Source organism: Diadema setosum, chromosome 1 (genome assembly GCF_964275005.1).
Source record: "Diadema setosum chromosome 1, eeDiaSeto1, whole genome shotgun sequence".
NCBI classification, from domain to species: Eukaryota; Metazoa; Echinodermata; class Echinoidea; order Diadematoida; family Diadematidae; genus Diadema; species Diadema setosum.
Genome location: NC_092685.1, coordinates 7827769 through 8382974, shown reverse-complemented (window position 1 = coordinate 8382974; position 555206 = coordinate 7827769). Strand labels below are relative to the sequence as shown.

At 38.1% G+C, this 555206-nt stretch overlaps 16 protein-coding genes, 1 long non-coding RNA gene and 1 pseudogene across 19 annotated transcripts; 10 read left to right on the top strand and 8 right to left on the bottom strand.

Annotated features, from left to right (window-relative positions):
* The first annotated feature begins 11945 nt into the window (after nt 1–11945).
* LOC140233888 (uncharacterized) lies at nt 11946–30843 on the top strand. Its single transcript, XM_072313978.1, has 6 exons — nt 11946–12067; nt 19929–19958; nt 23172–23267; nt 23993–24022; nt 25208–25428; nt 27416–30843. The coding sequence occupies exons 2-6, from the start codon at nt 19956–19958 to the stop codon at nt 27570–27572; spliced, it is 507 nt and encodes a 168-aa protein (XP_072170079.1). The 5' UTR covers nt 11946–12067; nt 19929–19955; the 3' UTR covers nt 27573–30843.
* Nucleotides 30844–33230: 2387 nt separating this feature from the next.
* On the bottom strand, nt 33231–68904 carry LOC140233879 (WD repeat-containing protein 81-like). Its single transcript, XM_072313969.1, has 25 exons — nt 68809–68904; nt 68102–68274; nt 67376–67535; nt 64984–66174; nt 64140–64475; nt 63131–63300; nt 61876–62038; nt 61053–61231; nt 59175–60592; nt 58474–58616; nt 57810–57929; nt 56936–57185; nt 56119–56319; nt 54997–55111; nt 53989–54128; nt 53255–53308; nt 51722–51905; nt 50679–50746; nt 49845–49904; nt 47927–48150; nt 46800–46989; nt 40402–40541; nt 39352–39448; nt 38128–38228; nt 33231–37308 (listed from the first exon to the last, which is right to left on the bottom strand). The coding sequence occupies exons 1-25, from the start codon at nt 68902–68904 to the stop codon at nt 37180–37182; spliced, it is 6102 nt and encodes a 2033-aa protein (XP_072170070.1). The 3' UTR covers nt 33231–37179.
* Nucleotides 68905–81482: 12578 nt separating this feature from the next.
* On the top strand, nt 81483–85949 carry LOC140226569 (uncharacterized). 2 transcript variants are annotated; one of them, XR_011900984.1, is made up of 4 exons: nt 81483–81579; nt 83592–83746; nt 84046–84177; nt 85013–85949. It is a non-coding gene; the product is annotated as an uncharacterized lncRNA (long non-coding RNA). The 2 variants fall into 2 exon arrangements; XR_011900982.1 differs by lacking the exon at nt 81483–81579 and having other exon boundaries at nt 83476–83746.
* Nucleotides 85950–96571: 10622 nt separating this feature from the next.
* Nucleotides 96572–106228, bottom strand: LOC140226561 (breast cancer metastasis-suppressor 1-like protein). Its single transcript, XM_072307017.1, has 9 exons — nt 105997–106228; nt 103794–103884; nt 103109–103316; nt 102188–102284; nt 101655–101747; nt 99664–99728; nt 99082–99109; nt 98242–98368; nt 96572–97477 (listed from the first exon to the last, which is right to left on the bottom strand). Exons 1-9 carry the CDS (start codon nt 106130–106132, stop codon nt 97357–97359), a joined length of 966 nt encoding a protein of 321 aa, XP_072163118.1. The 5' UTR covers nt 106133–106228; the 3' UTR covers nt 96572–97356.
* A 9894-nt stretch (nt 106229–116122) lies between these two features.
* Nucleotides 116123–128781, bottom strand: LOC140235232 (uncharacterized). The gene is made up of 5 exons (XM_072315267.1): nt 128736–128781; nt 120110–120245; nt 118394–118492; nt 117004–117151; nt 116123–116680 (listed from the first exon to the last, which is right to left on the bottom strand). The coding sequence occupies exons 1-5, from the start codon at nt 128779–128781 to the stop codon at nt 116123–116125; spliced, it is 987 nt and encodes a 328-aa protein (XP_072171368.1).
* Nucleotides 128782–133376: 4595 nt separating this feature from the next.
* Nucleotides 133377–134993, top strand: LOC140226551 (transmembrane protein 229B-like). Its single transcript, XM_072307006.1, has 2 exons — nt 133377–133479; nt 134397–134993. Exon 2 carries the CDS (start codon nt 134423–134425, stop codon nt 134918–134920), a length of 498 nt encoding a protein of 165 aa, XP_072163107.1. The 5' UTR covers nt 133377–133479; nt 134397–134422; the 3' UTR covers nt 134921–134993.
* A 13640-nt stretch (nt 134994–148633) lies between these two features.
* LOC140235181 (uncharacterized) lies at nt 148634–252693 on the bottom strand. Its single transcript, XM_072315220.1, has 30 exons — nt 252647–252693; nt 251169–251241; nt 249261–249374; nt 225924–226040; nt 221741–221832; nt 221284–221393; nt 217867–218009; nt 214716–214783; nt 213857–213954; nt 202060–202236; nt 199800–199897; nt 196972–197049; nt 195640–195768; nt 193779–193898; nt 193162–193213; nt 192512–192649; nt 192247–192329; nt 189589–189618; nt 186856–186900; nt 182197–182348; nt 181866–181919; nt 179377–179597; nt 162811–178631; nt 161753–162383; nt 158178–158239; nt 154023–154087; nt 153331–153496; nt 152287–152409; nt 151355–151432; nt 148634–149451 (listed from the first exon to the last, which is right to left on the bottom strand). Exons 1-30 carry the CDS (start codon nt 252691–252693, stop codon nt 149275–149277), a joined length of 19362 nt encoding a protein of 6453 aa, XP_072171321.1. The 3' UTR covers nt 148634–149274.
* Nucleotides 252694–266045: 13352 nt separating this feature from the next.
* LOC140233873 (ergosterol biosynthetic protein 28 homolog) lies at nt 266046–331641 on the top strand. The gene is made up of 5 exons (XM_072313964.1): nt 266046–266157; nt 268316–268460; nt 330039–330129; nt 330678–330796; nt 331324–331641. The coding sequence occupies exons 2-5, from the start codon at nt 268325–268327 to the stop codon at nt 331416–331418; spliced, it is 441 nt and encodes a 146-aa protein (XP_072170065.1). The 5' UTR covers nt 266046–266157; nt 268316–268324; the 3' UTR covers nt 331419–331641.
* LOC140232333 (uncharacterized) lies at nt 285924–327276 on the bottom strand. Its single transcript, XM_072312468.1, has 17 exons — nt 327128–327276; nt 322926–322993; nt 322334–322482; nt 320366–320459; nt 319503–319706; nt 318123–318287; nt 317395–317548; nt 316169–316257; nt 314871–315059; nt 297883–298065; nt 297310–297449; nt 296091–296175; nt 294725–294884; nt 293882–294066; nt 292554–292629; nt 290968–291098; nt 285924–286250 (listed from the first exon to the last, which is right to left on the bottom strand). Exons 1-17 carry the CDS (start codon nt 327264–327266, stop codon nt 285933–285935), a joined length of 2529 nt encoding a protein of 842 aa, XP_072168569.1. The 5' UTR covers nt 327267–327276; the 3' UTR covers nt 285924–285932.
* Nucleotides 331642–340235: 8594 nt separating the features above from the next.
* LOC140235153 (uridine diphosphate glucose pyrophosphatase NUDT14-like) lies at nt 340236–350834 on the top strand. The gene is made up of 5 exons (XM_072315192.1): nt 340236–340319; nt 345289–345332; nt 345931–345995; nt 346870–347077; nt 349230–350834. Exons 1-5 carry the CDS (start codon nt 340236–340238, stop codon nt 349462–349464), a joined length of 636 nt encoding a protein of 211 aa, XP_072171293.1. The 3' UTR covers nt 349465–350834.
* Nucleotides 350835–373333: 22499 nt separating this feature from the next.
* On the top strand, nt 373334–385107 carry LOC140226541 (uncharacterized). The gene is made up of 4 exons (XM_072306994.1): nt 373334–373390; nt 377882–378419; nt 380717–380881; nt 383181–385107. The coding sequence occupies exons 1-4, from the start codon at nt 373384–373386 to the stop codon at nt 383293–383295; spliced, it is 825 nt and encodes a 274-aa protein (XP_072163095.1). The 5' UTR covers nt 373334–373383; the 3' UTR covers nt 383296–385107.
* A 3462-nt stretch (nt 385108–388569) lies between these two features.
* LOC140226531 (actin maturation protease-like) lies at nt 388570–395042 on the top strand. Its single transcript, XM_072306983.1, has 7 exons — nt 388570–388665; nt 389251–389441; nt 390642–390725; nt 392205–392326; nt 392887–393013; nt 393512–393582; nt 394492–395042. The coding sequence occupies exons 2-7, from the start codon at nt 389290–389292 to the stop codon at nt 394851–394853; spliced, it is 918 nt and encodes a 305-aa protein (XP_072163084.1). The 5' UTR covers nt 388570–388665; nt 389251–389289; the 3' UTR covers nt 394854–395042.
* A 27642-nt stretch (nt 395043–422684) lies between these two features.
* Nucleotides 422685–433942, bottom strand: LOC140226519 (uncharacterized; annotated as a pseudogene).
* Nucleotides 433943–434392: 450 nt separating this feature from the next.
* On the top strand, nt 434393–443585 carry LOC140226506 (uncharacterized). Its single transcript, XM_072306968.1, has 7 exons — nt 434393–434444; nt 437918–438159; nt 438946–439101; nt 439798–440043; nt 440800–440971; nt 441976–442619; nt 443005–443585. Exons 2-7 carry the CDS (start codon nt 437952–437954, stop codon nt 443139–443141), a joined length of 1563 nt encoding a protein of 520 aa, XP_072163069.1. The 5' UTR covers nt 434393–434444; nt 437918–437951; the 3' UTR covers nt 443142–443585.
* A 26672-nt stretch (nt 443586–470257) lies between these two features.
* LOC140226494 (N-acetylgalactosaminyltransferase 7-like) lies at nt 470258–491472 on the top strand. The gene is made up of 10 exons (XM_072306960.1): nt 470258–470569; nt 477520–477836; nt 479581–479747; nt 480704–480917; nt 481441–481614; nt 482396–482513; nt 483360–483482; nt 489260–489478; nt 490088–490339; nt 490564–491472. The coding sequence occupies exons 1-10, from the start codon at nt 470258–470260 to the stop codon at nt 490699–490701; spliced, it is 2034 nt and encodes a 677-aa protein (XP_072163061.1). The 3' UTR covers nt 490702–491472.
* An 11464-nt stretch (nt 491473–502936) lies between these two features.
* Nucleotides 502937–519865, bottom strand: LOC140226477 (uncharacterized). 2 transcript variants are annotated; one of them, XM_072306946.1, is made up of 5 exons: nt 519727–519865; nt 512842–513666; nt 506099–506222; nt 505322–505377; nt 502937–504799 (listed from the first exon to the last, which is right to left on the bottom strand). In XM_072306946.1, the coding sequence occupies exons 2-5, from the start codon at nt 513634–513636 to the stop codon at nt 504662–504664; spliced, it is 1113 nt and encodes a 370-aa protein (XP_072163047.1). In that variant the 5' UTR covers nt 513637–513666; nt 519727–519865; the 3' UTR covers nt 502937–504661. The 2 variants fall into 2 exon arrangements, with proteins under 2 accessions (XP_072163047.1, XP_072163056.1); XM_072306955.1 differs by having other exon boundaries at nt 519743–519765.
* Nucleotides 519866–520203: 338 nt separating this feature from the next.
* Nucleotides 520204–522467, top strand: LOC140226467 (cytochrome c oxidase assembly factor 6 homolog). Its single transcript, XM_072306935.1, has 3 exons — nt 520204–520304; nt 520868–521067; nt 522337–522467. Exons 2-3 carry the CDS (start codon nt 520915–520917, stop codon nt 522427–522429), a joined length of 246 nt encoding a protein of 81 aa, XP_072163036.1. The 5' UTR covers nt 520204–520304; nt 520868–520914; the 3' UTR covers nt 522430–522467.
* A 23141-nt stretch (nt 522468–545608) lies between these two features.
* Nucleotides 545609–548642, bottom strand: LOC140226456 (very long chain fatty acid elongase 5-like). Its single transcript, XM_072306924.1, has 3 exons — nt 548452–548642; nt 547253–547377; nt 545609–546605 (listed from the first exon to the last, which is right to left on the bottom strand). The coding sequence occupies exons 1-3, from the start codon at nt 548587–548589 to the stop codon at nt 546173–546175; spliced, it is 696 nt and encodes a 231-aa protein (XP_072163025.1). The 5' UTR covers nt 548590–548642; the 3' UTR covers nt 545609–546172.
* Between the last annotated feature and the right edge of the window lie 6564 nt (nt 548643–555206).

Genomic DNA, 555206 nt, shown 5'->3' with positions numbered 1-555206 from the left:
CACTTGCATGCTCCTGGAACTGCATATTAACGTGTGAACACAATGGACAGAAATTGGAGGGAAGGGATTCCTGACATGCTCTGCAAAAATCCTCATTTCTCTTTGACCACTGAAGCAAATCGGATGGGGTTTTGTGTAAGACATGGGTGATAAGTTATAGTTTCAAACCCTGGAATTGTATTTGGATGGATTTACTATTTTTAAAGTTGTCATTGCGGCAGTTCCAGTGGCATTTCTTTTTTTTTTAATTAAGGTATTGTGCATCTTAGCATGGTAAGTCCTCTTTCTTTCAACCTCTGTATCATGGGCGTAAATCCCGGGGAGACAGGGAGATGGAGGATGCATCCCCCCCCCCCCCCCCACCCTTGGAGGAGGGTTATGGCCTGTACAATCACCCCCCCCCCCAAAAAAAAAAAAAAAAAAAAAAAAAATTGAAGAAAAAAAAATGGAAGAAGAACAAATGAGATTGTAATAATTTCGGCATAGGTTACTGCATGATGTTTGACCGCAAGACTGCCTAGTTATGAGAGCCAGACAGAGCTTAACGGTATCTTATCGTTTAGAATTTATATGCATAATTTTCTCGAGCGCTCACTCGCTTCACTCGCTTGCAAAATATTGACTTAAAGAATGGCTCAGATGTTAAAAAATGGGGAATACCATGTCAGTATAGTTACCTGCTATGAGGCGCACCACTTGTGACCATCTACAAATTACCTATGAATAACAAAACAAAACAAAACAAAACTGCAAGAATCATACCCCTCTCCTCCCTCTCCCCTGTTTTCTGAATTATTGAGCAAACGATGATGACTCTGTCAGGAATATCTATGGGCACCCAGGGATGATCAGGGGCGTCGATCCTATACTGGGACAAAAGGGCAGTTGCCCCGTTCCCTATGAAAATATTGAGGGCAAACATATAATTTTGCCCCACCCCCCCCACCCCCATAATTCCCGAGATGTGGAAAAACTTGAACTTTTCTTAATGGAAAATTTTCCCCCTCTCATTGATGCCCTCTCCCACACCCTCCCCTGCCCATTTCCCTGAATACTACTTTATATTTTTCTTACTCTTTTGATAGAAACAATTGAATATCTTATCAAAAGTGTGCACTATATCTCTGAATTTCAGGTCTGAATAAGCAAAGTCTCTCCTGTGTACGAGGGGGCCTATCCCCCCCCCCCACACCCTCCCCCTTTACACTTCTTTGAATATGCCTTTTTGTTACTGTTTAGATAGAAATACCAAAATCGAATATATCTTCACCAATAGGGTGCATCGTTCTCTGAATTTCAAGTCTGAAAATGCCAAAAATCTCCCTCTTGTGGGAGGGGGCATTCCTCCTTCTGGCACACTACCATATGAATGTGTATCTTTTTGTAACTTTTTTGATGGAAACATGCAAAAACCAAATATTTCGCCAACAGGGTGCATCAGATCTTCAAATTTCAAGCCTGAAAATGCAAACTTCTCACACACGTGGGAGAGGGTATCCTCTATCCCATGCTCTGCCCCTGCCGTTTCTCTGAATACCAGTGTATATTTTTCTTTCTTTTTTTTTTCATTGAAAAAAACAATTGAATATCTTACAAAAAGTGTGCACTATATCTCTGAATCTCCCACACCTTCCCCCAGCACACTTCCCTGAATATACATTTGTCTTCCTTCTTTGATAGAAAAAAAAATATTTGAACAATAGGATGCATCAATTATGTCTGAATTTCAAGTCTGAAAATGCAAAATTCTCTCTCGTGTCGGGGGAAGGGGGGGGGGGGGGGTTTCCCTCCTCTCCCACACCCTCCAGGTCTGAATAAGCAAAGTCTCTCCCGTGTACGAGGAGGCCTATCCCCCCCCCCCACACCCTCCCCCTCTACACTTCTTTGAATATGCCTTTTTGTTACTGTTTAGATAGAAATACAAAAATTGAATGTATTTTTTTACCAATAGGGTGCATCAGTTCTCTGAATTTCATGTCTGAAAATGCCAAGAATTCTCATGTGTGGAAGCCCGTTTCCTGCCCATTTCCCTGAATACTCATACTTTTTATTTTCTTATACTCTTTTGATACAAACGATTTGAATATTTTACCAAAATTGTGCACTATATTTCTGAATTTCAGGTCTAAATGAGCAAAATCTCTCGTGTATGGGAGTGGGTATCGTGCCTCCCACACCCTTCACCGGCACACTTCCCTGAATTTGTACAAATCGAATATATAAATCGAATATTTTACCAATAGGGTGCATCAGATCTCTTAATTTCAAGTCTGAACACTCAAAAATCTCCCTCGTATGGGATGGGGTTATCCCCCTCCCACAACCTCCCCCTACCCATTTTCCTGAATACTACTTTATATTTGTCTTATTTATACTCTTTAGATAGAAAAAAAAACAACAATTGAATATCTTACCAAAAGTGGAGTGTGCACTACATCTCTGAATTTCAGGTCGGAATAAGCAAAATCTTTCTCGTGTAGGAGGGGAACTGCCCACCCCTCCCACATGGGATGGGGTTATCCCTCTCCCACAACCTCCCCCTGCCTGTTTTCCTGAATTTTGTATACTTTATATTTGTCTTACTCTTTAGGAAAAAAACAACAACAACAATTGAATATCTTACCAAAAGTGTGCACTACATCTCTGAATTTCAAGCCGGAAAAAGCAAAATCTCTCTCATGTAGGAGGGGGATACCCACCCCTCCCACAACAAAAATGGAAACAAAAATGGGATATTTCACCAATAGGGTGCATCAGATTTCTGGATTTCAAGCCTGAAAATGCAAAATACTCCCTCGTGAAGAGGAGGTATCCCCCTCCCCCTGCCCCTTTCCCTGAATACTACTTTATATTTTTCGTACTCTTTTGATAGAAACAACAACTAGATATCTTACCAAAAGTGTGCAGTGTATCTCTGAATTTCAAGCCCGAAAATGCAAAAAATCTCTCGCGTTTTTTGAGGAGGATATCCCTCCCTCGCTCGTCGCTCCGGTCCCTCGCACATTATCATCTTCCAAGTTTTACCCCCCCCCCCCCCCCCTCCCCCTCCATATTGAAAATGGTTCGATGCCCCTGGGGATGATTGCTTCGTTGACTTAATTCAAGGAAATTATTACATCCCATAGAAATAAGAAACTATCTACTACATAATTCTATGCAGAAATATATATCCATATTACCATTTTATTATTTCATTTCATTCCATTTTTGTACGTATACATGGTACACATCGCGCACGTGTCCGTACCGTGGTTTTGTACTCGTGATAGTGTTTACATGTAAATGTAAATGACGAAACTGATCTCTATCCCCCAAACACAATAAACACACACACACACACACACACACACACACACACACACACACAATAAAAAAAGGGTCTGTACTCGGCCCGTTACTGTTTCCATTACACAAAATTGATCTCGATAATGTAGTAAAAAACTTATTATTTTACGCTATAGGCTGCTGATACTTGCATATATTACAGATCATGCTACTGAAATTAAGTCAGCCCTTGAAAATGACTTACAAGCTATATCGAAATGGCTTGCTCGTAACAAACTTAAGTTGAATCTAGCTAAAATTGAAATTTTGTTAGTTGGCACACGAAATCGGCTTAAGAAGGTAAATAAAAAAAAAATTACGATATCATTAAATACATGTAGTAATGTGATTAAGAGAGTACAAAGCACAAAATATCTCGGTATTGTTATCGATGAATATCTGGAATGGGGAGCGCATGCCAGACACAAGTCATGATTAGTTATTTCAACTGGGCTATTTGAGACCCAAGTTTTTACTGGGGGGGGGGGGGGGGGGGGGCGGTCAATATTGACTCCCCCCCCCCCCCCCCCCTTCAGATCTCGGCCGCCGATCGCGCGATCGCCGCAAATTTTTGCCTGAAGATAGAGCCGGATGTCAACTACAAGATTACATGGTCATACAATAGAAAAATATTGGCTTTCTATCTTTAATAGATTAATTATGCAAATTTATGCATGAAATCATATTTTCACCTATAATAACTCCATTAAAAAGACTGAAGGATTGCTAAATTTTTGTGTCACAGTTCCTCACGATACATCGAACAACTTTGTTGCAAAAAAGAAAAACAAAAACAGCACAATCAAAATCAATTTCTTTTGTTTTTTTATTTATTATGTATTTCATTGTTTTTTCGATCTTTTGTTTTCTATTGTTTTTTTTTTTTTTACCAAAATTTATTGCAGGCACTTTTCAAGCTTATCTACATTAGAATTGATTAATTTCTGTGGTTACAAGTTGAAATAATCTAATTATACCCCCGCCACACATAGTGTGAAGGGGGTTAGGAATCACCGCGATGTTGGTCGGTCGGGCGGGCGGGTCGGTCGGGCGGGCCGCGGTCGGTCGGTCTGTTGCAAAATCTTGCGTCGCGAACTCCTCCTACAGTTTTGAAGCCATTAAAATGAAACTTTTAAATTATGATATTGAGGTATAGATGTGCAAGACGTGTTTTTTTTTTTTTGTGGTTGGACAATGCGTTGCCATGGTAACCATAATTTTACCAAAACCTTGTGGATTGAATAACTTCCATAGTATTTAAGCAATCAATTTCAAAATTGGTATCTATGATGATCTATAGGTGTAGCTATGCAAGACACTCTTTGTGTTTGTACTTAATTGACAAAGCGTTGCCATGGTAACCGCATGTTTTCTTTGAAATCTTGTGGAGTTGAACAACTTCCACAGTTTTGAAGCCATTGAAATCAAATTTGGTAGGCATTATGGCCTTGAGGCATAGATGTGGAACACATAATTTTTGTGTTTGTTGGACAAAGCGTTGCCATGGTAACCATAATTTTACCAAAACCTTGTGGATTGAATAACTTTCACATCATTCAAGCAATCAAGGTCAAATTTAGTATGTATGATGATCGGGAGGTGTAGTTTATGCAAGACACCAATGTGTTAATATGAGAAAAATGTTTTGCCATGGTAACCACTCATTTTTATATCAAATTGAACCATTTAATCTATGAAGGTGAAATTTGGTGTGTATGATGCTCTTTAAGTGTAGTTTTGCAAAATGTCCTTTGTATTTGTATCGGACAATGCGTTGCCATGGTAACCGCATGTTTTTTTTTTTGTTTTTTTTTTTAATCCTGTGGAGTGAACTTCTTCCACAGATTTCAAGCAATTGAAACCAAATTTGGTAGGCATTATGGCCCTGAGGTATAGATGTGGAACACATAATTTTTGTGTTTGTCACACAAACCGTTGCCATGGTAACCACAATTTCACCAAAACCTTGCAGATCGAATAACTTTTCCAGCATTCAAGCAATTAAAGTCAAATTTAGTATGTATCATGATCTAGAAGTGCAGTTTTGCAAGACACCAATGTGTTAGTTTAAGGAAAATGTGTTGCCATGGTAACCACTCATTTTTGTATCAAAATAAACCATTCAAGCTATGAAGGTCAAATTTGGGGTGTCAGCCATGATGGTCTTTAAGTGTAGTGATGCTGGGGGAAAGCATGTTTCCATTTAATTGCTGTAAGTTTTATACTCAGTGTCAACTCTGTAATATTGTACAGTAAACTAAAATTATTCTGTTTCCAATTCGACAAATGCACAAACTTGATATTAACGTCGTTGCCCTCATGACATCACATACTATAGGCCTAAAGCAACACTAGGGGCGGGGGTATTAATCACCTACAGTGATAATTCTAGCTTATATCAATTTAACCAAAAATCACAATTTGCATTGGATTTGCACACGATATCATGAATTTGAGCTGTTTTCGGGTTGACATGCATACACTGTAAAAACATCGGTGTTAGATTTAACACCACGGGTGTTAAATCTAACACCGATCAAACTTCAATAAAGGACCACACCCACAGGTGTTAAAAATGCACTGTGATGGTGTTGAAAAGTGTTCACCTGACACTTCGTGGTGTTAATTTGACACTGTACCTGGTGTTATTTTGACACTGTACTGGTGTTAATTAAAAAAATGACACCACATGGTGTTGATTTGATATTTGCTGGAGTTAATATCAATGGTTTAACACCCGTCCAGCTTCAATAAGGGACCACACCAGCTGGTGTTACTTTGGTGTAAATTTATTTTCACATTTTTTCAAAAATCTAGTATTTTAATGTAAAATTCTTGATCGTCTTGTTTAAATTAAAAATCAACAAGAAGTGCAGTTACTAAGAAACTCTTCAAAAAACAGTTTAAAATTTGGAAATGACACCCGTTGGTGTTAATCTAACACCATAAATGAGCACCGAAAATTTAACACCAGCTCGGTGTTCACTATTTAACACCGGACTTTTTGCAGTGTATGCAAAACATTGCGTAACTTCATGCACGGTGTACCCGGACGTCGCAAATTTGGTCTCAGAATGACAATGACAATGACAATGACAATGACAATGAATTTTATTCTTGAACGGCCCCGCCAGGGGGCATGGAAGAATAACAAACAAGTAAATGTTTTATGGCTAAACAAAGCCATAAATAAAGATGTAATACAGAAAGCATATACATGAACTTCAAAAAGCAAACAACGACGGTTAACAAAAAAAAAAAACGATCGAATAAGTAAGACAATCGGTACTTAATGGCAAACAGTGGCAGTAGTATCTTACAATATATACATGTACAATGTAAAAGAAAAGTACATGTAATGACGAGACATCAAAATCTGGCCATTATGATCTGACAGAAACGTGACAATTTCTTTAAAACTCTTACGTTCTTAGAATTAAAAAGCTGCTTCATTTTCAAGACATTCGGTCGGCGAGCATAATAGGTCTTAATTAAAGCTTTGCGATCCGTTTCAAAGAATGGACATTTAAACAAAAAATGAAACTCGTCACCTGGATCATTCATTTTACACAGGGTGCAGGATTTAACTTGTTGATTAGGGAGATAACGTCCTTCACTAACAGGTAATCTGTGATTTCCACATCTAAATCTACATAATGCTAACCGTTCCAAATAATCAAGTTTAATCAAATATTTCTCAAAAATGTAGCTTTCTTTAAAAATCCTATAGTTAGTGCAAAGGCGGTTTCTATTAACTTCCGCACACCAGTTCTGCTGACCAATATCATTTAAACGAAGACTGACGGCTGATTCAACCCATTTTAAATTGAGGATAATGGCTCGATCAGACCAAATATTAGACATACCGCATTTGTCGAGAATATCTTTCACCTTTACTATCCACTTAGACCTAAAAATTTCTTTATCATGCAATTGACGTAAAAGGTTATAATAAGGTTATAATACAAGACAGTTTTGATCTCCCATTTACATTTCCATTTAATCTACGCCAAAAGTTCACCATGCGCTTCTCAATGTTGTAAGTCAGGCTTACCCTCCCGAGCTCACCAAACGCCATACAGTTAGCTGTTCCACGCTTCAAACCTAAAAGACTCTTAAGAAATTTCTTATAAAACATTTCAATACATTCTAAATTTTCATGACCCCAAACCTCACTTCCATACAGTAAAATTGGAGCAACAAGGACATCAAACAGCTCACATTGCACATCGACTGGCAAAGATAGTTTCCTGGCTTTGCTTTTCAAATGCATGGAACATAGCTCTACGTGCTTGATTAATCTGTTTTTTCATTGCTTTATTGAAAGAGCCATTATAATCAAAGATAACCCCAAGGTAAGTGTAATCATATACAACGTCAAGAGAACTTTCCCCAAACATAAACTGAGGAAACTTACGAACACGACCTCTGGAAAAAATAACCACTTTGGTTTTACTTGTGTTTACAGTGAGTTTCCATAAATCACAATATTGGTGAACAGCTGATAAAGCACACTGGAGCTCTTCAGCAGACTCAGCAAATATTACAGTGTCATCAGCGTATAATAATACATACAGACGCAAAAAGACCTCAACATCCTCATCACTTAAATGTTCCCTTATTGCAGAGGAGCACATATCTAGCCCTTTATAATGTCTACTAACAAAATATTCAAAATCATTAAGATAAAGTGCAAACAAAGGGGGTGATAAATTTTCTCCTTGGCGTACACCGATGTTACAAACAAAAAATTCAGACAAGTTATTACCGAGTTTTACACAGGATTTTGCATTCTTATACATATTATAAACAACATTAATGATTTTCCCATTGATCCCTGATGATATCAATTTTGACCATAAACTAGACCTATCTACAAGGTCAAAGGCCTTCTTATAGTCAACAAAAGCACAGTAAATTCTTTTTCTACGGTTTAAATACAACTCAATTAGACCATGCAAAGTAAAGATATGATCAAGTGTACTATGTCCTTCTCTAAAACCAGCCTGTTCGCTTCCTAAAATACCTGCACACTCTAGGTAAAGTGAAAGCCGAGCATTAATGCATGCTGTAAACAATTTACCAACACAGCTCAAAAGGGTGATTCCTCTATAATTGTCCGGATCATCAGCAGAACCTTTCTTTTTACATAGGGGCTTAATCATACCTAGACACCAAACAGAGGGTACAACTCCTGAATAAAGCACAATATTAAAAACTCTAACCAACAAATTCACGAAAGAACCAGGACAATTTTTCAGTTGTTCATTAATAACATTATCAATCCCACTAGCCTTATTATTCCTTAATTTTCTAATAACAAGAATGACCTCTTCATAAGTAAAGTCTTTATTGATAGCCTCATTTATGGAATGATCTACAACAGAAGGATCAAAATCAATTTCATCTGAATTCAAGTCTTCTAGTTTCGTACTCAAATTCTTAAAATGCGTCATAAATGCATTTAAAGGAATGTTACTACCTTTCTCTGGCGATTTACAAGCATCATCTAACAGTTTCCAATATTTCTTGGGATTGGAATTTTTCAAATTTCGCAGTGATTTATGAAACTCTTTATTATACGCCCTTGATTTTGCCCTAATAAAACGTTTGTAAGTTTTTGCTAACTTCCTAAGTTCTAACTTTGCATCCACAGAGTTCAACTTCTGCAGCCTGTGCTTTTCTTTAAAATATTCCTTTCTACGAGTTTCACAAGCTTTATCAAACCAAGGCTTATCAGTTTTACTTAAATGAGTATTGCGTCTACAAACATTAATAACCGAACGTGCTTTCTTACAAATCCCAATTGACTTAGCAGGATCAATTAACAGTCTATTCAAATCATTAACCATATCATCCATATCACACTGAGAAATTGCTTCAGCATCCAAAGAAGCAATCTTATTATTCACATCATTAATTGCATCAGTATCGAAAGCATTAAGATAAGCAGTTTCAACTTCTTTTTTCCATGACATTTTCAAGGGTTCATATATACCATCATCATCAATAGAACAAACATTTTCCATAGGAGGAAGCCTGTCATGGCGTGCATCACTTGGATGAACAGCATCAAAAGTGAGTTGAACAGAGATAGCTCCATGAGCATCAGACAAGCATTTATCTAAGGGGTATACATGGAAATCAGTAATCGTCGGCATTAATACGGAAGAAACAAGTACATAATCAACCACACTAGAGCCTTTCGCATTTCGGCATGTAAATTCTCCTATCCCCAAGTCACTACCAAACCTACCATTAACTATTTTAATGTCAAAGTTCTTACACAACTCAATTAGATTAAGACCATTATCATTAACACTACGAGACTTCAATGAAAAACGTCACGAAACGACGCGGCAAAATCTTTGCGCGTTGCGGAATCGTGGCGCGAAATATCGAGGGAGGGGGGTCAATTTGACCCCTCCCCCTGTTAAAATAGGGTTAACCCTAAAAGGGCCAGGTTTGGGGGGGGGGGGGGTGAATCAACCTCCCGACATTTTCCGCGACCATTCTGCCGCGCGAATTTTTTTTTACCGCGCCGCTCGCTGACCTTTTACTTTCAAGTCTCGCACATCTTATGACACCATTTTCGCAAAAATCGGACATAACGTTACATCGCTGCACGACCTTTTATACATACTTGTCAGACTGAAAAAATAGAGCTAAGCTGTTATATTTTAGACCCTTAAGTAGCATTTAGACAGTTTAAAGGGATGGTACAGTATTGGTGGAGATGAGAATTGGGCTTTTAACTTTTTGCGAGATACCAAGAAAACACTTATGAAATAGTACAGAGCATACCATTTTAAGAGGAATTCAAAGTTGATTTGATGAAAATCGGATTTGGAATGACTGAAACATCCAAAAACAAAGTAAAACAAAGCGATCGTAATAAAAGGTGGGTCCCACACTTTATTAGAATCGCCCTGTTTTGGATATCTCAGCCATTTCAAAACCAATTTTCATCAATTAAATGTTGAATTCCTCGTTGAATTACATGCATGCTCTTTCAAATTTCACAAGAGGTTTCTCATTATCTCACCAAAATGTTAAAAACCTGAAAGTAGGTTTCAACCAAAACTATAGGATCCCTTTAATCACATTGGATGTTATCAATGCGAAAATCTGATTGCATTTTTTTTTTTTTTTTGGACATACTGTACAGCCTAAAGATTCCTACTTAGGCCTACAGTTATGACTCTATCTCACTTTCCACTTGTACATTTTGTTTTGCATGTGCCGCCACATTTGTAAAATCAGCCTTTTATATGTTGTTGTTGATGGTGGTGATGATGATGATGATGATTATGGTGATGTTATCGATGAAAAGCTCAGACAATGCTTATCCTATAGCATTGTTTAAACCTTTGATTTTAGAACTCAGAGGGCAGGCTTGAAGGACTGTTGGGATTAGGGTTAGGGTTTGTGTTTGTGAGTATAATTTATGTTTACTGCAGCATGTAGATATTTCATGGGAGCAATTATCGCGTAAGCAAACTTGAATGTCTTGGAACCACTTAAATCATATTGAACAAATCGTGTTTCATTAAATTATGGGATGGTGGGCGCCCGAGTGTCATCCTTCGGGTTTAGATACCTACAATTTATCATCTGCGCTTGCAAATAGATAATGTCGATCTTCAGTTTTGTATTTTAGCACGGAATGAGGAAAAAAAACCCAAACAAACCGAACATTGTGGGTTTTTTTTTTCTTATTCAGTTGAATCAAGAATAACGTTAAACATGTATTCAAAGTGCAATACCACATCATGTGAAAGTTGTCTGGGTGATAGATAAAATAATTATGTCAAGCACACAAAAAGGCTGTCCAAAATGAAGCAGTGTCAATAGAAGTACGGACCCGAAAAAAAGAAAGAAAAAGAAATTGGCGAAGTTTCAAGCGTTAATACAAAACAGTGATATCAGCAACCAAAACTAGATGAGCAGATGATGATATGCCCTCACAAATTGGTCATAAACGTACACAGATATCTTCCGCAAATCCTCTTACACCGACTGTAGATCAAAACAAACAAACAAACAAACAAACAAACAAACAAACAGTTAACCCATAATATCCGTTTGCCAAATATGGTTTGATGTACTGCAACATCCTACCAATGTCCACAACATTATGTATAAATTTATAAATTGTCATATCATACTTTGATTGTTCGTTAGTAGTTGTTGTTATTGACTAGGCCTATTTTGGCATTTACAGACCAGTAGGGGAGTAGCGAGTTGATGACATCATAAATTCAGCTAATTTCCGGATGTGGCTGTTACCAATATCAGTCTTCGTGGTGAAAAAAGAATGGAACTTTAGAAACTTTAGAAAAAGGTAGAATTGTATTCCATTGACGAAGTACTAGTATGATCATTTATGGCAATAAGGTTGATAATAATGTACAATTGGTTTTGTCAACCAGCTGACGAGAGTTGCGAGTTCTGAGTACACTCTGTAATGCTGATTATATATGCAATGTGGGCGTGTTTATTCGTCCTTATTTGGAAAGCCTTCCCCCTTACTATGACCCTAATGCCATATACGGATACCGCGGCCTAATTGGGCGTTTCCAGATCATGTGACTAGTGCAGTGGGACATTCCGCCTACACTGAGAGCGCACGCTCACCGCGCACGTTAAATACTTGCCCTCTCAGCGGTGGAGATCTGTAAGTGTCAGCGACGCCCTATCGGAGAGTTAGAATTTCTGGATTTTATTTGACTGTGAATCGAAGGTAAGATTGTACCATAGTATCAGCTCTGTCAGTTAAACTTGATTCCTTCGATTGAAGACTGAATGAAACTTAGCCGATGTCGGAAACTCATGATAATTATATTGAATATACTTGTCTTCCTGGTTGGGAGTAAGCTAGAGTAGAGCTGACATGTAAAACGGATTTATGTAGCTAAATCGCGGGCGCTGCCATACCCGTCGTCTCGTGTGCAAGGCCTGTGCGCGAGATAACCCCTATTGCGTTGTAAATCTATCGTTCGTACGAAGTGGTGTGATGGAAGAACCGAGTCTGAGAAATAGGCACATTATGGTTATTGAGTAAATTTTTTGGAGCTTGAACATGGATGGTTAGCCGTCCCCTAGCCCGACCAGACGCAGTGCGGACCACTTGTGTACAGCGACAGGGCTGTTTACACGTAGTTTAATAGCCGTCTCCGTAATTTTTGTGCTACGGTCGAGGTCCGACGTGTAAGCCTTATTGCCCCCGTTTGAATATTTGGAACAACTGCAGAACAGTACTCGGTACTCCATACACATGATACACCGCGCACCGGCCCCGCGCGGAAGCGTACCGGTATGCAATAGGACCTAACTCAACTGTTACTATAAGTCCAAAGATACTTGGGTGACCCGCACCTCGTCATAGTTAATGTTTGCGCATATTTGAGTCACATTTCGCCACTGAAATTCTTTGAAATCCAACTCACATGCAGGAAAAATGCTGAAAATTCCAATGCCATGGAATCACAAGTTCACTATTGATATCGAAAATTTGCAGCTATTGTCGTCAAACGCGAACGATGCATAAAAGTTGCGCGCTAAGGAAGGGGCCCGCAACTCGTCACCTGCGCTCCCATAGACAAAGCACGTAAAAGACGTGTGCGGGTGACCGTGATGCTCCCATGGACCCCATCCATGCATAGACATTCACGTAAAAGATGCATGCGGGGACAGTGGTGATAGTACACGTATTCCGATGAAAATTTCAGATTTTCTCGAAAAACTGTTTGGTTTTCACCACAATTTCCTTGGTTGTGGTAGCCCTGCCAAGTTTCAAGCGTACTGAACACAGTCCCGGGCATAAATTTTTGTTTAGTGCACCTAAAACAATTTTAAGTGGGGTGACGGTATTCGGGCCCCTGACGAGCGCAAGGTGCGGGCACCTCACTAAGACGAAGAGTAGAGGAAGATAGGAAGGCGTGTGATAATAATGGAAACAAAACAAAATGGCTACCCTCCATGATGATACAAAAGAGAGCTAAGTACAAACTTGGGGCAATTGTGCACTTTACGGCCCTATACTATCAGTGCCTGTGTGACGGCGCGGCATGATCGACAAACAGGGTGCTGTGCATTGGCACACAACGGAACGCAACGAGTGGTAAACTTCTGTGCTTCAGTCATGATTTTAAATGAATGAATTCTGCTTATATCTGTAGCAGGGGATCACTAATTAACCTATTGCAGAGGAAATATGTCGACTCACGGCGTTGGCAAAATTATTGTGAAATAATGATTAAAAAACCAAAATCTTATCCCGATTCGTCAGTCTGTTAGTGTTTATTTCGTCTACACATTTACCATTTAACGAGCCCCACCAGACGCCGTGCGAAAGTGTGAATAGCTACCGATTTACGGGCAGCCACCACATGGACACACACACACACACACAAACCTCACCCACGTGGTTCTAAGTTCATGGTTGGTTTGTGCGATTTGCGATGGGGTCGGATCGGGATGGATGAAGGAGGCATAAGTTTTACAGTAAACTATTATTCACGTAACTGTTGTGGCGAGCTGGCGCAAGTTAGAGGATGTTCAAAAATGGAATCTATTGTATCACAGAGCAGACTACTGCCAACTTTCTCACACTTAGCCCCATGATCATGGCAATTTTCTGCGATGAAACATTGTATATATGTAAAGCTCGATAATCCTGCCCCGGAGAGCAAAGGCACGCGAAATCGCGATCGCACAGTTCGATGTGATGAGCTCTGCAGCAGAAGCGCAGTGAGTGAGGCGGGCTTTTAGTGACCTTATCACTTGTCAAATGGCGTTCCATACAGCAAGAGAAGCGCACCAGCTGCTCAGTGCGTGGTGGTTCATGGGATATCACCTTTGCATACGGCGAATGAGGTACCGATAATTGAGTTCACAAGTCATCTTTGACCTAGGTCTCTGTGCATCTAGATCCCTACAGAGCATAAAATTACTTTAAAACATTTGTTTACAATAAGAGAAATATATCATATTGTTTTCGATACATATGCATGATATGATATCACGGCAGTCACATTTTGGTTGCAAAAGCGCTAGCATTTTCAAATAAACTTACGACCATCAGATGCGTTCAGTGCGTGTTGAGCAATGGGCAAACGTAGGGCACACGTTTGGCCGATAAGTGGACCCACAATCTTGGCTTAAAATCACCTTTCAGGCATTTTCGCGGGTTCAGTGGAGGAAGAAATAGGGTCTACCCATAAATTTGGTATATGAAAGCTTGTGGTGGTCTCATTCTTCTCATCCTATTTTGAGTTCAGATATGAAGACGTAGTCACGTATTGCTGTCTAAATTCAGAGTTAAGCCTATGGCTATAACTCGGTTGTTCCGTCGACTGTGTAACTCGCCAGGCTGTTGTAGAAGGATTCAATGGTGCTGAATCCCAAAATAGCATTGGTTTTTCGCTTGTTCAACACGATCAACCCGCAAAATGGCGATTAAGATACCCTGTCAGCATAGTAACAGCATCAGCAAACTAAGCGAGGCGGGGCCTACAACTTATGGTACAAGTCTTAGACACTTGGTTACATGCCATGCAGGGTTCGAAATTAGCGATGGTCTGCTGGCCATTGGCCACCTGAAATCACGTCGGACTAGCTAAAAATCATAAAATTCTGAAGTTACTAGTCCGTCTGGCTAGCCAAAATATTGCTTCAGTGTCAAAATTAATTCTAAGTAGTCCGCCTGGCTAGTTAAAAAAAAAGTTAAGTGCGACCTCTGCCATGACTCATGGTTAATATGGCGCGAACTTACACGAAGCTCCAGACAGTCGAGTCGGTTTTGCATGCATTAGGTACAGTGTTCAGCCCCCTCCTGTTTTCTGTTTTTTTCCTCCACTTCTTTGCAGCGCTCCCCAATTCATCGCCGCCTTCGTTTGAAAAATGACCGCACGAATGTCTACGGCAAGCCAAATGCTCCATACAGTCACTATATCGGTACACTTACGTTTATTGACTAAAGTACTAGTAAGTTGTTCGAGCGCTAAATTTAACTTCGTGATATTGTGAATGAGCAAATATTCATTCACAACAATAAAAACAGTTGAAGAGGTGAGTCAAAATGTTGACTGATTAGTCCTGTATATATTTTTTTACAGATTGGTTTGAAAACCAAGCTGGAAAAAATAATAATAACCATTTTTATGCGGGGGGAACTGGGTCGAAGTTGCGTTCAACCAGAACGGTTGAAACTGCTGCAATAGCTTATGTATCAATGGTGTCTGTCTAAAGAAGCGAAAAACCGACCCAGCAAATGTCATTATCGTAAATGAGAAGTTTTTTGCGGAATCGAACATACTTGTCAGTCAAGCGATGCACATGCACCACTGTTGCGTGCGCTTTTACTCCGCTGTAGACCGACGTCTAATGTTACTACTATATATACTGTACAAAGCTCACTGAGTCATCGATCTTGTGTAATAGTGACCGTAAAACGGTCTGCCGCCAGGAATATGTTCCGCGGAGACTACGCACTGTACGTCTAGCTTCATGGAATCCCCTCTTAGGCCAAAAAAAAAAAATTGTTGCATTGGCGTAACATGAGATTTTCAAATAGGGTCGGTCGGGCGGATTTTTTTTTTTTTTTTTATTTATTTATTTTTTTTTTGCTACCTGCATTTTACGTGTAAAACTCGTGCTCAGCTCAGTAAACAGTTACAACTGCTGCACCGAATGTGCTGTGTTCATCTATTCTACAAATCATTTATGAGGCCGATATTACTGGAATTATACCCCTTCACAGAATTTAAAGATGTTGAAATCCCTATCCTGAATGTTTTCACTTCATATTTTACTGTTTTGACTTAGATTAAAGATAGATGCAAATTGACCCATATGTACGATCTTTTCATTGCACACGGCGATCTCTATTACAGTCCCACATATACAGATTCGTGTAAGTTCTCCACACAAGAAACCTATGGCAAAACTGTGCACAATACATCGCAGTCTGAATGCTACGTATACACTGAATAAATCTTGTTAGAGTACGTGTCCGTGTTGGAAACAGATGACGTACTGATCAAGGAAGGCTTATGCGAGGTGCTAGATCTCTTCCTCGATCGTACATCCGATATCCCCAGAGCCGTTTCCACTTCCGGGTTTGTACGATCGCGATCGCAATCAACAAGATATTTGATATCGATAGCAAAAAAAAAAATAATAAAAAAACATGGGGTCGGTGGAATTTTTAGGGTCGGGCGGGTTACGCCAATGCAACAATTTTTTTTTTTTGGCCTTACGGAAGAGAACCGTGAATGTCAAAAATGATTAAAAATTCCTCCAGACTAACAAATTTTTCTGTCTGCGACCTATTGCGTGCTGACAGTGATTCTTATGGGCTTTTTGTAAGCTCGTGGGGTCATGGGTCAAAGGTCAGGCTAAAATACTGCAATAATTCTAGTAGGCTACAGGAAGAGTAGGCATAATGAAAGGGTCATAGACTGATTGCTATTTGATGAAGAAATTTAACTTTTTAGAATTCATACCTTGGAAATTAATCAATGCATGTAATAGTATAATACATGCATTATTATACAAATGATGCACAGGATAGAGTGCGTTAGTGGAGATGTAGCGCACTCGAAGGTATTTACAATTGTGAAACATGCACGAGGCTAAGCCGAGTGCATGTTGCACTACATTGTAAATACCCAAGAGTGAGCTGCATCTCCACTAACGCCACGAAATAATCCTTTGCATCATTTGTTTTATAAAATGGGTCGAAAACTAACAGCATTTTTCACGTACCTTTGTGGATCAAGATGTCCGAAGATGTTCGTCCCAAACATTTACGCACGTCGCACTCGGAAATCCCGCACACATATAAGTACTGTACGTATAAGAGTATACGTACGCCCAAGGAGGTTTAAGAGATGGAGTTCCAACTGGCTGTAATTATTCAAACAGTACAAGTCACTTTTCTATTGATGTACAAAAGAATTCCACAGGTGCATCTGTGCCTTTGGTGGCGGGGTTTGATGCCGCCGTCTTGCTGAGCAATCTGAAGATTCATTTTGAACGTGAACTTAATGTTGGCTATATTTTGCTTGTTTATCTATTAAATGAAACGAAATCTCACTTAATGATAAAGCTCATTAAACAAAGGTCAATCCCTTCAATAAATATGTGCAAGAGTGTAAATCAGAGCTATATCATGTGAAAGTGTTTAAAACTGTACCCTCCCGGAAAGCCGGTTTTATCACTTTTCCACTTAATTCCTCCAAATAAAACTGATATGGAATAATCTTCGAGTATAATTCTATATTAATAGATATATCAGATTAGTGGCCGGGCACGGCCAGTCGAGTAATTTTCATTTTCATTTCATCATTTTTTGCGCAATTTCTATTTGCGCATCCCTGTGTCTTTACCATTATATACCACCTATCTTTTATAAGTAGGGATGGCGAAAAGTAATTACCATCACAAAGACATATTTTCGTTAGAAAGTGGCTGATGATTATGCAATGAGACATGAGTCAATTGTCTTCCTATCTGCGCGGCAGATCCAGTTTGCCACATGCTTCATATACTTTCAAGTGGCGGCATCAAACGTGACTTCAAAGGAAATACGACAGTTGTGACTCCATTCTCTTGAACCTCCTTGGTACGCCACACATGACTATATGCACACAAGAAAGGCCGGCCGGCAGCCCGAACTAGAAGTTGTTTACAGGATTGACAGCGCGTATAGTAGCGCGCGACGCACTTGTAACAACTGATTGAGTGCGCAGTGCTAGTGCAAACGTGACGTCGGCCGTGCATGTTAGTGAGAAATTAATACAAGCACATGTGACTCATTTCAGCGCTTCCAATTGGCTACATTCTTGAACCCATTTTATAAAGCACAATGATTGTGTAGGGAGAGATTTTGGCTGTGGGTCAAGGGAAAATGTTCATTGATGTCATGGGTATTTTAAAACAATCATTGACACTTGCTGATGTACGGTATGTTGCAATCTGATCACAGACAACAACTGTACATTATATGTTGAACGGTGTGTCATCAATGCCAAATAAACACTCCCTAAGTTTGTGGGGTAGTTACGGAATCTTGCATTGCCATACAGATGTCAAGTTGAATTTGTAGGGGCAAGTGTTCTGCGTCAATTTGAAAATGTGCTTGCCGGACCAGACAAATGGTGAAAAAAAAAAGTTATGTAGCACCATGCTGTTTGTAGTGGGCCATGTGACCAACACGAATATTGGAAAGTTTTGTAAGAGGTTCATTTGTACCCTTGGGAGGGGAAATTACCATTTAGAAGCATTGAAAACTAGAGAAGCACTGTGAGAGCGCAAACCTACAGTGTATGCCAAGCAGCTCATTTCCACCACTGATCTTATTTGAGAACTCCAAATGAGAATAGTAATTTCCACCCATTGTATGCATGCTGAAAATCGCCTGATTTCCCAATACAGAAGCCTTTTGATTCGTTATCAATTTCCAGCTGCGCGGCGCCTTACTGCGCCAACCTAGCAGATCCTAGAACACGCACTTCAGTGCGTGTAGGCAAACCTCAAGTACGCGCAACTTGAACTCCGAAGTTCATTGACCCTACCTACGAAAATAGCAAAAACCCTTCATAAAATCCATGACAATTTGTGGATCACTACCCAAATTTAGTCATCTGTTCCTTGTGTCATTCTCAGCCTTTCCTGTAAGTTTCATCCAAATCCGTTCACAACTTTTTTGAGTTATTGTGCACACAGACAAATGCCGATTAAAACATTTGACTCCCTCCCTTGTCGGAGGTAATAAGCAATTTGAATACAGAAATTCTGAGTCTCTGTGATTGACTAGAATATTTTTACAGGTCTTTCGGGAATCTTGAGGCCACTGGACATCCTAGTTTGGGCAAAAAAAAAAAAAAATGCATCCCACAAAACCAATTTATTAAAGGGAAGGTAAACCCAAAGAGCAATGTGGATTGAGTGAAAGCAGCAACATTAGTAGAACACATCAGTGAAAGTTTGAGAAAAATCGGACAATCGATGCAAAAGTTATGAATTTTTAAAGTTTTGGTGTTGGAACCGCTGGATGAGGAGACTACTAGAGGATATGACGTATGAGTGGACAACAATACAAAGAAAATATAAAGGATATTCAACAAAAATTCACTTTTCTAGAATTATGAAAGAGCAGTGGACCAACCGCTTTCAGAAAGCAGGGGGAATAATTGCTACCCTTAACATTATGTCAATATCAAGTTGATGGAATTTGTAATTTTCATGAAAAATGGATTTTTGTAGTATTTTCTTTATATTTTCTTGATATTGTAGTCCACTCATACGTCATAACCTCTAGTAGTCTCCTCATCCAGCGGTTCCAACACCAAAACTTTAAAAATTCATAACTTTTGCATCGATTGTCCGATTTTCTTCAAACTTTCACTGATGTGTTCTACTAATGTTGCTGCTTTCACTCAATCCACATTGTTCTTGGGGTTTATCTTCCCTTTAATGTGCAATGTTGATTTTTTTTTTTTAATGCAAAGTTGTCACAATATTGTGTGTGGTATTATTTCATCTTTGGTATTTGTAAATCTCATGAAGTACGTATATCTTGTCTGTTTTTTCTGCAGGAGAGTGCAATCCATCTGTAGTCCAACATGGTGAGTGTGTTTTTGTGGGTTTACTGTAGTTTCGACAAACTACAATGTATAAATTAAAACTACAAATGAATAATTTCTACATAATGGCTCTGCTTACAATGTATGATATCCAAAAGCTCTTCTCGTCAAAGTAGATCAGAAACATGCCCGAAAAAGCGATTGGGGGGGGGGGGGCCACATTGTGCCCCTTATGTATCTTACATTTGATGTATTACTGTCATATTTGGCATATTGGTAGAGCAACTCATGCTCTACAAGGTCACTCATTTAGGGGACTATTCACCAAAACATAACGAAATACATAGGAAGTATGGTAAAATCATGTTTTTTCTTGATAATTTATTTACCACCACTATATAGGCCTTTATTTTAGACTGTTCAATCATTTTCACACATTGTATTTGCCACAAAGGAATAAGCAAGTCAAACTGCACAATTTATGGTAGAAATTTCCCGAGGTCAACACATGGGGATGCTTTTCATTACAGAATATACAAGTAGGGGCCTATAGAAATATGAGACCAGTGAATTGTTTGGGATAGGTCAATACAATGTAAGTGTCATATTCCATATTTCTATAATGTTTATTGGAATTTGAGTTTGCAGATTTGTAATAATGATAAACAAATGATACTACAGGCAAAAACTTCATATTTTGGTCCTTCAGCAAATTACGGCCAAGAAAACCACATTTCATCCACTGTTATATTATCAACTGAAATTGGAAAAATGAGCAAAATCTGACAGACATGGTTGTCAGTATATGGTTGCCATGGCAACTAGCAATATCAGACATGCTAAGCTTTATATATCAAAATGATCGCGGTAAAATGTTCAGGAAAATCATTTTTTTTTCTTTTGTAATTGGGTTAATAAGGTCTTAGGAGTGGCATATGAAAATATGGTAGGGGACACAACGTGCCCTCCCCCCCCCCCCCCCCCCCCTTGGGCTTAATGGAGTCAAGAGATGGAGTTCCAGCTGATTGTAACACTACACTCCAGTTCTCCATGTTTTATCGATGTACAAAAGAATACCACAGGTGCATTTGTGCCTGTGATGTGGGCTTTGATGCTGCCATCTTGCTAGGCAATCTGAAGATTTATTTGAACGTCCATGTAATGTTGACTATATTTTCTTGTTTATTTATTAGATGAAATAAAATATCATTTGATTTTAATGAGGGAGAAACCAAAAGTAGCACAAATGCTGGTCGAAAAATGATTAACCTTTGAGAACAAAGTCACTCCCTTCGAGAAATCAGAGCTGTATCATTTGAGAATGTTTCAAACTGTACCCACCTTTTCCACTTAATCCTGACAAATAGAACTGATATGGACTGATCTTCAAGTATAATCTGTATTTAGAATTGATAATATCAGATTAGCCCCTGGGCATGCCCAGTTGAGTAATTTTCATTTTTATTTCATTTTTTTGCGAAATTTCTATTTGCACATTCACATGTCTTAACCATTATCACCTATCCTGTATGAGTAGGGATGGCGAAAAGTAATAATTACAGTGCACTCCTGTTACAACGAACACGGTTATAATGAAATTTCGTAACAACGAAGTAAAACTTCTGGTCCCAAAATTATCACCATTAAAGTCTATGGTACAAAATTCGCTTATAACAGACTCGGTTATAGCGAAATTTTTGTTATAACGAAGTCTTTTCCGAGCTCCACTGACAAAGAAAAACAAAAGAAATGTGCTCCGTTATAATGAAATGCGGATCGCTTCCGAAAATTATACGTAGCAGAACAAGCATTTATAGCGTCTTTGCATGGGCGGACGCTTCACATCACTGTGTTTTCGCTCGTTGTGTCATGCACTTTCCGAGGGGAACTTGAGTTAGTGTAATACAATAATCTGAAATTAAATAAGGTTTGTTTTATTGTTCCAAAAGTTTTTATATAACAAAACATACAGATTCTGATACACCTAAATGTCTGTTAGTTCGGAAATGAAATAGGGTTTGTTATTACGAAAATTTTGGCGTTATTCCAAAGGTTCGTTATTAATAAGGTTTGTTAATCCAAGAAAGAAATATGGTTCTTATTACGACGGTTCGTTAGTCCAAAAATGATAGGGATTCCAAACATTTATTAATACTGACATTAAAAAAAAAAAAAGTTTCATTAATCCAAAAGTGAAAAAGGTGAGTTCACGAACAAAACTTAGGAATTGCAAACCTTATAATCATAAGATAACTGAACCTTCGAAATAACTAACCTTTCTCATTTTTTTTTATTAACACACCTTCTTCGGAATAACGAACCTTATTTAAATTTTCGGAACAACAAATAGTGATTCTCATTTCTTGATTTACAAACCTTCGGAAATTTTGGCAAAGAATATTTTGAAAACATCGTCTTTGATGTAAAAGTTGCATCACCAGATTTGATTCAGCCCACTCAAGATATGATGAAATGCTATTTCTGTGTTCGATATTTTTCACCATTTATCAATATCGGGATACAATGTACATAAAGGAATTTCAGATTTAGGTGGCCGTTTTGAACATCTCAAAACCCTAAAGGATGCAAGAGTTGCATCATCAAGATTTGGATTCAGCACCCCTGGAATAGGGTAAAACTATCAAAACACTTAATAGGGTGGACTGTAGAACAAAGTTAGTTTGTAGGCCCCAAATCTGACTTTGGCACCCAGACCAATGTGCCTGAAACTTTTGGACCCAACTGTACATGTAGCTGTATGTGTATGGATTCATACGAAGAGCCTGTGTTTTGCGATGCCCCTTCATTTGCATTTTGATGAAGCTCATTAATTTTGAGCACTGTCAATGTCGATGAACTATTTATGATAGGATGAAGTGACTTGGTTGGACTGTACAAATCTGCAAGTATGCACAATTGACTGCACTGATGTCAACTTGCTCCATGTGATAATTTTCAGGGTGCATGTAGTCACCAATAAGATCTGTTTTTTATGACGATAAATTATTGATTGGTATACACTATTATTGATCAAAAAAAAAATCACACTGTCCAAGTTGAACAATGTAGAAAAGTATTTGAACACAATCCCTCCATGTGAACTCCTGTTCAATGAGGTCAGTGACAACAGAATAAGCTATGGTTTCTGTATTCACAAACTTGCACACATTTCTTTGCACACTAAAATGCAGTACAATTTGTTTTGATTTTGGTTTACTTATTCTGAAGATCATGACATTTTGTCTTTCTCTGTAGTCTTTGTCCGGTGTCCAAGTTCCCAAGGAAATCAAAGATCTCGCAGATCAACAGAAGCAAAAAAAGACTCATCAGTATTTGGTATTTGAACTTAAGGTATGTATATGCACATTCAACTGTTACAGGGGAATATTGATTCAGTTACAATGTATGTAAAAACATGGTTGTGCACATACACAGTTGTAAGTAAGTGAAGTTTGAGGAAAATCATACAGTCCTTTCAAAAATGTATGAGTTTGGGATATATCTATTTGCCTTCTTCACTGAATAAGAAGATCATTTGGTACAACGATTAGTGTTGAGTTCTCCTTTTTATTCAAATTCCAAACAGACTACCGGTAGCCAAAACTGCAACTGCAAGTTGTTATAGTTCCTGAGGTTGTTGGAAACTTTGTTCGAAGAACTTTTTGAGTTGGAAGATTTTGTTATACACATATTGGATATTTGTTTCATATCAGACAGGAATTTCAAAAATAAAGGAATATGAACTGAACAATTTCAAAATTTCCTATTATTTTTCTGCCTGATATTGAATGGTCAAGACAAACCGTGTAACAGTAAGATATTGATTTATTTTAAAGTGTCCTGAGTGGGTAAAAAAAAAAAATAACACTGTTTAAGAACAGTTATTTACATGCTTTCATTCTGCAGTGCATGTTATGTTATTTACAATGTCAATTTCTCTGAGCTGGAAGGATTTCATGGCCTCCAGTAATTAAACAGCTCTCCATACTTCCAGGGGGGAAAGGGGAAAATGCTTTGAATTGTTGAAAACAATCTGTAAGTTAATAATTTTATGGTGTTGTCATTATTTCTTTCAGGCATTGAAAGTTGATGGCAAAGAGAAAAATGTAAGTATATGGCTTTATCTCAGCAAGATGTTTACATACCCATTCAGTATTTCTAAGTGATGGCCATATAGGTTTTAATGGCTGTAATGGGCTACTGATGTTTATGTTTACCCCCAACTAGGCCGGGAGGCTGCGAGCTCCAAGATGACATTTTTCTTTCGAGTCTCCTGCATCTTTTGACACCAAATTTGTGATGTTCAAACGCACAGTTCCAAAGTTACACATAAATTTATACATGCATGTTGGACCAAAGATTGCTAAAAAAATGTACATTCATGTACAATTTGCATGCAAATTGTGCTTTCAATCAATTCCATAAAAGCATGATTTAAATCAAATTTAATTGAAAAAAGCAAACACAAAAAGTAAAAAAACAGAGAAATATAGACTTTGTAAAAACAATGAAGTAAGGTACTTAAGAATTTTTTCTTGACACAATTTTTTTTCACTTATATTTGCTAAGGATACTAGAAAGTATTCATACCAAAAATAGGCCTTTATGGAGCTTTTCAGTGATTTACAGCAATTAGTCTCATTTCACACATACATCATGCATAAATTAGCATAAAATTTTTCTTGAAAAATCAACTTAATGGTTTTGTAGATAACGTTGCAGGCAATGTGTGTGCCGATTTTCGTAGCGATCTGTTCTTTCCTTTTATGTATGAAATCAAAAGCATTTTTAACTCACCTGAGCCAAAGACTCTAGCTTGGCAGGTAGCATCCCTATTGGGATAGTATCTTGATTAGCTCAAATGAGCACCACCCTCCCCCATGGGTCACCAGGCCCCCCCCCCCCCCCCAATAAGGGAATCTTTGCAAATCTCCTTCTCTAGAACCAGAAGTGATAGAGCCAAGTTATAACTGCGAGTTAGTACATTGATGACTTATTCTGTTTCAAGTCTTGAAAATAAATTGCCATAAAAAAAACACACATTTTTTTTTTTTCCAGTGATGTTCTGGCTTTCAACCCTGAAAAGCTGTTGTTAATGTGTTGGGTAATATGGGAAATTCAATTAAAAATCTACCTTGTGGTAAGACAGTTCTCAAATATCATATGGCATGAACAGCAACCAAAATCCAGGGAAGGATTGTTGTGAAAAACAGTTTGGTACTGCTTGCAGTGCAGGCAGCCAAATGATTCTCACGGCTGTTGCTCTAAATATAGCATATTAATAATTTCAGACCTGGACCCTAAAGAGCTCTTGTGATCGGATTCCATTACCGGAACCAAAGGAGGGACAAGAAAGAGCAAGATATGTCGACCGTGATGTGTTCAAACGCCACTATGCAGACTTTGTGGAAACTGAGCTGAAAGATGACACAATTGTCTTCGCAATGTTTGACTTTGAAAATCTTCAGCCGGAGGAAGGGAAATCTGCTCTCAATCGTATCGCATTTCAGTGGTGAGTAGATCTAAAATAAATGTGAATTTGACTTGTCACAGGAAATATAGCCTCAGAAACGTTGATGAATAGAGACTACATAACATTTCAAAGCTTTTTATGCCTCCGCCCGAAGGGTGGCGGAGACATTGTTTTTGGGTTGTCTGTACGTCAGTCCCAATTTGTTTACGCAATAACTTTAGTAATATTGAGTTTGATTTTACCAAACTTGGTCCAAGTATAAAGTATGATGGGGCAATTACTTTATGAGATTTTGGGTGAAATGGGCCAGAGGTCAAAGGTCAAGGTCAAATCGTGAAATTGTATCCGTTTATGCGATAACTCAAGACTGGATTAAGCAAATTTCACCAAACTTTGTCCAAGGATGACGTATGATGGGGCAAATACATGATTTAGTTTTTGAGTTAAATTGGCCAGAGGTTAAGGTCAAATCCTAAAATTTATCTGTTTACATGATAACTAGAGACTGGATGAAGCAAATTTCACCAAACTTGGTCCAAAGATGAGGTATGATGGGGCAATTAATTAAGTTGTTTTTGAGTGAATTCGGCAAGAGTTTAAAGATCCAAGAGGTCAAGATCAAATGCTCAAAATTTCACCATTTCCCCCATATCTATGCAATGCCTGAAGGAATTTCTTGAAACTTAGTGTGTACATTTACTACCAAATGAAAGTTCTCCAGCTGGTCATGAGGTGAAAATGTTAAAATTTCACTTTTTTCTCTGTATCTCGCTAATGGTTTGAGGTATCTTCATGGAACTTCGTACATATGTATGTACTGACTGGCAGGGATTATCTAGGTAATTTAGGGGTCAAAGGTCAAGGCCAACTCAAAATTTCATTATTTCCCTCATTTATGCAATGCTTGTAGGATTTTGAAATTCTTTAAACTTAAAGGCACATGGTCCTGGTGGTTTAGTCAAATGCGTACGCGGGTGCACGGCACAAGTTTCCTACAGAGACCTACGCTATCGACTCCTCTTTAGCGCTTACGCTGTGACCCATTTCCCCGAATCCGAAGAAGTCCGATCCACATAGTCAGTGGTCCGATCACAGTTCGGCTCATGATTCAGCTGAGGGGGATGACAGCTTTAGCAAATTTCTTTTGTGATGTCATAATAACAAGCACAGTGTATGCACCCTGGCATTACTACAGACTGCGTGATGCAGAGAGAAGAGCAAAGGCAATGTTACTTAGCAACACCTACGCGCTTTACTCTTGATGACAGCTCAACTTCGGCTATCTTCATATAAGTGCTAACAGCGATCGGCAGTATCATCAACAGCGTCCTCTACACTACTGGGACTATGCGCCTTTAATATATACATGTATTACCTAATGGAGATTCTCCAGAAAATTTCCTACCGAAAGGTCAAAGCTCAAGTGAAAGTGCTGTATTTCACTTTTTCCTCCATATCTTGAAAGTGACTGGAGGTATCATGAAACCTAGTACATAATTATGCATGCTCTACCTGACAGTGATTCTCTTTGGAATTTTAGGGTCAAGGGTCAAAGGCCAGACTAAAATGCAAAAATTGTCTATAAAATACTGAAATTACTCTTTCTCTTCATACCTTGAAAATTACTCATTGTATAAACTTAAAAAAGGGTCAAAAGTCAAGTAAAAATCCCCAAATCCCCACTACATGTAGGGACTGCACTCATAGACAAATGGCAAACATAGTTCAAGGAGAGAGAACATATAATATAAGAGAATATAATGCATATGGTTCGTAACAGTAAGTATTTGCAGATAATTTGGGGTCAAAAATTAAATTGAATACATCAACCCTACTAGGCTTTGTGTTACAGCCTGTATTTTTAGATTGCAAATACATTTATTATCCTTCCAAGAAAAACACTCTCTTGCCTGTAATAAGGCTTCACACATATTGACTCGCTGTAATTTTGCACATTCTTCTATTTTTTTTCAGCTTACAGGCATCACTTAAAAGAATATTCTTTTTTATGCTTCATTATTTGCAGGTGCCCAGATAACTTGCAGGCAAAGAAAAAGATGTGCTTTGCGTCCAGCGTGGAAGACCTGAAGAAAGAAGTGGCAGAAAATACGCCTGTGATATGTGCAAATGAAAAGGAAGAAGTTGCTTTTGACAGTGTGATGAAACAAGTATGCAAGAAGTAATTTCATCAGGTGGCAAACATGGGGATGTATTTTGTGTTGCATTGAAAGAACACAGAAATACAATCTCAAAGAGAAATATCTGCAATCGTGCTGTCCTGCTAGTTGTAGTTTTTCGACCCAAATCTGGTTTCTGGTTTCAAGCCTCACAAATGTGAGCTGTTTACTCTACTGAGTGCAGATGACTGTTTTCAACATATCGCTCTGCTTTACAACATTTATGTTCCACCCGCATAAAATCAAGAAAAATAAGTAACGAAGCGCCAAACATAATTGTTAATCAGAAAGTGTAAGAAAAGATGACATTTTTCTCCTCAAATTTGGATTGATGGAGCAAGGAAGTAAAAACTGCATGTCCTACATTGGATGAAGTACATAATTATTATGACAATATCATCTATCACAACAATACCAAAAAAGAAAAAAAAAAAAGGGATAGAAAGAGTCTGTGATCTTCTTACAGACTGCTCCCATTCAAAATTATCCAGGAGTGTGAAATTGGTACATTTATGCATTGTGACAATATGTCTCTAAATCTGAAGGAAATATAGATATATTGGAAGCGAACTGGAAAATAAGAAAATGAAACTAAAATGTAGGACATACAAGGGAAATTTGTTGAAAGCCAAGACATAGCAGATTCCCATTGTTGTACCTGGATATCCTTTAACATTTCACATGATGTATTGTACATAAATATGTACATGTGGTATTACATCTGTTATTGTGAAAGTAACATCGTATTTGTTGCTCACCACTGAGGTCATAAAGAATCAATAATCACTAGATAAAACTGGAGTCTACCATTCATGTTCATTCCCCATGTCAAGACTCCCTGCTTCAAGCAAGTGGGCTGACTTAAGTCCAACTTGCCTACTGCTGATGCATTTACTGGCAAACTTGCACAATCAGAGAAAACCTTGTAAATGTGTGGTGTCTTGTTACAACCAAGCTTGTCACACCGAGTTTACCCCTGTATCAACATTATCTTGACTTAACGACTTTGGTATTGATTGAATATGGGTTATCAGTTGCACGTGAAAATTATTGATATCATTTTGTGTAAGGAAAAGGGAACTGTCTTCTAGTAGGCCAGGGGAGAATATGGATCTAGCAGTACTTCTAATCTTTGTGAATCTCAAAATATTTTGTTGTAATAGGAGATACTCCCTGTGTGTAGAGGCAAATTCCAAGAAGCGTTACTCATGACATCTCTCATTTTTTCATACGTTTGGCAATTAAACAACCCATTATTTAACCAAAGATGTCAAGATTACTTTCTTCCAAAGCTGCTGTTACCAATGTGGATCTTGTCAAGGATGTATTTGTAAATGGCGCATTGAGAAGGATGAATTTGTAAATGCCACATTGAGATTAATATTTTCAGAACCCATTTCTGTAAGTTATATACATATGTATTTTTTAAAGATCCTTTTTAGATTCATCAAACAATAATTATAAGGTGTATTCTTATTTGCAGCACGATTTATGTAACTGTTTTCTTGAGTATTATTAAACAAGATTGGCAAATTCACTTGACGAAGTCAAAAGTTAACTCATAACATCCAATGGTGTGTGATCTGGTGGGGGGGGGGGGGGCAACAAATACCTGTAGTATATGTCATTCTCTTTATACCAAATATGTTCAGAAAAAGGGGCTACAATGTGTACATGTATACTGTGAACTGATTTTGTTGTCCCAGCAGATTGGGCAAACGTGGTAAATATTGTTATCTGTTGACATGTGAAGGGAGAAAAAAAAAAACCACAACATAATCAGTATGTAATAGCTTGGAAATTCCATCATGACATGTAAGGAAAGCTGTTCTAAATACAAATTTATTGGTAAACATGCATTTTTTAGTTGACCATGTTGTAAAAAAGAACATAGTAATAATATTGGAATTGTTGCTCCCCTATGTTTGGTGGAGAAGTGAGTGATGCATGCATGTTGGATTGTGTGAATAAACCATCTTATGACCAGTCGTGTCATACAGTTTCCTTCAACTGAAAATTACAAATGTTCCTTTGCATAGCATCAAAAGAAAGCTGCAGATATTAAGGCTGCATGTTTGTAGTTAGATTTTAGGCCTCATGAAGCATTTACATTTCAGATGGTGACCAACTCAATGGTGTTTGGTCTCCTTGGTATGATGCTGGTGGTGTGGAATCCCCCCACCAATCTGCACAGTCATGTTGATTAACGGAGATGTAAAATTCTTATTCATGAGATGACTGTTTTTTCAAGATGTTCGGATGGGGGTGAAGAAAATACTTCCTTTTATATGACGGCTCTGCTTTTGTGATTGCAAAAGAGGATTTGCATATTTGGTTGCAGCATAAGAATAGCTTTCTCTATGATCTGTTAATCCATTCATGCATGAGAAACTTTATGGTGTCATGGCTGACTGAGTTTTAACAAAAACATTAGTCCAGTCAGATTTTCCTTTTTCCCCTCCACTGAAAGCTGTTGATGGGGGATTTTTGTATATTTGATTTTTTTTTTTTTTTTTGAAAACTGATATGTGCTCAATCACATTTTACCATAAAGATTTGGTAGAGATACGTGTATATATTTTCATTGGCATCCAATTTCATGGGTAAGGCTTCAGAATTTACACGCAAAACCTAAGTTAGTTTTTTGTCTTTATGTTATGTACACTGTTTTGAGCATGGCTTTTGTGATTTTGTAGCTTCTATAACTGAGATAAAAAGTTATTTTGATTATAAAGAATAGTTATTGTGTCAAAGATCTGTAGCTTCAATCAAACACTGCAATTTCAAATGTTTTTGGCCTGGTATCAACTTGTTGAAAAATAAAAACTCAAGCAAAAGAGCTTTTCCTGGATATATTAATTTTGTTCCATGGAGGGGAATATGTTTCATGCTCTGCTTAAGGATTGGACATAATTAATTTATCAGTTAGTGCTTTGATTAGCATTGGTTTCTATTTGCAGCATTTTTGAAGTTTTGCAGATGGTTTGTTCTCATACTAATGAAAAATCAACATTGGTTATTTCCATGTGATATATATATGCATTAACAGGAATTTCTCTAAAAAGACAGCATAAAAGATTACATATGTAACTCCATTCCATCTAGCCGTGTTTGCTCTGTGTTGCTTTGTACTGGTGGTTTTCTGCTTTCTTTCTTCTTTTTTTTTTTGTGCTTATTTTTTACTTTGACTCCAGGATCCATGTTTTGGGAAAATGGAATGGGAGGTGGGGGTTGATAAGCGCTTCCTGGTATAAAGAAAATGTCAAGACTGTATAAATTTGTTGTGTAAAATGTTTTTTACTTGCATACTGAGTGAATGTGTGTAAAAGTGAGGCATGAAGTTTTGTGTCCTGATCTGTGGGATTGCTTGAAGAGTTTTACGATACTGGTAACGCAAACATTTTTGTACTACATTAATTTTCATGTATTTCGAGCTAACTCCTGGCTAGTGTGACTTCCAAGAAACTGTGAAAATATCTTCACAGTTGAATGGGTTGACAATTGGGGCAATTGGGAACATTAATCACACAAAAATATCAACCTTTACAGTACCAGACATTTCATTTCTTGTCTCGCATCATGCCAGGGCAAACGAACTCGAGTGACATTAATCCATGCCAAATGTAAAGTTTTGACAAACGTGCTTGAGGAGTCTACTTTGTACATGTAGTGCTGTCCAAGTTCATATAATTATGTCGAGGTCAAAAGGTTTTGAGTATCATGTTCTCGCTTACATGCAAGACTTGCCTATTTTTCTCCCTTTTTTTTTTTTCAACTTTTCAGTGCAGTGACCAGTTACAACTTGGATGATGGGTGTGTTGTGAGAACCTAATTGTGGTGCTTGTGGTGGTTTCCTTGGAGTGTGTACATCCTCTTGTCCATCCCTGTCTATGTCCAGGAGTCTGTCAACTTTCGGCATTTACATGTACTCATGTTTCAGCTTGCATCTCTTTTAGTGCAGTTGCTAACTAGAAAAGCACGCAAGAGAGCACTGACAGCCACCAACCAGCTCATTTCCATCCATGCAGGCATGCTGAAAAACCCATTTTCCCAAAGTTCCTGTGTGTGGTGCCTAAAGCAGCAGAGCATGCATAATCCCCTGGTAATACAATGTATCCAAAAGATGTTTGATGAGCAGACGAATGATCCTTGATGCAGAAATGAATGTTCCTCGATACACAGATGATACTCTCGGACATAAATCAATGGGCACAGGTTAATGTAATCTATAGTATAAATCCACAGCAATAGGTGGTGAATCCAGTAGACTGCGTCCAGTCAATGTGCGAGTGATAATCCAGCAAGAAGTATCCAGCAAATTACCAAGTCGCTGCTTTGATGTGCATTAGCAATGTCCACATGTACATAAAAAATGGAGTCGGCCACCAACATGGGGAAAAGCATCTCTCCACAGGCAATATGTCTCCCAGGCCTTTTCTCCACAAACGGGTCAGGAGGTAACACAGGACTGACAAACGAGTTGCCTGAGAGTCGGTAAATTCTCAGACCAAAGGTGTTGGGTACTCCGCCTACTTCATATAATTTCTGTGGCTTGTATAAGTCCCTTCAACCTTTCTTGACTGTTCTGTAATTTTTACCTTCAACCTAGGGCTGCATACCCATGAGTTTCAGCTACTTTCACACACCCCAATGCACTTTCTATTTATTTGCAGGACATAATTCTTACATTACAAACAGACCACCTGTGTATCGTACAGGCACACACATACTAGTAATACATAAAGGGATGACTGTAAACACGACTACATGTAGACATTTGGTTAAAGGGAATTGTGCTTGAACATTAAGCGTGTTCTACTGCATTTCATCAGTAGCCAAACATATTATATATGCACTTCTAGAACATTCTGGATCTGGTGACCTCTTTGTTTTCACATGCATGGACTTTACATGTAGCTACCATGTATACCAATTTAAAACTCCACTAATCTCCACTATATAAACGTATACGTGTACATGTGTGTACATTCATGACAATGATATGCAAACCTCAAATTTGTGCATCTTGAATCCTCAAAGCTTGCTTTAGGAGGTCAGTCATTTTCCCCTAATCCTTGTAACTTGTGAACGAGGAAGGATGATTGGCGTAATGACTGTTTTACCTGGAAACCCTTATACCGGTACTGCACGTACCGTACCGGTAACAAATCTCAACGTGTTGCTATGATGTTTGCTGCACTAAGAGACGTAAGAGTCAATGAACATGAGGTTATATTTCATCCTTGGCCTTGTGTGTATGTTGATCATCATGCCTGTGACCCATCACTGTTGTGGTATAAGCATTGCAAGTATCCACCTGTTTTATGTGTGTGTGTGTGTGTGTGTTTGTGTGTAAAAGTTGTGGAGAATATTTGTATGCCATGATTCTGGATCAAGATAGATGTATACATTAACGAAATCAAAATACAGTTATATACATGTATCGGCAAATATGGAACTGCACTAAGTAAACACACACACAAACACACACACACATGTACATGCAATGTACTGTACTCCCGAAGCCCTTGCCTTCACCTAATGCATTCTCACTGACAGAAAAGAAAGAATAGTGGTCTTCGCGAAATAGACCAGTTTGTAATTCTACTTTGCACATGAGCAGAAAAAAGGTCATTTGTACCAACAGACATTTTGGTTTGTAAATTCACTGAGATAAGCATCTGTGATGCGATGTTTATTCATGTGATCCTTATGTAAATGGTGCTTGCCAGCACATCCACCTGACAGCAAGAATGATATTTTGCAATATAAAAGGAAATAGGCTGTTATTGCGTTCAACACAAAACAATGAGTATTCTGATCACCTGATCTAAACGCAAGTTCATTGTTTGAACATGAATTCATAAATTGTTACGTCGAACAAGCTTATATGGACGGCCAAAAGGGCCAAAATTAACATTACATCAAACGGAAAAAGGACAATGAATAAAAAGGACGAAAAACGTAAGAATTAATGTTACATCAAAAGGACAAAGGACGATGAGTTAAAAGGACAAAAGACGTTAATGTTAATTTTGGCCCTTTTGGCTGCCCATAAGCTTATGCACTATGCCACTTTGAAAACGAGTAAAGTGCCTAACCAACTGAGAAAAAAGAAAGGTCATTTGCACCAATGTGTACATGAGCTAATTATGAACTAGCTTATTGGGTACCGCATAGTTGTCCTCTGCTTAACCCTAACCAGGCCAGGCTTTTTGGCCTGTTCTGTGGCCGAGGGAGGGTTGATTCAACCCCTCCGACGAGATCTCGGCCGTCGATCGAGCAATCGCCCTGAAAATTGGCACATACATTACTTGTCACATAATCTACCAAACTATAAAAGAAAAAATTGAATTTTTCATTTTTTATATTTCATATTGATTAATACACGTGTATGCGTGAAATCATAAATTTTGCTCTAATTCAGAAAATAAAGCTAATGGCATCCCAATTTTTGTGACATTGTTCCATGTAGCATTCCTAACAATGTACTTGAAAAAAAAATCTGGTATCAAAGTTAATTTATATGTAATCTATTTTATGAATTTCTTGTGTATTTCTTTGTTTTTCGACCCTTTTCTTCATTTTTTCCCCACAAAATTTATTACAGAACCTATTTTAAGCATAATTATGCTAAAATTAATTGATTTCAGCCATTTAATTTTTATTTTTGAATAAGGTGAGAAAACTATTTGCATAGACTTTGTACACAAAATCACATTTTTGAGCCATTTTCGGTCTGACAAGCATATATAAAAGGTTGTACAGCATCATAACGATATGTCCGATTTTCACGAAAATGGTGTCAGCGAGGGGCGCGGTCGAAAAATGTTGCGTGGCAGAATGGTCGCAAAAAATGTTGAGGGGGGTTGATGAAACCCCGGCAACCCCACAAAAGTAGTGCCTAGGCATGAATTACTGATTACAGTACACTTCCGTTATAATGAGCACGGTTATAACGAGTTTCCAGTTACAACGAAATAAAAATTTAAGCCGCAACATTATCCTGTCTTTGTTTTTATTGTTTATTTGTTCGGTTATAACGAAATTTCGATATAACGAAAGAAAGTTGCCAGTCTCAAGGACTTTGTTATAACAGGAGTCCATTGTATCGGTATCCTTAAGCAGTTGGTCATCAAGAAGGTACAGTAAAACATTATAATTCCTTAAAGTTTTTATGCCATTTTCCTTGAAACCATTACAAGAGAAATTGGGGTTTCTGTAAAGGCTATTATGACACTGAATGAGCTGTAGCTGTAGAGACATACTGCGGCATGCTGTCATGTGGTGCAGATAGGTGCACAATTATTACATGTAGTAGTGTGTGGTATAGCTGTGACAAGAATGGAAAATGCTCTTCAGCTAATCGGGTACTCCGCTTAATCAGGTACGAAATGCTCTGCCAGACATTGCCTGATTAAGCAGGGAGTACTGTACCAGATCTTACCTAGCATTGAAATGGAAATTGACAGGGAGAGACACTAAGAAAATTGAAAGGCAGAAGAACATGCTTTTTTTTAAAACAATTTAATAACTTCCTTTAAATTAAATCTTAATGTGAAGCTTTATCACAGAATATACAGCACAGGATAAAATAACACTGGAAAGAAATAAAATGAAATCCTTGAAAAAATTACGATAATATATTGTATAAGCCATAATTTAGCGAGTCTAAATTTTTCGCGAATCAGGACTTTGTGATGATTTCCCGAGTGGTTAAATTCGCGATCGTGGAGTACATCGCTGAATGAAGAAATGTATGAATGCATGTCACATTCATGCTGGGATCAGAGTCAATATTTTTGTGTGTCTGTTAATGTGCGAATAGCACCTGACTCGCAAAATTTGCGATAATAAAAACCTTGTGAAATATTTGGCGTATACAGTACCGGTAATCACTGACCACAACAGATCATCTTTGAGCTGTAGGTGCATGCATAGACATGAAGCTGTGCTTCCCCAAAGTTAAAGGAGACCACATGATTTTCAGACTTGCATTTGAATAAGTTCTATAAACTGGTTATACTGGGCACAGATTGGGCAGAGGAATAAGAATGTTTTAAAAGTAATGAGCAAATCACAATGAACAAGAATGATGACATAGTAGCCTCACCATAGGTATACATAAGTGGGGGCTCAAGGAAGCAGAACAAAAGAAAAAAGCACGCAGGAAATATTCTACACAAGTGGACTCATTAAGCAAGCTGTGTTGTAATGGAATTACTTCGCTACATTGTGTGAGCCTCCTATGTCATCATCCTTGTTCAGTGTAATTTGCTGATGGTTTTTCAGAGTATTGATTGGTATCTCTGATCAAGGACCACAATAAATTCCACAAACCTATACATGGAGCTGTCAATTTATGTACAACATGATGTGAAATTATGAAAACTGTCTGGAATTCCCCTTGAAATCCTTGCTAGCTCATACCAGCAAAGAAAAGGATATTTACCCTTTGCTGTTTTTCTTCCTCTTTTGTCAAGAGCAAATCGTGGGTCATATAAGAACAGATAAAACCTGAAAGAGCCTATATCATGAGCACATTTATGAGAACTAACTGACTTTTTCTGAACAACACACATGTGGAGTTCTCTACAAGTTGTTCCACAAGTTTACTTACAAAGGAGGTTGTTCTCTTTTGTCCGCATAACATGGCACATTACACAACATTTGTGATAAGAGGGCTTTGAAATTAACACTGATTCTTTGGACTATTCAATGATGGGTTGCTTTCCACTTTTGGTTCACCAACATAAATTCCTACACATGAAATATATTATTCTCAAATAATCATACAAATTCATACAAAGTTATTGTTTCCTTTGTGCGACACAATGCTTGCTCTGAGTGAAATATAGAAAAAGCTACTCCATCTTTAGCACACTGTTTATAATAAAATATTCTGCATAGCTAGCCTACAATTCCGACAGCTGCAAAATCTTGAGTAGACAACACTGGACTCCCAGTAAAGGTTTTATTTTCCAATGTGCAGAAGACAAATGTAAATTCACTCAACAAAAGAACACAGATCTCATTTTTTATTTAACATCTATGTAGCATTCAAATTCAGAATAAGACATATTAAAAGTAGAAATATACTTGTGCTCATTGTGAAATTATAGGATTAGTTTATTTTGTAGATAATTCAAAGTTCGTAAATTACAAAGCCAGGTACAGATGTCAATAGACTAATCATCACCCAATATGGCTATTCGTGCATAATGTACAAGTCATAGGGTAATCAGTACAGCCTCATGTGCGATCAGAAAAACCCCAAGAATGATGTCATGATGACAGTTTGAAGCAAGTGCAGAAGGCTTCTGCAGAAGGCTCCTTAAAGACTTTCACTATTCTTCCGTGTCATGGCAAGAGAATATTTAAGCCTACCTGATTTTGGAATTATCTTTGCGTATCAATATTGCATTGTTGACTGTGAGAAGATGGTAAAGTGGCCCAGAACCATTATAAAAGACTGGACAATGACAGATTGACTGGGAACAGCTGTCTTGCAAATGTGCAGAACTTTTTTTTTTTGGTTGCTTAATAGGTGCATTGTAGGATTACTGTTGCAGACCTAAAGCTGCCTATTGATGACATCTCAGGAGAGAAACCTTCATGCCAGCAGGAAGACACTCCCATTATCTGAAGCCACCAGGAGAAGCTTGCTCACTGGCAGAACAGAGAGGGCACTAATCGCTCCCCTGAATGTGTCTGGGCGGAGCTTGCTGCTGGAATAACTAGCCTGCATTGGAAACAGGGAAACACAAAAGTCGTAGCAGATAACACATCAAATATAATGATATGTTTCAACATATTCATGAAATTGTACTTGAATCTCTTCAACAGCTGCAGACATTGATAATTCAACAAGAAACAAAAAAAACAACAAAAACTACATCATCCAAAAGGGATACAATGTATGTAACTGAGGTAAGTTGTATTACAGGACAACTTTGAAATCATAACTTGGGTTGCCATACTACTCAACTACACAAGTTCACATAAAAAAAACAGATATTTACACTGTATTACCTCCGCCATGGAAGGAGGTTAAGTGATCATCAGCGTTCGTTTGTCAGTTTGCAAAATAACTCAAAAAGTTGTAAACGGATTTGACTGAAACTTGCAATAAAAGTTAATAATGACACAATGAACAGATGATTCAATTTTGGTAGTGATCCGGGAATTTCTATGGATTTTTAAGGGCTTTTTAAAAATCTTTTGGCAGATAAGGTCAATGAACTTGGGAGTTCAAGCTGCACGTATTTCAGGTTTGCATACCGCAGTAAAGCACGTGCTCTGCTCGGGTGAGAGCTTGAAGGCTTCTCTACTGGGAAATTAGGCGATTTTCAGCATCCGTGTCTGAGCTGCTTGGCGGAGGTATGCACTCTACAAGTACTTTTCTAGTTCCGTATGCTTTTCTTGTGAATGCTGAATTGAATTCATACACGATTTATAAAATAAAGGACAAAGAATTAAAAATATACAAAGACCCCCTACACACAAACCTTTCCATACATGATGTACATGCACTTATAATACTTGTGGTGAGATGACTTACTTGAGCATTGATGGATGTATGGATACCGATGCGATTCCCTACAGTAGCTGACAGCACCTGCTCATCGGCAAGATAAATGCAATGCACTGGTTCAGCAGGTCCTGTGGTGCAATGGAAAAGTGGCTCATCAGCATTTTTCTCACATTATTTGAATATCTTTTTTTCTCTGCCCCAGAGGATGTTTCCATTTTAGTTTGACAATAATCAAATGTGGTATCAAAATCGTAGAATAAAAGATTTAAATGTCAACTTCAACTACTGGGCCCCACTCAGAATTGTTATCATCTCAGTTGCCAAACTAGGCCACCTTCACCATTGTAATGAGTAATTATAATTCCTATGAGTGTATGGATGCATGTAACTAGGCCATAGTAGTCCCGGATCTGCACAAGAGGTTTTTGAAATCCACACATTTTTGGGCCTTGTGGACCCTATCCTTCGGTCCCATGCCCAATTTTAACAGCTTTGCTTCACCTATCCCTGAAGACTGATTCCTGACAAGTTTGATAAAAACTGATACTGTAAAAGGAGGAATGTTCGTGTGCATTTTAATTTCGTGAATTTCGCGAGTGCCAATATTCGCAAAATTAAAATGCATGCGAAATTTCTTGGCTACAAAATATGCATTGGATGCCAGTGGCATTTCGTGAAAATTTCATGCTGCGAGACAGGCCGTCGGCTCCACATCGCGAAATTTTCATGCCTCGAATACATCATGTTTTACAGTGGTCAATGGATGGCAAAACAAAAACAAAAACAAAAACAGACATAATGCAATCACTCTGAGTGATTTCAAGTTTGCTACTGATGTTGGTTTTATCTCCCAAACCAGTGTTAATCATACTGACCCCTAACACCATCTTCAAGTCTGTGTGAACAAAAACATCAAACTTGTAATGACACATTTGTTAATCCTGAGGGGCTGATGTTAGCCAAGAGGAAAGTGCATATCAATCACCAACATGAATACTGGAGCACATTTCAGCAGACAGCATTTACCATTGGGCCCAACACAAGTAATCGGAACTGCATCATAATTCTGAGGTCAATCTGTTAACGAACATTGATTTCAAGTTAAGGATAATCGTTAGTGCTTGTGTTGAGCACCAATATGTACCAGCACCAGCACTGAACTTGAAATGACCCGATGGCTCACCTGAACCACTGCACTAACTTTCATTTTTGTGATCACTGTTAAGAAGGAAGCAGTTAAAGAGTTCATACCTCTAAAGTTGCAGATCTTGGTACTGTCTTCTCGCCATAGAATCATGCTGTGGTCCACAGATGTTGTCAGGAATGTGTGATTTGCATGGGCTTTGATCTGCCAGAAAAAAAAAAATGAACCACAAATTCTGAAATATGGCTGATGAGATGCAATGGACACACACACACACACACACACAGAATCATAAAAAGTGTCCGGAGCCAGGCCAAGGTTTCACACGCCTCCTTGGTCAGAGTGAGCTATCATACAGACAAGAACACATGACATTTGTTATCGCATCGCTATTTTTGTAATGCCAGTAGATGCAATAAATTGACAATAAAACATGTCCACTACTCAACTGCTACTCCTACATACATGTACTAATATACTACTGATGATGATGATGATTATAATAATAATGATAACAATGGCAACAACAATAATAATAAAAAAGTCACAGTTACTACAAAAACAACATCATTACAAACTGCTGTATCTTATGAATACATGTATTGACATGAATGACTCCTGAATCTTCAGTGCACTCACTCCATACCCTGGGGGAAGTGTTGCAATCCAGCTGCCCACTCTATGGTACACATTATGCTACATTCAACCACATTTTCAGGTGGGCACCTATGGCAAGGTACCAATCCATATAGCATTGTTAAGAAAGTGTCAAGCACAAGGACATACAGGTGCCACATCCCAGTTTAAAAAAAACCAAAAAAAAACAAAACAAAACAAACAATGCACCATCCTGACCCCCATTGAGGACGGGCTGATATTGCTACAACACACATTTCCCATAGACAATCAGGGGCGGATCCAGGAATTCTGTAAAGGGGAGGCGCCTTTGCAAAATTAAAGGAGGGGGCACATGCATCCTCTATAATTTTTTTATCTATTTTGTTTAAACCAAAAATAAAGAGGGGGCGCACGCCTGGTGCGCCCCCCTCTGGATCTGCCACTGGACACTTGCACGAGTATACTTGGGACTCGTCCTTAACTAGTTAATACCACAGTAGCAACACAACCTTACAGATGAGCTTCACACTGTGCCTCACCTGGTAGATCTCACCCATGTGAGCTTGCCATCCTCCCAGTAAAAGTCCAGTCCTTAGGTCCACCATAGAGAGCACTCCCGAGGAGAGCCCCACCCCCAGTGTGTACCCATCTGGACTAATGGCCATGCAGCGGATCAAACCTAGAAAATGTATATATAATCGTTCATATCAGGAAGGAACTGCAGATGGAAGATGACAGAACGGTAAATGCAAAAGCACAGGTGAACGCACGCAAAACACACACACGCACACACAAAGACATGTAGCGCCAGGGATTGTTGTTAGACAGTTTGTTCATATTACTTGTTAACGCCCTCTATTGACGGCACCACCCGAGTGTCTCGGGCCTGGTTCAATAAATCCTTTCACACCCTACTCGAGGTCGTCTGGAGTTTCGTTATTCGACTGGCGTGGTGGCAGCGTCGGGATCAACGCAACGACCCATTTTAGAACGCGTAACTAACCAGGAATCAACGGAACCTCGCTCAAGCCTTGAGGTCAGACGTTCAGCATGTCATTTGTTGTGATAACGTCGGGTAGGTGTCCCAACCTTGTGACTGGATAGTCCCACGTATAATACACGTGCGCACATGTGCCGACACACAGGCGCAGCCCCTCCACCGTGATGGTGGTGGACCAGGCCCGGGTCCACCGGCGCACCGGCGCACCGAGCTTCGCGTACCGACGAAGTGGCACGCAAGCGTCGCACACCAACCTTGTGTTTTATGTGACCTTTATGTGAACTGTGTGAGTGACGTCCCTACCCGTTCCCGTGTTTGTTGGTCGGCAGCCAGATGCACAACCTCCACCAGCCTCCAGTTGTAGCTTGCCTGCAGTCCAAGCATTCTTGGCGAGATGTGTACTTTGATGCTGTGGCCGTGTGCATCACATGCACGCGGACATGTATGCGAGCAGCTCCCCGACTCCGGCATCGCAGCACTGTTCTGGCTCGTTGCGGTTGCTGTCCCCTCACCGTTCCTGTACCGTCTCCACCTACATCGTTGTATTCTGTCCTGTCTTCATATCCCTCTGTGCACGTTCATCACCTGAGTGTCCTTCATCTTACTCGTGAGCTGAGATTTTGTTCGTCATCCGGTTGAGCAGTCCTGGGATGTTCATCTTCTCCAGCCTCGGATATGTCAGCCATCAGTATGTTCTGCAGTTTCCCCGCTCCACCACACAAAGCGATGTGTGGATTGCCACGGATCTCGCTGTCATCTGTACCTGACGTCTTGTCTACATCCTCATCGTGTTCTTGTCGCGTTCTTCTCGTTTCTATGTCTTCATCAGTCGCTGTGGCTTCGCTTGTCTTAATAATTCATTCGTGATGAGCATTTGGAAATCAAGCTCCAGACTATGATGGAATCACCAAGGAGCCGCTGTAATTTCTCCAATCTGTGATACACACATTTTTTTTTTCCGGAAATCAGATGGACATTATGTTGATGTTAATTCTTTGTGAACTATTGATTTAATGTGTATCTTGAGCTCTGCCACAGTATGTCCTTCACATATTCCTTGCTTGTCGTTGTCTTGTCTTCTTGTTGTCTTTGTTATTTGTTGTGACAGGGGAAGAGGAAGAATGAAATGTGATGATTAATGGTTATATGAATGATTGTGTTTTTTAATTATAATCTAATGTTAGGTTTTTAAGTATGAAGTTAGATATTGTTAGTTGAGTAATATTGTTTGTTTGTAATTTGGGAACTAGCTGGTAAAAAGGTGAAGAGAAGTGTGATAATTGAGATGTGTTACAGTTTGTACCATTGTACATGTATAATGGTATGTTATATGCACACACTGAAGTATTAATGATGTAAGAAGGTGCTGAATGGAACTGAATTAAAAATGAAGTTTAAATGATTTTATTAATGATGTAAGTAAGTATTAAATTGTTGTAGGAAAATGAGGTTAGTTTTGATGGTGATTTTAATAGTCATGATTGTATGTAGAAGGAAATACGGGAATGAGAAGTAAAGAGAAGTTGTGTTATGATTGTATTTGATAGTACATGTACGTTTGTATTTGTATTGTAATGATTGTAACATTAATGAATGTGTAAGGAAAGAAGTAGGAAAGGAGAAGTGAAAGGAAGTTAAAATGATTGTAATGATGATAATAGTATATGGAAAGAATTGGGGAAGGAGATGTGAAAGGTTGTGTAATGATTGAAATTAATATATATATAATGATAGTATAAGGAAAGGAGTAGGGAAGGAGAAATATAAGAGGTTGTGATTTTAATGTTAGTTTTGATTTTAAAGTTAGTAATGAAAGAAGTAGGAAAGGAGAAGTGAAAGAAAGTTATAATGATTGTAATAGTAATAATGGTATACGGAGAGAATTGGGGAAGGAGAAGTGAAAGGTTGTGTAATGATTGATTATAAATTTTTAGTATGATGTAATGATAGTATAAAGAAAGAAGTAGGGAAGGAGAAATATAAGAGGTTGTGATTGTAATGTTAATCTTGATTGTTGTGATAGAGTATTTGAATGATAAATGGTGTTTAGTTATTTATGTTGATATGTTGATGATTGTATGCCTTTCACAATGTATACTAAGGGTAGCATTATGTGCAAGGTAATAGTACACATGTACGAGTTACACTGTTCGAGTGAAGTGTAATTATTTGTTTTTGTTCCCATTTCCACTCTTTATTCAGGATCGAAGATTTTTTTATGGATAATGATAACTTTATCTTAAGAACAAGATGTTGTTTTAGTATGAATAGTTGAATACACTATTCAGCTTTCAGCTTTGTGTACTAAGACAAGTGTAATATTTTGTGGAATGTGTTTATTTATCTTATGGCTAAGTACTGCTTGTATTAGAAGTTGCAGGTACATGTGTTTGGTATACCCATCTGAGCCACCGGCATGAGGTTGCCTGTTTTCCTGAGGAATATTTTGGGGTCAATAATTTTTGTTGGTGCTATTATGCCAAATTATTCTCTCACTTGCCATATATTTTGGTGTTGTTTTATATGGTGGTTTAGTGATATCTGTTATCGAAATTACAGAAGATTGTGCCAATTCGGTCATTATAAAACAAATGATTTCATGATCAGGTTTTGCAGCTAACCTGACACTTCATTTATAGTTTCAGTTGTTTTTTTATGGTGATACCCACCCTCGCACTGAACGTGGCTCTGAGCTGTTCTGATGGACCCCCTTGTGGTTATGAGAACTTCTCGTTGACCAGTTTATTTTGTGATACTGTTTATTGATAGTCAAATTCATAGGTAACTTGTCAGTACTTATGTTATTGGACTACATGTAGTCCCCAGAGTCATAGTCATTTAATGATTATGTTTAAGTAGCAATGAGTTTGAAGCCTGTGTTTTATTGTATAGATGGTCACGTGAGTACTACATGAATAACCTGGCCATATGGATATATACGGATCATGTTTATTTTGGCCCGTGTATGTGATCAAGTCTATATTATTTTGGATAGTGATTTCTTGAAATTTAGATGGTTCTGTTCAGGTCCATTGATCTACCACTGTTTTTGTTAGATGGTTGTGATACAGTGTAGTTGTACGCTGTTGTTCCATTGGTTACCAGTATATTTGATCCCCATGCAAGTTCCTGCCTATTTTGTAGGCATGTTCATATTTTTTCAGGGTACTGTGAAAATAACAAATCTTTCATTGTTTACGTGGTACTCTCTCCTAGAGCGTTAGTTTGATTACCTTTTCATTATGTGACTGCAGTTTTTATATTAGATTAGTTTGCCTTGTTAGGACGTGCCGCATACGCGGGCCCTGTTATTTAGGATAGTAGAGTACACGTTGTAGTTATCCCTATTCAGTTTTTAATTTGGCGAGGAAGGGGATATAGAAGATGTGATCAGGATGATTTGAGTGTATGATTATATAAATATTATACATGGTGTGAAGTCTACACATTGTGTTGGTTAACCATCACATATGGTAATGATTTTAATGGTCAGAATGATTGTAAAGACAATGCTGGTTTTATTTTTGTGATACAATGTATATGTTTTAATCTATATACCCTTATTATATCTTGATCTTAATAAGAAATCGATGAGTGTATATTGATATAATTGTCTGCAGGAACAATGTTATGTTGAAGAGTTTTCTTTTGTTGAGTGCAATTTTAGACCCATGCACTGCCTTTTGTATAATGAAGGTAATCAGTGTTGCGGTTTCACGATCAGCAGGATATGAATGTATCCAATTTAGGCATGGTAAGTTAAATGGTTATAGTCCACTCCTTATGGGTAGTTTATAAGCCCAATGGTGTGTGTTCGTTTGTGTTATCAGTATTTCTTGTTTTATATTGATCGATTTAACAAGAAGGAAAGAAAGAAGAAGAAAGAAAGAAGAAAAAAGGCAGTCACGCCAGGGATTGTTGTTAGACAGTTTGTTCATATTACTTGTTAACGCCCTCTATTGATGGCACCACCCGAGTGTCTCGGGCCTGGTTCAATAAATCCTTTCACACCCTACTCGAGGTCGTCTGGAGTTTCGTTATTCGACTGGCGTAGATGCAAAAAAGGTGATGCTATACAACATGACTAACATTAGTAGGATAAAGCAACATTTTATAGAACAATGGAAACTTCTATCAAAATCAGCTAAAACCACCATAATACTCGCATTTTCACATAATTTCATGAACCAGTGACATCACTAACAATCACATACACTTGCATTTCCTTTTTGAGATTAAATCTTATAAAGACAAATCTTTCACATTAAACTTGACTTGTAATGCAATCAAAATACTGTAAAAGTGGACATTTTCGTGCAAGTAATTTTTCCCACTGGATGGGGTAAGATGAATTTTGCATGTTTTTAATTCCACAGAATCCACACATTTGGTAGGGGTACAAATCAATAAGCAAAAATATTTGCATGCTTTAATTTTTGCGCTAGCTTTTCGTTGTGTGAAATACACCAAAATTTCAACACCGTGAAAATTTTCATTTTTACAGTGATGATCTGCCCGAAAGGGAAGCCATAATCACCAAGTAATTAATCCCTTTAAAAAAAAATCACGAATTCATAACTTGGTGATTATGATTTGCCCAAAAGGGAAGCCACAATCATAAAGTTATTAATCCCTGATCTTTTTTATACGTTTCATATACAATCCTGTGGACTTTAAACATATAAACTCTTTTGTGAAAATATGTGGTGACCCTTTTCATAGCATTTATCAAATGAATGAATCTTCTCTTTATTTCATTTAACACCTGCACTTGGCTTGAATTGGCATAAACATCCAGGAAATTAATAAAATTGTGGCTTGATCATGGCAATCACCTCTTGCTTCAGCTTTTGTTATTACATTGTGGGTTCTAACAAGATTTTGATACATGCGTCAGTGTTTTTCAATCATGTGACTGAGTTTAGCCAATCCATAGCCTTTTGGCAAGGCCTTGTGGCTGTAAAAGAGACTGACTGCGAGAGAATGGGTAAATGCGAGACTGAGCGGCGCAGCCGCGAGGCCTTTTGAAACCTGACATGAATTTCTTATCTTGAGCCTTGTTTCTCGCCGATTCTCCTACCAAAAAGGGTAGCGGCCAATCAGGGACCGCATTGCTCACCACGCCATCACATCTAATGAATACGCAAAAGTATGCATGTCGGCGGCTCGCTCATCCGTATCCAGCCTGCGTTGGCTGCCGCCTGGCATGCCTACAGTACATTGCCAGCGTTGACACGTCCTTATTAGCATATCAACTGTGATCTGACTCATGAATATAATGAATAATTCATATTTGCCTTCGTCGGGAGGTGGTAGGGGAAAAAACCCAGGTTTCAAAAGGCCTCGTGGCTGCGCCACTCGGTCTCGCATTCACCAGTTTCTCGCAGTGCTCGGTGTGGTGAGTTAGTCTCAATCTTCAGCCACGAGGCCTTGTCAAAAGGCTAGCCGATCCATGGCTTCCATCAGACTAAGGATGTACACGAGAGACTTTGACACCTTTTAGAGGGATGGTAAAGTTTTGGATGGGATGGAACTACAGGTTTCTAACATTTTTTGATGATCATTTTTTGAGACTATGAGGAACCTCTTATGAAATACATGAGACCATATAATTGTAAAAGGAATTCAAAGTTTATTTGATGAAATTTGGTTTTGAAATGGCTGAGATATCCAAAACAAAGTAATCCTAACTAAAGGTGGGACCCACTTTTTATTAGGATCATTTTGTTTTACTTTGTTTTTTTTAATATCCCAGTCATTTCAAAATCAATTTTCATCATATGAAATTTGAATTCCTCATAGAATTGTCTGCTCTTCAACATTTCATAAAGTGGTTTCTATGTATCTTGCAAAAAAATTAAAAGCTGAATCCTCATCTCAACCAATAATATACCATCCCTTTAAGCTGGAGACCCTGTCTATGGATTGCCATCTTACCCAAAGACCCAGAGGCCACACGTATCTCATGCTGCACCCCTCCGTGTCTGGTGTCAATGAGGCAGACTCCAGCATCACTTGAGGAGACCATCAAACAGGGGCTGGGGGCAGGCATTACCTCCATGCAGCTAGGCGCATTGCGGCTTAGGTCATAGCCTCGCACTGCTGCCCCATTCATCGGGTCCCACACCTATTTGGAAAGAGACAGGGAAGATTAAAACCTTTCTCATGGTAGGTCGAAAATTAAAAGCATGGTCTTGAAAAGGGAAAAACAAGAGTCCAAAGGCATCTGCTATTACCTCACATCTTATCTACTATTGTTCACTGCATACAGTGTATATCCTGACTGCGCTATCTCAAGCCAAATTTTCAAACATGCTTTCTTTACACATCCGTCACCACATGTCATCCTTGTTGGGGATGATTAAAACAGAAAACTGAGAAAAAAATCACAGCAATATATGACAGAGACATTGCAAACAAGGATAGCTAACATAAAGAAAGACAGAATGCCACAGCTCATTGATGGTAAATTTGTAACAAGAGAAAGGATTCCTTGAAGCATGCTGCACCACTGAAACAAGTGCAGATGGGTAAGATCATCATTACATAAAATGCAGCATAGAAAACAACAACAAAGAAACAAACAATCTAAAGAAATGTAGGTCTATCTCACTGGGTGTCATATTTTGGTAAGGTGATCCATAAGCCTGCTATCACAGCTTCATTTTGTATACAGCAACTGTATGTAAAAAATGCAAATAGGAAGACGCCAAAATGGGTGAAAAACATTTATACACAATATAGACTTGGCCATACAACATTAAAATGTGGGATATGGGTAGGTACATATTGACATGTTACCCTGTCTCTCTCTCTATTTATCTATCTATCTATCTATCTATCTATCTATCTATCTATCTATCTATCTATCTATCACATTATCTATTTCATCTTTTGTGGCAAACATTTCGTGTTAAAGAACAGTTGCCAAACTTAAAAGCATGATGCCTCTGGTACCACTGATGACATATGCACAGACTAAAATCTTAGGATATCGGAAGAAAAAAAAAAAAAAATTGGGATCCATAGTCTACCAGCTGACATGGGAGCAAAAGCTTTCTTACATGAACATTGCCATCGCATGACGCCACCAGGCGTTGCGATTCCAGGTAGTCCACGGCAAACACCGTCTTGCGGTGATGGTGGTACGTCAGTGAGCTGCTCGACTTGGCGGTTCCATCTCCGAAGTTCCGCAGGGACCAGATCTTCACCTTCTTGTCTTTGCTGGCACTCAGGAAGGAGTTTTCATTGGGCATCATACACAGCGCCTTCACTCCATTGGTGTGCCCTACGGTGGAAGGGGATTTCAAGTCGCAGGACACAGATGAGGTGGAAAGTGAAATTTAGCATTTTGGATTTTGGGAGGCAGCACATTTTGATCTGCAACTACAAGCTAAAAAAGGAGGACTGCTGATGAAATCAGCACCTGACTTCATTTGTGCTGGACCATAGCTTGCCTGTGTAAAGCTGGGTGTACCTGTACATTGCACCCGTCTACTAATCAGTTATAATCTTGCAATGGGGGCTACAATTCCAGAGATAACTTCGACTTTACCAATGAAACGCCATGACAAACAGTTTCCTACCACGTATGTTCAACCACAGAATTCAACAGGGGTAACCGTGTCTTGGCCAAGGAAAATATACCAGCTGATGGCATACATATGATTTCCACTCCACTGCAACATCATCATCACACACGTACAGAGAAACAAGTACACGAAATATCATGTATTTATATTTGACACATTCAACTTCCGGAAAACTTAATGATAGGATTCCGTATGTTTGCAATGTGCAAATACAAATACATGTTAACAATATATACCCAGTACTACAAGCCATAATTTTCAGTGTTTCCCCCCATCTCCATCCTCCAATTAATTTATCACTTAAAAGCCTACTTCTGCAATCCTCATCAAAAGTATCACATACACCCTTTCTTATTGATTACTTAATATGTTGATATTTCCTTACTTTCGTGTATATTATGCGCATATGTTATTGATTGAGATGACAAAAACTAAAAATAAACTTGAAACCTACTGGAGCTATCATAAATGACACTTGCCAAGCCTTTTTTTTTTCCTTGTTTTTTCCTGCATTGAAGGAGCATCTCTTTCCAAATCAAGTTTTAGAAATCAGGGATGGGGCCAAATCCTGCTCCAAAATTACTTGACAAAGCAATTAAACTAGTTGTATATGCACATGCTCTTGCACAGAAGCACCAAAAAATAAAAAAATAAAAAAATACTGGCACTGGTCACGTTAGAGCAGCCAAGCATTGCTTATGAAAAAGATAAGGACATATCCCATGATGTAACCTAAATGTATATCCATACATCCATGTCCATTGATAACTCAAACTGCTAAGATAAAAAGTGATGGACATATATCCAACAATATATCCAAAGTTATATCCATATATCCATTATATCCATTGATATCTCAAATTGCTTGGATAAAAAGCAGAGGACATACATTGTATCTAACAATATTTCCAAAGTTAGATCCATTTATTGACATCCGATGATATCTCAAAAGAATGGGCCCCTGTGTCAGCCAATCAAATGTGAGGATGTCACCAACTTTCTTGCTTTGGCACAAACAATCGCAGAACTTTATGAAGAAGACTACTGTAAGTAAGGTATATCTTTTGTGATGCTTTATTTTGCAACTTTGGTAAGTCAGCTGATATTTGTAATATAAACAGCTCACAAAACTACTGTGTCCAATAAAACAAATCAATGCAATGTATATTGTCTTCATGGTGAGAAATCATAAAGTAACATTTCTCCTTGTTTCTCTTTACTTTGCTGTGGTTCTTGAACGTGAAATAAATCACTGGCAAATTCAATCACTCACAAAGTGACAATTCGTGAAATATTATAGTTGTGAAATATATGGCACAAAGTGTATCTCATAATAGTCATTCATCTGAGAGAAAAAACAAAAACAAAAACAAACTTTGTCGCTCCTTACCTGAAAATGTTTGCAGCTTGATTTGACAGAAGTGCAGTGAGTTATCATGCTCCTTCCGAGCTGTAAGGATGCAAAAGACTATAGAATAAATCTCACATGAAAGAAATCCTTAATCTACAAACATCTACATAAATAAATCTCACATTTAGATATGTACAAGGAAAATGTGCTTTATGATATCATTATTAATATGACCAAATATATAGGGGTGTGTGACCCATCAACACAATACCCTAGTATAGTCACTGATATTGCATGTGAGGAAATCTGCCAAAATTTAAAAATATGAACTTTGATATCTATTCAAAGTAAAAAATTAAATTGACCTTGTGTGTTCTAATGCCCTATATACCACACACTTGAATGTGTCTAAACTCACAAGTCAATTCTCCTATTTGAATGTTTGTGTGCCAGCTAGTATTCTTACAGCTTCTCATGGGAGGTTTCTGATGATAGGACAGGACAATTAACATACTACTACAAATTCTATGACAATCATAGCATAAAACTTACTAGCAGTAATAATCTGACTTTTTTTTTCAGTGCTGATAAAAGACAAATTCTTTTTTTCATAATAAGCCTTGAGGATATTGCAACATAAGATAATGTATACTGTCTGTTGATACAAAATTTCATTTCTGATGTCATCTCATGTCTCAAATAATAATGCCATAACAGCTTCAGCAGATAAAGTACATACAAACTCAGCATAATTAGCTATGCAGCAGTTGGAACAGCCAGGCATATATTGGGAGAGATAAAGCATTACAATTATCTCAGTCACTGCACCTATAAAAAACAAACAAACAAGTGATTAATTCATGAAAGACTGACCTAGGTACTGCTCCCAGTAGCTGAGCCATGCTCCTCGCAGAGTTCGTTTGCTCTTATTCATCTCTGCTCTGTATGATGATATCCAAACAAAGAACACACAACATTTTTATTTACATCGAAGCGCAATTCCACATCATGTTGCAGTTGAATTCAATACAAAGAGTAGAGAACAGAATCAGTGGAACAGAATGGTAGGTGTGTCATCAAAGTCAGGCCCAGAATGAGAAACTGATGGTATAATAAGTTTCATATACTTTCATCAAACAGTGATATTGCGTCAAAAACACACACCAGAGTTAAAGGGGCTTGATGTCTTCACCTCACAACTTAAATTTTCATATAGTTATGTTTTTGGTCAATAATTTACATCCAGCTGTAACTCTCTTTCTCTGACCAAATCATTGTTGCTTGGTTATCATAAGGCTAAAATAATGTAATGTGAAGGATAAAACCTTGATCTGATTTGATTTGATTTGATTTGATTGGGTGTCAAAGGATATTTAGGGGAGATGTAAAACATAATTTCCCCCACAATGTGAATTTTGTGGAGGTTGGAAATCAATGTTTTAATTTTGTTTTACTTTGTTTGTTTTTTGTTTTGTTTTGTTTTGTTTTGTTTTGTGTTTTTTTGTTTTGTTTTTGGGGGTATTGTTTATTTGTTTTTGTGAGGTGTGAGAAAAAGCTAGTCAGACATATGAACATGTGAAAGACCCCTTAGTGAGTCTCATGCGTAATGCGTTAGACTTGGTGAGTCTGGTGAATTGATGACATCTGAAGGTAATCAACCACCATTCAGTTAGCCTGATAAGGTAAACTTGAACATGGCGTGGAATGGCACTCTCAAGCAAACTGTGGATAGTCTAAATCAAGCATACTTTCAAAATCAAAACAAATAATGAATTGTTTCAATTGCATATTAAGTCTTTGACAGATGGTATTGAAACAGGAATGCCATCAAAGCCAGATGTATCGATATATCCCTGAATCAAATCTGTAGGAGCTACTTCAGAAGGAATAAGTAGAGAGATGTAACATCCTCTAACCTTGGGCTGACTGGGAGTTGGGCGGTCTCTATTCCTGCATCTTCAGATGGTGTCCTATCTTCCCCTTCTGGCAGAGTGCTGCTGGGCGCAGCTGGCGGCTCGTCTTCACAGAAGGCAGGCTCAATGCGATTACCAACAACCATCATATGGCCACCAAATGTACCCCTTCCAGAGCTCCCAGCACCTAGGATAATGTACAAATAATGCACAGTGGAGATGCAGCACACTATTATAAGGGTATTTACAATGATGTAACATGCAATGAGGCACAGTGGAGTGCATGTTGCACAACATTGTGAATACCCGAGTGCACTGCATCTCCACTAGCGTCCTGAACTTAAACCTTTGCGCTGTTTGCTTTATAAAATGGTTCTATGAACTATTTTCCATTAACCTTATTTTATGGGTAAATACCAATCAGCTTCATATGGCACTTGCTTTTGAAAAAGCCAAGACGTCTGAAGGAAAGCCCCAAACACACTGGTACTGAACTTGTTTACAGTAAGTAGGTGATGGAGCATGAAACTGACTGAATATGCATTGCTACATTATGCAATTCTGATATCATTGAAATTATTACGGCAAGCCACAGTCATTCATCTCTGAGCGGTTGTTAGCACCAGTCATAAGTACACGGTCGATGGTAAAAATTAAAGACTGGTCATGTGATTGCTCTCAGCCAATCATTTGACTAGGATCCATATAACCAATTTATAACATTCAACGAATCATAGTCATTTGAATTGGTGTTACATATCAAACATGAAAAGCTGAAATAGAGAGAGAGAGCCAAATCATAAGCAAGTTATTCACTGACTTGTAACACTTATGAAGATGTGTCGTTGAAGACTGAAGGAAAAACAAATCAAGTGACAAATGGAAAGTAATGAAAAAACACCCAATACGCAGACACAAAAAGAATACAGAACATGCAGTGATGGCAACAATATCAAAGTATCAAGGGCAAAAGTAGTCGGCCATTACTTAGAGCAGCAGAAGGAGGGAGACAAAGAGATTGTGATAAAAAGAAAATGAGACAAAATGTCAAGTGACTACATTCAGAGGCGCATATCATTCTCAAAGTCAATAGACGCAACATAAAAAGAAATGGAAAACTCAAAGGTATTGGAGAAAATAGCAGAGAGCAACAACACATGGCGACACGACATTTGCTCCTGCAACAGTTGCTCTGGTCTTATTTTTTCCAGGCTTGGGATTAGGGTTAGGGTTGTGATAGGGTTTTAGGTTTAGATGTGAGTATTACGATTAGTGTTAGGGTTACGTCTGTCGATAGGTTTTATGTTTGGCTTAGTGTGCAGACACTTCATGGGAGCAATTGTCAAAGGAGCAAATGTCATGGAACCATATCACATACACACAAGTAACAGCATCAGTCCTGCATATAACTATATAAGCACGGATATACATATGAATTTATACAAAGATAGATATGCTGAAAGAAAGAAAGCAATAGAGGGAGGGACAGTCAGAGACAGAGAAACAGACAGACAGACAGACAGACAGAAATATTACCAGATACCCCAGGAGAAGACCATGAGATATTGCCATCAATGCCTGGGTAAGAAACTGAGAAAAATGAAGCAGTTAAAATGATTACCTGAAAATACAAGTTTCTGAACCCACATGAAGACCTACAGATAAAGCTAAATCATCACCCCCCCCCCCCCACCAAAAAAAAAAAAAAGTATTTTCATTCCCCAATGCATCACAAGATCAACACATTTTGTCCTCACCAAATTCCCTGCATTCACCAGAAGTGTATCAGGACAATTACTCCCAAAGGACAATACCCCACCCCCTCCTGACTATACCTGTGAGTGATAGGATCAGGTATCAGGTTCACGATTATGATTAGAGTTAGAGGGTTAGAGTCAGGATTTGGTTAGATTAGGATTAGGATTTAAGGACAGGAGAAGGGGTAATTGTCCAGAAGGTAATTGTCCAAGAACCATCAGAAGTGTACAATAATTTGTTGGTCAGAAGATAGGTGAAGGCCTCATCTTTTGACTCGAGGAGATTGCATCGGTGGTGACAGCTAGGTTGATATTGCTCTCTCATGGGGTTAGGGTCAGGAATTGGTTTTAGATTAGGATTAGGGTCAGGGGAGGGGTATATTGTCCACAAGGTAACTGACATAAAACCATCAGAAGTGTATGAAAATTTCTTGGTCACATGATGGGTGAAGGTCTCATCTTTTGACTTGTACAGTGTCTTGGAACACAGACAAGATGGAATCTAGTTCTTACTTGGACTGTTGGCAAGACTACCATCATCGGACAGAGGAGACTGCATCGGTGGCGACAGTTGAGTTGACATGGCCTTCTCATGCTTGCTGGAGAGGGCCCAGATCTGTTCATGGTTGACTAGACTCCGCTCCATGTATATGCTGAAAGAAAACCATATGCATACACACAACACACAAACACACACAAAGGAATGCAATGAATTTTTCCAATAAGAGTCAACTTTGTCAAATTTACCCTCTTATTAATCACAATCACCAAAGGAACAAAAAAAAAAAAAAAAAAAAAAATCCTGCAGTGGCACTCTTACTCACAATTTTCCATGGATTTGTGATATCCTACTGCTATAATGTGATCATTAGAAGGAACAACAAAAAACATGCTAAAAGAACAGAAAAAACAGTTAAATCGGTGATCAGAAAATTGCTTCAAATATTTGTGACAATAGAAAGGAAAAGCAATTGCCAATATACAATGTAATGCTGGTCTTCAGCACTGAACTTTAATTCAAAATTGCACTTAAAAGCTACTCAAAAAGATTCCATGACATTTGCTCCTACGACAATTGTTCCCATGAAATATCTGCATGCTAAGCCAAATACAAATTCTACCCAAAAACATATCCCTAACCTTAATTCTAATCCTTATATCAAACTAAACCTAAAACCCTAGTACAACCATAACCCTCAGTCCTTGGAGAAAATACAACTTGAGCACTTGTCATAGGAGCAAATGTGTCACCATTCCAGAGTTGACATTTTAAGGGAACAAGAGTCAGGCAGTGTTGGGGAGGGCAAGAACCTGCCCTCTTTTTTTTTTTTTTTTCAATAGAAACATGAAAGCATGAAGCAAAACATTCATAACTTTATTGACAAAAAAAGAAGGTATTCTGCCTAGGAGACAGCTGTGAATGATATCATGCATATGTATGCACCAGTTACAATTTCTTCGTAGAGCTATCTTTCAGATTGTGATGGTCTACAAAGTATGTGTCCAGTTGTACACCCTCACCTTCCTGTGAGCCTACAGAGCGGTATGTAGGCGGCGTGGGCCAACTCTGGGGTGAAGACGTCTTGCAGGGTGGACTTCATGTCCTCCAGAGAGGTATTTTCATCATTCTGGCTTCCTGGATGTCATACAAAAATTTGCATCAATTGGAAAGAGAAACTCTGTGATTTGTTCAAATTGACTCCCACAAAGAGATTAAAGTACTACAAACAGAAAAGTAAAATTCTCATCAAAATTATACCCTCCAGGAGAAGAAGAGTAATTTTAAAGTTTTGAATTACTGTACAAGTGGATATTTTTGCGCGACCAATTTTTCGCACTCAGCCAGGTAAGAAGAGTTTCGCGTGTTTTTAATTCTGCGGAATCAAGATATCAACTACTGGAATACATGGCAAGCAAAAATATTCACATGCTTTTATTTTCACACTAGTTTGTGGTTGAGCGAAATGCACATAAATTTCAACAACGCAAACATTTTCACTTTTACAGTACTTCATAAAACAGTGATACCAGTCACAATCACCTATGCAATATGGTACAATGACTTTATAAAATCTGTCAATTACTCAGGAACTACAGTCCCTTCTTGTTGAATTAGTTGAACTGAATATATTGACAAAGTCATCATAAATAAATTGCTAAGAACAATCTGATATGGACACTATTATTTGTTCAAGTGCAGAAAAGAAAGGTACAAATTTGTATGAAGGTTATTGGGAGGCTGGTCAGGCAGGATGTTGCAAATATTTTACTGTAAACTGTTTCACTGGTAACGGATAAACTTTACTTTACTTGCACTTCTGTTTTTTCAATGGTACTTGCTCTTGAGGGAATTTCCCTCTTCCAAAGAACAATCAGAGTGATGACTGCAGATATAATATCTTAATGACTTGACCATATCTACTGTTTGTTAGAAACAAGTGGTATACCACTTGTCATCAAGGTATCAGTAATAGTAAATATTCCAATGAGACTGACCCCCTGGTACCCATTTCCACATCTGAGCAGAGAGGAGCTCCATGGATAAAGATTATTATCAAAACACATATGAGATGCAATGTGCTAGGATTTCTTTTTTCCAAGTTGTTTTTTGGTCAATCTTTCTGGCGGCAAGAGGAAACTCACCGAAACTGCTTGGTCTTGGCACTGAACCCAAGCCCTGGAAGGTGGGGCTCAACTCTGGACCTGAGTCTTGTGAATGTCCTCTAGCTGTCGGGCCGTATGGTGATCCGATGGTCATCTGATTGGTTTCATTGTCCACTTCAATAACCAGGTACTTGTCCTCACTGTCTGTACTGTTGGCCAGGCTCTGCTGACGGCTGCAATCTGACCATCACACAAGACAAATAACCCTTCTTGACCACTTGTTGCCCAGCATTATTCTCTATATTGAGTTGATCAGCACATCATATAAAATATTGCCATTCCCTTCAAGATTCCCAGCCTTCATATCCCAAATGGTGATTTCAGGAGATATACCCGTACTCAGTATGTCTGAAGTCACTTTTAAGTCCGTAAGTAGAGAAATGTACACGCATTCATTCTGCACTGCTTGACATGCACACCCCAATACATCTTGAGAGATTACTAAAAACATGCACATGTAATCACATATATCAGACAACATTGAAACTGGTTCCATCAAGGGCATTACTACCTGTTCATTTCTCCACTGGAAAATATTACAAATAGTCCAGAGCTGGTGTGATGCCAACATGGCATCAAATAGAGATACAACCATAAAAATTCTGTTGGGCTACAAACCTTCAATCCAGAAAAAAAAAAATATTCAAAAAATGGGTAAGAATCTAAAAATGCTTTAAAATAAACAAACAAAAAACTTTTGCTTCCTCTTTAAATTTTTGTTTGCCAGCATTTGCATGCAATTAGGAAAGCAACATTATCAATTTCAACTCGAGGGAGAACACAGCAAGACACGAACCAGGAGGAGTGCCGCTAACGGGGCTGGAGAGACTGGAGGCCGAGGCTAGCTTGAAGCAGAGGAAGAAGCGCTTCAGGATATCTGTCATGTGATCCCTCGTCATCTCACGGCCGATGCGCAGGGCGATGGCGTTTAGGATGTCGACCAGCTTGAAGCAGACGACGGAGCGGACCTGGCTGCCGCTGGGAAAGTTGATCCCAGTGCACGACATGATGTCCAGGAGAGGATGTACAAACTTGCCAAAGAGGTACTGACAAATTCCAGTATGGCGTAGGAGAGGGGAGGATTATGCAACAGACTGTTGTGACTAGTTTACCAAAAAATTGTCTCATCAAATCAAAACAAAAGAAAAATATGTGAGATACTTCAAATTCATTGCTACATGGCTTCGTGTCATGGCTCGAAAATCATTTTAATAATTTTCTCTTGGTCCAAGTGCACATGCATGCCTTTATGAGTCAAAAGTTTGCAATTCATACCATAATCATGCATATTAATGAAGCAGGAAAAGCAGTTGAAGGCAAATACCACCAGGCATATAATCATATTTCTTATCTTTAAAATTTCACATTATCCCCTCAGTTACTTGACATATTCTGTCTCATCTGTGTCCCCTTCTCTTTATGCCTTTTATATAGAACTTGCACTTCATTTCACACAAACCCAAAGTAAGATACTACACAAACAGGAACAAACACACACACAAAAAAAAAAAAAAACAACTAAAGCAAAGTCACTGTTTTTAAGCAAAGTTTATGATAATCCCTTTAGAAAGTGGAGATCTATAAGGTTAGAAATAGAAAAAACTAAATACATGCACAGCAAAAGTTTTGTGGCATTTAGAGTTCATGTTTTATGGGCATACATCACTCACCTGAAGCTTTTCCATTAGAACAGAGTCTGTCAGGAAGGGGAGAATGTGTCTCAGTAGGACAACAGAAGCAACCAGACGACCTTCCAGCTTGACACTAACTTTTCTCTGGACTTTACGCACCTGTCAATCAGAAGGTTAAGATGATTATAGAACTTATCCAACAGTATTGATGATAACATCCAAGCTCTCATCACAGTTATGGTTTTCAAAACATAAATGTATTTCCAATGCAACAACCCTCAATTATGTTCACAACAGTTAAGCAAACACGCAGCATAGACTGTGAATCACAGGCTGCAAATAAAACAAGAACAAAGAATATGGAATGGGTATGTACGACAAACTGAAGAACATTACAAAAAAGATTACGAAAGTTCTAAGATTGTATTACGTTGATTATTGTCCTCACTTCCAGTCTAAATCTACTTTTCATTGATGTTCAAATGACTTACCTCATAAAACACTTGCACAGTGAAAGCAAGGCTTTACGAATACAGTAAAGAGAGAAAATATTCAAATGTAGATGGTCCGGCCCTCTGTCGCTAGTAACAAATTTAATACCTAAAAGTATTTGAGAAGACCCAAATGAAAGCATGGTCGAGGAACAACATGCAGAACATACTGCTGACAGAATTCAAACATGAGAAGAATGCAGCTGATTTACCGTCTCTTTAATAAATGGCAAATACTGCTGAAATATGAACTGGTCTCCAAAGAGTAGTGCTACATCTGTCAGACACTTCAGAACGGACCGAGCATTGATGTCTCCTACCACAGCCTTCTTTCCATTACAGACACTGGATGTATCTGCCAAGTGAAGGGAAACAATCACAACAACAAAGTATGGTCATTTTCTTTTAGTTGTTTGTTATTCATTTTTTTCAAAAACACATACAGCTGCTATGTAGATACATTTTCAAAAAGTAATCATGACAATTCTTCTATGCAAATTGCTTCTAGGAATTCCAGTGCTCTCCATGACAACTGAGAATGGCTATTTACCTTTGGAGTAATGCAGGTAGAGCTTTTAGTTTGATATATTTGATAAATCTGGTAAACTGAAATCACTCAAAGGCAACCCCACTCTGTTTGGGGTAGTAGCACTATTCCGTATGCTCTCCAGATCTGTAATATCCCCCTTTATATTCCCAGATTGAATTTTGGTATTGGAATTTGGATGTTTAAGCTTGTGTAGTGTATTAATATGTGTATGACAAATAACCTGTTGCCTATTACAAGAAATCTGGTGGATCAAAAGATATGTCAATTCAAGATAAAGACCTAACAAGATGCGCCCCACACCTGATGTATCAGTATAACATGTGCAAGATGTCTTTTGTCTTCTGCCATGACAATAAGACCTACCCATCTCATCTACATCTCCGTCACTGTTGGCAGAGCTGTGCAGGAGCTGCTGGGGTTCCATATAGCAAGCTGAGAGAGCTACCAGTAGTTTTGGAGTGATGTAGCGCACCGTCAGAGCTGGTCCAATCCGGTGGACCAACCATGTGATGCTCTCACTGGCTACTTCACTAAGACTCTTGCCAATGAGGGTGTTGATCTGGTAGAGTTTGGATGACAGCTGTTGCTTGTACACTCTGAAATGATCGGTTGATTTCTGGCTTCCAAAAATTTGGTCTTCCTCTTCTCTGGGTCTGTCAGACTTATCTTTGAGTAAGAGCTGTTGAGAGACATTGTCTTCATCTCCTTGGTCAGATAAGGAGGTCATATTTCCAGAGTTAATTGACAGAGTGTCTGCTTCCCTGTCAGAGGATATTGTGTCACTTGGTTTATCTTCTAAAGATGAGACCTGCTCATCCAATGGACTCTCGCTCCCTTTTTTGACTTGCGAGTCTGATGGTTCATTATCGCCACAATCATAATTTTCATCCTCTTCATCACATTGAACTTCAGAGCTCCCAGAGGCGGGGGTTTCTCTCGCACCATTGCTGTCTTCCTCTATATTTTCTTCATCGTTGGCATCCTCTTCATCACCCTCATCACCATCAACATTTCCAAAGAGCTCCTCCTCCACCGCTATGCCATCTGTTGTCAGGAAACTCTCTCTCTCATTCAGGGTGGTACTCATGGATGGTCCAATGACAGTGAGGCCACAGGTTTGCTCACCGGCAACATCAGTAAACATGGGGCACTGTTTCATGCCATTAGTTGCCTCAGTCAAAAATTCAGCAAGCTCCGCTAGGAAGGGCTTCAGGCCAAGGCACATGATGACCTGAGACAGGAAGGAATGCTGGAACAGGAGCAGATAGTCTGGAGAGGTGAACTCTGAGTCAAACAGGTGAGACAGTGGTGCGAGCAGCCTATCGGTGGCCAATTTTGGTCCCAAATGGCCTGCATACCTGCTGAAGAGCGACAGAGCAGCATAAACTGCTGTACTGCTGTCTTCAAAGAGACCCAGGATGTATGGCAGGAGCAGGTCCTTGCCTTCATCACTGATGTCATGGGTGACCCGTGACAGCCAGTGCCGGGCCAGCTGGACCATGTTCATGGCCTGGCTGTCGGTCAGGTCCACAGGATGTTGTTCCTCAGCACCAGCCTGGCACCGCTGGCGGTGCAGTTCGCTGAGAAACTGGTACAACGGGGTGAAATACTGGGGGAAAGCCACCAGTCGGGAGTGAGGTTGGAGTAGAAGACTAGGTGAAAACCATGGAAGGCCTTTCTGACCACTCTGGTAGAGCAGGGACAAGTCCCATGGACATATATAATCTTCATCCTCTCCTTTTGTAATTTTCAGCAATCCCTGTATCAGCTCCCTAATATGCCTGTATAAAGAAAATGACAGTTCCAATTGTTTCTGCAAAGCTTCATTTTGTACATAAATCAGACAAAAGCTAACATTTTGGCATTTGTGAAAAGCAATGACAATAAACTTTCTGATGCTTACTAACTTTTGCTACAATTTGGGTAATCACACTGGGGTTTTAAAAGCATTTAATTGTGATTTAGTAATTCAGGATTTAATAGCAATACTGTATTTACATCATCTGGGAATCAACTTTCTGATGCTTACTAACTTTTGCTACAATTTGGGTAATCATACTGGGGTTTAAAAGCATTTGTGATTTAGTAATTCAGAATTTAATAGCACTATTTACATCATTCACTGTCATTAAATAGCATACAAAGTCCATCAGATGGCTTGAAGTCTGCAAGAAGGGTGACTGGTGTTTGTTTTGACCTTAAAATCCTGCCTTGTTACCTCTCAAGGAACAATTCACTAACCCTGGAAGGTCCTGTGATTCTGTTCTCACAACCCTCTGCAAATGCCGACACCTGCACTCTAGGCTGGCGTCCACCTGTCGCAGTCTCAACTTTGGCGCGAGGAAGAGCTCTGCGATGGTGCAGGCAAGAGCTACAGTATCCCTAGCAACAAGCTGCTGCCACTGCACCCGGTTGTCTGCCTGTAAAGCACAAAGGATGTCAGCGTTATTCACTTGATAAATATACAAAACTCACCGCATAAATCAGACAGATTTCCACAGCGTGACAAAAACCATTACTATGATTACCTTTTCATGTACAGACGTTCAGCATTGAGTATCTCTTCATAAATCAAAAATGTACTGCTGAACACAAGACTTGTATCCATCCTCTGTATGCAATTATTTTTTTTATTACCACAATTCAAAGTGGCTTAAAGTATTACCAGGTAGTCTGGTGTTTGTTTGTTTTTTAAATTCACTTCTTCCTTCTAATGGTCATATAAAATGAATTTAAAAACAACTAAATCAACCAAAAGATATGGGACACATCACTTTCAAAGGATTCAGGTCAAGGGTCAAAGGTTGATATTTTGTATTCTCATTAATAAGAAAAAGCTTTCAATTTAAAGTCAATCAAATATGGAACAAGTTTAAATTCTGAAATTGCACATACCAGTAACATTGATTGGAAATCTGACTGGATCTCAAGAAGGTGCACAGTTAGTGTCAGTTTTAACATCTTGCAAGGTGTTTACTTTTGTGAATTTCACGCCTCTTGCACTTTTCACGGAGGAGACGTAAAAAAGATAATTTTCCTAGGATGCTACCACTGAAAAACTCACCACCTTGTGCTGTTCAGGCAAACTGTGCCCCGCCCTGGTGGTAAAAGAGTAGAGTGATTCCAGCTGATTGAGAGCTGAAAGGGGCTCATAGCCGTCAGGTAGGGTGATTGTGGCTAGCTCTGGTCTGACTTGCCTAGAGTCCATGGGTTGATCTGACTTGGCCCTGGACAGGACAATTTAGACACAAAATGAACTGACAGATTAATCTGTATGTGTCTGGGTCATGAAGGTGGCTCTTAGCTGCAACCAGATTCCCCTCCCCCACCCCCCATAGAAAAAAAAAATAAAAACTTTGTTTGGCTGTTTATTTATTTTCCATTTCACATTGAAAAAAAGATACACAGAAAACTTAAAGGGGCTGTACAGTACTTGTTAAGGTGGGGATTCATGTTTTGAACAGTCCTAAGTGAGATAATGAGAAACCTCTTATGAAATATGAAAGAGCATGTAATTTTAAGAAGGATTCAATGTTTATTTGATGAAAATTGGTTTTGAAATGGCTGAGATATCAAAAAAAAGTGATAATAATAAAAGGCGACAGGCCACAACTTTATTAGGATCTCTTTGTTTCACCTTGTTTTTTGATATCTCAGCCATTTCAAAACCGATTTTCATCAAATAAACTTTTGATACCCTTTAGAATTGCATGCTCTTTGACATCACATAGAGTGATTTCTGAATATCTCGCAAAACGTTAAAAGCTAAATCCTCACCTCGACCAGAACTGTACACACCCTTTAAATCATACATGAATAATCAAAGACTGGATGGATTGCCCATATCAGATTCATTGTGAGAATGATTCTGTTCTTCCATGAGGTCTGATGCCTGTTAGGTATGTTAACACTGTTCCTATTATTTTATGAAGTTCATTACACATTTCTACACTTTCAAATCTGATGTGAATTACTTCATTATTTGCAGCACATCAGGAGTTGTGCTTTGGGGAATACACAAACACGCAGGTTTGCTTGCAAAAAAAAAAGAAGAAAATCAACAGAAAACAAGTTCAAGCCAAACAACATCTCACGTACACATCAACATTTGTATGGTATTTTTCAGTATAAGTTCATTGACCTTTGAACTTTTGACCTTGTTGTACTTCACCAATATTTAAATGATTACTATGATTACAGCTCTTATCAGATAAAGTACATTGGCCTTTTGACCTTTGACCCTGACTGTTTCAATTTGAAGTATTCTACTTTATGAAATGTGCTCCTCGACATATGAACATCTCAAAAAGTCAGGATACCTGAAAAATGGTAGCTTCCTGATTGGGTTCTTGCTCAGCTGACTCTCATCCACCATTGAGCTAGATATGTTCTGGCCCTCATTGTTGAAGGACTGGGATCGGTTGCGAGCCAAGCTTATCTCCATGGCAACCTCAGTTGCTTCAACTGCCCTGTCAGTTTCGGCAGAATTCTTTTTAGAAGAAAAAAAATATAAATCAGAAGTCATTGTTTTTTAACTGAACAAGACTTGTCACACACTTTTATGTAGAAGTACATTTACTTTTGTGAAATTATTTATGAAAGTTTTATTCTGAATAATACACCAGTAGAAATGTAGTTATAATCATCCACCACACCATGCATGACTTAATACTGGATGAGTCCTTTCCAAAGCACTTTGTCACGGCATCCATAATGATGCACATCCTTTCTTTGAGCCATTATCAATAATTATTAATAGCAAATATATTACAGTATTGTGGCCATCAATAAAATAAGTTACCGAACTGGGACCTGTTGCATTAAACTTTTTACCTGAAAAAAAAACAAAAACAAAACAAAACAAAACAAAACAAAACAAAACAAAAAAACTTCCGGTAGACTTTTAAAACAATTTTCCTGTGTGAAAACATTTGCAGAATCATGGTAACCCCAGTTTTCAGTTCTTACCAGAGTTTTTTTCTCAGGTTCAATGTTTTATGCAACAGGCCTCTGGTAACGTGGGGAGAAATGGGTGGCCCGATTGAATCCATCCTCATTTGCTGCCCAATGGGCTACATTTGAAAACCACAAACTGTGCTTGTCAGCAAATATGTGCATCGATACATACGCTCATCAGTGACAGTCGACTCTAGTTGTGATTTTTCAGTTGTGTGTGTACTCACATAAAGACCAGTGAGTAAGCTGTACACAATTTGTTTTTGGGATTCTCGATGTTCCAATCCAGGCCAACTTACAATGTACCCACTCTAATGTATCCCTATTCTACCAGGTTTTAAGGGTACTTTCCTGCAAATCCAATACACTCACCAGAACATTGTCCTTGACATTAAGGGTATGTCTATTTGCTGCCCTCTCTTGTTCACTAGTGCCATCAGGTCCTTCAGAGCCTGGTAACCCTTCCTGTTCTGAAAGCTTGGCTGCTTCGTCATCTTGGGTCATCACGACAACCGAGGGTCCAACATCCAATTTGGTGCGGGGCCGCTCTATGGTCGGGGCAGCCAGGGTCATGTAGGGGGATGGGGAGAAGCGCTTAGGGTGCGGGACGTTGAAAAGCTGCACCACACCATTACTAGCCGGCTGAGTGTGTTGGTCGACCACACAGAGGACAACATTCTTGGCCCTTACTGCTGCCGGGCCAGACAACTTTGAAAGAACAGAAGAAAAGTTGAACAGATGTCACAAAAAATTTGGTTTGAACATAATGTTTTTCTTTCCTTCAACTTTCAGAAAATTTACAATGAAAAAAAAAGTCCAGAGATGCACAGATAAAAATTATAAAGAAACTAGATAAATCTATAACAAATGAGATAAGTGATGTCATTTTCCTCATAAGTCTCTCATCAAATCACATAGAAATCTGAATTACATTTTGTTTGTTGAGCGAATGAAAAAAATGATGATTTATATCCTGTGCACCAACATACTGTAAAGTTGTAACAACCTAGCAATGACAACTTACATTGTAAAGGGGGAGAAATAACATTTGTATATATTGTTGTCCATAATGGCATCATTAACTGTAGAAGTCTCCTAGCGATGACAGCACTTCTGTGTTCTACTAATATTGCTTTCTGTTACTCATTTATATTTAGGAATGGATTAATTTAATACTAGCCCTACTGATATCAGATCGATCAAAATATACAAATACCTTGTGGCCAAAGGTCAAGTCAATCCAGCGGTGCAGTCTCTCTGACACATAAGGGCTCTCCAGGACAGCCCGATGCTTTTCAACAAAATCTTCAGGTCCACTACACCAGCTGGGCACCTCCAGGTCAGACAGGTCGTCATGGATGGACCTGAAAATGTCCGCATCAGAGAAGAACTCTGGGATGCACTCATCAGGGGTCCAACTCTGCAGCCGCTGCATGCTGGCTGGGTACTCATTAGGCACCCATACTGACCGGACGTGGCTGCAAAGTAGGGACTTGGCTGTACGGCGTGCCTTGTAAATGTAGTAAGTGATCTCCGAGAGAACATCTGAGATGTGATATGGAACCTGGGCTGCAAGACCAGTCTCTTCTTCAGTGAGGGCTTGCATCTGAAGGGCAGAGTCGTATGTGAAGTCTAGCTGGTCGTCACCTTTATTAAGCCTGAACTTGGACTTGGAGAAGTCTCGGTAGCCACCGTCGGGTCGCGTGAAGTCCATGACCCACGGCATGACAGGGTGGTGGTTGGGGTTTCCCATCTGGCGATTGGCCAGGCGGTTGAGAATCATCAGGTAATCATAGTTACTGACCTGGCCCATGGCCCACTTCTGGACAATCTCTGGCAGAGACTCCATAGTGGGTCTCTTTTCCTTGTGCCCTGTCTCATCCTGGATTGCCAACTGGGTTTCATCTTCTGCTGGCAGTCTACCACCACCTGTATCACTCTGATCCTTGAAGGGGACTTGACTTGGTTCCTCAGCTTGACAAAATGAGATCACATCATTCAACTTGGGACCACAAAACTGCACCCAAAGTTTGTCATTGATGGCAAAGTCTGAGAGCGATATGTTGCCACACGACATTCCAAGACGGTGACAGTGGGTCACCACCTGCAGCATTTGGTAGATGACAAAGAGTGGCTTGGCACTGGAGTTGCCAAGCATGGCTGGGCTGAACATTGTGACATCATGGACAGTGTATTGGTGGTGTGGTTGCAGCAGGAAGAATGCTTCCTGTGTCCTGACGGCACAGTAGACAGGGACCAGGTTAGAATGATGACCATTTGGTGGGAGCTGAGAGCAGCTTAGAGTCCTCCCTGCCACAGACTCTCCTCCCACAGGCTCTCCTCCAGCACTGATGATGGGACAGCTGTACAAGTCACTCACTAAGCCAGAGATGCTTTTCCACTGCACCTGAATGAAAGAAGGCATCGCAAGCATAAAGCAAGACAAATAGGGTAGAGAACAGACAACTCTTATGATAGTATTTCCATTAAACTTGTCTGTACATGCTATATATCATTAGTATTTACAGGCCTGCACTTCACCATGAAAAATATGAATCACCATACAGTAGGTTATTCTTTTAACAACTGTGCCAAAAAAATAAAAAGAAGAAGTCTAATTCAGTGAAATGGACAGGAATAGCAGGTAAAACAAGATACTATTACCTTATAACATATCCTTTAGGATACTGCAAAGTAGCTGCATCACATGTCTATATTGCTAACAGAGGAGCACCCCTACAGCCATTTTTCTCTGGAGGAAAAGTGCAAAAGGCTTTCTATCGTACAGGATGTGTGGAAATTTTATTTCACTGAGTTCTAATTATATCTTTGTATATTACATGACAGACATTGCTTTTTGGACCCTTAAAGGTAGGGAATCCCATTTGCATGCCTTAAATGAAGAGTTGTATAAATACAGTGGTATGTTGAAGAGAGTATCATTTTAGAAACTCCCATAAAGTATTGAAAGTGGAAGGTAACATTTAGTACATTTTTATTGACCGTTAGATTTTGAATTGAATTTTTTTTTTTCGGGGCTCACCGTAAATTCCAGTACATTACTAGGCTACCTTTGCAGACCCATGCACTGCATGTGTGTCCATCATGTATATTTTGTGAAGAAAGTTCATCAAAACTTACAAACATTTCTATATACATTCTTGCAACACACTCTATATGTTATTACATCAGCTCTTATACTTTTAGATTTGTGTTTATAGATAAAAAAATACAGAAGACTGCAACAAAAGTGTGGCTGACACACAGAACTACTGAGTAGTTGAGTTTTGTGCATTATTCAAATTGTATATAACTGTTGACTTCCAAATTTCTCAGCAGTGGCCTAAACAAGTCCCCTGAGGTTCATATTTAATGTTTTGCTGCATTTTGGGAGGTCTGTAAAAGGTATCCCCTACCTTTAAGTCAGAGGCAAGACTGATAATCAAACCTCTTATGGTATGCTAATTTTTGAATAATTTTCCCATCTTACAGTGAGTGTCATGTTTCCTATTTTCTAAATACACTCTCTTGACCTTCCCCAAAAAGATGTCACTTCTGATTTAGAATGCAGCAAGACTGAAATGGAAATGCAAGGATTCATAGTATACCGCTTCAGAGAGTGAATTGTGAAACCGGTTGAGAGTGCATGGGTGCCCTCGATAAGCCCCCTCCCATCCAGACTGGTAGATTTCCATGGCAACAGCATCCATGTACTCCATGAAATCTACATCAGACTTCATTACACGCTCCCCTGGGATCTGAGGTAAGCTGAAGAGAGAAATTGAATACCTTGATTCATTATGATGTGACGCACAGGGGAAATTCTGCAGTAATGAGTGCCTGACATACATGTATCACTGGCTGAGACCACATGGGTCTGCAATTTTATGAAGTCTCTGACATTTGTGCAAGTTGCTTCTCCACAAATTTGAATGTACACCATCCATTATATTAATTTTCATAATCAACTCAGAAGCAACTAATATATCCAAATTTGAAGTAAAACTAAATGATCCCTAATAAAAGGTGGAACCCACCTTTTACTAGGGATCACTTTGCTTTATTTGGATATTTCAGCCATTTCAAATCAAATTTTCATCAAATAAACATTTAAATCCTCTTTGAATTGTATGTTCTTTAATATTTCAGTGGTTTCATATTATCTCATAAAAAGTTAAAATCTGAATCCCTATCTCAACCAAAACTATACCATCCATTTAAATGAGACAAAAACAGGAAAGAACCTGAGTTTAAAGGGAAGCCAGACAGGGAGAGATAGAGAGCAAGAGTGAAAGAGGGAGTAGGATATGCATTGACTTAAATGCAAATCTCACTTAGATATTCCATGAGCTGGCAGGTCGACTCTGGTGACTTTGAGTTTGAGCCATGGTCTTGCTACTCTGGCAAAGAGAGCGCTCCTGCACGATTGCGTCCATTTAGGAATTCCAGACTCGGCCGATGGTAGAGTGCCTTTACTCTGAACATGGCTGAGCCATTTCTCATGAACCTGTGAACATCGAGACTTTCAGCCATTTATTTCTTTACACTATATTATGTGACAATAACTTTCCTTTTGGAAAATCATAATATCTTAGATATGTTTCTAGAACACAAATCAGACATGTCAAAATATGAAATACAAAAATTAGAATTCAGGTACACATGTATTTCCAGACATGTGCGAAGATGACATTTAACATGGATAATAACACCCTACAAATTAATCCTGTAAAAATTAGTCTGGGAATATTTTGATCAACATTAAAAACATTCACTTGGGAGGATAAATGTTAGAAAGTGGCCTGTAAACACCTCTTATGTGGAACAGGTGTCAGAGGGTTAGAATCACTATTGATCTTTCTTGTAATTAAAAGCTTTCACTCATCATAGAACAATATATCTGTGTGACAAATTGCAAGGAAAGACTTGTTATTTCCACAGTGAGTTGCATTTATGAAAGAATCAGATATTGGGGCAGATTTAGTATATAACTGCAGGTACACTGCACTAATGAGTGAGAGTAGGATTAACCGATCTTTACCACAACTGTGAAACTCTCTCTGTCAAGATTCTGCTGAATCTGAAATGGATCTATGTTGAGTTGACATGCCACTTTAATAACATCTTCATCATCCATTTTTCAGCAGTCCACATCACTCCACCTGCAACAGAGTGAAAAAAAAAATATTATGAATAATCCGAATGTGTGTTGTTGTTTTTTCACCAGCAGTCAAAAGTATCACTCTAAGCAACAATAATTGACTGCTTGCATATTCCAAGCAATTGATGGTGATGGTGGAGCCAGTGCTAATTAGGCATGATTACTCTCATCTGTTACATTTACAAGGAAAAACACCACATTTTTAAAACAAATTATTAGAATGTTTGCATACAACATCATCCTCATTTATTAGTTCAAAAGATATAGTAGTGGCGATATTTTTCATTCTGTTTCTTCAGCAGGTCAGAGGAAAGCCTGCCTAGTAAATGAATGTATGTCTTTATTTTTAATCATTTCATTGTAGAAATTTCTATACAAATTTGTTCTAAGGGTCCTGCAAATGAAGTTGTATTAAAGGACACTGTTTCACATAAATTGCATACTACATACAAAGACAAAGTTAACTAATTTTAGACTAGACCCTATCAGTTATAAATTCACCTTTACACTATTTCCATGTTATAATTGATCTTTCTAGGTCAATAAGAAAAGGCACAGTTTACAGAAACACACCTCATGTAAATTGTTTATCATACTTTTTGCAGAAAACAAAGGCAGACCACGATTGGCTAATTAATTTCATTTAATTCACTTAATTATGATACTAAGTTTACTTTAGATGAGTAATACAACTGCAACTAAAAGGTCAGAGAGATTTCCAGTGAGAGAAGCAGGATTAGATTTATCTCTCGTCCCCGTGTCAAGTTTAATATTTAGGTGAGGATTTTTTTCCCCCCCCCCCCAGCCAGCACTAAATGAACTGTCTCAAAAGAAAAAAAAACATGAATTAATAAATGGACATATTACTGACATAAGCAGAATACTTTAACAACTATCAAAGCATTATTAAAATATAGATTCAAAACGTTAAATCTACCTAAATTTGATAGCTATATTTGATAGCTATGCTGGTTCAACGTTACTTGGGGTCATTAAGAAAATCTGAACACTTTATACGGCAGGGCCAGGCAGTGGGAGGTGCAAGAATCCACATCCTTGGATGTATGGTCTATGGATCTACACTAATAGTCAAAAGACTAATTTTTTAATTCAAATTTACAGACAGTTTCAGTGTTTGTTTTCACACAACACACTCAGACTCAGTCTCTCAGAGTCACGCTAGGCATTCATAATGAGCAATGCCAACAACTGAGCTGAGAGAACAAAGTAACTAACCGTTACAGTGCGGCACTCATTAATCGAGAAGCAGAAACGGCAAGACTAATTATATATCTCGAGACGTAAATTAAATTTACTGTCCTACGAAGAGTCGAATCTGCCTGCCATCGCATCGCATTGCATCGCGATTCACGTGACGATTCTACCGCACAAATTCTATTGCGTGGGACTGACGCGCAGCCGCAGGATGGAGCGAGATGAGAGCAGCTTTGATTCAAAAACAAGGGTAAAAAGCTGTTAAGAGGGATGATCTTGTCTGAAATAAATAAAGAAAGTGTGCCTTTCAAATTAATCTTAGCTTCGTCAACATTGTAGCATCATTTACCTTTAATTCTCCTGAATTTGTGTCGTTCAGTATCGCTGCAGCTGAAAGGGGGCTGTGCCGTTGTTGTTCCTGCTTGTTATTGTGCTGCAGTATGTAAATTGGAGCTATTTGCATAGAAAAATTTACTGAATACATCACCGGCACAGATCGATGAGATCCTGAGAAGAAAGTAATTTAATTCTAGATTCTAGATAATAAACAAGTGGCATTTTCAGGAGCAGTAAAGTTTTAAGTTTTCATTTTTACAGAAATAATTTACAGCAAAACTGGGCAAATTTGTCATTTTCATAGTTGAATACTCGTACAGCTCGCAGTTGAAAAAAGGACGCAATAACCACGACTAGAATATTTTGCTTTTATCTGCGGTATATAAAGTATTCCGTGGCACACACATTCGGTCGCGCGGGGTGTCTCAGTCGCCACTGTCCCTGTGATTGACCGCTAGACAGTCAGACCGCAACGTCCTGAAAAACCTTCGCATTTATCGTACGCGTATGCATGGACCTCGCGGACATGAATACGTAATGAGCTGGGAGACCACATTTTTAGAGTGTCTGTAAATCTAAACGACATTATCAATCTTCATGATTTATATATCGATAAAAAGCTGAAGAGTTGTACTTTGATGGAATTCGACCACTTGAAAGGTTATGACATATAAAATATACTGAACAAGGAAATTATAAAACACAAAATTTGCATATTTTCCATTCTTCTTAAGGGGTACACTAGACCGACGAAATCAAGGTGGACCAAAATGGAAGAGGTATAAAATGAAAGAGGAAATATCATTCTATGAAAACATAATGACTTTATGTGGACTGATCCTATGAACGGGTCAGGTTGGCGAATAAATCATTGCGTTGTACAGTTAATTTTTGACGAGATTTCAGTTTGCCGCGAATACGCGTTTCTGATTGGTTAATTCCCTCTGAGTGGAGAGTTGAACGCACCTCGCGGAATGACAGTACATTTGTATTAACGTGTACTCTACATAACAGTAATACACTGTGTGTAGATGACAGTGTAGGACCCTATATGGTGTGTGTGTGTGCGCGCGCACAATGTGTGTATACGCGCTCAGGTTCAGGCAACTGCAGCTGGTGTAAGATCTCCACGTAAACAACAAGAACAACACTCCACTCTGATCGACAGCTCAACTATGGCTTGAACTTCTTTTTGCCGGTACAACTAGATAAAAGTAGGGTGCATTAATAAGTAGCATACAAATCAATAATACAAGATCTAGCACTGTGTTTGCACACATGAGTTCTTTGGGGCTCTCTTTTTGGTATTAGAATAATTATTCCTTATTAATCCACTGTATACATCGCTGAGTAATTTATCTAATGATACCCTGGGAGCGAATGTATCTCAAATTGCCACACTATGATTTTTACTCGACGAGACTTTCAATCTTTATTGTTTTCTAAGCGAGGGACCAATTCAGTTCTTAGTGTGCTGTTATAACAGGTATATCTAAAACGTTGACTATCATTCATGTGGTGATTCAACCTATGAACGGGTCGGGTTGGCAATAAATAGAAAGCCTTGTTCTAATTTGTCTCAGGGTCGTTTGGAAAATATCGATATAATGCGGAGATATGAATAATGATATCATAAGCTCATTCTGTATAATGTAAGCATTAAAAGGTGTGATTTATTTCAAATATTCACAAACCATGTCAATTGGTCACGGATAGTAGATCTTCATGTCGCCAATAAGTGAATCTCGTAGACCATGCACTTTGTCTCTGAATTATCTCGCAAAATCTCGGGTGCTGAGAAGGACATGCGCAAAAACCTGCGCGTACGATAAATTTTTGATTTGAGCTCATTAACAGCAGCGTTGCGGTCTGACTGTAGAGTGTAGGCAAAACGGTGCTCCTCGTGGTCTCGGTCCTGTGGCCCCTACTGTAGGTGTTACCAAACCTGTCTCTGCCCATCATCCTGAGAGGCTTCTCCCGACGCCCAGCGCTCGGTCGCAGAGCCGGTGTCCCCAGCTTAGAAGGGTTCCAAATCGGGTGTATTACGTGGATAGGCGTCCTCATCTCTCTGTAGTACCAGGTCATCCTGATTCTGGGGGGAGGTCTGTCTTTCGTGTCTTCACATCGTTATGGCGCGACCACAAATAGAGCTCCACATGTGGTGGATTGCTCATCTTTTTTTTTTTCTTTTTCCAGTTTGTTTTACTTCTGTAAGTTGATCTGTTCAGTATACATAGTTTTTGAGTACTGAACAGATCAACAGTCTAGTGTTTGTAAGTAGTATATTGTTCATACAAAATGCAAAGTTTAGATAACATTTACTAGTACGTGTATAATCAGACAAGATCTACCGACACTGGGACAGGAGCACATCCCATAAGTTATATTATCGCAGAAGGCTGTAAAATGTGTTTCGGCAAAATATGGTGAGTTATAATTATTAAACACCAAAGTGGGCTCCAGTTGAAGGTTGAGACTAGTAAATGATACATGTACTGATTGATTAATTGCTTTGAATTTATTAATTTCCACTTTGTGTTCACAAAAGTATGAAACAAACATAACTAAATTACAATGACTGAATCACCATGAATTACAATTATCATTATACAACAACGTATTTTGTGTTCACATAAAGTATGAAATAAACATAACTGAGTTACAATGATTATTACAATTATTAATATACAGTAATATTTTGTCCATTTTTATGTAAAAAAATAATCGAAACAATGATGCATGTACTAATAACATCACTTGCAACACTTTGAGTCATAAGAATCAAAGTGAGGGAGACTACATCAAAAGAATAGGCCCCGAAAAAAAAAAAATCAAATACCATTATGAGACATAATATGTAACAATGAACAGAATATATACCGAATGGCATAAAGAACCACAATAACTAAACCTGATGCTCCGCATTAAGAGAGAACTAGGAGAGAGAGAGAGGTAGCGATAAGCTAGGAGAGGATATGAAATAGAGGGAATAGATTAGATAAGTAGAGATGAGAGGGGAAGAAGAGATGGATAGAGGAGAGGATTAGCAGGAGGACTGATTATTTTAAAGAGAATATCTTTGCAGTTAGAGTTAATTCCTAAATTGCTTCTTGAAATTACTCATCGTATAATAGATATTTCAACTTGTGCCCAATGAATTCCAGAGTTTACGTCCTGCAGAGTAAATGTAAAAATTTGTCTTCAGAGTTGGTTGGGGGGGGGGGGGGGGGGCTAGTGTCGGGTAGGCGAAATTTGAACAGTGAACAGCTATGTGATGCTCGTATCAGCTTGCCTTAACCGAAAGATCGGTCTGTGTCTGGTCGTCGGGGCTATGTTCCGCGAAGACTGCGTCTGGCTTTACGGATCCCCTCCTACGGAGGAGAGTGATATTAACGTAAATAAAAATAAAAGACTCCTCCGGACAGTAGACGGATCTTTCTGTCTACAACTTGTCAAGCAATTCATGTCTCGTCCCATTTGATGATAATGACATAAGAGATGTGAAATTGTTTCATTTACACACTCTGTCAACATTGTTTGGATGAAGAGAGAGAAGTTGACGGAAGAGGATGGAGCTAGACAATAAAGATTGAAAAGGAAAGGAAGTAGAGGAAGAGGATAGCCTACCGTTCGAGGAGAACAAGAAAACGAACACCAGGGAACTGTAGTGCTCCTCCGCCGGACATGTAGCTACATCATAAAAATAGGGCTATGAACACCCATTCAGTCGATTAACTACCACCATACGCTTCCGCCCTTACCTTTATACTTGCAGTCCAGTTCAGTGATTTGTCATGACATTAGCTGTTGTAGATGATGATGATGAAACGTTCATACAAAGGCAAGAAACGTTGCACTCACGCTCAATTTCGCCAGAGAGGTGGGAAGACACCACCTCCCTGGTTTCGCTGAATAGCGTGATGTTTGGCGCAAGCAGAATGTTATTGGGGCAGGCATGGGGTCCATGGTGCAAGCACAGTGTGGGGGTACTACGATATTTACATAGGCCTATACCTCCTTGGTGCAGGGTTTTGATGGGCGCATAAGAATTACGAAATCGGGGGGGGGGGGTGGTCATTCATTCGTTACGTCATATAAATTTGGGTGATCGGATGGAGGAGGGAGGTGGAAAAAGTCAGACCAGGAATCGAGGTAAGACAAAACACCTTCCTGGTCACGCCCACCTTATCTCTCCGATCTTGAAGAAGGAAACGACTCATCTACAAGCGCCTTCAGGGTCCTGCAGTTGCATATAAAAGTAACCAGGGTGATTTTGCCTTTTTGTTTGCTAAAGGGGGGGGGGGGGTGACCCAGTGACAATTCATTTTGCTCGCCAAATTGGCTGATAAGCAAATCTGAGTAAATGAATAAATAAATAAAATAACAAACAATAAACAAACTTGTTAATTGTTTTGTTTTGTTTTATGGGGGTGTTCTTTTTTTTTTCGCCTTTGTCGAGTATACTGAATGCTTGTTGAAAGGGCGCATCTGGGTTTCTCGATAGCCGCTTCAGTATTTACTATGAAAATAACGACTTTTGATCTGCTTGATACGCGCATATTGATTGATTCACTTTCCAGTGAAATTAAATTCAATTAAATTTGTGTAAAACACATGTACAATAATGTTCCGTGCATTTTCATGATGTAAAATCCATGTAAAACTGCAGGACCCTTTTGGAAAGTAGTTTTGTACAACTGCATATAGGTCTATTCTGCAGGATAAAGTAAAAGAAAAAAAAAAGAGATAGATAAAATCAGGACGCATGTATACCACGTTTCGCAAGCGAGTGAATCTCGATGTTTTCAACACACGTGGTTATTTGTAGCTGAATTTAGACGATGCAGATTTTTTTTTTTTTTAAATCCCATCCTTAATGAAGAATACACGGAATCCCGCCTTGGCTTTGAGGTCATTATGTCGAAACTTATGAAATTATATATGAACAAACACAATGAAATTAGCTAGGCCTAAAATATATATGTATATGAAAAAAGAAGAACAAAAACGGGCCATGTGATGCTAAATTTTCCACCTAGTAAAATTAGGTTAAACATAATACCCTGCATATTAATAGATTTCGCCGATTATTTTCCTTTGTATCTTTATTCAGTTTTCATGGACGAAGCGTCGCTCGAAGAATTTACTGCTGATATTGTATAGCGCTAAAGAATTAAAAGTAGTGTTCGTGATTGACTTTACAAAAAAAAATGATAGTGGTAATCGATCCTCTACACTTTTCACTAGTAATGGTACACCACAGTCATTATGTTGAATCATCCCAGTCAACAGTTACCTATTCTCAACCTTTTTTTTATATACACTATACTCTGTTGAGCCCTGCAAGAACTTTACTAACCTCTTCAAACGAGTATTATAGTTTCATTCTTATTATATCGATACAATGTAGGCCTAAAACCCTAATGTCATACACAGGCCCTACATGCATGACTATTATACAGCCGAATTCATAGAAGTCCTCGGGACAGGAAATTTTCTTTCGTTTTTGTCTCAATTGCGTAGCACGAGAGAGACAGAGGCGTTACTTTTCCGTCGTCGTCGTCAGCGTCGGCCACGATGTCAGCGGTGGCCCGTCAACATTTGTTTTTTCTCTCTCAATAACTTTCTACAGCTTTGCAAACTATGACCACCAAACTCACGCCACATTAGGTGCAGCATATCCTGAAGATATTGATCAAGTTCGAATACGGGTAAAGTACAACAAGACCAAAATTCAAAAGGTAAATGAACTTTCCCTTTCCCTGATACTCACTGGACTCGCAATATTGTGATGTAGGCCTTACTCTCAATAACTTTCCACAACTGTGAGTTATGACCACGAAACTCACACCATCTTATCAGGCATACATCATCTAAAGATTCAGGTCAAGTTCGAATTTTGGTGAAGTCTGTTAAGGTCAAAGGTCAAAAAGTCAATGAACTTTTCTTGATAACTAGGCCTTCACTGTACTTATTGTGTGTACTCTCAGTAACTTTCTACAACTTTGAGCTATGACCGTGAAACATAATTATACGTAAACCATATGGGTACATTACCTAATGATGATGGTCAAATTTGAATGTGTCAGTTCTGACGATACGTCAAAGGTCAAAAGGTCATTATAGTCTGGGTGCCAGAGGGTGAACCTTGTTTTACCGTCCACCCAATGTTTTTTGATGGTTTTACCCTATTTCGGGGGTGCTGAATCCGAATCTGGATGATGCAACTCTTGCATCCTTGAGGGTTTTGAGATATTCAAGATGGCCGCCAAAATGGCCGCCGAAACCGAAAATTCCCACGTACATATATTTCCTTCTAAATGGTGTGAAATTGAAAATAATTGATGATTCTGTCCTATTTGGAAGGTGCTGAATCCGAATTTGGATGATGCAACTCTTGCATCCATGAGGTTTTTATAGATATTCAAGATGGCCGCCAAAATGGCCGCCAATTAAAACCGGAAATTGCCACGTATTCCCTTTTAAATGGTGAGATATGGAAAACAATTGAAGGTTTTACCCTATTTCGAGGGTGCTGAATCCGAAACTGGATGATGCAACTCTTGCATCCATGAAGTTTTTGAGATATTCAAGATGGCCGCCAAAATGGCCACCAATCAAAATCGAAATTTCCCACGTATTTCCTTCTAAATGCTGAGATATGGAAAACATTGATGGTTTTACCCTATTTCGAGGGTGCTGAATCCGATCCTGAATGATGCAACTCTTGCATCCATTACGTTTTTGAGATATTCAAGATGGCCGCCAAAATGGCTGCCAATTAAAACCGGAAATTCCCACGTATTTCCTTCTAAATGGTGAGATATGGAAAACAATTGATTGTTTTACCCTATTTCGAAGGTGCTGAATCTGAATCTGGATGATGCAACTCTTGCATCTTTGAAGTTTTTGAGATATTCAAGATGGCCGCCAAAATGGCCGCCAATTAAAACCTGAAATTCCCACGTATTTCCTTCTTAATGGTGAGATATGGAAAACAATTGATGGTTTTACCCTATTTCGAGGATGCTAAATGCGAATCTGGATGATGCAACTCTTGCTTCCTTGAGGATTTTGAGATATACAAGATGGCCGCCAAAATGGCCGCCAAAACCGAAAATTCCCTCGTATTTCCTTCTAAATGGTGAGAAATTGAAAACAATTGATTGTTTTACCCTATTTCGAAGGTGCTGAATCCGAATCTGGATGATGCAACTCTTGCATCTATGAAGTTTTTGAGATATTCAAGATGGCCGCCAAAATGGCCGCCAATTAAAACCTGAAATTCCCATGTATTTCCTTCTTAATGGTGAGATATGGAAAACAATTGATGGTTTTACCCTATTTCGAGGATGCTAAATGCGAATCTGGATGATGCAACTCTTGCTTCCTTGAGGATTTTGAGATATTCAAGATGGCCGCCAAAATGGCCGCCAAAACCGAAAATTCCCTCGTATTTCCTTCTAAATGGTGAGAAATTGAAAACAATTGATGGTTTTGCCCTATTTCGAGGGTGCTGAATCGGAATCTGGATGATGCAACTCCTGCATTGTTGAAGATTTTGAGATATTCGATATGGCCGCCAGAATGGCCACCCAAAACGGAAGTTCCCATGTATTTCCTTCTAAATGATGACAATTTGAAAGCAATTGATGTTTTTATCAAAGACGCTTAACTACAGTAATAAGACACGAAAGTGCGCGCTAATCCTGTACAAAACAAATGGACAGCGCGCGGTCCTCAAGCGTATTACGCACATCACCTGAGACGCGCTGCCTTGACGCTTGATAAACAGCAGCAGCGGCTTCAGGGACAGCGCGTCTCAGGTGATGTGTGTCTTTGCCTGAGACGCGCTGTCTTTGAAGATGTTGTTGTTGTTTATCGAGCGTTTTGATTGCGAGATCATGTTGTTGCCAAATTTTTACCTCCACGAAATAATCCTTATTACTCTAAAATCTTGTTCTTCAAAATAATCCCCTTAATCGAAAAAAGCTACGACTATAATTTTTAAATCTTTTTAAGATAATAAAAACACCATTACCTTTGGAAATGAGTGATGTTCCTAGGTGTACTGAGTTTGTACTTAGCTCTCTTTTGTATCGTCATGTAGGGTAGCCATTTTGTGTCCATCTTTATCGCGCGCCTTCGTATCTTATTATCTCTACTATCTTTGGTTTTTATCTTATTTTGAGTGTGCTGAATCCGAAGCTCAGGATATAACTCTTGCATCCTTAATCTTGCAATTATTCAATCGCATTTGTAGTCTTGAAGGGTTCATTGCTGGCACATTTGTATCGTAGGAACTCAAAGATATCCGGTAGTAGTCCAAGAGCATTAGGTAAAAAAAGGCCTAAACCTGGACATTTTTGGTAACAAGCTGGTTTTTTCAGGATAGGTCCAGAAAAATGTCTAGAATAACATACTAAAAGTCCTCATAAATCCTCTTTGAGCGTTTTCCGCAATCCAAGATGGCGTCCAAAATGGCCGCCATTTCCAGAAATTCTTATAACTTTTCAACCAGAGAACCCAAATACAAAATTTAAATGTCTAAATATATGTTTTTAAGCATGAAGAACTCAATAAAATACATATCAAGAGATGTTGATGCACGCAAGTACCAAAATCCAAGATGGCGTCCAAAATGGCCGCCATCTTCAGAAATTCTTATAGCTTTTCAGCCAGATAACCCAAATACAAAATCTAAGTGTCTAGATGTATGTTTTGAAGGACGAAGAACTCAATAAAACACATAGTAAGAGATGTTGACACACACAAGTACAGTTATCCAATATGGCATCCAAAATGACCGCCATTTCCTGAAACTTTTGTAACCTTTCAACTAGGGAACCCAACACACAATTTAATCGTCTTTACAAGTTTCGAAACATGAAAAACTCAATAAAATACATATTAAGAGATTTTGACGCATGCATGTACTGATTTAACCGCTCGAGCTCTTCCTAATTATGGAAAATGGGATGCAAAATGGCCGGCAGTCACAATTTTATCTCACAATTATGTAAATAAATGTCAGTATAGTTTATAAGAAACTTTTTATTCAAAATAAAGTTCTTATGTGTAAAGTATACAAATAAAAGCATTTGGATGTTAAACTCAAGGAGTGTGTCCTTGTTACGAGAGAAATATTTCACCAACAGATTTGTTGCTACACAGAGAGCCTATTAGAACGCAATATCTTTTTACCACATGGTTTATTTTCGTCACCTCAAGCGCATGAGATGAAGATTTAGTGCTAGCCCCTTTTTATTACCAACGCATTAGATGTCTACCATGAGGTGAGTTCCAGTTGAAACTGTCAGTTATCACTTGAGAAGTAAAAACAATTCTTTGAGAAGTAAAACATATCATATCTGTGCTACATAAATGTAGACACTAATATTAAATTAGTGTCTACATGTGCTACAAAATAATGTGTGTTTCATCACATGACAGTGAATTTCTTTGGTGCAGTATATTGCTTACTTAAACATATAGTGTCTAAATTATCTTATCCATTTCGTGTAGATTAAGTAAAATTATATAATGAATAGAAATCAGAGAATATGGCACTCACAGATATTGGTACTTGGAGGAGGGACACTCCTCTACCACACGAGGAACCTTTTTTCTTTCTTTTTTTTTTTACTCGAAAGTGAAACATATAGTGCAAACGTTTAGTAAGATATTGAATTATTTCCATCAAAGAGTAGGAAATTGGATATAAAGTAGTATTCAGGGAAATGGGCAATATATGGAAGGGTGTGGAAGGGGGATCCCCTCCCCCTCCCCCAACATGAGGGAGATTTTGCATTTCCAGACATAATATTCAGACATCTGATGCACTCTATTGGTGAAATATTAGATTTTTATTTTTTAATATGTGATATGTAATCATGGAAGTGCGCGGTTATAGGGTTGCCTGCTCCCACACGAGGGAAAATTTTGTATTTTCGGACTTAAAATTCACAGAGCTGTAACACGTTTGCATCCATTTGGTGAAATATCCGATATTTGTTTTCTACTTGAAAACGTTAGAAAAATTATATATTCAGGAAAGTGTCGGGGAGGGAGAAGTGTGAGAGGAGAATACTCCTTCCAATACGATGGAAATTTTGGGATTTTCCAATTTGAAATTCAGAGATTTAGCGCACTCTTTTGGTGAAATACCTGAGATTTGTTTTTGTCCTAAAAGTAAAATATATATTTATGGATATATGCGGGGGAGGTATGAGGTGATGCACCCTCCCACAAAATGGAGATTTTTTTCAGGTTACGGGTTTAATGGTGCGCTCTGTTGATGAAATACTAAATACTAAAAAAAATACTAAAAAGTGTAAGTAGAATAAAGACTAGTATATTCCAGGCAATGAGCTAGTAGAGGATGGGGGGATCACTCTCGACTGGAGGAAGTTTTGCATTTCGATGATCATCATTAAACGGCCTAATGCACCCTTGGTGTTATATTGAGAAAATTGTCCATCCTCAAAGAGTCTCAATATCCCCATTCCACACCAACACGAGGGAGTTTTTACAATTGAATAGAAATGAAAATAATTGTACCATTTACACACATTTGATGGAATATTTGGGAATTGTTAATCAAAGGGGTATTTAATTTAAATTGGGGGAAGTGAGCAGTTGAAGAGTTAGGGCAAATTACCTTCCAATATGACGGAACTACTCTCTTAATTTCTAGGACTTAAATTTTAAATCTTTCTTACGACTTAAAATATTTTAAGTCTTTAAGACTTATTTTAGGTGGCTTCGATTAAAAGTTGAGTGTCGAAGCTGTTCCCAATCTAAATCTAACAAGGACTTAAACTTTCAGCCAATCAGATGACTTGTAAATGACGTCATGCGCTATCTTGAACCGCCTAAAACCGGAATTGGCGCTGGCCGTCACTTTGCTTCATGCGATGCTAGATAGCGTACTCATACACACACATTCAGTGTACATGTACTATAGTACTTGTACCTACCATCGACCATTTGCAAACGCTATTGACTCGAACAGTTGAGTTGGTCTTGAAGGCAGAAGTCATGCAGGCCGGAGTTTTTTGAGGGCATGATCTGACGGAAGCTTGCCCAAGTTGCTTAAAGGTGAGCATATTACTGTATGAATGCTCAAGAATGTGTTTGATAACTCTGGGACTCAGTAACCAAAGATAAAAGATGTTAAGATGTGCACTAACCGCCCTACATTTTTGGCGAGTTTGAGCCTTGCCGCTGTATACAGCGCTGTCCATCCCTGAAGCGCCAGTGCTATTCACGTTAGCTGTTCATGGCTAATGTGTCTATATCCAAACATTGTAACAAGTTACATGTAGGCTAACGTTATACTAGTATTGTGGGGGCTCTATCTCGGTAAAACTGCAAGTACAAGTGTAATAATACAGGGACTCTTATAAAGCGCCCATTCTACCTAATGATTTACGATGTTGGTGTCTTGACTGAAAGGTAAAGCTATGGGCATAACACTCTGTAGCGTAGGCCTAACTGTCGTCTAACACTGAGTAACAGTAACAAGTTAGTGTCAGTTCACCCCTTCCTACACTCTTGTAAGGTTTAATTTATCAATTTCTACGTAGAAAGGCACAGTTCTAGGCCTTATCATGCCCTATGCTGTGATAAAATGTAGGGCATATGCTGTTAGATGGGTTTTATTTTTAACGTTGTGTTGATAGGCCACCAATAGTACGTAGACCCTATGGGCGCTAAAATAGAACTGCGACCAGCCCAAACACGAAGCCCCCTGTGTGATGAGCGCCCCAGGGTTTAGGGCGCCAATGTTGCAATGCCAGTGCAGTGGCGTCAAGCTCTGAACTGTAAAAACTTCTATCGCATGGGCCATATTGGCTGACATCACCAATTTCCATTGACTCCCATATTAAAATAGGGGGTCTACAATTAATAAACAGTTTCTGTTCCATTGCATGACTAGGTCTACTGAGTCTGATGTCACAATAAACAATTACCTTTGGCGTGTGCACTCAACACTCTTACTATCAAGCGTGCATCATGTCACTCATTTTACTGGAATAATCAACTTCAATGCTACTTGCACTCGGCTGCGTACATGTGTATGTATTTCTATGTGAATGTGCTACTGATTTGCATTCCATGAAAATACTTCTACTATTATTACTACCACTCAGTAGTAGGCCTGGACACCTGTCCTAGGCCTTATGGTTGCCATTTCTGCACTGAATTCAAGACTCTTTCTTGAACTAGTACAACCTGTACGTCTGTTAGTGTTATTGTTGAAGGCGTTGTATGAAACAAATAATGTATGGGATTAACTCGTGCAATGGAACAAGATTTCGCACCTGGATAAAGATATTCTACTCCAGTCTTTTTCTTTGTAGCATAATCAATGTGGTGATCTGTGTTTGAGTAGAAGGATCTAGACTTAAAAATTCTACAGATCTACACTTCTGGCTGAGATGTATGATGATGATGATGATGAAGTCTTGTATAGCGCCGGTATCCGCCAAGTCAGGCGCTCATGGCGCTTGCTCCAAAATAAATACATAATTCAGCTTAAATTTCATGGGTGCACCGCTTGTGATATGACAGTTAAAATAAAAAGAAATAGTTCCAGGAAGTAATATTGTCTCCAAATGTGTAAACATACATTCTTACACATTGGCATTAAGCATCACATACACCAGTGAGAGAATGTAGTGAAGTTTTACAATATATGAGGCCTTTTTTTAATTTTTTACTTTTAATATTTTTTAAAGATGAAGGGAATGCAAATTACCTGTTATTTGTATAATTTGTACTCCAAGGAGTACTCTGTCAGGACTATCCCTTCTTGGTGTTTAGATATGCAAGACATCCCTGGTATTTCTAAAAATTGATTTTAACGATAACATCTGAAACAAAAATCAGAGATATCGGTCTCATTTTTTCCTCCAGCATGAAATACAACCCTCGAGACCAATAAGAAATAATTAATTACATAAAAATCTAGAAATGTGGCTATGGCGACCGTTTATACCCCCGAAGCATATTTGTTTTCTTCCTTTTTTTTTTTTGTAAAGCGTTTCTGTTTTTCATTTTCCACTTCCTTATCACTGATATTTCACAGTTTTTGTGTTTATTTTCAGATCAATGCGGACTTTGCCCAGTTGTACCGAGAAAAGTGCAGGAGATGGTGAACAGATGGGGGCCATTTTACGTCAATAGAATCTTGCACTTGCCAAGCGAAACTACCCTTAGTTGCAAGACATCGTAAGAAGATGTGAAGACATTGATGGAGACAGTAAGTCCTTCCGCCAATCCTCATAGATCTTGTGGCATTGATTATAATTACTGGAACAATTTCTGTCCAAAGTGTAAGAGTAAAACTTACTCATTTGTTTATGCTTCATTGCTATTACACCTTTCAGGAAAGTGAATGCGTACGAGTTTGCTCTTCATAGACTGATATTGATAATAAGTCGAAAACTGAATGTTAGGGATTGTCAGAGCTGATACAATACGTCATATCTAATATGTTAAAGAGAATGTGTGAAATACTTAAAGTTGAAAAAAAAAATTGTATTGTGTTCCATTCTATAGGAATTTTGTGGAATGTCACTACTTGCAGCGATGCTTCACAGACCCAACATCCCCATGTAGAAGAAAGGGAGAGGACCTCTCATGCTCCCGAGGGATGCCCAGCAGTACCTGGTGCAGAATGACTATGTGCCTGTAAGTACAGTATATGCTTAATGTTTATAGACTTGAAATCAGTTTATGATCAAATCATTGAGCTTCCAATTTTGAGAATTATCAATATGCATGTTTCATTGGGCTTTTAAGTACCAGCTCATGTTTAGAGAAGAATATTTGAGCTTCGTATCTTACAAAGCAAGGCTCGTGTAGAATCTGCATGTACTCAGTAACAGGTGGAATTTAAAAATCTGAATTTCTCATGCTGTCGTGAGAAATGCAAAGTTTTATTCTCTGATATATCAGTGTTTTTGAAGCGATTCTTCTCAAACAAACTTTAGAACATTCAGCAATGAGTATTGTGTAGGGGTATCTACCATGTTTTGACAGTTTTCTTTTAAATTCATTAAATTACGGATTAAAAATGCATGCTGACTTCTATTGATTTGATTATGTACATCAAATATCTTATGAGTCTGGAACATGTAAATATCAAGTAGGCCCCACCCCGATGATGGCAAAAAGTAATCTGATTTCTGGGAATTTTTTCAAGGCTTTGAGGTTTACCAGATGAGACATAATGTTTTAAAATAATATGTTCCGAAATATATCAGAAATATTTACTTGTACATCACAAACTAAAAGTTCTGTGATGAATATGTTATTAGTACATTGTATTTAAGATCAATATGTAAAATTATATTCTAATATTTTTTTTCCCTCCAGAGTGCCCTCTCACTGAGAACTTAACTTCCCTCTGTGTGATGCAAAGTTTATTTGATAATAATTGTAGCCTTTGTCATTTGCTCAAACGATTCAAGTGAAATTTAGTTCGAAATATCAGTAGTGCTATACATGTTTAATCTCTTTTCAGGTAGGAACCAATGTTCATGGCATTGCTGATGCAGAGACTCCAACCCCAGCCCCAAGCATCTTCTGATCTGGAGATTCTCCCACCTGAAAGCCTTAGCAAACGGGAAACGCCAAGTTGATCCACGCGAAACGTATACATCACGAGCGAGAAGCGCGAAGTTCAGTGATGCTAAAGATGCCACCTTCAGCCAGCCCTGCTTAGTCAGATAAGGGAGTGACTAGACGTACATCCAGTATTTTCTCATCCTGGACAAGACCATACTAAGTCCAGGCTGGAGATGACCGGAAGCAAGAATTTGACAGACTCTTTAAAGCCCACTGTGTCTTCATCGTCAAATATGCTTGGGTGCTTGAAGCATTCTTTGATTTTGTGGCGGCATATTCATGTACTGCTACAATCCCAAGTGAGGGCTTCGTTCTGGGCATTATAGCCACGAACTTCAAGAACACGTCAGTGTATGATGCTAGTAAGATTTTCCGACATTGTGCCACAAACCCATGCACACAAGAAGCATATCTGACTTGCCCTGATGTGCAGCAAAGTTTTCTTAATTTTCGGTGAATTCTTAAATCAAAGTAACACAGGTAAAATGCTGCAATGTTTCCTTTGAAGATACTATCATGCGTAATGTTTGACTCATGGATATTGAGTTATGTTATGTGTGCCTCACTTTTCCATTTATATTGAGCTACAAATCCATGCACACAAGAAGCATATCTGTCATGCCCTGGTTGTAGTAAAGTTTCCTTGTAATTTTTTTTGTGTGCATTTTTAAATGAAAATAACACAATAAGGAAAGTTAATGCCGCAATGTTTCCTTTAGAGGTACTATCATGTATGTGTGTGCCTCACTTTTGCATTTGCATTGCTACGTGAACATTTAAACAATATTTCAAGTTTTTATACATGTCCAGTTTCAATTTATTTATTGTTCATCTTTGGCTTGTTTTCTGTATATTATGTCTGGTTGATGATGAAAAAAAAAAAGTAATGCCAGATCCGCATTGATTTAAATTGAAAGAAGAAAGTTTAAGTTCCCCTGAACACTTTTGTAATTATTCAACGATTACCTAATTTTCATCACTCCCACAGTGTTGTTGAGCCATTGTCCATCACATTTATTGAGCGCTGATTTGTTGCTATTTTCATTATGACGTTGTGGCTAAACACTTTAATATGAAACTCTCTATATAAAGAAATAAACTTTGGTTTTCCAGCCAAAGTATGTGCTTGAACCCATGAGGAAGGATAGATTCAGCGCAGATGGGCACCTTAAACAAATTTAAAGCATTTGACTTGAAATTTGGCACACATGACCACTATGGTATATAGATATGGAACCAATGTGGTGAGCAATGCATTGCCATGGTAACAGCTTTTTTTAAACCAAAAAACATACAAAAATATTGTGGATTCAGCTAACTTCCTTTAGTCTTCGAGCATTTAGCTAGAAATTTGGCACAAAAGACCACTGTGGTATGTAGATGTGTAAACGTATTCTTTGGTAAGTGTCGATCAATGTGTTGCCATGGTAACGGCATATTTTGAATGAAAATCATACAAAAATATTGTGGATTCAGTTAACTCCCTCACTCTTTGAGTAATTGGCTTGACATTTGGCACATGCAACAACTTTAGCATATAGATGTGCAAACTTAATCTTTCATCAATGGTGAACAATGCGTTGCCATGGTAACAGCATCTTTTCACTAAAATGCATACAAAGATATTGTGGATTCATGTAACAACCTCAGTCTTTGAGCATTTAGCTTGAAATTTGGCACACCTGACCACTATGGTACGTAGATGTGCAAACTTAACCTTTCGTCATTGTTGATCATTGTGTTGCCATGGTAACAACATAGTTTGAATGAAAATCATACAAAAATATTTTGGATTCAGGTAACTCCCTCAGTCTTTGAGCATTTGGCTTGAAATTTGGCACATGCAACCATTGTAGTTCAGAAATATGCAAACTTCATATTTCATCATTGTTAAACGATGTGTTGCCATGGTAACAGTGCATTTTCAATGAAAATCATACAAACATTTCGATTCTCCTGTCTCTGTTTAGAGCATTTTTGCTTCAAATTTGGCACATGTTACCTCTACATTACCTAGATGTGCAAAAAATCTTTTGTCAGTGTGGAAAATGTGTTGCCATGGTAACAGTATATTTTGCATGAAAATGATACACTAATGTGAATTCAACTAAACCCCTCACCCTTTTAGCATTTAGCTTGAAATTTGGCACATATGACGGCTATGATATAGGGCCTATAGTTGTGCAAACTTCATTTTTTTTTCTTAATGTCCAACATTGTGTTGCCATGGTTACACAATTTTTAGTAAAAACCATAGAAATCGTCAGTTTATTTATCTTGCTCACTCAGTTTTTGAGCACTTGATTTGAGAGGTGGAACAGTGCATTGCCATTGTAATTTTTTTCTTTATAAAAAAGTAAGAAAAAATAATTCTGGTTGAGCTAATTCCCTCAGTTGTGGGTGGGGGTATATTAATCACAATGAGTGATAATTCTAGTTAAAAATTCAGATTGCATCACTTCAACATAGTGCTTTGTTACGAGATATGACATCAAAGTAATTAAGAAACTAGTGGTCCATCTCACTTGAACAGTCTCTTGAGATGGTTCCCTGTCATCAGTTGAGATGGATTCTTAAATATCAATAGATTAAGCAGGAATTTGTATATTCTTTTGTCAAACATTTTGTCTACCAAAATGCAGTATGGAAATGTACTTATGTAAATCCATTTCAGACAATCGATATTCAAGGAATTTTAGAAGTAAGTTTAGAATGTTAATTGTTATTTGAACTTCTTAAGGTTTTAAGGTGAATTTACTTCAGAGTTTACATAGATCTTGCTCCCTACTGTTGTATGTAATACAGTTTGGATTCAATTGTAAATTTTCCTTAAGGAATAGTGGAAAAATTAGGAAAGTCTGGTAAGAAATAAGGAAATGTAACACATTTTCAGAAAACATTTCTTGACTAGTCCGTATGAATATGCAAATACATGCAGGTGAAAAGTGTAAAAATATTTTGAAGGAATGACATCAATTCCCTCATTTGGATGTTCATAAAGACTGGACAAGATCTGTTTTCTGGAAATGTGTGAAATTGAAAAGAGGCATATCTTCCTTATTTCGTAGCTGATTTTCATAGTCTTTACACCATTCTGTGTAGGGAAATTTCTTCTCTTTTCTAATTTGATTACACTAATTTTGGCCTTTACTTCCCTCTTGATTAAATCTATACTATGCATCATTCCAAAAAAAAAAACCAAATAATTCCTTAAATTGCGTGCATGGGACGTACAAAGCGTGTAAATCTAAACGTCAACTTAATGGAGGCTGTATTGTTTATTACACAGCATCATTTCTAAAATTTAAGTTATTAGAATTCATATATAATCTTATATTTGTTCATAGTTTCCATCTTACGACTTAACAATGCTCACCAGTAAAAGAAATACATAAAATGAAAGTGAATCGAGTCGTATGGAGTCATTTTGCAAGATTAAAAAAAAAGTGAAAAAAGTAATCTATTTGGCAATGAAGGTTCCAGTCGTCTAGTAACTTGTTTACAGAACACAGTGAAAGAAGCATCAGTAACATGAATGTGAAGATGTGACCATCTGAGACTATTGCAAAATATGCTCTGTTTTCATCATGTCGTACATGTATTTCATTTTTTCTGGAGCCTACATGTGTATGACAATCATCTCTATATTTTGTAACTTATCGATGTTTGTGAAAAATGCATCAGTTTGATTTTGTTAAAATAAATAGACCTTTACATGTGAAGAAAGTGCATCAATTGGCTGTCATTTTCAGTAGTCCTAGTTTAAATCCATGATGGATTTATTTGAAATAAATCCAAGGAAGGATAAAAATGAGTCTTTCGTTGTTTAAATCCAAGCTGGATTTATTCTAAAAACAAGTCTAAGAAAGATTTAAATGTAATCTAATAAGACTTAAAAAATAAATCCTATAGACTTGAAATTTAAGTCGAACATAGACTTAAATTTTTAAATCCTAGCTAAGACTTACTTTTAAGTCCTAAGGTTCTGTCCGTATCTACAGTCCGCTAGGACTTAAAGAAATAAATCCTTAGGACTTCAAAATAAATCCTAGAAATTAAGAGAGTAGCTTTTGCATTTTGTAAGTGAAAGATCTACACACTTTTTGACGACAGATTCGGAAATTTGTTAATCTCAAAAGTGTACAAAGTCTATGGAACGGGGCCGAACGAGGGACGTTTAGCATTTTATGATTGCAATTTAATGACAAAGTGCAAATACTTCAAGTTGAATATCTGGAAAATAATAATAATTGTACAGGCCACCACCTTCCCCAAGGGGGGGGGGGGGGTGCATCCAACCAAACTTATACCCCTTTTGCGCACATTTAAGGGAAAGATTCCACTGGACCTTCTGAGTTAAATGTTGAATCTCGAACATTATGCTGAATTTCTTTGTCTCTTGAAACAGGCTAAAAACAGCAATTTTTGATTAACAAACGGCGGCCATTTTGGGCAACATTTGGTTTTCGCGAAGAACTCACGTGATTTTATTTGTACTTACGTGCTTCATGATCTCTGAATAAGTATTTCGTGGGTTCCTTATGTCTCAAAATATATATTTATACATTTAAGTGCGTATCGCGGTTACCTAGTTGCAGGGTTGTGAGAAATACAGGAAATGGCAGCCATTTTGGACACCATTTTGGATTTCTGAAAGTGCTTAAGTGTTTTATTTGTGTTTCAAAATCTCTGAATAAGTGTTATATGTGGTTCCTTGTGACTCAAAACGTATATTGCGACATTCCAAGAGTGTACAGTTGAAATCTACTTGCAAAATTATGAAAAAAAAAAAGAAATGGCGGCCATTTTGGACGCCATCTTGGATTAGGTACTTGTGTGCTTCAACAACTCTTAATATGTATTTTATTGAGTTCTTCATCCTTCAAAACATATAAGTAGACATTTAAATTCTGTATTTAGGCTACCTGGCTGAAAAGTTATAAGAATTTTAGAAAATGGCGGCCATTTTGGATGCCATCTTGGATTTTGGTACTTGCGTGCATCAACATCTCTTAATATGTATTTTATTGAGTTCTTCATGCTTCAAAACATATATTTAGACATTTAAATTTTGTATTTGGGTTCTCTGGTTGAAAAGTTATAAGAATTTCTGGAAATGGCGGCCATTTTGGACGCCATCTTGGATTGCGGAAAACGCTCAAGGAGGATTTATGAGGACTTTTAGTATGTTATTCTAGACATTTTTCTGGACCTATCCTGAAAAAATCAGCTTGTTACCAAAAATGTCCAGGTTAAAACTAATACTCTTGGACTATAGAGCTGGTTTCACTGTATATACAGCAACATCAAACTGTGCCATTGACAAAAACCTGAAATCTTTCAGTCAAAAAAATAGGTAAAAACCATCAATTGTTAGCAATTTTTCACCATTCATAAGAAGGAAATACATAAGAGTTTCGGTTTTGGCGGCCATTTTGGCGACCATCTTGACTATCTCGAGGTGCATCATCCAGATTCGGATTCAGCACCCTCGAAATAGGAGAAACCATCAATTGTTTTCTATTTCTCATCATTTAAAAGCTAATGCATAGAAATTTCCGGTTTTCATTGGCGGCCACTTTGGCGGCCATTTTGGCTGCCATTTTGGCGGCCATCTTGAATATCTCAATACCCTAAAGGATACAAGGTTTGCATCATCCAGACTCGGATTCAACACCCTAGAAATAGGGTAAAACCATCAATTGTTTTCTATTTCTCACCATTTAAAAGTTGATACATAGAACTTTTCTGGTTTTAATTGGCGGCCATTTTGGCAGCCATCTTGAATATCTCAATACCTTCAAGGATGCAAGGTTTGCATCATCCAGATTCGGATTCAGCACCTTCCAAATAGGGTAGGATCCTCAATTATTTTCAATTTCACACCATTTAGAAGGAAATACGTGGGAATTTTCGGTTTCGGCGGCCATTTTGGCGGCCATCTTGAATATCTCAAAATCCTCAAGGATGCAAGACTTGCATCATCCAGATTCGGATTCAGCACCTTCCAAATAGGGTAGGATCCTCAATTATTTTCAATTTCACACCATTTAGAAGGAAATACGTGGGCATTTCCAGTTCGGGCGGCCATTTTGGCGGCCATCTTGAATATCTCAAAACCCTCAAGGATGCAAGAGTTGCATCATCCAGATTCGGATTCAGCACCCCCGAAATAGGGTAAAACCATCAAAAAACATTGGGTGGACGGTAAAACAAGGTTAGGCCGAAAAAGTGGCTTTGGCACCCAGACTATTATCTCCTTCTTCAGCTTCAGATCTTTATGACATTCCCCTGCTTGGAAGCTATATCAAGTTACCAAATTCTATACAAATTGCGATATATAGGCGAGGCAGGTGAGACATCGCTTGGCGTTTGACTCGAGTCGAACTGTCGTTATGACCGATGGAAAATTTTGCACCATAGACTTTAATGATCATAATTTTGGGATCCGTATTTTATCTCCATTGTATTGAAATTTCGTTATAACTGTGTTCTTTGTAAGGAGACAGCCATGCCCTTTACTCATCACCGGGAATGGGAGGGGAGAGGGTTTCAATACCCCCCCCCCCCCTCCCGTCTCCTGAATAGAAAGGAATGTAATGTATGTAATAAAATTGTGACTTCAATCTAGTGGTCTTGCAGCAGAAGTAGCAGCTGTATCACTGTACAAGACTTGTGGTTTTATCTCATTAATTCATTAGACTATGTACATGTACACATGAAGATTAGGCTAAACAGTCTGTTCAAGAAACGGCATGTTAAGGTTTATATTTTAGTTTGCATTACTCTTTGATTTACAGTCATTGGTATGAATTTGATAATAAAACTGGTGATATACAATTTAGATCTCAAGTACCATTATGTTCCATTCTGATCATCATTCCTTTTTTATTTTATTTTTTTTTATTTTTTTTTTTAGTGTGTGCAAAGATGGTTGAATGTTGGAATTAAAGTAAAATTAAACGTGCTGAACATTATAATATCTGCTTCAGCATGATCACACACAACACAATCACACATCAAATTAGATTTTACACCTCATTTATGAAATGAACATCTTCAGTTTATTTGTAAAAGACAAGTTTCGTCATCTTGTCATGTTCTTCTTTAATTTCCATTTTTTCTTAAATCATGACAGTCATCCAAATTTACTTATAAAATCATTACTGCTGTTCATTTCATCAGCACAGGCAATGTCAAAAACTGAGAACATGGAGTTCAGTTGACAGCAAAATATGTCAGATGAGAATAAATAAAAATTGAACTGCCATCTTTCAGGAACACAAAAGAAGAGACGACATGGGTATTGTGCATTTCAAAAGCAGGAAACATCTACAGTCAAATTAGTGTGCAGTGTCCATGAAATGGACACCTTACTGCTGGTGGGACTAGAAATACATCTGTAGATCAATTTCAATCTGGGAGAAGCAAGTCTGAGTCTGTCTATATCTCATCAATGCAAAGCCTGTGAAGTAAGAATGTTTACTTCCTAAAAGAAAAGAATGATGTTCCTCCAGCACAGGTCTCTACTTCAGAATCTGGCTGAATTTCCATAATTCTTGATCGTGCTGATGCACCAAAAAAAAAAAAAAAAAAAAAAAAAGAGAAAAAAGAAAGACAAAAATGCAACAACCTTAGCTACAAAATCATATCGGGGACCATGTGTGCCAATCAAACAATGACATGGATACATATAGGTAAGAACTTTGTAACAACTTTTCTTTAGTTTGACCGACAGTGTGAGTTTACATTAATTCTGGCAAGCAGAAGTTTGCCTGCTGTCAAGGCCCATCCTGCAGTTTTTGCAGTGTTTGATTGTATTCCTGAAATTTGATTTTCAAAACATTTTTTTTTTTTGCAAAGTGACTTAACATGAATCACAATTCCAAATATGTCGAATTCTCTCATAGAAATTGTTTCATCATATCTTGTGTGTATTTGCGTATATGTGTGTGTGTGTGTGTGTGTGTATGTGTGTGTAAGTAGTACCCCCTCAACTAATATGTTCTTCATGGCAACAACTTTCCCAAACTTGTGATTTAACTGTGTGCAAAATGAGTTTCCCTTCAAGCATCAGAACAACTTTGAATAAATCGAAGTTAAATGACAGCTTTAAAGGTAGGAATCCCATTTGCATGCCTTAATTGAAGAGTTGTATAAATACAGTGGTATGTAGAAGAGAGTATCATTTTAGAAACTCTCATAAAGTATTGAAAGTGGAAGGTAACATTTAGTACATTTTTATTGACTGTTAGATTTTGAATTGAATTTTGGTCTGGCTCACTGTAAATTCCAGTACATTACTAGGCTACCTTTGCAGACCCATGCACTGCATGTGTGTCCATCATATTTTGTGAAGAAAGTTAATCAAAACTTACAAACATTTCTGTATACATTCTTGCCACACAAAATGTTATTACATCAGCTCTTATACTTTTAGATTTGTGTTTATAGATAAAAAATACAGAAGACTGCAACAAAAAGGCTTAAGTGTGGCTGACACACAGAACTACTGAGTCGTTAAGAGTTTTGTGCATTCAAATTGTAGATAACTGTTGACTTCCAAATTTCTAAGCAGTGGCCTGAACAAGTCCCTTAAGGTTCACATTGAATGTTTTGCTGCATTTTGGGAGGTCTGTAAAAGGTATCCCCTACCTTTAATGCTGGGCATCTTAGAGAGAGAAAAAGAAACAAAGATATCTGTTGCAAATTTCAATGGACACATGTACTCCAATATGCTTGGCTTAGACAGGGTTTAATAATGGTCACAAAACTCAAATTGCAGCTTTAGCAACTCCTTCTCATAAACTTTGGAAATTTATTCATATTCTTCCAAAATGAAAGGCATACATCTGCTGCCTTTGTAATCTAAAATATCACAGATGATAGTCTTATGTCCTAGTGTTTGTCAAGTTGAACATAAAAATGGATTTATCATGCGCAACCTGCAACATAACCAGGGACCACTGAATTTAATAACCAGTTCTCTGTTTGACCAAATCTATTTGAAATATTTGCATCAGAAAATACTACATTCCCAGCATATTTGCTTTTTATCAATCAAAAAAATAATGAAAGGGTAAGAAATAAGATGTAACAGACAAGGATTTGAACACACTGATATTTACATTCAAACTAGTGAAGTGTGAACCAATATAATAAATTATTTACACTAAAAATGGGCAACAGCCATCATAATCTGTATCAAAGTTGCTTTATACCCAGATACATGTAACAGCATTCAATTCATCATGTACAGTGAACTGACACATAAATACATCTATACAAACACACAATATTTTGGCCATCATTTATACTACACACAGGTTATGGAGTGACGTTCTCAAATACTATTGCTGTATTCACAATAAGAAAAACAAAATACATGTACTGCATTCCAGTGGAAAACAGAAAATCCTCCTATTCTTTGTGGCTAATGGAAAGTGACTTTAATTCTTGTAACAAATCACACCACTGGACATCTCCTTTCCCCTAGAACTACTGACTGATGTGGACATCAAAATATCAGTTGGGGAATATGATCTACATAACAACTCCCTCAAAAAAGAGTTATTTACCTAGTAAGCCCCCCCCCAAAAAAAAAAAATAAATAAATAAATACAAATAAATAAATAAAATAAAAAGGCTAAATATAAAGAGTGGAAATGTTTTAGCAAATCAAACTGGTAGAATACGTGCCGACAGTTTCAGCGTCTGTGCCATTAAACAGTGTCCAATTGTGAACAAAAATCCTCCTTTGTATACTCTAAATGTGATTATTGGCTAAATTTGTGTGACCTTGCCTTATTGTGATTCTTTGTTGACATTGTGGGACTTTACTTCTTCTTCTTCTCCTTCTTCTTTTTTTTTTTTTAACTCTGAGGACATGTAATGTAGGGACATTATAGCTATGATATAACTTTCAACTGAATTATATTAAAGGAACATTTCTGTCAAGAAAGGAGAAATTTATGACAAAGCATACATAAAATGATTCAGAATCATGCATGCAACATTAACAGTAAAGGCCACAGAAAATCTTTGTGCTATGTCTCAGAGAAGCCAGCTGGCACTGAGCTAAAATCTCTGTCTGCACATATGACCCATTTCACTCAAAGTCGCATCTGTAGCAATGCAACATTCTTCTCTGGTTACTTTCACCAATAATTAAAAAGGAACCACTACTAACATTTGTTCATAATCTCCATTACCAGTGCATTACTTTTCACTGCAGTGAGTGAGGACCTTGGAAACATGACAAGTTTGTCTTGAATTTTGGAAGCGAAATTACAAATTTCATATTAATATCTTCACAATAACATAAATACAGGTGTAATATATTGATGTTGAACAAGTGAAGGGACAAGAAGTTTGCATGCATAAATATTCACAAAATATTACACGCATGGAAATACAGGATGATTGAGTTTAGGAGTCATAGGCCTATTCATAGAATTTCAGACACAGCACAATAGACTGATAGCAAAGCGACATTCTCTGACATGTACCAGCATTGTGAGCATATAGAAACATGCTAAGCTAGTGGGAATTTGACAAACTTGTGTCAGTGATCTCTGTAACATGAATGAGACACTGCATAGTGTACTGTGACTACAGCATTTGATTCTGATCATCTATCATTGGTCATCCGTGCCACATAAACACAGAATAGAACAAGGCATCCATATCTGACTGGGGTACACATTATTCTTGTATCTGAACATTGCAAACGTGTATGCAGGGGCATAATAATGCCACAATCAAATCATAGAACATATTGCCATATCTACCCTTGATAGACACACTGCATTTATGTTGCATGTGCCATACATGTACATTGCATGTTTCACAAACTCTTTGTTGATAGCTGTGAAACTGGCATCCAAAAATACTGCATTGCAACCTGTAATGAAAATGCAATGCATATCACCAAAGTCGGAAGTCACCTACGTAATTTGCTTCTTTAGTGGTGAGAGTACTTATTTCTCATTTAAGCACGATGGTTCTCTGCATCATATTCGACTTGCGTAATTGCCTTACAAATACAGTATCGAGAAATACATGTACATAGCATGTACATTATTTGATTTTTTTTTTTTTTTTTCATTCTGAAAATTTCTGAAAACGTGTGGATGTGTACACCACACATAGGTATTGTGGGGTTAGGAAGACACTTGAACAGGTCATACATCACTAGATAATCGAGACATACAGTGTACAAATTTGTAATATATAAATGAGATTAGACATAACTTCATTCCTCATACATCTCTGTTTAGGACTGGTTTAAGAAAATGTCAAAGTGATGCAGTCACAAATTTTGTAAACATAGAGTAGACATTTGAGGCTCTCGTGAGAGGAATTGATAAGCTTACAAGTGTCAGCCCTTTTACTAAAAAAACAAAAAACAAAAAGGAAAAAACAAAACAAACACAGACTACACATTTGTGGGGTGGTGAGTGATGGTGTGGTAGCTTAAGACAGATATGAGCTCTCTGTAGCTCATAACAGCATCACATAAACATGATACAAATACATCAAGCAGTCAAAAATAGGAATTTTAGCCAATACATGACATACTGGTATTCATTTGAGGAAAAGCAAGATGAGGTGCAATAGACAGCACCTACATTGCAGCTTAAACAGCATGATAATGTCACAGATCCCTCATGAGAAACTGGACAAAACAAGGAATATCTCTTGTCAAGACAACCATTCTGTAATTGCTCAGTAATTTGTGCCTGTTTCCTTTTCACATTAAAGCACTTGGAAAGTTATCTAATCCTTATTATGAGTAGACCTCCAAGAAGGCCTATCTACATGATTATTGATGCAAACACCCACAAATAAACATCTACATTCAGACTTACACTCAGACACACAAACATGGTGGACACAGTCCTGAGGGCTTGAGGCAGTTCAGATTTGTTCCCAGGTACCATAACTTCGCAAACAAAATTCCAGGCGCACCACTACCAATCAGCCGAAGAGGTGCTCATTTGCAAGACATTGCACCTTCCAGGTACAGGAATAAACACACACCTGCTGCCAATGTGAATGCAGAAACATTCCTACGTCATCTGCTTGCATTTGCTCCACTGGTATGACAGGTATGAATGATCTTCTGCCTCTTGTGTTTTCTCCATCTTCTACTACGACACTGTCGCCCTTTGCTCCATCAAGAAAGAGGAAGGCAAGTCTATGGAATTGTGAAAGCCACTACATGTGGCACTGTAGTGACTACCGTCCATGGTGGATGGTACACTTTCCCTTCTCCAGATTATGAAGGAGGAGTCTGGATTTCGTTCCGTCGCTTCTCCTGAACCATACTTCCCGCGAATCAATGGTAGTAATTCTTGCCCTGGGTGAAAGAAGTAATGATTGATATGAACAGATCGCACATATCCAAGGTGGACACTGTTTATTACACTAGGTACACCAGGGCCCCACTTCATAAAAAGTAGATATTATAGCAACTCTTGCTGGAATGGCGATTGTCATGGCAATGAACAGAATCCAGCTTCCTGATTGGCTGTTGCTATGGGAAGTTGCCATTCCAGCAAGAGTTGCTATCCTAATATCTATTATGAAATGGGGCCTTGGTCACTCGATTTTGGGCACGGAGTGAATCAATTTAAGGGTCTGAATCTTAATAATACATACAACATTACTTTAGTAATCTATATGAAGGACAAACTTACAAACTTAGCTTGAAGCAGTTCTGAGGATAGGTTAATTGCAGATATAATGACCAACTGGAGACAGTGGACACAAGGATGTGTATGAAAAGATCAACCAATGCATGTTGCTCTTCTATTTCATTCTATTTTTTTTTTTTTTTGACTTGTCAGATTAGTCTAAAATCCATCTCCTTCACTGAGCCAGTGCATATCATAAATAATGTCACTGAGCTGAAAATACAGTAAATCTGTGCATTGTAAGACCTGGATGTTCCATGTATAATTCACTTTCTGCACTTGGCCAGTGTATTTCATGTGTAATCATGTTATTTTCACAAGAATACATTCAACTCTGTCATTTTGACCTGTCCATGATCTACTCTCTCAACTTGTTCAGTATGAATGAATTAGTTAATCTTCTGAGATTTGTAGAATGAATACTTACGACACGGGTGAGTCATCCCGATTCTCAATGATTATCTGGTCTTTGCGGTGGAAGATTCTACCATCATAGCACAGCTTGCCATCTTCATACTTTGCTCTGTGCAGAGGCTTTTCAGGCTTGAATAAATCTGTCAACCCAATCACATGCCACAAAGTTACTTTGTATTTTGTCAAAATTTCCTTCACAGTACACGTATCATATCATGACTAAGTATGAAAAATGAAAACAATCCATTAACTCTCTTTTAAAATCCCATCTTTGAATAACTTTCTAAAAATTCATAACACTCTCTGTCACACTACAGTGAATAAACCTCTATGTGAGTCAGGATCTGGATCTGGATTTCTCTATTGTTGGTAAGCTTGTTTTTACATAGGAAAAACAAAAACACTTGAACACTTTGATATAAGTTGTTTGTCTTTTTCATGGTAGCATTTTTGGTGATTGGTATTATTATTTTTTCTTTTTTTTTGGTGGGGGGGGGGGGGTGTTACTTCACACATTTTAGTTTCTCTTTTACCTACACAGTTTTAAATGTACAGGAATATGTCATGTGGAAACAACTCAAGCTACAAATCACAGAAATTTTTGTACAATCAAATTATGTACAAGTATACCTAGACTTTAATCTCATTTGGGAAGGTCTTTCTATAAAAGCTATACCAAAATTTCACCTAAGATACCTGAAACATACTTCAAGACACTCATGGGGAATATAGAATACTCCTGTGCTAACTCTCCCTATTCTCCAATCTTCTTGCCAGAAAATCATTCACACTGTGAGCTTGTCACTACTGAAGCTGACATGTCAGATTTCAAAGAATGACAAATTAAACTCACTCTCAGGTTTCCTTCTTGCTCCTCTAGCCTGAAAGAAAAGAAGAAGAAGAAGAAAAATATATTGTTAATGTATACAAACAATAGTATCAATTATACTACTAATCAAGGTATCAATATGGATTTGAGACTGATTGGCATCTTTCCCACAAATATCAATCAGAGTAATAACAGTAAGGTGTAAAACAGAGCCCAAATTCTCAGTTACTTTTGATATACATGAAAACGTTGCGCATCAACTTTTAGAAAAACATGCATTACCATCAAGAGAATGAATAGAAGTCAGCATGTGTGTCTTAGTTAACTGGAAATACTGCATATCAGCAGTGGCCAGGCTTTCTCTATGTTGTTGTCATTGGTGGTTTTTTTTTTCGTAATGTTAACTGTTAACCCATATAATGCACCATATTTCCATCCCTAATCATCCTTTCATTAAAATCTGCTGCTCTAAAACCCAAGGTAGCCATTCAGTAGTTTTAATCTTCATAATAAATATTGGATGGCAGCACTATATCTATTCAAACAGTCTGTGGGTTCAAGCGATAAAAAAAGAAAATTGGGAAACTAGGACAAAAACAGACATACCTTCATTATCGCTGTCCAGTCATCCAAGATATCTTCTTCTCTCAACATGTAAATGATATATGGACGTGAACATGCATTAAGGAAGATCAAGAAAGCATAGCCACATTCTTTTGTCATTACTTCCTTATCATCAGCAGACTATTCAGATAAAATGACACCTCATGGATAGATTTACCATCATAATGTTAAGAAGAATAGAACAATTAAATTCATTCTGACCATATAGCTCATGTCACATAAATATACATAACACAGGGAAACCCCATCATAATGAGCTTGTTTATGAAGAACCGCTTTTAACTACCCATGGTAGGTGAATTTAGTGGTCCCCATTTTCCATTGCTGTATTTAGCTAGTCCCTTTATAAGTTCGTGTTAGAGGTTAAAGGACAAGTTCACCTTCATTAACATAAGGATTAAGAGAATGCAGCAATATTAGTAGAACACATCAGTGAAAGTTTGAGGAAAATTGGACAATCGATGCAAAAGTCATGAATTTTCAAAATTTTTGTGTTGGAACTGCTGGATGAGGAGACTACTGAGGGTCTTGATGTCATATGAGTACAACAGTATAAAGAAAATGTAAAGAAAATTCAACATATTTTCACTTTTCGCATAATAAAAGAGCACTTGACTTGCCTTTTTCTAAAGGCAATGGGAATAATATTACCCATAACATATGTCAGTAACAAGTCAAGGGAATGTGTACTTTTTTCAAAAGATGACATTTTGTGAAATTCTCTCTATATTTTCCTTATAAGTTATATTGTTGTATGCATGTGACATCATACACTGCAGTAGTCTTCTCATCCAGCGGTGACTGCACAAAAACGTCAAAAATTCATAACTTTTGAACGGATTGTCCGATTTTCCTCAAACTTTCAATGATGTGTTCTACTAATATTGCTACATTCTCTCAATCCTTATGTTAATGAAGGTGAACTTGTCCTTTAAGGTTTCCCTGGACACAAATGACAAAAACAGCCTCACCAATGTCACAGTAATACCGTATGCCACTATTCAATTTCTGCTCAAATGCATGAATACACATCCAAGTGCCATTAGTGACACAGTGCTCAACAAGTGAAAGCATTTTTTTTTTTTTTTTTTTTTTTTGCTAGGATCTTGTACTTGGACATTTAGGCCCGAATTCACGAAGGTGGTACAAATGAAACCATGGTTTAAACCATGGACAAAAACCGTGGAGCGCCAAGTGTCGCATGGAATATTTCATTACGAAATTGGTCATTTCGTTGACAACATGACCGTTTCGTTAACGAAATTATCATTTCGTGGACGAAATGTTAATTTAGTTACAAAATGTTGTCATTTCGTTACAAAATAATCATTTCATTGACGAAATGACCGATTTTTTTAACGAAATATTCCATGCGACACTTGGCGCTCCATGGTTTTTGTCCATGGTTTAAACCATGGTTTCATTTGTACCACCTTCGTGAATTCGGGCCTTATAGTTTAAAAATTGAGTAAATTGGCTACAACTGAAGCAAGACCACAAAAAAGTGAGATTGCTTTTATCAATGACAGAAATCATACAGATGTGTTGATGATCAAACATGCATGTCTTCATGTTTGCAAAGATGTAATAGCTTACATTACTCAATATCATACTATTGTGAGGTATATTATGATTAGCTTAGCTGCCAAAACATATTTCCTTGTGTCTGAATTGTTTTGACCTGAATGCTGTTTAGTATTGAAAGGTACTTCAAAACGGAATGTACATTTTGTCTGAAACAGGTGTGGGACAACATTTTGCTACCAATTTTAAGGGGAAAGTGATTAACCATGTGATTGTCATAAACAGATGCTTATCTTGTTTGTTTGTTTTGTAGACAAAGAATTAAAAGCATAAACTAATAAAACAAGGGAGTGTAGGGATCAAAATTACAATATCTTCAGAAGTTAGCAGGAATTTACAACTGTATAGTATTTGCAAGTGCCTGGCAATGTTACACTGATAAAGGATATCTGAGACAGCTATTGGCTTCTTCTTCCTGTCCGAGTGAGAGGAATCTGGCTTCTTTCCCTTCTGCTTCATGATACGCGACTCATTCCAAAGTTCTGGTAAGAAAACCAATGGCAAGTGACAAATAAAAAGATAGCATTACTCTCAAAGTTGTCTTTCACAATCTCTCAGTCATACTATTTGAATTTCATAATAAATAAAAAAAAAATCTTGTTAGCAAAGGTCCTACCTAAATGAGCAACAACTTTGTTTGGATGATAAATACATGTAAGTCATACAAAATGTATCATCATGTGTCACAGTTATAGCTCAATTGAAGCAAAATTGTACAGATCCAATCAATTGTGTCTTCTCAATTATTGTTCTCATTACAATTGACAGACCATTTCCTCCAATGATACATGTTTTGAAATATACCCTCTGATCAAAAGAGCACATAGAAAACAAATACTGTGCCTGTTATCAGATCAATGTTGTATCAAGGAGAACTCTTGGTCCAGTTAACAAATGAGAAAATGAGACATGAATAATGTACCTGTTGTGAGATCTATATTGTGTCTGTCTTCTTCCAGCCTTCTTATCTTTTCTTCTAGATCAGCCTTCATTGCATCTCGAAGCAGCATCTTTTCACTCTGCAGAAATAAGAGCAAACAGTTTAAACTTACCACTTATTAATGACGCGAAACCAGTGACACTCTCAGTGGTATTAAAAAACAAACAAACAAACAAATGATAAAAACAATAATAATATGAATTACAATAAAATCAGAAAGCCCATCATAAGTCATCAAACACGTCTTCCAGCGGAGACACTGATATTGCCATTTAGGCCATGTGACTAAGACCTCCCTTGAGTATCCCCAACTGTCTTTAATTCTTTCCTTTTGGTGAGATTGAACACCATGATGCCAAAGTGCCAATTACCAACAATCACAGTGCTAAAACTTCCACAATATTTGCCCAATTTCTCTCAAGCACTCTACTTGTTAGTAGGTTCTTGTTCACTGTGTTCCTGCACATGCACACAGACACACATATGTACATTCATACATAAATACATACACACACACACACACACACACACACACACACACACACACACACAAGTATACACAAAAACAGATTTCACTTTCAATGGGATTTATCTCTGTTTTTCAGATGACATTTTCCAGATGATGCATTTGGCTTCCATCTCTACAAAAGATGAGATGTAACCAGAAGACATAAAAAATACATAAAAACAGGGAATAAAAAAAGGATTACTATTACTAGATATTATGGTTTTACTTGAAATACTGAAAAGTTCAAATACCTTTGCACCAATCACAAGCAGAATATTGCACTTTCACTCAATGTGAAGGCAACAGAATTGTTAACTCAACATGTGAAGGAAAACAAATTAATTAATGCAAAGATAGATCATGAACTGACGTTCATGATGAACTGCTACACTCACATCATGATTTTCTCGTGCAGCTTTCTCCTCACTCTGCAACTTGTTCCTGATGTTTTCCATCCTCAGCTCTCGGAGCACACTGGCAATGCTCAACTTCCTCTTTTTCATCTGGTCCAATTCACGCAGGGGGTTTAAATACTCCACAGCTGACCCAAGCTTGACTTCTGTCATCTTGTACTCTGCCTGGTCAATACGTTCCAGATACAGCCTATGCAGGGCAAGGAGAAAGGAGAGGTACCACAATGCTCTCTGTATAATAGGTGTTTTAAAAGTCTTATTTCTTGAGGTAGTGTCATGGAATCATAACAAAATCTTCCAAAATTTATCTCTTTTCATAAGCGCCTGATGTGGCATTCTGCTACTTATCTCAATTATGTAAAAGGCAGTAAATAACATTTCTCAGGGAGGTAATGTGAAATATTTTTTTTGGGGGGGGGGGGGGTGAGAAGGTGATTACAGATGGAAACTGTCTCACTATTTCAGCAATTTTGTCTTCCTTGGACTACTGTGAAGGATATTGCTATGATGCATGCCATTTTAATTTTCATGATGCTAACATTAAGTTCACCATCACTCTAGATGAAAAATACTATATGATCACCTTAACCCCAAAATTGCACATGTTGTGATATATCATGGGCACATAGTGAGAAAATTGGGAATACAGAGCTCTGCAATTACTCACTGGTCTCGCAGACTGGTGAACTGACTCTCCAGATCATTCATATCTTCCATGCACTCCGTCCGCCTCCTGTCACAATCAGCCTCATCAAATTCTGTAACAAATGAATTCAAACCTTTAGGAGCACACAACCTTAATTCTAATGAATGTTGTTCATAGAGGTGAAAATGCATACTCACTATTAACAATTGAATTCAATTGCCATCAAGTGCTTTCTGATTAAAGATTAGCTAGCCATACCAGTCATAATACCATCCATCTACTTAACTCTTTATGTGCCACGTTCGCACCTCCGACTCAGTCGACGGCGTGCCAACTTCGCATATTCTGCTCAACAAACAAAGCCGCCAAGACCGATCGATAAACCGCTAATTACTGCTAATCCCGCGGCACAATGAAAGCGTTTCTCGTGCTTTTGTTCCTCTCATATACGGCTTGCATTCTTTATGGTGATTGACTATCAAGCGATGTTCCCAAATAGATTTGCTCCTACATTCTAAGTTTCTGTCACGGTTTAGTGTGCAAAAGTCATGCCTTTACAGTTATGTAGCAACTGGTCATTCAAAAGAACAAAATGAAAATAGAGTCGTCATACAATTTATATCGAAACAAAGCTTTGCATTCCTCTTTAGCTTTGCCTACTATTATGCCCATCTTAACAGAAATTTGTAGAAGTTATACAAATTGGAAAAACAGAATTCTTTCTCAAAGCATGACTACCTTTGTGTCTCAGAATAACGTGGCACACAGGGGGTTTCCACCATGGCACATAAAGAGTTAAATGCACAATTCCTGCAATTTTCCACATCATTTATACATGTTTATTTCAAATGATAACTTCAATTGTACATAATGCTGTTCTAGTACATCTGAAAATAAAAAATCTAATATATTGACAGTTTGCACACTGAAATTCTCTCTCTCTTTTTTTACCCACGTTATCATCATCATCATAATTTAACACTGATTTTTTTTTCTTGTAAAAAGCTGGTAACTGGATGCGGCCAGGTATATAATATAGAGTTGGGTCTCGACTATTCAGCGGTTTGGTTTCATATATTACTAATATATTACATGGTAATTCACTCACCACTATATGTAACAATTTATTTTATATGCGTATCAGGAAAATTTGGAATAAATTAAAAAAAAAAAAATATCTGGACAATCTTGGAAGTATGAGCCCATAAAGATAAATTAGTTAGGCACCTTTTCACCTAGTGGCAATGATCCAGCCAACATAAAATGTCAACAGATAAAGGTATCCATGGATAGGTTTATCACACACACAAAAAAAAGGTTGGGCACCGATGGAAGTGGATGGACCTCTTGGGTCTCTAGAGTCCTAGACTAGAGAATCTACGAGTATGACTATGCTAAGGCTACAAAATATTAAAGGGCTTTTTAAAAACAAATGCAAAGTACTCAGGACAGTAGGGTCTACATCTATTTTGTTTGTGTGTATATTTCTCAGTCGTCTTGCTTATCTTGGGCATAACAACAGGACCATTAAACAATTCATCCTGGTTCACAGCATGGTAGGGTACCTTTATTGGCAGTGCAGACAGTGCATGCGCTACGATGCCATAGCACGATATGTTCACCTTGCTGGAACTGAAATCCATCAGACGATGAAAATCTCTCCTTTTGGAGATTTATCGATGGAATGTAGCTATCCACACTAGAAAACTTCACGAGAATGTATGTTATACACCCTCCGAAGAATAAACTGAAGCAGAAATTCCAAATGAAGGCTCGAGGTTTTGCGGGACTACTCGCCATGATTTTCTTCACTGTGTATCCATGTCTGATCTATACCATTTTTCTTCGTGCATAGCTATCATAACACATTTCGTAGTCCTGCCATGTAGGTCCATGTCCCCTACTTTTAATGTACGCGCGTATTTTACGTTGTTGTTGAAAAAGAAATCATAATATAAATTGCAAGACAAATTCGAAATTGAAATCTACAAAAACAAATGAAAGTTATCGCAAACACCTACAAAGCCAACATCCCTTTATAGAACAGTTTCAATCTAGGTGAAGACAGCGTAGGTCTCAGAGTCAAAAATGCAGAAATTATGATTATTGTTGCCGTAAGATGGTGAAACCGTGCCTCGCTCTATCAACGTTTTACATAGACATGTATCAACATACATACAGACAATAGGGTGGGACTGCACTTGCTCAACATTACCGGACTTACCAGACGAATCATCGTCGCTTCCCGATGTTCCCGTTTCTGAGTCATCTTCTTCACTTTTATCAGTGTCCAATGTACTCGTTTCTTCCTCCATGTCCTCTGGTTCACTATCCCCTGCTGTCTCGTCAATAGCAGGCATTTTCACCAAAAGATGTATTCAAATACAGCACGTCAGGGGTTTGCTTCACGCCGGATAGCTAGCAGAAGTGCGGGGAAACAACGAATGGAGGGTGCAGGTGCATACACCACACACACAGTACATAAACATGCCGTGTGTTTGAATACACGTACATGTACATGAACTGTATTCTTCTGTATGGATATGAGCGTGCTGTAGCTAGCTGTGTGGAGATTCTGACATGCGCACACTATGAATCTCCTTGCTGGCCAGGCGCTGTCACAGGTAGCTCGCAGTCTATCGAAGAACGGTAACTTGTTTTGGCTGATCGCATTTTCGAATTCTCTCAAGCAGAATTGGAACTGCCTCCGAGCACTGTGTGTATACCGTTTCCCCAGTTCTTTTCCTTTTCTTTTTAGTGAAGAAAGGAATTGATTGGATGCTTACAAAATCATACTTGATCAAAAGCAGGATTCTTTTATACTTTTGTGTACAAACGAATAGAAGAGTTTGTGAAATGATATCTACTATTATTATTATAACATTAAAAAAAAAAATGTTAGAGCACATAGGGCCTAACTGAAGTTTAAGGAAAAATTGACAATCCGTTCAAAAGTTATGAATATAAAGAGAATTCAATACAGTTTCATTTTTAGCTTAAAGAAAGAACAATTGACTTAGCTCTACAGACAAAGGGAACCGACTTAAGTTGAGGGGACTGTGTACCAGTTTGAATTTATGATTAATTAGGTACAATTTAAAGAAATTCTCCTTAGTACTTTCTTATATCGTTGTCCTGCAGTGACGTCCGAACTGTTAATTGTCATGTGGCGGCACCGAAACTCTAAAAGCTGATAACTTTTGACGGGCAAGTTGTGATTTTCCTCATTTCACTGATCAATGAGATGTGTTCTACTTGATCTCACTCATGGACACCTATAGGAATGATTCCCCTGCTTTGTGGCCTCTAGGAGTCCTTTTGCGTGTGTGGTTGTAACCCGCTTTATAGGCCTATAAATATTCGGTGAAAACATATGAAACGTTGAGATTTAGTAAAATGTCCTAATTCCTTCTTATTTAAAAAAAAAAAAATCTATAGATCATTCTATTCGCCTTATTGATAAGTCAACTGAAGTGGAATATGCAATGAGACTTACTGCAAAATCCATGGCTCTGGCCGAAATACCAATGAGTGATAGATTGACATTTCCAAGCCCTTTGAGTTCGGGGTGTATTTTGAATTGTGCTTTTGCTATATTGCCCATTATTGAACTTTTTTTTAAATCATGCTTCTGTCTGACATATTAGATATCATAGACATATATAAGGCAAAGGAGTCCAAATAATTCCTCAGGTAAATCGTCTGCTTCTTAATTAGTTAAAGTCTGTTCTGACAATGTAGTGGTACCTAAGGTTTATTTGCTATATATCTAAAATTTGTTCAATTCAATTCAATTCAATTGAGAGGTCAGTTCCCGGACAGCAGCAAATACTGAAAGATTGTGTGTACCACTCAAGGGAAACTAGAAGAAAAGACAACTCTTCACAATTTTCACTATTAAACTTTGAATTTCGTTAGTTCTGTGCTTCCCTTTCTCGGGAGCTATCCACTATGACAACAACAACAACAACAACAAAAGAAAATTATACGGGTAATAGTACTCCCCTTGTGTTAGAACAAAAAGAGGACAATCAAGTGCGCTTTTATTCCCGGAGGCTTTTATCATACAAATAATGACTGCTATGAGGGGCACAGTTAAAATTATGGGCCCAAGGTGATGTGAAAACCATGACTATGCCCGAAGCGAAGCTGAGGGCATAGTTATGGTTTTCACATTACCGAGGGCCTATTATACATAATTTTAACTGTGCCCCGAATATCAAGCTGTCATTATTTGGTTTATATACCGAAAATATAGATTCCGAAATATAGATACCGAAAATACAGATTCTAGTCTCTTCTATACCAATACAGCACTCTTAATCAATTAAAACGCTGATCGACAGCGCGGCGGTCGTATCATTGGTGCGTACACCAAGTGATCTATGTGTACGGGGTTGCGACTGTCTCCAAACCTATTTACAGGGTACAGTTGATTATGCCCCGGGCACAGTAAATCATGACGTCATTTTGATAAAATATGGGGCACAGCTATTTTCATGACTCCACTTTTAACCAATCAGATGAGAGGAATCCATATATGAGGTATATATGCAATAAAGTGAAAATAATTATGTTGAATAATATTCTTTAATGTGTCAATGTACACATGTGACGTCACAAGCTGTAATATCCTTCTGATCCAGCGATGGCAGCGCCGAAACTTCAAAAACTTCCATTGTTATAAAGTAGAAGCTCATCTGTATTGGATATTCAACTTAAATCGTGTAAACTTACTTCCACTGTTGCAATGTTTCCGTCTAGAGGGTGGCACATGGACGTATAACCGTTTTACGGATTCCCCAAATTCGTAACATTTAAACGGGTTGTCCTAATTTCCTCAAAGTTTCACTATAGGGCCTAAATGTTTAACAGCTCTTTCTGCATTCATTGTTGAGGGAAACTTCCTCTGTAGCGACATCATCAGTAAAGGTGTGTGTGTGTGTGTGTGGATTACAGTTCGTTATTCCGAAGGTTCTTTAGTCCGAAGGTTCGTTATTCCGAAGATTCGTTATTTCGAAGGTTCGTCAATCTGAAAATGTGATAAGGTTTGTTATTCCAAAGGTTCGTTAATCCGAAAATGAAATAGGGTTCGTTATTCCGAAGGTTCGTTACGGACCCTATACACGGATCAACGAACCCTTTTTCATTTTCGGATTAACGAACCTCTATAGGTATAGGGAATTTGTGTGTTTCGGATTAACGAACCTTCGGAATAACAAACCTTCGGAATAACGAACCTTTGGAATAACGAACAGCACCCGTGTGTGTGTGTGGGGAGGGGTGGGGTTGTGGGGATGGGTGGGTGCGAGGGAAACCTTCCTTCCCAGTATGATAAAGAGACTTGCCAAAATAATGAAGGCGGAGATCCCGGAGAGTTGAGCCACTTTTTACATAATGAACCATATTTCCTAAAATATACATCATTGATTGGATAACTTCTTGTCATTCGAAGCTTAAATTCTCTGCTATAGAATGATATACATGTTATGATATCCATGGTTATTGCATTTTCAAGTACTCAGTAGTACTCAGTCTAATAAAAAAAATGTTAAACGGCGGCACAAGTCTCCCGTATATACGTATTTACAAGAGAGTTGAGCCACCCTATACACCTTATATTATGGGAGTAGGGAAAGACATTTTTTACTTTCCAGTTTCCTGCATCGGCTTTCATATAAAGCCCAGGTACAATGATAACTGTCGCCATAATCATGCATGACGTTGTGCATTGAAATACAATGGCATTAGATTTTGCTTCCGGTTATACAACATCGAATTATTTCAGACAGCAAGTGCATCCGTTTTCTGAATATATTTGATAATCTGTAGGTTTACTTTTTTCTTTTTCATTTTCCTTGCACACGGACACGTCTACTTTGGAATTCTGTCACCTACCCGTTCCTCTATCCTCTTTTCTTTCTCCATAACATTCAGCACTGCCTTCATATATCACTTTCACACTTTAGTTTCATCTACCTCCACTCAATCATCTATGGTCTCTTACCATTTTTTTTTTCGCTGTGTGTTTCTTGTTATGATGCTTTATGGTATTAAGATTATGTACTGACCAATCTATGTGTTTCTCAAGCAGACTTGATGATTTGAAATGGGAGGTCAAGCATGGACTGCTGACGCGCTATGTAATGTCCTGCGATGCCAGGTTTAAAAGTGCAGATTTTGGACATCCTTCCCCCGCTTGGTCACTTCGACGCCCCATCACTGGTCATACCTCCCCCAATCATGAACATGAACCGACACCCCCCCCCCCCTCCCTTAATTTCCAACGGCAGTTTTGGGACTGTAAAATTTCAACATTTTCAAGCTCGCTCGCATTTAATCGTTATGCAATTCTCCTGATGTTGCTGCCAGTAATTACCAGCAGTTGCGCCCGGTGCGCCCCCTTAATTTCCAAAGCGAAAAATATAGCTACAAATGGCAGTTTGGGGACTGTAAAAAATGTCAAAATTTTCAAGCTCGCTCGCTCCGCTCTCTCGCATTTAATTGTTATGCTATTCTCTTGATGTTACTGCCAGTAATTTGTCGTTTCACACCGTCATTCCATAATAATCCATATAAGGAAAACTGTTAACAATGTAACAAACTTTGCGCCGACAAGAAAGGAGTTTTTGCAACTGGAACTTATATTTTTCGGGAAGATATTCATTGAGTTAAAATAATTACATATGCATTCAAGACACATGAAAAGAGCATGTTCCTTCAGGCGCTGGTTCGCTTTCGCTCGCTCGCACACACAAATAAGTGAAGTAAACGATGATTCTGGATATAATGGAATGACTTTAGAGAGTATTGTTATAAGGTATTCGCTATAAATCATCAGCAATGCCAGCAGTTATAGCCTGCAATAAGAGATTGGAGCTACACGTCCACTTATCAGAAAGATAACTTTCTCTGACATTATAACTACATAATGTATGAGTATGTAGAGCGCTCGCTACGCTTGCTCGCGCATTTTTTATAATCTAATTTCGTAAGTGAAGAACATGATCATAATCAATAATTTATAATTAATGCAATATTGGGATTATGTAGGCACATTTTAATAACAATAATCACCATCATCAATCAATAAATCAATCAGTCATTTATTTAATGAGCACAGAAACTATAATTTATTATGTTTATATAATTCTTTACTGTATTCATATTTCACATTCCTCGAGTAAAACAATATTTCCAGTCCATTTCCCACAATCATTCAGAGTTACAAAATCATTAAAAAATCTACCCCAAGTATGCATGAAATCGCACAATGACCAACATAAATATAAAAAATGTCCCTACCGTGGGACGGGGAACACCCCCTCCCACATCCCTCCCCCCCCCCCCCCTTCGCTCGCTCCGCTCGCTTTGTACCCCCTTTACGGAATTCCTGGATCCGCCCCTGACTACACGTACAGTAAAAGGAAGAGTCCTATTCGTATGTATTTTAGTTCCCATTAAGTTTGCAGACTGACAGCGCATGCACACACACACGCACACACACATACACACGTACGCACGCACAAGCATACACACCCTCAAAATTACTTTTCCACGAGGTGCCCCCCCCCCCATGTCTTGACCCACGGTACGCCACTGATCATGAGATTTTCATTTTTTAGCGTATGACAAAAGGGGTGTGTGGATTCTGAAGTTGCTAAAATTCAGATTTTGTTATCCATCATTAATCTTGGACAATGATATTAAATACGTATAGCTTTCTTTTTTCAAAGTAATACAAATAGGATAGAAGAACAGTAACTCAACTGGATCATCTAGCAATAGAGTCAGGTCCATTATAGGCAATAAGAATGGTTACCATATTTGGCTAGAATATCTCGATGTGAACAAAGTAAATTATATCAAAGAAAATCGGATTGAACCATCCTTTTGACCCCCCCCCCCCCCTGTTCTTTATCGTACTGAGTCATTCAGTCGTGGTTGAAAGAAAGAAAGAAAATAATTTATTCATATAGAAATGCGAACAAAGACTGTCAAATATGAAATAAAACGCAGGGAAAGGAAAGTTTCTACACTTCTTGTTGAAATAATTATCCTATTCTTTGACAGTTCTTATATCTTCTCTTATCTGAGGATAAATTTTCTTTCTATGCATGAAAATGGTTGAGTGTCATTTCGTCCATATCATAATGCTCAAAAACTATTTCCCTTTTGGACTGCATGCTTGCTTCTTTATTTAGCAATGCGACAAGACTCCCGCAGTACGATTTCTTGTAGATTTGTGGCATTGCCTGAAAAGAAATGTGTATGATGTTTTGATTTTACAAAAAGGTGAGTTTAGCCATGGATCAAGTCTCCTTATATGGCTCATCTCTACCCATGTCAACCATTTTGACATGTGCTCAGACTCACCTCAAAGCAGCTGTACAAAATTTATTCAAAACCTAATAGGCTACATGTTGCTTACAATTAAAAAAAAAATATCTGCTTCTGTAGTAAATGACAGAAAAGGTCTTAGCTCCAACTCTGGAATCAACTTTCAGTTCTTCCCTCATCCCATGCATGTTTGTTTGTTTGATAGATACTTTTTTTTCTGTAAATCAACATACATAAGTTACATAATCATGAACATGTAGGAAATATACAAAGTAAATTCAACACAGAGTCGTTTGACTTGCATAAACAACGATATGAAAGAAAATTAATGATATAATATACAGTATGCATGTCTATGCAGCAGTAATTACAATAACAAATGTAGTTAAGAAACGATTATGCAGAAGGCCGCCATTATAAGCATTGCTTGAAAAGATGGCCGGCCCGAGTATCACATGTTCATAAAGCTGTTATGCAACTCTTTGCCATGACCAATAATAATATGTGATACTCTGCCAACAGATGGCATTTGAACTTCCTTTCTGGAGTATGGTAGTTCTGGGTGGTGGATCAACTCTTCTTGTGGCTCAACTCACCTGGATCTCCCCCATCATATTTCCTTTGTATATTGTGTGTTGTGTGTCTGTGTGTCTGTCTGTCTGTTTGCCTGTCTGTCTGTGTATGCAAAGAATGTAATCTGACTATAGTACAATATAACATTTTGGAGATTATTATCATATTATAAGAAATAATCTACAAAATACTTTCACGTATTTTCTCGGCAATTATACGTTAGGCCTATGTTCTGATGTCCTTACATTTCAGTCGAGGGCTTGTCACGCTCATCAAAAAAAAAAAAAAAAAGACACACGCAAGACGCACAATCATATCAGGAATATGGGACCAACCCCCAGATCAGTCTCTTCCCACCTCCGTGTATACGATCAGACAGTCAACACCACCATCCAAATTGAATTACATGTATTGTCACACCGACACGAACACAGCAATTACACGTGATGGCAACACGTGCTGCACGAAATTATCAAATAAAACCCTTTAAAATCAAAACTCCACAGAGAATAATAACTGTGTCTGTATTCATTTCTCCGTAATTTTATTTCGTGGATATGATAATATGTATAGTCAGTTTCTTTCACACATCAGCTAATACGCGTCCGAACTCTCGCTCTATAGATTTTCTACAATAAATTCATATAAAAACATATACACACATAATAACAATTTGATGATCGATTTGATAAATGAATGCCATCTCAGAAGTCAACTTTTATGAAAACCATCGATGATCTTGTGTATGCGTCACTGAAATACACATGTGTACACCATAATACTGAAATCAATAATCGATGAATGATACAACTAGAGATTGTTTTCATTATTTCTCTATGTATCTGCAAATATTTCATAGAAATATGTGGAAACATTATTATACGTCAATAATGATAAATGAACCTGTGAAATATGCTGTCTGTTATGCAGTACCACAAGCCCTTATAGTTACAGCTATTTCTGTTGACAGCTTTTTCCTATATATATAAAGGACCTTCCGCAAGTAATCAAAATCATAAAATAAATAAAGTATATAGCTTTGATCTTAAAGCTCAGTGATAAACTATCAGTTGTGCAAGCATTATCTGGCTGCACGTGCATGCTTGAAACCAATGATACAGGTATAATGTCTGATCTGTCGGTTATAATGGTCACCATTATCAATATTGAGTGCGTTTTTGCGTTTTGCACCACCTCATTCTGCAACTTGAAAACCAGCTTGCTTATCATACCTTCGACTATAGAAAATGCAGCCCGAAAAGGATTATACATTATACGCCATCAGCTTATAGCGTATGTAAGCCATTTTCGTACTGTAAGAGTGTGTAAGTATAACCAAAATGATTAGTAACCACGATTATCATCATGATGTGTATATGACATTGTGTGCACCACTTCATGTTTCTGTATGTTTATATCTCATTGACGCCAAGCATCGCCAACTTTTCTTGCATTGGATTTGAAGAATAGGTTGGTTCAATAGATTGTACTTTGTCACAGACTAACCATGAAATATAATGCACCAAATCTATTCGTGTACCCTTCGAGTACTGCATGCACGATTTTCTTGTTCTTTTGCTGGCTTTATGGCTAATGCTAATCAATAGGAAATACAAAGGATCAAAGTAAAATGTTTGAATAAGATAGTACCATCCTTTGATGCATCTGATTAGATAATTCGAAATCCGGCAATCTTGCATCCCTGTGATAATGGTATAATGCAAAGGGAACAACAATAAAAATCCGACTAAGAAAAAGCGAGTTGAAGTTAGCAATGTCGTTATACACCACCACATCGAAGTAATCGCAAGGTTTCGTCTCCTCGTAATCATTATTAATCCATGTCACTTACACTCGTCCCATTATCATGATCGTTAATGTCTGTGTAATATTCACTCTCTATAAAGAAGCAGTCGCCCTGCCATTATTTATAAACAATGTGTCATCAGACAGACATGCTGCATATAGAGGCCTCCACATTAGATATGCACAAAATATAATCTACATTCGGTGGTGATAAATGTTCAACTGTAACTATAAGCTGCACTGTCTAGCTAGTAAGTTATTTCATGCCCATATTCCGTGACGAATTTGATATTTGTGATATATCCTCGATGCAGTTTAAGCTGCTGATCTGACTGCGTGGCAAAAACAAAAACAAAAACAAAACAAAGCAAAGCAAAGAGCGATGAAAGTGTGATTTAACACCAAATGTTTCTTGAGAATGACTTAAATATTGCATCATACTGTTCTGTCTGTTACAATCACAGGAGACTTGTCTTATGGGCCTATCTCACTGTATTACTGGGGGAGACGTCGCGACGTCGCGACACGTCGCCGCGACTCAAAAGACAAAAAGAAATATATATATATATATATATATATATATATATATATATATATATATAAGGCTTGCTCTGACAACAAGAAGGCTTCTCCAAGGTGACGTTCGAGACGTCTCCAAACAAGGTGACAATAGTTATTCGACTGGGTCCTGGCAGTAGCGGGGACTTCTCCGAGACGTCTTCAGTTGCGGAGAAGTCGCTATGGGTCTCCGCAAGGTTGTGGAGACGTTTCGGAGACATCGCGGACAAAACTAGTCTCCGCGACGTAGCCGCAACAGTTAGTTACTAAGGAGACGTCGCGTTAGTTACTAAGGAGACGTCGCAGAGACGTCTCCGAGACCAAGTGGAGACTGGAAAACGTCTCCGAAAAAATCGAACAAAAATGTCCCGTGACTTCCTGGAGAACCGGCTAGTCTGCGGGAGACGTCGTGGAGACATGAGTCGCCACCAGGTCGCCACCTAGTCTCCAAGCCAAATAGATACCCACTTTCTTGTACATTGTATATAGGTAATAACAGTATAGATACAGCATTATCATCCAACGTTCTTACAACCAGATACCACTGCCTTCTTTGTAAGTAAACTAGGAGCAGCCGAATATAGATGCATCAATGTCATGGTTTACACTCGGGAATGTTGTACCATTTTTAGTATTATGCCTACATGCCTTTGAAAAAGTCTCACGAAGGTACAGTTTACTGGTCGTAAATACGTTTCTCAATTTAGGTCTTTAACGACTTCTTCATGCAGTTGAATCTATTCAAGAAGTTAAGATGCATTCAGTCATCAAGATGACCAGCTTCTTCCTCCATGCACTCTTACGTGAAGTTGTTACAGTGGTGTTTTATGTCGTCCACCAGACTGAACCCTCAATCGAAGCTCTGGACGCTGCCATACAATAGGCCTACATGGCCACAAACACGTCTGATAACAATAACGAGGTTATTCTTCTCATTCTTCCAAATGATTTTTTTCTCATTCTCCCAGTTGATTCTTTGCTTACATTAAGTTGGGCAGTCGACATGACATATCATAATCAATTTGACGGATTGATAGTTCACGAATAGTTTACGTCATATGCACAGAAGTTCTTCATTGTGCAAAACCCTCAAATTTTCGTTTTTGCCATAACATTCTGCTCCCTGTTCCGTAACCGGAGGTAGGTCGCTCGTCGGACTCAATCTGGTAATCCATCCGTGACATGGGCAGCGAGACCGACGATCGCGCTCCTATTGAATTGGAGTACCCACTTTCGTAGAAGTCCACTATCGCCTGGTTCCGCGACCGGAAAGACCTCCGTAACGTGTTGTCCTGTAAAGTCGATCCGCGCATGTTGCCCGAACCGAAAACGGAATAGTCGATTTCGGGGTCGTTGTGGGGGCCAGACACCGTATTTGGGATGGCCCTCGACGATGGACCACCGTAATCTTCATGGTTGTCGTCGATGTCGGCAGCGAGATCAGGTGTGCCCCAGGTTCTTCTGTCGAGGATCGAGATCTGGGTGTCGGTCGGCGAAGATGGGGATTTGGCGCTTCGTGGTCTGGACGAGTCATCGGACATGGCAGACTGGCGACGTATTGGTGGGAGCATCTCCAGATTCGGCGGCCGGGGAGGACCGTTCCCATTCATTTTAGCGTGTCCGTTGCTCACCTGTTCTTTCGTCTGGGTCTACGAGTGTGGTTAAGACAAGGGAAGAAAAAGAGTACATCTCTAAGTCTATTTTCTTGTCGAATAGATGAAAACGAATTAATAAAGGGAGTCTGAATCTAGTCCATGATCATGCAAATTTTGTCAGCATGAATACGTGTGGCGCAACGCATGTGATACGCCAACAGACCTCCACTGACATAGGCCCAACGTAGTCCTTATGTGTTGGATGTGAATTACTTTTGTGAATTCGGGCTTAATTAGTAGCTTAATTAGTAAGTCAACCGGCAGTTTAAATTGACAGTTCGACAGATGGAAAAAATAACACGTACAAATAGATCGTCTCCGTCATCGTCTTCTTTGTAGGCTGGGTTCCTCATGGCTATCGATCCTTGCCGACTCTGCGATTCTTGCCACAAAATGCGATCGATCTCGGCTATGTCATGATTTCCTTCTGGACTTTCTGGATTCGACCTGTGGGAGAGAAGAGCAAAGCAGTTAGCGGATGGACAGAGGGAGAGAGAGTTGTGAATTGGCGGTATATAGTGCAATTTATACGCCATTATGCTCTATCTTGTTTTGTTTTGTTTTGTTTTGTTTTGTTTTGTTTTGGGGGAGGTTAACAGCTCTCGCTGTTGTAGTTTGGAGTGGAATTTGGTAGGCGGATCACAATAGTAGAATTATTGTGAGTTACATGCAAACCAACCGTAAGGGAAACACTTTCTTGGCTCAAAGCACCTATAGGGGTTCATAAATAAAAACACAAAAGAGGAACATAATTCCCAAGTTTACGATATCATTTTGAGTTACCGCGCGCTGAATACACGTGCCCACCGTCAGAGGCAATTTAGTTTGCGGGATTAGAATCAACAAATCATATCTTTATTTCGTGAAATAGGCACGTGAAAAGAACGATTTTTCTTACGCGTCTACACCGAGAAAAAAATTTGAACATTCATGCCTCGAAAGAGCACAATCAAAATGAGTTCTGGAGGATAAGTTAAATTCAAACTGCTTAATGAATCAACCTTGCAGTATTTCTAACCAACCAAATAATCACCACTAAATCTCTCTCTCTAGCTCTCTCTCTCTCTCTCTCTCTCTCTCTCATGTTTTACATACAACATTTATAGGTATAGCTGTATATCAGAATCTTCCCACTTAGTTTTGTTCTGTAATCACCGTTATCTTGATTAATTCATGCACATATTTACATTGTATAACCATCATTATTGAATACAATTCTTTTTCGAATAAAAAAAAATGTCAAATTCACCATCGTTTCACTTACACTTATCAAATCATTCATGCATGCGACATAATGTTCAAACACATTATGAATGTTTTTAAAATGCAAAATAATTACTGTAAGGTATATTGTATATGCATATGAGAGGAGTTTAAATGCAAAAACAGATACTCCATTATTTTGTATAAATCTGAGATATTTGAGATCAATGATGCAAAAAAAAAAGGAAATATTAATCAAGATACATGCAACGATTTTGATTACAGCTTCAAAAATATTCCTTGTTTTGTAACGAGCGCAGCATCATTGAAAATATTATTTTGTTTTTCTCTTTTTTATGACGACTTAATTGTAAGAACTTTGAAATGGCATTTATTTATTTTCGCATTTAATCTTTTCATTATGTTTGTGCATACATAAAATGCTAAAGCCACAACATCGCATATTACTCTTAATCATGCACCTACCAGTCAACTGGTCTGAATATTCTGTCAACATACTCAGGAGGATTTTTCTTCTTGCTCTTTGTTTTCTTCTCATCACCATAGCCGTCTTCTTCTGATTTTCTGTGACAACGGGGGGGGGGGGGGAATGAGGATAGAATGCTTGAATGATGCACCATACTCTTCACATCTTATTGAAACAATATGGTGTTCTTGCGACAAACTACTAGTGTAACTTGAGTGTATTCGTGCGCGCGCTTGTGTGTGTAATAATTATGTGTGACAGACACACAAAATTACACACACAAGAACGGACGTGAACACACTGGCTTCGTAAAAATACAAAATAGAGTTATTTATTGTGCATGACTGAGTGACAGGAATGGGATCAAGCTTAAATCTGGAAGATTCTGTCCATGACATCAAAAGATTAGCATTAATTCTTCACATGTTATGTCAAAAACAAGTGGCTTTACCGAATTTTCAATAAGAAGCAATGTTACCAATGTATGTTTCTCAAATTCTGTCCAATAATTGCAGTCTAACTTGAGTTGCTCTGCACGAATACATCAAGAGAAACGTTACTGTGAGAGAGGCAAACCCCTAATAGGAGAGGATTCCTCGACATTAGTTTAGGTGACAAAATGGCAGAATTCAGTGCCGATCTTGTAATCAACCAGTGAATGCCAACGATTTTTTTTTTTTTTTTTGAAAGAGATAGATTACGATTATAATCATTTACGCGAAATACTTCAGCATGCAGACTACACTTTGATCTGCCAGGATAAGAAAAGCAATCATTGTTTGTTATTCAATTTCATAAAACCATTTTCTATTAACTCCGGAGAGAAAATGAAAAATCCTCGTTACAAGAGGCTGCTGCCTTATGGGGTGTTGAGGGCTGTAATGCACTTTTCAATTGGATTTCACGTCTAAGAGTTCCTGTTCTGTTTTGTTTTTGTCAACATTCATTATTGTGGTTTTCGTGCATTCTCCAGAAACGCGTGCAAACAGGCATCGTACAAAGGATATATTGTGAATCCGAAATGACTGAATTGTCAAACAAACAAAAGTTAGCTGACCGAAAAAAAAAAGGAGAGCAATGTCTGTGGAAATGTGACAATTACCGCCGATTGTTCTTTCATTGCTCTGATGATTTATATTTCTCTCACTTGACATTTTGCTTCACACACACACACACACACACACACACACACACACACACACACACACACACACACAAGAAAAAAAAATCACTCCGGAATTGACATTCGACAGGTCAAATTTAGTGAAATCACTAGAGCAGAGAAACAGACATTCCAAGCATGTTTGGAATGACATACATGACATTATTATGACATCACTGCGGGTAAACAGAAAAAAAAAATCGACGCGATTGGCACAACATTGCACATAATGCTCAGTATAGTGTGCAAGTAAAGACATCGTACAAGGAATTGCCCTTACAAATGCCATCTCGTGTACAAAGAAGATATCCTGGTATCTTGACAATTGCTGGTTCTCGGAATTATCTTTTTTTTTTTCAATTCTGGTAAACACAATATTTGCCAAATCTATGAATATAGGCCAATATAGAACTCTATTTCACATAATATTACCATGCACTGAGTGGCACCAAATGCAACTGCCGGCACATCTTCAAAATCAATAATCGAGTACTGTAACAGAAAAAACAAAGTCTATTATCTTCATATTAGTTAATTAGTGATAATCACTCACTTTGAGTTTCTGCGTAGAATGCATCCCACTACGATACACAACATGACGAGGACTAGGAAGAGAAGTGACCCGGTGATCGCACCCACGATGATGATGATGGTATTTCCAGAGGCAGCCGTTGTCGTTTGTCCGTTTGCTGTTTGACAAAATTCAGACCACACGTATATCAATGTCATTGCAACTTTCCCACACTATGCTCGTGCTCGCATTACGAGACTCACCAGTGTATGTTGCATTCATACAATTTAGATAAAGTTTAGATAGTGATGGTACAATCAGCCTTAGCATGCCCTTTTATCATTATTATTTTTGACAATATCAGACATTATTGTTATCGACTGGAGTGGCAAAAATCGGCACTTCATGATGGTATCAATACGGTGTAACGATCCGAGCCTACACGAACTCGCTGTTGCAAACCATCCAAATTTCACAAAACAGAAGAAACAGTTCGTCTCTCACTTTGCCATTACATTAAGGTGATTTAAATCAAACTAACGACACAATAAACGTTTGTTTCATAATTGGACTAAAACTAGGAAAGGTTACGGAAATTTAATTGCAGTTTAGAGGATTTTCGCTTAACAATGCTATATAAATGCTCACAACCACACAAGCGCATCAGACAAGACGAAGTATTTGCATCACGTCTACGCCGTTCATTTGAACATAATACATACTTTTTTTTTTCTCAGTGAGACATTAATTAGGATACAACCCATCCATGCATGTTACTATAAAACACAATTGCAAAATCGCTGCAATCTAAAACAATTTGATATGGCGGACAGAAAAATTTCTCTTTGAAGTCACGTATAAATAGATTTACATAGCAAAGACTGATGTGCAAGAGAACAGCAGACTATGAGGCCATGTAGCATCATCACTTTGTTTGATTTGTATGTCTGGCAATAAACAATATTTCTATTTCGGAAAATATTTCAGCCTTTAGAATTCAAAAATTTCTATTTCTCTGCTCTAGTGATTTCATCATATTTGCCACATTTTGATTGTCAATCCAATTTGCACATTTTTGTTGCTTGATTTCAGTATTGAAACTATACAATGTTCTTCTGTTTGTTTGAGTTTACTCTGTTTACTAAAGGCAAGTTTAACATGGCGTGTCAAAATAATATTTATTATTTAAAAAAGAAGATCCTTGTTAGTGAAGCTGAAGAAATAAACATGTTCCTTTGCTATATTTTTTCCTCGCTAGTCCATGGGTTTTTCGTATTTTTTTCTTGTAATTTTAACAGCAACCGAAGAAGTTTTATCTTTACTTGACAGTATATATGGCCATCAAATCAGTTCATCCTACTCTGCATGTTTATCCATGTGAGCTACAGTGCGATTGCAGAATAATGGATGCTCATGATTTTGATAATTATTTTTGTATTGATATTCTGCAAATTGCCCTATTTGTCAAATTTCAGAGGGTCTGCGCGCTAAATACTTTTTGAGAACTTAGTCTGAGTACAATGTGTAGGTTATGGATATTTTGAATACTTAGTTACCTGCTAATTCTCTACGAAACGTAATATCTGAAAATAAAACACATGTATTTCACAAGCGCATCAGACAAGACGAAGTATTTGCATCACGTCTACGCCGTTCATTTGAACATAATACATAATTTTTTCTCAGTGAGACATAAATTAGGATACAACCCATCCATGCATGTTACTATAAAACACAATTGCAAAATCGCTGCAATCTAAAACAATTTGAGATGGCGGACAGAAAAATTTCTCTTTGAAGTCACGTATAAATAGATTTACATAGCAAAGACTGATGTGCAAGAGAACAGCAGACTATGACGCCATGTAGCATCATCACTTTGTTTGATTTGCATGTCTGGCAATAAACAATATTTCTATTTCGGAAAATATTTCAGCCTTTAGAATTCAAAAATTTCTATTTCTCTGCTCTAGTGATTTCATCATATTATCCACATTTTGATTGCCAATCCAATTTGCACATTTTTGTTGCTTGATTTCAGTATTGAAACTATACAATGTTCTTCTATTTGTTTGAGTTTACTCTGTTTACTAAAGGCAAGTTTAACACGGCGTGTCAAAATAATATTCATTATTTAAAAAAGAAGATCCTTGTTAGTGAAGCTGAAGAAATAAACATGTTCCTTTGCTATATTTTTTTTCTCGCTAGTCCATGGGTTTTTCGTACTTTTTGCTTGTAATTTCAACAGCAACCGAAGAAGTTTTATCTTTACTTGACAGTATATATGGCCATCAAATCAGTTCATCCTACTCTGCATGTTTATCCATGTGAGCTACAGTGCGATTGTAGAATAATGGATGCTCATGATTTTGATTCTTATTTTTGTATTGATATTCTGCAAATTGCCCTATTTGTCAAATTTCAGAAGGTCCGCGCGCTAAATACTTTCAGAACTTAGTCTGAGTACAATGTGTAGGTTATGGATATTTTGAATACTTAGTTACCTGCTAATTTTCTACGAAACGTAATATCTGAAAATAAAACACATGTATTTCACATATCTTTGACCAGTCCTATTACCTTTCTGATCGTCTCCCTTTTTATTTTCTTTTAAAACCAGTCTGCTGCATAAGATTTTCAAAATTGGATACTCGTACTCTTCATCTGTCCTTATTATAGGGATTCTTGGCATTATATTCTTAATATTTTAGAGATGTGCATGATTATGAAATTCAGACTTTTTAACATGCAATGTATCAATCATTCATACCTTGTGTTGTTGATTCCATTTGCCTTGTTAAACTGAAATATAAACAATGAAAATGAAAAAGAGGGACACTTCGATAAGTACAATACATCAATAATCACGTCAATCTATATAATAAACATAGCATTTTTAAACAAATCAGTGATCTCTCCCATCACAAGAATATCAGTTCGTGTATATAATATTGCACATAAAACTCGATTTTATTTCACCTATACCAGAAATACTGCTTCAATAAGAAAATCGTATATATTACACGTCAATATTCACTGAGATATGAGTATGTCGAATATGTTGTCGACTTATTGTCGTCGTGAACATTTAGGTCTATGGATAGCGCTTAGAGACATTTCATGTGATAATGCGCTTTAATGTTGTGAATTATTATCATTACTCAGTACTAAGGCAAGACAAGCATGCAATGAATTTTTAGTGAGTAATTATCATACGTCCGAGACCGAAAATGCATTAAATCAAAACCAGAGCAGGAGTTACAACATTGCATGTTGTCACACCCTGATGTGGCGAATATTTTTTTTTTCAAGATGAGATGAAGGATGACACCACAAGTTTTTGTTTGCAAGCAAAGCTGAGACAAACAATTCCATGCTTTCAGACAAAGAGAAATTCCTATTTTCTGCTAATCTTATGAAGAGCATAATGCTATACTGGTCCTGCGGAATCTATACATGATCATCATTTAAAAAATGCATGATCCGCATAATTACGCATAAAAGACAGTGAATTTATATTATTTTTTTCTGGTCAACTGCATGTGGACAGGTATATCCCACACGTCATAAGGAACTTATGGCATTCACTAATCTGTATTAAGAAACATTTCAAAATACCTTTCCGATACCAAAACTAAAACGGGTCTTTAACATTTTGAATTACTCTTGAGGATCATGATTATTGTGTTAAATTGGGCTAAAGTAAGTCTTATGATACCGATTGTCTGCTGTAGCATGCATGCAGTGTCAACAGCTGGGAAGTTCCTTGCTCTTGTTCTTCTTTTCATTCATGTTCTTTTATTTTTCTTGTTATTTGTTTTATTGATCTGTTTCCTCTTGTATTTTCTTTATCATTTTCATCACGGCCCTGATTGCTTGACTCTGAATTATTCGCAACCTATTGAAACTTACAAAAATCTAATAATCTATTATTAAAAGGTACAAGACAATATCAATCAAGAACCGATTAATGTATCATTCTTACTCGGTGATGTTATAGATCATGAAGAAACAATGAAGAGAAATCGTTGTTTGGGTGACGTTCAAAGCATGAACATTTACGAGCATTTCACACTGAAAAAAAAATCAATGTAGGGAGGTCTAGTCATGATAGTGATGCGTCCTCTGTCAGTTTTGACAAGCGTAACAAGTAAGGCCTATAGGTTTGGAGTGTTGACTGATGCATGTTATACCTCCAGCTGCGCTGCAATATTCTTGATGTGAAATGCGGAATTATTTATCATATTGAATTTATCTTTCATTTCCGCATTTTAAACCGGATCTCCTCTGTGACTGAATGAGCACATTTCCCCCTATCTGCACGAGTTGGAGTTCTAAGCTGATCTCAAGGTACCGGAATGTGACTTATACACTCTCTATATCCATCACAGCTTCAGAATACAAAAATGCTATTTGACGCACGGTGTAAAGCACATTATGTCACTACATCGGTGTGCAGATTGTCAGAGGCTGTTTCGGTTTACCGATAGTTAGAGCTTGGAATGTCTGCCTTTGTGGATGCGTACCAAAACGGTTCTGCTATAGTATTGATGTTTCATGGAGCATTGTCATGGAACCGATTGTCTGAAATTGGATCCTTAGAGATAGGCATTGCATTGGCAGGACCTCTGAAAAGAGCTAGGACGGAATCAGGCACGTATAGTCATGGCTGGGCAAAAATTGGCGCAAATCAAAACACAAACTATACCGCCAAAGAATATAAAAATTAATTGTTAAAAGTTTACATTTGACTGACTTTGATACAGAAGTTCTGGCTATTCAGTTGAAACAGCTCTAAATTGTTCAAGGCTTGTTTGTGCGTATGTGGCTGTGCGTGTGTGTTAAATGTTGTTGTTTTTGTTGTTTTTAAGTAAAGGAGCGTCACCAAACCTTACTTTGAATATGAGTGATGAGAGTGATATTTGATACCTCTGTGTACTACGTCATTGTATTTATGAGATGGCCGTAACTCATTAAAGGTGTCTGTATATTCAAATTGATCAATTTTATTTAACCTGATGAAAAAAAAAAAAAAAAATAGCCAGACAAGTGCACTGTTGACTAACAAGTTCCTATATGCATGTATGACTGTCTTGTATCATGACTGACATGTTACGTCCCTGAATTGTCGCAATGGAAAGCTGCGTGGTGATGTGGACCAGAACAAGCAGAGAGCATCGGACTAAACACTTTTTATGATATTCCCCTTATGCTTTCGGTTACCACTGAATTCACAGTGCTTGTTTAAATAGACATTAGTCTCCATGCATATACGTTAAGGGTGTGGGCTAAGGGTGATGGGTGCACTATGTTTGCTGGTCGTTGGAGGTGAAGAATAGACAGATCGGAACAATGACGCGAGATACTTTAGTCGCTTTTGGGCTGTCGGGATAGTCGCTATGACGAGGCGTACCAGATGTCAGTTATGCAAGAAATGAGAATACAACATGACATGTACAGTCATTTTTTCATTCATTCACTCAATCGTATTTATTCATTCCTCATTCACTTCTTCTGATACTTCATGAGAAAAACGAAACCGTGTATGAAGAGGCCTGCTATCAATGGAAGGTGAAATTTGTAGATCTAACGTAATTTGTTAGCACATCTGCGAGCCTGTCCATGTGGACTGATCAGCATTCAATGGTCGATTGCAAACTGTATCTTAAACCATTTGACTCGTGGCTAAATGTGATAAGGAGTGTAACAATAATATCAACACAGTGAGTCTTTGTGTAGTTATCACATTGTGTGAGTAGGACCAGACCACTATAATTTTAATTAGGTGAAGAGTGACGAAATCATCATCGTGTGTTTTATGGTAGTGGCACTGAAATAGTAATGAAAATTCATACACAATTTATGATTATGTACTTATGTGTTATAATCTGCAGTAAATTCAAAATGAATGTTGATAATTTAATGAATTCCACGTAGGTTATACTTTGTTCAGCAGAGATTGTGAATGAAAATAAACTAAGAAGTGGATACTAGTTACAGTTCTATAGTTGTATATACAAAACGTTTTCTATGTAACGGACTTCTTGGAACTCACCACCCCCGCAAGTGTCATGATCATGCAGGGATGTCGAAACTTTATTCCTTACTCAATAAGTTAGTTGGATCGATTTCGTTAGAGCTTGGAATAATCTGCCAGAACTTTTAGTCACTGCTTTCAGCTTACCCATTTTCAAGTTCTGGGTACACAAACCCTTTATTTTCGTCTGACATCCAGGCAAAACGCAGTAATATATATATATTTTTTGGAAAGTCGTTGGCATTACACATTCAATCCACTGGGAGAAAGTTTATCATTCCCTCCCGTTCAGAGGATTATGTGATAAGATTGACATCATTTACATTATGAATTACTTATTTTCAGTTCACATTCAGATATTAGTTAAGCAGTAATTAGCCGCATTACTTATTTATTTTGATCAACGTGTGTATAACTGTAAGATGAGCGAGAGATTAATATGTTGAAATAGTGTGTTTTTATGAGTCAAAAAACAACAACAATGCTCTACGCATACACATGTCATCAACATTAGCTAAAAGAAACAAAATGTGAATATCGCATGAACATCTCTATAGCTCAAGGACACTGAAAACACATTGAACTTGATAAAATGTATATTAGCATTACTTCGTAAGGTAGATGAGATATTGCCATGGATATATGATTCATACTTTTGAACAACTTTAATTCCTTCCAAGCGATGGCATTCATCTGTTGTGTGATTGAAGAACTCATAGTGTGGATTCGATTGGCTTATAGGTGCCAATGTGTCTCACATAGTGCATTTCCTTTTGAATGAGCCCAATGAGATTGAGATCTGGTGACTATTGCTGCATTATCATTGCAGCAGATTAAATTGGTATAGTCCACCAGTTATGGTTAATATATTGAAAGGAGGGGTAGTAGAAGCGATAGAGACAAAACGATTTACAATGCCTTGAACAGATTTATTATCAACATGCATTTCCATTATGATCGTAAAATAATCATAATCATAACCATCATTAGCCATCAAGTGGTTACACTGGTATAGTTGTTGCCGCCGTATTTTAGTTTATGCAGTGGTAGCTGTTACAGGTGGATATGATAGTAGATCGAATCTGTGACAAATGGTCACGGAAATATTATTATTATAGTGTGATATATTAAAACGTTACCCATTTCCTCTATCATGTTTGCTTTGCATGGCAACGAGTATACGACTGCGTCAGTGCTGAAAGGTTATTCAAACGAAAAAGTGGTTAGCATATTAACACATGCCATAAGTGTAAAACCAATATAATCATAAGTTAAAGATTCGACTATAATAGATTTAATGAACACTTACCAGAGTTATTAATGCCTGCACAAGTGTTGCCTTAGTTCCTCTCGGATGACAGTCTAAGGCGACAGTGACGTATAGGTCGCCAAAAAGGAGTGATAAGTTCGCTATTTCGCTCTGACAATCACGTCAGAAAACTGATGAGCAAAGAAACAACAATTGTCGACCGAAACTCTTCGAAGGTTACACCCTCCCTTTTTGTTCTGTATTTGAATTACACCAAAAAAATTTTTCCATTGGAGGCATGTATACGTAGGTACACGACACGCTTGTATCTCTAAAGATGATATCCATACACACACAGCATGAGCACTCTTGTTATGGTCATTACTATGTATAAAGTGGTAGAAAAAAGTTCTGATTGTGCGTGTATGCGTGCGTTTGCCATACGGTTCAGGGGGTGTGCATTGGAGAGGACTTGGGCGTTCCCCTCCAAAAGATTATCGAACCAGAACCGTTTCTATTCTTCGTATATCGAGACGGCGTGCTTGCTCAATGCAGAAAGTCGAGGAAACCCAAAAGATCCATTGTCATGTAGATAGGAGTAGACAAACACGAAATGGTGTACAATACGTCACAATCTCGTCAATCGACGCGCGCTGTAGACTTTTCGTGCCATGTTGAAGGGACGACACCAGACGCTGCTCATCGGATTTATGTGTTTGCATAATGTTCTTCACTTATTAAAATGCATATCTCTAAAATACACATGTACCGAAATGGTCTGGTCTCCATCAGCGGAAAAAGCAAACTGATGTACCTGCGAGATCACTGTTCCACTCCAACCAAGCAAAATGACACTAAGAGCCCCTGTAAATGTTTGGACAGTCAGTCAGATCATGTTAGGACGTCCTTGTTATTTCTCCACCACTGAATCCGACACTGAATATTCCCCATGCTGCTCATTGTATAAGTTTCTGAGATGCACAGCGATTTAATGTTGTGTTGTATAGAAGTCGGAAAGCATGTTTGACCATTGCGAGATCGTGGTGATACTCCAGTCGGGCATTTTAAGAAAGTCGATAGTAATGTTCTGACATAATGACAGCAGAGCCACTTGGATTCTTTTTTCCTCGTTAGTTCCCCAAAACTATACATGCACCACCACAGGAACGGATCCAGGAATTCCGTAAAGGGGAGGCGCAGGCCCCCATTTTTTCTTTTTATTTCTTTTGTTTTAACAAGTAAAAAGGGAGAGGGGAGGCGCCTCTACAAAATAAAAAGGGGCGCTCTCTGCCCCCTTTTTTCTTTTTATTTCCTTTGTTTTAACAAAAACTAAGGGGGAGGCGCCCGGTGCGCCCCCGCTTGGATGCGCCACTCCATCATACCGCCAGCTTCGCCGATGGGCGTCTTGACTCTGAGCGAATGACTCATTATGAGTGAAGTAATTATCTTGAGATCCAGTATTATAACCTAACATGGCCGTACACTCTCACAAAGAAGAAGAAGAAGAAGAAGAAGAATAAGGTTCAATTTGCACCTTTACGTGTAACACATTAGTATCATCTTCGCGAGTGCAACGTTGCACCTTTGCAGGTGCAACTTTTAGTGCAAATTTTACCATTCTGGTCTAAAAGGTGCAACTATGTCGAACTTAAAGGTATAAAAGTTAAATCTGCTTTTTCTTATATAGTTTACTCAGGTGTATGGGTGCAAGGGTTTTCAACCTCCCCTCCCCCTTTTCTGGATTCGGATGTTAGATTTTCAAATGATTTGATCAAAGCATCGCGCCTAACAATATCGTAAAGTCTGACTTTTTACAACTTCTGTTTGCTAATCACATTTGTCATGATTGTGAAGGTATAATCTCTTATGCTGGTATACACTTAGTATCTGGTATACACCTTAGACACTATTCCCCCTCCCCCACCCCCTCCTCGTCGGTCACTGCAATACAGCGCTTGCATGATTATAATATTCTAGAATAATTTGAGCAGTATACAATGAGAAAATTATTTTATACAATTAGAAAATTAGTTCGTTTGGCGTTTTTGCTTGGAACTTTAATGAATAATGAGATGATTTTGGATTGAAAATAGTCCCTGTATTCCATCAAAGTGTGCACCAGATCGTTGAATTTCGATTATAATGCAAAGCTAATTCCTGGTGCGAGAGGAGAGGGTATCCACCTTCTCTTCATTATGCCCTCCTCCTGCTCTGCACTTATGACATAAAATTTTTTTTTAATACTTTGATCAGTACAAAAGACAAAATTAATGAGAATATCACGTCACAGTGTATTATTTTACTGTGTGTTTATTGAAGATTTCCTGAAAATTACACCAAACTAAGTGCACCAGATTGTTAGATTTCAATTCTAAAAGTGCAATACCTCCCTCCCCTCGCTTTGGTGTCCTCGCGCGAATATTGAACATAATCCTTTCACTCCTATAAGATGAAACATATCTGGGTACGGCCCTGAACTCGACAATCGTATTATATCGTGCACTCCTTTACATTCGTGATACCAGGAAGACTATTATTTAGTGGTCAAAGCTGCAAGAAGTGATTGATATCTTCAGCAGCACAAATTCAAGAAGGATGATGCTGGTAAAGATAACATAGGTTAAAACAACTATGAGATTAGTCCGAGGAAGATAAGAGACTTTGATTGATTCAATACGTCAAATTAAACTACTGAGGGTAAAGCAAAGACAATTCATGTCCGTATACTCCCATTCAGCGGGGTATAATATATCACAGAAAGGTCTACTTTTTCCAATTTTGAACCCCCCTCCCCTCCCCCCCCCCCCAAAAAAAGGAGAAAATAGTTACGGCCCTGAGCACATTACATTCAAAAGGGCCGGATCCAGGAATTCCGTAAAAGGGAGGCGCCTTTACACACGCGCCCCCAAAGAGGGGGCGCGCGCCCGGTGCGGCCCCTCTGGATCCGCCACTGTTCAGCAAAGCAACGACTAAGCCATTCAGAATAGCAGGTTAACCATGAAATCAGGGTGTCGCAGTTGAAGGGTTTTAGCCTGTTTGTGGACTATTAGGATGGTTAATTGGTTTTGCTGAATAGAGTATAAAAATCAGATGAAGAAAATGTTACAAGTTTCATCTTCTCGAATCTAAAACTATAGAGAGTTAAGTGTGGGTTCTCAAGGTTCCCACATGACGTTTGTTGACGAAACAGTGATACATAGCAGATTGTAGTATATGCAAATATTGATATAATTAAATGCAAATTAGATGTCGTGATGATGTCATCGCCCTAAACATGTCTCCAACTGATCTACTCATAAAAATTAATGTATATAAATCTTCACTAAATATCACTCTGGGTGAATGAAATCCCACCACCATTCAAAACTCGTTTAAAAACAGCGTTCATTCAAATAATCGTGGTTCCTTATATCTCAAATCAAGTTCTGCCTTTATACGCAGCTGCACCACATCCAGTGTGCAGTTTGACCCAGGAAGTAAACATGGCCGGCGGAATCGGGGGGGGGGGGGGGGTAGGGGGGCTCGGCCCCCCACTTTTTGTGCACCATACAAAGGAATACATAAGGTGTCATCACTTTGGGCCCCACTTTTTTAACCCGGAAGTACGTATAAGTGGCACTAAAAAGAAATAGAGATTTTGAGTGTGAGCGGTAATGTTATGTTTTTTCCAGCTTAAGAAACCCGGAAGTGGAAGGTAAGAGGTGAGCTGAGGACCTTTTTTTGCTTGTTAGCTCATGAAACCCGGAAGTGCCCCCCCCCCCCCCTTATGAAAACGCTCCGCCGGCTCTTGTATCCAAGGTCACCTTAATTCGGTGCAATTGCAATATGCATTTTTAAGCATGTCTCTCCTATCTTTCCTCTTTTATATTCTTTTTTTTATTTTGGCCTTTATACTATTCTTTAGTCTTCTGTACATCGTCGTTATTATCTATCGTTCCCTTCGTACAATGCATTAACACAATACAATAAATGCTTACAGTGCATTCTTTCCGCGAGGCTCAGAGCGATTACGAAAATTACAAAAAAAAAAAGATTGTTGAACAGAATGGAATAGAGAAAAAGAAAAACATTTTGATCAACGTTAAATCCATCATTTAAATGGCATACCCTTCCCCCTTTCCCCTTCATTGGCTTTCTTCTATTATTCCCTGTTTACCTCCATATTTTCTTGTCTCTCTTCTCTTTCTATTTGCTTAAATGTTTGTTTATGGGGTTAATTGTCCAGGGGTAGTTGTCCAAGAGGCAATTCAGTGTCCGGGGGGGGGGGGGAAGGGGGGAGTTACACACATGTACTAAGCCTATTCTAATTTTACTGCAGATTTGTGGGAGGGGTGTCTTTATATACGCACGCGTATTGTACACTGGTCTTAGAGATCAGTCTTTAGATACTTATATGATATACTGTCCTACTTTGGCAAAAGGAAGCAAGTGACATTTTTATGGATATTGACTTTTTTTTTGATTGGCATATTTAAGGCATGTTCTATTTAACTAGAAAATCCAAAAGTTACAATTTTGGCACATTTCTGAGATATTCGGATGGCAACAGGACGCAAGTGCACGTTGAAAATTGCATGAAAAAAAAATTGGCAAAAGGGAGCAAGTAACATCCTCATGATATGATTGTCACTTGCTTCATTTTGCCAATTTTTTTTATGTTTGCTACAAATCTATAATATACTTTGGCAAAAGGAAGCAAGTAACATTCTCATGATATGATTGTCACTTGCTTCCTTTTGCCAGATTTTTTATGTTTGCTACAAATCTTAAATACTTTGGCAAAAGGATTGAAGCAAGTTACAAACTCATAATATATGATGGTCACTTGCTTCCTTTTGCCAAATTATCTATATTTGCACACAATCTAACTATACTTCGGCAAAAGGAAGCAAGTGACATCCTTATGATATGATTGTCACTTGCTCCCTAAGTTGCCAATTTTTTATGTTTGCTACAAATCTATAATACTTTAGCAAAAGGAAGCAAGTAACATATATACTCATGATATGATTGTCACATGCTTCCTTTTGCCGGATTTTTTTTTTATAAATATTGCTACAAATCTATAATACTTTGGCAAAAGGAAGCAAGATACGTAATAATGAGTTTCTATGGGAATATCAAAATTCTTCGAATTGTCATAAATGCATAACCATATGACTTGCACGAATACCGACATTATTTCTCATCACAAATTTCCATGTTGATGGGCCTACCCAAAAACACATTTTCTTCATTTGTAGCATTAATTTGTACTCGATGTCACTTGCTTCCTTTTGCCAAAGTAGGGCAGTATAGTTCCGGAACGATGGTTTACATATAGGAGCAGAGCCTGACGTGTCATCGACCAGGGTTAAGTTGTCTTCTGCTGCTCTCCTTCTAATTAAATTCATATCTCAAAATGATATTATCCTAAAATTTCGGAACCAAAGATATTTATGGCAGGGGAGGGGTGAAAGCAAAGAGATTTCATAGTACAGGTGTACCTATGGCCTAACCTAATGTAATTATTCATGCCCGGTACCTAAATGCAACATTCTTCCAGTGCTCACTTGTATGGGGATCCCTTGTAGAAATTAATGTATCATCCTGAAGTTCCCCCTCATTATTGGATGACGTATTTCTCTTTGCTTGTTCTCAAGTTGTAGATCATAATTCTATATTAATATGTTAATGGTTTTAACTTTTTTTCTCTTTCTTCTCTATATTACAGAAAATTAAGTTGAGTTGGACAAGCGACGAGATTTTTCTCACTATACGTCCATGGACCATGGCCATATCAAAGAGATTTTTCTCCTCCTCACCACTGGGGAAAATCTCTTTGGGCCATACCTACTCATTACATGCATAGCTCTTTTGCGAGGCTCTGTTGGAAATAAGATTTAAAGAACGCCACTTACGTTGTCGTTGATGCAGCTGCTTCGCTGTCTTGAATGAAAGGAAGTAAAACGTAAACAAAAACACCGGCTGCACGAACAGACTCCTTGTAATCGTCTACACGGGAAACACTAGGCGAGCCACCAGTCGAAAGCGGTGTCACCGGTGAAAAACACACCCAAGATACTGGCACGGGACGTGGACGAACACGAGCCGGCTTTTCGACAAAGACAACGTGGATTTTCAAGAGTAAGGTGCTAGGGCATACTGAGTAGTCTTAAAAGGCAAGCAACTAGTGTTATTATGCAATAAACTAGACATGATTACTAGTATAAATGCTATGTTTTGTTTCATGTACTCGTTGCTTTTCGAAAGGACAAGTTCACCTTCAGGATGTACATGTATGATATGGATTGAGGGAATGCAGCAATATTTATAGTAGAACACATCAGTGAAAGAAAACAACAACAACACCTTATGTTGAAACAATTAAGATTCTGTCAATGTTAGTGCCATTCACTCATCTATCAGTCACTGCTTCATTACTATACTGATACTGATAGCTGATTTGATTAACATTTTGTGCCTTCCCTATAAACTGAGTATTTTAGAGTTTCTAACTTGCATGTTTCCTTTACTTCTGTAGAATATGAATAACAAAAGACACAAGAGACTGCTGAATTATTATCTGAAATGTGATGCTGTCTTCTTGATATGCAATGTATAGGTTCTATATATTTTCTATGTTTATCTATTCTTTCTTTGAAGCATGGTCTACCGTACTGTACGAGCTGAAATTTTCGTGTACAGATATTTTCGCGAATTGCTACTTGGAGGACATTTTCGCATGTTGTAAATTTCGCGGTTGTGAGGGTCTAAGTTAACTTACTTATTTGCGCGTTGTTATTTTCACGTGTTGTTATTTTCGCGGTTCAAAGGCGATTCGCGAAATTCGCGAAAATAAAACCACTGCGAAAATTTCAGCTCGTACAGTATATGGTCTATGGCTGGCAGGACTACAGCTTCTGTTGTATTGTTCTCTAAATGTATCATTTTTGAATGCTGTACACAATTTTTTTTTTTTTTTTTTTTGGGGGGGGGGGGAGGGGTCAAAATTTTGCATCTTTGCAATCTTTAGTTTTGCCACATCCTCTTCCTATATGCAGCTCAAGTTGACAGAACAGCAGGGAGAATGTGGGATGAAGGAGCAATCTCCGTGTGGGTGCGATTCTACATCTATGCAATCCATGGCTACTTTGCCGAGGTCATGTTCACCGCTGGCTGGGAGTTTGTTGTCAACCAGAACTTCAAGTTCCCGGGCAACACCAGTGTCTGGTCTCTGGCCATCTACGGGATGTCCAATCTCTTTATTGAGTGGATGTATTTGCGGATGAAGGGCAGGGTCCCTATAGCCATCCGCCTGCTCATCTACACGCTGTGGATTTATGTGTGGGAGTTTTCTACTGGTCTGCTTCTGCGGCAGTTCAATGCATGCCCCTGGGACTACTCTCCGTTTGAGTGGGACTTTCTGGGACTTATCACTCTGGAGTATGCCCCAGCTTGGGTTATCGGTGCCCTCATCACGGAGCAGATTCTCATAAAAAACACACTGCGGCTACATTTTCGAGATGTGGCCGGTGTTGGTTCACCAGTGTCCCACGCAAATGGACCAGCAAAGAAAACAGAATAAGAGTCTTTACTATTGGGATTACTTTGGATTGCATGTCATGAAATGATGTTTTGCATGTTAAAATGTCTTTCTGTTTTATTGTGTCTTCATGTACTATTTGTCAGTGTGTTCTACACTGTCGTAAATAGTGTTTGTATCAAATCAATTACAATATTTTTTACAAAGCTATTCTAAAGTTTAACATTTCACATGTTAGAATTTTACTGAAAAATATTACAGAATACAATTTGTGTAATTAACATTCTGTGTCAATTCACAGTGTTTTCTATTGAAATGTATTTGAAACAACATACTGTAATCAGGGAGGTGGGATACCTCCCTGCTGCAACTATGAAAATGTGTAAAGTTTCCAAGTACCAATGTTGTACTTAAATTCCTTCAAAATGATGCACTCAGGTACAGTTAAAAATCCTGGTTACCAGCACAGACCACAACGCACAAATGTAGCGCATACAAAACTCTACATTCCTCAGTATCAACCTTAATGACAGTTGCCCTGTACACTTAGACAGTATTATTGTGAAGTGCAAATGTACATACAAGCCTGTATATTCTATAAACACATTTGTGTGTGACATTTTGCCATTTACACGGTATGCATGAATTGCAGGCCTTGTGCCTATCTAAGGGAACAGAGATGTTTGGGAGCTGTTAATACACACCTGTAGGTTCTACAGTGTATAGCATATGGGGTCCGTTTCATAAAACTTGTCATCAGTGACAACTGCCACATTTCTATGACAAATTTGCTCTCAGCCAATCAGATGCAAGGATTTCAGTAGCTTGTCACATCTATGACAACTTGTCACTGATGACAAGTTTTATGAAACGGGGCCCCTGGGTCAACTATTACTGTAAAAAGTGGAAACTAAAGAACATGTCTGATTTTTACCCTGGGCCAATTTCATTGAATTTCACTTGCCTCTGATTTGGGAATAGGAGTATTGTTATTATTATTATTTTTTTCTTTTAACATGATGCATGTTCATATATACAGTATGTCAATGTCCATATCTCCCAAATTATATAAATTGTGGTATTATCATTTTTGTGAAATTCCTGAAAATTTCCTCTCTACAAAATATTCCATGTTAACAAAGGTGATGGTTTGTGACCACAAGTTTCTCTCGTGATATGTGTACAACATTCGTAAACTACTTAGTATTCTAATCTATGTAGACAATAATGTAAGAAGTTACACAGCATTGCAAATGGTTCCCTTTTCAAGGGACGCTATATTAATGTAGAACTTTCCTGAAACGAAACATGCTAGACTATTAGTCATTGATTTGGTGCATGCTCAGCCTGGCCTGCTGTCTTTCTAGCCTGGTATTGTTGATACCACTTGATGTGCCATGATAATATTTATATACCCTCTTCAAACCTGTTTGGAAATGGAAGTCTCTGTATATGTGTGTGTGCAAGAGATATTGATGAATTGGTGTCAAGCTCATATGCATCATTCTGAAATGCTATTGATACAGGTGTCCTAACATAATGAGTTCAGTGACAGTTTAATGGATGATATGCTGATCTTGCCAGTTTCCACAGTTCATAACTGTGGTCTTTCACATGTACAGTGTATACCAGTTGTGACTCAGAAATGCACATTACTTCTCCAAGCAAAAAAAAATCAGAAAATATGCTAATCCAACTCAATAGTGTATACATAAGCGCCAATGACATATGCTCACCATAGTGCATATTGTACACCTGCAGTGTATGTTTATATGTAAATAGAATATTATAATTTTTCTCCTTTTTTTATTCATTTTTGTTTTACTTCAGTCAGTATCTTGAAGTTCTTGATTCTGATTACTTGTATCTCTCCATCAATTTATATATTGCCTCTTTTATTTATAGCTTCTCTCTCTTCATTTTCTCTATGTAACACATCAATTAGAAATACATGTGTCTTGTGAAAACTATACACAGCCCTGTTGCTGTACAGAAGTCACGACACAATGTCTGGTCGGGCTAGTCTTGTGAATGCCATGAATGACTTATTTACAACATAAGTTTAAAAAAAAACAAAACTGAATATTGGGCAGTGCATATATGCATGTATATTGAGTACACTCTTGATATAGGATGCATTTTGACCTAATTTTGTCGTGGGCAGTATCCATGATCAAGAGTACTTTGCGTTCATTGCAAATTTGGGAGTTATAAAAGCTGAATATTTGTTGTTTCTGTTTTTGTTTGTTTTTTAAGTGCATTGTATGATGGTCAGGTTTTAACCACTACATCACAACACAGAGCAGTGTACCCCTATTGTACTACTTGGGCATTATCTTTATTTAGATCTATATCTTATGTTTATTACCGTATGACTTTTTTTGTCTAGTGTTCTGTTTTGTCTGGTGGCCCATGTAGGCCCCCAAAATCTTTAAATCTTAACTTTTGCTGGCCCAGCACTATGTAGTTGTCCCAGGCCACTGGGCCACCAGTGTTGAGCCCTGTAGATGTAGCGCCTATATTGCATAGTGTGCACTTTGCAGACCACATGTGCTAACCAAGTTTGTTGCTCCTCAACCACTTTCTTCCTGTAAACTCTAGAGCCCTTTTTTTTCCCTTGAGAAATGCACAACAGGGTCTCTATATTTTGCAGTCCATTAGTATTGAATGGGCATTAATGGAATATGGAGAAAAAAATTACTTTGAAGAGGAAGAAAAGCTTAGTATGTAATTGGAAGCTGATAGCTTTACCAGAGCTGCCAAGTCTGCCCGATTATGCAGGAGGTTTCCTAAAGAAATGATTTCACATCATGCTCACTCTCTCTGATTACTTTTTGGAAGAATCTCCCTGATTTTTGATGTGCTAGTGTGGGCAGTCCTGCTTAACCTTGCCCAGACTGGGATGCAATGCTTTCGAAAGCAAGACATTGATTTCATATCTCTGATTACATGTACCAGGATAGTTAAATGTGAAATACGCTCTATGCAGTTGGCTACAAGAACTGTAGAAATATTATGCGTGATGATGAAAATAAAAAGGGATTGATAGATGTAGTGCATGAAATAGATTAGACAAACAGAGATATAAGAAGCAGGAGCAAAATAAGGAGAAAGAGAGAGAGAGAGAGAGAAAGAGAGAGAGAGAGAAAGAGAGAGAGAGGGAGAGAGTAATCACCAAGAGAGTTCTAAGAGAAAGCAAAGTGAATTGCAGTGGAGAAAGTGAAAAAAAAAAGGATTATAAAGATATTATCTAAGTTGGAAATCTCAAAAAGAGAGTTCGTTTGAAAGTGCATTATATACATGTATGTATGTACAATTTTGTACTTATTCTAAAGAATGAGCCATTCTTTTAACTTTAATTTTCTTATAGTCATGCATGAAAAATTGAGGGTGTGTATACATGTAATTCCTTATATTCAGTAAGGCAAACTGCTTGTATACATTATGAAATGTGTGATCCCCTTGTGCATGTACATGTACACATGTATGTACATGTACATGAATAGTATTAGACAAGTTGTATGGTGCTGGTGATTTTGTCCTGTAGTAGACAGTCTTGCTATTACCGTAAACATTGATATTTTTGCGTGATAAATTCTTCGCTCTGAGCAGCTCCAAAACATATTTATGGGTTCGTGAATTTGCGTTATGCATTTGCACAGGTTTTAGAAATTGTGCCAGCCAAAAAAGTACAAAATATACAATTATGCGAAAATTAATATACCACAAAAATTTCTGCATTATTTACAGTATCAGATTTAGCTGCATCCACAAAAAGGAGCAGCTCAAAGAACTTCTTTTTTCCTTAAATAAAGGTTATTCAGGATGGATTAATGAAAATGGTTTCACGCAGATGGGTTATGAGATAATATTGTATATATGATAAACTTTTTTTATTTCATATTTTGGTAGGTGTCTTGCTTGTGACCTATGGGTTGCATTTGATATGATGCACTCAGGTACAGTTAGAAATCCTGGTTACCAGCACAGACCACAACGATTTGATATGGAAGTGTATTGTTTAAAAACTATACACCTGTAACGTCTTGTGGTAGTGTCCCACTTTTTTTTGCCTTTATACAGTGAACTCCCGTTATAACGAAGTCAAAAAGACCGGCAGTTTTCTTTCGTTGTGTCAAAATTTTGTTATCACCAAACAAATAAACAATAACAATGCATAGAGTCGATAATGTTGCGGCCTGAATTTTTACTTCGTTGTAACCGGAATTCTGTTATAACCGTGTTTGTTATAATGGGAGTATACTGTCACACATAATGATTGATTTTTAGGGTCTCCTAGCTTGTCTGCACTCTATTAACCACATTTCTCCCTGGATTTTGTGCAAGTTTTGTACAGACATGTATCATTGTCAAATCTTGACCTGTTCTAATTTTGGTTATGAATGCCTCGAGTGTTCCGCATTTTATTGGGTCCAAAGGCTACCACCATGGTACATTTCTTGTGTGTGCTCTACCATTTCATATTTCTCAATGGATTTTGTTTTCATAACTCATATGATCATGCATCATGGTAAAATTAGGACCCCTGCGGTATTAGACTGGTAATGCTGCTCTGAGTGTTCCAGACCTCCTTTTGGGATCAAAGGTCATATTTTTGTGTCTTTTGTGCATCTCGTGATGTGTATATAAATGATTGAACTCTGGAGCACAGTGGTCAAATCTACTTGTATACTCCTGCTGTTTTTAGTGAAGCTTCCCTCTGTGTTTCATCTTTTATGGCGTCAAAGGTCAGTTATATTTAAGTTGCTGACTTACATACACTCTACTGGCCACACTTTTTGCCTGTTCTTTTTTTTTTCTTCTTTGGTGGAGGTCTGTATGCAGGTCCATCATGGTATACAGTAGGCCTATGCTTTATAACCCCAGAAGATACACTTCCATTGCTTAAACATATATTTCTAGACGTAATACAGTCAACCTTGTGTTGTAAGTTTAATCTATTTGGACTGAAGAAATAGCTTCACCTTACAGAAAATTCGACCTTTGAGGGATTAAAATCAATTGAATGTAAAGAGGACTTGAAAAGATCTTCGACTTTGGTGATTATTTGTCTAAATGCGAGGTCGACTTAAGCAAGGTTGATGGTTTTTAATAATGAATGCATGTTTTGTCTAATTTTTACACAGTGTCTAGACAGTATATTTTGTTGCCATAAGAAGAGGAAGATTTTTCATTTGTTGATGCATAGTTTGAATTGGAAAATAGAAAATGTCAGTGTTCTTGATTGCACATACATGTGATACAATCAGCACAAATTCATTCATTTATTGAACACATGTACTTATGTTGTACTGTTATCTTGAAGAGAGGCTTATGAAGGAGACTGTCAAGGTGGCCTGTGGTGTCACATGTTTTATCTCCTGCTTAGGAGTATATGAGGCTAACTCAGTTCAAATGGGTAGAAAAATGCAGGTTAATGATAGTTTACGCCTACATTCACTTCAGTTTGAGGTCTATGTATTTTTTTGTTACAATGCTGTATTATCGCAAGAAAATATTTATTCATTCTTGTGTTCTTTTGTCCTTGTTTGAATGAACGGGGCAGTTATGTGTTCGAAATACATGTAAACGGTAGACAAAGTAATGTTGCAGTGGCAATAGTGCTGTATGCTTAGTCAACCCTTTTGTGCTCATAAACACACATGCAACTGTTTAAGGGTGTTGTAATACACTTGTATGTATTCATCATAGACATTTGTTGACAATTTGCAATGATCAGCTCACAATATTCACTTCATGATGCAAAGGTGCATCGGAAAACTACATGCTGCACTCATAGCTTTCATTCACATGTTGGATATTCTTTCAATGTGAATTCACTGCACAACAGAAATACTGAGTAGTTCATGATTGGATGGTATCGAATGGAATACCAGAAAATGTTTGACCCCACAATGAAGGCAATATTCTCTGGTACTTTATGACTTTAACAGACCCAGTTAATCGTTCATTTATTGTATATAATTGATTAATGATTTATCACTCTGAATTTCATCCAGTTTCATTTTAATTTCATTTTAAATACCATCTAGAGGACTTGGAAAACTGCATATAGATCAACTTACAACGCGTAAATTCAGAGAGATAATATCTTGTATCATACCGTATGTTCCCCCCAAAATTACAACGGGACCCCCCGCAATGGTAACTTTATAAATAGTGAATCAATCCAAATAAAATTTCAGGGTATAAAACTATAACTTATTGCCCACATCTTACTGAAAACCCCATCCGATTTGCTTCAGTGGTCAAAGAGAAATGAGGAGTTTTGTAGAACATGTCAGGAATCCCTTCCGTCCAAGTTCTGTCCTTTGTGTTCACACATTATGCTCTACCAAGAGATCCATGAGTGCTAAATTTGGAAGAATCAGACCCATGATGTGCTTCACAAAGATCCAGATTTCTCTGTGCCAACTTAACCAAATTGAATGTTTGTTTGTTTTTTTTTTTCAAAATACAGCTCAGATGTTATATTTTAAGACCCTGAAGTAGCATTTAGACAGTCTAATCATATTGGAAGTTTTCAATGCAAAAATCTGATTGTAATTTTTTTGGGACATACTGTATCAATGTGAAAATGCTCCCATTCAAGTTTTGTCATATACCGCGGATATACATATATACCAGCATTGAAAATCAACTTTTCACCAGATGCCATCATGCATCCATGGCGAGCTGGTTAACTGACGACTTGATTCAAATCCAGTCAACGCTTTATGAGTAAGTTGAGCTTTGTGGAGACCGTAGTATAAGCTTTTGACTGTACACTGGTACACTAAATTGGACTTTGCTTCATTCAGTGTCTTGGCTTCAACAATCTTTGGGTTTACCAATAGAAGTGGAGTTATCCTGTTAATTTCCTTACTTGCTCTGAGGGCTGAAAGCATCTTCCAGGTACATTATGTTACATGGTCTGAATCAAGTAATTAAGTTTAACCCCTCAATGTGTGGTAGATGCTGTGCAAATCACCACTAGGCAACTACAGTTTTAGTAGTAAACTTCACGCGACCTGTAGGTGCTAGATATGCCCATGTAGTAGTGTGCAAATAATGGGGATCTATTTCTCCTTCGATTCTCTGCTTTTTCAGTATGTGATCACCAAAGCATGCATGGTCCAGAGTTTGTTTCTGATTGTACAATTACACTGTGTATTTATTGCATTTAATTGTATGTTGTTTCCTTACACATATATGCTCAAAATTTCAAGTGTACAGTGCTTGACTGTTTTTTTAGATGTTCATTTATCCATCCATATGTTAATATATATCATATGTATTTATACTTCTTTGCACACGGACATGTGTACTCATGAAATTTGTGTTTATTGATAGTTTTATCTATACTTCCACTGTTGTTGTTAAACCCTAATGTGAATATAGGACCACTATTGGCATTTACTTCAGACCAGACAACAATGGCTTCCTTTCTAATTTAATGCATGTTGTATGCGGTTTTATTCACATTTCTTGTGTACTTACAGTCATGAGCACAAACATTTATGTATGTCATGTTGCCATATTCTATTTAGAAATTTGTCAGAGAAGGGAATGACATGAGCTTTGCTGCTAAAAAGTTCAGAATACATGTCCTCACATTAGGGTTGCTTTCCTCATTTGTTATAACTCTTCTATATGTATGCTCTTCGCTGTTTATTCAGTTTGTGATGTAATTTTTCAGAAGGAACCATAAGTACTTCCATCACTCGCTACTCAATAATATAAAGGAAATTCACCTTTAATGTGTGACTATTAGTTGAAAAGGAGAGAGACCAAGGAACACCAAGTTGACATGTTTGCTGTTGAACTGTACAATTATTGTGTGACAATTTTGTAATAAGAGGGCATGCATGGATTTGACAGTAGTGCAGAAATTTGCTGTAAACTGAGGTAAGAGTGCAGTTAGGTTATGATGTGGTAGCTCATTTTCTCAGAACAGCCATTATGTGAAAGTTATCGAAGCACACAAGCATACATGTACTAGTGGTACAATGTAATTTGTCAGAATGTGCAAATGTGTAATAGTCCTGTGCAATAAACTCGGAAATGAGAATGGTCCTCAAAGTAGCAAAGAGAGCTTTAAGTACATCAGCAAAATACTCAACTTCACCTCATTTTGATAGCTTACTCGGAACTCCTAATACAGTGTATACATTACTGAAATCATGATGTCACAATCTTTTGTTATACACTGGTAGCTCAGTGCTGGTTCCAAACAAGATATCCTTGCACAAGGCTTTGGGCAGTGGGTTGGAACTGGCTACGGGTATGGTTAGCAACAGTTCTGTTCACAGATATTCAGGCTATGTGAGGTTGTTTAGAACCAGTTTCCATGGCTATGAATGGCTATGGTGCCACACTTTGGTACTCCTGTGTGTCATTTAGCAGGGTGATATTTCTTTATTTTAAGCCAGGAATCTATTCAATATCAATGGTTTCAGGTTAGTCATGTGTGAATGTACCTAATGACAAGAATGAGTTGTGATTTGTTGCTGATTATAACATGTGTTTGAGAATATGCTGTAGTGTGGGAAGTTAGGTGCACATACATTGTATATTTGAATTAAAGGTCCTGTTTACCTTTGGGAGCAGTGATTTCAAAAATGTTCAAAATATCACATTTGATGCATATGTGTAGGTCTGTTATGTCACAAAACATCATACCATATAAAACTTTCACAATAAAGCCTAAAGTATAAGGAGATATCAGTATTTTTCTCAATAAACCGTAACTGTAGACGGACTACTCTGGAAACGTTCTTATCATAACTATTGTTCACATTTTGTGTATTTAACAATACTTAACATCAATTATACGGATTCAAATTTTTACAGTGGTTGTTTCTATCCCTGACTCACATTTTAGAACTATTTTAAAGCATTAATGCTGGGTTTTTGTTTCATCTGCAAATGGTAAATTATGCCTTTAATGTAGCAAGCAACTGTGTTTTGATAGTATGTAACACTGTTTGGGTAAAACACTAGTGGCATTTACAGCATCCTACTGCAATATAATTTAGAGAGCAGCCTTTGTGTGTACATTTAATGTGGCCTTGTGTGCTTGCCCCATTATCAAGCAACACTGTAGCAATATTTCACCTCCTCTTCCCAAATGTTTTAACCCTTTCCATATTTTGAAGATTAAAAAAAAAAGAACAAAGAATACAAAGATTTCTATATCTCATTTTGCTTTCTGTATTTTCTTTCTTGTCACTCGGAGAGATGATGTATATTTGAATGATCTTGATCTGTGTGAGAGAGTTACAAAGTATACAGTATACAGTGTATCAAGCATACCTACATACTAGTACATTGTATCTCACCATTTATCGTATTAGTCTGTACCGCTCTATTTGAGGAGCCGCCATTGCTCAGTGGAAAGGATTAGGGACTCTCAATAGTAAGGTCCTTGGGTTGAGTCCACCAACAGTAGCAGTTGTACCTCTAGGCATTCTCAGAGGGAACTTGCATTAAAGTTGTTGGTCTCGTGGTACTTTGCTCAGCTCTTTGAGCAGCCATGTGACTCCAGTCATGGCACATGTTCATTCACACAATCACACTAATGCACATAGTAAATGCACATTCATTTTCTCAACATCCCAGCTCACCATTTGCTCCATTTGTGCAAAATGAGTGACTCAAATCAATGACAATATTATCAGGACAGTTTGTAATTGGTCTCTCTCGTTTTAATACATAAGCACACTTGTAACTCTGATATCCATGAAAATGAATACATATATGGATCAAACACAAATCAATTATGGTATCCAAATTTTACACTACACAGTACAGGAAATAAACCAGTTTTGATTATTAACAACAAAGTCCACCAGAGGCTTCAACACAACAAACTCTTGGAGAGACATATATAGCACCATGCCCTGATGATCCAAATACTGTGTACTGTAACTGTGGTTATAGAATACATGGAACATAATCTCACACCATGCACACAAATCTTGAATATGACACATGAACAAAATGACAAGGATGAAAACAAAATAATCACTTTTTGGCAGTCATTCACTGTGAGATAAATAAATACAACCCAAACACTTATAAATACGAGAGTTGGCTCATTTTACCTGACATAAAACTTCAAATTAGGCCAGAAGAATTTAAGTATTTCACACAGAAATATTGATATTTCTCCAAATATATACACTTTATACACATGGAATGTCAAATAAATAAATAAGCTTAAAGTATAAAGTCGGGGACGGAAAAGAAAAATTGTCAGTGATGAGATTTTGAGTTGACAGGTGTATTCATGCAGAACCTGAAATTCAGATTAAAATTGACCCAAAATGCAACAAGAGCTCACAATTATTAATTAACTGAGAATCTACTGAACCGTTTTCTCATTTCAATCAGCCCCGAATGTCAAATCTTACAAATAATTGTGCAGCTGAATCTATGAGCTTGCTGCCTGTTTTGCTGATTTTATTATTTGTCTACATCAAATGGTGAGCTTTGGAGGAAGTTGGAAGGGGCACCATAAATTATGTGAAGCAAGTTCTTTACCACTACCATGATTGAGGGCAACAGTTGAGGGTATAGCCTTGGAACAATGATCAGAGTCCAGTTTGTCAGACCATTATATTTTGACTACAGAGTCATTCCAGCCACTGTACAACAATCTAGAAAGGTGTCCATATGAAAACTTGGGTATACTGGCATATAAAGTCACGCTAACACACATCCAAGTAAGGCAAACATGCACAGGTTGGTATTGACTTCCTGACAAAGAAAAGAAGGTGGCTAAATGAATAAAGATCAAAATATCAAACAAGACATGCTGTATGTGAGGAGACAGCAGACTAATTACTGCTGCACTGTGCAGATTGGTCAAAAATGGCTAAATACTGTAGAAATCAGTACAAAAGTGAACATTCATAGCAAATTCCATATTCCATATGATATCACCAATCAGCTGCAGACATAAATCAAGGTGTTTACCACGTGTGTGATTACCACACTCTCTCCAATGTTAAACCATCACAAAGTACATTGCATGACCTAAAGCTTGTGCAGTTAAAAGAAAAAGAGAGGAAGCAAAAGTACCCCCATATACACACAAACCCTTATGTTTTTATTTGCAAAAGTAATTATCCCCCAGCAACCGTACAGAAATGCACAAGTTCAACTTCAATACCTGTAGGTTCATGGTAACTTTTCTTAGTGCAGAACCAGAAGGGGTGCACTCTGTACAAAGTCTGTTGAGTAAATGGCATTCTAGCTCTCAACTATGTGATATCAAGCAATGGCAGTTGGAAACATGCATGAGATCAAAAGGTCATAGGTACATTGTACATTCAATGAAGATGCATGCATGCACAATACAGTAGTTCCCTGAGAATTTCTACATTTCCGATGTAATCTTGCATTTCTTTTTTTCCCCCCTTTTTTTTTATAATTCATGTCATGTCCATTTTGTCCTCTGACGTGTATCATTCAATATCATTCAGAAATTAAAGGAAATTAATGGGCACTGTGAATCAAACAATTGGTTTTCAACTCCTTTCATGCTCTGTATATACACTTGGTGACTGTCCATTAAACTCGCTCATATCATAGAATACTTTATTTCTAGCATCATCACGAAGTACCAGTACAAGGTTCGTGATCATCATTTTTTTTTCATTACCTTACAGGCAAAAGGCGAGAGAAGAGCTCAGTTAAGAGTCACAGTAGGCAGACTTCAATGATCACTTTGTCTACATAATTAAAAACTAACTGTCATGCTGAAGTGGAGGTGACTGTTTTCCTTTGAGAAATACTTCCTGGTAATTTAAAGCCACATGTCCAGCTTCATGGGTACTTCAATAAGTTTGCCAAATAACATCTTGAGAGTCAATGACAACAACTTTGACTAATTTAGTCTCATAATTTTTGACCATATCTATTTGACCATAAACCTGATAAACTTCAAATGGATACTGTTTTGGTCCAACAAAATTCACAGTTTGGGCTCAGAATTATAACATGTTTATCTTTCAGTAATTATTCATAAGAAATTGGTGACTTATGGCACAACTTATTCAAGTATATATCTCATAATAAAGAATTTACAAACAGGAAGACCAATCACATCATATTTTTCAAACATGAGGAATGCATTTTATGCAATTCAATTTTTGCAGAGATTTTGCAACTTCAAACCAAATGATTGCACATAGTAGAAAATATTATGAATGATTTACTTTCTTATCAACAAAATCATGTAATTGATTTACCAATAATTCAGACGAGCAGCTATTTCACATGAAAAAATGTGGAATTGCCACAGAAGAAAATAGCCTCTCATCTTGTTTTAATTTTCATCTTGCAATGCTGCAAAAAAAATTATACAGAAAAATTGCCAGAACATGAATAAAACATGGATTACTTTAATCACAGGTGGACAATTTTCATATGGAAATTACCTTAAAAGTGAAGGTCATTAAAGTGTTGGCCAGTCACATAAGGCGTTTTCACATCAGCCCGATGTTTCGAAATAGCGCGCTATTTTCAGACTTGGGAAATTAACCCAATCATGAAATAGCGTGCTATTTGATAATATGAATACAAAGTAGCGCGCTAATTGTATCGCTCTGATCGAGAAAATTTCTTGAGTCCAACTCGGGAAATTTCCGAAATAGCAGGATATTTAATGCGATCTAGTGCGCTATTTGATAATGTTTAGGCTGATGTGAATAGGAAATGAAATAGCGCACTAATTTGTGATTGCAATGAATATCTCGAGCTTGGATTTTTATCGGGCTGATGTGAAAACGCCCATAAAGTGTCATTAAGTTTTCTCCCAAATTGTTTTGAGTATCAATTTGACATTGCAGAAATCAAGCAAATGATCACTGGTACAGCAAATTGCACAATCTTCTTTCCAAACATACACTCTTCTGTTAGGCTCTCACACTCACTCGATTTGAAATGCCACAGATAGCCAAGGGAAATACTGAGGAGTATTTTTTCTCGTTAGTATTGTAATTCACATGGTGAAGTTTACCTCATTTTTCTTCATTTGCTCTATTCATATATAAGCAGAGTATTTAGAAGCTGGTAGCTTTTCTGGAAATCAAGGTGAAAGAATCATATGATTGCAGTACATAAATAAGATTGATAATTGAGCTTGCGCAGGGCGTTTGCAGCAAAGTTCTGTCTGGCCTTGGAAGGATTTCTTGGAAATACAATTGTAGACAGAGTTCTATCTTTTTTTTAACCTGTAACTAAAAATAGAGCAAGCATTTGCTGCTGATTGTTGACTACTCCATCTACAGAACAATCATGAAAATTACGAACAAATTGTCATAATCTTGAGAGAAAGCCAGAACGCCGAGGACGCAGTCTTCCTACAGAGAGATGGAAATGAGTAGCGACATCAGCTTCTCAAAGCTCCCTCTTTATCAATGTGTTCTTAATTCTAAACCATTTTTTTTTTGTTATCAGAATTTATGATTTAAAACAATGACAGTACATAACTCAATGTTCCAAGTAAAAAAAAAAAAATTATTAAAAAGAGCAATACAAAGTGAGATTACTCACAAATGCATAAGGTCAGACGAAACATGATTGATATATCATGGCTACTTCTGCACTGCCAACATCTGAAGAAGTTTTAACATCATGCCCTGGAGTATTATTAAATAACAATAACACCCACATTAACTGTATAAGGCCTAACAAGGTGTGAGGAGCAAAGCAGCTACATACATTAGGAAGGGACTCCCGGGAAAAAATGTGATAGGATGAAACCAAACTCAACAGGATATTATGATGTTGGATCCCTTCCAGACTGTGAAGAATGGGTGCTCTATTGAAGAGTGAATCGGTCATGGTTAACAGCTGGAAGGCTGCCAATAGCAATTATGTGATATAATAAGCTTTGAGAAGGCTTTTTTTCATTTTTTCTCTTATGAAGAGGTGGGGGTATCTTTTATCCTATTCCTGAATCAATCAAGTCTTGGCACCATGACACTTCATACAGCTGAGTGATTATCTCTTTCATATAGCTCCATAACAATGACAACTACAATCCACAGATTTGATAATGAAATTGCAGACACCACGTATGATAGAGAATTGTACCCATCCAATATACCTGCATACATTGTATCTGTACTAGCAAATTTAACTGACATGATTTTGTTGAATGCTAATTATGATTTCTACCTAATTTTGCAGAGTCACTGAAAGAAATGTGGTGAAATTTCCTTAAACAATTCAGACCCATATTCAACTGTAGCTCATGATCTTGAATATATGTATAACCAAATATGCACCAAGACTTCAAGTCCATGTGCTTGAAGAGAATCTGATATTCTTATCTGCAAGCTGAAAGGAGCAGCCACACATTTTTGCACACAAATGTGGTTGATCTAGATCTCTATAAAACTCCGGAGGTCCGCAATGCACAGGGGCTGTCGGCTGGTCAGTGTGTTGATGAGCTTGGGATGTAGGTCTCCATGGAGATCTAGTCTGGTCAGGTGCGTCACTCGACAGTGTTCTGTGCCACTGGACATGAGTGCTTGGATACAGAACCCTGCCACCAAGACCTGGGGAAGAGGGGATAACAATTGAATCACAGGCATCAGCTACATTGTGCCACCACGGACCAGGAAGTACCTGTGTACATTCTCTATATCTTCACAGAATGTCTGTATATAGAAGGGATTAGGCCAGTTACATGAATTCTGTGAATTTGTTCATAACAATCAGGCTACCACAAATTGCACCAGTGAATGACATGCGCCTGAATTCTTATAACCTGGAAAAAAAAAAATCCTGCACATGGCCAAGTGTGTGTCACCGTGTGTGTTTATGCAAGGATTAAGAAAATATACCCACTCACTCAAAATCATTACCTTGCCATGAGTGTGTGCACAAGGAGAGGAAGTACTGGAAAGCAAGATATTTTCGCAAATTGGAGCTAATGGCCTTTTTCGTGGCATAATATTTTTGTGCATTGCCACTGGCATTCAGTGCACATAGAGTCGACAAGAATTTTTGTGTGCATTTTAATTTGCGAATCTTGGCTCTCGTGAAATTTGTGAAATCAAAATGCACTCGAACATTTCCGGTTATACAGTATACTCCAAGTGATACCTATTAAGCGACATGTTGAACCCCTAAATCAACATTTTTGCTATGCTGTTCATATCACATACATAAAAAACTAGAAATGTCGCTATGGCGACTGATGCCTCCGCCATAATGCATGATTCTCCCAATAGGCGTATAGTACAATGTCTTCACAATGTGTGATCCATGACAGTTTCACATAACTGGCAAAATATTGAAATGACATGTTTGTCAGAAATGTCTTGAACTGGGTTTGCTATAATTTTTTTTTTTTTTTTTTTTTTTTTTTTTTGGGGGGGGGGGGGCATTGAAACCTGGCCTTTGACCCTTAACCTTTGACCTTCTGGCTGGAAATTTCCCGGAGAATCTCCATTAGGTAATGCATGTATTAAGTTTTGAAACTAATTATACAAGCATTGCATATACTAGTATATGAGGGAAATAGTAAAATTTTGAGGAGTTGACCTTGACCTTTGACCCCCTGACTATTGACCCATGACCCCTAAATTCCCTAGATAATCCCTGCCAGACAGTACATGCATATGTACCAAATTCCACAAAGATACATTGAACCATTTGCAAGAAAAGTGATATTGCAACATTTTCACCTACCCTTTGACCTTTTGACCTTTGACCTTATGACATGAAACTCTCTCTGGAGAATCTTTACGCAGTAGTACATGTCCACACCAAGTTTCAAGAAAATACCTTTGGGCATTGCATAGATATGGGGGAAATTGCAACATTTGTAGCATTTGACCTTGACCTTTTGACCTTTGACCTCTTGCCAATGTCACTAAAATCTACTCAACTAATTGTCCCATCATACATCATCCTTGGACCAAGTTTGGTGAAAGCTGCTTCATCCAGTTTTGAGTTATCACGTAAACAGATAAATTTTAGGATTTGACCTTGATCTTTGACCTTTGACCTCCGTCCGATTTCACTGAAAAACTAATCAAGTAATTGTCCCATCATACATCATCCTCCAACAAAGTTTGGTGAAATTTGCTCCATCCAGTCTTGAGTTATCGCGTAAACGGATACAATTTCATGATTTGACCTTGACCTTTGACCTTTAGCCGATTTCACCCAAATCTAATCAAATAATTGCCCCATCATACTTCATACTTGGACCAAGTTTGGTAAAATTCCAGTAAATATTACTCAAGTTATCGCGTAAACGAAAGCGGACGGACGGACGGACGTACGGACGTACGTACGGACGTACATACGGACGTACGTACGTACGGACGGACAACCCGAAAACATAATGCCTCCGGCACCACTTCGTGGCGGAGGCATAAATATATATATATATATATATCTTTGAATACCTAAAACACACAAATCACTTTCTATAGTTAAGTCTCTCACCTCTGCTCTGACAATTTTCTTTCTGGCAGGAATCCTTGGATGGTGAATGGAAGATGCAACCAGGAAAAACCTGCCATCCTGTTTCAAAAACAACAATTTTTTTTTTCTCACGTGAAAATGGTGTGATACGATATGAAGACAGAACTTATGACAGTGTGTGACAGCGAATTTTTATAGGTAATGTGTTACAATAATGTACAAGCGTCAATGTTATGTTCCACTGCAAGATGTATTTCTCAAGAAGGCACTTTATACCCAAAGATAAGTTTCCCCACAACACTGGGAACACTGATAAAACCTATTGCTGACCCTTGGGTAAAAACAAACAAGAAAGGTAACAATTCACATTTTATAATTCCTTTTTGCCAAAATTTCACACATCTCATGAGCATCTATGAGCTAAATAACTTAAAAAAACAACATAAAAATAATGTCTCAAAGGCTAATTGATATGCCTCCTTTTACAAAATGAATATGCAGCATATTTTGGGCAAAGTTTTGATTTTCACAAATTTCGTAAGTCGAATAAACTTTTTCAAATTGCAACAAAATGTAACAAAATGCTTTGTCTACCTTTTTCTCAGGTAGGATACTGCTAACTTTGCTCTTGAAAATGCCTCTTTCTGATTCAATGAATATGGTTCTTATTTACAAATTTGACCACTAGCAAGTTTGTTTTACAAGTCTCAATTTGCGAAATAGTATGCTTGTGAAATACATGGCATATTCTGTATATAAAATTCCTGTGTTTCCAGATTTGTCAATTTTCAATCAATATGCACATTAATTGGTTGAACTTAACATTACTCTGGGACGAACATATATTTAACCAGAAGGAGGGACAGATTAGTTGACACTGTTTATACAAAAGTCATAACAATAACAAAAACAAATACATGAGGAGATAGGAAAGTTGTGACTGAGCATCTCACCATCTCTCGTGTCTGGATGACAAGCAAACAATCCCTGGGGTGCTGAAGGAGGCAATGGTCCGTCTTGAACACCATGTAAACCACTCGCAGCCCATCCCCAAAGTCCTTCTTGATCTTCACTTCCTGTATTTAAATAAATCATACAAATAATCACATCACTGCAACTGTCTCACTGAGCATGCAGATAGTTAAGTCTTTAAGAGGGGAAACAGAGGATGTAACAAGACACCAAAGGAGCATCAACAACATTCCCACCATTTCTTTCATCCTCATCCTAGATGTTGTCACAACTGTCATTCTCCTCTTCATTATCATTCTTAATGCTTTAACTATTTTAAGGTTCATCATCATTAGTATCATCATCATCATCTTCATCACCATCATCTTCCCCATCACCATCATCTTTATCATCATCATCATCATCATCATCTTCATCACCATTACTTTAATCATAACCATCCTCACTGGCTACCTTCATTATCCCAAGTTTCACCATCACTGCCATCCTTTCTATTATCACATTTTATTTTAAAAATGCCTATTATTTTTCCACTTGCTTGCTTTCAAACTTATATTTGTCTTTCAATTGAATCAATCTCTCTGTGACTGTTCTAATTCCATGTAAAAGTATTCCCTCTGTGAATTCACATACAAGGTAAGGATTTCACATACATTGTATCTCTGCTTTTCAATATATGTTTGTTTAGCAGGTTCAGAAGACTGCTTTCTTTCTGTCAACAAAAGAGTGTCCTCATTTTTTAAAATAAGCACTTTTATTACACGATTTGTTACAGTTGGCACAAACACCTTCAGGGTTTGATAATATGGTTTTACATGAGGCAGCTTCAAGAGAAATAACTTCCAAAATGGTCATATATGTTCTCTGACTCCAGTAGAGTTTGTACATGGCCCACTTGCTTCCTATAAACCATGGCTTGGAAATTACACCACAGTTCCAGACTAGAGAGTATGATTGCTACTGATCTATGTATATGAATATGATTCATGTTCTCATGGTAACCAGACAACCTTTGCTAAGATTACCTTGAGCATGGGGTCATACAGCTGCCTGTTGGTGGGGTCTTTGAGGTAGTTGTACACCGTCCTGGCCGGGGCTTTGATGATGCCGATACCTGTGTAGCTATTTATAGGGTGGCTGGTACCATGCTGTTTGCTGAGTAGAAGTATGTTGCGATCCCTCCCCTCGTATCTGCGGAGATATCGATGGAAAGTTAACATTTAAGAAAAAACGGGTTAAAGTTTGTAGATTCCTATAGGTACGTACTGTATCAGGATTAGGGTTAGGGGAAGGGTCTGGGGTAATTGTCTAGGGGGTAATTGGCCTAGAACAATACCAGCAGTACCATCACACAATTACTGGTAGACACCTAATAAAGTCTTATCTGTGCATGTTCATGCACAAAATAGTATATCAAACCTAGCAAACTGTAAGGGACTGCAAAATTTCACAATACACCATAATGTCTTGGAAATTTTGCAATGAGCCATATTATGAACTTCCTCATAGCTACAAAGTTATGGGAAATATACTGTTTGCAACCTAACACTATGAAAAGCATCCAACATAAATAATCATACTGATTCATGTAGCTGCCTTAGCATTAAAGTAACATCAGCCACACAAAGCAAGGATAGATTTGGAGTGCTGCAGTTTGCGGCTAGCAAAGGCTATGTTTTTATATCTACTGAAATCTGATTGGTGTTGTCATGGTTACCTCCAACCTCCCTCCTCTTCTGGCTGCTGGTTGATGCTGGGATCAAAGTTGTTGAAGTGAGCCATCTGCAACAAAGACAATAACCATCAAGAGAGTGAGATCTACAGAAATGGCTTGCACATACAATGTACAAATCTGTATGTAATCATCACATGTGTACATGATACATACAAGTTGATGATATATGTACCTACTTAATAATGGCATGTGTGTCCACAAATCTATTCATTTACTCAGCTTTTGTTATATTAATGAACAGTTCATACTCAAAAAGTGTCTTTTCTATTGGATACAAAGAGCTTCAAGATGTCATCCCAGCTCACTACTGGACTGATTAAATTGAAGTGAAGCAGTGACAGTACTAGTATTATATACACAAGACTAGATCCGACTTAATATCTATTGGTTGAATATGAACTATCACTGATGCAGATTTCCGGAACCTTAGATTACAGAAACTTGTGAAAGTGAAAGAATGATCAAGTTTCAAAAAAATTTTACTTGTCAAAGCTCTAACCTTCATTCATGCTTTATGAGGATGTTTATGCAAACAAATCCTAAGAAAGAAAAATGTCACATAACATGTAAAGTATGCTCATCTGAGCAGGACATATGAATGGGCTATCTAGTAGTCATTGCTTTTCTAATCATAAATGTACCACAGACCCCTACTGATGCAACTTTTTTTGCAAGCCATAATTAAATGATCCCAAACATCCACATCAGACTTGGGCATTCTTGAAAATAATGACTTTTTGATGATGAAAGCAAAAAAAATGCACCATAGGAAGCAATTAACATTCTGCCCAATACTGTCCAACTACATTGTACTACATCAGCTATATCTAGAAGCTCGAGCCTGTTTTCTACACAAAATCAATGCCTCAAGCCCCAGTCATACGATGGGATGCAACAGGATGCAAGTGGCTGTGACATGGTATTAGAAGATTGTGTTTTGCTTTGTAATGTAATTGCCAGTGGTTGCTAGGAGATGATTCTTTTCTTTCTAGAACCACAACTCTTTACACTGTTAAATAAAGGAATTTGCTTCTTTAAACAGGCATCAAAGAGAAATGCAACATGCAGAAAACCCCCCTGTACTCATATTGCCATCTTTCCATTTACCATTTATTTGATGGTATGTTTTGTGAGAGATAACCCCTAAAAATAATTTTTCCACCAGGTACAACAATGTGCACAATTGTCTGGTGACAACATTATTGACTTTCTGCTGTCCATCTGAGGTTGCCACTGGCATTCTCTTCAGTTACAACCAAGAAAACCCTTATTGTGTAAACCACATAAAAAATTACAAAATTCTGACTTTTTGAGAAACAATTTCTCCCAACCCAGCTACCACACCATATCTTGCTGTGCACTTCCTCTGTACAAAGCCCATTAAAGCTCCTATGTGACTGTAGCCAAGAAGTAACCTATATGTCTTCACACCTATGATTTTACAATCCCTGTGCAATTTTATCCCCGTTTCATGCCTATTTGACTGACTGGCTTCTAAATCAAACAGAGCTTGCATGCTCCTATATGCACATCTCCAAAATATTTGATGAGAGGGTCTTTATGAATGGAAGTGTGACAGCAAAATACTGCAGACTCACTAAGATTCATAAACCTACTTATTTCAAGCGATTGTTTTTGACATTTTAAATCCCATGATTATGTGAATTATGCAGGAATAAAAACTTGATACATTTTTCACCATATAAACATTTATTACATGTTAATATTATACTCTTGTGCACATGGTATTAATCATAATTTGGACTACACTGAATATATACTCATAATATAAAGTTAGTGACAGAAATACAGGGGTCATGAAACACAGTATGTCAATTTATTTGTTTTTCTTAAACATTAGATAATGGTTCATGTTAGAAACTAACTCTCCCTTCAAGTGGAGGTCTTCTTATTTAAAACTGTATCTTTTAATAGATTTCACAGATACTTCTTTACAAAAAATATCACTGGTGAAATGAAGCTTTAGTTGTTGTTTTTTTCATGATAGAGAAATCAATTCTCTCCACTAGTACATTACACTTGATTTTAAAAATTAATATTGTAATATGTCAAGCTCTTTTCACTCTCTATGACAGAATTAGAGAAGAATGTGCAATTCTGTTCTTGCTGGAAGCTCAAGGAATTTGAGCAATACGAGAAGCAATCGGGCTAATTAAAAAGTCTAAAATGACTGGGCGTAGCCAAAATTATCATGTGATCTGCTTGGATGAAAACTGGCACACAGTACTCCAGTACACTTTGTCTTCATATCCTAAGACCTATATCATGTGCATGACAGCTGCTTACTTGATATATCTTAAAGGGGCTGTACAGTACTGGTTGAGGTGGGGATTCATGTTTTGAACATTCCTAAGTGAGATAATAAGAAACCTCTTATGAAATATGAAGGAGCATGTAATTTTAAGAAGGATTCAACGTTTATTTGATGAAAATTGGTTTTGAAATGGCTGAGATATCCCAAAAAATGATAATAATGAAAGGCGACAGGCCACAACTTTATTAGGATCTCTTTGTTTCACCTTGCTTTTGGATATCTCAGCCATTTCAAAACCGATTTTCATCAAATAAACTTTTGATACCCTTTAGAATTGCATGCTCTTTGACATCTCATAGAGTGGTTTCTGAATTTCTCGCAAAACGTTAAAAGCTAAATCCTCACCTCGACCAGAACTGTACACACCCTTTAAGTAAAGCAACATGATGTTGAGGCATTTCAGCAGCAAATCACTATATATGCAACATATAAATTTTTGATAGCTACACACAACTTCAGATTATCACAAATGATATCCACGGTGAAGTAAGCGCTAAATGGTTGTGAACACAAGCTTTGAAAATCAAGTTTTGCAACAGTGGAGCACAATTTGTTAAAGGCAGCAATAAGGCACAGTAGAGATTTCTGCGATCCAAATCTTTTATACCAATGATAATAAGAGAAAGAAACACAGATGACAAATAGGGTGATACATTGACAGATATAGAAGCACATGTACAAATGGATGAAGAGATATACAGGTTAATGAATAATAAGACAGTATTTCAACATGTGACTCTTAAAGGGATAGATCAGGGAGATGTCATGTAGCCAGCAGCTTAATATGTTACTGCAGTGAGCAGGATGTTACGAAGGGGAAAAAAGATATTCTCCTGCAGAAGAAGGGTGTTTAAATATTGACTAAATAGTGATACATTTAGACAATGGTGTAAGATGACATATTTCTTTTACATATCATTTTTCAAATAGTAGTGAAAATTCTCATAATGCAATATAGCAACATAAATAATCTAACGCCTGGAGGAAATGTTTGGAGATAAATGCTGGAAAACAACTTCAGCTGGAAAATTTTGTTGAAGTCAATATGGAAAAATCACCCAAAACCTATGCTGGATTGTGAAATCCTTAAGGTTGTCAAAGTATTAAAGGACTTATGAATACAAAAAATGAATGAAATTATTGGGGGAATATATTTCTAAACTTGCTACAGAGCGGTGAGCATGTCCAGGTTCAGCCAGAACATTGACAGGAGAACAGGCCTGGATTTTTGTCACAAAGAAGGTATTGTAAATCACACGGGGGAGAAAGTAAATGAACATCCGGAAGAAAATACATGATCGTACAGCTCCTTGAACAAGCAATAAATAATGATACTTATTTTGTGAAGCTGTACTGTGTTTCTCTCTTCTTGTGTCTGTCCTTATACTTTCTCTCCCGATGATTATGTAAGCAAAAGAAAAGTAAACAATGAATGTTCACATCCATCAAAAAGAAAAGTAAAAGCAATACCACAAATATGGTGGACTATGAAAGAAAAAGGAAAATCGTTTCACACACCACTTTTGCATGCCATTATGTGCAATGCTCGATGGAAATTAACAACATGTGTGATTTGCAATCAAAACCAAGGAGATTGATGTTTGTATGGTAATTAGTTTCACTTGTACCTTTTACTTTACTGCACTGAGGCATCATATGAAATATATGGTGGGGGGGGGGGGAGGGGGGATCAGGTTACTGTTAGTCTCTGCTCAAGGGGAACACCATACGGTAAAGCCAAACTGGTAAGCCTATATGGCTTTAATATTGCCGAACTGTCCGGTCATTTTGAGTGCTTTTACCTCAGACACCAGAGTTTGAATTGCCTTCTCGGCCACAAGCTGACATTCAGGACGAGACCAGACTTTTTGAGTGAACAGGTAAACAAACGATAGTGTGCACAAAACAAAAAGGAGAGGAAATCATGAGGAAGCAGAAGAGTGATGACTCTGAATTACAAATTTGTATACTCAGACAAAATCCATCTCAACAAAATCTCAGAATATTGAATACAAAGCAGTCAAAAGGCTGCACATGGAAATTGGCATGGTGACAGAATAGACAGTAATAATAATAGTCTGGAAAGCGCATTGAGCTACTTAACAAATACAAAATGTGCTAGATAAAAACTAGCTATCATCATAATTAATGGTAATATTGGATATAGTTTCATTCTAAGACAAATATCAGATAAACGCTTGCATATATCATACATTGACTTCCGAAAGTCCAAATAGTACAGACTGGACATATTATCAGGTACTGTGGCTAAAAACAGACTGTGAGGATGTATACAGTACTGTAAAAGCTGTCACGAAGGTTTAATTTTACAGGACTTTTGCAAATCACTGTTTGGCCGCTAATTCAACAAATGGACAGTCATTAGTACACGACTGTACACTTACGATAGCCTCAGTGTCAAATTGCAAAAACAACATTTCGCAAAAATGTCTGCCCCTCCAAATTAAAAAAAAATAAATAAAAAATCTGTGTATGCCTAAATAACAACTTTTACAGTACCAAGGGTCAAAAGTGAAGGAATGATGTCAACACAGTGATCTACATCCTCCTTATGGAATATATTATGCGTGGTATGAACAGTGAGCTTGAAGTGTGTGTTTTCCAAATATGATTTTTTTCTTCTAATAATACACTTAGCGTGCAACAATGGTAAATTTTCAATGGAATTACTGAATATTGTGTTTCATAATATGATGACTTCAGCAACATACAATGACACTTGCACAGGTGAGTACCATGGAGCTATGTGTAAACACATTGTCAAGGGTGATTGCTCCCCTTGCAAGGCATTATGGGAAATCATGAAGAGGTAATCCAAGGTACTTTAGAGAGATGCCTTTTCTGAAATAATTGTTTCAACACAGAAAGACTATGTATGATGGCAACTGGATGTCACCTTGAAAACTAGGTTAACACCGAGGAAAATTCCACACTTTTACATTTCCTATTCATGACATTTTATTGCAGCATAAGAGCCACATGTATGTTCCTAAATTCAGGACGTTTGCATGAGAGGGAGAGCGCAACTCTTTTGAAGCAGTAAAATTCCTGTTTAGCTGACGACACAAGTAACTTTATTGGAAGACATCAGCACTATTTAAACATGAAGATGGAAGTTTAAATCTTACATTCATGTATCGCACATGTCAGAACAATCAAAGCATGAAGTGATTATGAATAAAAACGGTGTTTACTAAAAAGTGTGAAAGCAAAAAAAAAAAGAAAACAAAAAGGAAACAAAATGAGCTAGACAAAACTTGTCCATCTGATTTGTATGCATGTTGCATTGGAATTGCCACAGCTTTGAATTACTGCATTTTGATTGGTTCATCTTTTAATTCCTACATCCTGTAAATTTGCTGCATTTAAAATATCTACTTTTTTTTCTAACTGCTATTCTGAATTAAAAACCTTTTCAATGGAAATGTAGAAAGGAAGTACCAGGAAAAGTGCTTCAAATGAACGTCACAGCACCTTGGGAATGAAAATAAATAAGATTACAAGTATGTGGACAACAGTACTAGCGACAAAACACAGACAACATTTATGCTGATGGCCTACAAATGTCCAGCAATCGCCACTATAACCACAAATTGTGCCCATTGTTTTATGTGCAGATGATAAAATATTTATCTAGATCTGCTTCTCTTTTTCAAATGACAACATACAAGTACTGTTCAACAGTTTATCTTTATGAGTGTATAGTGAAGAACAAGTATTCACTTAAGCATGTTGGGTAATGATATGATGTGTGATTACATTATAACTGCAGTATCTCGTAGACATAACATTTTAACGATGCAGCCAAAACAGAGGCAGAGAATTACGTTTCTTGTTCTGTAGATGATGACCTTTTCCTAAAAGACACCCAGTGAGTACAGGCCAGAAGCTGTTTGGTGGGGAGATAATCCTGATCGCAAAATAACAGAGATCATGATGAAACATCTATCTATAATGTACCATTAAAAATTTGTTATCACTGTCTCATGATACCCAACCTGTGGGTATTATGGTTGTGGTAGAGTGTGAGTTAAACTTAGTCCTTATTGTTTGATCTTTCATTGTCACTGTTTCATTGCACTGAAATATGTACAGTATCACCCTGATATCTCTATGTCATTGAGAGAAATCATGTATGCAATGTACGATTGTTTGTATATTTTATGGTGTGAATGTGATTTTGTATTTGTACACTGTATCTTCAGGCATGTACTAATGCACCACAGTGTGCATTGTACATCTCAAACTATATTGTATGTCATCCAGAAATTCTATCTTGAATACACTCAAGTAGCATAGTAGTGTAACACTGAATGTTGAAAAGTAAAAGAAGCAGTCCTTGTGTCCTGATCTACATGACCCGCAGATGAGTGTAATTTGAACAAATATTACTGGTATATGAAGTTGCAGTTAAATTTTGTATTTTACACTATTTTGAGGTATATCAGCACTACTCAATCACATATACTATTTCATTTACCTGGAACTACGAAAAAACATCAAATTTTACTGAAAGTTGTAGAAAGTGACATAAAAGTGGAAAGGGATTTGTCAGGTTCATTGGTAAGAGGCCAAAAAAAAAAAATCAAGATACAAAATAAATTAACAATTAATATCTGCAAAGGAACACAATATTGGGGGTTTGAGGTAATGCTTTGTCACAATTCAGAGAAACTTTGCTCACACCACAACACTTCAATCACAATTTACCAATGCTTCCTTTCGGCATTTCTGTTGAAAATGTCACATCCAACGGCAGTCAATCATAAAGGCAATGAAATGGTGTAAAGCATTAGGAAATGCCAAATTTTAGAACAATATGCATTAAGATGTCAAATTCAGAACAGCAGACAAAAAAATAAAAATAAATAAAAAAATGAAATGGTTTTCATCCAAAGATGGCAGTGATCAAATCAAAGATCAATCTTAATCTCAATGAAAATTTCCATTCTGTACATGCAACACCAATTTCAAATTGGAAATACAATGTATGTCTGGTTATTTCATGACTTATCTTTCATTAGATGAGTTCAGCTGAAAATAGCAAGCTATAGAGTATGTTCTTCTATTGCTGACAGAGGTACCAAATGAGTGCTATGAAGGTCTTCTTTTCTGAGTTGATGTCATTGTACTTGTGTATGACAAAACTGTTCACATCGTATCACGGTATCCAAAGTATTCATTGCACAACAGGTATGTATCTCTACCATCAGTCAAGTTTGTAATCCTCATGCTTTAGCAAACTTTAACTTTGTAGTTTTCTTACAAATGGACATACAGGATTTGGGCATCTTCAAATAATTGTCAACAGTAAGAAAGCAAAAAAAAAAAATCATCATCTTACTGTGATACTCACCAAGTTTGGACTCCTTCACTGTTGGCAATTCCTGGAACGTCTTCCCCGATTGGTGTCGACGATGTCTGATGTTGGATTTTGGTGGAGACATCTTCACCTGGCTCCCTAGAGCTCCTCGGTAACCAGGCGGGGTACGTGCTCCTGGAAGTGCTGCACTGGTACTCTTGTGACGAGCAGCAGAAAGATACACTCCACTTGGTAACAAAGGTTTTCTTTGACTGGGAGGGGAAGGGAGGCTTGTTGAGAGGCCTGTGCTCCGTAGTGGGGTATACTGCTGTAGCTGGACACCTCCACTGGAATGAAGGGGTGTCGATGTCGTTGGTGGAGGGGCTCTATTAGAGACAGAGGACGATGCAGGGGGAAATGTCTTTGTCATGGGAGATGTCACATCATCGTAGAGGGTATACCCATAGCGCGATTTAGCTGGCTTATATGGCTCCTTACTTGTTGATGATGCTAACCCGGTGGGGTTACCATAGAGTTGGTAATATGTTGGTTTGCTTGGAGAACCACCAGACTCGAATGGATTCTCCTCCCTGTCCTCCTCCTCCTCGGATGGTGATGAAAGCACTGATGGCTTGATAACTGATGCAGCAGCACGCAATGATGCAATCTCCCTGTTGATGAGTTCCTAAGGTAAATGCAGGAACAGAGATGAGACAGTGCATGGATAAGATAAAGATATTACATTCGATGTTCCAAAAAAAAAAAAGGCTCGACAGAGGTTGATTTTATGAGATGAAAGATAACCAGAGAACTTTCTAGACTGATATTAACCTGACAAATTGATAACACATTCTCTATAAAATAATTCTTCTCCAGATTACACATTAATAATCAAAAGTGGGCAAACTTGGTCATACAACTGAAACCACTTTTGACCACTGTCTAAAATTCCAGGTAATTAAAAATCTACTCAAATGATATGCTAATGAATTTACTCTCACACACAAGAAACTACAACAGGTATCATAAAGAACATGGTTGATCATATTGAACAAATCTAATGGCGAAATTCTACTGACTGTAATGTAAGAGAGACAGGATAGGCTACTTACTTCCTCAGGTCTGGAGGTGTTTGGTGCTTTGACATCAGGATCAGCAGGCAGCTCATTGTTACTGGTGTGTTGATCCTTGGAATCCTCACTTCCTGGGTGATTGTTGAAAGCGTCTCTGGCCTGCATGCTGGTGTCTCCAGCTGAATAGCATCTCCTCGAGGGGAGTAAATCCACCTCTGCCTTGGCTATCTCTGACTGTGACAACCTTCGTGTTTCCCTCAACTCTTTGAGAAGAAACAGTATCTCTTCCCTCTCCATGTTGAAGGCAGATGTCAATGGCCCTCCTATGTCTGTGTGAGTAGATAGTGGACTTGGGTAAGGTGATGAAGCTGGTGATGGGGATGCTGAGGAGGGGGAATGAGCAGTAGCCTTGACCACATTCTCCCTGACCCTTTTCAGAAACTTCAGATGTTCACTTGGACGATATCTTTCTGTGCTAGCAGTGGGCTCATTGGGAGATTTGGGAGGGTACAGAGTGTATGCTGGTGGTGTCACAACTCGCTGGACAGGTGGAGGGGTCACTTGGCTTGGAGTGGTTAGAGAGGATGGGGAGGTCGATGATTTCCTCATTGAGGCTCTTGGACTTTTCCGGGAAGGCTTTGGCGGTGTTGTTGGATCTGCAATTCTGCTCGCAGATGCTTCTGTCCTCTCTTCAGGTTGCTCACTGGATCTTTGGCCATTAAAGGATCTCTTGTGAGAGTTCCAATATTCTAGAGGGAGATCATCATCCAAGTAATTCAGTAATGCATCTGTCTCCCCAATCCCATGCATTACCTGGGCTTCCAGGATTTCCACAGAGGTGTCTCGTCTATCCCAACTTTTGCTGTAGTACCCGTGCACAAAGCCATCCAGTTCAGAGCTACTGGTTGAGTTGGGACTCTTGTATCCATTCATCATTCCATGTGCTTCAGGCAGAGACACCTTACTCTCTGTATCACTTTGGTTTTCCACATGGGTATCTGAGGTTATGGGACTATCTTTCTGTCCATTTCTTTCTGATTTGATGTTAGACTTTCTTTTCTGTAGAAGTTTTTCATACTCGGCCCTTAGCTGGTCCAAGTCCCTTTCTTCATCAGTTGATGTTGCATTGATGAGTGAGTCCATTGATCCAATAGGGGTCTTTTCCTGACATTGATTGGGCATTTCACTTGCCAGACTGTAGACGCCACTGCTTTCCCCAAGACTGGATCCAGTTCTCTCCACGTTGTTGTGTCCACTTCCTGCTGGCAGTTCCATTGGCTGGTAGAGAACTGGGGTGGTATGGGACTCATCAGGTAAGGAAAATTTGACAGGATACATATTGAGACTAATGTCTCTTGCAGAAACCTTTTCATTTATTTGATGTGGGAGGATTTCTTCTGTATGTTTCTTCATAACAAGGGGATTCTTGGGTAAGACAGGACTGTAGCCTGGAAGTGGGATCTTGTCATTTTCTGGGTGTTCACTCAGTGGTAGGTAACTAACTTCGGTTTCAGACTCTGACTCTGCCAGCAGCCATTCTAACTTTGCAGGTGACAGTGAAGGAACATGAACCCGCAATGAGTCAACCTCATTCACATCTTCATCATCTTCCTCTTGCTCAGGAGTGTCTGCAAATTCTCTCTTGATTTCTGGCTGTTCTGACTTTCCAGGAAGCTGCTTTATAGAACTGGTATGTTCACGTCCTACAGCTCCTGGCTTCTCTGTTGGAGAATTGCCGAGCACTGGCCCAGTACCTGCCAGGTTGATATCTGCATCTGTCTGTAGTGCCAACAATTCTGGTTCAATGGAGTCTCCAAACAAGTCCGAGTCAAAGCTTTCTCCAAGTGCATCTTTAGATAACTCTTCTTCCTCATCATCCTCCTCCTCTGTACAGGACTCCTTAGAGTTTGTGTCTACACCAGAGGGGAAGTCTAAGTTGGAGTCAACGCTGACATCAGAAAAAGAAGATAGTGTGCGCTTTAATGCTTTCTTTGCTGAGGTTTCATCAGACAGCAAAACACTGTCAACAGGTCTTGCTGATGTACTCTCTTCCTGATTGGATACAAAATTGTTTTCTTCCAAATTTGCATTGTTGTTGTTTCTGTTTTCAAAAAGGTCTTCATCCCATGAAGACTGTAATGGCATAGCATGCCAATCATTCTGTGATGATGATCTAGACTTGGCAGTGGCATGTTCAGGAGCTTTAGGGGTAACACTAGTCACATGATGGGATTTATGGTGGTCAGGCAACACTGGTTTTCTGTCTATTTTGCTATCACTAGTGGGTGATGAAATATTGAATTCTGAATGGGTTTCTTGAGCAGCTGATACTCCAGGTGAGGCCACTTTACCCTTATGACTTGGAAGCTCAAGAAACTCATCAGCTCCTGCTGTTACATCATCAGTCCTTGCATTAAAATCATGACCATCTACTTCAGTATTTGATGTGGTTTTCAAATGTTCTGGTTTTAATTTGTTTTCTTGGATAGAGGCATCATTTATGTCACTGGTTATGTCCTCAGTAAGTTGTTCAGATATGGAGTTAACTGCTTGCCTGACCTCTGAGTCATGGTAACTGTGCTCATTTTCTACCTTTTCATTTTCACCTGCAGCTGTGTTGATTGTGACACTGCTCTCTTCAATGATCGTTTCACCATCTGACTGAACAAGAGGGACATCCAATTCGGGATTTGAATCAGAGCCTTGGAGTTTGAGCTCATCATCTCTGTTGCTCCTGTGAAGCTTTGCGGCCAGTTCTTTGACTCTCTCAACAGTTTGCTCTGATAGTCTCCGTTTATGCATGAGGACAGCAAACAATTCAAGCTCTTGTGAGTCCATTTCTTCTGTCAGTTCTTGAAGCACCTCACTACCCCTCCTCATGGGTATGTCTCCCATATCTGCAGTTGACGAAGATGATGAGGGACTGGAAGGACTGCTTGAAAACACAGAGGTTTGACATTCTTGATCATGAACAAGGGAAATTTCTTCCAGTGGTGATTTTGCTGAGTGTGAGCCACCTGCCAAACTGTCCTGAATCTTTATGGGTGATGATGCAATAGTGGGGGAAACTGTGCTGACAGACTCTATCTCAGGCAATGGACTTGTTCCCACACTCTGGCTGTCAGACACAATGTCCTTTTCAGAGTGTTGTGCTATTCTATGAATTGTGTCCACAGACACACTTGCATCAATACCCATGCTATGGTCTGGCTCATCGTCTGGAGAGACTGTTTGAGCACCCTTCTCATTGGCCACTTCCAGATGACTACTTGGGAAATTGGTTGGACTTGTGCTAGTATCTTGCAAGTTCACACCTTCAAATGGGGATGTCTGGACACTAACACTGAACAGTTGGTCTAAGTTTGGTTCTGAATTATCTGACAAAACATTGCAGCCATCATCTGTAAAAGTAGATGCATCAGCAATGGAAATATGAGAGCCATTAAGTCCAGGGGATGTATTTGTACCCACTGTGATGTAAAGTGACTGAAACCCTGTGTGCTTGGCTGCTGCAAAGATCTGAATGAGCTCATCATCTGTGCTGCGAGAGCTAAGGAATGGAGAGACTGCAGGACTGTGGACATTTCCCAGTTCTTGGTGTGGTGCTAGAAGGGAAGATGACAACCGCTGAGACTCGGTACCCTTCTGTATGTCAGATAGGGTGCATTCACTCACCAGCTGCTCCAGTTGAACCTCATCCTCTGCTCCACAAGATGTCGCTTGTGGAAACCTTGCCTCCTCCAATGTCTCATTAACCCTCTTTGTGGACGTGTCATCCACTCTATCCTTCTTATCTTTTTCTAACTGCTCTGCTGACATCATGAGTCTTGGTGAGGGAGTGATAGGCTTGAAGGAATGCATATCATCAGTCAGTAATACATCAGAAGATATAGGATTGTCCTCAGGCACTTCAATCTTACAAACATCAATTTCTCTTTGAGGAATACATTCTGTGTCAATGCATTGTGTGGTATTGTCACTCACGGGAGAAGCTGATTGATGTACGTTTGGACTGTCACTCAAGCCATCAAGAGACTGCAGTACATGCCACTGGACTGGTTCATCTGGCAAATGTTGTGCTACTTTCACTAAAACAGGCTCCAAATTCTTGAAAATGTGCAAACTGCCTGGTTCTCCTGCATCAGTACTTTGTTGGATAGAAGGATTTTGACTTGCAGACTCATCACTAGATATTATTGTCACCACACCATCTGCTTTATAATTTGAAGATGTATGCTCTTTGAAGCATGATGCATGCATCTGTGGTGTTACAGACGGGTCTGGATTGCATTGTGCTTCATTGTACTCTTCTTTGGCATGACCATCAATCTGATCACCCAAATGAGGAGTGCATGTTTGGTTGATGCTGGAATGTAATGAGTCAGGAGTCACTATGCTATGATCTTCTCTGGCAATGTTGGTATTTGCATCTTCATCTGCAGTAGATGGAGTCATAGCATTGGAAAGTGAAGTTCCTTCATGCTGACTTCCTGATGAAGATGATGGTTGGCTTGTCATCTCTTCTTTGTCTTTCATAGTGGTTGGCAATCCATCACTATTTCCTGCACCTACATCAGAAACATTCTGTTGGAAACTTGTCGGCATGGTATATTCTGCAAGGGTAACTGGGTGTTCTGTACAGATTTCTGATATGAAAGGAGGAAGTTTACTTGACACACCATGATTCTCTTCAGACATTCTAGCAGCTTTCTCGCGATCTCCAGGATAAGATTGCACTTTTTCTTGATTCACTGGTGGTATGCTGACAAAATCCATATCAGAAGAATTGAAATCGCCAGAACTGATATCATCATCAGCAGGTTCACCATCAAGTTGTCCAAGTGTCTTTGGTGAATGCGTAGATTTACTGTCTCCTGACACTCTGTTCTCTACATCATCAAGAAGTTCCCTGGACATTCCTTGTGTCTCATCATTGATTCTTTCTTCACTTTCTGGTGTACAGTTGTTAGCAACATTACCTGGAGATGTGCATCGCACCTTTGGAAGTGGTTCGTCTTTCTTATTGACCTTAGCGCTGTCACTATAGCCCTCTTCACCACAAAACATTTCCTGCATATCACCAGGAGGTGGAGCATCTCTGATATTACCCTTGGCACTGTTACTAAAGACATCTTCATCATACATCTTATGCACACCCTCAGGAGGTACAGTTTGCTCTGTAAAAGATGTTGTTGCATTTGCAGAGGGATGTTTTTCATGATGACATATTGACATAGAGGCAAGCTTGCTTTTCATATCCTTGTCACTGCTGATTGATGGTGATTCACTACTATTCTGTGCACCTTCAGCTGGAGTGTTTGGAGGGAAGTTTGTTGGCCAAGTGAATTCTGGAAGGGTAACTGAATGCTTTGTGCAGAATTCATCCAGGCAATTATTTACATCATCTGATGAGACTTCATCCCGGTTTGTGGATGTTTCACTGATATCATCAAGAGCATTGGAACTGATGGATGTCTCATGGCCAAGTGAAGGGTTCTCAGTTGGACGAGTGGTGGGTAACTTGCTATCAGGAGTATTCTCTGCAGGAGGATGCCCACAAATGTCACCCGGGGCACTGTCAGGTTTTCCACTAGTCTCAGACAGAGATGTCGGATCAGTTTCCATTGCTCCCTCCTTGCAGTCTCCTGACCCATCATTCTTAACATCCTGAATGCTTTGTGAGGGTGTTCCTTGTTTCGCCATGTGAAGTTTGTATTCAGGAAGAGTCACTAAATCTTGCACACATTTCTCACTGACAACAGCACATGGCAGTTGAATGAAGTGATCTCTTTCCACAGAATCTGCCAAAGTTTCATCACAAAGCATGGTCTGCTTTTCAGGATTTGAAACATCTTTTTCATGAGATATTGGACTGCCACTAGGACATTCTTCATCAACATTCATATCATACATATGTGATGGAGTACCTTCCCTGGTACTTATTTTTTCAGTGGGCCACTGCTTACGATTTCTTGACTCTTCACTGGACGAGTTGCTTTCCTCTTCATTCACTGTCTCTACATTCTGAAGATCAGCTTGCTGGGGCATCTTACTGTCTGCATCCATCAGGCCTTGTAATCTCACCAATGAAATGTTGTCTGGCAGAATGACAGGTGTATTTAGGATTAACTCTGAGACCACTGGTTCACTAGTAGGCATGGGATTTGTTTGTTGACCGATGTCTATTTCCATTGGCAGTGATGACATTTTGTTAACAGAGGTATCAGCATCAGGTTCTTTACTGATGAAAGATGGTGTGCTCTCTTCACTGCATGCCAACTGAGGAACAGGCGCTCCTGGTGTGTCATCATTTGCAACTTCATCTGTGGGACAAACATTTTCATTCACATCAGCTTCTACTTGGTGGAACTGTGGAGCTGAATCTTGAAGTTCACTGCTGAAATCCGGCCTTGTGAAGCTATCAGGCAACCTACCATCCACAGAACCAGATTCTACCAGGCTCCAGCTTGGAGCCTCCACTGTTTCATCAGGATGTGACAGCTGGAGGGTTGGTGTTGTTGACTTTTCCAATACTCCCAAGTGATTTGGAAGATCTTCTCTTATTGCCTGCTTGCCATTCTCTTCTTTGGATTGTGGTTCATTGATATCCTTTTTAAATGAAATCTGAGGGCGGTCTCCACATGTAGATGGCAAGTTTTCATCAATGTGGCAGGATTCCTTTTTGGGTAGTGATTCACAGAGTCCTTCTGTAACCTCCTCCTCATCTGTTGATTTGTCCACACTGTTTTCCCTTTCTTCCACTTCAGCATTTGCTGACACTTTGGGAGATAACACATTATCATGGCCTGACTGCAGTGTCTGCCTGACAGCTGGTAACACCACATCATCAACAACCACCATGTCACTATGAATATCTTCACTCACTACTTTCTTTAGAGACAGACTTTCATCCTCGCTCTTGATGAACATAACCTTGGATTTTTCTGTCTGCCATACAGGTACAGATAAAGCTTGCTCATCACTTTTATCACTGCTGGTCAGCGGTGAACTATTGCCTGCAAGTGTTACTTGGACAGTTTGGGCTTTGTCGTGCAGATGCTCACCTGCTGGCCTCTCGTACAAGAATGTTGGCAGAATGTACTCAGGTAGTAACACTTTAGAGGCTGTTATGACCTCTGATGAAGGTTTCAAATCAGGGATGCCTTCATTTTTTGCCTTGTTCATGTCCTGAGACAAAAGATCTTTCGAAGCCTCCTCAGGTACCTCAGATAGCTTTACACTGCTGCCAGAGTAGTGCTCATCTGTTTCATCATTTGTCAAACTTTCTGACTCTGGCACCTGCAGTTTGTCATCTGTAGCTGCATGGATGACTTGGTTTCTGTTGTTTGAAATTTGAGCTTGTCTTTCATCACCTTGCTCTCCCTCAGAGGACAAGACATGCTCGCTTATCTCACTGGTAGATTCACCTTCATGAATCTGTTGGAGGATAAGTGGAAGGTTTGGCAGAGGGATGTTCCCAGAGGAATTATTTATAACATTGACATTTTCTTTTACTAGAACAACATCTGATAAGCTGCTCCTGACTTGTGGCAGTTTCTGCTCACAGGCATCTTGGATTAGGGCTGCTTCATTTTCCTCACTTTCATGCTGTTCTGTTGCTGGTTTCACACTGCAAGCAGCAAAGGTGGGAGGATTTTCTTCTGCTCCATTGGGAAGGCTGTAAGTTTTCTGAGGGGTTACTTTTTCTCCATCATCCGAGCTGTAAGGATAAAGGGACACCTGACTTGGCTCAACGGAGTCCATCTTTGATGCTGCAGGGATATCTGGCATTTCACATCTATTCATGTTCATTGTTGCACTAAAGATATCTTCACATGGATCCACCACTTGCATTGTACAGGAAATGGAAGGTTCTGTGTGAACATTTGGCATTTTTGAGACATCAAATTCATCTTCAGCCTTCACTACGTCTCTATTGATCTCAGCTGAGTTAGATCCTTCTGTTTCAAAAAGAATGCTTACATCATCTGTGCTGTCTAAACCAAGTTCATCACCAGTGTTAATTGGTTCAACATCTGAAAAGGTAGTGGACCTACTCCTCAATTCTCTAATTGAAGAATCACCATCCACAGCTGCATCTGATCCCATCCAGCTTTGGCTGTGCAGGTTTCCGTATTCCTCTGGTTCACTTTCAGGACTTTGGATGAGATCCCGCTTAAGAGCCTCATGGTTGTACCCAACCCCATCACCAACAATGCTATTCACAAGACCTCTTTCACTACTTCCCATCCCAAGCACTGGCGAATCAGAACCATCTGAGCTGTCACTACTTTCAACTGAGAGGCCAAACATTCTCATGAACATGGTGAGTTTAGCACTTGCTATGGCATATTCCTTGCCAAGAAATGGTCGCAAGTTCTCTACTGCATCAGACGGAGGAGCATCTACAAACTTGCCCATGTGATTGATATGCATGTCTCCTATTCCATTCAAAGCATGATCACAATATTCGGGTGTCGCAGAAGTTTGCTGATTCTTCTCATAAGTCACACCAGGTCTTACATCACTCCTCTCACTGCTGTCAAAGCCATTGCTAGAATCTTCTGCTCTCTCCGATGCACTATCTAGCGATTTAAGGGGGTCCATATTTTGATTGTTGTCAATCAGCTGTTTTCTATGAAGTCTTGGTGACACTGATGGAATGGACGTATCTTTGGGTATGACTGAAACAGCACTCTTTTTCTTGAAAGAAAATTTTGGGGTGCTCTGAGGGTACAGTCGGGAGAATACATCATTCTTTTTCTTGGACGAGGACTTCTTTGGAGAATCTGGGAGATCTTTCTCTCTGGTGCCTACTTCTGTGGCAGGACTGATATCTGCCTCTGTGGTAATCTCTGATGCAGGAGCTGTTGTATGGATCATGCTGTTGACACTCTTTCCATCCAACCTGACAGAATTTGATTTGGGTTTACTTTCATTGTTACTGCAGGTGGGACTTTCCTCAAATTTCTTACATGCTTGGGGCAATGTTGATGACAATGATTTGATGGCATTGCTTTCATTTCCTGTCACAATGGGACCTTCTTCTGAGTCACCTGACATTTCAGATGCTGGTGATGAATTTCGACTATTCTGTGGAGACAAAGTGTGCAGAGTGCTACAGGTTTCTGCAGAATCAGAGGTCTCTGTTGGAGTGTCCTCTTCTTCCTGGATAGGTGGCAGACTATGAGGAGTGTAAGTCTGATCTACTGGCACATGCACAGATGAGTATGGTGCTTCAGAAGTTTCTGCTGCTTCCTCTTCTTCATAGGAATACTCATGATTATCAAGAGTGGACGGCTCAAGTTGGGGTAGATATCCATTTGGGGATGTAAATCGGCTATGAAAATTGTTGGCTAATGGTAACACATCTGTATTGTCTACTTCCTTGATGAATTCACCTTTCATGTCTGCTGGACATTGGTCACTTAAATGCCCAGTTGGTTTGAAGCTTATCATTTCATTTACATTTCTGTCACTCGTACCACTGGACTCAGAATTTTGTGCAATGTCTTCTGATTCTACGTGAGCTGATGAGGGTGAGCCTGGATGCTTCCAGGACTGCCTTTCATTCAGATCTGGCTCTCGAACTGGTGTGCTGACAGGTGTTCCTGTGGGAGTGCTAGAGGCAAGGAGCTGATCCTTTTTCCATGGTCCGAGTGGGAAATTGCCCTTTTCTGTTCCTGAGCTGTCCACAGGAGATTCAATAGCAGTCTGATACAGAGAACTTTCCATAGCACTGTGGAACATACCTGAGCTGTCTGGTAGACTATCTCTACAGGCACTTATTTGTGATGGACTATGTTGGTAAGCAAAGAGAGGTTTTTCAACAAACTCATTTTCAAACAGTGGTGCTGGCAACAAAGTCAACGGTGACTCCTTAGAACCACTCAAGGATGTCATTGCCTCCATGTTCCAGACACCTTTATCTGGAGCTGTTTCTGCTTCTGAAGATTCATCAGTATCAGTCATTCTCAGTACAGCTTTGCCCGTTACCTCTTGTGGTTGGTATTCTGGTCCATCATTACTCACTGCTGAGTCATAATCCTCAAATTCTTTCACATCTTCTGAGAAATCAGATAAAGTTTCTTCTTCATCAAAAAGATCCTGTTCAGCGCTACTAGATGAACATGAAGAAGTGTCTGCACTGACCTCTTCATCATCAGAAAAAGCAACAGGAGAGGCACGACTCACCATTACTTGTTTGCTTTGAGCATGGCTGGCACTATCATCTGTGCATTCATCACCTGTAACAAGCACTGGCTGCTCTCTGTTCAATGATGCTGCAGTCTCATCAGCATGGAGAATATCTGTTTCAACACTGATGTCATGTTCCTTCTCTGGCACTGGACCTTCTGCAAATGAATCTTCACGTTCAAGCATATCTTTCTGATCAGCATGGGGAATATATGTTTCGACACTGAAGACATGTTCCTTCTCTGGCACTGGACATTCTGTGACTGCAACTTTACTTTCCAGCATGTCTTTATCATCAGCATGGGGAAGATCTGTTTCGACACAGACATCATGTTCCTTCTCTGGCATGGGACGTTCTGTGACTAATTCTTCACTTTCCAGCATATCATTCTCATTAACATGGGGAATATCTGTTTCGACACTGATGTCATGTTCCTTCTCTGGCACTGGACATTCTGCGAATGAATCTTTATGTTCAAGCATATCTTTCTGATCAGCATGGGGAATATCTGTTTCGACACTGAAGACATGTTCCTTCTCTGGCGCTGGACATTCTGTGACTGCAACTTTACTTTCCAGCATGTCTTTATCATCAGCATGGGGAAGATCTGTTTCGACACAGACATCATGTTCCTTCTCTGGCATGGGACGTTCTGTGACTAATTCTTCACTTTCCAGCATATCATTCTCATTAACATGGGGAATATCTGTTTCGACACTGATGTCATGTTCCTTCTCTGGCACTGGACATTCTGTGACTGCAACTTCACTTAATAGCACATCAGTCTTATCAGCATGGGGAATATCTGTTTTGACACAGACATCATGTTCCTTCTCTGGCACTGGACCTTCTGCGAATAAATCTTCACTTTGCAGCATATCTTTCTCATCAGCATGGGGAATATCTATTTTGCCACTGACTTCATGATCCTTCTCTGGCACAGGACATTCCGCGACTGGAACTTCATTTTCCAGCATATCATTCTCATCAGCATGGGGAATATCTGTTTTGACACTGATGTTATGATCCTTCTCTGGCACTGGACATTCTGCGACGGCAACTTCACTTAACAGCATATCAGTCTCATCAGCATGGGGAATATCTGTTTTGACACAGACATCATGTTCCTTCTCTTGCACTGGACATTCTGCTAGTGCAACTTCCCTTTCCAGCATGTCTTTATCATCAGTGTGGGGAATATCTGTTTCAACACAGATATCATGTTCCTTCTTTGGCATTGAACATTTTGTGATTGAAATTTCACTTTCCAGTGTGTCTTCATTATCAGATGTAGCACTATCTTGAGACAGTTTCTCTAGTGTCTTTTTATCTGTAATCTCTGCAAGATCTCTATTCAGTGCAGTTATATTTGCACTGGGCTGTCTTTTCTCTGGACTGTTATTCTGTGAAGATGAGACGTCAGCTGTACTACACTCTTTATTACCTGTGAGATGTTCTGCATGATTTTCATCTGCCTGAAAAGGTGATTCTCGTACATTTGTCTCTTGTTGTGGCTCATGTTGGTGAGATAGTCTCCCATGCTCATTACGATCTTGCAAATCCAAAATATCCTGGTGAAGAGAGTGATGTTCATTACATGCTGATTGTTCAGCGTCTGTGTCTTCAGATTCATCAGAATGTGTGTCTGACGGACTAGGAAGTTGCTCTGTCAAATCTTGTTTTGCAGTTGGATGAGAAGATGTACTATCAGGCTCCTGACCAGGGTTATTCTCCCCAGCTGTAACACCAGCACTCTGTTTACATGAGTCTGTGAAGTCATCCTCTGGCTTCACCAAGACATCCTCATTTGTAGTCCTTGCAATATCATCCACTGATGGTGACTGCTCAAGTGAGGTTTTATATTGTTCTGTGGGAGGTGCACATGTTGGAAGAGTCCGATCTAAATCTGGGAAGTGATGCAGCTCACTGGTACTTAATGGCAAATTGTCATGGCAAGGTAAGGTCTCAAGCTGTGCATCAATGGCAGTATCTGGCAACTGTCCCAAATTAAGAGGAAACCTTTCTCCCTCTCTGTTGGTATCACCAGGATTTGTTCCCTCAATGAAGGGTGTTGCATCACAGGTGTCTGCAAGCTGTTTCTCTATGCAGCCCTCATCTTGTTCTTCATCTTTCTCTGGGGTAGGGCTCTCACATTCATTTGGAGTGGCAGGAATTGCAACTCCAGTGCCCAATCCAGTTGCATCAGGAAGTTTTCTGTGTCCCATTGGGCTGCCACGTTCTGAGGGTTTCCATTCAACTGTTTGTTCTTCACATGGTTTTCCATCAGGTTTGGATGACATGCTTGTCCCTTCTGCTAATTCCTCATTTCCAAAATTGGCAACATGAAGATCATCCTTGGTGTCTACTGGGTCACAACCTTCATGTGTTTCATCAAGGGGCTCATCTGCAGGTGTGATTTCCGGGCTTAATTCATGTGACCCCGCTTGTGAAAGATCTAATACCTCCTCATCGCTGAGTGGGATACTTGCATTGCCATACTCTCTCTCATGTCCATCTTCACTGTTTTGCCTTCTTTCAGTTCCAACATCTTCAGAGAGATTTTCAGATGCTGTTCCTTCATTTTCATTGCCAGTTTGAAAGATTGGGTTATTGCTGACATCAAGACAAAAAGCCTCCTGTGGAACAGGATCTTCTTCAGAATCTCTGTTACCTTCAGTCTCTCCTGCATGTGCAATATCTCTTGTCTCAGTTCCGGGTGCATTACATCTATTTTCAACTAATTCCTCTTTTGGAGAGTCCTTGTTATTGTTTTCCTCTAACACATCTTTATCTTTGCCAGAAATTTGTTCTAGTTCTGCATTATCAGTATGCAAAACAGTAGGGTATAGGGATGTACAATCTGTCTGATTTTCACTTTCATCCTTGACATCACACAAAGGATTATCAAGATTTGAAAGATTACATTCAGAGCTGTCTGGCATAGAGGATGTCTGGTTGGCACTTCTCTGATCCTTATCATGACATGTAACATCCTCCCCATCTGGTGATACAATAATATTGTCTTCCAGATCAGTTTCACTCTCTTCTCTAGGGCAAGCACATTTGGGATGATCAGAGTTTGTTTCAACTGCTTCTGCAGCCAGATTTCCATCCAAAGCTGACAGTACCTCGCAGTCCTGCTCTGGCTTTGAAGAATCTTTTACCTGCTCACTTGCAGCAGGATGTGAGTCCAACATAGCAGGCAAACTACCAGAATCTGTAGTGAGCTCATCAGCACTGGAAGAGTTTCTTTCATGATTGCTTGTGGCTGGGGACGTGCATCCCTCCATTGATACATTGCTGTTATTGCACTCATAAGTTTCATGTCCATCAGAACTACAATTAACATCAAGGTCTTCAATCTCTGATTCTCCTGAATGTGGCTCTGTTTTCCTATGACGAGGTTCACTCTGTTGGTAAGCATTGTGGTTTGGAAAGATATTGTCTGTTGAGTCACAGCTTTGTCTCCTTTCAGCCAAATCAAGATTCTTCACAGCTTCAATATCATTGTAATCATCCTCATCACTTGATGCTGAAATGATGTCTTCAGATGACACAGGAATAGCCCAGAACTCATCTTCATCAGCAGATGCCATATCAACTATCCTTGGTCCTTGAACATGATCAGTATATGCTTCTGCATCATGGTTCCTGTGAAACTTGGGGCTTTCCTCCAAGGAGTCAGATAAGTTGTCAGAGGAAATATAGTCATTGTCAGTGGTCTGAGGGAATACACAACCAGTCTGAAGTGTTTGTACATCAACATTAATTCCTGGCAATGCTCGAGATTGTTCTGTGTTGTTCCCTGTAGATACCTTCTTCCCAGTCGTGTGATGACTGTCTTGACGTGCCATGTGTTGGTCCATCTCATCACCAGGGATATGAAATGGACTAGTATTCCCCTCGACAGGGCGCTTTTGTAGTTCATCTCTCAGCTGCTGGCTGGTTAAAGGAACAAAGAAGGCTTCTGACCTTGGCGTGCTTTTGGGAAGGTTTTCCAGGGATGGCCAGTTTTTGGGTTTGACAACAGGTGTGCGTAGAAATTTTCTCCTTGGGCCAGGAGAACCATTACCATCTCCATTTGGTGTTTTCTGTGCAGTTGAAAGAGGCCTCTTGACTGTTTTTCGATGAGATCGTGCATGCTCCTGTCCTTTTCTTGGAGATGGACTTCTAGGTGTGTGTTCAGATATCTTTCTTGGTGAGGCAGTTTTACTTACATTGGGGTTTGTTCTTGTTGGAGAGGCATTAGGAACTTTGTGCAGCTTTGACTTGGCAGTACCTGAATTTAGAGTCCTGCTAGGTTTCTTACTCAAGCTGGTGTGCTTTGGTATGTTTTTGTCCTGAGGTGTGATAGGAGTGCTCTGGTCTCCAGAAGCTCTTTGGTGTTTGCCTGGACTTTTGGATGGTTCACTCTGACTTCTAGCATGAGTAGATCTGATTGGAGCTTTTGATAATTCATTTGTTTTGATCTGTGGTTTCTCATTATCTGACGGTGACTTCAGGGCTGGAGATTTCTTCGGTCGAGAAACTGGTTTTATTGGCTTGTTGACAGCGGGACTGGCACTTCTACTTCTTGAATGCAAATTTTGCTTTGCTCTGTCTGGAAGATTACTCAAAGGCACACTTGTTCTGCTCTCCTTCTCTAAATGATCACTGTCACGTGTCCTGTCCTTTAACCTAATTGGGTCATCACGTATAGGGGACCTCTCATTCCTTATGAAGCATGGAGCATCTCTCTGCCTCTCTCTGTGAGGATCATGCTCAGAGTACCGCGGCGGACTCCTCTTTCTCAGAAAGTCAAATTTTGCTTCCTGCTGTGGATACAAACGTGAAAACACATCTCCTGAAGTTCTCTTGTTGCCTACCATCCCTGATGTAGAACTAGCAGGAGATGATGACCTAGACGATTTCATCGGGGAGCTAGATCTAGATGATTTCAATGGTGAACTTGATCGAGAAGTTTTACATGGCGAAGGAGATCTTGTTGTCTGAGAAGTTCTATTTGAACTTTCTTTCCTGGTTTGCTCAAGCCTGGATTTAGTTCTTACATTTCCAACATCATTTCGCTTCGACGGCTTGGAATGTGCTGTTTTTCGGACAGAACCACTTGACTCTTTGCACGATCCATTGCGATCTTTCTTGGCCACACCATTCACCTCTGGAGGGCTACTCTTATTTTTAGGGGAGCTATTTTGGCTATGATGCATGGTTTCTGGATCACTATTTCCAACAGGACTGACCCTCCCAGAGGCTGGCAATTGCATACCAATGTTCTCTGCTGAATCACAAACACCGTTCTCAGTACTGCTCTTCCTCAGCTCTTTCTCAGGTGACTGCCCTGCCACAAGGTCATTTTCCAAAAGGCAAGAATCTGTTTCAATGTCCTGGAGTTTCTGTTCTTCATGCTTCAGGATAAGCTGTGCTGTCCTTTGCTGAACCTCCAGAGTGGCCTGTCTCCTCTCTAGGGCAGCCAGTGCCTTTCGTTGGGCTTGCCGCTGCATTAGCTCCATCATGGCAACACGCTTCCTGGCAATATCCAAACTGGAGAGATTGTCGGCATCCATGGTGCAATCAGCCACAACACTTGGAAGTGTGCACATTTCAGAGTGCGAGCTCAGCAATTCCTGCAGTTGAGTCAGCTCATCCAGAAGTTGCTGTTTGCCTGTTGAAAATAAAATATAAAAGGGTAATGTCAATCCTTCATGCACATTTTGATCATCATTGGTTAATATCAAATTTTGGTTATTGCAACTGATTGACAAATTGCCTGACATCAGTGTAAATAAACACTGAATTGATCACTGTTTTAGTAGTAGCCATGATAAAAAATCATGGGCGTACGTACTCGAGCAGGATTAAAACCTACAACCTGATCTCTGGACAGGATTTACGTAGATGTAGTGCAATTTGTGAATCAGTTGCAATGAAAACATCTCGATGGAAGAATTTCATGAATTTGAAGAATTTTGATTAATCATGCAGCAAGATACCTCAAACAAAGATCGACATAATTTGGAACTTGTGCAAATCATGCAAAATTGATCTACATAATCAAGAGAGTTTAAAGTTATTGCTACAATACACCACTAATTTAATTAAGTGACTATGATGTAGCCCAATCATATTTTGAAAACTCAATTGCCATATTTACAAAGACAGAATACTTTGCTAACATAAATAAACTTAACTTAAGCTAACTTAAATGTTAACATTACAAAAAAAAACACCCAAAACAAACAAACAAACAATGCCTTCATAGTCCTATGACCAAAACTAACATGGTAGATCATGACAGTTACTCTGTAACGTTCAAACAGATTTTCCCCATGGAAGTAGTCTCGGAATACAGGACAATTTCAGGAAAACTGTATATTTGTCATTAACAGAGAAGGGTGTGTCTCAATCACCTGTTTCCTTCTCACTGTCTGCCTTTCTCTGCATCAGCAGGAGCTCCTCCCGAGCCTTCTCCATGGCTTCCTGGTGCTCCACCTTCAGCCGGTCAATCAGCTCCTTCTGCTCCCTGATGCGCTCCTGGTGGTGGTGGAGGCTCTCCTGCATCCTGGTTTCCTGCTCCAGCTGCGCTGCCTCTGCCTTCAGCTTCTTTGCCTCCAGCTCTGCCAGTTGTTTCCTGCAGATTTAGATGAAACACACTGTCACTCTCTCTTGTAACAACAAATGTATTCAAAAAACAAAATTTGTCACACTCTAGCTGCCCTTCACAATGCTATGTTCACCTTCTTCAAACATTAACATTCAGAATAACAGGTGAATCAAACACTTGCCAGTTTCCAAGTTTATCAATCCACACACATCACATTTCCATATGTGCCAACGGAGCACACAAAAATATATACTGCACTTATACTTGTTCTGGGTTACTGGATATCTTGTATTTCTAATATTCAATAATGCAATAATATGTGACCCTGCATCACAAAACCAACAACATGTCACCTACAAGATTTTCATTATCATTTTTTTTTCAGGCCACAGTATAAAAATGACATTCTCAGTTTTTATGTAGTGTATAAATCATATATATTGGATATACATATACCTAACCAAGTGAAATAAGAAATAAAGCCTCCAGAAATGTTACTTTTCAAAATACCTTGCAGGTTAAGAGTCTAGAAAAAAAAAATGACTTACTATGTGATGTGTAAAAAAAAAAAACCACACACAAAAAACAACAACAACAACAACAACAACAACAACAACAACAACAATAACAACAACAACAACAACAACAACAACAACTAATCTCCACAGTAAACAAAATACAGAGAGTAATAAAGGGAGTACTAGATTCTCCTGATACTGGAAATCCTCAGCAAGCATATTACTGCAGTCATGATCATTTCAAGATATCTATACTGCAGACTGTTTAGTAAGAAAAGTTCTGTGGGAATTTCAAGTCAAGTCAAGTCAACTTTCTTGTGCCTCATGACTGACAATTGGGGGGGGGGGGGAATAATGTTAGGACGAAGAAACAAAGGACCACTGATTCAAAAGCTTAAAAAAAAAATCTATTTTGATTCAGGTTCATTGTTCTACAATTCAGAGACAGACTGACAGAAAGAAGGATTAATCTTGAAGAAAATAACTGACCCCTCCCCATGAGAATCACATTGTTAACCTTAAACACTTATATTTTCAGGCACTTTGTGCAACTTTTCTTAAAGTGTTTTGCAATGCAAGCTGACATTTGGATGAACCATCATCCCTGAACAGTGGGATGGGTAAGAATCATGCTCAATCTAAAGGAACTGGATGTCATAGTGGACTTCACACTGCACACAGTGATCTCATCATATTCAAATATATTCAACAGAGCAATCACAGGGCATAGGGCATGACACTCACTGAACTGAATGAATCATCCAAAATTAGTGCTGAAAACTTTGCTCTGTTGAATACTTTACCTGGGACCATTTATTACCCTTATTGACTTGGGCACAGATGACCAATCAACCTATCACTCTATGACTGGCTGTTACTTAAGAACTGAAGAGTACCTGGCATGAAACTCATCCAATGCTCATCTTCATTGGCATCATAAACTCCACATTACAAATAAAGTTGTGAAATTTGAAATCTTTCCAACTGGTTTAAGGATCATATCAAACAGTGGTAAACTGTTGTATTAATAAAACCGGAAGCATTGTGTTCACAGTCTCTGTGGACAGGGAATTTCATGATCCTACCAAAATCATATCTTTTTATTTGAATTGGCACTTTAAGTTTAGTGCAAGAATAGAGAAGTTTTTTTTTGTTTGTTTTGTTTTAATCTACCTCAGATCTTAACACAGTGTGCACATATTCATCTGCACATGTTCTCAACAAATAATATCCAATGCCATGAGTGGTGAGATCAATGAAGGAGAAACACAATGATTTAACTTGCAGCAAATCTGACATGGCTGTGTTATGAATTACCAAGATGGAAAATAAAAACATCTTGAAGGCTTCTGGTCAAAATGAGATGCTGACCTGCTAGTAAAGTGACATAATGTGTTTCGGCTGTATATCTAGATAACTTTTCTTGATTGGTGCTCTATTAACAGAAATATTTCATTTTTCTGTAAGCATTCACAATAAAACAAAACAAAAAGATGCCTTGTAAGTGCAACTCGATCATTACAGTGTTGATTGAAGTTTTCATCAAGAATTATGATCAAATAGTGATGCAGTATTTCTGTCATGACAAACATGAAATATGCATGTTACCGAGTGTCTAAAATGTCATATAGGCTATCAAAGCATTAAAATATGTTGGTTTTATCTCAAAGGCAAAATGAAATGATTTCTGAATCCAAAATAAATTCTTAGATCAAAATCCATGTAGTTGAAATCCCCTCCATCAACTTGAAATGTGTATGACTGTGATGTTCATTACCTTGTGTCTTCTAGCTTCTCTGCTTCCAACTTGTGTCTTCTTTCAAGTTCCAATCTAAAGTAGGAAGGCCAATTACAGGTAGAGTCAATGTGAGAAGTGATACTGACTTCATGCAAAGCAATGCATCAAAAGAGATTTCTGAAGATAGACACAGATTTATAAAACATTAAAATGGCTTATGCTATTTTCCAGCTTTAATTGGAAAAGGGTAGGTACACATGAATAAACACTATATAAGGCATTACAACTACAAAATGAAAGATAAATGATAACATTGTTTGACTGTGAGATGAGGCTGACTTTGTTCTGTGGCAGAAACACGAGCACTCACCCGGGGTTGAACATCATGATGGGGGAGATTTCAGACGACAGATCGCTGAACGAGGATCTCAACGGAGACGTCTTCAGCTCACTCTCGGCGCTCCAGGACCCATCTAGGCTCATGGCAAGACTGAAGCGTTTGCTGAAGTCTGCTGAGAGTGCCTGGTAGATTGTCAGATGATGAAAGAAGCAGTAGACATGCATTGGTTAATCCTTCTGCTTCTACTTTGTGTTCAGTATGCAGTGAACCACCTCATTTCATAGAGAGTTATGAACCTCGAAATGCACATTTGCATTTATCTGGGCAATTGACATTTAATAGTTATACCCTTACTATAAAGAGGATTTCACTGAAGCCAAAATATGTCACTATGAATACATTCTAACACACCCTCATAGGAAGAAATTGCTGTGAAAGTCACAGTAGACTTCTGCTATGTAGCACAATCTCAAATCACTGGAATGAATACAAATATATATGAATCACACATTTTCAGATCTTTTAAACTTATGCTCACTGAAATTAAATGCATTTCCCCTGGTTTAATACAAACAATCAGCAATAAAAATCATTGCTCTTTACATATTATATTGATCTCACAGAATCAATATGATTATTTAAATCCACAAAGACACAGTCTCTTTCGATAAAAGTCGTGAGATGTGGTTTCTTTTTGTGGGCTCTAACATTTGCAGTGTATACAGGTCAATGCTTCTGAATACCTCACACACAATTTTGCCATAATATGACAAGCTTCATACAAGTCCGACAGATAGGTAGTATAAAGACTACTCGAAATAATTTCTGTCCAGTGGTTTAAATGTCAGTATAGCTTTGAAAAAGAAAAATGTAATGTAGGTGTAGGGCTAAAGATTTAGATCACAAAATAAAAGGCACACAGACTCGATGGTTTAGTCTAATGCAGACTCATGGAAATAATGGGTCTAAGCGTAAGTGCGAAAGAGGAGTCAATAGCATAGGTGTCTGTTGGAAACTTGTGCCGTCCACCTGGACATGCATTCGACTAAACTACCGGGTCTATGTGCCTTTAAAATCACAAAAGATACCACACAGCATAACTGTTAAAAAGAAAGAAATTTCAACAAGAATGAGTGACTGACATTCAGATGCCTGTGGTTTGCAGAATTTTGAAGCAAATTTGACATGAAATCAGATTAAACACAAGACCATACAATGACTTTGAAGTATCATTTGAATTACTATCACATATCCGTGACAATGTGCAAAGAGCATTGCAATATTTGCATGTTACAGAAAGAAACAAAGCGAGAAATCACAAAAGTGTATCACACACACACACTGGAAGTCACATAATAGGAGAGAGAAATGTCAAAATAATGAAAACTAGATCAGAAACTCAACAAGAATTTTTCAGCAAAGAGTTAATAAATGACACATCACTGTTCTGTCATCAGTTAAAGATTTACACATGTAATGCATGTGAGTTTGACATGAAGAAGTGGAAATGGTGACCATAAAAGCTACCACCACAGATTAACATGTTTGTGACAAGTGAATGAATAACAATAAATCTTACAGACATTAAAACAAATAAATCATGCAAAAGATATGATTTACATATTGAATGTGATATTGAGACTAGAATAATAATACTGAATCTCTGACAAAGCGTTGGTAGAAAATGCTATGGAACAACATTAAAAAAAAACACGGACAGCTAGAAAAAGAGAGAAAGATGGCCTAATGCTATTAGGTGGTATAAGCTGATGGTTGATACAAGTGTATTATGGATGAAACCATATCAATGCATATCATAAAATAGATCAAAACTTAATACATTACAATGTTAAAGTGTGTCAATACTCCAAAGTCTATAACAACACTATCCAGGACCATTATACGCACATGGCTTGTACACTTTGGTGATGTGGCCACAGTGAAACATTTTTTACTGTCAATGAATGCTATTCCGAGGTGCATGCAGCTGTTATCAAAACCTGCCCTAGAATATTTAACTAAACACTGAATCCTCTATTCCATGGCATCGGTACTTGTTCTGTGATACTGATTGCTGAATGGTATTGATCATACGACCCACCCCCTGCCTAGGCCACTGTTGTCACTGTTTTCATAGAAACAGCTCAGCTTCAGAGCACCACGTATTGCCAACTGAGAATACAATACGGCTTCTACTCAATGCAAGTCGCTCAAATATATTTTGAAGAGCACAGTTCTGCTCTAAATGCAAACCTTTTAATGGTTGCCCGACAGTATCAGCCAGACAATCAGCATATTTTCTGAATGCTAGACCTTCATGATGCATTGATGTGCAATTTCCCCCCAGCATGAGATAGCATTCCATTATTAAGAGGTTGTGTGTAAGAACATAATGCTCTTGCCGCACATCGAGAGCAGAAGAACTGTTCTTCTTGCAGAATAAAAGGAAGGAGTAATATTCTATATGTACATCAGCACATGAAGAGTTGTACGAAATGGACTAATGTCATAGTAAAGGACACAGATACAGTATATCAAAGAAAAAAAAAAAGCAGCAGAATTAAAATCTGAGTGGATTAAGGTCTTTGCACTTTTGTTAGTAACATAATTTTGAATCCTGCCAGTTCAGTGATAAAGTGCAAAATCTAAGACAGACATTTCAGTCAGAAGATATTCACAGAAAGCAGGACATGTGTCTGAAGGTACTGACAGACATAAAATCAGAAGCATACCTTTACAAACAACTTATGAAATAAAACATCAAATCTTTGCACATATCAACTTTTGAAATAATTTCACAATGACACTGTTATAACAAACTATACTTTTGTTTGATACACATTCCCTGAACTTGGGAACGAGACATATTACAAATCTGTCCATGTAAATAGATGAAAATCAGACTGGTTTTCAATATGCAACATCATATATGGATGATACAATCGCACTTGTGATTGAGCTATGTTACACAGCTCACACACTTTATGTAATTAGAATACAAACTTGAATGGTGTTTAAAAGTCAAAGGGTATTAAATAAACTGAAGACCATCACTTCATAAGAACAGTTATTACAAATTCTGTACCTACTGACAGTGTTTGACACAGACACAAAATCAGATATTCCAGTTCATAAAACAGGCTGACAGCAGAAAATTGTCTTCCATTCATTATTCACCCTTATATGCACAACAAAAGACTAAAAAAAAAAACCAAACATCTGTAATTTCATGAGTTTATATTTTACTGAAAAACCTAGAAAAAAACATGAACAACAATCAATACATCTGATCATACCGACACTGACAAAATTGAAAATATTGAGTTTTCCCATCCTTGTTGAATGAGAATTGGATATCTTCCAAAGGAATTCAATCAAAACCCCTACATATCATCTCCCAATCATTTCCAAAGGAAAGGTAGAGGAAAAATGTCCTACCATGAAATGATGGGAAAATGGCAACAATCTTGTATTATTTCATTTTTCACATGTTATATATTATAATCTTGAACAGTTGTATTGAATAAACTGACATTCTTATAATGTAAATGAATGAATGTAAATCACAGAAAGAAAAGATACAAAAAAGACTTGAGTCAGAAGAGTTTTGTTTGTCTAGGTTGGCACTGCACACAAACATTAAAACTGGTAGTTAATCTCTACTATCTGTTGTTGAGAATCCGAAGGACATGGACTTTGCACACAGTGAATGATCTTCTGGTTTGTATTGTATGATATCGGATCTCTCATTGATCCAGTGTTACAGCACAATATTGGCATAAACTGCTTGATATGAGTAGTTTTACGCAAGAAAGATTTTACCCCCCACAAAACACAAGCCCAAAACTAAACAAACAAACAAACAAACCCAAAACAAACAGTAGAATAAAACCATAAAAATGAAAATGCACACATCAAGGGATCAACATACAAGAGGAAATATTGTGAATGCTGTCAGTACAATATAATACCAGTTGTTGTGGAGGTTTTCACCGACAAAAATTAACATATTTAATAATCTTTTTTCTTTTCTTTTTTTTTATAAATATGAGTATACTTGTTTGTATTTTTTCTCTTGTTGAGTCCTCTGTCACAAGGGAAGTTCCACAATATGACTTGATGTGATTGATACAGACCATAATTATGGAGGAAATATTTATACGGAGAAAATGTAAATAGCAGATTTACTCAATTACTCCCTCCATAAAAAAATTTAAAAAAATTATACAATTGAAGTTAAGTTGCAACCATGTGTCCAAAGCTGCCATTCTGAGATACACACCATCAAAATAGTACAAAGTTTGTCACACTGATGTTACTCAAAATATTCTTTAAAATATTCTTTATAATATTTTCATATTAAAGACCATTCAATTTATTTGTCTGATTTCCAAACAATACCTTCATTTATAACCGTCATATGGTGAGCTACACTGTAGTGCAAAATCCAATAAGAAAACATAGCCATCTGGAGAAAACGGTACACTAGTTGTGACAGGACAAAAAAGACAGATAAGCCATTACAAACCTATTAATCTAAAATGCCAAGAGAAGAGTTAGGTATAGGGAAGAAGACATTAGGTTGTTTATGACTAAAATGTTAAAAGAAAAAATGATGTAAGAGAGATGTGACTACGATGTAGCTACGAAACTAACTAAACATCTCCTGACAACAGTGATGTTACTTACTCCGTCAGTATTAGGTAAACGCAGTGTGATGCTGTTTCTTCGAGACTGTGGAACATTGCCAGTGCGCAAAATTCAGATGAACAAATAAATGGCAACCAGTGATGATGTAGACAGCAAAGAAAAAAAAATAAAGCAATCTCAGAACAATGCCATGATACAAACGACCATCCTGCCACAATGCACATGTCTCCTCTTCAACCAAAGCACACTTGAAAATCCGACGCACATATGCACATCATACACAGTCAAAAAAATTCCTCTGAGCAAGTTCAAAGGAGAGACGCAGATTGCGCCCACAATTTCAATGCCGTCACACGCACAGCAGACAAACAGCGCACGGCACACGGAGAGTCAACACACGGTGTGCAAACATGTCATGTGTGACGACTTGTTAACTCTGGGAAACATTTAGCTTTACTAGGCACCAATGCATCCATGGGTATTCACATGTGATCATGACATGAGTGATGTGAAATACATTGGCAAGACCTGGATCTGCCCTTGTGCAGAGTGATCATGTTTTTAGCTGACTGACTGCATGGTACTACTATTTTGTTGTGATCATTAAATTTTGTGGTCATGTGATGGAATAAAATTTAATGTGCAATTTAAAGCCATGTTCAAATTGGCTTTATCAAATAAAACAAACTCAAAATGCATGGTACGAGAGTGAAAAAGAATTGTACGCAAAAGGGAAAAGTGATATTTCATATTTTTGGACTGTTTCACAAAGCAGTAATTATTGGTTGAAACATATGTACATCAGATGAGGTGATGTGTTTTTACTGATTTCCTTTTCTTAAATGAAATAAACGCAGGAAACATTTTGCTTTTGACTCAAACTATCAATTATGACTTATGGAAGAGAACAAGTTGCAGATGCTGCAGAGAGGATGTTTTTACGATATCTGTGTTCATACAGTGGTGATGAAGGCATCAACTGATCTCATCAGTATATGCATTCACAACCTTTATCACTGCTTGATGGGAACATGTGGAACTTTGAAATTCATTAACTTCCTTGCATCAAGGTTTGATGAAAACTCTGTTACTCTGTTTGTTCATTTTGACACATTCACTGCACTCAACTCAGAAAACAGAGTGGAATTATACTTTATAGGGAGCTTACTCTTGGTACATGAACTATAACCTTTCATAATGGTGATGAAGTTTGAGCACATTACTTGGCATAATGTCACGTTAGCTACATGCTGTATAGGGCTTCAGGTTTACAATTTTATGCAACAAATACTGCTTTACACATGGTGCAGTGTTTAACAATATGACAATAATATCATGAATGCAAAAAACATTGCAATAACAACATTGAGAAGATGGAACAGCATACAGAAATGAATTAAAGATGATGCACAAAGAAAAAGACACAGAAAGAAAGGCAGTGAACAAGATGAAATTTTCACAAAGTGATGAGTACAACAAAAGGTTTCTCTGACTTTGAATGACAAATGAGATCCAAATAAAAATGCAATGGCATACTATAATCAAGCTAGCTTTTACTTGGAGTAAAATCAAACAAACATGATTGTAGAGGCTTCACTAAAATCAGACTCTAGATAAGAGAATTATTATGGAATCTTAAGGTTTCAGCATTTTTTTTCTTGCAAAAGAGTAATATTTGTAGTGACCATATGTGCAAATTAAATGAGATGTTGCATATGATCTCCTCACTAGTTTCCAACTGATCCCCACACAGGTCCACAAAATGAAATTCAAAACGAAGTCTTCTATCCTTTGAAGCAACATTTTGTTGTTTGGCGAAGTCAGATAATTATAACTTTCAGGGAAACAGGGCTGTAGCAGCTAAATTTGCTCCCCAAAATGTGATTTCTATTATAATTTTGCACACACATCAATAGAAAAGCTGTTAGTTAATGACATTACCCAAATTAATTTGCAATAATGGTTGTGACCAACAACTGTGATGAAATTTCCACCAGTCCGTTCAAGTGATTATATACTCTGTTCATGAGAGCCAACCCGGGCATGGTGTAGATTTGTACTTTTAGTGATTCCTTAAGAAAAACTAAAATATTTGCCCTGCAAATGAAGATTCTTTACACGGAGGGGAACAGTACTTCAAATATGTTTTGTTTATATGTCTACTTTTTGTTGCTTCTCATGACATATGAATTTCTCATGGAATAAAACTATCCTAAATCTGCTAGTTCCCACCCACCCCTCCCCCCATGAAAGTAATGCACAAGCAGAATCATAACAAAACATCTCCTTTTCTTTTTTTTTTTCTATCAGTGGCTAAACTTGAATATGGAATTGTCAATTTTAGAAAAGTAATGATACTAATTACACATAACGAGGATAAATACATAAAACAGGTGGAAAACAAGATAAACAGACAGTTAGACAGAGAGAGATAAAGATAATGAAATATAAGATACACTGTAATGAAATATAAGACACAATCTCCTAGAGGAAAGGATAAAATGTGATTGTAGGGACGGTTGGAGCAAGAGAAATACAGGTACAGAGAGATTATGTTACAGACAGATGGGGGTGGGGGGGGGGGTGGGGGGAAGAGGCCACAAAAGGGTGAATATTTACTTTGCCACATGAATTCTTAGCAAACACATGAATAACCAGCCACAGGGCACAGAAAGACAGTTACATACAACACGGTGGGTGCATTAACATAGTGAGGACTGGTGCAATGTGTGCCCGACATTCTCTGAGAGGAAGAATTCAAACAGGACTTACTCTGCGCAGCGGGCCGGGAGGTTGTATGGACTGGTAGGGTGAGGGAGAACATGTAGAGTACACAGGTCAAATGCAATTAGTTGTCAGAAGTGTCCATGCCCCAATCATGCTGTCTTTTCCACCATAGGTTTTTAATAAATGATAGACATGCACATCCATTCACCACATGCTAAGAGAGACAATTAGAGTCCATCCAGACCGACTGCCCAAGGGTTGAATATTTCACAGCGGAATAGCTCCCTTCTCCAGATTGCTAGCCTCCATATGAGTTCGTTTCAATGGACGCAATTAACTCGGAGAAGGACATTATGACCACAGAACGGTCCATTGTTAAGATCAAGAGCCCAGGCATTAGATGTGGCCTGACTTTTTCCAGTGGAGATGATTGAGTGTGTTTGAATGGAGTAATATTCAGGGAGCACGGGGGAAGCGAGAGAGTGAGCGAGTGAGGGAAAGCATGAGATGGTGATCTGTCATTGGGAAAAATTTTAAATTCATGACTTTATCAAATTCTGAGTACTCCATCACCATCATACAACAGGCATATAAATTGCTAACCAATCCATCAGTGATATATACAGTTACGTTGATATGGCTAGATACCCTTTACAGGTGCTAGTAACCACTACTTCCTAAAATCCTTCAATACACAAAGATTATGTTTTGTCTTTTTTCACCACGACCAAAATGATAGATGGAAAGAAAATTGCCCATACTCTACTTAGAGATAAGTCTTCACCCACACTTTAATCAAATCTAATTACTTGAGTGGAACAGAAATACATGAAATGATGTTCACACTGTACATGTTGCTCGGGGGCGGGAATTATCCTACAAATGTTGTATGTGGAGTAAGGAAGAGTGGTTTAGGACATGGTAGGATATAACTAACCTCATACAAACACTCATTTTTTTTTCAATCTTCTTATCTTAGCTCGAACATACATATGGCTATGTTATTCCAAGTATTTATCAAGGTTTCTTTATTCTACATGTCTGTTTTCAGTGTGTAATTTTAACTCATTGTGAAATAAACAACAATTCAGTCGATCTGTTGGCTTTGTTTTACATTATATGTTTTATAAAATCAATAAAAACCACTTGAATTCAATTTAATTAACTACTCAAAAAGAAATTCAGAGAACAGTTTTCCTGAGCAGAGGGTGAAATAAACTGAGATGCTAAAAGTCCCACTGTTGTCATTATGCCTTCCAGATAGCATGCTCAATCAGTCATATAAACCTCATGCACAAATACAGTCCGTCATCAATTTCAGCCCCAGGCAAATATTGGTCTTACCCCGTTGCCATGACAACAAGAGTGCGTGGGTAAACAATTCACAGGGGGGCAACTCCTTCTGGCTCATGCTCTGACTCGTACACACAATGTAAACCACAAACTCATGCATACTGGGGTAATGTTATACCACACAGGCATACATGCAGAATAGAATGTTTAATGTGAGTGTCGGCTCATAATGATGAAAATGTTTACGTCTAAAGTGTTGTGGGTATGTGTGCGTCGGGCAATAAATCTTCTAGCCAGGTTTGCCTACTACATGTTCTTATCTCACTATCAGTGAGATCAATCCATATGTCTGTAAATTTCCTTTACAATACTGTAGCGGAAAACAGAAGATGCTACATGTAGCAGGTACCCCAAGGTCAATTAAACAAATGAATTTTCTCCTTCCATCCAACAAATACATTATTAGTCTTATAACCTGACTCCTAACAAAAATACTGTGGAATAAGATCTGACTCTCTGCAACACATCAGGGCTTTGATGATTCATGTACTGGTCTTTGCAAGTCTCTCCAAAAGGAAAGGGTACACTTATGCTAGGAATCAGTAACTGTAGTCAGCTAATTTGAGTTACATGTTGTAAAACCTGAAATAACAGCCAAAATATCCATACAGATGGAAATATTGACTAGGAAAATTTGGGGATTGAGATGATATGATTTCTAATTGGCATATGATTTACAGCTTGGTGCAGTCCATATAAAACATCAAATTTGTATTATGGAGAAAAAAAAAATCACCAATAACCCTGATTTCTTTTTTCCAATCTTAAATGTTTGCATAGATTTTAACCCTAACAAGAATTTATGTTTAATCTTTCTTACAGGAGAGCATTTCTTGAGTGACATGTCTTGAGCATGTTATGATTCTTCATAGGTCAGTATCTTTTGCAGTCTTTTATTTTTTTTTTATTTTTTGCTTTGTTGCTGACTTGCAAATGAATGAGGGTGCTTCCATGGGAGATGACATCATCAGCTAAGAACCACAGGGTGTTAACTCCACAGACATCTTAAGGTATCGATACCCTCTGGAGTCTTCAGTTATCATGTATTAATGTAAGGTGTGATTTACACTGTACTTATATTTGATCTGCATGAGGAGCACACCTGAGAAAGAAAGAAGCACTCTTTGTTGATTACTCAGGCATGTTCCATGCCCTATTCTCCTCGAATCATATACTGTATGAATGGAACAGGGTTCATGGAAGGATTAAAAAAAAAATAGAAGAATGTACGATGACATGTTGGTTTGATTACTTGATTACATGACTCCCTGAATGGATGAGTGAGTCAAAGAAATGGACCAAGAAATCGTTTGCAAAGATATTATTTAAAAAAAATTCTTGATGACTTACTGCTCGTCTCTCTCTCAGCCTTGCTGCCTCAGCGGGGTGGTTGAAGCGAAACATGTTAGTCCTTCCTAGCATAATCACAGCTCCTGGTACAGAGAAACAGAAAAAAAAAGTTACCAAAGGATAGATACAGTGTAGCACCTCCATATATCTATAAAAGGTGCCACAAAACACCAATATCACATCAACATCACACACAACCATCACATACATAGTGACATATTTGCACATTGTCTGCTTATCTTTCTACTATTTCTAATGAAGTTACCTTGACTGAGTTCCACAGGCCTGGTGACATCAAGACCATTGACAGCACACTTTGAGTCCTCTAGAGGGGTGAGGATGACTCGGCCATTTTGATTTGTGATGAGGGCGTGTTCCATCTCCATGTCGGGCCCATAGAGAACTAAAAGACATTAGAAAAAAGGCCAGGCCAGTCACAGGTTAGCAATGTAAACATACATCTTTGGACATCAAAACTCTCTGAAATGATCGATAATTGTAAATCAATTTGCTGATCATGACATACAAATGGATAAAATTACTCTTTTGATTAAAAATGGATTGCATAAGGTGAGATGCAGCGATTAGAAGAGAAAATTTCACAGAGAGCAATTTCAGTCTCCCCAGATCAACATGTCTAAGATGGAGAATCACACAGGCAGTTGGTCTCGTTTGATGTGTGATTAATTGCATGTTTTGCATCAGACTGCGAAGACATTAGGAAGAGTATTGTAATAAATTCCACAAAACAATATTCTCCAACATGCTCAAAAACATGAATGCAGGACAAGAGTACTTGATTGCATTTCCATGGAAACAGCTGCACATAATCCAAAGCTTCAGTTGCTATGCCAACGGAAAGAAGCCGTACAAATACGAACCTCCCATACAAACAAACCTTGGAAGGATACTCACCGATATCTTGACGTTCCGGGGCATCCTCTCTGCCTATCTTTGTCTTCCCTTCCTGGAAAGAAAAAAAAAAAAACCCAAATGACATTCATTTCACCAATTTCTGTTCTACTGTCATTTGAGGCATTCTCATTGTTACATTTTGTAACAACTCACAAATGTATTTCATTTACATGTATAGAAGATAAAAAACTTCAGAATATCATGTCATTTAAACATAAATCTTTTAAACATCTATGCACATGTATTTCATAACCAACTGCAAGCTATCTAACTTTCCAGAAAAATATTGTGTAGTGATAGCAGTCAGAAGCATGAGAGTGTTTGTAATTTTTACAGCTCAAACTCATATTCAGCAGAAAGAAATCAAAGTCATCCCTGGACTTCTCTTTCAATCTCTTGAAGAGTTAGCACAGCATCAAGTCCTTTTAAGACAAAGTGATATTCTTCATTAGTGATATAAATTCATTGTAGTGGTCAGAACTGCCCAATGAGGCTACAATGACACCACATTCAGCTGAAGATGTGCCCATCTCCCCCTCTCCCCCCCCCCCCCCCCCCCCAATAAAAGCACCCCTGTGTTGCCAGTGAGATTTAGTAGTCTTAAAGACTGTACCTACCTTGAGGTGGTAGAGAATGATACCGGTACTGAGAAGGTCATCGTCCATTCCTATCAGATGAGGTAGTTCAGACTCCACGATGACACCAACACTCTCCTTGCGAATCCCAACGTTGCACTCCTACCATCATACATACATACACACACACAAAACACAGGATTATAATCTAACTGTTCTTCCAAAAAACTGAGAAAAACCCACAGCTGAAAATGATGACCATTTACATTGAACAATGAGACAAAGGGTTTTGTAGTCCCATGAAAAAAAAAAATCTACATTTGATGCCTTAGTTGTCTTTTTTTTTTTCCTGTAGGCCAGAGGAAACTTAAGGCCCGAATTTATGAAGGTGATACAATCTTCGTCCATGAAACCATGGACGAAGACCGTAATTTTGTACGGGGGGTGAAAAGTGTCACATGGCCTATTTCATTACGGAATCAGTCATTTAGTGGTCATTTCGTCAACGAAATGATCATTTTGTTGATGAAATCTTAACATTTTGTAACAAAATTACTGATTTCATAACGAAATAGGCCATGTGACACTTGGCGCCCAATATACTGTAACACCCATAGTCTTTGTCCATGGTTTAAACCATGGACAAAGATTGTGCCACCTCTGTAAATTTGGGCCTATGTGTGTAAACTTTTCTTTTCAACTTGAATTTCTTGAACAGAATGGATCCCAGTCACATCCAGAATGTATCCTGAGCAATAGTTGCTGGGTGATATATAATGCATGCACAACCCAGAGATGTCAAAAGCATGCATGACAAACCACATGTGAAAGCTTGACAGTGAAATGATAAACATTGACACAGCAACAAAAAACACACACCTGATTCTACCAGACTCAAATGTCACACCTCTGTAAGCATTACAGCAATGGACATGTCTTCTACAAATGCCATGACCACATCCTGATACACACTGTCATTCAAATGTTTACCTATCAGCTCCCATGCATGCTATATTTATATATTTGTACTATATCTTGAACAAACAAAATGAAATTTACATAAACCTGACCTTCACGCAGGCACAGGCTGAGATATATTCTTCAAACACACCTGAGAAATTTTTATTTACTTTTGCATAATACCACCTGTATTTGCAGTAGCCATAATAGTTGGGTTCTTACTCATCCCTTTGACAGTGCATTGGCAGTCACACCTTTTTATGACATATTGAGTTACAAGAGGGAATGGGCAATGAAATAGAGTTTATGGTAATGCTGAAGAAGTGCAATATTCTATACTTATACTATTCATTAGATAGAAAGAAATAGATGTTTGAAACAGGTGCATATATCTTTTTAATGCTACCCCTCCCCACACACACAAACAGCTGCATGTATTCAATGCTAACCCTGCACACAAACAGAATGAGAGAAACAATCACTGTTTCCATTCAAATCAATTGTTCCCACAATAGATTGTTTCACTTCACCACTGAAGACACATGTAGACTTGCAACAGAGTAATGTGCACTACCTCCACCTGCCATTTCAAATCCATTTTCATGGGATTGGTCAAAATCATCCGCCAAAATATAACACAACGATGCAGGTGGAGAAAACTGGCTCTAAGTCACACAATCTAGTGAAAGAGACCCATCCATCATAGCTAGGGTTTTAAAACTTTTAACTGCTCATGCGTATAAAAAACAATTATTTTATGCAACATCTCTACATGATGAAATCACACATTATGATCCCCTCTCACTGCAATGCATATCTTGCCTTTGACATTCAAACTCTTTCTCATCAAGACAATCTGGGAAAGGAAGAAGAAGAAGAAGAGGAGGAGGAGGAGAAGGAGAAAGGAGGAGGGTTCAAAGGTCATGAGTCACTTGGAACAGACCTGCATGATGCGTGCTGCATCCCTCCACTTCTCTACCCAGGCTTCCGTAAGCTGGTCCACCCTCTGCTCATTCTCCTGCAGCATGCGACAGATGTTCTGGTCCTGGATCAGTGATGCTTGTGAGCTGGCCTGTGATGCACATGTAATTTAAGCGTTCTTAGTACATACTTGGATTTTTTTTTTTTTAAGTGTTAAGCAACTTTGATACAAGTATGTAATGCATACACTCATGGGAAAATAGCATACATATTTTGGTCTAGTAAGTGTTTATCATTTATATTTCATAAACCAACACTGTACCACACATTCAATATGAGATGTAACAGTATTCATGCTTTGGTCTTACACAACATATTATACTATAGTCTGTGACTTTGGCAGACTAACATGTACAGTAATGAACAATCAAAAGATTTGACACCCCACCAAACCCCCCCCCCAAAAAAAAAAAAACACAAAAAAAACCCCCAACAACAACAACGACAACAACAAAAAACAAACAAACCTCTGTTTACTATCATTTGACCAAATTGTAAACCTGTGCAACTGTTAATACTCTGTCAAGATTTCAACATATCCCACAAGATCGCAACGTATTTGTGTAATTGGTACCACTCTGAGCAACATATCTCTACAAAAAGCTATTAATTACATTGCTTTTGATTACTCAACATGATATAAACACATACAAACACACACACAACACATACACACATCTTTATGTATTATATTTACATACACTCATGTATATAATCATATATATCACACTTTGTTCTTGGTGAGTTTAATTCATAGAAATAAGCATTGTTTGAATGAATCATCACTCTGATATTGTCCTGTATTTTAGGAAGAAGGATGAAGGGTACACAAATAATGAGCAGAAAAGGCAACATAGGACATTCTGAGAATATTCACAACACTGTGCAATATTTACACAAAGAACCCTAGCTCTTGCTCTACAGACAACATAACACCAATGCATCATTAACAGATTCCTATGTTTAGTTTTGAAATCAATGATAAATTTCTTGTAGCAATACATATGACAGAAAAATAGCCACATAAAATGCACTGCAAATATATTTTCCCTCTGGACTGTAAAAAAATAAGTGCTGATTGTCTCATCAATTAAGCTCCAAAACAAATAAACAATGCTCTCTGTTTTTTGCTAGCTTAAATCTTAAAGATGTATTCCACTGACAGTCATGGTGTTTTCATATAAATGACAGCATCTTTCTCATCACATCTTCCTACAACATCAGACACAACGCATGTCTTGTCTGTGTGCATGTACAGTTTGAACGAGGGAAGATTACTAAATGGCCATCTTACCAGACTTGCACTGTTGAGGAGCATCTTCAGACGGTTGATTTCCTCCCTCAGCTCACGGATCAGCCTCACGTTTCGGTCCTGGGGGTTTGGGGGAAATTGGTGGAGAAAGATGGTGCCGTGAGCCCTTCGTCTCATCCTCGACAACAATGCACTTTCACCCGTCACAACAACAACGGAGCGCTACATAATATTTCACACTGGCTGACGGTCATGTCTGTCAATACTCAGTGTGCTCATGTATGATGCAAAGAAGAGATTGCGTATTCTAGGGAGGCTCAACAGGCACCACATTTCCTAGCAACAGGCAGCGAATGGAAAACGTAAACCACAAAAGAACACCATCCATAATGCAGGGATGTGTAAATGATACATTAGGGTAATGGTTGATGCCCTAGATACAAGGCTATGCACTTAATGCATGGCACCTTGTGCAAGAGTCTCCAATGGCAGGCATAAATAGCTAGCTTGTATTACAATGGGTTGCATGCGTGGCCGCCTAAAGATGTTGAGATTGTTTTACTATAGAGGTTATTTGTCATAGATATGCTATCTTGGAGGCCCTGGTCAGGGCATATGAAACCAAAGCATTCTCCAAAATCTAATTGCAGACAAGTCAGTGACACTGTTTTCATCCCTCCTAAGCCCTGGGCATACAAATATAAAAGGTTCAGCCGGGCCAGATGAGATATGCACCCAGAGACACGTCACTGATGGAGTGGATGATAAGGACAAGAACCCTTGAGGAGATCAATGAATCATATAATCTTTTTATCTCTCAATAACATTCTGATCTCTTAGACTGACACTACTTACAGAAATTCAGTCATTTTTTTTTTGAAGGAGCAGATAATGTTTTGAATCTTATGGGCTGAAAAACAATCCCTCTTTCTTTCTACATCATACATACATCCAAAAGTCTTGGGCAAAAAAATCATCTCAATTTCTCAAAATCACACTGCAATGTTATCTTCTTGAAAATAAAGAAAAATAATACTTTCATATGGTAAAGCATTGACAACCAAATACAAGCATCCACAATCCAGTCTGCTAAATGCATGGTGCACTTGAACAAACTAAATGTTACAGGATTTCTATTAAACTTTATTCACAATTGAAAAGCATGACATCATAACATCACTCCAATACTGATATCTTAAAGTTACTTATGAATAACCCCTTGTATATCCCTCCTACCCCCACCCCAAATATCCCCCCCCCCAAAAAAAAAAAAAAAAATCATGTTGACTAAAGAGATACAATCTCCTTTCATTTCATAGAAGTTGTTCTCCTATAAAATGAAAGCATGAATAGCAATATTGATTCACACTGTTGCTTTTGTGGACTTACACAGTAGGAATCAAAGGAAATATTGATAAAACTCTTTGTACAAACACACGCCTGAAAAATATCTCTTGCTTTCTGTAATAAGAAAAGTCCAAATGTCTGTTCCTGAATATTTGTTATAAAGCCCACTTAGTTGGAGTAGTTACTTCTAATGATGCACAGTGACATGCAAAGCATACCAGGGGCCTGTTTCACAAAACTTGTCATAAGTGACAACTGCCACATTTCTATGACAAATTTGCTCTCAGCCAGTCAGATGCAAGGATTTCAGTAGCTTGTCACATCTATGACAACTTGTCACTGATGACAAGTTTTATGAAACGGGCCCCAGGTACTTTGATTAGATGTCTTGTTAGATTGCAGGGGCCATGGAAAGTTGCGGGCCTGGATGTGGGGCAAGGAGCAATGGTAACCCCCCACCTCCCCCAGTATGGTAACCACCACAAAACTACAATACCTGGCAACTTTAAAATGAGTAATAAAATATGTAACATATATAACCCCCCCCCCAAAAAAAAAAAAAAAAAGCAAAATAACAAAAATAACAAAACCAAAAATCAATCAATCAAAATCAATCTGAAACTCTTACCTAAAACATGAATCATTGTTGATGTAGAATAATAACACATAGCATGAATAGACATGTAATGTACAATGCAAAACATAACTCAACCAGGATTAGTTTTCTGGGGATGCAGGAACAGGTTCCAGAGAAAATTGTCTTTTTTAGACGTAGAATCATCTTCAGCACAATCAAATAATAGTGAAACAATTAAACCAGTAAGAGCTCACTGGATAAGAAAGCAGTAACATTTCTTCATGATACATGTATCATCAAATCTTTTTGTTGTTAATGCAGGTATGATTACCAGTAGTCACTTACATTATGATCATTTAAATTACACAGTTTGTTGAGAAATTGCTGCAGTTCAACTAAAAAAACCCAAACCCAATCACATTTAAAACTAGGGTGACATTGAGAAATTTCCTGTTTTTAAAATTTCAAACAGGAACAATAATAAAGGGACAATACACCACTGAAACCATTTTCAGCATCATTTTTCTTTTTTTTTTTTCAGTCAAGCCAATACTACATGTCCAGGCTGTCCTATCCTGAAATGACATAAAGTTCTGGGTCAAAGGCTGAGAATACTGTAAAACAAGGAATGTTCACATGCATTTTAATTACAGGAATTTCGCGAGAGCCAAGATTTGCAAAATTAAAATGCATGCAAAAGGTCTTGTCTACGCTATATGCATTGAATTTTAGAGGCAACTCACAATAATTTCATGCCGCAAAAAGGCCGTTGGCTCCAATTCACAAAAATATAATGTTTTACAGTATACATAACACACCTCTTCAATCGTACACTTTCAGACACATACCACCGACCTGCATTATCCAGCACCGACAGCTGACATCTTTTCACTTTTGCACATATGTAAATAAATGCAGATGATCAGACGAAAGAAGGGCAACATACCTCGTTTATGATTGGTTGGTTGACGATGTGCTTGGCTCGCCGTGCATACCTCAATGTGCTCATGGTCTCATTGTAGTGAATGGAAGCTGGGGAGATTGCTGGGTAACCATAAAAGAAAGAGAAAAATATTTAGAAGAATACTATGACCATAGAGAATATCAGCAGAAGACAAGATTTATAAATATGTGCATGCTTCATGCTTACTGCATGTTTTATGGACTTTTATGGACTATGAAAAATACTCAAATACACATTCAAAAATGGATACAAGAGTTTGACAATTTGTTTCACTGATGGTAATGGTACAAATAATATTGTCAAGAAAGATACATCATTTACAACTTTTTACACGTACAAGACTACGTATATAATTTTGTTGAAGCACAAAGCATTGGATATATATAGTGAGAAAATGGCAGCTTTGAAATGATAATGACTAAATTGATTAAAATGAGCACCAAAAGTAAGAAATGTACCAGCCACTATGACTTACACCCCTGAGACTTTATTTTTTAATCAAAAAGGGGAAAATAGAAACTCTTTGTTAATTTGGAATCATTACTAGATCAAAATCATAAACTTTGGTTTAAATTTTGGTCAAGTTCCTATCACAACTTCACATTTAAGGCAAAAGTAATTTGAGCATGCACCACTCAACTTCCACACTGAGAAGCAGCCCAAAGCAAGAATCCACAAACAAAACCCCAAAAACATTTGTAATCTCATGTGAGAATAATGATGGAAGCTATACATACTTTTCCCATGTCATAAAATACAAGAATCCTTGCATTTTGCCAAAGACAGTCAAGTTTCAAACACTGCATTGCCAATCACACTGATCCAGTCACACTGATCCAAAAATTGCTCTCTGCTTCTTTACCATCTCTTTTCCAGTGAAGAGTGTATAACAGCACAAACACACACACTTTCCATACCAGAAAGAATTCTTACCATGTTCCCCCTTCTTCTGGACAAACATCACACACGCTGGCAGCAGAAAAGGTGTTACATTGACACTGAGCCACTAACAATCACAAGGGCTTCAGGGAAAATTCGTGGGTCCTTTATCCCCTTGTCACAAGGGAACAATTAGCCAGCGATTGCCGGAACTGTTAAGACCAATCCTTTCAATTAGAGGACCTTGCTGAAATTGACTTGAGCAAATGGGACTGGGTCAGTGGAACAGACTCTGAGACAAGTGGGTTGGCTCCTTTTGAATACATGACAAAGGAAGGCATGCATCTGGGAATCAACAATTATTCCACAGCTGCATGTACTCCTTGCATGCTTTGTGTAAAGGTGGTAATGAACAGCCAAGATGCCATGGATGCCATTGTATCCTTCTCACTGACATTGGAGAAAGGGGAACATGCCATTGATGTTACACTCTTTGATGTCAGGGGTATCATTGCAACATTAACGTTGTCTGTACCATGGCCAACTTGTTTCTATAATTTTCTGTGGTGGTGTGAAATGGTGAAACTGAGAAGGTTGAAGGGGGAACCACATCCTAGAGTTTCAACATTCAAAGTCACATTACAATCACTTCACACATCATGTGGACAGCAGATATGTGCTACAAATTGCTATACTCATGCATTCAAATCTTAATTCTGTGAATACAAAGGTACCCCCTCCCACACACACACACACACACACACACACATCTTGGTGATGCACCAATCAATTCCTCTATTCCAATGGAATACAATTCACTGTTAAGAATCCATTTTGTTGATATGTTGGGAAAGCCTTGGTTAAGTTTTCTTCTCGTCATTAACAACACATGCTTTCCATTTTGATGTTACTAAACCCATCTACTGATGGATAACACAAGATGTATAACTGCAAACACTTTGTTTGCATCATCAATATCACACTCATTCTATCATTTACATCAACATTAAAATCATTTCAACAGTTTCACTATCATCATCATTATGACAAGTAGCATTGTATGTAGAGAGTCACATGTGATGACACAAACAGCTCAACAAAACTCAACAAGAGGAATTTCTTTTTATTAAAACCTCAGCTCAATCCAAATTACAGACCAAGAAAACAAAACAAAACAATCAAACAAACAAACAAAAAACACCACAAAAATTTATTAACACCTGTGGTCCTACTTTGATGTCTTGTACCAATTTCTTTTCCCAGAAAACAACAAATTGACCCATATCAGACATGAACACACACTCACACAGCAAGAATGGGTTAACAGAGACAGCATCCACATGGTTGCCATGGAGACACTCACTTGCTATCATGATGGTCTTGGAATTGCCTCCCAGGCTGTCCTTGAGAAGCCATGTGAGAACCGAGTTCCGGTAAGGCACAAAGTTTGTCCTACGCCTGGGGCTAGTCAGGGTGTCCCAGTCTGCTTCGCTCACCGACAGACTCTCCATGCTGGCTGTCGCGAGGGCGCTATCTGCCGCTGTGAGCACAAGGATTCGGTCGTCAAGTTATGACGGAATTACTGTCTATACTCAAATGCACAAATGTTTGAAATTTGTGTGGAATAACAATCCAACTGATAATTGCACACTTAATTATATCCTCATGAATCATGTGTTGTATCTACCCATATTGTAAAAGTAATGAAGTTCACACTTGAGTTAAAGAAACAATAGGACTATAACAAGTAAAACAATTAAAATATAAAAAAAAAAACACATGGCTCAAATTCATGAAGGTAGTTTAAATCAAATTCATAGTTTAAATTTAGTCCATTGACTAAAACAAGCATGAAATTTGCATAACTTGCATATGACAGTGTCAGTGTTTGATCGTTATAGGGTGTCTGTATAGTCGTTTGTGATAGTAATTTTCATAATTCATGCACTAAGTTCAGACTACCTTTGATAAGTTGGGCCTTTATCTTCAAATCATAAGATCATAACTATGATAATATGGAGATATGTAGGCACGCAAATTTTGAAAGGTGAAGCACAAAATAGACAAATGAAATCATATAATGTTTGCAGGACAAAGAAAGTTCTCAAGTTGAAAAAAGAATCTTGCATTAACCTTAACGTACAGTACTGTACATCATACACAAAACCAACTAGAGTGAAGGATGTTAAAAAAACAGATTACACCCTTTTTTGTCCTTTGAAATATAAACTTATCTGAAATGCTTTCTTTGAAAGATATGTTTCATGATGATGACATTTGATGACTTACATTAACAGCTTAACAAGACAATAAACAGCCTCTATTATGGCACTATCAGTATGTAATCATAAAGCAGCCACTAACTGGCGATGGGTTCATGTGAAAAAGTTATGAAAATAAATGAATTATTAATCAATGCCTACTCCATCAATTTTTATTATAATTCTATAGAGAAACATTTGAAAACTGTGTGTCACATGAATAAAACAACATCCTTTAAAGAGTTATGAAGGATATAAAACTAATCAGAAAAGGACACAGGGAAAGAAAGCTATTTTTTTTTTTTTTTTTAGTTAACAACATAGCTATGTAAGAATAAGAGATGATGAATTGTACATGATATTTTCATCTCTCTCACTGTCTCTCTTTCTCTCTTCTACCTACCTACCTATCTATCTATCTATCTATCTATTTATTTATCTATTTATCTATCTATCTATCTATCTATCTATTTATCTATCTATCTCTTGCTCTCATCTGGGGCACCATTTCGTGAAAGTTGTCAGCCTCTGACAATTTCAGTAAAATCCTTGTTTGTGATTGGCTGAGAAGCTCTGGTCACTGACTGTTACTATGGTGATTGCAAGAGACTGACAACTTGTCAGGGCTGACAACTTTCATGAAACAGTACCCTGACTAGAGGTAATAGAGTCTCAGCTTGCAGTTTAGGCTGTTTCTCTATAACAACAAATTTGCAAAAACTATTTCACTAGTATGGTTCTAAAAAGACCACTTGATATATTCAATGAGCAGGTTTGTAACTTTGTCTTTTTCGATGATGATTAAAAAAGGACATATTTAAAGTACGATGAGAGCACGTTACAATTAGTCCTTTTCAATGTGAAGTTGCTTACATAATAGTGTTTCATCACGCATAAACATCTGAAGTCCTTTATACTTTTATTCAAGTGCATATATAGGTTTTCATCATGCATAAACATCTTAAGTGCTGCATATTTTGTATTCATGTGCATGAACATCTTTCTTCTATGAATAAATACTTATATTTATATTCATATCAATTTTCATGCTGAGTACAACAATACTAGTGATTACAGAGGCTCCCACTGTAATATATACACTTTCAATCCAAACTTTTGTATACTTCAAATGAGTGTCATGTGACTCACACTTTCTGTACATCAATAAATATCAAATATAGATAGAATCAATTATATTCTTGATAGATATTCAGGCATGTACATGTGCATGGGTTACATGGGAAAAGAGTTAGTCTTTTGATTGCTCGTAAACATGAAATTCAAAGCCAGCTATGATGTACTAATCTTAACACCTTTTTAACAGAAGTAAATACATATCAATTTAGAAAAGATTTATTCTTTTTAATCTGAAGTACACTTCCTGATACACATCATTTCTATTTCTATAACATAAAGACTCCAAGATTCAATTTTTTCCAGGCTGGATCAGACACATTTGATGTGACATTTGCTTAAGGACATAGATATGGAGGAACTCACACCAAATAAGCTGGAAAAAAAAAATCCACCAAGTGCCATCAAATAAAAGAAAAACAAGAAACAACGCACTATTTTGTATGCAAGTGTGTAAGCAATCAACAGAAACAGCAGCAAACCCACACTGCAAATAAATATAAATTCAAGAAATGAAGGAAAGTAGAAAAGTAAAGTCCTCCTCTTTAGTTTTGCAAGACAATCACACATCAAATAAAGTTGCTATTTATTGTCACAAATGTACACACAAGTAGTTATGTACATGTATCAAGGCTGTATGCATGGTTGTTTAATGTGTATGTACACAGGGTGACCAGATTAATGGAGAACATTCTATATGATATAGATATAGTACATACAGGCTGACCAGATCAGTGGAGAATTTTCTACATGGTATACAATGTAGCTACAGTACATGTATGCATGTGACAGGAAATACATTATAGCTCACTCAATCTAGAATGATTTAACCCATTCCAGAAAATTCTAGGAAGTGCTGGCTGAGTGAGGCACTGCCCTTGTAACCCAATGTGATTGGTAGTTAATTTTGGCAATGATGTTATGCACATATTAGGCAGTGAGTCATCCAGGATTCCTGGAATTTGGACTTGCTAGTATGTTCAGGTATGTGGCCCCAGGTTGGAGAAAATTACAGAATGTACTAGAAAGGGGTGAATGGATTATAAAAGCAGGAGAAATTCTGAGGTAGGCAGAGTACCCAACACCTCTGCTCTGAGAGTTACGTCACTTTTGGCTCTGAAGCGACTTGTTATAGTCAGTCCTGTGTTACCTGCTGACCTGCTATACAAACTGTGTTTGTGGAGATAAGGCCTGGGAGACATTTTGCCTGCAGAGAATTAACTTGCCTACGTTGGAGATAGACTCCGTATTTTAGTGTCAACGGACATTATTACGGCAAAGCTGTTGACGGGCTGGTTTCTTTGCTGGACATTATAAAGTGAATCATCATTCAACGCATCAACTGGACGTGGTCGTCATAACGTTTGGATTTTGCATGTTTCGCCGTGGACATACACCTTGTTTATCGTGGACTTTACCCTGGATTTATAAAGTGGATTATTGCAACCAGTGCCTTTGGAGTTACGTCGGAGGAACCATTCATCGGTGCGTCAAGGATCATTCATCGGTGCATCGAACATCGTATCTGGACACTGTCAAAGGATTACTTGCTTTCAAATTTGGCTGTAAGTGATTTCACTACCGATTTATAATTGTTTTATTGATCATTATTGTACTGATGTGAAAACCGATTACGAGTCTGTACCCACAATATCACTGTTAATAAACCGCCTGAACATTAGTTGATTGTTTCTTTTGTGCGATCATTCTCAGAGTGATTTTGGTCGTAACAAAATTGGGGGCTTGTGTCCGAGAAGTGAATTTAAAGCCAAAACTTAGAATTTGGAACGTTCCGGAATCTAGAGTATTAGTACAGACAAAATACCAGTGAGTTGATTGTTCAATTGTACATTGTGTGTAATACATGTGACAATGTCAATCAGTACAATGGATGTTCAGGCATTTGTTCAGAGGACAGATTTGTCCCTCAAAGATTTGCAAAGGTTACGCAAATGCGATTTGACTGCTATTGCACAGCATTTGAATGTTGATGTTCCACAAGGTGTAAGAAAGGCAGAAATTCTTGACTTGGTAGCTGGTCACATGGAGCTCAAAGAAGAAATTGACACTCCAGATCAAGCTCAAATTTCGGATTAAACACGGCTTGAGCTTGCTAAATTGCAAATGAAGGAGAGAGAAATGGAAATGGAGAAAGAGAAGATGAGATTAGAAATTGAAAGAGAAATTGAAATGAAGAAACTTGAGGTGGAGCAACAACTGAAATTACGTGAGATGGAATTGACTCATGCACAGACTGTTGGAAATCGTGAAAGGGCTCCCTCTGAATTTGATTTGGCTAAGAACATTCGATTGGTGCCAAAGTTTGAAGAAAACAGAGTTGATGCATATTTTGTGTCATTTGAGAAGGTGGCTAACAGTTTGAACTGGCCACAGGAATTTTGGCCCTTGCTCCTTCAAAGTGTGTTTGTCGGCAAAGCAGCCGATGTGTACTCATCTCTCTCTGAAGAGCAATCACGTGACTATGCTACAGTCAAGAAGGCAGTGTTGAATGCTTATGAGTTGGTGCCAGAGGCATACAGACATAAGTTCAGAAATTCGTACCGCAAACCAGGCCAGACACATGTTGAGTTTGCTCGTGAAAAGGAAATGATGTTTGATAGGTGGTACAGGTCCCTGAAAGTGGATCAGGATTTTGATAACCTACGTGAGGTTGTTCTCTTGGAAGAATTCAAAAAGAGTGTTGCTTTCAGTGTGCGGTCACATTTGGATGATCACAAAGTGACAAGTTTGCATAAAGCAGCCTTGATGGCTGATGAGTATGAGCTGACCCACAGAAATGACAACAGACCACCTTTCAGGAATTTCTCTGGAAATAAGAGAGACAAAAATCAGTCGAGCAATCCAAAGAATGCTGGTATTGAAAAAGGCACGAGTTCTGAAACTTCATCGGCACCAAAGCCTCAATCTGACAAAGGGTCCAGTACAAGTGCAAATGTCATCAAATGTTTTCACTGTAACAAGACAGGGCATGTAAAGTCACAATGTTGGAAGTTGCAAAACAAAACAAAGAAGGACATGGGATTTGTCATGTCAAAAAGTGTCCTACCCGAAAATAGTGTCCCTTTCAGTGAAACACAGGCCATTGAAAGTCGATCTCCCAAATTCAAAGATAGAACTAAGCAGGTGGATGAGAGCTATCGTAGCTTTTTGTTTGATGGTGAGGTGACCCCATGTACTTCTGGTGAGGCAGGTAAACCAGTAGTCATCCTGCGGGATACGGGGGCCTCTCAGTCGTTGATGGTGGATGGTGGTATGACTTTTCCACCAGATAGTGCAGTGAATGCAAAAGTCTTGATTCAGACTGTTGATGGCAGTTATATGTCAGTACCACTGTATAGAGTGGATTTGAAGTGTGACCTAGTTTCTGGTCCTGTCACTGTTGGAGTTGTTCCTGAGTTGCCCATGGTAGGCATTGACTTCCTGTTGGGGAATGACTTGGCTGGGGACAAGGTGGTTGCGTCTCCAGTTGTTTCGGATAAACCAGTGGTGGTTGCTGAAACTGAGCAGTTGCAGGAGGAGTTTCCTGGGATTTTCCCAGATTGTGTTGTGACTAGGTCTCAGGCTCGTAGAGCTGTTCAAGATGATGCGGATTCTGTTGATGTGGAGGAGAATTCCGGTGTTTGGTTGGCAGAAACCTTTTTCAAGGATTTGAATGATGGGGTTGCTGTATTAGGCTCCGAGGCTAACAGTGATGGGCTGTTTAGCAAGTCTTCCTTGGTTGAAACGGCGTGTTCTGAGGCTGAGGCTGAAAAGGTCCCTGAGTGCTATTATGTCAAAGATGGCATTTTGATGAGGAAGTGGAGACCTCCCCATAGGCCAGCTGATGAGGATTGGACGGTGGTCCATCAAGTTGTTGTCCCTCCCAGTTACCGCGGTGAGATCTTGAGGATTGCTCACGAGTTACCAGTTGGCGGCCATTTAGGCGTCAGAAAGACAAAGGACCGGATCATGAGGCATTTCTATTGGCCAGGGTTGAATGTGGATGTGGCTGAGTTTTGCAAGACTTGTCACACATGTCAGGTGGCTGGTAAGCCACAGCATTCAGTGAAGCCGGCGCCATTGATTCCGATACCTGCGTTTGAAGAACCATTCAGTCGGGTTCTAGTTGATTGTGTTGGACCTTTGCCTAGGACTAGGTCGGGTCATAAGTACCTCTTGACAATCATGGATATGTCTACACGGTTTCCAGAGGCTATCCCATTGAGAAATATCACTGCCAAGACTGTGGTAGATGCTCTAGTGCAGTTTTTCACTAGGTATGGGTTGCCCAAGGAAGTGCAGTCTGACCAAGGGTCAAATTTCATGTCAGGCATATTTCAAGAGGTGATGTATCGTTTGGGTGTGAAGCAGCTGAAGTCGTCAGCTTATCATCCCCAATCCCAAGGTGCGTTGGAGCGCTACCACCAGACCCTAAAGACAATGATTAGGGCATTTTGTGAGGAGTATCCCGAGGATTGGGATAAGGGCATCCCTTTCCTGCTGTTTGCAACGAGGGACTCCCCAAATGAGTCGACGGGTTTCAGCCCATTTGAGTTGGTGTACGGTCATGAAGTTAGGGGCCCACTGAAGCTCATCAAAGAGAAATTCATGACTGAGGATGATGAGGTCCACCTACTTGACTATGTGTCAAAGTTTCGTGAAAGGCTTTCAAAGGCTTGTGAGGTAGCTAGGGAACACTTGAAAGTGTCACAAGACTCAATGAAGAGAAAGGCAGACAAAAATGCCAAAGCTCGAACCTTCAAACCAGGTGACAAAGTTCTTGTACTGCTGCCCATACAAGGTGAACCACTGAAAGCCAAGTTCAGTGGCCCATACTGTGTCAAAAAGAAACTCAGTGATGTGAACTATGTGATCAGTACGCCAGACAGACGCAAAAATCAGAGGATGTGTCATGTCAACATGTTGAAAGAGTGCTATGACAGAAAGTCAGTTGGTGTGACATAGGTAGTGGATAGCACAGTAGAAGTTAAGGGTGAAAGGTTTTCACCTCACATTACACATACAGTGTTTAGCTTATCCATTACTGAGGTACCGGTATGCAATTTGAGTTTGACATGATTGTATAAGCTCCGAGAATCCAAGCAATATCATTGTAACTGGTATCCATGAAAAGAGAACATGGAATTAATGCAGCTATTCAAAAGACATGTGATAGTATGTGATTATTGTTGCTTGACTTGGATTTTACCTCACAGTCATTATAAATGATGATGAGAAATTGTGAAGGTAAAAGAAACCCTTGCTACAGCAAGGCTTTCTTTTTCCCATGGGGGATGGTGTCACAAATGTACACACAAGTAGTTATGTACATGTATCAAGGCTGTATGCATGGTTGTTTAATGTGTATGTACACAGGGTGACCAGATTAATGGAGAACATTCTATATGATATAGATATAGTACATACAGGCTGACCAGATCAGTGGAGAATTTTCTACATGGTATACAATGTAGCTACAGTACATGTATGCATGTGACAGGAAATACATTATAGCTCACTCAATCTAGAATGATTTAACCCATTCCAGAAAATTCTAGGAAGTGCTGGCTGAGTGAGGCACTGCCCTTGTAACCCAATGTGATTGGTAGTTAATTTTGGCAATGATGTTATGCACATATTAGGCAGTGAGTCATCCAGGATTCCTGGAATTTGGACTTGCTAGTATGTTCAGGTATGTGGCCCCAGGTTGGAGAAAATTACAGAATGTACTAGAAAGGGGTGAATGGATTATAAAAGCAGGAGAAATTCTGAGGTAGGCAGAGTACCCAACACCTCTGCTCTGAGAGTTACGTCACTTTTGGCTCTGAAGCGACTTGTTATAGTCAGTCCTGTGTTACCTGCTGACCTGCTATACAAACTGTGTTTGTGGAGATAAGGCCTGGGAGACATTTTGCCTGCAGAGAATTAACTTGCCTACGTTGGAGATAGACTCCGTATTTTAGTGTCAACGGACATTATTACGGCAAAGCTGTTGACGGGCTGGTTTCTTTGCTGGACATTATAAAGTGAATCATCATTCAACGCATCAACTGGACGTGGTCGTCATAACGTTTGGATTTTGCATGTTTCGCCGTGGACATACACCTTGTTTATCGTGGACTTTACCCTGGATTTATAAAGTGGATTATTGCAACCAGTGCCTTTGGAGTTACGTCGGAGGAACCATTCATCGGTGCGTCAAGGATCATTCATCGGTGCATCGAACATCGTATCTGGACACTGTCAAAGGATTACTTGCTTTCAAATTTGGCTGTAAGTGATTTCACTACCGATTTATAATTGTTTTATTGATCATTATTGTACTGATGTGAAAACCGATTACGAGTCTGTACCCACAATATCACTGTTAATAAACCGCCTGAACATTAGTTGATTGTTTCTTTTGTGCGATCATTCTCAGAGTGATTTTGGTCGTAACATTATACAACTTGAAAAAAAAAGTTAAATTCACTGAGCACAACAACAGTCATATAGCTTGTCACAATTTCATTAATACACTTCTTTTTGCTATCTCAAAATCAAACATGTCAATATAATGATTCCAGCCACCAAGCGTGTAGTAATGTATAAACTAATGTTGAAGATACTATGACATGGCTGACTGATTTCTATCCATTTCTTAAAAAAAAAAAAAAAAAACACACACACACAGTGTGTCATCATCTTTAGAATTGTTGCATATCTTTTCCTGTTACTTTACCAGTTTATGCATACAGTATTAATATGGATATTTTTGGGACAATTCCGTAAAGATTTTGCTTTTGGAAAATACCATGAAATTAAGCCAGCTTGTGCTTTGAAGAGAAATTTATTTTTCATTCATCTCATCTCATTCAGCTTAACAATTAAACTTATAATTTTATTTATGATAGGAAGAGAAGTTGCTCATTTTAATGTGAGTCATACTTTTATGACAAGTTTGAATATTGAAAGAATATATCAATATGATACATTTCATTTTGTGAGATTTCACTGAGGTGATTTTTGATGCACCTTAACAATTCAAAGCAAAATGGGGATCATAACAATAAATAAATGTCAAATTTCAAGCTTAACTGTTCAAAGTGTGCTTTAACTCCAACATTCAAAACAAACTAATTGGTTCAAAAAATGCAGACTGATTACAATGAATTGCAATTTAAACTGGCCCTATCATTGCTGTGCGTCATGAGATAACAATCTTCTTTGACTACCAATGGTAACTGGTATAATTCAATTTATAAAATGCAACTTAGCAGGATAAGACCAATATTTCAAGCTTGACACCATAGTTCTTTTGACAAAATACATCAAATTCAAGTAAAACTTGCAATGACTTAAAAATGCAATGCAATCAATACTGCTTCTCAAAAGTGATCACACAGATTACAGTATTTGTTTTTCTGCATCATAAAAATGACCAATGATGATTGCCTTCAGATATTAAGACGAGATAGAGGCCCCAGACCTAATCTGTGAACAATTTTTGTATGAACCTGAGAATATAACTGAATAAGACACTGATGCAAAATAAGATTTTTGATTAATCAGAAGTTTCATGGATATCATAAGGTAGTGGATAAGAATGCAGAGCTGATAACAGAGGTTTCAGTTAATGTTTCACAGAAGATGAATAAATATAAGCCATGCTGGCTACAAAGACTAAAATTGCTCACAGAAGTCAAGGAAGTGAGAATGAGTTACAGTAAAATGAGTTGATATCAGATCTGAAAGAAAGACATAGCAGGAAGAAGTCCTGATGGATGTGTCACTTGAGGGAATGGCTTAGGCTTCATAAGCTACATGACACTCGAAACAAAGGTAGATACAACATTAGCTTTACCATTTTTTGCAAGTGTCTTAAGAAGAAGTATCTTTCAGTGTAACATGTTCAGTAAGTCACCATGCTCCAAGATGTTTTCCCCTTTTCTGTTTTTCACATCTTTATCAATTTGATTCCTCTATTTTTTCATTTTTTTTAAAAGCACATCTGATCATGAAGTTTTGGCATAGCCCCATCCACATATACATTTTCTCTTTCCAAACACTAGGATAATTATGTAGTGATAAATACACACCGCAAGGACCACATCCAGCAGTCTGAACATATCATTAGCATAAAAATCTTGAACTAGAACTGAAAATTATTAGTTAGCCATGTCCTTTCAGACAGAACAATCAGAAAAAGAAAAATCGCTGTTAAGCAAACAAGGAATGTTTGAGATGGTGATTCATGAGGGGAGAAAATGATGCGTAAAGCTTTGAAACACACTGAAACTCATCTTACCACATTCAAGGGATTCTTCACCTGTTTTATTTGAACATAAAGAGAACACACAATGATGTGCACACCACGTGGATGTTGACTGATGCACGCTACATAAATAGCTCTCGGCAATTTGATCCAGAGAGTAGGGACAGATGGCTGACATGGCTAATGACTTATGTTTGAAAAACCAGGCATGCTTATTTGAGCATATGCTTTGAACCAGATTGAACATCTTAATTCAATATGGTAGGCATTGGACACAGATCAAGACTGTGATAACAAGTTATAATGTTGTCTTGCACAAATATAGAAACTTTTTTTTTTCAATATTCATCTTAAAAAACCCAAACAAAAACAAACAAACAACTAACACTTTTCATTATGCCAATATGTTAGATATTTCATGATGCAAATGCAAGAATACCTGATGGTACATGCCATTTTCTCAATCAAGACAGTCATTTTATAAAAAGAAAGGGTAGGAAAGTTTTGTCTTTAGTGCTGAGACAGATATTTTGATGAGCATGCCTGGTTGATGAGATTATAGCAGGTGGTAATTTGTGGCTAGATTCTCAATACACCATGATAAGATTCTGAACATACAATGGAATGAAAGAGAATGGAATGCATCTCTTCTATGTTGCAACAATCTTTAATAGAGTGATATGTGATCCACTACTCTATTATGCAGGCTGTAAAAGATCACCAGAGCTAACAGAACACTAGGAAATGAGCTCTTCACACTGAAAGTTATACCTTTCCTGTAGCGTGGGGATACGTATGTCTCGGGGACATATAACGATTTATCCACTGAGGGACCTGCATGGAAATTTGTTATCACAAATATCATTTTTGTTTACAGTAACACAAATGAGTCTCTCTTTCACCAGCCTTTCAAGAGTGGACAAGCAAAGTAGTACATCCATGTTTAAACATATATCACACAGAAAAAGAGAGAAAGTAGCACATACATTGTCTTGACTGAAATATATGTTTGTATTGGAACTAATGTAACAATTCACAGTTTCAAAGGTCTTGATTGCAAATAAATTCACACCAGTAAATATCTTTCATATAAAGCACTACTAATTAAATGCCAACTAGGAATATCTGATGACAATGAAATTAGCACACATCTTCTGTAACTTTATTTTGCACTCTGATGTAAGTCCATGAACAGTAAATCTGTCTTCCTCTTAAGTGGAGAACGCATTTTTGTCAATTTGTCACAGGTGATTCCTAGCACTGTTCAAATGTTAGCCCCTCTATTGTGTTATCACAAACTCCCCATATATGAAAAGGTGATTTATAAAAACATATCACTCTACTCATTGGTGTAAACACAAACACACACACACTGCAAACACTGTGAAGCCTCCAACTACTCAATCAATAAAATTGATGACAAACATATTTTTGAATCCTATCACTCTCAACAATATTCCAATACCTCAATCTCAACAGAATAATGGAATATAGTTTTCCCATTCTCTTACCAAGAGCTTGAATGCAGTTGCCCAGGGTGACAAGAGACTTGTTGATGTTGGCGCCTTCTTGCAGTCGATCTTTGCTGGTGTTGATGGATGCTCTCTCACTGCGAGTGGGGAGATAAAAACACAGAACACATGATATCATATAATCAGCAATGCTTACAGATGTCAACAGATTAAAAATCACTGTCTTTATTATTCATATTTCTTCACTATAATGATGCCAAATGTTCTCAATTTTTGTTGTGAAGCATAAGTTTCATCCATCTGATTTCATTCTTCTTCTTTTTTTTTTTTCACAGCAAGTCTCACACAACACTGAAGTTATATGGCGCCCTCAGGTGGCAATATCATTATAATCCAGAGTACACTGCCCCCCTGAAGAAAGATGCAGTGTAACAATTATTGCCACACTGTTCATAGTCTCATGTCTCATAGTCTCATTATTTCTTCTGACCAAAAATCAATTTCGGACTTACAAGTTTTGCACTTGTCTAAACTAACCCTGCAAAAAATGTCATGTTATGCTCATTTAGATGTATTTAGGAAGATATAATTCTATGACCAAAACATGGCAGTAGTTTTAACCCGTTGATGGATCAATTTTGCTGCAACATGCATTTTCCATAGACACCTGCCATAGTATACTCGGGACTTAATGGGTTAAGAGATTACTTTTTAAGATGCACAAACTCTGAAAATGAGCCATGGAGCAGGAAGCCCTCATCTACAGTCTTTGACTTACAAGATGCCTCTGATCAAATTGATTATCTGATAAGAGCTATGATCCACATGTAAATTTGGGTAGAGACAAAAATTATACACATATTTAATTGTTACTGGTTGTTTGAAACATAGGTCTTACCTTCCAGCCAGGTCAACCAGGTTAATCTTGCTAACAATCTCACTGGGCATTCCATGGGCCATTTTTGCCTGGATGAAAGAAATGAAACAAAATGAAATTCTTAATTTGTGAAGATAGTTTAGAACAGTTTCTTTAGTGTAGCTCAAGGGTACAAAACATGTCCATTATTAAACTTATACCACCCAAAGTCTATAACAACCTCATTCTATTTTATAAGTCTATTGCAGAATCTTGAAAAGAATAGGTTACAAGCACTTTATACTTTATATCGACATTGTGCTTCATCAAAGGAAAGGACATACCATGCATCATCTTTCACAAAATATGCGACAGAATGTCAAACAAATGTAATTTCTAATGAGTGCTCTTGTGGCTTGAAATTACACCTCAAGTCCTTTCCTCCAATCTTTCTTATACTGACATAATTTCTATTACCATGTGGAACTATTTTGCATCCATTAATGTACAATCAAACAATAAATTAGTATTTCATGTCTGTAGAAGATCTTTAGGTCCTCAATCTCCATAAATCTGTTTGCATTGCAAACACAGGTTATATCATCCGTGACGACTCCCTATCCTAGAGGCATGCAAATACAGTGAGGTGTGGTATTTCTGCAAATACACATAAGTGGGATAATGCATATACATATGCTGGAAAGACATGTTCGGTGAGTTTATTGCTGTGGTCAATATCAAATGCAGTGGCATGTTGCAGAAGTGAAGAAACATTTTGTCACGGGATTAGAAATTGATTGAGTGATTTGAGGCAGTTGTTGATCGAAATTACATGAGAAAAGCAAGTATTCATTGAATTTTCCTCAAATTATATTATGAAAACTGTGTTGTGGCATTAGGGTGGTGAATTGTGGTATTAAGGTGCATAATCATGCTCACACAGAGCAATGGAAATACAGTCACATACACACAAGCTCTGACACTACTTCATGGTGAGGTCCAAGACTCACTATGGAAAAAATACACACACACACACATAAAAATAAAACAAATTTCAAAGCTCTGTACTTTATGTGTGTGTGTTTACACTTTGTGTCAGAAGATATTATGAAATGTATATTCCTGCATTCCAAAACCTTTTGAACAGCCTGATTAGAACAATTTCCTCTGATCTAAAGAAAATCAATCTTCAATCACTTGTGTAATTGCTTTAGTCTCTGGGTCTCAGATTATTGACACTGATCAGTATCATACTGAGAACTTAATTGTCTTTCCAACGCATTTCAGCCTGACAGTAATTTGCATGATGACCAGTTTCATCATATTTTACCAAGACATGTTTTAGTCATCTGCATGGATGCATTATGATGATCCCAAACTTCTGTTTTTGTTTTTGTTTTGTTTTGTTTTTAAAAACAAGATAGCTATTAATCAGAATAATTTTTTTTTTCAATACACATTGTATATAGTAGTTGTTTATAACTGTTTCACAAAATATATGTCTCTATGTGGTAGAAGTGGTGGTGGTTGGGAAGAGGGGGGGGGGGGGGTTCAAAGAGGTTCGGTCCAGCAGCCCTAGCTAAGAAGGTGACTTCATCTCCTTTAATGGAACAGCACACGACACCATCTTGTGGTGTAATCAAATTGGTCATATTGAATTTCCCTTTCGTTGGCCTCATTGGGCACGTATGATAATGACCCCAGAATCAAGCAGCCCTACCCCCCTCTGTGCCTGCCAAGCAGTTTGATGTCTCTCTCTGGAAAGGTGGACAGGGACTCATCACAGGTTTGGGATGCACATTTCGCTAATTAGGAGTTTAATTCTGATGCCATTACTTCAGGTACATGTACCTTACTCCCTGTGAGGTATATCTGAGTCACTATATTACAGTCATTGATAACAGGCAAACCAAAAATGTGTTTCATACTTTCCATTTTTTTTTTTTAAGTTAGATTCATCACGCCAACTTAATTTGCATCAGACCTGTATATAGAATACCGCTTTAGATATTACATCTCTGCCCTACCTCAGGTCAACAAATTGACAGCATGATATATGAGATGTACGCTGTACACCAAAATTAATCAAAAAGGTATTTGCATCTATTTCTAATTTTACTGACACCTTACACATTTCAAAATGGATGGGACACAAAAGTTTGAATATTGCATACTGTGCAATCAATCCACCATTGCTAGCAGTACCTCCTTGATTATCTTCTGTGCAGCATGTCATTATCGTATACCACGGCGACAAATGGAATCTGTACTTATGTAGGTACAATGATTGGTACAGCAGTAAGCTTTCTAGCCAGCTTAACTCTGACTGATGACTGTGTAATAAACTATGTTAGTGGTATCCTAATGTGGATGTACTGAAGGGGTTATAAAGAGGGATGTACAGAAGTGTTAGTGCTCTAAAATCATCCTCAAAATGTTTGGTAATGATTCATGTTTTTAAATTTACTGTCAACCAGTCATGCCATCAACATCATTGTACTATGAACTATTTTTAGATTCAGCATAAGTACACCACGGTAGACTTCTAATGACCAGATGATTGATTGCACGTGTAATTAGGTCAGTTGGGGGCTGAAGATCAATTGTAATTAGATGAAATTAGACTGCTGGTCAAATCTCATTTCAAATGATATTTCTCATTTTAGACGTTTCTCCACAAATCCTGCCCAAACAAACTTCACATTTACTTGAAGATGACCACAGTTGCCTACAGCTTTATTTTACATCAACCTCTAAAATGCCTTATTTTTAAAGCTTTAGCTGTGTCATAACTGGTTCTTCCCTTTAACTGAAAGTATGCTAGCTCTTTCCTTGATATGTACACTTTGTAGGCCCTACACTCTGTACTGAACTAAATCCCATTTCATTTTCTAGCAAGCCTAACCTTCAGTGACAATTGCATTACAGAATGTCCACTAATGGTCAGCTTACATAATGAATATGCATGAGTACTGCAGTACGTTGGGTTACGTGAATTTATTACTCCGAGGAAATTGGATGAAATGGGGTAAGAGGATCATTTCAATTCCCGCTGGCAGAGAAGTCCATATATCATGGCAAGTGATGTCATGGGCTATATATAGACATTACCATGCGATCACAAAGAAGAAAGCATACTGTATCTCCCCCTGCCCTTGTTACTTTACATTTTCAATTTTTCTTCAGTGCATACCTGAATGAAAGTGATGGTGAAGATGGCGTGGGATCGACTGCTCAGCTCGTGCATGTGGGTAGCGGCCGTGGTGCGCTGGAGGTTCCCAGCATTCATCAGTGAGAGGACCTGTTCATAATCTGACACCAGGTGGTGTGACAGATCTGTTGAAATGGTGAAAAAACAAAATCACAAATTATTGCGAATATACTCCCTTCATTCATACTCCAGACATTATATAGCAATTAACGGTGCAATTTTACAGTGTTTTATCGCTTAATCTCATGGTACACTTCTCATCAACCTGTGAGTTGCCAAGTTCTTACAACAGATTTGCTTCTCTCTCTCTCTCTTTTCAAACAACTGAAATCTCCTTGCATTAGTAGCACCATCACACATAGATAAATAATGCATATCAGGATGCATGCTGTTACCAGAATTCCCACTTTCAGGATCATTGTTTGAATTGAAATGGAAGGAGTTTTGTGTCTTTCAACTTTCATGGGTCCATCACAACTACGCAACACTCTATACATGAGATATATATCTTCTAGAAAATGAAAATTAATTTCCTTTCTAAAAGAATTCTATGAAAAGATGAATCCAAGATATCCTTTTTTTCTGAATAGTAATTCTTATGGCCCTTAAGCTTAATAAGAAGTAGAAGTATCTTTAAAAGTACACATGTACACTTGTTCATCATCACTACTGTCATCATAAATCAAATCTTTGCCAGGCAAATAATGTCAACATACATGTAGTTCATTGTGAATATTCAGTTGCATCTAAGAGACAAAGATGGAGACAAGCTGAGCAAGTATCAGCATGCTACAACATGCTCACAAAAAAAAAAAAAAAAAAAAATGATTTCCCATAAATCCTAAATCATTTGAAAATAAATGTGGCAATGTGGCACACATCCAACGAAAAAAGGACAAAAACTGTCAAGCTTTTATTATCGTCTATTGTAAAGACAAACAGAAACTGTTTGTGAAATTGATAACCTTTGCCAATTTATGATATCTCTAAAATACACATGTAACAAATGTCACAATAGAAAAGACAAATTACGTACATTCAGCCGTGCACCATTAAAGTGCAAAGGCAAACAGATTGGCATGACTTTCATCATACTTGGACATTGAATGCAAAGATTCTGGATTTCAAACATTTCATCATGTTTTGGTTGCAACCACATAATGCAGACTAGATGAGGTGTTGTCATCGCCTCACAAGCTCCCCATCGGATTGCATAAAAGAACAAAAATATCTATAATTGATGTTATTGCTCTGTAATGTAAAACCCACAAACCCGTAAAAGGCCATTTTTTTTCAATGTCATCGTGGCACATTTATTACCATACATGAATGATTCGATTAAGTATAAGTCTTTCTTTAAAGGCCCGGTCACACAGCCGAAAAGTCGCGTAAACGCATGAATCACACAAGAAATTCGAGCCTTATGCGATACATGCGCGATTTGCGCATTTCATGAGTTTGTCTGACGTGGAACCTTCGTAGTTGTCCGCCGATGTGTGCCGGATCGGCGCTTTACGCAATTCCAGGTTTTGAGCAGCTCAAAACTCGGCTTCGCGTAAGAGTTTATGCAGTATTGCGCTGTTTTACATAATTTTTGCGTAGTTTGAGTAGTTCTTACACGGACAATGCACGAAATATGCGTGGAATATCAGTGATCGTTTGCGAAATTGTTGCCGCTACTGCGTTCATGCGCGAATCATGCGCGATTCATACGCAGTTCACTAGTGATAATGCGCAGATTACACATGGTTTTCCATGGACCTCAGTCGTTGCTCACAACCACGTATTCGCCCTATTTGGGACCTTTGCGTGCTTATGCACTGAAAGTGCGTGGTTTGTTGGTGATTTTTGAGTGATCTTTCCGTAGTTCTTGCACAATTCATAGCTGATTTTCATCGCGTAAATCAGCAAAAATTCTCGATGGACAAGCACGCACAACCAAATTTCATGCGTGATTCATGCATCTACGTGACTTTTGGGCTGTGTGACCGAGCCCTAAGATGTGATTTTAAAAAGCTAAAGGTAGTGAAAATTTCCATACAGGGCCATATGGGAGACATATGAGGGAATGAAATCATCGTCGTGTGTGACTTTTTCCTTTATTTCATTTCTTGTAGATCACTCTTTGGGCACACATAAATTGAATTATGATAAGTATGAAAGCTTCAAATCAAATTGAATGCAGAGGCTATTTCTCGCATCCTTTTATGAATATAACATATTGCATGAAATATACTACAACAAAATACACCTACTGATTATCAGCCCCTCAAGTAATCTGCATATATGTGGTACTCTGTTTGGTGCTATCATGTGTAACTATAGGATTCCATAACTTTCTTTACCATAATTGACTTTTATTACACTCTTACCATTCTGCTTGGTTGATTTTGCATGATTTCATACAGTCAGCTTGAACATGAAGTAGCATTACTACGTAAAATCTCTCTTGAATGTTGTTAGGTTTAGTTTGATGTAAGGATTAGGATTAGGGTTAGGGTTACGTTCGTGGGCAGAATTTTATGTTTGGCTTAGCGTGCAGATATTTCATGGGAGCAATTGTCACAGGAGCAATTGTCATGGAACCCTCTACTACAGGTTCTTTGTGCAGGGTAACAAAAAAAAAAAAATCTGCTACTGTTATGCTAGTGGACTGTCACATGATTCTCAAGGGCAAGTCACACCTTTCCACTCAGTGCTCTCTTTCAGCCCTCATTCCTCTCGAGGCACATACCATATTTATCTTCACAATAAACATTTGCATGGTAACTGGGCAGGGTAACTGAAGACTTCTAGCGCTAGAAGAAACTGGAGTACAACCTTTTTACGCTCCTCCTGGCTTGGAATGTCTTTCTGAAGGATATTCCCCTCTAGAAACTGACTAAATTTCCTTACTATTCATCTAAGCAGCCACACTGATTGTGAAGTCTCTTTAGCATCAACCTGATGTTTTCACATTCCCCGTAACCACATCAGCTTCTTTTGCAAGGTTCATACATTTTAGACTAAATTATATAAAACATATCTGAAAAGTACTATGGTACAATGAATATGACTCCCCATTTCTCTAGCGCAGAGTAGTATTACAGAACAAAATCTTGCGAATGTACACTAAGTGAATACTTTTCTCACATGAAATGCCATACTCAAAGATTCCTCTCATTTTTCAGTCATGTACAATGCCCAGAGAAGTCTGAGAATGAAAAAACCTTCAACCAATTGCAAAGATCCTCACAAAAGCTGTACGCCTTGCCACTTGCACTGCCCTACACATGGCTGCATTTGCTCAGTTCTGCTTCACAGCACAGTGGTGAGGAACACACCACCCAGTGAAGGGCTGTGAGATTGGCAGCCATCTGCCAAAAAACCCTCTGCCTCTAAATATAGCTTGATAGTTACCTTGAACATAGGGCCCATCCTTTGGATGCTCCCGCACCCGCAGCGTGTACTTGGCCCGGCTGGGAGGGGCCAGCAAATCCCGTACCCTCTCATTGTAGATCTCAAGGAAACTATGCACGGGAAAATGAAGAAAATAAAAAAACAAAACATATAAAGTAATATAATGTATATATAGCTTTCATTCATTACAGGGTGCTTACAATACAGTCCGCTAAGCAGCAAAATTGTTGTAATCTTATACCAGTACAGCTTACATGTGTAATTTTAGAAAACGTATTCATCACTGATCATTTGTTGAATTCTACACATCATTGTTATCATTATGTCTAGTGAGATATGCATTAGCTACATGTATATGAATTTGGCCTTGGCATAAGCCTGTGTCGATGAAAGAGAGAGAAACTGGGAACAGACCACCCAAAGGCTTGAATGAGAGCACAAAATGGAGGTATCATACCTGACTTCCACCTTAAAGGTGACATCCTCCTCGTAGCTGCTGATGCGGTCCAGCAGGTTCTCACAGATGCGTGGTATCAGTCCCTTCTCCGTCTGTAGATTGCACGCCATATAAGAGGGGAGCATGAAAAATGAAATGCCAAAGAGAGCAGAACCTATTTAAACATCATGCTCTGTGCCTCTACTTAAGGCTTAAAATATATAGAATGACAATTTCAACAGCTATACCTCTGCATGTCACTACAATGTGTTGTCATATTTCATTTTCTCAAACAATGATATTCAAATATAAGTTTGTTATGTCATGTCCTTTAAACTACTGACCCTGACCTCTGAGGAAGTAACATCAAAATCTTTTACAAGATGTTATTTTACACTATTCTTGCAAACTGATTGAAATCAAAAGAAAAGGGTTTTTGCTGTTCTTGTCAGTATTCCTCTTGATCTTGATCCCTATGGGCCTTCAAAAGGCACATTGTGTTATTCTTGTCAGCATGTTGACATTAATACCAGGAGTTGTTTCACTCTGATTGAAATTCATTATATTGGAATGTTATCAATCCCACAATTAGGCAAAAAAAAAAAATTGTTGCATTGGCGTAACCCGCCCGACCCTAAAAATTCCGCCGACCCCATGTTTTTTTTTTTTTTTGCTATCGATATCAAATATCTTGTTGATCGCGATCGCGATCGCACAAACCCGGAAGTGGAAACGGCTCTGGGGATATCGGATGTATGAGGGAGAGATCTAGCGCCTCGCATAAGCCTTCCTTGATCAGTACGTCATCTGTTTCCAACACGGACACGTACTCTAACAAGATTTATTCAGTGTATACGTAGCATACAGACTGCGATGTATTGTGCCCAGTTTTGCCATAGGTTTCTTGTGTGGAGAACTTACACGAATCTGTATATGTGGGACTGTAATAGAGATCGCCGTGTGCGATGAAAAGATCGTACATATGGGTCAATTTGCATCTATCTTATCTAAGTCAAAATAGTAAAATATGAAGTGAAAACATTCAGGATAGGGATTTCAACATCTTTAAATTCTGTGAAGGGGTATAATTCCAGTAATATCGGCCTCATAAATGATTTGTAGAATAGATGAACACGGCACATTCGGTGCAGCAGTTGTAACTGTTTACTGAGCTGAGCGCGAGTTTTACACGTAAAATGCAGGTAGCAAAAAAAAAAAAAAAAAAAAAAAAATCCGCCCGACCGACCCTATTTGAAAATCTCATGTTACGCCAATGCAACCATTTTTTTTTTTTTTGGCCTTATATGAAACATCCATGATTGCCAGAAGGGAAATGAGGGAGCAAATCATAAACAACCTTTATCTCATTAGACAAAAAAGTGAGTGGAAATGACTCATTCTCAGTTTGCCAGCAGATGCTTTCAGCATATCTATTTAAAAAAAAATGCAAATAATAGCATGAGATTACATAAATTACTTTTTCTTCAAGAAATGTGGGAAAACTGTGAAATAATATCACAAAATCAAAATGAATTTATACAAAGTCATTCTTTGTTCTTTGACATTTCCTTGAAGTTGGATTCGACCATATCGTTCAGACGAACTGTTCACTGCATCAATACCGCTAATCAAATTAGGGACAAATTGGGATGGAAAATCAATCGCTCATGTATGAGTTTGGACCTGAACATCTCATCTCAATTACTGAGCATACATCGCTGCCTCTACCACAATTCAAAGGAAGGTGTAGTGGTAGCTGTTTTTGTGGCTTCATTTTTTTCCCTGAGCAAATGCAGAGAAGAAAGCTGCTACCAAAAATAATTGTAAATGCAAAGAGACACAGTGGGACAGATGCTGTTTCTCATGGGAGTTTACTTTTTCTCATGTGTTGGGTAAGGTTTGAGGGGTTTCAGACTGAAAAAAGATCTTGTTTATAAATATGTTTAAAAAACTCATCTGATGATCATAAGATATATATATCTTTTTTTAATCTGAAAGCAAACTTGACTGACATACCTCCTAAACATTTTATTTGAATATGTGTGGTAAAAATGTGGTCAGTAGGTTTTTTTTTTTTTGAATAAAATATGGTATGTTTAGCTCAATTTATGTTCTTGTTTGTAGTCTGGAAAAGTTTGGGTAAAATATGACTGAGGCAGTTGAACATAGCTTGACCATGTATTCACTTCCACCATGGTGTATATTTTTAACGGCCCATATTAAAGTAAATCTTCTTGGCTGTTTGTTTGATAGACCATGGTGCTTCTGGGAGAAATTTACTGTGATATAGAATGCTTTTTGCACATCATTCTTATCTAAAAAGGTGCAAATCGGATAAAAATTATATAAAAGCTATTATAATTATCTAAACAATACTTTGCAGTTAGTGATGGCATAGCGAAATGGTTCACACATTCCACAACTCTGAATTCCATTGGAAATATGTTTCAAAAATGCAATAAAAAACAAATTCATCTGTAAGGCTGAAACCCTCTTTGCTCTTGAAGCCATTTTCTTTTCTTTTTTTTTTTTCTTTTTTTTTTTTTGGGGGGGGGATATGTAAAGCAGACCCCTCCCATCAAGATGCATCTAATTGTCATCAGGGTGTTATTTGCAGCTTCAGCAGCTACTCATTGGTCTTGGTGCAGATTGATAAGGTTATTCTGAGATATGTGTGTCTACATGTTTGTGTGTGCGTGTGTGTGTGTGTGTGTGTGAGTGTGTTTGCGTGTTGTGCATTTGCATACATGTGCATATGTGTGTAAGTGCGTTTTCTTCTGCATAGCGTCATAAGCCTAGTAACTGTTGATAATGTGAAAATTAAGGCTTGTTTCTCACCAACTATCTTAAATTCTGCATACTCAATATTCTACACACCTCGTGATGTGTCACTGCCTTATGTCATGCACTAATAATAGATGCTATGAGAGCATAATTATGGCTGTTTTTCTCATTACACTGGTGGAATAAAGGCAAATTTGTCTTGAAATTTAAGGGGAAAAGCAGCAATAACCCCACGGGGTGAGATGTGAAAGTGATCAGGAGATCTGCCATCCATGGAGGAGGAGGAGGAGGACACGTCATGTTGCCTGGTAACGAAGAGTCTCAGCCCATTTTCCACAGATGTGGTGGTAATTGGGGACAGTAATGAGTAATCCTACTCTAATTAGTTGGAAAGTTGTAAAGATGGCTACCATCGGGATTGTTGATCAATCCCTGGTGTATTGACCTTTCTACAGTGCTAGGTTTGACCTTCTGTGCATTTGTAAGACCAGCATGCTCAGAAATGTTTAATGAAGTACATACAAGCTGTGACCCACAATATCCAAGGAATCACTTACAAATGACCAATTCGATTGATTATACTGTATTTAGCTGCATGAAAATCCATGCTGAGTGTCTAATAAAACAAACTGGTCATGAACGTTTTCTAAAAATAGGTACCAGCAGAGACCAATGAGTTTATAGTGACTTTATCATCAAAAATAATGTCTGCAAATATTTAACTCTACATTTATGGAGTGGATGCAATGACAATTGTATAATACCTTATAGTATACTCAAATTTAATTTAGAATTCAAGAAGGTATTCAAATTTTAATATGCTACAGAGCTACAGATAGCTACAATCAATGTATGATCTCCAGATGTTTGAAAAAGATCAATAATTTAGTTGGGATTCATGAATTATCCCATACATGCTTAAACATTCCAAATTGGGGCCACCAGAGATAGATGTAGGGCTACTACTTATTAAGAAACGATATCTTCTAGTGGCTTGATCAGGTCAGCAAAAAAGAAAAAAAAAGTGCATATATTGATTTTATCTGTTTTTCTCATCCATGAGAGGGGGAATAGCTTGCATTTCAGGTAGATGCCGCAACCAGGGTTGCCAGATCACTGCTAGTCTTCATGGCCAAACACAGACTATTTTACAGCCAAATTTGGCAAAACTATTTCTTCTCACAGTCAAATTCCACCCTTTCAGCTTTCAAGCATGCCTTGTGGAAAGCTGAACAGTTCATCTGTTGCTTACGTCATGATCCATGCATGCATGATTATTTTAACTTTTTTGTTCTTTTCATTATTGGTGCTTCATCTGAGTTTGGGTCCTATCCTTGTACCAAAAGTACAAGAACAGCGTTCATGGCGATTCCCAAACTTTGAGAGACCACATGATATCCACGCAAGTTGACTTTCTCACCTCATCTCCCATCATTGTGTAGGTCTTCCCTGAGCCCGTCTGCCCGTAGGCAAAGAGGCATGCATTGTAGCCATCGAAACTGGCATCCAACAGCTGCCTCCCCAGGTCTCCAAAAATCTGTGGGGTGAGGAAAGAGAGAAGGCTTAGAAATAAAAGAAATCTTTTTTTTTTTTTCTTTAAGAATAGAGAATCAGGTACGTAAATCACACTTTCAGAACACAAGTAATGATAGTTATCACATTCCTCACATTCGTATGCACTCTCAACTTACAAGTGACATATTGATATCATACTTAGTTTAGATTTCAGAAGTGATAATTAGTACATGTGTACCCAAATTCCTCTCTCTGCAGTTTTTCAGAGGAAAATGAAACTGTAAGCATAAAATACTATTCAGTTTTCCTGAACCTGTGTCACAATGACTCTTTATTTAAAATGCTTTGAGTGTGAACACTCACTGTAGTAAAGCACACATACATACATACACACACACACTGGACTTAGGAAAAGGAAATTGTGCACAAAATTGACACAGAGTCCTTTAAAACATCTTTCCTTTTGAGGCTATTTGTGGCTCATATACTGATGCATCTATTGAGGTCTGACAAGCATGTCCTTCTGGACACATTGAATAGCTTCACAGAGAAGAGAACAAAGAGAGAGAGATAGCATCTTGAAAGGATGGAGTGTTTGCAGAATTTCTGAAGTGAAATTATGTTCAACTTTTCTGTCAATCCGCACTTGATCCTGACCATGAAACCAGCTCCTTACTTACTGACAAGAAATGACAGTTAGGAGTCAATTCAATGAAAAACAAACATCACTTGTTCAGTCCTTACTACAGTGTTTGTATTCGCCCATTTGTCTTGCATAAAGCACACCTCTGCCCCTATAGACTGGGCTTGTTTCGCGGGCCTTCGGTAAACATAAAAGCTCCTGTTTGTCCACTTGGGAGAACATTCTCTGTGCAAGGGAAACCCTTTTGTATCCCGAGCGATGCAACGACAAATCGGATTGTAGGGTTGCTGTGGCAAGGAGATGGGTGCTACCCAGGAGAATCAGACCATGAGAATACAGACAACACCAACCAACACCTCAGCTTTTCAATGAACAATTCTTACAAAAACATAGATTTGTCTCAACTTTAAAGGGTATAGTGTCTTCCTCTTCCACTTTTTTACTCATTCTTTTTTCCAAACAGAAGAACTAGACTTTCCAGGTGAAATTATATTTCCAAGTAAATGACTCCCAATGCTTATAACAAGATTTTTAGGAAAATGATGCTTGAATACCTAATAGTTTAAAGTGTAGGTATCAAATACGTGGAATATATTTTATTTTTCTTTGAAAATGCAAAATCTCATTCAACCTACAATGTATGCGCAATCAATATGTACTTGTGTTGACGCTTCAAGAGAGCATTTGCTGTCCACAATATCGTTTTATGATTAAATTTTCCATATCACATTCTCAGCCCAATCCTATATGACCAATTGCAGATTCACATATTGGGGGTATAGTGTACATAGTGTAATCAGTCTTGAATACAGAACAACCTTGGAAGGTTTGTATGTGAACAAACTGTTCAGTATCAAATGTGTATTTGGACATGGCAGGAATGCATCAATATGCATTAATCATCACTTTTAGCATGAGTGTCTGCTGTTGACTTTATATAGGACTTGAACATCAATCGTATACAACCCTACAACTTGTATGTGCGGCTAAAATGTTACATTTTACTCATGCATGTCTAAAATGCCACTTGAACACCCAACATTCATTGTGTACTCTTGGCCTGTTAGTTAAGGGTAAGACGAAAATCAAACACACAGAACAAAGCAACCAGGGGGCATGATTGAATCTTGAATGATAGTTATGTCAACCTTGCCACCTTCAAATAGTTGACTGGAATAAGATAAACTTTTTTTTTTCTGCTTTGACTCACCGACTTCTACTAGGAGAAACATTAACGAGTTGTGCAAACTTCTGATTCTGATATTTGGCATGGTGATGATGGTAGTGAAGGGTGTGGGCGTGTAACTGAAAGAATGACAAATTTTCTGCCTGATTGATCACAGGAACAGTAACTCAACAGAGCATGGAGAAAATGGAAAAATATTCCCAGCACGTAAGAAATGTATGGTTATTGTGGAGAAGAGATGTTCCATTCTAACTGCAAAGGGATGAAAATTAAGATTTTTTTTTTCTTCTGAAAACAGAGGGAGACATGTGTGGAATATATATGAGACTGTAGAAGCCAATGAAGGCTATAATGTGCAAAAATATTCTTGCTTGCAGCATTTAGATCTCACTAATATTACAAAAACATGCTATTTGGAAGATACACATCTCTATACTCTTGACCAAATCTACTGAGTATAAAAAATAAAGAAATACGAAGGTGCACCATTCTGTCCTAAAACCTGCAATCCACTGACATGCCAACATTTCCCTTATAATCTTTACAAATTATGACAAAAAATACCTTCACTAAATAAAAAATAAAAGATAAATGCTTAAAGAATTTTACATGCAGCCTGTCGTTTCAAAGCAAAGTGATCACTGGACCTTTATGCCCAGTGGAATGCAGACGCATGGGGTAAAAACGTAATTGTATTTGGGCAAGATATGATCCGGTCCAACGGTTAGCTTTATGGCAGTTTCTATCTTCAACAAAAGCACACACTACCAACACCATGTGCCAATAAGGATAGTGCGTGGATTATTGTGTACCTTCGTCATGGCAACGACCCCAGCTCTAAAGGGTACAAACATCTCTCTCCTTGTTATGCAGGACCTCCTCAGCTTTGACCCCATGTGACCCATATCCTCATAGTCTACAAAAAAGACTTTTCACAGAAAAGGTTGAATCATTGGAAGGGGCAGTACAAAAAAAATCATAAGTTTTCCAACACGTCTAATAGGGCATGCGGATGTATAATTGCAGTCCACAGGCAGTTCTGTTTTTGCAAGATGTTAAAAGAAAGCATAGACATATGCTTGCATACAATTATGCATTACATCTTGCACTCATGCTTGACATTGTAAGTTATTGTGTTTTTGCTTCATCTCTACATGGGCAATACAGAGATTCTGTTATTTTCTTACAGCAAGCAAAAGTGTGACACTCTGACTGGATGTCTATTGGCAAAGTATTCTTCTATTTCAGTTGCCCATGGCACGCTGCCCGGCCATACTGTATGTGGATTTGCAGCAGCATTTTCTAGGGACTGTTTCAGGCATGCAGTACATTTGTACCTGGGTCTGCCTTGACACATCACATACTTTGGCTCCATGTTCATCCCTTGTCATGTGATTTGTTTTGATCACGTACTGCCTTTGGTGACCTAACCCGAGAAGTGCCTACTGGGATGAATTCTCACATGACACGTAATTCCCCAATGTTGTCAAATGGCGCCTAAATTGTAACCGTTTGTCGAAAGCAACACCGATATGATTGATGAACAAATTGAATTGTTATTCTGTTGGATTTGGTACAGGTACGCTGACACTTGCCCCTCACAGCTGCCCGGATTTCATTTCAGCACTGTACATGTACAACAGCCAGTGCATGACGAGTGCACATTTCATTTTGAGTCTCTCTCATTTGATCCTAAATGGGGTGTAAAATGTGCTTTATTCTCCGGTCTTGTTGACATCAGTTTCCAAACAATCTCTCTGGCAACAAATATGTTTTGTTTTCATTAGGATGTGAGAGCCATTCAAATAAATAACAATTCTATAAATTGCTGAGCCATCCAAGCCTCAGAGAATAATATGTGGAAGAATTATTGTTAAATGATCCAGATTCATATCAGTACATGTATCTCATTATTTCATTTAGCCTCTGAATGCTATATCTACAAATCCAAAATTACAGTCATTAATCAGAATACCCACATCCATCTGATTATCACAGTGTTCTGGTTTGACTATTAAAGAAACCTACAGTGTGCATTGTGTAGGCCTACTGAGCCAGTTTCTTACGTTTAATTTTATTACAAAATTGTTGCAATGTAGTACAAGACATATTCATCAACTGTACTTACTACATGCCAAAATCATTTCAATAAAATGTGCAACTATATGATACTTTGACAAACATTTCTATGGCATGTCACTGCCTGGATATGACCACTTAATGACTTACAGTTGTAGGAAGTGAGGGCCTTTGTAGCCTAATAAATACCAAATTAGAATATATTTGTAATAGTAATACAGCAATATATCCCACAATTGCAAATTGCAGCTTATACTTTGTACAATATATCATATAAACATTCCTGAGCAAACAGAAGATATTTACATAAAAGATGAAACCATAATTTGAAAAGACACTCAGCTGATTTCCAAGGTTATAGAAGTTCTTTTTTTTTTATAGTGACGTCTCATCTAAAACCACACTACAATGTAAATGTTTGAATGGGGCAGCTTTGACAATACAGAGAGCTCCAAACAGAGTTCTGTGACACAAGCTAACAGTAAATCATAAATAATCTCCTCTTTCACTGTCACACAGCAGCTTTAGTAAACAAGGGGAGGGAGAAGAACTATGTATATATGTACGTAACAAACTGCACGTATTTCACAACATCAGGAACTGAAGTATTGAACTTGGTCTCTCTAAAAAGAAGCCTTCTCACTCATAATGCCCTTTCCCTTTAATTTTTATTTCTTGTCAAACAAACATTATGTGCTTTATGGTCTTAAAGGAAATTGAATTAAGACCAAATTTTTCTTTTCACACCATTGGTACATTTTTCTCTCTCTCTCTCCAACTGAAGTGTGCTCATACTAACTGTGGTTTTATATAACCCATTTTTATATCTGATGCACTCTGGTTTCTTGTTTATGTGAGTGTAAGCTTGTTTTTGATAATGCATGTATTAATGCCCATATGTATGCATTATACTATACATGCAAATAACGGTACAAATGAGACTTCATTTTTATCAAACACTGAGAATTACGCTGTTAAGGGCACAAAAATGAATCTATCAAAACCACTCAGGTTTCAGTTAGAAATCAGGTTATCTAGCAACAAGGATCATTCATTCATATTTGAAATTGACTCCATCAAGCCATACACTGTAAACAGGCCCCTGCCAACATTTCTCATTTACATGCATTTCATATGCATATGATCCATAAATATAGTACTGGTTTCTGCAGCACAAAAAAATGTTTCCAGCAGAAGTACCGGTATTAAAAAAAAAAAAAAAAATATTCCAGAAAGATGTACATTAACTCTTCAATTCAGAGAGAGTAGAAATCTGACAATCATCAGGGGTCTGTTTCATATAATCAGTCTTCTGAGAGACTTTTCGGTCATTAAACACATTTATGAGAGACTTCATGATATGAAATGGTTTTACTTTTATAGTACATGGCTACATATGAGCAACTTTGGCCATTCTGAGATTCATTACACGATGACTTCACGAAATGGACCCCTGGTAGCTGCAGAAATGACCTTCATTTGCAAGCATGCATAAATCATATTTCTCATCTTGGGTTATTTGCATTACTGTAGGTTACTGGTCAACACAACTAACACCCTTCTGTGTATAGTGTAATGAGCCTCTTGGGGTTCTGTTGCCTACATTTGGGACAAAGGTAGGCCTAGACTGATGAGAGGAAATAGAGAATGCTTATTTAGATTACAGAAGTGTCAGAGACTCCATTACTAGGACAACTTAGAATTACTGGATGAGTGCTTCTAGATCAAACTGATGAAGTGCAATGACACATCTATACAGTAAAATGAGGGAGTGGGGTTGTTGTACTATATCAGCCTTGTGAGGTGACGACATTATTGCATCTTCTGATAGAATGTATAGGCCTACTGTAAGACCAGCAATGTTAGCAGCATGAAATTTTTGCAAATTAGAGCTGACAGCACTTTTGAAGGCATGAAATCTTCACGAATTATCACTGGCATTCAGCACGTCATATAGAGCAGATGAGAGCTTTAACATACATTTTAATTTCGCAAATCTTGGCTCCTTGCAAAATTTGCAAAAAAAAAAATTCATGCATGAAAACATTCCTGCTTTTACGATAGGTGAATTAAAAATAGCTGATATTTTCTTACTACATAAATTTTTACTTTTCATGACCTTTTACCATTCTGTTTCTCTGCTTTTAATATCTTCAAAAAAGGCAATTTGAACAAGGATAAAATGGATTAATTCATTGAGGTGTAGCAATGTGACAATCCCATGTGAAGGCCATCACAATACAAAAGGGATTGAGGATTGTGTGATCCCTATGTATACAGTCAAATTTCAAGACATCTTTGTTGGTGAGAGAATAAACCATGAAAATGGATGTGCACACTGGGGAACAACTGCACTCACAAAGCAACAATTTCACAAGGACAAAATCTGAAACAGAATACATGTACCTTCTTTACTTTCCTTTTTTTTTTCAATTTAGACATACATTGTATTATACCTTTATACAGATTGTATAACTCTTGTCATCTCCTGGAGTCTCTAGCACAATTACATCACTACATAGATACATTGAAGATGAAGCACTGACTCTATAGAACCACATCCCTTTATGTTCTTATTTGAAGGCATCCACAAAGAAAGACAATCATTTCACTATTCTTCATGGGACCAGAAGGCTTCCTGCCCACCACCACTAGTCAGGGAGGGACCTTTCCATCCTCACTGAATGGAATACTGCATTTTAATCTGATTATCTACTTTGGAGGATTTGGTAAGAATCCTTATCCCAAAGAATGATTAGTCCTTGTTACCAGGTTTCAAACAAACCTCAGAAGCAGGTAATGCAAGTAGAAGATTTGTATGACAGGACCAAGCTGTAGTGAAGGGGGGGGGGGGGGGCAGCATCACTGTACCCTCCACTTCACAGTATGAGTAGTAGGAAGAATACATTGAAGATTACATGTTCAATGAGTGCTTCCAGCAATGTACAAGGAATTATCTCCATTTCCATCATTCACAGTTTGGAACTGACTAATAAAAATCTCTCTCAGATTCTGTGCATACATCCTCTAAGAACCCTGATATATGGTTTTGAAGGATACATGTAAGTACCTATGGTGGACAATTGTTATACCTTTCATGTCTGCTCTGTGAAAAGAAAAGAAAAGAAAATGTATTACTTGCGATGTAATAAATTTGAAATTGGGCATGGTGCAGACTGACATACTTGATTGTCAAAGACAAGCATACATTTGTAACTCATACGTGATTAAAAGAACAAACAAACAAACAAACAAACAAAACAAAAAAAACAAAAAACATGCCTGATTGATGATTACAAGGAATATGTCTCACTGAAAAAAAAAGTACCAAGTATGACAAATAATCCACTCAGATAAGAACTGTGCACTTACATTCTATGTAACAACAGTTAGCAAATAAAGCAATCTCTGAGAGTCTGTGCAATGTATTCATGCAAGTGTCAGATTTTGAGCTAAATACTTTTCAGATTCACTTGTCCATGTAGGCATGTGACAAAGAGTAAATTGCACTTCTAATATTTGAATAGTGTCATGCCAAAATTAAACATCCTTCTGTCATTACTCTCTCTCTCTCATTATCTTTCATGTCTTTTTCTCTAACTCTCTACAATGATACATGTCAGCTGTGCTCATTCCTGCAGACTTCTATGCATTTATCTTCTTCTGTCCCCCTATCGCCTCATGTAATTACATGTGTGCATAATACATTACGCTCTCATCAGACATGATACCTTGTGCCAATTTTGCAAATTGCATACAAATGATGCACACTTGTGTGACTTATTTTCACAGCGTATTGACTACACTAATTTGTGAACCTTTAAATGTATGCTATTTGAGATGTTTGACTACTGCTACCATGCAGTACCAATCAAGGTTGATTCATCATAATCCTGAAATATATGGATAAAAAATCAGCATTTCCAATATACAGAAATTTCTGGTTTTCTGAATTTGTACCCGTCAGCGGTAGAGTATGTGGTGAATTTCATGTGTTTGGAAGAAAAAGTGATCTGTTAAATGTCACCCCCCCAAAAAAAAAAAAAATCATATGCTACACACACAATAAGTAGTAAGTACATTTGTACTATATTCCTTTCATGAAATACTTGCCAGATTTTTTTGTTTCCTTTTTTATGTAGGTAAAGTAAGCAAAGGAACATGCATCATCACATCCATTTATAATTCTTATTGCAACATCTGAGTTACTTATTCTGTATGACACAGACAACTGCTGCTGAGCAAAACATCAAAACATCGTGTGTGAACATTCTTGACACATTTTGCTGCCAAATTTCCACGGTCACTTTCCAACCCCAACAGAATGTTGCAGATCCCAGGTGAGAAGTTCCATCAACAAGACGGAATGCAAAGTCTGGAAAGAAACCTGATCCTGCTCTGCTCAGTTTTCAAAGTTATGGAACACTGAACTACATATACTAGTATTTGAGTGTATACCAGTACGCCAAGCTTGCAAAAGGAGTGTAACGGAATGAAAATTATCATCTTCCCTTAAAGAAAGTCCGTTGTTGTTGTTTGTTTGTTTTTTTCACTTTATTGATTAAATATGGATAGTATGAACAATAGTATCTGATGAATAACAGTTACTTGGAAAAATATAGAGATACCAAATATCAATCAAATGAGTAAAACCAACCAGGAACCAAGCATCACTGGAGACCTCTTTTGTCTGTCTGTGTGTGTGTGTGTGTGTGTGTGTGTGTGTGTGTGTGTGTGTGTTGTTGTATGATATGTTTTTTTTTTCAATTCTCTCATTTTCTTAGACTAAACCTTTAAGATTCAAATTACTGAAATTCTTGTTTTGAGTTGTTTTTATTGCAACTGACTGACAAATTGCCCTGCAGTGTTGTAAATAAGCACCAAATTAATCAGTGCTTTAGTAGTAGCCACGATAAAAATAAAACGCATAATATACAAATTGTATTTAGGCAGGATTAGAACCGGAGGTCATAGGTGTGAATCCTGCCTGAGTTTGTATGCCCATGATTTTTATCGTGGCTACTACTAAACACTCATTAATTTGGTGCACTTATTTATGCCGATGTAGGGCATTATCTATGCCGATGTCAATCAGTTGCAATAAACTTAAAAAAGATGTTTCCAACTGAAGCAAACCACTTGAGTGTGTATCATAGATCAGTTCAACTAAAGCACCCTCAAATGCAGTTTCATTTCATTAAATTGACTGCTGCAGTGTAAACCATTTGCTCAAAACTCACTTATCTAATCAATCCTATTTTTATTATAATACACAGCTCAGAATCTTTGAAATTATGTTTTGTATTTTGATACAACTTTCAGATTAGTTATACATGTAGATTCTGCATTTTTAATTCAATTTTTTAGTTCTGTATTAAAGCACTTAGAAATACTTGTACTATATAAATGTTATTTATAATATCATTGCTATTGAATTACCATGGTAATCAGCAACACACCTAAATTATTCACTTTGCCACCTCAGTAAAAATACACATTAAGCCAGTGTGTACTTTATCTGCCCCATATGTATGCTATTCATGTCTTCCCTTTTTTCTACAGAAGCTCAGTTGCCCAAACCCAAAATTACTTTCTAGTGCTTTCAGTATCAACACTGGCTTTAAATCAAATCGTTTACATTGCATTAGCGACAGGTCTGCGATTCTTAAGTCATCAGCAATAGTGTCAGTGTATAAAATTAGAAGGGTTGCTTGAAACTCTGAGCAACAGACTGATCATCAAATGGGGCATGAAAGTAAAGCTGCGCTTTTACAACCAACTCTGTCATGCCTTTCGCTTCTCCCTACAGCCCAATACACAAGAGCAAATCAACAGTGAAAGCTAATACCCCGGTTGCTTTAATCTGCACAAAGTGAAAAGAAGTTCCTGTATTGTTGTCCCCCTTGTTTTGAAAGCATTGATGGAGAGGTTTGACCACGCCTTTTGTGTTGGTTACTGCGCTTGAACACTGGCCAACAAGTCAAGGAGAAAGTGGGCAGGTGAGATGGCCGGTACCTTCCATCCAGACATCTACTGGTCAACTTCAGCTGTTATGTAGGGCTTAAATTTCAATTCACAATTATCCCAAGGTAACAACACACAGAGCCACAATGGAAATCAGAAGAATTCATTCACCTTCAACAACACATTGAGTACAGCTCCTTTTAATAAAAACTGATTTTGAATAGAAGTAGCGGAAGAAGTGCAATGGTGTTAAGTTACGAAATGAAGACAAAATCTTGGAAAAATATTGGCAAAGGGCCATGGATATATATACTGAAGATATTCAACAGCTATTTTGCAGTATTTGTTCTATATAACGGTCAAATACATACTGTGGTTTTGACTCAGTATCATTACTAAGTGAAATCATATGAAATGCCACTGAAATTTCCAAATTTCTTGATGGAAATTTTTCTGCTAAAGACACGTCAGGGACATAATGTGCAACATATCATCCAAGGCACTCAATTTCCTTAAAAAAACAAAAAACAAAAAGAGTCAAAGTAAGCATATATTCATCTTTTTGGTCAAAGGGCTAAAATTAATAGCAAGACAGGTGCGATGGGTGATCAAAATGGTCACAAAAAGCTCACAGGATGTACAATATACATGTACCAGATCATTTCATGACATTCAAACGGTAATGGCCTCCAATTCACATGTTGTTATAGTTCATGATTTTTCTCAACATTCTGTCTTTTCTTTTTCTTATCACTGCCTTCACCTAAAACAATTTCTGTTTGACCTGAGAATTTAAGTGTGACTATACCTTGCATCACATCAGCTTTGAAGAAGCAAATAAATTGAGTCTTCTCTGATATCCTAACCAAAATATGGACAGAAATCACTATCAGGTATGTGCCATTAACTAAAATGATACAATCCAAATGATCATCTCTGACTAGATACAAATTTGTATCTGTTATCCAAAGTGAATAGGGCCACTCTTCACTGTTACACACTATACATTACATTTATTGCAGTGTACATCTTTGCAAAGGTACTATCTGAGCCAAGGAGAGAAATAGAATATGTTGTATACAATTTACATACGTACTATCTATGAACAATACAAGTCCTCTGACCTTGTAAAACCAATGCTGAATGCATTCTGGGTTGAGTGTATTCCTTTCTTGACTGTCTCTTCTATAATTCATGGAGTTATTACAAGTGTGTTGAACAAATATCCACTATGCAAAGACATGGTTGCTACAGAGAGGCAAGACATTCAGAACAGAAATCAAACATGAACAGAATTTCCCAATTTTGTCATTGTTGTGGTGGTGACTCATTATGATAAGTGCATAAATTAAACAGGGAGATAAATATTCAGCAAAATCATCTGAGACCTGTAGCATGATTAGCGTTACCCAACAGTTTGGTTTTTGTGTATATTTAACACATCTTTCACCGGTGAATTATTTGTCTGTCAAACTGCTAAACAGGTAGGCTCTTGGCTGCATAAAACCTTCTGTCAAGTACTGCACAAGTTTGTCAAGTACCAAGCAAGTTTGCCAACATCCCTCCAACTCCTGAGTTGATCTCCTAACTTTATACATGAGACTGTTTACTCAAACTCCTTGCATAGGGCCAGTGAGCCATGTCTTGTAGCTTTGTTCACCCAGGTACTGTAGCTTGTTGTACATCCATTGACAAAGTGAGTATCAAAACCGCATCGTCCCATGCATCTTACGCCATCCATCCTCTTATTGCCCCCGTTGGTTATGAAGAAGAATCGCTGGAAAAGCAATTTTCTGACAAAATATGACATGATGGTGACTCACTCGCTCCGTGTTGTTAAAATTCCTCGAAAAGACTAGATGCAGCGACAACAAAAGCCTTCTTTTTGTGTAGAACTTGCACAATATAGTGAAGACTGACAAGATTGAAAGAGACAGGAGAGTTTGAATGCAATCTGCATATCCCTCAGCTTTAGCAATTACATTTTATTTCCCAGTATGGACTACTATCTCGAGGTCAAGATAATGAGATTGTATTTCTTCCATTTACAGTATATTATCATTTGTATGATTGTTCGAAGAGTTGATTTTGTTTTTGTTTTCTCCCATTTGAATAAACATTTGCTTTACTTACAAACGTTGAACATGCTCAGGGAATATCACAGTTTTTATCAACTGTTTATTTCAAGGAAATGTACTACTGACTCATTAATTCATTCGAGGCAACCTCTGTTTGCAAGTACTGTAAATCACTTGTGTTTCATATTTTACATTTTTCCTTACACTTGTCACCTGTATCTTGGGCACTTTTTTCCTTAATACAAACAAACAAAGCTATACAGTTTTGACTGCTTCTTCATAGCAAAAAAAAATGTGAGTTAATGACCATGGCACATACAACATAACCATAATTCTTTGATAGCATTTGCACACTTTGTTCCTCTGAAGAGAGAACTGGTGCTGTAGAGCTTGTACAATTGTATGTAGCTACATACAGTATGTATATGAGCATCATATTCAATGTAGCATCCGTCCCTTGTTGGCACACAAAGGGATGTTGTCAAATATCGTACTCAATGCTATATTAATCTGTCAATGCGCAGGTCTTGCTACTATGCTCACGATTAATTGACCCCACGTATGAGCACTATGCTGTCCAGGACAGTAACTTGATAACCAAAGACTCACCATCTCCTGATTAACAGAGGGTGGGTCTGAAATAAGGTATGAATTACACACACACTGGTAAGATGAAGAAAGACCTGTGTTTATAAAAAGCTAACTGGATTGAACTATATACATACATTTGTACAGTGCACACTACAAAAATGATCAACTGCTCTTTGTGAATATACACTGTATGTACAACGTACATGATGGCTACAATATTAGTCATACCTTACATGGCATTATTAGTCTATAATGTCAAAACATTCACCCACAGACCATTCACTCAAATCCAATTTGATGTCATTTTAAGTTACAAGTTTTTCTACACACATAAGTACATATCGTCGCTGGGGTGACAAGACCTCGTATCTCAAAAATGTCAAAATTTTTTTTTTTTAGCTTAATGGTCAAATAATGGGTCAAGTGATGTCTTGGCCAAATCCTAACTGTCTTACTCCAAAAATGAAGCTACCATGACATGTCAAAGAGAAGGCTTTCCCATTCACTATAGTGCTTTGGCCGCCATGTTTTTTCACTCTCCTGAACATTTGACAATTTTGAGATACGAGGTTTTGTCACCCCAGCGACGATATATACAATATTATACAAGATGTCAGAATTTTGATGTAAAGCCCGGAAAAAAGGAGCAAGGAAGAACCATCAAGACATAGGATGTGTGTTTTATTAAGTTTAATAAAAAAAAAGAACAGTTTTAATAGAAATCACAAAAAACTCCAATGCATGTCGAAAGAGAAACATCATCTATAATTGGAATATGTACAACTCAGTCATGAAAGAGAACAGATTGACATTGCAGACCAGGATATTTCAAAATGCAAAACATAGATTTACATTGACTTCATTGGTAATCTTGCGGGGATAAGAAGAAAGTGCTCTGTTTACTCTTATCTTGTGAAGTGAAACCTTGCTGCATGGAATGATCTATGATTTGTAATTTACACATGTTGTATAAACTTAACCTCATGATATTCCAATAAAAAAGGAAGAATTTGAACAGATTATTTTTCTTGGTCTCATGTGTAACCTCATTCTTTTATTGAAGGTAAATAAATGAATAAAGTACAGAAATACACACTCTTGTGGCACTGAGTTCATAAACAGTTAAGAGATTTACCAGCAAAATTAAGTTATAAGAACATCTTTAATGGGATAGAATATCACTGTGTGGAGCAAAATCAATGATTGTAAGCACATCCAAGTTACTGTGAACTCTATGCAAGTTTACACGGTAGTAACACAGCATACCAAGGTACATGTACTGGAAAGTGTGCATTGTGTATATTTACACTAAGTCTTGACTAAGCATGTGGACATGCTTTCACTACTAATTTGCATGCTGCAACAACATGTCCATAGTTTTCAACATACGTGACTTTGGGAAGAGCCCATTCACTCGTCAATATGTTATTGATTTCCTCTTGTCTAATTGAGAGCTGTGCTATTCAGCCTCTACAGTCTCATCGGGGAATAAAAACACACAGCAGTTTTCCCCCTGATGGATGATTCCAAAACAATGGAGGAAGGTGAGAAAGATCCACGGTCACTCGTGAACAATAATAAAATGATTCTTGTACAGGGCAAGTCAGGTGTTAGGCTCTACTGCCCATTCTGTAACAGTAGTTGTGATCTTGCTAAAGAGGTGTTGGTCTATGTTCCCTGAAAAGGTGTAAAACTTTGCATGGGAATCACATCTGAGATCTACGGTACCCCGGGGTAACGCGTGATGCTTCAAATACTACAAATGTGTAACTGCTTTGGAGTAGCAGAGGAGAATATTTCCTGCAGGGAATATTGTGTTTTGAATCAAGGAAGTTATTTAAGTACCTTAGCTAACCTTTCTGCAAGTGCAACTATGTGTAGACAGCCAGTAAGAAAAGTATGGCAATCTCCATACTGAAATTTGATCTAATGTAGTGTCACATGGACCATTTAACAGTCCTCTTTGCATAAAATAAACAGGACCACAAACCCATTTTCTCTTTCCTTTTTTTTGGTTGAATGGCATCAAGACATTTAACTAAATTCTTTCTGCATGGCAAAATAAACAGTGACGGAGTCCATCTCTCAAGGAAAACCAACAGAAAGTTACAATGACACATGGTCAGAACACAGAGGGGTCATCACCTAGCTGTAGATTTCTTGAAGAGAATCACATCATTAGCTTGATTTGTAAAGTATTCTGATAATACCTACAACGCTGTACGCTGATGCTATCTATAATTTGTCACTGCACATGTGGCAAGGTAGTGTACAATATACCAATTCCCAATCATTCCTCAGTATCAAATAATGCCTATGATTATCAAATGGAAAGGAAATCCTCTGTCACACATGTAGACCCCCCCCCCCCCCAAAAAAAAGGAGAAGATAATTATGATTATGTTGAAGAAGAAAACACCTGGAAACACGGATCATTTGGTTCCTCTTAAGTATAATATGAGCAAATTACAATACAAATGATGAAGTTTATTCCCTACACTGCTTGCCACTAGGAAACAATAAGCATGAATCCTGTAATCAATTGCAACGCCACATTAATACAGGGGCTTCTACCAAATCAAGAACTCCATTGAGTTTGGAAAAGAAGGCAACTGCTAGTCATACAAGTATATAATCATGCAAGATATTTCATCATTGATTCTTTCCTCCTGATTTTAATAGCATCACACTTCCAAGAAGAGAAGAGTAGCTGCTACAGATTTCATGCAGGATATTGGGCTTGTCCTCTAACTACACCAATTACCTGTAGCATTCTTTCTGTTTGACTCAGCTTTAAACGATTCACATTTTCATGAGGCATGCCCCCCACCCTCAATTTTCAAAGCTTGTCCACAATACATGGATATATCAACCGATCAATGCATCCCCTTTCACCATCTTTGTGCAGCGAAGCACAAGCTTGGGCTACTTCAGATTGACCAACGGCTAGCTGGACAATAGCCAGACTGCTTGGCCCGTGACATCTTTGGGTGGTGTCTCCCTTCAGCAGTTCATCCATATTTTATGAGCTCTTTTCATCGTGAGACGATGACAATGGACAGAGAAAACCGTCAATGGGAACAGTGTTAGCGTAATGCTGGCAAAGAATTGAGAGTGTTTTAGGGAGAACAGATGGGTTTTTACAGAAAGTTTCACACCATTAATTTGCCTTGGAGTGCAGACTGCTTGAACAAAAGCAGTGACCCTACAAATGTATACAATGCTTGGTAATCAAAAACACTGCAACAATATAAAGACTGCATGTGAAGACTGCATTTCGATAGAGAACATTCAGGGCAGAAGGGCACGTCATCAGAGGTTGTGCATATAGCTGTATGACCTAAATTAAATAATCAATGAAAGATTCTTTCCATAAACCTGTGTCTCTCTGATTTCATCTCGTTATTACTCTGCACAAACAATTCAGAAATGAGCTCGACTGTTAAATGCATCTGATATAGTGTACATCTAAGGTAAAAAAGTAGTAGTAGTACATGATGTAGTAGTAGTAGTAGTAGAAGCAGTAGTAGTAGTAGAATAATAATACCATATGCTCACTGGAAATGATGTCCACAGGTTCATTGAACAGCGGTAATAGGCCAGTGCCGTATATAAAGAGAGTCTGGCCAACTCAGTTTTCGTATTATGAGTTTTGAAGCCTGTGATTGGTCAAAAGTGGTCTCGTGATCTTTGCGGAGCCATGTCGTTACCAAAGTGCACTAATATACAGTGCCCATTGTTCACTACCCCCTATTTGGAAGGTTTTCATTGTGATCTGTGCGTACACACCAACCCTGTAACGCGTAATATCATAAGCTGGGCAACGACATGGCGTCCAATTTACGAGTTGGCCAGACTCTCTATACGGCACTGGTTTAGACCATCTACATTCACTTAATGAGCCAAAACTACACACATCCCAAAATGCACATTTAGCACTCACTAGACACTAAACAAATCTGGCAAATGACCATATATGATATTAAATGTCATCTGTATTTTGGAAGTGCAAATATTTGCTGCCATTCTCATAGAGGGCAAAAATTACTGAAGCTCAGTGCTTTCTCTTGTCCTGGCATGGACAAGGTATTTCAACTTTGTTTCTCCCATTTTACCCCCCCCCCCCCCCCTTGCCCTTGGCATGAAATGGCTTGCCTTATTTGGTTGGCAATCCAAGGATTTGGAGGTTGCCTGCCTGCCTAAGCCTCTGGACGAGCTAACTTGTCGCTAGGCATGGAGTTAAGTATACTACAAATTGGGGCGAACCCCCTTTGGGGACAAAGGAACATGTTTTCTGGTTTGTTGGAGGTTTGAGCGAAGAGTAGCTGAAGATGCGAGGTATGTCTGCATTCGCTGGACATTGAACCTACGGCATTTGCTGATCTGGTTTTCAACATGACACTCAGAATTTTAGTTGAATGGTGATTGGCAGCCTTCTTTTCTATGTGTTTTTCTCTCCCTCCCCCCTCCATCTCTCTATGTCTTCTTCACTCACTGCTTGATGGGAGACAATTGTGAACAGCTGCTGATGACCCAAAGATTAGGAAAATTGGTATCGACCAGGCACAAATTGCAGGCAACTTCGCCCAAGTTTCAAGGCAAATTGAATTTGCATGTACAGCATGTGCAATACTATTTATTAAACACATTGGATTTCCTGCACTAAGTGATGTTTTGTCCTTTTGCATTTTATTTCAATTGTACATGGTATACACATGTACTCTGTTCACATTCTCTGCAGCCCTAGATATGCAATGCCTGAGCAATACATCCATCACAGTAGCATGAATCTGTATTTTTATGTGTGTATGCAAGACAATTTTTACCTGACAATTTTATACCTATGCAACACATAAAGTGGGGAACCAAATCATGTAATTCAACAAAAAAAAAAGTAGTTAAATAATGATGCATTATCAATTGCTGAACTTGGTGTATGATAGGTCAACTCAATTTAGCAAGACAGTTCATAGGCCTACATCATGTACATTTGTACCGTGTTGAGCACTGTAATTTGCTGTTTTTCTATCTTATTTTCATTTTCAACAGCATAAGTGCATCTTCATGTACACTTACATGCACATTTGGAATGAGGAATATTGATGCTACATTCTATGATGGCTTACAGACCAGAGACTAGACACATTTCACAGGCAAATACCCTTATAAATGCACACTTGTACATTTCACTTGCCAGAGAGCAAGTTCTTGTTGCCCTACAATGTAGGCAAGTAAATTCTGCATACTGGTGGCTTCACAGATGAAGCAAAAGATAAACTGTATAATGTACAATGTAATATTGTAAAGAGGAAAACTGAAATTTTAATCAATGTTGCTGTTTTGACTCTATATCATTTGACAATGACAATGGCAGACAAAGAATGAAGTACATGTATCTAGTATCAAAAACCCTTGAGAGTACACTTATTTTGTCTACACAATAAATCCCCCCCCCCCCCTGCTTGGATAAGCTTGCAATTTCACCACAGATATTCTGAGACTGGCCTCCACAAATCGGTGTTTCCTCATATTTATGGATTCATATTCATGCCTGTCTCTGACTGACGACAAATCACAATGAATCTAATAGGAAGTCCAGAGCACAAAATTGCCTCTCATCCATTCCTAGGTAGGTCAGTAAATGAATGGGCGAGCACAAGATGTATGTAAATAATGGACAGTGAGAGAGCTAGCTCGCCCTGCTGTTCACCCCAGTGGGGCTGGAAATAGCTTTCACTCAGGCAATCAAGAAGGGCAGTGACCCCCCTAGAAGGAGCCTTTCTTATAAATAATGTTTCGAGGACAGCCAAGAAATCCAGCTGGAAGGAAGTACACGTACAGTACAGGGTAGATTATGATTGCAACACACTACAGTCTACAGAGTAAGCAGAGGGTATATTTGGGCTTTGCCACTCAGCGAAGTGGATGCAAGAGGCTTGCTGCTCTGCAATAACTCGTAACATACGGTGCATTCATGTCATCATGGTATCAAATATCATAGTAATTTGCGGTCACCATTCTCATTGGTGCAATACCATGGTATTTCAGTCAGTAACATTCTCATTCACAAAACACTGGGTATTTCTGGTCCGAAAGTATAGGCCTACTTCTCTGAGGTAAACACTGCAAATGTAGGACTACGTAAGTTGTTACATGTATGATCTTCTAAAGACAGGAAGCGTTTAAGGTTAAAGGGTGTGTGAGAAATGCATTGCAGTGTAAAGCATGGTATTTTGTGACAAGATTCATACTCAAAGCTCATATGCCTTCTTGCGTAAAAGTTTGTATTACCACCCTAAATACAGTGTACCACGGTATTTTGCAATGTATTTTGTGGTGTATTTGTGTTCACATTACAAAATACAATGTAAGACAGTGTCAGTATTTCACTGCAATGTGAATGGGTATATCGAGGGCTGCCAACTCCCTCATCTTTCACCAGCCACTTTCCCTGTGTACTTACAATACAATTATTGTGTACAAATTATACAGATAAGAGAAGTTGTGTTGGCCTGAAGTTCCATCTCAGACTTTCCAGACTTTCTAATACAATTGCATATAAATACAAAGTATGCTGATCTATATTCATATCATGCACCTGAATCAAAACAGGGAAGAAAATTACTGGTAATCATAATTGTTTCAACAAAATTTTTTTGAAGAATCCTCAAAAGCATTAAAAAAATATTCAACATCAATACACAAGTCAACAATATGAACATATGTAGTCAAGACCCAGTGATGCTTTGTCTTATTATCATCATATCATTTTTTTTCTGTTTTTCACTCTTTTATCATAATTATTTTCTTATGATTATCACTATAGTATCATTCAGTGTCTATTTTCTTATTCACAGTTTTGGGAAGATGAAAGGAGGTTTGAATGGGATGCACTGATACTGGAGCGAAAAACTGTGGGAAGTTCAGACTATCAAATAGTGAAGGAAAAATAAACTGCATCGGAAAACCTTCAGATAGAGACATCTAGCCTTCTCAGTGGGTTGTGTGTGTGTCTATGTGCGTGTCTGTCTCATGTGTATTATAGACAAGAAATGGCAGGGGTATTTTTGGCTGGTAAACCAATCAGGTCTGCATAGCTCTCCAGCGTGCAATGACTACAGTCTGTTTTTCCCCCTTGCAAGCCAGGCTACAGACCTCTGTTTTCAACTGCACTGCATAGAGCAGGCACTGAAGTTGATTCTTCATTTGATGATTTTATGTGTGTGTATGTGAGTGATGCTAAAAAAACAACAACAACAACTGTGTCTGATTATGAATATTTTATTATGAATCTCTATCATGAATACCTCCTGAGGTTTGCTGCAAAGTGATCATGACAGAAGAGTGAAGCTCAGAATGCTTTATAGGTGAGGGAAAGGTTGCCTAAAATGGAAAGAGGTTGTAAACCCCTTTCTGAAGTCAATGTCACATTTCTCACAAAGAACCGACATTAACAAATTCATCAGACAGTATAACACAGATTAGAAGGCATAGTATTGATGTCATTCAGCAATACAACATACAGTAAGATGGAGAACCAATTCAAAGATTTTATATGCATTTTTATCTTAAAACATGGCCTCACTGGATGTATATAACATCATCCACTATTAGTTGTGAGTGTAAAACACTTCCAGTAACACTGGAATTGTCACTGTCAAAACATGAATACCCCTGTGATATGAAGAGAATATCTTCAAGCCATCTGCATTTTAACCACTTATGGTCACAAAATAACAAGCATATGAATGGTTCAGATGCCACAATGTCCATTTTTTCTTAAAGGGAAGATAAACCCCAGAGCAATGTGGATTGAGTGAAAGCAGCAACATTAGTAGAACACATCAGTGAAAGTTTGAAGAAAATCGGACAATCGATGCAAAAGTTATGAATTTTTAAAGTTTTGGTGTTGGAACCGCTGGATGAGGAGACTACAAGAGGTTATGACGTATAAGTGGACAAGAATACAAGAAAATATAAAGAAAATACTATAAAAATCCATTTTTCATGAAAATTACAAATTCCATCAACTTGATATTGACATTTGTTAAGGGTAGCAATTATTCCCCCTGCTTTCTGAAAGCGGTTGGTCCACTGCTCTTTCATAATTCTAGAAAAGTGAATTTTTGTCGAATTTCCTTTATATTTTCTTTGTATTGTTGTCCACTTATATGTCATATCCTCTAGTAGTCTCCTCATCCAGCGGTTCCAACACCAAAACTTAAAAAATTCATAACTTTTGCATCGACTGTCCGATTTTCCTCAAACTTTCACTGATGTGTTCTGCTAATGTTGCTGCTTTCACTCAATCCACATTGCTCTTTGGGTTTACCTCCCCTTTAAAAGCTGTCCAGTAATTGTGGTATGCTTGTCCAAAGCCAAAGGTTACTAAAAACGATACAAAGAAACAAAATCAGACAATCCCCTCCCCCCCAAAAAAAAAACAAGGAAAAGTAGAAATTACGCGGTGCGTAATATATGTCCCCGCCGGAAGTAGCATTTAGTAGCAAAATGTACAATATAGGTAAAAAGATGAAGGTCAAAGGTCAAAGAAGTCAAAGGTCAAAATTCTATGTAGAAGTTTTGAAGCCCTCACCTAGTGCCATCACATAAAGCAAACGGAATCGAAATTGGGTTAGAAATGGCGAAGGAGTAGCATTTTGTAGCCAATGTACAATATAGGTAAAAAAAATCAAGGTCAAAGGTCAAAGAAGTCAAAGGTCAAAATTCTGTGTAGAAGTTTTGAAGCCCTCACCTAGTGCCATCACTTAAAGCAAACGGAATTGAAATCGGGTTACAAATGGCAAAGGAGTAGCATTTTGTAGCAAAATGTACAATATAGGTCAAAAATCAAGGTCAAAGGTCAAAGAAGTCAAAGGTCAAAATTCTGTGTAGAAGTTTTGAAGCCCTCACCTAGTGCCATCATATAAAGCAAACGGAATCAAAATCGGGTTAGAAATGGCGAAGGAGTAGCATTTTGTAGGCAATGTACAATATAGGTAAAAAATCAAGGTCAAAGGTCAAAGAAGTCAAAGGTCAAAGTTCTGTGTAGAAGTTTTGAAGCCCTCACCTAGTGCCATCACTTAAAGCAAACGGAATTGAAATCGGGTTACAAATGGCGAAGGAGTAGCATTTTGAAGCAAAATGTACAATATAGGTCAAAAATCAAGGTCAAAGGTCAAAGAAGTCACAGGTCGAAATTCTGTGTAGAAATTTTGAAGCCCTCACCTAGTGCCATCATATAAAGCAAACGGAATCAAAATCGGGTAAGAAATGGCGAAGGAGTAGTGCTCATTTTGAAGCAAAATGTACAATATAGGTCAAAGGTCAAGGTCAAAGGTCACAATTGAAATTCTGTGTAGAAGTTTCAAAGCTCCCATGTAGTGCTATCATATAAAGCAAACAGAATCAAAATCGGGTTAGAAATGGCGAAGGAGTAGCATTTTGAACATTTTGATCACACACGGACGCACACACGGACGGACGCACGGACGGACGCACGGACGGACGCACGGACGGACGCACGGACGGACACACACACGTACGGAGCCCGTTTCATAGTCCCCTGCTCGAACTCGTTCGGCGGGGACAAAAAAGACTATAGTGCCCCACCTCTATTTGATTTTACTTAATAATTACAAATGGAAAATACGTAAAAATTATGCTTAGCAAAAATTCCAAACACACACACACACACACATGCCGGGCAATAACAAAACATGCATTTGTATAAAGTAACTTTCTTTCCCTTAATCATATTTCACAAGAGTCAATTACTTTATGTGTGACACAGGCTACCAAGTCTCACGCATTGTATATAGGTGTGGCACTCAGCCTCAGGGGTCTTTCTCATGTTAACTTTATGCCTGACAAGCTTTTTTTCACCCCCCCCCCCCAAAAAAAAAAAAAAAAGAAAGAAAAGAAAACACACACACCCAACATTGACAAAACAACAACAAAAAAAAAAAAAAAAAAACACTAAACACACACACAAATGCACACACACACACACATACACATACAAATAGTAATATTTTGAAACAATATTCTTTTTTCTATTTGAATAAGATCAAAACATCTGTATATTAAGTATGCACCATATCACATTCATGATTTAAAGCTTAAAAATGCTAAAAATGCTTTTCACCATTGGAGGGGAAACAAAGAGCAAAGAGGGACCAACGCTCATAAAACCCATGTTTACACACATTTCAAAGGAGACATTAAACCCATACAATACAACATCATATAAATATTGTATTTCTCAGTCACAATCCCTGTATGTATCTTATAAAGCAATGCCTTTTTTTCATAACATTGTTTAATCCCATGGCATTAGATGACAGAACTGCTCTTTTCAAAATTGATTCCTGAAGCTACATTTTTGTACATTGTGGTTTTTATGGATTCAACAATATGATCTTCCTTGATAACCATGTTATTGTGCTATATTAAAAAAAAGAGAGATTTCAGCATGCTAAAACAAATACCTAAAGTGAAATAGGAAACACTAGTCTCACAAGTACACATGTACCTACAATTATAGATACATGAAGTTAATTTTTTGAAGTGAACTCTATGACACAATAACTTGACCCATTATGCATAGCACACTTCCTGTTTCATTCCATGTAATTTACTTGGGATGGCCATTGGATGCTTGCATTACCACAGCAATGGTAGGAGTTCACATGCACTTACCAGCTCCTGGGAGGCATAGTTGGGGGCATTCTTATCGAGGGAGAAATAGCAGTAATCAAATGAGAAGTGCTTGATCCGCTCTTTGTGATGGTTACCGCTCTCTGAGTTCTCAAGCTGTACAAGTGAAGACAGAATGGAAGCAGGTAAAGAAAGACAGCCAAAGATAGAATGACAGACATGAAGGTAGACAGATGTGATACAGATTTGGAGTAGCACCAGTGATTTATGCCTGTTGTACTATATAGCAGACTATAGCTGTAAATTTTGCATCATACGTACAACAGCAAAAATTAAACAATTTTGACGAGATCAAGTAAATACTTCACAGACAGACATGCTCTGATTTGTGGAATCATAAAGCAAGTTAAGATAGTGAACTACAATGAAATTGGTCAAGTGTGAAGAACTAATTGCACAAAAGTTTCTCCTTTAACACATACTGAGATTTTGCATACAATGTGCTCTAGAGATAAAGTTATAAGGGATGACAAGTTAATATCACAGCCAACAAAGTATCAATGTTGATACTGTTTCACTTTTTCAGATTTTCATATCAAATTCATTTAGGACTAATGGAAGATGCCTCAAGCAATCAGAACAGAAGAATGCAAATTCAGAGAATGCTTTCACTTCAAGCAGCAATATCAATCAAGATTTGGGTGAGCTTGCAAAGACAAGTAACAACCTTTGATGCACAAATTATTCTGTCACTGTAAAGCCAACCTTGCACTGAGTATTCCTACCAACTTTAAATGTGCCATGCTTCTGGCAAGTACATGTAGGTGGCATTCACACACAGAGAAAAAAATGACCTTAAAAAAATAGCAACAAAACTTCAAACCATTCACATATTGCATGCAATCTAGTTCAAAATCATACAACAGTTTACTACTTTTGGTCCAGATTCAGAAACCAATTTATGATAGCAGCATCAAACATCAAGTGCAGTTTCCATGGTAACAGCTGTGCAGCAACAAGTCAGTTGTATTTCAGATATTTACTGTAACCTAGAATACCTGCAAACTTCTGTCATGGATTTATGGTACAATCTACAGCTCCATGCAATCACTGATAGCAAATCTGATTTAACAGATGTTCAAAGTGTCTTAGAAGGAGTTCTAGTCTTTACAACCCCTCAATTGCTTGCCAAGATTAAGTCAAATGTGGAACACAAATATAAAATATCACTCTTGCAATCTAATGAGGAAGAAAAAAATAAGACTATCACTACATAGGGTGCCTTTCATCATGCAGCGCATGTATCATCAATAAAATTGACACTTTTAATAGAGACCCCATTCCATTCAACTCTCAGGAATCTGCAGCAAAACTCTCTATGATTGGCTCCACTTACAGAAGGAATTTGGCCTGGTATATTTAATTCATCAAAATATTTTCCTCATGAATCAGAGGTCTGTTTGTAAACTGACTGGTCTGGTCTCTTGAGCCAACTGTCAAAACAGGAATGTGCATTATTTCCTATCAGTCCTCTTGGTTTCACAATCATCTTTGGTAAAACAGTCATGTGAAGTATCAACATACACACTTGATTACATGTGTACCAATTACTGAGTCCTCCATCACTTGATAATATGATTTCAGTGTTCTGACATCAAGGATTCCTTTTAGCATAAAAAGTGCACATTCATTATGGTACCACATTACTGTTTACATCATGTACGGTTGGAAGAAAAAAATGTATTCAACAAGTTGAATGTGACATTTTCAGTAAATTTCAAGACCTCTTTAGATTATTACAAAAAGATGACTAAAGGTGATGATGATATTGACGACAACATTAATAACAGTTTACAATGGCAACAATAGTAACAAATGTAAAGAGACATATCGTGATTTTGAATGTAATTGGTAAAATGGCATATAAATCAAGTTTTCCAGGGATAGTACCTTCAAATTGGTCACTCCAAGGACGTTATCTTGGAAGTCATTGACAACAACAGTGGCTTTGGCATCTTCTTCCCTACAAAGGAGAAACAAACATCATTGGGAATTTGTCATTCTGAGATATAAAAATACCTGTACTTCACAACTATCACACACAACTGCCAACAAGACTTGTCTTCATCGACATTGCAGTTTTATGGGATTACAGTAATAAAATGTAGAGCATCAAGCCCTATGTCACTCATTAAAGAGTGGTCAGTCAATTGATACATTGTACATCGCAGAAAACACTGAAGTACATGTATACAGGAGTGTCATAAACAATATCTGCAAATGTTTCAACTGGCTAGTACCAGTCCATTCTCCCTCGCAGTAAACCTCTCCCACCCCCCCCCCCCCAACTTGGTCGATTCGCTCCCCCACTCAGGCTGGACAGCAGATATGTGGTGTGGTAATCTGACACACCTAGCTGTTCTCTCACCCTGGCATTGTTGAAATTGTGACATGCACTATCTATTAGTGGAAAAGTGAGCAAAGAAAATGGGATTCATTTACAAGTATCACGCATAAACCTGACAAGATGTCCTTGAAGGAATTCCCTACAGTTTCAATCATTTCTTCAAGAAAACACAAGCAGCTTATCTTTTTTTTCTCTACTGCAGATTTTTGCAATGAAGCATTCACAGTGCAGAGATCACTAAAAAATGAAGCATAATACAATGTAATTTGTATCTTGCTTAAACTAAAAATTGAAACCATGCTACTTCAATTTCTATGATTTACAATGTGTTTGGCATTCAATTATATAAACCCTCTAATGACTATTTCTGAAAACAGCGATTAAAGAAATCTGATGCATTGATTGTAGCTCCTACCTAGTGCAGTGCAGTGGTACTGGTAATATCATACTCAAAAGATCATGTACATAAGCAATGGTAAGCTTATTGGCCAGTGTAAAGTCATGTCATCATAATTCATATGGGAGATAAACACATCCGTTTTTTTTAATCACTTTTTTTTTTCTGATACAAGTGATAGCAGATACACGTCTCCATCTAAGAAATTGGTCATAAATGTGGATGATTTTCAATTTGAATTTTCAATTCAAATGAATGACATGTTCACCACAGACAGTAACAGCTAAACAGAGAAGTCCAGCATTTTCTTTGAAACATACAAACATGACAAACAAAACCTTAACTGTGCAGTTTGCATTTTTCTTAGTTTTGAGCTCCACAACTTCTTGAACAAGTATTCCCGAGACAAACGAGAGAGAGAGAGAGAGAGAGAGAGAGACAACTTTCTCAGACTTCTCACGTCCTGAGCTGAGCGGCTGAGCCGGGTATCTGTGCGTGCATGGTACCCCGAGAACTGGTAGGAAAGGTATGCTGGCTGGAGAAGATTCGAGCCGACAGTGACGGGGAAGCAAGTACGCAACGATTGGACATTGATCACTGAAATTTAACCATCGTTGAACTTACCTTTTGCTGGGAGGACGGATACGGACGGCAACCTTTACGTTAGCCATGTTCTCAATGACCTACGAGCGACCATCTTAGATAATATCCAACAGTATTAATCCGACAAGGCAAGTTATTCTGTCCCGTCTCGAGTCTTCGCGATCACCATCATAGGGAAAACACTCCTTGCGTCGGCACGCAACACAAATGATATGAACACACGCTGTGACTGCATCTGTGTTGGGACTTGTGTAGGTGTATAGCTAGCCGGCCAGTCGTGTCAGATACCAGGAACGTCCGATCCGAGGGGTGCTGTAGCGTTCATGGATACCAAAGGAGGGGTTGTGTGTACTCGGACTGGCACGGCGTGCTATGTGTGTCAGCGTGTGTGTGATAAATCGTGTTGGCAAGATGGGGTGGGGGAAGGGGGAGGTGGAGAGGAGGTGGAAGGGGAGGCCGAGGGGGCCGCGGGGAGGGGAGGGGGATGAGGGGAAAAATGGCCAGGGTGTCTGATGGGCGGTGTGTGACACCGTAACTTGGTGACACCACACAAGCGTATTATCATAAATCAAGATACACTGTTGTAGATGCAGATGATACATGGTTAACATTAATGGTATACAGAGCAGGATTTATCTATTGCAATGAATATTGTTGATGGATCTGCAAATATATCTGGTTTAAAAATCAATGAAAATAAAACAAAATTTATATGGATAGGGAAATGTAAGAAAAGAGAAGATAAATTGCTTCCTGAAAGGAATCTTCATTGTATTAATGAAGGAGGTTTTAAGTATTTGGGTATACACTAGTCTTTTGTTGATTTAGAGAGAACTGTTCAGTATGATCATTATGAAAGAAAAAAAGGAAGTGATTAGGAAACAAATGAACACTTGGCGTAAACGCTCTTCAACTGTGCATGGTAGAGTTGTAGTAATCAAGCCATTGTTGTTATCAAAACTAAGTTATTTATTTTTGTCTTTGCCAAGTCCTAAAAAAGGTAATTTTTGAATGAGATTAATGATACGTTTCATGGTTTTATATGGGGAAAAAAAACCGGATTAAATTAACAGTATTCAAGTTTCAGACATATGCACGTTAAGGAGGAGAGAAAATGGTAACTATTTATGCACAGCTTACGGGAAAGAAAACCTGATTAAATTAACAGTATTCAAATGTTTCAGACATATGCACGTTAAGGAGGAGAGAAAATGGTAACTATTTATGCACAGCTTACAGCATGAAAATACCATGGATTAGGCAATTGTTATTTACTATGGATAAAATGGTCAGAAAAATTATTGAGCATGTTTTTACACCACAGACCCATCGATATAGATATGAGCCTCGGCAATGATTTCCTATGAACAAGCCTCGTACATAGGGCCGACCTCTAATCCTTTTTGGGAAGAAGTATTCACGGCTTACGGTGATTTACTTTTGGTTTATTGTAATAATTTCTAGTGCCAACCTTTGTGGAAAAATAATATAACTGTAGGGAATGTGTCGGTTTTTAAACGACTTATAAAAAAAAAATGAATTCGTTTTGTTAATGATTTTGTTGACTTTCGACGAAGTTGGCATCACTAATGTCTTATTGCCAGTCCACGGACAGACGTGAAATAGTAATCATGGGACAAGTTCTCACTCTGAAATGGGTCCTACTATTCAAAATTGAAATAAAATTTTTCGAAAAAATATGAAAAGTACAATTACTGTCACTGTTATTGTAATTGCGGAAAAGCAAAAAACAACAACAAACAGAAACGTCGACACAGCTAAAAAAAACTTGGCTTAATTGGCATTGGGATCATAATAATCGCCGATTGCTAAAATTTTGCTGCCGCATGATGGCATTACATCTCAGAGCCGCCGCGGCAGACTTTGGATCCGAAATAAATCACAATATCCTCAGAATAAACAAGCTTGTTTATTTCAGATCAAAAGTATGTCAGTCGATCGTATATGGTCGTACTAATAGTGCTTGTGCGGCTATATACGGACACGATATGGCGCTGTAACTAGGTATGACAACCAACGTCGTAACCTGGGCTATTATGACGGCATATCGGGGTTGGTAGTTGTACATCCAAAGGTTCGTTGAATTTCAATTTTAGTGTATATAAAAATGCACAAGCTCCCTGGCGTGCCAGCTGGTGTAGGTCGAGGTGCAGGGTCTGATCCAGAAATTCCGATAACGGGAGGCTCCTTTACAAAATTAAGGGGGGGGGGGGGCGCCCCCATTTTTTTGTTTCTTTTTATTTCTTTTGTTTTAACAAAAATTAAAGAGGGGCGCGCGCCCGGTGCGATTCAATCCCCGCCCACACCCTCGAGTCCCCCGCTTGCCCGTTCCCTTATTTATATCCCTATACCATGATGTTCCGTTTTTCATGATTGATGAGTATATTATTTCAAATCAAACTAAAAGGTATAAATCAAATGATTTTACATCTGAAGGTATTATGTACTCCTCCCAGACTGTACCCCGATATGCGGTCCGGGACGAGGAGTATAAATTTTCCACTATTTCCATTTTTTATCCCAACCTCTCATCACAAATACAATGTCGTATAGGCTTACACACACACACACACAAAAAAAAAACACACACACAAACGTGACAATCCCAGGGCCGGCGCACTGTTTTCAAAAGTGTGGGGGCCCACTTCCGGGTTTCATGAGCTAACAAGCAAAAAAAAAAAAAAAAGGTCCTCAGCTCATCTCTACCCGTCCACTTCCGGGTTTCTTCAGCTGACAAGTAAAAAAAAAAGGTCCTCAGCTCATTCTCTCCCCTCCCATTGTAGTGCCTCTTACGTACTTCCGGGTTGAAAAAAGTGTGGGGGCCCTAAGTGATGACACCTTATGTATTCCTTTGTATGGTGCACAAAAAGTGTGGGGGCCCGAGCCCCCACGGCCCCCACGGCTGCGCCGCCCCTGAATCCTATATTAACTAGATTATCCAGACAAAATTCGCTCCAACTGATACACAAAATGATTAGAGCTATATAGACTCCCCGCACCTGCACCCCACATTAACCTCTTTCTATCTTTTTTCTTTCGCTTCCCGTCTTTCTCTACATTACTATGCTTGCTCTTCTTGAGACGACTGTGTTATAGGCAGCTTATTCACTAATGCGATTTTCCAGTCAAACCCAGCCCAACCCAACCCAGCCATAGCCTTTGCTGATGATGGCTACCTCCTACATCTCATCGAAATACGTCATTGTTATGCTTTATGTGGTCGTCGTGATGGTGGAGGAAGTACAGGCCCTTGTAAAATATATAAAGTTGACGGTGAAACACCAGTGTGCAAGAATCACTTGCCACTAAATCTCGAACATGGGTCCTGCATACCGTACAGAATCCTCCTAAAAATGAATGAATGAATGAATAAATGAATGAATGAATGAATGAATGAATGAATGAATGAATGAATGAATGAATGAAAGAATAAATAAATAAATAAATATAAATAAATAAATAAATAAAAAATAAATAATTAACGTGTCAGGAATGTGGTGCGACCATGAAATATATTAGGGTCTCACTATATAGTAAAATCATAACAAGCCTGACCATTTCATATTACATGTAGGCCTACAGTATAATGTCCCCAACAAAACTACAATCGAATTTTCGCGCTGATAACTTCCAATATCATGATTAAACTTTTTAAATGCTACTTCGAGGTCATAAACTATAACATTTTAGCTACATTTTGCAGAAATCCCCATTCATTTTAATGGTTACTAGGGTGGTCACAGAGAAATGCGGATCGTTGTAAATTATGTCATGGGTCTGATTCTTCCAAGTTCAGCACATGGATGCTCTTGGAACTGAATAATGTGTGAACACAATGGACAGAACTTGGAGGGAAGGGATTCCTGATATGCTCTACAAAACTCCTCATTTTTCTTTGACCACTGAAGCAAATCGGATGTTTTTTTTTTTGTGGTAAAATGTCAGTAATAAGTTATAGTTTCATACCCTGAAATTGTCTTGTACTATTGTTAAAGTTATAATTATGGAGGGTTCCGTTATATATATATATATATATATATATATATATATATATATATATATATATATATATAATTACAATTATATATATATATATATATATATATATATATATATATTTTTTTTTTTTTTTTGGGGGGGGGGGGGGGGAGGGGGACATACGGTATAATGGCTTGATCTAATGCTTGAATATAAGTTCAGAACATCTGTAGAGGTAGCTTTATTTTTGCCTTTCTATAATTACATATTGATGAAAACATAACATACAAATTATCTAACATAGGTTATATTGACACAAGTTACATATAAAAGATTACAATTATTTCATATGTTACATATCTCTCTTTCACAAAAACAGATACCATGCACGACTGCAGCTGTTTCAAAGTGTAGCATAACAACATGTTAGCATGACTGCGATAACTGCGGTAAATTTTATTTTTGATAACACTTCCCCAAACTATCAGTGATTTGTTAGGTTTTAGTTATTCTATTATTATTATTATTATTATTATTATTATTATTATTATTATTATTATTATCATTATTATTATTATTATTATTATTATTATTATTATTATTATCATTATTATTATCATCATCATCATCATCATCATCATTGAAATCACTGTTATTGTTACTATTACTATCCATTTATGGTCGATTTTTTCTGAAATATATACATGTATTCTGTTTACATTTGGGGCAGGCGAATTCTCTCTTTCAATGTTGCATGCACATGTTCGAGTTGGGTTTAGACCACAGATAAGAGTTCTGTGATTTGATGATAGAGACCCGCTCTGCTCGTCTGCGATATGCGCCCTCATGAGTCCGCTCTCAGATACCATTCATGCAATTTTTTTACACCAGCGGACGACGCACCCGCCACCCGGTAGCGATTTTTTTTTCCGTAACCCTAACGCGTCGAAATTGCCAATTGTGGCACTTGAGCAAAGACTATCAGTGTACTAGTTGGTTGCGATACTTGTGTTGCTTTCTTGTATACAGTACCATGGTCGTCTGCTAACCACAGAATCAGATTAGAATGTGAGAATGGCACGCAGCCTTGTGAACTGTCATAACAACGGCTTTGTGTGTGTGCGTGTGTGTGTGTGTGTGTGTGCGTGTGTGTGTGTGTGTGTGTGTGTGTGTGTGTGTTTCCACTTCGCCATCGGCATCGCGTTCTGCTTTGCCGTCTGCTTACACTACTGGTATTCCTGTGGTTTTGTTCGCCGTCTGCTGACACTTTTTTTGTCTCGCAAGACTTGCGTTGTTAATGATAATAATAAATATCATTTATAAAGCGCTTATTACAATGTTTCTAAGCGCTGAGCGTCTCGATGAAAACATTAGAAAAGAGAAATTCAGTCATGGAGTACAAATTGTTGTTAAGATGCAAACTCGAAGTTTTCATCAATATCTTGCAAAAGTAAATTGGAAATCTAAGCTTGGAATGAATTATGATATAGGCCTATATAGGCGTACAACTGCAGCAATTGCTATTGTTAACATTGATCATGTTTATTAAGCCACGCAGAATCAGATTCGAAGTGGGCATTAGGTCTAATTGGGTAACATGAATACACTACTTGGTTAATTTGGGTTTATACTTCTCCAACCTCACGATGATTGTGCTTTAAAAAAAAAATGATTCAGAAAGGCGTAGTAGGCTCCTTTTTAGTTCAGGTTCATGTAGATCAAGATTATATGATTAAATTCTCATGCACTAACATCCAAGATGAAGATGGGGAGGGAAGAGAAGCTGGGGGAGAGTAATCATCGATTTCGATATCTCTATATTAATATATTAATTCAATCAGCTTTATAAAGGCATTTTGAAACAGGATTTATAAAGCAAACAGCAACTCATTTTCATTCTAATATCACGTACGGTTTGAATTGATCTATCAATATAGATGATAGGTCTATATTTTTTTATGTTCACTCTATCATTGCCAACCCAATAGATCTCCTCATCAAGTGCCTCGTTACCTCTACCAAAACGACCATCAGTGAAGGAAACCCAAACCCAAATGTGGATTGAGTGACAGCAGCAACATTAGTAAAACACATCAGTGACAGTTAAAGGAAAATCGCACAATTGTAAAAGATGCAAAAGTTATGCATTTTTAACGTTTTGATGTTGGTACAACTGGATAAGGGGATACTATAAAAACCACTTTCAGAAAGTAGGGGGAATGATTACTGCCTTTAACATAACTTATGTCAGTATCAATTAAGTTGATGGAATGTGTAATTTTCATGAAAAATGATTTCTTTGTCGAATTCTCTTCATGTTTTCTTTACATTGTTGTCCACACATGACGTCATGGACTCTAGTAGTCTCCTTATCCAGTGATTACAACACCAAAGCTATAAAAATGAATAATTTTTGCATCGATTGTCGGATTTTCCTCAAACTTTCACTAATGTTGCTGCGTTCACTCAATCCATATTGCTCTTTTGGGTTTTGGTTTCCTTTAATATCAAGCAATCATCACTACCGTTATTGCTTCAATTAGATTATAAAACTGAGGGATCGATCACAGAAAAGAGTTCTGTGGGATCGACCATAAACACCATTACTATCATTTCACAACTGGATATCATCTTATCATCATCATCATCACCATAATTGCTACTCGTATTACCATCGTATACAAATTACCACAAGCAATCTTCCTCCACCATATTGCACTTATCAATACTTTTTTTTTTCATGTCACCATACAATCCATCAACAACTTCACGAAATCTCTTAGATATTTTCAGCTTCATCATTTTCATCAGTCTAAATAAGCATCGCGATTATCAATATATTCCTACTCGATCCCTCCCTTCAATGCCCACATGGCCTAGCATCCTTATTGTAAGTCGATTCAATGAAATGATGAAGATAAATGATTGAATATTAAAACACTGATTTGTTTGTTTGTTTGTTTATAAGAACACTAGCCGCATTCACACGTGTTAGCTGGTTACCGAGCGCGCTCCAAAACTCGAGTTCTTGTTATACTCGTAATTTTTTATGAAACTTCATGATCGATATATTAGATATAGATACAATCACCTGGCATAAACTGGTATCAGATTTCCAGGTGGGTTCATGAGTTTATGAGTAATACACATTTGTGGAAGCGATTTGAAACGATCGTTATATAATGTGTTGTTATTTGGCACAAATTAATTTCATTTATTCTAATGGTGAAGGATAACCAAAAGAAAATTAATCTACCCGATATTAGCCAAATTTAAGGTCTTTTCATTAAGTTGGAACATCAAGCATCTGTGCAGAGTCACAGATGCTACTTACGCATTTTTATAATATGCATTTATAGGAAACTGATATACGTTTAAACGATGTTAGCCATCATAATGGTGTCCTATATAGCTCCATACCAAGCCTGGACAAAAGTACGGAATCTATCAGCAATGTTGCAATGTGTGTGTGTGTGTGTGTTTTTTTTTTTTTTCTTTCTTTTCTTTGCACCGAAAACTCGACGGCGGGCGCCTGAAAACCTTCCATGCACTTTGTGTATGTGTCTTTGTGTGTATGTGCGAGTGCGTGCAATGTGTGTTGTGTGTTTGTGTGTTTATGTGTTTGTGTGGGTGTGGTAGGTGTGCAGTATATCGTTACTTGCAAAGTTTCGTGTATGCTAACGTAAAAATCGTAATCAAGAGTTATTCTGAAAGAAAATGAAAGCGAGGTCACAGCTGGTCGTTGTTCACGTCTGAAAAAGTAAACATTCTGGTTATAATCATAAAAGTGTCAGAAATTGTGCACTCTATTGTTAAAAAAATGTTTGTTATTCAAACTTCAGCGTGTTTTATGAACACATATTTATATATTTCAAGATTGAGCTGCTGTGACCTAGTTTAGCAACCATGTCATAAAGCAGTACAAATTTTTCCCCTTAAACGTGATACAACAATGCTAGCAACTATATATGAATAGGTGGTAGACGTAGATATAAGGCTTAGGACATTTGCAGGAGTAGGGTAGGTTAGATTTTTATCATGATTTGTACCTTGAGGTGCTCACAAGCGCTTTATTAGATCTTAAACTGAAATACTGATAAACCAACTGGCCACGACTTCAAAATGACGTCAAAATCACGTCCATTTCCCTTGTTCTTGAAGAAAAGGCGTCTTTCAGATGTATTCCTTGTTTTCTTTTCCAATATACGTTAAAAAGTCATGAATTGACGTGTAAACGACGTGCTCATGACGTTCTGACGTACATCTTGTCTTTAGAATTATTTATACGTCATTGAGAAGACTTTTATATAACCACCAATGACGTCTTTTGGACAACTTCCATTTGAGCAAAAATACGACATATTGACGTCAGTTTGAAACGTTAATATGACGTCCAGTATCTTTGTTTATTTTCGTCTAAAAGATTTTTTTGACGTCAGTCTCGTCTTTAAATTAGTAATTTACACGTCTTTATGACGTCTTTGTATAACAACCCAGACGTCAGAAAGACGTCACAAATATGTCGTCTTTTAGACGTCATCCATTTGAGCAGAAATACGACTTTCTGGCGTCAGTTTAAGACGCCTAAATGATGTCTGCTTTCTTGGCTTATAAACGTTAAACAAACGACAATTATTGCGCCTTTCTGAAGTCTAAATAATGACGTCATTTTTATATCTTCCATTTGAACAAAAATTCGTCTTATTGTTGACAGTTTCGACGTCTTTCTGACGACAGTAATGACGTGATAATGTCATTCTGACGACAGTATGTCACAAAGCAAACTGATATAACTCTATAAAACTCTATAATTAGTAGGATTTATTATAATATGACGTTATAAAGACGTCGAAAAACTTGGTTAATATGTCGCAAAACAACGTAAATTTAACGTCATAATACGTCATTGATATGACGTGATAAATACGTTGCAAAACAAACTGATATAACTCTACAAAACCATAATTCGTAGGCTTAATTATATGACGTCATGAAGACGTCGCAAAACTGACGTGAACATAACGTTCATATGTCGTTAATATAACGTCATAATACGTCGCAAAACAACGTAAATTTAACGTTATAATGCGTCATTAATATGACGTGATGAACACGTTGCAAAGCAAACTAATATAACTCTATAAAACTATTCGTAGGCCTAATGAAATGACGTCATAAAGACGTCGCAAAATTGACGTGGACATAATGTTAATACGTCGCTAATGCAACGTTATAGATACGTCGCAAAACAACGTAAATTGAACGTTAAACACGTTGCAAAGCAAACTGATATAACTATAACACTCTATATTCGTAGGCCTAATTATATGACGTCACAAGGACGTCGCAAAACTGACGTGAACATAACGTTCATATGTCACTAATATAACGTCATAAATACGTCCCAAAACAATGTAGCCTAAATTTCACGCTATAATACGTCATTAATATGACGTGATAAATACGTTGCAAAACAAGCTGATATAACTCTACAAAACTATAATTTGTAGGCCTAATTATATGACGTCATAAAGACGTTGCAAAACTGACGGGAACATAACGTTTACATGTCGTTAATATAACGTCATAAATACATCCAAAATCAACGTAAATTTAACGTCATGATACGTCATTAATATGCGGTAATAAACACGCTGCCAAAAACTGATATAACTATAAAACTATAATTCGTAGGCCTAATTATATGACGTCACAAAGACGTTGCAAAACTGACGGGAACATAACGTTTACATGTCGCTAATATAACGTCATAAATACGTCCCAAAACAATGTAGCCTAAATTTCACGTTATAATACGTCATTAATATGACGTGAGAAATGCATTGCAAAGCAACGTAAATTTTACTTCACTTATGCGTCGTAAATACGACATGAATAATACGTCACAAAATTGACTTGAATTTTACGTCTTTAGTTCGTCGCTAATATGACGTCATAAATACGTCGCAAAACTGAAGAAAATTTCACGTTAATACGTCACTGATATGACGTCATAAATGCGTTGTAAAACAAAGTATATATTATGGTATTAAGACGTCATTTAAATAACGCTATGAATACGTTGCAAACCAACGTAGATTGCGTCATTAATACGTGTTTATGACGTAAAAATTACGTCGCAAAATTGACGTTAATTTTACGTCATCAATATGTCACCAATATTAGGTAATAAATACGTCGCAAAACTGACATAACACAGCAAGAGGTCCATAACATGACGTGATAAATTCGTTTCAAAGAGACGGTGAAATCACGTCATTTTCTGGTCATTTTCAGACTTGCGACAACTTTGACCATGTAGTTGCGACCAAATTGAGACGTCTTTTTGACCTCCGTCTGCTAGCTGGGATGTTCATAAAGTTTGTTCCATCCCTTTCTGCCAATTCAACCGTTCATATGACTACTTTAGTATTAGTGATATATGTTTTTCCTAACCAATTTCTGTGCATTTTCTGCACGCATCCTAATGCATCCAGGCTGTAGAAATCGACAACTTTTGCTGATCTGAGATACAACGTCAAACGTTGAAATAGATGAATTTACAGGTCTGTATTTGAAACCTAAAGTAAGGGGAAGTCCAAACTAAAGATAACTTCTTTAAAAAAAAAAAAAAAACCCTCAAGTGGCAAATAAGAAAATATTATTGGTTAAAGATTGAGGAAAACTTTCTTAAGAAAGGTATCATTCTAATTTTCAACAAAGTATAATCGATCAAGAAAATCAGGCAATCTATGACGTTTCCAGCGACTTCCTATACAAGAGAATAGAAAAGAAAGTACATGTATGCAAAATGTCATACTCTAACGTAAAGGCATCATTTACCTTTTGCATATGAAACAAAAACCCAGCATTGGTGCTTCAAAGTAGTTCTTAAATGTGCGTTAGGGATAGAAACAACCAATGTAAATATTTGAACCATTATCATCGATGTTATGTATTTTTAGATATACAAAATGTGTACAATAGTTATAATAAAAATGTTTCCAGATTAAACCGTCTACAGTTATGGTTTAGTAAGAAAAATAGTGATCTCTCCTTATATTTCATGCTTTATTGAAAACGTTTTATATGGTGGGATGTGGAATGACCTACACATGCATCAAAAGTGTTATCTTGAACATTACTTTTTAAATCACTGTTCTCAACGGTAAACAGGACCTTTAAAATACATGTTTGTATTAAATTCATCCTCTTTAGTAATCACTCCAAATATTTTATAAATAACCTCTGTGACATCAGTTCTATTACTTCATCAAAACATCATGGAAAATACATTTCAAATAAATTTCTCAATATCTTTACAAATGCCTACGAAGGAGAAAATTATCAAAATACTCTTCATAAATTAAGTGACGAGCACATCAAAACACCACTTTTCTGCGGGGGGGGGGGGGGGCAGAATGAATTTGTGAACACTGTGTAGGTGATTAATTCCTAGTGGAGTCAACATCTTGGTTTCGAACCAATGTTGGCTCAACCTTATACATGCACGTAGTTATGTCGTGCCACGCTGGACTAACCATTCATGTAAACGTCACATGGATGTTGACACAATGTTTCATTGAATACTGTCATTGCTTTTAACATCTTTAAACCGTAGATTTTTTATGTTATACAAATGCGATCCTATACACTAACCCTTCACAGATAGCTGTTAACGCCATCCTAACAGTTGACTAGCAAATTACTATTATCTCAGCTGTTGTAAAAAAAAAAAAGAACAATCGTATGGATGTAATTTATACGGTTTTGTCAAAAAACATAGACTTACATTTTTGTACGTTCACACACGTATACACATATACACGCACACACACGCACGTAAATAGCCTTCGAGATATATACAATCACTTATTTAGACGTAAAGATGTATGTTTAAAAGTTTTATATAGTTATTATAAATCTGATACATATTTACACACTTGTGTATGTTAATGCACACCACACCCAACACAACGTTGATTTATACAGATTAATTTTTCTTTAATGTCATATATTTCTGACAATGACATTGACATAGTATTGCTGTATATCTCTTGTGTTTTTATCATGTTTATGTATCCATGTTAAACGTGTGCTCTGTATATATTGTATGTATCGATGTAACTTGTGTGCATGCTAACAAAACAAATTTCCAGAAACGGACAATAAAATCGAATTGAATTGAATTGAAATGAAATTTCTTTTACCTCACGGCCTATGTACACATCATTATATCAAGCAGCACTATTATCCTACCCCCCCCCCCCCAAAAAAAAAAAAAAATCATTCGTGGCTTGTCAACGGACACCACCTGACGCTCACTCCGCTGCCGCGTAAGGCAGCCCATAAATAATCTGAACACAAGTGATCGCTGTCAGTCAAAGTGACCAGTGATTTGTAACTTTGATTGAAAAAGGCACCCTCCCGTGTACCAGGGAGGTGAGAGAATTAATACCAGCAAGGTGAGTCACCTCCCTGCTTATGTTGTACACGATATACTGAGTGCTGAGTTTTGTAAAATGATATACTTGCTGAATGGTTTGCTCATGTGAAACGTCTTCGAATAAAGCTCCAACTTACCATGTACGACTTGTGTCCTCACTTCTCATTTTCCTCTGGAACTTCGATTAATGAGAACGTGTTACTGTTGAGTGTATACTTGCAGTGCGAACAGAATAATACAGAAATGATATTCTTCATTAGAATTTCATCGATATTTCAGGCCCATGTTTACAATGAAATTAATTTGAACAAAAATAAGCAGCTGAATTCTTATCTCTTGTGCTTCTAAATCATATTTTTCTTACACACAGTACAATATAGGCCTATATATACACATTATACCATGCGTAGCGTATTACTTGACATAGAATTCTGCATGAATATCTCAGAAAAGGCTTTCTGATTACTTAGTAACTTCAAGCCAATCCATATCTGCCTTACGCACACACTTGTGCTGCTGAATCACCTTCTTTTTTAAACACACACACACACACACACACACATACGCACACACACATACACACACACGCACACACACACACACACACACACACACATACACACAAACCCGTTGTTATGTTTGAAGGGTGTGCCATTCACATTCGAATCTGATTCTGTGTTAGCAGACGACCATGCCACTGGTATATGTGTACATACTGTACAGTGAGAAGTCCAAGCGCATGCGTACAAAACCAGCCAAGTACACCGATAGTCTTTGCTCAAGTGACACAATTGGCAATTTCGACGCGTTAGGGTTACGGAAAAAAAAATCGCCACCCGGTACCCACCCACCTACACCGCCGCCGCGGTGGCCAGCGACGTACCCGGGGGCTACGGCGCCACGAGTACCCTGCATGCTGCTTGCTCATGCTACTCAGCTCAGCTCAGCTCAGTATAGTAGCGCGTGCTTGTCGACTAGCGCTGGCTTTACCAAACGGGCTGGATCAAGGAGGAGCAAGCTCAGCTCAGCTAACGAGACGAACCCTCTCCCTGTTGGATACTATTACAAATTGTTCTTTTCTTCACAAGTAAGTTGTGTTGAGCTGTGTAAAAAACGGCCTCATACAAAACGAAAGAACCCCAAAACGTTCGTTCAAAAGTGGTGCTCTGTCATTGTCAGCTGTCCCACCTACCGAAAATTATGTTGGCATTTAAAATCCGTGCATACAAACACCGAAAGACGAATATGTCACGTCAGAAAACATCACGTGTACTGCTACTAGGTGAACAAAAACTGGAGCTAATTCCTTTACAATTATACCCTTGATTGCAGAAAACCTGACATTTGATACAGAAGAAGAGTGGCACCAATTAAGTTAGATGCATAAGCGCTATACTAAATTTAAACGCATTTGATAAATGATGTAAATTATAGTCTAGACAGAGACTAGGAGAGTCTACTTGCTTTCTTTTTCTATACTTGGTAGCTTGAATTGAACCTTGTTTACATTTAATGGGAGCTTCCCCTCCAAAATACTACTGATGGATTTTTAACTGGAGCTTGGGGTAATATAACCCCGGCGTGGCGGGGCGCTGTACAGCAGGGTATGTATTGGGGTCGCTGCTGAGAGGTTAGGGGTAATACAATTAATGTAGATATAGATAGCTGAAATTCCACAAAATCAAATAAATTGCACCAAAATCATTGAAATACTGGGATGTATTATAAAGTACGACCAGCCCAAATGGGAACTATAACTGTGTGAAGGAGAGCCCCGGGGTTAGATGTAACTTGGCTTATGTCGTGTGTATAATCCAATTTCTCGATCAAATTTGAACCAAACCAGTGATTAGGAAGTGTTGATATTGATGTTAACTTTCTGGTTCTCCTAACACGACTCTCTTCCCTGTTAATAATGAGACTGTACTTGTCTGTTCACCAGGCACGCATGTACACTAAGTTTTGGTAGGACCATGTACTACTACTACATGAAGCAACTACTGGAAGTCTCGACAGGACCACCTACTACACTGTACTTCTGACAATTATGCTATGATGATGTGAATGTAATGATGATGATGTCATTGCTCAAAATGACTCAATGATCTTTCGTGAGCCTCTTCAATTTTATATTTGCTATCATGGTGTCCTAATGCTATCTGCACTATTTGAAGTGAATTTACCCATCTAATATTATGTGATGAATCTTTCAAGTAACCAGGAGCTAAAATTAATGTATAATGATTACGCAAGCTGAAAGAAGTCAGAGAAAAGAATGTGTCTGTCTTTCTGTGTCTGTGTGTGTTCTTGTGTGCAGTCTATGAACTATATTTCTCAACCAACTCCATTCAGTTTGCCATAATCATATTTGTTAGTACATTGATTTTTAGCTCCCATGGAGTCGTGAAGATACAATGTAGGTCGCATGATCGTAGACTAACTTTAATTTCAGATTGTGCAGGCAGCTGCTGTGTACTGTGAGGCTCACAAAGTGTGTTGAGCAACAACATGAAAGTCAACATTGACATGAACACACTCCAATATTCAGTTTGGTTCATATTTACATGTGTAATTGGAAATCTATAAAATATTTGCGGTGATTTTGATGGAATTTCTTTCAGTGGAATTTGAGATGTTGACATGGATATGAAAGTACCTTAGTGCTGATTCACTCAGATTTCTGCATAAAGGACGCATACTGTATACCTTAATTTTTGAAAGTGTAAACCTGTGATGACTTTTGTCTACTTCTACAGATCAATGTCAATTGTTTGTAAAGTTTGATGGAGTATCAATTAAACTGCATGTGTAAGACTTATGAATAGTCCTTTCTTTAGACAATTCAAGAGCTAACCTACATGTATCCGTCCATTTTGACAAAAGCTGAGCTTATGACTCGTGAGATGAGATTACATCATGTTAAGAGACATATTATGCAGACATAATAGACAGATAAAACATTGTTTGCATAATTTACTTACAGGCATTGTGCATTGGAATTTGATCACATAGAACCTGAAATTGATAATTCACAAGGTTATCATTGCTATTAAAAGAAAAAAAAAAGATCCGGAGAGCGGTGTTTATTTTCATACATTACTGTATTTTAATACAGAAGAATGGAGCTTACATATTGTTCCAGCCTTGTGTTAGCCATGTTTATCGGTGTAATAATTCAACATATAGTGATTTAACATAATCTCTCTCTTTCTCTCCTCTTCTCTTCTCTCTCCCTCTCTGAACAGTCTTCAAAGATGGCACATGCATTTACCAAGGTGCTCAGGTTCTGGATTGCCATGGTTGGCTTCATGGCTGTTGGCAATGCAATGCAGTGCTTCATGGAAAGCTCATTCCTTGCTACCAGGATGTACACACAGGCTCAAGATATGGGTAAAAATACAATGCAATCCAGACTTATGGAGCAGGAGGCTTCCTTTCATCTCTTTTTATTTTAGTTTTTATTTTATTTACTCATTTTTTTTTCTCATTCTGGTGATGCAAGTTTATTACGTACAACAAAGATTTAACAATTTGCCCACATGTGTCATTTTCACTACATTTTTCTGACTCTTTGTACACACTTTCCGTGAAATAACATCCATTAGCTGTGTCTGCAAGAAGAAATGTATTCTGCATTAAAGTCAGACATTGTGTCAAAGTGTTATTTCCCTTGCTCTGTAAGCTCCTACAGACACTGTAATGTTTCAATAGCTGATAAATACCAAAGAGCTTTTCCCCAGTAAGTACTAGAATGCGGAGCATGCATACACCCTGTACTATTGTTTTGTGAGCGCACAGGGAGCACAAGAAGACGATGAGGCGGTATGCTCACCCTCATGCTAACATGCTAGCAAACGAGCAAACGAGGAGCAGCCAAATCTAAAAATGCGTACCTGCATAAAAGTTCAAAAGTTCAAATATGTGCTGTAAAAATGTTATTTCACTACTCAAAAAGTCTGCCATTACTAAGTGGGTAATAGCAGCCCCCATGAAATCTCGGACACCATTGTATAGTTCGCCCTCTAGTGGTGGAGAGGAGAAAAATCTCTTTGATACATACATGTACTGTACTTGGCTTTTGGCCACAATAAAAATATGCACGTCTGTCAATCAAAAGCCCAATTAGAAGTCAATATGGATGAAAATGAATATGGTTTCCTGAGATTTAAACAACAACAAAAAAACATGACTGAATGTTAGACAGAAATAGTAACACTTATTGCCAGTTAATGCAAAATAATTTTTCTCACATTTCTGGCAAAATCCATAAAATATAAGATAAAGGCATTCCTAACATGACAGGATTTACAGCCCAGTGGAACAGAAAGTGGTCATGAAAAAGACTGATTCCATATGTCACCAATTCTCCACTCTTTACATTGGCTGCTAGTTGAAAAAAAAGGGATGTGTTCATATTGTTATCATTCATTAAGCTCATTCTATATCCCCCACATACCTGCGTAACTCTCCCGGTATGTATTTCCAAATACAACCAAACACGAAGTCCATATTCATCATCAGAGGTACTGTTACTTCAAATATGCAGAAGAAAGTGTGGATGGGGTTTCATGCTTTCTCAGTTACCAAAACCTATTCAATTATGTCGACTGTCTTCAACAGAAACATTCAAATCCAAATTGAAAATGTATTCGTTCCCCTTACATTACATAACTGCAATCTACAACGTTCAGGAAAGTTGCTTCATTATTGGGTATGTATTTGCTTGTTAGTTTCTTTATTTTCTTCCTTTTGTTCTCATGCTTTTTTTTTTTACATGCATTTTTCTTGAACTGCCATGAGCACCGAAAGGTGGACCTGTGTGCTTTACTGCACTTTAAAAATAGCCACTACATATCTGTATTATTGTTGTCAGGAAGAGGCTGTATCCTGATGTATCAAAACTTTCACATCAAGCCCTAAGGCCATAAAACCGCAATTTATAGCTTGGAAAAAATATGTAAGAGGTGACCAACGGTCGGCAGTTCACAAAGATGCTGCTGTCTGCTTCTCATGATTTTAGATATTCTTTCAATTCACAAAAACATTGAACAGTACATCAAAAGGACATAGCATTTCTCACTGCATAACTGATGGCAATTAAACTGTATGATACTTAAGGTAAATATACACAACAAAAGAGGGTACTCCATCAAAATGGTGCACAATAATGTCACAATGAAAACAAACTCCTCTGCTTCAATCTTTTGCTCGAACTCTTTTCATTTCAAAGTTACACCATTTCGATTACAAGGAGTTACTCTTTAGGTATCATACAAAGTTTATTGCCAAATGAACATTAAATTCTGCGATTAAAACAGCATACTTCGAACTCACAATGCAAGAAACTTCAAGGGAAAAATTATCCAGTTTCCTCCTTGAATACTGAAATATAGCTTCACAGGTATAAGAAGCCTTGAAACTGAATCATACTACAAGAAAGCAGTGAAATAATTACAAGTTGAGGCAATTACAATTGTACATATTAAAATGACCTCAAGTGGTGATAATAATGTTTCAATATTGTTTGTATAGCAACTGTAAAAACTTACCACATCAAACTTGTACCTGTATTAATTCTTTGCATCTGGAAAGACACCTTGAACCTATTGGTACAAACAATGTCTCAAAGTTTGAATAATCTCTGTATCATCCTTTGACTTAAGGGATGTGGCTTACTTCTGTGAACACCTTTGAAATTGTTGAGAAAATCAACTGTTTTTACTAATTGGTATGTTACATCCTCCTTAGGCTGCCCAACTACCACTATGTACATGTAACCCTACACGTAGATTGACCGAGAGACAGGTGCCACATCACTCTTCCTTAGCTGTCAGACACAGCTACAACAAGTTTCAAATTGTCTTCACTTCTCAGATATTAAATAATAATAATAATAATAGACATTTATAGAGCCCCTTTTCCACTGGATGCAAAGCGCTATGACATGTCATCCCTGGTCGCCATAGGAGATAAAATATATACAAAATACCAGGCAGTGACAGTATAAGTCCAGTGCACATACAGGGACATCAAAATAAATAAGTCTTCAAGTTTTGTTTGAAATGATCAAGTGTGGGTGAAGATTTGAGAAGAGGAGGGAGCTTATTCCACAGCCTAGGAGCAGAAGAGAAAGCTGCATCTCCGGCTAGTTTTTTCGTGTGTGGCTGAGTAAAGGTAACAGATGATGAAAGACGAGTGCGCCTAGAGTGAGAGTGTCGTACCAGACACTCTCCAATGTACTCTGGAGCTCTTTTGTTGACTACTTTGTAGACCAGTAGGAGAAGCTTGAAGGATATTCTTGCTTTGACTGGCAGCTAGTTTCAAGATTAGTATTGCTCTTTTGCCCTCTTTTGTTTATGTCTGAAGTACAGTGAGAATTGAAATGACCTTATACCCAATAGTGAATTCCAAAGATTGAATAACAGCAACCAACAGTTCATGCTCAACATCATAGAGCATTCCCTTGCATATTACACATAATAGTACACTTTACCTGCAAATATGCAACAGATGGCAATGTCAAAATAGTGTACTGGGTACACAATACCGGGTGTCCCCCAAAAAGCAGAACAGTGGATTTTCAGTACCTTGTGTTCTAAAAGTGATATATTTTTTGACATCATTAGAAAGAGCATCTTCCACAGAAGACAATGATACCAAAATCATGAAATTTGGTTCAGTACTTTTATTCTACGCCAATTTCTGTAAATGCAGTCATTTTCAAATTTCGCTGGATTTTTGCAATGTATGAGATAATAATTTGAGAGCGACACGCGTTCCATACGGTGAATTGCACAAGGTGTTGATCCATGTCAACAAAAGATACAGCTTTCACATTGGGCGCACGCACACACACACACAAACACACACTGTTTTTTCCTGGCCCGCGCCCAATGTGAAAGCTGTATCTTTTGTTGACATGGATCACTGAGCTTACACAATATTCACCGTATGGATCGCGTGTTGCGCCCAAATTATTATCTCATAAGTCGCAAAAAAATCCGGCGAAATTTGAAAATGACTCATTTATAGAAATTGGCGTAGAAGAAAAAGTACTGCATCAAATTTAATGATTTTGGTATCATTGTCTTCTGCGGAATATGCTCTTTCTTATGATGTCAAAAAATATATCACTATTAGAACGCAAGGTAATGAAAATCCACCGTTCCACTTTTTTTGGGACACCCGGTATATATGCATAGTAACAATGTAAAGGGTCTGATATCACATAAAGTGATAAAGCCCCGAAAGGACAAACAAAAATGACAAATCTCAGGAAAAATTTAACTGCTCATTCCCTAAATTCCCAGGTTGCATGTTTTTACCATTTGTTGGGTTATATACCAAAGTTTCATTAAAACTGCAGGTCCCAAGGATTTTTTTAAATTAATATTTTTAATAGGAGTGCACTGTGATAACAGAAGGTCTGTGGAAGAATGTACAGTATCATGGTGATATGCATGGAAATCAAAATACAGATGAAGCATACCAGCTAAACGTTGACACGACATTTGCTCAAGTCTTATTTTCTCCAAGGACTAAGCATTAAGGTTGTGATAAGGTTTTAGGTTCAGTTTAATGTGAGGATTAGGGTCAGGGTTATGCTTTTAGATAGAATTTAGATAGAATTAAGTTTGGCTTAGCATGCAGATCAGCGATATATTTCATGAGAGCAATTTCGTCGCAGGAGCAAATGTCATGGAACCCAGCTAAACAGCTTCCTCGCTATGCACTGCTGCCTTCAGCTTACGTCTATTTCTTCTTTGAATAGAAGCAATTATATTTTGCACTTTGTACTTGATATCTTTCCACTCCTTTCCAGAGAGAATTTGAAACTCTTCCATGAATTGCAAACAGTCATCTTTTTGGGGGACCTCCTTCCTTTTGATGAAATCTTTGAGACCAATCCACACAGCCTCCGTTTCCTGTGGTGTCCACTTCCGCGAGCTGTTTGATCGGTCTGTGTGAAAACAGAAAAAGAAATCTTTGAGTATAGCATACAATTGTGTAATTACACAGTTGAAGAGCTGAACTGCATTGCAATTTACAACATAATTTACATGCACCTGTAGTTTGAAGTTATTCTGACTTCAAACAAAGAATGGGTTACGTAAAAGTCACTTATTATCACAGTACGTAATTATTGTCAAATTTAAATAAGAAATATGAGTCTGTTAGCCATGGTGACACAACATTTGCTCAGTGGACTGCGACAATTGCTCTGGTCTTATTTTCTCAAAGGATTGAGGGTTAGGGTTTGAGGGTTTTAGATTTTGTTGGATGAGAGGATTAGGATTAGGGTTATGTTTGTGGGTAGAATCTTTGTTTGGTCTAGCATGCAGATATTTCGTAGGAACAACTGTTTCACGAGCAAATGTCATGAAACCTTTAGCCATATTAGAGGTGGATTAGTTCCATAAGGAGCGGGACTAGATTCAGTGTTTTTTGAGAGGTAAAGTATCAATGAAAACAGTAGTGACATCATTGCACAGATGGTAGCTTTACTTATTTTAATGCTCTTTCATAAAACTTCTCTGCAGTACAAATTTTACAAGATGCAAGTTCCCTGAAAAAGTTGAGCTCAAGTGCAGTAAGAAGATAGCTTCATACCACCGAGATGTTTCTTGGGCACCTGTCTGCTGTTGGTGGATGATGAGCTCCCTGGTGCCCGGGAAGCTTTGGAGGTGCTCCTTTGTGCACTCTGATTGTTTGAAGAGTTCTGTCTGCTCAAGTGATCTGAATACAAACAGACAAATGTGGATAAATGGACCAAAAATATATTTTCTTTTACCACCAGCTCAAAGGTGCAACCTTAGTCAAAAGATGAAATGGAACAAGTACTGGGAATGATAAAAAGTGTGGAATCTTGAAGGTATTTGCAGTATTAGTCATACAAAGATGATTAGCACTGTCTGCAGTGGTCCTTCAAAGGTGCTTTGCCAGAAATCTAGTGTTACCATCCTCGACTAAAAAGGGGGTAATTTTCATTTTTTTCAGAATTTTAATTTTCAATGTGAAAATAAATAATTCAGTTTTCTTTACTTGTAATCATAAAATGAAAAAGACCTATTTAAAAGGGTACTGCATGGCAAGGACATGATACAGCACTCCTAGATACACATAGATACACATACATGGTAAATAGTAATAAAAAAGGGATTGGGTAGGCCCTTTTCAGGGCCACACACATACCATAGACAGAATATGTGGTGCCACCGTTAAGCCTTCTACAACCCAAAATTTAAAAAAAAAAAGGTTCACACTTTGAAAAGTGCAATTCATTATCAAATCAAGCTAAAAATGAAAGGATATCATACATGGTTTGAAAAAAGTGTTCTACCTTGAATCATAGAGAGTCATTTTTGGGTGGAATGTGTTCATGCTTCGATGAGCTTGAGGTGTTTTAAATTGCAAGTGCAAAAACTGACTTGCGCAAAAGTGCATGTATAAAGTGAGAGAATGAATTGAATGTATCAAATGGGATGCATCACAGATTTTTTTTCTCTCTCTTTTTCACAAGCAAGGTCACACACACACACACAACACTAGAATATGTAGTTGATCTTTGTTTTTGTTTTTTCTCAGAAGACTGCTTTTGTGATATTTTATTACCATGTGACTTGCTAGCATCCCTAGAGAGTTCACCTTCTTCTGTTTGATGGGCACTGTAATCAATCCATGTAATGTCTGTGTAACACAAGCAAAAGATAAAGAAGCAGTTGTTACACATCATATTCTCTCAGATCATGGTTCATCATTAACAGGATCAGCTAATTTACAGCACAGTACGATCCTAGCGTCTTCCTCTCTATCAAGACTAACATTTCCAGTTATTTTGAAACGTTTTATGGACCGAGCTTGTACCATGGTATCTGAAACTTAAAAGAAAGACCTATTCATGTTAAATGAAGATATACACTTCGATATTCAATAGCATCCCCCCCCTTTTAATCACATTGAGACACTTAAGTCAACTCCATGGTGAAAAAAAAAATATTTACAAGGAGATACTCAACTTCTGCTGCATCAGCATGTACAGAGTAAGACCATGCATGTAAACTGGGCTTTTTATTTTCATCATTTTTTTATTCATAATTCAGCATGTGCACTGAACACTTACATGTACGTGAAGTTGACTGTGCTTGCAGACACCCACGCTATTATATCAGGGCTCAACACCAACTTTTTTGTCTGGTGGCCTGTGCGGGCCATTAAAATCTTTAAATCTGAAATTTTAGTGTCTCAAAAAAAAAAAAGAAGAAAGATATGTAGTGGTCCAAAATAAAAGCAAAAGTAGCAATCCAGTTTGAATCTTAGTTGCCCAATATGACCATCAAAAGATATATTTGATGGCCAGACACCGTGGTTTTTTTTTTTTTTTTGTTTTTTTTTGTGTGTGTGACCCCGGGCCACAACTAACATTGATTATATTTGTGAGAAACATATAACAATTAGGTGATTACAGCTTATAATAGTTGCATGTAGACTTTTAATGATATAAAAAGTTATATACAGTGTATATTTTTGGGATGAATTCATTCATGTCATGGGGCTGAGAAGCTAGATCAAATTTAGGTAGATAGAAAGAAGAAGCTTTGTCTGGAATACTGTTTCTCACACCTTTAATGTATTATATATTTTACTGATACAGACATTACACTTCACAATTAGTTTCCCATGCATGTGTTCAATGTATAAACATACCATCTAAGTCAATGTTGTCAAGGGTCCCTTCAAGGCATTCTGCCAGCCATCCATGGTCTATTGCTACCAGTAGTTTGCACACCTTGGCAAGATCAAGTGTTGAGTCACTCAAGTGATTGGGATGCATGTGAATGTAGTGGGAGAGATGATTTGCTATCCAACCAGTTTCAGTCTCTGCAAGAGCTAAGACTTGTGCAACAGTTGAAGCATATATCCTCATGCTTGGGCTCTGTAATAATGGTGTTATGTCTGCCACACCTGCACTCTTACACACCTTAGCAACAGCATCATTCCCTTGCACATGTGTGGTCTTCCCGGATACTGCAAAGAGATACTCATTTGAGGGAAGGATTCCATAGTTTTCCCTCAGAGACACAATCAGATCCAGTGCTTCCTTAGCAAGAGGTGGTATTACTACAACCACATCCTTCCCTAGCTTGTCATGGATTTTGATCAGGTCTAGTGTATTCATTAGCTGTCTTCCAGCAGAGGATAGGTTCTCTGTCACACTGTCACTGGTCCCACTTGTTTCGAAGTCAGGTCTGTTGACATATTCTTGTGCTTTTAGAGCGGAAGCTTCCTCTGGTGTTATCTGGTTGAATTGAATCAGTCTCACCAATGCCAGTGTCTGAAGGGTCCTGAAGTCCTGTTCTGTGCCTCCATTTGAAACAACATCAAGAACAGCAATTCTGAGTTTCTTTGTGACATAGCTGCATAGCTTCTTCAGCTGCTCAGTGGTTGGAAGGTCAACAGGACAAAACTGTCTTTCCTGCAATAATGATGATGATCCTGCAGACATATGCATGTCCCATTCAACATTATGCAGTGTCAGGTAGTCGCATGCCTCTTTTTCAGCAACTGTATCCTCCCTGCAAATGGCAAAACATCGTTTGATTGAGACCATCTGAACCAGGTCAAGACCGATTTGGGTAGTTGCAGAAAGCTGTGCGTTTTCCTTTGTACCTGCTCCATCCTCAACAGTAAGGCCCCTGACTCTGGTTTTCACAACGTTGATTACAGTGTTGAAGTTACCTGCTGTAAGGAAATCATCCAAGGTATCTCCACGACCAGATTCCCTCAGCGCTAGAAGCAAGGTTGCCCAACTTCTCATCTTGATGGTCACAAGACCTTCTCTGCCACTGCATGTATTTTGTAGGCAGTGGTTACCTAGAGCAACTAGTAGGGTGTCAGTTTGGGCTACAAATGAGATATCATCTTTGGGCATATTACAGAATACTAGTGATTTCAGGCTTGGGCTTGCACCAGAGTGATCTTCAGGATTTTGCAGCATATCACTCTGAAAAAGGAGCTGCTGGATGTTGGTAGATCTTTGACCAACAATGCCTCTAGCATAGCATCTTTGTCTGGAATGCCTCCAAAGTTCTCTTTTTCTGGCATAGCCCAGACATTGTGGACAGGGTGAGAAGTCACAAAGGTTGCTCTGTTCATCTTTGAGACCTGGTCTTCTTGCTAGGATGATCTCTCCACGACCTGTTTGGAGAACCTTCTTATTGTGATAAAAGTTTCCTCTGTGTCGAAGAAGCTCAAGTTTTACTTTTCTCTCATAACTGTTTGCCGGCAAGACACGGATTACTGCCACTTCTAACTCATCAGAATGACAGAGCAAGTAGTGCCTGCCTATCTTCACTTCAAGCATCTTGCCACAGTAAAGGCAAGCGTTATGTTTGTCATACACCCGTTTTTCACCATATACTGATGACTTCCTCTTTGATTGTTTGAAGAAAATGTTTCCCCGTCGATCACGTGAACTGCCACCTTTAGGGTATTTGTCATCAGCATAACTGTAGCCCCTTTTATGAACTCTTGAAACCAATGGCTTTGCCTCATCCTTCTGTATAGTAAAGAAGAGTATCACAAACATACAAGAACCATGTTTAGCTAAACTAGAAATGATGCTGTGCTGACTGGTCTGCCTTGCCATATCACAGTATTTTCCCATCGATAGGTATGTTATACATCTTGCCAGTGTAAGACAACAGTTTCATATGATTGGCAAAAAAAATTGAAATGACATGCATGAAAGTTTAATGGCACAACCCCAAATGTGTTAAGTTCTTATACATTCCTTGAACCAGATTTCATTTGAATGGCTATATTGTTTCCGAGTGCAAGTATAAATTGGGGATTTGAGCATTTCCACATGACCTTTGAGTTTTGGACCCAGGTCTACCCCTAATATCCAGTTGAAAACTGTACCATCATGAGCACCAACTTGTTACATCCATTCAATCGGACCACCTTCACCATTGTTACAGAAACACTTTACAGTTTTGACAATTAAATACATATCTACATACAGTTTATGACTTTTGGAACAAATTAAATTCACCAAGTTCTGATCCTAGGCACTGTACATCAGGTCTCCAAAGTGTGTCACCTGCAAAATTTGAACTTTGATTCCTGTGTCCCAAGAATGATTCCTTGAACTTCAACCTCTATCCATAACAACATTTGTCTTCAGTGCACAAATCACACTGCCTCATAAGCTTTAGCATTCCCAATGTCTCCATGTGACCTTGTGATCAATGTATTAGCTTGCATACAGATATCTGCACTCTTCATCTATCATGTCACATCCAGATTCGTCATTGAGATTAGCATAAAAGTGGATATTTTCATGTAACTGATTTTTATGCTTGGCCTTGGTTAGATGAACTTTTTTTTTTTTTCTTTAATTCTGCAGAATCAGAACATTGATAACAGGAACATATAATAGCATGCAAAAATATGTGTACTTTTATTTTTCATGCTAGCTTCTGGTTGTGTGAAAAGTGCAGAAATTACCACAACATCTGGTTGTGTGAAAAGCGCAGAAATTACCACAACATTTCCACTTTTACAATATCATGTGTGGTTTGAATGGAAATCGTTTTCAATGATTATTTATAAGGAGTATTTTCTGTTACCTCCAAGGATGTATCCCAGTCTTCTGAATCATCAGAATCATCAGACTCTTGGTCTATTTCATTTTCCTCAATATCATCCTGCAACAAAATAAAAAGGACAATTATTTATAGGATCTCAATGAGTTGAACTTTGTTATTTTTTGTGTTATAAGAATATACAAATTCATCTTGGGGCTGATAATAACATATACAGTGCACTCCCGTTACAACGAACATAACAAAATTTCGTTATAATGAAGTAAAACTTCTGGTCCCAAAATTATCGCCACTAAAGTCTATGGTACAAAATTTGCTTATAACGAACACGGTTATAGCGAAACTTCCGTTATAACGAAGTCTTTTACGAGCGCCACTGGTAAAGAAAAACAAAAGAAATGTGCTCCGTTATAATGAAATGTGGATCGCTTTTGAAGATACGTACCGGAATAAGCATTTACAGCATCTCTGCATGGGCGAACACTTCACATCACTGTGTGTTTACTCCATGTGTCACGCAAAGTTTCCAAGAGGAATGACTTGCATTATTGTAACACAATAATCTGAAATTGAATAAGGTTCGTTTTATTGTTCTGAAGGTTCTTTATTACAAAACACCCAGATTCTGATACACCTAAATGTCAGTTGGTTCGGAAATGAAATAGGGTTTGTTATTATGAACATTTTGACGTTATTCCAAAGGTTCGTTTTTAATGAGGTTCGTTAATCCGACAATGAAATATGGTTCTTTTATGACAGTTTATTAGTCCGAAAATAATAGGAATTCCAAAGGTTTGTTAATCGGAACATTAAAAAAAAGTTTCGTTAATCCAAAAGCGAAAAAGGTGAGTCCACTACCAAAACTTCATAAAGGAATTACAAACCTTTATAATCATCTTAATAGGGATCGTATAGTTTTGGTTGAGACCTAATTTCAGGTTTCTAACATTTTTTGTGAGATAATGAGAAACCTCTTTTGAAATATGAAAGAGCATACTCTCTGAGAAATTCAACGTTTATTTGATGAAAATTGGTTTAAAAATGACTGAGATATCCAAACAAGAGTGATCGTTTCATTTTACTTTGTTTTTGGATGTTTCAGTCATTCCAAACCCGATTTTCATCAAATAAACTTTGAATTCCTCTTAAAATGGTATGCTCTGTACTATATCATAAGTGTTTTCTAAGTATCTCACAAAAAGTTAAAAGCCCAATTCTCATCTCCACCAATACTGTACTGTCCCTTTAAAGGCATATTGGAGATGAAACAAATACCCAGCATTGGTGCTTTAAAATACATGTGAATTAGGGATAGGAACAACCACTGCAAAAATCTGAATCTGTATTGTCAATGTTAAGTTTTGAATACACAAAATGTAAACAATAGTTATAATAAGAATGTTTCCAGACTAAACCGTCTTGATACAGTTATGGTTTATTAAGAAAAATACTGATATCTCCTTATGTTTTAGGCTTTACTGCAAAAAAAAAAAAATTATATGGTAGGATGTTTTGTGATACAACAGACCTACAAATGTGCATTTAATGTGATATCTTGATTTTTTTTTTACAAATCAATGCTCCCAAAGGTAAACTGGGCCTTTAAGATACACGAACCTTCGAAATAACTAACCTTTCTCATTTTTTTTTTCATCAAACCTTCAGATAACAAACCTTATTTCATTTTTGGATTAAAAAACCTTTGGAACAACGAACCTTCGGAATAGTGAACGTTTTTTTATTTCTATTTTTTAATGTTTTATTTACAAACCTTTTGAATGACGAACCTCATTTCATTTTCCAATTAACGAACCATCTAAATTATGAACTTTCGGAATAATGAATCTTCGGAAGAGCGACGCTTCAGATGAACAAACCTTCAGAATCCCGGAAACGGCGAAACTTCGGAATAGGGAGCCTTCGGAGTAACAAACTTTAGTAAGAAACGAACCTTTCGAATAGCGAACTGTAACTGAATCCTAAACCATCATTTTCTATACATGTGTGACAATACAAACAACTTCATGCTCTCTTTTAAATATAATATTTAAACAAAATTAAAAAGGTACCATCCCATTACACATAGCTTTCCAGTGTTTGATGAGTAATCAACAAACATTTTATGATAGTAATGCATGGTTTCCCTGTTTTCGTTTATTATATTGTATTAATATTGTTCGGTTATAACGAAAGAAAACTGCCGGTCCCGAGCATTTCATTATAATGGGAGCGCACTGTGAGTTTGGGGGGTGGGGAACACAAAGAATTTTGAAAGTTATTTTTGCTGGAAACATTGAAATATTTCAGAAAACATTTGCATGATTACTAAATCTTTATCATCTTATCAATTGTATGTAGCTATGTCACATGAAAAGGGCTTGTAAGGTGTAAGAATTTCAAGTGATGGTCGTTCTAGGCCTTACTTGATATGCGAACAATTCAAAAAATTGAATTTGAGTGCTGTGTACGTCATGCAGGGAATTGAAACAGGTCTCTGTCTTACAAAAATTTTGTCCTTTTGTGACTGACTCTGCACTGCAAAGGGGCATCTTTTTCATATTATTGCATAGATGTGACAGGATTTAAGAAAATTATGTATCATTCTAGTATAATATATACTATTCAAGTTAAACTAGTAGCTGTAACAAATCAATCAGTAATTCTTTCAGGAAAATTGTCAGTCAGATTTGCAATGTGGATGTGTGAAATCAGAACCACTGCAAATGTATAGCTTATACACTGAGAATTTTAATGTACAGTCAACCTCGCCTAAGTCGACCTCGCACTAGTCGAAACTCCAGAAAAGTCCCAATTTTCTTTTATTTCTTTAAAATAATCTTTCACAAGTCGAAATTCACACGTTGAAATTCACATGTCGAATTTCGGCTATGTCGAAGAAAATTTCAAGTCCAGATTTGTGTATAGTATGTTATTTCCATCGCACAAGTTGAAGTGGTTTTCCCCCCCCCCCCCCCATATGTCATTCAAACATGGAAGTTAAGCATTCTTTCATCAATAAATGAAGGAAAACATACACAATTTGTGTTATAAAATACTCCCAAGGGTCGAATCCAAGTTAACCCTTATTTCCCCTCTGTCCTTGATGTCCAGCTGAGCAAAACATATATTACATGTAAGCCCTACCAGGGTAGAGGCAAGCTATATGCGGGCGGCACAGCGGGGTTTGGGGGGAATAAAAAGAAGAAAAAAAAAACCCTCACAATCAGGTATGGTACAAATGTGACCGGTAAAGGGCTGATTTGACAGATCATGTGAACGATTTGCGAATTACGAGAGTGGCAAAATCCAACATTCGGAAAAATTTTTCTCCAAATGTGTTCGGACAATGGAGTAGAGTAAACCATTCTTGCGTAGTTTGTTAAACATCTCACGATGTATGTGCGAGTGTCGTGTGTACCATTGCTAAGCTAACATAAGTACAGCCAGTTATGCATGTTGAAGAACATGCGATGGAAACGCGAACGCAAAGTTTTCAATGATCATGGAAGAAATGTTTCCAAGGAGAGATGATAGCTGTTTTGAGTTGAAGTTTTTCTCTTTCCTATATTTCTCTGTTGCGTGTGTGCTGACAGTTTTTCTGAGGACCTACCCCCACAAGCATTTGATTTTTTGCAAGATTGCTCACACATTATCTTAAGTTTCAAATATAATTTTGGCCTACTTTGTATTGTGATTTTTCTTTATATCAAGCATATTGTTCTCTTTGCTGGTTTTTAAAATTTCTTATTACAGTGTACTGTAATGCACTCGAAAAACAAACTACTCAAATTTGATAAGAAAAACAATACAAACAGGGACTCATGAGAATCTAATCAAATCAGGAGGACAATCTAATCACCTTTTTTTTGATGCGGAAACCTTATCAGAAATTGCAAATAGGAATCTAATCAAAATGATTAGATTATTTATTTTGATTAGATTCAATTCAAAAAATCTTATGTTTTGATGCTTAAATCCTAATCAAATTACAATAGGAATCATATCAAATTCAATATGACCATTCTAATCAAATTCAATGATTAGGCTCCTTATCACACTCTGCATCACATCAAACACTCAGAGAATAATAATGCACACCAAACAACTTTTTTCCACGTTGAGGAAACACATTTATTAAGTTTTAAAAAAGACAGACGGATTTATGTCAACACATCGTGTGACATCAATATAAGACGAAGCTTGCACAACTTCACATAATAGTGGCAACACATGCCAAATTTCAAGGTAAATGTTAAAAGACTGCATGAGGGAATAAGTAAAATTTCCGATACATATTTCTATGATATATCATGCAATGCCGTTAATTAACATCAAATTGTTCATCAGTGACACAAGATAAGGTTTGCACATCTACGTACTACTGTAAAACACGATATTTTCGCGACATGATATTTTCGCACTTGGCCATGGGACCACCACGGAGGTGAGACTTGCCTTCCTGGTTGTACACAAACTACATCATGTAGTCCACGTGGTACATGGTTCAGGTCTACAGAATTACTGTGGAGGTGGTAAAAAGAAATTTTGGCACATTCCGCGCAACCTGAAGCTCGCGCAAAAATAAAAGCATGTGAATATTTTTGCTTGCCATATTATGTCCATAATGTTCCATCCAGTAGTTGATGTCTTCATACCGCACAATTAAAATTTTCGAATTGGGGCCAACGGCTTTTATGCGGCATAAAATTTTCGCGAGTTGCCTCATTCAATACATACAGTGTAAACGAACTTTCTTGTGCATTTTAAATTTGCGAATCTTGGCTATCGCGAAATTCGCAAAATCAAAATGCACACGAACATTCGTTTTACAGTATATTGGTTACACTTGCCAAAATACCAAGCCAAATGCTCAAAAATTGAGGTAAGTAGCTTAGTACACTTGTAACTGTGCTACTACCATAGCAACAAATTGTGGCTGCAATGACAGTTACTTGCATGTTATACATTGATCACAACATTTCAAATTTCAAATCAAATGGAAGAAAAACTTGGGAAATTGGCAAAATCTACATTACATTTGTATCATTTTCGTTATACTAGAAGTATCAATAAAGGTGATTAATACCCTAGTTCCAGCAGCCCAACTTCCTATGAAAAAGAATTGAAAGAATGAGAAAGAAACCTGGGTTTGATAAAACATTATGTGTCTGTCTGTCTGTGTGTATTCATGTGTGTAGTACCTTGTGAGTACCTGTAGAGTTTGACTGCTTCACAATTGTGGAAGTAGTTTACTCCACACGATTTGAAGAAAATATGCAGGTACCATGGCAACACCTCAGGTACAAACACAAAGAGTGACATCATTCAGCAAAGAAAAAGAGATGAATTTTTAGTTTGCATATTTAATACTATACCAGTATATTTGCAGATTTGCAATTTGGGAAAACATTGTCAGTGCCAAATCTAGGGAATGTGTACTTCTTTCAAAAAATGAAATGTTGTGTAAAGGTTGTCTTTATGCTTTCCTTATATCGTTCTATGCATATGACATCATAAAGTGTAGTAGTCTTCGCGCAGAAACGTTCAAAATTCATAACTTTTTAACGATCGTCTGAATTTCCACAAACCTTCTCTGATTTGACTAATATTGCTGCATTTACTCAGTCCACATATATGAAGGTTAACTCGTCCTTTAACACTCACAAAAAATACATACATGTATTATATTCATCGCCAAAAACTACACATTATATTCATTGCATGTACCAGACTTTAGCCAAATTGCTTAAAACGGAGAGAGTAGTTCAATGAATCCACAGATTGTGTGATTCTTATCAAAATTTGCCATGGCCATGGCAACACCTTACACAACATTGGCAAAATCTATTATGAAGAAAAACAAACTGCCCAAACCATCCAAACATACGCAATATGGCAACTTGACCAAGGAAAAACTATTACTTGGTATATGATCATGTGCATGAATATTCTATTGGCGGACCCTTCAAAATGCGTGTATATATATGCATTCATACTAAACTGGATATTTACACAATTTACACACTAACAGTGCCACCCTTAAGACCTTCACTGGTTGGCATATTCAGTATGTATGGAGATATGAGGTGGTCATATGTTAGCCTTCATATGCACACAGCAAGCCTTCCCACAGTACTACATCTGTTTGTGAACTAGTCTGGGGTTTAGGCTAATCATACACTACACCAAGGTGAACCTTGTCTAGATTGTATCTGTGAACATTGAGGAAGCTTTGTTTAAAATTTTGCAATTAAAAGACCGCCCAACCAGAGAATGATATCAATATTCCCCCATAGACACCACAGTGTGTATCAAAACAAAGGTTCTAGTAATCCAACTTTGGAGGGCTGCCATTTCACTATTGTCCGCTATGGTTGTTGGTTGTGAGGAAAGAAAAACTCGTCTTCTTTCTATTGGTACCAAATAATGTTGACAGAATGTCATGCATGACTGAGTATGAGAACTTTATAGACAATAACAAATTGCACTTTTTCCAAGTCTGAGTGTTGGGCTATCACATGAAGGAACATAGATGTCTCACTGAATGGATGGGATCTGTCAATAAAAGTGATAACGCTAACAGGCCAGCCTGCATGACTGCAGGTTTTTCTAACCTTTTATGGTCCGTAACCTTCAATATGGCCACTGTTGTTGATAACTTGGTCACTCCCACAAAGGCTAGCCCATCATCCATTTTTTCTCTTCATATTCATGACATGGCTTGTCGCTGCAAGTTATGTGTTGGGCATGAACAGGGAAAATGGACTGTGTGGGTTGGCCTTCGTAGGAGTGATCATGTTATCAGACAGATGCCCATATTAAAGGTTATGGACCATAAAATGTTAAAAGAAACCTTAACACTAACTCTGAACACAAACCTGCAGTCATGCAAGCTGGCCTGTTAATTTGACCCTTTCCATTGGCAGATCCCATCCATTCAGTGAGACATTCATTATTACTTCATGTGACACTCAAACTTGGAATAAGTGCAATATGTCATTGTTGTCTTTAAAGTTCATGTGCTCTGTCATGCATGACATTTTTCAGCATAATTAGGTACTAATGGAAAGAGGAAGAGTTCTTTCCTCACAAGCAACATTGTGCTCTCCATAGCTGACAATCACAAAACAGCAGCCCTCCAAAGTTGGTTACTTTTTTTTTATATGCTCTGTACGTGTGGGTGGGGGTACAATGTACATTAGGATTTCAAATTGATTTTTCACTCAGACAGCACAGCTTTCCCTGAATTTAACACTTACAGTTTCTTGGCAAGGAAGTTCTGAAACAATGTAACACTGGGCACTGATTTTACTCTCCCCTTCCCTTCTCTAAGTCTGTAGAAGAATTTTTGAATGAAGTCCCAAGTGTGCTGGCACTCCCAGGCGTAGTCTATATCAAGCACATAGACAAGCTTGAAGCAAACATCAATTGCATGCAAGAGCGAGTTGCAACTGATGGTGTTCTTCTCAAGTACTACAAAGCACTGCTCGGGCTCCTCTGGTTTCCTGAGGGTCAGAACAAATGGCTGGTTTTGTGCCAATGTCTCCACAAATGTTGGAATGTTGGTGCCAATCTGTATAATAAACAAAAAAAGGACAAAACTTGCATATCATTCTCCTAGAAGTCATATTGATAGTTGAGTAGGTCTGTCGGTCCACTGGTGACCCACCAACAATGCAAGGCACCGGATTGATTCTGTACAGACTACCTAGAGCACCAACAAGTTAAAGAAATACAAAAGAAAATGACATTAGGCGCAGTCAGACTGGCAAAAGATAACAAAGTTTATCTTCTTCTCTGAATTTTGCCAGTGTGCCCGCAAATTCCTATCAAAAATTCCCACGAAACTTCCCACTCCAATTCAAAATAAATTTGTTGACACAATAAAAACGAGATATGAAACTCGTCAGACTGACGAGTTAGGTGATACGCTTGGGGTTATCAGATGTCGGTCATCTGTGATCGACAAAGAAAAGAATGTGATATAGACACCTTGAAGTTATAATTGAGTTTGCATGCAAAACCGTTTCCCTAACCTCTCGGCCACGGGACATCCACGGAAATGGTAAGGCAAAAAAGAAATGTATAGATATTACAGGGAGAAAAGTCAATGCCCACTCAACCAATGTGGCCGCGTGAACATGTATTGCATTGCTAGACGGAAATGCGGCCTTGTAACTACTGATGTCGCTATGCCATTTCTGGCAACTTGGGAAAAATACGTGCCGTAAACATAAAACCTATAATCGGCTGGTTTTGATACCTTGCCTTTAATCACAATTTTCAGTGTGATGACGTCATCAAAGTACAAAACAATGATGTGGTCTTGAAAGACAATTGTTCAAAGTACAACACCTTCGTCGTCGTCATTACATATTATGATCAGTTTGACAAAGTCAGCCTGCAAAATTTTGCAGCAGTCGAAGCAATATGGTCTCCAACACAAAAAAGAGGGATATGGTGTGTGTGTATAGGTGCGTTTATATACGAATGTGATTTCTACATGGACGATATATGTAATACAAAATTGAAGAAAAAAAAAGTAAAATAGCTAAGTAATTTGTTTCGTGATCTTGTGGGGTTCGAACCCGCACGTGTGCAACCTCACGTCTCTGAGACGTCGCCTTTAACCACTCGGCCATACGTCTCGACGAGAAAAAAAAGAGGAACGTAAACTTATGTATGTGAAAGATGAATCAGGAATCGTTTTGTCCACATTCCATTCTCATTTTCAGTTTTAAACTGCAAAATTGTCAAACTAATAAGGAGATTTCAAAGAATAACATGCATGATTACTGCAGCTTATTGTCTCAGTTACCACACACTTAAGTTACAGAGGAAATGGAGCAAAATCATCTGAGATAAAGGTGCTTAAACGTTGTCAAGTTAATGCACATAAAAAAAAAATCACCTCCCATAGAGATAACACGTAAACTTGTCTGATTTTGAGTCTTTACCTTTAATAACAATTTGAAGTATGATGGTAAGTCTTCTTGAACCAAGAGTGTGGAACGCAAGCTTCTACGTGAAAGATGAATCATGACGATCACCCGTGACCGACACATCTTCAAAGGGATCAGTTATTAGAAGTGGAAGCCCTCGTGCCAAGCATATTGTCTCAGCAATTCCAAAGCAATGATACCCTTACATTTATGCATACCATAATTTCCCTCTGAAATCAATGGTAGGTATATTCATGTACAATTGCTTGCCTTGTCCATAAACTTTGCTTTACAAACTTTCAGTGAAACGTGTCATAACATAATTCTGTAACTCCATTAGCAGGGATTGACTTCATAAAGAAAGATATATCAAATTGAACGCTTAGCGCGTATAACTAAGGGGGATTTTAGCCTGATGCTCTGTTCTTCACTGCTCAGATACCAACAACACTCATTACCTACGGCTACGTATAGAGAAACAGCCATGACGAAAATAAGTTATTCCTTTTCTTTGGCAGATAGACACACAACCCCTTTAAACCACACTATAATTGACATGGAGGGACATGAAAAAGTTCATTACTACTACTAAACAGTGATGCCTTCTACTCATGTGGCACAAGATACCTCTATAGCAACATAAAACCTGTCTACAACTCCGTTATTGCGTCAAACAATAACATCCTGGAATTTCAAAGAGATGAGCGAGACGCCATACACCTGGCCTAGAGTTAATTCATTCAGTTGCCATTCCTGCTCCAGTTGAGTTATGCAAATTATTTTCCGACCTGTCTTGTGACAATATAACAGGAACAAACGTAGAGAAAAGGAAAGGGAAAAGGAAAGGTGGCAAGCGGGGCACTGTACCAAGGGCAATTTAAACAATACGTATGATAAATGAAGCAAATCCAACCTAGAGCCTCCGACAAAAAAAAAGAGGAACTTGAGCGACTGTGTGTCGTGGGGTAGTATAATTGATAAGATAATACGATAAATGACATCGATCGGAATAAAGCTGAACTGCCAAAAGAAACACAAAGAAAGAGAGAGAAAAAAATGATAGCGTCCTGCGGGTCTCGAACATCTCGTCCTAAGGTAGTGCATAATGACCATGCAGCGCGCTAAGTGACTATAAAGCCACACGGCTGTACCGAAGATTGGATGTGAAATTTATCTTTAATCTTTTTTTATTTATATATATATATATATATATATATATATATATATATATATATTTATCTTAAATATTTATACCATATACAACATGAAAAAGTTCATTACTACTACTAAACAGTGATGCTTTCCATTCATGTGGCACAAGATACCTATATAACAACATATAACCTGTCTACAACTTCGTTATTGGGTCAAACAATAACAACCTGGAATTTCAAAGAGATGAGCGAGACGCCATACACTTGGACTAGAGTTAATCAATTCAGCTCCCATTCCTGCAAGTTATTTAAACATACATGTTCCTACCTATCCTGTTACAGTATAACAATAACCAATGAAGAGAAAAGGAAAGAGCAAACGAAATGTGGCAAGCGGGACACTGTAACAAGGGGCAATTTACAACATTAAGTGTGACAAAATTAATGAAGCAAACCCAATCTCCAAACTCCAATACAAAACAAGGGAAATAGAGCAGCCGTGTTCACGGGTTACGTACACTTGATAAAGTAATACGATAAATGACATCGGAGTAAAGCTGAACTGCCGAAAAAAAAGAGAAAAAAAAAGAAAGAACGGATAAAAGTCCTGCGGGAGTCGAACCTCTCGCCTTCCGGTATGGCGTTATGAACAACCAGCGCGCTAACCGATTATGCCACATGGCTGTCCTGAAGATCGAGTGCGAAACTTAAATCTAAATACTATCGTGACAGTGTTGACTTGTGATGGCGCTATTCAACTTCCCACAAGTGGCAGCGTGGATTCGATCAATATACAGTTGCAAAGAAAAATTGGGAATCGTTCCGTACAGATTGCATTCTCATTTTCAGTTTTAAATTGCAAAATTGTCAACCTGATGAGGAGATTTGAAAACATAAAATGCATGATTACTAAAGCTTGTTGTCTCAGCTACAACATATTTATGTTTCAGAGGAAATGGAGTAAAATCAGATGAGGTAAAGGTGCTTAAACGTTGTCAAGTCAATGCATGGTTTAAAAAAAAATCACCTCCCATAGACATAACACGTAAACTTGTCTGATTTTGAGTCTTTACCTTTAATCACAATTTCTAGTATGATGACGTCATCATATTTCAAAACCATCACATGGCCTTGAAAGGCAAATGTTCAAAGTGCAACATATCTGAATTTGGGGTAATATTGAGCTTAAACAACAGAGATACGAGCAAATGAATGTCAGAAACAGTACCTCAAAAAAATCAATTCCACTTTTTTGATTTAAAATGACGATATGATGACGTCATCGCGTATTCCTGGCAATACTGATACTTGGAATGTTACTTACAATTCATATACTTTTGTAATATGCAATAGAAATATAGGGTCAACGGACGATTTAAAGAGCTATGGCGAAATAAACAAAGACATGTTTTTTCACTATATTTGCAGAAAGACGCGCACGCGGAATTTCAACTTTGACGCCAGTGCATTCCTTTGTTATAGGTCGTAATCGATCGGAAATCAATGGATATTATTACTCAAAGTATCAGGAATCCAAATCAGTCAAAAAAATTGCATTTTCATGTTGCTTACGGGCTCTGCGCGCGAAATTGCGCGGACGGACGCGCACGCGAGAAAATGTTTGAAATGCTTAAAATTGTCTGAAACTTCGAGATTTCCCATTGGGAAGTCGTTTTGAGCCTTTTAAAATTTTGACGCGCGCTTACGCGCGCGTAATGATGACCTGTGTAACTAGCGTTAAAAAGTAAGATAGAGCGTGACCTGAACTTCATGTCCACCGAAAATGATACAGAAATGACATCTAGTTATGAAGTTATGATCGATCATGTGACAAGGTCCGAAAATCACAAAATGGCGCCTAGATGACGTCATAGATATGTAACTGTCATGAAAACCTTATTGTGGCTAGATTTTGTCATGAGACATGTTGACTGAAAATGTCATGTTATTTCGTAATGTCATTCTTGAGATATTGACGACACAAAATTGTCCAGAAAGAAAGAAGAATAAAAAAAAATAAAGAGAGATTTTGACAATCACAATAGGTGATACGCTGATAGCGTATCACCTAATCATTGAAGACAACAGTTATCTGTAGTTAATGCATATCCAACATAGAGAATAGCAATCCCTTGACAACTTTTAGGTGAATATACAATTAACTGGATATCATCATGAATGTTTGGTCTAACACCTCTTCGTGTCGAATAAAGCTTCTCAATGCTTCATCCACCGTTGCACGATGTAGCCCTCTCTTCCCTCTCTTGCGCCCAGGCGGGAAGAGTAGAGGCAGGGCCTGAAATGCCAAATTGCTCTTCTTCGTGTCTATATTAAAGAGAAAAATGACAAGTGACTAGTTACTGGTTTTTTAAAAAAAATGCTTTAAAGGGTGTGCACAGTTCTGGTTGAGGTGAGGATTTAGCTTTTAACGTTTTGCGAGATATTCAGAAACCACTCTATGAGATGTCAAAGAGCATGCAATTCTGAGGGGTATCAGAAGTTTATTTGATGAAAATCGGTTTTGAAATGGCTGAGATATCCAAAAACGAGGTGAAACAAAGAGATCCTAATAAAAGGCATGGCCTGTCGCCTTTTATCATTTTCCCTTTTTGGATATCAGCCTTTTTGAAAACCAATTTTTATCAAATAAACGTTGAATCCTTTATGAAATTACATGCTCTTTCATATTTCATAAGAGGTTTCTCATTATCTCACTTCGCAATGTTCAAAGCATGAATCCCAACCTCAACCAGCACTGTACAGTCCCGTTAAAGCAGTGATGTTAAAGCAGTGATGCTTAGTATACCCTATGTTTGCAGTAAAGGAAATGGCCCAGTGACTGACACTCTGAAGACATGTAAGCTTATCATTTCTTGGTACATCCTTCCCAACATATACACACGTTGACCCATATTCACATGGGGGGGGGGGGGTTACATTTAGATCATGATTTATTTTAATTTCTTCTGCATTAATATTGTGATAGACTGCGTACACCGACAGACGTCCAATAACAACTGTGCACTGACACCTGCAAGTCAAAGGTATGCCTATTTCTCAGTTATTTAGAGTATGGTCTAAATCTAAAACATGTGGTCTGGATTTAAAGCACCTTCATGAATTCAAGCCAATGACTATACTATGCGCAGAGATCCAAAGAGTGTCTAATGTTATTATCCTCAGTGACAGATTTTGAAAAATTCATACTATTGAATTATAGAGGGACTTGAGGCCAATGTATAAATTTTAAGAAATGAAGATTCTAAACGCGCTGTCAAAACTACCAGGAATTTCAAGAATTCAATCAACCAATTAAAAAAAAGCAGTTTGGCAAAGAAAGAGAAAAAAAAAAGAATCATTTTTCTGCAAGAGACATATGAAAAAATACCATTTTAGAATTAACTGTTTTCCATGAAACCTGCATCATTTTGGTACGAAATAAGAAAGAACATTTTGGATCTCTGTATGATCAGCTTAAATTGCAATTTTGCCTCTGACAGGAGTACATAATAAAGAAAGAGAGAGAAAAAAGAATCACATTTGTAAAGAAATCTCAAGCAGAAGATGAAAAGTCAAATGTTCTGTTAATCTACAATTCTTGGGTCAGATTTTTTGAGAGCAAAATTTACCCCTTTTCCACAGATTTAGGGAACACACAGTACATGCTGTCAAGAGTGTGTATGTGTTTGTGTTTGTGGGGGGGGGGGGGTAACTGAGATATTTCTGATCTATTTATGCTCTCTTAGTCTAGCTTGTCTTGGTCAAACTTGCATAGATTACCTGTATCCATCTCTCCACTGAACTGCAGGTGCTCCTTCCAATGCTTCACTTGTTTCTCAACATACAGCAACACATTCTGGTAGCATGCAGGCCAGTTTACAATTAGGCGATCTGCTGCCTCTGGAAACAGGTTACAAAATCTTGGTCGATCTGTGGATATGTGTAGGATAGAAAAATCTTTGCAGATTAATACCATCGTACTGACATATACTTATACAGGGGAAACTCGGTATAACAAACACTGCTATAACGAGATATTGGTTGCAACTGATTGACAAATTGCCCCACATCGACATCGATGTGGGGCAATTTGTCAATCAGTTGCAATGAAAACATCTCGACGGAAGAATTTCATGAATTTGAATAACAAAGCAGTACCCGCTGCATGCTATAAGGATTAGAACCAACACTTGCTGTCGGGCGAAAGCTCGGTGGTCTAGTGGAGATGACGCCTGTCCGGTGATCAGGAGGTCGTAGGTTCGAATCCTGCTCGAGTATGTACGCCCATGATTTTTTTATCATGGCTACTACTAAAACACTGATCAATTCAGTGCTTATTTACGTCGATGTGGGGCAATTTGTCAATCAGTTGCAATGAAAACATCTCGATGGAAGAATTTCATGAATTTGAATAACAAAGCAGTACCCGCTGCATGCTATAAGGATTAGAACCAACACTTGCTGTCGGGCGAAAGCTCGGTGGTCTAGTGGAGATGACGCCTGTCCGGTGATCAGGAGGTCGTAGGTTCGAATCCTGCTCGAGTATGTACGCCCATGATTTTTTATCATGGCTACTACTAAAACACTGATCAATTCAGTGCTTATTTACGTCGATGTGGGGCAATTTGTCAATCAGTTGCAATGAAAACATCTCGACGGAAGAATTTCATGAATTTGAGATATTGGTTATTACGAGGAAACTTTCCCGGTCCCAAATTTCCTTCCACACAAGTCTATGTAAAATGCTACTCTTATAGCGAGATCGGCCATAACGAAATAACTGCTATAACGAGATAATGCCAAGAAGATTCCCTGTAAACATATACTACTAGTGCATTACATGTGCTGATAGTAGATTCAAGGTACAAAGTATTTCAGTATTTGCAAAAGATCCACATCATGGACCGAGTGCCATTATCTTCTAATTTCAACTCTTATCAAATTTCTCATGTGACTAGAAATCTTAGCTACAGTATAGGTATACACTTATCATTTCAAAACACAAGTAAACAAACATACATGTACATAAAAACCAATCCCATCCATGATTGACATGATGTAAGAGCCAAATCGAAATGGAAACGGAAATAGCAAGTAAAGCTGATTACCATTCCATCTGTATCCAGCAGTCTTGGGTACAGCTGCAATAGCTCTGACACAGGTTTGTCTTTATCAGCCCTGATTGCTGCAGCTCTAGACTTTACTGTGTCACTCATCCATTTCTTGACTTGCTGCACTGGCTGATGGTGATCTCTCAGCCACTCTAATTTCCCTGCACTGTCTTCGGCATCATCTGAACAAAACAACCCCCCCCCCCCCCCCAAAAAAAAAAAAAAAAGAAGTAAATATTGACTGTCTCTTGTTTCTGCCTATACTGTATTTGGCAAAAACAAAATAAGAGAAATATTTATTGAATTACTGTGATGGAATCAGAATCTCAACACCAATCTTAGTAATCTAATTTGAACCCTGGGAAACCTCTTCAATATCACAGCTGTTCTTCCTGAGCACCCTGCATATCATTACCCCAGCTAATGTCAGTTTCCCATTTACACCTGAGTAGAGTTTGATACTATAGCTAGGAAAAACAACTTGCCCAAGGATGTGAGCACACAGCACATATCAAACTCAGGATACACCTAATAGAGTCAAGAGTTTCCAAAAATGACCACAATGCTCCATAGCAAGTATTTGTTAGTTTTTGTTAAAACCACATAAGGTACATGCATCTAAAAGAAAAAAAAATAATAGTTGATATTTTTAGACTGCCCTTTACACTGAATACAAAGTGCTGGTCACCACAGGAGATTAATACAAATTACCAGGCAGTGACACTGGAAGCTAGTCCAGTGCATATATAGGGATACCAAAATGAATACCGGTAGGTCTTCAAAAAGATAATAATGATGATAATGGGTTTCTAAAGGCCACAATAAGCATTGATGGATTACCGTCAATAATATTTTCAGGCACACTGGACTGCACTTTTGAAGGGCCGGCTTCAGCTGCTGGTTTGGACACTGAGTATTCCCTCCTCCTCACATTCCGCAGACGACTCTCCAAGAAGCCGGAAGCGTCGTTATAACCTCTAGCTGGAGTGAACCATGCTTCCTGGAAAGTGTATATAATACCTGTCAAAGTTGTCAATCAATTTACTGGACATGCTATTAGAAATATTGTGCTACATTTTGGTCCACTGTAAAAGATAAAACAATTGTTTTACTTTTGGAAAACTGCTGATACAGGCTACGTGGTTAACTATCTACATTTCTTTATGATTCCTTTGTACATGTAGTTTTGCAATAGTCTGCACTCTAAGAACAAATGCTCTGTACACACTCATAATTTTCCTTGACCCTATAAAGATATGGCCCTCTATCAGCTATATATACCATAGCCAGCTGACTGCATTTGGCTCTGTGTACAAAATAAAAGATGAAAGATATGCCTTGAAATTGTTATTCTAGATCAATAAGATAAATCATAAATAGATGGGTAGCTGATGGAAGATGATGGCAATATCTTACTGATGACACTTTGATGTATTTCTGTATTTTAGTTACACTTTCCCCCCACATTTTTACCAGTTAAAGTTTGTTGATTAATTAAGAATATCTGGATTTTCATCAGGAAGCTTGCTTCCTGCTGCTTGTAAATACATGCACTACAAGAGGAGAGTGATTTGAAAACAGAGAGGGAGAAAGGGAGAGACCATGATATTTCCAACAAAAATAGGTCTATAACACCTCACCACCCCCTTAAAAAAAAGAAAAAAGAAAAAACACAACAAAACAAAACAAAACAAAAACAAAGCCCCCCCCAAAAAAAAACCAAAAAAACCAAAAAAACCAAAAACCAAAAACCTAGCACACATTTCTTTATGAAGGCCTTCACATTCTGTATATGGCCAGGAAACGTATAGAAAGTGAAATTTCATACATACACAGGCTTCATATTAAAGTCAAAGGTGAGTGAATGTCACACTCAGCTTCTATTTTCAAAGCTTTCACCAATTAGTGGAATATTAGAGCACTGCACAGCTGTAATCTGAATTTCCTAGTTTATTCCTCATTACCAATTTTCAAAAGAAAGTGCATTCATTAGTCAAAATAAAATATCAAATGAATGTACATATCAAACTCTCGATCTACTCACTGTTATACAAAAGCTTGGGTGCCACAAGTTTGGCGACCAGTCTGTTGCCCCCTTGCATTGTGGAAAATGTCCAAACCCTCCATGCTTTTCTTTTAAACTACATATTTCACCCTCCCTCTCTGAGATGTGATTAAATTCTGAACATTGAATATGCAGACTTACATGACCATAACCATCCACGTTGTCTAGCAGGGGAAACTGTTGGGTTATTGCTCTTGCCAGTGTCAGTTTGACATGTGACTTTACACTGTTGGAATAAGACATTTTAACACATTATTGAAATTAGCAAGAATGAAAAGAATTAGTTACTGTATGCATCACATATTTAGCGAGTCTAATTTTTATTATGAGCGTACACATCACATTCATGTTGGGAAAAGAGTGATTATTTTTGTGTGTTTAAATTCTTGAATAGCATCCCACTAAAGAAATTCGTCAAAATAGAAACTCGGGAAATATTTAGCGTATACAGTACCCTGATCACATTTATCAATAAGAATTACATTGACAAATTAGTAAGCATGAAAGTGTGATTTGTAAGGCATTAAATAAGCAAGATGACACAAAAGGTGAAAGCACATGTGTGAATCACATAACAAATAAGAAAGGAGCACCAATAAAGAAATAATTAGATGCAAAACTAGTTATTATACATGTATGATATTAATCTACCTTAACTGCTATTTTGAATAAGAAAGAGTATTCCACGTTGATGCGTAATTCAACGCTGCAAACTGGCACTGGTCCGATGGTCCCTGACCAGTAAAAATCACTGTCAGATCAGTAACTTTTTCAGAAATGGACCGTTAAAAAATGGAAAAACTGGGTACCTACTGGTCCGACAGACAGGTTGGACCAGTAGAAAAAAATGGGTTAGTGTGCAACCCTGCATAATTGCTCAAGCAGAAACTCCAACTCTCCCACTTTCAACGGGAGAACTGCCGGAAGCCCATTTTTGCAAAATCTCCCATTCTCCTGCTTGAGATTTAATTTCTCCTGCCCTGGCTGTGTCTCCTGCTTGAGATGATTTCTTCCTTAGTGCCATCGTATGTGGAAAAATAAGCCTTAGTTAGCATGAGAGAGCATCTAGATCCCTGGACACGGCTGCAAGGAACTTCGCACGCATCAAGTTGGAGTCTTCCGTTTGCTAGGGGTTTCAGGAGAGAGAATCTCCAGATCAGAAGGTGCTTGGGGTTGGAGTCTCAGCTAAAGCTGGGTACTCTTTGCAAAACTAAACAAAAATCTTTGCAAACTGTCATACTTTAACACCCCATGAGCATTTATAGCATTAAAATAAAATGTCTTAAAATGTCTTCAATACCAGTATCTATTTAAAAACAACAACAACCAAGATTACACAGGGAATGTAAGTAGAGCTCACTGTGTGCCATAGTGATCTATCAAGTGGGAGACAAGAGTGTTGACAATCATCTTTCTTGACTTGTAGCTCATCAAGCCTTCCTCCATTTCCCTGACCAGGTACTCCCCTTCCCTCCTCCTAGTCAATATTGCCCTTATGTCCTTGAATGAAAAATAATAGAAATGAAATTGATTAAGAATTCATAATTATTTTCTTGATAGTTCACAACTGTGACTTCTCCAAGTTAACAACTTTTGTTTCTATTTCAATTGGTTGCGTTCAGAGGCAAAGCTGTACATTTCCCATGTAAGTTGGATTTACTTGTATGTTATAACTGTCTTGGATATTCAAGCTCAAGAGACACACAGATAACAAACTGAACATAAATTAGATAAGTTGCAAACAAATTTATAAATCAAGAAAGACAGGCCAGTCAGGAAGATCAAAGTTTATAGCAAATGTAAATTCTGTGATGGGACTCAAGAATTTAGATTAAAAAACGTAAAAGTAGTAAACATTGAAATACTTAACAATGAAGGAATATTACAAGCATATACATGTATCTAATTGACATACAAAGACCAATTTACTTACAAACTCCTGCCTTAGTTTCTTCGCTGGTGGCTGCCCTACTGCTGTTGTCAGTGGATTTCGTGGTGCTGCTGTACCCTGTGTGGAGACTGGGACAGTTGCTGGTTCTGTCACCTCACGTGGATTTTTGACTGGAGTAGTAGCAACTGTGGCATTACCTTGTGGGCTTTCAATGTTCATCGCTTTCTGTAATAATACAAAGTTGGAAACTTTATTCCATTTTTGCTGTACATCTCACTACCATAAAGTTCAAACAGCTCTACAATGCATATGATATAAAGAGAGCACACTAGATGCTACTCGGGTTTTTGGCAGATTCCACTAAGATGAGAGTTCAATAGCCCATACAGGAGGTAAGCCTATGCCTACGCTATAGATTATTGAGATTTTACAATCAATTCAGCCAGTGGCCCAGCATATCAGCACAAATTGCAGACAAAATTGCTGCATGCAAAATTTGTAATGCTTACAAGTAAGACAGTGCAAATAAATTCACTGATTGGTCACACAAAACCAAACATATAAACATGATAGAAAGTTGGCTCTGCTCTCTGAGTTGAATGGGAAGTACCACTCAATCGTGATCAATTACTACAGTGAAACCCAGTTATAATGAGGTCCATGGGACCGCCAATATTACCTTGTTATAACAGGTACCTCGTTATAACCGTATGCATTAAAAACAAAGGAAAACATAAGCACAGAGTCATCTTAATGTTTTGTACACTAATCAATAAAACTTAGGAACAGTCTTTGCATTGTTATTACACAAGAATGGATCATTATTATTGAGAGTATAAAAAGGAATTATTTGTGAATTGATGCAAAAAAAAAAAAAGACAAAAGAAAGTAGGGGTTGAAATGTGTTCTATATTTTTCTTCCGAAAATCTCTTCGCATGTACAACGTACATGCATTCTTGAGAAGTTCTCGGCAGGGTGATATTCATGATGCTTTCTACACCTATCTCCCACCCATCTCTTCCTCAAATATTAAACCACTATGAAAGAATGATATATTTTTCTTTTGTAAAATACAGCATAAAATGATAATAAACAAAAATCATATTGTATAAAATGCATTAAGTTTTTATTTTTGTTTTTTTCTTCTAAACATCGGCGCAAATAGAGTAACATGCATGCGTTGCTTACCGTAACTTGCTGGGTATTTTACGCAAAGCGGGACCACGATGATTTCATGAATAATTTCAGCTGTAATCTCATAAATGCGTCATTTTACGAAGTTTGTGCGCGAAGAGGTTGAAAATGCCTTCTTTATTTTCTTCCGGAAATTTCTCTGCATTTTGTACATCCGTTCTCAAAAGATACGCGGCAGAATTGAATTTGGGAGATTATGATCCTTTTTACGCATATATCTACACCTCATGTTAATAGACCATTCTATAAGAATGAAAATCTTCACTGTGAAATGCACTGTGTAAAGCTGTTAAATGCGTTGATGTTCCTTTTTCTGAATACTGGCTTGAGTAGATTAACATGTGTTACGATACTCATCACGACTAATTGCCTGGCGGAATCGTGATGATTTCATTAATTATTTTGGGGTTTTATATGTGCTGTACACACTAGTGTTAACATGCGTTACGTATGTTACTCGTCACTACTAATTACCTGGCGGAATCGTGATGATTTCATTAATTATTTCAGGGTTTTTTTTTTAATGTGCTGTACACACTAATGTTTACTAACAAGCAAAACAACTTGAAGTCGGAACTTAGAAAGGATATGATGATGAACTGCCCATGCATTTCAAAAATATATTTTCCATTTTTGGCCACGAGTGTCATTACATGAAAAGTTTTTGAATGTGTACTTTTTTCACATTGTGATGTGATTCAAGCTAATATCAAGCACTTGTATCTCAGGGGTGGGTGAAATGATTATGTTTAATAACTTACTGTGTATGCGGAATATTTTGCGAGGATTTCATTTTTGCGAATTTTGAGAGTGGGAAGCTATTCGCGAGGATAACAGCGGGAGTGAGCCCAACATGTTTGTTTCCGAGTCTTCCTGCCTCAGATATTTCATGTAGAGAGACGGCTTTGGGATAGTATACAGTGCTAATTGTGTGTATGTGTTCAGTACAGACTCTCCAGAACAGGAAAAAGACAAGGATAGCATGAATTCGGTTTTCAATGTTTCGTTTGGCGCATGTTTGAAATTGGCAGGTCAAGAATGAAATGGAACCTCGTTATATCCAATCAGATTGCTCATGTTTTTCTTTATTATGATGCACTGAAAATGTCCTCATTATGACCGGAATCTCGTAGTAACTGAGCTTGTTTCAAACCGATTCATTTCACCATGGGTTTACCAACAAAGGAAAACGGAACCGACGCAATCACCTTGTTAAAAGCGGATCCTCGTTATAACCGAACTTGTTATAACAGGGTTTCACTGTACTCAAGCTTCCTTCAAATGTCACTAATAATTGGCATGACCTCTGCAACTATCTCCACTAATGCAATTACATCATTTTCTATATATTATATTTGTATGATATTTTTGTTAACAGATGATAACGAAAATTGTTACATATATCTACATAGTTCCATTGCTATTTTGACATTCCTCAAATAAATTGTATAGCTATTTATCATATTTGGGGCTAACATGCATAAATGATTGTTAATGTACAAGGATGATAACAATTACAAATATTTCACCCAATTGCTCTATATCAATGACACAATTATGATAAATCAAAGCAACATACCTCAGACTGGATGCCAAATGCACACATAGAGGTTCAGATCAGTTTTCATGTATGATTTGGTAGCTCGCAAAAAAAAAAAAAAAAAACATCCTATGTGCCGTAGTTCACAAAGTAGGCTGACAGAACTGCTGTATGGAATAACCATATGGATCTTTCCAAACAAGGGGTTACCATCCTTCTTTCCAATTAGGTACCAAGGTACAACTGTGAGATTTGCATGGTACTCTGTACCAAATACCTTGCACCACTCTTGACATAAACCTCATCATACAGGGGCACCTGCAGGGATTGCATGACTGCTTCTGCATTCGGGCGATCCATTGATGCTAGAAGGAGAGCTGACCCTGGGCTGACTTCAAGAGCTCTTTCTGCAAGAGTCTACTTACTCAATACACCATAACACAGCTGCATTTGATTATGGTATGCCAAAGTTTTGGCTATGTTCCTGAAGTTGCACACAATGTGCGAGAGTCGTCATGCAAAATTATGTTTTGCCTCAAATTGCATTACCCAAACATTGATCAAAGGGCCAATAAACTGCATTGCAGAAGGGCAATGAATCATGAAATGATGGCTTTGGTTTCAGGTGTCTGTCTGGGAAGAGTTGGAGAAACAAGAAGTGATGATCATGTATAAGGTGTGCCAAGTACTGTACGAGCTGAAATTTTCGTGTACAGATATTATCGCGAATTGCTACTTGGAGGACATTTTCGCGTGTTGCTAATTTCGCGATTGCGAGGGTCTAACTGAACTTACTCATCCGCGCTTTGTTATTTTCATGTGTTGTTATTTTCGCGGTTCAAAGGCGATTCGCGAAATTCGCGAAAATAAAACCACCGCGAAAATTTCAGCTCGTACAGTACGCTGTGTCGCCTCTACCAATAACAGGGGAGAAGATAATGTCCATACATTCAAGCAACACGAGCAGAAGTTCCCAGTGGTCATCTCCTTCCGGAACAGTATCTTCAATCATTAATGCTATGTGTTGCATTAAACACCACATTTGACCTGCATTTTGCCCTGCTGCTCTGTCCGGTGAGCGTAGTTGGTTTACACGAGTACTCCACACGTACAAGGTCTATTTCTCTTGTCTGGCTGACCATAATTGAAGCTTGTTCTTCCATTCAGATCTTCTAATGTGAAGCAACCCTTCTGAAGAAGCTCATTCAGAATTAGCTTAAGTTCCAATGGACAAACACCCTCATGGATATCATGCCTTATATCTGGAGCCCTATTTGTGGTCATATGGAAATGCATCAGCTCATTTAAGCAGCATGGGGACTTGATTCCGGTTTCTTGCAAATTTTATTCAAGAGCCAAGTCTTGTTCATGAGTCCTTCACATGAGTCCTTCCTCTTTCTTCAAAGCCTTCCATATTGAAATGCGATTCATGCAGCACGACCTACATGGGTAGTTGGTTGTAAATCCTTCCGTGTAGCTAAATAGCGAGTGTATTCCTAAGTTATCACCTACAAATTGCCCAACTGCAACACAAACAACCTCACTGTAAGTCATAGGTATCAAAATGGATACCTTCTGCTTCTAGGGACTTGAGATCTGTGATGAACTGCTTGAAAATTGCACTGCAGCCATACAATTATTTTGCATCACCTGAACTGAATAACATAACCAGCAGGATATTTGATAAAGTGCTCCAAAATTGTGGGGGAACATTGGCAATTGTGCAATAAACTGCACCTAACTTGTGAGTACCGGGTACCTGCTTTGGGGCTCAGAGGGTTTGTCACTTCAAAGTCTTCTATGTAGACAATCAGTCTGATTGTGGAAGGCGACGATAAGAACTCACTCCCTTTGCAGTGTTCTCCATCATGAAAATCACGCAGTAAATCATCAGTACTTGGTGAATACTTTGCTGCGATTCTCCAAAGATCTGTATGCTCAAGCACCATCCTGAGAAGACTTTTGATTGGCACATTCTGAAAGGTTACTGGATTTCTTATGAGTTTACCCTGTATTTCATCCAAAAGCAGAGCTACCAAGTCTCACGCATTCAGCGTGAGATTCACGCATTAAGGGTCTGTCTCACGGTCTCATGCATGGCACCCATTTTTCTCACCTATCGCCCAAAGTCTGGAACTTGGGCCTACAATAAGGAGCATAGCTCAAAGGATTAAAATGATAATTGGAAATGAAGGTATATTTCTCTTTTGTCTTTCAAAATAAGTAAAAAATAGTGCACCAGATCGCACCATTAAGAGCTAAGAATTAAAAAAGCTCCCTACTGGTGGAGGGGGGAAACCTCATGCGTGCGCGCTGAGACGCCAAATCATGAAAATTTCAGTGATATGTGGTGTGGGGGGGGGGGGGGGGGGGACAGACCCCCTAATATGATAAAATTTAGGTGGCCTTAAGGTTAAATTGGGTACGGGAGAGTTTAGGGTAGAGTCTTCTGTAGGCCCTAACTAGACCTACAACATCTAACGTTAGGCCGTAGCCTTCATGTTCACGTTAGAGTTTAGACCAACGGTAGTTAAAATAAGTTAGGCATGGTTAGGTTAGGCACAGTTAAAGAGGTTTATAGGGGTTGTGCTGAAGTTAGAAGCCTGAAATTTAGCCCCCTTAAACCCAGGATACAAGTGGCTTTCTCCTTTATATTGTATGCTAGTCCCCAGTAGCAGTAGGAATTTATAACAAATATGACGTCTGCGCTTTGATATCGCAGCCTCTGGGATTAGTGTACAGCATTAGGCCCTAGGTCCTAGGTATGTATTGAGCTGCCAACGACACACACAGAACCATGCTATCCACGCTCATATCAATCACTCGATTATAATGATAGGGCCTACTGCGTATAATTTGTTCAAAGACAAGTCAACATGTTTATACAATTAAGCAAAATTTACCTTACATGGACTACTCTGGCTTATGACATGCAATTCAATGGAGACCTGAATTAATTCACGTTCACAAAAATAAATAATGGCTAGGAAGCTCAAACTTACTCTGTTCTTACTTTGAGCAATTTGGCATGATTCCCACGATGAATCACAGCCCATGATGCCTCACTAACAGCAACAAACACTTGTCTGAGTCTGCATCGCGACGAAAATGTGTTTAAAAAGTAATATGCACATACGCGCTGCGCCGAACCGCGAAAGACTAATAGCCAATCGCTTGTCTTGATTTTCATCACGTGCACATCTTAACCAATGGTAATGAAGAACAGTTTTGATGAGAAATTCGCTTCAAATCATACATTGAGTTTGATTTGGTTTCAATTGGTACTATAGCCACATGACTATAAATTGTCTTTAAAATGATTAGTTTCTATTCCTATTGATATCATAAGGCCATCTAATAAAAAAAAAGAATGATTAGAGTGTGTACTTGTTTGATGTGTGGACATATGCTATGATTTTGGTTTGAAGAAAACATAGAGCTTTGAAGAAAACAGAGCTTTGAAGAGGTCATGCATCAAGGGTGTGGATTTGCCCCCAAACATGCACCAAACGCTTATGAGAATGTCTCAAAAGGTAGGCGAGCAGTTATTGCAATTATGTCGCGAGATGTTCTCCAAAGTTTCTGGGTCTGTTTGGGGTTTCTCAAAGATTTTGCAAACATCGCACACTTCTTGCAAAATGAGGCTTTAAAGACATTTTTGAAAACAAATCACAAACAAATTTAATAACCTAGTGTGCGGAAAAGATTAAAAAAAAAAAAATCAAAATTATATGAAATTCTTGCTGAAGTAAAAAGGACATCCGCGAACAATAAGACGACGTTTCCGAACCCTGTGGTCTATTGGTGATCTCTTGCAGACTAAAATATGAATGTTGGATTTTGCCAATCGCGTTGTGACCATGTAAAAAATGCACATTATATGCAACGCATTTTGATTATCGCAGTCCAATAATAGAGCTTCACGATTCTTTTTCAAAACTCAAACAAAACAAAAGCACTAGATACAACATATTGCTTCTGTCTGCTGTAATTCAACGATCATTAAAGACATAAAAAGACATTGCATTATGAAAATCCATCAGGAAAATCAAGTCGAAGAAAATCAAAGAAAGTCGAAGAAATGTTTTTGCTGGTCCCAATAGAATCAACTTATTGGCGAGGTTGACTGTACTTACAGTAAGCACTCAGGAGGTAAACTGGGGACAGCCAAAAGCAGAGATTCATTTTCTTCATCGAAAACATGCCATGACTAGTTACTATTCCCCACTTATATGCTCTGACACTGTTGAATGTATACACGCCCTGTCGTATCTGACATGAGTCTTTTTTCAAAAAGGGCTTTTATCACAGATCTTATTTCACTATCCATGCAATATCGATTCATAGATCAGAATGACACTACACGACAGCATGTCCTACACATACAATGTATAAGAGTGCTGCTGTACCAAAGATATTTATGTACAGTGGACTCCCATCATAACAAAGTCCTCGGAACCGACAGTTTTCTTTCATTATAACCGAACAGATAAATAGGTTAGAGTGAATAATGTTGTGGCCTGAATTTTTACTTTGTTGTAACCGGAATTTCTTTATAACGGTGTTCGTTATCATGGGAGTGCACTGTATTAACTTTTACAGACAATAGTATTGCAGATTTATGCATATTGAGAACACTTACCGATCCATCCGAGATTATATCTGCCTCATCTGAACCATTTGAGTCTAGACAAAGAGAGAGAAAAAAAGAGAAAGGATGCGGCATTATGCATGTTATTTCACTTTTAAACACAAGGACCAAGAGTCTGTTTCACTAACATGGGTAATTGATCCAACCCAAGGCCGATCTCAATTCTGGGATTGATACCATCCTGGGAATGACTCTTGTGACCCTTTCACAAAATCGATCTTTAACTGGGAACGATATATAATTGAGTTTGACCGAATGATGCTGTGATCGATAGTGCTGGCTGAATGAGCGAACAAGGGAATGATAACCAAGTAGAAGGTATGGTAAGGAAACATTGAAATTACTATTTCGAGCATAATGTGCATGTTCCCTCACCATGTCATTTGTTTGTCACATTAATATCACAGAAACATGCAAGTTATGCAGAGTTGAGGGGAAGGTGCATTCCTATGGCTTTTGTTAAACGTATCAGTACTTTAGCAATGATTGACAGATGAGATCACAACAAGAATATTGGTTTTGAATTCTTTTTTTTTTGTGGGCTGATCCCCCCCCCCCAAAAAAAAAAAAAAAAAAACTGAAGAAAAATAAAATAAGAATCATTCAAAAATATATGGAATGTTTCTAAATATTCATTTCACCGCCAAATTAATGGTTAGGGTACCATGAATCAACACAAATCAACATGCATAGTTTGCATGTCATAGAACCTTTTACATTGAAAAGACTTGTGCCTTTATTGGAGGCTTGAAAGAGGGAGTGTCTAAATTAAATTGTCCGAAGTTGTATTGTGTATGGTAAATTTCTGCCATGAATTTGAATTGAATTTGAATTGATTTTTTTTTTTCAGTTGTAAGAGAATAGTTACTGTGTATAGAAGAAAGATCCAAATTAAAAATTATATTGGTGTTGATTTTCATACCTTATATCATGACTTCAATTACTGTATGTGATTATATTATATGACCTTTCTAGATACCAATGTGTGATTGGTCAAAATGCTGTCACGTGACCATGGTCACAGGGAAGAGAAGCGTTATATTTTCATGACATGACATAAATTACCTACAACCATGTAATATAACAGCAACTACGTTAAACAAATGGCGTTATGTCTGGAGGGGTGACATAATCAAAAACCAATTGTTATGATGCGTGCAACATACACAGAGACGCTTTGCACACACGAATGCAATCGTGACCAGTTTTATGCACCACCGATAGTACAGCGCACAAGCAGTATGAGCATCACACATGCACAGTGCAGCACTTATACGCGCTACAATACATACAAGCGAGAATTGCGAAATTTCAACAGATTGTTTTTGTCAAACTGTTGTAACTGCTGGCAGCTTTGATGAGCAGCTAGCTGTGCTTTGCTTGAGAGAGAAAGAACTGGATAATGTGCTGGAAGCTGTATTGAGCCTACTACTAGACTCCAGTTAATGTTAGACAGTTGTGACAGGGCCGGAAGCAAAGGATTTCCCATTACATTACCAGTGCCTCAATAAGTAAGTTTCTTAGATAATGATGATAGTTCTATGCTACTAGCGCAGGACCTGGACCAGGGCCAGGTCCATAGTCTATCTAACACTTACAGCTCTTGTACCAGTGACCGCAGACATATGAGATTAGGCCCTACATTGTCAGAAAGTTCACATTCTCATACATCACCACAAATGTTATCTCAACAAGCTTGCTTTAGACCAAAAGCGGCAGTTATAGACCCCCTAACGTTAGTCTTCTACAATTTTCACAGCTGTCATTACAAAATCTCGCTCTACGGTACCACTACGAAACTAGGCCCTAACATTACGTACGACTGAAAAGCGACTGTTCTAACCTCGATACTGCAGCTGTCGTGCTCCTGCACGGCCGGCCACCGAAGAACAAATTACCGGTACGCGAAAGCCATCATAGTTAGATTTACGTATGGCTCGATTGAATACCACTAGTTAGTGCGCTGTTGTCACGCGCGTTCATCATGAGAAGTCGTGTTGCTTATGGCAGTTTATTTCTTGTACTGTACCTCTGTAGGTCATATAATATAACAGATAATTGACTTTTTCCTTCAGTAGGAATATAACATTTCATTTCCCTTGGGAAGTTATATTTTTGTCTTGGAATACTATATTTTTCCTCGACAAAAATATAACTTCCCGCGAGGATCTCAAATGTTATATTCCACCTCTGGTAAGTCAATATCTGTATAATATCACACCCAGCTGTGAATAAGTTGTCCTTCATGTGTGAATGTAATGCAGTGGTGTTGAAACACTTATGTACATACTTTCAGATAATGTGAAGAGTGTGCATTTACTCTAAAATTTTTTTTTTTTTCATGTGGCATTTTGACATTCAACCAACATTGTTTGGTTGAATTGATTAAACAAATAATTAACTTAAAGGGGCATTCCGGACGATTTTCATAATTTCACATCATGTAGTACATAAATCAACAGCTTCATGTATAGATTTGTAGAATTTATTGTGGTTCTTGAGCAGAGAAACAGTACTTTCAAAAACCTTAAACAAATTACACTGAACAAAGATGATGACATAGGAGCCTCACATATCTCAGAAATGTAGCAGTGTCTTTCCATTACAATACCGCATGCTTGCAAGCTCACCTGTGTGTAATCTATGCATGCCTTCTTCTTTTGTGCTGCTTCCTTGAGCCACATCTCATGCATTCTTATGGTGAGGCTGCCATGTCATCAACCTTGTTCATTGCAATTTGTTATAAACTTCGAAAACATTCTTATTTTTCATCCCAATCATTATAAATCCTCAAACTCTGTACCCAGTATAACTAATTTATATATGTTCAAATGTAAAAATTTGAAAATCATCCGGAGGTCTCCTTTAAAACACAAAAATTGTTGGTTACAATTGGACTAACCTCAAGACAGCTGGCAGGTTCACCTGTCAGATGATAGTTTATGACACTTTACTACTGCCACTGTATGTATCCTTCCCAAACTTGGGTCTGATCTGAATCAATCCCAACTTTGGATTCAATGCCTAGCTCTGTATCGTTCCCAGATGGCTTAGTGAAACAGTTCCTAATTTTTGGGACAGATTGATCCCACAACTGTCCCTGAGATCAGGCCCCATTTCATTAAAGGGATCGTACAGTTTTGGTTGAAATTAATTTCATGTATCTAACATTTTTTGGTGAGATAACGAGAAACCTCTTATGAAATATGACAGAACATGTAATTCTTTGAGGAATTCAACGTTTATTTGATGAAAATTGGTTTTGAAATGGCTGTGATATCCAAAAAAGAGCGATTCTAATAAAGTGTGCGACCCACACTTTATTACGATCACTTTGTTTTACTTTGTTTTTGGATGTTTCAGTCATTCCAAACCCGATTTTCATCAAATAAACTTTGAATTCCTCTTAAAATAGTATTCTCTGTACTATATCATAAGTGTTTTCTTGGTATCTTGCAAAAAATTAGAAGCCCAATTCTCATCTCCACCAATACTGTACCATCCCTTAAGTTGATATGATAGCAACTCTTGCTAGAATGGCAACTTCCCATAGCAACAGCAAATCAGGAAGCTGGATTCTTGTTGTTACCATGACAATTGTCATTTCAGCAAGAATTGCTGTCATATCAACTTTATATGAAATGGGGCCCAGTTGAATGAACTTAGGAATGATCCCAGAGCTTAGTTAAACAGGCCCCAGGATGTTTTCACTTTATACATACTACAGTGTACTTTAAATTGTAGGATGTCTTGGAAAGCATGCACTTCAGACGTTAAAGAGATGCATAATTATCATAGCCATGAAAACAAAATACATCAGGTCACAAAAACAGAAATGAGGGCTAAATACTGTCAACTAGTGATGGAATACATTGTGTTTTCCAGTAGTATGGAAGGATTTCCACCAGATCTGAAACTTCATGTTAAATGCACTTTGTATTTTATTGCTGAACACGCATAGCATTGTCTCTGAGAATACTGAAATAAGTTGCTCAATTATGAGCAAGTCCCATGATTTTTGGTTTCCTCTCTCCCAAGACTCATTCTCTCTAAGAAAAAAAAAAAAAGAGTGAACTTTTACTCGATTTTCACTCCCCTTGGTTGTGATATCAAGGATCACTCGATTTGGAGTGAATTTTGAGTGAACAGAAATTTCACTCCAAGAGTGAAAAAAGATGGAAATGTTTCTTGTCGGATATTCACTCCTTTCTCGCTCTTAATCCACACCTATCATATTTCACTCTTTTTTTTTTTCAGTCGTTTTTCACTCCAAAAAGAATGAAAAAAAGACGGAAATATTTCTGGTTGGATATTTAGTCCTTTCTCACTCTTAATGCACTCCTATTGTATTTTACTCTTCTTTTTTATTTCAGTTGTTTTTTCACTCCTTTTTTCAGTGTTTTTTCAATTCCAAGCAGAATTTCACTCTACATATTAAAGCACATACCTCTATCACAGCACTCAGTGTACTAGTTATTCAACCCTGGAAGAAAGTGACAATACGGTGATGGATCTGGGAATAATCTAGGTGGTCTGGAGCCATTTCTGAAATGATAGATACCAATCAAACTAATACAAACAAAAACAGCAATTGTAAAAAAAAAAAAAAAAAAAAAAAATTGCATATATATTGTTAATGTTAGCATTAATACTTGCATTTTGAAGCCAACGATCCACCACTGGTAGCCCAGTGTATTGCCCACTTTGTGTTCCAGTTTTGAAAGTCACTCTTACCCGAGCTGGATCAATAAATGAAACTCTGAATAGATATAAGCGTGTAATCCAAACAGTTGTAGTTTTAATTTATTTTTTTTTCTGAAAGTAACATTGAAGGGGATATAAGAAGATAATGTACCAAATACTACACATGTTAAGACTTTTGTTTAATGAGCTGATCCTCAATATTTCATAAAATGTGTGACAGCCATTGAATCACCTGAAAAAAAAAAAGGAAGAATAGATCTCTCGACATAGTATAAACCTCAACTATATAGCAGTACACCATTACAAACAGTCTTCATGTGTTGAGTGTCTGGTTTTCCTTTTTCTTTTTTTTTTCTTTTCTCCACGGGGCCAAAAATAAATTGTAAATTTTCATCATTTAAGAACAATTGTCACTATAATCATCACAAATTCCCTCCGAGTGTGCTATTCTAGCTGTCATTCCCAAATGTTCTAAAAAAAAAGAAAAAAAAATACACATTTCCCTGAAGATGCCAAATTCATATTGAAAGCTTGTGCAAAAGTGAAAAATTTTACAAGGGCCCTTCCTGAACAATGATAAGCTACAAAAGACTTTGCAAAGTTGTCAATATTATCTATAGTATGATACAAAAACAATAAGTTGGAATTGTGATTGCTTAGAAAATATGACAGATATACAGAAATTTTCAATACTGCATGGTAAATCAAGTTTGGATCCTCTGCTATGTAACACAGTGATGTTCTACAAGTACATTCTTCAAATACCTGAACATACTGGATCAGAGGAGCATGATCTTTAACCCTAACTAGGCCAGGCTTCATGTATTCAGGTAGATGATGGAGCCGGAGGGGGGCCTCCCAGGAACCCCCTTCCCCCTCCAGATCTCTGCCATCGACCATGTGATCATGACGAAAATACACACACACATTGCCTATGATGTAATCTAAAAAATAGAAATTGATTTTCCAATAAAAAAATTGTCATATGCTAAATTATGCTAAATAAAACATGAAATCAGACTATTTGCTATGAAGCAGTAAATAAAGCTCCAAACAGGCACATTTTTTTGTTTGTAAATATTCTTTCTAGTTTCCTTAGCAAATGTAAGTGAAAAAAAATTGTGCCATCACAGAAATTTTGAAGTATTTCATTGTTTCACATTTTATGTATTTCTTTGTTTTTGACTATTTGTTTATCATTGCTTTTCCAATGAAATTTGTCAGAGACATTGTTCCAGCATGAAAATTATGTTATTGATTTTAATCACTAAAACCCCAAAATAATCATCCATTCATGAAATTTTAATGTAAGCACAATTTCCATTGAAAATGTACATGAATTTACGGGGTTTTTTAGCAAATTTTGGCCTGACATGTATGTACATATTAATATGCGCAACTTTGGAGCTGTGTGCCTAGGTGTCGCAATATTTGGTGTCAAAAGATGTTGGAGACGCAACAGAAAAAAAGTCATGGAGCATTGCAGCGACCGCTTTTGGCGATGGCAACACAGTGCATGGAATGTGGAAGGGGGCCTCTGAGCCCCCCCCCCCCCCCAGCCTAGTTAGGGTTATCAAAATGGTTAGACAAACAAAAAACACAAAAGCATTTTCATCTTATGGTTCACTTCCAAATAAAGTGAAAAAAGTATTGCAATCAATACACTTGACACAACATGCACCATATTATCTTCTTCACCTGCAAAGGTGTCACTATACAATATTTAACAATTGTGACCCGCTACAACAAAATGATCCTAAAGTCGGGAGAGGTCGATTATTTGAAAATTGCATGGTATAATCCCGTAATCTTTCTGCTTTAAATTGATATATAACACATTTTATAAAAATAATCGGCTGCGGAGATATCGATGTTTAAAAGAGAGCATGTCGAGACGTCTGGAAAATCACTGTTTCGAGAAAAGCGCCCTAAAAGTCTTCCTTTCGACGCAATCGCGATCATCACACGCAAGTCAGTTTTCACCTCTGGACAATAGAAGGTAAGCCCTAGCAACCCCCGAAGAGTTCATTCAAGCACATCAGCGTCGGCCGTCCCCTCACCAACCAATCGGTGACCAGGATGTGAGAAGCGGCTGAGCATAGCGCACCCCGCCCGCACGCACCAGTCGACTGGGCAGTGTGCGAGCTTCACGCTTCAAGCAGCAAACTGACCAATGAGATCATTCCGGTCGTTGTTAGGGGCGGAACCTATCTGTGGCGCTCAATCCAAATTTTCGAACCAGTTTCTGCTTCGTTGAAACGCCAAGAAACATGGCACCATTTTGCTTCAAAATTTCGACAGATGATAGAAGACATGTAAGACTCCAATAATATATCAAAATCAGAAAATCGTAAGTTTTGACCAATTTTAATGCTCTGACTTCAAACTCAATTTTCACGGCTTCGACCGTGCGCGACTTTAGGACCTTTTTGTTGTAGCGGGTCACAATTGTAATCCTTCTGTTTGCCAGATGTAGCATCAATTAGTGTATGCAAACTGGATTCCTTATATAGTGATTTCATGTGATATCAAGTTGCCCACCATAATGGTGGCTTCCATAGGAAAGATGATCAATATTCATTCATGCCTGTCTCTTTAACAACGATGTTCTTAATAAACCACAGGCTTGCGTTAGATTTGCCTGAAGTAAACATATCTGCGGCTTTTGTATGCAGGCTTGATTTCCAGTCAGTTTGTGCAATTGACTCCATTATGGTGAGCACTGTGACATCACTGGGAACGCTTTATATTGAAATATGATTGTCAGTTGCAGGTTAACTGAATAATTTGTTACCAGGTCTACACGAAGAATTACCAATAAATTTGACTAGGTACACTAGTGAACTGGTCTATTTGGTTCCATCTGCTCTAACCCCATGTATTTATCAAAGCAGGCTGCAGATGTTTCTTGGAAAAAGAAGTTGAATCAATTGAGCTTCTACCCACAAGTTTTTCAAAGTACATCACTTATATGGAGGTGAAAAATGCATATAGTAACTCTGGGTCCCATTACCCTAGGGATCGATGATTTCCATAAATTTTTACTGTAATTTTTCCCCGATTCCAAAGAAAATGGATGCAATAAATACAGGCACATGCATATTATACTGCATCACTGTTAATCAGGTGTGACAAATGCATGTGTTAACTCGATCACATCATGGAGACATGATCTTCATCCAGGGAGCATGGATGACCATTGGAAGAAACTCCTCTCTAGCTGCTATTTGTAGCATTTTCACACACACACACACAAAAATAACATGCGAGTGTTGTCTGTCAACAGTTAACTTCTCTAAATATGAGACCACAAAAAAGGTTTCATGAAAGCAAGTCAGAATTGCCTGTAGAGAAGGGGGTCTTTAATCATGCAACCTCAAATTTTCTCCAGTCAACTCTTCCTTCAATCTGAATATTTTATGAAAATTACTTTAAAACCAATGGTCATCCATACTTTTTGACATGTGATACATATTCATTTGATTGACACGGTAACAATTACTGTAACTTTATATCTCCTGTAAAGTCCAGACCTCCAGCTGCAGTTGGGCAGAGACCAATGTGATAACTTCACAATTTCATGGAAGCAAATTACATTTATTATGCAATAGCAATAGCCAGTTTGGTGAAATTGGTTAATATCTTCATTGTACAGCTAACTTCTGTGCACTCCAGATTCTGAGTACAGCTGTTATTCACTTCTGGTATCATAATGTTCGAAAATATAAAATCTGCCCTCCAGGAGAAGATGAAAATATAAAAACTTTGTGGATGATGCACAATGGGAATAGCTCACTTGAGCTAAAAATCATGAGAAGAATTACTTGAACTTGAACTGGGATGATCTGGACGGGTACTATTTGCTAAAATGCAACTGAGATTTGTTCCAATGTTTTTACATACATGCCACACCTCAACAGGTCATTCAAAGAGGGATTGCAAGTTCAAGTGAGATTTCAAACTGTTTCAATTTTTCGAAAGATAAACTCTCTAGATCTAGTATAACACATTTGTCTTCCACTATGTATACAAAATTATGAAGAAAAAATAGCAGTTTCAGAAAGCGCTTCCTCACCGAAATCGGAAAACGGCTCTCGATCTAATTTATGACAATGAAATGCAGAGACGTCTTAAGTACGAAACATTGACCGAGCTTATTATTTTTTAAGATTACTTTTTTGGCATATTAAAGCAGTTTTAGTGTGATATGTTCCAATTTCTACAGTATGTTTAGGAAATTATAGTCTTTGAAAGGGACCACAATACCAGTTTCATAAAATGCTTTGACGTTAAACTAGGAACAAGTAAGAAAAAATTTCAACATGTTCTGGCTTACTTTTTTACCAACTGACAGTGTAACCCAACAATGAATGGTGCTGTGTTTTTGGAAGGCAGCTAAGAGACTTGTGTAAGTAAAGTATTTTTTGGATTAGTTCATAAATCGGTAAGCCAAAATCAATGAGGAATAGATAAGGCCTTGATCTTCCACTAGAGCTGATTCAATAAGGCTGAAATGCTCTTTTTAGGGCGTTTTAGCTGAAAATTTACTGACTGGAATAATTAGTGGACCAAATTATCATTCATAGTACAGTGGCAAATTGATAGGATAGGATTTGTCTCTACTCTGGGTTGGCCATTAGGCCTACAATTCCAATTCCAACGTTAGATTAGAAATTCAAATAGATGAGACAGATACCATGGTTCTATAGGCCTAAATACCCTTGCTTTAAACTAGATCTGGAGAGTTTATCTTTCGAAATGTTGAAAGTTTGAAATTTCAAATAAATTTGCAATACCTCTTTAACATCCTCTTACACTTGTGTGCTAGTTAGGAGGACATGAAACGCCCTCTGCTGTGGGGAGAGGACATCATCCGAACACTGGTAAACAACAGACGCAAGAAAAGAGAAAAATGAATGGAGGCAAGGTGGATAATGTACGTCAAAGACATAGAAGGCCTTGAACAGTCTGTCGAAGGCCGCTACAACATTTTCTCCAGCTGGCACACACTTCCTGTGCAAGACCAGGAAAAACTGCTCAGGATCTGTGTCAGGGCCAAGGCACAGGAGGAAGGGCTGAGTGAGCTTCTCAGGTTTTCGCTCAGCATACCCAGCAACATCTGTACCAACCTGTCATTAACATAAACAAAAATATGTATTAATCCTTACATAATATAAATATATTCAAAATTATGCTGGACACATCAATATTTGTGGTGTGTTCACTGAGTAAGGGCACGCTGTTTTTTTAATGCATTTTTGGCAACTTCATTTTTTCTTACAAAGTTTAAAAACAGTGAATATTGAAAGAAATTAAAATGAAAGTGGGCAATAAGGGCTCATAAGAAATCTGATTATATTTGTTTTATCTCCCACAAACTAAGATTCTTGCAATACGATTGGTTAAAGTGCAGTCATGTCACAAAAGATATTTTCTCTAAACATGTCAATCTATTTGTGGATAAATGACGCAACACATATAATGATAGTATGGGTGAAATAGACCTTATCTTTTTATTTCTTTTAATTCATGACCTCGGGACAAGCCAGTAAATTTCCACTGGCACAGAGTACGCTACTGCCACTGGCTCGGTAACTCTTGCAGTGATGCTGCTAGGAAAACTTTAAATCTCCTATTATAAACCACAATTCGAATCCCATAAGATAAAAAGACATCTAAACTTTAAGTTTATAACTTTGCAAGCCTCAAGGGTTATAGCTTTATAGACTCAAGATTCATCATTACAATAAACTCAAAATTGACAGTCAATCACTGGTGTAACTTGATGGTAAGATACAATTTCTGAAAATTCGGGGAAATTTGTGTAATTCCCGAAAACTACTCAGTACATGTGGCTCCACGAACTAATAACGGAAAAAGAAACAGAATTTGCAAATAATTGTGAAAGAGTTGACAGCATAGTTCGAGGGTGAAACACATCTTAACTTACAATCTAAGATAATCAATGTAGAAACTGTTGTATAATGATGCCCTTAAGTACTCTTTAAATAGGAATGTGAAATATCCGAGGAAGCTCTCCTGCATGATAATTTGGAAAATGGGTAATTTCTGACGTGTCATGTAAAAGCTCCAATAAAGAGCATGGACTTTTTCATTCATTTTATTTCTTCATATTTTATTCTTTTAAAAGAATAGAAAAAATGCAATTGAATATTCTCTTCAGAATATCATTGGCTCTCTAGTTGATAGGCAATCAGAATATTGTTTATTTGCTTACTGGTTCATGCTGGAACAGGTGGCCCACTGCAGCACTTCGAGATTCTGATGACTTCTTGCTGCCTTTCTTGCAGCTGATGGCATTAGATGCTGGAAGTAAATGGCACAGAATCTGGAGTGCACACAAGTCAGCTGTAAAATCAAAGAGTGAACTCGTTGAAGAAAACTGAGCTTAGCTAGCACGTTCTTATAGAATTATGCTTGTACATAGGTGTCAGAAATGAATATGGTACCGGGAAAGAGTGTAGGAAAGGAGAATGCAAAAGTGCCAAGTTATGAAGTGAATTATGGTAAAATACAGTCAACTCCCGTTATAACGAAGTCCTTGGGACTGGCACTTTTCTTACGTTATATATAACCGAACAAATAAACAATAAAAATGCATAGAGTGGAAAACATTGCGGCCCTAATTTTTACTTCATTGTAGCCTGAATTTCGTTATAACCATGTTCGTTATAACAGAAGTGCACTGTATATGTCAGGTGTCATAGAAGCCTACATATTGAGAAGCCTGAATAAAAGCTTTAGAAAAATAGTCAATGGAAAAACTATGTATGATAAGAGTGCTGCAACGCTTATTTCTGTTTTACTCTATTTGTTTAGATTTTCATCTATACCTCAGATATCACAAGTGAGATTGGGTTGGCATATCAAAGATGATTTTTCATGAATAACCAAGGAAACTGACAAACAATTCCTCTGTTCACTTATAGTTTTTGCACAAGCTAACAGTCTTCCCTGGTACCTTTAATATTGGTGCATTCATTTTGTTTCTATTTTCAGGAGTGAAAGTATAGGAGTAGCTAAAATGTCTCACACAACTTGTGCAAGCTAATGAAAAAGTGCTAAATACATACAAATACTGTAATTTTATCCCTCTGAATTGAACCGTGTGTCAGAAGACTGGAAAAAGAAACATGATCTTACACACACAAACACACATAAAAGAAAAGAATGCATTGATGGGTGACCAATGATTGTGAAGTAATTGTCACAACAGTAAAGATTGTAAATGATCGACATAAAGCACTTGATGCAAGATTTCCTAAGATACCTTTTCCTATTGGCAAAAATTTTGACTGGCCTTAAAAAGGAAAGAAAAAAATTGTTCAGCACATCTCTAATAAACACAAGTTAACTGAGACAACAATTCATGAAAATTGATTCAATTTCATAATTTATAAATCTAGAGATTAACCATTAGGGGGCAAAGAAAATGAATCTTACCATTTCCCTGTTCAAATCTCTCAATGGTGCTGGATACAGCAGCTGAAGAATTGTTTCTGCCCACTGCCATGATCTTCGGCAGTAAGTCATGCCTCCAAGAACTAACCAGGTTGTCGCAGCGATGGCCAAATTCAAGCTGAAAGTCGAGATCGATCTGAAATTAAAGATTAGATTATAGGTCCTGAGGAAGTGCACAAAAAGCTGAAAATAAGTTGGAATTAAAACTGCAAATATTCTGAAATCAGTTTTAAAGCTAACTCTCAAACCCTTGTATAATATGCATCACAAAACATTATTGCCTCATTATGATCAAAGTGGACATAACTGAATGATGCCTAATGCCTGATACTGTAAGAGACTTTCTGTGTGACACATAAAAGGTTAACAAAGTTTCAGATCACGAAAACTTATTAGGAGCTCATCCATATATTCTGAATTGAGGTTTCATGAATGGCCTTTGCTAAATGAAATAGCACTTTAGGGACACATTTTTAAAAGGCCTAAATTCAGGCTCTTGCCTGAAACTAGCATCCCTGCAGTCTGGGATAGGAAGTGCATCTCTTTTCTTCAAAAGATTTGTTTTTTCACAATACTCAAGACACATAGATACCTTCCCTCAAATAATAATAAAACACACCCACACACACACACACACACACACAAACATAATAGCTATCATCTATGTTCCTCATCTCCTTCCCTCTCTGTTTACAAAATGTTGATCTTACCAAACTAGGCATGTCTTGATACCGTGGATACCGGATGAGAACCTCTGCGATGGTCAATCTTCCCTTCCGGATTTCCTCTTTGCGATGTGGGAATGTCTCCTTGAACTTTGACTTGATGAGTGTCACATTATCTGGTGATGGATGGTGGTATTTCATCCACTGTACCTGCAATTTCACATAAATGAGGGAACTTATTTAGTTTGTGGGCTAGATCAGATACGGGTATCACTGTGTTATTTTCATCGTTAAAACATGGCAGATGAAAACTGAAACCATTGTGTGCATTGTTCAAGTACTCCCACAAGGTAGTTATTATGAGTACACAAACAAAAACATTGCATAGAAGGTAAATGGAAAATGGAAGAAAGGGGTTAATGAGTCTTTGCCTTTTTCTATTCCAGTCCAAATATAAGTTACTAATTGTGTGATAAAAAAGTAAAATCTTATGAGTACAACAGTGAAAATATGATTAAAATCGGATGAAAAATAAGTTATGACATTTTGAAGCTTAGCTAATTTCTGCAGGACAGTTCTTGTACAGTTGATATGAATATGCAAATGAGTGAGTTGATGATGTCATCACCTCACAATTTTCCATTGACACACACACACACACAAAAAATGATGAAAATTCAGTGTTTCTATCATTAAAGTCTAAAACATGATTTTATTCCTGGTTGAATAACTTCAGAATAGTGATCCGTTAGATATATGATGACATAAATGGTGTCCCGAGATACCAAATAAAAATCAGCCATTTTGTTGAATGATTATTATTTTTTTTCAAGGTTGTACCCTGGGTGCCAAAAAGTGGGAAATTATTTTGGTGCTGGAGCTAGCACGCGCTAGCCACTGCACTGTACTACACTGCACTGCACTGAAGCACACACTATTGCTAGCACAGAGTACCATGCATGCATAGTATAACATGCAGTGGCATGGGAATGACTATGTACACGCACACAGTGCATGCATTTCTCTGCGGCTGTCCTCGAGTGGACGTGAGGTGGCGCTACACAACGTGATACCCCGGGGTACAACGGTATCCCGGGGTATCGCGTGATGCATATCAGGATTTGAGACTGGGGCATAATAGCATTTGAATGAAAAACTGGAAATTTCAAAATTTTATGTACAAACTATATGGCAAGTTGTGAGGGGATGAAATCATCACTTTACTATTGCATATTCATATTGACTGCTCAAGAACGGTTTCCTAAAAAATTAGCGAAACTTCAAAATGTCATAACTTCCTTATTTTTCATCCCCTTTCGATGAAATTTACCCTTTTACTTGTGAGATTTTACTTTCTTTTCAGACTAACTTATATTTGGACTGGATTTCCTCTTTAAGGTGACTTAATTTTAACGATACACCTACTTTCTGTAATATCTCTTGAGATACTGGTTCTAGCATATCATCTCCTTCATCAACTGCTGGTTCAGAACCATTGTGCTCTGTCAGGGGCTTGGTGGGAGCTTCAGCTACTCTCTTCCTCTGCCCGAGGTGATGTGTGGCGTCATAGCTCCTCAAGGTCTTCAAACGATACTCAATGAATCCGTGACCCTTGTCATATAGGTACTCCTGAAATAAAGAATGCATTGGGAGTCATGCTTGTGCAAAAGCAATACTTTTCTTTCTACCTGTGGACAATATTATGTTTGAAAATGCCATAAATGTAAAATCAAACTAATGAGGGCAACTAGAACTTTTGCCAATGGTATGAAATTTAATTAAAGTCACCTTGACCTAAGTTGAAGTCACACAAGTGGAATGATCGCCTAAGTCCGAGCTGTATACTTTTCCTTTAGTTCTATTTTACTCTGTGGAAGATGAATTTTCTCAAAGTCAAGGCTTTTTCTCCAGTCTTAACAAATTTGACTTTAGCAGAGTTGAGTATAACAGATGGAGACATGATTGAAATTAATACAATATCAATATATAATATTAAAACAATGATTCAAATGAAAACATTTGACACAATTTCCCTGTAGATGCCCCCTTTTTTTGCGGGAGGGGGGAGGGGCTCATGCCCATATCCTGAACAACTTTGGGTCTTTGCCCCCTAAATAAGGATGATCTACAACAAGTTTGGTTGAAATTTGCCCCCTAGCTCTGGAGTAAAGTTGAAAATGTTAAATTTTATGCAATATGAATAAGATGCCACGTATGTTACTTGAGCTTTCTGCTAAGGAGGGCTAAAAAAAGTTGTAGATCACATAAACTTATGAGTATGAACTTACATATCCTTTTGCACCTGGTGTGGTGTCTTGTAAAGTGGGGTATTGCATCACGACTGCTTTGGCTAGAGCAGTCTTTTGCTCACTACTTGGGTATCTGAATTTAAAAAGAAAGCAAGAAGAATGTTAATCATATTCTAAGAAGCAAATATAAAACATTAAAACTTTGGCCCTCATTTCAATCTTTAGAGGGGCTGGATTATTCTAATGTTTTTATGCCTCCGCCACGAAGTGGTGCCGGAGGCATTATGTTTTCGGGTTGTCCGTCCGTCCGTCCTTCCGTCCGTCAGTCCGTCCGTCCGTCCGTCCTTCCGTCCGTCCGTAATAAATTTTGTGGACAAGGTAACTATCAAAAGCTGTTGAGGTATCCTCATGAAACTTGGCATGTATGTGTATTAGGGGGTGAAGTTGTGCCTATCAACTTTTGGGTGCACATGCTCAAGGTCAAAGGTCAAAAGGTCAAGGTTAAATACATAAAATTTCACTATTTCCACCATATCTATGCAATGCCTGAAGATATTTTCTTGAAACTTAGTGTATACATGTACTACCCAATTTAGATTCTCTGGTGAAAGTTTGGGTCATGAGGTCAAAGGTCAAAGGTCAAAAGGTCAAGTAAAAGTATTAAAACTTCTTTTTTTTTCTCTGTAAATTGGAAAATTGTTCAAGGTATCTTCATGGAACATAATATATACATGTACTGACTGGCAGTGATTATCTAGAGAATGTAGGGTTCATGGGGTCAAAGGTCAGGGGTCAAAGGTCAAGTGCAACACTTCAAAATTTTACTATTTCCCTCATGTTCATGCAATGCCAGCAGGATCATTTTTTTTTTACACTTGGTGTATGCATGTGTAACCTAATAGAAATTCTCTGGAGAGTTGTTTTTTTTTTTTTTGCCTCAAAGGTCAAAAGGTCAAAGATCAAGTGAAAGTGCTGAACTAACTTTTTCCTCCATATTTCGGAAGTGGCTCAATTTATCATGAAACTTACTGCATATTTATGCATGTTCTACCTGAAAGTGATTATCTTATGAATTTTAGGGTCAAAGGCCAGATGAACATGGTAACAATTTACTATTCAGTACAGAAGTTGCACTTTTTCTCTATACCAGTACCATGAAAATTACTCAATGCATAAATGTTTGAATGGGTCAAAGTCAAGTTAAAGTCCTTAAATCCCCAAATACATGCTCTCTTATTCATCCAATTAAACCAAGGTCAAGGAAGGTGAACATTCAACACATTTGTGACAAACTTGTCATTTCAATATTTTGCCAGTTTTGTGAAAATGTAATCTCACATTGTCCACATGTACTATCTAGACCTATTAGGAGAGTCATGCATTATGGCGGAGGCATATCAGTCGCCATAGCGACATTTCTAGTTTTTTTCTTGGCATTAGCCATTTCTATTGCTATTCAGTACCACTGTTTCCAGTACATTTATTGCTACTTTCGCCAAATATCAGTTAATACAAATGAAAATTTCATGCAGATGGGTTACATGTGGATGTGCACAGTAAGCAGAAAAATACAAGATCTGATTATCTATTGAAATTCATGGTAAATCAACTTCCATTTTTTTATTCATAATTATTATCATTATATCATAAGTATTATGACTATTATCGTTTACATGTGCCCGATGGGGCTACCAAGAAAGTAAGTTTGCGTGGAGTCTTGTACGTACTGTACACTCTGCTTACATGTTTCATACAAATATATCAGTCTTTATTTTTAAAGCTCTAATCATCACTTCATTCAAAACTTTATACTTAGCTTCTTTTTTTTTTTCTGGAGGGGGGGGGGGAATATTAGTCTGTTATTCTCTATACTTCAGAAGACAAAAAAAAAAAAAGGTGAAAAGGCAAATTCGATGGTGTTCTATACTGTATCTCATGGAAATGTCATACAAGACATAAGAATGGGAAACTGGTATTCCAGATCAATTTTCAAATAATTAAACTTACAGTTTTCTGCCTCCATTTTCAACAAGAAATGCTACAATGATCTGGATAAGCAGACGCCTCCTTGAAACAGTCAGAACTCCTTCCCTCAACTCTCGAAGTACCCCCTCTCCCTTGGAGTGATTTACAATTATGTGAGTGATGTCGAATTCCTAGGCAAATAAGTAAAATGTAAAAGTTTTATGAATCACACAAATGGAATGAATTAATGTCCCTCCAGTTCACATTATAAACTTGAAGTGCAAAATCATTTAATATACATATTTGACATAAGCAACAGCTCTAGTTACACAACTCAAGACTGATCATGACATGCTTTTCCCTTCTGTCGATACGGCAAGTACACATCTTTGTTAAATACAAGTACTAACCCCTCAAGGCATTCATTTTCAGAGGGAATGACGGCTCCAAAACTGCTCCATGAAATATAAAAAATACTTATTGTTCTTCAAATAAAACAAAACAAAACCAACCACGCTTTAAGTCTCTTAATGTAGCCTATTACAGAGATTCTAGAATACAAAATAATAGTGTCAATCAATTTCAAACTAGTCTCCCTTCATTAATCATCTTGGAAAACAACAGAATAGCTTACTGCAGGGTTAGTGAATCTCAGAGGCTCCTTCACTGATGTTGGCCCGGTGTTTCCAGCATTTGACAACCCTGCATTCAATGGCAAGGTGTTGGTGTAAAAATATGGTGTAAAAAGTCCTTTTTACTACATACTAATCAATAAATTTTGGAATACAGTTGAAACGTGATGTGAACTGCAGCCACCATTTGTATGCCTGATTCCAAAATGTCTCATCTTTTCTTCTTCCTTTTTTTCGACAGTTGAAACAAAGCAGGACTCTTGTAAGGAATATGGTGAAAAGACTTTTGAAAGCCTTTTCTAGCCCTATTCTAGCATCCAAATGTCTGTCAGAATACCATGGTGCTACAGCACTCCCACATCTCGTGTGCAATCATATAATGCACATCTGGGTATGTGGTAGGCTACTGCTAGTCCACTGTGACATCACAGTTCTAGCTGAAAATCGTCACACTCACACATCATGACGATTGATCCCCATTGAAATACCTAGCAGCTAGACGACATGGGACTCTTTTGAAATTGATTCTAAGAAACTTATAGGCGACCTTAGGTGTTGAAATCTGGAGTAGATCATCTTTAAGTTGTTCTCAATATGCCAATGTACCCAAAAAAGTCAGCGTTCTTGCAAAAATTTAAAAAAGAATAAAAATAAAAATAAAAAAGTTAATGAAGCCTATGGTGACATTCTACCAGTACTTTGGTTATTCATCTGCATGGGGACCTATATACGCTACCCCCATTGCACCGCTGCATGGTTATCTATCACCAAAAAATGATCAAAATCACCAAAATATTGATTTGGTTACCAGGCTAAAATTCTATCACCATAGGCTTCCAAAAATCACCAATTTCACCATTTTTGGTAATCACCATCTGGCGATCCATCGGCTGTCGCACTGATAGCAATGTAGCCCAACCAGATGCTGCGCGAATAGAACTTGTGTTCGCAAGAATCTGCAGTGATATACTAGGGTGATATTTAGTGTTCCCATAATGATAGAGGGTTCGGGGTATCCCCTGGTAATAATAGATGAGGGCCCTAGGCCTAACATGTAGCATGTATGTGTAGGACCTACACGTAGTATTAGAATCATCTAATGTGTAGTCTGTTAAATAATTTTGATGATGTATAAAACCAGTAAACTGTTATTTCCCTTTAGACCCTAGTCTTTAAGTTAGAATTGTCAACCGAGATCTGACATGATCTTTAAAAAAAAATAAAATTGTCAGATGTAAATCTATAAGAGCATTTACCAGTAATTGCCGATGCACAGATGAAATCGAGACAAACGCAGTTTGTCTCGATTTTGTAGCGTCATCTAGATTTCTAGACCTACTCGAGGATTTCGTGGCAGCGCCAAGCGGTGTTACTGTGTCTAGACAATGCACGTGCTAACAATTTGAAAAAAAAAAAATTGAAGATCGAAGTACAGTAATTGAATTTACCTTCCAATATTTTCTGAAAGGCATAATTTCAACAAGATAGCTCCTGATATTTAATAGAGAGGGATTTTCTCAAAATATTGTACATGAATCATATCTTTGGAAATCATAATGGGCCTATTTTGTTTAAGCTTTGCCAAGAAAATATGTTTCTAAAAAGTTAAAGACTTTATTATATCCACGAATAGAATGCCATCCTAGCAAGTACAAAGACTCAAAGATCTTTGGTAGATCTAACACTGAACAGTTAGGGCGTAGGATCGTATATGGAGAGGGAGACTAGCCCATAATACTGAAAAGACTTAACAAGTTAGACCTATGGTTTGCTTACCTTCAAAAATTTGAATCACTTCCCTTCCCACTCCCTTTGAAGTGAGAAATTTTCTCACGTCGTCCATGATTACATCAAGCTCCGATCACGTCCCGAGTATGTACGCATGAATGCATATTACAATGCATGGCTGCCCGGCATGCACTAAAGGATCTTTGATCCTATGCATAAATATGCACATGAACAAGCGACGCGCTGCTCTTCAGTAAGAAACCTGCCCGTGCCCAAGCAAAGGGAAATTGCCACTGGTGATTGGCTTAGAGTGAACACATGACGGGGAAATTCTCATTTTCTATTGGCCTAACCAATAGCTTTTAATTATGTATTCACTCAGAATTTACTCATTTATCTTTCACTCAGCTAATTGCAAGAATGAACGTTTCACACAAATTTCACTCGTTAAAAGGGTGAAATTCACTCAACAAAGAGTGATAGTCACTCTTGATCGAGTGAAATTTTATTCACTCCTTCCGAGGAGTGAATTATTCACTCGATTTTTATTAGTGAGTACTACAGTGGACTCCCATTATAATGAAGTCCTCTGGACCAGCAGTTTTTTTTTTTGTTAAATCAAAATTTCGTCACAACCGAACAGATAAACAATAAAAAAACATAGAGCAGATAATGTTGCAGTCTGAATTATTACTTCATTGTATCCAGAATTTCGTTAAAACCACGTTCATTATAACAGGAGTACACTGTGTTTCCATTATTAGAGCCAAATGTTTGAAGATGGCTGCCTTCACTATAATGAAGACAGTTATAGCAACGTTTTGATTGAAGGGGTTGAGGTCCCAAAATCAACATCTCAGAAGTGTACAGCTGAAAATCCACTAATGAGTCACATGTGTCTGGCAAAATTTTTTGCTGACAGTAAAGTTATTTTTGGGACTGATGGACCTGAAAGACATTGAATATATGGGTCATTCTTCGCTACGTGAATATTATTGGCCTTGCAAATTACTGTATACGCCATATATTTCGCGAGTCTAAATTTTCGCGAATCAGGAATTCCCAACGATTTAGCAAGTGGTTAAATTCGCGATAGTGGAGTCCTGTACTGCACGGAGAAATGTACACATGTACGTAACATTTACATTTGGGATAGGAGTCAATATTTTCGCGTATATTTTCAATAATTTCGCGAATAGCACCCGACTCGCGAAATTCGCGAAAATAAAAACCTCGTGAAATATTCGGCGTATACAGTATTGAAAGAAAAAGTGTCTGAGAAATGAAAAATCTTTCATAAAGTGGGAAAATCATTTAATACTGGTGCAATCTTTATAGGGTGGTTCTTCATTTAAAATAACATTCAATTTTTAGCACTGCAGTAATAATGCAAAATGTGACGTGACAGAGATGACGCGACGGATATAACATTTTGTAATGTAATATAGCATAAACAAATTTAAGGTTATATGCAACTGAACAAAAAATAAATACCAGTAGTTAAAGGACTTCAAATATGATTAACACCATGCATTTTTAATATTACTTTATTGTTATTTTGTAATAAAGAAAAATTCCATCAACATCATCTCTGTCACTTTTCATGACAGAGATAACGTGACAGAGATGATGGGTCCAACAATTAATGACCTCATATCATCTTCCTAATCCATTCACCTGCATTAAGAACTGTGTGTGCTGGTAGAGGGTATGATCTTCTCTCTGATAAATATATTTGATTTGGTATGTAATCTTGAGGGTTTGGAGATGATGCTGAATAAAGGTACGACCTGGCTTTTGTCACAAATTTTAAAAAATTATAACTTTCTTGATTACAATAGGGGAAAAACCAGATGAGTTCTTCAACTTCAGCATGTAACTGTCATGAAGCACAAAAATCGATACCTAGGGTACCCAACATTTTTCATTAATGGCGCACTCAATGTTCATAACGGAGATGACGCAATATTGCGGGACACACGATTTTAAATTTATTGATTTAATTTTTTTTCTTAAATTGGTTGATATTGGAATATCTTATGGTAATAATTTGATAGTGCGCTCTGAAATGAATTTGAAAAAATCAAAAACGTTTAAACATGCTTCCATCTTGAAATGTGTCATTAGGATATTTATTTGTAGTATCAGCAGGACATTGGGTTTTCAGTGGTACGGATACGGAAAAATTAAAATAATAAGTCAGGATAAACAATTCATTCCCTTTTTTGTATGTTATCCTAATTTCATGAATGTAAGTCATCATTAACAGAACAGAAAGTGATAAAATTACCTTTATCATTTTTTTTTTGTACATATTACCTTTAAACTAGAGGGACACCGAAATATACACTTAGTGAAGAATGACCCATTTATGTGATCCATAACAACGAAAGACATCATCAAAGGAAATGAGAAAACTAAAGATAAATGTCCAGCTCTAATGTCCGTCACAGGAAAACTGACCCATAGCTCTTACCATTGGAGGCTTGGACTTTCTTTGATGCTGTCGTACTGCCTTGTTCTGCCGGAACAAATTGCTCTTGTGCCTTGGCAGCACGTTGCTTCAACTTCATCTTTTTCAACTGCTCTGGTTCCCTCTCAGTGTCCTGTACCATTTCAGGGAGTTGCTCATGTGCCGGACTGTTTTGCTTGGTGTTTGTGAGATGTGAATGTCCATGGACTGTTTCTTGTCTCATCTCCATGAATCGCTCCACCTCCATACATTCCTCCGGTGCCTGTTCAGTTTCCTCTGCATTTATGCACTGACCTGGTACATTCTCAGTGTCTTGTCTTATCCCCAAGAATTGCTCCATCTCCACAAGTTCATATGGTTCCTCCTCTTCTATCATCTCTACCTTTAAGAGCTGCTCTGGTGCCTCTCCTGTGTCTCCATCAATCTCCAAGAATTGCTCCAATGCTGTATGAGTGCATTGTACCATCTCTATGAGTTGCTCTGGTGGCTGCTTGCTATTTTTCTCCATCTGTATGAGTTGTTTCAGGGCGCTTTGAGCGTTTTTCTCTATCATTATCAGTTGCTCTAGAGCCCTGACAGTTTCTTGTTTCCTGTTCACAAGTTGCTCTAGTACCTTCTGAATGTCTCCCCCCATCTTTATAGGATTTGTTTGCCTGTGTGGGTGACTCCTGTGACTGTGAGAGACATTCAAAATTGACATTGAACCAAAAGCATACAAATAATGAATGTTTATGAGTGCAATGGACAGAATATTTCATGAGGTGAAAGATGAAAAACATTTGTTTTATATAATGCCTGAAATAGATCCTTGTCATTTGATGTTTTATTTATAAATTTAGAAAGAGAGATTCTGAGATCGACAGAGTGCTCACTGAGCACTTTCCGCTAGCGTGCTGTCACATACAAACACTGCAAACATAAGCGTTTTATGTACGTAGTGCGCTGGGCTCTTGGCCAGTGTGCAATGGAGCAAATCCTATGGATCAGATTGCACGGTAAATGGAGTCACAGTTGCATGGGTGATTGCGTCATAGTGAAACATGACGAATTATTAATGTCAAACAACCAGTCAAATGACAAGGATCTATTTAGGCGTTATATAAAATTGTATATTTTCTTCTGTAAGCAGTGACAGACATGTATCACAGTAGGGACCAGTATACTATATCACTACCTGTATTCCTGTGGAAACTGATACACGGGAGTTTTATGACATTTAAAAGAAATTTTCCCTCAGTACTTTTTTTTTTCAGACAATCCTAAACATTATATACACACATATCATATAATCTAGGGGAACATCTAGTGAGTTGAGTAATTCTTCCCACATACTGTATATTAGAGCATTGACACATTCATATTCTCTTTCTGATACTGAACAGCATGTAATTCCCTGGCATGTAATCTATGAAGAGGCATACTTTTAAATTTATGAGGATGGGGCAATATCTGTCTTGAAGAGAAAAACAGTATTGTGTCAAGGGAGGGCATTGATACCTTATCTATGCAATAGTTTTATCTTTCTGGATATCATAGCTGCAAACATGTCTCACAGGGTAACCCCATTGTGTTCCATGATTTTGAGATGTATATTGGACAATTTCATTTGTATGTTATCAAGGAACTGGCAAGTATGTGCCATAAGGTCTTTAGTGAGATGTATAAAACCAAGGTGAAAATTGGCATTTAGAAATGGTTATGTACAGCATTCAAAGCTCAAAGTAAGAATGAAGAGTTTTGTACTTACCAAAGACTTAACAAAATAAAAGAAGTTCTAATTCTTGAGGAATGCCATTCTTTCAGCACTCTTGATCTTCCCAATGGATTCTCGGGGAAAACCTTTTCCTTGGAGAAAACTTGACTGCTACTCTGCCTCCTATAGAAGAGAAAGCAGATGTGTAAATACAGTACTGAAGAATATCTATCTGTACAAATACCAACTAACATAAACATTTTGGACAATTGTTTCTCTTCAATCAAGCACATATACATCAATAAAAAAAAAATGCAAAATGCTGGACAAATTATAAACTGTCAATTCACTTTGACCGTAAAGATCTGGGGCACTCGTGTATCATGTAAAGGTGCATCCAGACTTTTGGAGTTGGCACCAAAAAAAAAAAAAAAAAAAGGTCACAGAAAATCCCCAACAAATCTTTTCATGTTTTCTACATCATATGATAAAAAAGTATGCCAAGTGTATGCATGTCCCAGCACGTGTTTTCTTGAAATCCCCCTTTCCTTTTTTTTTTTTTTTAAACTTTCATTTGCAAGAAGTACTTCCTTAGTTGAAAAGTAAAAGGCTCATGAAGTATGCCGACTGCATGCTTGACGCTATAGCTGTGATTATATCTTCTGCTGAGAACCAGAAGAGTGCCATTGCATTCTAAGATTTGAGCGTGAATAAAATCGAAACAATGAAATTTCATGAACTAAAAGCACTATAAGCATTCTTCCAAATATTGGGTAAAATAGTGCCCTTGTCGTGTTGATTTTCAACATCTTATTGAAAATGAAAATAATCTTAAATTTACACCATACTGTGGAGGACATCAAGCTCTACAGTGTGATACAATAACTTAATACCAGCCTAAATTGTGATTAACACTCTTCTGGTTCTCAGCCAACAATAAATTCATGGACATTGATAGTGGAATTCTTAATTAACTTTGTTTTTGACCTAGATTTTATTAATTTCCATCATTCTTATGAGCACGGAGGCCTAGTGAGTCCACATGGAATTATAAGTCTCTGCAAGGTGCAGATATAACTCCACATGACGGAAATTGCACAGACACCTATATTTATAGATATACTCAGACACACATACACACAAACACACACAGCAAACATTTGTGCTATTTCAATGGTCATATAACTCTTCATATTTTTTGTTCTTTTCGCTCATCTGCAGTGAATGCTATATTAGGACGTCTGTTTGGGACTTGGACACTTCTTGCAGGAGCTGTGAGAATGATGTGTGCTTATGACATCAGAAACAGAGCGTAAGCAAAGACATAGATTATTCTCGAATTAGTTTTGCCTGACTTCACGCTTAACGCGTTAGGACTGTAATATTCAAAGCTGGCCTATTTCAACAGTGTCTCTTAAAAGTAATTTGTCGAATTAATTTTATTTGGAATTGCTTCTTTCATATTGCATTCTGTACGTGTTGACTTTTCAAGTACTTATGCAACTGCCAGGTATTCGATTTTTCTTATGGACCAAGTGCCAATAACAAATTAAAACAAAATTAAAATTTTATGCATACATTCATAAAATATACTTTTCAGATATGGATATGGAGCAGCCATGTTCATTTTATGACAATAAATGATATGTATTTTACATACATGTATTGTAGACATGATGCTAAAAAGTTGCTAAATAAGCATAGGAAACACTGCTGTGAATGTTCTTCACAATATTTGTCAAAATGGAGTAACATGAGATATACTCCTAGGCAAGGGCATTAGAATTAATTTGTCTCCATAAAGCAGTTGACACTGATTAATATGACATTGAATGATCTCAATCTCACTATTCCTTACAGGGTGTACGACTTGACTCTTTTTTCCTTCATTCTGGCCTTTCTCCATTTCGCCACCGAGTTTCTTGTGTTTGAAACGGTTGAACTCAGCTTTGGTGTCATTGCTCCTTTGGTTATCTCAGGTAATCTACCATCACTCATCCTTATTCATGTGGCAGACACCTAGTCTTGCAATTGCATACATGTTTGTATCACACTTGACAATCCTATAATCAGTAAGACATCAAAATATTTGCTACTAATGAATATGTCTTTGTATGTAGGTCTGGTATATCTACGAAAAGTTCTTCATACTCTCATCAGGGCAATTATAAAGTGAAGCAGACTTGCTTTGCATATCTGCAATTAAAAAGAAAAAAAGAAGTTTTGATCATACCAGAAACATTCTTGACCACATTGAACTTTCAGTGTCATGTGCCTGTGACCACAGGCCAGATCACTGCTACTGGCTATCGATGAATATGTACATGTACCTGTATATACCCGTACATGTTTATGTCCTTCTCTTGAATGTGCATGTTTCTGAAATTTCTTAGAGGATTGGTAAAAGAGTGATATTATAAAGTAATATGCATTATTTAATACCTCAAGAGGCCTACCTGGGTAACATTTTGTCTAATATGTAACCTTGTTGTTCTGTTTACAATAGGTACCTCAATATTCATGATGTGCCAGGGATACATGTACGTATTTGAAGACGACACACAGAGCATACAGTCCACGGAATCCAAGAAGAAGAAATAAACTTGTCATGCGAAAGTGCATTAATTCCATAGTCATCCCATGCCTTCGAGATACAAAGAATGCCATACCTTGTGTTCAGCTGCAATGAGAGATCAATATCAATGAAGAGTAGGCAAGAAAGCTTTGGGAATTCAATGTTGCTGTAAACCTCCAGTTAATATCGTATCTGTTCCTTGGGAGAAAAGTTGTTTCTAAGACCCTGTTTACAGTGCAGGGCAGGGCCGAGCCGCGGCCGATCCCGGCCTCAATTGCGGTACTTGGCCCCGCAATTTTGTCCGTTTACAGTGCCGGGCTCGGCCCAGGCTTTTAATTCAAACCTTTCAATATTTTGTTGTAGTGGCGCTCTGCTTGTAAACAATCAACTATTATTTGGAGTGCGCTGGTCGCAATTTGGTACCGCATTTGGCCCAGTTTGCGTTTACAGTGAGAAAAGGCTGGGCTAGGCCGCGGCCAAGACTACCTCCAGAGGTTGGCCAAATGCGCGGCCGATTCTGGTACCGCATTTGGCCTTTTGCGCATTTACAGTGCAATGAAGCCCAGCCCAGCCTTTTCACTCACTGTAAACAGGGTCTATTACTACTCTTTCAATTTATGAGCTCCCACTAAAGAAAACCAAACTTCATCCCACCTTCTTTCCCCTTCTGGTCAAGACCTCAAAAATTTTGATTTCCTTTGTTTGAACATACAGTATTGGTATACTTCCACACACTTCATTCCTATATGCTCTGTTATGTTGTTGTTGCTTTTGTTGTTTATTAGGTGATTTGAGTATTTTTTCATTTTTCATTTTTCTCCCTTTTCATGTCAGATTTAAATGTCTGCTGTAAGAAATGATTGTAGACATGTTTTCTTTTTCACCCAAGGGTGCTACTTTGTTGTATATCTTGAGCACAAACAAAAAAGTAGCTGATATGGAAGCATGTAGGGTAGTTATCCCCATTTCTTGTATCGCTGTATTATCAGATACTGCATGGTTGCCTTAGTGTAGGAAAGATTCATGAATGAGTTCCAAAAGTTTCCATTTTTCCCAACTCTGTACAAAACAAAATCCTGTATGACAAAGGAAGTACAAGTCTGCTTAAATTTGAAGTGCAAATTGTATACAAGTTAGGATGATGTCACTCAGGGCCTCTGTAGCAGCATATGAAGTCATGTGATAAACCAGTGATAACCAGTGTTGTATTCAATGGTGAAGAGTATTGAGGACTTTTGTATTTTTTTTTTCAAAGCTGGGTTTCTTGAAATGATGAAGTACAAAAGCTGAAACTAAATGCATTTTGAATCAAAGAGCCTATAGACTTCCACATTACAGAAAATTTGTAAGTGTACTGTGACTTCTGATTTGTTGTACACTTGTATGCTATGTAAGACTATGATACAAATACTACAGCTGGTAATTAGTAGTCTCAACTTTAAAGAAGGTGATCGCAGTGATTCCAGTATCACAAGCAAAAGGCATATAATAGGTAACAATTCATGCATTGACATGATTGTAAATTCCCCCTTTCAGTACTGTTGCTGTACAAGAACATGTTAAAGTTTGTGATTACCCAAATTTTGAGAAATACATTGTATTTATGATAGAATTGGCTTCACAATGGTTTGTTGGTCAAATGCACTTAAAGGACAAGTCCACCTTCATATACATAATGATTGAGAGAACGCAGCGATATTAGTAGAACACATCAGTGAAAGTTTGAGGAAAATTGGACAATTCGTTTAAAAGTTACGAATATTTTAAGTATCTTTGCAGTCACTGCTGGAAGAGAAGACTACTACAGTGTATGATGTCACATGCGTACAACTATCCTAAGGAAAATAAAATGAGAATTTCACAAAACTTTACTTTTTTAATAAAGTGCACATTTCTTCGACTTGCTACTGACGTATGTTAAGGGTAATATTATTCCCCCTGCCTTCTGAAAGAGAGAAGTCAAGTGTTCTTTTGTTATGCGAGAAAAATGGAAATATGTTGAATTTTCTTTATTCTTTCTTTATATCATTGTACTCATGTGACATCACAAGCTATAGTAGTCTTTTCATCCAGCCGTGACTGAGCAGAAACTTAAAAAATTCATAACTTTTGAACGGATTGTCCGATTTTGCTCAAACTCTCACTGATGTGTTCTATTAATATTGCTGCATTCACTCAACCCACATGTCTATGAAGGTGAACTTATCCTTTAAGTGCTGTGTATGTCTTCCATTTGGGTGACCAAATGCAGCAGCCTCTCTGTATGAAAGATTCATACCCGTTGGTAGTCACCCATGTCAAATAACACTCCACACAACAAAATGTAGAATGTATCCTTTTGCAAGCAGTGTCCACGTATGCATTTTTATATTTTGCAAGATGTGATGAGTTCTGTATCATACTGAAGTGTGAAAAAAAAAAAGGTGTGTATTGTATGTCTGTATTTCCAGTGTTTGAGTTTATGTAGAGATGAAGATGATGGAACATACTTTCTATCATTTATTAACAAAAAGGATGCACGTACAACATATATTTTGTACCAGTTTATGTATTAAAATGGGGGTACATAGGTGTGAATTTTTTAAAATGTATTTGGGCATTTGGATGAATATAATAAAAAAAAAAAATAAAAGATGTTTCTGTCAGCCTGTCCTTGGAACTCTATACATCGTAATTTACACAGCAATTCCTCTCTAACCCTTCAGATTTATGTAAATTGTGGCCTTATGCATTGTCACAATAATGTACATGCAATTCTATAATTCTGTGATTTATTTTACAGGATTTTTTTTTTTTGAATAATTTGTTGTTTGTATTGGATGTGTGTGCTTATGATAGAATCCCATTTCAACTGCTTCTGGGTTTGTGTCTGTGTGTGTACATATCATATGCATAAAGGGTGGGAAAGTTGCAATGAAATTTGCAACTTCTTATTCTGTGTTGTACTATCAAAATGTCAGTGGATACAAGAAAAACATTCTTAGCTGAAGATCACATGAGCGATTCAATAAAACACAGTCAGAGCATAACATTGCATAAAACGGTCTTTTTATTGAACTTGACATAATTAATATATGTGACCCTGCATCACAAAACCAACAAAAAGTCGCCAAACATGGAATTTTAGTTGAGGGTAGATTCTTAAAGAGCAGACTCTAAGCTTTAAAATGAAGTATAACTCAATTCAAATGGACTCCCCTAACCTATCTAAATACTAGAAAGAGAGTACACACTCTGGAAAAGTGTGAACTGAGAAAAGAGGCTCTGAAGTACATGGTCTATTCAAGCGCTTAATCTTTAACAAGCTGTGCTAGCTGTGCAATGAAAGGGACAAAACACTGGATGTAAACCACTGGAGCAACAACAATGAAGGGATTATCAGATTAAGCTGAAATTGAGCATGTTCTATTAACACATTCTGTCCATGATTATTGCCAACTTTCAAAGCGGTAGAGTTATCCTTTCAAAAGTTATGAGACTTGAAAGTGAGGAGTGTGTAAAAGATTGTAAGAAATGAAAAGGGGACTCTAAGAGATACCTGATCATTCTATTCTCCCCCAAAAATGTGGCTGTAGAAAAACTGCTGGAAACACACTTTCCCATTCATGTTATGATCCTCAACTAAAGAATAATGTAGAAGAATAGCTCTTTCAGAAAATATGAAAAACTCGAGATTAACTCAGTTGACCCATTTCACCTCTTTTGAGTCCTCACATAAAATCAAGGGGCGCAACTTTCTGTTCATTTTGTGATGCACGGTCACATATGTCACATTGTGCACTGTACATTCACTGATATTTGCTGTGAATTGAGTGGAATATATTTAAGACACTAAATTACTTATAAATGACAAAACTACTGGAATTGAATTCAATAACACCTGAGAGCTGATCTGCATGTCTCTGAAATATATTCACATACAAAAAAAAAAAAAAAATCATTTTGTTACATAATGTATCATATGTAATAGACACTGTAAAATTCAAATCATAACCTCTGAAATATGTCAAATTGGACATGAAATATTGTGCATTCTTACAGGCTGGCCTATTTGGTCACTTTCATGCACAGATCTCATCCATGCAGTGAGACATACATTGTGCTCTCCACGCTTGACAATAATGACATAGTAGTCTTCCAAATTTGGATTACCTTCTTTTTTCTTTTCTTTTTTTGATACGCGTTGTATATTTCTCACTCTTTTTCTCTTTAAAAAAAACCACAAAACTCTCGTTTTCTTTTTTAATCTCTATTTGCTCATTACAATTTGCTTGTTGAAAAGAGGAAAGAAAGTAAAGAAAAAATATAGATTGAAACAGAACAACACTAGGTAGAATTTAATTGAATGATAGATGAATCAAAACTGGGTGAAAGCAAAGACGAATAGGAAGGAAAGAAAGAATTTTACAGGTTGAAAAGGAAATAAAGAAAAAAAAATCATTAGAAAAACACATAAGAAAAATATACTTGCATATTGCATAGGATAGAAAGGAAAGACCCTTGTAGTTGGAGGGAAAAACAACCCATGAAGGAAACAAAGAACAATTTATAGGTAGAAAGTGTATGCAGCTAATTAGGAAATTGAGAAAGTTAGACAAGAGGAAATTACAAAGGAATGATTGATAGGAAGGAAAGGGGAATTTAGGTAGGGAAGACTGGGGTTAATTGTGGCCCCGGGGTAATTATGGCCCCTGAACATAAAATGTATCATAACACCATCTTCTATCTGTTGAAATAGCTCATAGCTGTGGTATGTGGAAGGTCACCTCTTACCACTATAGTATGCCCCAACATTCATTCATTTAGCAATTAGCATCTTGATAGGAGGACCTGTTTTGTCAGTGCATGTCAAAATCACTGAGTAAAAAGTGCACTCTTCACTTAAGAAAGGTAAGCGTCACATCTTGTATTTACATGTATTTCCAAATTCTTTTTCATAATGTTACTTTCTAATGATAAACTTTGTCTAAAGCGATTATAAAACAAATCACAGAAAATTTTATCTATTCTTATAACAAAGGGCCATTGTTTGAGACATGCGCTTCAGGGGAATTGTGGCCCCCCACAGCAAAAGCATTGTTTTGCTATGAACATCTATGGATATATGCAAGAAAGATCGAAGATTTAGTTTAAAATCACAATTAGCATGGTTCATTACTGGGGTTTATCAAATGAGCATACCGTGTAATTATATTATCACTGCAGCTTTGTTTTGGATATTTTCAGGTGAAGGACTCCATCTCCCAAGGTCATCATGCCACAAAATTTAAGACCAAACCTCAACAAATTATAGGCTCTGACTTACACTTTTTATATTATCATAATTAAGATATGACAGATGCAACTAACAAAAGTGAATGAAAATGGGGCTGCAAAGCCTATAAAGCCTTTGGAGTCATTACATGTAGTTTTGTTAATCAGTCATATGTTGTAGAATAAACTTTTATATAATTCATTGTTTATGTATTACATTTAGACCATTGACTTCCTTTGTCCAGCGTATCAGGACAAATTGTGAATTAGCTGAAGTTGGATGAACTTGACTCTCTACATTAATCTAAATGGATAAATTAGGCTTGCTATGATTCGGAAATCATTTCTTTACATGCTCTTATGTAGTTCATAGTGTATTACTCTCACTTCATGAATTATTTCATTTACTATATCAGTCTTTATAAAAGGGGGCCACAAATACCCCAACCCATGGGGAAATCATGGCCCCACAAGATCATAACTTAATTGTAATTAATATGCAAACTAAAAGTTTCAGGTTTATACTTTCTTTTGGATATTAAATTACATTGACTGTATCAAAGAAAAGATAGAAAAGAAAGAGAAAGATATACTTGTAAGGCCTAAGTTGATGCACACACTCGCATGCACACACTCAACCGCTTTGAAGCTATACAACCACTAACGCAAGACTTGGCCGACTAGGAAAAGAGAAAAATAAATTTGAGCTTTTCAACGCACCATAGAAAAAGCCGCTATGTGGCTACATTAAGACCAAGAAATGATTGACTCTAGTGCGTGCCCTGAGTGTATAGTACTGTGCTTGTGTACAGAGGAGCATTTTAAGGGATCAAGATTTTCCAGGGATTTTCCAACACTTGCAAATACTAAAAGTGTTAAACTTAACTTCTATTCCACTTTGGAGACTTGAATGCATGTATTTTAACTGAATAACAAGGGTGGATTTGTGCATGTTTGGAGACCATTTGACAAACAGACCTGTGCAAAAGTAAACTAGCGCCTAAACCCTGTCACGGGGGCGCTGTAACTAGTATGTCTTGGGGTCACTGGTGCGATTAAATAGTACCAAGACTAGAAGTATTTTCAGTCATTTTCATTTATTGGCACACTGCGAGTTCATGGTGGCTCATTTGATCATGGGATATGACACTCAACAGCTAGGCATGGCAGGTAGAAAATCTAGACCCCATCTACCAATATGGCAATAATATATCACGGGTGACCTGGGGGGCATTTCATGAAGGAACTTGTCGGATAAAATGTCCGACAAGTCAATTATTTCCGACAAGTTAAGAGAAATCAGCCAATCAGACTAAAGAATTTCTCAAAACTTGTCGGATATAATTGACTTGTCAGATATTTTATCCGACAAGTTCCTTCATGAAATCCCCCCTGGTCCTCCCTATCCCTATTCAGTATTAATTACCTCCGCCAAGGGAGGTTATGTTTTCGTTACCATTGGTTTGTGTGTTCGTTTGTTAGTTTGTCTGTGTGCAAAATAACTCAAAAAGTAGTTAACGGATTTAGATGAAACTTGCAGGAAAGGTTGAGAATAACACAAGTAACAAACGATCAACTTTTGGTAGTGATCCAAGAATTTTGGGGGAATTTATGAAGGATTTATATTTTGGCAGGTAGGGTCAATGAACTTCGTTGAGTTCAGGCTGCGCGTATTTAAGGTTTGTATGCGCGCACACTTAAGTGCATGCTTTAGTTTCTGCTAGGGTGAGGCGCACCCTGCGCGCAGCTGAGGCAGGGTTTATGAAGTAACGAAGCGAAGGCTTCTATATTGGGGAAGCAAAGGCTTCTATATTGGGGAAGCGAAGGCTTCTATTTTGGGAAATCGGGCGACTTTCAGCACACGATGCTATAATAAGTATGTATGGGTGGCAATCACTCACTGATAGTGATATCTCTATAGAAGAACAAGGTCGGTGGTGGAAATGAGCTGCATGCTTGGCAGTAGCCTGACCAGACCGCTGTGCAAAGCACAGCAGTCTGACATGTACTGTACTAGTGTTAAAACGTTGTAGACGACCGTCGCTTTTGACGGCAAGACCACAAAAAATGTCTTATTTTACGCAAGTTTGATTTTAACAGTAATACCACCCACCTATATCGTATGTATTTTGCTGATGGTTGAGTTGAATTTGGTATTTCGTTGGTATCCAAGCCTTATTGTTGAATTTTTCGGAGTAGATTGTGCGATGATTCACAAAATCAACGAACTACCACGGTACGAACGTTCAACCCAAGGTACCGTGGTAGCATTTTAGTTACGTACGCCCGTGCGTTTCGTGTGTTACATAAAGCTTGTCGTCTTCTACGTACATGTATTTCCGCGCGTGCTGCTCTCATGATTTGACGTCACTTCCGCTCCGACTAGCTCATCCACTTCCGCTCCGACTAGCTACGTTATAGTATAGGAGAGTGATTGCCAATCAATAACACGCAGAAGATGAGGAGTGAAGCAATACGGACACTTACAGACCCGATTTTAAGGACGGATTTCGGTGGGTTTTTGACGTAATTAAAAAAAATATGCATACCGATTATTGAATGATTATCATAGATTACGGGGATTCCTTATATTTTAGTTTTCCACAATTAATAAAGATATTCATGAAGGAAACATACACCCACCGCTGAAAAATAACGTCTGCGAAGGAGTAGACATGCAGCCACTGTCGCGAAGCCACAGCAGCTGCATGTAGTTAGCTTGGCAGAGTTCTGCGCTCTCAGAGTGCTTCTCTAAAAAAAGTTTGTTTAAATTTATTTAAAGTGCATGACTGCCGAATTGGCATCATCAGCATTAATTCAACAACCAAGTCTTCACCTAATTTTATTTTTATGTAGAGCTGACATTCAAGATGTTAGTCCGACCGTCCGTTCGTCCGTGTATAGGAACCTTTCTAACAATAGGCCAAGAGATTTAAATGGAATTAGAATAAGCCCTCGGCTAAACGTTGAATCTTCACACCTCTGTGAAGTCAGCTCTCCTCTCCGCAGCGCGCTCGGAACTATCCGGCCTCCCGCAGGCCCACGTCACGGCCGGCGTCCGCGTTGGCTGGCCATGGCGTCAACCCCGAGACTGTGCAAGTGGAATGTGGCAGGCTGTATGAGCAAAGAAAGAACCACATGCTCTTCTTCTGGTTAAGTCTGCCTCCTTCAGTTAGCTGAAGATTCCTGCAGGTTGCACTAGCAAGCCAAGGTTCATTTTCCTGAAAAGAAACTTGCTAAATGAAAGATTCGTGACTTACCTGTCTGTAAATGCATCCAAAAGGCTGTTGTTGTTGCGCGTATGTGTTTCTAGCAAAGAATATAGAACGCACGCAGTTCTACTCTTGGTTTCTAGTCTAGTAGTTCATTCGGTGGTACTGGTATGGACCACCAATGCAGCAGACGCGATTGAAGCGATCGCCCTCTACGTCCACCCACGAGGTGATGTATGTGTGTAGCGCTAGCGTGAAGATACTCAAATCTCCTCCCGATCCCCACGGCCACCACATGTGAGTGTGATCTTTATGGTTTTATGTTTACATCTCTCATCAAACGATCTTTGATCTCAATCTGCATCGGCAGCTGTAGCAATGGCTGACAAGATAACGGACGTGAATGTGTCGTATTGCGCCAAGTCGAATTATGTAACAGCCTTTCGGATGCACTATAAACAGGTAACAGTTAACTGTTAGGGGTAAAGAACACAATTTAGCAGGTAGATAGACATGATAGAGCTATTTAGTCATGTTAATATTTGCAGGAAAATGAACATGCACTCGTTTCTCGTGCGTGTTATAAACCCCGGACTCGACTCCGGAGCACTCCTTGACTCTTGAGTAAGTTGTACAGCAGCGTTGGGGCTTGACCGACAAGTATGTCTAAGGCGAAAAACTTCTCATTTATACTAATAATGATATTTGCTGGGTCAGTTGGGTCGGGTCAGTTGTCCCAACTGACCCAGCAAATGTCATTATTATAAATGAGAAGTTTTTGGCCTTAGACATAAAATTTTACTTTTCGGTCAACGTTAGGGCTGGCTGGTCGCAGTTAGCACTCATGCAGTGTCGATCCCTTTGCCTTGAATGAATTCTTCATTCATCTCAGGTCAGTAAGAAGACTGTCTTAAGACCAGTGAGCATGGTCAGATGTTTCTGTGTGTAGACCTATGTTTAATGAGCTGAGGTTCAAGGTACTGCTACTGGACTGTAAATGACTCTAGATCATAGATGCATATAGATGGAAGAAGAGCTGGGGGGGGGGGGGTAGGGCTGATGAACTGAGTCACTGCACTGGAGTAGCGCAGCCCGACCAGAGGCTGTGCAAGCAAAGCAGCGTTGTGTACAGCGACAGCTCGACAGTTAAAGGTCCAGTTTACCTTTGGGAGCAGTGATTTCAAAAATGTTCAAGATATCACATTTGATGCATATGTGTAGGTCTGTTGTATCACAAAACATCCTACCACATAAAATTTTTGCAATAAAGCCTAAAATATGAGGAGATATCAGCATTTTTCTCAATAAACCATAACTGTATACGGTTTAGTCTGAAAGCATTCTTATTATAACTATTGTTCACATTTTGTGTATTTAACAATACTTAACATCGATTATACGGATTCAAATTTTTACAGTGCTTGTTTCTATCCCTAACTCTCATTTTAGAATTATTTTAAAGCACTAATGTTGGGTTTTTGTTTCATCTGCAAATGGTAAATTATGCCTTTAATAACAGGATTGTGTAGATAAACCAAGGTAGGAGGTACTAGGCGAGCTCGCCTAGTACCTCCTTGGATAAACTGAATGAATTCAATGAAACCATTTGTCATTTGCCATTTGGCTGCAGCGAGGAGAGAGCTTCAGAGACCTAGAGAAGTGTAGTAGTTGTGAGTAGGTGTGCCTACTGTAAAAGTGGAAATTTTCACTGTGTTGAAATTTTTGCGCATTTCGTGCAACCAGAAGAAACTAGCGCGAAAATAAAAGCATGCGAATATCTTTACTTGACATGTTCCTGTGTGTGATGTCTTGATTCCGCGGAATTAAAAACATGCGAAACTCTGCTTGCCCGACCAAGCGCAAAAAATTAGTTGCGCGAAAATATCCACTTTTACAGTACTGCACTAGGCCTATATACTTCTATATTAGTTCTAAGTTAGGTAAATTTTAATACCTCAGGACTCGGGTACAGACTTGACCGAAAGATCAGTCTGTATTATTTTAGTCGAGAATACGTTTCACAGAAACTAGTAATGTTAGAGTCAAGACGTTAATTGTTATGTGTGGCTTCACAGAATTCCCTCTTGAGAAAGACTATGAAATTAAACAAAAAAAAGGGTTCTAAAACGCAGATAGCAAAACATTCTGTAGCACTTATAGGCCTAGCCTAGTTACACTGCAAAGTACAATGTGTAGGTTACTGCTGATTAGGTACGGTACCTAAGGTATCAAACCTAGGCTGTAAAGTAGGCATTCTCATACTTTATGTCCACCAAACTCACCACAATGAAAATGAATTGAACATTTACTCTTTCCTTGCTGTGGTTGTGAAAAAAAATATTTCCAGCGCATATTAAAAAACATCCAAAATTTGGAAGGAAAAGTCTTTATCTTTGCCATTGGGAAATAGCCGCAGTCACTCTGGCAAAACTTGAGATCACGAAGTCACGAAGGGGGGGGGGGGTGACATAAAAGAGACAAGAATAGCTGCCAAGTTTAGGCTATGCTCACAAATTTATTGAGATAAAGAGAGGTATATAGCCATGCTATTGAGCTGAATTCATAATAGGAAGACAATAGGTGCAGCTTGAATTGAAAAAATGGGGAAAATTGGATTTATACATTCTGGTTATCACAGCCAGGATTATCATCAAATATGGGGGGACATGAAGTATGAGTACCAGTGTAATGAGAGAGATGAGGGTAGCTTTCAAAGCCACAAACCTTCTACCCGATCAATGCAAGAGACCTAGTTTTGTTACATACAGAAGAATGCAAGATGATGACCCTTGCAGTGCGAGTGGAGGTTGTGCATTCCTGACCATGACTTGATGTACTTTTGTTTGTAGGTCGTGATACACACCTACAAACAAAAGTTTTTTAGTTACATTTTTTTTTTTTGGGGGGGGGGAGACAAAGTATGAGTATAATCAGAGAGATGAGGATAGCTATTTAGATTAAATGAAGCTCTTGCAATCAACAGATAAAACAATTAGCCATCAAGTTTATAAATTGGTATTAGATGGTTCAGTGCAGCTTGAACTGAAAAATTTGAAAAATGGGGTTTGTAAAATATACATGCTGATTATCACACCAAAGAGAAACAAATATGGAAGGATACATAAAGTATGAGTATAATAAGAGAGATAATTACCTCTGCTAAGGAAGGAACTTATGTTTTCATCGACATTGGTTTGTATTAGTTCGTTTTTCTGTGTGCAAAATAACTTTTGCAACAACTCAAAAGTTGTGGATGGATTTTTATGCAGCTGGCAGGAAAAATTGATAATGTCACAAGGAAGAGATGATTAAGGATTTTGTTATCTTTTTCCAGATAGGGTCAGTGAACTTGGGAGTTCAAGCTGCATGTACTGGAGGTTTACATACGTGCACTAAAGCGTGTGCTCTATTCGGGGGAGCTGGAAGCTGATGATGTAAACAGAAAGCTTTAATATTCAATTAGGAAATTGGATGATTTTCAGTATGACGTGATGGGTGGAAATTTCAGTGTAAATGCTTGGCGAAGGCTTTTACTCTCACAGTGCTTTTCTAGTTGATGAATAAAATAAGATTTAGTTACGGATGAACAACACCAGCGGATGAATATGTTAATGATGAGGACCGACTGGTGGCACTGAAACTGGTGAGAAATTGCTACTTGATAAATAGGCCTACATGTGTATATGTATATACTTCTTTTCTTTCCTTTTTTTTTTTTGGGGGGGGGGGACATAAAATACGAGAATGCCCAAATTAGGTACAGACTAGTTTATTCAGTTGATGCTTATGCCAATCCTGCACTGCCACTGTTCAGCTGCCATAATGCCTTTGAGTGTCACATCAAATTGTGCACTGCTGTATGTGTACTGTCCACCGTCTAAACTAGAGCATGTTGTATTGGCGTAATGGGCCATATGAAAATGGGTAAGTAGGTCAATTTTTTTGATATTGTTCATGTTGATTTTTTTACAGATGCACTTTGCAATGAAGCAAATACTGTACAACCCCATATGGTGAAGTACAAAAAAAAAAAAAAAAACTTGTGCAGACAACGCAGTTCAAAAAAAAAAAAATTATGTGCTGCTACTACACACGGATTAAATAAAAAACAAACATAAATTGAAAAAAACAAAAAACAAACGAGAGTTGTGAAACTTGAATGAGAACCAGCAAATTACAAGAAAAGATGGCGACTGTGCCAGTGCTATAATGATTGCACTATCGATGTTGAAATATTGTGCTCTCGTGATTGCAATAGATTCACTAGGGTCAGGAACATTTTTAGGGTTGGTCACATTATGCCAATACAACTTATTATTTTTCTTTTTTTGGCCTTACGTACAGTGTAAGTTCACAACTCTCTAGACTTCATACTGGAGACATAGAAATCTAGACTAGTGCTGTGTACAGCTAGACCTACTTGTTTAGCTGAGGCGGAAGTCTTCAGTCAGGACTCAGATTGTGACAGATTAGGTTACTGTATAAGCTGTTATTTACATGAACAGATATTTTTCGCGAAAGAGGAGATCAAGAACATAAATAAATAGCCAAAGTTACAATGACAATTGATCCTCCATTCAATTTATTGTCAATGGAATGTATGAAATCATTTCTCTTGTCAGTGATACAAATTATCTGATGCTAGATATGTGTACATCACAGACATAATGCAAGAAGAGTGCTATTGAGTACCGTATTTGGTTGTAAATGTCTTCATGATTATTGTTACAATATTAGGTTCTATGCATGAAAGAGTTCACTAAATTATTAGCAGTGTAGTGGTTAGTAGAGTGCGTGTACAGCAGCAGAATTAAGCAAGTATTCGTAAACAAACTAAATGTGCTGAATGTTGGTAGGCTGAAAACAATTCTAAAGACAAAATTTGGTTGTTGTCTGTATCCATGTTCCTGGAACTGAAAAAGCTGTCTCTGTGATATTCAATTACAGATCAAGTGTGGCCACCCATAGCCATTACAACTTTTGCAGAGCACTCCCGTTATAACAAACATGGTTATAACGAAATTCCAATTACAACAAAGGAAAAATTCAGGCCTCAACATTATCCACTCTATGTATTTTTATTGTTTACTTGTTCGGTTATAAAGAAATTTTGATTGTAAAAGAAAACTGCCAGTCCCGAGGACTTTGTTAAAACGGGAGTCCACTGTACAAGCTCTGCTGTGTAGTTAGATGATCAGCACTATGTCGCAATAGCAAAGGAAGTACACATGCTTTGTGAGGGCAAAGACTTGATTGCAACTAGCTGACTTCTACTACTATGATAGTAAATTGATTATGCAAAGATCAATGGCTGATGTATTGAACAAGCTCATGACTAACTGCCACTCTTTATAAGGGCCCTGGCCAGATACATGTAGTGCCACTTTTGTGCTTCTCACCAAGATTCATGTTCATTTCACTCCCTTTTCAGGATGGAGTTCAGAAGGCATGGGATTACATCAAAGGCCATGACAGGTAAGTCATACTGTATATATGAAGATAGCCTTGCCAGTGTTTTGTACCTATCACTATCATTATTTCTTTTCTTTTCTTTTTTTTTTTTTGGGGGGGGGGGGAGGGGTTGATGTGTCTTAATATTGGCTGGTGATTTTTATTTTCTTTTTATCGTTATAAAAAGGTGTTGTGGCTATTGATGTATATCTTTTTGGTTGCATAGCTTTGTCAGTATAAATTGATCAACACGTTCAGTGATGTTCGCTTTTACTAACATGATTTTCAGTCAAGTTCAATCTTTATGTATCAAATGTTTTTGCTCTCCAGTGGTAAGGCTACTGGTATAAATGTTTTACAAGAGAATGATTTTTTTTCACAGTGTGTATACATTATGAACATGTACATTGATTTTTTTTTTTAAAAAAGGAGAAAATGTGCCATTGTATGTGAATGGATGTACTTGATACATGTTATGGCACGTCAGGCTAAACACTGCATATCTATAACCTTTGTAATGTAACAGTCCCAATAAGCAATCAAACTGCTGATAGAGTATATATATGAGAGTACATAGAAGTCAAAGAATATCTTTTTCTCTCTCCCTCTTTGTCATTTACAGCATTGCCATTCTTCTGTACAACAAGGACAGAGATGTGTTCCCTGTAGTGAGACAGTTTCGACCAGGTAATGCTCTGACTTATAGATTTAAAGTCAGTTCAGCTATTCTGTCTATCAATCAAGTCATAACTATTCTCGAGCATGTCTCATGGGCATGGCTCTTGAGCCAGAGTATTAAGTATTCAAGGAATGATTAGACAAGGACACTTTCTTTGAGGGCAACTTTGTTGCTGAGAGATATCCTTCCATGATCTCTTATAGAGTGATACATGTATATGATTTCCTCAAATGATGGTGGTTGTAAAAAGCATTCTTTTGATCATCAAACATACAGGTAGAAAATTTCAGTGTTAATAATGTTGTACAATCTTAAACCTACATAACATGGCCCCTCAAGGGAAACAAAAGTTTGACTTCCATTAGATAGATGACCACCACAGCTTGGTGGCTACTTTGAAGTCATAGATGTAATATCTGCAGTAAATGTCCCTTGTCTGTCTCCCATTATATTTTATGCAAAGAGTTATGAAGCATTTCACTAATTGTATCTTAGAAGCAAATGAATGCAGTGTATCATCTGTACTTTCTTGTATTTTCAAGAAATGATCTGTTTGGCACTTACAGCAGCCAATATGAGAGCTGATGGAACACAGGCAAACAGAATAGGCACAAGTAGTACACCCACAAGTGGGACTCAACTAGGAATCAGGAGGAAATTACCAAAGTGTAGAAAGTTCTTGTTGGAGAACAGCTATAGCAAAGGAAGTCATTCTAGAAAAACAATGGAAAATAGTTTGATTTGTGGAAGGAGCTCTTGTTTCACTAATCTGAGGACAGTTGGTAAAATTTTGAGATAAGTGATACCTAGAATTCTTTGATCTCAGGGAGAAGCAGAGAGGTAATACTCTTAACTGTTGCGTTGTTCTTCTTGAACACACAGCTGTGTATGCTGCAAAGGTGAAGGCCTTCACAGATGGCCAGAGCATTGACACACAGAAACATGGTGGTGAGTTAGGGATGACGCTGGAACTCTGTGCCGGTATCATGGACAAGGAGAAAGATCCGGCCGAGATGGCCCAGGCTGAGGTTCTGGAGGAGACTGGTTACAACGTGCCCCTAGAATGTCTCAAAAAAGTCACAAGTTTTAGGTTAGTGTCCTGTGACTGCCTAATCGAAATGGTTGTCGCAAGCACAAGAATAAATGCTTCATCTGCCAGCCTTTGTTTCTACTGATGATAAAGTCAACCTTGCATACCTGGACTTTCGCATTTGCCAAACAGCACTTATAACAAGGCAAAACTAAAGTCAAAACTTTTCCTCGTGTATGGGGAAGCCCTGTTATATAGTGAGGTCATTGGCACTGCAGATTTTACCTCATTAAACTGGCACCTTCTAAACGTACTAAAAAAGAGACCAGCTAAATATTGATAATGGAAAATTAGGACCGCTGAATTCGCCTTGTTTAAAGCAGTACCTCCTTGTAACCAAGCTTGTTTTATTGATGTTTCCCTGCATTTTTTCCTCTTTGGGATTGCGACGAAAATCAACATAATGTACAAAACTGTAGAGTCAATTTATCAAAGAAATTATCATTTATGGTAATTCATGCCAATGTACATAATGTATTGCTTCATGCTAATGTACATAATGTATTGCAACAAAAATCAATTCACACATTGACATAATGTACATAACTCTAGGATTGATTTTGATTTTTTTAATGGTCATTAATGCTAATTATTGCTAATTTATGCATGATGTATGCATGAAATCAGACTATTTGATATAAAACACTATAAATCAAGCTCCAAAAAGGCATATTTTGGGTATAAATGTTCTTTTGATTATCCTTTAATAGCAAATGTGAGTTAAGGAAATTGTGCCATCAAGAAAAAATTCTTAATAATGTTATTATCATTTAATTTCTTAGTTTTTTGTTTTTGTTTTTCAATGAAATTTATTGGCTACACTCTTCCAAGCATGAGAATATGTTCTGAATCGATTTTAATCAATAAAAGCAAAAAATAATCATGCTTTAATGAAATTAGACTGTAATCACAATTTGCATTGAAATTGTAAATTCATTCACATTTTAAGGAATTTTTGAAATTTGAAACACATGCCAGGGTGTTGCAAATTTGATGTCGAAAGATGCAGGAGACTCCAAAGGAAAAAAGTTATGAAAACATTGCGTCTATTGCATTGAGCGATGGCATTAGGTAGGACTAAGCCTTTCACCAGAAAAGTGGTCCCTTTTCATTCCATTTTTACTATTCACATCTTGAATTTACAACTGTGACAAACATGCAAACAGTTGTCATTGCATACACATACACACACACACCATTTTGAACAGCGATAAAAAAGTCTGTCAAATGAGTTGAGGCAAATTTGATGCTTGCGGAAGGCAAAGTCAAATTATTTTTTTTTTTCAGTTCTGACTGAATCGAGGTAAGCAAATACTATGCTTATTACAGTTGTGTAGGAAAATGCTTCTTTGCCCAATGTCCTAACATTGTTACACACACACACACAAGCCTGCCATAGCTAAATGCCATAAACACTCATGTATAAGGCACACCCTGACTGTGGACTTTGCACGACAAACCCCCCCCCCCCAAAAAAAAAAAAAACAAAACAAAACAAAACAAAACAAAACAAAACAAAAAAACAAAACAAAAAAACAAAACAAAAAAAAACCCCAAAAAACTAAAAACTAAAAACAAAACAAACATCGACACAGGTACTTGCATTTGTGTGTAAGGCACATCCCCAACTTTCGATATTTTTCAGGACAAAAAAGGTGCACCTTTACATACATGAGTGTTTACGGTAAGTGAAGTACAGTTGATTACTTCAACTGTTTTACATATAAATACACTGTCAAATTAGCTTTGTTTATCTTTAAAGCACTCTGTATCTGTTTTCTATGTTTCCAGATGTGGGGTTGGCACAGAGGGCACAAGGCAGACATTGTTTTATGCTGAAGTAACTGACCAAATGAAAGTCGGCTCTGGTGGTGGCTTAAGGGAAGAAGGAGAGATGATTGATGTCGTTGAACTCTCTCGCAGTGATGCCATGAAATGCATCATGGATGAAAGTGTGACAAAACCAGTTGGCATGATGTTTGCCTACATGTGGTTCTTCTTCAAGAAAGATGAGAAGTGAATAGAAATATGCAGTGAGAATAACAATGGTCTTTAACAGTGATGATAGTGTTCAGCAGCACAGAGTGGGGGGTTGGTGTTTTTTCCAGGGTTTTTTCCTACAGCCCCTTGATTTTTTTTTTCTCCAATGCAGGACTGGGGTTGGTGTCAAGGGAACCCTGATGACGCTCTTTTATGCTGAAGTAAAAGATGAAATGAAAGTCACCTCTGGTGGTGGACTAGCAGATGAAGGGGAAATGATTGAGGTGTTTGAACTTCCTGGTAAAGATGCATTGAAATGTATGATGGATGAAAGCATAACCAAGCCAGGAGCAATGATGTTTGCCTTCACCTGGTTTTATTTCATGAAGGACAAGGAAGAATCTTGAACCATAGTCTGTATGCCTGTACAATCTATACTTGGAACAATGAAGGGAGACATTTTACTCTGTGGCATTTTGCTGGTAGTACAAAAGTAAGATAGACATTCCTTATGTTGTAGAGATAGTGTAGTGCATTCCTTTGAAAATACATGGGTAAGTGCTGCTTAATAACTGTTTTTGGAGGGAATAAAAGTGCAGTGCACAAGAAGTGTGCATTCTAATCTGTGTAGATTTTGTTTTAAATTTAATTTCAGTCTTGTAGATAAGGTAGAGGTGCTAACTCAGTTGGTTCTGTAAAGTACCAGTAGTACTGAGACGTCTAGGCCTATGAGTAGCCCTCGTTAATTTGCCTGAAGTAGATTACTAACATAGATAAATGTATTTTCAAGTATTTTTCACATGCAACATTGGCAGAGAGTAACTGCTAATGAATTGAAGTTCATCAGCTGTAAACCACCAAAAACTTTTCATATGCAATACATACCAAGATAACTGTTGTATTTTTAAGAATGACAAGAAAAATGTATTTCTTTAATACTGATATTGTGCAATGTTGTGTCAGATACACAATATGGTTATACTTTGTATAGATCACAAATTATGACTTGAAAGCAAGTGTCTTTTCTTGATATCATATGCAATGATCAACGAGCAGAATGAAAGATAACAAATAGAGACTGAAATCCAAAGGAGAGTCAGAAAAACAGAGGATTGTCATCCATTTTGGATTGATAGGTGAAAATGACAATTGTGTAAAAGTGAATAATTGAAATAGAAATGGCTCTTTCTAATGGTTCGTGCATTTTTTATAGTAAGTATGGACACTGCGTTGGTATATTGGTTGGGTGTGTACATACACATCATTTTGCAATTCTGTTGCTGTTCCACTACAGGGGAATTTTGCTATACTAAGCTGCATGGGACCACTGAATTGTCCTTTTTTATTGGGTATCTCCTTATATAAGGACAAAAGGAAAATGTAAAAGAAGAATGAGACCTGCAAAACTACCTCAATACATGACTTACATGTATCTCATTATATACCCTACTTCATTTTGAAGTGAATGTGCATTGCAAGCACAACTTTTTTGGCTTAAACAGCACATTTTTATTATGTCCCAGTTAGTCAAGGGAATGCACTCTTGTGTAATGCAAAAGTGAACATTTATTTCAGTGGAAGGTTTTTTGGTTTGTTTGTTTTTACACAAAGTCAACTTGTGTATAGTCAGGCCTTGAATCTTTTTTGTACAGCCAGATTCTGTCAAAAACCAAAGAAGTAGAAAGGAACAGCAATGTTAAAGATTTGTCAGGTATTGAGGAATCAAATTCCTGATGTGTTTCTCTTCTTGAGTACTGTTATATTCTGTTGTGATCCCATTTTTTTTTTGTATGTAATTTTTATACCCCCGCCACACGTAGTGTGAAGGGGGTATATAGGAATCACCGTGATGTTGGTCGGGTGGGCGGGGGGGGGGGTCGGTCTGTCTGTTGCAAAATCTTGCGTTGCGAACTCCTACAGTTTTGAAGCAATTTAAATGAAACTTAGGGTAAATGATGATATTCAGGAATAGATGTGCAAGACATGTTTTTTGTGTTTGTCGGACAATGCGTTGCCATGGTAACCATAATCTTACCAAAACCTTGTGGATTGAATAACTTCCATAGTATTTAAGCAATCAATTTCAAAATTGGTATCTATGATGATCTATAGGTGTAGTTATGCAAGACACTCTTTGTGTTTGTACTTGACAAAGCGTTGCCATGGTAACCGCATGTTTTCTTCGAAATCTTGTGGAGTGAACAACTTCCACAGTTTTGAAGCAATTGAAACCAAATTTGGTAGGCATTTTGGCCTTGAGGCATAGATGTAGAACACATAATTTTTGTGTTTGTCGGACAAAGCATGGCCATGGTAACCATAATTTTACCAAAACCTTGTGGATTGAATAACTTCCACATCATTCAAGCAATCAAGGTCAAATTTAGTATGTATGATGATCGGGAGGTGTAGTTATGCAAGACACCAATGTGTTAATATAAGAAAAATGTGTTGCCATGGTAACCACTCATTTTTGTATCAAATTGAACCATTTGATTTATGAAGGTGAAATTTGGTGTGTATGATGCTCTTTAAGTGTAGTTTTGCAAAATGTCCGTTGTATTTGTATCGGACAATGCGTTGCCATGGTAACCACATTTTTTTTTTTAAATCCTGTGGAGTGAACTTCTTCCACAGTTTTCAAGCAATTGAAACCAAATTTGGTAGGCATTATGGCCCTGAGGTATAGATGTGGAACACATAATTTTTGTGTTTGTCACACAAACCGTTGCCATGGTAACCACAATTTTACCAAAACCTTGCAGATCGAATAACTTTTCCATCATTCAAGCAATTAAAGTCAAATTTAGTATGTATCATGATCTAGAAGTGTAGTTTTGCAAGACACCAATGTGTTAGTTTAAGGAAAATGTATTGCCATGGTAACCACTCATTTTTGTATCAAAATAAACCATTCAAGCTATGAAGGTCAAATTTGGTGTGTATGATGGTCTTTAAGTGTAGTTATACAAAATATCCCTTGTGTTTGTATCAGACAATGCATTGCCATGGTAACCACATTTGTTACCCAAACCTTGTGGAACTCAGTGTCAACTCTGTAATTGTACAGTAAACTAAAATTATTCTGTTTCCAATTCGACAAGTGCACAAACTTGGTATTAACGTCATTGCCCTCATGATATCACATACTATAAAGCGACACTAGGGGCGTGGGTATTAATCACCTTCAGTGATAATATCTAGCTTTTTCTGGTGTGATTATGTGTAATCATGAAGCATTTTCAGATTTTGTATACAAATGAAAAGTTTACGGATAGCTACATTCTCTGTCACTTCACAATTTTTAAGACATTTATAAGTGTCCCCGATATAACCCTCCATGTCAGTATGATACTGTGTTTATACCCTCTGGATAGAATCCCAGTACATGCAGTTCTGATGGTCTATTAGTATATTTTATTATATCGTGATAATAACTTGGCTTCTGCTTTTTTTCAGGAATGTTGACTTTCATTTTGTTTACCAATTGCTCAGAGAATATCATATGCCAGTCACTATGACAATGATAGACTTCAATGTATCTAAAGTGAACATCTTCTATGAATTTTACAAAACAAAGCAGATCCACAAAATTTAAAGTGCAATTTGGCATATTTCAGAAAGTTATGATTTGAATGTTGTGTTGTCAAATATGTATATAGCAAAGTAAGAGGGACTTTTTTTGTTGTTATGTGAATATATTTTGCAGACACATGCAAGCCAGCTTTTAGCTTTTCTTGAACTCATTGTCTTCAGTTGTGCCCAAAGTAATTTAGCATCTAAAGGATACTAGTATATTCCACTTAATTCTCAGTGAGTACCAGTGAATGAACAGTGCACAATGTGCCATGTATTCAATTCATCCAAGTACAATAAAAAGACATTTTTATGCAATGTTATGCTCTGACTTGACTTATATGAGATATTCATTATTTGATCTTCAGCCAACATTTTTCTTCTTCCCTTCATTGACACATTGATAATGCAATACAGTATCAAAAGCTGCAAATATCACTGGAAGTCTCCCACCTTTCATGCATAGCAATACACAAAAAAAAAAGTCATTTTCATAGCTGAGACTCTTATCATATGCATACACACAAACATATTTGTAATAAACAATTATATTTTTAAAAATCCCATTCCAGGAATCATAAAATTATAGAATTGCATTTGTGGATTTTTAGATTATTGTAACACTTTAAAATTGGCATAGAATTCACACAGACATGAGTGCATTTCCATACAGTGTGTATTTTATCTACTACGGAAATCTATAGGGTCTTTAATTCCAAATGAAATTTAGCAGTTTTGTACTTCATAATTTCGAGAAACTCATTTTTTTTGGGGGGGGGGGGGAGGGAGGGGAAATCTCTTTGGATGTACAGGCTTTGCTGCTGCACATCTCACAAAAAGTTCCCAGTATTCTTCACAATACACCGCTGGTTAACACTGGTAATTCATGTGATTACTATTCTGCTGTATAGATCAGTATCAAACAAAATGCATGGCCCTGTGTAGAATAATGCTAATTTATGTCCAGTTTGCACTTTGAGTATTTAAAATTTAATCTCTCGCTTCCATTCCAAAGAGAATATCATTTTGCACATCTCACAAAAAGTTCCCAGTATTCTTCACAATTGAATACACCGCTGGTTAACACTGGTAATTCATGTGACTATGTATTCTGCTGTATAGATCAGTATCAAACAAAATGCATGGCTCTGTGAAGAATAATGCTAATTTATGTCCAATTTGCACTTTGGGTATTTAAAATTTAATCTCTTGCTTCCATTCCAAAGAGAATATCATTTTGTACAGAATGGGAAAAAATGGAAGCTATTTTGTAACTCATTTGTAAAGCTTTCCTACTCTGAGGCAACCAAACTGTATCTGTTAATGCTGATGGTGCAAGAACCAGGGATAATTACTAAATGCTTCCATATTAGCTGCTATTTTGTTTGTGCTTAGGATACAATAAAGCAACACCCTTGAGTGAAAAGAAGAAAACTTGTCTACATCCAATTCTAACAGCAGACATTTAGATCTGATAAACAAACAAACAAACAAACATAATGGAGCATACGGGGACTGAAGTGTGTGGAAGTATACTGTACTTTCAAACAAAAGAAATCACATACTTTTGAGGCCTCGACCAGGAGGGGAAAGCAGGCGGGATGAGGTTTGGCTTTCTTAAGGGGAGCTCATAAATTGAAAGGATAGTAATAGAGACAATATATTCTCTCAAGGAGCAGACATATTGTTAGCTGGGTGTTTACATCAACATTCGATTCCCAGAGCTTTCTTTCCTACACTTCATTGATATTGATCTCTCATTACAGCTGAACACAAGGTATGGCATTCTGTTGTACTGTATCTCAAAGGCATGGGACCACCATAGAATGAATGCACTTGGGCATAGTGAGATCATTTCTTTTTCTTGGATTTCATGGACTAAATGTGTTGAGTGTCATCTTCAAATATGTACATACATCCCTGACACGTTGTGAATATTGTCAGAGGTACCTATTGGAAACAGAATGATAAGGTTACATAGACCAATATTTCTCAGGTAGGCCTGCCAACAGAAAAAAGGGAGAATCAAATAATTCATATCATTTTACTACAGTGATGTCATACAATTCTTTTATAACCCCCCCCCCCCCAAGAAAATTCAGAAATTTGCACATTCACAGGAAGGACATGTACATGTACCGTATATACTTATATGTATATATATATATATATATATGTATATATGTATATATGTATATGATATAATTATATATACATATATATCCATTAATGTAATGTAGCTTGGGGCAGCGATCTGTCCCATGGTCCAAGGGCATATGGCACTGCAAGTTCAGTGTGGTCTAAGCATGCTTTTGGGTGTTATCATTATCTTCACTTGCAGTAATGAGTTGTGCAAAGCATGTCTGTTGAACGACACTCTACAATTCCCCCATGACAGTATCAAAAACATTTCATAAATTGAAAATATACTAATGAGCATTTCAGATAAAGACCTACATACAAAGACATATTAATTGGCTTTTATGTTTTGTTCATGATAAAGTGTAATTTGAGCATGTATGGAATTGCAGGACTTAGTATCTTCCACATGAATAAAGATATTAAAGTGATGGCAGATTACAGGAAGTATCCAAAGGAAAAATGACACCAAAGCTGAGTTCAACATTTTCAAACACAAGAAACTCTGACTCGGCACTTTGGAGAAATGGAGAAAGGCCAAAATGAAGGGAAAAAAGAGTCAAGATGTACACCCTGTAAGGAATAGTGAGATTGAGATCATTCAATGTCATATTAATCAGTGTCAACTGCTTTTTGGAGACGGATGAATTGTCACTCAACATCCTTGCCTGGTGGTATACTCTATACGCCGAATATTTTGCGAGGTTTTTATTTTCGCGAATTTCGCGAGTCGCCGGGTGCTATTCGTATATGTGTATGTGGTCAATGAGAAACAATTGTCAAAAATACAGTATATATGTGAGTTGCTAAGTGCACAGATGTAGTATTCTATTTACATATCTGCTTTCTCTTGTAGGAAGATGAGTAGCAGTCAAGTTTACAACAAAGAACAAGTTTTTCCCGGAAGATATTTAGAAGCTCATAGGTGCTAAAGGAAGGGAATTCCTCTAGAATTAGAACTTCTTGGACTTTGTTAAATCTTTGGTAAGTGCAGAACTCTTCATTTGTACTTTGCAATTTCTAAAAATTGCTGTAAACCTTCTAAATGCCAACTCTTGCCTTGGGTTATGTACATTTTACTAAAAATTTATGACACATACATTGTACTTATTAGTTTCCCAATAATATACAAATGAAGTCATCCAATATGAGTCTCAAAATCATGGAACACCAGGGGTTACTTCATGAAACATGTTTTGCATAGATAAGGTGTCAATGCATTGTCTTGACAAAAAAAAAAAAAGAAAAGAAAAATGTTTTCTCCTCAAGACAGACATTGCCCCACCCTTGTAAATTTCAAAGTATGCCTCTTCATAGGTTACATGATATACAGTTTCAGAAAGAGAATCGAAATGTGTCAGTGTTCCAATTTGTAGCTGATTTACCCCCCCCCCCAAAAAAAAAAAAAAAAAAAAAAAAAAAAACTAGCAGAATATTAACTGCCCTTTGTTGTTATCTTGACCAAAAAGGATTAATGGTGATTATGATTTTGGAACAATTACTCAACTCATTAGATATCTCCCCAGATAAATATAATGCACAGAATTTATTGTTATTATTTTTTTAATGTGTAGGCTTGTCTGAGAACAGCTGCAGGAAAATGTCCTTTAGATAGCTTTCCAAGACAACTACTGTGTATCAGTTTCCACAGGAATACATATACTGATATATTATGCATGTCCCCACAGTGAGACATGATGTGTCTGTCCCTGCAAGTAAAAAAATAGAAAAGATACGTGATCTTAATGGTTCAATGTCAATTTTGAATGTCTCTCACAGTCACAGGAGTCACCCACACAGGCAAACAAATCCTATAAAGATGGGGGGGGGGGGGAAGACATTCGGAAGGTACTAGAGCAGCGTGAACAGGAAACAACTGATAACGATAGAGCAAAATGCTCAAAACGCACTGAAACAACTCATACAGATGGAGAAAAATAGCAAGCAGCCACAAGAGCAACTCATAGAGATGGTACAATGCACTCATACAGCATTGGAGCAATTCTTGGAGATTGATGGAGACACAGGAGAGGCACCAGAGCAGCTCATAAAGGTAGAGGAGATAAAGGAGGAACCATATGAACTTGTGGAACCAGATGAACTCGTGGAGATGGATCAATTCTTGGGGATAAGACAAGACACTGAGAATGTACCAGGTCAGTGCATAAATGCAGAGGAAACTGAACAGGCACCAGAGGAATGTATGGAGGTGGAGCGATTCATGGAGATGAGACAAGAAACGGTCCATGGACATGAGCAGCTTTCAAACATGGAGCAAGGCAGTTCGGCACCTGAGCAACTCCCTGAGATGGCACAGGACACTGAGAGGGAACTAGAGCAGTGGAAAGATATTACATAGGATAACTCAGTTGAATTGCCCTTTAAACTTGCTGTGATGATGATGATTGGGAGAGTTTTGAGATTTCTTTTACATATTAGCCATGTTTCGATTATAAAATTCTGTTCATTTTGTAACACACTTTGTATACACAAAAAGTAACTCCCTAGTAAGTAATTAAAATGGTGTAACTTTGTAAGGAAAAGACCTTGAGCAAAAGATTGAAACAGGGATGTTTCTACGCATTGACTTATTTCGATGTGAAAATGAGAATGATCTTTTCAGTCATGCATGCAGGAGAACACATTAGAGGCAAAATGGTCACCTTTCAAAAGTCTCAGGAGTCAATTTGGTGTTTTTAGAGACAAAATTTTGATAAATTCTGCTTCCATGTGTGTTGCTGTTGTTTTATCATCAAATGTCAGCTCTTACACTTATTCAGGCACTTAATCTTTGTCCTTATTATTATCGTGGACAACAATATAGGAAAATATAAAGAAAATTCAACATATTTTCATTTTCTAGCTTCGTAAAAGAGCAACTTGCCCTTTCCGCTTTGAGAAAGCAGGGGATGATTATTACCACATGTCAGTAACAATTCAATGGAATATGTACTTTTCATAAAAGAGGAAATTTGTGGATCTCTTCTCATATTTTCTTCATGTTATTGTACATAATGATGTCATGCAGGGAAGTAATCTCCTTGTCCAGCAATGGCGGCACCAAATTTTAAAATACATGTACATAACTTTTGAACAGATTGTCTGATTTTACTCATACTTTCACTAATGTGTTATTTTACATGCTGCTTCCACTCAATCCTCATTTGTATGTGTGCTTTGGTTTCCTTTAAGAGAAAACTATGTTTATTCCAGTTTTATCCATATTTAGTTGTTATTGAAGTTTTCTTCCACGACATTCACCATCACGATTCCCATGCTATTAAATGCAAAATAATACCCAACTGTATGCATCTTCGAATACTAATTTGATGATTACTTCACGTCAAACAATGTGTTCTGTTGTACCTCGTGGAGTACCTGTATTTCATTAATCACAGTCAGGAATCTCTCCTCTTCGTTTCCAGTTTTACTTCTTTTTACGTGAACCGTTTTGTACGAGTACGTGGTTGAGTGCAAGCCATTAAATCTACAAGATTTTGATTAAAAACAGGTTTTGTACTTCTGTACAATTCGATACACATCAGTTCAAACAATAAAAGCAATGCAGGGAATCAGGACATTATCTTGATACATAAATTTGTGCTTGTCGTCGTAACATAATTCATTTTCACAATGCACTGTCTGACATTTTCTTAAGTCCCGATTCACTTTTGTGCAAACCTTGCGCATAGATTCGATGAGGTGAATGGGTATACGGCCATTGGTGGGTGCGGGCTGTCATATTGTTTATTTGTAACATATTCGATGAATGCTGTCTACCTTTGGTGTCTTGGGTTGGTGAAGAAATTTGGTATGTTTCTTCCCACATCCCTCTACAGAACAGGTCCTGTTCGGTCTGCATGCTGATAACATGTGCCCTTTCTTAAGACAATTAAAGCACAGCTGCTGTTCCTTGGCAAACTGGAACCGCTTCTCAGGTGTCATCCTTTTAAAGTCACTGCAATTAAACAGGGAGTGGCCTTGTTTACAAAGCAGACATGGCTTGACATTAGGTGGTGCACTTGATGTCGAGTAAGAGTTCCCATAACTTCTTGCCTTCTTGTTCCAGTCGGCTTTCTTAACTGAAGATCCTGACTTCTGTTCCTTGTATACAGGCTTACCATCAGTGAGGTGACCATAAACAGGATCATTGTACTGTGCAGAGGCGTCTTGAATAAATTCAAGCATATGTTCAATTTGTGGCAAGCGATTCTGTCTCCTGATGCTCGACACAACCTTGAGCCATTTTTCTCTCATGTATTAGAAGGGCAGCCTTTCAGCAATCCGAAACAGGACGTTCTGAGGTGATAACTCGGACTTGAAACCCATAGCCTGAAGTGTCTGCAATTCTGTAAGGATTCCCGAACCTTTCCTTCAGCATCCTCTCGGCAGTCTTGTATCCCTCCTGGCTCTGCGTGACAGGCGGAGATACTTACCACTATACTCCCAATTAGCCATATGTCAGAAGCGTGGGAGGTCTTCTGGGACGACTAGACGTCCTTCGTATAATTCGCACCTCGTATAATGGGCATTGAATTGACATGTATGTCCACTGAACCGCAGAGGTGTCATTGAAGTTGATATGCATTTGCAGATCTGGAATGGTTCCTATGTCATCATTTCTCGCAAACGCATTCTTTTCCTTGCATAGAACTTCTCGTACCCGCTCTTGTTGTTCTGGATTGAGATCAGAAATATCAACATCAGGCATAAAGTCATCATCCTCTACCGGCTCAGATCTAGCAGTGACAGCATTCACTTCCAGGGTCTGATGGAGAGACACCACATGTCCTTGCACAGTAGCACCTGGCACTTTTACTCAATAATCCTTGGACCATGTACCGTGATGTCATGTTTGGTTGCGTTCGTCAGTAGGATGGGAAACTTCATTGACAATCCTGGCCTGAGCAAGATAATACCCTCACTTGAATGGATGCCATGTGTGAGCTCATTCCCATCAGGGTAGTAGAATACCTCAGTCGGAGACTTGATCAGTACAACTGTTCTCACTCTGCAGGTGACTAGGACAGATGACTGTCTTGGGATTGTTGTGGATACCTTCATATGTTTAACCAGGCCTCAATCATCATCATCATCTGCACTTCGAAGGAGGCCTATGACTGAATTGGTGGTGGCAGGATTCGATTGTAACGCACATTTCAAGGCATCTGTAGATGAATTACAGCAGATGTATGGTGGCTGTCTGACCAGTTCGCTGATGACATTAAAACCAATGATTGGTTCACTGTGTCTGGTGTCACCAAAAGGGGAATGTCAATGTTAGGTGCATTTTGCCCATCCTCCAAGGAGAAACTTTCAACCAACCGATGAAGGGAAGCTCTTGTCATTGTCTGTCTTCAACTTGAGGTCTGAGCCATTCAGCAATGCAGATGTGGGATGTATTCTTTCACCTGGTATGTGCATGTCCTTCCACGCTTGTGAGATGATCGAGACTTGAGCCCCAACATCCCATAATGCATCCGGGGTATGTGGTTGGGTTGGCATCGCCCTATACATTTCTTTCAAAGAAGCTTAGCCAGCTTTGTACGATGCTGTCCTTGAACGGTATTGACGGAAGGGAAGAAGTCTCTGGTACCTTGTTTCCAGTCGACTTGGTCGTGTTGTCCTTGGTTGGGTGATGGTTTCCATGATTTGTTGATGGTGCGGGTTGAGACCTTGACGCAATGGTGGTTGCCAGTCTTCCCTCCTTGGCAATCCCGCAAGGTTTTCCGCCTGGTAGTGTACCGTACAGCCTCGTAGAAAGTGATCACTACTGCGCCGCATTGGAAACAATGGGTATATTCCTTGCCCTTCCCTTGCTGGTGGCCAACTTTGCAGCCCCAGTCAGGTCTCCTCTTCTTTGTGTTCTACTTCTTTGATGAGGGATTTGGATAGTGCTCATTGCTGGCTTTACGGTTTGCAAGCTCTGCCTTGATCTCTTGAAGCTGTGTTTGTAGGCTGTCGGCTTCCAAGCTATTGACCTTAGCCTTCCCTACCTTCTGCTTCCTCTTTCGCTCCATCTCCCTTCCATTTGTGTCCTTCACACATTTCAGGAGAACCTCATCTGCCAATACACCTTGGTCCTGCAGAAGTATAGTTGCACCTCAGTGATTTGTGAGTGAAGAAACATCTGTTGCACCAGGGCGGGATCATAGCTGAATGGTGTGTCCACGCACTTTGATGCTTGCAGGATCTTCTGCCAGAGGTCCAGCATTCTTAAGAACAAATTCTTGGCGTGATTCGTTCGACCCATGGCTTGCTGCTGACAGTTCTTTATATAAGGCAGTGGCATCACCCTTCTTAAAATGAACTTCAAGGATGTTTTTGGCGGTGGTAAGCGTTAGATTTTCCAGGCTCTCCAGGTAGCTACGGAGGCGCATCCCTGGGGAAATGGCACAAATAATGGTCTCAACCAGCTCCCTGTCAGGGTAACCCTTTGCCTTTCCTGCATCCAGCTGCCTCATGAGGCTTGTGTAAGTGATCCGGTCTTTTGTCCTGGTTCTCCAATATGACCGGTGATCTTAAAGTCCCTCTTCATGATGGTGGTCAGAACGGAGAGTGAAACTTGGTCCGGCGTCGCTGTTTGTGGTTCAGAAGAGGCTGTTTTTACATCCGTCTTCAAGGTTGAGCCGTCTTCCCCCTGTCGCGGCATGGGTTGCTTATCCTTCTTTGCTCCCCCTACCAGCTCCTCGGCGGACTACCCTTTAAGATGGAAAGCCCTCCATTCTCCATCTCATCCACTTCCTCCCTAGCCAAGTAACGCACCACCCACCTTAAAACTCCTATCCTCCCTCTCCCCCTTACCTTAGTTTCAGCTTCTGGGGTGATGTGTAGCTTCTGGGAGATCTCTAGGAGCTGTGCCTCATCTTGCTGGTAGAGCCTTTCCTGTACTCTTTGGCTCAGGTTTGCCAGATCAGACGCCATCTCCGGAGTGAGCAGATGGTGCTGGTCTTGATGTTATATGACTGCAGGTTCATGTCCATCGGACGCCGCATTGGTCAACTCAGCTTTTACGCCAACTCTCTGTACGCTGCGAGCGACGTCCTGGCAGGGTCGCCAAATGTAAACCCTGTGCCAAGATGGCAAGGGTCTTTTAGAAAAGAAATGCACTAAAGAAAGAGACAAGGAGAGATGATCTTGTTAGGACTGAGATGACATGGCAAAGTGTGGCCACATCATCAACCCTCACGTTATTCTTTCCTCAACATTCTTCCCTCTTTTACTTTAGATGTAGGGATATGAGAGTTACATTTTGTTGGGTGGATTTTGTGTTTCCAGAATTATTCTTCACTTTGAAAAGAATGGGGGGCATCATTTCTTCGGGGTCTCACAATGTCGTTATTTTGTATTTGTAATGTTTTGTTTTTGTTTTGTTTTCTAACTGAGAATAAGATGTTTCTGCTGACATATTTCACATTCAACACTCATTCATGTATGCTGATGAAAAATTGAAGAAAAAAAATCTCAAGAAAAAAGGGAAGTGACCAATTTAACACTGTATATGTCTTTAATGCAGAATACAGTAGGCCTACCTTTTTGCAGACACAGAGAATGGACCTCTTTTTAACAGAGGGGCATTGTACAGCTGTACAAAGAGTCAGAAAAATGAAAACAAAATGTCATTTGTATGTTGGCCAATGGTTGAACCATTGAAACTTCTTGGTCATAATAAACTTAAATCACCAAAATGGATTTAAAAAAAAAAAAGAAAGAGATATAGAGAAAAAACACACAATACCAATGAATCTCAATTGTTTTTACCCATGTCCTAATTAAAGCCTGTGTGTACATACTGCTACTGTACGTGTTATACATGTAGCCAGAAATGAGTTTTCCATGATGAAGCATTACATTGCATATTGCAAACAACCATGAAGCCAAGCGTGGTAATCCAGAACCCGAGGCTCCCTGGAACAATGTAAATGCATATGTGTGTATGTGCTAGAGAGAGAGAAACATTGTGTGTGTGTGTGTGTGTGTGTGTGTGTGTGTGTGTGAACGTAAGGCAAAGAATATTGTTTTATATTTTGGATCTAAAATTTAAACAAAAGAAGGGAAAATGCGAAGCGAGAAGTCGTGTCAGTGGAGGATGTGATGTTGTGAAGGTATATGTTGAGCCCACAAATGTCAAAATCGGCCATAATGCAATTTATCAATGAGTTTTGACATTTGCGGTTGACGCGTTATGACATTTGCGAGTAATCCTGGGATCAACCTTCATCCACCCACCAAGTTTGAAGTTTCATCCCATTTAACAGAAATACGGACAGACAGACCAGGGAGCTGGGAAGAGACTCTTCCCATCTCCCTGGACAGTTTTTTTTTATTTTTCATTGTTTTGATTTCATTTCATTTCATTTAATGGGCGATGAGTTGGCTCTGATATAGTTTACAAATATACTTTGCCTTGAGAGGGTCTGGTTAAAACTATGGGCAGAGGTGAATCCAAAGGAACTATATTCACCGAGGGGCGCCGCCCCGAAGTGAATGGTTCTTTTGGAGACACCGAGGCCTATAGTTTTAACTAGAAACTCAAAAGTAGGCAAAGTATATTTGTTTAATTTATATTTCAGTGGCGGATCGGGGGGGGGGGGGATGCGCAACCGGCGCTCACCCCCCCCCCTTTATTTTTTTCGTTAAAAACAAAAGAAAAGAATGAAATGAAACCCGGAAGTGGCACCAGAAATATTAGTTGCCCCCCCCCCCCCTTTTACAGAATACCTGGATCCGCCCCTGTGTTTGGATAAAAAAATTTAAACAAAAGAAGGGGTAGTGGGGAAATGCGAAGCGAGAAGTGTCGTAGTGGTGGATGCGATGTTGTGAAGGGACTCTTGTAAGGAGCGCACGATGTCGGGTTGCTTTGTGATGTCATACAGTTCAGTTAAAAAATGTTACATTTCACACAGTGACAGTACGAACCGATGCGCACTGTCAGAATTGCTTCATGACGTCGCAATTGCTTTAAAGGAAATGATTATTGATACTAGTACATGTCAAATACTGACGGTACAAGCAGCGCGCAACGTGAAATTTGCTCTGTGATGCACTATATTTTCTTTTAGAAATTATTACATTTTAGAGTGACGATACGACGCATGTAGTGCGCGATGTTAGAATTGCTTTGTGACTTAACGTTTGTTAAAATTGTTACATTTCACAGTGTGACGGTGCAAAGCTGCGCAATTTCAGAAATGCTTTGTGACATTTTGCAGATAGTATACTACATGTATTTGCAAAATGTCGTCATAGGGGTGTCATCATTTTGCAAATAGATAGTACTTTATGTAGTGTTAAACGTGCCAACACTGGTACAGCTGAAAATACCCATGATCGCGTGAAGCTCTTTTAACCAATCACTAGAGGATAAATTTTTGATCTAAAATATATTTTCAGTTATGTCAGAAAGTTGGCATGTTTGACACTCCATAAAGTACTACATGTGTATTTGCAAAATGGCGTCACTTTTATGACGACATTTTGCAAATAGTATACTACATGTATTTGCAAAATGGTGTCACGAAGCAATTTTGAAATTGTGCGCAGCTTTGTACCCGTCACTGTGAAATGTAAGAGACATTGTGACATCACAAAGCAATTCTGACATCGCACATTGCGCCTTATATACTGTACACTCTGTGAAATTAATGTAACAATTTTGACATTGCGCACTGCTCGTACCGTCATTCTGTGAACTGTATCATTTCTAACAAAACAATTGTGACGTCATAAAGCATTCTAAAATAGTGCGCAGCTTTGTACCCGTCACATGACTGTGAAATGAAACATTTTTAACAAACGATTGTGACATCACAAAGCAATTCTGACATCGCGCACTACGCCAAACAATTGTGACGCCACAAAGCAAATTTGGTATTGCGCACTGCTCGCACCGTCATTCTGTGAAATGTATCAATTTCTAACAAAACTACTGTGACGTCATAAAGCAATTCTGAAATTGTGCGCAGCTTATACCCGTCACACGACTGTGAAATGTAACATCTTTAACAAACAATTGTGACATCACAAAGCAATTCTGACATCACGCACTTCGCCCTACTGTCACTCTGTAAATTGTAATTAATTCTAACAAAACAATTGCGACGTCATGAAAAGCCATTCTGACATTGCGCATTGCTTCTCACCGTCATTCATGCAAAATGGAAAATTTTTGAACAAAAATCACAAAGAAGTTCTGACATCAAACACTGCTTCTTGTGGTCAGTGTAGGATTCCTTCACAACATCGCATCCACCATACAACTTTTCGCTTGCATTTCCCCCATTTCCCCTTCTTTTATTTAAATTTTTGATCCAAAATGTAAAACATACTTTTCCTAATTTCGAGTTTCTCGTTAAAGCTATAGGCCTTCGTGCCTCAAAAAGAACTCACTGTTGCTAAACAAAATATCAGCTCTTGTTGGGGTGTTTTGTTTTGTTTTGTTTTGTTTTGTCTTATGGGGGAGGGTTCGGGTCATAGTTGAAACTATTTCTCTTCTGTGATATTTCGACAATGCTATGTCCCGATACGAAGTCGAGATATCCTCGAGGCATAGCAGTCATGAGAAATCACCTCCGGGCAAATAATTTTAACCATGCCCCTCAAAGCAGTCAATATGCCTATTTGTATAATGTAACCCAACAACATAATCAGTTGCTGGCTAACTTCAGCAGAAAGTGCGCTTACGCCAAGCAAATGCATATGATATTTGTCAGCAAATGATCATACAAGGTGAGGAGTAGCATGTGAATAATTATAGGAACGGTCCAACATCAGTATAACAAACTTAATGAATATAATATCCACGTAACATTTACATATGGCACAAAAATATATAAGAGAATAGTGCATGAGTAAAATGAAGAGAACAACAAACAAACATGAGTAAAATGAAGAGAACAAGAAACAAAACTAAACTAGACTCGGAATTTGTCAACACTGACAAATTAGGTGATCCGATCTATTGGGAAATCAATGATTTGAGTCCTGATCCCAATAGGCATGACCATACAGGTTTCATCTGTGTTGAGGGGACATTGGCCATGTGATGTTTGGAGTCTCATTTAGAAAAGGGAGTCAGACCCTCCATCTTTGGTACCGAATTCCGTATGCACTAACGAAGATACAGAATGAAGTATATTTGACCTTTGACCCCATTTTGCACACCAAAGATGGCATCTGAGCAAAAAGAGGTTATTTTGTGAAATGATTCTTGTAACATGGTCTTTGCGTGTGCAAAATATGGGAAAGATAGGACAAGTATTTACCAAGATACAGGATGAAACATTTATGACCTTTGACCCTAATCTACATACCCAAGATGGTGTCCGATCAAATAGTTGTTATATTATGAAATAATGTACGTGACATGAACTAAACATGTGCAAAATATGGGGCTGATAGAGGCTGTTTTTCTTGAGTTATTGCAAAGAAAGTTGCAAAAAGAAAGAAATATCTCAATACATCGAAGATAAGCTTTAATTTCAACCAATTTTTTTAGCATTATCCCGACATCGTATGAAAAAACAAAAGGCACGCGGACGATAGCGCAAAGTCTCAGCTACAACATATCAAAATCTGGGAGAAATTCACCGAAGGGTAAGTGAGCTAGTGCTCGATAAAGACCATCATGTCAACTTTCACATCTAGAAAAATTCCCTCCCATAGAGATAACACGTCATAACGAAGTTACAGAAAAAAGTACATATGACTTTTGACCCCACTTTGCACAGACAAGATGGCATCTGAGCAAAAAGTGGTTATTTTGTGAAATGATTCTTGTAACATGGTCTTTACGTGTGCAAAATATGGGAAAGATAGGACATGTATTTACTAAGATACAGGATGAAATATTTCTGACCTTTGACCCTAATTTACATACCCAAGATGGTGTCCGATCTAGTAGTTGTTATTTTATGAAATAATGTACGTAACATGAACTAAACATGTGCAAAACATGGAGGTGATAGGGGCTGTCTTTTTTGAGTTATTGCAAAGAAAGTTGCAGAAAGAACGAAATATCTCAATACATCGAAGATAAGCTTTAATTTCAACCAAATTTTTTGACGTGATGCCGACATCGTATGAAAAAACGAAGGGCACAGTTACGATAGCCTAAAGTCTCAGCTACAACATATTAAAATTTGGGAGAAATTCACCGAAGCATAAGTGAGCTAGTGCTCGAGAAAGATAGTCATGTCAATTTTCATTTCCAGAAAAACTGCACTCCCATAGAGATAACACGTAAACTGGTCAAATTTGACAAGATTACTTTCAATCCATTTTTACGAGGTGATGCCGTCATCCAATCAAAATGTTGTAATTATACTAATGAAAGAACATTTATTAAGCTACAACATACTGAAATTTGTGTGAAAATCGGCAAAGGATAAGTGAAATACGCTCGAGTGAGCTTGAATTTTGATGACGTCATTTTGAAAATTTACTTTTTTTATTTTATTAAGAAATTTGATATCTTTTAATCATTTTTTCAGCATCGCCAACCCATGAAATGACATGTACAACTCATCAGCTTTCAGAATATGTAAAGAAAATGGGGGGTCACCGTCCATCCTGACGAGTAAAATCGGATTTAAAATTGGCGGTTTCTTGGCATAGTTGCACTGTATATCGCCATTGACGCGCGCGCGGAATTTCAACTTTGACGGGCCCGTATGACGTCATATTGAGTCGGATTGACTTGAAACTTGGTAAAAATATTCCTTGACTTTTCAGGTATCCGATCAAAGTGAAAAAATGGGAAATTTCTATTGCATATGAGCTGTGTGTGCGTATATGTACGCGCGCGTACGCGTCCGTCCGATTTTTTCAATTTTTCAAAAAATGCTCCAAATGGTCTGAAACGTGTGCAAAAAAAATTTGAGCTCGATTGGAGCATACAAATATTTCAACGCGCGCGTACGCGCGCTTTTTAAAAATAAGTATGAATTTTGATAATATGAGTAGAATGCGCTTGACTTGAAATATATGTGACGTAAATTTCATTGAAAAATTCCATTCCAATAATGAGATATGAATGAAAATGTGTTTTCATATAATGACGTCATAGTGACGTCACGGTCGACTGATCACTATGATTTTACTTGCGCTGTCGTCTTTGGGACATGATACATACATGGTATAAGTTTGAAATTGATAGGAACAGGACTTTCTGAGCTAACCTCTGCGCAACTTTTGGGGAGAAATAAAGAAAAAGAAGAAGAAAGAATCCGTACAGAAACAGAAGGTGATCCGAGAGGATACTCGGATCACCTAATGATGCATGTAATAGTAAAACACCATCCTAACAACTATATTCGTAGATCCTTTACTCAGTATACATAGACAATCTACAACATGAACATGACAGTATTTTGCAGTACAAGCTAAACAAAGCAGGCTGTTTCATTATCCTTCTACGAGTATATGTTTGTTTTATTTCCGTCATAAACATACATACAGATATAAGACAACATAAGGTACAAGGAAAATGATACATCATGCATAAAATGAAACATACATACATAGCAAATTGATAGTATGACACATCATCGATATACGAAAAAGAATAGAATGTACGATTACAGAAAGATAACAGCTGGATAGCCCATAATCAGCTGCACTTTTCTGGTGCCGCTGGTCTTCCATGGGGACCAGTTATAAAGAGGTAAGAAAGAAAAAAGGAGTAGAAGATTACATATATAAATACAACATTATAATAATCTCATGAAATATCAATTTATAATGCTATATTATACAAAATCTCAAGGCAAAATACACTTTCATGAAAAGTGTAGATACATTTCTTGTGTGTCAGAAAAAAATATATGTAGATAAATGTACACAGATGAGATTAAACCAATTCAAAAAGGGACCGTTTAAAATCCTTCAGTGACGCGCAGTCACGGACAGCATGAGGAAGGCTGTTATATAGTTTAGCTCCCCTGTAGAAAAATGCACGTTTGCAAAAAGTTTGTCCGAGGTTTTGGAAGGCTGAGGCTACTGTGCCGAAATTGGTAGGGTTTGGGGAATAGACTATATTTTCGTGTAAATAGGTAAGTGTTAAATATTCAAAATCTTGAAAATCATTAGTCCGATGTGAAATTTTTGACGGGATTTTAACGTTTCCCATTGTAATATGCCATGCATTGACGTAACAGAAAAGTGTGATTTAGGATTAATCTTCAGAATACATGTAATTCTTCCTGCTCTATATTTTGCAGTTTTTGCAGTTGATTATGTATTTTTCACATGAGGACTCCCAAATCACATTTGCATAATCTAAATAAGGAAGAATAACATTGCGGTATATCAATTTCAAAGAATTTCTGTTTATGAAATGTGTCAAACGATGAAGGAAGGAAATCATACGGCCTACCTTTTCACACAGATAATTTACATGAACGTCCCATCTGAGTTCGTCATCGATGTACAGTCCTACGTATTATGATACCTATACTAGTTACTATTTTTAGGTCAGATAAATAATTTTCAAACCATTTAAGGGTGGGACCGTTAATACCTACAGTAAAAAGTTTATGCAGCAGGCATTTAGGGTTGACCATATTAAAAGCTTTTTGCAAATCTACAAAGACTGCACAAGTGTATAATCCGTTATCCAAAGACTTCAACCATTCATCGGTTCAATCAGTGCCGTGGAGGGCCGAAATCCGGATTGTTCTATTCTAAATATATCATTTCTACTTAAATGTTGAACTAATTGTACGAACTAATTGTTTTTGTATAATCTTTTCAAGAATTTTTGATAAACACGGTAGAATAGAAATTGATCTGTAATTATTTGGAATCAATCGCACTAAGAAATACGGGTTCAAATTTGAACCCCCAGATTGTCGCTATACAACCACCCTATAGGGTGCAACTTTGTACCCCCAATAAGCAATTTGCACCCTTAGCGGTGTAATACCTTGAATTTTGAATCTGCGGGGTGCGAATTTGCACCCTCAGTTTTGTGCTAATCAAGGATGCAAACATGCACCATAAACATTAATACATTGTGAATTGAAAATTTGGGCCACGAGTACCAAGGTTTTACTCGAAAGATCAAACTTACACTCTGATGGATATGTCTGCATCTTTGTAGGAACGAATATAAATATTAAGAGATTTAATTTTCTACATGCATAATAAAAGGTGCAATTGCGCACCCGAGGGTGCTGCTATAGGGACAAATAGGGTGCAAATTTGAACCTTTATTTTTTTAGTGTGATCTATCACCCTTTTCATGTAGTGGAATGATTTTTGCTATCTTCCATTTATTTGAAACTTTTCCTTGCGTTATAGATTTATTAATCAAAAAAGTTATTGGTCGAACAATTACAATTACATTTTTAGGATCTTTACTGATATTCCATCTAATCCGACCGACTTTTTAATTTCTAATTCCTGTATTTCCTTTAAAACTTCACTTTCACTTACAGTAAAAAACGTTAATGGATATTGCACACATGACTCGCATGTGGCAGCATCTGTACAGATTCTGTCTACAGGTTCTACTACAGTATCAGCTGATTCAGAAATCAAACTGATTGCAACATTGGCAAAATGGTGATTAAATTCGTTTGTGTTGGTCCAACTCTTTACTGGTACACCATCTATGGCTCTTAAACAATTTTCTTTCAAAATTTTGAAAAAATTTTCAACATACCGTTAATCAATTCTTCAACTGTGAAGTGTTTATACTTGTAATATCATAAAATTCTGTCACGTGAAAAGGACTTGGAAACCTTCTTGTACACAACTCTTTGGGCAGATACAAATGATGGGGTCGGTGCAATATAGTGCTAACCCACACTTTTGTCAAAATTGAGTTAGATGCATTTTCAAAATCATTATCCTTTACTCTAACCTCTGTGAAAATATCATATTTAAATCCAACCAATAAGATGGTAAAAATGCATGCATTCATGTTTTATTAATGTACAATGTATGGACTTTCCAAATATTTAACAGCGATTATCTCAAAATGACTATTGTGTGAGTTAGCAATATATTGCACCGACCCCTTCAAATATATCTTTCTTTGAAAATAAGTGCAATCACAATAGTGAAATTCATCACTTTATAAAATGTGAGAAGACAAGCAGAATGTGCACTGCATCAGTGTGGTGTGTTTCTGCATTAAATTGACCTTTGTTTACAGGTAATTGGTGATTTACACCAAAACTTGCATGAAGTAAAAACATCAGATTCATATAGGGTGATATAGTAGTTTTCAAATGCAAGTGCGATTTGACTATTGACCGATTCGGGTTCGTTGAGGGCAGCAGACATTTTACGGCACAGGGCGCAGCCATAGTGGGTGTATCAGCCGACCCCCCCCCCCCCCTGCTCTCCCCCACCCCGGGGCAACATGTTTACACGCACTTGTAACAAAGGTTCGCGCACTAAGCAAGCATTCGCGCATTCAGTACCAGACGCCTATTGGCTAAAGCAGTTTTTCATTCTGCGCGCGTGCTTAAATGTAGGGAGAGGGGTGGGGGAGTGCGGAGGGGGGGGGGGGTCGGCTGATACACCCACTATGGCTGCGCCCATGCCAAAAATACACATAGCGCGTCACAGAATCGGTCAATACTGCGACTCCCCATTCCTGACAAGTAAATATCATTCAGTCTTAATTTTACTAGAGAATTTTTATTTAAGCCCAATCCAACATTTTCATTTTGGCCAAGCCAAATATGGGATAGACCAGCTTGATTAAATATGTCTTCAATGAAAATTTACCATGAGGTCAAGTCTAAATGTTTATCCTTTGAATGTCGGAGATGAATTTCAACAGAAAATACGATTATTCTGCACGGGTACATAAACGTACAGATACTATGTGATAAAGAGAAAAAGAAAATTGCTAAGGAAAACTTCAATTTGCTTTATTTCTTCATATCCTCAGACTTCACTACCATACAATAATTATAAGTTTGGCTGCATTATGGTATACGCCGACAACTGCATTTTCTTCGCTGGACCAGCACGGCTTCAACTAGACGAGCAGCATAGAGCTGATAATAGAGCTCTACGACCACCGAACTAAAACATAGTGGAATGCGTGTTGTGGTCCCTATTTCCAACATACACGAGACCGTGCAGCCAAATTAACGTGTTGCGTCGCCATCTTCTTAGGGCAATTTTTCCTTATATGGAGTGCACGCTTAGGCGCGGTCAGACGTGGGCCACTGGTACGCGCGCAAGCAAGAGTACGCCGTCCAGTGGCTAGTGATTATGACGTAACAATGCACGTTTGTATATGACAATGGCTTACGCTTCGGAGACACAGCCCGCACTCCATATAACTAAGGAAAAATTGACCTAACAAAATGGCGGTGGTAGCAAGTTTTTGTGGCTGCGCATTTCCTGGGTAAACACGCATTCCACTATGTTTTGAAAGTTTGAAAGTTTGAAAGTTTGAAAGTTTGAAAGTTTATTTACTCACAACCCAAACTCTGGGTATCGGAGTCCAATGAAAAACATATAGCACATTATAATATCAATAAATGATAATTGCAAATAACTCTGAAAAGTGTACAAAACAACAACAACAAAAAAATAATGAAAAGCGATTGATGAAAAGAAAAAAAATGTACAGAAATATACAATATATACACGATATATGGTTAAAAAAAAAGGGAAATATGACGAGAGAGAGAGAGAGAAAGAGAGGAGAGAGAGAGAGAAGGGATATGTAAGTGAAGAGGGAGAGTGAGAAGGACACAAGACTGATGAATTATCAAAAGATATACGAGTGACTTTTGGTTCAGGAAAAAAAAGAAAAATAGAAACAGAAAAAAAAAAAACGCACAGACATACGGAAATGAATTCATACGCTAAGTGAACAAGAATGAAGGAAATATGGAGACGGGAACGAGAAGAAGAAGAAGTAGAGAGATGGAAGAAAAAAGGAGGAGAGAGTGAAAAGACAAATAAGTTATATATCAATTGTAAAGAAGGCACAGCCTGTAAAAAAGGCATGTAGTATTTGCAAAAAGGATAAAAAATACTAACAATCTAAACATGTGTCATTATATAATTACAAAACTTGGTTAAATTAGAAAGGACTGTCTTCTTTTGACAATTGAATAATTGATCCATCTTCATAGTGTTTGGGTATTTCCAGTAATATTTTTTTAAGTATTTCTTTCGTTGTTCATTAAAGAGTCTACACTGAAAAAGGTAGTGAAATTCATCGCCAATTTTCTCTTCATTACAATGGGTACAAAATCTTTCGTTTCTTGGAATCTGATTGTATCTTCCAGAAACAATTGGCAGTTTATGATTAGCGCAGCGGAATTTACATAAAATTTTTGCCTGTGAATCATTAAGGTGTCGAAAATACTTTTCAAAATGAAGATCCTGTTTAAAAATTCGATAATTTAAACATTGAGAATTTTTGTCTACATTACTACGACTAGCAGCCAATCTGCTGCTTCTCTTATCGTTAGAGGGCGTCAGTAATATTCTTCGAAGCGGTATTGTTGTAGTACGTACAGTACGTATGCGCTCGTTCTACTAGTAGCTGTACGGGTACCGGTAGCGAAATAATAGCGCGACGAAATCCTACGTCATCGCATCTAGGACGCGTCGAATAACCGGACATCAGAATGAAGGGTAAGACTGCTGACAATTTGCTGAAATATTTTGTAGTTTGGTTTGTTTTCCGTGTGATTTGACCGTAATCGTTTTCTTTATATTTCCTAGAAATGGGTGGACCATTGATATCAACTTCACATATCTTTAAGAGTTGTAGAATTATGTTTCTGTTCATGTCTTATCGCGGTGTGTATCCTCTTCGCCTTCGTTCTACGCTGTCGCACTCCTTGTTGCCCTAAGCCCGTTCTATGCCATGCCGTGCACCGTGCATATCATGGCAGCGTTCATCACACTCTTCGCCACGCTACGCGCACGTACTGCACTGAAGGAGCCTACACAAAGCTGGGGAGAGCTTTCAGCCTTTGCCTTGTGCTCCGCAAATTCAGGACAGCTTGCACCATCGCCAGGTCAGCCAAGGATCTGCCATCCAAAATTGAAAGTTTAGAGTTATGATGGTCGGAGCTTGAGTATGACAAGCAGATATGGAGACCGCATAGCCAGTCAGCTCAGCTCAGCTCAGGGGCCTCAGGTCAGACTCGGAGCCAGATGCAGAGGACCGGACCAGTCATTTATTCGAGTCACAGCTTTTATTGTCATACAACAACAGCTAGAATTGTGTTGACCACGCACAAGATCGCCCATAACTTGGCATAAGCTGCCCATAATTTGACCATATGTACGTACACTGTAGGACGTACAATGATTACCATCCGACTTTGACTGAGCTGAGGGCTACTTCCTTGTTGTAGAAACTAGAAACATCAAAACTTATGCTTTTACTTAGTTTTGAACAAGGTCAGATTTTGGCACGGGAGGTCAAACCTTGATGCAGGTTTTTTACTTTCATAATGCGTTTAATCCCCCTCCCCCCCCCCAAAAAAAAAGGCCCGCACCTCATCACAACCACGTCCCCATAATAATGAAGCACACAAGAGACGCTTGCAGGGAACCGTGGTAACAATTTACATACAGGCTGTACAGTATGTAAGGACGGGATTGAAGGTTATTCTCATTATGATAGGTATTTCTTACATAAATTTATTTTTTTATTTTCAAGAAAAACTGGCCTGTTTTTTCCTCGGTTTGCTTGTTTGTGGTAAGCCAGCAAAGTTCCAAGCATACTGCACACAGTCCTGCACATTTATTTTTGCTCATTGCGCTTTTAGCTCCTGTATGCCTATAATTCATTTGTATGCAGGGTGGCGGTTTTAAGGGCCTTTTGCTTTGATACACTAGACTATCTCCTCTGAACTTGATACCGACTGGCGACATGAGCATTTGTTTGACTTCTAACATTAACATTTTGAACCTTGCTATGAAACAGAGGTATGACTATGATGGTCTAGTCTGCTTTTTGTTGACAATGTTGGCATCTCAAGCTCTCCTGAAAGAAGAGGCAGCTAGTTACCCATATGGCTGAATTGCCTGTGTTTTAAATAGAGTTGTACAATTTTAATCTGGGTGGTAATCTTGCTGTGATGCATGTGGTGATGTGTAGTGGTAAACTGGTAGTTGTAGACTCAATCTGTGTACAGTACAGGTTGTACATGTACAGTATTTCAGTAATTCCAACAAAAGATGAAATGTGTCTGTGTAGGCAATATTTTCAAATATTCTTTCAAACCTGCTCTGCATTACACATTTTTTTTGTAAGTTGTGCATTGGTTGTTTTTTGATGCACTACACACAAGATGAAGTATGTTTTTGAAGTATTAATTTGAAGTTTGTGTTTCGTCGGTCTTCTGTACCACATGACAAATACAGTGTACAGTACATGTTATGACTTATGCAATATCTGTGTTATATGCAACAGTGGAAAGAAATTTATTTTGTTGTGACAAGACGAAATTGGTTTGAAATATAGTTACTATGTATGTGTGTCACTCTGTAAGTAAATGGTCAGACCAAGTAAAAGAAAGTAGTTTCTCATCCATCCTTTCCACATGTCCAATTTTGGCACCACTTCAGTTTTTTTTTTTTTTTTTTTTTTTTTTTTTTTTTTTTTTTTTAGGTTAACTAGGCATAACTATTTTTAAAAATGCTTATGAAAATATTACAAATTTGTCTTCCTTGTCCCTGTTTGCATCTTTTGTGTATCCACTCCTGATGTTTCCAAGTTTCAGCAAGCATGTTCTTGCCATTGTTAAGAGAATGAATTCTCTCACATCATCTGTCTCCGAAAATCCGGACAAGAAATTACAAAAATTTGTACTTTCTTTCTACTTGGCCTAATCTGTAAAAGACTGTGTATTCCATCTAAACTTTGATGCATGGCAAACATGTAAGAACCATACTTTGAAGAGTAACCTGAATATGTCCAAATTGTACCATACCATGCTAAGTAGGTTGAGAAGCTTGCCTTGCTACATTTGTACAAGTGTGCCTACACATTATAGCACCTGAAGATGTGGTCAAGAGTGTGCCATACAGGTAGCATAATACTGTAAGCATTCTAAATGCAAACAGTGCGACAATGGAATTTTTATGTATAATACAAAAATTGATTTTAAGTTTTCCTGCAGTGAGCTGAAACATTTCATCATGGTTCCCAGTACGCTTTGAGAATTAAATTGTATTCAATATAAAATGAAACATCAGTTACAAAACTTGTACATTTGTAGGTAAGGTTAAGGTAAAGTTTTGAATGTTATTTTTGAGTATAGACTTGATAAACATGTGTACCAATGTTAGGACTACTGTAAAAGTGGAAATTTTCGCGGTGTTCAAATTTTCGCGCATTTCGCGCAACCAGAAACTAGCGCGAAAATAAAATCACGCGAATATTTTTGCTTGCCATATGTGCCTGTGCGTGATGTCTTGATTCCGCGGAATTAAAAACACGCGAAACTCTTCCAACCCGGCCAAGTGCGAAAAATTAGTCAAGCGAAAATATCCACTTTTACAGTACGCGAGAAAATGCAATAAGTGAAGGGTTGAAGAAATTGTTATTTTAGGGTTTTATGGAGGGAAAGAACTGCCTGAGGACAAGGTCTGAACATGCTCATTGTTCAGACACAATGAAGTACAGTGTATAAGATGAGAAAAAGCTTCGATTTATGCAATATTTAAGTTTCCAGTTTCTAAGGAAAATAAAAAAACAGTGTTTTTTATTTCTTGACTTTGAAATTGACCGTACTTAGTGTACAATGTTTGCACAATCAACCTGTGTGGCTTCAACATTTGCAGAGTTTACTGGACTTTCTTGTTGAAGTAAGGAATGTGGTTGAACAACTTTGAAGTACTTTGGTGGCAGCAGAGTAAATTGATATAACTGTTGTGAGATTTAAACAGATTGAGTAATACAAGTTGCCTTTATTTTGTCAGTGTGATATAGACTGTAGAGCCCTAAGAGTGAAACAGAGTATCAATTAAGGTTTAGTTACAGTTACTGTCAAACCAATTTCACTGTATAAAAAAAGGGGGAGGGGGAAATCAGTGTAAATGCAACAGTTTCTGATATAGCATAGTCATTGTGATTGGCTGATGGATTTAACTCGTACAATCTTGTATTAAGATGTTACAGTGGTCATTTTGTAGTACTGTAAATGTGGAAATTTTCTTGCATTTTGCGCAACCAGAAGTTAGCATGAAAATAAAAACAAACAATTAGTTTTGCTTGTCATATGTTCAAGGAAATAATGGCCTGATTTAGCGGAATTACAATTGTAAAAACACAAGGAATTCATTTTACCCAATCTTGCGCCAAAAAAAAATGACTCCCATGAAAATATCCACTTTTTCAGTATGTGACTTTGATTTCATGCAAAGTCCTTACTTTTCTCAAAATATACTGACAAGAGAAATATTACTACATTGTATTTTACACCTATTGGCCCGAATTCACGAAGGTGGTACAAATTAAACCATGGTGTAAACCATGGACAAAAACCATGGAGCGCCAAGTGTCGCACTGAATATTTCGTTACGAAATTGGTCATTTCGTCGACAAAATGTCTGTTTCGTTACCGAAATTATCATTTTGTGGACGAAATGTTCAATTAGTTACAAAATATTGTCATTTCGTTACAAAATAATCATTTCATCGACGAAATGACTGATTTCGTAACGAAATATTCCATGTGACGCTTGGCGCTCCATGGTTTTTGTCCATGGTTTACGGTTTCATTTGTACCACCTTCGTGAATTCGGGCCATTGTGTAAGAAAATATTCATTCCATTAAACAGTTTCTCTATTATGTACAAATTAAGGTGTACTGTTTCAAATGTCATACAGCTGTATACAGTACAAGCATGATACACTCTATAGACTTTTTAAGATTCTCAAATGGTAGGATGCTCATGAAAATGCATTATGTAATTGCTTGACTTTTCATGATGTGTACATAGATAATTTTCTCTATCCATTTTTTAAATGGTTGTGCTCTATTCCTCTACTTTTTTCATTGTCCCTAGTGTAAACATGAATAATTCTCTTAACCTATCTAGTATATTTAAAATCATGTTTATACAACTTATCTCATTTACTGCATTTTCGTCACATCTTATCAGACCAATTTCTAGAAGGCAGACTTTATGTCGGCGACCTCAATCATGACACCACCAAGGAAGACATACAAAGAGAATTCGGTAAATATGGCCGTCTTGTAGATGTGTGGATGGCTCGCAGCCCACCAGGCTTCGCTTTCGTAGAGTATGAGTCTTTGGCAGAAGCGGAGACAGCACTGCGAGAGCTTAATGGTCGCACTCTCCTCGGAAGTCGTATTAAAGTGGAGCCATCTCGTGCCCAGAATGGTCGTGGTGGGCGCGGAGGTGGTGGAAGAGGTGGTGGTAGAGGAGGAGGAGGGAGACGCGATGGCGGACGACCACCCAGCGGTGGAGGGGGAGGAAGATACGGAGCACCACGGTCACCGCGGGGTTCTTATCGCGACTATTCTAGCGATTATGGCCGTGGCAGCGGTGGTGGCTACGCATCTGGTGACTATGGTCGCGGTGGTGGCTACAGAGATGACAACAGGGGTTCGAGATATAACGATTCATACAGTTACGGAGAGACAGCGTATCGCAGCAGATCACCAGTTCGTCGCAGGTATCGCTTAGTGGAAGTGTGCAACTTATGTTAGCGAAAGGGGTCGATTTGATATAGCTAAACATCTGCTTTGAAAAGTAAAAGAAAAAGCAAAAACAAAAACAAAAACGCAGAGATGTTCTTTACTGCTCCAGTCTTTTGGTGTTATCTTTGCAGCAGTTGGAAAATTTCTCTTCTCGCAAATTCAACTGGACAAGTGTGGTTGTCTTGGGGACTTATCAACTGGAGCCCCTTTACAATCCTCTTATCCCCATGTTGACAACTACGCAATAATGGCACTATCAGTGTCCCACATCAAGCTAACTTCGCAATTTTGTCAAGCTTTCCTTTCAATTCGCTGTGTAATGACTCCCACAGCTCTACGCGATTGTAGACTGTTTTGCACTTGATGATCCATGATAAGGCAATCCTTTCATTTAATTCATTACCACCTTTGTAGCGGAGCCAGCGAGACAGCAATAGATACTTCTCTTTCGTGCCTCGATTTCATATTTTAGCACAGATCACTTGGATACGCGTGAAATCGCAATTCTGAGAAAATCGACCCCTGTTTGCTGAGTTTCGATGTCACTGTTGTTATATTGCGTGTAATTAAAACAGTGAAGACTGAAAGAATTGTAACAGCAGTCGCTCGCTCTCCATCTCCCTCAGTCAGATGCTCTTTAGAGGACTGAAGAGATCGTCTTATATCACATAGTTAACATACTAGAAGCGAGGGCATCTGTGCTTCTGCATTGTGAACTTTCAACAGAAAGGAATATTTCCCATAGTTTGTGTTCAATTACCAGCTCCCATATCAGCATAAATGTTTTGTGCATGTTGGCATGAATGAATCAGTCATGTTTTGCTCTTCTTTTTTTTTTTTTACACTATGTGTATTAGAATGCATGTGTAAATATAATTGTAGGACCAATAGTGCTGTTTAAAAAGTAAAGAGAGGTTCCATTGCCAAATCTTAATCCCTTCCCCTCGCTATTGTAATGTCTACTAATGAGCATCATCATGTTCCTGCCCTCACACCACTCCCCCACTCCTCCCCCCCCCAAAAAAAAAAAAAAATATATATATATGTATATATCCATATTTATGAGAACTTGCAATTGTCTTCATACTACAATACCTTATGGGACAGATCTCTAAAATTAACATTTTATTTTGTAGACTATCATGTATGCATCACATATTGCCAGCTGGGCAAAATTAGGAAAATATCAGTCTGTGAGTGAGAGAGAGAGAGAGTGAAAGAAACTTGTCAAGAGCAGATATTCATGAACTATTGGCAGAAAATGGTCTCTTGAATGTATGTCTTTTTAAGTTAAATGGAAGAAGAATTTAAGCAACGTTTATGGGTAGAAAGTCAAAGATCACTATTCAGTGCACTATTTGCACAAATTTTAGAGATCATGACCACAGTGTCATGTACAATGTACATCACAGTATTTTCGTTATAAAAGAAATGCTGTTGCAAAGAGGGGATGAGCAAATGATAACTCACCTACACAAAGAGAAAGATTACAAAGTTTGTGGATGACCTATGAAGCTGGGCAAGCAGAGGCATACCTTTCAAATCATGACACAAGTAACAAATATTTTTCTGTGTACTGTCCCTAAAGTGCTCTCATTTATCTCAATATTGGGTACTAGGAATTCATGCTGCCTGTAAGTCCCATGCATGCCAATTATTATCATCAAATCTGTTAAGCTTGTACCTCATAATGCCTTCAAAGGAGGAGCTTATATGTGTGGTCTTTTCATGTCGTAAGTGATGTCCAGTAATCTTCGCAAGTTCGCAACCCTGTCACTGCTAAATATTGCACAGCAGTTGATGTTCTACCACGCACCTATTCGTCGCAAGCTAGTATACTATCGCAATCTTTACCCATCGCGACAGTCACAGTACGCTTTAGTACAATAACAAGAGCGAGCATTTGGGATCAGAAGACGCGAAGCGGGATAGCGAAGTCTCATAGGAGGATTTACAACTTTTTTCGCTGTATATAAATATCCACGGACTGAACTGAGTAGACACGCCTTATGAAGCTGTATCAACTAACCACTCAAGTAAAATCAGAGCAATAGCGTAGAGATGAGCTAGCAACAGTTTGATGACCTTTAACAAGTGTCACCCAATAATGTTGGTGCCTACATTAGTTCCTTGTTATTTAAGTATTACCGGTAATATCATTATGATTGCACAAAATACCTTTTGTTTAGTCTATTATAACATTTGATTTCAGGATATTCTTGCAACAAACGTGTCGTGCAGTGTATAATGCGTTTGCTTTGTCTTACTTTAGGAGCCCTGGTTTTGGTGGACCCCCTACCGGACCAAGAGGTCGCGATTATGGTGGCAGGGATTATGGGGGTGGGCGTGACGTAGGTGGTCGTGATTACGTGCGCCGTGAACAAAGAAGAGACTATGATCGAGACCCAAGGGACTACCCTGTTGCGCCCCCACCTAGGTAAATGCAGAATGGTTTTCTTAAGTATTCTTTTGTGAAATCTACTGTCAGTCTTTTCAAGTAGATACTTTAAATAAAATGTTGAAGACTACTTCTCCAAAACAAGCAAGCAGTTCTCCAGCATATTGTGTCCAATATACTGAGCAGTGATACAGAACTTTCTTCAGGCAGGTGGAAGTTCTGATGTATCCTCAATCATCATAGATGACATACAAAAGATAAAGTTATTGAAGTTTCAAATGGTTTAGAATTAAAAGAAATGTTAGTGTTGTTTTCAGTGAAATATTATATTCATTGATTATGATTTTAGCCACACAGAGTTTATAAACCCCTATTCATATTCCTTTTTTTTTGGGGGGGGGGGAGGGGGTTCTGTGATTATAATGAAAGATAAAGATTGAAAAAAATAACCACTGGAGTAGCACTTTATTTTCAAGCTCAGATATTTTATGTTATGCTGCTTGGCAAGTACACACATTTTGAACTCGGCTGCTGTGTTCCTTTTCAGAGTGGTTGTGTAATGGTTGTGAATAATTTCTTGCAAAATGGTTGCATCTCGAGCTTCACCCATCCAGTTCAAAATACCCAAAGCTGCAAAAGTTATATCATGCAAGATAATGATTCTGCAAAAGTTATTTGCTTCTCTCTCTCTCTCTCTCTCCCTCCTTTCCATACTGCATGAAGTTACTTTCAGCATATGACCTTTATGCATATTACTCCATGGGGAAGGAAGCAATTAAGTTTATAGCATAACAAGGCAATCAACCTAAAAACAACTATAAGATGCAGTATTTGAGCAACTTTATCTGTTTTTGTGAAAAGTCATTCATTGTCAATGATTGCCATTATTTTCTTCTGTTTTATCATGCTGTTGACTTTATTGTAGCGAAGTTCTCTATTTATTGAAGCATAGTTTTGCACCCCTTGAGTAATATCCCAAGTTCACTGCATTTCAAATTGAATGAAGGCCATTTTTTGTCATGCTTCCCCTGAAATTGTGTAATTCTTTGTTTTATTTTCAAAAAGTCATCAAGTAGCATGTGATGTACATGTATGACACGTTGTATGTCTGTTAGCAATACAACAGCTGTATGAGGGGTGGAAGAAAAAAGTCTTATGAGTGCACCATATTAAAGCAAGTGTGTCAAAGTACACTTTGTCATCACGTTCTAATTGACTTGTATCGTGGATATCCAGAGTGAAATCAGATGAACAGAAGAGAAGTTCCGTCAAGATTAGATAAAGAATAAGGGTGATGTGGATTTTTCAAATGTTTCATATTGTTTCACTAAGTAATGATTTTGGTCTGTAACCACCTGCAAATCAACTGAGGTGATGGTGTCATCAAATTCCCATTGATAATATGAAAAAAAAAGAAGGAAAATTGTGTTTTGTGTCAATAATGTTGCAACTGAAATTCTTTCCCCTTAAAGTAATATTTTTTGTGTAATTGCAAAACAATAATGTGTGTGTGTGTGTGTGATTGTGTAATTACAAAACAATAATGTGTGTGTATGTGTGTATGTGAGTGTGTTGATTTGATAGAAAAAAGAGGAAATTTAGTGAAGATTTGTGTACAGGTCAGTGGGAGACTCAAAGGCAGCGACATTTCTTCATCTAATTTGCATACTGTAAAGCAAGAATATTTTACAGCATGAAATTTCAGCGAATTGGAACCAGCGACCTTTTTTTGTGGCATGAAATTTTTGTGAATTGGCACTTGCATCAGTGCATATTGTGTAGACGAGAACTTTTGTGTGCATTTTAACTTTGTGAATCTTGGTTCTTGCAAAATTTGCGAAACTAAAAAGCATGCAAATATTTCTGGTTTTACATTACGTTTTGCTACTAGATATGACTGTTTCATGGAATAGATAAAACATTAAAATCCCGTAACTGATTCTGATGGAAGTTCTGCAATTCAGTTTGTTAGGTTTTGCTCTGTTAAGCCAACTTGAACATGGTATGGAAATGCACACTGAATTTCTTTTCATATGGTGTATTCCATATTCCATAATAGGCTTGTATTTGTCCCCCCCCCCCCCCCCCCCCCACTGAGACAATAATGACTCAGAGAAATGTAATTATGGAACGAATCCTTTGGTGTGGAGATACACTTTGTAAGTGCTATTAAGTGCTATTGGTGTATTTTATTTTGAGGCAGAAAATCAATGTGTGACTATGTCACATGGTTGTAGTGTGAATTAATGAGACACATAGTAATGGTCTATTTATGCACATCTACCATTTGGTAATTACTCTTTCTGTTCTTGTCCTTTCTCCAATTCTATGACGACAGCTATAGCAGTGGACGTATGGAGCGCTCGCAGTATGACCGAGGACCAGACAGAGGATATGACCGAAACTTTGACCACGGATACGACCGACCCAGACGCAGTCCACCGCGACGATAAACATGCTCTTTATTGGGAGCTGAAGAGAAAGTAAAGTGGCATACTGTTTTGTGATTTGAATGTGTTTTGTGTCTCAGTCATGCGTTAGGTAGCTGAGAATCGCATCAGGTATTTATGATACTGGGCTCAAATACAGGCAGACACTGTTTGCCAGATATATCTGCTTTCCACAAATGACCCCAATGTTTTGCAGATATCCGTCCCATGAGAAATTAAATTTAGTTACTTGCATGTAATCCCTGGATAAGAGTTTATGTGGACCCCTGATGCGATTTGCAATGTGAGGCTGTCAAAGCAAAGCAGTTACCTGGGTATTTATATTCTTCTAGTATTCATACCGTATGCATGTTCATGATCCAGTGGTATGAACTGCATGTAGGAGCAGTATGTTCTGACAGGGTACAGGAACACTTTTTTTTTTTTTCTATAGCATTAGGATGGATATCTGTCATCAAGGAAGGTTGATGGTGCTTACTCATTGGTCTCACCTTTACAAATCCTTCACTCTTGTCTTGTCATACTTCTAGTGCAGTAGGCACTATGCTGTTCAAAGATTTGGTTTATATGGTTATGATTTATAAAGTTGCATAAATTTCCAAATTTATGTAGACTAGTGTAAAATTGTATTTCATGTCTTGTTAAATGGAGCAGATTGGAAGCAGTTATCATAGTCAAAAAAAAAAAAAAAAAAATCAGCGAGATGTCTGTAGGACATCTCATAATGTGATCACTAATGATCATGAGCCATCCACATCAGATGTTTTTAAAGGTTTGCCCAGCAAGGTAAACAATTTGGGATGGAGCCAATTTGAAATTGTCTCCCGCCCAGCCCAGATTCAGATGCATCATGGGATGGCTCAGTAGCAGAGTTGGATCCAGTCTGGGCTGCATCTCACTCACAAGACCAGTGCACAAATAGTGTTCGTAGTCGGGGAAAGAAGCACTGTGCAACCAACCAACCAACCAACCAACCCAGGTCATGTCTTTCATCCATGGCCAGGGGTATTTTTGGAGGATATTTTTTGCTTATTATTGTGTGATTAGCACACTGTGGCATCGCAGTGAAAACCCATGATTTTAGTGGCCACAAATTGAAAACCTGTAAACTCTGTTTTTCACCAAATTCAAACCAAGGAAAAGAGTAGTAATGTATGAAATGCATACATCAGTTGCATTGCAGTGTATGTGGACGAAGAGCTCCCTCGGTAAATCTGTGATTGGGCTCTGCAATGATGCTTTGCATTTTGGTGGTACGTTGTATACGTGTATGTACCCTGTTTATACCTGTACTTCTGAGATTAACTCTTTAGATGTATACACTCATCAGAGAATATTAATTTCATATTATGAGTGTATCCTTGCACTGGTGTTCTCTCTCTCTCAAAGTCTAATTGATTTTATTGAAGCAATTGAGCAACTGGTTTTATGTGTAGCATCACAAATGTTTTCATTTTAGATTTATTTACTTTGGTCCTTTATGATATGCAGAAAAAAATAAAAAAATGAAGTGGATCTATTTTTCCATGTATCCTCACAAGCTGTTTCCCAGTTACTAAAAAAAAACCCCACCAACAACTACAGCAGCAAGCAAACAGCCTTTTATCAACACTTGGAGTTTAAATCACAACAAATATGCTAGATAGGAAATCCTTCACCATGAACCATTCCATGATTTGTTGATTTAATATACACTGTACCAGTAATGCATGTGTGTCCATGATTGCTTGTCACTTGTTGTCATAAGGATTTTAACAGGGCAACAGGGGTAACAGGACACTGTTTTTTTTTTTTTTTTTTTTCAGTTTGTTTGTTTGTGTGTTTGTTTTTTCGGGGGGGGGGGGGGGGGGATTTCCCATGATTGTGTTTTGTTGTTCCCTCGGGGTAAATTCCCTGTAGCTACCAAAGGTTCTTTAGTCGGAGTACTCATACACACACATACACACAGTCCTAAACAAAACAAGACAACATATAACTTATTACAGCTGTATTCTTTCTTTTTTTATAGGGGAACAAGTGAACATACCTTTACTCCTGTGTAGGTTAGAACTGGAGTACCCATGTATTCATGCAAGACTTTTTCTGTTCTTCTGTGTATGTGGGGGGAGGGGGAATATGGCCACTGGCTGCATATCACCATGAATGAGAAAATAATGTAGGCCTACAATGAATACCCTTTGTCCTGATTTTCTTTTAAAGCTCACCCTTTTGATTAACATGAAATGAGAAATTAATGAGGTAGTATTTAAGTTGACCTCCAAAAATTAAAGGAGGCACCTGTGAATGCTAACAAGTTGATTGACATACATTGAGAAGTGCACCATTTGATAGTTGTTATTGCTTATTAGGCATTTGGGCGACAGTGCTGTAGGGCATGTACATTGTCACCAGTAGTTACTAGCATAGTAGCTGTGGAGATGGAAAAAAAAAGCCCTGTAGACTTGTGACCGTTACTCGAATTCAGAATCTTTACAGTAAGTGCTGTAATGCTTCAAGCTGTCCATTGATGAAGTGTACATATGTAATTGAAGGCTGCTATATCTTCAACTATGTCCTGGTTCTTGGGTGAAGTCCTCATTATCATCATGGAGTATTGCCAAGTACCAGTGATTACTGTGCTTGTGTTTGAAAGTTCATTTATGTTTTTATATGAAGTCAATTAAGTTGTGTGGATTAACTGATCACAATTCATGGTGATTTTTAACCAATGTGAGTATTGTCTGTGTGTCTTTGATAATAAAATTATGAAAAATATGCCAACTTGTCACATGTCCCCTGTTCTTTGAATGATACATGCTGCATGCATGTCATTGAATTTACTGTATGCACCATACATTTTGTGAGGTTGTGAATTTGGTGAGTCGGGTGCTATTTGTGTCCCGACATAAATGAGATGTGCAGGCATACATTTCTGTCTTCATTAGTGTACTCTTCAATGACAAATTTAACCACTCACAAATTTGTCAGGAAATCTCAAATTGCAAAAAATTAGACTCGCTAAATATATGGCGTATACAGAACTGTACTACTGCAATGTGTGTGTGTGTATTTATTGTTTTGGACTGCTTACTATTTTGTTATGATTTGAATGCAGAAGACTCCAGCATTCAAATCATAACAAAATAGTAAATACATTTACACTTACTACCTAGTATTTGCTTTTTTACAATGCACATGTATATAATACATGTATCTGCTTTCCTGGTGATGAAGCATACATGTATGAACAAAAGTATATATTTTCACATCACATTTGCCTTACACACTCGGTAAATTTGTACAAGGTTAGGTCATGTACAATTTCCACAAAGGACACTGCAGCATGACATTTGAATGAAGATTTTAGTGATACACAAATGTATGCAGGGAATACACAGCAAATGTCATACATGTGTGTGTGTGTGTGTGTGTGTGCAATGTGCATGAAAACTGGGGGGGGGGGGGGGGGTCTTGAAGTTGAATCCACTGCCATTTTATGTTGACTTCCAGAACTACATCTGAAGAACCAGAGAAATTTGATGAGTAGGATGAAATCTATGGGATTTTTGAAGTAGCCTTTTTTTCCAACAGAAGTGATATTAGTGCTTATTTGAATTGAATGATGTGATGCTACTGAGTGCAGCTACTATGTAGTATTCATGATGTAACTATTGAAAAAGACTCTACTACTCTGGACAGACTGAGAGTGGTTTTACCCAGTTATGTGAATTCAGTGATATTAAAAGAATTAATTGCAGATTGAGAATCAAGCAATTCACTCTGAAGTTTATATGAATTTTAATGTTTAGCGCTGTCATTGATAGAAAAGACAAATACAGTTCATGGTGTGGTAATGGAATTAACCCTAACCAGGCAGGCTTTTTGGCCTGTTCTGTGGCTGGGGGAGGGTTGATTCAACCCCCCTTCCCCCGAGATCTCCGCCGTCGATCGCACAATCTCCCTGACAATTGGCACATACATTACCTGTTGTGTAATCTACCAAACTATTTAAAAAAAAATTGAAATTCTCATTTTTTGTATTTTATATTAATATGCGTGAAATAAATCTTGCTCTAATTCAGAAAATAAAGCTAATGGCATCCTAAATTTTAGTGACATTATTCCTTGTAGCATTCCTAACAATGTACTTGGAAAAAAAAAATCTGGTATCAAAATTGATTTCTTATGTATTCTATTGTTTTATGAATTTCTTATCTGCATTTCCTTATTTTTCAACCTTTTGTTTTTTTCATTTTTTCTCCACAAAATTTATTACAGAACCTATTTTAAGCATAACTATGCTAAAATTAATTGATTTCAGCCATTGAAAGTGAAAATAATTAAAAGGTGAGGAAACTATTTGCTTAAACTTTGTACACAAAATCACGTTTTTGAGACATTTTTGGTCTGACAACCATATATAAAAGGTTGTGCAGCGTCGTTACGGTAGGTCCCTATGTCTGATTTTCACGAAAATGGTGTCATAAAATGTGTGAGAGAGTTCAGACTTGAAAAGTAAAAAGTCATCGAGCGGCGCAGTGAAAAAAATAAAAAAAAAATAAAAATAAAAATGCGCGGCAAATCGAGGGGGTTGATTCAACCCCTCCCCCCCCCCTTTCTAGGGTGAAAGGTACAGTTTACTTTGGGGAGCAGTGATTTTTTTTTTAATTTTTGCGTTATCACACTTGATGCATAATACGTTGCATACGTGACCAAGTTGCATACACCCATGCGTGTATATGTAGGTCAGTTGTATCACAAAACATCCTATCATAAAAAAAAAAGAAATGCAATAAAACCTAAAAATATATTATATAGGGAGATATCGCTGTATACCATATTTTTAGTCTGAAAACAATCTCTTAGCAAAGCTTACTCACATTTTGTAACAATCCTGATTAAAATTTTTACAGTTGTTGTTTCTATGCCTAACTCACATTTTAGAACTATTTTGAAGCACTAAATCTGGGATTTGTTTCATCTGCAACTTTGCAAGTGGTAAATAATGAAAGGCTGATTGAACAGGGAAACCAAATACGGTACCATACCATAATCCTAGCCGCTGTAAAACTCCGCACGAGTCCGCAAGTCGGGCTACTTCTGTGTGAAACACCCGCGGGTCGGGTCCGAATCACTCTGTGTGTGTCGTACGGCCGGGGGCCGGGTGCGGTGGCTGGTGCGCGCGGCGCCGCCCCCCGCCAGCCATCGTACCTGCGGCTCCGACGACCCGTGCCTGTGCATTGCTAAACTAACTACGATGCTCCAGCCAGGTTAGAGGTTAGAGAATCCCTGTAGAGCTCCTAATTGAGCGTTATGTATACATTTTATCACCTCTTTACCTACATTTGGAGATGCAATACCCACTGAATGACATGCGTCAGAGTACCGATCCAGGTAAGTTGAAATTTTGTTAGTTAATGGTAATGTGTGAGGAAGCGGACGAATTAATTCACTTTCAAGCCGATTTATACGGGTAAAGCGAACTTCGAATGAGACGGGAGACCGTACAGTCCGACGTCGTATTGCCGAGATACCAAGTCTGTAACTATACACAGCCCAGTCGCTGTACGTGGTACGTCGCGGCATAGCGTAACAGCGTCTGGTCGGGCTACCAAGTCTGCTGTCTTGTACTGACTTGCAGTTGCACTTGCTGTGCGGAGCACGGGTTTCGTTTCCAAACTGTTATTCTCTTGACTTAAATACCATCAGTCTCTTGATGGAGTAGTCCCCGTTCTCCTCATCAATACTTCTTTTTTGTTTGCTATGTTGATCTCACAATGTATTTGTTTTATGATGATTGAGATGAATAAACGAATTGAATTGAATTGAATTGAATTACCGTAGCCGTAGGGCCTACGCTACACAAAATTGAATTGGACCAGCAATTTGTTGATGACTGCACCACAACTTTATAATGTTATTACTAAGTATTATTATTATTACTAAGTATTCTAAGTATAATGACTTCTGTTCATACAGCTGTAATAGGGGTCTGTGTGTCAGAATGATACATCTGCTATGGCATCAAACCCAGTGCCGCCACCTCCTCCCCCTCCACTGCGTACCAGTAAACCTGTTCAATCCACATCATCAGCAAGTGGAAGTGTGCATACTCCAGGACTGAATGAAGAAGAGGAAACAAGGGTTACCATTCAAAGACTTCCAGACTGGTAAAATTCACAAATATTTTGATAATTATAGGCTTTGTGATTGTGTTTGCCTTCCTAATTGCTGATGGTATGTCTTCTTCAATGAAGTATGATACATACTAGTATGTTATAAACTTTTTATCAACTTTTGCAGAATATTTGACACAGTTTCTCCATGTGAGCCATCCATGCACAGTCACATAATCTGACTACTTGTGAAGTTACAAGTTTCAAGTGCAACCTGTATCAGTGATAAGCAAAAGAAAGTAGTGAGCAGTGAGTGTGACATCATGATTTGGCTCAGGGAGGATTTGAAACTGATGAGCAAATATTTAAGCAATTTGTGATTTTCTCCTTCCATATATGATTTTGCAAAGGGTGATATCTGTTTCATCCCACATTCAAACCAAATGGTCAAGTGAGCCCCCTGCACAGATGCAACATTTGGATTGCAACTTTCCTCTCATGTTTGCAGATTTCAATTTTGTCTCACCTCCATGATTTCAGCAATAGTTTGCTATCATCATCCTCATACTGGGGGAATTTACATCAGAAATATATATGTTACTTGGAACTTTGTGATGCCAGGGCTCCTGGGTAATGGCCCATTCACTGAATATCAATTATTATTATTATTAAAAATATGAACATTTTAATGATACTCTTCAAAATTCTGCTTATTCAGATCCAGGCCTGTTAGATCCAAGTTTGTGTGTAGTAAGTGCCGAGTTGTGGATTAAAAGTGAGCAGTGTTCCTGAATATTTCAGAGTATCTCCAGTTGACCTCTTTTTTGTTCAGTAAGTTCTTTAACTGGTTGAGGACAGCCTGATTTTGGTATAACACACATTTCCCATAGACATCTGCCCGAGTATTCTTGGGACTCACCTTCAAAGGGTTAACATAACTTCAAAGGGTTTGCTGCCATCGTGTTCATGTAAACTGTAGACTCTGAAAGTGTTACATAAAAGGCAATTAAAAAAATAGAAAAGAAAGAAGAAATAGTTCAGTAGACATTTCAGACAAAAAGACCTAGATTATATTGAATTACGATCCCTATAGGTGATGCCACAAGGAAGATGAAGGGGAAGACAAGATATAGTGAGTAGTACATGTAGATTCAGGTTGAGAGCATATGAGATGTCATTCATGCCTAACTTTGATTTTGATTACAAAGAAAGAGTGCCTCTTATGTTTGTTTGTTTGTTTTTTCTCTCTGGTAGGAGAGTAATATCTGATCGTGACTCCTGTTCGAGATGGTTGGCATGCAATCGGCAGGTTACACATGTTGGTCAGGAGGGTCCAACGTAAGTGTATCAAGCAGTGATATTAGTTACTTTCAGACTGTGATCCCAAACTTCGAGGATAAGCTCTATGGGGCGCCAAGTGTCACAGTTGATTTTGTCACAAAATGAGTCGTTTAAATGAGATAATCAACTGATTTCATGACGAAATAGCCATGTAACACTTGGCACCCCATAGAGCTTATCCTTGAGGTTAAAAGGATCGCTGTCTAAACATATCTAATTAGATCAAAAGACTTCATACAACTCTGGTTTGCCATGTGATTGTTAAGTCATTTGAAACAGGAAAGAATACAGATGGAGAAAAAGCAAACAAAAGCACTTTGGAATGTAGGAAGTGCATATTACATTCGAATAAATGTTTTATTTATGGCAAACACTGTTGTAACTGTATGACACACATATTTAGATATGAATATTTCTCATTGAATATGATACAAAGATCAGTGGGGAAATAGTGTCTGGATAATTACAATGTTATTGTGGGAAGCTTTTGCCAAATGTGTTGGTTGCCTATTTGCCTTAAATTTACCTATTACAGTTGAACCTCTCGTATCCGGACAAGTCGGGACCGGGGCTCATCCAGATAAGGGATTTGGCCGGATACGGGAGACTCAATGCTTTATACATGTACATATACATACACATACACATAGCCCATTGTAGTACCACATGTAGTAATGTGTATACTTCAACCTCTTCATTGTTACATTTGGGGATGTTTCGGGATGTTGAAATGTCTGAAGGTAAGCAATTTGGAAGGAAATTTGATGCAATGTATGTTAATCATATTGGAAGTAATATGTAATTCATGTGTGTTTGGGTAGGAGTTCTCAAGGAGTTGGGAATCCCCCTTTCTTCCCGTAATTATTAAAAAAAAAAAAAAATCATGGCGACATTGCGTCCGGATAATAGAGAGATCCGGATAAAGGGAGGCCGGATAATAGAGGTTCAACTGTAGTATATACCCTGCACAGTTGTGGTTGTAGGGAGTTTACACCATTGACATGAATGATGACAATAACAAGTTACAATAGTTGTTATAAGCTACTGAAATCCTTGCATCAGATTGGCTGAGAGCATATTTGTCATAGAAATGTTGCAGTTGTTACTGATCACAATTTTTATGAAACGGGACCCAGGTACACCAATCATCATAAGTACTGAGAATTTCAGGTTCTTTTTAAAAGTGAGTACATATCGTCGACTGAGAATGATAAGGGCGTTCAGTTGCCACTAAACCCAGTGTTCACGACCACTTAACGCCCTTCTCATTCTCAACAGATGATATACTCACACTGGAAATGCTGCAGGCAATCCATTGATTCCCGTATGTGAGTGGATCTGTGTATAACCATGGAGGTAGGTTCTACCTCCATGGTATAACTGTAACCCATAAAAGCAGACCGTTGGTGAAGCCTTTACCTGTTGAACACTGCAAACAAACCAGCCTGCGATCTGTGTGTTTGTGTCTTGTGATAGATGTGGACTGGTGGCTTTGAGCATGGCAGCAATCATGCTGGGCCTGCCTGGCAAAACTCTGGCAGCCATCTTAGAAGCAGCCAAGAACAGAGACTTCACACGACAGGGAGAGATGTTCTCAGGTTCACCAATGTTCTCTTAATCCCCATTCACTGTCCTGACCAGGCTTAGATTTTATTCTGCTTTCTCTGATCTTTAAAACAATGCCAGTCTATATTTTGGTAGGCCTGTAAATTTACCCATTATTATGTGAGGCTAATAAAAGATTGTGATTAGTAGTGCTGTGCATTCAAACTTGGGCTACAGCATGTAAATGGCCTGTATTCGCATTTGAGAGTATGATATGGATGATTGGATATGTTTTAAGTGTTTTCATGCAGTCATAGATTTCTAATCTCAAAGAGAAGACCAGAAGATGATTTTTAAATAATATGTCTTGTGCTCCACATTGTACAATTTCAGCATTACTACGAACTTGGCAGTTATGAATGTGTGAGGAATCAGAAATGTATTTGTTATTATTATTATTATTATTTTTATTATTATTATTATTATTATCATTATTAACTATATCTTGTAAATTGTTATTGTTTCATGTCATACAGCACAGACATCACCCAATTTCATTATCATTTTCAAAGTCAATGTTGCTTGTTGTCTTCTTGTCAATTCTGTTGTCCAGCCAAAAACACCTTGACATTAGCACAAGAGGAGTTAGAGATGACTGGGAGGTTGCTGTCTGGTGACCTGATGTCCAACACCTTGCAGATATTGACCCACCTGGCTAAAAGTCTTCCAGTTCTTATACCGTATCCTGACCCTATCGTAGCCATTGAGATAGTTGTGGGGTTACATAGTATTTGAAGTCATTATTGCATATTGACAAACCAATGAGTTCCTGCATTTATAAGCTGTTATTTTTGTGAGGTTTGATTTTCGCGATTTTGTGAATCACTGTTTGACCTCGAATATAACAATGTGTGCAAATGTTGCCACACGCTAGGATTATAATGCACTTTTGATAGCCTCAGTGTCAAATCACAAAAAGAACATCTCGCGAAAATGTCCATGACCTCATTCACAAAAATATCTGTACGAGAAAATAACAGCTTATACAGAATATGATTTCTATTTTTCCTCAGCCTTGCAAAACATCATTCTGATATCTTCATTCCTCAGTACTTCAGTTGGTTTTTATTGGAAATTCATTATGCCATGTCATATCTCTGAAGATAAACACATGTAAATATGGTGATGTGCTCCATTCCTTCCCCCACCTTGTAAGCCTTGACTTGAAATCCTTCCAGATATGATGCTGATTACAACCATGAGCCTGCTTCCAGGAAAGGACACAGGGCACATTGGGCAGTTCTCACGGGTGATGCAATGTTGCAGTACTTTTTTATCCCACCTGGGCCTGGCCTTGATATTTTACCATGTTTACTCTAGGCCCTATAAATCACTGGTGTATTTCACTCTCATAAATTATCACATTAATTTCTAGTGACAGTTCTATGTCCTCCTTCCACTCCCTTAGACATACAGTATTTTGTACTTGCCCTCAGTAATGTCTTTCAAATGTTCTAAATGCAGCCCTGTGTGGAGGTTATGATGTGTGTACTGTATCACCAGGATCACATCATCCTCTTGTAACCCTGCTGTACAGCTTAATCCCCTTATACACCAGATTGATTTGGTAAACCTGTGCCAAAAAGATATTAAATGGTGCTTCCTTCAGTGTGTAGGGATTGCCACTTCCAGGAGAATCTAGTTACTCAAAGTCTAAACTAATTGGTTTAGTTGTGCAGTGTCCACCAGTGATAAAACTATTGTAGTGGGCAGAATGTTTTGGGTGGCTCAAACAGGGAATTTCCACATTTGTAAAGTCATCAGTGTGTTCTGATGAAGAACCATGCTGCAGGTGAACCTTTGTAGTGCCCATGTTATTTTGGAGTACATACTTTTGATGCTGCAAAGATGCACGCTTTAAATGCATGTATTGCCGCCCTTACATTCTCCAAGACTTACAGCATACCATAGTTATAAACAAACATTGTGTAGGCATGCAGTGTATATATCATGGTACATTTAATGCAGCATCTGGAAGGTTTACCATTGTAATGTGATAGAGAAGTTCACACATACCTGTACTTATTTGAGGAGACTTGTCGGAGCTTACAGGATAATGTAGAATATGCTAGGTCAGAGATGGCAAGGTAAGGTACAACTGGTGTGATTTTTGAATTTCATAATATATGTTTTTCTTATGTTTTTTTTTTCTTCCCAGGGTTTCTGCTGTCCTTCCCCCCAGACATGAAGACAACTCTTCCTGTGGAATGCAAGAAAGACCTCTCTACCACAAATTTAGTCTACCTCACCCCTCCCTGGTCAGCTGAGGACATAGCAAACCTCCCCAAGCTCCTCATGCATACACCCCACATCTATGTGTTTGCCAGGCAGGGCAAGAGTCGTCTACTGGGCCTCTGGCCGTTCAAGACACTTGCAGAGAGCAACAAGAACCTCGAGGAGTACGACCCCACAAAGCATGCCCTCCGGGGAGAATTTGTCTTTCCCGAGGAAGGGTTAACAGAGAGCCTTGCTCTCAAGGCTATTTTATTACAAACACTCAACACTGAGGGTCCAGCTTGAGTAGGCTTTTCAGTGTTGGCAATATCTGGATGTGAATCTTCACCCACAGACTGCAAACACACAGAGAGGCCTGTGGTTTGACTGCATCATGCTGCTCTTTAACAATACAGCTGCATTTATCACTTCCTCAAAGGATGATTATTGTGCGTAAATTGTTTATGAGCATAAAAAGAGAGTAAAAATGTTAGTGCTGAACATATTCACTTGCTGTCGAAATCATGTTGAGATTCAAATTTTGGCTTATGTTAAAGTTTAAATTCTTTAGTAATATATAACCATCTTTATGCAACATGGTCTAGATGTCTCCAGACAACTGAGAGGCATATTTTGTATGCAATAAGCATTCTAAATGTGTTTTGCCATAGCTGTCCATCAACGTTCTCAAACCATTCTATTTGATATACAGTGGAACCTTGTTATAACAAGGACCCTGAAAACCATGACCGTTACCTTGTTATATCAGGTTTAACACTGTATCAGGCTATAATAACAAAGAAATATAAAGATTGTGGACCTGTGAAATAACCTTGGTATAAGAGACTTTTGTTCTATCTGACCCCTTTATAACAAGGTTCCACTGTACACTGTACACACATTTTGAGAGAAGTTGAGAGATGATATACCCAAGCCAGAAAAAACTAGAAATGTCGCTACGGCGACTGATGCCTCCGCCATAATGCATGATTCTCCCAATAGGTGTATAGTACAATGTCTTGACAATGTGTGATGACAGTTTCACATAACTGGCAAAATATCGAAATAACAGGTTTGTCAGAAATATCTTGAATGTTCACTTTCCACGAACTGGGTTTGCTATAATTGTCTATTAAAGAGTGCAGGTACACATATTTGGGGAATTGAAAATTTTTACTTGACTTCTGACCGACCTTAATATAAGTTTATGCATTGAGTTTAATTTTCAAGGTATGAAAAAAGAGTGTAATTACAGTACAAAATATTTTTTTTTTCATTTAAACCTGACCTTTGACCCTTAACCTTTGACCTTCTGGCTAGACATTTCCAAGGAATCTCCATCAAGTAATACATGTACATATATCAAACACTTTTAAAACTAATAATGCAATCATTGCATATACTAGTATACATGTATGAGGAAAATACAGCAGTAACATTTTGAGGAGTTGACCTTGACCTTTGAACCCCTGACTATTGACCCATGACCCCTAAATTCCCTAGATAATCCCTGCCAGTCAGTACATGCATATGTACCATATTCCATGAAGATACATTGAACCATTTGGGAGAAAAGTGATATTGAAACATTTTCACCTAACCTTTGACCTTTTGACCTCTGACCTTATGACATGAAACTCTCTCTGGAGAATCCTTACGCAGTAGTACATGTCTACACTAAGTTTCAAGAAAATAACTGCTAGCATTGCATAGATATGGGGGAAATAGCAACATTTTTAGCATTTGACCTTGACCTTTTGACCTTTGACCTCTTGTCAATGTCACTAGAATCTACTCAACTAATTGTCCCATCATACATCATCCCTGGACCAAGTTTGGTGAAAGCTGCTTTATCCAGTTTTGAGTTATCACATAAACAGATAAATTTTAGGATTTGACCTTGATCTTTGACCTTTGACCTCTGTCCGATTTCACTGAAAAACTATTCAAGTAATTGTCCCATCATACATCATCCTCCAACAAAGTTTGGTGAAATTTGCTCCATACAGTCTTGAGTTATCGCGTAAACGGATACAATTTCATGATTTGACCTTGACCTTTGACCTTTGACCTTTAGCCGATTTCACCCAAAATCTTATCAAATCGTTGCCCCATCATACTTCATACTTGGACCAAGTTTGGTAAAATTCCAGTAAATATTACTCAAGTTATCGCGTAAACGAAAGCGGACGGACGTACGTACGGACGTACGTACGGACGTACGTACGGACGGACGGACAACCCGAAAACATAATGCCTCCGGCACCACTTCGTGGCGGAGGCATAAAAAGGATGTTTGTTGTGCAGAAGCTGCAATACACTGAGTGCCTTTCTGTGTTAGTAAATCATTTGCCAAAGTTTGTCGGAATGATACAGAGTGTTGCGTACACACACATGCCTACAATGTACAGTAGAAGCATGCACAGTAGCAGATAGGCGAGTACAATACATAAATAAAGGTAGGAAGGATGTGGTAGAGGAAGAAGATAACAAAGAAGTTAACCACTATAATTCAAACAATAATCATTCACTCATCTGTTGCTGTGTGGTAGTGTTGACTGCTAATATTGAATATTGAGACTATCCCGTGCAGCTATACCCAGCCAGCAAGGCACATGATGTCAACTCAGTGTGTCTATCATCCACTGGTGCCTCGTTACAGTTGTCGTGAAACAGATATTTCTATTTTGGTCTTGTTTTTCTCTCAAATATGAATTGAAATGAATTACAGTACATGTATATTGTTTGACAATAGAGTTACAAATAACACTACACTGTACATAGGTAGTGAGACAGTACTAATATCTGGTCTTCCAACTCTACTAAAAGTTATATCTGTCTTGCCAGGGTAATGGAACAAGAATTTACCGATCTGCTGTGTCACATATACAAGTGTGATGTACCATCCCCCCCCCCCCCCGAAAAAAAAAAAAAAATAATAACACATGTATATCGTAAACTCTCAAAATATCTTATATTACGCTTTGTATGTTGCAAATTTCAGACGTGAGAAATGATCGCACGCCGAAGTCATGCGCGCTTATGAATAAAAGTGAAAGGGCGCCCTCTTTTGTCACATTACGCACAGTCCTGGCAGGGTCAATAAACTTTTTGGTAGCGTCCTTTTCTCAGGAATCCCGATCGTAGCGAAAACGATCTTTTCATCCTCATCACTCTCCCCTCTTACCTCACTTATAAGATGAAATATGTCATTTCATATATAGATTTCGAGAGTCTATAACATAAGCATGAAGAATGTTAATATGGATTTAATGGTATGGTTTATTTTATGTGGTATAATTCAAGAGATGCAAGAGCATCTCGCTCTGTGGCCGAGTAAAGAGCCGGGTTACGTTAAGGTTAATGATGCGCCATTGTCGCATCGCAGAGCGAGTGACTCCACTGTAGATTACATTTGAGAGAGGGATGCGGTGTGCATCACCAAATATTTTAATGATGAAGAGGATCAAAGCTAATTTGCATAAACAAAGTAGTAAGTTTCCCGCGGTTCTTTTGATCCACTCGTTTTACTCTATAATATTTTGATTGTTGGAGAGATGAGTGTGGATTACGGTATACACAGATAGTTTAATGATTTTTACATGGAATAGAGTGATAAATTTGCCGGATAACGTATGAGAATCTTAACAAGAAGAGTTTTCTTTAAAGCTGGTTTATTTTATGAGGTAAACTTCTCTAGGCCGTTATTGGTCAGTCGGCAAGTCCCGATGATTATTTGCATATTAAGTGTCCATTCATAGAAAGAGAAGAATTATACTTTTAACCAATGAGAATTGATTGCGGGATTATTGAAAGCGTTTTTGGATCCTCGGTGGGAAGTATAAATAGCGGGGAAAATTTCTCAGAAGGGTTTGGCTCCACAACTTTCAAGGCCGTTTACTCACAGTTGTCTCAAGTTCTGTCAAGTTCTAGCTTCCCGATCACTCCCGATAGTTCAAAGCGTGTTGCTGACAGCAAACACGGTGAGTGTTTTGATAGGCATATCAAGACTTTGCCACAAAGGCCCAAAATATAGTGATATTTGCAGAGATATTTGTTAGCGTCATTTTCAGTATTCCTCAAGCAGAGATTCTGTATCTCAATTCTTCCATGTCATGATATTGGATTGAGAGATTGATTGTTAGGCTTTTTCGGACTGAACTTTCATATTGGAGTATCAATTTTATTCAGTGTCTGCTACTGTGGCTCACGACCAAAGACACAAATTGAAGTCACTGTAAAGAATTCCCGTGGTTGAGGTGAAACCCCGTTTCTTTTCGGACTAGAGTTTTAACTCTCTGGTGATTGTCATAAAATCATGGCATCACACTGAATTCGGATTTAGTCCAGGATGTGTCACAGTTAGGCTGACTGTTGGCATTGTAGCTAAATCTTAGAAGCCTAGCCTCTTCCACGCTTATTCTCGTGACAAGTAGACATGTCGTAAGATGGACTCTGTTAGTAAATGACAATTAACGAGTGGTATCTTTTGTCAATTCTTTTGTCTTTATTAACAACTATAACGTTATAACAGAGGTCAGCATGATAGCTTTTCCATGGAGTAGGGTCTTTGACCCTGGAATAAACATGTCTGGATAACATTATGATAGATTTTATAGGCTACTTTGACACTTCGGAACCGACTGATAACGAGAACGAACTTAGAACATTTTAATACTTACTCAAATCCTGGAAACGATAGACGAGAACAAATTGTGATAGCATGATTTATTGGTTAATCTGAAATTCTGGAAATGATTGACAATATAAAATGGTTTGTGACAGAATATTTGGTTGATAGATTTCTATGTCATTTTGGCAGTGACATACGAGAACGGAGTTTACGATAGAATGCAAATTATTCGAATAATGGTGTGCCTCAGTAGTTAGTTAGTGGTAGGGTGAAATATTGTAAAACTGTCAGATGTATTAGAATTTGTAGGAGTTAAGTCGTTAGGTGATACTGAATGGTAAGACACAATGGCTGGTAAAGTTAAGTGGTATAAGTATTTGATTGAGCCCTTGGCTGCTGATGGTTGGCAATAACGAGAAACGGTAGCCAATCCCGAACAGGGAGCCCCATTAGAAATCCTGAACAAGGTACGAGTAAATGGTCTTACGCTGGCAGTTCATCAACAACCGCCATCAAGAATGGAAGGCTTTGGTCGATTGGATGTAATCCTGAATAAGGAAAGTTAACAACCATCGTAGAATGTATCTCAAGCCTGAGCAAGGCATGACGAGATCACTGGCCATGGCGTGGCAGAGTGCAGTGAATGCAGGTGATGGCGGTTGATGGCAGTTGGCAATGATCCCCCCCCCTTTTTGGAACCAGGCACCCCCCCCCCCCCCTCCCCTTCTTATATTTACCATGCCATATGTCTATTACCATTTGATTACTGTATGTAATACAGGTTATAAAAGTTATTAAGTAACCGGAAACTGGTTTTGGAGTAATGTTGAGCAAGATATATGGTCAGTCAAGTGAAATCTGAAGAGGTTTGTAGTTTTCGTTTGGCATATGACCTTAGGAGTATCATGGAATTTCGACGCTCGAGGCTAGGGTGTAATGCGGGGCAGGTGGACAGTATGGTTATGGCATGGCCACCGACGGACTGAGTGGTTGCATGTTGCATAGGATACCAGTTGAGTGGTGCTACATTGTTATTGGTTTATCCTTATTAAAACCCGGAGAGGTGATAAGGAACGGTATAAATTAAGGATTATTATGATAAAGGATGCCTTGGCCAGGCATGCCGGTCAGTTGACAAGGACGGGGTCTCAATGTGGCAGACGTGGTTGTCACGCGGACGTGAAAGTTATTACCTCGGAAGAGTTCGTTTTGGACTGCTATTGAACACTGCCAAGTATAATGCCAATATGTTCTCCAAAATTCAGAATGTTATATTAGGGAAATAGTAGTAATAAAAGTCACGTGCATATAAAATAATTGTAGGGGATAAGATAACAGGTCTTAGAACAAATATCCTTAGTGTGAGGATAAGGTTATTGATATAGTAGCTATTATTGACATCTGACAGTTAATGAGAACTACCACGTTGTGCTAAGTATGTTAAGGTGTGCACATACAACATTTCGCAGGCTTCTTCTGATAGTATGTGGTACAACAATGAGTGGATGGGCTGATAATGGAGCCTACCAGCCAGTGATGGCTATGAATTGTAAATACGTTTATCAGGCCATGGCATTGGATGGCCGGTGAATAAATGTACAAACGTTATTCGAGGCTGAAATTTGTGTTACTTACAGTCATCTGGTACTGATACCAACAATTACACTCATGGTTAGGAGGATAGGCAGGATGGAATAATCTTAAGATGACGTTTGTGATGTGGTACTGGTGAAGATGGTGGTGAATGAGGAGTGTAGTGGCAAGTGATAATGGCAAGTGATGCCAAGTGGCATGTCTTGATGGCATGCAGTATTCTAGTACAAAGTGGCATGTCTTGATGGCATGCAGTATTCCAGTATATGGCATGTGCTAATGGCATGTGATAACGGCAGGTGATAATGGCGAGTGATACTACTTAGCATGTCTTGATGGCATGCAGTGCGTATTCTAGTACGTGGCAGGTGTTAATGGCAAGTAATGCCAAGTGGCATGTCTTGATGGCATGCAGTATTCCAGTACATGGCATGCATGTGTTAGTGGCGTGTGATATCAAGTGGCATGTCTTGATGGCATGCAGTACATTAGTATGTGGCATGTGATAACGGCAGGTGATAATGGCAAGTGATGCCAAGTGGCGTGTCTTGATGGCATGCAGTATTCTAGTACAAAGTAGCATGTCTTGATGGCATGTGATAACGGCAGGTGATGATGGCAAGTGATAAATGGCGGGTGATAATGACTAGTGCTATTGCTAGTGCTATGTGTGGTTAGTGATGGATACACACACAAGTCTATGTAGGCTATGGTTATCCATAAACACAATGACATGTATTGTAGGCATGACAATCATAACCCTACCCTCATACACATAGAATTACACATAGGATGCTAGTATTATAGTGTGAAGTCTACAGCAAAGTCATCATAGAGTTGAAGCAGTTTCAAGTATCTAATTGAGTGTGTGGATTGTGGCAGTGAATCCCCTAACATCTACAATGTATTTAGTAGGCAGTTTGGAAATAATAGTTCGTGGACTGCGAGCTACTTACCCAGCATCGAAGCTCGGCAGCATTATAAACTGTGAACACGCTACACGCGAAACGTATAGGGTTACTAGTGGTGATGTGGTTGTGTGGATGAACGGAGTAGGCGGTGTGGAAGTTGTTGTAGTCACATGGTGCCAAAGTCCTGACATTACAGACACTTCCCTCGCACACGTTATTCTATGTACACATGGCAATGAGACCATTTAATGAGGTCGTGTCCCTCTTTCGACACGTGGTGGCAGCATACCGGTTTGGAGGGTTTCGCGTTACAGTTTTTGGTGGCAGCGGTGGGATGGTTCAATCTGCCAAGAGGAAACCTAGACTGCCACGGGAGGATGTCGTAAACTGCTACAGTTTTTGATGAGTAGTGGTGAGATTTACTAACTGCCAGTTTTTGATTGCCACGTTGGGATTGAAGGTTGGAGATAGCTTTTGCTAAAAATGCGTTGTAAGACGATGGCTGGAATATGGATGGTGTCAAAGATTTTTCTGATGGAAGCATCACCGCAGGCGCCGGGTTACAGCTTATTGGGTAAGGTTACATGACTGGATGTTGGTTATGGAAAGTCATAAGAAGTGGCAAGTTAGTGTGTTAAGGTTGTGTTATCGAGGGATGACAGTATAGGGAGATGGTCAGTTTAGTTTGTGTGTATGTGAGCGTGGAATGTAATGGGTTATACGGAATACTGCAGTTAGATTAAAACAGAACAGGAGTTAATGTTGGTATACTGTACTGTACAACTGAGGCTCATAAAAGAAGTACATCGGTATGAGTAGGTGGTAGTAATATTAAGGTACAGGTACAGTAGAGGCTGTATGTGCACACGTAGTTAATAACACTGGAGTTATACTCCTGACATATTGTAAGAGGCACACCAAAGTTAATTAATGTTTTTCAAAAGATTAGATGAACAAAAATCTAAATCAAACAAACAAACACGAAAACATTATTTTTATCTTGCGTAATTCAGATGAGCACTGAAAAAGAAAACGGCTCTCCTGAAGTACTGTTTGACTTAGGGACTAACACCAGTCCAGGTGCAAAAAGTTGGGCAGTTGATGATAGTGACCCAGAGGTTGCTGTGCGAGTGAGAGAGTTTGGTGACGCTATTCCGGCAGACAAGCGTCGCGAGTATGATGCACGCAGCTTTAGGGCAAACCCCCGATACGTCGACAGTCAAGCAGCTACTGAAGTACATGGACGCCAGTTTGCTACAGCTCTGTATCGTAAGGACGTGCTGCCAGAGAAGTTCACAGGGAGAACTCCATGGGCTGATTACAGACGGCATTTTGAGGTCTGCAAACGACTTAACGCATGGGATGACGTCGAAGCAGGGCAGTATCTAGCGACAAGGCTCCAAGGACCTGCGTTGAGAGTGTTGAACAATTTATCAGCGGACGGCCCCATACTGTACAGTGAACTGGTTACTCAGCTGGAGAAACGCTTTGGCCCGGGAGAGCAGGCCGAGAACTTCCTCCTTGAGTTGCGAATGAGGCGACGTGGTCGAGATGAATCGGTTCAGGAGTTAGGGCAAGCCATCCGCGACCTGTCAAGTCTGGCTTACCCCGAGATGGGAACTGTTGCTCGGGAACGTTTGGCCAAGGTTCACTTCATGGAGGCGATAAATGAGCCTGAGATTCGCGCCAGCATCTTCCGTTCCAACCCAGTGACGTTAGACGATGCAATCCAAGCTGCCTTGGCAACAGAGTCCTTCATGAAATCAGAGAAAGCCCGAGATCGTCATCGTCAGTCACGCCCCATCCGCACAGTAGACGCCAAAACTGAGTCAGCACCTATGGATGACAGAACAAAGAAGGAAATTGGTGAATTGAAAGCAAGTGTGAAGCAACTGTCAGACATGATTCAGAAATTGATTGCACCCCCTACATCTAGGTCAGATCCTGTCTGTTATAACTGTGGGAACCCTGGTCATTTCAGCAGAGCATGCCCAGCTAAAGATAGGAGACAGGGAAACGACATGAGGTCTTCCCGATGGGCCACGGCGAGGCCACCCAACCAACCAGGCCCGAAGGCGTAGATGAAGTGGGAGAGAGGAAGAGTGTTATCTGCACCATTACACAAATCACTAATGGCATGTACATAGAAGCAAATTGCAATGGAGAAGTGATTAGACTGTTGGTTGATACTGGTGCAACTGTTTCGGTTATTTCGAGTTCGGTGTTTCACAAGTTTGTTGATGTTAGTTGTGAGTTGAAGTCTAGTGATGTTAAACTACTGCAAGCTAATGGAGCTCCCATTCACGTTCACGGCGATGCCGAGATACCACTGCAGATAGGAACAAAGCTGTACGACTGTGAGATGGTAGTGGCAGAAATCGAGCAGGATGGAATTCTAGGTATGGATTTTCTGCATCACTGCAATGCTTCCATTGACTGCGAGAGAATGACCATATACATGAATGGAGAAGACATTCCATGTGTAAATGAAGCCGACGAAGTTATGAACGTAGCCTCACTCAAGCCAGACCAAACCAAAGTACCTATACATCTGTCTCAGCTTTATGAAGATGCAACAGCAAATACCAGTAAGGAACACCACAACCAAGTTGCTGATCTTTTGTCACAATATCATGATGTATTTTCATCTGGTGATCATGATCTCGGTCGAACAGACAAGGTGACGCATAGCATCCATACGACATGTCCAGCACCAATACGGCAACGACCCCGTCGTCCTCCCATGGGTCAACAGGAGGAAATCGACAAGCAAGTGGCTGATATGCTGAAAAGAGGAATCATCAGACCGTCATCTAGTCCCTGGTCGTCCCCGGTGGTGTTGGTAGATAAGAAAGATGGACAGAAAAGATTCTGTGTAGATTATCGACTTCTGAACGAGAACACAGTGAAGGATTCATACCCGTTACCACGCATTGATGAGTCTATTGATCACTTGGCAGGTGCAAAGTACTTTTGCACCTTAGATCTGGCCTCTGGATATTGGCAAGTTCCACTCGACGCCGATGCCAAGCTGAAATCTGCATTTGTGGTTGCCGGCGGTTTATACCAGTTCGAAGTCATGCCATTCGGACTTTGCAACGGCCCTTCAACATTCGAGAGACTTATGGAGACTGTGCTTAGAGGACTGCATGGTAAGATCCTACTCATTTACATCGATGATGTGATCGTTTTTGGTTCAACTGTGAATGAGATGATCGAGAGGCTGCACTTAGTTTTCGACAGACTACGTGAGGCCAAGCTGAAATTGAAACCACAGAAATGTCATCTCTTTCGCCGAGAAGTCTTGTACTTAGGACATGTTGTGTCAGAGCATGGTGTGAGCACGGATCCTGCTAAGGTAGAAGCAGTGACATCATGGCCTACTCCCACGAACCGGACAGAAGTAAGGAGCTTCCTGGGACTTGCTTCCTATTATCGTAGGTTTGTGAGGAATTTCTCCAAAGTTGCCAAGCCACTCTCAGCCCTCACTCAGAAGAGCCAGCCTTTCATTTGGACCAACGAATGTGAGAAAGCGTTCACTACTCTGAAGGAGCTGCTCACTACTGCACCAATCTTAGCTTATCCGAAGCTGGGAGAGCGCTTCATCCTCGACACCGATGCTAGCAAATATGCTATTGGAGCTGTCCTGTCTCAAGAAAGTGATGGCGTGGAGAGAGTGATAGCATACGGAAGTCGAACACTAAATGTGGCTGAGCAGAACTACTGCATCACACGTCAAGAGTTCCTAGCTGTGGTTCACTTTGTCAAGCACTTTCGACACTATCTGTATGGACAAGATGTACTAGTTCGCACTGATCATGCACCACTCAAGTGGTTGATGCACTTCAAAAATCCTGAGGGTCAGTTAGCTAGATGGCTGGAGGTTATTAGCCAATACAAGCTTACCGTGCATCATCGACCAGGCCGCAGTCACGGCAATGCTGATGGTCTGTCACGACGTCCATGCTCACAATGTGGACAAATGCAGGATATCTGTGGAGGGAAGCAGTGAAGTAATGAGTAATGTTGTATTATCGAGTGAAGTAGTAGTTATTACTTTACTTAATTGAGGTTTACTGTTATTTGTTATTATAGGATGGCTGAGGAAAGCCGCAGCCCTGGTGACTGTGATGATACAGTAGATAGAGATGTAACTGGGATAGAGAGTAGACTACAAGCTGTGACACTAGCCCCAAAGATGACTACAGATGAAATTAGGAGAGCACAACTCTCGGATGTCGACATCAAGCATGTTGTGAGATGGAAGGAGGAATCAAATAACAAGCCTGCGTGGAAAGATGTATCCAGTCTATCACCGGCCGTGAAAACTTACTGGACTAAGTGGGATGTGCTAGAGGTAAAAGACAGAGTCCTAGTAAGACGTTGGGAATCCGACGATGGGAAAGAAACACATTGGAAAACAGTTCTCCCTAAAGCATTACGACCCATTGTGTTAGCTGAATTGCACAACACTAATACTGGAAGTCACCTCGGTGTGAATAAACTACTCCACAAAGTCCAGTACCGTTATTACTGGGTTGGCCTAGCAGCTGACGTGAGGTCATGGGTAAGACAATGCACCATTTGTGCCAGAGTGAAGAACCCCCCAAAGAGAGCTAAAGCCCCCCTTCAACAGTACAGAGTAGGAGGTACACTCGAGCGGGTCGCCATGGACATTTTAGGCCCCCTTCCCAGAACAGACCGTGGAAATGTCTATGTTCTAGTCATTGGTGATTATTTCACAAAATGGGTAGAGGCTTTTCCTCTTCCAAACCAGGAGGCCGAGACTGTAGCCAAAGTGTTTGTCGAGGAGTTTGTTTGTCGTTTTGGTATGCCCCGCGAGCTTCACACAGATCAAGGACGAAACTTTGAATCACAGCTGATAAGAGAGGTGTGCAAGCTGTTGCAAATAAAGAAAACTAGGACCTGCCCTTTTCATCCACAAGGAGATGGATTCATAGAGAGATTTAATCGTACCTTAATCACAATGGTGACCACATCCCTTGACCCCGACCGACATCAGCACGACTGGGACGAGAGGATCCCCTTTGCAATGCTGGCGTACAGGACAGCCGTCCAAGAGTCGACTGGAGAGTCGCCATCAATGATGATGCTGGGACGAGAAGTCACCCTCCCGGTAGACCTGTATTTCAGTCAACCTGGAGATGAGGAGATTGAAGACAATGATTACGCATCCCAACTCAGAAATAGGTTGCAAGACGCGCATGAAACAGCTCGAGAGAAATTGAAATTGTCTGCAGATCACCAGTCGCGTAACTACGACCGGAATAGCGTGCCGCATAGCTACAGAGTGGGAGAATGGGTATGGCTGCATGGTGTGTCGAGAAAAAGAGGTTATAGCCCCAAGCTCATGCACAAATGGACTGGTCCGTATTTGGTTGTTACAAGACTCTCAGATGTAGTGTATCGAGTCCAACAGAATCCCAGGGGTAAACCAAAGGTCATACACATTGACAGAATGAAGCCCTACTGTGGCCCAAAACTCAAGAATTGGTTGGAATTGCCCCCAGTCAGAAAGAATCCTCCTCGTCCCAGAATTATGCCCAGAAGATATACAGATGTCTAAAGTGTTTCTAATCATATGAATGCACCCCTTTTCTTCTTCTCTTTAGATGCCATACTGCAAACACTGCGAACGTCATGAGGCAAATTATGCGGCATTAACGGCCCACATCAACGATGCCCATGGACACCCCATGACTTTAAAGTGTCAGAGGTGCAACTATGAAAGTGAACATCGAGCTGACATTAATCGCCATTACAATCGTCAACACCCACACCATCGCCGGGAAACGACCTTCCTTGTACCAGACCCGGCAACCCAGAAGTATCTCGATAAGAGGCGCAAAGGCGGAAGTGAAAAGGAAAAGGAAGGTGACAGAAGGGCATACGATTGGAAGTCTGGGGAGAAAAGGAAGCAGGAAGCCCAGGAAGAAAAAGGGGAGAAGAAAGTAAAGATGGAAAGAGAAAAGGAGAAGGAGAAGGAACGGGAGGAGAAGGAGAAGGAAAGGGAGAAGAAACGTGAGAAGGAGATGGAAAGGGAGAAGGAAAGGGAGAAGCAGAAGGAAAGCGAGAAGGAGAAGGAGAAGGAACGCGAGAAGGAGAAGGAGAAGGAACGTGAGAAAGAGAAGGAGAAGGAAAAGGAGATGGAGAGACGAGACAATGCATCTGGAACTCACCGTAATTCCCCCATCAAGTCTGCAAAGGAGGAGAGGTGGCAGGAGATAAGAGACCAGGAGGACAGCGATGTTGATGATGCTGGGAGCATGACATCCGAATCTGAGGGTGGAGATGGTAGCCAGGTCCTCGTCGAAACAGAGTCTAGGGCGACGGACGTCACAGTTCGAGTCAGGCACCCTGACGGCAGCGATGTAAGGCTGGTGAAAGTGGCCGTCTACACAGAACGGTATGCCCACATTGATGGCAAGAAGAAGCTGGTGGAGAGTACATCCACTTTGTTTTATCCACAGTCCAGCCTGGAGGAATGAATGAATGAATTGTTGTAAACACATTGTATTTGATTCTGGAGTTAAGTGTTAATTCAGGCAGGATATGTTGTAAATTTCATGATGATGTTTAAAGTGTTATCTACATTCATAGTAGTACAACTGACTTTAATTCAATCGCTGAGGACAGCGATATCTGAGAGGAGGGCAGTGTGATGTACCATCCCCCCCCCCCCCCCGAAAAAAAAAAAAAAATAATAACACATGTATATCGTAAACTCTCAAAATATCTTATATTACGCTTTGTATGTTGCAAATTTCAGACGTGAGAAATGATCGCACGCCGAAGTCATGCGCGCTTATGAATAAAAGTGAAAGGGCGCCCTCTTTTGTCACATTACGCACAGTCCTGGCAGGGTCAATAAACTTTTTGGTAGCGTCCTTTTCTCAGGAATCCCGATCGTAGCGAAAACGATCTTTTCATCCTCATCACTCTCCCCTCTTACCTCACTTATAAGATGAAATATGTCATTTCATATATAGATTTCGAGAGTCTATAACATAAGCATGAAGAATGTTAATATGGATTTAATGGTATGGTTTATTTTATGTGGTATAATTCAAGAGATGCAAGAGCATCTCGCTCTGTGGCCGAGTAAAGAGCCGGGTTACGTTAAGGTTAATGATGCGCCATTGTCGCATCGCAGAGCGAGTGACTCCACTGTAGATTACATTTGAGAGAGGGATGCGGTGTGCATCACCAAATATTTTAATGATGAAGAGGATCAAAGCTAATTTGCATAAACAAAGTAGTAAGTTTCCCGCGGTTCTTTTGATCCACTCGTTTTACTCTATAATATTTTGATTGTTGGAGAGATGAGTGTGGATTACGGTATACACAGATAGTTTAATGATTTTTACATGGAATAGAGTGATAAATTTGCCGGATAACGTATGAGAATCTTAACAAGAAGAGTTTTCTTTAAAGCTGGTTTATTTTATGAGGTAAACTTCTCTAGGCCGTTATTGGTCAGTCGGCAAGTCCCGATGATTATTTGCATATTAAGTGTCCATTCATAGAAAGAGAAGAATTATACTTTTAACCAATGAGAATTGATTGCGGGATTATTGAAAGCGTTTTTGGATCCTCGGTGGGAAGTATAAATAGCGGGGAAAATTTCTCAGAAGGGTTTGGCTCCACAACTTTCAAGGCCGTTTACTCACAGTTGTCTCAAGTTCTGTCAAGTTCTAGCTTCCCGATCACTCCCGATAGTTCAAAGCGTGTTGCTGACAGCAAACACGGTGAGTGTTTTGATAGGCATATCAAGACTTTGCCACAAAGGCCCAAAATATAGTGATATTTGCAGAGATATTTGTTAGCGTCATTTTCAGTATTCCTCAAGCAGAGATTCTGTATCTCAATTCTTCCATGTCATGATATTGGATTGAGAGATTGATTGTTAGGCTTTTTCGGACTGAACTTTCATATTGGAGTATCAATTTTATTCAGTGTCTGCTACTGTGGCTCACGACCAAAGACACAAATTGAAGTCACTGTAAAGAATTCCCGTGGTTGAGGTGAAACCCCGTTTCTTTTCGGACTAGAGTTTTAACTCTCTGGTGATTGTCATAAAATCATGGCATCACACTGAATTCGGATTTAGTCCAGGATGTGTCACAGTTAGGCTGACTGTTGGCATTGTAGCTAAATCTTAGAAGCCTAGCCTCTTCCACGCTTATTCTCGTGACAAGTAGACATGTCGTAAGATGGACTCTGTTAGTAAATGACAATTAACGAGTGGTATCTTTTGTCAATTCTTTTGTCTTTATTAACAACTATAACGTTATAACAGAGGTCAGCATGATAGCTTTTCCATGGAGTAGGGTCTTTGACCCTGGAATAAACATGTCTGGATAACATTATGATAGATTTTATAGGCTACTTTGACACTTCGGAACCGACTGATAACGAGAACGAACTTAGAACATTTTAATACTTACTCAAATCCTGGAAACGATAGACGAGAACAAATTGTGATAGCATGATTTATTGGTTAATCTGAAATTCTGGAAATGATTGACAATATAAAATGGTTTGTGACAGAATATTTGGTTGATAGATTTCTATGTCATTTTGGCAGTGACATACGAGAACGGAGTTTACGATAGAATGCAAATTATTCGAATAATGGTGTGCCTCAGTAGTTAGTTAGTGGTAGGGTGAAATATTGTAAAACTGTCAGATGTATTAGAATTTGTAGGAGTTAAGTCGTTAGGTGATACTGAATGGTAAGACACAATGGCTGGTAAAGTTAAGTGGTATAAGTATTTGATTGAGCCCTTGGCTGCTGATGGTTGGCAATAACGAGAAACGGTAGCCAATCCCGAACAGGGAGCCCCATTAGAAATCCTGAACAAGGTACGAGTAAATGGTCTTACGCTGGCAGTTCATCAACAACCGCCATCAAGAATGGAAGGCTTTGGTCGATTGGATGTAATCCTGAATAAGGAAAGTTAACAACCATCGTAGAATGTATCTCAAGCCTGAGCAAGGCATGACGAGATCACTGGCCATGGCGTGGCAGAGTGCAGTGAATGCAGGTGATGGCGGTTGATGGCAGTTGGCAATGATCCCCCCCCCTTTTTGGAACCAGGCACCCCCCCCCCCTCCCCTTCTTATATTTACCATGCCATATGTCTATTACCATTTGATTACTGTATGTAATACAGGTTATAAAAGTTATTAAGTAACCGGAAACTGGTTTTGGAGTAATGTTGAGCAAGATATATGGTCAGTCAAGTGAAATCTGAAGAGGTTTGTAGTTTTCGTTTGGCATATGACCTTAGGAGTATCATGGAATTTCGACGCTCGAGGCTAGGGTGTAATGCGGGGCAGGTGGACAGTATGGTTATGGCATGGCCACCGACGGACTGAGTGGTTGCATGTTGCATAGGATACCAGTTGAGTGGTGCTACATTGTTATTGGTTTATCCTTATTAAAACCCGGAGAGGTGATAAGGAACGGTATAAATTAAGGATTATTATGATAAAGGATGCCTTGGCCAGGCATGCCGGTCAGTTGACAAGGACGGGGTCTCAATGTGGCAGACGTGGTTGTCACGCGGACGTGAAAGTTATTACCTCGGAAGAGTTCGTTTTGGACTGCTATTGAACACTGCCAAGTATAATGCCAATATGTTCTCCAAAATTCAGAATGTTATATTAGGGAAATAGTAGTAATAAAAGTCACGTGCATATAAAATAATTGTAGGGGATAAGATAACAGGTCTTAGAACAAATATCCTTAGTGTGAGGATAAGGTTATTGATATAGTAGCTATTATTGACATCTGACAGTTAATGAGAACTACCACGTTGTGCTAAGTATGTTAAGGTGTGCACATACAACATTTCGCAGGCTTCTTCTGATAGTATGTGGTACAACAATGAGTGGATGGGCTGATAATGGAGCCTACCAGCCAGTGATGGCTATGAATTGTAAATACGTTTATCAGGCCATGGCATTGGATGGCCGGTGAATAAATGTACAAACGTTATTCGAGGCTGAAATTTGTGTTACTTACAGTCATCTGGTACTGATACCAACAATTACACTCATGGTTAGGAGGATAGGCAGGATGGAATAATCTTAAGATGACGTTTGTGATGTGGTACTGGTGAAGATGGTGGTGAATGAGGAGTGTAGTGGCAAGTGATAATGGCAAGTGATGCCAAGTGGCATGTCTTGATGGCATGCAGTATTCTAGTACAAAGTGGCATGTCTTGATGGCATGCAGTATTCCAGTATATGGCATGTGCTAATGGCATGTGATAACGGCAGGTGATAATGGCGAGTGATACTACTTAGCATGTCTTGATGGCATGCAGTGCGTATTCTAGTACGTGGCAGGTGTTAATGGCAAGTAATGCCAAGTGGCATGTCTTGATGGCATGCAGTATTCCAGTACATGGCATGCATGTGTTAGTGGCGTGTGATATCAAGTGGCATGTCTTGATGGCATGCAGTACATTAGTATGTGGCATGTGATAACGGCAGGTGATAATGGCAAGTGATGCCAAGTGGCGTGTCTTGATGGCATGCAGTATTCTAGTACAAAGTAGCATGTCTTGATGGCATGTGATAACGGCAGGTGATGATGGCAAGTGATAAATGGCGGGTGATAATGACTAGTGCTATTGCTAGTGCTATGTGTGGTTAGTGATGGATACACACACAAGTCTATGTAGGCTATGGTTATCCATAAACACAATGACATGTATTGTAGGCATGACAATCATAACCCTACCCTCATACACATAGAATTACACATAGGATGCTAGTATTATAGTGTGAAGTCTACAGCAAAGTCATCATAGAGTTGAAGCAGTTTCAAGTATCTAATTGAGTGTGTGGATTGTGGCAGTGAATCCCCTAACATCTACAATGTATTTAGTAGGCAGTTTGGAAATAATAGTTCGTGGACTGCGAGCTACTTACCCAGCATCGAAGCTCGGCAGCATTATAAACTGTGAACACGCTACACGCGAAACGTATAGGGTTACTAGTGGTGATGTGGTTGTGTGGATGAACGGAGTAGGCGGTGTGGAAGTTGTTGTAGTCACATGGTGCCAAAGTCCTGACATTACAGACACTTCCCTCGCACACGTTATTCTATGTACACATGGCAATGAGACCATTTAATGAGGTCGTGTCCCTCTTTCGACACGTGGTGGCAGCATACCGGTTTGGAGGGTTTCGCGTTACACAAGTATAATTTTTTCTATTTCTTTTAAATACATGAACACTTGTGTAAGTGTATGACCTTTAAATTGTGTGTTGTGATTGTTTCAGTAGCAAATCCCATACCTACTTACTTCTGATGTAACTAAATAAGTCCAGAGGTGCTGATGCATGAACAGCATTTCAGACAGCTCTGCACAGAAAACACTGACTTGCCTGTGGTATCAAAAGTTCTTGACAATGGCTAGCATTCACCTTCATGGATAGACACCATGCAAGAGTTGTTCTGTGCTGCCATAAGGAAATTTGTGAATTTGTGCAATAATGTTTGAAGTCTGTATCAGACCTGTGTATGACTGTTTTTATGGGAATACCAGTAAATGACATTTTATAAAATGAACAAACACAATTTTAGTCCTGTGTAACTTCCTTTTTTTTATGAACATTGTAGATGTCATTCAGTATGTCAAATAATTTGCTTTGACAGAGACATGAAAAGCTCAAGGCGCATTATGGATCAAGGGTCCCCAAATATATGTGGATTCATTGCATGCAAAAAGATTAGTGAAACACAGCAAAAGTTTGGGCAAATATTAGGCAATTCCTTCAAGAGTTGGGAAGTTTCAGAGTTGTGGTTAATTAGATGCGCTTCACTGCAGCATGAAAAGCCTTATAAGGGCAAAGCATTTCTGCTTGTTTGTTTCAATAGACACATACAGATAAACTGTTGATGAAATTTGGGAATGAGCATGCAATGAATATGTGAGAAAGATTTGTTAAGTACATGTACAGTACTCTGCTAATATCTGGTACTGCTTAATAATGGTACCACTTAAGCGGGTACTTGTACAGTACAAGCTTAAAATCAGTTTCTGATGCATGTTATATAACCTGATCTACATGTATTTCCATAGTTTCCCACAGACAACCTTTAAAATTTGTGTAAATTTAAATTATGAAAAAACTGTGAGGTTCTGAAAGGTGATAGAGAGCTTAGGCTGATGTTTTAACATGTTATAATTATGTGCAGTGTACAACTGATTCACCCTATCACTGGTACAGTGAAACCCCGTTATAACGAGGTCCATGGGACCGGCGATATTACCTCGTTATAACCGGTACTTCGTTATAACCGGTACCTCGTTATAACCGTACGCATCAAAAACAAAGAAAAACAAAAGCACGACATCGGAATATACCCATCAATGAAAGAAACTTAAGAACATCCTTTGCGTTGTTATTACACAATTATGGATCATTATTATTGAGATGATAAAGGGAAATTATTTGTGAATTAGACGAAAAAGTAGGGGATGAAATGAGATAATTCTTTATTGTAATTCTTGTTGGTTAATTTTTCCTAACGCCAGCGCAAATAGAGTAAAATACAGGCGTTGTTTACCATAACTTGCGAGGTATTTTTACGCTGTTGGTGCCCAGCGGGAATGCGATGATTTCATGAATCATTTCGGCTGTAATCTTGTACAATGTATGATCGTTGCGCTCGAAGGGATTAAAAATGCGTTCTTTATTTTTCTTCCGAAAATCTCTTCGCGTTTTGTACATCCGTTCTTGAAAAATATGCGACAGGATTGAATGTGGAAGGTTACGTTGTGATCCTTTTTATGCAAATCTGTACCTCATAGACCATTCTGAAAGAAAGAAAAATCTTCAGTGTGAAATGCAGTGTTAAAATTGTGATAATGAACAAACCCAGATCTATTCAAACTAATAAATACGTTCGTTTCTTTTTCTGATTTAGGTTAACATGTGTTATTCAACTATTTTTACGCTACTGTCACCTGGCGAGATCGCGATAATTTCAGAGTAACATACATGCGTTGAGAGGTATTTTACGCTTTTGAGCCCAGCGGGAATTCGATAATTAAAGTATTCATGAATCATTTCGGCTGTACATCTTATACAATGTATGATCGTTGCGTCCGACGTGATTAAAAATGCGTTCTTTATTTTCTTTCGAAAATCTCTTTGCGTTTTGTACATCCTTGATCTGTTAAATGCCTTTGTTTCTTTTTCCGAACACCGATTAAGTAGGTTAACATGCGTTATTCAACTATTTTTACGCTACTGTCACCCGGCGAGATCGCGATGATTTCATTAATTATTTTGGCTTTAATCTTACACACTCATATTTAAATTATCATTTGTTAAATGATAATGAACAAATCCAGATCTATTCAAATTAATAAATGCGCTTGTTTCTTTTTCTGAACACCGATTAAGTAGGTTAACATGCGTTATTCAACTATTTTTACGCTACTGTCACCCGACGAGATCGCGATGATTTTCATTAATTATTTCGGCTTTAATCATACACACTCATATTTAAATTATCATTTGTTAAATGATAATGAACAAATCCAGATCTATTTAAATTAATAAATGCGTTTGTTTCTTTTTCTGAACACCGATTAAGGAGGTTAACATGCGTTATTCAACTATTTTTACGCTACTGTCGCCCGACGGGATCGCGATGATTTCATTAATTGTTTCGGCTTTAATCATCCACACTCATATTTGCTAAGCAGCAAAAGAACTGGAAGTCGAAACTAAAAATAGAAAGGATATAATAATGAGTTGCACACGCATTCCAATTGTCCATTTTTGACCACATGTGTCGCTACATGAAAAGTTTTTGAATGCGCTTTCTTTTTTTTTCCCCCCGTTGCGGTGTGGTCTGCCCTAATATCACGCACGCCTATCTCGCGGAAAAGAAAATCTAATGATTATGTTTAATGATTTAGTAAGAACATCGGAAGGCATTCATGTGTCTTATCGCGTGATTTAGAAGAAAACATGGGAGGAACGGTTCTCTGCAAAACGGAAAAAGACGTGGATAGCGTGAATTCGGTTTTCAGTGTTTCGTTTGTCGCGTGTTTGAAAGCGGCAATTTAGTCAAGAAATGGAACCTCGTTATATCCGATCAAATTGCTTATGTTTTTCTTTATCATGATGCACCGAAATTGTCCTCGTTATAACCGGAATCTCGTTATAACCGAACTCGTTATAACCGATTCGTTCTGCCATAGGTTTACACGCAAAGGAAAACGGGACCGACGCGATCACCTCGTTATAAGCGGTTCCTCGTTATAACCGAACTCGTTATAACGGGGTTTCACTGTACAAGTAGACGCATTTATGCATGCCGAGTACGAACCCTTACATCAGCACCACACCCTACAAACACACACACAGAGTAATAAACACAGACAGTAATCACCGTACACTTGCCTATAGTTAACTCTCTCGAGAGAAAAATGAATAAACTAATTCCACTGAGACTCCAACCTTCATTCAGGCTGTCGATTGAAAACAAACTTACAGTCACCGTGAAACACATGGGGACACAAAAACTGCTGTAGCATTTGGCTGCATATGCATAAGAATCTAGCTTCAAATGACAAGCATGCTATGTCATGGGGTTTCATGGAGATCGTTTGAAAAATTACGCTGCAGACACTAAGGCTGTTGTGTGACTTGTGGCTGTAAGTGACATACCGTGCTGTGTGTCTGATGCAGAGAGGTGTATGATTTTTGTGGTATCTTCAATGTGAACTAGAAATGTCGCTACAGCGACTGGTTATACCCCCGCCAAACAACATTTCATAAGCTTTGGTCAAAAAACTGAGGAAGTAGTTAAATCCGCAAGATCTTTCCTTGATCTTCTGCCATTAATATGCCGTTACCATGGCAACGTACTTTCGGGTACTGTCGAAAAATGCGTCTTGCACATCTACAACCAAAGGCACACATCTGTACCAAGTTTCATGGAAATTGGGCAAAAACTGAGGAAGTAGTTTGCAACACAAAATTTTCCATCATTTTGGCTCATAATATGTGAGCTGTTACCATGGCAACATACTTTTTGTCACTGTCAAGAAATGTGTCATGCTGACCTATATCCTAAGACAAACATTCAATATGAATTCCATGAGAATTGGAAGAACACTGATGAAGCAGTTTTGCCATGAAGCATTTTGCCCTATATTTTACCAATAACATGCCGTTACCATGGCAACGCACTTTTTGCCACTGCGGAAATATGTGTCTTTCACATTAACATATTCAGACGAACATCTGTACCTAATTTCATAAAAATTGATCAAAAACTGTGGGAGGAGTTCGCGACGCAAGATTTGTACCCATTTTTGCCCATAATATGCCGTTACCATGGCAACATACTTTTGGGTACTGTCAAAAAATACGTCTTGCACATCTACAACCCAAGGCACACATCTGTGCCAAGTTTTATGGGAATCGGTTGAAAACTGAGGAAGTAGTTCGCGACGCAATATTTGCAACGGACCGACCGCCCGACCGTCCGCTGATTCCTATATACCCCCTTCAAACTTCGTTTGGCAGGGGTATAATGAAGTAACGCTTCCAGGTTAATTGGGTACTCTGCGTAATCAGTTGCTTTGCCGGAGACTACTGCACCAGCTAGCTAGACTACAATGTGCTTAATTAAATGGCTGATGGTTTCTGTCAATATTTATGAGAACATGATGTACAAAGATGATGTAAGCATATATCAGGACCAAGTCAAATCTGGTTTAGAGGTACTGGAACCATGTTAGATTGATATGTGCTTATCTTTTGTCATTCTTGAGGCGAGTTAATGAAGTAGCACTGATCAAAATACCTTGGCAATAACAACTAAAAAAAAAATACAACAGAAAAAACAATGCAGTATGTGCATTTTAGATTTTAGTGTAACTGACAAAGCAATTACCTGGTACAAGTAAATTTATTTTACAGTTTGCATTTACATATTCATGAAAAGATCTGTACAGTAATATACAAACTAATGGAGTCACTTTCAACTTGCATTTCTCAATTAATTCCCAAACATAGACACAACAAACCTTTCATAGAAGGGTTTATCTAGAGACAATTGTGATAGCTCATCAATCAGGCATTCTTCTGTGCCTGATAATATGCATATATCACTTCCAGGAAAACACGGGATAACGAAACTCATACAGAGGATCACACAGTTCTGCCACAATAATGTTCAATCTACAGAATCACTAAATGTGAAGTGATTTTCAACGACAGGAGCACTTACACAAACTGCACAGTTTTTGGTTACATGGAAAATCCTTGACATACAGAACCGTGAGTTGACACATTGCATACATAATGAAAGGATGATGTACTACTCCTTCATGACTTTGTACTGCAAATACATTCTATCCTTTTTCTCCTTCAAAAGATTTTACTTCTTATCTAAATCAGTTTATTCATTCTTGACCTGTCAGAAACTGGTATTACTTAAACATGCCAAAAATCTTGCGATATATAATTTCTTGTATGACTGTACTTGAAATGACAGTCTGCATGCTATCTATTCTCCCCTCATTTTATTGCTCCAAGAAAATGAAAAGAAAAAAAAAATGACCAGTCTGAAGAAATACACATTGAATTAACTGTCACAGGCTACAGCTGTATATACTTTTATACTGCACCATCAAATCAGATGATACATACCTGCTTGCTACAATACAAGTTTTTCAATAGACTTTCACATAGAGCATATACATTGTATCGCATGCATTCATATCAGGACCTGTAAAAATATATCTTGCAACACATATTTGCAAATTGAAAATTGCCCTATCCCCTAACCCTGTCCCCCCCCCCCTTTTGGGAATAAAACAAATTAATAATTCATTTGCTGCTGTAGTTTGTAGTTCATGAAAAGTGTGGGGGGAAAAAGTCAACATATAAAATAACATAAGCGGAAAGACTAGCTGTCTGGTTTTGTGTGCAACTTTCCAGACTGTGTCTTACTGATACATTCATATATTTCTACAAAATTCGATACAAAAAAATATGTGTTGTTAGGTAGGATAAGAAACAACCACTGAGAAAAATCAAACGAATGCATTCATAGGTTTCCTCCTCTTTCCTCTTTGGGTTACAAAGAGACATGCAACCAATAAGGTGACTATAATGGAAAGCTACAGTTGACTCAGTAAAGGGTATAGGAAGGAAACAGTGCATTTACATCACTCTTTGCCAGAAAAGTAGTTTCCTGGCTCATATTCAAAAGGACTATATGGCTGTTAACCATCATGATGAAATACTCAAAGGGAAATTGGCAATGGAGAGCTACAACCTTTAGAATGACTGAAAAAAAAGAAGAAAAGGGACATTTCATTCTATCTTGTTCCATTGCTTTCTAAAATTTGAATAAGACTCATGGAGAGTAAAGACAACTCTTAGTATCAAATCAAAAAAACAAAAAACAAATGGAAACAGAATTGAAATATATGAATAAATTCACATGCAAACATACCTCTACAGGATTTTTGTACTTACATACTTAGCACAGTGGCAATTTGCAAGTATGCCTGTAATTTGATATAATTCACAGTACATTTCATAACTTTCTCAATGAATTACTAGTAGTTTCTACATCCTTCAGAACCATCAAATACATATTTTCTGCAATGCATCATGAAGTGGAGACACAATTATTCTTTTGAATTTTTAATGACTGTGTAAATCAATGAAGCCATTACACCACTAATAAAGAATTTTAAGAAATGGCAAGCTATACAGGCCTTTTGTGGCAGTATCATGTAGTAAGTAATTTGAGTGTACAGAGGTGTGGGTAAAAACTGAAAATTTGTATAACCATACTTGTCACTATCATGTGATGTACTGGTAAATAGTCCTTGGACCAAACTAGAAAGTGTCTAGCTTGCCATAAATATCACACTTTTGTTCTTTACATGCAAATCACCATCTTTGGATATCTAATGTCTCATAGGGTACTATCCAGATATGTGTCCAGCTCTCTGGAAATGTTCTGTATTTGGTACAGAGGACTAGCTTCTTTTTTTTTTTCAAATGCCGGTAATCATTGTAACCCAATTTCTTATTCTTTTCTCCTTTCTCTATGAACTTAGTCACTGAAGAGTGATTTTTTAGCATCAATATCTGACTTCACAGATCACACACACAAAACTGATTCAAATTAAGAGAAGTACACTCAAACAAAATGTACAACTCACAACAAGATCTCAATTTCACATTTGTCTACACATAAAAAATATTAAAAAAAAGAAGAAAAAAAATTGTTCCCCCTCCCTTAATTCGTACTTACTTTATTGATGAAAGAACCATGTGGGCCAGACTGTCTTTAATACATACAATCTAATCAAAGCTTTTTAGGACAAAAAGGGAAGAAAGCACAGAACCACAAGAGAGATAAACAATGAAAAGTGGTAAACACACAATTAAATCAATTTTCTGAGTTGTGGTCCTCCAGACTAGGGAGAAAAAAAAAAGCAATTTCTGATTTTCTATTCTCAACTTCCCATAGCAACACTCTATGGGATTTTTTTTTTTCCATTGCATTACTGTGGAATAATTGAAGGGGGAAAAGCAGCACAGGTTTAATCATAAATAAGGAAGTGCAGTATATGACTTTCACAAAGCTTTGTATGAATTTGTCCTAAAGTGAAACATGAAGAAAAAAAGAAAACACATAAAAACAATAAGTGAGAATTTCTTGGCCACAGACACAGCCATGATCTAAAGGCACCCCCCCCCCAAAAAAAAGTTATCTATCGATAATTTTCATATGGTCGGCAAACTAAAATCTCCCAGCTTTGCGAAATGAGGTTTTAAATGCACATTTGCACTTGTTTCCAAACTAATCTTGAATTATTCCAAGACAGCTCCTTCAACTTGCAAAGAGACATACATATACATTTACGATAAACAGTAACACAACAGTGCATGGACTCTCATCAAACAAAACATTTACACATTGAACTTTCATTGGTCCCATTGTGCATAGTATTCTCTTGACTTATGAGACATTGATGTAGTGAAACCGTAAAAAAGAAAAAAAAAAAGAAAAAAAAATTTAAAAAAAATCCAGGTTATTTCAACTCAACAAGGGGGTTTTGGTTAAATGATAGTTTCTTTTAATGCACATATACATGTACACACACACACACTCACTCACAGACACAAAATACAGACACACACACACACACAAATATAATACATGCATTCAATACATTAACAATTTGTAAGTCCCATATCATCATGGAACTGGTGAAACATTGTGCACATCGAAGTGTTGGTGTGGTTTTAATCTCCCATAAACCTTCCTAAAATGCAAACTAATCATAAGCTGGAATCTGAAGTTCTCTGTGAAAAGTGGAAAAAAGGGAGATTATTGCCCCCCCCCCCCACCCCCCAACTACGAGGCAATGTTGTGAAGGTTTGAGCTAATAATGCACTTTAATGAGGACACTTAGATAACCACATTGTAGAAGTTGATACTTTTTAGGTATATTCACAATCATATATTGTGTAAATGCATGAAGTTTCCAAGGGGATCCGTTACATACTTGAAATAAATGCATATAGTTTGATGGGCTACTATAGGTGAAAAGTAAAGGCAAGTGATTTTTAAGCCATAATAACTCCAATGAAAATCTATGAAAAAGGACATGCTATATCTGGCAACTCTATGAATAGTTTGTTGGAAGTTTGCTTATCAAAGGCGAAAGTCATTCAATCTGAACTGATCTTCTGCATAGATAAGCTATTCTAGACTCATGCCACAGAGTGTAAAAGGATGTATGAAGTTCTGCAATCAGACTGCATCTGAAGAAGGTATCTTTGGGATCAATTTTTACTAAAGCTTGCACACAGGCACACACATATTAACAGTAAGAGACAAGGCTGCATCTTTTCCCCTCCATGTTGCTTTTGGATGTAATTTGGGCTATTTGTCAGTGTATTCAAACATATCAAAGGGCAGTACATACATAATGATTCTTTTGAATTGCCATACTAAAATCTACCCAGTACAGAAGATTCATTGAAAAATCACCCACAAGTGTTCCCCCACCCCCTCCTTCACAGTTTATTATTCTTTGTTCACTTTACTGATTTAAACTATGTATGCAGTACATACCTCATGATACAGACCAAATATGAATTCTGGCATTAATGTCACTAAAGTAAACATATTGCCATGCAAACTTAGACATAAACAATTGTCTTTGCCACATTTCATAACTTCTTGGTACAATAAAACCTACATAAAGCACCAAAAACCCATGATGGAGATATTTGCTTTTTTTTTCAAAAGAAATAGCATTATATAGTGCGAGTCACAGTACAGAGAGTGCCGTCAGCAAATTCAGCTCACTGAAGAGTCACTCTCCTTGAAAAGCAATGGAGGGGGAAAGATGGAGAGACATTTGGTAAGACTACAACAAAACACAAAAATCTGAAAACAAGTTTTAGACATCTGCTTTGTGGGAATACTATTACTACCAAGGTTGAAAGTAACATAACATATGGAGAAACTGATTTTAAATGACACATGATACCAGGAGGTTTATACAGGTTATTGTAATGACTGGACTTTTTGGCAAAAATTACGATAAACATTGTGTAGACTGATGTGAGCCTGAAAAACAATTTTCTTTTTTTTTTTTGGAAATAATGTTCAACATATCTATGAATTGATGGCTTTGAAAGGGCAGGGGCATAGCACTGCAGCACTGGGGTTTGTGGACCGCGTTTGAGATAGCAGATCACTCAGATGTCATCATAGATGTAATCCAATGGCTCCTGGTCATTTTGGGCTTCCTCAATCTGTCCTGTGGTTGTGTCTGCTTCTTTCTGTGCTTCCACTTCATCCTCCATCCCCCAGCCAACATTTCCCCAGGACTCTTCCTCCACTAGCTCCCCATCTCCATCCCCTCCAACCTCCCCTTTCCCCTCCCCCTTTCCATTCTCACTCACTACGCCAGCCCCTGCCTCCTGCCCACCCATGCTGTCCCAGCGACGCTTGCGATTTGGCTCCCTATCGGGTTCTGGAACTTCACGCCCCTCATTCTCCTGAATCTGCATCCCTTCTTCATACTTACCTTCATCCTTACCATCCTCCTGTCCTTTGATGTCATCCCTATCGCCAGCTTCTTCTGCTTCCATTTGATCTTCAGTCTTCTCTTCAGAAACTGCCATCTCTTCCACTTTACCACTGTCTGTGGCTGACATTTCCGCCACTATCTCCTTGCTTTTTGGAGTCTCTTTTTCATCATCTTCATCACCGTCTCTGGATTTCCTTGTTCTCTTCTTCTCCTTGCCCTTTCTCTCCTCTTTCTCATGCTTACTTACTTCATCCCTATGTGACACCTTTTCATCCTTCTTACCCTTTACCTCATCCCTGTTACTATGGCGACGTCTCCGCTGTTCTCCGCTTCGTCTCCTCTCTTTCTTCACCTCTTCCTCCTTGTTGATTGTTTTCCTATCATCTTCAGTCTTCTTGCCTTCTAGCTCTGCAACTTTCTTGTCTAACTCTGTCCTTCGCTTCTCTACGGTACCTTTAAAAAAGCCACACAAATTTTCAAATAAATCCTTTTGAACCTTTTGAACCTATCTTGATTTTTTTTTCCATACAGGTGTACACATTTGTGTATATCTTCCTTTGAAGAAAAACGGCTGGTTTCTCACAATACATTCAAGCATGGCTATGCATGGTAGCATACCTATTATATAAACTAACATAATCTACAGCACTTTGAAAGTGACATTATCATCTCTAGGATTGAGAATTCTCTGCATTTATGATTCAAGAGGCTATCACACTTCATCTTCATACATATCAAACATTCTACAAATTCCACTGCTTTGGAACACATATATGGCTACAGCAGGTTTTACAGAACGTTAATGGGAAAAGCAGAGAATGTTTTGCACAGGAGTATATGACCAAAGCCCAATTGATATACCAAAGGCAAAAAGGTCTTACTGTTCAGAAACTGTTTGGTCTCCTTCAGAAGCTTCTCAGTACCAAGGGTCCACTTCGCTGGCCGGTAGTACAGGTGTGGTTTAGCCTTGGTTCGGATAAAACTACTCAACTGGAGCGTATGAGCATCCCACTCTTTGTGCTGTGCAGACATAAAGGGATATTTTCAATGCCTGCAACAACATCTTCAGCTCTTTAACTTAAGATACCTGCCATAACACTGCTTATCACAATTGTATGTCATAGATGGTGAATTACGAATGATGATATGAACTGGCAGTATGAATGTATGTGGAAATTTGAATATACACTTGCATAACATTGTTCTAAATGCTATGGCATGTGATGATGCAATTCCAAGCTGGAAGACAATATATCAATGTGCATATATCAAACGGGTTACATACATTTAATAACCTGCTAATGGTATGTGAACTCACATTGCCCAAACTGCAAAGTTTCAACTTCCAGCAGCCCGTTCTCACACCAGAATACCCATGGTACAATGCTTCTTAGCAGTATATACCTGAATTCAGCAGTCTAACAGAGCTATCAAGTATAAGTAGGGTATAAGTACTTCAAAATCTACTGCTTGTCACTCCTGTTAACATTTCATTTAGCCTCAAGAAGTGGCCAATGAAGGATGTGCATCCAGACAGTTTATCATTATTATTTTCTTGAATAATTCATATCATTACTATCTTCAACCATTTTCAGATGGTATCTTACCTCTTGAGTTAACTCAACAAGCTGCTCCAGCTTAGTTAGTTCTGCCTGTTTTTCCTTTCGCTGCTGGAAAAGGTGTTTCTTCTCCTCAGCTACTGCCTTCTTTTCTTCCACTGCCTTCTCTTCTAACTTATTTTCAATCTCTTTACGCCGCTTGTCCTGGCAGGAGAAACATAACCACCATCAATTCATCATACTTGTAAATCCCCATAACAGCATAATGCTACATTCATGTACAAACAATCACATGCATGGAAGTATATATATACTGTGAAAAGATGGCTCCATCTTTTTCATTTCTCATATAGTTTTTGTTTCCCTTCAGCACAGTGTCTAACAGCAGGAATGCAGAGTCCTACACTGTATGAACATATATACCTACTGCATGATATATATCTTTTAAAAACACAACAGTCATGGTAAAATCTGTGACAAGGCTAAGATGTATGACAGTTGCTGTCCACAGAAGTTGACTACTTTAATAACTAATTTGACAGTTACTCTAGGCCACTCAATAATTGCAATACACATAAACATCTGAACATGGTAAAAATGCTTTAACAATAGATTTGTCAGAAGAATCTTGAAAATGTTTATGACTTACAAGGGTTGATAGGAAGGAAAGCAAAGCCTTAGGAAATGACTTTATGTGCATTTCAAAATATAAGCCCTAGCCTACAAATAGCATTTATAACTATGCATCACAGAGTAACTCTGTCTCCCTACGTTCGACCACTCCTCTTTTATGCTTGGGTCAACATGAACCTATTTCTGTGCCTTGGAAGTCGTCCGTCACACAGCTTGAGAATGGAGACTGACCTTGTCTGTTTTGGTTACACTTTCATCTCTGAATTTCTGCAGGGTGCCCAGTAGATGACCAAACATTCTCTTGTTTCTGAAAAGAAAAAAAAAAGTGAACAATCCCACATACAGCAACTGATGTTGATAATACAGCATTTGTTGCAATGAGTGTATTTGAAGAGATGCGTTAATTTCTCATGACGTGGAATCCCACTTTTCCACTTGCTGTCGTGTATGCATCAATCATTTACAATTGTGTTCATGTACTCTGTAGACACTGCCTCACCTGTCCACACTGGCCTTGTCCTTGCTGTGATCCTTGATGCTCTGCTGCCGAGTTCTTGTGGCCAGGGAGGTCGGGGTAGCTACCACAGAGGACTGAATCAATGGCTGCCCAGAAAAATAAGTAGAGAAAGCACAATCAGGACACATTCCTCAAACTTCTTTCAACAATTTGTTGACATGTAATTATAATTCTTTTTGCTTCTTCATAGCAAATATCAAGGCTGCCCAGTATTGACTAGGATATAAATTCAGTAACATGATGCAACAAGACTGTCTAGAACAACAACACTCCTATAAAGGACATGTTGTATTTGATTCAAATATACCATTCACATACACACAGTAAACTTATTTCTATTAAGTAAAGAATTCATTTGGATTGTGTATATAATACAACTCTTGTTCTTATCAAAGGTAAACGTTCTCAAATATCAGTCCAAACTGAACAATTTCCCCTCCTTACAACAAATGAAACTTAAAGGGGATGGCTAGTAACTGATCAGTGAGAATCAGTGGGAATGCTGGGGGATGATTGTTCCAATCCTTGTGGGATTCATTTAAGAGTACATTATATATCTATTGTTGTGTGAAAATTATTTGCTTCAGAACGGTCTCATATTCAAGTAATGTGCAGATTAATGCCCCGTCACTGACCAGGCACGCTAACCTGGAAACACTAAACTGCACATTACTTGAATATGAGACCGTTCTGAAGCAAATAATTTTCACACAACAATAGATATATAATGTACTCTTAAATGAATCCCACAAGGATTGGAACAATCATCCTCCAGCATTCCCACTGATCAGTTACTAGCCATCCCCTTTAATGTAGTGAATGTATCATCACATTCTAAAGTCAATTAAAAAAGAAAAAAAAAATGATCGTTTTCATTAACAAGTGCTATAGGAACTGGAGTGAATTTAGTATATGGCCAGTTACATTACAGACTATGTATATATATATAGATATATATATTTATTTATTTATTTATACTATAAATACATACATATATATATATATATATATATATATATATATATATATACATATCATTCTTAATCATCCATATGAAGCAGTAATGGATTAGAAATTCTGATTAATATTTGTTTTTCATGTATGGACATTAAATACACACATATGAAAACAAAATAGCTTCCCATGAAAAACACACACAAAAACAAACAAACAAACAAATAAACAAAAAACCACAGCAAACAACTTAGTGGTAATGGTAGGGTGCTGGGAAGGAGACCACTACTTTCACATTGATTATCTAATTCACAAAAGGATGTGGTGTATTATTTGCTGATTCCATATCAAGAGACACGATGTACCAACCTTATGGTCCTGTTCCTCATCCTCATCATCGCTGTTGGCTCTGTTCCTTGGTCCCACGCGGTTGCCAAGCCTGAAAACATAAGAATATCACATTCATATAATCATCATAAGGCAAGGTGATAAAGATCTAAGAATGTTTTTCATACTAGGCTACCTTTCCTGACAGCTTGTAAACACCTATGTCACATATCAGGGGACAAAAACGTCAACCTTTCATTTTTATACAAACACTATTCTCACATAATGAAATCAAGAGCAAAGTTCATTTTGAAATTGCATTTGATTTCTTGGGTTTTTTTTTCAGGTCACATTTAAAGTACTGTCTTTGACGCTTTGGTACACATATTGGTTCACCATTTTTATGTAAATCACAAGACTGACACTTCTCGAACTTGTGGCCTGACCCACTGAAATCAATACTAAATTGCTTCTTTAACCAATCCACTCAATTACAAAATGATGACAGCAATCTAGGAGAATCTGATCACCTGGAAGCATTTAGGATGACATGGACTCTACATGCTACATGTCCATTATAGATGAGGAAACCTGTACCATGTTCAAGGTGCTCTCTACAAGCAGTGAATTGATACCAACAAGGATAAGATTTTCACAACCGTTGCAGAACCAACCTGCTAAATGGACTTCCAAGGTTTTGTCTTTTAGCAGGGGGAGCTCCCAGTCTCTCCATCAATGTGAGCCTGCAATTCAACAATACAATATGAAACATCAATTGAAGATAATGTGTAATGCCAAATGTCTTAAGAGTGTGGCTCTTCTTAAATTGCTTGTGTAGCATACATGTAAACAAGTAGATGGAACAAGTACATGAAGCTGAGTCACCTTGTATCATTTTATGAGGGAAAATGGAAAATCAGGCCAGAGAAAGAGAGAAAAAATGTTTATGCCAACAAATCTCTTCACATCATTTACAAATTGGAATATGTAATCAATACCCCCCCCCCCCAAAAAAAAAAAAAAAAAAAAATTATGTTCTCCTCACATTTGTGTCACTTTTTCACAGTGAAACATGGAGTTTACATCGGCTGTTTTCCATTTTTTTTTCCCCCTTCAAACTGCCAGTTCAACACTCTTCATGCATGAAACACAGAAAACTTTACCTTTGCACTGTCAGTCCTCTGCCTCTACCCTTCCCCATGGATGAATCAAGAGAAATCCTTCGCTGATCACCAGCTGATTTCCACTGGTCACCCGAAAATTGTCTCTGGTCACCTGAAAATCGTCTCTGGTCACCCGATATTCTCCTCACATCACCAACAACTCTCCGCTGTTCTCCAACAACAAGTCTTCTAGTGTCTCCAACAGAAACCCTGTCAAAACATTAAAAACAAATGATAATAATCAAATGATAATAATAATTCCTCATCCATCACTGCTTCATACAGATGTATGTAAAACTTGACTGTCTATCATGTGCTTCCATCAACTGATTCCTCTTTCATTCAAGTGAGTGGATGAATATATGACAATGTCAACTTATTTGCATAGTTACAATCTATGACCCATGAATGACAGCTGTCAACATTTTAAAGGGACTGTACAGTACTGGTTGAGGTGGGGATTCATGTTTTGAACATTCCTAAGTGAGATAATGAGAAACCTCTTATGAAGTATGAAAGAGCATGTAATTTTAAGAAGGATTTAACGTTTATTTGATGAAAATTGGTTTTCAAATGGCTGAGATATCCAAAAAAGGGATAATAATAAAAGGCGACAGGCCACGCCTTTTATTAGGATCTCTTTGTTTCACCTTGTTTTGGGATATCTCAGCCATTTCAAAACCGATTTTCATCAAATAAACTTTTGATACCCCTTAGAATTGCATGCTCTTTGACATCTCATAGAGTGGTTTCTGAATATCTCGCAAAACATTACAAGCTAAATCCTCACCTCAACCAGAACTGTACACACACTTTAAGTTACACAGTAGTATTTTGACAAGTATCAGCTTTCCCATTGGCTACTTAATTTGGCAAAGATGTAAAGTTAAGCCATTAACATTATGGATGTACTACCGCGTATATTTTACAGTGGAACTCGAAACATTTCTAACTTTGCCACTCCTGTAGTGCTCAAATGTGCAAGACTTGCTAATTTTACAACTGCAGTGAATTGCCAGAATGGTGGCATTTAATGCTCCTGAACAATTAACAAAGGCTACATGAAGTTTCCACAGAATGAATGTGTTTTGTTTCTTTTCCACTACTTTGATGAAAATAAATGTTCCAGTGAAATGTCATGAGTTTTTACTCAAACACTAGTTGATATTTATCAAAAAGGTACAACACTGAAGTGGTTCACAGCAATTTTTGTGGAATTCCCTTTATATTTTTCTTTATATTGTTGTCCCCACATACATGTGTACATCATAATCTCCAGTAGTCTCCTAATGCAGCGGTTCCAACACCAAAATTTTAAAAATTCATAACTTTTGTATCAATTGTCCAATTTTTCTCAAACTTTCACTGATATGCTCTACTACTAATGTTGCTGCTTTCACTCGATCCACATTTTCTCTTTGGGTTTGGGTTTCCTTTAAGTCAAGATATGCATGATATCAACACAAACAAACAAAACAAAAAGGGGCAAACAAAAAATATATGTGGCACACGAGAACATTTCCACAACCACTGCACAATTAATTACATTCAGATTTAAATCTACCCAGTGCAGTGCCATTCCCTTACATTATCACGATTATTTACAGACGACATCATACACTGATTCATATCAATTACCTCTGCCATGGGAGGAGGTTATGTTTTTGTTACCGTTGGTTTGTGTGTTCGTTTGTTACTTTGTCCGTGTGCAAAATAACTCAAAAAGTAGTTAATGGATTTGGATGAAACTTGCAGGAAAGGTTTAGAATGGTACAAGTAACAGATGATTAAATCTTGGTAGTGATCTGAGAATTTTTGGGGAATTTGTGAAGGATTTTTTATATTTTGGCAGGTAGGGCCAGGGTCAATGAACTTGGGAGTTCAGGCTGCGCGTGCTTCGCTTTCTGCTACAGTGCTAGGGCGAGGCGCGCCGCGCAGCTGAGGGTTTATGACATAACTAAACAAAGGCTTCTATATATTGGGAAATCACACGATTTTTCACCATGTAGGCCTAGACACTATACCTTATACCTATACTATGGGTGGAAATCACTGATCTCTATATGGGAGAGCCCAAAGAACTTTTCCCCAGTGGTGGAGAGGAGAAAAATCTCTTTGGGAAGAGCAAGATCATCGATGGAAAGTAGCTGCTTGGCACAATTCTCGCTATCGCCAATGACGTAAAAAGTACCAGGATGTGGCTTTTTCGTCAAGATTTAGTGCACTTGGTAGCAAGGGCACTTCCGGCGCGGAGCATAATTTGCACAACGCTAGCGTGCGCGTACGTGTACCTTACCTATAGCGTCGCGCCGACCACGGATACTACTAGTAGTACAGTAGGCGGCTGTACCGCCCGAGCAAGCGAGTGGCCAGGCCTGTCATACTCGTACACTGTAGTCGAGTCCCCGCCAGTGGCGGCCGGCCTTGCATTAGCATGCACCACTGCACGCAGTGTACTGCTTGATCATGCAATCGACGTGCACATCACAGACCAGTCATCTCTGCGCTGCATACGCTGAAAATATGCTGGAAAATATTCACCCACCTGGATATCGTCATAGAATGCCCATCTTTTTTTGTTTGTTCTCCGTCGAAATGTCGCGAACACAATCGGGAACGAACAGTGATCTCGAACTTATCCTGTCTCCGAAGCAACTTCTTCCAAGTAAGTAGATCTACAGTACGTACAATGTACGTAGGCACTAGGCCTACTACCTAGTGCTACAACCACTCGTAAGTCGCGCGTGCACGTACTGCGCTGTGGAGTCACCCGCAAACTTCACCCACGCGGCCACGTCACGTCTCGCATGCCAGTAAGGGTCCTATTTCTGCAGATTTTGTTCATTTATTGTCGTATGAACAACATATGGCAGCTTCGCAGCAACAAAGAATAGTCGTATTAACAGCAATTTCGTAAGAATTGAGAAATTTCAAATCATATTAAAGCTGTAATTCAAGTCGAGAAAACAGGAAGTACACGTAGAATACGGTCCGTTGTGTGTGTAAATAGCATTAGTCACGTATCACGCGCGTACGAACGGAAGTGATTTTGCTACATGACTATCCCATAATGCACCGTAAATGACGCTTAAATCAACATCCGGGTACTTTTTACGTCATTGGCGATAGCGAGAATTGGCGGAGGTCTGCGCTTAGTCTCAGTGCAGAGTGCTTTTCTACTGTAAAATTTTAGTTCCTTTATATTTTCAAGACCTCAGTTTAACTGCCCAATTTGGCTTGCATTGATCAGACAACATGCAGCAGGTTCACAGGTCCAAACCTCCCTTCCCGTCTGCGTCTCGTCAGCTCCAACAAACTAACGTTAGGCCTAAATCTACATTTAATCGGATCTATACGCTATAGACCGATTCCATTTCGATGACCTATTCACCTACCGCCGCTAGCGGCGCTATAACGGTCGCCATAACTGGGGGCCAACGGGGGCTCTCTCCAGCGTGCTAGCTACCCAGCGAGAGTTGCACTTGCAGCTCAGCAGCCTAGCGTACCCATCGCGCATACTTAGCCGGGCCTGGCCGCTGCGCCGCGGCCGGCGACCGCCGGCGCCGCGCTAATATTGTGATTGTTTAAATACTCACTGTGGAAAAGCAATTCAGCGGCTTTTAATGCCTTTCTTTTGGACAAATTGAGTGATTCAGACATATTGATCTACTTTGAAAACTTCAAAGGAAGGATCAGGAAAACACACTGTGCAGTTGTTGGGTGCACAAATAACAGAAAAAATGGAAATGGAAGCTGCACGGCAGTGTGTGAAATTCAGACACCGCTGACGCATGATAAACTAAGGCAAAATTAAAGACGATTAAGTGAAATACAACGATATAAAAATGCACAGATTTCGAAACAAACTATGTCTACTAGATTCTCTATTTGATTAGGTTATCACTGCATATTCATAAAATGTGTTGTTCATCGTAGAAGACAAGTTTAGATCAAAGAATTTGATAATTCACTGATTTTTTTTGTTGTTGATTTTTTATCCTTGGTGACTCCTACTTGCCAAAGTTAGAATACACTTCCCAGCTAGACTTTATTATTATGACAAACATTTTACAGCCTACACTACAGCTTAATAAATGTTTCAAAATGCGTTAAATTCTTATTATTGTTTTCACTTCTTCAATGTTCAGCACTGAATTGACCATAGGCCTATTCAATTTTGGCCTGGAACTCTGAATTTGACTTTTGATAAAGTGATACATGTACTTATTAAATATTAAACCATGGATGGTGGCAAATATCTGTTTCATAATCATAATTAACAAAGTATGATTTGAAAATCACTTTTGTAGATCATAATATTGGGCGTTAGCGTGATGTTACGCGAGGTTACTTAGACCTAAAATAGTAAAATAGTGCAGAGTAGTTTTGGTTGTTGACATCAGGCAACGTAAGTTAAGTTTATACGGCTTAGAAACGCCTAGATTTGTATTCCTTTTGGTTTATACTTAGTTAAGCTTGTCTGGTGCAGCAACCGAAAATGATATAGGATGTAGGGTTCTAGAAGTCAATAGGTCTAGATCTAGTCTGGACTCTTGCCTAGATTTCTAGACAAGATCTAACGTAGGAATAGGCAGATTATACCCTGCTGGCCCGACACTCCCGAGTAACTTTAGGCAAAAGCCTGCCCTAAAAAGGTTAAGTTAACTATAGCTTGCAATTTATTGCGCCATATCTAGCTCAAGATTCTTATTCATTATTTGTATTTAATTATATCAGTTAACTTGTCAACAGCCTAGGCTTATTAGCAAGACGTCTGCCTGCGCCTAGCAATAATTCTCCCCAGGGGTTTTTATTCTCTTACACAAATGTGAATATATGGGGCTTATAACACGCGAGTACCCAAGTCATCGCCAAAGAAATAGAGTCTACAAACATTCACGGATCGTACCGATATTTACCTTGAAATTCAAGTTTTGGCTACAGCCGTATGTCATCTACCCATTCGCTCATAGTCGGTATAAGTTGTTTAATTTTATCTATTTTAATTAGCTAGCGAAAAAAAAAAAATGTAGACTGTAGTTGTCACAAAGCCAGATGCGTCGATCGCTGCCAGCGCCAGAGATAGCTAGCTGGCCGGCTGGCGCCGGGTGGTAAAAGCACTGGCTGCCGCTGGCACCCTTGCAACGCACGCAGGGTGCTTGCCGACCCGGCCTGTTTGGCCTCCAGTTATGGCGTCACCTTAAGAGGGCGCACTTCCATCCATGAACAGTCGCTTGAATCGGTCTATACATATTGTATAGAACATCTACCACAAGTTGGTACATGATTCGGCACGCCGTACACCGGGGTACCGTTGTAACCCGGGGTACCGCGTTGTACAGCGCCATCTCATGCCCATTACTTTATAATGCGTATCCGAATTCAGATACGCCAATTCCGAATTCGGATACGGCAAAGTCGTACACGTAGCAATGAACTAGCACCATAGGTGTTTTTCGAAGTACACTTGAATGCATTAATTGTTGCATAATCACAAATAAGAAAACATTTTTGTGCATCATAATACTAAAAAATATTTTGACACATTTTTTGGTAAGCCAGGGTACAGCGCTGAAAAAAAAGTAATTAACTCAAAAAATGGCAAATTTTCATTTGGTACCCCAGGGTACCAAATATTGCATCACATACGTACGTGTAGAGACTCTACAGGGGGAAGGCACGCGAACGCGGCCGCACGACGCGACGAGCTACGAGTGTAGTCACGTTACATTTACCCGAACTATCTAACTGGTTAGGTTGCATGCAAGTACAAGTGTTCCTGACAACATGGTTCCTTACCTCCTTTCACCAACATGCCCAGGTTCTCGTCCACCTCCCGTTAATTTACGAATGTTTTCTTCGACATCTTCTAAATTTTCCTTCGCTTTTTCCAACCTCTCTTCAAGCAGTGAAGTTATGCTAAGCGTAGCCATCTTGCTGGATATCACATCGCTTTCGTACGTGTACGTCTACGTCTTAGCTCCGTCGTCTACAGCTTGCTGTATGCATAATGCAACGTAGGCAACGTGTACGTGTACGTGTATGCTATACTTGATGCACCAGCCAGCAACGTGATGACGAGCGAGCACGCACGCACATGCATCAGCTCTGCTGCCCTCACCGGTTACTATAATGTTAGGCCATACGGTACCTTTATACGTACAAACTACACTGTACGAGTGTTTACAAGTTTATCAAAGATCGTACAGTGCATGCAAGTACAGTGGTGGCAGTCGGCTAGCTGCTTGCGAAGATCCTACATTCACAGATAGAGGATAGGGAGTGTAGGATCTTTAATTGACTGCGTGGATATGAATGTAGCAGGCCCTAGGAAGTCCAGAATAGAATACCGAGATCTACAAGTCTAGAAGTCTACTCCTTTGCCCAGGGATTAGATCCAGATCTACAACTGTAGAGTCTAGACGGAACTTCGGCCAGGTTGCACGAGAATATCTTGGAAGAAGGTTTGTTTAGCTGGCTCAGAGTGGCTGGCTCATTGTCTGATTGTCTTTAACGTTAACGTTAGAGTTTTAATTTATAAATTTACTTTATAGTAGAAAACCTAACAACGTAAATTAACGTTAGATTCTAAATTGAGTGAATTTAACTTTGAGGTCTTTGATAGTAACTTAGAATCTAACGTTAATTAATTAATAAATAGTTTTTAGTATGAGTAGGTGGCCTAAAGTTAAGGGTAATCATGTAGGTATGCCTACTACACTATGTAGAAATGCACACCATGCACACCTACCATTTCCTTCCTTAATTTGTCAATGAAAACTTCTTGTGGCTATCAGAAGATGGACCATATCTGACGGTTTCATGAAATTTCATAGTCAATTACAGAAGAAAAGTAGCTAATTTTGACTCGAAAGTACGCCGATCGACGACTGTCTCAGCGTAGCATGATGGATGATCGATTATGTGGAAGAGTGATATAACGAGAATAATCGATCGTTGTAGTCTGTAATACAGCCGCTTGTTTGGTGTTTAACCACAATAATTACGTCGGCTCGACAGTATACTCAGTAATGTGGAAAAAAGAAAGTGATCTTGATGCGTCTGTTTTTTTTTTTTTATCGTTTTAGTTAATTTTCTCCTGCATGTGACGGTATATCTGTCAACATTTTTCGCTGACTAAATGATGGATGGATAATATGTGTACAAAACAGTAAAAGATATATGAAAAAATGGGAATTATCCATCATGAATATTGCACAATAAAATGGATTTTTACTACAAAACAAAAGCAAATACTGGGTTGCTGTTTTTGTATACATAATAAAAAAAATGAAATGGAAAAATAAATACTATCATAAAAACAATTACTTTCTACTGTAAGTTGAACTTATCAATCGAAAACATATTACCATTTCAATTTCAATATTCTGTTTCTTTTTCGGTAAAATGAGCACTTTATGAGAAGTCCAGAATATTAATACATGATTGTATAACATACACTTTTTGTAATACTATTCTCATTAATTTATTAAATTAGGCCTATGAATGATGAAAATTACTAGAAACAAATCCCCTTTGAATTCAACTTAATTCCTTCTCATCTTCTTTTCTCTCTCTTTCTCTCTCCCTAATAGCCCAACCTTTTTTCTTCCACTTTTCCTTCAACCACATTCTATTCCCCTCAATACTATTCAAATTAAATAATTTAATCTAAATTATTATCAACTTTTTTCATGATAAAATCAATACTTGCCACAATTTTTAAAGAAAGGATCGATGTCTTAATCCTGGTATGAATAATCGTATCAATAATTTGAATAGTGGTAATCATGATAGTGGCAATGAAAACAAAGAACTATCACAATAGCTCACTAGAGCCTTCGACCAGGGAGGTGGTCCCACGCCTCCCTGCTTCGACTCGGGTGAGCTAACAATAAGAAAAAAAAAAATACGAAAAAGAAAGTAGGGCCTTGGGGCTACACGTATTGCACGAGTCGAGTTCGATATTGTTAGTAAGCGGCTAATTAGAGACTACCAGAATCGATTATAATCGTTGACATCGTTCTCTGCGAAATCGGTGCACTAGTTACGTCGGAGACTATGTTCGCGACCGACGTACTTTTCAACTCCGATTTCTCATTTTTCTTACCTTTTCGGCTTTCTAATTCCATGAAAACTCTCTGATATGGTTCAATTTAGCATCTCCAATAGCTGCACAAAATTTGATTGACAAACAGCGAAGCGAACGGTAGGTGTGCATTTCTACACGATTACCAAGTTAAGTTCATAGTGAGCAAGTCTTGGCAAGTTTCAGAGTCGAGAATGTCCTCGAGTAAAATTACCATGTTGCTTTCTGGAAGATGGAATTTGGGTCGATGTTGTCTAACTGCAATGATGCGGTACACTTGAATATTAAAGGCCACCCTCTTCCTTCTGTCTTCCTGACGTAAATTTGGCGTAAATACTCAATCTTGAGTGATACACGCCATTAAAACCAAAACAACAAAAACATAGTCAACAACAACAATCTTCTGGAGTTGTAGGATTGTTGAGAGTCTTTTGCATCTGATTTCATAAGGTAATTTTTTTAATTAAACTTAGATCCTTTATTAGGTTGGGGATGAGTTTGGTGGCATGGCCTGGCCTGCACTTTCTCCAGTATTTTCTTGTCTTTTTCTAGATATGGACACCAGGCCTGCAAGGCCAAGGGCCTACCCAGTAATCCAAGTGTGGTCTGACAAGTGTCTTAAAGAGTTGACTTTTAAACATCTCGACTTCTGTATTGAAAGTTTCTTTTGATCATAAATTCCCAAGAGTCTGTTGGCTTTCTTTGCAGCTGCTGCACACTCACTGCAGGGCTGCCAACTGTCACTCATTGAGAGTGAGACTCACTCATTTTGGTCCTTTCTCATTCTAAAACTTTATTTCATTTGCATGCACTTCTATTGATCTCACTCATTTTGACTCCTAAATTATAACATTGGTCTATGGGAGTCTCACTCTCAACTAGTTTCCAATGTTGGCAGCCCTGTCACTGGGTTGAGACTTTGAGGGATTGGTGTCCTCTGGTGTTTCTCGTAGGGTGGCATTTCCCATGTGTTACTGTTATTTTGTGTTAGGTGTGATTTGGGTTATGCACAAATATGGTATCCCACATGCATCACTCCACACTTGTCCGCATTATACCTCATCTGCCACTTTCCAGCCCATGAGTGGAGATTGTCTATGTCTTTTTACATATATGTCTTTGATGTCTTCTTCTGTTCCTACAGGATGTGCTAACTTGGTGTCGTCTGCAAACATACTAATTGAATGAGTTGTCACCCATACCACATTCCATATCATTCATGTACATGAGGAAGCAGAGTGGTCCCAACACTGAGCCTTGAACGACGGAACTTGTTACATTTTCCCAGTCCGACTCTACTCCTTGCATAGTAACCTTCTGTTTCCTTCCAGCTAGACACGCCTTAATCCAGTCTAGCACCTTTCCATCGATCCCGTGGCTTTTGAATCTTGGCAATTAGTCTGTTGTGTGGTACAGTGTCAAAGGCTTTGGCTAGGTCTAAGTATACCATGTCTACTCGGATTCCTTTATTGTACTTTGTATTTATTGTACCAGGGACTTTGGGGACATTTCTTATTTTACTTTGTGTTGTGGGGGTTCAATGTGAGAATTCTTTCATCAGAGTGAGGAGGTTAATGTTTAGTGAATTGCATCCATGAGTCCCAGGCTAACTACGTGAGACTTGGCAGCCCTGTGATTGTTGACCTCACTCATCAACCATCACTCAGCTGATTTATGTACTTTGCTGTTGACTTGTAGTGTCAACTCTTTCATTGCCACCCAATACAATCATCAGATAATTTGGGCATTTTAGCTACAGTACAATATGCATTCTTGCTCATATCCAGCTGTAAGTGACCCTTTGAAATCTACCAGCTTGTACATTTCATTCCCCACATTTTTATGCAGTTCTGACTGAGGCACAATTTTCCATGAAGGTAGGATGGATTTCTCTGAGAACTACATGGACACATGCTCCATGGTGGCCCATGCCATCAGGATGGGTAACCATGTTGAGCTGCGCAGATTGATTCGGCAGGGAAAGCCTCTGGATGTTCCAGACAACAGGGGTTGGAGACCCATCCATGAGGCAGCTGCTGGGGGCAACATCCAATGTCTGCAGATATTAATTCAGCACATTGATGAAGAAGGTAAACACAAGGAGCTAAGAGATAGAAAGGAAGTTGGGACAACAGTTTTAAGTATGAAGGGAAACTGTGACAGTCATTGTCATTAGCATGTGATGCTATCCATTTCAAGATGCATGTGAACATTGGTTCACCAGTGTGGTTTGTCTTAGAACTTTAACTATGTTTGTCCTTACAGAAATGTTGTGTGTAATACAAAGTGTAAGTTTGTTTTCTCAGTAAGTGTTTATGAAACACGACCTGCTATGAATCTGAGACAGAACTAGTGACCTTGTCATATTGTAGAGATTTCTCATGCTATTTAACCTTTTTGTAATGAGGTCCCATGAATCAGTGTTTGTTTGTCTGTTTGTTTTCTTGATTTCTTATCAACTTAAGTTGGGGAAGAAGGTCCATCCATAATACAAGCCAATTAAAAAAAAAAATGCATCTTATACTTGTATGACAAATTTTCTGTGTGAGGAAATGAAGTCAGCATCTACTATTGCAATGATGTTAGTGTTGTTAAAAGCACTAGAATTAATCATTTGTTGATGACTAGATTGCTTGTCAGTCTCCAAATATTATATTGAATTTTACTAAAGGAAATTGTCAAGCATTCTCAATAATTGATGGACATGAGGTGCTGCGATTCTCATGTTGAACTGGGAGGGGATCATTAGCTGTGTGCATTAGTTATGCATGATTCCCATGTCACTTGTGTCATGGATTAGCCTGTATGTTCTTTGTGCAAATATGGGTGTACCTTTCACCATTTTGTAAACACAAGTCTTTGTCTAAATGCTGTAGATCTGACAGAGGAGGTGAATCAGAAGTCATATGAAGGAGAGACGCCCCTGTTTCTGGCAGCGAAGGCGGGTCACCATGATGTGGTGTCCCTTCTCCTCCAAAATGAAGCCGATCCAAATATTTGTAATAATGAGGATGGTTCACCAGTACTTCAAGGTAAGTTAAAACTTGTGCAAGTATGACTGCAGTTCCCCCCCCCCCCCTTTCCCCACTCCTCTTCACAGGACATCCCCTTATCCCCTCCTCCTAATAAAAATTAGAAATGAAAAGAAATCAAAACAGAATATTTCATTTTTTTTAAGCTTTTTTTTTTTTATAACAACCCTACAGATTTGAACAAATTTTTTGCTGTTTCAGAATAATAAGCATACATTTAGTTTAAATAGGGAGCACTGCTCGCAAATGATAAAAGTGAAACTAGACATTACAAAAAGTAATGTTGTACATATATTTCAAATGTATCTATGTAGCTAAAATTCATCAGCACCTCCTAATTCACATTAGTAGATAGTTTTACTAAAATGTAGAAACTTGTTCTCATTGACTGTTTAGAGGTGTGTAGTTCCAGATTATGTATGGCATTAAAGGAAGTAGAAAATAGAGTATATTGACTGTGCTAATGTATCAACCTCAGGGTGATGTCTGGATTTCATGATTTCCGGTCTCAGTTAATGGGAGCACCACTTAATGGGTGCATATTAAAAGTCTGACTTGCCATTATCCTTGATTATTTGTTGGCAAGTCAAAATCTTTAGTTCTCCTTGATGAGTTTGAATGAGTGTGTTCTATAAAAGGACCAAGAGTTGCATTTTTCTCATTGTGATGTACGAACTGATCTTGTCTTTTATCCAGCTGTGTGTGGGAATCACATTCGCTGTATAGAGCACCTGACAAGGGCTGGTGCTGACCTAAATGCCAAGTACTACAATGGCTGGACCCCACTCCACGAGGCAGCCAGCCAAGGCAATGTAGCCATAGCTGAATACCTCCTTAGTGCCAGTGCAGACTTAGGGGCCAGAGATGACCATGGCATCCAGCCAGTGTTTGTGGCTGCCCAGTATGGCAAGATCGATTGTCTCACTGTGTTTCTGGACAAAGGTAATGTATTGCTGGATTGCATTCTTTTGCTTTGTCTTGCATTCTTTTTTTATGGTATAGAGAAATTCTTCTCTGTCTAGTCCTAAGTAGAGTGATTAAAGTTGAAATTGATTTCTTTTAATGCTCATAGTGCTTTCAGTCATAAGAAGTGTTGGCTTTTTATCAACCAAATAAATTGGTTTTGGTGAGACACACCCCTTAAACATTTGAATGAAGACACTGAGCTGCCATGATCATTATGAGAAGAGAAAGCTGTCTCTATAATCAATAATGAAAAATATGCACATCTTGGGACAAAATATGTGAAGCTATATTTCAGTTTGCAACACTAATTTGTGATTTGCTGGATCAGCTCCATTGCCTCCATACTTGTCACAGGGGTGTATTTTGTATGCAAATATTTGGCCTTAGATGACTTGTGTTAGATGACAGGCTCACGATCAAATCTCAAGTTTGGCAAATGCTGAATTAGATTCTTTCAGATGATGTGGATAAATCATTTTCAGTGACAACTTTTTCACATTTACCTACGCATATTACCGAAAGAGTTGAAATGCATATATGAGAAGAAAGTAATGCTTCTAGCTGTTCCTTTGCATTGCATTTTAGTTTCTTTTCAGCTACATTGCCCAGATTTCATGGCTAACAAAACAAAACTCATGAGAATTTAACTCTTGGAGGATATGTTTACTCTTGTTCATAGTCATTGAATGGAATTAAATCTCCTTGTCACCTTTAACCTCAATGTGTACACAGGTGCGAACATCAATAGCCAAGCCAGAGACAAAGCCACTCCCCTTTACATTGCCACCCAGGAGAACTACATCGACATCGTCAGACTGCTGTTGGAGAGAGGGGCTAATTCACAGCTTCTTGTGGAGGATGGCTACCTTCCCATCCATGTTGCTGCTTACAAGGGACATATGAGGTACAATTTTTAGAGTTCTGACTGATGATTCTCCCATGCTGCCTCCCTCTGGGGTCACATGAACTATTGTAACACCAGAAACATTCATGGCACGAAACTTTAGCGACTTGGAGTGGACAGCCTTTTTCGCAGCATTAAACTTTCCAGATTGCCCCTGACATTCAATGCATTTGGAGTAAAACACTTTCACTCCTTGTGAAATTTTGTAAAAGTTTTGTGCATGCAAAAATTTCTATTTTTCAAATTCATGAAATTCTTCCATTGAGGTGTTTTGAATGCGACTGATTGACAGATTGCCCTACATTGATGTAAATAAGCACTGAATTGACCAGTCTTTTAGTAGTAGCCACGATAAAAAAAAATCATGGGCGTACATACTTGAGCAGAATTTGAACCTACAACCTGATCTCCGGACAGGCATCATCTCCACTAGACCACCGAGCTTTCACCCGACAGCAAGTGTTGGTTCTAATCCTTAGAGCATGCAGCGGGTACTGCGTAATTATTAAAAACACCTCGACGGAAGAATTTCATGAATTTTAGTAATTACGCAGTACATGCTGCATGCTATAAGGATTAGAACCAACACTTGCTGTCAGGCGAAAGCCCGGTGGTCTAGTGGAGATGACGCCTGTCCGGAGATCAGGAGGTTGTAGGTTCGAATCCTGCTTGGGTACGTACGCCCATTATTTTTTTTTTTATCATGGCTACTACTAAAACACTGATCGATTCAGTGCTTATTTGCATCGATATAGGGCAATTTGTCAATCAGTTGCATTCAAAAATTTCTAGTTTTACAGTATGCTGAGGGACACATCATCTCTGATTTCTGACTCAATTATTCACAGGTCTGGAATTATTAACTGGAACTATTAACTGGTCTGGAATTCCCTTTTAGTGAGTGTTTTGGAATAAGTCAGTCAGATGAAGCCGGATAGTATTTCTGAAGCAGACAATGTCTTGCATTCACTGGTTCTGCCTGGTTATTTCTGACATTCACACAGATGTCTGGAGCTACTCCTTGGTGAATATGACACCTACACATCACTGGACTGCCCAGACACACCCCTTCATCTTGCCATAGAGGGTGGACAGCGAGAGACTGTCAAGTTCCTCATCGAGCACGGCTTTGATGTCAATACGGGCTGGAAGCTTCCTCCTGTCCAGTTGGAGAAGGTGCGCCGCACTCGCCCCCACTTCTTGCCCCCTCTGACCATGGCCGTCATGGAGCGCCAAGTGGAACTGGTGCAGGACATGCTCTCCGTTGGGGCATCAGCAAACTGCAGGGATTTCCCCCCAGTGACGGCCTATAAGTGCCCTTTCTATGCTGCATTCCCCAGCATCAATATCCTGGACATTCTGCTGAAGCACTGCAAGGGGGCCAAGTGTCCCCACTCCCGCTGGACCATGTTCAGGGTCTTCTCTCGCTCCACTGACCTGGATGCCATCCGCTTCTTGCTGGACCGCGGCCAGGAACTGGAACCCGAGTGTGCAGACTGCTCCGTGGACCCCAACGAGTACTGCCCACTCAGGGACTATGCCATTGGTCAGAAGGAATTCTTTGTCGCCCTTGTCAGGCTCTGGTGGCAGTACATCAAGTACCAGCCAAGATGTCGATTTGTGATGGCAGCCTTAAAACCAGAAATAGGTAAACAACCCCATGTCAGTGATTGTCAAGTGAGATATAACTCTACTTTTCAGTTTAAAGAAAGAGTCACTTTATCCATGTACATTTATATTTGTGATAGTCATGCAAGCGCCTTACACCCAAGAGAATTTGAGCATAAATTTTGAATTTGTTAGTTATATATGTGGTTGCAATATTTTTTTTTCCCCCTTTTGATGTGTTGGGTTGGCATGTACCATCATTAGCACTGAATGTGATGACCTAATGATGATTACTGTAATCATTTGTATTTCATTACAGATACTGTTTTGTAATCATTGTTACTACTGCTTATATTATGTGCTGTTACAACCATCAGGGTTGTTATGTCTGTTTTACCATACTGAACATGTGCTTCTCTCTGTAGACTCGCCACGCTCACTGCAGCATCTAGCAAGGATAGCCATACTTGAGAGGCTGGGCCCAGAGCGACTGGTGAATGACGCGGATGTCAAGGGCTTGCCGATTCCCGCCATCATGCAGGATTACATCTTGCACAGATGATAGAGACAGAGAGGATTGCTGGCAGTCGGGAAGCCGCTCTGACATACCTGTTGTATCTCAGGCAGGCAAACATCTACAGGAACATTTATAGGTGGTAAAGTGGTGAATGGAATTCACCAAGTTGGCAAGATCATGCCAGTGCACAACACCCAAGACCAATACTCTAGCTCACAGGACCTGTCACACACTCGCAATTTACAATTGATATCGACTACTTTGACAACAGCTTTGTAACCACTAGTCAGTGGTGAGCATTGTGGTTGTTGCTGTCAGAGATGCTGGCATTCAAACCTCTGTACCAAGAAATTGGAACCTTGGAATTTACACCTGTCAACATTGATGGTGGCTGTTGAATGGCAGGCATTAGCTTTTAGATTGCTTCTAAATTGAATGCTGGGAAGTGAGAAAAGGTTAGTTTCTTGGTAATATTCTTATTGTGTTCATTGGGACAGGTGTAGAAGGAATCATCAGTGCACCTTTGATGTACTTTGACAATTTGTATTCACTTCTCTATAGAAGAGAAAAATATGCATTTTGTTTGCCTGTAAACTTGGTGATGTATGTTGTGTAGGTAGGTTTATTCACAATAGGAAAAAGTTCAGCAGTCACTCTTCTCTTTTGATTTGTGCTTTTGGAGACACTAAGGGTGCGTTCGAGCGCTCTCCTAAAGTGAACTGTACCGTACCGTACCGCGCCAGGGGAGCGTTCGAACGCTCCTAAAGTGTACCGTACCGTACTGTACCGAGCCAAAAGTGGATCACTTCCCGATGTGCTCCAAAAGCGTACCAAAGCGTACCAAAAGTTCGTTGTAAAGCATGCGCGTATCATGCGCATACGTCACAATGCAAAAACATCATTCTCTTTGTTCTGGACAGCTGTAAGTAGGTCAAGCGCAAGGTGAATGACCTTCTTGCTACAAACAAGCGTGACCTTTTCTAAAAATAACTCGAGAGGTACGCTTTCTCAACAGAGCATTCGAACGCTCCCAAACTGGCACAGTACGGTACGGTACGCTTTAGTTCAGTTCGCTTTGGTTCGCTTTAGAGCGTTCGAACGCACCCTAAGATTCCTGTGCACCAAAGCAAAACTATGTACAGTCAAACCTGTCTATAGTGATCACCCAAGGGAGATGAAAAGAGTGGCCATTATAGACAGGGGGCCATTTAAGACGGTTATCCTGCATTTCGTGTGTATCACATCAATGTATGTTCATGTAATATCATTGTATAGGCCTTCATGTACTTGTACTCGCATGGACATGTATGTGTATACATGTTTTTTGCATTGAAAAATGACATTTATTGATCAAGTTATTGCACACTATCATGCAAATAGCAAGTGTTTCATGATTTCATTACTATGCCTGAAAGGCATGTGAATGCAGTGTCGATCACTGAAATGTTAGCCATTAGTGACCAACATGGCTGCAAAGCAGAAACACAAGCTGAATTATTGGCTCGTTTGTACCTCCGTATGGGTCTGTTGTCACTATACACATGTTAAAATCTACTGTGGGAAACAAAATTGGTGGCTGCTGGCCGTATTAGACATGTTGCTGCTATTCACTGGGTCTTTAACATACGATGGCTTTTCAGTTGGGAGGGATTTTTCAGTGGCCATGTATAGTAGAATGCGGCTATAAACAGGTGGCTGCTAGGGCAGGTTTGACTGTATTTATTAGGGCTTAATACAAGAGTTTATGTATTGTTATGAACTGTAGTCAACAGTGTCATACCTTGCATAGGCTGTCTCAGTGTACAGATGCACAGGATAGAGTGGCTCGGTGAGAATTGGATGTGCAAGTTTAACTTTGGAACTGTTTAAACCCATGAGCGCGGCTAGTTGGTTTTAGATTGTTTCCAAAGTTAAACAAGATCATCCAATTCTCACTGATCCATGAAATAGGCTTGTGCATCATCTGTTTTATAAAATGGGCCCATAAATTCACAAAATTCCACTTTTTTCCACATCATACATCTGTTACACCTACAACACTATGCAAGGCTTGAGCTATGCGTTCGGGTTTTACCGGTTGCATGGCTCAGTGTGGATCAGCAAAAAATCAATGCATGGTAATTGACCAATCAGATTGAAGCCCATTTTAAAATACACTGAAACATATCATTCTTGATTTGTCTGGTGTGACTGTAACATTTGATTTGTTTTCACTGAATGCATTACTCTTTACTGTAAAGCAAGAAATATTTGCAGCATGAATTTTTTGTGAATTGCTGTTGGCATCCATTGCATTATGGTGTAGACGATTTTTGTGTGCATTTTAATTTTGCGAAAATGCGTGCAAAAATGTTTTGTTTTATGGTATTTCATTTCATAAAATTGTCTCATATTGAGGGAAACACTCAGGATGTTATTTTAAAATTTATGTCCAACTAATAATGTGTCAATTAGCTCAAGACAGGTCTTTAACGATTGTGGCAGTTTAGATTATTTTCAAACATATTTCCAAACTTGCCTTGAGATGAGATGTTTAATCAACACATGCAGTGTATAAATCCCAATGAATGATGATGGCCTCTGTTGTGTCTGAATAATAAGAAACTGGCTGTCAGAGGCAAACCTTGAAGATGCAGTCGATATGAAGTCCAGATATTGAAAGATTTTGAGATAGAAGAAAAAATGGCTGGCCAAAATATGACAGTTTATTAGTTCCCTGACACAAAAGATGGTGATTATTATTTTTTTGTTCTGTTTTGTACTCTGTCCGTTCATTCTTCAGAATATCCATGTGGACGTCTGCCTTTCTGTTTTTATGGCAGATATTTTGTTGTGTTCTTTTTTTTTTTGTATGAAAAAAATGATGCGTGCATCACCAAAGGTGCAAGGATGAAGGATAAACTGGTAAATAATTTATAGATGCTGGGAAGTCAGAAGTCAAGTATCAAATTAATCCTACAATTCATATTTTTGTGCAATAATTTTAGAAAAACATATTTTATTTCACTAAGTATCATACCTGATTAGGGAGTAAAAAAAAACAATTCATTACAAATATTTCATGGCAAATGTGTGTGCCATGAGTTAGAGGTCAAATTGATATTATAAGATATCACAGGTACATTAGAATTATTTAACATAAATCCAACAAGCTGCCTGTGTCTCTGTGGTATTTGAGGCAACTGTTTGATTACATTTTGGACCAATTAAAACAAGAGCCAGGTCATTTTGTCATTAATTCTGAAATTTCACCATTTTAATGCAATAACTTAGTAGGCATACAATTCAATGTAATATATGGTAAGTGCTGCAATAAGGTGATAGTATTTAAACAGCAAACAATTAGACCAGGATCCTTGAGGCCCAGGTCATATTCTAAAATTTCTCTCTTAAAGCAGTGAACTACCTATATCTTTATATGTGATATGATGAACTTTGGTATGTTACCATTGTACAGGCAAGAGACTATTCACAGTCTAGTTCTATAGAGCCGTGAAGACCATTATGGCTGGTGTGATTATGCATCTGAATATACCTGGGATAGATACATTGTGGTTTGCAGAGCCAATTTCATTTGATTCCATATCATTACAATCACATGTAACACAGTGAGTCTTACAGATTTCAATGCATGGGAGCAGCCTCTCAAAGGACTTGGGATTGGAAGTGGGTAGATGACTAGAAGAACCTTTACCCTGAACTTTCCACTCACCCATCCTCTGCTAAACCCATCAGTCCATGTAAAGACAGCTACCTCATGGTCCAGCTATAAAATTCTCTACAGTTTAGACACACAAGTCTTTTCAGTCTTTTATAGTCATTGAATATTTCCTTGCCACTTTACACATTGATATCTGTTGTATTTTTTTGTCTATGCAGATTTTTGTCCCCGCCGAACGAGTTCGAGCAGGGGACTATGAAACGGGCTCCGTACGTGTGTGTGTCCGTGTGTCCGTCCGTCCGTCCGTCCGTCCGTCCGTGCGTGCGTCCGTCCGTCCGTGTGTGCGTCCGTGTGTGATCAAAATGTTCAATTTGCTACTTCTCTGTCATTTATGAGCCAATTTTGATTCTGTTTGCTTTATATGATAGCACTACATGGGAGCTTTAAAACTTCTACACAGAATTTCAGTTGTGACCTTTGACCTTGACCTTTGACCTATATTGTACATTTTGCTACAAAATGCTACTCCTTCGCCATTTCTAACCCGATTTCGATTCCGTTTGCTTTATGTGATGGCACTAGGTGAGGGCTTCAAAACTTCTACACAGAATTTTGACCTTTGACTTCTTTGACCTTTGACCTTGATTTTTGACCTATATTGTACATTTTGCTACAAAATGCTACTCCTTCGCCATTTTTAACCCGATTTCGATTCCGTTTGCTTTATATGATGGCACTAGTTGAGGGCTTCAAAACTTCTACACAGAATTTTGACTTCTTTGACCTTTGACCTTGATTTTTGACCTATATTGTGCATTTTGCTACAAAATGCTACTCCTTCGCCATTTCTAACCCGATTTCAATTCCGTTTGCTTTATGTAATAGCACTAGGTGAGGGCTTCAAAACTTCTACACAGAATTTTGACCTTTGTCTTCTTTGACCTTTGACCTTGATTTTTGACCTATATTGTACACTGGCTACAAAATGCCACTCCTTCGCCATTTCTAACCCAATTTCGATTCCATTTGCTTTATGTAATGGCACTAGGTGAGGGCTTCAAAATTTCTACACAAAATTTTCACCTTTGACTTCTTTGACCTTTGACCTTGATTTTTTACCTATATTGCACATTTTGTTACAAAATGCTACTTCCGGCGGGGACATATATTACGCACCGCGTAATTTCTACTTTTCCTTGTTATGTTTCTTTTACGAGTCATTCTCAGTTTTGATTTTTCTTTAACATAAAGACATAAAAGATACATATATATTAAACAGCTGTTGTTAAATTAGTCATGGCTAGTTGAAGACTCTAATCTTAAAAAGGCTGTTCACATGTTGGCCATGTCATGCCAATACTTGCATAGACAGTGGTTCTAAGGCTGTATAACTACATGTATAATTGTATGTAAGTTTAGAAGTACACTGTGCCTATACATAGAAGAGTCAGACTATCATTGCTTTGGACACATATTATGTCTGTTCCCCAGTTGTTTCAAAATTGTTATCAAGCACTGCCATGGTCGATTAGTCAGGATAGAAATTTGATACCCTGACATCTTTTTTTTTTTTCCTTAGATATATTTGTCTTTCTTTCATTCTATATTAGTTTCAGTTTATCATGATGAAATGTTAAACAGTACACCTGTCCCTACAGAAACTTAAAAACCTAGCAATGGACCAGGATTTCAGTACTATCACATGTTGGTAGCCATATATGGCTGTACATGTTCACAGCATGTTTCCTGGCAAAAGGCAAATATACAGAGTATATGACGTAAACGTTTGTGCTATTTACTAATTTTCATTGTCAGCGCATGAAGAAGTTGTATGGTTGCACTTTAAGATCTAATTAAAGCTTATTGGAAAGGAAAGCACAAGCACTCTCTTGGTGCCCAAGTACATGTATGTACATTGATGTCAAGTGTAAAGCAACCAAACATTATGAGCACTTATTGGATTGAAACTACTTTTAATGTAATAGTTCTCTTGAAAATGCATGTAAAATGAATGCTATTGTCTATAATACCGTTATTAGGTGTTCCAGTGATGTGAGAAGATATGCTCAACAATATCATTGCCAATCAGTTCTTACAAGCTCAAGGCATGTTGAATAAATTAGCCCTCTCAAAGCTCTGCACCGTGGTTTAGAAACCTTGCACTTGTTGCATTGTGATAGTTATGGGAATGAGTGGAATAAAACATTTTTTTTTTTGAGTGGAGTACAGTATATTTGTCCTTTATACTGAGGTTTATTTAATTTATCTATTTGTGGTTTTTTTTTGTTAAGTGAGTTGCAATCCATTTTTAAGTCAATTAGATATTAATGGGTTGTTTGATTACCACAGTCATGATCTCATTGCCTTTTCCTTGAAACAAGGCAAACTTAAGAGAAAGAGAAGCAGTGTACAATGCTTTAGCTTGAGTCATTTTATTAAACCCACAACTGATAACAAAATATTTGGAACTTATCCCACTGCTGCAAAATGAACTACATATGTACATGCAATTCTCAGAATACTGGTACAATAGACAACAGTACTCTGCTGCTGATTCATGAAAATACACTGTAATAACAATAATGATGATGAATAATGATAATGATTTTAATAATGATAATTATAATAACTATAAGAAGAAGAAGAAGAAGACTACAAATAATAATTACTATGTATATGAATACATCATACTTTGCCTTTGAGGGGAGCAGAGCTCATCTTCAAAGTGATCGCAAGGCCCAAGGCAAGAGCAGTAGTAATACTGTACTGCAGTTACTCCCTCGTGTGATTAAAAACATATTACATTACAAGCGTCACAGCTTCTGAGTGTACCTATGTCACAGCTGTATTCAGTCGGGATAAAATTACATGATCTATATGATTATGATGGACTTTTTAAAGCTATGTAGCCTACTTGCATTGCATTGGATTGAAAATATGGTATATGACAATTAAATACTGTGTAAAATGTACTTTTGTCAGTTTGTCTTTTTTTCATGTTATCTTGAAAACGATGATGTCCCTGCGCTAAGTGTCAGAAACACCAACACATATCACACACCTGCTTTACAGAATTACTTTCAAATGTATTTGAAATTCAAGTTGATATTCAACCTCATAATACTGTCCTGATGACAGATCTTAATGATCATCAATCTTATGGCTAAAGTCAATTGCAGTCACAGTAAGCCCTCGATACCTTTAGATTTTTGTTCTCATGCACATTCGCAGTTCGTTCCCACACCTGTAGTGTGACGCAAGGTTTGTAGGAAGTGCTCATGAATAGTGACACTGTTTTTCATGTTCTAGCAAAGTATGACAAGGGCAATGTCTCATAGCACATGTCATAACTTTGACCTTGAACTAACCTGACACGCTTAGTCTTGTATCAAGACTATTGAGTCGAATCCATTTGAAAGCCATTTTCTCCTCGGGTCCTGGCAAACCAACTAACTCACCATTTGGTACTCTCCTCGCGACCCAGGGCTTGTGATTAAATGTGACATCCTTGAACGTTAAGAAGAGCGTCTCATAAACCGTCGTCACTGTTCAGTCACATTGAATACTCCCGTGATTCTCCATGCGATCCTAAAGGGGGAGAATTCCTTACTCCTGTTTGGGATATACATTTGTACCTTCAACAAATACAGAATAGTCAGTGAAATACCAGCAGGACACTCTATTCAAAAGATTTGTATTTTAACATTTGGTTAACTCCATGTGCTGCCCAGTGTAGAATGGAAATCTGTACAATTCATGATTTCACACTCACTGAATAAAGAAAATACTTGCGGGAATTTCACAAACAGTCATTATTTTTTTCTAAGCAATAAAAAAGAGCATTTGACCTACACAGAATTCATTAAGAATAGTATTTGTCGTAACACATCTGAGCTTCAGTAACGAAATACATACCCAGTAGTTTTCATTCAAAGGAAATGGAGAGGGTACAGTAGGTTGAATTCAAAACTTTGAAAAAATTACTAAACTTTGAACAGTGCATTGTACTCTCTTTTTCATCAGACTTTCACTGATCGCTTCTGCATTCGCTGAATTAACAGGAAGTCTTCGGGGGGAAACTTACCCGGTAACGCGCTATCTAAAGCGATGTCCATGGATTTACCATCCCGATACACATCACACAATGACTATTATGATCAAACTTCATCATTAGATATCATTGAGTAATGAAATATTTAATGTTACTATCGGATATTTTGGCAACGTTCTTCAGGAGCCATACCGCAGCTATACAATTAGCTTCTAGCTTTTGTCAATGTCAGTGCCATTGATGAGCTATTCATAGGGGCCTACTTATATTGTAATGTGATATTACTTGGATATCCGGGTATGAATCCACTTCCTTCAGAGAGTGGTAAACTGTAATCGTTTAGATAACGGGTGTCGCCTTTCTTTATTCTATTGTTCTACTACGTTGTTTAGCGTAGCCAAATACAGAGTTATGGTGAACTCACTGGATTAAGTCCATCATTGCCCACTCATCAGCATGCTCTATAGGCCTACCAGAAATTCTTATCCCTCATTCTCTCTCTAACGATTCAACCTTCAAACCAAACGTGTTGTAGTATTCGTGGGTAAATGCAGGATGTTATCAATTAGACTGCGGTCAATCTATTCTTTACTTGGATTCACTGTACTTTTTCGCCATTATACGAAGAGTCCGGTTTGAGTTGCTCTCACCCGCTTTACACTAGCAATTGTGTATCTTTCATACCTTTTCTTTTTCCTCAGGGCCCTCTGGTAGAGCAGTGGCAACACTGAAGGGGCTACCCTGGATAAATAAGACCTTATTGATAAGACCTTATTATGACACATGCGTCTTTTGGGGTGGAGGAGAAAAGGGAGGTGGACGGGATGGGGTTTAAGGAAGGAGAACCCAAGACACGCAAGGAGGAATGGGGCATTGAGGGGTTTTTTTTAATATATATAATCAGAAAAGAAGGGTTACCTCTGCATCCAGATGGCCCACTGAGGTTAGTACCCTAAAGGAACACGCGAAAATCTGTAACATGGCTAGCATTCGTCATATACCAGGCCGCTGTTTTGATGAGTAAGTAATCCAACCCCAGCCCACCTTCATTATACCCTGAACACCCTTGGTCCTTCAGACAACTTCAGACAGTTTGGGGACGCCAACAACAACACGCTGAGAACTAAAACGGGAATTCATGAGGTTCCCTGAAGGATATCATTGGTGTGTGCATCCCTTTCCCTCATGTCCTGGTGTAAAAGGAACACAAAATCAGATTTTTGTGACCGTATCTCCTTGAGATTAAAAAAAAAGTTATGACTATAAGGACTTCACAAGAAAAAAAAAAAGGAGGAAGCAAACGACACTAACCAACCCCACAGACAAACTATAAAAAAAAAAAAAAACACACTAACAAAAAACGAACACACGTAGGACCCTAAAGGTAGACTGGCATTGAAATGCAGTCATAGGCCTATACATATTCTTGTATAAATGTCATAATGTTATGATGCAATACGAGAAGAGGAAGTATTCAACGGACGTATATATAGCTTTCCGTGTTATTTTTTAGACTTTCTTCAGGGCTGCGCAGAAACAAATTCATAAAATAGGTCACTGGTATATTCATAAAATGAGTGCACACATCAAAATTTTGATTAGCAATATACATGTATAATATATTATTATTAATCCAACTAGTGGTATTGGTAAGTCTATGAACACCACTACACAATGGATTCATGGTGTTATGTTATATCAATAATGTAAAGCTGCCACAATCTCGTGTTATTTACTACATTGATAAATGAAATAACAATGCAGTGAATAACGCAGGCCTGCTATATTTTATTATCTCGCATTATTGCCTATAAAAAATGACCAAAAAATGTTGCAACAACATCAGAGCAGTGAATACAAGTTAATGAAGGAACTATACATTGGTTCTCTCCATACATGCACGGTCGGGACCCCTTCTCGCACTCTATGATCATGATAATTACTCCATGATGCATACATGTTTTTTTCGTTTGATTCAAAGCTATAATGAGATATAGGGAAATCAAAGCATTTGAGTTAAACTTGGATTCTTACAGAGATCAGGGGCTGATGCAAGGCGATGGACATGAAGGGGGGGGGGGGGTGATCAACTGGGTGGCGCCACGAAACACGCAGGCATGTTAATATAGCAAGGTAGACAGTATAACCTTTTTATGATTGGACCTTTACTGCGTCTATGTTGGATGAGCAAGAAGGAGAGATACATGCACCTGATAAAACATTCATAAGACAACGATGCATGCGGATGCCAAGCGTGAAATTAGACACAGTCGTAGGTGATCGCTTTATCATCCTTTCCTGATCATAAGATTATGGTAATGATTAAAATCAGACTCTATTTGTCTCTGTCTCGACATTGTCTTGCCACTATGGAAGCAGGGAAGTGTGGGAAGAGACCATCTCCCGGCCTTGCTTGGAGCCACTTGCGTATGTCTTGAAGTAATATGCTTTTTGCGGTTATGGTATTGTAAACTGTATGATATATATATATATGTGTGTGTGTGTGTGTATGTGTGTGTGTGTGTGTGTGTGTGTTTGTGTGTGTGCGTTTGTTCGTGTGTGTGTCTGTGTGTGTCTGTATTTTTCGTTTATCTCAAAGGAGTACTTGAAATGACATGTACTGTATTATGGATTCCTACGCTCTGTGGTTTGTGTATGAATAACAAAATGTCCAGTACTATACATCAACATACCGATTGTGAGCGGAATCAGAGAGAAAAAAAGGTGTACACTTTTACTAGTCTTTAAGTTTGAATACGCTATATTTAGAATTAATACATTAGATATAATGTTCTGCAAAATCCAACCTCAACTTATGATATTACAAATGCACTGTATCAATAAGTGATGATGGTGGAGGCAGCACCATGTAAATTATGATCAAGGCTATACACAAATTCATGAAATTGATAAAAATCAAAACAAAAACGAGGCATCCCACCTCCGTTCATCCCTAACATCATACCATCCAAGGGTGCTGCGCAATAATCCCCATGATTTCAAAAACAAGAGTACATCCCACTAAATTTGGTGCATTGATTGGCAACGTCATGTGTTAATGTGGGAACATAAAAAGACGTCGTATAAGATATAACTCAAGGAACTAAACATGCTAAAGGAAAACTTCCTCCTTTCTTCTAGTTGATTAAGATTAAAGAGATTTACACTAGCGTCAGTGTAAGTCTTAATGAATAAGACGATAATCAAACTTAAAGACTTGTAAGATTGTACATCTTTTCACGGAAAGTTTGCTGTTGTTGTTGGTTGTTGTTGTGGTTTTTTGGGGGTGGTTTTTCGTTTTATTTTTGCTGTTGTTTTTACTGATTTCACTTACTATCTATAATAAACTCCATGTTATCGCCCCCTCATATTTATCCTACCGGTATTCCTCCACAGATGTTACAACTTATTTTGGGGGTCAATAATTCAGCAAATATGACCTCTTCTTAAAGTCCAAAATTATGCAGCTTTGACTTATATTGGATCTTTATTCTTTTTGAATAAATGAATCCAAAATATAAATGTAGTGAAAGTATCGTTGGTATAATTATGCAAGTAAGAGATCTGAGAGAGAGTGTATGTTCTTCGCGTCATTGACTTTGCATAATAAACGATTGTGGTCGATACAAGCTCTCTGGGATACTTGTCTAAATCTCTCATTTCATTTTTTAAAATGGCGACAGTGAAATCATCCGTGACTATAATTTAATTATGTCTATGTTTATTCCAGCTAGGCCCGCGTGCAGATCCACCCCTTCAACCTCTCTCCGATGTTTTACACAGGAAGTATTTCAACAGGCTCAGGTTATATCGACAGCTAATGGCTCCCTTTACTCACTACCCTGATTTCTGCTTCGTTTTGTCGTCCTTGCCAAGCAATAATCGTTGATATTGAGAATGGCATAACGAGCTCTTCCAAACACCTCGGAGATCCGTTCCCCTCCCCCACCCTCATCCCTCCCGCCACGCAGCTGTGACTGAAGATTAGCGCCTTGCGGAAAAGGGGGAGAGCTCGCTCGCTCACTAAACCTTGACGAATTCGATCAAGAATAGTTTCACGGAAGCGGTTTCATGCCGAGAGAAAACTGTGACAGCGATAGACAAGATTAGCCAAAATGTATACTTGGGACGTGCTTTGATTTCAAAATTAACGTGTGTTATACTTTCATTATGATATGAAAAAAAAAAACCCAAAACAAGCTATACACTATTTTGCAAATCATTGTCACTGTCATCCACATACCACTCATCACCAGAAATAACGGCGTCGTGATCTTCTGTACGTCGTCGTCATCATCATCGTCGTCGTCATCATCATCATCATCATGGTCATCATTATGAGCGCTACATAATATTCTTATTCCATTTTCATCACCAAAAGTGATATAGCATGCATGTCTGTCACGCGTGAGAGTTTGCGTTGCGTTTTAGCTTTAGTTATATCAAAAGATTCCCGTTGGATGTAATTCCCCCGGCATCAAACTAAAAGTGACATGAGAAGATTATGACGTTATGTAAAAAAAAAAAAAAAAATGAAGGAAACAAGGAGCGTGTTTGTATTTTCGGTGAGAAAAGAGTATACAATGTTGCAACAGGTACATGATTGTTGGGTGTCCCAATTTTTATCAGAAGGTAGCAAAAATCTGTGTATCAATCTATGAAGTTAAATGATTCGTATACTATCAACTTGAAAAACTTGCGGAAAATTGACCCAGAAAATAATTTTATGCCCTTGAGGGAAATAGATGCTTGTTATTCCTGAAGAATAAAAAAAGATATAAATCATTAATTCTATACACTAAACATATTGCATGAAGATGACTATGAAAAAAAAAGCGTAAAAGGACACTAACTGTTGATGATGGATGAAGTTCTAACCCCAGGCGCCCAAGTAGCAGCACTTGAGCCGCCACCGACCATTAATCAAAGACACAATCATTACCACACCAATGATTGAGAGTTCCCCTCGGATGAGTGCCAGAAAAAAATGATGTATAATCTGAAAATCATCTTGGGTATATTATATATAAATATATCCATTGCTTTATTTGATTCTGAATGTCAATTTTGCAAAGTAGGTCCTTATGCATTGTTTAACCCGTACTGTTATTCAATCATTTGCACATACATTTTGTATCATACTTTATAGCTATGCTTCTTTACTTTTTGCCTGCATACTTTGTATTATGTATAGCCTTTTGTTCGATAGAAATAAAGTTATCGAATAATAATAATAACAACAATAATAATAATAATAATAGTGATAATAATATAGATATATAGATTGATAGATAGATGGATAGATAGGTAGATAGATAGATAGATAGATAGATAGATAGATAGATAGATAGATAGATAGATAGGTAGGTAGATAGATATAGATAATACATTTCTTTATGAATATGATTTCTTTCACGTTACTGTAAAGGAAGCAACCACATCAGGACCAGCCCTTCCTAGATAATAATATCCTTCACCTGCATTATAAGAGCACAATAAACCACGTCTGCTCCCGATGTGGAGGAAGAATCACTGGGTGACGTGGTGTGGATGAAAGACGACAAGTTGCTGCAGAAGTCTTTCACTGTAATGCTCAATACTTTCCTCCAAATGATCTGAAGACCCCGCTCCGTTCATGATCAGCATTGACCGAAGCTGACCCGTTTCAGCCAACGTCAAAAAAAAAAAAAAAAAATCAACAACAGACAAACAAACAAAAACACGCCCACTAGGGGACAAGGGAGGTCTTGGATTTTGCCCTAAGTCAAGGGGCGACGGATTTGTACGATTTTTCCAGATTGTTTTGAGCCGAGATTTGACAAGAGATTGTGTCTAAGCAAAACAATTTTTATACAGACTACAGATCGTATACTTTCATGGCAGGCTTGTTGAAAGAATAGTCGAAAACAAAAGAAGAACCAAGAATCAAAACTGAACAAAAGGACATGCCACACCCTTATGATTTTTAAAGCTGTGATGTGGATCTTGGTGTGGGCCTGCCAGTGGTAATGACAGATTCGTTGATGAACATCAGACTCTGATCAGAGCACTAATAACAGTTGTAACGTTCGGAAGTAAGGAAATACGAATTAACAAGTACACGTATGTGCGAAAGGAGTGAGAGATAGTCGATAGGTCGTGGAGAGATAGATATATATAGGGGGAAGAGAGAGAGAAAGGGAGAGGGATTGTGTGTGTTGGGGGGGGGGATAGGGAATATGAAGAGTGAGGGGAGGAGAGAAGCAACAAAACAGGTTAAACTAATGGATTGACAGGAAGATATAGTAAGATTGATAAATGGCTTATACATTTTCATGTAGTTCATCTAGGCCATCGCAAGCGGGATGGAGTACATTGGAGAGGACGGAGGGGGAGAGAGTTGGGGAGCTTTCCTAGACAGGGCGCGAGAGCTGACAGATGTTTCCTGCGATACTTGTGAGAGCTGATGTACATGCTGGATTGGAACCAGCGAACGAAGAACCACGGCACCATGCATACTCGCGATCTCTCTCAAAGTCTATCCGTGACATTTACCATGACCTGTAGCGTGACTCGTAACACATTTACCGAGTATCGATATGTGGTGTTATAAGGCAAAATCAGTTCACGAAGCCAACGCGTTGACATCGAGAAAAAGTATTCGAATTCAATCCAGTACCACCTGCTTCCCACCCCGCGCATTGGGGTCAGTGCTCTCGCAAAATCATCACTGCATTGCGGGTTTCGACTTCAATCTTGCTCCCGTCTTGGAAAAGCTGGTCCCGTAAATATACCTTGCAAGACATTAGGCCTATATCATTTCGGTGGCTGCTTTGTCTCGTGTTTAAGGTAAGTTCTAGTTTGAGTAGAAATATCCCTATGAAACTCTTTCTTATTATGCCGTCTTTACCCCAAGTACCGGAAATGTTTATTGAGGATGAGGGTTGTGTCATCTATCATCATATTTTTTTTTTACCCATTATATCATGAAATAAAGGGCGAAAGCGAAGGACCATAATCTTTCACGATTGTTCAATTAATATTGATATTCACAGCTACGCCACTAAAAGTCAGCTCAATCCAATAATGGGACAAGGATGGGTCCCGTATCTATACATTATAGCAATATTATATCAAATATCATCAAGTTGTAGGAGCGCTGTGCATGGATAAGAAGACGTTGTGGATACTTGCTCTGACATCGTTATGAGACTCTCTGAGTTTGACTCCTGCCGGCCTGACGATGTTCTATATACCCTCATTACCATCAGGGTGTATGGATATCTGCCAATGTAGAATAATAATGCTATAATAATGACAAGGTACTGTAATCTTCATCATTACTCGCAGCAGCAACAAAAACAATGATAAAAATAATGGTGATGATGATGATGATGATGATGATAGTGCATGAGAATAATAGAAACAACAATCGGTGATGTGTCATTTCACTTGTGAATGCTCCATCACCTTACAAATTAAAGGTAGTATAATATGTAACTTTTAACTCGCTATCTAGAGTGTGATTTTGAATGTGACTAAGGTTCAGCTTCATATTGTAGTCACACGTCATTTCTTAGTGCAAACCTAATTTTGTTATAATTTTCCTTCGATAGGGCAATTTCAGACGTGTATTATTATAGAAATGCGGCAAATCATATCTTATAATCCTGATGAATACATTTCATTCCCCCTCCCCCACAAAACCGATTTATGTGACATAAAGCATTTTGCATGTGTTGATACACTATACGTCGCGCGCAAACCTTTTAAGTTGGAGACACCGCAGACAAGCACTGGGTTGTCATGGAAACCAGTGTCAGATGCGTGCATTAGTGATTTCAATTATATTTCAAGTCGGGTTTGGATCCATGCGTAGTGTAGGAATATACTTGCCATAGCAACACAGGAAATAAAAGACAGGACTGAGATACGAATATAGATCAAGTTTTTGTCGTTGTTTCCCTGGAATATTAGGTTCCATGTAACGGATTTGTTGTGTCCATGTTCATTTCACGAAACGAACACGCCTCAACAAAACTTGAACTTTGTGTATAATAAATGCCTTACCCAGTAGCATAAATCGTGAAGCTATCTGCATGTCTTTTGTATCACCATTTAATACACGGGCGGTGTGAATGTTGGGCACACTGATGAATGAAGTCATCTAGACGAAATCCTCTGGGTCCAATTCAGATTACATTTTCATCAATCGTGGTCCCTCATCACACTTGGAAGTGATGAAGAAACGCAGGATGAAGATGTAAGCTCTAAGTCGGTCGACGTTTCCTTGGTCTAAAGTATTAGTGATCGCATGGGCGTCTCAATAATGTACCCACGGTAGTACATCCAAAAATAAGTATGTAAAGCCGAGCTAAGTCTGTAGTTAAGTAGATGACACATCTTTTTCCAGGATGTGCCCTAACACGTGTACAACTTTCACATCGATGGTATAGTCTAGTGACTTAGCACCTTTTCACTGAGCATCCTCTCCACTCGTCAACTACCCGAAATAAACGTCAAAACAAAGTAGAAGAAAGGAACTGCTTTGAAAACAATGTTTTTTGTGTTTTTTTTTCTCCAACGTCAGACTAGAAGACTGCAGTCACCAAATTTGCGATGAATACTTCCGGCTCGATATTCTTCAATTTCTCTGTAATATAATTAGGCATATACCTTGGCATGCGAGCACACACACACACACACACACACACACACACACACACACACATTTGTTTTTCCTTGATATTTATTGATTCCATTCAAATCATTCATAAATCAACCCATTCTGGGTGTAACATGAACAAAAACGGTACAAATGCAATTCGAAACACAAGCAAATCCATTTGTCAATTTATACTGCAAATAATGTCTCTTCAACATAAATGACTCGATCATAAATCAACCCTACACACACACACACACATCACACACACATACACACACACACACGTGCGCGCTCGCGCGCACACATACTCGCTCATCATCATCAGTTCCCTTTTGATTTTTTTCGTTGATGTAGATATACCACTTACATCCGAAATACAAATTTTTCATATAGCGGTAACATACGATCACTCTATACAATTCGAATATAAACAACATGACGTCAGCGTTATGGTCAATAACATAGAAAATGAAAAAAATCTACAAAGGTTTCTGGAAAAGATCGATTATTTATTAACAGTTTTTCAGGCAGAGAGATCATAAAGCCCGTGTGTCATTCATAATTGAGCGATTTATTATTTTTTCATATTTGCCTTTCCGTATCTCTGAGAGAAAAACATGTCTATATAGAACCGATAGCGCTTATCTCTGCCAGCAACCCTGCTGCATTTAATTACATTTTCCATTACCTATGTAGACAGTTCATGCTAGTGCCACACATCAGCCAAAAAAAGTAATCTTAACGGCATTAGGTGTTCCATAATCATGCATTTTCTGTCGCTGGTAGACTTGTGACGATTTCAATCCTGCCCCTCATCTATAAGCCCCTTCTACCCCCCCCCCATCCCCCACCCCCGCTCCTTGAAAGAGCAAGCATGCAAATAAAACCAAAAATACACCAGCAATGATACTGTAGGTAACCATGGACCATTTTATACTTATCTTAAACAGACGCTATAGCAGTGGAAATTATTGCAATATCTTTATTGTGTTAAAAAAATTGAATGAAAATAATAATATACCCACATCAGGTTCTTCCTTCTCTCCTTTTTTTTTTTCTTCCCGTTCTTCTCATCTTTCTGAAACCGCTCTCACGCGATATCCAATATAGCATAATCATGAATGTTCATGCATGGGCAACCTGTATCACTTGTTGTCAACGGCAATATAAAATTGTGGCGGTGATCGAGGAACTTCATATATTGTTTCCGACGTTTAAACCCCGCTTTTCTTATTACCTCGTACCCAGTTTTTCATGGGTGTATTTGATAGCAACGAGGGTGTTTGAAATTACCTATATTAGATTTCAATTTTACCATCCCTGAAGTTTTGTTTCTCAAGTGCCGCTGTGGATTGAAAAAGAAGTTCGATTTGATAGAAATTATTGTTACGAAAATGCGGTACCGATCTTCATTTAGATAGAAAACACGCTGGACTGTTGTTCATGTCATCGAATTAATCATGTTCCTGTACCAGAGAAATTCGCCCAGAATATAACACAGTGGGAAGTAATGTAATGTTGCTTCACGTGGGAAGGAACATTTGAGAAGAAATGGCGGGAAGCAGCCATCCACTTTATTTTTTCAATAGCAGACGTGACGAAGTCGTGCCTACACCGTCTTTCATGCCTCAGTGAAACGTCTGTCTCGGTGTAGCCAAACTAGGGTCGTGACATGAGGGGGAGCCCCCTATTGGGCCGTGGAGGATGGAACACGAAGCCTGGAGTCTGCCGATCAAAGAAGAGTCACACAGCCCCACCCCTGCAAACGATCTTTAGTTGGCTGTGATATTGGGGATGATTGCAGATGTGTCAATCTGCGACTCGCGCCACAGACAGAGACAGGTATAGATTATGTGGATATTTCTGCTCCTCAATCTTAGTGCACTCCCTCCACTGTACTCCACCTAGCGAACTCGGCGTTGGGAGACAGCAGCACGTTGGTTTTCAAGTTCGAGGAATGGTGTATAACGACTGAAATGTGCGCCTCTCAAGATTATCTGGTTTGATCTTCGTTGCCGAAGCGGTAAGTTTTCTTGTGATAACATGGTGATACATGTACTGTCATCAACTGATATTGTTTATCTTATTCTCTCCATTGCGTCATTAGGAGCAGTGGCGAGAATAAAGATGAGGCTAATATATAAATGAAATATAGGCATATACTTGTGTATATTTTGCAGCGCAAAAGCTGACTGACACCTGCGTCTTGTATTCACTATGGGTTATCTTTGTTGTATCTCTGTCACATAATTATGCGTTTTCATTCATTTACGGTACTTAGGGTTGAAAAGCTTTGATGACCAAGTGATGAAAAGCGCTCACATGACAATTTAAATCAATCACCATCACCGTTCTCACATGAACTTCGATTGTCATCATTACATGATTTAATGTAAAGTCCAAACTCGCTTTCAATTTCTGTCTTTCTTTCGAGATAAGGGAAATCTGTCAGGCGCCATTCTTACCAATTTCTTTTTAATACTTGAAACCCCGAAATGATGATTACGTTGCAATGAGATTGTGTCTTTCATACATCCATATCGGTTTATGTTGTGCGGGAGTGCGGTGTGGAAGAGCATACACGGAGTGGAGAACACAGGCTCCCAATTGGGGACGACCTCGAGAGTTTTCTCGACGGTCAGAGGGAACGATCATCTCTCATCGAGGTCACGGGCAGAGCGAGCTCTCGGGAGCCGCTGAAATGCGAAACACGTGCAGCCATAAACACAAGTCTAACGGGCATAGGTGATCTCGTTGACCTGTTCATTACAAGACTTACTCTGTGCTCGGTGTTTTCGCCGCACTAAGGAACGATGGCTTGATATCTGTGGTAATGACCGAGAATGGCGTATTTTCAGCGTTGTCTGCATGATGCAGGCAGGCTGGCGTTTGGCACAAATAAAGATATGCTTCTCATTTGCTATCATATCATTTTGAAGGACATCCGATATCCCCGACTTGATTTCCGAGACCCCCATTGACATTTATCATCTGAAGTATACATGCTGAACAGTAACTCTATAGCTGTAATTGAATTAGTGACGATGCTGTAAATTCATTTTGTATAGCCCCTTTGCAAAGAGTAGTGATTTTGCTTATCATAAAACACTGGCGCGGACAGTATAATGCTGCCTCGAGCTTGACTTTGCGTCTTTACTCTTACTTCATCACTTGTGTCTTATTCATTACTCAGCATGTGAGACAGGAAGTTTGGTTTTTACTCCGCGTCGCGTGGCTGATGGCGAGATTTACCGAGGCTGGCTTTTGGATTACGGAGAGGAAAACGATGGTGTAATTTCTGCTAGGTTCCATAATATTCTGGGCACAGAGTTTAAAGGTAGAGACTTGATACAAGCAGTGGAATATTCACATCTTGAAGAGCAGTATGATTGAAATAAAGGTAAGGTTGAGATTGACTTCTTTTTCGAATTCTTATAGGTCGACTACTAGCATAAAAAAAAACGCTGCTAGAAATGATGATTTCAGTAAAGGTTGGATGATGCTTACATGACTATAACAACAGAAGAATCAATATGAGCATGATCTCAACTTTTGACCTCTCAGCACTCCTGATTATTATTATATCTGTAAAATGCATGAATAAATTATTCATAATGAGGAATGACAAGCTACCACCAATGTATAATAATAGATGAGCGAAATAAAATAAAATGATTAAAAACAGCACATGAAAACCTTTCTGTGCAATAGATAATCATCATCGATGTATCTTGGATACTAGTGTTTATAGATGACTATTGATATAACCACCAGCAGAATTGTTTTTGACTTCCCATGTTTGTGATTCGATTGCGCAAATTCTCATCTAAAATATCTCGTCTAGAAACCGTAACGCCGCTGGTTTTATGTGATGTCTTCTTGTATATAAGCATGATTTGATGTGGAAGAAATTGATGTGAAATTGGCTATGGGTAATGGTGTTTTCCAAAATGTATTTTCGAGATTCAGTATAGACCGCATAAGGTAGATCGTGCTGCTATTGTGATATAGCTCATTTCAGCCGACGTGACTTCACTTCAGCATGGACGACTTAGACAAATAATAATGAGAAAACTGTTAAAGCACTGCCTGACTATCATGCAGTCACGAAATTGTAATTCCTGAACGGAGTGCTGTGGATGTATTCGCGTAAAGCTCTGTATTTTTGACTTGTTTCAGGGCTTGCGGAGGTAAGCGTCCTGCACTACCCCCTAAAGTAGGATGAGCTGGAAATTAGTACAGTTATTTTAAATTATTAGGGTTGTTTTGAGATTAACTTAATATATTGTGACAATGGCGTCAGAAGTTTCATAACCTTTAAATACTGAGACGAGATGTGGATTTCTTTTTAGGTGAATATTTATTTTCATGCTCTTGAGTCTTGGCATTAACAATGCACGAGTTGACAAGTTTCTTCTCAAATATATTGTGAATGAAGATAATTATCAATAATCTTTTTTTTTTCGAGTTTTCATTGCATATTGATATAAAAAACAAGGTTTTATTGCCATATGGTTCTCGATTTCTCAGTTATTGTCGATAATCATGTTGATATTTTCCCAAAAAATGTATTCAAAAAATATATTTATTTTGGTCTTCTTTATTATTTGGGTCACCAACAAAGGGGAGAGTACATCTATATGATTATAATAGGCGCAGCCGTTATACATTATTATGGACGATAATCTGATCCGTACTGTATAATCTACTACAATAATCATCATTCACGCGAAAATTTGATTGGTCACACTCGGTATGAATTTTACGTATTCAATTCAATTTCTTTCTTTATTTCTATCGAACAAAAGGCAATACATAGTACAAATTATATAAAAAGTACAGAAGTATGCACACTATATAGTGTAAGTTTAGTACTAAACGTATGTGGGAATAAATGTATGATATTATACATAAACAAACAATGCATACTTTGCAGAAATGACATTAAGAAGTAATTAAAGCGATGGAAAAGAGTGGTCCACTGAAAAGCACAGCTTGTAGATCCCTCGGTAAACAATATGAAAAGAAAAAAAATTCCAAAATGTGTCTACGTTGAATAAAAGTATGATAACTGTCACGATAAAAGCATATTGTCAACAGTACTATAATAAAAACTGTAAGAATTTAAAATAGGATGTATAATCGGGATGGTATAATATCGTGCGAAATCATGCGTGCTTTAAGCTTTATTCTTAAACTTAATGGTGTTGACTCATTGACACTTGGCTTTCCCTTCATGAGTGGCGTGGTGTCATCCTGTCAATCTAGGACTCACGAAGAGTATCAACTTTTCGACCTCAAAACTGTATCTACCGTTTCCCAGTGGAACACTATCACCAAAGGGCAAGATAAACTACCGTAATACCACTTGTTATGCTGGCACAAGTAAAATCAATTTAATTCCAAATAAGTGTATTTATAACTCTTGAACATACTGTCCCATTTTTCTCAAACTTTCACTGGGAGTTCACTAATCGCTCTGCATTCTCTTATCCTAGATTTAATTTTAGGGAAGCTCCCCTTTAACGCGAAGGTTGGTTAAAGTAGCTTACAAGCTACGTTTGCAGTTATTCTTTAATTCGCGTTCCTTCTTCTTTTTTCAACTTTCACACGTTAGTTTGTGGCTTACCTGTCATTCTCTGATCCATCAAAACAACCTGTTTTTTTCCTTTTCGTAACGTTGAGGTGAACGTTATGGATGACTTCATACAGCCACTGCTATTTCATGAAGCCGCTTTTAAATTTTACATGTTTTATGTTGTCATGACTCGACCTGGATATGTGCCTCGTCACTACCTGTCAAAAAATTGCTCCATGGTGCTTTCTGAAATCTCCAACTTATGTTACGCATTGCCGTCATTGGACACCACATTGTGGAAAGAGGTGTTTTTCCATTGTGGTGGGGCCAGTTCCCACTCTTGTATCAATGTGAACGTCCTCGTTTATCACAAGCAGCTCTGTTGTCATCAGCCAGCTTTTCGACTACGGCTGAGGGGAGATAGGAGGAGTCAAGAGATCAGAAGAGGTGTCAGTACGGGAATCCTCCGGCAGGCCTGGCAGATCCGTAGTACTCCGGGGACCCGCCCCCTGCTGTTCAGCGACACATAAACGTCGACAATTCATCCGCGTCGAGATGTTTCACAAAACCGGAGCTCTTTTAACTGTCTACAGTTTGCCAGAACGTGTTGCGTAGCAATGAATATTTCGCCGTATTTATGGCGCGAGACCATGAATGATTGATACAGCCACCCGGTGCATGGGTGTTGATGAGACGCGAAAGTGTGAAAATTACAGGGGTGGAAAAGGAGGAACAGACAAGGTAAGGGAGAAATAGAGGATTTATCCCTTTCCTTTATAGGATACAAGTTCGAATAAAATGCTTTATAGTGGAGAAATGCTGTAGATCTTACCTATTATCAGGGAGAAACTTTGTTTTTGGTTCGCCGTTGTTTCCCCTGCTGTCACGTGATGCCTGTGATGACCCTTGTCTGTATTTCGACACTATACATAGGGGTAATGTAACTATGTAAGGTGCAATGGTCATGTTCTCTCACATGAAAGAACGCAATGTAATTAGTTTCGGGCCCACACCTTAACAATTAGTCATCTTTAATGTTGCGAGGAGGCTGATACAAAATGACCGTGATACTTGAAAACATTCGTCTTAATCCGCAATGAGGGAATTATGCATGAAAATGCTGTGAAGATGAAGTTGCATCAGCAATGGAAAAAGGAAAGAAAAGTTTATATACAGACTAGCAAGAGGCGATCCCACTCACGGCATTCTCCTGCCGGTCCCTCGAGCTTGCCTGCAGCCATGTCAGTCGGCGCGACGTTGACGTTGAGAATAAAGAACTGAATAATTATATAGAGCTGACCCAAAACAAACCTGGAAAACATCTCTAGTACAGTTCTGATGACATCATGCATTTGAGGTGAAACAATCGGTGTTTTGGACAAGTTTCGCCGAATCGAGAAGTGAAAATGTGATGCAATTCCAATATTAACATTTATGGTATCAAAAGATAGAAATGAAACGAGGACTAGGGAATTACATTTATACAAAGATTCCCGCACATTTCAAATAGTGATGACCAGAAAAACAAACAAACAAACAAACAAACTGAAGAAGACAATAATGAAACTTGCAAAAGGACACATACTGAGATTGCCACTACTAGGCTATCTCGTTTTGGGTAACTAGACTAATAATAATATCATTTTCATTGTCTCTTAGAGCGTATTTTTCCGAGCATTTCTTCCTTTTTTTTTTTATCTTTAATGCTTTATTTGTTTAATGCTGACTCATGCTTTTGTATTGATATGTCTGTGTTTAATTGACCACCTGAAAAAGTAAAAAAAAAAAAAAAAAAAAATCATGTGGACAATAGTTGGCCGCAAACATGACCGTACTGACGAAAGCCCTCGACGACATTCGGGGAAGAGGCTGTTGTACCTGGGACAGTAAAAGATAATGATTGACTTATCACAGGTTACCACTGTTTGATACCCTTTCATACACCTGGAGTAGATTCTGCGTAGAGTGTGATCACGTCTTCTAAACAGGTTGCAGGTGTAATGGCAATTGAAGGGTGAAGGCAAACATACCAGTTGATTATTAATTATGTGTTGAACATTAACACAGGGTTACTATATTCACAATATTTTGATCATATTGTTTGTTTTGGTTGACAGAAGTTTGATTGAACGGTCGACTCAGAGTGTAAATACACCGATATACCTATACCATGACAGCCTATACAGGTGGAAACTAATTTGATAAACTTGGGTCGCCTCTTCCGCTGGGGCATGGGGTCCAGGAATTGAATTTATACATGACACGGTTATCAAGACTGGTGTAAAAATAGGCCGGGTCGGTGCCATATGTTACGCGTGATCTGGCGGAAATGTTGGGCTGTCCTCTGTGAAATATCTGCCGTCATTCACCCGCTGCCAGTGAATTGTTATGAGAATAACGGGTTTCATTTCGTCTGTTGTATCAACTAGCGGAATATAGAGTTCAGCCTGTTACAAAGCTTTTGTACAGCAAGGCAGGTGAGCAAAATACGTGCTTCACAGGTAAGCCTGCTTTTCACCATTTTGCTCTTCTTTTGAATTCCAATCGAAATGTGGTACCATACCGTGTATAATTGTTGAAGTTACTCTGTGTATTGTACGTTTTAGATGTAAAAGAATCGTATATTCATTATATCTTTGCGACCATCCTGTGGAGATTTTTGAACAACGAGAAATTAAACTTTTGCATGGTAAAACATTGCCGTTGAACACTGTCATGCGAAATATCATGCCCACAAATTGACTTATTGTGTTACTAAATGTGATTCAGCCTTTGGGTTTCAAAATATTTCATACGGGATGGTAATACGCAGGCGTTTGTGTGTAATAAAAGATAAAATGTGTGTAATAAGAGATAAAAGGATAATGCTTTGTACTGTGTGTGTATGTGTGTGTGTGTGTGCGCGCGCGCACGTGTGTGTGTGTATTTTCTATTTTGCTGGACTGCACACCAGAACATTATACCTGCGTAGCATCTGGCATTTACTGTGATATGCTTGTTTATTCTTTCGTGTGCTTTTTATTGGGGTGGGGTGGGATTCTATTTCTTTTTACGAGTTTCGATGGAAAGCCACCTCGTCTACAAACGGAAATCCCAGACACCTGCTCAGTGCAAATACAGGTCGTCATGAAACTAATGTTTGTTCTTTTTTATTTTCATTCGAGCCTTGCTTGATGGCGATGGCTTTCGCTATCGATCATTGTCAATGTAAGCAAAATATAGACCACCCTCGCAAAAGGTTATTACTATGAACGTCTGGTCCATACCGATAACAAGTCCTTACCTCATGCGGTAGACAAAACAACGGAATATTTTCACGCTTTTATACAAACAAGCCCCCCCCCCCAAAAAAAAAAAATAAAATAAAAAATAAAAAATAAAAAAAAAATCAAATTTGAGGGTCTACATCAATATAAACATTAAGCTGCCTTGCCCTCCAGAGGTGTATTAGATGTGGTGTGTCGTCACGGTTCTCAATGTTCCCTCCAATGTTCCTTTTTCCCACAACGGAAGCATCATACCTTCGCTCGTCACTGACCTAGTCAGGTTTGAGTCACGCAAAACAGATACAATTTTTACATTTCCTCATGTACCCCTTACATAGTATACCCGTAAGCCACTGTCGCGTGCATTTTCCTTTTTGTACATTATAGGATGACCTTGTATGTTCATAGGCTGTCGAAGAAGGAGTCAGTTGACGAATGTAATATACATGTACCTAATTCTTTGACGCCGTTCCGTTGCCTTTGCTTGCCTTGGCCGCTCGTATGTTTTCGACTAAATCAATTTCATATTCATCAAGATTTGCACTGATCTACTCCTTCTAAGCAACGAAATGGTTCAAACTACCTCCCTGGGGTAACTCCTCCTCTTTTAGGGGACTTTACTGCGTGACCACAGTCTACTTCCAAGGCTTTGAAAATAATTATTTAATGTTTACCTTTAATCCAGCTTCTGACTTTACATAACACAAGGTTCACTTCGCCATTTACTCATTGAGTTCAACATTTTGTGTTTCGATACACTGTCATAAAAATGCGGACTGCATGTAACTCCAACTATCTAAAATTGATTCTTCGTTCTATTATTATGATACTTCCATAATTGTTCATCCTAGATTATGACAAGTAATCTACAAAAGAATGAAATGTATTAACGCGTTCGAATCTGTGTAGAAAAAAAAAACACAACAATAACAACAAGGAAGAGAGGAAGAGAGAGAGAGAGATGTTTCTAAATGTATTAATCGGTGCATTCATGGTTGAAATTACTGCAACAAGAGACAACATTGGCGTCTGCCACAGGTTTTAATGACAGCTTGGAAAACGCGCAAGATCAGAAGGTGTCGTATATTTTCAGAAATACTAGCATGTCACAGAACTAATAAAACAAGAAACGAGAAACAACACACGAATCGTTAATGAGTGATATAATTTCCTAATCCACCTAAACCATGATTGTGCAATAATTTATTGAGGTTACACGGCACACCAGCCGTCGCTCGACCCTATTATTAATGGCAGGAAAAGTCCATCAAATCAACATGGAACTTGAGCATCATCGTACAAGCAGAAGACTTCGTCCGTGTAATTACATCATGCTATAAATTGTCGCGTGGAGGCGTCGTCTTTCATCTCAATGAGATATGACACTCTGACACGGTTTCAAACCAGTTGTGAACTTGGCTTCCTCTCCCTCTCTCTTCCCCTGCGACTCTCACCTCCTCTCATTCCCTCTTTATGTTATGCAGGTTCACACGCATTGACACGTCCTCTTGCTCCCTGCTGCGGTTAGGGAGATATCAACAGCGAGAAGGGAGACGTGTGAAGATGCGTCGTGGTCGACGGAATGGCGACTTCCACCACACACGGACAGAAGTTTACCTATCTCTGCCCTCTTAGGACTCTCATCACTTTCGCTCCCGTCCACGCCCTTGAGGTAGTGAGTGCACGCCCCGTTCTTAGAAGGCAGCAGTGAGCTTGATATGTTATGACGAGAAAGATTAGGATTATGCGATGCAAATTAATGAACACCGCAAGCCAGGATGAATAATCACTTATTACGTAATTCGTAATGCTGCGGATGCCTTCAAACGAGATAATGGAGATGTGATCTCCGTTGGTCAGTACCCACGAAATTCCGCCTTGGCATTGATAAACGCCGTTTTATTCATACGTGAAGACCTCGAACCTAGCCGCAGCCCAGCGACTTTACGGGCATTAACATGGCCCCATCATACTTTGGTGGAACTGGTGGTGTCGGGTTAGGCAGACTATCGGCGCCTTCGAGACCGAGACGAGGACTCCAGTTCGTTCTCGGTGTCATCCTCCTCGTCGGCTCCGTGCCCATCTTGATAATAGTGAGTTCGGACTCGTCTACGGCAGCATCGTCGCTTTCGAGGGGAAACGATGCCCGGCTGGTCGAAGGATGGGTGAAGGACGAGGAAGGAAAGCCTTGGGGGAATGCAGTCAGTCAGACGCACAGAGGTTCCTATGGTGGCAGGCATGGTGGCAAGGAGGGAGGTGAACGCGTAAAGGTGAGCTGTGATTATTGCCGCTTTTTATCATTATTACAAAAGACGGAATTCATAAACTCACAGTTGTGGTATTTCCGCAATGATCTCTTCATTTTGACGGACGGAAAACAAAAACCAAGACAAAACAAACGGCCACTTTCTAAACAGGAGAATGTATAAGGTCAAATAATACCTTTATTATGGTCAAAATGATACCTATGTAGCAAAGTTTTTTACTACTAACCTTACTACCCCTGAATAAATTATATCTTTATATTTAAAAAAGAATCAAATTCAACTTCTTACAGTGCATGTTGATGAACGATATCTATTTATTATGTTATCGATTAGTTCTGCCTTTCTTTTCTGATATTGGTCCACACGAGACCTTTCCACTTCCATTCTTCCCTGTGGATTATATACATTCTTCTTATCCCGCAAAAGCGGTGGTATATATATATATATATATAACTATTTGTTCGAAATATATGTGCTATTGGAAAAGATCGAGAGGCCCACGAAAAAGACAAGCTTTTAGAGTTGTGGGCCACTCGAAAAAAAAAAACCAAAACAACAACTTATGCAATAGAAAAAAAAAAGTAAAGGAACAGAAATACACACACAGACCAGGGAACGCTCGGGGAAAACAAAGACATAGACAAGGCAAACAACAAGAGACATTGGGCATGTTACAGGGAGAAGGAAGGAACGGAACGAAAATAGGAAGGAAAACTATACGAGAGGAAGGGTACGCAGCACATACAAAGCTGTTGCCAAAGACTAACCATTGTCATGAGCATGGTCTAGATGGCATCAAAGAAATTATGAAAATGAGATGGAAGAAAAAAAATGTAATTCAAATAATTCATTATCTAACAACCAAACAAGACTGTCTATACTTCATTATCTAACAACCAAACAAGACTGTCTATATTTTATTACAGCAAGATTAGTGCATTTTTAGATCATCGCTTGGATGATTCCAAAAGCTTGATCCTATATTAAACAAAATTCTATATGGGTGAGGATTTTGCGGAGTAAAGCGAGGCCTAAATGAAATTCATGGGATCCTCAATGTAGGCTACTTATGAACATCATTGACATTTTCTACAAAATACATCATCAAATACTTTGGGGGAACTCATTTTTCCTGAACTTTGACATTGGACAGGATATAGAGTTCCGACGGTAGAAGAGATCCCCTCGTCTGTAGCACTTCCGTGCAGGAAGTCGCAAGTCTTATAATATGTTTGTGTTGTGAGATATAAGTGTATGTGAATGTGCCCATAGCACGAAGAGTTGTAACTGTGAGCATACAATGGGCAAATCCCTTATATTCATTAAAATTTGAAGTAAAACCAGATTGTCACTGTGGATCATCGCGTACCGTGCTTTAATGATATCACATATGTTAACCATAAGATGCATTAGTGTACATTGACTCGATTTGTTGACACTTTCAGTATCTTTATATACTTTGCTACCGACCTGGCTGCATATTTGCGTGCCCATAATCTTTGGTTTCCTGTTATGACGCGCCTGGGAACATAAAAGAATACACAGGTCTGTTTATGACTGTTAGTTACGTTCACATGCCATGCCGATATTATTGCTATTCAGTAGGCCTATATTTACAATGAATACAATTTACGGTGAGATGTTCTGGATTATTGATGAAGAAAATATTATGAATGAACGGAATATGAAATCAATCAATGGCTAGTCATATTAAGGCATATTATTATTTATTTTTTGACACTCTCGTGTATATACACTTGTGTAATCTACAAGTAGTGTATCTACATGAGCGTGTAAAAAAAATCATTGTCTGTATAGCAGGTATATGTTTGTTAGTACATATACATTATAGTTAATGTACTTACAAACATACCTGCTATACAGACACGAGCATTAATTTGTGTCTCCCCCTTCTGCCTATTACACATACACGCACATACACACACGCGTATCATAGGATATAGGACCTAAATGTATGTAATATGAATAATACTTGCATCTATCAATGTTACTTTCTTGTCTTGCCTTCACCGGAAGGTACTTTCTTGTCTTGCCTTCACCGGAAGGCCTAAAGAATTCAGGTTAAACCGATCTTTGCAGTGAACCGTTGTCGGGTTCTCTATTTCAAGTGCCCTGGGGACGTCATCGGATCCAGTCACCTCTCCGAGGCAATGCCCCGTACTGCAGACTAATGGAATCCGGGCACTGGTTGTAACTCAAAGCCGATATCTTACAGCGTGTGGAAACTAGACGCCGTTTGTCACGCGTTGTGGGCAGTAAAAATTCAAAATCATGCAAACTTTGTAATATTATACGGCGAGTAGACCGAAAAGGAGAAGGCGTCGGCACCCGATAATGTAAATCGCTTCCTCATCTTGTCTTTTGGTAGGTTTTGCCTTTCTCCCTTATTCCTTAGTGTAATCATGGAGCTACCTCCATGGTGTAATCCTTTGAAGCTTCACGACAGACACTGTTCAGGACGTGCGTTAAGAATTAATAGGATTGCGCTTTCTTTTGTTGGTGAAGTCCTATTTCCAAAACAATAGATCCCCTTATACCTGTCTGTCAGCTTGCAAACTTTGAATTCCACTGAATTCAATTTGCATTACAGTACGATGCCCATTACTAGTAGCTTGCATTTTTTTTTTAAAGTTCGGAAAGTCACTTTTCCACTTTGACAACATTGCTGAAACGATTATCTATAATGTTTTCTCCGTTTATTTCCAAAGAACAATTAACACGAACTGAAGAGTTCGGTTGGAAGTGCTACACCAACAACGCGTGCATGTTAAGCCAGTATCGCTACGCTACGCCAGTATCGCTACGCATCTCACAGGTTAAATCCCGATTTTATTTCTGATAACGAATTCACTATTCAAAAGAAAATAATATTGTGATTGTTTTCGTCGTTTCGTTGTTGCTTGTTTTTAACGGGAAGAGTATATAGTACGCAGAAATCCGAGTGTTAGTTGTGATATACAGATCCGGAATTAAATATAGCTTGAAATGCCATTGTATTTCAAAAGTTTACCTGAAAGTTTAGATGATTACCAAAGGAATGTGTATGAGTGATATTGATAATTACAATAGTTTAAGATGTTTACTGCTTAGTATTCACAATTCCAGACTTTGCTCGAAGCATTGCTTTCATGTACACATGCAATACGATTTCTCTGGTAAGACTTCTGTGATCTTGCAAACTTTGGTGTTGAATGTTTGGTCTATACATAAGGAATATCAAATCAGTGCTACATCCAGGAATTGCAAGTTGACGGAATGTTCGAAGACATTGCTCTGTATCGCCAACATAATCATATTCGAGATACAGGAAGGGGCGAGAAGTGAGATTTCCGGCATAAGCTTCGTAAAATAAACAACCGTGCCAGCATCACACTCAAGCCAAGAAAGTTCATCTTTTCATCAGTCTTAAAAAAGGTCAAGGCAATACCTCAGGATTTGCGCCATGAAACCTTCAATTTAGACATCCAGCAATATATATATATATATATATATATATATATATATATATACACATATATTTCTGGGGTTGCGTGGAAGAAAGAAGAGAAAGATATAGAGAACGCTGTACTTTGAGATTTCAATGATGTTCTGCCACGGGATGGTGCAAAATCGGAAAAAGAGAACATTGAACTCCAAGATGTGATTCATATTTCTCTGTCGAGTCTCGTAAATGATACGCCTCAAGAGCCTACTTTCCCGCTCTTCAAACCGGGTTACATGTCAGCGATATAGCTCGTCTTCTTACCACTGAGCATGCAGCTCGAAAACACCACATTGGGAAAAGTTCAAGTATAACTGATCGGGTAAGACGAAATGAATTATAGCGTTTGCAGGAGCAGCAGCAGCAACAACAACTTCAGCATGACTCAGGGATATTCCCTAGTAGGCAATATAATAACCGAGTCGCGCCAGAAATTTACTGTATTCTGCCCTGTCATTCCACCGCCGCATGCTGCATTTTGATAAGGGTCGGGTTTGTTTGTTTGTTTGTCTTTTATTCTGAATTTGAGATTAGAATAAGTTTATGTTCTTTTAATTCAGATTTTAAATTCAAATCAAATTTGTGTAAATATTCATATAGTGATACATCTTAAAAACTCGCAGGGTTAGAAATAATCTCATTTCATGCCTGCGAGCCCATCAATGAGCAAAATGCCATAAAGGTTTATAAGAATATATAACAACTTTGTGTTAAGTCAAGGTCGAAAGTCTATAGTTATTTTAACATTTTTTTTTTGTCTTTACTCGGAATCAAACTAATTCCATCACTGAATCGGTTTCATCGTGGAGTTATCTTTCAGTATTTTGCTTAAGTAATTCGAATGTGTGATGCGAATATGAACGAATGATGAGGAATACGAAAAAGAATTAACAGATAATCTTTATTGATTTTCATCCCGCCAAACCCATCAGTATTCCCTCGCATAAGACATGAATTACAACCCTTGTATTAATGAGTCTTATAAAAATTCATCAAGAATACGATCATCACTCTCTTATGACAACACCACATCAATATACCTTTACCCCTCATTTCAGAGACGTCGTTTGTATGAATGGGACTGCGGAGCATGAATTTCCTGCGCTCATTACTATCCAACACACGAGAAATGGAAATCAACCTCCAATATTTGTTATTTCTTACTTTCTCATTAGCTTTAAGGAACTATTATTTCAAATGATGTGTGGCATCATGCATACATAAATATGTTATATATATATATATATATATATATATATATATATATTCTCTCTCTCTCCCACCCTACCTCTCCATCCCCCCCCCCTTTTTTTTTCCTTTTGGTGTACATAAAGTTATTTCGACACCGCACTTTCTAGCCGCCTTCCTCTTCGCCTTTCACATCACGTTCGTGCCTAGCGTTAAGTGAGCTAGATTTATTCACGTCCCGAATATCCAAGATACGTGCACGGAAATCCTTCGGGTCATTGATTGCAAAACTAATGGTTGTGTTCTTAGTGGCAGACTCGGTTGCAGGTCTCCCTCCTGTAAGGAATTTCCCATGGTGACTTGTGTCAACAATATAAAAAGGAAAAACGATATTTCAAATATTAGTTAAAAAGTGTAGTCGGTATGAAGAACAGAGTGTTCAGACTCCGTGTGGGGTGGATTTTGTAGAGGAATAGCCTCACCAACCACAGATAACTGGCTGGAACTGAAATTTCTTAGCTCTTTATAACGATTCAATTGATTAATTAAACGTGCGTGTCTATTCACAATGTTCAAGCTAGGACACGTAGAGTTAAATAAAACACAATATTGCAGAGGTTTTATCATACACGGACCTCACCAGGAAACTTAAGAAAAAAATATTGAAAGTTCCTAAGCAAGTTTTCATGACACGGTGATTACCAACAAGATTGATATTGGTAAACAGATGGCCTCTGATGTCTCGGTCTCGTTTGGCCCTATATACGTATATATTGAATATGAAACAAAATGGAAAATAGAAACTGTGGGATACTTTTTTTTTTTGTCTACAAACTACTATATCATAGATAGAAGATTCGGTCAGTTGATGACAGCATCACCTTATATACAACTGCATGTTTATCTCACTTTATGTTAGACGTTGATGATTAACAACAACGTTAGCAAGTCCTCCTGAACGAGGAGTAATTTCATTCCGGATTTACGTTGTGTCACTGCAGCTAGGAAAAAATAAAACAAAAGCAAAAAAGGTAGATGTGTGCGATAGTTTTGAATAACGCCTTTCCTAAGCTGTCTCCAACTCACATTTTTCCTTCTTGCTTATCTTTTTTGCGTGTACATTCGTGAATATCAGGCAAAATCGCACATGCGCACATGTATAGATACCATTATTTTCATGACCATCAGTCATGCATTGCTCGTATATCCATGTTACCGCATCGTGTGATGATATTTTAGTTCTCTCCATGCTGTAGAAAATGCTGTAAAAAAGTATGTTTACCGAACAAAAACAAAAACAAAAACTACAAAAAGACGCAAAGTTTGTTTTCATTTCCTATGCAAAAGGTTGTCTGGGAATGAGAATGAATTGAAATAGTCACGTCTGGCAGAGTAGGTCTACCTGTTCGTTGTTTTTATTTTTCATATGTTGTTATGTCTGCACCGGATCATTACACATCATTATACAGCCTATTTGCTGTATTCATGGAAACAGGAAACAGACAATTGACCATCATTAAAAGACTTGTGTTTTTACTCTATTTGTGTGTTAGCAGGTAAAAGTTTCTTTCTCGTTTTCATTTGTACAGTGCGCGTTGTGTAAACTTCATGTTTTGTTGTTTAGTGTAATAGGTTCACTTGTTAAGAGGTTGGTAGTTTAATAGGGTTAATCAATGTATCATGAATGAATTATACAAGACCGTAATAGATGTAAAGAGAAAACCCATCTGGAAAGGTAGTTTGTGTGAATAGAAACAGAACTATTAGAGAAACAAGATCAATAGTGAAAGTTTGAGAAATATTTGATCAAAACGAAGAAAATTATGATTTTTTTTTTTGAAGTTGTGATCAATTGAATAGAAAGTGGCAATTTCATGGTCTCACGCGCCAGCTCAAATTTTCATTTCTAATCAAGTAAATTTCCAATCGTATATTCATCCTTAATGCAATCATTGTAATGTATTTTTCCCTTATAATGGTGGCCCTTGCATGAAAAAAAAAAAAAGCAGAAAACGTATTCAATATCAATAACGGTAAAGAGAGAGTGATATTTTATGAAATTTATGCACAGGATAAGTGGAAGGTGAGCTCACATGCACCACAAAGTCATCAACCTCTTATTTTTAATCAGATTTTGCTAAAAGTTTCATTATCCTCTTCCTCTCATTTTGTGTCCGGATATTCATAAACAAGCCCATTTGTAAAGCGGACTCCCGTTTAATCATATTCGTGCAAATTACATTTTATCACGTTTTACTCTCAGGGCGTACAAGGCCAGAATCGTCAACTTCAGCACGAAGAACTATCAGTAGACCGTGCACGTCAACAAACTTCTGACCAATCACAAACTTCGAGGCAGTCGAACGGGGTCGCTAGGCCAGTGCTCCGTAAGTCATTGGGCAATTTCGAACCACGTGACCAGCCCGTGAGAAACGGACTTGGCGAGTACGGCCTGGGGGTCCACCTACAGAGATCCGAACAGCCGTTGTACGACAGAGCGATCGAGGAGTACGGCTTCAACATGGTCATCAGTGACCGGATATCTCTGGACCGAGCAGTGGCGGATCTCCGCGACAGGGAGTGAGTATGGTAGGATCCAAGATGAAAAATACTGTAAAACTTGTTTCTCAGGGATAGAAGCCATATTTTATGTTCAAACATCGTATATTAAGCATGTTCATATTCAACTCACACTTACACACGCTCACACACCCACACATATGTGTATGTTCTTGTATATATATATATATATATATATATATATGCACACTATGCACAAATACAATATACATATGGAATGATACACACAAACTATTTATGCCGCACTTAGTATACACAAACATTTACGCAAATGCACCTACGCACAGACGCGCTCGTATAAGCCAACATGCAGAGATATGAATAAAGAATCAGAGTTGAAGCCAAGGTGAATTTATATGACTTGCATAAGATTATGCTACCTATAGTACATAATCGTTCATATCGCAACCCTACGATGCGATGAATATTCTGACACCGTAGAAACGCTCTTGAATGATTCACGAACTCGATCTCCGTGTCGCGGTGATCAAAGTGTGAACCGCTGTCGATTTCTAACCGCCAGTGATGGACGATGTGATGAATCCAGAGGGAAATGGAATATCTGATGAAATGCCGCTACCTTTGTTTCCTGAATCATTGCGAAAATCGAGTCCCTCCCCCCCGGCTCAGAATGCAGCGCTCATGCTGATGTGCGTTTCTCGGTCCCTTTGCCATTTTTATTTTCTTAATTCGCCATCACTTCTGACACACAAACACACATGCAAAAGTTTAATTTATAATACTTAGTGTTCCCCATCAGCCGGTATTATGACGCATAAGGATGATGTTTTTACTATGACTAGCGCATTGTGACAAACATGTGCAGAGTCACATCCAAGTGCACATAAAAGTAACAGTTCTGTTTATAGAACCAAGGAGGTAGTTCTCTCATACCTCCTTGGTAGAACTGCATTTTCTTTTTAAACTTAGGATCGCAGACCTGTACTTCGCATTTTTAGGGGATGGTGTTCGAAATTGGAAATAATGGACCTTTCTTATAAAGGGAGTTAAAGAAACCAATCAGGGTAGGGTCTCGGAGAAGCATGGCCCCGATAATGGGGGAGGGGGGGGGGGGGGCGCAAGCGACTGAGCAGAAAGAGGGCTTGGGAGTAATCCCCCTCCCACATGCGGGAAGTTTTGCATTTTTAGAACTGAAATTCAACGATCGGCGATCTGGTGGACACTTTAGGTGAGATGTTTGGAAATATTTTCACTGAAAAGGTAGGACGATACGCTGATTTTATGACTAAGTTGGAAAAACAAAACAAAAACAAAACAAAGCTAGATTCTTTCGTTACGTGATTACAAAAATCAACGACAACAACCTAACATGATTACATGTCCTTTTTGTCCTTTTATTTCGTTGTCATGGTGACCAATACGAAGAGACTACAAAATACTGCGTATCATTTTGCCTACTGCATGTTGCTCTCCTGACTATATACAAACTTCATAGGGTTTGTTGCGTTTCTAAATACCGTCGTAATCATCGTTTTCATCAGGAGCCGTATTGGTTAAGTGGATAAGTTCATGGATTCACAGTCATGGGACCCTTGGTCTTCTGACCACAACACACTGCCTAGTCCTGCAAACTGACCTAAAACTGTCGGTCTCGTGGTAGCTTGCTCATAAGCAGTAAAGTACGTCCGTGATGACCTCTCAACGCGATGGTCCATGCAAACAAAAACACAAGATCATCCGTGAAAATTTGCTAAAATTTCCATGCGAATTTTTCTCATCAAAGATGCAGACACTGGCACTACTCGACCAACCTGCCCAATGCCAGTGTGGTGATCATCTTTCACAATGAAGGTTGGTCTACCCTGCTACGTACCATCCACAGCATCTTCAACACGTCACCACCTCAGTTCCTGGCCGAAGTCCTTCTCGTCGACGACTTCAGTGACAAAGGTGGGTTAAGGGTGGGCAGACGACGTTCTCACGCTCTTGTGACCACACTATTTTGGCCTGTGTGTATCAGGCTTTTAATAAAGGGTGTTTGTCTACAGTATGTTGTTTTGCAACTGATTGACAAATTGACAAATTGCCCTACATCGACGTAGGGCAATCGACGTAAATAGTCGTAGGTTCGAATCCTGCTCGAGTATGTACGCCCTTGATTTTTTATCATGGCTACTACTAAAACACTGATCAATTCAGTGCTTATTTACGTCGATGTAGGGCAATTTGTCAATCAGTTGCAATGAAAACATCTCGACGGAAGAAATTCATAATTTGAATAACAAAGCAGTACCCGCTGCATGCTATAAGGATTAGAACCAACACTTGCTTTCGGGCGAAAGCTCGGTGGTCTAGTGGAGATGACGCCTGTCCGGTGATCAGGAGGTCGTAGGTTCGAATCCTGCTCGAGTATGTACGCCCATGATTTTTTATCATGGCTACTACTAAAACACTGATCAATTCAGTGCTTATTTACGTCGATGTAGGGCAATTTGTCAATCAGTTGCAATGAAAACATCTCGACGGAAGAAATTCATAATTTGAAAAAGTATGTTGTTTAGTAATCATCCTTTATCATTTTAAGAGGGGGGGGGGGGGAGGTTGTCAATGGGAAGACGCATGAATCTAGACTGAGACACTTTCCTCTCCCCAATTGTTATCGAAAGAAATTAAATGTGATATGTTTTTCCTGAAGCAATGATGTCACAGTTTTTTTTCTTTTTTTCAACCTCTTAACCCGACTTTTTTCTTGAAGAAATGCATGAAAATGGTGACAAAATATCGCAGTGATAACAATTTACAAGAATATGACAGATGGAACACATCAGTCTGACCTTTAGCCAAAGGAGGTATGAGAAGAGTGACAAGATTATAATTTTTACTTCTGCCTCCTCATCTTGATACAGCTCACCTGAAGACGAAGTTAGAAGAATACCTCCTCCAGCCTCGCTTCTCAGGAAAAGCCCGCATCGTGCGAAATACGCGTCGGGAGGGCCTCATCCGATCTAGGACCATCGGGGCGAGGGCAGCGGTAGGCCAGGTGCTGGTCTTCCTAGACGCTCATTGTGAGTGCGCCCCAAATTGGTTACCGCCTCTGCTCGCTGAGATAGCACTGAACAGGTGAATGGCGAGATATTTTTGCATAGACGATCAAACCTTTAACTAACCTTGGAAGTAAAGAACCTGTAGATTATAGGTTAGACAAGTTGATAGACAAGTTTCATCTACTATTAGAATACGATAAAAACTTGGAGAGCTATGTAATGCGGTTTGGGGCACGTTTCGTCAAGTATTATGTCCAATTTGAGAAGCTGTTGTGGCTCGGCCGTTTCGACTACCGACTTTCAATCATGGGGTCACTGGTTCGAGTCACCTTTACAGCAAATGCTTGGCAAACTTTTCTCATTTGCTATAGTCCTTTCATTGTAGACTTCAAGCAGTCCGTAATACCGTGGTTGCTTACTTGCTAAGAATTCGTTATTTCTAAACAAATCGTAAATCAGGTTCTAATTCAAGGACTTGTGTTACTATTGTTTTGTTTGTTTACTATTCTATTCTTCGCTAACGAAGATCCGTATATCCACCAATAGCTAGAAAATAAATAAACCCTTCCGAATGAAATTATTATATCATGATCTGACAGAACCACCGTGGTATGTCCGACCGTGGATGCAATCAGTGCCGACAATTTTGCCTACGGCTCTCAGGGCGACGGACTCTGTCGCGGCGCATTCGACTGGGACTTCTGGTACAAACGAATTCCCGTGAGGAAGTCTAGACATAGGCTGGGTCTTAAACACTCCAGTCAGCCTTACCCGTAAGCATGTTATGTTTTTCGTACTCTCTGCAGTCAGTTCTGGGGAAAAGGGAGAGATTGTCAGAAAAATATATATATATATATTATATGGATATAAAATGAAAAGAGCAAAAGTAACCTTACGTTGATATGCACTCCATGCATTTATTCCATTACTTTCTAATGTATAATACGTGCACATGAAATATCCTCACGTAATATTGACTGTCAGATCTGAAGAGTTCCATACCTTCTGTTACATGGAAGAGTACTGGGAGCAGGTTAATGTCAGTTTTGCTTTGGAGCCATTGGAATTTGCCCTAACTAGATTTTATCGTCTCATCTTTCGTCGTTGATTGTTCCCGAGCAGTTTACACCTTGCATGCACGCCGTTCTCCTTATTCCAATGCTGTTCATTTTGATGGCGAATGACGTGAAATCAACACTTTTTTTTTAAACCCCGCTTTCATTTTACCAGCGGGTATAGTGTTTGCAATGTTAAGAACATCTTGAGGTAATAACCGGAGAGAGTAAGTCAGCGCCCACAAACTATCTGAATCACAATGTCGGAACGGTATTAACGATTATCCGTCGAACTTGCGTCATCAGGCAGCCTTCGATGGAAAAATGTTCCTTCACAAACTATAAGCTTGTAACCTTATATACAGTATTGTTATAGCTCAGATAAAGGGAAAATAAGAATTATAGTTGGGTTTTTTTTTTGTAATATTTGTTGTTGTTTGTTTTTTTTCTCGCATTTCCCTTGTGTTGCGTGGAAATCCTTCCTGAATCCACACACCAGCTCTCCTGTCATGGCCGGGGGACTCTTCGCCTTGGATCGCTCCTTCTTCTTTCAGCTCGGTGGATATGATCCGGGATTACAGATTTGGGGCGGAGAGAACTTCGAGATTTCTTTTAAAGTGAGAATGTTGTGAACGTTATTCATTAATAAGTTCATTCAGAAATCATATAATCCTTTTTTGACAATGGCTTGTTTACTCTGTCACGTTTTGACGCAGAATAAGAATGAGGGAGATTGGTGAAATGCGTTCAATTCAATTGCAGCGTGTCTGACCATAATGATGTTGAGTTTATCATCGTCATCACATCGCATATATTATTATATATGCAAAGATTTGTGATGGCCCCTTCTAACAACGCGTGGCCTTCAATCACCCTCCTATGAAACGTCTAGCCCCATCTACGATGTCTATTTTGTTGTGGTATACATCTCATCACGAAGAGAATGAGAGTGATGATGTCAGCGCCCTAAAATTCTCCTATTCGATTAGAAATAAAAACATGTTTTTATGATAGTACTGTATATAAAAAGATTGTGGTCTTTCAATTACATCTGCAGCACATCCCCCAAAAGAGAATCCATGCGTAGCTCTTATCATTCTAAAAACAGTGATCGATGCGAAATCCATTTTAGAAGTATTAGTATAACAACAAAGAATGATACCATTTTTTTATACCGATCAAGGAGAGACCTATGAGACAATGATATCATCATCTCATGTAATTTGTGAATGTAATATCAATACATCACTGATTTAAGAAAACATGCTTCTTTGAACACACAATACCAGTTGGAATCATTGGAAGTTCTTATACACGCATCCGATTTTTATAAAACATTTTTTTTTCATTCCGTTTTTGTTTGATTTTGCTGTATTTCCCAAAGTAAACGTGAACAAGTGGCTTTACTCTCCTACATTTTGACACGTGGTACTAGAACTTTGTATGATTATCTCGTTTTCTAGACATGGATGTGTGGAGGGAGTCTGAAGTTTGTACCGTGTTCTCGAGTCGGTCACATCTACCGCAAGCAGGTGCCTTACACTTACCCACACTCTGGCGTAGAGGGAGTATCCGTTGTAGACTTGGTGAGCGTTCAAGATTAGGTTTTACTCAAAGAGGTTCTTAGAACCTCTTTGGTTTTACTAAATCTTCACACACTGATCTTAAGAGATCAGTGTGTTTGACCAAGGAGGCCCACCTCCCTGGTTTGACATGTAGACGTATTTATAATCTAGTGTTTCAGATCACAGCTTGCTGTAAAATTTTCTACACTTTTTTTTTTTCAGATCAGATCACAGTTTCAGATCACAGCTTGCTGTAAAATTTTCTACACTTTTTTTGACGCTTTTTATAGCCTTTATTCAGACCAATCAACATTGTTACATTGTAGTGACACAAAATATCTATATAACACTGTTTGACGGACAACAAAAAGGTTTGTGCAAAATATAGATTAAACATTAATAAATTGTACACACTTGACATGATTCAGTCACCAGTCTGAATAAAGATTTTATCTAAAACAAATACACTGTACAAGAAACATGAGAGGTGATGGAATTACAAAATCTTTAAAATGTAATCTATTCACCAGTTATAAACATCATGAGAACTAATATCTCTCTGGGTCATAGGCAATTGGAGATTCATAACCAGATAATTAAGCTTTAATAATGACGATCAGAGAAAAAGAACCAGTATATGGAGCGGGCAAAGCAAAACACAGGATATTCCATTCATTTTAAATAGATTGACTGAGATAAATACAAAAGATATGTCTTAACAGGATGCAATAATTAAACCCGGTATTTCATGAAGTATAATTTTCCCATTTTGCGTAATGTAATGTCAATTTATCCTTTAAAGTTGCTTTTTCATATTCAGACTGTTTTGAGGTGGCAATTGCCTTAGATATTTCTTTACAGGTTGGAACTCTTCCACTTTCACGGTTAGCAAAAATCATATGCTTAATCAAAATTAACACATGATTCAACAAAGCATCGAGTTTGATATTTTCCCTGAATCCAAGTAAAACGTCAAGCCAATTTATATTAACAAACTGAGGAAATTTTAGTTTATTTCCTACCTCGTTCCATATTCGATAAACTAAAGGACAGTCATAAAATATATGATAATATGTTTCAACCTCTTCCCTACAAAAGGAGCACAGATTTGATTGTGTTATTCCAAACTGGTGAAGTTTATCATTACAAAAAATAACATTGTGCAGAAGCTTATATTGGAATTCTCTCAGCTTCCAGTCTAGTGTCGAAATTCTAGGAATAGAAAAACAAACTGCAGTAGCCGATCTATCCATGTTTAATGCTAATACTTCTGGGTGTTTTGAAAGAAAAGAATCTTCAATGGTACCAATAAAAATATTGTATATCATTTTTGAAAATAATGACACTAAGGGTTACACTTTTTTGTTTATATTAAGACTAATTTCAAAAACATCAGCAGGGTTATCACTCAAAATATGATCCCTCACGTTACCTTTTCTCGCCACCTTCCATTCTGCTGGAAATTTATCATACAATTCATAAAGAGAAATTGAATCGTCTGCATTTAGGCCCTTTCTAATAAAATAAGCCCCTGGTCTAATTTTTCCACCAGCGTCAATGACATGTTTAACTTGAAAAACATTAGCTTTAAATAATTTTTCATTAAAGGGAAAATTCCTACCTAAAATAAAAAAAAAATATTAAAAATTATTTGATTTTCATTATACGTTTCTTTAACAATTACATTTTTTCCTTTCAAATAATCCCAAATATCTAAAAATTCTAAATACAACTTCGGCGCTTTAATATTTAATAACCGGGGATCATAATTACAATGAAAAATTAATCTCCATCCTACTTTGTTAAATACATGTTCAAAAAACTGTTTCCATTTCATATTCTTATCACCTCTAAAAAGGTCTCTTAATCCACATTACGCGCTGGGCATACACCATGTACCTAAAATTCAGCATTTTCATTCCCCCTTTATCATAATTCAAATACAATAAATTTCTCTTTATTTTGTCACGACCGTTCCAAATAAAATTAAAACAAATCGTTTCCACCTCTCTGAAAACCCATCGAGGTACTGACATTATGGAAGAAACGTATAATAGTTTAGATATAGCAAATACTTTAACCAGTTGAATTTTCCCCAAAAGGGTCAAATCCCTTTGCTTCCACCATCCCAACAATTTTTTTATTTTACTCAAAATTTCTTTATAATTCATTTCTTCTTTAACATTAATATCTAAAGAAAAATATATTCCTAACACTTTAACTGTTTGAACCAATTTGCCCAGCGTTATTCCAGTCAAGTTATCATTAATCTGACTAGAAGACCCCAGTTTCATAATATATGTCTTATCCCTGTTTATCTTTAATCCCGACGTATAATAAAAAGAATCCAATATATTATCTAATCTTTCTATATCACGTTTTTCTTTCACAAAAATTGAACAATCATCTGCATACATTACTATCTTTGTCTCCATATCACCCGCAATCAAAATACCCTTTAAATCTTTTTCATTTCGAATAAACAATGCTAGTGTTTCTATAATCAACAGAAAGAGGTATGGAGACAAGGGATCCCCTTGCCTTACTCCCCTACCTATTTCGAAGTATCCCATGGAGAAGCCTCCATTCATAACACAACTAATTGCATTGTTGTATAAGACTTCTATCCATCTACAAAAATATGGACCAAAGCCATATTTTGTCATTAATAATTTCATGTAGGAGTGTGAGACGGTGTCAAAAGCTTTCTCAAAGTCGACTGTCACTAAATAGCCCTGCACATTGTACAACTGCGTATAAAATATAATATCATCAATAACCCTAACAGCCTCTCCAATATTCCTCTCAGGCAAAAATCCAACTTGATCTACGTGTATAACTTCTCCTAATACCAATTTTATTCTTTCAGATAAAACTTTAGATAAAAGTTTATAGTCTGCATTAAGAAGGGTAATTGGTCGGTAATTACGAATATACAAAGGATCTTTATCTTCTTTTTTAATTATTGTTATTACGCCCTGTCTTTGTGAGATTGATAATTCCCCTTTCTCAAAAGCTGCATTAAAGGATTCTAAAACAAGGTTTCCTATATCAGACCAAAATGTTTGATAAAATTCAACTGTTAATCCATCATTTCCTGGTGATTTATTTAAAGGCATTTTATCTAATATCGAAATACATTCACCCATTGTAATCTTCTCATCACATGATTTTTTACTGTCTTCACCTATATTCAAATGAGGCATATTAATTAAAAGATCCTCTTTATTGTCTATTATCTCACCTTGAGAATACAAATTTTGATAAAATTGTTTAATTTCTTTCAGAATCTGCTTCGAATCAGTAATTTCTACACTATCTTCTAATTTTAATTTATCTATAAATGTTTTTCTCTGATTAAATGCTAATAATTGTTTAAAATAATTTTCATTAATTTCACTTTCCTCAAACCACTTAGCCCGCGATCTCACTTTTAATCCCGCTACTTTCTGATCATATAATCCTTTCATCTCATTTCTCTTCAATTCTAATTGATGTAAAATATCATTATCTTTGGAAATAATTAACAATTGTTCTAAATCAGAAATATTTTTCTGCAATTTCCTTATATTTTCCTGTATTTCTTGCGCCTTTCCTTTCGAATATTTTTGTTATTTCACGAATTTTCATTTTAACAAAATCCCAAAGGACTCTAACATCTGTAAACTCCTTCTTTCCTTGCTCTATTATAGATTTAATTTCTGCTCTCAAAAAAAGTACATATTCTTTATCTAAACAAAAACTATTATTAAACTTCCAATAAGATGGTCCTATATTCTTTGAAATGTTGTAATTTAAGATCAATCCTAACTGAATAGCCGAGTGATCAGGGGCAATTGTTGAAAAAATATTACACTCTAAAATTTGCTTCTCCAATTGATTAGAAATTATCCAATAATCTAACCTACTTTGTATCAAAGGGTTCTTCTGCTTATATGTAAATTGGATCTTATCTGGATTTCTTTTCCTCCATATGTCTAAGGCATCGAAGGTTCCAAGGAAATGTTCAAATTCTAAATTAAACTGATGGCCTATAGTACTCCTTTTACTCGAAATATCATAATCAAAATTTCGAATCATATTAAAGTCCCCACCAATAATCATAAACGAGTTATTAACATTAAAATTGTTGAGGTGATCACTAAACTTATTTTAAAAATCAATTTGCTCTTGCTGCTTTTCTCGAACAGGAAAATAAACATTGCATAAAATGTAACTTGTATTGGATACTTCAATCTCCAATAATATGTATCTCCCTTCTGAGTCACCCTCCTGCTTCAATACCTTCAACTTTAATTTATTTGATATGAGGACACAAACTCCCCGACTGTGGTTACTCCCATGACTAAAAAAAACAGTGCCCGCTCCATTCCCTCTTCCACTGGTCCTCTACGTCAATTGTACTAAATGTTTCCTGAAGAAAAATTATATCTCCTCTCTCCATACTCCATTGAACTATAGCATTTCTTTTGGTTACATCTCTAAGACCCTTAACATTTAAAGAAACTAAACTCAAAGTATCTGATTTTTGAACATGTTTTGAACATGTTTATGTTTTGTACACTGTATAAGTTACTGTATAATTTGTACATGAAGGGTTTTTCGTATGTTCTGAGATTGATTTCGTTATGTATAGTAAGCATCTTGTTTTTGTTTGTTTTTCATTCGCTATTTCATATGTAAGAGCGCCATGAGCATCATCATTGATGGACTTTCAGCGCTTTATAAGAGGCCACTATCATTATTATTATTATTATTATTTCCTACTCATTTTATGTTCCATCACCTTTCACTTGAACATACAAAAACAACACCGACAAGAACAAAAATATATACAAAAAAGAACGAGTGCAATACCCCTTGTTCTTACAAAAGGAGTTGCTGTGAGCTCTCCCCTTCTCACTTTCATTAAATGGTTTCCATAAAATCAAAAAAACTGTAATGATTGTATGCAAAACATTATTCAAACATTATACACTTGCGCCAGGCTTGCGCAGTCTGGCGCCATCAACGTCGTATACATTACAATGCATTTTCTATTCAGAACTATCAAGACTATTTGCATCATCTGATCTGATTGGACATATACATGTACCACATAATTAACCTGTGCACAAAGTGATAATTATCAATAAAAGGAATGAAAATAAAGGAGATGTATTTCATTAATCAAATAGAGAGTTGATGAATGGAATCCAACAGCGAACCCCACATTGGATGTAGACTATCATAAGTCGATGGAGCATGGTCGTAGGGGAAGAAAAAAAAAGACCATCAAACACATCATAGTGTTCAGGACCAAGAAAAAATAGATGTATTCCCGTTATCCGCCAATAACAAAGGGTACATGATTGACACAGCTACTGCAGATAATTCACTCATGTGTGTGACTTAAGAGAGCACCTGAATGGCAAAATAAAGCTGTAAGTAGATGTATGTGTCTTTATCTTATTTGTTTGAATTTATTATTTGTATTACATCCCAGTAGTTTAAAGTGCATGCATGCGCACACACACACACACACAATATGGATAAAGTAGATAATCAAATTAGTTATTCGTGATGACTGACCCCCCCCCCCCCAAAAAAAAAATGTACATTGAATATGTTCAAATATATCATATATAATGTATATATATAATAAACTTATATAAACTTATTATATATGTATATATATATATATATATATATATATATATATATATATATATATAAATATAATATTCAAATAAAAAGTTAGAGTAAATGGAAAACTAAATAATATCCATGAACTCATTTACAAATTTGGTAAATTGCAGAATTATATGCGTGTGGCAGAGGTGTGGCTGGACGAGTATAAAGATTTCTTCTACGCCACCAAGCCACAGCTGGAGGGAAAGTCATGTGGCAACCTCAGCGAGCAGGTGGCATTTCGACGGGACCACTGCCAGAGATCTTTCTCTTGGTTCATGGAAGAAGTTGCCTTTGACACCCTGGAGGAATACCCTCCACCAGCCAAAAACAAGATCTGGGGCGAGGTACGTTGGGGTGTTGCTTACTAGTGGTATTTTATTCAGCAGGTCAAGTGGAAGATGAAGTATTATTAAATGTATTACTGATATGTTTGTCTTATACCAAAGAAAGGAATGAATATATATTTTTGATATTGAAATTGATGATGATAATGATGAAACCAAATTCCTGCTTTCAAATTCATGTTTTGTTACAACTGCCATTAAGGTATGATCATTAATTTGTTATTTCAAATTTGTTTGAAAAACCAGCAAATAAATTATTTTCAGAACTTTTACCAAGGGGCTAGTAGATATACATGTATAAAATGTTTGCTAGCTTTGGGAGCCAACTTGAATTGTTGTACTCTTGATCATGGCCATCAGAACTTTTCATTATGTTTGCTACAGTTCAGAATAAAGACACAATCATTGTATCAGTTTTTGTTTTTTTTTTTTTTTTAATAGGGAAAGCTCAGCTTAAGACTGTAATTATGAATTTGCCAACTAAGTTGTAATCTTGGACATGCACATATTATCTAGTTCTATCAGTCTTTGAGTTCATCATAATATTCAGCAACAAACACTTGTTGATTTTCTTTTTTTATTATGATTTTTGTTGTTGCTGTTCTATAGGTTAGGTCAGTTGACTCTGAGCTGTGCCTGGACACTAATGGGGCCCAGTCCAACCCAAAGGCAGTGATGGCAATGGCAGGTTGTCATGGGATGGGTGGCAACCAGCTTTTCCGCATCAACACCAGGGGTCAGATGGCTGTGGAGGATGGCTACTGCCTCTTTGCCAAGGCAGATTCCACCAAGATCATGTTCGTTCGCTGTGCTGCTGAGAAATTCCCGACAACAGATGATACAGAATGGGACTATGACCCGGTACATTATCTAGCATTCTTTAATCTTCCTCTCTGTGTTTTTGTTATCTTTTATCAGTCTGAATGATGAAGAATCCCACGGGGCGTAGAATGAATATTTGCAACCAGGTACAGCCTACAAAGACACCACAGACTGTATATACTGTGTTTTGATAAATTCATTCTATTTCTTTCTCTCATTTTATTATCTTCTTTCCTCCTTCCTCTTTTTTAAAAATTCCACAGGAAGAGAAGATAATTTATTTAGGGCACCGACGTCGATGTCTGGATCATGATCAGGTGACCAACAGAGTTTTCGTTGCCCCATGTGAGAAAGGCAAACTCTCTCAGGAATTCAAATTCTACAAGGACGCCATGCGGTGATGGACACTCTGCGCATAATTTCAAATGAAGAAGTGCTTCAATTCTGCCTTTTTAGCTGTGACTTCATAGATATAAAGAGCCTGAGCAGCTTCAGGACAGTCCTTTTGGCAACCTATACCATCATTCAGACAAAGTAGTGGTTTCGATATGAATGGTTTCACTGAACCCATTAACCACAGAATGCTTCATACAGACATTGGAGTACAGATGGTACATCTAGCTGATGAAGTGCCCTTGTAGGTGGACACTCTGAAAGTGAAGACAGGAGCCACCATACGGATCAATTAAGAGGCATGTCAGCGAACCCAGGAGAGTTAGCAGTTCAAATAATCAAGACAATAATTGTTTCATGCATAATGACAGCAAGTGGCATTGGTCATGTAGTTGTCCAAAACAGCACACGTGATGACAATCGAACAAAGTGACTGGTCGTTTCACTACAACTGTGTTTGATTGATGAGTGTTCACTGCAGTAGAATGATAGTTAGGCTAAATTGGAAAACAGTCTGAATTCTCCTCACATCTGAAATAGCTGTTGTACTCCCCCCTTGTAGATCCTAATATATTGTTGCATGAAACAGATATACATGCTATCTCAGCATATAGATTTATAACTTGAAAATGGAGAGACATTATGAATGAAATATGAAGTAAGATTTTTCTCAGTGGTTGACATGATGATCTATCAAGAGGCTGCAGCCACAAAGAGGGGAGTCTGGTTGGATGGTGTGTGGGATTTGTGGGAAGTCGGGTAGATTGAAACTTGCCTAGTGGAAGACCCCTCCCTTAGACTGATCGCCAAAGCATCCACAATAGACTATCATTTCATGAATGTCTTCCTTGTAACTGGTTGTGGATATTTCGTTTGTGAAATGGAGTTCTGGAAGATGCTGATGATGACTATAGTCAAATTTGTCCATTTGGGGCTGTTTTCATAAAGATTGAATGATCATAAATTGCAGTACTGCAGCAACACCTGGAGTATTCATAGCTTACTCATCTTTGCTTGGCTCCTGCCATGGCCACTGGAAAAAAAAAAAACAGAAAAAAAAAACTTGATCTTTTTTTCTCAAAATGACATGGGTCCAGAAATGCTTTATAACTCATGTGGTGTGTCTTCTTTTTGCTGCTTCTTCATCTCTTTTGAAATATTTACACTTTCCAAATCATTTTGTTCTTTTCAGTATTTGCAGTATAACAAGCATTATTACTTATTACCATCACCATCCACAAGAAATTTACTTGACAGCCCTGAGCAGAACTTTCCAAACAAATCTATCTACAAGTTTATTCCAACAGTCAAGCATTCTTTTTTTTTTTAAACAAAGTATGACTTCAAGATAATCTTTCACCATTGTAGATACTGAATGCACAGACTGGTTCAGACGATTCAGATTCATTATTTCACAGTAGAAGATTTCAGTGTAATGATGACTCCTTATTTTATTTATTTTTTATCATTTAACGTACCTTCACACACAGATTCAGCTCCTTTTGAAAACTGCACTGTAGTTGACCACTTTGTATCACCAGTAGTTTATAAACTTTATAACAATGACCATGCCAATACAGTGGGCATGATTAAAAAGCTCACCTTTTGCTCAGGAAGTTATTTGTCATCATATCATCAGACAAGTAATAATTCTGGTCATACATCTGACCTCTGTCATCATGATGGAGATGGTGGTAGGGCAAGAAAGATGATAAATGGGTGTTTCCATAACAACAAGCTAATTAGAATCCCAAATAGAAGCTGCCATGGAAATGCTAAATAGTGTTTCATAGATAATCTTTTTGCAAACTAAATCTTGAAGTGGAAAGGTTGATGCTCCCAGGAATCCCAAGAAACCACAATCAAACTCAAGGAAAGATTTGATATCTCCCTGCTAAAACCCAACAAGAATTGAGCTAAAAATTGATGCATGCTGCTGTAATACTAATTGGGTAACTTGGGTTATTTGTACTAAAAGAGTTATGAGATGAGAGCACCATGTTTTGAGGTGCATGGTCTAGTCTCTATTGCATGCCCTCCAAGCTTCCATGGAATTCAAATCCAAGACATTGACCTGCATCAAAACAACATGAGTTGAATTTTGAATAAAAATTAAATCAAAACATGGATCTAGTCGTTAAATTCAAATTCAAATTTTGGACATGTCATTGCCTAAGGGGAAGAGTGTCAAATGTCTCATGTCAATTTCCCTCATTATATGTGGATGAATGTAATACTATGACCCTGTGAGTTTCCATTTTCAGCAGCAGTGTGCACAATACCTGTTTGAAAACAATAATAATAATAACAGCAACAAAAACCAACAAAAAACCCAAACAAACCCACTTTCAGAATGAAGGCAACCATCCTCCAAAGAATCTTCATTAGCAAATCAGATGTCATTTCACTTTTTCTGTGTTACTGAGAAATTATTGCTGAATTAAAAGTACAATAATGATGTACCAGAAATTCAACTTAACAGTCATCAAGCAGCCTAAAACCAGGACTAAACTGATTGGTTATAAAGTATTCTCCATATTTCATGTGGCCATACCTTCATATAGAGCTATAAACTGGTCACTCGCTTCTGGCCTGTCTTCTTGAGTCTACAGACTTTTGATTAATGCTTTTATAGCCTTTTTTCACAAATGCATTGGATTATTCCAGCATGTATGTATATCGAGGTGCAATAGTTTTATAGGATTTATGTATGCTATGTTTAACCAAAGAAAGTGAGTATGTACTATTTTTATAATTGTTGAGAATTGGTGAGAATAGATGAAATACATACTTGTTGAGAATAGATGAAGTACATTGTATTCCTTTACACGATATTTGGTAAGAAATGTAGACACTGATTACAATGTATGTGTCATCCACCCATAAATCAGTTTTATCTCAGTCATAATCCTGGTGCTAAGATATCAAAATCTCACTTTCTATATTCATTGACTGGTATGCTGTTATGCTGTTAGCTAGAGATGAACTGAAATGTGTAAACTAATTCGCCTTGGCCTGAAGGATGTAATGGCCATTTTCATTTCATATTGGTGACCGTATGGACATTGTCTCACATAATTATTTGTTTCCCTATTGGTTTCGTTTCCTTCTTACAGCAGCTTTGTTGTCGAGACAGGCTATTACAGATTTTTGTTTACATGGTGATTTTAAATTCCTTCAGGTTAATTTTGTGTACGTTAGTTGATGTAAGTGTCAGCACTGTTAGCCTCATAAAACTGATGACAGTATTACCACAATTATGTGTACATGCAGCTTGCCTCTGTGTAGTATCAGTCACCAATTCATACTTTTTTTTTTCAGGTGAATGTTCATTGTTTCTAAAAATGTATTTTACTACTTCATTAAAACAATGAACATGAACATAATTACATCTTCAGCTCTCTGTGTGTGACTTTGTGTGTGTGTGTGTGTGTGTGTGTGTCTACAATATATTTCTACTCTCATTTTATTGATGTCTCTTTAAGAATCAAAACAAAGCTGAAAATTCAAACTTTTACCATGCATGTGTACATATATACAAATCAAGGTAAAGAATATGTATGTATATATATATATATAAGTACGTATACATTATACATATATGTGCACATGTGCCGACATACAAACATAAAAACATAGTCTATTAACTACATCAAGTTGACATTTGTTTTCCTGATGATGGCTAATCAATGTACACTAAGTTTCATCTATATTGCTCAACATTGTCTAGCAAATGGGAAAATTTTTCACAATATAATTAAATTTTACTATCTTTGAATGCTTAGGGGTTTTCCCACTTATCTCTAAAAAAAAAAAAGATCTAATATAGGTCTACAATTGCAATCTTATATCAGTACAAGCGTTGCAATGTCTTCCCTAAGATTTGTCCTGTAAAGCTATACCATATAACTATTTTAGTACTGGATTATATATCGTCGCTGGGGCGACAAGACCTCGTATCTACAAAATGTCAATTGTTCAGGAGAGCCAAAAAACATGGCGGCCAAAGCACTACATCAAATGGGACAGCCTTTCCTTTGACATGCTGAGGTGGCTTCATTTTTGGAGTAAGACAGTTGGGATTTGGACAGGACATCACTTAACCCATTATTTGACTATTAATCCCAAAAAGTCATTTTCACCAAAATTGCAGATACAAGGTCTTGTCACCCCAGCGACGATATGTTGTTCACTGCAATGGACTGTTGTACAAATCATTTTAATTTCTCCCTCGGATACAAAAGCTCGAACCATAAATGCATGAAATGCATGTTAGATGGAAAAATAGATTATCTGATGGAACAATGTCACTATCTTTTATCATCAGCCCTTCATGCCAAAGTGTAACTCCTCAATTAGTTAAAACTGGGACAGTATTGGTTGAAGTGAGAATTGGGCTTTTAACTCTTTGTAAGATACCAAGAAACCACTTATGAAATAGTACAGAGCATACCATTCAAAAAGGAATTCATTGTTTATTCAATGAGAATCTGTTTGGGAATGGCTGAGACATCCAAAAACAAAGTAAAACAAAGCGATGGCAATAAAAGGTGGGTCCCACCTTTTATTAGGATTGTTCTGTTTTGGATATTTCAGTCATTTCAAAACCAATTTTCATCAAATAAACATTTAATTCCTCTCAGAATTACATGTTCTTTCAGATTTTAAAAGCGGTTTCTCATTATCACACAAAAAATGTGAGAAACCCCTTGTTAGGTCTCAACCAAAACTACATGATCCCTTTAATAAACAGAGTAATATCAAAGAATAGGAATTTCATTACAATCACAAATATGTTTTGAAAAAAGAGCTATGGATTTTTAAATGTTTTCATGATAAAGTGATTTTAGTAACAACCAGATATTCAGATAAGATGTGGTGATGTTGTCGTGGTCATAAAAGTTTCCAAATGATTCACCATAAATCTCTTCTTAAAAAAAAATGAAATAAACATGAACTTGTATCCTGGGAATCAACCGTTGTTTCAATAAAAAACCTACCATTGATAATCTTAACAATAAGAATTTTAGTTGCTAAATTACTGATCAACGACATGAATTGTACATTTTTGTGCATAAACCAATAGGGTAGATGTGAGTTCACAAAAATCATTGTTACAATTAATGCACATAATTGATTGGTCAGAACCAATACGGTCATTTGATGAAAATGTATGCAACATTGATATTAAAAACTTGCACATTTCATGTCAATTTTTTTTCTTTTAATTATACCATTGTTATTCTCATTTTATTTTATCAATTACAGTCAAATGGAACATGGTGTTTAACAACACTTTAAAGGGAAGGTAAACCCCAAGAGCAATGTGGATTGAGTGAAAGCAGCAACATTAGTAGAACACATCAGTGAAAGTTTGAGGAAAATTGGACAATCGATGCAAAAGTTATGAATTTTTAAAGTTTTGGTGTTGGAACCGCTGGATGAGGAGACTACTAGAGGATATGACGTATGAGTGGACAACAATACAAAGAAAATATAAAGGAAATTCAACAAAAATTCACTTTTCTAGAATTATGAAAGAGCAATGGACCAACCGCTTTCAGAAAGCATGGGGAATAATTGCTACCCTTAACATATGTCAATATCAAGTTGATGGAATTTGTAATTTTCATGAAAAATGGATTTTTGTAGAATTTTCTTTGTATTTTCTTGGTATTGTTGTCCACTCATACGTCATAACCTCTTGTAGTCTCCTCATCCAGCGGTTCCAACACCAAAACTTTAAAAATTCATAACTTTTGCATCGATTGTCCGATTTTCTTCAAACTTTCACTGATGTGTTCTACTAATGTTGCTGCTTTCACTCAATCCGCATTGCTCTTGGGGTTTATCTTCCCTTTAACTCTTGGTAAACCCATAACACGCCATTACTGCCTTATGATACCACTGTAACTCACCCCTGCCCCCATCTCCAAGTAAATTGTAAACCTTGCCAGCTAACAGACAAGTCTTACATCTACTTGACACTAAAACAAAACAGACAATTACTGTAAACTTACACACGGGAATATTCCATGCCGATTGCTAACATTTATTGAAATCGTCATCAAATGCCTCAATCAAGGTAAAATTGATTCTGTACAATTTACACCATAGCTCTTCTTGATAATCACATTGTCATCTTTGTACACACCCTGCCTAACCTGGCAGAAAATATTGTCATATATATTCTCAGACTCTTTTTTCTCCTCTGGCACAAACAGAGAATTCATGTACCGAATATAATCTAATGTATGTGAACAACCTTACAATTCTCATTGAACTTGAAACTTGCGCATACATGCTGTTTGTGACTGCCATGTGGACTGGAAGCAATTATATCTTTGGACTACTGCACCAACAATAAAGCTGCAACACCATGGTATTCGTACAATGAATCTAGATGCAACACAAACAGTGATATATGCCTGTGGATTCCAGGGCCCAATGATGGGGGGGGGGGGGGGTGGGGGAACACCTCTACATAAAACAACATCATTTCCCATTTTATGTCATGTGATTGTCTTGCAAACATACACATTGAAAAAATGAAAAGCATTACTACAAGCCCTTATGATGACCCTGATCTGAGATCAAATGTACATATACCACAGAGCTGTAAATTTACAGAGTTATAGATTACCATGGAGGTCGGGCATGGCGATCCTACCTTGACATAGATACAAAACATACCAGTAGAGTGCCAGTCCTGAACATGGGCAAGTGTGGATGTCATTGGCAAAGAATTGTGGGCATTTTCCAGCAAAAAACGAAACAGAACAAAAACTAAACCAAGAACAAATAAAAAGAAAATCATAATTAATCACATGATTATACAAGAGGGGAAAAAACTGCTAACCAGATTAGCAAACTATACAGCATGAGTAGTCCTGAAGTTTGATCTGTATTATGATTTTAGAGTCGATATCACCAAAATGTCTCTTGCCAAATAAGCTCACTGAAACAGACAGGGTTAATGCATGGAGCATGGTTGTAGCACATTAAACAACCACATTAATGTGGGTATACAATATATTAAAGATGTCCATGCAATTAGTAGTGGTTTACATGAGAATATCTTAAGGGGAAAAAAAAATCACACACCTGACCCAAAACAAGAGACAAAAAGTAATCAACAAGATATGAAAGGGGTCACCTATAATCACATCAAATTCATTAGCTTTCCATTTACTAGTGGAAACATTGCCCTATGACATGTGAATCTTGTAAAATTTGGCATCAGAAATAACTGCAATGAGAAATGGTGTTTGACTAACTATACTGTTGTCATTGCATGTTCTGGTCAATTCACCCTAGAATTTGCACAGGCTACTAAGGAATTTGTGGGAACTGATAACCTTGATATGTGCTTCAGGCATGCAAACTAGTAGTCTATATCAGCATTATATTTTGTGGACGACATTTATATCGAGGCTTCTGTCACATACCGTATGTGTCTGCCACACTCAACTGACCCCCCCCCCCCCACCACACACACAAAAATCCTCCATGCAGCAGCGAACAAATCCCCCAAAACAGACAGAAATCAAACTTTAATATAAATGACAATGAGACAATAATAATATTAATAAATAATAATAATAATAATAATAATAATAATAATCATAATAATAATAATAATAATAATAATAATAATATAATAATGATAATAATAATAATAATAATAATAATAATAATAATAATAATAATAATAATAATAATAATAATAATAATAATAATAATATAATAATGATAATAATAATAATAATAATAATAATAATAATAATAATAATAATAATAATAATAATAACAATAATAATGCAACAGTAAACACAATGACAGAGTAAACTATATGAATATCTGAAGAGATTGCTCAGATATTTACTGTTCTCATTTGTTATTTATCATATACCTCAACATAAATGTCATGTTTGACCAGCAAAGTTTGCACAGTATTATAATTAGCATTCATGCCAAGTAACAGATCAAAAATATTAAAAATATGTACACACTTGTTGCTTTCAGTGACTGAGTGGCATTCAGTTCATATTCTTCAGTACTTATCCATCCTACTACTCTCTGGATACCTTCATTGTAATAGTAGGGAATATCTTATTTACCAAGCTCAAAAATGTGGACAAAAATGTGCACAAAAGAAAGACGTATTAGTTGATACATTATATTGACACTGGTGGTGAAATAGTGCAAAAAGTGACATTGCATAATAAAAAAGGAGAGAGGGAGAGAGGGAAAGTAAATGATTTTTAGAATGCAACAATACCAGCATTAATGCATTTATGTCACGGGTACCGGATGCTAGCAGTTCACCGCCTACACAAAGACCAGTGTCCCAAGTCTGTTTTACCTAAAGCACTAAGGCCTTGCCAGCTAGGTGGGCATTATAAGGGACATGCACACAAAGTTTGCTGGTACAGCCACAAGCATACAAACATCTGCTTTCCTTCCTCAAAAAGGCCAATATTAAACACTCCCAGCTAAAAAGCTGTGCCATCTCTGGCAGCCTTGCTGATTATCAATACACATCCACTTGGTACTGGTTGTCTCGTGATGAGTGCAGCTCAAAGTATGCAAGGTTTCAGTATTAATAATGAGAATGAATCTTCACATATAGGGTGTGATGCATCATGGACTTTCGTACAATGTGACCATGCACTCTAATGTTGTGCTGTTTTTGCCTCGCAGGAAGTCATGTTGAATTTGCTTCCGAACGACACCCACAGCACAGTCCTTGCCTCGAGGGTTGCTACCTTTGCTGGGATGGGACGTGGAACAGAATAGATTTTGAACATGACACAACTTGGCAGACAAGGGGTGCGTGCATCAAGCCTGTCCAGTTTAAGACAAGAAAATATAGCTCTCTTAAAGTTCAGGGGGTAAGGATAAGCATATTTCTGAAATGTATTATTCAAGCATTCAAAATCTTAAACAGAAGACAAAGATCATTAATGTTCCCCATTTTGGAAGCCCAAATTTCAGGAATCTGTTCTTTAGTGTTAAACAAGCTGGGTAAAGCATTTAGGAGCCATGTGCAGCAAGAACAAAGTATCATTCAGACCCCAAATTGCAGGATTCAGTGGACTCACTCATCCACATGGCAAGGCCCACTAAAACTCACGTTGAGGCATGTCATATAACTGGGCACTTGCCTGAATGCCTTTTGGCCAAGTGCCTGAAATATCTTTAGCAATGACCAGCTTATAGGTGACACGATTGATACCAGATGTAACCAGGCACCATATCTTTTTTGAATAAAGTTTTGACAAATTTATGTTTTTATAATGGGGTCCCTAAAAGGCGCATCAACCTAATGAAACAATGACGTTTGTCATTGTTTCATTAGGTCACCCCAGCATGGCCATAAAAATTCCTTGCACTTTATCTTTGCTATTGAGTGTTATCTGTAATCTTGCCCTTGTCGTTCCAGGAAAGACAAATTTCATGAAAGGTAACTGAGTGCCACCAGTTAAAGACAGCGAATAATCACTATCGTTCCAGTGTGGACTTGATCAGTCAAGGGTATAAATGTATATGTATAACTCACAACATGCCTACACACACAGGGATCTGCATACTTGGCTCAAATCCAGAAAATATGACATGCTGCAGTTCATCTTCCCAGCAACACACAAATACTACTGAAACAATTACCAGTACTCTCTTCAAATGAGCTGACTTTGCCAACACCTAGCTTTGGTACATTTTTGGTTGTGCATCCCCCCCCCCCCCCCCCATTCATTTCAAGAGAAACTGACTGCTTATGTGGTGACAAGTTTCATTACATATATTCCTCTTTATGTGGACAGACAAGCTGAAGACACAGATTAGCAAGGTGTGCATAACTGTGCACACAACAAAATGTACCAACATATATATGGTCATGCACGATATACATGACCCTCTTTTCCTTTCCTCTCTCTTGTCGATGCAATGTACGATGAAGTACACTTCCTGTGACTTTTTAAATCACTCCTTCTTCTCCAAAAATACATTTGCACAAATGTTATACAATAAACACTTTCTCCCATGTGCAAAAAAAAAAGCAAAGTTAACCATCCTGATTATTATTTTTTTTTTTTTTTCATAACTATATTTGGACTTTCAAACTTTATACACGGTATCAAGACAGTCCCAATAAAATGCAGGATTGCTTTTTAAAATCAACAGTGTTGTTTTCGGAAACATTTGATATTAAAAAAAACACACAAATATCCTTGCAATAGTAATGCCATGTGATATTCCACATTAACCTCTTCAAACATTAAATGAGAGAGAGAAAAAAAAAGTTGCCATCTGTGCATGCATTCATTTCTGAAGAAAAGGAGAGTTCAAATGAAGCGTTTGTTTGCAAAAACCGATAAGTCCATTTTTGAAGATTTTGAAGTACGATCTCTGTCATAATGTGAAAAATAATACCTTTTAAATGATATATTGGTCACTACATATTAAGGTATATTTTTGACGTTATGGTCAAAAGAATCAAAAATGTTCTTATTATTCTCTTTATTTTTCTTGACCTTTAATCGTAAATATCTCCATTTGGCAAATATGGACTTATCGGTTTTTGCAAACAAACTCTTCAAATGTAAACTTTGTTACTTGCTGAAATAATAAGAAATAACCACACAGTAATAAATTTCTTAAATACATTGTCCATGGCGTGGACGTAGAGCGCACACACAGTCAGATAAATGTGTTTCAAGGAACAAGCCACACTAAACACATATTCTGACTGATGAATTGATAAGACTTTGAATTCAACTGTGGAAAGGAGGTAAGTGACATTAAACTACTTTGCCTTTATAACATTGCACAAAAATGGCACTATCAAAGAACATACAGCACAATTGGCAAATGACTGCAGTTTACAAATACAAGACAGGCCACTTTCCAACCGCAACACTTTCCGTGATGCTGTGGACATAGTTTAGACACCCCAACTTTGGATGAAAGGGCAATACATTGTAACTGTACATTGCATGAGTGAGAGTGAATTTGACTGAAGTATCTTCTTTAAGGCTTACACATATATAAGAGTTGGAATATTAACAGTAACTCTTTAAAAAAAATACTAAGGTTTTCCCCAACCTTTTCATGCACAAATGTCTGTCTGTCTGTATGTATGTATGTATGTATGTATGTATGTATGTATGTGTGGGTAAGAGTAGAAGGTAGGTATGTTTGCTTGTGTGAACATTTATAGGTGTGAACATTTATAGGTATGAAAATGCTAGGGGAACTCTGAACTTTAGACACACACGCTTCATAGGCTATTTATACTGCAAACATACTGTCTCTGTCACTCACTCATGCCACCTGCACACTTTCATCTTACCTGAGCTTTTCTGTCTTTGAAGGGAAAAACAAACGATCTTTAAAACAATGACTATAAAAGCCTCTCTTGGAGCTCACACATACATGCCGTTAACACCTCAGTTAGTTATCTTACCTTTGCTTATTGGTATTTCACGTTGCATAAGGTGGCTAGATATACACGTTCAAAATTGCCATGACTGGAAGAAAGTTTGATCACTGTTGCTTTGATATCCCTCTGACAAATATATTCATGATAAACTACTGTGTAACCAGGGAGAATTTACCCTGACATTTGAAGTGTATGATAAAATTCAATACCCTAGCAAGGTGAATAATAGTTCATTTTTTTTTTTTATATTTCTGTCTCTATGCCTCTCTCAAATGTGTTTCTGATTACCTGTATTTTGAGGCTAAGGTAAATTATGGGTGACATCAAAAGGCAGACTCACAGCCAGAAACCCCCCCCCCCTCCCAAAAAAACAACAACAAAACCCCCACTTCTCTTACTAATTTATGCAGTGAGGCACTATACCTGCCTAGCACCAACAGTTCAAAGGATCTGTCAACATTGCTCAAATGCAGCAAAATTTACCAAAAAAAAAAAATAATAATATACGAAGGAAACATTTTCATTCAAAACAAGTTTGCAATGAAAATGCATCGCCTAAAACATATCCCAGTGTATAAATGTCTCTAGCTTTTAAACAAGTACACGGTACGGCATAAATATGAAAGCCTGAAACCTTTCACTCTTTCAATTGTTAGCAACATCCAACAAACATGTTTGTTTAACATTTCATTTTACTTCCTCATTTTATAAAAAGCTGTTTTCTGAAGGTTACATTTCACAAGTCATTCAATGTAAATGAAATTCAAAAATCACACTAAAGCATGCCAAAAGTAGAAGTGTTATCATATTGCCAGGGAGATTTAATATTCCCTACAATCTCATTTTTCACAGCTGCTGTGTAACAAGAGAAAGCTTCCACATGAACATATCACATGTGACATTGAAACCAATAGTGCGAATCTTTTAACACTCCGTGTGAATCCCCATCTTCCCATCCTACCGATTTTCTTCACTGTTTGAAATCTCCCATGCTGCATTGTTGCTTCTGCTTCTGCCATTCAACTTGCATGTTGATCACACAGGTAGCAGCATCTTCTACTGACCAAGAAAACCTTTTTATCAAGAAATGACATGGCTGCTGTACACAACATCCAAACAAGTCCTACATCACAACCTTCGCATATGCTATGAACATTTCAAAATCAAACTGATGGTATCATCCTTGGGTGCATTCCCAAGACAATGGTATAAAAAAGATTGTTCAAATACAAAGGGTGATGAAAAGTGCAAATACAATCATATAAATAATCTTGGTATCTCTTATCTCACAAGTTGAAATCACATGAAAAATATTAATTTTCAGGACTCTAAAATCAATGTTACATCATACAAGCCACCATATTTTCCCTTTTTTCTCTCTCTCTCTCAGGAGAATACTTTTTGAAAGTTATTTGTGTGAAGCTGGTTAAAAATGAGTGGAGGACATTGATGCTATGTCATATTAAGAACTCCCCTCTTCAATTTTACTCTAAGCCCTGTTGTATATTTAGTTTTGATTTTGCTTCCTTTATTGAAAATGAATGACACAATTATGTGTGTGTGTGCATGTGGTTTTTAAAACGTTTGTGTTTTTGTTTGTTTCTTTGTAAGAAAAAACCCCAATTCTTTGTATCTACATTGCTGCGGTGAGCATGCTTCTAAGTGTATTCAAAATTCATGGATGCTTTCCTCCTACCGAAAGGCTATCAACTACTAGTACATTTCTATAAGTGCAATGTAGATGGCATCTATCACTTGTTGCTGTATCACACAAGCCTGTAGCTAGGGGGCAGGAACAGCCGACCAGGCATTGGCACTGTCATCCACTCCGTCGTGATGAACCTCATCACATAGGAGTTAAAAGCTGAATACACCATACCAAGAATCATACGAATCTGATTCTGATATGTACACTTGGTCTTCACTTGCTGAAGAGGGAACTCTGTGCCATTCATGCTATCAATCTCAGGTTATGTATAATTTTTGCATAGCAATCGAACATGTACACAGAACAGTGCAGGGCTCTGTTGCTTTGAAAATTACAGATGAAATCAAACATTATCATCAAACAAATTTCCAAAATGCTAGATTTTAACCTTTGAAATGTATGATATCAATTATGGCTTTCTGTGCAAACAGAGGGTGGAACAGTACTTCACTCTTTTCATGCAACTTAGTGTATACAGGTATACATATTTTTAGTCTTGTCAGACTGCACATCTGTGAAATTAACTCATGGTTTACTGTAAGTCATTTCATCTATTCTTGCCAGGAAACTTTTCATCACATTCCGGATGCATGTTCCACAATGCTCTAGTCCTCTGTAGATATTTTGCAATTGCAAACTCATTGAGAAATGTAAGTACAGTTGTATTTGATGAAAGGCTTGCTTTGACACAATACTGACATGACTGAACACAAACATTTGTAATGTTGCTATCTTTTGAAGAACCTTATTTTAAGGCAGCAAATTGCATTGTAAGTGTTCTTGAGGGCCTGACCCTCGCATCACATCCTGGTCAGTTTCATCGAAGCCATAGCTTGAGACGAAGGGCATCAACACCATTCAGGTAATAGCGGAAGAGACGCTTGTCCCGAACAAAGCCCAGATTCTCATACAGACGCAAGGCAGGTTTGTTGGTGATCTCCGTTTCCAGGACAACCTGTATCATGCAACACAAAGGTTAAACAACATTGCACTTCAAGCTGGGAAACCTCAATCCTATTAGTTAGTTATAATTTCTCACAGATGTGAAAGCATTTATACTGTGAATATGCAAAATATATGTTGCAATAAAACATAAAGCAAGTGCTTTGTATCAATTTAATAACACACATAGATAGGAAATGGGGGAGGGTGGAGATACTGGCATGTCATGATGCCACTTAATTCCCATTCAATTAAGATTTGAGTTGTTTGTTTGTCTGAGTATTAGAAAATTGCTTTAATGCCACATGAACATTTTGCAGGTGCATACATTTGTACTGAAAAAAAAAAGAATATGTTAATATAACAAATTCTGAGAACTATGCCATTATTTGACAAAATAGATGAATAAAGTTTTGGTAATATACTTTACCCATCCTATAACAGCAATTTCTGCTACATACACATTTGAACTGTGTGGCATTCTGTGGTGATGCAACTGCTATGAATGCTTTGCAATATCGACCTTCAGACTCACCTCATCACACTCTCCTCTCACCATTGCACGAATCGCCTTCTTGACCAGACTTGAACCTGACAGTGTAACCATGGAAACAGTCTACATCAGAGCAATGCCATTTAAATTCTTGACTCACCAACATCATGCATGGACACATCATGAAGGCACTCAAGTCTGATCAACCTTACCCTTAGCTAAACTATTCCACGGTTGCACATTGCAAAATTTCTATGTCTTCTGACATAGCAGGCAATCCATTCATGACTAAAATCATCCATTGCCATGTGCTCACTGAAACATCTCATTTCCTGCTCTCCAGACATGCTTTGATGGAGACTCAACACTTACATAAAGCTCAATTTATCTCCTCAACTAGCCTACTTCAAGTCTCCATTGTTCAAATGATGCAATGAACAATAGGTAAAAGTAATCCTGAAAAGAGAATTGCACAATACCCAACAAAGTAAGAGATTCTGTATGACCGTGATTCTGTATGACCTAAGAAAACATGAAAATTTGTACTCATGAAATTCAAAATAGTGGATGCATACAAACTGACTTGAGTTCTTCATGCACAAATTCACCAGAGTCTGTGAGTTAACTCACACAATCATCCTACTTAGACATACTTGTACTGCAGTCTATTGACTGAGGACATGAACTCATGTACAACATTTAATATGAAGGCAAATATGCTTATCAAACTTTTATGAGCTTACAAGAAAATTCTACAGTAATAAACATTTATCATTGTAAGCAAGTGTCTGAAAAAAAGAGCAAATTGTTTCTCCTCACCTAATTTCTTTTTCCTGAAGTCCTCATCAACAGCCAGCATAGCAATGTACCCTCTCCTGACCATCTTTTTGTGTACGTCCAGCTTGCAGACAATGGCTCCTACACACTGCGATCCATGCATGGCCTTTGTGGAAAGAAGCAAGACATCACACATCACAGCTTGACTGATGACCCCTGCCTTCTTCCTGGCACACCATGTCCCATTGAGTTATGACTGATACCACTTGTTCATCATAAATTGCTACATGTATTCTTCATGAGACAGAGGCCTGTAGGTGGGAATCATTAGTGCTCTTTGGCTACGGGTCTGTTTTGTTGGTTTTCGCTTCGGAACAGATTGACAAGTTTAGTAAGAAAAGTCTAATACCAAACCTGGTATTTTTACTGAAATCATACTTCATCCTCAGTCTTCAAAACAGCATTAAATATAAAGACTGGAGTCCCAGTTCTTACCTATATAAAATAATAAATATCATAGGAAAAAAACAACAACAACATGAACACAGAAGACCAGTAATGTTCAGTGCTCAATGTTGTCATGATTTGTAGGGTTGATATGACTCACTACCCATTGGACTTATAGTAATATGAATGAACCTAAAACCAATAGCATGTTTCTGCAATATACTGCTTCAGTAAGACATAATCTTGAATGAAGACTGTCCTCTTTTCATTCTCATTGTAGTTTGCATTAGACCAATTTCATGATCTGGTACCACATTTTCCCTACAGGTAAAACCCATCTTTAAATGGAAAAGATCACAAATGAATCAAAATGAAACAACACAGAATAATTTCATGAATGATTCAAGTAACCCCAGATACACACACCCCTTGACAAAGGCAACCAATTCATAATGATATATGAGAATACTTTCGGCACGGTTCATAAAATACTAGATATATAGCAACATACGGGTAAAGCATGACCTTATCATGACCACAGTAAAATTGAACAATAGTCACTTCCACTTTTTATTCATATCCCTATTGGCCTTACATGACAATTTTTGAATACATGTACTGACTACTTAGGAGGCTCTCTCCAAAGACCTGACAGAGTGTGTGAAAAAAAAAGAGGATGGGAACTCTCTTTGAGACATGGATTAGTCATCTTGTAATTGAATCTTCATACCATCAAAGGTGCTAGATATGGTTTCTTGCGTATTTATCTCAGATACAAATGAGAAATCCCTCATCTGAAGGCATATCCCACCCTTCAATAAGTATCGGACCACACTTGCCTTAAAAAGAGGGGCCCTCTGAGTCCAGTATACATTTTTTTTTTTCATTAAATCTACTTACTCTTAGAAGTCTAGTCTAATCAATTACACTTTTTGTAATAATACCACCAGGTCAGAGAGAGAGAAAGATATGACATGGAGGAAATAGATGTCGAATTATGCGCATACAAGTTTTGACTGTCAACGTATCCCATCAATCAAATTCTCTACTGCACAGAGGTTCTACAGCACAACCCATAGCACTCTGAGCTCATACATGACATAACACAGCAAATTGTGCAACGTACACTTTCTATAAAATAATACTGCTTATAAAATGATAATAGTAACTAAAAAAACAATAGTAATAGTCGTAGTAGTAGTAATAGTAGTGTAAGTAGTAATGATAATAATGATGATGATGATGATAATGATGATACTACTACTACTACTACTACTACTACTACTACTAATATTCAATAACAATAACAGAATAGCAATACTGCAGCACTTCCATGATAATGGGGAAACTCTGTGGTCCAGCTTTTCTTTGCCATTTTGCATGCAAGAAGAAAATGGATGGGAAAGGGCATGGGAAGGGAGGGGAATGTTTTGGTGAGGGAAGGCACAACAACATAAAAGCAGTTGTGACATGTTACCACATGTCTGGGGACCATGCTTCACATGTACAGCATCTACATAGGCTGCTCCTTGTCTCATTTTCACATTGAGTATTCAAAATGCTGGGGGTGGTGAACAAGATGTATTTTTTTCATGTGTTCATGATTACTTCTGTTCAAATGTATTATGTGGTAATAATGTTCAGCTGGTGTATGACCTACTGTATAATCAATTCCTTGCTTGCTGACCTAGAATGATGACAGGATTGAAATAGTCCAAAATGTACTGAGCAAATGACACAGACAAAAGAACTTGGGAGTTTAGATCGCTATGTTGTCAAGTATCCTGTAAAAATCCATTGACTAAACTGGGATCAGGAAATGAATTCTAAGGCAATGTGGATGTTGGCGAGAGTGCAATCCCATGAGAAAATAAAAAGAAAGAAACAAAACGAATATTGAGTGAAGATTTGTATTTAGGTCAGGGGTCTACAATGTTGTATGTGAGGCTGTGACATCATTACCTAATCTAAAGTACATGTACATAGATATGTTAATAGATGACAGGCTGGTGAAAATTTGAGGAATATCAAATAATCTGGGTTTTGTCCTACTAGCCATCTGACTATGGTGTTTCTGAGCCTTAGTGTTACACATAATGAATTGAATATGACCAGCTAAATAGTATTTTCTTTTAATTTGCTTGGAAGTTCTGACTTCCTCTGTAGTGTAAGAAATGCAAGAAGATAGTGTCCAATGTCTTGGTTAGAGTCTTGGAGTATTCAAATCTTTTTTATGAGCAAAAAGTGAAATTTGTGATATATATCAGACAAAGCATTGAAGCGATAATATGGAAGTGACACATGACTTTGCTTAATACAATGTACATGTATATGTGTCACTTTTTTGTTCAGATGCTTGTTGGACAGTAATCTTAGTCAAATTACTGAATTTCATGTCTTCCTTTAGAACACTTCATCACACGCATTATTTTGCTTACTTTAAAAACAATTACAGTATTGCTTCTGTTCCATTATTTTCATTCATATCAATTTCTCGGTTGTGAGACATTTTCCTTTAAGCATCTCATCTTGAAAAGAAGCAACGACTGTCATTCCCTGGCACACAGTAAGATATATTTCGAATCATCTAATGGGACATCAGACACCACTCTGGCAGCAGCCCATGGCTTATATGTTCATTTGCATTCAAATTTATGCACACATCTGGATACACTCTTAAAATGCGCAAAATTCATGCCAAGCAGGGTTCTCATGAGTGAATTTCCTGCCATAATATCTGTCGCCAAAAATTGTGTAAGCTGATGACAGGTTGACCCCTTTTCTGTCTTTCTTTTTTTCCCCCCTTTTACATTATGTCTCATAAAATGCCAAAATGCCTAAATTGCACACATGACAATATGCAATCTTTGTGTGAAGCTGTAAGCATAATATTCATTCAAATTTCTTTAAATTGTCCCTTCAAAATGAGCCTGGGCATTTCAACTTCAGCTGAATTTCAGGACAAATATTACCTTGATACAACCAAATCTTCTTCGGTGTCCCTATCAAAGAGGTATATTGTACGTCATTAAATAAAACTGGGATAACTTCTTCAGGAGCACTACAATCACACTTCTTCATTCTGAGTCAGGCTTACACAAGGTTATCTGAAGTCATACTGCTAGATTATTGGGATGATCGATGCTTGAATTCAGTGTTTTGGCCCTCTTGAGCCTTGCTCCAAGTTGACAATGGGGAACCTCTGTACCTTTTTTAATGAAAATACACCCTTGCTAAACCTGACTGAGTATTTTGAAGACAATAATGACAATGAATGAGAGGGTTAATTCTGGGATTCATTTTCCCAAGGAGGCCTAGTGGGGCCACTCCTGGAACTGCCAAGAACCAACACATGTACAATTCAACAACTTCTAAAATCTCCTGCCCAACAGAATGATTCCAAAATCTAGCCATTGGACCCAATCCTAACTTGGTACCCCTTTCCGTACTAAATCAGGTCATTACTGTGAATGACTTATGTAGTTTACTTTCAAAATATCTATATTTATTATGATTTCATTTGTAAACTTTCTGGAATTTGTGCACCAAAGATCATGTTACTCAATAGCATTTGGATCTTACATTGTACATGTACCATCTCCTGTCAATCACCACAAAACATGTTCTCATACTACACTTTCCAAATTATGCATAACTTCATGGTCACTTAATCCATGACTTTGGAAGTTACTTCCTCAATAACATTCACAGACAGATACCAGCTAACACTGCTAATGACTACCAGACACTCAGTAACAACACCAACATAATCCCATGTAGACAATATGAGGGGGGGGGGGGGGGGAAGGAAGAGATGTCAACTCTGCCCAAAATCTTTAACTTAATGGAGTCACAAGGATTTGCTTTTGAAAAGGAAACAAAAAATCCCCACCTATATGTATGTTTTACTGATTTTTGTTTTGTTTTGTTTTGTTTTTGTTTTGTTTTGTTTTTAATGGAGATACTGGTTTGATAACATGTCAAAAGTGAAACATTCTTCCTGTGCCTGGTACCACAAGTTTTCTATGATACCATTTTGGGTATACATACACTGTAACTGAATTTATTGCACTCAGCTTTTTTGTCTTCCCGCATGAGGTACTGAAACTGTTTTTATGTGATGTACACCATGTCTATATTGGCCTTGGCCATACATGTAGCTGTACAGTCACTATTGCAATATGGACTACAGTGTATGTGGTGCACTGTATTCAAGGTTGTCATCAATGAAGGCTGGTACAAGAATACAAATGTATCACAGTGGGACCTCAAGTGTGCCTGTACATGATTGATTGCAGAACACCTCATGGGAAACTTTACATACAGCTGTACATGAACAATGTGCATAAACATTCTGTGTTGCTTTTTAGCATTGCACATAGAGTTTTTAGATTTGAATAAGCTTTTTAATCAACACGCTTAAAATCTTAACGGCACGCCATTCTCACAGATTTTGCATTCTTTATGAAAATGAGGTTTCAGAAGAAAAGGAGAGTTTTGTAAGTCTGATATAATACTATATGACATCTGTACAGTCAGGTATTGATTTACGTTGGTTCACGTTAATTAAACCTTGCTACAGCATGTTTGCCAGCTGATTGGCACAGACTTTTGGAAACTACATTATTGGCAATTGCCAAAGAATAGAGATTACCTAATTCCCCTAATCCCTACTGTGACACCATGGCTTTCCTGCTCAACTGAGGCACATTGTTACACCTGAGTGGGTTTACTTATCTACATCTAAGTAAAGTTTGAATAGATTACTGAATGTACTAAGTGCTTGGGCACATGAAGGGTTAAGGACTAAATCTAGATATGCAAATACAAACCCATCACTTGCAAAAAGTATTGTAGTTCACTGGGCTTAGTTTCATCCAGTCCTACTTAAAATGCCACTTATACTGAACTAACAATAACAATACCATAAGTGATTTTTTTTTTTTTTTTTTTTAAATGGAAAGCTTTCATCGTTTTATCTTCAGTCACACGCTAAGCTGTCAAGATGTTTGGATATCATATAGCACTGCACACTTATGTCTTATGATTTCTTCATTGTATATTAACATCAGTGTCTTCTTTCAAATCTTTAAATTGAAACAGCAAGGCAGGCACCAAGACTGAAAAAACCCCACCTATTGAGGAAAGTATTATTTACTATGTAATATACAAAAGGACACAATGGATGAAAGGCAACAGATCAAAGGAAATTTGAACAGAAATGACAAACAAGAAAGCTCTTACCATTTGAATATCAATATTCTCCTTGGATATGGAATTGTAACACTACTGCACAACTCTGCATTAAACAACCCAGTCACTCACATAATTGTAATACCATATTTGGCATTATTCACAATAAATATGGAAATCTGACTTTCTTAATGTTCCTTGCTGTAGGAATGAGCAGGAGCACAATGTCTGCAATATGCAGTTTAGCCATGTAGCCATAAAAATGGAGCAAAAAATAAAGAATAAAAATTAAATAATGAAACTGATGTATTACTAAGTACTATTTTATGAATGAAAATGATGACTACTGTACAGTAAAAATGGAAATTTTTGTGCATTTTGCACAAACCAGAAACAAGCACGAAAATAAAAACACAAATATTTTTGCTTGCCATATGTTCCAGTTATTGATGTCTTGATTCCGCGGAATTAAAAACACACAAAACTTATCTCACCTTGCCAAGCGCGAAAAATTGTTCATGTGAAAATATCCATTTTTACAGTATCAATGATTTCAAAGTCATGTAAATTTACAGTTTTATCTATAAATCCACAGGGTGTCATATTATATCAGATAATTTGCAGACTTGTAATTCATTTTTTCTCAACATTTGCTATTTATTTTTCAACCTTTTTGTACAGCTATTTGTTATGATTGCTTCATTACCTTTATTACAGCAAAGGCCTTCTTTGGCACTCAATTCCCTTTTACGTAATAAGTCTATCAAGAAGCTTTTGAAGCTCCTTGATTGTATCTTCAACATACAGTTTGTGTGGTAAACTGTTTGCCATATACTGTACAATTATGAAAAAAAGAGATTTTAGTAATGGCTTCAGCACAAATGACTGTCTGTGGAGCAAACACAAACACCTCCCCCCCCCCCAAAAAAAAAAAAAAGAGAAAGAATAACACTGCATGGAGAACCCAGTAAGTATGGATTGTCTGAATTATAGCTCTTTCTGTGTCTGCAGTTGCTTGGGTGGCTGCACAGAGCTTATCCTTTTAAAACTATCTTAAATAGTGTCAAATTTGACAAATGATAAACAGACAATGATAACGTATTCAAACAGTTACAGCATGTGTTACTTCTGATATAACCACTTACCACAAAGCAAAGATTCGGCCAATTGTGGATGAAGTATCTATAGGTGTAGATGGAGTATGGCTCAGAAAGATCTTTTGTTATTAGTCTTATGATGTCAGGCATCTGCAGTTCTGATTCATAAGGTACTAGTCTGACCTCAGAGTCATCAAATGCAATGGTATCAATGTCATCATCATTCGGTGGTAGCTTGGTAGCAGCATAATGGCATTCGTCATGGTAACCAAGCACAAAGTCTGAGAGCGAGGATGGCAGTTCATCCTCATCCTCCGAGTTACACTTGGCAATGGCTAGCGACTCCTCGATGCCCCCGTCGCGACTTGACGGATCCAAAGGCACATCTAGATCCCCATTGGGAGACTCGAGCTGGGGGCGGGGGCTTTCATCCTCCACGCCAAAGTTAGCCACCATTTGTGTTAGCGCTGCCAGTGGTTCAGACACATGGTTTTCCACCTGATTGTTCATGTGGCCATCAGTATCTTTGTGAATCACGTCAGTGGCAGTCCTCCCTGAATCTTTGTCAGCTGCAATACTGATGCCTCCCTGCTTTTGATCATTACCTTCTTGATGAAGGTTGCTGGAGTGAATGCCATTACTACTTGATTTGTCTTTTCGACGTCCCTGTCTTTTCTTTCCTTTTTTCTTTGTGGACGTTTGACTGCTTGCATCAAACTCCTTGTCCTGTATATGGTTCTTTCTGGAGTCACATGTCACTCCATTGGGTCCATGGTTTGCTAGGTGAGGTGACTTCACTGTTGCTTCCACACATGTTAACCCAGGCTCAGCAGCGGCTGCCATGTTCAACCAGTTGTGCTTAAACACCTGCTGCTGTAAAGAAGAAAACAAATTTAATCAAATTTTGCATTATTCAAACATCTAATTTTAACACAATAAACTCACCACAACTCTCATCTTGTACTGGGATTTTGATGAATTGTTTCTTAATGCATCTTGGCATTAAGCACATGTGTATAAATATATGAAATGAAGCAGGTTCTTTGATCACCAAATGTGAAACAAAATATAATAAATTTACAAAAATGGACACTGAGAGCAAAATCATCAATTTGAAATGGAAGGCTGCAATGCACTGCATAGATATTGCAAAGACAGAGGCAGAGTTGTTGAACCCACAAATGTAAAAACGCCCACAAATGTAAAAAGCCCACAAATGTAAAAATACATCGCCCACAAATGTAAAAATCACCCACAAATGTAAAAAAATTTCAACCACAAATGTAAAAAAGACAACGCCCACTAATGTAGTAAAAAAATTCAAACATCAACCACAAATGAAATTTTTTTTTACATTTGTGGTTGACATATTTCTACTAAAGTGGGCGTCTATGTAGACCCTTATTTTGTGCGTCTTACCTGCTACTAGACGCGCGCAACTTAATTGCATGTATTCCGTGTACTGTGACCTGTCGAAGCCAATCCGTTTTCAGTTACAAGCGATATACGGGGACTGGAGCTCTAAAACTAAGGCCTTGTCACATCGTGACTGGGGAAGCCTGCGGGTTGACTTGTGGGGAGGTTTTTTTGTTTTGTTTTGTTTTGTTTTGTTTTTTTCCTCCGGAGCTCCCCGCAGTGGTGTTGGCCCACACTAGTACCCAGAAATGCGCACGCAAGTCTGATTTGCCAGTGTCGCTGGTCATCTGCGTGCATGTTGAGGGTCAGTTACTGCCTCTCTGCTGGTTAGTTGAGAGTATAATAGACATTCTGTATGACTTTCTGCCATTTCAAATTACTTCGAGAGGGATTCCTTTGCAGATAAGTCATGCAGTCCTCACCCGCCGCCCAGAAACAGAAACTTGCAGGAAAACATACATACACACACACACACACACACACACGCACACACACACACACACACACACACACAAACAGACAGAAGCGGAGGCCTGCATGCAAATGGCAGGTAAGTGGCACGCGTCTAGCAGGTAAAACGCAAGTACGGATCTTTGTCCACCCGCAGAAATTGTACTGCTCGTACTTGCAACAAGCCTGCGTAACTTGCCCGGAGGCGCAGCTGCCCGCCGGAAAGGTGTGACACGTAGCACACCGTAACACACAGACAGACACACGCACACACATCCATCTTCTCCGCTGAACTCTCCACTACTATACCCACACACACGCACTCGAACACGTACACATTATTTTACAAGAAGTGCACTGCTATCCTAAAGAAGTGAGTCTAGTTATATCAACGTACTATAGTACTTGTCGTTTTTACATTTGTGGGCGATGTTCGAAATCATTTCTACATTAGTGGGCGTTTTTTACATTTGCGGGCGATGTTAAATTTTTACATTTGTGGTCGATTTTCTACATTTGTGGGTGTTTTTACATTTGTGGGCGTTTTTACATTTGTGGGATTAACATGAGTCTGCATTCAAAGTACTAAAAGAGATTTGGTACAAGAAATAAACAAGGTATTCACAGTAATGCAAAAGTAACGATGGTATTGATTCTGAATATCAAGTATATCTTAAGATTGTATGAATCTGAACAAGGTTTACAATTACCTCCACCAAAGAGGTTATGTTTTTGCCAGTGTTGATTTGTTTGTCTGTCTGCATGCAAACTAACTCAAAAGGTTGTGAACGGATTTGGATGAAACTTACATGAAAGGTTGATAATGACACAAGGAACAGATTATTAAAGGGGATGGCTAGTAACTGATCGGTGGGAATCAGTGGGAATGCTGGGGGATGATTGTTCAAATCCTTGTGGGATTCATTTAAGAGTACATTACTAGTATATGTCTATTGTTGAGTGAAAATTATTTGCTTCAGAATGGTGTCATATTCAAGTAATGTGCAGTTAAATGTTTCCAGGTTAGCATGCCTGTACAGTGACGGGGCGATCGTTAATGGCCTGTTTTAATGGCCTGTTAACGATATGACACCATTCTGAAGCAAATAATTTTCACACAACAGTAGATCCTAATGTACTCTAGATGTATAATGAACCCTACAAGGATTGGAACAATCATCCCCCAGCATTCCCACTGATTTCCACTGATTCCCACTGATCAGTTACTAGCTATCCCCTTTAAATTTTGGTAGTGATCTGGGAATTTTCATGAATTTTTGAAGGATTTGAATAACAAGAGACCCGTGGGTCCTAGCGCTCACCTGAGTATCGCAAGTTCCTTCACCTTTCACGCAGTCACTTAAATTATTCACAGCTCTACTAAAATCTTTTAAGATTCCTTAATTTGGGGGGATTGGGGCCCCCTGGGGCCCTCTGGGTGGGGCATGGAGCCCATTTTGATAAATTGAGATCCTGAACCCCTAGGGATGCTACCTGCCAAGTTTGACGAAAATCCATCATGAGGTTTTCAGGAAGAAGATGAAAATGTACAATTCAGGCCCCCATTTGGACCTTCCCAAGCCCCCCTCCCCCCCCCCCCCCCCCCGCCCCCAAGAGGGGCACCCCTGGATCTGCTATGAACAACTTGAAACTACAGTCATTAATGTACTCACTCATAGTATTATCTTGGCTCTATAACTTCTGATTCTAGAGAAGATTTTTAAAGATTCCTTTATTTTTTTTATTTTATTATTATTATTATTTTTTTTTTGGGGGGGGGGCCCTGGGTGGGGCATGGTGCCCATTTTAACAAATTGAGATCCTAACCCCCTAGGGATGCTACCTACCAAGTTTTGGTGAAAATGGGTCATGGGGTTCTCAAGAAGAAGATGAAAATGTACAATTTAGGCCCCATTAGGACCCCTCCCCACCCCCCTCCCCTGGGTCCCAAGGGGGGCACCCCTGATTCTGCCATGAACAAACTTGAAACTACAGTCATCAATGTACTAACTCATAGTACCAACTTAGCTCTATCACTTCTGGTTCTACAGAAGAAGATTCTTACAGATTCCTTAATTTTGGGGGGGTTTGAGCCCCCCCCCCCCCCCCCCCCCCCCCCCGGGGGCTCCCGGGTGGAGCATGGTGCCCATTTTAACAAATTGAGTTCCTAACCCCCTAGGGATGCTACCTGCCAAGTTTGATGAAAATCGGTCTTGGGGATTTCAAGAAGAAGATGAAAATGTAAAAAGTTTACGGACGACGGACGACGCACGACGCACGACACACGACGGACGCCGGACGAAAGGCGATCGCAATGGCTCACTTGAGCCTTTGGCTCAGGTGAGCTAAAAATCTTTGAACAGATAGGGTCAATGAACTTAGGAGTTTAAGCTGCATGTATTTGAGGTGTGCATACATGCACTGAAGTGCATGCTCTGCTCAGGTGAGGCGCCACGCAGCTGGAGGAGATGATGTAAACAAAAGGCTTCAAATTGGGAAATTGGGTGATTTTGAGCAAGCATATGAGTGAAAAATCCCTGATCTCTATGGAAGAACAAGATCAGTGGTGGAAATGAGCTGCTTGATGGAGGTCTACACTCTGTGCTTTCCTAGACCTATTTCATATTAGATTACTGTAAAAGTGGAAATTATCGCGCATTTTGCACAACCAGAAACTAGCATGAAAATAAAAGCATACAAATATTTTTGCTGCAAATGATCTTCTTTGGTGTTGAATGTCATCTGCTGAACCGAGCTCCACCGTTTGTGTTAGCGATTTACGTGCTTTTCCCTTACTGACTAACACTAGCCCCTAGGGATTATCGTTTTCGTCATTTCAAGTTCGGTGCTGGTGTTAGCGTTGCCGTGCAAGACTCATATTCACGTCCATAATAGATGCACGTTTTACATGCAAAGTCTATGCAAAAGATCGTACAAAGATTGAGTGTACGATCTTTGGTCTATGCCAATGCAGTGGTCGCCCACGTAACGAACAAGAACACTCATGACATGGCTTCATAAATCTGAGCCTAAAAAGAGCAAAATTAGAATTGTGTTTTAAAGAAAGTATGAACTTTGTGGCATTTTAATCAGTCTCCCTCGTTATGTGTCTAAAACTAGGCAGTTATGGCTACATCTTTTTATATTTGACTTTAACTATGCGCCATCACTTTTTTCGCAGTGGTGCGATTCCAACATCTACATGTACTGCTGGGGATCAATAATTTTGATCGGTATCCCCTCATTAATCTGACCGTCAGTGTTTCGGGGTCAGCACTATAGCACTAGCGCCGAACTTGAAATTGTATCATGGTCGTACCTGAGAAATGTGCGCTCGTGCTACAAGTCTGACCTTCGTGTCAACCAGTGATTATAATTAAATGTTATGCATGCTGCGTAGGGTAACATCCCCAGTATTCGGTCACTTAAGCTTTTTTGCAATATTTTTCAAACTAAAATAATACATACATACATCATATCTACAGCAATGTATGTGAAATATATCAAATTTCTTTAATCTCAACTTTCATTTCGTTAAATATCTCACAGAATTGCACAAAATCGCGAAATATTTCACCTTGAAAATTCCCCAGTATACGGTCATCGGCTCCAGTATTCGGTCACGCGATGTGCGCGTTCAAAGTCAATGCGTGTTCAAGGCAGCTGAAAAATGCGCGCGCGCGCTACCTTGTTGGCGCAAAATTGCATCGGGGAAGTTGCGGCGACCGTTGGTGACCGAATACTGGGGCCTCGGCACTTGCATTCAACCCTTGTACATTGGGACACTGTATCGGCACGTACGGACATATTGTTTTTCTTTTGCGTTTTTGAGGATACCATTACACTCCAAGCTTGCGATACGCGAAAAATCCCGCGAGAGAACGGCGTATTTCTCGATTTTTAGCGCTTTTTCGGCGACCCGTACTCTTAAAACTGGGCCTTATCCGCGCGCGCTTTTGAAAAGTAGCGCCGATTCTGCACTTTTGACGGTAAAATTTGGGATTTTGGATGGATTTTTGGAGGGGGCTAAGGGAGTTTCGTGTTGCGAATGAGTGTGCAAGTATGTGAATTAGTGTGATTTGCGTGTGTTGTGACAGTTGAACTTACTGGCTGGTGACTAGTGATAAGTGACCGAATACTGGTGCCTGACCGAATACTGGTGCCCTTACCCTACATAGATTTTTTTTTTTTTTTACTATGTACTCTGGAATACTTGTACTTGTAGATCTAAATGGTCAGCAAAATTTTTTTATAGTATTTACTCTCATCCACTCAGCTATGTTTTTTTTTTTCTATGTGTAGCTAGTCAGTGATTTTTTTAAAATGTAGTTTTTAACTTACTGATTAATGAACTTGTAAGTGACCAACACAGGTTTTATCACCAATTTTAACATTTTTTTTTTTAAAGTATGCTGAAATAAGTCACTTTTGTATGCACCAAATGGCCCCATTTTAAGATTTTAATTTTTTTTTAAAAATCCCTAACGTTACAGTGGGAGGGGGGACCCCACACCCTCCCCCTGCTCGGTCACTTCGCTCCCTCACAATATCTCACTCTCACCCGTCAGTCAATGTTGGCAGCCCTGCTATGGATAGACTGGTCGAACTTGTTACAGTCACACTATTCAGTCACATCATTAGACGATGCGATGGTAAATTTTATCTGTCTCTTCACAGTATTGAGTCAGTGCAGAAAATACTTTATCTTTTGTAAATTTAAATTATTCTCAATTAAAATGCAACACTCTCATTTTCCTCACTAGATTGTACCCTTAACCGCACTTTTGCCAGACGTGTTTACAATTTGCAAATTTACATTGTAACTTATAAGACTAAATTTTTCCATTTCGCCAGATCTTGAGATTAAATTTAACGTTACAGACTAGCCTCATCGTCGATGAGGCTAGATCGATGCGATGCGGTTTGACTTGTCTTGATTGACTTGGGTACGCGGTACGCGTAGGCCTACGCGGGTTCGAACACTAAACAAGTCGACCGATTGGGCTAATCCTAAATGACCAATATCTTTGGTGATCAACACCTTTTAATACAGGCAAAGACACGTACCTACGTTACTCCTTACCGATCTTCATTTTAACAGAAACTGCAGAATCTTGACACTCGACTTGATCTTTCTAAAACGGCAGTACAGCTCAGCTCCAAATGTGCCGACTCTCCTCTGCTCCAAGTGTTGCATTCAATTGTACGTAAAAAGAATTCAGTGCGATTTTATATGCGTGTACACTCGGAGTCCATTACATTGAGCTAGCTAGCTGCCACCACCACCACCTCGCATGCAGAGAACGAACAGAGAAGGGTCGGAAGCTTGTGAAGTTGAGGTAAATGCATATCCCAATGCAATCTGCCCATCTGCCGTGGAGATTGACGAGAGATGGTCTCCTCTCATTTGCACTATCAAGAATGATCAAATACAACGCAAATGAGTTACAACTTACGCACAATGCTGTGCTATACTATCTAAAGACCTTTGCATGGTATGAGTTTGCTGAATCCCAGTTTCTATAAGTCATTTCATCCATCGTTCGAAAGTATGGGTACAAGCGAAAAGATTTTCCCATCATTCGCTATGTTCCTCTGAATTTCGTCTGCTCTTCAGTTACGAAATCGTATCCAAGGCACTCAAGGTAATACCAGGGCTGCCAACTCTCACGCATTGAGAGTGAGACTCACTCATTTTGGTCCTTTCTCACTCTAAAACTTTATTTCATTTGCATGCATTTCTATCGATCTCACTCATTTTGACTCCTAAATTATAGCATTGGCCTATGGGAGTCTCACTCTCAACTAGTTTCCAATGTTGGCAGCCCTGTAATACAAATTAGGAGACTAGAGTGTACGCGTTCTGTAATTGATTGCGTTTCTTAGTTAAATATTACAGAAAATGTATTTTGTATTCAATAATCAAGTTCAGAAAGTCTAAGAAATGGACAACACGAAATAGGTAGACATAGGTTATCTATGTCATGTAGTCCAACACGTTGCGAAAGTTGTTGTGCAATTATGTCCAGTATCTACACGTTACTGGTATTATGACGTCTGTCTGTAAAGTGTAAGGTCACAGGGATGGGGACAAAATCAAGGATAAAGCAAAACACTACTGTAACCATGTAGGGCCTATAATTCCTATGCAAGTCTTCCCATTTGAGCAAGCAATAACGGTACTTCTCTTGTCACTGCTTTATTACAGATTAAACCTAACTGAGACAGCGTCAGAAGCTAGCACTGCACTGCAGCATGTCAAAACCCTCATTTCCAGATGCCAATTCCAGGAAGCGCTGCTGGGCAGCCAGGGATTCTTACTTTGAATGCCTCACAGCAAAGAATGATGATGAAAGCAAATGTCAGGAATTCAAAGAAGCATTTGAAGCCAACTGCTCTAAAGCATGGGTGAGTGTACTGGCAGACAGAAATGAAACCATACATGTACTGATGTAGAGTCTACTAAAGCAGCAGGGCTTGACATTAACTCGTTGAGGACAGTTTGATTTTGCTACAACACGCATTTCCCATAGACATCTCCCCGGCCCGAGTATCCACTTGGGACTTGTCCTCAATGGGTTAAACTGTTTTTTTCGGTGGGCCCGTTCAGGCTACTAAAAGTAAAATCTGTAAATCTGAAATTTGGTGCCCCCCCCCCCCCAAAAAAAAAAAAAAAATGTAGTGGCTTAAAATAAACAGAAACTGAATGATCCATTTTGAGTCTTAGTTGGCTGATTACTCAGGCCACCAAAAGATGGGTCACCTGATACCAATTTTTAGTGGCCCCAGGCCACCAGGCCACCGTTGATGTCGAGCCCTGTACAGTACTGGTTGAGGTGGGGATTCATGTTTTGAACATTCCTAAAGTGAGATAATGAAAAGCCTCTTATGAAATTTTAAGGATTCAATGTTTATTTGATGAAAATTGGCTTTCAAATAGCTGAGATATCCAAAAAAAGTGCTAATAATAAAAGGCGACATGCCACAACTTTATTAGGATCTCTTTGTTTCACCTTGATTTTGGATATCTCGGCCATTTCAAAAGCGATTTTCATCGAATAAACTTTTGATACCCCTTAGAACTGCATGCTCTTTGACATCTAATAGAGTGGTTTCTGAATATCTCGCAAAATGTTAAAAGCTAAATCCTCACCTCGACCAGAACTGTGCCCACCCTTTAAGGATCAGATCTATTCTTCTTCTTTTTTATAAGCCTATGGTATGATGTGTTCATTGCTAAAAACCCATGCAGTAAATCTCATACGCGTGTATAAGTTGACACACATGGGACTGGAGAAAAATCTGTTGACTTTAATGCAAATGTTGACTTAAGGGGAAGACAACAAATTAAAAACATTTTTAAAAAGAAAAATCGAGGATTCTTTTATTTCACCAATTGGTGTGATTTGTTGTCTTCTGTGATGTCAACTTATGCGAGATTTATTGTGTTGTAAATCATACATGCCTATGTGCTCAAAATACTAAAGGAGGAAATGTAAATTTTTTTTTTTTTTTTTGGGGGGGCATACATCAAAAACCAGATGACCATGTTTAAGATTGTCTGAAATTGTCTCTTGCATACATTTTAAGTACTGTTAGAGAAGTTTTTAGTAATACACTAGTTGTATTTTTCATGCAAATCTGAATCTGATGTAACTTGCTTCTTTCTTCTGGCAGGCAAAATATTTTCTACGGAGACGTCGGTACCTAAAGTATCAAGATGAACTAGCAGCAGGGGGCTTCATACCAACAGAAAATGAGGACTCCTAGCACAAACATATTGCTGAAATGAGTACAAGAAGTATCAGAAAATCATGGAGATGGACATCTTTCCTGGACATTATTTCAAGAGTGCCTGACTTTGCATTCAGAAAGTATGTCTGCCATGTGGATGTAGTGTATATCAAGGAGTTTGTTAGATTTTATTGTACATGTATATGAATAGAATCATCAAAATAAAATGAGGGGTATGATACACTAGTTATTCTGTGAGGATGAATACCATGTAAATTGATCTGGACTTTACTCAATGTGAAATGAAATGTGATAATATTGCACATAATGTTGTTGTTGTTGTTGTTGTTGTGTTTCAGGCACGTCATTCACGTATGAATATTTGTGCCTTCATCTGCGTAATATCACTATTTTGCATATAATTTTGCCTATAACATACACCTATTACAGGGGTGGATCCAGGAATTCTGTAAAGGGGGGGGGGGGCACAACTAATATTTCTGGTGCCACTTCCGGGTTTCATTCCATTTTTTTCTTTTTATTTCTTTTGTTTTTAACGAAAAATAAAGGGGGGGGGGGTGTGGGCCGGTTGCGCCCCCCTCTGGATCCGTCACTGTATTAGTAGTTTTGGTTTCAGACCCTTGTCTTCTATTCTATTACGTAGGCCAGTCTGGGGTATGAAAAAATACTGCTTTTTGTGTACCCCAGGATACTGTGAGCATTGAGTAATGAATTTTTTTCGTTACCGGTATATCGAAATTTCGTGACAACCGAACAAATAAATAATAAAAGTACATCGACTGGATAATGTTCCAGCCTGAATGTTTACTTCGTTATAACCAGAATTTTTTTATAACCATGTTCGTTATAACGGGAGTGCACTGTACAAAGGTACAGCAGTTATTACAATTTTGAATGTAGACCATGAATTTGGCATAGGATATTCATCCACTATTTAGATTTGCTTATTTATGAAAAAGTCATGGCAGTGATGTTGATCAAGGATTTAAACCACCCAGAAAGGTTTGCCGCACATTGTTTGTCTACAGTTTGTCTATGCTACAGTAACAATATGCAAGCAAAAGCATAGTTGACAGCTGAGAATTGAGCTTTCAATGAAAATTGTCTGTTTGTATCCAACCATGATATGAAAATTGAGCAGGGGCAGTACTTAACTGTGTAAGAGAGACATTGATAATAAAGAAATTCATACTACAGTATCATGTATCTCTGGTATTTGCTTGACTCTCTCATTTAACATTACCATCTAAAGAAACAGCTACAACATTTCAGGTAAGATAATTGCATATTCAGAATACAGCATTACTTTGATATGTGCACAATGGTCATTAACCTTTCTTTGATATACAGAATTCATAGTGACCAAGTCATAGATATGACAGGGCTGCACACTATCCTATTTTTTTCTACTGGTCTGATCTGTTTGTTAGACCAGTAGGTACCCAGTTTTTCCATTTTTCACTGGCCACTCCTGAAAAAGTTTCTGGTCCGACAGTGATTTTTACTGGTCCGGGGCTGCCGGACCAGTGCCAGTGTGCAGCATTGGATATGATGAGGATATGTTTGTTTCCCTTGTCATGCATACAGGTTATACTGCAAACCCTTGTCATGCATACAGGTTATACTGCAAAATTTCTTTGCAGCAAATATGTGTATGTATATGTGCTGTATGAATTACTGAACATTACTGTATTTTTGGAGAGTCACAAAAGTTTGCACTATTGAGTACAATGTACCAACTTTTCACCTGATTGCTATTATCATGATGAAATTGAAAATAAAGACTGAATATGACTGAATCAATATCTTTTGGTCAAGTGTAACTTGTATTACACACCAATCAAATGTGTGATGTCTACAGGGAGAGGCAGATTGCTGATATTTAATTTTAGCTTGCTGTGTCTTTTGTGGTGTGATACTATGTTGTAAAAAGTAATTATTAATTATTGCAACTTGCAAGGTTGGGGTTTTTGGAAACGATGGCTTTCTGTATGAGTGGCATTATTATTGATGATGTGCCATTCTTGGTCAACTTGGGAGTCCAATAGGCTATGCATAGGTGGTAAACACCACTTCAGAAATATGTCACCTACAACTGTTCATAAAGCCAACAAATTGTGTATTTTGCAAGAAATTTCCCTAAATTGCCAAGATGCAGAACCTTCTAGAGCCATGAGTATATAGGCAAGTACCACCTGAACAACTTCAATCAGCAACAGCAAAAAACAAAGAACAAACGAACAAATAAACAACCTCTTATAGCATGAACCACTTACACCATACCATAAAGAAGAAATCTACTCCAAAGTTGTATCAATTCATAACAAAAAGAAAAAAATTCCCTCCAGAACAGTGCAAAAATGATCAAAATCAGATAATAAATAAAAGAGTTATGACAATTTTAAATGTCAAAATTTGTCACAAAACACTTCTTGACCAGTCAATATGAATATTTAAACCAGCAAGTTGATGGTGTCATGCTCTCGTTCTTATTCATTTCATATACAGAAATGACAAAAATATCATATTTCAGCTGTTAAAATATAAAACTTACCTCAAATCACCCAAAATAAAAAATGACAAATGTTAACTCTGATATATTTTGGTATGAGAATATGCTTTTACCTGAATCATCAACATCACTTGTCGAATATTCATAAGGTCTGATCAAGAAATGTTTTCCCAAGAAAGGTGAAATATCAAATTGTCATATCTTCCTTATATTATCTTATCAGATTTTTGTCATTTTTGGAACATTCCGTAGGGATTTTTTCCCCTTTCTTTTAGTTTATTTTTTGGGTGGATGTCCTCTTTAAACACATAATAAGCATTTGATTTAGTCTGATTGGTTGTTATTAATGGAGGTTGTAATTGAAATAAACTGATTCTCATATCTAAACTTGTTATTATAATGATAAAAAGTAGAAAACAAGGCTCTTTTGTTTAGGTTCACTTACCTTTAGTTTTAAGGTCTCAACTACATATACAGTGTGAATTTTTTTTTCCCTGTAACTTCTGTCCTTTTTTACTGTCTGTTTCCTGCTTTGTCTCTGTCTCACTCTTTCCACAATTCTGTGTCTTTGTCTGTTTTGTTTGTTTGTTTGTTCATTCGTTTTCCTGGTCTGACTCTTGATTGCAATCTGTATAAGCTTGTGAGATTTGTACAAATTATCTTTCATTGTTGGTTGTTAACCATTTTCTCTTGAACTTCCATTCTGAGGTGGTTTGTAATGACCAGTGATTTCATCATTTCCCTATTTTTATGTGTGTTTACTTTTTTTTTCCATATTCCCCAAGGGGTTGACTGTCCAAGTTTCCTTAAATCTCTCTATATACGTCTCCACAAGTGCACATAAAATTAGGTGTCAACATTGGGTTTTAAAAAAAAAACCCATTGTCATTTGATTTATACATACTGTCTCCCATACATATGTCTTTTCTTGTGATCTTTTGCACATTGCGCAACTTTGTAGAAGGAAATTACTGAGATGAAATGCAAACTAAGAACCTGATATATGCTTATATCTTTGAACACCTGTCATTTCTTAGCTCCTCTGCCTCCAAACTTACAACAAGGACCTTAGGGGGTGTTTCACAAGGATGTACTTTAATTAAAGTTAACTTAAAGAGAACTTAATCTATGGATGACCATCACTGCCCATATTGAATTAAAAAAAAAAAGAATGTCTTTGAAATATGAGTGGTACCATTTGCCAGACACAGGTCAAACAAAGGGACATACGAAGCCACACTTAATCAAAATTAGTCTTTGTGAAACATCCCCACCACAGATACATGTACTTCTATGTACAGATTTAGACTAACAACAGTCAGTAGGCCTATATCTGACAAACATTAACTTGAGGCTTATACACAGCAGCCAAACAGATAGGCAGACAGAGTGAGCGGGAGGGAGAAGGAGAGGGAGAGGAAGGGACAAAATGGGTTTAACACTAGTTGTTAGGAAGTTGAAAAGAAGCTGACGACCACGCCCCTTTTTTATTTGTTTGTTCTTGTTATTTATTCCGATTTGAATGTTGGTTTTTTTTTTTGGTTATGTTTTATTTTTGTGTGTGTTTATTTGTCTGTTTGTTTTGCTTGTCTGGTTTTTAATTTGTGTTTGTGTTGGTTTGTCTTGTTTTGTTTTTGTTTTTTCATGGCAATGAATCCGTAGTTGGACAACAGATGGCGACTGGTGTAGTCGGCTAGCAGAGCCCTTTCATAAGGACTCTGTCCGCTTGCCTCCGGCGGACCTTATTTCCGGGTTCGAATTTAGGAAATAGTATCCTAGGACCAAATATCCATTTCGCGAGGACCTAATCGCCGCTGAGGGGGGATCGAATCGCCGGGTTTAGACGAAGAAGCCTATTCGGGGGACCAAATCGCCGCTGAGGGGGTCGAATGGGCGGGTTTATACGCAAATTCGGGGGGACCAAATCGCCGCCGAGAAAGGACTCACTGGATCGGTATAGTTTCGAAGAACAAGCCTATAAGCTACTGTAGTATTCGGTAACATCGAAGTGCAAGGGAAAAAATCAGCAGGTCAGAAGGATGATTTGCCGCTGAGGGGTTGTTGTTTGATTTGTTTAGTGGATTCAAGTTGATCGAAGAAATATTTACTGTTCCATAATAGTCCCTTCATAGTGGGAATTATGTGGCAATTGGAATTGGGCTCTTTTGGCATAGAGTTAGGTATGCTGAATTATAACAAAGAAACCCACAAACAAGTATAATTCTCAGTGCAAGACCAATAATTGGCATTAAAAAAAAAGGCAAATCACCACCTTTTCTCCATTCTTGCAATCTATCAGCTGTTCACAAAGTCTCGACAGAAATGACAAGATAACACATCCTGCGTGCACTAACAAGGTGACCGTGGGGGCCGCAGAAAAGAAGTTGATACTATTCAATCCTTTGTCATATTATCTCACAATATACGCCTGGTTTTTTTTTCATATTACAATTGTATTGTTATTATTCTACAATGTTATATTTACCTCATTCTCTGTTGCTAGAGAAATTGACGAAAAAAGACGAAATAAACTTTAAAATGAATTGAATCCATGATATTTATTAACAAGCAAATTATGGGCAAAATATGCAAAGTAGGAACTGCCATGCAGGGACCTACATATAAGGACAGTATATATTGCCCATGTGTGTTTTCACTATTTTTATTCATTTATTTTTTTGCACTTCATCGTATAGGAAACAAACTGATTATGGTGTTTTCACGCATAGTTATAAGAAGATCAGGTAGAGAAGTCAAGAAGTAGGAAATTAGTAACACTTAGTAAAGCATTTGCAAATTTGTTTCATATAAACAATAATATATAGGTTTCACTTCTCAGCTTGAGATTGATGAGTTCCTAATTATAAATTTATATACGGTATGACATCTTTTACCGCATAATTTCGACGAATGAGATCATGAACAAAAGATTACTCGATTCAATTTAATTCAATGCATTTATTTTCATTCTTCTTTTTCCAACAGAACATAACACAGAATAAATCAGGAATTATACATCATGAACATAAACATTCGCCTCTGCAAGAGATAAAATGATACAGTTAAACATAAGAATGCATACCGGCAAAAATGCAAAGTTATGTTTTAGTTAAGAAAAAAAAAGTGAGAGGTCCACTAAAAAGCAAGCTTGTATACTGTGAACCACTCAAAAAAAATCTTATGACTTACTTATTTACAAATACTTATCACAAATATAATTTACGACAGGACGGAACAATACAGGAGAAACACAACACGACTTGACAGAATAGATGGAAAGAACGGAAGGAAAAAAAGAAAAAAGAGAATGCCTATACACGCTGAACAAGGGAAATGGAACAGGGAACTGGATGTGCTTCAGAGAGCTGGTGCTGCACGAAGCTGTGCAAGTATTATAATGGCTAATTCATTACGAAATAATGAATTCAGTGACTGATTGATTGATGGATGTATAATGATTCCTGAGGTTGATGAGACCTATAGAACATGGGCGTAAATCCCGGGGGGGGGGGGGGATGGGGGGATATATCCTGAAATGGAGGAGGGGGGATGGCCTGTACAATCATTCCCCCCCCCCCCCTGAATTTTGAGGGGAAAAAATGGAGGAAGCAGAAATGTGATTGTATCAATTTTGGCATATTGCATGACGTTTGTACGCCGGCCTTCAGACAGGTAACAGAGCTGAACAGTATTCTATCTTGTAGGAAAATGTATAATTTTCTCAAGCGCTCTCTCGCTTCGCTCGCTCGCGAAGAAAGTAACATCGACATACACTGTAAGGTATGGCTCAGGCGTTGACAACGTCAAATAGTATAGGTCTACATGTAAACATGCTATGACGCGAGTAACTGGGGACCATCTGCAAAATATGTACGAAAACATACAGACAAACAATAACAACAACTTTATCGCCATAATTGAATCCCCTCCATTTCCTGAATCATTCCTGAGAAATGACAGTGACTGATGACTCAGTCAGGATACATCTATGGGCATACCAAGGGAAGATCAGGGACGTCGAATCTATGGGGGCAAAGGGGCATTTGCCCCGCCCCAAAGGAAGTGTTTAGACAGACAATTATCCCCCAAGCAATTCCCGAGATGAAGACAAATCTCGAACTTTCTTAATGGAAAATTGTCCAAATATCGCCAGAACTATGCACCAGATTGTTGTATTGCAATTATGAACATGCAAAAGGTCCGCTATACAGGATAAGGGATAAACTTTGTACACTTTTGACATAGACGTATATTCCCTAATTATCAAAGAGTGTGCAGCAGATCTTTCACTTAACAAAAGCAACCTAATATGTATAGAGGCGTCGATGGGGGGGGGGGGTGGTTCTCAAATAAAAGTGGGACAAACAAAAACGAAAAATATAGCTACAAACGGCAGTTTTTGGAGTGTAAAATGATAAAATTTTAAAGCTCGCTCGCTCCGCTCGCTCGCATTTAACCGCTATGCCATTCTCCTGATGTTGCTGCCAGTGATTGACAGCAGGTGCAACCGGTGCGCCCCCCTTAATTTCCAAAGCGAAGAATATAGCTACAAACGACAGTTTTTTAGGACTGGAAAATGTCAAAATTTTCAAGCTCACTCGCTTCGCTCGCTAGCATTTAATCAGTATACCATTCTCCTGATGTTGCTGCCAGTAATTGCCGGCAGTTGCGCCCGGTGTGCCCCCTTAATTTCCAAAGCGAAAAAATACAGCCACAAACGGCAGTCTTTGGACTGTAAAATGTCAAAATTTTCAAGCTCGCTCGCTCCGCTGGCTCGCATTTAACCGCTATGCCATTCTCATGATGTTGCTGCCAGTAATTGCCGGCAGTTGCACTCGGTGTGCCCCCTAAATTTCCAAAGCGAAAAAGTATAGCTACAAACGGCAGTTTTTAGACTGTAAAATGTCAAAATTTTCAAGCTCGCTCGCTCCGCTCGCTCGCATTTAATCGCTATGCCATTCTCCTGCTGTTGCTGCCAGTGATTGTGAGCAGGTGCGCCCCCTTAATTTCCAAAGCGAAAAATATAGCTACAAACGGCAGTTTGGGGACTGTAAAATGTCAAATTTTTGAAGCTCGCTCACTTCGCTCGCTCGCATTTAATTATTATTCCATTCTCCTGATGTTGCTGCCAGTAATTGCCAGCAGTTTTCGCCCGGTGCGTCCCCCCCCCCCCTTAATTTCCAAAGCGAAAAAATACTAGTACAGCCACTAAGGACATGTGGGACTGTAAAATATCAAAATTTTCAAGCTCACTCGCTTCGCTCGCTCGCATTTAATCGTTATGCCATTCTGATGTTGATGCCCGATTGCCGGCAGTTGCGCCCGGTGTGCCCCCATAATTTCCAAAGCGAAAAAGTATAGCTACAAACGGCAGTTTTTAGACTGTAAAATGTTAAAATTTTCATGCTCGCTCGCTCCGCTCGCTCGCATTTAATCGCTATGCCATTCTCCTGATGTTGCTGCCAGTGATTGACAGCAGTTGCGCCTGGTGTGCCCCCCTTAATTTCCAAAGCGAAGAATATAGCTACAAACGGCAGTTTTTGGACTGAAAAATGTCAAAATTTTCAACGCAAAGAGATTTCACCGTAGGAGGGGGAAACCCCCCTACCATACCCTCCCCCCTCGCTTGATTCGTTCCCTCACATAACCGCTCCTCCTAAGATCAAATCCTGTTTACGCCGATGATAGGCCCCATATTTAGTAGGCCTTCACAGTGATGTCGCACAACAAGAGCTGAAATACCACGATTTTGTCATTCAATAATATATTGTGAATATTTCATTTTCTTATTGTTTTGTTAAAGAAAAGAAAACAAAATTTTCACCACAAGTGAGCACCAGATCGCTGAATTTCAGGTCTGAAAATGCAAAATCTTCCTCGTGTGGGAGAGGGATACCCCCCCCCCCCCCCCCATACACACCCTTCCCCCGTTCGGTCGTTCCGCTCCCTCTCACAGATATTTCCCCCCTCCCCCCAAAAAAAAAAAAATGTTTTCATACTTTTAAGGTCTGATTTTCCGCCGAAAGTCGTCTGACAAGCAAGAAAAAAAAAACCAAAACAACAAGAACAGAAAGTCTTTATGTTGTTGCTGCCACTTTTCTCCCACTTTATATTTCATGCAAAAGAGTGGGGCATCCGATCCCTGTAAAGTGTGTGTGTGGGGGGGGGGGAGGGGGGCACAAAGCTTCTCCCCCCCCCACCCCCCCCCAAAAAAAAAAGGCTGCGCCGGTCCGGTTATGGGCTTGTAATCGTGGTGATGGTGACCATCCCCCCCCCCCCCCACTCCTCAGTATGGATTTACGCCGTTGCTTTATACTGTCCAACTACTAGTATAACGGAAGTCACTCTGATGAATTAAATTAAAAAATGAATCATATTTCAAAAGATATATGGGCAACAGAAATACGAGATAAGTACATCAGATGAAATGTAAAAAGAACACTTTCCAGTTCTTGATATATAAATTGAATAAAGAAGAAAATATATGTTTAATTGAATGGATGGATAACATTTAAAACTACCGGCTGACTTCAATGACATTCAGCACCCACACGATCTAATCGAGCGTTGCGCGAGGTACAAAGTTTAGCCCGCTATTGTGGAATGATGCATAGGCCTCAAATTTTATTTGGTTATGTAGGGTGTGTTCGTGATTTCCTGAGGAGGTGGCACAATTTCAATGACTCTCTGTGTAAAAGAAGATAAAACAAAAAATAATGAATAAATCCATCAAAATGATAATAAAGAAAAATCGCAAACATTCCCTGGACAAACACATATTTTTGGGGGTGGAAGATATTATCGTTGTGGGATCGAAAATGGTAAATAAGAATTATAAATTTCGTTATGACATTCTCAGCCATTGCCATCTTCCTGTGATATGATCATACAAACTCTCTCACGCTGCAGACTACATGATTTCGATAACAACACAAAGCTAGATGGTTTGGAGATCATGGCCGCTATAAGTCACGTGGTTCCATACGACCCTCCAAACAAAGAAAGGATGACCATCATGGAAATTGCTGATGCGAGGACTAGCTATTTTGCAGGTGAGCATGATATTGTATCCAGCTTTTAGGATAATCAAATTATCTACTGATACTTGCCGAGGCTGCTCAAAGTATTATAGTACCTATAAATACTGTTTGTTTGTTTGTTTTGGGGTTTTTTTTTTTTTTCTCAAGCAATAATGTTCTGCAGGAGTCAGATAGGAAAATAGTTTTGACGAGATCAGAAAACATAATGATAATACTAGGATTTTGTACCATTTTGTTTGCTTAAAAAAAAAGAAAAGAAGCGAGGTTATGTCTCCGTCTGTAAGTAACTGTTTTATCAATACTTCATCCTCAATCGATGCATTCCAGCAAGTGTAATGAGAACTCACATTTAAATGTGGAATGTAAAGAGAACAATAAGAACATGACAAAACAGTGCATTTCTTTGGTTGTACACGGAGGCCATAGATAACATGGCTCGATCAAAACAAATACCACTCACTGCATTAAAACTGTCTTTTAGAGTGTTTTATTATGTTTCCTTTTGCGTCACTAATATATTGCTCGTGCTACATGATACACAATTTCGTTGTTTGTTTGTTTTTTAATGATTATTTTGAACTGAAAATCGTAAAGCATACTCTGAAACCATGGGCTATTACAGTGCATGGAAATATTCGCCTGCATGCATGATTGTATGCTCAGGTCACGTTTTTTAATTTGTCATTTGTCAAAAAATACGGGTAAAGAAGCAAAGGATGGAGGTAAACGACAATTTATTACATAATACAGTTACATAATTTTTTAGTTATTTGAATGAACACATTAAGGAAGATAAACTCGTTTATGTATTTATGTGTGCTTAATTTTCCTCAGGAATCATCGACCAAGTCATGTCAGGTGATGACTACAATCAAGATGGCTATCTTACATATTATTTAGAATACGTGTTATCGAGGAGACGACACGAAGAGACTTCGAAATATGACGGACCTTGAGTCTTCTCTGGTGCTTAATATGTCTTGTTAGTATATAGGAAGATATCATAATAGTCTCTGAAAGTATTATGTTCATTGTGCGTCCATTTTCCATTTCATGGTTATGATTGATCATTTATCATCGCCCCGTAATAGGTATTATTTTACATGACCGAAGTTTCATATTACGTTTCTTCTTTTCTGTTGTATTCATCTTTTTTTTTTCTTCTCAATTTACCATCATTTCAATTTGAATACCATATTGAAACATTATACAAAACACACAATTATCGGGAAGAGGGCGTACTTACACAAGGTATATAAACGAAGTGAGAAGGAGAGTAAACATAATAGTGGGAACCAAAGCGAAGCGGTGGGCTTCAGTAAACAACACGCACGAAAACACACACACAAATCATGATATTGTGAGTTTGCGATGTACTGAATCTCCAAACATGGCACGACTCATCATCAGAATATCATGTGTAGACTGAAAACATATGAATTCAACCATGCACTATTACGTGCCTGAGGCGGTTTTACTTTTTTTCACAATTGTTTTTTTTTTCATTTTCAATACCTACTGTTACATTAAGTTAGATATCACTTTTCTCACTTTCCTTTTTATAGTTGATAGGTGTGAGGTTGCATTTCAAAATCATGCACGTAATAGTGATGCGTGCAATGAAGTTTTTTTTTTCGAAGGATTTCTTTCTGAAAATTTTGTCGTTTCGTTTTAAATGTATTCGCTTCAAACATAAACTCAAATTTAATTTATGTAGTGTGGTTAATATGCAAGATTCTCTATCTTTTCACTTCAATTCAAAACTGTCACTGCTATTCTGTTAAGGATTGCTAATGACATTTTACATGTAAGGCATTTAAATTCCTTCTATACCATTACTTGATTTATATGGTCTAAAAATTCTCAAAATGGACACAAAACTACCATCACAAATTTTATATCATTATTGTTATACGCCAGTTTTCACTCAGTTTTGTTGTTATTTTTTATTTGGGTGTTAACTCTAGTGAAAACATAATAGGTATCAAACAAGCCCATTGAAACTCGTTCTTTTATATCATTGCATGACTGTGATATGATGCGATACTGCAGTGTTAAAACACAGATGGCCGAAGTTATAATTTATATGATAATATTTATACAGGAAGCGATTAAAGTCCAGTACAGCAATATGTATTTATCTCCCTCAAATTGGGACGTACCATACGATGGTTGATGGGTCTCATTAAAATATCTCTAAATTAGGCCGGTTCCCTTTCTTCGTTGTTTCAATCCGTTACCTGTATGCTTTAAGTATTAGATACACTTTGTACAGTATGGTTTCCGTTAAATTACGGACACGTTGTTATTTCTTTAAATTCATTTCTAAAGAGGTATAGTATAGAAAAGGATATTCCATACCTTTCAAATAGAAAACGCTTGCTCATTTAGTGTCGTTATCCTATAGGCCTACATACTTTATCAACAGCCTGTAATGCAATCAATAATTTTGTACAGACCAACTTTCAACAGTGCCAACATATTGTAGATTAAAAACAAAACAAAAACAAAAACAAAATCACAACTGATCAACAGCTTTGTGGCAATCATTATGTGTCATTGTTCAGCTTGTCTATCACAGTTTCCTTTCAAGTGAATTGTGAGCAATAGATACCGGAACCACTGTAAGACTTAGGAACGAAGAGTTGTGTGAGGATGATGATGAAGAGAGGAGAGGGTCGAGGAGCGTGTCTAAATTGTGTGTGTGTGTGTGTGTGTGTGTGTGTGTGTGTGTGTAGTGTGTACAGCAGACAAAGGGGCACAAACATTAGTGTCAGAGGTGTGCGCATTTCGCTATAATTAGTACATTTATATATTATACTGAATAATATTGTTACATAATCAAGGCTACATAAACTCGATATTGGAATTTTGGACTTACATTTGCAAGCATATGATGTAATCTGTCTTTTAGAGACAAAAACAGACACACCAGATCTGTCTCAATCTCATATTTGCGGTTTTCAGTGTTATAGTATGCCAAAATATTCCAATAAACAAAAGTTTGGTGGGTTTCACGGTATGTGTATTCTGATGAAGAATCATATTTTTAATTGTTCTGAAAGAATTCATGCAACAGTTTCTGAATCAATTTTATGGGTCAAGGTAAATAGTAAAATTTTAGGTTTTGAGTTTATTGTTGGTGCAGTGTACTTGCCATGTGAGGGATCAATTCACCATTCTAATGAAGTTTTTGACAACCTGGTGCAGGATATTATTGATATTAAAAGTAGATATGATGCACCCTTTTGTTTGCTGGGTGATTTCAATGCCAGGACGGGTTTGCTTGATGATTTTTTAGATGTAGAGGATGTGTTGACAGATCAGACTGGATTAGGCTTTTGTAATGATGCCTCTGATATGCATGTAACTACTGATGGCCTAGATATTCCAACTACTCGTTATAATACTGATGTCCATGTAAATAATAATGGAAAGTCTGTTATTGATGTGTGCCAAAGTTTTGATCTCAGGATTGTTAATGGAAGAATAGGGGAAGATCAGTCTGTCGGAAAATACACGTTTCAACAAAAATGGTGGTTGTAGCACCATTGATTATGTTATTGTATCTCGCCAGTTATTTTCTAGCATTACACATTTCAGTATTGATGTATTTGATAAATGTTTGTCAGATGTTCATTGTCCTGTCAGTGTGACCTTGCAATCGGAAAATTCTAAATCTGCTGTGAATGTCGACACTGTTTTTAACAATTCTCAAAACGCTGCAGTAGACAACGCAGTTTTAGATTCACAGCCTAATGAAAGTCAACGTTATTTATTATTCCAGTGGAGCAGTGACAGCGCTGCAATATTTAAACAGAAAATCAAGGACTCGGCTGAGCTAATGTGTGAAAATGTGGAATGTTTAGATGGGAATGCAAATCAAGATAGTATTGATTTTTGTTACTCACAATTATGCAATATGTTCGTCAGTGTTGCACAAGATGTTGGCATTTGTAAGTGGAGACAATCTCGACATAATATAAACAAAAATGAGACTGTCAATAAGGATAAAAACAACCATCAGCCTTGGTTTGATGCAGAATGTAGAGCTGCCCGTCAGGAGTATTTGAATGTTAAAAATCGATTAAAGAGGAAGCTTAAATTTCTGGGCAGGTCAGGGGCTACTTGTCTATTGAATCATTATGAGTCTACAGGAAAGCTTTATAAGAATTTATTAAGACATAAAAGAAGGGCATTTCATAGAGATTTGAATGAATCTCTCCGTTCATTACAGGCATCAAATCCGAAAGAATATTGGCAATTACTCAACAGTAATAATGAACGCAAAGTAAAGAAAACAGGAAATGTTTCATTAGGGGATTTTGTTAATCATTTTAGTCGTTTAGGTAATAGCCAAGAGGACCAGCCCACAGGCCTGGAAGATAGTATGGGTACTTCAGAAATTGTTGAGGCAGATGGTCCCTTGGATGCCCCAGTCACTTTGGAAGAAGTGGTACTAATGATTAAGAAACTTAAAAATTCAAAAGCTTGTGGAAAAGATTTCATAAGAAATGAATTCCTTAAGAATTGTCCCGTAGAGATGCTTCATGTGTTGGTAAAGTTCTTTAATGTGGTACTGGACAGTGGTATTGTTCCAACTGAATGGTGCATAGGGATTATCATTCCTATTTTTAAGAATAAGGGTATAGACACAAATCCTGATAATTATAGAGGAATAACTCTTCTCAGTTGTCTAGGAAAACTTTTTACTTCCATTTTGAATCATCGAATCTCAGAGTTTTTCGAAGCAGCTAATATGTTAGGTGAAGAACAGGCTGGCTTTCGTTCTAATTATTCTACAATTGATAATATTTTTGTTTTGAAGACTATAATTGATGTTTATCTGCAAAATAAAAAACGCTTATACTGTGCATTTATTGATTACAAGAAAGCATTTGATCTAATTGATAGATCATCTTTATGGTACAAAATGTTGAAGATGGGGCTTAGGGGTAAACTGTTTACTGTCATTAAGAATATTTATGAAAGTGCTAAATCATGTGTGGCGGTTAGGGGGGAGATGTCAGAGTTTTTTACTTGTAACATTGGTGTACGACAGGGTGAAAACCTTTCCCCGCTTTTATTTGCCATTTATCTGAATGATTTTCAAGAATACATAAGAAATTCATATGGTGGACTTAAATATTTGGAAAGTGAGATTTCTTACCACCTGGATTCTGATAATGTCAAAAAAGCTTTAAATCTTTCTTGTTTACTTTATGCAGATGACACAATAATTTTAGCAGAAACTCCGGAGGAGTTGCAAAAAGCTCTTGATGCTGTAGATAGTTATTGTCAGACATGGCGCTTGACTGTAAATGCAAGCAAGACTAAAATTGTTATTTTCTCCCGCGGGAAGGTTAGAAGAATTCCTGAATTCGTTTATGCTGGTGATCCACTCGAGGTTGTAGATGACTTTGTGTACCTTGGAGTTAAATTCAATTATAATGGTAGTTTTAAAAAGGCAATTTCTAAACAAGTCACACAAGCTAGAAAAGCACTCTATAGCATGTTGGTCAAGGCTAAAAAGTTACAGCTCTCTGTGGACACACAGTGCCACCTATTTGATCATCTTGTTTTACCTGTTTTACTCTATGGTTGTGAAGTCTGGGGTTATGAGTGCATAGACCAAATTGAAATTTTCCATAGGAAATTCTTAAGAAAAATTTTGCTTGTGAACAAATGTACTCCTGATTGTATGGTTTATGGTGAAACTGGACGTGGAGTAATTTTGAACCATATTAAATGTCGAATGATTGGATTCTGGTTGAGATTAGTCAAGGGAAAAGAAACCAAACACTCATGTACAATTTTCAAATTTCTTCTGCATTTACAAGGAGACATACACTCCCCGTCAAAATCACAATGGTTATTATCTATCGCAAATATTTTTTATTATGCAGGGCTAGGGAATGTGTGGTTAGCACAAGGGGGTGGATTTAGTGCTGCATGGATTTCACACACCTCAAAAGTTAGACTTTTTGATATGTTTATTCAAGAGTGGAGAGCAGCAACATGGTCAAATAGAATCTGTACAAATTATAGAATGTTTAAGGATAATTTGATGTTGGAGAAGTATTTACAAGTCTTGTGTAAGAAAGATTATATTACATTAAGTAAATTCAGATGTAGATCTAATGGATTACCCGTTAATAAGGGCAGGTTTGATGCAAGCCTGACAGATGAATTGCATTGTACTATTTGTTCATCCGATGATGTAGGGGATGAATTTCATTATATTTTTGTTTGTCCCTTTTTCAACAAAGAGAGATTATTGTATTTACCAAGTAGCTTGACGGCCAGTAGACCAAGTGCATTACATATGGCCAAATTATTCAATTCAACTAATGCTTGCCATTTGAAAAAACTAGCCAAATTTGTCAGAATTATTATGTTTCAGTTCTCTTCAATACCAAAAAAGAAAGACAGTATTTTTTTAGAAAGTAAAGTAGATGTGAATGTTTGTACACGTAGTGGTAGAGTAGTTAAACGTCCTTTACGCCTTGTTTTGTAAACATATTTATTTATATCTGTTATTTTCACACGTACATGTACATTATCACTTATATTTTTGTATTCATATATTGTAAATATGTTTGTACTCTCATACCCCGAGAGGGGGTCGATAGAGTCAATAAAATCTTACAAATCTTACAATAACCCGTGGAATAAAATATGTGTCAGTGTAACCAGGATATAAACTGTGGCTTTTATTGCAGGTTGCATGTAAATGACAGTTTTCAAGATTAAAACGTATGTCAATAATTCAAAAAGCTTCCAGTGAAAGGAGTGGGGGGGGGGATCAAAGGATTTGAAACAGCACCCACCTCAAAGTCTGTAAAGTTTGCATTGCACGGGTATGAATACAACGTAGCACGCATAATCTTCAAAATGATTTTCTGGAAATCACACGACCTGTTTTCAATATTTCATGAACTGCCACATATTCGTGAAATGGGATCTATCTGAAATTTGCATTGCACAGGTATGAATACAACGTAGCACGCATAATCTTCAAAATGATTTTCTGGAAATCACACGACCTGTTTTCAATGTCTCATGAACTGCAGCATATTCATGAAAAGGGATCTATCTGAGGGACTTCATAACATTTTATGCATACATTTACAGCAAACTGATGTAATTTGATGTAAAGTATACACTTCTTGCATGAATGTATTTTTCATGATGTATGTTTTATTACACCACAATTATTCAATAACTTGTTGCTTGATTCATTCAATTGACGTATAGAACTTTTCAATAGGCATACAAAAGCCTTTCAATTCAATGAGCTTCTAAAGAAATTACAGCATAGAGCAATACATATTGGAAAGTGTATGATGAGCTAAAGAATGCATTGTCATCCATCACTGAAGTGTGACAGCATCATACTCAATTAACAATCAACATTATTAGCCTGCATTAGTTAATGAAGACAAGTTTCATAAAAAGATATATTTGAAAGTTCTACTATGAACATTGTATCTTGAGAAAGAATTGTCATACTTACACACACGTCTGTATAACTTGTTAACATTTCAATATACATCACCCTTGTGTGAAAGATGACACAAATTTACAAATGCACAGTCGACTTTTGAAATAAAATGATAAAATGAATCTAAACTTTCTTGACATGTGATGCATACAGTGTCCTCACTTTCTTTAAAGGCATATTCATTCAACATTTTTTGTGCAGTCTTTTGTGATTTGTGACACTGGTTTGGTTTAAACTGTTTTAATATTTTATACACATTTCAACACATCATGGAAGAGGTAGTGATCACTTTGCAAGAATGATATTTACTGTCATTACATTGCATTACATCAATCAATTACATTAATTTACTGCTGTACTGCAACAATCATTACAGTTATTGCAACATTTCACTCTTCTGAGGTTAAGCACATTTTGCCTGCATTCTTGTTGCTGTCAGTTAGCAAAACTGACACCTTAACCCACCAAGAAAAAGCCCATGCATATCATACACACAAATGGAAGTAACAATATTGAATATTAGGGTCTGTATCCAATTCAATCTACTACTAACACACTTTGCATCATTGCAAACTAATACAAAGGACCAATTTTACCTGTTGAGGACGGACTGATTTTGCTAAACACGCATTTCCCATAGACATCTGATCGAGTATTCTCAGGACTCGCCTTCGCCGGGTTAAGAGTAACCGTGTTTTTTACACAGAGTTTAACATGTGAACTTCAACACTTTCTGTGAACCTTATCCTAAACTGTTTTGATGTCTGCAATGCATCTCATAACACTTGATATTTAAACTGCTTGAGACATGTTTATTTGTAACTATGGTAGATACTGGAGAGATCCGAAATAACACATGATGTCATAGTTCCCAAAGATGCAAACAATAGATACAAGCATCAAAGTCATTCATATGTAATCTGTGTACTGACAACTGTAATTGTATAGCGGTCAATCTCATTACCATTTATATTTTCTGCATGTAAACTCTCTGGCCGCATCACTCACAAAATGAAGCTTGATGTTATAAGCTTTAAAAAATCATTAGTTTTTTTGTTTAGCCAAGTTAACATATCAGAGTTGGATGGTTGTATTCTTGTCAAGCAGAATTTTAAATTGCATAGTACAATATATATACATAACTTTCCCTATTTCAACCCAATCTAGTGTATTTTTTGTACATACAAAACTTCCCTATTTCAACCCACTTTCAATCATCTCTACAATCTCCCCTTCCATGTAACTTGCTCAGTTCCAAATCTGAACCCCAAGTTAACCTAGACCCATATCTAGATTTTCATATGCACACATTTGATGATTAAGAACATAGAGAAAATAGAAGAGACTTTTTATTTGGGGGGGGGGGGGAGGAATACTGCTTTCATCAATGCTTACTATAGTTATACATGCCTGCCTGTTGGGTCCATGCTAGAATGTTGGGCAGCACACACATAGAATGAAGAAGCTTCCCAATAGACAGTAATATCACCAATCACCCTGATATATGTATGGTACAAAAATACATGTGTTCCAATCAAATTGCTGTGACACAATTTCAGACAAGCAGCATCTATTCAAATCTCTACACACTGAAATATTCAAAGAATAGATTACCTGATAGCTCCCTTTGCCTCCAACACTCCCCAGGAATCACATTGTCTGCCTTAACATGTATCCTCCATGATATGTACTATGCTGCTGAAAATATACAGAGAGAGGCATTCCTGCAGAACCCTTTCAACATCTTGAAGGATAGTCCCACATAAGCACCCTTTAGAATATAGAAATCATGCCAAAAAAAAAAAAAAAAAGGAAAGGCAAATAACATTTGAAAGAATGATACATATACAATGATTATTGTAGTGGGCAATGAATCTGGTAAAACAAATGGCAAGCAATGGTCACTTTTATACCTATGGCTTGACACAAGTGCATTTAACATTGTAAAATGTCTTTGACCCTGACAAGATTGCTTCTGAGCACTTCACACACAGAGTGTTAATTAGTACTGCCATCACCTGATGAAGGCACAAGTTGAACATTTACCATGCTGGATTGCCACTTCCTCTCAGCATTCCCTGTGTGGCTGCCTATCACCATGTGTACGCAACTATTATTACCCACCTGGCCACCAATTTGCATACATGGGTGGACATGAGCAATGTGTCATGAATATTGTCTGACCAAAATGGCAGGCACTGATGGCATTTTCAAGCCTAACCATCCTCTTTCAGATAAAAATAATGCTGAAATTTACACACCACACCGCCTTGCGATTTTCTGAGGAAAAGAAAAGTTCATCCTTGCCCTCTTGTTGAACTCTATGAGATATACCCAGTTCATGTTCCAAATTGACATAACGGTGAGGAATTATTGAAAAATAAGTCATACAGCACAATTTCTACATTTTCCTTGCAAGAACACATATAGCAATTAGTCTTAATTTTTATTTGACTTTGTCCCTTGTCAGGTGTATCGATCAGACCTCAAAACCTTCATCAAAACTGAAAGAATCATGTAACCCTCCACACCCTTCTCTCTAAGAGTTGTCTATGATGTTTATTTTTTGCAGCAAAGATGCAACTCTTTTTGCATAATTGCACATGAATTATCAGCACAAGATACTCAATAAAAAAAAATATTAAAAAACAACAACATTAAAGAGACATCTTAAAGGGACTGTTACAGTACTGATTGAGGTAGGGATTCATGTTTTGAACATTCCTAAGTGAGATAATGAGAAACCTCTTATGAAATATGAAAGAGCATGTAATTTTAAGGAGTATTCAAAGTTTATTTGATGAAAATTGGTTTTCAAATGGCTGAGATATCAAAAAAAGTGATGATAATAAAAGGCAACAGGCCACGCCTTTTATTAGGATCTCTTTGCTTCACCTTGTTTTTGGATATCTCAGCCATTTCAAAAACGATTTTCAACAGATAAACTTACTTTTGATGCCCCTTAGAATTGCATGCTCTTTGACATCTCATACAGTGGTTTCTGAATAGCTAGCAAAACGTTATAAGCTAAATCCTCACCTCGACCAGAATTGTACACACCCTTTACTCTAAAGTATAATTTCACAAAATCAATCTCTGTGACATACGTCTTGACTCATAAACATGTGTAGTACAGCAACTTATTGCCATGTGAAAGACATTCATGAACCACTGTTTGGTAAACAAAAAACAAATGTAAGTCTTTGAAAATGTGTTCTAAAGACAAAGAAAAACCTTAAAAAGTATCAACTTTACATACCATATATATACAATTTTAGTTTCCAAGTAATTTCATGATGGTCAGATATCAGCCACTGTGAAATTCAGTCATCTTTCACTAATACTGGTATTCATCGTTTGAGGTTACTCCAGGTGCGTGCATGCAATAACTGAGAAGCCACTGGGATTTCAACAGCCATGCCTGCATTATCTTATCTTGCTATAGAAGGCCTTCCTTGGTAATCATTGCTATCAAAACATACAAACTATTATCTAATTGAACTTTGTTCCCTTACAGAAAGACGTGACTCAAAGTAACAGATACTGCACAGCAGGGAAAACTAGTTTTTATGCCTCCGCCACGAAGTGGTGCCGGAGGCATTATGTTTTCGGGTTGTTCGTCCGTCCGTACGTCCGTACGTCCGTTTGTCCGCATTCGTTTACGCGATAACTTGAGTAATATTCACTGGAATTTTACCAAACTTGGTCCAAGTATGAAGTATGATGGGGCAATTATTTGATTAGATTTTGGGTGAAATCGGCTAAAGGTCAAAGGTCAAAGGTAAAGGTCAAATCATGAAATTGTATCCGTTTACGCGATAACTCAAGACTGGGTGGAGCAAATTTCACCAAATTTTGTCGGAGGATGATGTATGATGGGACAATTACTTGATTAGTTTTTCAGTGAAATCGGACAGAGGTCAAAGGTGAAAGATCAAGGTCACATCCTAAGTTTTATCTGTTTACGTGATAACTCAAAACTGGATGAAGCAGCTTTCCCCAAACTTGGTCCAAGCATGGAGCTACCAAAAAGATGGAGTAACAACGAAGGCCACCAATATTACGTAACCCAACTACAAGCGGTCAGTTCTGACAGACTTCAAAGCACCGCACTCGCTGGGACGGCTTAACTCGTCCCGCAGGGGATACTTTGGCAAACGATGCTCCGAGCCGCAAAAATGACGTCATACTCACCGACATTGCACATACAATATAGTGCTGTATCGAGTCGAAAACTCGACTTGCAACAACATATGGCTGCGCAAAACTTTGCTGAAGACCACGCGCATGCGCATAATATCCACAGGCAAAACAGAGGAGATACCGAGTGCAGTGCACTTTGAACGAACTGAATTGGCCCATGAACAGCGAAGGTACTGTACAGTGTATTGTCGTCATGCTTTGTGACTGTGGCGAGTACATACCCTAAGAATAAAATTCTTAATAAAAATCCCTCACATTTCTCCACATATTTCAATATCTGTCCGTAAAGCTGACATTTGAAACTACAATCTTACGTAAGTGTTGACTGCGTACAATTGCGTACATTTTATCTATACCGTTGTGAAGCCAGCTGTTATTTGTCTTTGTGTTTGTTCGGGACAGCGTGACGGCCATTATTGATCGTGTCGAGAGTGCAGTGTTTGTTTACATGCCGGTCGTATCATATCGTGATTTACATACTAAACGACGGTATGACATGTTAAACAATTTGTTACACTGCAGATTCACTATTTGTAGCTATAATTACTTCAGAATCATGTTAAATCGACTATGCTCGAAGTCGACGGGGCAGTTGCAGTTTGTGTAGTCCCATGCATTGACGTTCCATGGTGGACCATGGAGCTAGGTAGCTCCATGGTAAGAACCAGTTTGCGAACGCGCTGCGGATGACGTCATTGTGCGTACGCACTGTCTCATCTGTCATCGCTCTCGCTCACGGGGGCTTAGCGAGGATTACTTTTTACGAGTCGGCTTCGAGCATCACTTCAAAAGGACCCCAACCGTTGTTACTCCATCTTTTTGGTAGCTCCATGGTCCAAGGATGATGTATGATGGGACAATTAGTTGAGTAGATTTTAGTGACATTGGCAAGAGGTCAAAGGTCAAAAGTCAAGGTTAAATGCTACAAATGTTGCAATTTCCCCCATATCTATGCAATGCCCGAAGGTATTTTCTTGAAACTTGGTGTGGACATGTACTACTGCATAAAGATTCTCCAGAGAGAGTTTCATGTCGTAAGGTCAAAGGTCAAAAGGTCAAAGGTTAGGTGAAAATGTTGCAATATTACTTTTCTCGCAAATAGTTCAATGTATCTTCGTGGAACTTGGTACATATGCATGTACTGTCTGGCAGGGATTATTTAGGGAATTTAGGGGTCATGGGTAAATAGTCAGGGGGTCAAAGGTCACAGTCAACTCCCCAAAATTTTACTATTTCCCTCATATACTAGTATATGCAATGCTTGCATTATTAGTTTCAAAACTTAATACATGCATTGCCTAATGGAGATTCTGCGGGAAATTTCCAGCCAGAAGGTCAAAGGTCAAAGGTTAAGGGTCAAAGGCCAGGTTTCAATGCCCCCCCCCCCCAAAAAAAAAAAAAAAAAAAAAATCTATTTTGTACTGTCATCACACTCTTTCTTCGTACCTTGGAAATTACTCAATGCATAAACTTCCCCAAAACTCCCCAAATATGTGTACCTGCACTCTTAGAAAATTGTAGCAAACCCAGTTCAAAACATTTCTGACAAACCTGTCATTTCAATATTTTGCCAGTTATGTGAAACTATCATGGATCACACATTGTGAAGACATTGTACTATACGCCTATTGGGAGAATCATGCATTATGGCGGAGGCATCAGTCGCCATAGCGACATTTTTTTTTTCTGTTGTCAACCACATGTATGTGAATAAAGAGTACTGTTCAATATACATTTCATAGTCATAGTAAATATTCACTGTGAATTGCTATGACATTGATTGGTGACCCATGAAAGAGCTATCAATTCCTGGTGAAAGCAAGCTCTCAGAATGTGCACCCTTCTAGCTGGCAAGACCTTACAGCTTCAAGAAAATATTGTTAATACATGATATAAATGAGTTCAACTGAAATGTCCCCTGAGCTATAAAAAAAAAAATGAATACCAAAAATCATGTATCATCATCATGTATCATATGTAGTACCTATGGGCTTGCTAAATTTGTGTTTTTCCATCCAGATTATTTAGTTTATCATTTAAAAAATGCAAAAAGCTACTGGTCTTGACCACAAAGACTTTTTTCTTATCCTAAACCAAATAATGACTTGCAAAGGAGAATTTCTACCTCAAACAGATCAACATTTACTAAAATATAGCAGCTATTTGATAAACATTATCACTTTTTATACATTTCATTCCTTCCTGAATCCTGAAGATTTTACTCAAATATACATAAGGCTACTTAGGACCAAAAGTACACTTGCGGCAAATATGGAATGTGTGAAATAGATTAAAAGCGAAGTACAGTCGACTCCCGTTATAACCAACCAATGAAGTATGTGATGACAGATAGCTGATAATTTTTGGGCCTGAATTTTTACTTCATTGTGACCAGAGTTTGGTTATAACTGTGTTTGTTATAACAAGAGTGCACTGTATACCCTCATACACACGGGTGAACATTGACAGTGCTTCTTCTTGAGCAAAATAATGCTATGTTTACACCGCTTTTTTCTTGCGTAGAAATGCATTGTAGTAGAACGAAGAGAACAGGTACAGCATACTGGCCCCATAGAACATAGAATATATGCAGAAGCCATGATGTAGGTAGCCGATGGTGTTGTGCACCAGCCCAATCAGGAACTGGATGATCTGGAGCTCCGTGATGCGGGGTTTCCACGAGGGCTTGCCCTGCGGATGCTGAGCCGTGTAGCCGTAGTAGTAGTAGAGGCAGACGTGAACAAATGAGTTGATGGCGAGCCCGAATGCAATGCCGGCCCAGGGCGAGTAGTGGTAGGCAAAGTCTGTGAGGAGGACCATGCTGGCATGGTGGTAGACATGGAGGAAGGAGATCTGGCGCCGTTTGTGGCGCAGAATCATGAATGCAGTGTCCAGCAGTTCCAGGTTCTTGGTGGCCCAGTACAAGAAGAAGCTAACCAATGCAAGAAGTATGAGAAGTGATATGTAGGTACCATGCATCTGATTGTAAGACAGGAAAACTTCATCCTGAAAGCCTGTTGTAATACTCGTGTCCAGTGAAATCAGACTAGCTCCAGTGATTGCATGCCTATATACAAGTAGCTACTGTATATGTCATATATTGCATCATATGTCTTTTTTTTTTTTTGTTAATCCTTCTGAGTGGTTGACTTCACGAATGAGAAACAACATGATGGAGACAGTATGTGATCCCTTCATCAGAGAAGTTACTAATTTCTGACTACACCACGTGTATTTCGGGAGTTGTTAATTTTTCAAACATCAGTAAACTTGTGAAATCGAACAAAATATGCAAAAACTTTGAAATATACCATGTATACAGTACATGTATAGAATGAACTTGTTTGATGGGTCAGAAAGAATTAATTTGTTCATTTGTTGTTTGGCTTGGGTTGTTTGTTTGTTTTTCTATAATATGTCAATGTGAATTGGATATGCTTGGTAGCTTTTCAAGAACTATACATCTGCAATTACTTTGATATATATCCCTTGCATGAAACACTAATATTTGGGTGGCATGACCATTAGCAAAACTACTGAGTCTACAAAATTATGGATGTGCTATCATTAATTACCAACCTTTTAGTAAGTATCGGATTACCATCCTTGAGGAAAACAGACTTTGCGGAGAGACAGCCTGTAATGAAGCCAATCAGAGTGCAGGCACTACAAAAGCTGCAAAAGTAGTTGTATATCACCATCACCTGCAACAAATTAAAAATTTCAGACAGAAAATTATTTATAGGATATTAATAATAGTTCTAAACCTACAGCTCATTAAATATTGTTGCCTTAGCATAAAATAACATCAGTGTGAAGTAGCACTTGCTGTGAAAGAGTGATCAGATTTTTAATAAACGTTTCCCAGTGTATTGTGTGTTCTTTGATAAAGCTCTTCCAACAATTTTGACTTACAATATGCATAATTGCAATTACCAATCAAGCAAAGAAAATGAGTCAATTCACTGATTGATATGCTAGCTTTGGTCATTGCTGCTATCAATATTAATGTGTAAGCACAAAAATCTTTTCAAACACATGGGGCAGTGAGTTTCACTGTGACAACCCTGTTGAATATAAAGTGCTAACAAGTAGATGCAAGAGCTACAAAACAAAGTAGAGACAGGACACTTTTGTTGGGAACAAGATTATATATCAGTCATTCAGTAGGAGAGTTTGTTCCTCGTCATCATGATTATGATGCAGGGAATATAAAGACAATGATTCACTGCACTTCAGCGAATATTCACTTTTTCTCCTGTCTATCTGCTATGAGCTCTGATTGTTTGTGAAAGTACACACAGGCTGGTGATAGACACCCACACACGGAACAGATACAGCTTATCAAATAAACAAACTTTATCATAAGGGTAAAGTTGAGGTAAGAGGGTTGGTACAATACATAGACTTAGTGATGAGTGAGTCAGAAAAATTAGATGATTTTCCTCTAACTACGTGTACATTATTTTTATAAAGTATAAAATTTTAATCAATGCATGATTGTGACAAAATTATTGTAAAATTTCCTACTATGTTACTTCAGAGAGGGAGTGTGAGATAACGGATGAATGATCAAATAGAAATATAGATAACAGTACATATTATACACACATAAATGCAAGAAAATATTTCATCTAGTATATGAACAAGTAAGTAAATGAATAAATTGATCAATTAACAAACAAATTTAAATAAATACATACATACATGTACATACATACATACACACATACATAATTGACTAAAAGTAAAGTAAAGCAAAGTTCTAAATGACTTACCCTCCTGAGTGAACAGGGCTTTGTAAGTCGCTGGTACAATGGTGACACCCCAATGATGATCAGATAGAGGACCATGACAGGGAAGGACTGAAGACCAATAAAAGTCCTCCCCACAGTGTAGAATCTTTCACTGAACATGATGGACTTGTATTGGTCGTGGTCTGATGTAATATCAGCAATATACGCTGAAGTGACTATCTGCAATGATGGACAGGGAAACTAATTTGTCATTGGGTCAAGGCCTAATACAAACACAGTGCTCACAGCCCCCCCCCCCCCCCCCAAAAAAAAAAAAAAAAAGGTGACTGAGAAAGAATGGAAGGAAGAGAAGAAAGATGAAATCATGTTTAGTCAATATGAGTTAACATATTGATGCTATCAATGTGCATTGTGTACATTATGTCATCAATTGTGTAACAGAAATAAGTACCGGTAAAAACATATACATGTATGATGTTGTTCTTGCTAAAGTGTGTGAAAAAAGGGTAACCCGCAGCTTCTCAATTAAATTGGTTCAACCCACCAAGTCATGGAGAAAATTTGGTGCAGAAATTGTCATCTTGGCATTATATAAATTGGTATCTCTGATGTTCAATGTTACATATTGCGGATAGATTAGACGGTACAAGTTTGTTAATTTGAATCAGCATGAAGTCACAATGATAGCCATATAAATGCACTAATATGGTGTTCAAGTATATACTTGCTTTGTTTCTCAACTGGATTCTCTTAATTAACTGTTTATTACAAATAAAATATATAAAACTAGAAATGTCGCTTTGGCGACTGGTATGCCTCCGCCATAATGCATGATTTTCCCAATAGGTCTAGATAGTACATGTGGACACTGTGTGATTACATTTTCACAAAATTGGCAAAATATTGGAATGACAAGTTTGTCACAAATGTGTTGAATGTTCACCTTCCTTGACGTAGGTCTAATTGGATGAATAGGAGAGCATGTATCTAGGGATTTAAGGACTTTAACTTGACTTTGAACCATTCATACATTTAGGCATTGAGTAATTTTCAAGGTACAGGTGTGGAGAAAAAGTGCAATTTCTGAATTGAATAGTAAATTGTTACCATTTTCATCTGGCCCTTGACCCTAAAATTCATGAGATAATTACTTTCAGGTAGAACATGCATAATATGTACTAAGTTTCACGGTAACTTGAGCCACTTCCGAGATATGGAGGAAAAAGTTAGTTCAGCACTTTCAATTGATCTTTGACCTTTTGACCTTCGAGGCAAAAAGAGAAAAAAAAACTTTCCACAGAATTTCTATTAGGTTACACACGCATACACCAAGTGTAAAAAAATAACCCTGCTGGCATTGCATAAATATGAGGGTAATAGTAAAATTTTGAAGTCTTGCACTTGACCTTTACCCCTGACCTTTGACCCCATGAACCCTACATTCTCTAGATAATCACTTCCAGTCAGTACATGTATATACTATGTTCCATGAAGATACCTTGAACAATTTTCCAAGGTACAGAGAAAAAAAAGAAGTTTTAATATTTCTACTTGACCTTTTGACCTTTGACCTTTGACCTCATGACCCAAACTTTCACCAGAGAATCTTAATTGGGTAATACATGTATACACTAAGTTCCAAGAAAATATCTTCAGGCATTCAACAGATATGGTGGAAATAGTGAAATTTTATGTATTTGATCCTGACCTTTTGACCTTGACCTTTGACCTCATGACCCAAACTTTCACCAGAGAATCTCAATTGGGTAATACATGTATACACTAAGTTTCAAGAAAATATCTTCAGGCATTCAATAGATATGGTAGAAATAGTGAAATTTTATGTATTTGACCCTGACCTTTTGACCTTTGACCTTTGACCTCATGACCCAAACTTTCACCAGAGAATCTTAATTGGGTAATACATGTAAACACTAAGTTTCAAGAAATTATCTTCAGGCATTCAATAGATATGGTGGAAATAGTGAAATTTTATGTATTTGACCTTGACCTTTTGACCTTTGACCTTGAGCATGTGCACCCAAAAGTTGATAGGCACAACTTCACCCCCTAATACACATACATGCCAAGTTTCATTAGAATACCTCAACAGGTTTCGATAGTTACCTTGTCCACAAAATTCATTACGGACGGACGGAAGGACGGACGGACGGACGGACGGACGGACGGACAACCCGAAAACATAATGCCTCCGGCACCACTTCGTGGCGGAGGCATAAAAATCCAGCATGAGGCCATGGGTACATTTAGGGCCACATATCTTTTGAAACAACAGCAATGATCTGCATACATGTAGTTGCAATGCTACCCAACACAACCTGATCAAACAATTCACACAGGCACTCACTGGACACTGCAAAAATAAAGACTCCTTTACAAAAATTTAATAAAGACAGAAATAATATTGTAACAGATGAATAACTATGGATATAAAATGATGATGATGGAGTAATAGTTTAAAATCATAAATTTGATTCCAAAAATAATAACATAACTGCTCACGCACAAACATTCACTGCCAGTACTTCTGCAGTAGATGAATAACACTTGATCAAAAAAGAAAATACACAGACTGATACATGTAGTTATAGCTATTCGCTCCTAAGTATAGGCTTTAATACACAGCCCTAATCGCTGTATACAAGTATCGCACGGCGTCTAGTCAGGCTGTAATTCGCTCTTCAACGTGCTACCATGATACTTTGGACAATAATCAGATGCCACGTATTTGCCTGTTTAATAGACGACGTTTCAGAGAACCAGAGAACACTAACACAAACAACAAATAATAACATACAAAGACTCCTTTGTATTGTCATTAGCTTCTGTATGGCTATTGAACTTGCAGGAGTTAAATTGCAGCCCTTCTACCGAACTATATACCTTAAAACGCGAAGCCACCTGTGTACAAGGAGCGCCCCGGGGTTAGTTTGGTCCGTTAGTTTTACCTCACCCTTTCGCGAAGCCACCACAAGCACACGTACAATTTCATGCAGGGGTTCCCCCCGACCAACAGAGCCATGCACTAACGCACTACCGGTACAGATGACTATTGTTCACTGTACATCATAAATCATACCATTCTCGATTGCTTGCTATGCACAACAAGCTACTGGTACAAAGGTAAACAAGTGCAAAGAGATATTGGTATTTCACAATTCTTCACCATATAATGTTGAAAGTGCAGTTATACAGTCTTCGCAGGCATACGTCCCCGCTAAATCTAATTAAATGCCTTCAAGCTGGACACCGCATGAGGATCCTCGACCATCACTTCCGGTGATACTGCAGATACCAGGCCCTAGGGCCTAATCGCTCAAACACGCTGTGCAGCAGGACTGGTGGCGGGTGCCTCGATCGCAGGTCCAGCCCACAGAACTCTTACACAACGCCCTCCGTACTATGGGTGGGGCCGGGATGCTGATCACCGCCTGGTTGGGTGATGGTGGTGGCTGAAAAACGGTTTAATTTGGAAACATTTTTATTAAAACTATTGTTCACAATGTGTATGTCTAACAATATCTAACATCGATGATAAGGGTTCAAATATTAATATTGGTTGTTTCTATCCCTACGGCGCACATTTTAGAATTATTTTGAAGCACCAATGCTGGGTTTTAGTTTCATCTGCATTTGGTAAATTATACCTTTAAGTTAGAATGTTATATTTTGCATACAAGTACATGTACTTTCTTTTCTGTTCTCTTGTATATGTTGGAAGTCGCTGGAAACGTCATAGATTTCCCGTTTTCAGAGACTCCAACCCAAAGCACCTTCTGATCTGGAGATTCTCCCGCCTGAAGCCTTGCAAACGGGAGATTCCAAGTTGATGTGTGCGAAGCGCGAAATTCCCAGGTTCTAGATGCTCTCTAGTGCTATCTAAGGCTTACTTTTTCAACATACGATAGCAATAAGTAAGAAATCCTTTCCAACGGGAGACACAGAGCCAGGGCGGGAGAAATTAAATCATAAGCGGGAGAACGGGAGATTTTGCAAAAATGGGTTTTCGGCGGGAGATCTCCCGTCGAAAACGGGAGAGTTGGAGTCTCTGGATTTTCTTGATCGATTATAATTTGTTGAAAATTAGAATGAAAGTTTTCCTCAAACTTTAACCAATCTTATTTTCTTATTATTGTCAGGGTTTGTTTATTCTAAAGAACAAGTTATCTTTTAGGGTGAACTTCCCCTTTAGGTTTCACACACAACGACCTGTGAATCCATCTATTTCAACGTTTGATGTTGTATCTCAGCTCAGCAAAAGTTGTCAATTTGTACAGCCTGAATGTATTAACATAGGATGCATGCAGAAAATGCACAGAAATTGGTTGAGAAAATATAGCACTAATACTATACACTGTAGTCATGTGAGCGGTTGAATTGGCAGAAAGGAATGGAACCAACTTTATGAACATCCCAGCTAGCAGGGCAGACGGAGGTCAAAAGGACGTCTTAATTATTTTGGTCGCAACTGGTCAAAGTGGTCGCACGTCTAGTAATGACCAAGAAATGACGTGTTTTCAACATCATTTTGAAAAGAATTTATCACGTCATAATGGACCTCCTGACGTGAATTTTACGTTAGTTTTCTACAAGGTTCTGAAGTAAGTCCACCCAGATACTGGAATTTCGAGTCGCGCCATGTCCATCATGAACAGCTTCGTCAACGATAGATGTAGATAGATGTAGGGTGCTGTTCGTTATTTCGAAGGTTCGATTTTCCGAAGGTTCGATATTCCGAAGGTTCGTTAATCCGAAACACACAATTCCCTATACCTATTCAATTTCAATTTCAATTTCATTTCCATTGAATAAACAGGTTAAATTATATACAATACATTTACAGAACATATTTGTAGCAATTTCAAAGAAAACGTACATTTTGGTCACGAGTAACATCAGAAATTCCTTTCTAAAGTATAATACAAAGATTAGAATGGAAATGGGGAGTCGCACTAAAAAGCAAAGCTTGTAGGGTATGGGACCCTCGGAAAATACGTACACAAAATCAAAGAAACCAATGCCAACTGACATGAAATTAACTTAGGAAGGAAAAAAGAAAGAAAAAAAAAAGGAAAAAGTAGAAAAAAAGGGGAAATGAGACTACTATGGTACAACACACGCCATCGTGGACACAAGCACACTGGACTTCATAATGTAAATGCAATGATAAAACGCTCGCTGGGTTGATATTGCGATGGATTGGGTGCATAATATTACCGGTATGAATGCATAGGAACAGATATAAAAAAAAAAAGAGAAAGAGAATAGACTCACTGTTGTCTGGTACAATAAAAGAAATATCTGAGGAAAACTTATGTTGGACAGATTATTTTCTTTAAAAGATGATTCCTGTATGATATCTTAATACCAGTCTTGTAAAACAAAGAGGCTAGATAACCCGAGAATCAAGAAGGGTTCGTTAATCCGAACATTTTTTTTTTTTTTTTGTGGCGTTATTCCGAAGGTTCGTTATTCCGGAGGTTCGTTGATCCGACAATGAAATAGGGTTCGTAACCAACCTTTGGAATAACGAGCTTTGTTTCATTTTCGGATTAACGAACCTTTGGAATAACGAACTTTATTTCATTTTCGGATTAATAAACCTTCGGAATAGCGAACCCTATTTCATTTTCGGATTAACGAACCTTCGGAATAACGAATCTTCGGAATAACGAACTATAATCATAATAATGGGTGGTGCTATCATCGTTCAAACGTGTATAGTTATCAGTTTCCTCTGAATGCATATTATAAAAACTCAAAAGTTGTGGCTCTGAACTGATGCTCGATGCTCCAAAAATCTTAAATTTGGCTAATATCCGGCAAAATGATTTTCATTTGGTTATCGTTTACCATTATTAAAAATAAATGAAATTATTTTGTGCCAACAACACATTATAAAACGATCGTTTCAAGTCGCCTCTACAAATGTGTATTACTAAGTCTTGAGAATCGGAGCTGTGGGTTGGATTTTTTTTCTCTCTCTCTCTTACATAGTAGACATAATTATGGTTATGCTGAAATTGATAGACTTCATACTAATAAACTGCTGCAGCTCTAATATCTCATCACTTTTTATGTGTATACGCTATTCTTTTGTGTGTGTTTGTACGATACTGCACGACTTCGAGACAACAAATCACGCACGGCTTCCCTTTTTGGGTGTCAGTCGACAACAAATGGTTTGTACACATTTAAACTCATGAACCCACCTGGGAATCTGATGACAGTTAATGCCAAGTGTTTGTTTCTATATATCGATCATGAAGTTTGATAAAAAGTTACGAGTATAACAAGAACTCGAGTTTTGGAGCGCGCTCGGTAACCAGCTATTTTGTACGTGTGAATGCGGCTAGTGTTCTTCCAAACAAACAAACAAACAAACAAACAAACAAACAAAATCAGTGTTATGATATTCAATCGTTTCTCTTCATCATTAACAGGGTGCTAGGCCATGTGGGCATTGGAGGTAGGGATTGAGTAGGAATATATTGCCAGTCGCAATGCTTATTTAGACTGATGATAATGATGAAAGAGATTTCGTGAAGTTGTTGTTGGTGGATTGGTGACATGAAAAAAAGTATATTGATAGTGGTGGAGGATGCTGTGGTGATATGCATACAATGGTAATACGAGTGGTGATGATGATAAGATGATATCGAGTTGTGAAATGATAATACTGGTCGTGCATGGTAATCTAATAAAAGCAATGATGGTAGTGATGATTGGTTGATATTAATAAACCAAAGCCCAAA

What these genes read in the sequence shown, in the direction of transcription:
- LOC140233888 (XM_072313978.1), top strand. An exon ending in ATTTGGTATTTGAACTTAAG is followed by an intron (nt 23,268 to 23,992) that starts GTATGTATATGC and finishes TATTTCTTTCAG; the next exon opens with GCATTGAAAGTTGATGGCAA. An exon ending in AATCGTATCGCATTTCAGTG is followed by an intron (nt 25,429 to 27,415) that starts GTGAGTAGATCT and finishes CATTATTTGCAG; the next exon opens with GTGCCCAGATAACTTGCAGG.
- LOC140233879 (XM_072313969.1), bottom strand. Translation starts at nt 68,904, where the DNA reads ATGGATGATGAAGATGTTATTAAAGTGGCATGTCAACTCAACATAGAT. An exon ending in CGGAGATGTAGATGAGATGG is followed by an intron (nt 58,617 to 59,174) that starts GTAGGTCTTATT and finishes TTCACTTGGCAG; the next exon opens with ATACATCCAGTGTCTGTAAT. An exon ending in TGTGGCCTCTGGGTCTTTGG is followed by an intron (nt 40,542 to 46,799) that starts GTAAGATGGCAA and finishes TACATTTTCTAG; the next exon opens with GTTTGATCCGCTGCATGGCC.
- LOC140226561 (XM_072307017.1), bottom strand. Translation starts at nt 106,132, where the DNA reads ATGCCTGCTATTGACGAGACAGCAGGGGATAGTGAACCAGAGGACATG. An exon ending in CTGCACGAGAAAATCATGAT is followed by an intron (nt 102,285 to 103,108) that starts GTGAGTGTAGCA and finishes TTATTTCTGCAG; the next exon opens with AGTGAAAAGATGCTGCTTCG. An exon ending in CGGGATGACTCACCCGTGTC is followed by an intron (nt 97,478 to 98,241) that starts GTAAGTATTCAT and finishes TCTTTCACCCAG; the next exon opens with GGCAAGAATTACTACCATTG.
- LOC140235232 (XM_072315267.1), bottom strand. Translation starts at nt 128,781, where the DNA reads ATGAGTCATTCGCTCAGAGTCAAGACGCCCATCGGCGAAGCTGGCG. An exon ending in ATTCTACGCAGAAACTCAAA is followed by an intron (nt 118,493 to 120,109) that starts GTGAGTGATTAT and finishes CCGTTGTCACAG; the next exon opens with AAAATCAGAAGAAGACGGCT. An exon ending in ATATTCAGACCAGTTGACTG is followed by an intron (nt 117,152 to 118,393) that starts GTAGGTGCATGA and finishes TCTCTCCCACAG; the next exon opens with GTCGAATCCAGAAAGTCCAG.
- LOC140226551 (XM_072307006.1), top strand. Translation starts at nt 134,423, where the DNA reads ATGTGGGATGAAGGAGCAATCTCCGTGTGGGTGCGATTCTACATCTAT.
- LOC140235181 (XM_072315220.1), bottom strand. Translation starts at nt 252,693, where the DNA reads ATGGCTAACGTAAAGGTTGCCGTCCGTATCCGTCCTCCCAGCAAAAG. An exon ending in CTGGTTGACCTGGCTGGAAG is followed by an intron (nt 213,955 to 214,715) that starts GTAAGACCTATG and finishes CCCCACTCGCAG; the next exon opens with TGAGAGAGCATCCATCAACA. An exon ending in CCCGGAACGTCAAGATATCG is followed by an intron (nt 192,650 to 193,161) that starts GTGAGTATCCTT and finishes AATGTCTTTTAG; the next exon opens with TTCTCTATGGGCCCGACATG.
- LOC140233873 (XM_072313964.1), top strand. Translation starts at nt 268,325, where the DNA reads ATGGCACATGCATTTACCAAGGTGCTCAGGTTCTGGATTGCCATGGTT. An exon ending in CACACAGGCTCAAGATATGG is followed by an intron (nt 268,461 to 330,038) that starts GTAAAAATACAA and finishes GCTCATCTGCAG; the next exon opens with TGAATGCTATATTAGGACGT. An exon ending in TGCTCCTTTGGTTATCTCAG is followed by an intron (nt 330,797 to 331,323) that starts GTAATCTACCAT and finishes TGTTTACAATAG; the next exon opens with GTACCTCAATATTCATGATG.
- LOC140232333 (XM_072312468.1), bottom strand. Translation starts at nt 327,266, where the DNA reads ATGGTACAGGACACTGAGAGGGAACCAGAGCAGTTGAAAAAGATGAAG. An exon ending in TGAGATTCACTAACCCTGCA is followed by an intron (nt 322,483 to 322,925) that starts GTAAGCTATTCT and finishes TTATTTGCCTAG; the next exon opens with GAATTCGACATCACTCACAT. An exon ending in GAAAATGGAGGCAGAAAACT is followed by an intron (nt 320,460 to 322,333) that starts GTAAGTTTAATT and finishes TTTTAAATTCAG; the next exon opens with ATACCCAAGTAGTGAGCAAA.
- LOC140235153 (XM_072315192.1), top strand. Translation starts at nt 340,236, where the DNA reads ATGGCTGACAAGATAACGGACGTGAATGTGTCGTATTGCGCCAAGTCG. An exon ending in TTCGGATGCACTATAAACAG is followed by an intron (nt 340,320 to 345,288) that starts GTAACAGTTAAC and finishes CTCCCTTTTCAG; the next exon opens with GATGGAGTTCAGAAGGCATG. An exon ending in AGTGAGACAGTTTCGACCAG is followed by an intron (nt 345,996 to 346,869) that starts GTAATGCTCTGA and finishes TTGAACACACAG; the next exon opens with CTGTGTATGCTGCAAAGGTG.
- LOC140226541 (XM_072306994.1), top strand. An exon ending in AGATCACCAGTTCGTCGCAG is followed by an intron (nt 378,420 to 380,716) that starts GTATCGCTTAGT and finishes GTCTTACTTTAG; the next exon opens with GAGCCCTGGTTTTGGTGGAC. An exon ending in CCTGTTGCGCCCCCACCTAG is followed by an intron (nt 380,882 to 383,180) that starts GTAAATGCAGAA and finishes CTATGACGACAG; the next exon opens with CTATAGCAGTGGACGTATGG.
- LOC140226531 (XM_072306983.1), top strand. Translation starts at nt 389,290, where the DNA reads ATGGCATCAAACCCAGTGCCGCCACCTCCTCCCCCTCCACTGCGTACC. An exon ending in ATTCAAAGACTTCCAGACTG is followed by an intron (nt 389,442 to 390,641) that starts GTAAAATTCACA and finishes TCTCTCTGGTAG; the next exon opens with GAGAGTAATATCTGATCGTG. An exon ending in GTTGGTCAGGAGGGTCCAAC is followed by an intron (nt 390,726 to 392,204) that starts GTAAGTGTATCA and finishes GTCTTGTGATAG; the next exon opens with ATGTGGACTGGTGGCTTTGA.
- LOC140226506 (XM_072306968.1), top strand. Translation starts at nt 437,952, where the DNA reads ATGGATTTCTCTGAGAACTACATGGACACATGCTCCATGGTGGCCCAT. An exon ending in CACTGTGTTTCTGGACAAAG is followed by an intron (nt 440,044 to 440,799) that starts GTAATGTATTGC and finishes ATGTGTACACAG; the next exon opens with GTGCGAACATCAATAGCCAA. An exon ending in GCTTACAAGGGACATATGAG is followed by an intron (nt 440,972 to 441,975) that starts GTACAATTTTTA and finishes ACATTCACACAG; the next exon opens with ATGTCTGGAGCTACTCCTTG.
- LOC140226494 (XM_072306960.1), top strand. Translation starts at nt 470,258, where the DNA reads ATGGCCCCATCATACTTTGGTGGAACTGGTGGTGTCGGGTTAGGCAGA. An exon ending in AGGGAGGTGAACGCGTAAAG is followed by an intron (nt 470,570 to 477,519) that starts GTGAGCTGTGAT and finishes TTTTACTCTCAG; the next exon opens with GGCGTACAAGGCCAGAATCG. An exon ending in CACTCCAGTCAGCCTTACCC is followed by an intron (nt 481,615 to 482,395) that starts GTAAGCATGTTA and finishes TCCACACACCAG; the next exon opens with CTCTCCTGTCATGGCCGGGG.
- LOC140226477 (XM_072306946.1), bottom strand. Translation starts at nt 513,636, where the DNA reads ATGGCAGCCGCTGCTGAGCCTGGGTTAACATGTGTGGAAGCAACAGTG. An exon ending in CTTCAGGAAAAAGAAATTAG is followed by an intron (nt 505,378 to 506,098) that starts GTGAGGAGAAAC and finishes TTACACTGTCAG; the next exon opens with GTTCAAGTCTGGTCAAGAAG. An exon ending in TGAGAGGAGAGTGTGATGAG is followed by an intron (nt 504,800 to 505,321) that starts GTGAGTCTGAAG and finishes TGCATGATACAG; the next exon opens with GTTGTCCTGGAAACGGAGAT.
- LOC140226467 (XM_072306935.1), top strand. Translation starts at nt 520,915, where the DNA reads ATGTCAAAACCCTCATTTCCAGATGCCAATTCCAGGAAGCGCTGCTGG. An exon ending in CCAACTGCTCTAAAGCATGG is followed by an intron (nt 521,068 to 522,336) that starts GTGAGTGTACTG and finishes TTCTTCTGGCAG; the next exon opens with GCAAAATATTTTCTACGGAG.
- LOC140226456 (XM_072306924.1), bottom strand. Translation starts at nt 548,589, where the DNA reads ATGTTCAGTGAAAGATTCTACACTGTGGGGAGGACTTTTATTGGTCTT. An exon ending in AGCCCTGTTCACTCAGGAGG is followed by an intron (nt 547,378 to 548,451) that starts GTAAGTCATTTA and finishes AATTTGTTGCAG; the next exon opens with GTGATGGTGATATACAACTA. An exon ending in AATCCGATACTTACTAAAAG is followed by an intron (nt 546,606 to 547,252) that starts GTTGGTAATTAA and finishes TGCATTGGTTAG; the next exon opens with CTTCTTCTTGTACTGGGCCA.